The 539,144-nt window shown below is 36.6% G+C and overlaps 21 protein-coding genes, 1 long non-coding RNA gene and 2 pseudogenes across 36 annotated transcripts; 11 read left to right on the top strand and 13 right to left on the bottom strand.

The window, feature by feature from the left end:
* Positions 1-20,294: 20,294 nt before the first annotated feature.
* On the top strand, positions 20,295-24,003 carry LOC306847057 (gonadotropin-releasing hormone II receptor-like; the record flags this gene model as incomplete). Its single annotated transcript, XM_079380797.1, has 3 exons — positions 20,295-20,825; positions 22,969-23,176; positions 23,597-24,003. The coding sequence occupies 3 exons, from the start codon at positions 20,295-20,297 to the stop codon at positions 24,001-24,003; spliced, it is 1,146 nt and encodes a 381-aa protein (XP_079236923.1).
* Positions 24,004-63,228: 39,225 nt separating this feature from the next.
* On the bottom strand, positions 63,229-81,738 carry LOC306847052 (immunoglobulin superfamily DCC subclass member 3; the record flags this gene model as incomplete). Its single annotated transcript, XM_079380793.1, has 14 exons — positions 63,229-63,312; positions 63,704-63,830; positions 64,049-64,175; positions 64,259-64,375; positions 65,381-65,569; positions 65,892-66,056; positions 66,162-66,412; positions 66,931-67,096; positions 72,941-73,099; positions 73,192-73,329; positions 73,541-73,671; positions 73,749-73,893; positions 74,892-75,203; positions 81,693-81,738. 14 exons carry the CDS (start codon positions 81,736-81,738, stop codon positions 63,229-63,231), a joined length of 2,157 nt encoding a protein of 718 aa, XP_079236919.1.
* Positions 81,739-90,809: 9,071 nt separating this feature from the next.
* Positions 90,810-100,976, bottom strand: LOC306847715 (CREB-regulated transcription coactivator 2-like). Its single transcript, XM_079381837.1, has 14 exons — positions 100,613-100,976; positions 99,342-99,443; positions 99,100-99,192; positions 98,167-98,228; positions 97,935-98,003; positions 97,649-97,749; positions 97,168-97,238; positions 97,041-97,084; positions 96,759-96,961; positions 94,679-95,127; positions 93,146-93,862; positions 93,010-93,066; positions 92,756-92,900; positions 90,810-92,066 (listed from the first exon to the last, which is right to left on the bottom strand). The coding sequence occupies exons 1-14, from the start codon at positions 100,790-100,792 to the stop codon at positions 91,963-91,965; spliced, it is 2,397 nt and encodes a 798-aa protein (XP_079237963.1). The 5' UTR covers positions 100,793-100,976; the 3' UTR covers positions 90,810-91,962.
* A 632-nt stretch (positions 100,977-101,608) lies between these two features.
* On the top strand, positions 101,609-103,014 carry LOC306847718 (chromatin accessibility complex protein 1-like). Its single transcript, XM_079381840.1, has 3 exons — positions 101,609-101,822; positions 102,123-102,249; positions 102,323-103,014. The coding sequence occupies exons 1-3, from the start codon at positions 101,670-101,672 to the stop codon at positions 102,400-102,402; spliced, it is 360 nt and encodes a 119-aa protein (XP_079237966.1). The 5' UTR covers positions 101,609-101,669; the 3' UTR covers positions 102,403-103,014.
* A 67-nt stretch (positions 103,015-103,081) lies between these two features.
* LOC306847102 (uncharacterized protein) lies at positions 103,082-107,362 on the bottom strand. Of its 2 annotated transcripts, none has more exons than XM_079380879.1 (3): positions 107,068-107,345; positions 104,886-105,379; positions 103,082-103,522 (listed from the first exon to the last, which is right to left on the bottom strand). In XM_079380879.1, exons 2-3 carry the CDS (start codon positions 105,371-105,373, stop codon positions 103,381-103,383), a joined length of 630 nt encoding a protein of 209 aa, XP_079237005.1. In that variant the 5' UTR covers positions 105,374-105,379; positions 107,068-107,345; the 3' UTR covers positions 103,082-103,380. The 2 variants fall into 2 exon arrangements, with proteins under 2 accessions (XP_079237005.1, XP_079237004.1); XM_079380878.1 differs by having other exon boundaries at positions 103,088-103,522; positions 104,886-105,395; positions 107,068-107,362.
* Positions 107,363-113,128: 5,766 nt separating this feature from the next.
* Positions 113,129-126,070, bottom strand: LOC306847064 (protein argonaute-2-like). The gene is made up of 20 exons (XM_079380812.1): positions 125,839-126,070; positions 122,380-122,427; positions 121,372-121,552; positions 121,171-121,291; positions 120,847-121,028; positions 120,597-120,733; positions 120,380-120,514; positions 120,202-120,289; positions 119,906-120,053; positions 119,690-119,809; positions 119,488-119,610; positions 119,245-119,378; positions 118,961-119,145; positions 118,721-118,880; positions 118,440-118,530; positions 118,020-118,214; positions 117,793-117,927; positions 116,715-116,816; positions 116,331-116,530; positions 113,129-116,075 (listed from the first exon to the last, which is right to left on the bottom strand). The coding sequence occupies exons 1-20, from the start codon at positions 125,861-125,863 to the stop codon at positions 115,967-115,969; spliced, it is 2,619 nt and encodes an 872-aa protein (XP_079236938.1). The 5' UTR covers positions 125,864-126,070; the 3' UTR covers positions 113,129-115,966.
* Positions 126,071-127,542: 1,472 nt separating this feature from the next.
* Positions 127,543-130,641, top strand: LOC306847078 (homeobox protein Dlx5a-like). The gene is made up of 3 exons (XM_079380831.1): positions 127,543-128,276; positions 128,786-128,970; positions 129,270-130,641. The coding sequence occupies exons 1-3, from the start codon at positions 127,922-127,924 to the stop codon at positions 129,579-129,581; spliced, it is 852 nt and encodes a 283-aa protein (XP_079236957.1). The 5' UTR covers positions 127,543-127,921; the 3' UTR covers positions 129,582-130,641.
* A 2,289-nt stretch (positions 130,642-132,930) lies between these two features.
* LOC306847081 (homeobox protein Dlx6a) lies at positions 132,931-135,672 on the bottom strand. The gene is made up of 3 exons (XM_079380837.1): positions 134,487-135,672; positions 133,858-134,051; positions 132,931-133,639 (listed from the first exon to the last, which is right to left on the bottom strand). The coding sequence occupies exons 1-3, from the start codon at positions 134,794-134,796 to the stop codon at positions 133,400-133,402; spliced, it is 744 nt and encodes a 247-aa protein (XP_079236963.1). The 5' UTR covers positions 134,797-135,672; the 3' UTR covers positions 132,931-133,399.
* Positions 135,673-166,660: 30,988 nt separating this feature from the next.
* Positions 166,661-170,064, top strand: LOC306847089 (26S proteasome complex subunit SEM1). The gene is made up of 3 exons (XM_079380845.1): positions 166,661-166,795; positions 167,325-167,418; positions 168,554-170,064. Exons 1-3 carry the CDS (start codon positions 166,720-166,722, stop codon positions 168,594-168,596), a joined length of 213 nt encoding a protein of 70 aa, XP_079236971.1. The 5' UTR covers positions 166,661-166,719; the 3' UTR covers positions 168,597-170,064.
* A 13,589-nt stretch (positions 170,065-183,653) lies between these two features.
* On the top strand, positions 183,654-224,670 carry LOC306847068 (electrogenic aspartate/glutamate antiporter SLC25A13, mitochondrial-like; annotated as a pseudogene). The gene is made up of 16 exons: positions 183,654-183,763; positions 188,153-188,268; positions 190,657-190,797; positions 193,284-193,427; positions 194,467-194,605; positions 198,034-198,123; positions 198,886-198,970; positions 201,602-201,686; positions 203,446-203,604; positions 204,902-204,954; positions 207,107-207,187; positions 212,810-212,950; positions 216,334-216,473; positions 218,466-218,636; positions 221,499-221,589; positions 223,666-224,670. The product of its transcript is annotated as an electrogenic aspartate/glutamate antiporter SLC25A13, mitochondrial-like (transcript).
* A 20-nt stretch (positions 224,671-224,690) lies between these two features.
* LOC306847438 (cytoplasmic dynein 1 intermediate chain 1-like) lies at positions 224,691-261,857 on the bottom strand (the record flags this gene model as incomplete). Its single annotated transcript, XM_079381392.1, has 12 exons — positions 224,691-226,774; positions 229,113-229,238; positions 233,847-233,987; positions 241,053-241,197; positions 241,880-242,013; positions 242,092-242,205; positions 244,739-244,885; positions 256,519-256,644; positions 256,827-256,926; positions 257,347-257,509; positions 261,631-261,723; positions 261,851-261,857. 12 exons carry the CDS (start codon positions 261,855-261,857, stop codon positions 226,664-226,666), a joined length of 1,407 nt encoding a protein of 468 aa, XP_079237518.1. The 3' UTR covers positions 224,691-226,663.
* A 6,079-nt stretch (positions 261,858-267,936) lies between these two features.
* Positions 267,937-292,180, bottom strand: LOC306847086 (cytoplasmic dynein 1 intermediate chain 1-like). The gene is made up of 6 exons (XM_079380842.1): positions 291,926-292,180; positions 291,102-291,215; positions 290,897-291,011; positions 290,173-290,260; positions 284,439-284,554; positions 267,937-269,305 (listed from the first exon to the last, which is right to left on the bottom strand). The coding sequence occupies exons 2-6, from the start codon at positions 291,207-291,209 to the stop codon at positions 269,253-269,255; spliced, it is 480 nt and encodes a 159-aa protein (XP_079236968.1). The 5' UTR covers positions 291,210-291,215; positions 291,926-292,180; the 3' UTR covers positions 267,937-269,252.
* Positions 288,799-303,814, top strand: LOC306847074 (pyruvate dehydrogenase (acetyl-transferring) kinase isozyme 2, mitochondrial-like). Of its 4 annotated transcripts, XR_013782129.1 has the most exons (13): positions 288,983-289,067; positions 293,126-293,352; positions 294,076-294,217; positions 296,560-296,631; positions 296,766-296,950; positions 297,573-297,662; positions 297,799-297,876; positions 299,252-299,328; positions 299,722-299,820; positions 299,956-300,066; positions 300,303-300,416; positions 301,832-302,067; positions 302,187-303,353. XR_013782129.1 is itself a non-coding variant. In XM_079380827.1 (12 exons), exons 2-12 carry the CDS (start codon positions 293,235-293,237, stop codon positions 301,973-301,975), a joined length of 1,230 nt encoding a protein of 409 aa, XP_079236953.1. In that variant the 5' UTR covers positions 288,799-289,067; positions 293,126-293,234; the 3' UTR covers positions 301,976-303,814. The 4 variants fall into 4 exon arrangements, 3 of the variants coding, with proteins under 3 accessions (XP_079236953.1, XP_079236951.1, XP_079236952.1); XM_079380827.1 differs by having other exon boundaries at positions 288,799-289,067; positions 301,832-303,814; XM_079380825.1 differs by lacking the exon at positions 288,983-289,067 and adding an exon at positions 292,855-292,965 and having other exon boundaries at positions 293,081-293,352; positions 301,832-303,814.
* A 6,090-nt stretch (positions 303,815-309,904) lies between these two features.
* ppp1r9a (protein phosphatase 1, regulatory subunit 9A) lies at positions 309,905-373,335 on the bottom strand. Of its 4 annotated transcripts, XM_079380805.1 has the most exons (20): positions 373,160-373,335; positions 365,835-367,222; positions 345,610-345,742; positions 345,084-345,204; positions 343,146-343,250; positions 337,006-337,141; positions 327,404-327,556; positions 326,682-326,735; positions 325,171-325,400; positions 321,930-322,026; positions 319,724-319,871; positions 317,256-317,296; positions 316,570-316,642; positions 316,332-316,383; positions 315,567-315,626; positions 314,818-314,866; positions 313,776-313,895; positions 313,622-313,663; positions 313,142-313,324; positions 309,905-312,717 (listed from the first exon to the last, which is right to left on the bottom strand). In XM_079380805.1, exons 2-20 carry the CDS (start codon positions 367,131-367,133, stop codon positions 312,523-312,525), a joined length of 3,291 nt encoding a protein of 1,096 aa, XP_079236931.1. In that variant the 5' UTR covers positions 367,134-367,222; positions 373,160-373,335; the 3' UTR covers positions 309,905-312,522. The 4 variants fall into 4 exon arrangements, with proteins under 4 accessions (XP_079236931.1, XP_079236932.1, XP_079236933.1 ...); XM_079380806.1 differs by lacking the exons at positions 313,622-313,663; positions 373,160-373,335 and adding an exon at positions 368,949-369,160; XM_079380807.1 differs by lacking the exons at positions 309,905-312,717; positions 313,142-313,324 and having other exon boundaries at positions 313,591-313,895.
* On the bottom strand, positions 339,043-341,992 carry LOC306847077 (E3 SUMO-protein ligase ZBED1-like). The gene is made up of 3 exons (XM_079380830.1): positions 341,110-341,992; positions 340,217-340,836; positions 339,043-340,128 (listed from the first exon to the last, which is right to left on the bottom strand). The coding sequence occupies exons 2-3, from the start codon at positions 340,742-340,744 to the stop codon at positions 339,739-339,741; spliced, it is 918 nt and encodes a 305-aa protein (XP_079236956.1). The 5' UTR covers positions 340,745-340,836; positions 341,110-341,992; the 3' UTR covers positions 339,043-339,738.
* Positions 371,752-389,331, top strand: LOC306847071 (epsilon-sarcoglycan-like). 4 transcript variants are annotated; one of them, XM_079380822.1, is made up of 13 exons: positions 371,787-371,919; positions 372,293-372,379; positions 373,355-373,503; positions 378,247-378,369; positions 378,589-378,746; positions 379,210-379,282; positions 379,812-380,010; positions 381,902-382,064; positions 384,318-384,532; positions 386,682-386,708; positions 387,097-387,285; positions 388,484-388,527; positions 388,946-389,325. In XM_079380822.1, exons 3-13 carry the CDS (start codon positions 373,473-373,475, stop codon positions 388,960-388,962), a joined length of 1,239 nt encoding a protein of 412 aa, XP_079236948.1. In that variant the 5' UTR covers positions 371,787-371,919; positions 372,293-372,379; positions 373,355-373,472; the 3' UTR covers positions 388,963-389,325. The 4 variants fall into 4 exon arrangements, with proteins under 4 accessions (XP_079236947.1, XP_079236946.1, XP_079236945.1 ...); XM_079380820.1 differs by lacking the exons at positions 372,293-372,379; positions 373,355-373,503 and adding an exon at positions 388,816-388,853 and having other exon boundaries at positions 371,769-371,919; positions 388,946-389,324; XM_079380819.1 differs by lacking the exon at positions 373,355-373,503 and having other exon boundaries at positions 371,769-371,919; positions 388,946-389,324.
* A 70-nt stretch (positions 389,332-389,401) lies between these two features.
* Positions 389,402-406,200, bottom strand: LOC306847065 (N-acetylneuraminate (7)9-O-acetyltransferase). The gene is made up of 18 exons (XM_079380813.1): positions 400,730-406,200; positions 399,409-399,505; positions 399,198-399,318; positions 395,894-395,932; positions 395,721-395,783; positions 395,589-395,633; positions 395,384-395,507; positions 395,102-395,304; positions 394,600-395,013; positions 394,407-394,496; positions 394,195-394,314; positions 393,312-393,468; positions 393,116-393,195; positions 392,931-393,032; positions 392,687-392,827; positions 392,539-392,616; positions 392,161-392,253; positions 389,402-391,225 (listed from the first exon to the last, which is right to left on the bottom strand). The coding sequence occupies exons 1-18, from the start codon at positions 401,034-401,036 to the stop codon at positions 390,983-390,985; spliced, it is 2,517 nt and encodes an 838-aa protein (XP_079236939.1). The 5' UTR covers positions 401,037-406,200; the 3' UTR covers positions 389,402-390,982.
* Positions 406,201-409,400: 3,200 nt separating this feature from the next.
* On the bottom strand, positions 409,401-426,951 carry LOC306847060 (annotated as a pseudogene). The gene is made up of 49 exons (XR_013786014.1): positions 426,781-426,951; positions 424,033-424,068; positions 423,706-423,789; positions 423,194-423,250; positions 422,846-422,890; positions 422,609-422,662; positions 422,462-422,515; positions 422,301-422,354; positions 422,153-422,206; positions 421,943-421,996; positions 421,614-421,658; positions 421,359-421,457; positions 421,209-421,262; positions 420,872-420,970; positions 420,738-420,782; positions 419,169-419,267; positions 418,514-418,567; positions 418,302-418,409; positions 417,867-417,920; positions 417,559-417,657; positions 417,348-417,401; positions 417,127-417,225; positions 416,979-417,032; positions 416,824-416,877; positions 416,667-416,720; positions 416,195-416,248; positions 416,036-416,080; positions 415,827-415,925; positions 415,641-415,748; positions 415,499-415,552; positions 415,352-415,405; positions 414,426-414,479; positions 414,207-414,260; positions 413,951-414,058; positions 413,704-413,757; positions 413,553-413,606; positions 413,269-413,430; positions 413,064-413,171; positions 412,867-412,974; positions 412,724-412,777; positions 412,446-412,553; positions 412,286-412,339; positions 412,074-412,181; positions 411,882-411,935; positions 411,680-411,787; positions 411,276-411,522; positions 410,989-411,173; positions 410,628-410,870; positions 409,401-410,396 (listed from the first exon to the last, which is right to left on the bottom strand). The product of XR_013786014.1 is annotated as an uncharacterized misc_RNA (transcript).
* Positions 410,646-413,769, top strand: LOC306847090. Its single transcript, XR_013782130.1, has 4 exons — positions 410,646-411,596; positions 411,682-411,937; positions 412,032-412,206; positions 412,309-413,769. It is a non-coding gene; the product is annotated as an uncharacterized lncRNA (long non-coding RNA).
* A 37,312-nt stretch (positions 426,952-464,263) lies between the features above and the next one.
* LOC306847087 (BET1 homolog) lies at positions 464,264-466,990 on the top strand. Its single transcript, XM_079380843.1, has 4 exons — positions 464,264-464,415; positions 465,143-465,252; positions 465,844-465,900; positions 465,991-466,990. The coding sequence occupies exons 1-4, from the start codon at positions 464,397-464,399 to the stop codon at positions 466,144-466,146; spliced, it is 342 nt and encodes a 113-aa protein (XP_079236969.1). The 5' UTR covers positions 464,264-464,396; the 3' UTR covers positions 466,147-466,990.
* Positions 466,923-480,886, bottom strand: LOC306847073 (putative acyl-CoA dehydrogenase 6). The gene is made up of 9 exons (XM_079380824.1): positions 480,664-480,886; positions 477,428-477,548; positions 473,274-473,403; positions 471,927-472,033; positions 470,740-470,907; positions 470,476-470,649; positions 469,962-470,123; positions 469,542-469,692; positions 466,923-467,409 (listed from the first exon to the last, which is right to left on the bottom strand). The coding sequence occupies exons 1-9, from the start codon at positions 480,880-480,882 to the stop codon at positions 467,319-467,321; spliced, it is 1,323 nt and encodes a 440-aa protein (XP_079236950.1). The 5' UTR covers positions 480,883-480,886; the 3' UTR covers positions 466,923-467,318.
* Positions 480,339-485,565, top strand: LOC306847080 (tissue factor pathway inhibitor 2-like). Of its 3 annotated transcripts, none has more exons than XM_079380836.1 (6): positions 480,339-480,403; positions 483,208-483,316; positions 483,475-483,645; positions 483,867-484,046; positions 484,539-484,706; positions 484,858-485,565. In XM_079380836.1, exons 2-6 carry the CDS (start codon positions 483,244-483,246, stop codon positions 484,956-484,958), a joined length of 693 nt encoding a protein of 230 aa, XP_079236962.1. In that variant the 5' UTR covers positions 480,339-480,403; positions 483,208-483,243; the 3' UTR covers positions 484,959-485,565. The 3 variants fall into 3 exon arrangements, with proteins under 3 accessions (XP_079236962.1, XP_079236961.1, XP_079236960.1); XM_079380835.1 differs by having other exon boundaries at positions 480,339-480,527; XM_079380834.1 differs by having other exon boundaries at positions 480,339-480,527; positions 484,539-484,715.
* On the bottom strand, positions 481,299-482,257 carry LOC306847088 (guanine nucleotide-binding protein G(T) subunit gamma-T1-like). The gene is made up of 3 exons (XM_079380844.1): positions 482,171-482,257; positions 481,972-482,070; positions 481,299-481,852 (listed from the first exon to the last, which is right to left on the bottom strand). The coding sequence occupies exons 2-3, from the start codon at positions 482,065-482,067 to the stop codon at positions 481,727-481,729; spliced, it is 222 nt and encodes a 73-aa protein (XP_079236970.1). The 5' UTR covers positions 482,068-482,070; positions 482,171-482,257; the 3' UTR covers positions 481,299-481,726.
* Positions 485,566-493,710: 8,145 nt separating the features above from the next.
* Positions 493,711-535,531, top strand: LOC306847066 (calcitonin gene-related peptide type 1 receptor-like). The gene is made up of 16 exons (XM_079380814.1): positions 493,711-494,011; positions 512,925-512,990; positions 515,747-515,909; positions 517,421-517,528; positions 518,121-518,224; positions 519,256-519,424; positions 519,521-519,631; positions 519,903-520,015; positions 521,158-521,249; positions 524,817-524,943; positions 528,370-528,523; positions 529,479-529,539; positions 529,638-529,704; positions 530,082-530,300; positions 530,388-530,429; positions 534,559-535,531. The coding sequence occupies exons 2-16, from the start codon at positions 512,946-512,948 to the stop codon at positions 534,778-534,780; spliced, it is 1,797 nt and encodes a 598-aa protein (XP_079236940.1). The 5' UTR covers positions 493,711-494,011; positions 512,925-512,945; the 3' UTR covers positions 534,781-535,531.
* The last annotated feature ends 3,613 nt before the right edge of the window (positions 535,532-539,144 follow it).

Below are 539,144 nucleotides of genomic sequence, written 5' to 3'. Positions count from 1 at the left end.
TATATATATATATGTATATATATATATATATATATATATATATATATATATATATATATATATATATATATATATATACCTATATATAGTTTTTTTTTTGTTTTTTTTGCCATGTTGCACTTACAAAGAAACAATAATAAATATCTTTGCATCAACAATTATGCATGTATATGTACTACAGGGACAGTCCTTTAGAGCATGTCCCGTGCGCAAGGGTACAATAGTAATTGTTCTTCAATTTTTTTTTTTTTTTTTTTTTACAGTGTCACACCAACCACAACTGTCAATGCAATGGCCTACTTGTGTTGTTTTTATAGGAAACATTTTTGCATACAAAACATCCATTTGATAAAAGCACAATTGACATCAAATTTAACCAAAAAAAATGTAGATGTCTAAATGTAAAATCTTCGATATTATATGATATTGCTAATGTCATTTCTAAGATTCACTTTAATAAAAAAAAAAAAAAACAGTCCAAGTGTGCACATCCAGCAGGCCAAAAGCTCAATGTGCTCAAGAATTTGAACCAAAAAGTCAAAGTAGGCACACCACAGCTCTAGAGATATAATTTTTTGTATTTATGTTCACCACAGGTGATGATTCAAGCTTAGACGCTCTTCATCAGAATCAGAATATTTGGTTCAAATGTTTTGGTTAAGATTCACTTTAAAACAAACTATATTATTGATGTAGTATATTAGTATAAATATAATAGTTAGAACTATGTGCCATAGACAATCATGCTTTCAAAACATTTTTTGTCACAACAGTGTGGTATGATAGACTGATTTAGCAGTCACTGTCACCAAATGACAACCATCCGAGAAAAACGGCATCCATCGTAACGGACACTGATCTCAAGCCGATATCAACAGCAACTTCCCGATAGTTGTCTGCAGCAAGTTATTCATCATTTGCAGTGCCCGTGATAGATGCAGAAATCTTTTTTCTTTGTTTTGCTCTCATTCCTTCTTATAATCGACATACTGATGGGGCAGTGGCACACACTGACTGAACAATACGATTCTCTTGACCTACTTACACATGCTTGCATTGTTGCAGCCAGAATACTAAGAATGCAACAAAGGTGTGAAACTCTGTAACTTAAGGTTCACGAAAAAAAGTCTCTTATCGTTTGCACGTGCATATAGAGTAAAACCAGTCCCCGTAAAATCAGGGTATTGTTTACACTCACTGTTATGATACTGTATCTCGCTCGTCATATACTGTAGCGGAAATATTGGACCGCAGAGGCTTTGTCCCGTCAGTCGCGCAGAAGCAGCTCTCTGGTTAACTGGAGCTGTCTTTGTGTTATAAGCAGGGAAGATTGGTGACAAATCGCAACATTTGTCCACCGTAAACCTGCATTGCATTTTAATCGAAGGTGGGTATGTATTGATGTTCACATAGAACTCTTTTATTGTTTGTCAACACTGAGGCTGAGACCTCTAGCGGCGGTTTGTGCTGTTTACGGCAGATTACAACGAGCTGAGTGAGTCACTGCAATATGGAGTGCATTAATAACTCCCTACTGTCTACACGTACAAGGGTCTGTGTTACTCCATGTCGCATCTTAGCACTGAACCGAAAGGTTTGCTTCATTAAAAACACGAAATACCATAAGGAAATTGTATAGTTCATAAAGAAATTACAAGCTTAAAAGGGTTGGTTCATCCCAAAATTTAAATTCTGCTATCATTTAGGTTATATGGCTTTCTCTGTTCTGCGGAAACACAAAAGAAGGTATTTTGAATAGTTTCTTAATGCTTTTTTGTCCATCCAATGAAAATTTGGACCCCTTTGACCTTCGGAAAATCAAACAGGTTTGAAATGATGAGTTTTAATTTTTTAGTGAGCTATCACTTTAAATTTAGAGTACTTCGCATTCACCCTTATAAACAATTAAGAATTCCCCTTGTCCAAAAAAAGAAAAAGAGAAGAAAAAAACCCCAGTAGATTTCAATAGGATTTCTATGAGTCATATGTTCAAAATAACCAAGAATCAAAGGAAGTTCCTTATCTGTCATCTGAATACCTCATTTATAGACAAAAACTACCAACATAATGATTCAAACGGAACTGAAACAAAGCATAGAGTGAATTTTATAAAGTCTAAGTGGTGAAAACCGAGTATGTGACAAACGTTTCATCAAGCAACAGCATTATTTGGGCAGTTATTTGGAGTCAGGTGACGGCTTAACTGCGATGACTTACTTCACTGTGTTTCTCAGAACAGATTTTATGTGTAACTCATTTCAGTGAGGAGGGCCTGTTGGATTTAAGAGTACAGATTAGTGCTAAATATTGCATGCAGTGATTCTCTGGGCTAATCCAGCATTCTCTCCACGGATTGGCCATTTGCATCATCACACGGTAGTCCAATGAAAACTAACACTCACTTTATGAAATATCAACAACCCAATTTTTTTAGGTTCAGTGACTAAAACCATATTGCAGCCTCTCTCTCTTTCTCCTTCTCTCTGTGTCTTTCTTGTAGGGTCTTGCAGTCACATGGTATCATGTGGCAAGTGTATGAGTGCAAAGTCACATGTTTGGTACTGTAACTTCCGAACCAGGTGCACATTTAAACCTGTCTCTTAACGATGTTTCTTAATATTTTTCTTATCAGTTGTGTACATTAGGGTTGTTTGTTACATCTAATATTGTTACATTAATGTTTATAGCATTATTTCAGTTTCATGTGTTGTTACCATGATGGTGTTTAGTGTTTGTGTGAATAACTCTGTGCACCTTATAAGTTAGTATTTTTAAAAAAAAGCTGCTTATGATGAGCTTTGGTTCCTCATGTGACTTTCTCATCACCACCTGATTTTGGTGTTTATCAGTGTATTACAAAGGTACAAAACAAATGTCAGTACTACAGTAGGTTGGTATATTAACATTATGTAAGTTTTTATGGTTTTTAAATGTAAATTTAAGTTAAATCCTAAAATGTTCCTATACTGTATTATATACGGCTACCACAGCTGCCAGTTTTTTTTTACTGTAGATTTTACAGTATTTTTATTTTTTTTACAGTGAATTCTTTAAATGCAAAAGCACAAATCTGGGTTGCAGTATAAGTAAATTGGCCTCACAACTGATAACTGATATATCATGCGATTTAAAATCAAAAGCAAAACAGGACAACATCAACCTTAAACTCAAATTATATTACAAAAATGTAAATTGGAGACATAAAAAGCATTTTGTAAACATTACACAATGAAAACTGGAATAACTGTGTAAAAACACAATTTTTTTCTTTCATAATGTGATTTGAGCTTAAGGATGTAATTGTTTATTTTATTTCTGATTTTCAATCAGGAATGTATGAAGATATTTTGGTATTTTGGGGCCAAACTGTAAATATTAGATTATGTAGTGTAGTATGACCACACATGTGAACAATATTCCTGTTGAAATTATTTTAGTGTGATAAAATCTTTTCTGTGTAAAGTTATATCAAACTTTACAACTTTATTGACAACGTAATTCCCTAAGCCTTAAAATGACTAAAAAGGATTCAAACACACACAAATTCACAACTCAAATAATACACACATTTTAACAGAAGAATAAATCATTTATACGATTTATAAAATTATTTGCTTCACATTTCAGATTTTAAATCCTCCAGAAACTGTCTTTAATGTAAGTGCTTTACGGTAATCATTTCCTTTTGTAAGTCTAAAATTTTTTGTGATATTATGCCAAAAATTCTGTTAGTTGAGCTTAACTTTAAATATAGATCAGTGTACATTTTGTGGTCTCTGTGTAGCTTACAAAGTAGTTATGGTTGTGCTAACAATACCTATGAATACCGTACAATATACTACATACCATTTAATTGTCCTTTTTGAGGAACTAGTCTCCCACCTGATGGTCATAATGTTAAATTCCATCTAAGTATCACAATTCTGAAAGATAAGACAGCAGTCACATGTAATTCAGACACATCAAGAGCATTTTCCATCTTTCAAGCACTGATTTGGCCTAGGGTAAACAATAAATGCTTCATAGAATGAAAATTCTTTTATATTATTTTATTCAAACACTCTGCGTTCTCATTTTAATATAGCATGAATTTGAACATATACAGAGATTTCTGTTTGTTGTAACTTCATGTTTGATTTATTATTACTGATGTATGATTGTTCTTTTATCAAATGTTAGATATTATTTGTCATTGCTAATTAATGATCAAAATTAAGAGGTAGGAAGACAGCAGACAGGGAGTAATTAAGCTTCATGTTAATGAGTTACAGCTCAGTAAAGTTTGAATAATATTAAGGATTAGACACAACTGGAGGAGGGGTTCCTCTGGCGTGTGAGCTGTCAATCCATTCCAAGATCTGAATGTTGATTATAAAAAACATTTGGATAGAATACACATCCAAATCCATATTCAGCATCAAATTCAGCACACGAGAGGATTAAGATATTAGTATAAGTATCATCAATATCAGATATGCGACATCAATATTAGAGACAACATCAAATCCGTTCTTAAGCTCATAGACAGGGGAGATGTTATGTAAACACTCAAAGTGCATATTAAATAATCTCATGAATGTTATGCAATCTGTCAACTAAGACTGCAGTGTGTGCGCGCGCGTACACACACAGACTCTTGGGGTGGTTAGCTAGTAATGCATACTAAGGTGAAGAGAGAGATTATATAAAGAGGTCATTGTGTTCTAGACAACATAATCGAGTTTCATCAAAGAAAAGAGTCATGTTATTTTAAAATCCCATAAATCTTAAAGTCTGGGAGTTATCACAGAGAAAAATCTATAATAAATACTATGATGAAAATAGCAGTATATATGAAATTAATTTATAGCACAGATCTTTAAATTGACATACAACCCGAATTCCGGAAATGTTGGGACGTGTTTTTAAATTTGAATAAAATGAAAACTAAAAGAATTTCAAATCACGAGTCAACATTTTATTCACAATAGAACATAGATAACATAACAAATGTTTATTAAACTGAGAAATTTTATAATTTTATGCACAAAATGAGCTCATTTCAAATTTGATGCCTGCTACAGGTCTCAAAATAGTTAGGACAGGGTCATGTTTAGCATCTCCTCTTCTTTTCAAAACAGTTTGAAGTAGTCTGGGCATCGAGGTTATGAGTTTCTGGAGTTTTGGTGTTGGAATTTGGTCCCATTCTTGCCTGATATAGGTTTCAAGCTGCTGAGGAGTTTGTGGTCGTCTTTGATGTATATTTCGTTTAATGCTGCACCAAATGTTCTCTATAGGTGAAAGATTTGGACTGCAGGCGATCTTCTACTACGAATCCATACTGTTGTAATAGCTGCAGTATGTGGTTTTGCATTGTCCTGCGGAAATACACAAGGCCTTCCCTGAAATAGACGTCGCCTGGAGGGAAGCATATGTTGCTCTAAAACCTTTATATACCTTTCAGCATTCATAGTGCCTTCCAAAACATGTAAGCTGCCCATACCGTATGCACTTATGCACCCCCATACCATCAGAGATGCTGGCTTTTTAACTGAACGCTGATAACACGCTAGAAGGTCTCCCTCCTCTTTAGCCCGGAGAACACGGCGTCCATGATTTCCAACAAGAATGTCAAATTTGGACTCGTCTGACCAAAGGACACTTTTCCACTTTTAAACAGCCCATTTTAAATGATCCTTGGCCCACAGGACACGACAGCGCTTCTGGACCATGTTCACAAATGGCTTCCTTTTTGCATGATAGAGCTTTAGTTGGCATCTGCAGATGGCACGGCAGATTGTGTTTACCGACAGTGGTTTCTGGAAGTATTCCTGGGCCCATTTAGTAATGTCAATGACAGAACCATGCCGATGAGTGATGCAGTATCGTCTGAGGGCCCAAAGACCACGGTTATCCAACAAAGGTCTTCGGCCTTGTCCCTTACACACAGAGATTTCTCCAGTTTCTCTGAATCTTTTGATGATGTTATGCACTGTATATGGTGAGATTTGCAAAGCCTTTGCAATTTGACGTTGAGGAATGTTGTTTTTAAAGTATTTGACAATCTTTTTACGCACTCTTTCTCAGATTGGAGAGCCTTTGCCTCGCTAAGATATCACTTTTATAGCTAATCATGTAGACCTGATGTCAATTAACTTTAGTTGCTAGATGTTCTACCAGCTGAATCTTTTAAAAATTTCTTGCTTTTTCAGCCCTTTGTTGCCCCCGTGCCAACTTTTTTGACACCTGTAGCAGGTATCAAATTTGAAATTAGCTAATTTAGTGGATACAAGTGTAAAATCTTTCCGTTTAAATATTTGTTATGTTCTCTATGTTCTATTGTGAATAAAATATTGGCTCATGTGATTTGAAAGTCTTCATTTTATTCAAATTTAAAAAACATCCCAACATTTCCAGAATTCGGGTTGTATTTATATTTACACATACACAAATTAAAGTTCTATTGGAGATAACTTATTCTGATTTGTTTAAAATTTTGATTCTGATTTGTTCAGACAGACACACAATCATAGAGTGAATTCTTTAAAAATGTATTTTAAAATTAAAAAAAATAAATAATTAAAATCCGGAGGGACATAAATTAATTTACGCTGAGAATGTCTGTTGGTTGTCACTGGTAGGACACTTTGGTTAAATAAAGAAATCTTCCCAGCAGAGGGCAGTACAACCTAAAATGAGATTGTCAGTCAAAAAAAATTCTGTATGAAAACATGTGATTAAATGTTGTGCTTATTTTATATGAACGTATATATGTTGTATAATCACATTAGCCAAATGAAATATTAATATATTTAAATATTTTTTGTTTTAAGAATTAATTTTATTTGCATAGCTAGCAATTTTTATTTATTCTTTTTGCTGAAACTTCACATGCCTCTGCAGCATCAGGCATCCACTTAACACCTTTAAGCAGATAAGCAGATTATGTTTATAAGTGATTCCATGATCAATCAGGTTTTCCCATGCACTTCATTCTGATCCATGACTGACAATAGACAAAATATGTGAATATTACACAAGTTATCTATAAGTCACTACTTACTAAATTGCATTTACTGCTACCTGTTGAGCATAGCGGCCTGCTAAATGCTTGAAATGTACATGCGCCTCTAATTGTGAAACCTTGTACAGTCTAATAAGTGCAGGACTAAAGAATAAAATGAACGTCTTGGGAAATTTGTTCTATGTCCTTCACCAGGATCATTAGCAAATTAAAGACTCTTTATATTCACTCTGTACAAAAACTGGCTCTTTATTATTTCATTATAATTCTTAATTGATTTAATCACTAGCGCAAAAAGAATGGAGTGAAATCCTCAACCTGCACGACATTTAATCTCTGAACCAGTTAACCTTGGCAAGATGTGACAGCAGAGATCAAACTGCAAATGGAATATGTTCATTAACATTCTTTGCAATTAAAATGTATACAGAAGCAGATTTAAAAGGCTGTTTGAATGCCTCCATTAACATATATGTATAATACAAAAGGAGGTGAATACAAATGAGTTTTAAGAAAACAGACCCCTTTTTACCATTTAACACGGGAAAATCTGTCTTAGTAACAAACTGTTGCAGTTAAACCAGTTTAGACAGAGAATCCAATAATGATGTTGCACTGCAAATAAATTGCAAGAGACTCCCTGTTGTTAGAAAGTCATGCAATGTCACAGAAAAGGGATTTTATTTCTCCCTTTTAGAATAATTGTAAACCTTATTTTACAGACTATTTAATATTTTATGAATATTGTATTCACAGAAATAATGGTGTGCATTTTCTCTTTCTGTATTCAACCATCACCCATAACTTCAAAATGGAAAAACCTGTTTTGATATTCTTGGATTCTTGCACGAATTTAAAGTACATACAGTTATGATGTTATGATGTGTGTGGCATTTTAGTGACTGTATGTTTTAGGCTACTGTGTGTGCCTAAAAAATAGCCTAAACGTTTAGATATAAACCTAAGATATTCAGATTTGTTTGTTACTGTAAAATATAGGCTACTGATAACAATACAATAAACAGTTTTTTTTTTTAAAGATTTCGCACAGTTTGATTTACTATGTCTTTGACATAGTAAATAATTCACTGGAGACGGGCATTTGTCCTAATGCTTTTAAAAAAGCGGTTGTGAAACCACTTTTAAAGAAACCTAACATGGATTACTCTCTCCTTAATAACTACAGGCCAATTTCGAATATTTCATTTTAAGTAAGATTTTAGAAAAAGTTGTACTGTAACAGCTTAATCAATTTTTAGATGAAAATAGTATTCGAGAGAAATATCAGTCAGGTTTCAGACAAGGTCATAACACGGAAACAGCATTATTAAAAGTAGTAAATGATCTGAGATTAAATATAGACAAAGGTAAAGCATCGGGTTTAATTCTCCTGGATCTAAGTGCAGCATTTGACACGGTTGATCATTGTATTTTAATAAACAGATTGGAAAAATGTATAGGTCTTTCAGGTAATGTTTTGAATTGGTTCAAAACATATATTACAGCAAGGACATTTTCAGTGAATATAGGTGATTGTACATCAAAGAATCATGACATTCTCTATGGTGTTCCACAAGGCTCCATCCTTGAGCCAGTTATGTTTTCATTATATATGCTTCCTTTGGGTAGCATAATTCAGAAATACGAAATGAATTACCATTTTTATGCTGATGACATACAATTATATATTTCAGTTGAACCCAGAGACACTATTGTAATAGAAAGATTGTCTAATTGTCTGTCCAGCATCGTAAAATGGATGAATGCAAATTTTTAAAAAACTAAACAAAGATAAAACCGAAATTCTTATTGTGGGTAAAAAACCTGAGCGGCAGAGGATTGAAGCTGAATTGGGTTCCTTAGCTTTACAATCCAAGAAAGAGGTAAAGAACTTGGGTGTCACTTTGGACTGTGATCTGAGTTTTAAGTCCCATATTAATCAAGTTACAAAAATATGTTTCTATCATTTGAGAAATATTGCCAAGATTCGTCCTTTTTTATCTTTTAACGATGCTAAGAAACTAATTCATGTATTTATCTTCTCTCGACTTGATTACTGTAATGCTGTGTATACTGGTCTACCTAAGGGTTCTATGGTTAAGCTGCAATTGATACAAAATGCAGCATCCAGAGTATTAATGAAATTGAAAAAACAAGAACATATTACACCGGTTTTAATGGAATGACACTGGTTACCTGTGCATCAAAGGATTGACTATAAGATTCTTACATTAGTGTATAAAGCATTGCATAACTTGACACCTTCTTATATTTCTGATTGTTTGTCAAGATATATTCCTAATCGAACGTTACGATCCTCTAGTGCTGGACTTTTAGCATATTATACAGTAAATCTCAAGCGATCTGGCGGTACTTCTTTTAGTCACTATGCTCCAAAAATTTGGAACTGTCTTCCAAATGAAGTGAGAGAGTCAACCAGTATTTATATTTTTAAAAAGCGTGTTAAGACATACCTTTTACAGTTGCTTATGATCAAAATAGTGTGTGAAGTGTGTGTATTATATTTGTGTGTATTATATTTACTTATACTTGTTTATATTTTGCTTTTGATGACGTTGTTTTTTAATATTTGTTTTATGCTTGTGAAGCACTTTGAGTTGCATTTTATGTATGAAAAGTGCTATACAAATAAAATTACTTACTTACAAGAGGTACGATGAAAAAATGGCTCTAAAAATTGGTCTCTACAGCAGTTACAGAGAGTCAATTGTGTCTTGACACATTACAACAGTTCAAAAGGCCTACTTGCAAACTACTACTTCAGCTGTTTCAACTATTTTTGTTTATCTTGAACATTGGTAATATATCTCAACTTATTAGGCCTAAAACATACTCTTAAAAATAAAGGTACTTCACGACGCCATAGAAGAACCTTTTTGTCTAAATGGTTCCAAAAAGAACCTTTAACATCTGTAAAAAAAAAAAAAAAAAGTTGAGCCAACTTGAAATTTTAAGGCAACAAACTAAATGCAGATTTTTGAGTTTTCTCAACTTGTTGTTTTAAGTTCATATAACAAAAAGCTGAGAATCTCCTACAAAAATAAGTTTAGAGAACTCAAAAATCTGCTAAAAGCTGGTTGCTTTAAAATTTTAAGTTGGCTCAACTTTTTTTTTTTTTTTACAGTGCCAGCGCAATCGGGCCAATTGCGGCTGATTGTCCGTTCACTCGGCTGTGTTCTGGCAGCGGCTCACCAAAAGTGAGCCAGCTCTGGCCTAGTAATGGTTGCCAGATTTGGCTAGGCTTTGGATATGCGGATCCGGCCCGATTTGCACTGAGACACGGCACATTTAGCCAAATTCGGCCCAATTATGGACCATAAGGGCTGGTCTGATTTTGGCTGAGATATGGCCGTGCATACCCGGACCAGTTTAGTTTGAGGGCTGGGGGTGGGTCTCCGATTACAATGTGGTAAATTGTATGTGTGGGTGCGTATCGTAACGTCAGCACATAGAGACTCCTTCACCCAGATATCGCACTATAGAGACTGTGTCTGTTCCCCGAACTAGAAAATACAGAAAACGTCCAAACCAAATTAAGAGTAACAATTTAACTGATGTTCAATAAATAAAAAATGTTTACAATACAGAGAAACAATTGATAAAGCTCGGCTTACTGAATATCAGGTCCCTTTCTACAAAAGCACTTTTTGTAAATGATTTGATCAATGATAATAATCTAGATTTGCTCTGTTTGACAGAAACATGGCTAAAACCAGATGAATACATTACTTTAAATGAGTCCACCCCCCAAGATTACTGCTATAAAAATGAGCCACGTCCGAAAGGTAAAGGGGGAGGTGTTGCTACAATTTATAGCAATATTCTCAGTATTTCTCAGGCTTTAAGTATAACTCGTTTGAAGTTATGGTGCTGCGCATAACATTATCTAGAGAAACACATGTTAGTGAGAAATCCCCTGTGATGTTTGTACTGGCTACTGTATACAGGCCACCAGGGCACCATACAGACTTTATTAAAGAATTTGCTGATTTTCTATCTGAGTTAGTACTGGCTGCAGATAAAGTCTTAATTGTTGTTGATTTTAATATCCATGTCGATAATGAAAAAGATGCATTAGGATCAGCATTCATAGACATTCTGAACTCTATTGGGGTTAGACAACACGTTTCCGAACCTACCCATTGTCGAAATCATACTCTAGATTTAATACTGTCACATGGAATTGATGTTAGTGGTGTTGAAATTCTGCAGCAAAGCAGTGACATCTCAGATCATTATCTAGTCTTGTGTAAACTCCATATAGCTAAAACTGTAAATTCTACTCCTTGTTACAAGTATGGTAGAACCATCACCTCTACCACAAAAGACTGCTTTGTAAGTAATCTTCCTGATTTAGCTCAATTCCTCAACATATCCAACAGCGCAGAAAAACTTGATGATCTAACAGAAACTATGGACTCTCTCTTTTCTAGCACTTTAGATACAGTTGCTCCTTTACGCTTAAGGAAGATCAAAGAAAACAGTCCGACTCCTTGGTATAATGATCACACTCGCACCTTAAAGAGAGCAGCCCGGAAAATGGAGAGCAGATGGAGGAAAACAAAACTAGAGGTATTTCGTATAGCCTGGCGGGAAAATACCCTATCCTACAGAAAAGCATTAAAAACTGCTAGATCTGATGACTTTTTTTCTCTTCTAGAAGAAAACAAACATAACCCCCGGTATTTATTCAATACAGTCACTAAATTAACGAAAAATAAAGCATCAACAAGTGTTGGCATTTCCCAAAAGCACAGCAGTAATGACTTTATGAACTACTTTACTTCCAAGATCGATTCTATCAGAGATAAAATTGTAACCATGCAGCAGTCAGCTACAATATCGCATCAGATAGTGCACTATAGATCCCCTGAGGAACAAATTCACTCATTCTCTACTAGGAGAGGAAGAATTGTATAAATTTGTTAAATCACCTAAACCAACAACATGTATGTTAGACCCTATTCCATCTAAACTACTAAAAGAGCTGCTTCCAGAAGTCATAGATCCTCTTTTGGCTATTATTAATCCATCACTGTCATTAGGATATGTCCCCAAAACCTTCAAATTAGCTGTTATTAAGCCTCTCATTAAAAAACCACAACTTGACCCCAAAGATTTAGTTAATTACAGACCGATCTCAAATCTCCCTTTTCTGTCAAAGATACTAGAAAAGGTAGTATCCTCACAATTATATCCCTTCTTAGAGAAAAATAGTATTTGTGAGGAATTCCAGTCAGGATTTAAACCGTATCATAGTACTGAGACTGCTCTCATTAGAGTTACAAATGACCTGCTTCTATCATCTGACCGTGGTTGTATCTCTTTATTAGTTCTACTGGATCTTAGCGCTGCGTTCGACACTATCAACCACAACATTCTTTTAAATAGACTAGAACACTTTGTTGACATTAGTGGAAGTGCATTAGCAAGGTACTTATCTGAACGCCATCAGTTCGTAGCAGTGAATGAAGAGGTATCATATCGATAACAAGTGCAGTAGGGAGTACCTCAAGGATCAGTACTAGGGTCGTTACTTTTCACGACTTAAATGTTACCCTTGGGAGATATTATCAGGAGACATGGTGTTAGTTTTCACTGTTATGCTGATGATACTCAGCTCTATATTTCTTTGCGCCCCAGTGAAACACATCAAATTGAGAAACTAACGGAATGCATAGTCGATATAAAAAACTGGATGACGAGTAACTTCTTACTGCTAAATTCTGAAAAAACAGAGGTGTTAATTATCAGACCTAAAAACCCCACATGTAATAACCTAGAACACTATCTAACACTTGACGGCTGCTCTGTCAATTCTTCTTCATCAGTTAGGAACCTAGGTGTGCTGTTTGATAGCAATCTTTCATTTGAAAGCCATGTTTCTAGCATCTGTAAAACTGCGTTTTTCCATCTCAAAAACATATCTAAATTGCGACCTATGCTCTCAACGTCAAATGCAGAAAAACGAATTCATGCGTTTATGACCTCAAGGTTAGACTATTGTAATGCTTTATTGGGTGGTTGTTTATTGGGTGGTTGGCTGAAGGACTGGTTGAATGAGGAGGCGGGAGAGGGAGGCTGGGCGGGAATTCAGGACACACAGGAAGCACAGGAGACTCAGGGCTGGACGGGACCAGCGGAGACACAGGAGATTCAGGGCTGGACGGGACCAGCGGAGACACAGGAGTATTGGGAAGAATAGGGGGCTTAGGGTTCACCTCTCCAAAAAAGTCAATTAGGTCCACCGAAAAAATGTCCTTCAGCTCATCATAATATCCACCAGAGGCCAGTTCGTACTCACTCATCGCGGTAGGAGTGTGGGTGGGGCAATCCTCCAACTCCCCGAACTCCACTAACACTCTCTCAGCACTCAGCGGTGTAGCCGGCTCACACACCTGGTCAGACCATTGCGGAGAAGTAGGCTCCAGGGCGATGGTAACTTCCGACCTTGTCCTCGGTCCAAGTTCCTCCATCGCGGTGCGCCGAACTCCTCGGTCTGCGGTGGGCTCGTGCGACACCTCCGTCGCATCTTTCGCTGGTGGTGGGCTGGTCTCTGGCAGTTGTGGAGTGGGGTTGGTGGCGAAATCATCCTACACAGGGCCGATGGTGAACACAGAGTCGTTGTGTACCAGCACCCACTCCACAAAGGCGGCGAAATCCTCTTTAGGACCGCCCGCTGGAACGCGTGCCTTTGACTCGCTGAGGCTGGTGTAGTAAAAAACACAGAGCGAGCGGTCTGGATAGTGAGCAAGGCACGCGAGCTGAATGTAATCCTGGGTGTGAGCTTCCAGCGGGTGATCTCCCTGCTTCAGGCAGAGAAGTTGTACGGTGGGATGGTCCATGAAAAAATGAGCAAAACAAAAAGGGGAAAAACGCAGCTCAAAACAGTATTGGCCAGTTATTCTGTTACGTTTGCTCCAGGAAGGCAGACAAGGACTGGGCAGGCAGGAATATCAAAAACAATATGCTTTAATCACAGAGAACTTGAGACGTGTAACATAAACAATAACTGGCAACTGAAATGGGGAAAACTCAGGACTTATAAACCTAGGGGCTAATGGGATAATTAATAAACAACAGGTGGCGATGATGAACTTAACAAGACAGGTAAAACTAGGTCAACAACAGAAACTAAAACAGACATGTAACACAGACACACTCTGTCAGTTTAAATCTAGATTAAAGACACATTTCTTTAACCTGGCTTACACATAACACACTAATACACTTCTGTTATTCAAATCCGTTAAAGGATTGTTAGGCTGCATTAATTAGATCAACCGGAACCGGAAACACTCCCCATAACACATGATATACTTGTTACATCATAAGAAGAATGGCATCTATGCTAATATTTGTCTGTTTCTATTCTGTTTCTCAGTCCGTGTCCGGATCAGATGGTGGATCGGTGCCGGGAGATGATGTATGTGGCCCTGATCGTCAGCGGAGGCCGGACACCTGGATGAGCCCCGGGGACATATCCCCAGTCACCGTAGCCACCCGATCCGGTCCGTATGCAGCCCAGATGGTCACTGCAGTCACCAGATCCAGTCTGTATCAAGATCAGATGGTGGATCAGCACCCAGAGACGACCTCTACAGCCCTGAACGTCAGCGGAGACTAGGACACCGAGATAAGCGCTAGAGACAGATCCCCAGTGAGGACACCGCCACTTAGACAGCCATCGGGAAAGACCACTGGAACTAGTTGAGCCCTTACAATCTGACTTTGCTGCAGTTGGAATTGAACTACTGGTTCGTTTGGCCAGACAAGAACTGGCCCCCGACTGAGCCTGGTTTCTCCCAAGGTTTTTTTCTCCATTCTGTCACCGATGGAGTTTTGGTTCCTTGCCGCTGTCGCCTCTGGCTTGCTTAGTTGGGGACACTTCATTTCCAGCGATATCGTCGACCTGATTGCAAAGACACTATTTAAACTGAACTGAGCTGGATAATGACATCACTGAATTCAATAATGAAATGCCTTTAACTGAAAATGTTTTTTTTTAATCTTTTCATTTTACATTACTGACACACTATTTTCCTTTTTTGATATTGTGCAGTTGCTTTGACACAATTTGCATTGTTAAAAGCGCTATATAAATAAAGGTGACTTGACTTGACGTCAGTTTCTGCGTATTAATAACATGCAAAATGTATTTTGGAGGTTTGGTATACTGAAAGTACAATCCATAGAAAACACTGTAGCCTACTTGCTACTTTCATCCCTCTCAGCCTCGTTTTCGTTCCTGTCAAAAATTAAATAGGGCTTTACCCTGAATAAAGTTCATCGAGTATATTAGTTATTTTGTATAGCTTATATATCCAGTCTCAAACAGATACATGATAACAGTGTGAAATAATTTGAAACATATTTTCCGATTTTAAAATTGAATTGTAGACTGACTACCCAATAATAATAATAAGACTATTATAATAATACAAGACTAAAACAAAGCAACAAGCATTAACTGAATAAAACACTCTATATATCTACTAATAAACAAAAATAAAAACAAACGAACTTTTTAAATAAAATCTAAACATTTGTTTAGTTCGCATATTATTTTTTTTACTGTAAAAGTATATCGTGTAGCCTGGTAAGCTAAATAACAGTTAACCAACTTACAGATTTTTATTGTAGCATTTTTAATTGTTTTCCCGTTCAGATGAAGATGACGCTGAAGTTTCCTCACTGTGCAGTTATGTTGAGGAGGGTGTTGTGTAGTTGAAGAGTGTATATGTGGGTGAAGCAGCGCTGGCTGCTGTACAGACTGTGAAGCTCTTGGCTTCTTCCACTGGAGACTCTTCAGCACCTGGACAGCTCCGCGAGTCCCTTTAAACCTTCGTTTTTTGGCAAAAAGTGCGGCTAAAACAACATGTAGCTTCTTACAAAGTGCCCTACTATGCTACATCGTTAAGCAGCTAAACTTTTGCACCGGGAAATCATCTTTACCACCCTGATGAGTGAATTACCATTGACTGCGGCAAACTGTTCCCTACAGGAGTCCATGGTGCCGTCAAGCTCATGCGGGGATGGGAGGAGAACGAGAGCCCTCGTGGATTTACCAGCGTACCAACACTGCACTTATTCTGATCTGATAACGGACTGCTAAATGAATTGCATTTATTTTCTCGAGTGCAGCATGTCTAGATGTAAATAACTGTCCGCATGTTAGTGGAAATAAGTGGAATATTTATGGATTGATCTACAAATCACACATTGCAGCATACAGGTAAGTCTGTCTCTTTTACTGTTCCAGTTGTGCATGAGAGCCATTAACTACTGTAATGCGTTTACTGAAGAGATGCAAGTAAAAGATTTTGCCTTAGAAACTAAACAGCCTCAACTGAAAATATTTCTGGCCATCGAGTGACTGATCATCAGTATTATGATCATCAAATGTGATCATATCATATGATGCGCAGAAATGCAAGAATGTGGACAGTTAACTATAGGTCTGCAGAGGCAATTAAACGATCTTAAGTTTGAAATTGATTTCAGAATCACTTCTGTTTTAATAAACTAATGTAAAAGAACCAACAAATTAATGATTAATCTTGAATGTGTATCAAAGGTGTACTAAAGACACAGTGTAACTGATATAATTAAAATCTAACTATTTTACACTAATATCTGGCATAAATTAATTAGCTACTAAACCCTGCAGAGATGAATCTTATGAAGCATGCACAATTCCTTTTCGGCTATTAAATATGTGCTTCATGACATATGACATCTGATAAACTAAACACTCAGCAAAAATGTCCAATAGACATATGGTCAGTGGGAGAAGTGGCATTATAAAACACATTTCCTTGTATTTTCTGTCTCTTTTGTGGGTCAGAATAAAAATGAATAAGCTATAAAGTCTTGTTTCAGGCCACTTTGGTGAATATCATCCCACTCTGGAAAATATCAGCCCATTTACACATTCATTTGCCATGAAATTTTAATATTCTCATCACTCCTATCTTAATTAGCTGGCTCCAAGTCATTAGTCATGTGAGCAAGGATATGAATATAATTACACAAATTCACAGGCAAAGTTTTGGAGATTATGATGACAATGATCCCTAAAAATCATGGAATATTTTTGGTTTTCTGAACAGCATTGAATGAATGTATGATGAATCCACCAAAGAAAACAACGCATTCCATTCAAAAGAAAACAATAAAGAAATTTAAAGTAAAGTAGTTTTGTGATTCTGCATTTCTAACAGCACTTTAGTAAGATTTTCATCTTCATGACCTCACTTGTGCTATATTACAAAGAGTTATGACGGCTGACACTCTTCTTTGCATATATTTGCATAATGTTTACCAACATTAAGAGGCAGCAGTGCAAATCCGCCATGTTTCCCGTGGGCAGATGTCCAGCAATCATTCAAGCAATCTCTCATATAAACAGGATGACAGTGAAGCCAAGGACATCTATTATAACAGCTGTAAAATGCTAATTCATAGAGCAGATACATACATTGGCTCATTTGATTAATCAAACAAACAACAACAAGAACTAATATCTTTCATGAAATGTATTTTTAAATACATATTGATTTCACTAGATGGAAAATTACAAAGTAAGTTTCTCCAGGTCAAGACATTGCTACTATTTAGAGAATATATTTCATGTCAAGCATGAAGAACAATTGCAGCGAAAAGGCAGAGATGTACTGGAGTGCTGTGCAATTTGGTATGTGTGTGTGTGTGTGTGGGGGGGGGGGGGGGGGGGGGGGCAGAGACAAGGGAGACTGGTGCAGCAGTCATGTTCACTAGGGTGCTCTCTATCTATCACCTCCATGCTGTTTACCAGACTACAGCTATACAAAAGACCATATCACTTTGAGAGCGAAGGGAAATACTGACAACAGCCATTTGTCAACATGACAGGGCATTTATATCTGAACCAGAGCTGGGGTGGGAACCCTTAACCATTAAAACATATTTTGTCTTCCGGCAGCATGATGTTATCAAGAATGTAAACTCTTATCTTATCACATAATCACTCAATTAGAAATGATTTAAAAAAAAATATATATTTTTTTTTTAACAAGAATGATGAAGGCAATTAGAACATCTGTACTGTATGCATGAATTACTTAATTGCGCATCTCAGTCTGCTGTGCATAATCTCAACGCAGACCCCTGATAGTAGTCTCGGAGGTTTATATATAGACCTTTAAAAAACTTTGTAGGTGTAATCTATCTCTCTGTCACTTAACCAAGGACCCCCTATTTGCTAGAGGAGACCCAGAGTGAAAAAAATGCCTCTGGCAAGAGATTTTTATCTGTGAAAGATGCGATGGCAGATGGGTGCTGAGATGCTGAGGATATAACACTGCAGAGGAGATGGATGTTTGGGTGAAAAGTCGAGGGTGACGAATGCCTCTGTGGTGACTGTAATGTAATGGTAATCAGGCTTTCTAGGTGATGTGATCTGAATATTCATGTCTTAGTGAACATTTTGCTGAATTTTAGAATGCATTATTATTTAGTAAAGTGCATGAAGAGATGCCATGAATCTACAGTTGAGCAAAAATCTAAATTGAAGAGTTGGCTCTCTTTCAGTTAACTCATGAGTGCGCATCTGTCTGTCTGGCCTCTAAACCTTTAAACTTAAAGGTAGCAATTGGTAGAATTGCAATCTGAATTTGAAGGTAATAGAATTAGGTATCAATGCAGAATTGCAATCTGAATTTGAAGGCAATAGAATTAAAGTAAAACGAAATTGGCAAAATAAAAATAAGTGCACTAAGTGAAAATGAAAAAAGGTAGAAAAGGAAGGTTTGTCAAGATCAAACCAACTGCGAATGATTTATTGACAAAGCCTTGCTTGAAAGCTTGAAGATTTTATAGACAAACAGATCTGTTAGAAATGTCACCTACAGATGTGTATAATTAATTTACATTTGCTTGGGGTCCATTTACCCTATTTATTTATTGAAACCGATTATTTTCAGTTGTTCTGAATGTTTTCAGTACATACATTTGGAATGCTACTAATAAATAAATGCTGTCCTTTTGTAACCTGTACGCTGTACACAAACATTGATCATAATAAGAAACATTGAACATCAAATCAGCATATTAGAATGATTTCTGAAGGATCGTGTGACACTGAAGACTGGAATAATGACTGTTAAAAATTCAGCTTTGCCATCACAGGAATAATTATATTTTAAAGGGGTGGTTGACTGTTTTTTTCTAGGCTTGATTGTGTTTATGGGGTGCAGTCAAACATGTGTTCATGCTTCGTTTAAAAAAAAAAACGCATTTTTTTTCACATAATTTACCTTTATTCTACACCGCTCTGTCCCTTCTCTGATAAACGCCCCAATTATTTCCTGGTTTTAATATGCCCCTCCCTCAGAAATACGCAATGGGCACAGATTGGTTAGCTGGTCCAGTGTGTTGTGATTGGTTAAACTGCCTCTCCGGTTTTATTGTAAACAATGGCGTCGTCTGTATTGCTTATAAATTTGAGCCCGAACGAGAAGCAGAGGATATTAGTGAAGAGGATTGCGCAGAACCTGTGCAAGCATGTCTCTTAATGCTATGTTTGTTTGTTGTTGGTTCATACTTTTAGATACGCTGTTATTTGTAAGTGCTACAGCTTCTGTTAGCTTTTAATATACGTTTTATCCTGATTAAAGCTTTAATACAGCACAGCAACCGCACACGCGTCCATGTATAACGCTTCTCATTGCTATGTGAAAATAAGTGTATAATTGGAACAGTTAGTTGGAGCTGATCTGACAATCTGAATCTCAATCTGAGAGAGAGAGATGCAGAGCAGGGGATGTGAGGAACAGTATTAAGAACCGCTGCTTTAGAATATTGAACTTTCAGCGCTGCAACTTTGCAGATATGGTTTGTGCTCAAACAGCAACACTACACACTAACTAATGTTAAAAAAGCGAAATCGCAATCAACCACCCCTTTAAAATATAATAAAATAGAAAACAGTTATTTCAAATTGTAATAATATTTAATAATATTACAGTTTTTATTGTATTTATTATCAAAGAAATACAACTTTGATGAGAAGGTATATTTTAAATGTATATACTTTTTTATTTTTAACAAATTTCTTCTAATTCAAATTGAAAAGTAGCCAATTCTTAAATTCTAAATGTTATCCAACCTTAATATATACACAGAGACCATGTGATACTGAAATCTCATAGAATATTATAACAATTATACTTTTGTGTAACAGAAAAAGCCTTGCTCATGCAACAAAACCTCTTTCCCCCCCTTTCACAGGATGTCAGGAAACGTGTCTCTTCTGTCAGTAAGCCCCACAAGCATTTGGGAAATCTCCTCTGTGCTGAACGCCACCCCTCCTCGCTTTCCTTCAGACTGGGAGACACCCACATTCACTGTGGCTGCGCGCTTCCGTGTGGCAGCCACCCTGGTGCTGTTTGTCTTCGCAGCTATCAGTAACCTCTCAGTGTTGATCAACGTGACCCGGGGACGAGGACGCCACCTGGCCTCCCACCTGCGGCCTCTCATTGCCAGCCTGGCCTCCGCAGACCTGGTCATGACTTTTGTGGTGATGCCACTTGACGCTATATGGAATATCACAGTGCAGTGGTATGCCGGCAATGCCATGTGCAAGATCCTGTGCTTCCTCAAGCTTTTTGCCATGCATTCGGCAGCATTTATCCTGGTGGTGGTGAGTCTGGACAGGCACCATGCAATCCTGCACCCGCTGGAAGCTCTGGATGCCAGCCGCAGGAATAGGAGGATGTTGCTGGCTGCCTGGATCCTCAGTATCCTGCTTGCCTCTCCGCAGGTAAATTAAAAAGATGTTATATTAATTGGGGTTGTCATCTGTGGGACTTGTCTTGTTATGAAACAGCACAAAACTGCCTTGGAGGATTTATAGATGGATGATAATGTTGGTGTTAGAAAACACTTGTTGACGGTGATGCATGTCTTTTTCTAAATACTGCGTCCTATTCCAGCTTAATATGAAGAGACAACTATAAACAGATAATCACACTAATTTAATGATGCAATGACACATTTCACCTCTGAGGGAAAAAAGTGGAGTTCAGTTTCAAAGTTTCAAATTTAATTCACTTTCACTTTCAGCCTACGACATGCATTTCCTGATAGCCATCTAAGCTTAAGCATTTCATTTAAGTAATTAGTTGTGGCTTAAAGTGATGCAATAACTGACCCTGGGTCAGTGACTCCTCAGTGAGCTCTTGTTACATTGATTATAGATCCTATTTGTCAAGCTACAGTAGTCCCGGGGCATTTTCTATAACCTTTGAAATGCCTGGTTGAATCTTGTCAGTGTGTCTTGCCTATCTTTCCCTCTGATAGAACTGTTTCTCTCCACACATTTAATTCCAGTAATGTCATTTTTAGCAGCCTGTGGATGTGGCCATGGCTTTTAAAATCATTAAAAGAGAGATAAAGAAGCCTTTCTGAGAAAAGGTCAGTTAGGCATCCATGGATAATGGGAAAGAGATATGATTCTGAAGAGAGTGGGTGGTGAATTATGGATATTGATACATCTATACTTCGCGACACCTGTATTCTGTGCACGCGAAACAGGGTTTTCCTCTGTCACATTGTGTGCTACCAGATAAATGGTGTAGCAGAAAATAGAGAAGTATATCAAATATAAAAATACCTGGAGCAAAAAAAAAAAATTAAATCTGAAAGCACAAAGTGATAACGTGACAAGAATTTACAATGTTTCATTGAAGTTCAACAGAGATAGCAAAATGTTTTCTTTCCATATTCTATATTCTAGAATGACCCAAAAATGGATTTACAAAGTCAGGGGAACACCTACAATCAGAGCTGGGTATTACTTGCCAATTGCAATCCACTCCTGATTCCAAGTTACATTAAAAATTTATATTTAATAACGCAATCCATTATATTACACATTTTAGGTAATATAATCATACTACTTTTGGATTACTTTTAGATAACTTTTGACCTAACTTGTTTATTATATTGATTTAAATAGGATAATCTTAATACAAAAATACAAAGAGAAAGAAAATAAATATATTCCATTCGTTGTTATTAAAAACATGAAGTGTCAACGTTTCCCAAATTGGGGTTCATCAAGGAACTGCAGGGGTTTTGGGAGTTTAATGAAAGCTAATAATTAATACAATTGTAAATATGTCAAATTAATCAATGTAAATAAAACACTTACTGAAAATTTTATATTTTATTTGTTTACCTGTATGCCATGTGTTGGATATTTTAGAAAGGAATATTTAAAAGATGAAAAAGAGGAAATAGGAAGAATCATTAATTCATGTCAATTATATGTAATCATGTAATCAATAAAATAAAGTAACTTGTCTTCTTATGAGTAATTTAAAATGTAATTTAATCGAATTACAGTACTCAATTTTTGGAATCTAAATATGTAATCCAAATTAGGGATTTGCCACAAGGAGCGTTTTGTCATCACAATGCTCTATTTCAAGTTCACAAGTCTCAATTCATGACATAAAAACTTTTTGGCTTGCTGTTAGTCTATTTGCAAACTTTGAGGCTTTACATTTCACATGGTGTAGTTATTTGTAGAAGATGTGTGAATATTTTTATGCAAAACAGCAAGTAATCAGCAGATTACAAAGTGATTAAAGGGTTAGTCTACCTAAAAACAAATCATTAACTGACCCTCATGTCATTCCAAACCTGTAGGACTTTCTTTCTTCAGTGGAACATAAAAGGTGAAATTTTGTCATGGAATTGCAATGAAGACCGGAGCTTTCAAGTTTCTATAAAGGATACAAAAGCACATGCCATAATACAATAGTTTTGTATGAGAAACGAATAAGAGAAATAAGGAGAAATAGGAGAAATAAGGTAAATACCCAGATAACCAAAAAAAACTAAAACTAACACAAAACCCTATGTTGATTTTCTTTATAAATTTCTCTTTATCGTTTCAGTTATTTATTTTCAGGGCAATTAAGGCTGAAGGAGTTGACTTTGTGCAGTGTGTAACTCATGGAAGCTTCCAGCAGCGCTGGCAGGAGACAGCCTACAACATGTTCCACTTTGTCACCCTGTATGTGTTCCCTCTGCTGGTAATGAGCTTCTGCTATACGCGAATCCTCGTGGAAATCAACCGCCAAATGCCTCGTGGTAAAGGAAAGGGTAATTTACTTTTGCTGTCTTCTGACATGGTACCTGTCATTGATAAACAGTGTGACCTCATCCATAGTGTACTGAATTTTATGCAGAATTTACTTCTTACAGTTAATGAGACAGGTTCTTGGGCTGCCTTGAATTTTTACTTTTAATGTGTTATTTTTGGTAAAACCAAGTCTCATCTCAAATGACATCAGTTTTAAAGTGAATTTCAAAAAAATAGTTTAGAGGCTCTTTTGTGTGGTAATACAGATCGATGCAGAGGCCTCAGTTCAAACAGCAGTACAGAGTTTGAGTTTTCAAGTGTTATATCACCAGAAAGCATAGATTTTCCTTTTTCATTGACTGGTTTCTGGATCAAAATGGTAAGGAAGTTCACACAGCACCATTTTCTAGACTTCTTCTAACTTGCATTGTGTTTTGTAGGTGGGGAACCTTGTCTGAGACGCAGTGGAGCTGACATAATCCCAAAAGCACGCATGAAGACCCTGAAGATGACCATCATCATTGTGGCGTCATTTGTGGTGTGCTGGACACCATACTACCTGCTGGGCATCTGGTACTGGTTTCAGCCTCGTATGCTGCAGGTGATGCCAGAATACATCCATCACGCTCTCTTCGTCTTCGGCAACCTCAACACATGCTGCGATCCGGTCATCTATGGTTTCTTCACACCCTCGTTCCGAGCGGACATAACCAGCTGCTTCAGCAGAAGGACTCAAAACTCTTCTCCGAAATCACTGGACCGACTCTCCGCAAGGAGAGGGGGTGCAAGCGGAGGAGCCGAGTCGGACCTTGGAAGCGGTGACCAGCCCAGCGGACAACAAGCATAGAGGGTCAAGACACCTCAATGAGGTAGAGATACTATTTGGGATTTTGCCCAACATGAAACACTAGACTTTTACTCTGTGTCCAGACATGTATATGCTGCTGATGGTTTCTTGGTATTTATAGTATGAGCAAGTATCCGTTTGCTTGAATTCGGTTTGAATCCACTTGAACATGGAAAAGCAACAGTATCACATTGTGGTTTCAAGCTTGGATATCTTCTAGAAAGATGTAACTACAGGTAAATATGAATGTAAAAGACCAAATAACAGCACAATGCCTCAGGCAATACCTTGAACGTGATATTTTTACTGGTCTGGAACAGGGTTATAAATATACAGTGCCTCATGTATAACGGCTTGCGTGTCTGGAATCAGTTAATGAGGATCTCTAATTAATTAAATCTCAGAGTTCAGAGTGACAACCCCAGCTAAATGATTCTCTGACACGTTGCTTATCTAACATTTCCTCTCTACATCCTGATTAGGAATGCCACTTCATGTTTTACAATGGCCTTAGCTCATGAATCATTCATTTATATGAAATGCTGTCATGAATGTTCAGGCTTACACTGTGTTTATTCATGGAATCACCATAAATGTTCTTCGTGGAATTCATCCAGTTGCGTTTGCAGTGTATTGTGTTAATGATGATATGCATGATAAGCCATCTTTGTGGTGTGTGCTTGTGATGAAAAATTAATGTGGATGGACCATACAGCCTTAAAGGGATAGTTCACGTAAAAAATAAAAATGTTATTTACTCATCCATATTGTTGCATTTGCATGCTGTTATTCTTTCTGAGGAAAATAAAGAGAGAATTTTGATGAATGTTCAAATCTTTTCCAGACAAAGAAAGTTTGTAGTAATCACAAGCTGTCAAGCTCAAAAAATCTTTATATGCTCACAGTTTTATATTACTTATGTTGCATTCCACGATTTCCGAAGCCTTGCAATATAGCTTTGTGTAAGGATCAGGCCATATTTTGATGGACATCAATAATTTTCACGTTTTATGAACACACTTCAAAACTGCAAACAACCATTATATCTAATAATTGTAAATGTTTTGAACAAGAACAAGAATTGAACAGCCATTGCATTCAAAACATGCAATGAATCTTCAAAATTCTCATTTTGTGTCCCGACAACAGCATATGGTTATGAAACAATTTAATAAAATAATAAGAAAACCTTTTTGGGCGAACATTTCCATTGATTTAAGGATCTGAATGAATGGGATTGCTGTTACAATGTGCTGGCCAAGTGCATATAAGCACAGAAAAAATATGTATGTATTTCTTTATTTAATTGACAGACAATCAACCTATAATCAGAGGTCATAATAATAATAAAAGGTCAACTCAGAAAACAGAGAAGGAAAATCAAATGGAAGTCATCAATGGCATCAATCAGAAGTGCTTGAAGAGACTGATTCATTAAACAGGGTCCTCTGAGGAAATTTACTGGACAATTATATTGTGTGTCCTTGTTTTGAGATGTAATACTGGGGATTCTTGTTTAAAAAAAGTGTGATTTTTAAATGGGCATATATACTGTGTACGTGTTAGCTGCCTTTCCCTCCCTGTTTAGTCCAATTAATAAACACAAGATACAATACAAATAATAAAGTATTATCATTAGGTTATAGTTTGAACTGATTGCTTGTCCAGTAGGGTTGATTTTTTTAAATTACTTGAAGAACACTTGTACAGGCAAATAGATAGATGGATTTTTATGACCACAAAGAGTCAGGACCTCGGTTTAACGTCTCATCCGAAGGATGGTGCTTTTTCACAGTATAACGTAAACAACCCTGCTGGACCTATTTTCCCAGAGGTCTCCCATCCTGGTACTGACCAGGCTCAACCCTGCTTAGGATCAATGGCCAAACAGGCAATAGCTGCAGAGTGACAGCTAATTAAATATTACATGTAATTTGTTGGAAAAACATAAAGTGTTGCACATTTTATTGATGCAAAGATGAGTATGTTAATTGTGTTGCACATTTTATTGATGCAGTGATGAGTATGTTTATTTTGTACAACCTCTGCCACTGCTTTTTAGCACTTAATTAGAAACACTACAATTATTAAATTGTGTTGTCTGTTATAGAGACTAGAATACTGAACAGACATTTAGAAGTTTATTTTAAAATAGAAAGCTTTGAAAATCAAAATAAAGCTCTGTAAACACTTGCAATTTGAAAAAGATTTATGTTTGGAGTTTTTGCCTTTTTTTATTGTGATATTGTTTTTAGATAGCAAGCGAAGTGGGAGAGAGAGGGGGGATGGGATCGGGAAAGGTCCACGAGCCAGAACTCAAACTTGGGACGGCCCAAGTGCAACAGCGTTATATGTCGGTGTGCTGTCCACAAGGCTACATTTGCATTTTTACAAATAAGTGTGTGACATCAGTTAATGAAAAGGTCTTCACGCCCACTTGAACACTTATACAGGAAATATAAGAAAATACAAGCGGTCAAGTGCAAAGACGACAGGCCCATAGTTGTTTTTGCAAAGAACATATCAAGTGTAATATGACAATATACTGCTAATACACAGCTCTTTGAGTTTTGAGACTGGCGCAGTCGACAGCACGTAATGAAGCCATGCATTCCAGCTTTCTACATTTCTGCCGATGCCTCGTAAAACATATTATTATACCATGGTCTGTCTGAATACTCGATTCTGATTGCCTGGCAGGTATGCTGATCAGTATAATCGCCATTATAGGCCTATTAATTTCACACACACACACACACACGTTGGTTTTTGTGGTTTATGGGGACTCTCCATAGGCGTAATGGTTTTTATACTGAACAAACTGTGTGCTATTGCCCTACACCTAAACTTAGCCCTCACAGGAGACTTTGTGCATTTTTAGATTTTCAAAAAAAACACCATTTAGTATGTTTTTAAAGCCTTTTGAATTACGGGGACATAGGCAGTGTTCTCATAAACCACCTTCATATTGTAATACCTCTGTCATACCCATGTCATTATACAAATTTGTGTCCTCATAAACCACATAAACATGCACACACAAACACACACACACACACACACACACACACACATCACTTGCACACAGGGATTGCAGATCGCTCTGCACGCACACAGAAACATTCAGGAGCACAGCAACTTGTTGTCAACGCTGCCCCGTGACTTTTGTTAATAAAATAGCTTTGATACTGAATTGCTACATTATGTTTCTCAAAAACGAAGAGGTAAAATCTTTGTTTTTGAAGTAACAAAATGCACAAACGCAGGTAATTTACACAAGCTGCAGTCATTTTCTTTCTCTCTCTCTCTCTCTCTCTCTCTCTATCGATAATTAATTCAAATAAATGCTATAATTCATTCAAACAAATGTGATCTTGCTGCACTATTTCATCTTTGTGTCTGATTTAAAGCAGGCAGAATGCTAGCTCTAACATAGTCATCTTTACTCTTCCGGTAAAATATTGTGCTGCAAACATCATTAACAGCTTTAAATTGTCGATGCTGGCAAATGACCATGGTATAAGCGGGATAATGCACGGCTAGCTGTGCATTAAACAATTTTAATGCAGTCCACAGAGGCCGCTTCGCATCGAGCAGTTCTTTGCTTCCACACCATGCATTAAAATCATTTAATGCACAGCTAGTCATGCATTATTCCTTATAATCCAGCGCGACAGCAACATGTTGCCATATTGAAAGACAACATCCGTATTGCAAACTTCCCTGTTACGGATGTTTTTAGCATAGGCTTGCCAACACGTCGTCATTTAGAAACCAATGCAGATATCTGGTAAAATGAAAGAGCACAATAGGATACACAAATTGGATTTGAGCTGCTGCGATACACAGTGTGTACAGTCAATTATTTAAATCAGATTCCAATCGGATACACAAATATTTGGATTTGGACTGACAGTCTGAACAAGGCCTATGTGCTTTACAAATCACAGATGAAGTAAAACAGTTGGATAAGTTGGGGGTGCAAATCCCAGTAAGTTTACTCGCTAAATCAGTTATCTTTAAAAGTCTGCTCTTATTAGTGAATGTGGAAGAAACAGATTGCACCAAGCAGAGGAACTGGCTCAACAGCAATGAGTCAATGGCCTCAAAAGGTTTTACAGTGGGATTTGGGACAATATCACCATAAATATCACCACAAATTCTTGCTATTAAATATCTTCTATTCTGAAGATTATTCAGTCAGCACAGAATAGTCATTAGCCTTAGTCATTTATTATCAGTTAAGGGTAGTGCACAATAAACCAATTCAAACGCTGGTAAAAAGTTGAGTGTATATATAGATTTTGTTTTTTTTAAATAATTTTTAAAACGTGTTCATAGTTTCATAGTCAGAAGTATTTATACTAATATAATCCAAACTCCCACTTTGCCAAGGGCATTTTCAAATATTTCAAGCGCACTGCAATAAAACACTTTATCTTACACATTCAAATTGTCCTTTCAACCTGCCTTTAAAAATTAACTGATAATTCCTAATCCATGTAGCACAGCACCTGGACGGCAGAAACAATACACCAAAGACTGTCATCTATTCAACAATACAATTGATTAATAGGGGTCCTGTTTCCAGCCGAGCAACTGCCATAGAGATTAATGGAAATGCTAATCAGCTAATTCTCTCCAGATTTATTTTATTGGTGTTTACACAGCTCACGGCTGTCGCAGGCACCTGTGGGATTTCTCCTTTCTCTGTTGTAGTTATATTTGTCAGGTTGTACACAGATTTTATCCATGTTACTATAAAAAGACTGATTACAGCACTTTCAAGGTTTTATAGAGAAATCATCAACTGAGAGTTTTCTGAGAAGATAGAATGCTCAAGGTCTCTACATAATGGTACAGATTACATGATAAATGATCCAAAAAAATATGGTGATACTGGTGATTCTAGTAGGACCTATTTCTGCAAGTGGTGTCACTGTAGAATAAGCCTCTGCTAAGCATTTAACATCTAAATAAATCTGGAAAAATAAAGAGAGAGCTCAAATTGATTAAATCGTTTTCAGTGGTAAAGTGTGTGTGAGAGAGAAAAAAAAGCAAGAATGGGAAAATTCATTCAGTATAAACAGGTCTGCTATTTTTAAGCAGTTTTAAAATTTTGACACTGAGAAGGGGCTGCCAGGGGAGACGCATCAATTTCAAACATTATTCAGTGGAGTGCAATAGTGCTGTTTTTAGGTGTGCATATATATCAGCGTGACTTGTGTTGCAAGTCAGGTGTTGACCGCATACATGTCCATATCATTCCGCAAAATGATTTCAGTTATTTCAAATGTCCTTACAGCCTACAACAGCAGAAGAACCAAAATACACAATGACACTGACCAAGCAAATAAATATAATAAACAATAGGATAAAAACAGCTAATTATTTCCATGTTTTTGCCACAAAATTATAGTTTACTATGTTTGGAAAACACCACTTACGACCAGGTGTGTGCTTCCATCATCCCACCTCCTCTGCCATCCACGATCTCCAGCATCTGTAATAAGGAAAGTCCTGTTAATATCTCCTATGTTCATTTCTACATTTCTCTGAACTGCATACTTGCCTGCAATTGCCTGCGTGTGCTTAAGTTGCTAATAAACAGTCCGGTTTTATCTTTCTTCTGTGTCTGAGTCTATATTCTGTAACAACAGTAGTAGAGTATTGTTTGAATAGTTAAAATAACATAACAAAAGCAAACAGGTAATACAAGTAAAGTTGTAGAATAACTCATGAACTCAAGATCTGCTTTCATTGTTAATCCTTAAGAGCTTTACCTTGATGAAAACCAATTTCCAGTAGAAAGTGCTCTATTTTAATGAATTTTTTATTACTGGCAGCTTTATTTTTAATCACTCTGGTTTTAAATAATGCTGTTCTCATTTTCTGCAAAATTACTAGTGTGCAGATCTGTTTACAGTTTTTTTACAATCACTTTGCTACTATTTTCAGAACCTTGATGTCATTTTTCACAACTCTAGACACAAAACTCACAACCAATGATCAAAATGCAAATTTTTCAAAACTCCAACCCTTTTCTCATTTGCTTGGATACAATACACATACAACTTAGATAATTTGTTCATTCAACAAAAATGACCTGTTCATGACACAACTTAACATCAAAGTACTACTATTTCAAAAGGCAATTCACACATTACATTTCAAATGAGTGTCTATTCATTTCCTTACAATGATCTAACTATCAATTGATACAACTGCTCAAAATGATAAGTAACTGTTGCATTACTCTTAATGCATGGTTGTATGGAAACAGACAAACAATCTTCCATGTTTAAATCATGAAAGTTTCAAGATACTGTAACGAGATTCATTGTCACCAATTAGCGTGGAGCATGAACCAATTAGACTACAATATCCATGGATGTAGCCTAATATTTTATCATAATGCTTCATCAGACACTGTGTCTATGGTCCCAAATACTGTACCACCTTTTCAGACTATTTACAGTATTGACAGTACTGCACTGTATAGATGCAGGCCCTTGTAATTGCTTGTCCAATTCTGCCAACTCGTTACTGATGATTGAGTGCACATTGTGGAATGAGTATATAAAGAGTTGATTGGGATCCAATTGCAAGAGCATAGTGATATGTAACATGGAGCCAGCAGGTGATCCAGGTCACAATGGAGGTCAAGCAGTGGTGGGAGGAAGACGTGATGGAGCTGGATGCAGATGACGACCATCTCAAATTCATATATTTGGATGAGGCAGGTTTTAATCTGGCCAAGACAAGGAGGAGAGGTCGGAATTTCATTGGCCAGCGGGCAACCATCCAAGTACCTGGACAATGTGGGGCCAACATTACCATGTGTGCGGCTATATCAGAAGATGGTGTGGTGGGACGCAGACCTCATATTGGACCATATAATGCAGCTCTGCTTGTCACTTTTCTTGATGAGCTCGGTTTATTAAACTAACATTTAAACTCAGGTTTGTAGAGCTGAAGGTGTGACCCATGTCATTGTGTGGGACAATGTCAGGTTCCATCATGCTCATGTGGTGCAAGCATGGTTTCAGGCCCATGCACAATTTACCCCCATACTCTCCCTTCCTTAACCCAATTGAGGAATTTTTCTCTGCATGGAGATGGAAGTTTCATGATAGGCACCCTCATGAACAAGTCACTCTTCTCCAGGCCATGGGTGACGCCTGCAATGACATCACAGCAGACCAGTGTCAGGCCTGGATTCGCCATGCCCGAAGGTTTTTTTTTCCCAAGATGTTTGGCTAATGAAAACATCCATTGTGATGTAGATGAGAACCTGTGGCCAAATCCACAACACAGAGTTGATGACAATGTAGAAGTACAATAATCACTCCGGTTTTGTTTCTTGCAGTACAAGCAAGTTGAGGAACACTGCATTTGATGTTTTACAGTACTGTCTTTTCTTTTCTATTTAATAGCTAATTACTGTATTTTTGCTTTGATTCAAATAAATCATGTTGTGATCGTACTATAGTGTTTTGCATCAATATATTACAAACTTTGTTCAATGATTCCACTGTGTCTGTAGTATTCTCTCTACTACTGCAGTACTTTTACAGAGATGTATTTACTCTATATGTAGTACCATAATGAAACCTGTATCGCCCCATTTTGTTCTACAATATTTAATGATTGTACGAACAATGACACCGTGAAACTATCGGTTGTGTGTGGGTGATCTATAGTTATGTTTCAATGGTATTTCACAGTAAACTTGTTTTTTTAACCAATGATTGTGCAAGATTTCTTTAAAGATGTGAATGCACAATGCAATGTTTTGAACATTAGACCGCCTGTGTTACAAGTGATAACCGTTTTGAGTCTAGAGTTGTGAAAATGACATCAAGGTTCTGAAAGTAGTAGTAAAGTGATTGTAAAAAACTATTGTAATCAAGTGAAGGACCAATGAAGACATCCTCTCCAATCATTTGGGCAAATTTGTTTTTATTTTTCAGATATAATTAAAACAGGTTTAATTTCAATAATGAAATGTACACATTTAAATAAAACTAAAAGAAAAACCATAACATTTAGAGCACACACACACACTACATTAATTTGGATCAAGCCTGTCTTGATCATTTGGCCATAGATTCTCGTCCACATCACAATGAATGTCATCATTGTTCAAAAAACCTTTTGGCATGGCGAATCCATGCTTGACATTGGTCTACACTGATGTCATCACATGCCTCATCCATGGCCTGAAGGAGGGTGGCGCGCTCAAGGGGTTGGCGATCATAGACCTTCCACCTCCATGCTGAGAAAAATTCCTCAATAGGGTTGAGGAAAGGAGAATATGGAGGCAGGTAGAGGGTCATGAATCGGGGATGGGCCTGAAACCATGCTTGAACAACCTCTACATGGTGGAACCTGACATTGACCCACACAATTACATGTGACCCTTCACCTTGACAGGCCGGCTCAATTTCATTGAGAAACTCAATGAGATGTGCAGCATTATAGGAGCCAAGTAATGGCCTACGTCCTATGACACCATCTTCAGAGATAGCTGCGCACATGGAGATGTTTCCTCCACGTTGTCCAGGTACTTGGACAGTGGCCCGTTGGCCGATGTTTCCGTCCATGGCGACGAGTTTTGGCCAGGTTAAAGCCCACTTCATCAACAAATATGTACTTTTGATGGTTCACATCAGCATCAAGCACCATCACCTGCTAAAAAATATATTTCTGTTAATTCTTTTTACAGTGTTGTTCCAATATACATATGAAGTAGGTGAGTAATACAATATATAGTGCCGTACCTGAACATACTCAGTCCTCAGTTGTTTTACCCGGTCATTGTTTCTCTCAAAAGGCACCAGGTAAATGTGCTTCATTGATACCTGGTGCCTCTTCAAAAGCCGATCTATTGTTGGTAGGCTGATGGATGCCACATTGGCAAAGGCGTAATTATCCTCCTCAATTGCCTGCTTTATTTCTGACAGCCGTATATCATTCCTGGCTCTCACCATTTCCACCACTGCCCACTCCTGCGGGGCTGTCCGCACACGGCCACGGCCACGGCCACCACTATGGGGTTTTCTGACAATTCTAAGCATATATACTGTATTGACAAAGTAAAGTAAAGATCATACTGTAAGAATACTGTTTGATGTTTGATGAATTTACATGCATTACAATTTACTGTAAATGTAATGGTAAAGCATAGTATATATCCTCCACACTTACCGGTTTTCTTGGCAAAAAGTTTGGATGTTAGAATTTACAGTTGATCTTTTTAGATTTGGATCAACTAATCTGGCAGCCTCTGCCATAGTAAGGCCTCGGTTCACCACATGATCAACGATGATGGCCTGGACTTCATTAGAGACAACAGTTCTGCCTCCCTCTCTCTGATGACCAACCCTTTGACGGGCCCCATGCCCACCTCTCTGACCTCTCTGTTGGTGCCCATGCCCACCTCTCTGACCTCTCTGTTGGTGCCCATGCCCACCTCTCTGATGGATCCCTTGTCCACGAGCTCTTCCTATTCCTTTCTGTCTATCCTGCTCCATGTTGAAAGAAATTTCCAGTGTTTACACCCCCACTTTTATATATAGTGACCAATTGTGATTACCACTATGTGAAATCAATTAGCAATAATGAGTATTCATCGTGTGTGGTTACTTGTAATTTAGATGTTTGTACAACACACATTTTATTTGTGTAGTTCTCGAAATGCATATACTGCATAGCTAACAAACCAATTTAAAATGCATAGGTTTACCAAACGGTTCAGTGACCATTAAAAGCAGTTGGATTAAGTGTTGGTCAAGTGTATTTACTCAAATCAGAAGAGAAGGAAATCAAATGAATTGTGAGCATTGCATTGTGAAAGACAAGTACTTCATATGAAAGATATTTCTTTGATGACACACTGATTAGGTGTGGTGAAAACGTTAATGTGTAATTCTGTGTCTTGTACTTAGTCAATTGAATGTGATTACATGTTTGAAAAAACAGCCTTTTTGATGATCTGCTTTGAGTTTTGTATTAACAGTTGTGAGGTTTTACCACATACTTGAGATAATAGAACCAAAGTGATCAACAAAAACTGTTAATAAGAAAAAATTAGATTAGAAAAGTCACAGTTCCTCACTGCTCTTCTATGTTTTTTTCAACCCTGTCTTGTGGGTTTGGCCACAGGTTCTCATCCACATCATAATAGATGTTTTCATTTGTTAAACATATTGGAAAAAAATCTTCTGGTATAGCAAATACAGGCCTGACATTGGTCTCCCCTTGTGATGTCATTGTGCGCATCATCTATGGCCTGGAGAAGAGGGACTTGTTTGTGAGAGGGCCTATTGTGAACCTTCCACCTCCATGTGGAGAAAGACTCCTCACTCGGGTTACAGTAAGGAAAGAGGAGTATGGAGGCAGATACAAGGTGATAAACTGATGGGCCTGAAACCATGATTACAGTTAGGGCCATTGCTAGGAATTATGGGGCCCCTCAAAATCACATTCAGTGGGGGGTGGTCAGGCCCCCAGCGAACATCGTTCTGGGCCGCTCTCAACCTCTCCTCCATCTCTTGGTCAGGTTAAAGCCTGCCTCATCCAAAAATATGAATGGCTTTCATCAGCTTCCAGCTCTATCACTCTCTAAAAAGACATTTACTGCAGGAAAAACAAATACGGATAACAATAATATAGACTTTTTTCTCTCCCAACAACAGACATCTTGATCATACCTGAACATACTCAGTTCTCAGTTGCTTCACTTTCATAATCTAAACATATAATAATGTTCATACTTTTCCATAAAAATATGCTTCAAGAGTAATGCAACAGTTACGCAGCATTTTGAGCAGTTGTATCAATTGATAGTTAGATCAATATAATGAAATGAACAGACACTCAATTCAGATGTAATGTGTGAGCTGCATTTTGAAATAGTAATACTTTGATGTTAAGTTGTGTCATTTTGAACCGGTGATTTTAGTTCAATGAACAAAAGATCTTTGGCTCATGTGTATTGTATCCAAGTATCTGGAAAAAGTGTTAAGTGTTTTGAAAAATGTTTATTTTGATCATTGGTTGTGAATTACGTGTCTAGAGTTTTGAAAAATTACATGAAGGTTCTGCTTTTAGTCCAAAAATGATTGTAAAAACTGTAATAGAGTAGAGATGTGTTGATCCTTCTGCGCCACAGGCCATTCCAGCGATCTCTTTTCTTGGTCTGAAGTTGGTCTGAAGTTTATTCCATCTTTAAAGTGTACTTGCTGTCACGGAGACGGATGACTAAGGGGCCGTTCACATATCGCGCCTAAAAATGTTTCAAAGTAACGGAAAATGTGAGGAAGCTGATTGGTTGGTTCTGTCTATATGTTTTTATCTGGATGCGGCGCCGATGCGCCTGGAAATAACGACCGCGTCGCTTCCATTATGAGCGCGCATACCGCGCGTCTACATTTGAAATAACGAACTTGAGCGCGCAAAAGACGCGATATGTGAACGGGCCCTAATAAAAAAACGAAAGTTTTTCTTTATTTCATAAAAGCACGTTTTGTTGATATTTTGACTGCACACAAAGAAAAGTAGACTCTTTATAGTTCCAAACAATGTAGCCTATTAATCTTACCTTTCTTAGCAAAAATTACGCATATTTCCAATGCAATTGATCACTCTGGCACAACCTATAAAGCAGCTTCCACTCTCCGCACAAATGACTGGATATGGGTCAGTGCACATTTATCTAGGTTAAGCATTTAAACTAACATTGTGGAGCTGTTTTATAACTATATATTTAATTTTAGACAAGTCCTGATGATTTCAGAAGGCTAAATTTATCAAATGCTATGATCAACTCACTGTCTGCCACTGGCCGCTTGGTCGTTACTTTAAAAAACAAAAACTTACATATAACAAATAAAAAAATGCTTGAAACGTTTTTATAAATTAACTTAATAAAATAACAAAACAAAATACAATATATTTGCCATTTCATACAAAACTTAAGTATTTTAATAGCTAAAAAAAAAGACGGGCTCGGGTCAGATTCGGGCTGGTAATTCTGATAAGCTGTCAGACACGGGCCGGGTTAGGTGTCTCGGGCCAGGGCCGGGGCCTAAATTTTAGGCCTGTGCAGGGCTCTATACAGTAGTGCTGTGTATCACCAGCAAAGTCACGATACGATACGTATCACGATACAGAGGCCACGATACGACGCTTATCACCATACGGAGGCCACGATACGATGCGTATCACGATACGGGACTGCACTAAATTTCACCTCAGAATAATGTAGTAAAACAGCTGTTTATTAAACACTGCATACTATAGGGCCATTGCTAACTATTGGCAGAGCAGGCAGTTGACCTCTGCATTATCAAGGGCCTCCATAACTGTACCATAGTACAATATACTGTAGGTAATGGCATATGTTTCATGTTTACTCCCCAAAATGTAAAATATTCTGATTGCTTGCATCTTGTTCTTAAGCCCATAAATAATAATGTATTCGTTCTAATAAATTTATATTGTAATGTACTCATATTCATATAGGCCTATTAAAAAATCATCTTAACATTGCTAGTAGGTTATCATTGCACAAATTAACGCACTCTCTACATTTAAAAAATAAAAATAAAAATTAGAAGAGTTCTACACTAATGCGCTGTCTTCACTGTATCTAATAACGCGCACACACGCTCAGTCACTCACACGTTGCGGCCGCGCACAAACATTCAGCAACAAACTTTTTAGCGCTGCCCCACAATTTTATCAATAAAATTGCTTAATCACTCAAGAGCTACATTATCTTTCTCAACAAGGAGCTGGTAACATCATTGTTTCTAAAGGAATTTAAGCCACAGCTTCACAGTTACAGTGGTAATTCATACATACACGGCAACCCAGTAGTGTTCCTCTACGGCCAGATTAAACATTGTTATTAAACATTTTAAACAGTGTTCTTGTATTCAAATTATGCTCGGTCCACTGCATGCCACAAAATAGATACAGGGCCAGCTGTATCGATACTCGTATCGTCAAATCTCTGTGACGATACATCTTCGTATCGATGTATCAAACACAGCACTACTATACAGCAGGGCCCATTTGAGCCTTTTCAGACAGTAGAGCTGAAGTTCCTTTCAATGAAGACTCTGCTCCTGTTGGCATTGGCCTCCATCAAGAAGGTAGGGGACCTGCACGCATTTTCGGTCGACGATTCGTGCCTAGAGTTCGGACCAGCCGACTCCCAGGTAATCCTGAGGCCTCGGCCCGGCTATGTGCCCAAGGTTCCCACTACTCCCTTTAGGGGTCAGGTGGTGAGCCTGCAAGCACTGCCCCCAGAGGAGGCAGACCCATCCCTAGCTTTGCTTTGTCCTGTCCGAGCATTGAGATGCTACGTAGACAGGACGCAAAGCTTCAGGACCTCAGACCAGCTCTTTGTCTGTCACGGAGGCCAGCAGAATGGGAATGCTGTCTCTAAGCAGAGGATGGCCCACTGGATAGTGGATGCCATCACCCTGGATTATCAGGCACAGGGAGTGCCCTGCCCGTTCAGGTTGAGAGCTCACTCTACTAGATTGATTGATTGATTTGATTTATTTAAGTGTCATACATCATAATAGATGCCCAGCCCACAAGGGCTTATTAGACACTGCAACATATAACAAATCATAGCCACGTGACATAATACAAAGTAAAAGACAACATTACCAGACAAACACAAATATATCTATATACTCCTCATACGGGGTATAGAATACTTTGATGTCTATGCCAGGCCTTTTCCACAAATTTAACTAGAGCAAAGACCTTGTTTTCAAATAACCAATACATAATTTCAGCTTCCTGCTTCCAAAATAAATCTGAATTTTCCAACTGGATTAATTCAAATAATGATTCTCTCAAATCACAATACAAGGAGCAATGAAAGATAAAATGGAAATCATCCTCAACCACATTAGTGTCACAAAATTCACATAAACGTGAGTACTGAGGTATTCCTTTAAATCGCCCCACTTCCACTGCCAAAGGCAGGTTACCAGTTCTTAGTTGGGCACAGAGAGATCTTTGTCTTCTCGTTAAATTACACAGGAGATATAATTCTGTTTTATAATCCATTTTAAATTGTACATAATTTCTAAGTTTTGGCTTATTCCAAATATCCTTCTTCCATTGTTCCTTGTATTTTACACCCAACTGCTGTCTGACTTGATTAATATTACAGTTTAGGTTATTTTGAAACATTATATTCATATCTGAATTTGCTAAAATAACGGAAATATCTCTAAACCATGGATGAAAATTAGTTGTATCCCAGTTAAAAATTATCTTTGTTAACCTTTCCTCAGGCAGACTAACAAGACGGTTCCATAATCGCACCATTTCACAGCTTTGTTTAACAATGCACGGAACCCATCCTGCGTCCCCCTCCACAGCTAACTTTGTAGCAAATTTATGCACACCAAGGAAGCGTCTTAGTGCTCGGTATTGAACTGAGTTACATTCAAACGCTTCTCCGGAATCCCAAACTCCTGCAGCATAAAACAAAACTGGGTCAACTAATGATTCATAAAGTTGTGTAAATACGGAAAAACTAAGATCTGGACATGATTTCATTTTACTTAACAAACCACCTAATGCTCTTCCGGTAGAAGTGTTGCATCCTCCTGGGTACTGGCTTGTGGTACCTCATTGGCAGATATTTGTAGAGCTGAACCCCAACACGTTCGCTAGATTCTATAGCCTTTGTGTGGAGCTGGTATCCTTCTGGAAGTGGAATGTGTATGTTTTCCCAGTGTTATCCAGTCTTACTGGGTGGGTAATGCCATAGCAACAGTAACTGGTCTTGTGGTAAGCCCTTACCTACGCCAAAAAGAAAGGGCACAGGAGGCTTCCACAGGACACTGGAAGGGGCAGTATTCGTGGCTCTTTGGTAGGAATCCCAATTTGTTGGTCACCGACGTGACTCAGAGTGACCGACTGAAAGAGGACGTCTTGGTTACGTATGTAACCCTTGTTCCCTGAAGGAGGGAACGGAGACATCATGTCCCGTCGCCACGGTCTCTGTACCACCGCTGAGCGGCTAGGTCACCGGCTCTGCTCCTCAGCTAAAACCTGAATATGCGCTACACCTGCTGCTTACTTATACTCACGCTGTGATCAGCGGCAGCTAGATGCAATCATAGCATGCCAATGTGCATTGGCTCGTTTAGTTACACTCAAAGTGGATTGGTCTCTCTAAGCGAGATCCCAATTTGTCAGTCACCGACGTGACGTCTCTGTTCCCTCCTTCATGGAACGAGGGTTACATAAGTAACCGAGATGGTATATTGTGTGTGGGTGATCTAAAGTAATGTTCCTATGCTATTTCATAATAAATGAGTATTTTGAACCAATGCTTCTGCAAATGCAAAGCTTCTTTAAAGATATGAATGCTATCTTCAAAGTTTTGACCATTGGACAGCCTGTGTAACAAATAATGACTGTTTTGAGTTATGTGTCTAGAGTTTTGAAAAATGACATCAAGGTTCTGTTATTAGTGCAAAAAATATTGTAAAAAAACTGTAATAGAATAGTTGCAGGTTCAGTCCCCATCGCAGTCATAATACTGCTTTATTACCATTGTGCCTTTGGGAAAGGCATTAAAGCCCCAGAGGACCATCCCTGTAAATAGGCACAAGATGTTTTAGATTAAATGGAAGTTAAGGTTTTCTCTGAGGAATTGTTGGGTAAAAATGAAGGAGCAACTTAAAGTGGTGAATTTTACAAAGTGATATCCAGGTGACATTTTACTCCAAAAATCAAAGAGAGAAAAAGTATTGCATTGTTTTTTTTTTTTTTGCATTGTGACATTTTTACTTCCCGTTTTACCTATCAATTCTCATTAGTGTAATTCAATTCAATTCAATTCAATTCAATTCAATTGTATAGTGCTTTTCACGATTCACGATTCAAAGCAGCTTCACAGTAAATTCGTTTCTACATGACGTTTAGGAGTGCATGGCATAGGAGGATGCAATGCACAAATTATATATGCAAAATTGAATTACATTTCATTCATTTCATTGAATTTTCATCATTGCAAAATTGAAAAAATAATCATCAATAAATAATCAACAATGATCAAAAATAAATTATGTACAAAATGTAAATGAAGCAGTATTAAAAGTATTTGCCATAAAAATAATCATCATTAAAACAGAAAGGAAAAAAGACAATACAAAATGCATTGCAGGTACATGGGTAAAATAAAAATTGCATAATGCAAAAAATTCCAACAAAATACTATATATTCTAAAATTTTCTATATTTTATATATTTTATAAATATTTTGAAATGCGTTTTTGTAAGGAGATTCACTGAAAAACATCTGTTCAGTGCCATATTGTCATATAATACTGTCAAATCTAAGCAAAACCTATGGGCGCTGTACATGCAGCAGCACTTTCTAGTTCTGTAAATTACACATGTGAGCAGCACCATTTTAATTGTGTTAGACTCCATATGAGATTTAATTTCAAGGTGAAAAATGAAGAAAAAGTGGTAAAACTGGAAGTTTTTTCCTAACAGTCCTTGCTCAAAGATGAGTCATTCCCTCCAAGACCCCACACAACCAAATGTTACTGACAGAGAAGAAATACACTGCTTACTGTGATGCTAACTTGTGCGTCAATAGCATGTGAAGATCATCCTGCAATGAATGATCACTAAATGGCCTTAGTGTGAATGCACACACGTTTATGGGGATATGAGATGTTATTATCAGCGGTAAATCTGTCTCAATGACTAATGATAACAGCTCTAATACAAGTAAAAAAACCTCAAAGAACAATTTACTTTGACAGATCATCTCTCCATTCAAATGAAGCACAGAAGTTTTGTGAGCAGATGTGAGGCAGATAAAAAAAAAACTCTTGCACAGTGAAACCAAAACCCTATTGGAAAATGAACTTTTTTCACATGAACAAATGAACACATTTAGTTTTTATAGCCACATAACTTGTGTTTTTGTAAAGTACAGTGAGCAGGCATTTATGGCAGTAAAACAGACTAAGAACTAATGTTTCAGCACTCAAGAGAATAAAGAGGGGGAAATGAGTGTAAAACCATGGGGAAAACTGTCTGCATATACACTGTTGTTCAAAGGTTTGTGGTCAGTAAGATTTTTTTAAATTAAAGAATTAAAACTTGTATTCAGAAAGGATATATTAAATTGATCAAAAGTGACAGACATTTACATCAAAAGACATTTATAATTGCTAAAAAATTATTTATATTTCAAATAAATGCTGTTCTTTTGAACTTTCTATTCATCAAAGAATCCTGAAAAAAATCCACTGTATACTTGAACATTTTTAAAAAATATTTAGCAGCACAACTGTTAGAGAACATTCAACATTTATGATCAATATTTATGATAATGAAATGTTTCCTGGACACCAAATCATCATATTAAAATGATTTCTGAAGGATCATGTGACCCTGAAGACTGGAGTAATGACTGCCGAAAATTCAGCTTTGCCATTACAGATTTTTATATATGTATATATATATATATATTCAAACAGAAAATAATTATTTTAAATTGTAGTAATGTTTCACAATATTACTGCTTTTACTGTATTTTGATCAAATAAATTTAACCCTGGTAAGCACAAGAGACTTTTTCAAAAAGCAAAAATCTAATAATTAAATGCAAGTAATTAAAGACTGTGTGCATGTTTCACTCCACAGAGGAGGAAAAGTTGTATAATTTAAAGGTGGCATAGAATGGAAAACTGTATTTACCTTGGCATAGTTGAATAATAAGAGTTCTGTACATGGAATCGACATACCGTGAGCCTCAAACACCATTGTTTCCTCCTTCTTATGTAAATCTCGTGAATAAAAAACACCACTGAAAAATAGGCGAATCAGAACATAACACCGACTGTTACATAACAGTCAGGATTACTAATAGTTACGCCCCCAACATTTGCATATACCCACCCATGTTCTAGGTCAGCCGCCAGGCGAATCATCAGAAGTTCTACAGGTATTGTAAAGAAACAAGTGAGGACAACAGCGAAAATGGCAGATCATGGAAATAAATGTTATGTTCCAGGCTGTGCAGGGGATGTGAAGTGCAGGGATTGGTTGGTGTCTGTATTCAGAAAGGCACGGAAAGCAAATAACGTGTTCTAATAAAATAACAAGCCACTAAAGGGACATGGTTAGCTCCTTGCTATCGGTAGCCTGTTACACTGCAGTACATAAGATTTCACTTACCACATAAACAGAGTAAGGAGAGATGACTGAGGACGATGGCGAATGATTTACAGATCCTGAGCACCATTGACAAGCATCTGATCTTGTAAAATGTATGGTAAGTACTGCCACTCCATAGTATAAACAGAGTACATGCGATCACGAATCTTGAAAGTGAAAGTAAAATGCGATCGTGCATTTGAAAGCAGTTTCTGTGCCCGGCATATTAAAAGTGGCTCCCTGACACCCAAATTGTATTTACAGTATAATTACCCGACGATATAACTGTGCGAGAAAGTATTGAAATATATATTTTCCCTGTGTTTCCTTCCTGTGAGCTACTGATATGAGCCGCACTGTGAAACAACCAATCAGAGCAGAGCTCAACATTGAGCCGCACTGTGAAACAGCCAATCAGAGCAGAGCTTAACATTATTATTCTTGACCCTTCCACATAAGCCAATAACAGACTGTTTCATTCTGGGGAGAAATCCTAGGGTTGTAAATGGACATGTAAAACCGTTTCTGGAGAATTTTTGCACTTACCTAAGCCACATACCTTCTATGTAGATATCAGAAAAAAAAATTAAATATTGTATCAATGCATTCTATGGCACCTTTAAGATTTCCTGATTTATTCAACCAAAAATATTTAGCTTAATTGTGTGCAGTCTACTTAAATATTTTTACCACTGGACACTGGAATAATTCCAGTGTCCTTAATTAATAATAATAAATAATTCCCAGCATGTGTTACATGGGGCTGAATGGAATGAGTACATTTTAAAGTTAAGCCTCAAAGAGTTTTGAGTGTTGTTCTTTTTGTCTGTGTCCTCTTTCATCAGTCTAATTTGATGTGGGACAACAAAGCAAGAGAAGAGTGTGGCTTTTATTTCCTACAAGTACTTTTTATTACAAAGATAAAAAAAGCTAATAGAATCAAACAGAAAAAAAGAGAGAGAGAGGAAAAAAAAGGTATTTTTAAAATTAATTGTAACAAATTTACAATGGAAAAACCCTTGATGATTTACCAAATCATGAGGTTTTGAATATTTACAACATAAAAACAAGAAGAAAAACAGTAAAGCTACTGTAAAACATTCCTAGCAGCTCTGCGGCGACCCAGATACCGGCAAGATTTAAGATCTGTGAGGTGTAACTTAAGTAATTCAACGCTTGCCTGATTTAGCAGAGTGTGATTACATCAGATTGCAGATCACGTCTGAGTAAATCATTTGCACGCATTATAAGACACTGTGGTCTTTCAGCATGTACAGACCATGTTCATCAGTCCCTGTTTGCCAAGATATGACCTTGAATATATGTAACGTCTTGATCTGAACAAACAGAGCTCATGGCCTGAGAAAAAAGGAAAGGCAAGATCCTTTGTGTCTCTGGGGTCTGAAAACATCTTTTTTTTATCCTTCGGAAGGAGAAACATGGAAAGCAAGTTTTCATAAGCAAGCAAGTTTGAATGCTAAGGATAATCAGACTAGCAGTGAATAGACCTGAAGAATATTGTTACATATGTTGTTTTTCTCAGACTGGCCTTCCATAGGGAAACCTAATCATATACACAGAATAAGATCTGATAGAGGTCAAGTGTACAAAGCTGAAAAGCAGACGTACTGTATGTCTTTACATAATCCAGTGGGATACTGAATATAAACTGAAAATAAACACACAATCTGAAAGCTTGACCAAAAAGAAGAAGAAAAATGGTTTACTGGCATCGGTGGTTCCATTAAGAACCTTTAAAATTGAACCTTCCAAAAATATTTTATAGTCGAAAAATGTTCTTTATATTTTTTTTTAAATGCTTTTCACACTTAGAAAATAATAGCTCTTTTAGGAAATGTTCATTGAAAGGTTCTTGGGGAATGAAAAACAGTTCTTCTTTGGCATCACTGCTAAAACCCCCTTTTGGAAAAGACAAAGATTGACTACATTTATGATACTTTTATGGAGCTTTTGTCATTTTTGTAGCCACAACTAACAATAAAAACCAAATAACAAAATAAAAAGTAAATATCAAAGGAACAAGTAAACTATGACAATTGACATTCATTTCAATTTAAAGCCTCAACGGAATCTATAGAAAAAACACAACAGCAGAGTGACATTTAAAAAAAACAAACAAAAAAAAACAGAACAAGAATGATGTATTATTGTGCTAAATAAAACGTTTGCTTCGTAATAGTAGTTTGTTTGTGTATTTCATTTTAAAATGTCTCTAAATCTAAAAAGGAATAAACAAAACAAAGTCACCAACATCTTGGATGCCCTTGGGGTAAGCAGATAAACATAAAATGTTCATTTTTGAGTGAACTATCCCTTTAAGCTTATTCTTTAAAAGGTGCCTATTCAGCTCCCCTCCAGTCCAACTTCACTTCTAAGATGGGCTTCCCCACCTACACTGATTGCAGTGGCTGACATTTACCACAAATGTCACAGTGTATTGGGGAGGCTCTCATAATTTGTGATCCCAATGTGTTCAATCAGCCGCCTGCTTACAGTCAAAAATCAGACGAGAGTGATTATTTGAAATTATGAAGAAACATGAGTGCAAATGACTTAAATGAGCTCAACTATAACATTAGGAGACAACAATTAATCAACGCAGGTGTGCCTACACATTGTGACTTAATTGGAGTTTTTTGTGGATCCTGTGGCTTAAAACAACAAAACTAAGATGCTGTTGCTTTGAGCGCATTATTTAGTTTTATTTATAGGAAATAGATACATTTCATTTAAGGATTTTCCACATGATAATTTGTAACAGGCTGAGTGAAGCCTCCATGATTGATGAGTGAATGAACACATCGTCACTTTGGCTGCACATTCAGACATGACTGAGGGACTATTTACGTGCACAAGATGGACTGCACACACCTGATTGACAGAAACCAAACTACATGGGAGAGCAATTGGGCCTAGAATGCATTCTGTTTGCAGCATCCTATTTGGAATGGTGATTTTTTCCGCTTTCATTTTTATTCAGATCTAATTATCACTCTCCATTGATTCTGCATGTCATTAATTCTCACCATTTGTTTGCTCCTCGGTCATAAAAATTCTTCCCACTCTCTAGCTAAATCCATGCCATCTCTTTCTCACTTTCTTTCACTATTTGTTCTGTTTTTCTCACACTGTTTTCACAGGTCTATTTTGGAGTTGAGCTGAAGAATATAAGAAGCGTTTAAGCATCAGTTTTTCACATTAAAACACATATAAAAGTACATGTAACCAAGTCAGAATAGCAAGTGACGTGTCATACAGTATGTTTATATAATATAATTGTTATAATAATGTTATAATAATATATTTATATATATATGAAGAGTTAATTTGCAAAAACAGATAACTCTGTTTTTCCAAAAATCATGTTTTTTCATTGTGCTTTCCAATTACCGGTAATCTCAATCAAACTGCAGTTGGGTTATTTTGACTATAGATTAAAAAATAACTTTAAAAAACAGCTAACAAACACAATAAAAACATGATAACATAATTAAAAACATGATTTTTGAAAATTTGTAAAAAATGGAGTTATCTGTTTTTGCAAATAAACTCTTCATATATATATATATATATATATATATATATATATAAAATGAATACAATTAAATATTATAAATATATATATATATATATATATATACAAATATCACAAAATGGATAGAAAGATAGTTTAAAAAAAATATACATTTGATTACTAAAATGATTTAAAAATGAATGTAACAATGCATATTGTGCTATTGGATAGGGAAAAGATGATTATGGCCAAGATGATCACCAACAACTTCTGATATAAATATTTTAGCATGGTGTAACATAATTATCTCATACTGATTGAATACAAATTGAAAGCAAAATGTGTTGAAGCTGCACAAATCACATAATTCAGGTGAGATGTAGCATCGAGCTCTGCAGCTATTTCAAAGTGATTACATTAATTTCACTGTGCAATGTATCTCACAAATGTGTTTGCTTGCACATAATTGATAAACACACTGGCCTATAGTTAATTGTGTGACAATGTAATTCTCTTCTCCCAAGTCCTAGTTCAGTCAGCACAGCAGGGGGCTCAAATTGGAATTATCTGGGGGCCATAAATCAGGCGATTTTCTCCACCGGGGGCTAGTCAAATTGTTACAGCAAATACATGTTTTTTTTACAACCACTGCCATGTCACACCACACATGTCCTGTGCAGAAACAAGATGTCCAAAACTGATCTCTAAATTATACTGTGGCATTCAAAATATGGGAATATAAAGGAAATAGTGAATAAGTGGCACAGCAACATTCATATCTCACACACTGGGATTATATACTCTCTAGTGAGGGTATGTGTCAGTCCTTGTCTTGTGTTTCCCCTCCTCTCGTGTCTCTATTTGGCCATCCTCGTTCCTGTTGATTAGTTATTTAGTAGTTCATGTGTCCCCAGCCCTGCGTTTGATTAGCCCTCACCTGTTTCTGTTCTTCCTCGTTAATTTCCCTGTGTTTATAAGCCCTATGTTTCCTAGCCCCTGTGTCCGGTCTTAACGTCATTTGATGTTCGTCTCTCCCCAAGACGAAGAGTCTGGAGGAAGACTGGAGAGGCACAGAATCCAAGTTACTTGAAGTCCAGTGTAAAGTTTCCGAAGTCAGTGATGATTTGGGGTGCCGTGACGTCTGCTGGTGATGGTTCAATGTGTTTTATCAAGTCCAAAGTCAGTGCAGCCGTCTACCAGGAGATTTTGGAGCAAGCTTTGCTGACAAGCTTTATGGAGATGCTGATTTCTTTTTCCAGCAGGACTTTAGCACCCGTCCACAGTGCCAAAACCACTTCCAAGAGGTTTGCTGACCATGATATCACTGTGCTTGATTGGCCAACCAACATGCCTGACTTTATCCCCATATGGAATCTATGGGATATTTTCAAGAGAAAGATGAGAAACAGTTGATCCACTAATACAGACGAGCTGAAGGCTCAATAGTGCCTCAGCAGAGCCACAGGCTGATCGCTTCCATGCCATTCCTCACTGATGCTGTCATTTGTGCTAAAGGAACCCCGACCAAGTATTGAGTGCATAATGAACATACTTTAAAGAACTTTCTATTTTGCAAGTCCTTTTTTTGATTGATCTTAGGAAATATTCTAATATTTTGAGATACTGGATTTTTGACTTTCATGAGCTGTAAGCTCTAATCATCAAAATTAAATCAAACAAAAAAAACTTTTGAAATGTTTTAATTTACATGTAATGAATCTAGAATATATGAAAGTTTCACTTTCACTTTCTCACGATATTCTATTTTTTTGAGATGCACCTGTATATAGCAGCTGTAGTTCGTAGCGCCGATCCCTTCATGCAAGATAAAAGGCAGTGGCTGATGGCAAGGTTCCAATAAATATAGTTAATAAAAGTTATTATTTCATGATATTAGTAATTGTATTGTATTTTTGATCAAATAAATATGGTCACCTTGGTAAGCATATAATACTTCTTTCAGATATGAACCTCAGGTCTCAGGATAAAAACTAAGAAAAGTAAGTTCAAACTAAGTGAACAAGCATGCTATGAGTAAGTCAAAAACTGTGACTTTTAAAGCTAACATGACTAAACAGTGTCTCACACATGAATATCACCTCACAAACAATCTTCACACATCTCTGAGAAAGATAAATTAGTGTTTCAATTCACATGTGATGTTTGCTGATATCCAGAGCCAGTGCATCCGATTTCTTTTCAGCAGAATACACTGTAGAAAGTGAAAACAGGTAGTCATTTCCTTAGGAGGTATTTATAATGATCCTTAAAAATATTTTGGTTGATGGTAGCTAATGGAGCCAGAGTGATTTAGTCATATTCAATATGTTTTTGGCTTTTAAAACCACCTTTGTAGGTTAGCTGATAACATAACCTTTTTTACAGTGCAGCAGTAACACCAAGGTTCATTATCTTGTCAATTTTGCATTCCTCAGGATTTGAGAGAAATCATTATTTCCTAAATTTAGCAGGCTTGTAACTTAATTAGTGATTTATGATTTACTTACCCATTGTAGATAAAGCTAGAGGCTAGCAGTTAGATTTTTAGGTAGACAAATGTATCAGAATTTTACAAAACTATATATGATCTAACACAAAATAACATTTGAACACAAGACATTTCCTCGAACAGTAAATCCTGGTGCCTGAAGCAAGAAATTCAGCAGATATCTTGATCGCCTTATATGTCCACTGCAGCAATGGGTCACCAGCACTGATGACACAACAGAGCATTTATTAATGAGCTGAAGATAAATATCATCTGCCATTTCTGCTGAGTTCAAGGTTTGGGAGAAATGCCAGACAGAAAATAAATCATCCAGTGGCTACACTTTTAGATGATACATATTATTTCCCATGTGCCATTGAAAGGCCACTAAACAAATCTGCAAATAATTGGATCCATAAATAGCTCCTAATACAGGCTAGGTGATGGCTGAAATTAACGCTTATGGGTCACAGCGCTGATTATTTTTTTATATATGAAGACAAGCCCCCATTGCCCTGATAACCTGCAGCTGAGAAAAACAAACAACTTTGTGATGCATTTTAAGCAATATCACATAAGCAAGAGAGTATGTCACTATCAGCAGACTGTGATTCAGCCATATGCATGAGGCGCATGTAAAGAACAAAAACTAATATTCAAGGTACGATTAAATATTGCTTTTATACAACCGTTAACATTCATCAACGTTAACCGCACTGCAGAGGGTGGTGAAAACCGCCCAACGCATCACAGGGACACCACTTCCTGCCATTGAGGACGTCCAGAGAAAACGATGTTTACGTCGAGCTCGCGGCATTCTTAAGGACTCCTCTCACCCTGACCATAGACTGTTTAACTTACTGCCCTCTGGGAGGCGCTTCAGGAGCCTCCGAACAAGGACAAGCAGACTCAGGAACAGCTTTTTCCCTACTAAACTCTGCCCACTGATACCCCCCTCACACACCACTACAAACTCTTCACCCCTCCCCATCATTAAATCGATTTAAAAAAAACAAAAAAAAAAACAATCTACACACTGAGTACTATGTAGCCTACTGGAAATTTTTATTTCTATGCACTTTCAATGTTCATTGCACTAGTGTTTATATATCTTAATATATAGCTTATTCATATCCATTTGTAATTATATTCATAGTTTTTGCTCATAGTGTACATACATTTACTGCACAATCCATCTGTATAGTATGTTCATATCACCCATCTGTATATCATACTGATAGTATTTAAAACAATTGTAAATGATGTCCATAGTACTACTGCCTTATCTGTATATTATGTACATATGTAACATATATCCTGTACCTCTGCTTATTGCACTTCTGGTTAGATGCTAACTGCATTTCGCTGCCCTGTACCTTACATGTGCAATGACAATAAAGTTGAATCTAATCTAATCTAATCTAATGATTGGATGTATGGATTGGATGTAAGAGTCAACAACTCATGCACAATCATTTAGTTCCTGAATGAATCAGTATGTTTGAACAAATCGACCAAATAAAAAAAGTCAAGGACTCATTCAAAAAGATTGCACTTTGCGCCATCTACTGGCTTAATAAGGCAATAAGAAGAAAGAGTCACTAAAAACAGGTGTAAACAGAAAAGCATTGTATATTTATACTTTACTGTATAACTATACTGTATCTGCATTGTAGCATTGAATGCTATTACCTTTGACTATAGCATAAAACTGGATTTCAGTCATTCAATCGTAATTTGTTAGTGTATAGCCTACTCTAGGTATGTATAACTGCGGTCTAATGCGGTTCTGCTGCATTCAGCTGAACCTATGGAGAGCATCAAGTATCGGCTCATGTATTTAAGAGACTAAAGAAGACACAAGGGAAGTCCATAACCACAAATGAAGGCATGTGGGAGTATCTTTAGTGGTCTGTGTACATAAACAGTTTCACCTCACATATTATATTACACTGCTACTGCTATTTTTCTAAAGAAGAGAATGTTCTCATTAGTAGAACAGTTTTATGACATGAGACATTAGAGGGTTTCCAGAGATAAATAATTGCATTTCAATCTATGGATGCTCAAGGACAAAGCAGCTTTGAACTTTTGAAGGAGGAGAGAAAAACAATCACATGCTGAGAGCTGTGTGAGCCCATGAAAGGAATCCAGTGACATACTTGTACCTGAGATATGGGCTTGTTTGTTCATCACATTGTTTGGACAGGATCTTCACAGTACATGCTGACTTTGAGCTGACATTGCCCATGTGAATGATGCTGCATGTTGACTATGAGAACACAGTGCACAATGCAAACACATGCTGATAAACTAATGCAATCGCAGCAATCCTTGGCCTTTTCATACCGAATATCTATCAAATGAGCACCCAGAGACCAGCAGAAATTACACAGATAGATGACAATGATAGTTAGAATAATTTAATACATAACTTAATGATCATGATAACATGATATGTTAGCTCTATCATGCCTTTTAGTTTTATTTTCCAATTTTGTACTACTGTGAAGCTCCAATTAATTTAATCTTTACATGAAAATCATTATTTTATTCATATCCTACTATACCGGTGAAACTGGCAGCACTGATCTTGCATTACATGCAAATGTGTTTCATTATATTTAGTTTTTATTAAATATATATATATATATATATATATATATATATATATATATATATATATATATATATATATATATATATATATATATATTCAAACATGGCTCATCCAGACATGTCAGTCCAGGTCAATACTGCTAAATGTCACTGTTTCTTATTGTTTTGTAACTTATGGTGACATGCAAATTTAAATATGCAAATTTTTAAATTGCACGAATTAAAGATTCAAGACCGTTGTGAGAGGAAGAGATTTTGTGTGTGTAACAAATTAAAATTGGGTTCTGTATTACACTGCTTCATAAATTATACATAATTGCAATGACATAAGAATGAAATGGCAACAGAAAGAGGCTCAGTGAAGGCAAAAGATGCTATGGGAGGTAAAATTGACATACTGTGAGGATAGAAGTAGGAGATGCTGCAACTTTCCAGAAATAATGAATCCACGTGATGGACTTTTGGAGAGGGGAAAGACACTGCATGCATGCATGCTGTGATAGACAGCATGAGCACAAACAACAGCGAGAGAGCAATCACGAGGAGAAGGAGAGCTGATAGGATGCAAAAATAATAAAGACAGCAGCTTTGCAAATAATACAAAGGAAAGACAACAACAGAGAACCTCTTGGCACTTTCCTGTGTCTTGAAACAGCTTACTGGAGCAGCTTGCCTCGGTCTGCCTGATCTTTGTATAAACATGAGTGTAATTACAGCTCATTATGAAGAAGAAAGGTGTGTCTCAGACAGAGAATGACGATAACAACTGCCGCAGGACAGAATAAACGGCAGGCAATGAGAAAATCCCAAAGATACAAAGACAAAGACCCTGAATAGAGAGAACAGGGAGGATTTATTGTGCCTAGATAACAACAGGACTAGAGATTTGTACCAAACGTTGCTGGTCTGGAATAGGGTAATGAGAATTAAATGAGAAAGTGCATGCATAATTAGACATAAAATGCAAAAAGAAAAGTGCAGATGCATTGACTGAGGGATGAATTAAAGTGCTCCTATTATGGATTTTTGAAAATGCCCTTTCACGCAGTGTAACACAGCTCTAAGTGAATGAAAACATCCTGCAAAGTTTTAAATCTGAAAGTGCACTGTGTATAAAGTTAAATGAAATCCGTATATATATCTATGATGAAATCTATCAATCTGACCAATCACTGCAGATTAGCGTCACGCAAAGGAGGAGTTTGGAAAAATGAACTTGAACGAATCGTTTGGGAGTCCTTGAGTAAATAAGGTAAAAATAAATGCATATTATAAGAAAATTAAAGTGTTTTTTGACTTTGCATACGTCAACCTGTTGTAGGGGACTCCCAAAACCAAAATATGAACCTTTCATAACCCATAATAGGGGCACTTTAAGAAAAGGGGTGGTGAGGGAGGGTAGCATGCCATATGCAAACCTCCCCTTCCTCTTCAGACACAATACACTCCCACACACTTCATCAGCTTGAGATGTCTTCAGATCTCTGGCGTGTCTTGTTATTTATTTTTGAGGACTTCAAACTGAGGGTTAGAGAAGCATCCTTGATTTATTCATCGGAGATAAGCTTGCATTCCTTTTTTATTCCGACAACTAAAGCAGGCTGGATGGATCACTGGACTGGAGTGTAATTCTCTGATCTGTGGTTGTCCTTAAAGTAATACAACAACAAAAAATTAAAAGACATCCACTCTAGCGGAATGAAACTAGGATTTAGTATCCTAGTTTTGAGCTTTTAAATAGAAAAAAAAGAATCAGCAAAGAAATTAAACTTGAAAATGATTAATTAAAATTATTCAAATTACTCATTTAACACAGTCAGGTTTCATTATTTACAAAAATAAATGCTACTTGCTAATCATTTCAGAAATTATCTACCATATATGATGCAGCTGCATTACCAATGGAAAATTATCTCAGCTGCACTGTCCTTGATCCTGTTCAAGAACAGTGTGAATTTTAGTGTATTAAATCAATGCAGCACAGGTACAACAAAGAGAAGGCAAAAGAGGAAAAAGGGGTTGTTATTGATTGGAGCAGAACTGTACAGCCAGCAATATATCAGGAGCTAAAGACCAGATGCCCCATTCATCAATGCAACACCACAATACCATGAAATGGAAATAAGAATCCAGTCAAAAGTAGCTATTGCATACACACCTTATACAGCTTATATCATTTGTGTTAAAGGCAATCCCATAATGCACTGCAATCTGTCCTCTGGAATATACTGTAAAATAGTTTAGAAAAATAATATTCTGATATATAATATGTATCTAATATATATAATGATTTTATTTTATTTGTATGCTTGTATGCTTATTAGAGTATTGCACTGTTAACTCGGCACTAGGTTTTGGAACAGAGCTCCAGACAGACATTAATCTGCCAGTGACAAATGCAATGCAGGTGTGCTCATGTGTTCACTGCAATACTACAGTCACGATGGACTTTCCAGGAGATCAGAAAACTGCAGAAAATAACATACAGATCTCCTCAGCTCTACGCCTCTACCCATAACAATGGCTCTGTTTAGGTTTGCCAGTTCTTAATAAATACAATTGCACTTTCATAAAATCTAAAACAATTTCTCTCTCTTAGATGCAGAAAGAGAAAATAGGACCCTTGAGATAAAAAAGGATATTTAAAAAGCTACTTGAGTTCCAACGGAAGATTAAACATAAAAATAAATGCTCTAATCTATTCCTTCGCCATTCCCCAACATCATAAATAACATTTACTTCAACGCCTGTAATAAAGCAATAAATCAGGACACTATACCGGAGCTGAGCTTTTGATTCAAATATGAAACCAAGGATGTAACCAGCAGGAACATGCGGTATTGAAAGAGTGATCAAAGCTAAACTGATTTTATAGAAGTCAAAATAAAAAAGTCAATAGTAAAACAAAACAATATTTTTTTTATCTTGAAAATATTTTTGTAACTACATTTCTAATTTGAAGTAGTTCAGTGATACAATGAATATGTATACATTTACATAGAGAGAGAGAGAGAGAGAGAGAAAGAGAGAGAAAATATATAGGATAATATGTGATAAAATCCATGACTGACTTGCAGTATCTTATAAACAAATATTTTGTATAGTTTTAAATACATTTTTATTTGAAAAAATACTTTAATTCTTTATTTATATATATATATTTTTTTTCATATCTTTATGTATAAAATATTTGGAAAAATATTTATATATATTTTTTGAAAGAATAAAAGCAGTTCAGTAATGCTGTGATACTAACATACAGTACACAGAGATGTTTAGTTTCCACTTAAGATATAAATTATCTGATAAGATGTTAATTGGGTCTCGGTTAAATTACCTTTAATCTAATCTTCTCTAACTGCTCTATTGCTCTGAATCAGACTCACTGTGTGAATATCAAAACTTTAAGGTGGCATGTGCATCACACAATCAATCAAAGTGAACCCTGACACATCCCCTTTATCTATACGTGTGTGATCAGAGCCATGTAAAAAAGGGCCTATTATAAGCACCTAAATGTACCTGGTTATTAAATTAACCTCAGATTTGTGATTTTGATTCTCACTGGCTTGAGATTGCATCGACACCTCACAGCTGCAGGACACCAGACACAGACAGTGTTGACCTGGCAGACAGGAGAGAATGCGCACACTGTCACAAAGAGACCAAAATAGACACTGGTTTGCGCAAATCTGGAAGCAATAATAAAACACACTAAAATAATGGCAGTAAAGCAGACACAAATGTGTTATGAATGTATGAGTCATAGAGCAAAGGACTTAATGATTTGTTGTTTCAATTCAAGATGGGAATTATGAGACATTGCCCTTTATAGCATTACGAATAAACTAAAATATGTGGTGGCATATCAAGAGACATCGCTAGGGTGAAGATAGGAAAGGTTTGCAGGGTGAGGTTTCCATGACAACAGCAAAAGGGTCAGGAGGCTTTGTATGTATGTGTGTGTGTGTGTGTGTGAGAGTGTGTATGTTCAGGCAGGTTCAAAAGAATGTAACATTGTATATCAGTCATTCAGTCATGAAAAGAAGAGACTAAAAGCAAGCAAGAGAAATATGGATAAGAAAATGAGCATTCAAAATTATGTTGAAAAATTAGATTTTGTTGTGCCAACTTATGCTATGTGAAATAAAAATCAAAAAGGTGAAAAGCACCTAAGACCTGAGGATCATTAGCTTTTCCCCAAGCGTAACTTAAGCCTCCATTTAATCCTGATTAAGTGATTTGTACAATTTATCTGCCCTAAAGATCTGCGAACAAAGTGGCTGATATACTTCAATAGCAGTTTGTTGTACTGTGTTTAGCACCTACCTTGATCTGTGCCTGCTGACCATTTGTCAGTCCAAGTCAGACAGTCATACAACAACAAAACATGTATTATATTTTAGACTTGTTTTCAAAGAATATATGTTGGATTAAGTGTATTTTGTAACCTCATTTTAAATTCGTTTTTTATTTCTTCTTGTAAGCATAAATCTACATTTATGTACAGTAACATTTACCAGAAATTAAAACAACATTCGCGTGCATACCAGACCAAGTTTACCACATGCAAGACAATCTACAGAGGCGGACAGTATACACATTTTCCTTGAGTATTGTACTTAAGTACACTTTTTGAGTAACTGTACTTTATTTGAGTATTATTTTTTCTGGAAACTTATGACTTCAACTTCACTACATTTGAAAGACAAATATTGTACTTTTCACTGTATTACATTTCTATCAAGGTCCTTGAAGTAGAAAGTCATTACTATGTAGCTGCTTTGAAAGTCAGTGGGTGATTTTTTCTTCTCTAAAATGTGACTTTCTTTTTTTCAGACAGTTTATCAGTAATCACTCTTGTAGGGCTACATGAAGTGATTTCCCAGCATTTTTTGAACACTGACCAGTTGCAAATGTGATATTTATTTACAACAATTCAATAATAATAAGTTAATAATGTGGTATATATTAGACACAATATTGTCTGATTTTGCTAAATTGTGTTAGTGAAAATATTACCTATAAAGCCACAGAAGAACTGTAGTGAACTCCTAATAAAACACAGGTGTTGGACTTGAAGCAGCACTGCACAGACCGTTCTGTGTGTGACATCAAAATACAGCGAGAGTGATTAGCATTTTTGACATTTTTGTTTTGATGTCAAATAAGTTTTGCTTTTTTGTTAAAGCAGTGTTGCTGTTGTAAAGTTATATAACTACAGTTGTGTTGCTGGGTTTTAAAGCAGGTCTGATTTTTTTTTTTTTCTTCCTTATCACTCTGTATTTACAGCAATTTCACTGTCCACTCTCTTCAAATGTGGATGAATGGCTCTATGTGTGCACACGCTGTCAGAGCTGTGTGAGATCACTACCATTCTGCTTTTGTGGGGGTGGGTAGGGGTGTTAAATGACATGCGTTTTCGGTTGTGTAAACAGAGATCATTTCTGAAACGCAGCGGAAACGCCAGTGTAAACGGGGATCGTTTTCATTCTAAAACGCCATTTTAAAACGAAAACGCACTAGTGTAAACGGGGCCTTAGTCAGTTTATTCAGTAGGTGTAATGTTGTAAGTTGCTTCAGAGGTATTTCAAGTATTACATACAACAATAATAAAACAGTGCATTGACATAAAAAAGGAAATTTACTTTTGGTACTTAAGTACAGTGGTGGGAAGAGTACTGAAAATTTGCACTACTGTTACATTGCTGAAATAATACTCAATTACAAGTAAAAGCACTGGTGTCAAAACAGTACAAGTAAAAGTACAAATTACTCTTCTCAAGAACTACTCCAAGTACTAGTTACTTTTTAGCTGGCGATATTTAACGATTTACAAAAAAATATTCATTCATATGAAAGATCTATGTGGATAATAGCTACTTTGAACAAAACACACTTTTAATTTAAAATATCAATATTAAGGTCCCCATGAACTGGAAGTTGCAACTGACTTCAGTGTTGTGATGTATTTCCAAATGAAACGGAATATTGAATAAAGGGCAGGGTTTTATTGTGGCGTACCTCCTTTCCACCTCTTGCTCTTAGCATATTCACGGTTAAGTGGTTAAGAATATCTGTTTGTTACACCTGACATCACGTTTCACCACTTCTGGGTCCTAACGCTCTGCCAGACGCCACAAGAAAACACTAAACTGTGCTAATATACACCCATGATGTCATGTAATACTGAAAAATTATAACCTGGCTTAACCTTTATATCCATACTGAAATCCCAGATGGCCAGACAGTGATTCAGCTAAAATATTAGTGTCTGGAACACTGTGAGCACAGAGAATTTTTGTGCACAGCAAATTTTTAAATGCTTAGCTTAAATAAGTAGTATTAAACAGTGCTCATAAATGGCTGTTGAGATAGTATTCTGAAATGAACAGAAACAGCAATCCTTACGTCATTAACAAGAGGATTCTCCCCAAGTCGTCACACTGACATCATCAGAGCAAGAACGCCATTCCAGAGCGGAAGCAAATTTTCAGTTTTTGATTAAAGATTATGACGGCAGACAATTTTTTTTTTTCCGGTGCATTGACTTGCACGGTTTAAAGGTGGCATAGAATGGAAAACTGTATTTACCTTGGCATAGTTGAATAATAACAGTTCTGTACATGGAAACGACATACAGTAAGCCTCAAACACCATTGTTTCCTCCTTCTTATGTAAATCTCATGAATAAAAAAGATCACTGAAAAATAGGCGAATCAGAACATAACACCGACTGTTACGTAACAGTCGGGATCACTAATAGTTACGCCCCCAACATTTGCATATACGTTCTAGGCCAGCCGCCAGCCAAACCATCAGAAGTTCTGCAGGTATTGTGAAGAAACAAAAACAGCGAGCGATCATTTTGCATTAATATTTCAATTTTGTGATTTTTAATGTTTACATCTTTGATTCATGCTTATTATTTTTAAAAATGCGTTATTCATTTTTTGATTTATGCTTTTTTATTTTTCGATCCGTGACCATTGTTTGCTATTCTGAAAACTTTGCTTTCAATTTAAAATCTTGTGTTTTTACTTGCGATTTTAAATTTAGTTTTCAAGCTTGTTATTTTTTTCTCCATTACTGCAATACTTTTGGCGGGAATCTGATCCCATACACAGTTAGTAATAAAATTATAAAACAAATTACCTCAATTTAGTTGAGGTATTCGAAATTTGACAACACTGAATTTTTTAAGCAGTGATTTAAGAGCCATTTATGATGCAGTTAGACAGACTAGGTTATATGTACAAATCATACAAATGTCCCATTCCGAAACGTTTCTAGCAAAAACTTACATTGTAAGTTTAAAAGTACTTTGGGTCCATAAATTACGCAGCGCTCCCTCACTGTCTGATCAGCTCTCCAACCCTGCTGCAGCGGCTTTCCCGGTTCAGATATCAGGGCTTTTATTGGTCCATTACGTTCGGATATCTTTATTTGCTACTGAAGTGCTGTCAAAGGTTTGAATATCAATTCAAATTGTGGGAGTACTCAGTAACGAAATATGATTTAAAAGCAACGAATTAGATTATTTTGCTACATTTGTAAAGTAACAGTAGCCTACCGCTTTAAGAATAGCCTACTCAAAAAAAGTACAAGTAGCCTACCCGAAAAAACTACTTAATTACAGTAACGTGAGTAGTTGTAAGTCGTTACCTCCACCACTGCTTAAGTACTTTTAAAAGCAAGTACTTCTGTACTTTTACTTAAGTAAAAATCTCTTTACAACTTTAACTTGTAATGGAGGAGCCTGTTATTTGACCAGCAGTATCTGTACTTTCACAGAAGTGATGGAGTTGTGTACTTTTAAAATGTTTTCAATCTAAAACATTTTGCTTACAAATGGGAAAAAATATAAAGCGAATGGGAAAACAGACATTGTACAGAAACGACAAAGATTGAGCATGCAATTCCGTCACGTTTTTTTTTTTTTAGATTTTGTGCATGCGCTAACTTTTTCTAGTTCTCATGTGAACCTCTTTTTTTTTAACGAAATTTTTCATTTTTAATTGTATGAAATAAAAACTAGATGAGTCCCACAAATGTAAAACAGTGGTTATATAAATATATTTTAAATGTTTTATTAAAATTATTACTAGGGACAATTTAGTAGTTGCGGAGTGGTTGGGACTCGTGTAGCTTCCTACTAAATTCTACACCCTTGAGTAAGATGGATATATTGTCTGAAAAGAAGTCTTAATATCTTAAATAGTTTTGCTTTTCTAGTAAATTCATCTTGTTTTAATAATATTGTGAACTATTTTTACAGTAAAACAATCAAAATATTGCAAAATTATTTTTTGTATTAATATTTATAGCTATGCCTCAAAAACAAGACAAAACCCACCAAATTAGCAAATAAAATGCTATTTTTGCTAGCACACTGCTACCAATAGAAATGCAGTATGTTACTGTTGTAGCACACATGGCTATGGCCTGTTTAAGGAAATGGGTAGAATACTGCCTGAGGAAGGGCTGTATTTCCTTTTATTCAGGAGGCACAGTGCAGTCAATGATCGGGCAGTTTTGTTACTAAAAGTAATCACACAAAAATATTCTTGTTCTTTGTTTTTATTTGGTTTCAGGCGCTCTGGAATTTGAACAAATTAGGAAAAGCAGAGATCAGAGACAGTGCTATTACAATAGTCACCTTAATCAAGAGAGAGCTCAGCAATGAAATCTTGGAGCATTTCTAAAAGACATTCCCATTGGTTGCTAAGTAATGGCAGACATCATTATCTCTTCAAACAGGAAAGGAGTTCATCAAAGCCCATTCTTGACAATACAACCACTACTCAAGTTAATGATGCATTACGTGCAGTATGTTGAAGGATCTTGATATTTTAGTTTTGTGATCTGGTAAAGACCAACAAGCCAATTAGAGAAATGCTGTAAGATCGAAATAGCAACTTGATAAATGTAAATCACAAGCTTCATTGTGCTGACAGATCAATTCAGAGAATATTAAGTCGTTACCAATTTACAAAACAATTAAACAACCATGGTCCATTTATATAGCATTGTGCATTCATTGCTTCGTTCCTTTGTTTACAGTGGCTCTGTAACGGTCCATTCACTAGACACCAGTCTCTGTCTTTAATATTTTTGGTTGGAGACATCAGTCTCGAAGTATTTAAAGCTTTTGGGTTTTCAGGTTCAAATAACTCAAAAGCAAGTACATGTTAAAGCATTGTTTTTCCTCATTGGTTCTAGCCCTCAAACCCTAGTTCTCAACTATTTTTTTCTCTCTTTTTTTCTAACCAGTGGGTCATAATCCAAACAGATGGGGGATTCGCACATTTATGTATGCTATTTAGCAGTTTGAAACCTTTGTAAAAGTGCACTTGCTATCTGCACATTAACCTAGGGCCAATTTACACAAATTATGTAGAATATAAAGGCAAACAAACATAATGAATCCCAAATCACATCTGCCAACCTGCTGCATTCAACCCACTGTTTTTTAGGTTCCTAACAAACACTTTCACATTCTCCTTCATTTGCTACAGAGAAATGAAAAACAAAAACCAGCGTTTCTTAAAATGGACGTACATAGAAAAAGAAGCAATAGCAATAATTAAAATATTAATAATAATAACAACATTACAAAAATGAACATCAAAATGTCGTCTTTCCAAACCAAGGTAGGCACCATGACAACTTTGTGAAAGAGAATAGAAAAAAAGTTCTACAAAAAGAACCAAATATTGTTTTTAAAATATGAGTTATCTAATGTTTACCACTATACGAATCACGCTATCCAGCTACAAATATAAAATCCTCCCTTTTTTCTTTCTCGAAACATTTCAGTTCTTTCAAATTAACATAAGGATGGGAGTTTTAGTCTATGGAGGGGCTGTTTGAACTGCAGTGATTGTGGGTAAACGTTTAACACTCATTAAGTTCAGAAGGTCAACCTGGAGTAAAGAAGAACGTCCTCAGGAAAGCAGGTTTCTGAAGATATTATTCTTGACAAGTTTCACACGTAAAAAAAAATCAAGTTCTTTGGTTCCATTCATATGTTACTGTATACACATAGTTTCCTTGACTTTTTTTTTTTTTTTTTTGAAAGGCTATCTTTGACCTCTACTGACTCCAGGATTGACCTACTGTTAGCCAATCACAAAACACACATTTTTGAATGAACTCATGCATACACATACCGTACGCTCATGTATGTTCCTGTGCTTTGGTAATGAAGTGTAACAAAAGACAAAGGTTTTGAATGTTAAATATGAAAGAGGTATTTGGTATTATTATTATTATTCTTCTACTATTTGGCAAGTTCAACTCTATTATCATAAAGAGGACACAAATGTTCCTTCTCTTGTATCAACATATAAAATCTCCTTGAAAATATATCCCATTTTCATTTGGTTATTATTAAAATGTTAAAAGGTTTTCAAATAAAAATATGGCAGTTCAATGTCAAAAGAGGGAAAACAGAAAATGTTTGACTATTAAAGCATATTATTGCTGAGGATATTTGTGTTAATAGGTTTGTTATTAAGTCATTTTATTGCAGCTTCCCCTTTTAACACGAACTGCACAAAAACATTAACACAATGGCTTATGTTCATCTAAAGTGGACATGGATATAAAGACAAATGAAAACCTTAAAAATCTTTACATCTTTGGATATCATAAAGCTTGGTTTTCATATCAAAAAACATTTTTGGATAATCTGCTGCCATGCCTGTTCGTTTGGGAAAGAGAGAACGCAGTGGTTTCTCAGTAAACCCAAAATCAACCATTATCTCGCAGCTCCTTCAAGTTCCCATGGCAACCGATTTGGCATCTGGAGAAAAGACCAGTTGGTTTGGCTGGAAAGAATCACTTTGGATAAGCATCCTCTCGATGCCATCACATATTCCTTGGTGAAAAGCAAAGTATCCTAAGCTTTTGGTTTCACATGTTTTTTTGTGGTATCCACATGGAAAGGCCCAAAAATATTCCATTACAATTCTCAAGGGTCCATACATTCCATGTGGAATTTTCACATCACATTCTCCGAACAAAACGAATCCCCTTCTGTACCTGCTGTTTCATCTTTTTCTTTGGAGTTTAGGTTTAGCAGCATCAGAAAGAAATCCTTGGAACGGCTTGGCAGGATCCTAATCACCATATCCGAAATATACGATGGATGGACTTGGAAAGAATCACACCCCAGGTTTTTTTTTTTTTTTTTTTTAAGTATTCCACAGCTTAAATGCTTCTGTAGACATCTCTGGATGATGAGTTAGGGAGGGGTTCCCAGACAGTTTTTGTCTGCTAAGGCAATTTTTGGAGCCAGAGGATGGGCAGCCACGGTCACACTCTCCATGGCAGTCGACCAGATGGGCACCTGAATGCAGGTTCTGGAAGCAGCTGGCACAGGCATTGGCAGTGAGAAGAGTAGCAGGTATCTGCTATTTTTTGGCTGAGGTAGGCAAGCTTTATTAGCAGGGGCTACTGTCTGCCCAACATAACATTTTGAGGTAGCTATCTTTGGAGGTATACAGCTTTTGGTGGGTTTTATAAAGAATAGGAAAGAGGGAAATGTGGGAAGAATCCATCACCTTTATGGTTCCTCTGGGGTCGAGCCTGTCTCGAGGCATGTACGGTGAAACATATAACAATCAATTTATCTGAACTCACAACCACAAGCGAAGGCAAAAGCAAGGCCACATTATTCATCTGGGTATATCCAAGATAAGGCTAACAAATGGAACAAACCTCTGTTCCCTGTAATCATTTCAACTGAGAATATGGCTAGTTGTAGCTTGTTTTGTAAATCATGTAGTTCACTAAATCTCACATAAAAGTTTGACTGAAGAGAAATACTGAGATTATAAAAAGGGTTGGTCTTTATAATTGGCACAGTTCAACGTAAGGCTACATTTTATTACCAGAGGACACATTGCAAAAGGAAGTTTTGGTTTTAGCAGAAAGCCCTTTGGTAATAAAAAATAAAGTGATTTTGTTATTTTTGCTTCCATTGTGTATTAATGCTCAGAAAGAGTGCTGTAACTATTTGTAACTTAGCATGCTAGCATAAAAATTTCTACAGTATCTCCTAAGGCTATCATTTGGTGTTCTTGTGCAGAGACACGTCGATATAAAGAGATTTAAGTTTTGGTTCTAAAGGGAGGGAGCAAAAGAAACAAATGGGACAGGCTAAGTTAAACCAGCTCAATTAGCAAAACATTTGAAGTTAGAACAGGCCCATTTACACCTTTAAACGGTAGCAGCAGTTTAGGTGACAGACAGGGCATAATAAAAATGGACTAAAGGGGATTTTGGTGGGCAGGCTAGGGAGAGGAACCACAAGGAGAGAGATCACTGAGGCAGTGCTAGCTAAGGGCTAATGCTAGCCAGTGCCTGTGCCTGGCAGACTGGATGAGTGCTGCTCAATAAGAACCTGGCATTGGGCCTGGCGATCAATATTATGACCCTGAAAAAGAGAAAACATCCGTTAGTATGATAAGCTACCTTTTTACGAAACCCTGACAATCGGAGCACAAGTTCAGTTGCAACTGTTGATAAACTCTGTTAGCAGACAAGAATAAGGCTTTGAGCAAAGGATAATGAGTAAAACAACCATCCTGGAGGGTAAATTCACAAGCTGTAACTAAAGTGACACTTCTGGGGTAAGATATTCAACTTATATTCAGATGAAATGACAAAATCAAGAGTAGCACGTCCATTCACTAACTGTGTCAAGAGAAAAAATGAAGGTGGGGTTGTGTGTGTGTGTGTGTGGGGGGGGGGGGGGGGGGGTACATTTGTTATAGATGGCTTCTTCTCAGTTATAATGTGCTGAGAAGCTTGACTGGAAGTCTTACCTGTGGAACCAGTTCAATGCCTTGAGCAGGTCGTGTTGCTGCCGCTTTTGGGATGCCATTGGGATGCCCTCCATCTTCACCCTGTGGTACAGACCAGCTGTCCTGAGTCCCCTTCCTACAGAGGAAACTGAGAAACAAATGAAATGTGTTTACTATACTATTATATCTTATTATATATGTACATATACAATATACATTATATATATATTCTGTATATGTCATTATTATATTGTATATTTATAAGGTATGATGTTACTACATTTTTTATCTGTAAAGTGAATCAATGAAAAAATATTTGTACAATTTGCACATATATTTTGCACATCTCTCCAAATGGTCCATTACCTGCGCCGATATCCAAACATGAGGAAGAGCACACAGAAAATGATGCAGGCCATGCCAATGTGGATGCCAACCACAATGCTGCTCACCGAGCTCTCTACACCCCTGCAGTTACATTGAGTTTCCTCTCCTGCAGCAAAGAAAATGATTATTATACAATTATGTAATAAATAATAAACACAATCATGTGTGCAAAAACAAATGCTAATTAACCTGCTCTGGTTTTAGCACTAGTTCCGTCCTCAGCCAGTGAAACAAGTTTCTTTGAACAGTCGCTCTCTCCATTGCCATTGTAGGCCACCAGTTTGACTTCATACACAGCGCCAGGGTCTTGTGAAAAAAAATAAATGGAAACGGTCAGTATCACACACACTGCAAATCAATCAAAGTTACTCATGCATTTGCCTCACACATGCACAATCTAATACATATACATTGAGCTGGTTTTGTTGACTTTGCAGTCACAGTAGAACTATTGATTAGCTGAGTCATGGTGACTGAGGTCCGGTGTAAAAACCTCCTGGGTATTATGGTCCTTCTTTTACTTGGGCAATTTTCTTCTTGTGTGATGTAGGATATGTTTTTGTCAATTTTCACACTCTCTTCGGAGTTCCCTGAATTCACACATTTGTCATGTAACAATACTAGAAAATACTTTGAGGGGAGTTTGTTCTCTAGTGCTCATGATTTATTTCAGGTATGCTCTTCAGGTGGGTGAGTGATTTCAACTGTCACTGTACACACAGAATGTCTTTTTCAGAGCTGTTGTAACAGGTCATGAAGACAGAATAGTTAAATGAGAGAGTATTCAGCATAAAACATCAAAATAAGGAGGGCTAAATGGAATCTAATGGCTTTTTTCTGCTGACAACATGTTTTTTTGTATTGTACTGAGGCTTATTTTAAAACATTTATTTTATATATTTATTACTATTATTAAAATAATAAAGTATTTATTTATATTAAAAATGTTTATTTTTCTCCCCATTATTAGAGTAATTTTATGTGTGGGAAAAAAACTGAAAAGAAACATTTTCAGATTGGTTTGTATTGCACTTTTAACACTAATATCATTGCAAAGCCATTTTAAGATTAGCTTTGACACATTTAAGAGATTTAAAACATATTTTGAAATAAATACAATTCTCTGCACCCAGTTTCAAAACCCCTGACTTAAGATATACTTAAAATCGATGTATTTGTATGCATTAACATTTAATTGCATTAGATTAGAAAACCATTTGGCTTTTGCAAACATATTTTGAATCTATAGTCTATTGTTGTGTCAATAGTTTCATATACTTTATACAAACAAGAAATCCAATTTTCCCTCACCGAGATGAGAAATGGTGTGAGCGTTAACATGGCATGGCAACTGAATCGGTCCCAGGATTTCTCCTTGGGGGACCCTGCGGTACGAGAGTCGGAAACCCTCAGTTTTTCCAGGCTTATTGGGCAGCTCCCACAGGACCTGGACTGCGGTGGTGTTTATTGCTTTGGTGAAAAATGCAGGTGGACTGGGCACTAGATAGGGTGCAAAGAGAGAAAAACCATTATAATGTGCTCAGAGGAACAAGGAACGCTGTCAGAGTTCATTCTGTTCAAGCAAAAAACATAAGGCTGGGCAAAAAAGAGAAACCATAGAACGAAAGAAACAGATGCTCAAACATCTGTGACAAAGCAGGTCCGATCAGAGGGAAGGACAAGGTAGCAAACAGAAGGAGCCAAAAATGCTGATGTAGGAAAGAGAAGCGACAGTTAGGGAGAGAGAGAAAGAGAGAGAGTTTGAAATTGTAGTGACCTAAGCAAAATGTAAAAGCAATTAGCATGCAATGCAGCTACATACCGCCCCCTAGTGTTGTAGAAACAACAGTACTGGACCGTTCACTAGCACCCAGTGGAGAGTAAGCCTTCAGGTAGATGGAGTAGGTGGTCGCAGGTTCAAGGTTTGTGAGGTCATGCTGAAATGTTGTTTTACTCACGGCCTCCTGTAGTTCTTTACTTTCAGGCTCTGAAAACAAAAGTTCACCAATTATGAAGTATTACTCCAAAAATATTAGTAAAGAGTAAAATATGTTCCAGTTTAGTGGAACATCTGAATTCCAGAGACACTCACCACCATATTTGCGGATATGCAGCACATATCCGATGATCCCGTCTGTGATTTCCGCTGGTGGCTGGGTCCAGGAGAGCTGCAGGGTGGTTTTAGACAGAGCTGTGGCTTTCAGGCCCTGAGGAGCATCGGGCAGCTCTTTGGCCAGGGACACAGCCAGACGAGCACTGGCCTGGTTAGTGCCAGCAGAGTTTTCAGCGATGCACTGGTATATGGCCTCATCCTCTGATGTGATACGAGTCACGGCCAGGGTGCTAAAAACATTTATTATTATTATTATTATTTTAAATCTATAACTCTGATTTTAATGTAACCTTGTTAACATTCACAGTGCACATCTCACAATTTGGATGACATAATATAAAACAGGTGAACACTGACATCTAGTGGACAGAAGTTGGTAGACAAATTATTGCAGGTAATTAAAGCAGCTAAAATATTGTACACAATATAATATACATTTTTAAACTAATATAATATATATATATATATATATATATATATATATATATATATATATATATATATATATAATATATAAGAAATTTATATTAGAAAACTTTGAAAATATATGAATAATAATAAATGAAACAGAATATAAACAGATATTTTTTTATATTTATTTAGATTTTATGCCTTTTTTTTTTTATTTGTCTGTTTACAATATGCCTACATTTTGCTGAAGGTCTGTGTATTTCAGCAGTAGGTTTGTGTATCCCTGTTGATACTTGTGAGTATCATAAAATTGAAGTGTGTTCCTATAAGTGTGTACCTGTTATTGTTAGTGAGCTTCACATTATCGCCTGGTGTGAGTATCTTTCCATTCTTCAGCCAGATGATATGAGGCTCAGGAACACCCTGAGCCACACATGTGAACACAGCACTGCCTCCAGCTGCCTTAGACACAGACTGCGGCCACTGAATGAACTCTGGAGGAGCTGGGGAAACAGAGGAACAGGATGAGACCAGGATGACACTAAATGACTATATATATATATATATATATATATATATATGGCTGAAATAAAAATTAATAAAAACGACATATACATGTATAAAAACTAATAAAAATGCCAAAAGCACACATCACAATTATTTAAGTATAAATAAAACTTAAAACAAAAATAAAAAATATTAAACTATTAATTTAAATTACTTTAAAATTACTTTTGCAATCTCAATGAGACTAAAATAACACTGGGTGAGACACAAATAACAAGAAGACATTATTTATTTAACCAATTTAATAATATAATTATATCAAAACCAATTGAGCAATGTTAATAACTTTAAATGTGTTTCCTGTTTCAATATCTCAAAATAAAAATTTCACTTAAAAAATAAAATTCACTTAAAAAAAACTATTAACTAGTTGCTTTTTTAGCTTGCATATTACTAGCATATTGGCTGCTTGTAAGTACAGAGGTAACAGATGTGTGAATTCAGGGATTCACTTTACCAGACATACATTTGTTTAACAGGAAGACACCTTAATATTAATTATTCATTATTTAATATTTTACCATTATATGGCTCTCTGAAACACACTAATTTACCTTAACACTAACATCAGATCGTGAACTTAAACTCTTTTTATAAATGCTCTGTATCTTCCTATATAACCCCTGCAGCCCCTCCTCTGGCTCAGCAGCGCAGATGCAGGTTCACCGTTCCGCTTGACACCCCTTCAGTGTCCACACAATGGCCATCCATATATGTAGAGCTCTCAAGACCCCACGACTATGCATCTCATTGATCTACTGACACCCACCACAACCAAACACCCCCAAAAGTGTCCCTTCTTCCTGGGAAGAGGGTCCGAAGTGGTCTGCGGAGGTGTGGAAGGTCATAGGTCAAAAGGGAACCCTATTTCAATAGACCGCTATTAATCAATGCAGGCACAGATCTTTAAAACAGCGCAGCTTCCCCTTCAAAAGAGGTCAAACATTTTTAAACCGTTGGACAGAAGTATAGATTTGCCAGATCAATATGAGCTGCAGAGAAGCTGTTTAATTGCGTTTCACAGCTGATTGTTCTGTTTCTCATCATTGTGTCCTGAATAATATCTCTAAAGAGAATTAAAAATGAAAACATTTTTTTTTAAATCTACTTCAGAATCAATTTGTAATCAAAGTGAGTTAACATATGCATATGTGTGTGTGTGTGTTTATAGCTTATATAACCTGAGGTTAGAATACCATGACAAGACATCAAGTACCACTATAAAACACAAAATTTATCATATATGTGCAAGTAGGCCTGAAATGAAAAATACAGCCTTTAAAAACACTTCAGTGGGTTCTGCTCAGGCTTTAGGGTCAAAGTGAAAAGTGGGAGGGGCTGGAGGGGTGTGTGCATAATGAAACTATGGCAGGGTACAATAGGACAGAGGTCACTTCAGACCTCCAGACACAGTCTGAATAAACGGCGGTCACACAGTGTGTGTGTGTGTGTGTGTGTGTGTGTGCGTGTGTGTGTGTGTATGAGGAGGGGTGTCATTCATCAACCACGTCATTGTGGTTCTCTTCTCTCCTAAGAAGCACTTCACACTTGAACCTGAGAAGAACTTTTGATGAATAGACATCCTTGAATAGAAATGTTTTAAACTGAGGAGGGACTAAATAATGCCCCTGAGAGAGCTGATGCTGCATCTGTCTGGCTGATATACACATCTGTGTATATGAAGAATGTTTAATGTTTTTGAAAAAAGTCTCTATGAATTGGTGCTCAAATATTAATAATGGTTCTCATTATTAGCAATGCTGAAACTGTTTTTTTCTGCTTTATATTTTTGTGTAAACCATGACACGTTTGATCAATCATTAATGCAGTCTTCCTGAATAAAATATGAGTTTCTCATAAAAAAAGCTTACTTTTCCAAACTTTTGAATGGTAAAAATTTTAAGCAGCACAACAGTTTTCAACATTAAACACTGAGGACTGGAGTAATGACTACTGAAAATGCAGCTTTGCCATCACAAGATTAAATTACATTTTGAAATTTATCCAAATAGAAAACAGTTATTTTAAATTGTAATAATATTTCACAATATTACTGTTTTTACTGCATTAAAAAAAAAAAAAAAAAAAAAGTGAGCATAAGGGACTTCTTTCTCAAACATTAAAAAAAACTTATTTATACCAAACATTTGACTTGTATTTCTATACTATAGACAACTTTTAGCAGTTGATATTTAATATTAGACCTGATTTCCAAAAGTGATGGTATTAACAAAAAAAATATACTAATTTTTTCAAACAAGTGTTTGCAAACTATTTATTTTAGCTGCATTTAAATAAATAAAAAATGTTGAAAGTTAGTCAATTAAATTTGTTTATTTAAATGTAGCTAAAATAAATTGATTGCAACCGCTTACCTTCAATGTTTTTAGTAAATTCAGTTAATAATTTTTTTTCAATGTACCTTGTTATTATAAACATGGTTAACTAAACATGCAATTTACACTTTTAGAAATGTTAGTGAAATGTTTTTTGTTTTTGCTTTTTACATTAGAATGTGTAATGATCATTAAAAACTATTTAAAAAGACTAATCAAAACTGCACTGATTCTATTTCTGTACGACAAAAGCATTTATATGCCTTTTTAAAAAAACAGTTTGAAAACAGTGTTTAGGTCCGACTTAAACTGAACTTCTTAAGTACGTGTAAAAGCCTAGTGAAAGTCATCTATAAATACAAGCACACTTAAAACACACATGCATATGTCCATCTGTGACTGATTCAGATGCATTTATAATTTCATGACATGTAATTTCCCCTGCCTGCAAACAGGAAGCAATCAGAGAACAATTAAATAACAGCATCAGCTTTTGGGGTCTGTTTTCCACTCCAACAGCTAACCAGCTGTGACTTTACAACCAGAATCAACTGACAGCATCAGTGTCCAATCCATCTCATGTATTGATCAGTTATTCTTTTAGCAGGGTCTCAGATCCTGACCTTGAGTCTGATCAGGTGGCTATTTTTCATTAATTTGCAATTAATTCATTGTATTGAAAAACATGGCTCCCTCCTGACTTGAATGAACTGGTTCTTGAATTCATTCGTGGATTTCAAATCACATATAATGACTTATATCAGTAAGCCTCATTTTTAATATGAATTTCTATTTCTGCGCCTGCTTTGATGTGCAGCAATACATTGAAGGAAACCCCTCAGCTGAACCAGATGTCAATATCCTTTAATTTTTCATATTAAAAATAGTGAAAATAAAGGATGGGGTTCCCTCAACACATAGCTGTTATAAATGTTACAGTCCCCCCCTTGAACTTCGTCACCCGCTGCCTGACCACCAGCTGGAACAACTGCCCTCATAATGCTATGGAAAATGTGGGGGAGGGGTCATGAAGGCCCATCACCCTTCCTCATTTGAGGACCATCCATTCTGCTGCTTCATCACCTGTCTGTCAGAGGAGGCTCCACCCCCTCTGCTTCCTAGGCCAATGTCAAAGGTGAGAAATGAGAGGGCAGAGATGAAAGGGGATACCTCGCCCCTCCCAAATCATACACATGCACACTAGGAAAACTGCTCTTTGCCTGTCTGTCTTCCTTTTTGTTCTCTATTGTCCACATCCTGGCTCAGCATCTGTCCTAACCTTCATGACTGTGTGAAAGTGCAGACCTCACTTCCACAATAAGCAGTCTGGAGGACCATAACCTGACATGAAACAAACCCCTCAGCTTTGAACTTGACTAGGATGTGCTGATTTTACCTTTGTGACTGGCAGACAGACTGTTAAGTTATCAAATGTGTTCACACAACATGAATAAAAAAATCAAAATTTCCCTTTCGGCTTCTTCTGTTGAATTTCGTTGCTTGTCTATAAAGTTAAAATTATTTAAGACTGCTGCTTCTGTTTTAATACATTTAAAAAATATAATTTATTACTTTGATGGCAATTTTCAGCAGCCATTACTCAAGTCTTCAGTGTCACATGATCTTTGAGAAATAATATACTAATATATGATGCTCAATAAACATTTGGTATTATTATAAATGTTAAAAACAGTTGTGCTGCTTAATATTTCTTATGTATAAATAAAAATATTTTGTAGCATTATAAATGTCTTTACTGTCACTTTGGAATAATTAAAAGCTTCTTTGCTGAATAAAAGTTTTAATATCTTCTGACCCCAAACCGTACCCTATACTGCTACATGTTAACATTTTAAGTTATATAGATACACATAATTGATGACCCATGAACTAAATCGTGACCAGTATGATGTTTACATGGTGAATTAATTGCCATTTAATAAGATTAATAAATGCTGTAACTGTGCTGTTTATTGTTAACTCATGATACTGAATGTGTCAACTAATATATAAAAATAACTATAAAATATAAAATAACTAACATATTATACATTATTATAAAGTTTTACTAATCAAGCATATTCTTGTTGCACATTTCCTAGATAATGGATTTAATTTCTGTGTCACTCTGTGTTACTCTAAACTTACTTTTGCTTCACTGATCTGAATTACTTAATAAGGCTTTTCTCAGGGTTTATTGGGAAGGTTTTTGCTTTCTTTTTTTGGAGAAATAACCTAACCTAATCTCTTTGTTCCCATCTTACACAAAAAGTGGATCAATAAATGAATCAATGCATTCAAGATTACCTCCCCCAAGTGGCTTCACTGCCAATTCTGTTGTAAAAAAGACTGATGGGGTGACTATTGATTGATCAGACTTAAGCTGGACATTTGGGACACAGATAGAGAAAGCACACCTGGGTGCAATTTCAACAACAATTTAGCAAATGAATGGATGCATAAAGCTAAGGGACAACAGGATAATCTTCATTATCACAGCAGATATTTGGCGTATGTTGATCAAATATCTGCCTCCCGGACATCACTTTTACGGTTTAAGATATTAAAAGACATTATGTTCAGATGAATAAGAAGCTTAGTCGTTCACAGTTACTATTACCGACTGTGATATTAAATATGACTTTTGTACTACGCCACTCATGGATGATTTACCCATTTGTTCTCATGTTGTTCTTTCCTAAAGCCCCCAGTGTGCAGCTACTTTGAAGAAAGCCAATGAAAGGAGCATATATACCTCAGGGATATATGATCAGGTTGAATGTATACGGACAGTAGCAGGGTGATGGATGAGATGTGTCATAGGGGTGTTGAAGGGGGGATATCTCCTAACAGCTGACTTCATTACCCAAGCTATTCCTCTCAAGCCCAGCTGGACAGCAGCAGCAGGCCTTAATTACCATAATGGTAGTCAGAATCTCACACCATCAGACCCAGTACAGAGTGAGGAAAAAACCATAAAGGGCAAATGTGAGGGCCTGAATATTGACTTCTCCTGCTGTGCTGACCAGTCAGATTCCAAGGGTCATGTTCAAAATCAGTTCTACCTGATGTCTGGTCATCATAGCGGCCAAAAAATACTATATGACTGCTGAAAATTCAGGAATAAATAGCATTTTAAAATATATATAGAATATAGAGTATAGAAAACTTTAATATAGAAATATAGAAAACTTTTTCCAATAATTTGTAATAATATTATTGTTTTGACTGTATTTTGATCACATAAATTCAACATTGAAAAAAAATTGTACCAACCCCAAACTTTAGAATGGTACTGTATGTCACAAAACACTACAAATGATCTTTCAGCTGAGACAAAAGGCCAAAATGAGGAGAAATCAGATGAAAATATTTTAAAACTTGAGTGGAAAATCAGTAAGAACATGTCCCAAAATATCTTCAGTACAAATCCAGGAAGTTTACCTTGAACTACCAGTCTGCCCAATGCGGTACGCCTCATCCTGGTACCAGGCCGGTTGGCAGCACACACATACACCCCAGAGTGCTGAAGGGAGACATCGGAGATCATCAGATTCCCCGTCCCGAGCACTTGTACGCCCTCCACTCCGATAGATCTGCCGTCTGAAGGAAAAAACATTATGAGAAAAATTAAACTACAAGAAATCTAGAAATGTTAAGTTATCTTTGCACAATTTAAGTGTATGGATTCATACCAAGTCTACTCCAAGACACAATTGGGCGAGGGTTTCCAGTAGCGATACACTCCAGGATGGCGGTCTGATGGACAGTGATAGTGAGGTTCTGTGGGCCAGACAGGATGACTGGCTCCTTATAGGTGCGAGGAACACCTCCTGGGAGTAGAAGGGCAAATAAAGAAATGATGAAACTGAAGCTAAATTACAAATTACTAATATAAGGGTGACATTTGAGGTAATCAATTTGCTGGTTGTTCAATACAAACATAATACAGTACATTGCTTATTTACAGGATGCATAGAGTTTAAGGTTAAGGTTATGTACATGCAGTCTGGGGTGTTTGCCAGATTAAGTGTGACTACTGACCGGTTACGTTCAGATAGGCCTCATGGCTGTAGCGGGTGTTGGCAATATTAGTGGCAACACAGCGATAGACACCAGCGTCTGATTTCTTAACTCCTGTAATCTGCAGAATACCCATTGGGAGGAGTGTGTACCTGTTGAGAAAGAGTAACATGAATGAGCAATCCTGTGAGGAAGAATATAAAGAAAGACAGTAAGAACTGTTCGTTACCTGTCATCAGATGTTCCAAGCACAACACGGTCCTTCTCCCAAGTAATGTTGGCCTCAGGAATACCATTAACCTGACATTGGAAACGTGCAACACCTCCCTCATCTACTGGCATGAACTCTGGGTGAGTGTGGAATTTTGGAAGAGCTGTGGAACAAAGAGAATTGAGAGTTATTTATAAACCAAATATAATAATAGATTATATATTCTTTTATATAATAAAAGATTTCTAAAGGATCATGTGACACAGAAGACTAGAGTAATGGCTGCTGTTATTCAGCTTCACCATCACAAGTATAAAGTACATTTAAAACAGAAAACAAAAGCTATAACAAAATTTATTTATTTTAAAAATTATAATTTTTTTACTGTATTAAACAGATGTAGCTTGGACAAGCATAAGAGCCTTCTTTGAAAAAATATTACATAGATTTCTTTTTATTAATATATATATTAAGCATAAATGTATCAAAATTTAGGGGGTTTAATTTAAGAGGTTTAATTTAAATTTAAGATTATTCAAATAAATATTCTTAACACGATTTTGCATGTCAAATAAATTTATCCTGTTTTGAGTATGTTAAGATATTTGGATATAACATGTAGTTTTCTAGATATTTTCTAGATATAGAAATAAAAGATAAGCATACTTATTAAGAATACTATTTTTATGACTATGTTTTGTACTGTCCAAAATGTGAATTTACTGTGATAACTTGATATTGGCATTTAAAATGGTGATTTTCATTGGGGATGTAGGGTGAGGAACCAAGAGAATTGTGGTCTAAATAGCCTGGTCATTCATATAATCCATAGGTAGGGGTGTTAGAAGAAGGGGCTCCCAATGAGAGTTCATTGCCATGGTAACAGTGCCTTCTGGGGAAGCATGTAGAGACAACTATAATTCCACAGGATTATCACCCACCCTACTGCTTTTATTGGACCAAAGGGAGAACCAGAGGAAGACGGGAAAGGACAGCGTAACAGATAGTAAACGGACATTGGTACCTCCACTATATCACTGTATTTCCCACATAAACAATTGCGTAATCATAGGCAAAGCATACGATTTCATATCCTAGTGAAAAACTATCTACTGTCACCCTGTCGCCCGTGTTTGAAATGCTTTCTCTTCAGTCACTCACATGCGAGTTGCACACGGGCCTTGCGGCTGACCAGCATGCCGTAGTGGTTCTGTGCAGCGCAGTAATACTCTCCAGCGTCGGTTGCATCTCCATCCCGTCTCTTCTGGAAGCTGCGAATCAGGAGTGTGCCGTTGGATAGGATCTTCGCCCGACTGCCCACTCCCGCAAGCAGGGGAGCTCCATTCTTATGCCACGTCACCGTAATGGGACCCTCACCTTCCACCCTGCAGTCCAGCATCAACGGTCTGTCCCGTACCGCGATAACATCACTGGGCTCAGTTAGGAAAGCCAGCTCAGATCCATTACACAAACCTGATAGTGAGAGGGAGAAATGGAAGATGGATCAGAAGACAACTGAAACAAACCCTATGGCCTACAATGCAAAAAAGAGATTACAATAAAGGTTATGCATATGAAACATTGATGCTATGTAAAAAGTATGGTGATGAAGTTCTATTGGGTTTAACAGACACTTAATATTCCATAATTTTTATTTATTTAGGTATTAGGTAAGATTAGAGATGTAGAAAATGGTCATGTAGAATATGCACTTTATACGTACAAATAAACAACCAATATGTTAATAATAGGTATACTAACAATCAGCTAGTTAATAGTGAGAATTGGTCCCTATACTAAAGTGTTACCGAGCTGCTTAACAGCCAAAACCATACTCATTTCATAACTGAAGAACTTCAAAACATTAATACTGTTATTTTCTTGTTTATTACTGCAAAGTTGTTTTGAAATAATCTGTAGCAACTTTCCTTGAAATATTTTTTCATTTTAAAATGGCTAAAAGTCTTCTTTGGTCTCATCTGCAACTGCATCATGGATTTTGAGTTTATGATATACATGTACATTTTTGTGTTTGGTGCATATGTCTGTGTTTTCTTTTAATTCAAGACTCAAATGGAAAACGCCTTTGAAAATGAAAGCTCTGAGGTCAAACTTTCCATATCCACAAAACTTTTATTTGTCTCATTACTGATGTCATTGTGAGCTTTACCATCTAAGCATGTCTGCCTATTTACTCAGTATCACCAAACCAAACCTGGTCATCACAATAGGGACAAATGCAATGCAGCCAGTGAACCATAGAGGGATGTGACAAAGCCAGAGTACAAGGGATGGAGAATTAGGGTGAGTTATGGGGTCAAGTTGGAGGAATCTCTTTTAAGCAAACGCACCCTTGATGACAATAGCCCTGTGACGACACACTTTTCCCAAAAACAACTCCCAGCAACCAACAGGAGCCTTCTGCACCCCTCTTAGTCTGGACCATCTGCCCCCCACTTATACAAACCCCCACCATTCCAAACTCCCAGCGGTCACATTTTCTTTTCAGTCTGATTCCAGGGTGACTTTCCCATGCCACTGGTTCACCCCAGTCCTCTCTCATTGTCAACTTGCTACATGGCCATTTCATACATCATCTGTGCTTTTCATATGGAGAACTCTAGACCTATAGCCACCCTTAATGTGACCTCTGGAGATGGCCGGTGTCTCCGGCAGCTGTTATGTTTAGGAGCAAAAGTCTGCTGTTGAACTTGCACTAGATGAGATATGAAATACCTTTAGCATCTGTTAGGTAGATATAACTGACCCCGCTTTCAATATGCACTTCTGTTCCTCTGCTTGCTAAAATATATTCATTTTTGAATACTGGGGGTCTTCAAACACCACCTGCACTTGATCGTGACAGCTGTAACATGAAAGTCATAAGTAAATAAGAGCCTTAAAGGGATAGTTCACCCCAAAAATGAACATTGTGTCATCATTTACTGCGGAACACAAAAGAAAGTTGTTACTATATGTTTTTATCCATAGAATGAAAGGGTTCAGTTTTGTTTTGGGCCATACTGATGTTCACTGTGTATACAAAACATGTTGAAACATTATTCAAAATATCTTCATTTGTGTGCAGAAGAAAATCAAACAGAAGATATTTTGAAGAATGTTGGTAACCAAACTTGTTTGTAGCCACTGACTTCCATAGTGTGAAAAAATACTATAGAATTCAATGGCTACCAGCAGCTGTTTGGTTATTAACGTTCTTCGAAATAGCTTCCTTTGTGTTCAGCAGAAGAAAAACACTTTTACAGGTTTGGACTTGAGGGTGAGTAAATGATGAATTTTTTGGGTGAATAGCCTTTAAAAGAGAATTCTGCTCTCTGCATCCAACTGCTTATTATTTGGCATTTTAAATTGCATCTATGCCATTTAGAGCTGTAACAGAGGATGATGTATTATACTTGTAGGGATGCAAAACACATCTGTACTATATTGGTTGTCAGCAATATTTAAGAAATTAGCAATACCTTTACATTTAGATATTGATATGCCAATATTGGGCATTTTCAAATTTAGGTAACCTTTAACATCCTCTAGCGCTAAATTAAATTGTATCATTAAAAACACTAATAATCTAATGACAGTGTTAAATTTATCTTTAGCAAATCTCAAAATAAATATACATAATGTACATTATAATCATGTGATGAATAATTTACTTGTAACTTTTACAAATTATTGGTATAGTCCAGAAATGTCTATTTCACACTAATTCAAAGTGCATATAGGAAACCATTACTGCAATATCTGACATTACCCATGACAAGATGGCCAGATAAGCTCAATCGCCTCACTCTCATATACTCGGACTCATATACCTTGAACAATATCAATAACGGAGTCCATAAATATATAGTGCTATAAACTTGACTTCCACTGAAGGGAATATCTGGGCTGAACCTTTTGCTCCCGGTTAGGTCACACACTGAGCAGATGTAGATGGGACGAGTCTGTCTCTTCCTTTTTCATTTTTATGAGGGCTAGCTTACATCTGACCCTTCCCTGGCTTACTCCACCCGAAGTGTTAATGAAATTCAGAGGTCCCAGGGGAAAGGGGGGTTATGTCACACAAGCTGGATTCAGAAATACAGAGAATAACACATGGGCCTAAGCAATAAAGATATGGATGTACAAATATAAATGTTAGTTCTTGCTTGATACATCCAATTAAAAAACGTAATGATGTAGCAGGGATATAAATTGACTGCATATTTAACACTAACCATGATAGAGAACAATTAAATATATTAATATACTGTTTTCTAAGGTATAAGTTTTCTGTTTCTGCACACCTCACAATGGAAACTGTGTTCCATGATCTTCCCATTAGAGACGTTTGTCATTATACCTCATACTCTAGGATCTAAGATCTCCATTGTTGCTACAACAGTGATGATGGTGCATAAAATATGTCGAATATAAGTCTATGCTAATAACCCATTCCAACCTGCATGAGACCTGAACAAAAGTGTGATTAAGAGCTCAAGCCTGGGGATAATTCTGATCATTCAGATGAGAGGTGGATAGAAATGGGGGTTTGGGGGATTGTAGATGGTGTTCTGAGCAGCAGGAGACCCCCACCCATCCCCACCCCTTGAGCTGTGACCTGGGTCCCTAAAGGGTCATGAGAGAGTTGGTGAAGGGTGGATGAACAACGTGGGGCTTAAGGCAGACAGCCTGTGTCCAGTCACACACACAGTCCCACCCCCCGGGTTGGTCCATTGTCCCCAGTCTAATGTTGGACCTGAACTTCACGAACTATTGTTGGAAGCCAGAAATCATTCTAATGGCCTTCATCTCTAACCAGAGTCTCTAATGGGTCAATGTGGCAAAGATTTGCAACAACCCCCATCATCACTTTACCTTACTTTAAACATATAACATCTGCATTTGATTTAAAAAAAAAAAAAAAAAAAAAAGTCAACATTGTGAAATATTATTACAATTTATAACTGTTTTCTATTTTAGCATATTTTAAAATGTGATTTAGTAAAAACAAAAAAATCCATTTTGATAAATTTAATGCATCCTTGCTGAAAAAAGCCTTTTGAACTTTTGAAAATACTTATGAATGGCATTGAACATATAGATCTGCAATATTTTATAGCTTATCTGAGGACAAGAAAAAGAGCTTTGAGAAAAAAACTTCAAGGATTTGGAATTGAAACTTCAGGCCAAATATTCTAAATTTAATGCTCATTATAGTTTCTATATGGGTCGCTCCATTGTCCAGAGAAGATTTTAGCATTACTAAAACTGGCCTGCCACTTTGAAAAAGTGATATAAGCCTTTGAAAGAAACTCTAAATGTATAAAAACATTCACAAATTCCTCTCGCTCTCTTTTTCTCCCATTATATCCCTGGAAGCAGCAGGAGATCTAACGCAAACAATAGCTGAATACAAACTTGGGGGAGGAATTGTAAAGAAGCTGGGTGGAAAGGGGGCATCATGCTGCTGCGGGTGGGCTACTTTTGACTCCATAATGGGAGTTAAATTCTTCCTGACTACAACAGCCACAAGCCGCCTGCACAAATACTCCTTTGAGTTGGTCATTTGAGGCAAAGTTGTCTTTTGTTTAAACACTGATTGTCATTAGGTGGCATATGCCAAGTTCAAAGTCATGCAAACACACTTGCATTTCCACTTAAGAGAGGAAACAACCCCCTGCAGTTTCACTCCACCCTCCTCATTAATCAATTACCACTCAACAAATAGCTCTTTTGTGCTCTTCTTTTGATCTATCCTCCACTTTTCATAAAAATATCTGTATCTGTCTCAAACTTTTTAAAGGATGTTTTAAGATGCTATTTTCAGTCATATAATGGTGCTTAGCTAAATATACGTGTTTCTATTAATTAGATCATGTCTGTAGGTCAACAGCTTTTTATGAAAAAGTCATTGCCAGACATAAAACCTTTGGGTAAAATCAATAAGCAATATGCTCCAATTGCAGGGGGAGGACACCCCATCACTATGGCCTCAGGTCTTTAATTATTGGGATAAGGACCAGAAGTGGGTCCAGGGCTTCCATTAAGCCAATCTCATTAATGGAGCAACCAGGGGTTAAAATGTCCATCTGCTGCAACATGTAAGTTTTAATACTACTGCTAGTTCCTCTTTGGCTTCATGAACCATGATGACTTTCTTTAACAGAACTGCTGAAACTATACATTTTAAGGCCTCTATAAACAAAGTAATTTTGTGGCTGATTAGCCCGTACATTGTATTGCAGGTTATTACAGAAGCTTTATTACAGTGAGGAAAATGGCTATTGCTTCAATTAGAGCAATGAATGTTGAAGTGGCTATAGCCTGATAGCATCAAGCAAACAGGATTGCTCACAACTTTTTGTGGCAATATACTGAATAACATCTACTGGAGCTTAAAGTTAGCCAAAGGATCTATATGCTTTTGGTCAAATTTCCCAAGTTTCTCAACAGGAAGGAAATCCATGCAGTGATTGAGACATCGGCCACCCACTGCAGCCTGTGCCCTGTATGTGGATTAGATGATGTCTTGTCAGATATGCCTTCTGTAGTGAGAACTTTCCACAGATGAGGAGTCTGTGGAGGGATTACTCCAGCATAAACATATTCAGGCATGCACACTCATAAAACCTCCAACAGCTTTAAGACTATTTTAAATTTACCCCTGCTTCCCAATAAGGCCGGAGCAGTGTTATGGAGATCAGGGTGTTAGGGTCAGGTCAAAGGGGGTGGGGAGAGGTGGCCACTTTTGTCTCCCTGGATCTCTTTTTGCTCCACCCGCTTTGGACCGCTCCACTGTCCAGAAGGGGGACCCCAAAGGTTAATACCGCCCAAGGTCAATGCAGCCCCTCTGTCTATGAGGTCATCTGTTTCTACCCCCCTTCTCCCTGAGACTCAACATCTCCTTCTGTTCAACTTTCCGACTGAGTTTATTTATTATTCCATGGGAGATTTATTCTAAAGAACACACATGATCCAAACTCATGGCCAAAACATCTGGTTTGAAAACTGTTTTGATCCAAAGTCATTTAATCGCTTTATAAAAATATACAAGCAGAACAGAAATGTTTGATTCTTATAAGAATTATTGAGAAGGAAAGAAAAATTACTGAGAAGAAAAAAATTATTTGATGCAGGGAAGTTTGATGTATGATTGCTCTGATAACTTATATTGCTTTGGATATATTTTAAATGTTCTTAAATATTTTAGTAGCCTTAAATAAATTAATATGATAATCAAATCAGACAAATCAACGGTAAAAAAAAAAAAAAAACATTACATTTCTGTTTTCTTTTTCTTTCAAGATTCTATATTAACACTATATAAAAATTTGTTTTAACATTATTGCACAATCTTTGTTAGCATGCATTTAACTTATCATAATTTCTGTCATTTGATCTCGATTTTATGGGTTTGAATTTTTTTAGACTTAAACCCAAACAGCCTACTTAAATAAGCAATTAGCAAAGACTGGAAAAAGGTGAATAGTAACAGCTGAAGTGAGTATTTTAATGAACTTTTCACTAAGATGCAACATCTTTGTGCATCAATATCTTGTCCTGCATCAGGGTAAAGAAACTATACAACAAAAGTATTTAATATAGGCTAGTTAAAAACAAAGCAGTAAAATATTACTAAATATTACTATTTTAATATTTGAATTAGTTTAAAGGTCATACTTACTCAATTCAACGCACTACTATGGACATAATCGAAATAACAACATTCAGACAGTTTGAAGTCTTAGTTAGCTACATTACAAACAGTTATTCTTTTGATACAGAACAACTCAAAATATGATCTTCCGATCTTTCTGGTCAAATTATGCTTTATAAAAACGTAGCCTATAGAAAAGCGCACACAAATGGGTGAATGGTAAACTAAATAAAAAGACTAAATAAAATGACTAAAATTAAAGCATATCTTTACAATGTAAAAATAAATACGTTTATACTCACATGAACCAATAAACATCAGGAAGGTCAGTAAAATCCGTGGCTTCATTTTTCTGTGTAAATCCTTTCAAAAAAATGAAAACAGGTAGGCTATAGGCTACTTCTTTGGGGTAAAAAAATAGTTTAAAAAGTGAAAGAAAAAAAATAAACTTTTCTAATGCAAATGCATTTCTATTCGAATACAAATTCCAAACGGAGTAAACCTAAAATAACATCGTTACTCTACACATTAACGGCGCTCCAGCTGGGCGCTGCTGGTCACGTCCACGACCACATGAGAATACCTCGCGAGCGGCTCAGCACAGCGGTGAGCGCGTGCAGCCATCATTCATTATTCATGATATTGTTGTCGCCGCTTGACGTTGACGCGCGCGCTCTCGGCTCAGTGACAGGTGGCTCTGTGATGAACCAATCGTTAAACCAACCGCTGCCTTTGGGTAAGTGCGTTATGGCTAACAATATACAGTATTAGAGCAACAATGCCTCTTTATTGCTTTACCACAAGGGGTTACACTCAGAAAGATCGTAACCAAGCTGTTGTCATTATCAAATATTCAGAATTTAAATATTAAGCTCATAAAAAGTTCTAATGCTAGTTATTGTTTTTTTAGATGCCCAATACAATTGGGCACAGGTTTCGTTTGTTGTATTAAACAGAACCACAGGAACTTTGTGGTCTGTATTTGTTGTAGCACTGTAAAGTAGCCTAACCTTAACAAAACCTCCTTATTTGCACAGCATTTTAAGTCCAACCTGTCTCACCCTGTGTGGTCAGATCCAAAGCACCATTAAACCCAGGAAAACACCCAACAAACTGATTCAATTAGCAGAGATTAGCATATGAAGCAGTAATGAATGGATCTGCATGCTAAATAAAGTGAGTCTGCCCAGGGGCCCATCCCCTCCCATTATAGACTACTAATTGAAAGGAAGTATTTAGAGAAACATTTGAACAGGCAGAGAAACACCAATTATAAAACGGTTCAGCCACATGATGAAAGAACACATTTATTCAGTTACATAACAAACTCTGGTTTTGTATATAGGCAATGAAATTATTCACTAAAACGGAAATCAGCAAATCTGTATTATGCATGTGAAAGAGCCCATTCAGTTTATTTATAGCACATTAACAATGTCACAACAATGAGGTTATTCTGTTATTTAAGCAATTAAAAAATACTGAATATGGGTCCAAATATGTGAGACCACTAGTTTTGCATTATAATGTAATTTACATTTTGCAAATCCCCTCAAAAAGGAAAAATAAAAGAATTTGTCAAAAAAAAAAAAGTTTGCATTTTTGTAATTTAACATTAAAATTTTATAGGCAAAAAAAAAGCAAAATAGCATTAAAAAAATTAAATAATGTTTATTAAAATTATTCTTCCTAATTCCTTGAATATACAGTATACAGTCCAAGCATCTGAGACCACAAGATAAACTATCAAATTTTGCATTTTTATTATTTAATACAATTATTTTTATATAAATAGAATTATCAGCATAAGAATTTGAGTGATGGCTGAATTCTTACATTATATTACATATTTCTTTTTAATTTTACATTATAATTTTGTAGTTATAATTGATTATTAAATAAAAACAAATTCAATTTATTTCCAAGTTTGAATTCATTTTGATACCCATATTCAAACTTTTTGGCCTCAAGTGCATAATGTTTTCTTAAACAATATAATAGGTAGAAATATGCTGGGAGAACACTACAAATAATGAGCTACATTATGACAGAAAATACAAGAATGGTCTTGTTGCGTCTAGATGCTGAGAAAGCATTCGACTCTGTTGGATGGGATTATTTGTGTCAGGTACTGGCAAGATTCGGCTTTAATGATAATTTTATTAAGTGTATTAAAATGGTATACTCCTCACCAACAGCCAGGATTAAGTGGCTGTTGGTGTAAGATAAATGGACATTTATCTAAAACAATCAGCCTGGAAAGAGGGACACGTCAAGGATGCCCCCTAAGTCCCTCTCTTTTTGCATTATTTATTGAACCTCTGGCTCAAGCAATAAGACAGGATCCAGAGATAAAGGGGATCATTATTAAAGAAGACGAACAAAAGATCTGTATGTATGCAGATGATGTTCTTCTATTCCTGACAAACCCTGAATCTACCGTCCCTAAATTGATGACCCTCTTAAAAACATATAATCTATACTCTGGTTACAAAATAAATATATAAAAGACTCAAACACTTATATATAACTTTACACCTAATTCAGATATAAGGCAGCAATATAAATTTAAATGGAATTCATCATTAAAATATTTAGGGATAAAATTAACAAAAGATATATCAAAACTCTTTGTCAGTAATTATAGTGTTATTTGTAAAGAGATAAAATCAGATTTTGCTAAATGGACTCTGCTCCCACTAGACATAAGTAATCGTATAGAAATAATTCAAATGAATGTGTTACCACGGTTACTATATCTTTTTCAGTCATTACCTCTGGACATATCACAAAACCAATTTAATGAATGGGATAGAATTATTTTGAGATTTGTATGGAATGGTAGAAGACCTAGGATAAGGTTTAAGACATTGCATGTTGGCAAAAGAGAAGGGTGGGAGGATTGTTTGTTTTTATGCTGCACAAATGAAGCCCTTAATATGCTGGTGTATACCGAGCTACGAGTCTAGATGGAAAACTTTGGAAATTACACAGATAGATACGCCTTTACAATCATTACTTTGGAATAAAAATGTAGCTAAAAGGAACTACAGGAAATAAAATAACTGGACTGTATTCTCAGTGAAGTTGTGGTTTAGAGTTTTGAGTAAATTGCAATTAGAAAAACAGGCCGGGGTATTAAAGTGGATAGTATATGACCCAGATTTTGAACCAGGTTGGATGAAAGATTTAAACAATGAGTCTGGACTCTGGAGAGGAATTACATCTTTTTGTTCAGTCACTTCTAATGGAAATTTAATGGAAGTTTCCAGGCCATGTCAGACACATTTGGATTAGAAAAGCAGTATTTTTATAGATACTAGCAAGTAAGAGATTACTTTAATAAAAAAGTCAAATGTATAGTAACGAGTGATGAAAACCTGATCACAACATTCATTCATGCATATTTAAAAGAAGACAATAAGAAGTTGGTATCGAAATTATATGGACATATACAAACCAGTAAAAAATATGTCAAACTATGCAAAACAAAAATGGGAGAATCAGACTCACAAATAACAGAGGAAGACTGGGTAGATACAGTATATGTGTTACACAGGCACACACAACGAATTCTAGATCTTGGCGGGAGTTTGGATGGAAGAATTTAATATGATTCTTTATAACTCCCAAATTAACAGCAATACGCACATGTGAACAGAATCTGGGCTTTTGTGGAACCTCAATGGCTAATCATTTTCATATTTTTTGGGCGTGTTCAAAATTACAGTCTTACTGGCATGAAGTGGCAGCTGAAATTGGGAAAATATTAGGGGAGGAGTTGGATTTTTCATTCATTACTCTGTACCTAGGACAAATACCTAAAACAGTTCTAGACAGTGACAAATACTTATTAAAAATACTTTTAGCAAGCAGTCGGAAAGCCATAACACATAAATGGTTTCAGGTTGACCCTCCAATAAGGGACCAGTGGTTGGGAATTGTAAATGAAATATACTGCATGGAGAGACTTACATTTACTGTTAGACTTAACTTGGAAAAATGTATCAAGTATTGGGACAAATGGATTGTGTACACATTGAGGATAAGTGTAAAACTATACTGCAAAGACTGTATGGAAATTGTATTGTATTGTAACACCCATGATGACCTATTTGTTCCTTGTTCTCAAAAAAAAAGTAAAAAAAAGAAATATGCTGATATTAAAAGACATTTTTAATAAAATGGCACAGCCAAAATAGCAAATCGTCTTCGGTCGTATTATGTGTGTAACACTGTAATGCTCAGCACATCTAATTATGTAATCTAATTATGCTCAAAACACTTTGACCAAGGACTCTAAAAATATTATTTATCAATATGAAGGGATAAAACCACTGAAATCTATATAAGGATTGTGAAAAAGAGCAGCAAAAAAGTTTCTGTAAACCTCAATATATCCGTTTTGTGTTACAGGATTGGCTGTCCTCAGGCCAGAGGAAGAGATCAGCGAGTGTCACAGAGAAAAGGAATCAAACGGGCCTCACCTACTGTTCCGCTCGCTCCTTATCCCATTAGGTACTCTATGGCTGCCCAGTTAACCATGGATACAGGCACAGGGATAATCCACCCTAACACTTAGGAACTCATTCACTGCGCTCTCCATGCCTTTTATTTGTTGTTAACTCTATTATGGGCAGGGGAGGAAGAAAGAGTCAGAGAGGGAAAGAATCATACAGATTTTCTTTGACTGACCAACAGTGCAGTCCTGATATACATATACATACATACACTATATTGCCAAAAATATTGGGTCACCACCTTCTAATGAACAGGTTTGACTACTTTAATCATTAATCAACATTAAAAGAAACCGTGGGCATGCACGAAATGTGTTACTTAATTATTGAAATATTTATTTTAAAATCTAAGGGGTATTTAAAGCAAATATATTTGGTGAATAAGGTTCAGATGACAAAAAGTTTTGGAATGCCTGCATTACATGTAACTAAGAAATAACGTGAATATGTGCATTTTAATTAGTTATAATTAATAATACATGGTTAAAAAAAAACCCTAGAGTAATAATTCAAATAAAAAGTAGTTGATGCAATGTTGAAACCCTTCTTAAACCCAAAATTATTTTTATAAATCCAGTGGTCAAATGCTGTCGCCAACTGACTAATGACTGATCTTTGTGTGAAGATCCACAAAACTGGACTATATATACATATATGTGACCCTGGATCACAAAGCCAGTCTTAAGTCACTGGGGTATATTTGTAGCAATAGCCAGAAATACACTATGGGTCAAAATTATCTATTTTTCTTTTATGCCAAAAATCACCAGGATATTAATTAGAGATTATGTTCCATGAAGATATTTTGTAAATTTCTTACCATAAATATATCAAAAGTTCTTTTTTGATTAGTAATATGCATTGCTAAGAACTTAATTTGGACAACTTTAAAGGCAATTTTCTCAGTATTTAGAGTTTTTTGCACCCTCAGATTCCAGATATTTAAATAGTTGTATCTCGGCCAAATATATCCTAACAAACCATACATCAATGGAAAGCTTATTTATTCAGCTTTTAGATGATGTATAAATCTCAATTTTGAAAAATTTGCACCTGTCACATATAATATGTACAGGTGCATCTCAATAAATTAGAATGTCATGGAAAAGTTCATTTATTTCAGTAATTCAACTCAAATTGTGAAACTCGTGTATTAAATAAATTCAATGCACACAGACTAAAGTAGTTTAAGTCTTTGGTTGTTTTAATTGAGATGATTTAGGCTCACATTTAACAAAAACCCACCAATTCTCAACAAATTAGAATACTTCATAAGACCAATAAAAAAAACATTTTTAGTGAATTGTTGGCCTTCTGGAAAGTATGTTCATTTACTGTATATGGACTCAATACTTGGTAGGGGCTTCTTTTGCTTTAATTACTGCCTCAATTGGGCGTGGCATCTGCATTCTTTGGTCTGGTATCTCTCATCTTCCTCTTGACAATACCCCATAGATTCTCTATGGGGTTCAGGTCAGGCGAGTTTGCTGGCCAATCAAGCACAGTAACACCATGGTCATTGAACCAGCTTTTGGCAGTGTGGGCAGGTGCCAAGTCCTGCTGGAAAATTAAATCAGCATCTCCATAAAGCTTGTCAGCAGAAGGAAGCATGAAGTGCTCTAAAATTTCCTGGTAGATGGCTGCGCTGACTGTTGACTTCAGAAAACACAATGGACCAACACCAGCAGATGACATGGCACCCCAAATCATCACTGACTGTGGAAACTTCACACTGGACTTCAAGTAACATGGATTCTCTTCCTCCAGACTCTGGGACCTTGATTTCCAAATTAAATGCAAAATTTGCTGTCATCTGAAAAGAGGACTTTGGACCACTGGGCAACAGTCCAGTTCTTTTTCCCCACAGCCCAGGTTAGATGCTTCTGACGTTGTCTCTGGTTCAGAAGTGGCTTGGTAGCCCTTTTCCTGAAGACGTCTGAGCGTGGTGACTCTTGATGCACTGACTCCAGCTTCAGTCCACTCCTTGTGAAGCTCTCATAAGTGTTTGAATCAGCTTTGCTTGACAGAATTCTCAAGCTTGCAGTCATCCCTGTTGCTTGTAGGGCTGTGTATTGGCAAGAATCTGGCGATACGATACATATCACGATACAGGGGTTGCGATACATTGCGATATTGTAAGCAAGGCGATATATTGGAATATTTCTTATTTTAGAAATAGGATATATATATATATATATATATATATATATATATATATATATATAGGAAAGCTGTCATTAAGAACACACCACCATATGCAAACCTTAGCAAAAAAATAAAAAATAAATAAAAATAGTTTAACCAACACACTGCAGAACACACTGGGATCTGCATTTGCAATAATCAGTCCCTATAACATTCAACATGGTTGAACCACTTTTTGTGCAGTACGAGTAAAGGGGGAAATATTCAAGTGCTTGCATGATTCTTCAGTTAAATGTATGTATAAAATGTATTTTATAAAAAGACAAAAATATATATTTATAGACTCTACTATATAAATATATCTACTCGATATTCCGTTTTGGAGAATCGATACAGTATCGCCAAACAAAATATCGGGATACACACGTGTATCAATATTTTCTTACACCCCTTGCTTGTGCACCTTTTCCTACCCAAATTCTTCCTTCCAGTCAACTTTGCATGTAATATGTTTTGATACAGCACTCTGTAAACAGCCACTTGCTTTTAATGACTTCAGCACATCTGCAGCCGCAGGACACCACTAGGACATTTGTTTCCATAGTTTGATAACTGCCATAACTTTGTCGCCTTCCGGGGTTTAGTTCAGGACTCTGGGCCGGCAATTTCATTATTTCAATGTTCTTAGCTTCAAGGAACTGCTTTACCTGTTTTGCAGTATAACAGGGAGCACTGTCCTGCATGAAAATTGCAGGCTGAGGAACTGCAAGTTGCTGAAGGAGGTTCTGATAAACATTTGTATTCACCCTGCCATGTAGCTGTATAAGAGGCCCAATTCCTGCTGCAGAAAACTGGCAAGCAATTCCAGCTGCAGTGTTGAACCTATTCTACATTGAGAGTCTCCGCATTTCCTGTCTTCTTGTGCATTTGTCTTATGTGGACGACCAACCTTTTTGGAGGACTTTAATAAACTAGTGTCATTGTAAACCTGCAATATTTGAGAAATCACAGATTTATAATGACCAGCTTCTAATTTTGATCAGAATTATTTTTCAAATATCTCATTTAAGTTTTTTATACTGTGCTTCAGGATACAATTAGTTTATAAAATATGCTAAAAACAGCCCTTCTACTCCTGTTAGTATAACTTGAAATAGGACCAAGCATTGACCTTGAAATGTTGGAAATCATAGGTTGTTCTCTAATTTTGATCTCCGCTGTGTTTATATATATATATTGGCGGAGGAGGGTGATGCGGAAGAGAAAAATTGTTGTCATTATTTTTGTTTTCTTTGTGCACAAAAAGTACTCTCGTAGCTTTGTAAAATTATGCTTGAACCAATGATGTCACATGTACTATTTTGACGATGTCCTTACTACTTTTCTGGGTCTGGGAACATTTCAGTTCCATAGCTCTCTATGGAGGGTCGGAAAGCTCTCGGATTTCATCAAAAATACCTTAATTTGTCGAAGATGAACAAAAGTCTTGCAGGTTTAAAACAACATGAGGTTGATTAATTAATGACAGAATTTTCATTTTTGGGTGAACTATCCCTTTAATTGACTGAGAAATCTGAGGACTTTGGGAAGGATCAACAACTACATCATGGGATGATCGGGAAAGACAGGTGTGAGCTAATTGTAAGAGGTTTGTGGAGTTGCAAATGGCATGAAGGTAAAGGAAAGGAAATAATGGGGAAATGAGAAGGGTGTTGAATCTAGAAATGAGTTTAGCTAGATTTGAAGTCCTATTACCCTGCTGAGTGCCACATCTTGCATTATTTTGATATTAAAATGTAACTAAATAATTCAAATATGATATAATTTAATACTATATATAGAAAAAGTTATGAGTAAAGTAAAATGGCAAATCTTACCTTCATCTTGGTTGTTACTATTTGTTGGGATGTTTTGAAAGACTGCAAGAACAGGCACTCGCACAGCACAATCACAACAATTTGAGCATGCAATTCATATAAATCTATATATAATATAAAATATCTGGATATAAAATCCAGAGGTAAAAAAAGAAAAAAAAAAAAAAGAAAAGTTGAGCCAACTAAAAGGAAGCCAGCTTCAGCCGATTTTTTAGTTCTCTCAACATGTTGTTTTAAGTTTATACAAAAATAAGTTGAAGATGGTTGCCTTAAAATTTTAAGTTGGCTCAACTTTTTTTTTTTTTTTACACTACAGTGTGTGCGCTAATAAACCAATACCAAAAACACAACAGTATTTGTGAAAAAGATGAAACATCTGCATTTCATTCACATACCAAAAGCACAATTCTCATACTCATGTCCATTGGAAATAGTTTGTATTCATTTAAACCAGGGTTCCTCAAATCTTTCCCTAGAGGGCCAATCTGCTGCAGAGTTTAGCTCCAACCCTGATCAAACTCACCTACCTGTGATTTTCTAATGATCTTGAAGACTCTGATTAGCATGCTCTTTGATTAGGGTTACAGCTAAACTCTGCAGGAGTGGGCCAGATTTGAGGATGCCTGATTAAAACTGTCATTAAAATTAATATAGGCTTTAAGAATTATGAATTCTGGAATATTAGATCTGAAAATCTACAAACAAACTGGGCTTTAATTAGAGCTGGTGTGGCTGTTCCAAGGACTCTATGAACTACTGCCATTGTGCCTTTGGGTGAAAGCACTTTACCTCAGTTTGTTCCAGGAAGATTGTGAATTTTATAAATTATTACTTTTTTTGTATATTATTTACAATTATACACAAAGACATCATAAATATGGTGGTAGCTCTTTATTTTTCAGTCCTGTTACTTATGTACATACTATGTACTTATTATAGTAATTACAATAACTAGATAATAACAAGGTACTAACCCTGAACATGTAGTTACCTTATATTACTGGTTTCTTAGGTAAGTACACTGTAAGTACATGCAAGTTTACATACTGTAAAATAAAGTGTAACCAATATGGCTTTTCTGTGAGTCTGGGCCTGGTGTAAACTGGTAAATCAGTCCTAAACTTTACAGTAACAATATCTGAAAAAGTACGCTTAGAGGTATTAGTCCACTTTTTAATTGCAATACTTCTGGAATTAACAGATGGTGTTTCTGTTCATAATATGTAATTCATTCTGTCAGAAATGTAAATGTATTCCAATATGCATTCTGTGAAAATATTTTTGATTTTGCATTGAAGACAAATACTGAAAAACAACATGACCTCTACCAGAGAGTGATAAAAAAAATTAATATGAATTTTAATATAATAAAACTGCATTTTGAATTTCTATGAAAGATGAAACTGCAACAAAATGATGATATAGAAATTCAAAGGCAGGTCAACGGTCAGTTACAAGAAGTCACAAAAATGACCCGTCACACTATAACAAAATACTATAACATGCAAACAAATGGATATGAAATATATAAGTATATACATAACTAATTATACATAATTAGTTTTGATCTAAATGTTAAAGAGTAAAATGTTAAAAATGTTTTCTATGTTTTGCCATCAAGACCTAAAGGCCCTAAACTAGCCATTTTTTCTTACATTTCCATATTATACCAGTTATTCTGCTAATAAATGTGAAAATATAAATTTCCTAAACAACTCATACATGACTTCACCTCATGTATCTGTACGTAAACAATCTATTTATTCTATTTATAATAAAATATAACCAAAAATGCATATTAAGGCACATAGACCTGCTATTTAGGACCTCTGTGTGCAAAACTATTTATTAAAACATAATTTCCTGTTTGTTCCCTTAAAGAACCTTTTAGTCAATTAATAGTTTACCTTCTATTTGATTCTAAGAGTATATTTCAATTCCACTGGCAAAAAATATTCTCTTAAAAGTGTACTTGTCCAAATCAATGTGTCATAACGACACGTACATTTTGGTTCACTTTTATGATACATTCATGGCCAACCTAAGTTACTGTCCAGACCGAACGTTTCTAAATCAAACTCCAAAACAGAGTCCGGCAGACTTGATATGTCCTGGTCCAGCCAGGATGACGGGTCTGAAAAGGTGGAGAAACATGGTAAATTTAAGGGAATGATAGGAGAATCTAAAAATAAATATGATAAGACATACAGGCTATACACCCTACAACTATATAAAGCCTACTGTATCATATTTAATACGCAAACCTGTTTTACATGCCTTCTTGTCAGCTGATTGATAGTTTATACTTTAACAAGTAAAAGTCCTTTAAGTATAATTCTGAAAACAGGTCATGGTACATGAAATCTTTACTGATTATTATAAAGTAAACATAAGAATAACTATTATGTTATTGTCAGTAATAGTAAGCAACCTAGCTTTATTTGATTATCCACACATCAAAAATCATATTCAATTGAGTATCAAATATGATTTATCTGAAGAATGTTTGTTTTATTTATTTCTAAATTATCATTGTAATGTATCACATTATGTTTTCCCCCACAGTAAAAAGTACAAAGCTTTGATCATCAAACTAAGCCTTTAAACATCATCTTACTAAGACATTAATTGGATATATAGAGTGACAACTGATATTTATATGCATTTCATTTAAGTAGTCTGCTATACTGTTATAAAAATCTAATTGATTTATTCTTTTTTTCTTTATTTGTCTGTTCCACTTGAAAAACATGAACTTTTTCAGACTATTGTTTCACATGTCATGCTTTACATGGTTAAACTGGCTACTCTTACATATCTTACCAGATAAGTTGATGTTGAACATATTTTGTGTCTCTCCAGCACAGAAGCTTTGATTCTGTGCTAGCAGTTCCTTGCTTTCTGCAGCTTCACAGTTAAGATCAGACACTCTACTGCCACCTAGAGGCTCCTTTTGAAGCACTCCAAGCTGCACAGAGGATAAACATCTTTGAAGTCAGTCATAAATGCAAAGTCTCTGCACAGCATCAGACCATATGTGCAATTTAAATTGATGATTCATTAAACAAACAATGTACCTGCTGGGAAAGGGCCTTTGCCTGACTAGGGGTAAGATGTAAGCCAACATATGATTCCTGTAACAAAAAAGGTGTTTATTATCATAATTATAATCATTACGCCTAGCTTACATACTCTAATGCAAACAGGGCTCACCTTGTTCAGTTCAAAACCTTTATCCTGTAAACCTGGATTTGCTTCAGTTACTTCACTTTCATTATAATGAGAGACCTTCGATCCCTTTCCTTGAGTCTCCTGGACAGCGACCTTAGATAGTAGTTTTGGTTCTTCTGGCATCTGCATACAGTGTCTACGTTTCATTTGTGCATGTTGCAAGCCATGTGGGCCTGTTACATGATTCCAGTTTTTCTCCTGACCTGGAGAAGGGAAAGTTACAGGTTGCTTTTGGTACTGGACCTCTTGGCATGGCATCTGCCACTGGGCCGGACACTGGTACTGCTCCTCAAGTATCTGATGAGGCTGGAACTGTGTGTAGAGCTGATGCTGTTGTTGCTGCTGCTGCTGCTGCTGCTGGGAAAGCGCTTGCAGTGAGATGTGTGGTTGGGGAGTTTGGGAATGATACAGTAACTGTTGATGATATTTAGCGTGTGGTTGTGAATGATGCTGCAGGGGCCGACTGTGTTTGTGAGTGTGGTGGTGTTGTGTTTGACTCTGTGTTTGTTGATGTTGTGACTGGGGTTCATCTTGACTCCATTGTTCCATCTCTGGGATTGATTGATGCTGTGCCTCTGGCTGGAAATACTGCCGCATTGGCTGATGGGACAGTGGAGGAGCGGATCTGAGGTGCTGAGTGCAGGGATACGCTGGTGGCTTCGTCTCCTTCAGAACTTTGTTGGGGTTGAGGAGACCACCCTGTGTGAAATATTCAGTGCACATTAGAAGCTGAACAATATTAAACAAGTAATAAAATCAAAAATTAGGACCAGGAAGATGATAGTTTCTTGAAAGTTGATTCAGGGTATCTGTATGTTTGATAGAATGAAATTAATTTACGTGAAGGAAATTCACCTTTTAATGTCAATTTTAAAAATCCTATTGATGAACTGCAATGTTTAAGGCAGTTATTAACTATTAACTTTAGTCATTTAAAAAAAGCTAATATAAAATAAAAATAAAATATTACATGAACATTAAAATAAATATTAGATAAATGTTTCCTTGGTAAATAACTGAAATGAGTACTAAGTTACTAAAACTGAAATAAAACACTGAAAAGCTACTTCAAGTTTATATAAATAATTATTTACATATTTAATATTTTTTCTGCCTTGTTTTGTTGTCATGACCCATATATATATTAAATTACTTTGTACTAAAACTTTTTATGGCCTTAAATTAATAAGTGAATTTAATAAATTAAAACTTAATGTAAATAAAAATAAATTAATGATAAATAAAAAAAATATTAAAACAACAACATCTAAAATAAAATAAAAACTGTAAATAAAAAAGCTAATTCAAATATATACAGTAATTATTTATATATTTTTCTGCCTTGTGTTGTTGTGTCATGACTCATTATATATAGTAAATTACTTTGTACTAAAACTTATGACCTTAAATTAATAAGTGAATTTAAGAAATTAAAACTTAAAAATGTACGATTTTTTAAGAAACCTACAGAAACCCTGCGAGCAAACATGACAATCAGCAATGCTCATATCTTGCCTGGGATACAGAAGACATGGTTGGAGACAGTGTGGGTGAGAACTGCTTTGGATGCTGCCAGCGGGACTCTCCGCCACTGGGCACAATGAGTGGGCTGAGCTGGGCTCTCTTGCGTGATGTGGCGGCATGAGTGTGGCCTGTTACACGTGGAGAACCAGAGAGAGAAGAAGAGGAGCAGGAGCGAGTTTCAATTCCACTGCTGTGGCTGCAGCGGCTGGTAGATGATTGGACGGACTGGTTACTCAGTGAAGAGCTACTGAGGGAGGACTGCAGGGACTGGTTGCTGAGCGAGGACTGCAGGGAAGAGTTGCTAAGTGACAGACGCAAAGACGTGGAGCTGAGAGAGCTGGGCAGGGAGTGGCTGCTCAGACAGGTCTGGATGTTGGGATTGCTGAGTGAAGACTGGAGCAAAGGATTACTTAAAGATGCCTGAAGAGATGAGGACAGACCTAAAAGATAAAATTGTGTGGAAACTTTAGTATTTTTAAATTATTTGCATTGTTTTTTTTTTCTTTCAGAATGCTAAAACCAAGTTTATTTCCAAGTTTAAATTAGATTTTGAATTCCAGATTTTCAATGTAGTCTCAGACATTTGGAGTACACTGTATGATACAAAATTGGTGAATTTAAATTAAACACTAGTTTTACACGATATTTACCCCAAATCACAAATATTGGCTGATTTATCGGTCATTTACTGATCTGTAAGCACTTTGCATTAATGCAAGGGTTTTCAACATGGGGTCCAGTTATTTTATTATTATCAATATACTATTAGATGTTGTCTGTCTGTGTAGATTCATAACTTTTATAGTCCAGTGATTTTAATAATAAAAAAAAATTACGGTCACACTTTATGGTGGTGATGGCTAAGTGGATAAGACACATGCCTTTGGTGTGAGAGACCCGGGTTCGAATCCACTGTGAGACACCAATGTGTCCCTGAGCAAGACACTTAACCCCTAGTTGCTCCAGAGGCGTGCGACCTCTGACATATATAGCAATTGTAAGTCGCTTTGGATAAAAGCGTCAGCTAAATGAATAAATGTAAATGTAAACTTTAGAATAGGTAACACTTGTTAACTATTAACTACGACATTTCCCTCAATAAATTCCTAATTTGCTGCTTATTAATAGTTAGTAAGGTAGTTGTTAAGTTTAGGTATTGGGTAGGATTAGGGATGTAGAATAAGGTCATATAGAATAAGGCATTAATATGTGCTTAATTAGCACTAATACATGGCTAATATTCTAGTAATATGCATTCTAATAACCAACTAATAGATGCAACCGTAAAATAATTTATTTACTAATATTTGAAATCAAATTTTACCTCTATATTCTGTTTTTATTTTTAATTTTAGTAATTTTGTTATGTGCATTTGTCATTTTTATTAGTTTTTTTCCCCAAACATTTTTCTGTTTTAGTATTTTTAGTACTTAAACATTTGTTTCAGTCAGCTGACCAGGCGACATTTCTTATTTTCATTTCAGTTTTTTTTAAGCTTAAGGTTTTCATGTAATAATTATATTTTAATGTATTTTATTTCAACTTAATTTCAATTTACAAAAATGTTTTGGTTAACAATAACAACACTGGTCCAGGGACTGCAAGATGTCGGATAGTAAAAAAAATAAAAAATAATGATTTTAAAATTATTTTTTATTATAAACTTTTTTAATGACTGTCAAAATTAATATTAACATTTTCATCCAAATTGTTTAAAAAAATATGACATGTATCACGATTATATTATTTTAAAACTCTTCATTTTAAACTAAAATATTATTTTATAATTTGTAAATTATAAATATTTCTACACAACACCCATCTTAATACAGTAAATAATAAAGTAAATATTTTTCAATTAATATTTACATTCATTTGGCTTTAGTACAAAGAAGCTTATTTTTTCAACAGTACAAATGAAACATTATATATAAAAATACACAGCTGCTTGTATATTTAGGATGGAAAGTCCATTGAAAATTGATTATCATATTTTGGGGTCCTAGGCATCAAAAAGTGAAAACCCTCTGCGTTGATGTAATTCAAACATTGCTGGATCCTAAAACATACCTGGTAAGTTAAAGTCAGCCATAATGTCAGGGTGTGTGGAAGTGTTGCTCAATTGCTCCGCACCACTGTGGGGCTCAGAATCCTGGCCTACAGGAAGAGGAGAAGGCAGGTGGAGGCTGGAGAGGTCTGGAAGAGAGCCGCTCGTACTGAGGGCCGACGGGACAGGGAGGGATGATAACTGCTGATCGGGCAATGGAAAGTTGCTGGAGAGACAGCAAACAAATATTGTTTAAAAAAGAAAATCTGAAATAGCTTAATGACTAGGACTAAAAAGAAACTTACTGAACAACAGGTGTTTCACATCCTGATGATCCCATTGAGGATAACTACGAAAGCAGATATGAGCCTTGCGTTAAAAAAATGTTTAACAACAGTTCATCAGCGTGATATGAAGAGGCAGAATAAATACCTTCTTTAGTTTGGGAGATTGTGTCTCCTCTTGAATATTTTCTTCAATCAGTGGTGCAGGATGTGCAAACCCTTAAAGAATCAGTTTAATATAAGATAAGCATGTACTTTAAAACAAAATACCAACATTTTCATGTTATATTAATATCTGAAACAATCTTATCTTAATGTGAAGTTTAATGACTGATTTGCAGTCCATAAACTGTTTGACTGCACTTATACTAGCGCTCAAACGTTTGGAGTCGGTAAGATTTTTTTTAAACGTTTTTCAAATATGTTTATTATGCTCACCAAGGCATTTATTTGATCATAAATAGATTAAAAACAATAATATTGGGAAATAATATTACATTACTATTTTAATACATTTTAAAAAGTCATTTATTCCTATATATATATATGTAATTTTATTATAATATATTTTCAATATGTAATTAACTCCTCTATTTAATTAAAAGCAACATTGCAACAGTTAAACTCACCATGGTGTCTGGATTGAGGGTTCAGGGTTTGGACAGATTTCGGGTGGCCATGCAGCTGGGTGTTTCGCACACTGGTGTGGAGGGCTGAGTCAGAGTTGGTTCTGTGAGGATGAACAGAATAAGAAATTAGTGTGCGAAAACAGGGGAATGTGGGAATCTAAATCTTCCACAATAAAAATGTGCATCCCCAATTAGGGAGATCAGTGGGCTCAACGAATACAGCTACTGTATATGCACAAGAGCTGATCTGGAATCAGCAGTCTGAACACTCATGAGTTCTGTTTACCTATTAAGAGCTGTCAGAGGAAGACGGACCATCTGGCTCTTCTCAGTGGCAGAACAACTGGACCAGTTTCTGCTTGGACACAAGCAACACTTCATTAAAGTACTGGAACAAACAAAAGCTCAGGGAGTTACATCTGATGGTGACTTCATTGTGAAAATGACATGATTGTTTAGCACCTAAATGTAATGGGGTGATCCTGATAGATTTGAGAACACTTTATTTATAATCTTACCTTCTCCAGGTAGGGCCTCGAGGAGGAGAGAGGTGGGTAGAGAGATAGGGAGCACTATTAAACTGTAAAATGAAGTTAAGGCTTATTTTGGATTCAACCTACAAATTTCATGATTACTGTGTAAGCATTTTAAAAGTTTTTTTTTTTTTTTTTATTATTAATGATTATTACGGTTCAAAAGTTTAGGGTTAGTAAGAATTTTTTTTTTTGTAATTTCATTTACATGTTTTAAACATAGAACAGTAATATTGTGAAATATTAGAATTATTACAAATAACTGTTTTCTATTTTAATATCTTTTAAAATGTACTTTATTCCTCTTATGGAAAGCTGTATTTTCAGCAGACATTCATTTATTCTTATTTGTCACATGATCCTTCAGAAATCATTCTGATATGTCGATCTGGTGTTCAAGAAAATAATTCTTATTACTGTGAGTTGTTTTTTTTTAGGATTCTTTGATGAATATTATGTTAAAAAGAACAGGATTTATTTGAAATATAAATCTTTTGTAATATTCTAAATGTCTTTACAGATCAATTTAATGTGTCCTTGCTGAATGAAAGTATTAATTTCTTTATTTAAAAAAAAGCATACTTACCCCAAATGTTTGATCAGTAGCATACTTACTACTAAACAAATATTTCCAAAAAATATTATAATGCCGTTAAATGAAAAACATAACATGAAAAAAATATGTATGCACTACAGAAATTTGCGTGGCTTTTCCAAGCCCTGCAATTCATACATTTTTTGATTATGGTAGAATTTACCATTATTAAACATACCTGTTTGTATACAACTACTGTTGTGTCTGTTATCAGTACAATACAAGACAATTATAAAGATTAAAGTTGTAGAGTTTCAATATTCCTTCATACTACAACAAACATGAATCTGTAAGACTATCAGCCATTTTTAAAGTGGGGATACATGTCTTCTGTGCAGCCTGCCAAGAGGACTGGGCTGGGCGTCTCTGTACTCTTCATCTGCCTCTAGGAGCTGCTGGGTGAGACAACTTGGGTACTGTAAATAGAAGAAAAGCAAATCAAATTAAATTCATTCAAACAAAAGAACTTGACATAAAAAAAATGTCTTGAATTAGTTCTCTGCTCATTTCTCCTTTATTTAAAATGATAGGATAATAATGCTGAAAAACAATCAAAATTGCACACCTGGGTTTCTGTGGAGCATCTTGAAATCTGATTGACATTTGGCAGTGATCCTCCATAGTACGGGGCCAAGTCTCTGGTTTGCCGAATTCTCTCAGCCTGAACCTGAGGAGGGAATGGAAGCCCAATAATTGCAACAATAATAGCCATGCAACACTGAGTTAAACAAATCTCATCTCACTCTCTCCCAGACTGCTTAACCCTCAGGGGAACAAATGTCTGTTGCATCATAATTTAAAACAGACATTGTACCTGGGATTTACAGATCCCTCAGTCTGCAACACTAATGTCAAACAGACCCTAGATGAGTGACTGGCAAAGCTATTTATGTGCATTGACATAATCCATGTGGACCTGCTGAATCACAAGTCCATATACAGATGGTAAAATACTTCCTAGGTCCAATTTAGTCCCAACTCATTTATCATGACCTGCTGATTTTGAAAGGGTCTAAAAACGTATATGAAAGTTCATACTTTCTTATTTTCATGCAAAAAAATTTTTAAACAGCTGCTGATCGAGTTAAATGTCCAATTCAAATGTCTGTGTCCAAGCTCCATAAAACATCATAATTCATTTACAACTACCACATTTAGTACATATAATATCTCAAGGGTCTATTGTTATGCATTATGAAGATTGCGGTCTCATAAAAGTCATGATCATGTGTATACAGAGCCATGTTTTTAATAAGTAACTGATTTATTTACATTATGCAATTGCTGAGATTGAAGTAGCATTAGATCAAACAAGAAAAAGTATATGCATTTATTTAAGAATTATTATTTCTTCTTCCCCACAATTGCCTGATGTGATTGTTACTTTATTGTGATTTCAACACTTTCTGTTGGATCTTATGGACCAAGTTGATCCACACATAGTTGGTCATCCAGTTAAAATTCTGTCCAGGAATAATTTTTTTTTTTTAATTGTTATTAATACTAAAAAAAGAAGAAAAAAAAAGAAAAAGGCATGCACTTGTGACTACCTATACTCATTTGCCGGGGAAAAACGAGGTATATATGTACGAAGACAGCCGTTCCCAAACGTGTTTAATAGTTTTTTTTTTCTTAAAATTCTTATTGCTTTTTTGTTTATGAAATCGAACTTCCCTGTATCTAAAGTTGTCAGGAATCAATAAAAGAGACACTAATAAGGCAAACAACATTTGAAAGTTTAAGCACTTCCTTCCGCTGCAAACATTATAACGGAATAATCCCGGTCAAATATATGGCAACTGAGCCCGACGTGTCTTGAACTGAGTTTAGACTCACCCTGATGCAAGTAATGTCCATCATAACCTCTCGGAAAGCGGCTGTGTCTTCAGCCTGTCGCAGATTGTGCAGGGCGATTTTTTCGCTGAATTTACGCGGATTGCAGTTTCCAGGCGTCGGTCCTGCTCCGGGCCCCTGTCCGTGCCCAATTTCCCCAAGGCCCGCGCCTGACAAATGCATTATTCCGTCAAATAAGAGAAAGTAAGCGGGCTGACACGACAAGAGTTCAATAAGTGACCCAAGAAAGCAAGACTTTTGTCAACGGTGAGCAGTGCATTGTGGGTAATGCAGTCCTGAAGGCTGTAGTAAACATCGTTGCCAAGCTCATTCGTTATCTGTAAAGTGCACACGCCCAACTACAGTCGAGAAGGAAAAAAACAACTCTGGTATTTTGGGAAACGTAGTTTATGCCAATTTAACAACTACAATGCGGACAGTTTGCATTTTTCTCGCCTGACTTTGTCGCATTGAAAATAAATAAACTTTAAAACACTAGTATTGAAATACTTTCATACAGTTGCAATAATTTAAAAAAGTGTATAAATGAAAGGATAAATCAAACTTTTTATTAAGTTATTTTACAATAAAATGATAAAACATGAACAGTATAAATTATATTTATTATTTAATTTTATAATAATTCCTCCCTCAAAACACGTTTTTATTGAACAATATATAAATGTTCAAATATTGTTTTAGACACTGGGAGCCATGGAGTCAAAAAGGTTGAAAGCCACTGTCTTTGATCATTTGACGTTACATTTGATCATATTTTTTGTATAAATCTGCGGTTCACTAACGAAATATAAAAATGAAAAAATATATATATTGTAATTTTATTCATATATAATTTTCTCAGATTATTTATTCACGATTTCAAACTGCTTGAAATACTGAAATGAAATGCTGATGAAAAATAATCAATTCTCGAAGGAAGGACTACAAACGATTATTCATAAAACTACAATTCCCATGTGACCGTCGTCCAGTGACGTCTCTTTGAAAGCCTGTAGATTTACTTCCGTTACGCGGCTGCTAAGTGCTAACAGAACAGAACATGTCTGAAAAAAACATGGAGGAGAAAGTTGAGCAAGCTACAAACAGCAAAAATATATCTCTGCCTATGTCGAGGGTGCGATTAATCATGAAAAGTTCTCCCGATGTGTCCTGTATTAACCAGGACGCTCTTTTCTTGACAACAAAAGCAACGGTAATTTGACGTGTTATTAATCAATGGTCAGTTGCCAGGTTATCTGCTTTATTTAGTTGAATTACTTTAGTTGAAAACCGTTTTGGTTTTAGTCACTAGATACAACTGTGATATCAGTTAGCTTTTAGCTTAAATACACATTCCCAAAAATAATAGCAAAATGAATGTGCATCGTTCTAATAGCTCTTATTATTTATTAAAAAATATATTCACACATGTAAGAGTACAAAGGAAAGTGTATTTCTTTATCACTGACTTATGTTTTTATTAATGTGTGACATTTTCATAATTTCCTCATAGGAGCTTTTTGTCCAGCACTTGGCTCTGTCCTCATTTAAAAATGGTTTGGGTAAAGAGACAAACACACTGTCATACAGTGATCTGGCCAATGCAGCAGAGGAGACGGAAACATTTCAGTTTTTAACTGGTGAGTCCTGGCACTTTTGTGATTCAAACTAAATCAGCTGGTGTGTAAACAGTTTTGTCTCTTCTATTTTTAGATATCCTTCCTAAGAAAATCTTGGCCAGAGACTATCTGAAGTCACTGGAAGAAATGGAAAAGGATGATGACAACCTGTAGTGATGAATAGCAAGTCGGAGGAAATCACTGTAAACTGGTCTTGACCACTTCCTCACTAAAACAGTGGATAAAATCATAGTCTTACAAATCAGGACATTTCACCCAAAGAGTTGTACTTTTACACCTCTGTTGTTTTAGAGAGGTAATGTACATGTTTTACTTAATGTAGTCTGTGTTTTAGCACCCACTTCCACTATGTGGCGTGTCAAAATGTCCAATAGCTGCTGCAGATTCACAACTGAACCACTGTGAATACTGGAAACCAGGTTATATGGTGTTTTGTCATGTATAATTGGTGTTTTATTACTGCTTGACACCATGATTTGTATGTTTAGGGAAGATCCAAACATCTATACAGTCCATTCCATTCAATGTGAAACCAGATCTTGCTCATATGTCTTCAAATTGAAAATGTTTTTCTCAGGGTTTAAAATGTATCTTCGAGGTATATTTCATGACTATGCTTTAACATTTTAACTACTGAGGATAAAAATGCATTTGATTCACACTTGACTCTGGACTGCAGCTGAAGATTTATATAGTGTACTGTATAGTTTTTAAATGTCTGAATTTTGTATTTGAATAAATACTTTTGCTGATTGTGTTCACTATAAACTTTTTATTTATATATATATATATATATATATATAGCAATCAGTCAGACTCTATGGCGTGCAAAACATTTGAAAGTTAACTTGTTTTTTATTTTTTTTATTAAGCGTAATATAATTGTACCTCACATTTGTAGGGAACAGGCTATAGTCTGGGGGTATAAAAATAGATTTTATTGCCATTACCTAATATTTATCCCATTTACTTAATGGAGTGGAAAAACAAGAGGAAAATACGTACCAAAAGAGAAATACAGGGTGCTGTTGGCATGCAGTACATGGTCATACAAGACTTGTTTGTTTGATAAAATGTAATAAAACATGCATATTATTTTCCACACGTGTAGGTTGTGCTGCTCAAATGAAATTACTGGGGAAGTAGTTTGGCCAGTCGAAGCTGCATAGTGTTCAAAGACCTCTCCAGATTGGCAAGATGTTTCTCTAGAAGAGCCGATACTTGCTCCTTTTTAGCAATGGAGTCTTTCGTGTTGTCGGTTTGCTCCTTCAGACTGAGAGAGAGAGAGAGAGAATAAATTGATTCATGTGTTTGAAAATTTACTGATTTTCTGAATCTTGATTTTGAAGAAAACAATCTGTGATGCCATTTTGCAATCATCTCTGACACAGAGTGCAACAGTCAGATTCCTGGATGTAAGTTTTCTCAACAGAGAAATTGATTTTTAATGATAACTTATAAACCTTTAAAGATGGTTTATGCTATATGAAGTCATCAGCCTGCATTATTTAAACTCGTGGTGGTAAAATTACAGTAAAAATTACTTTTTGGTTTGGCTCATGGCTTAAACTTATGGAAGCCTGTTTCTGCTACTGAATAAAAATGGTTTTCTCACCTTTTATCTCACAATTCTGACTTTTTTTTCACAGAATTGCGTGATATAAACACAATTGCGAGTTAAAGTCAGAATTGCGTGATATAAACTCACAATTGCGAGTTAAAGTCAGAATTGCGTGATATAAACACAATTGCGAGTTAAAGTCAGAATTGCATGATATAAACACAATTGCGAGTTAAAGTCAGAATTGCGTGATATAAACACAATTGCGAGTTAAAGTCAGAATTGCGTGATATAAACTCACAATTGCGAGTTAAAGTCAGAATTGCGTGATATAAACTCACAATTGCGAGTTAAAGTCCAATATTGAAGGGGGGGGGGGGCTGATATGTACTCAGAATTGCGAGTTTATCACGCGATACTGTGAAACAAAGTCAGAATTTTGAGATAAAAAGCCGCAATTACCTTTTTTTTTTTTATTCAGTAACGGAAACGGGCTTCCATATAAAACTCCAACAAAGATCTTTTGAAATCCTTGGGAAAAATAATTTTGGAAACAAGGGCACTGGACAAGTGGGTATGCACTACACTCTATTTTTATTCACTCTATTTGTCACATTTCATCCTATAGTGGCAGTTGTGCGAAACTTTCAGTTTGGTCATGAAGGACACATTACTTTCCATCATGGTAAAATGAATGTATGAATATAACCACATAAAACAAATCACCACCAATACATTTAAAATATTCAAAACTGCCCGTTTTATAGAAATAGTATTTAAAGAATAACATTTTAGTGCAAAAATATTGTTCATTCTCACATTGTGTCCATAGTTTTAAGTCTAGTCGCAAAGTTCAAATATTTCAATGCACCCAAAGCTCAAATGGGTCTAAAAGTTCTGTATATGTTTGGAATTCCACGCAGCTCCCATACTATTCGCCGTCAGAAGTCAATGACTTCCGGTTAGTCGTTTGTTGGAGATAGTAAAAAGGCGACTTCATAGTAAAATTCTGCTTATGGTTTTATATCTCAGACAAACCTATCTTCCATGAAAACATTCAAAATTATTCAATTACCTTGAGAAGTTATAATGCTCTTTCCCCTCCTTCCTCTTCTCATCCAAATCCATGAACACCTTCTGCATTGTCTCAGCCGTCTGGGCCACAGCGAGATGGTCAGCCTGGACTCCCTGCATGTTCTCCCTGGCCTGTTGATCATAGGACGCACCCCCTTCCTCGAGACCACTAGATGTGGATACAGCCAGCAGTGCCGCCCTGTTCTGCAGCACGAGAAGGCGGGACTTCTCAAACTCCTCTGGGCCCGCTATATCATCCCAGCACACAGGGGAGGATGGAGGAAGCCAGAAGCGCTGAGTGCAGTTGGCCGGCCTGCCAGGCATCTCTCTGACAAACGGACTATCAGCTGGAAAGCTGTTTAGGAGTTCGTGTAATCCAGAACCCCAGTCCCGGTCCGAATCCTCCAGCTCAAGCTCCGTCACTATGCTGCCCGCTGGGTTCCAGACAAACAGCAGGAAAAGGCACCAGGACAAACAAATCCTTCTCATTCTGTCCTGGAGCAACAGCATACTGGTGATATTGGACAAACAGTAAACAGTATTGAAATAATTAAGTGTCCTTTCACTGTGTCAGCTTAGTGTGTCAAACCCATATTCCTGATTTTGTAAGCATATGATGCTGCATATAAAAAGATCTCAATACAATGCTTAAAAAATAATAAACTAGGCCTACACGTTGGGATCGGTGCCGATAGCCTTGTGGGCAGCACGCCACATATAGGCTTGGTTTCACAGACAGGGCTTAGACTAAATCAGGATTAGGCCATAGTTCAATTAGGACATTTAACTCATTTTTTAGAAATGTCCTTTTGAAAAAACATTACTGGTGTGCATCTTGAGACAAAACAAAGGCACTGATATATTTTAAGATCAGTCAGTGCAAGTTTCTTTCAGTTGAAACAGCTCAGATTTACATTTTAGTCTGGGACTAGGGTTAAGCCTGGTCTGTGAAACCGGGGGATAGTGTCATTGTCCTATATCTAAATAAAAAGGCAAAAAACTAATCTTTTTTTTTTTTTTTTACATTTTGGGGTTACACTACATTCTTAAGGTTATTGTAATATTTTTTTTCTAGCATGCTGAATTATGAGAGGGCTGCACATTTATTAAAAAACAGTATTTTCATTTGTTAGTTTATGAAACATTTTGTCTCAAATTATTTGTATATATAGAGTAGTAGTTCTCAAGTGGCCTCAGCAAACTCTCTTCAAAAGTAAATATTTTTTCAGTTTAGTTATTTTAACATGCTTAATAAAAACTGAAATAAAACACTGAAAATACAACATAAAAACCTATCAGATTGCATAGGACTGCATACAAATACTGTCTATTTCAAAAGAGAGACAAAAATGTTGAGCCACTGCTATAGAGAATATTAATGTTGTCATTTTTTATTTATTGCTCTTATTTAATATACATTATTAAAGTATGTTTATGATTATTGCATGCAGCAGGTGGTGTCAAATCTATTGGAATAATACTGCAGTACAAGTTGTTTGTCTTGATCTTGGCGTTTTAGTATTCTGACATCTGCTAACTGTGCTGTACCCGGCTTCCACCAAGAAACAGACCCAAAAGGGACCCCCACGAATAGTTATGTTTTCGATTATAGCAATAAATTGTAAAATGACGATTGTTTTTAAATGCATTCCTTCAACATTCCTCCAGTTGGTCAGACAAAGAGGTAGGTGGAACCATTACTATTATGTTAAGATGATGCTCAAACAGAGCCATTTTTATAGTGCCAGAGAATCTAAACTTTTCTGGGGAATCAGACAAAACTTGCTTAGTTGCCTCTTGCCTCTGCTGTTATGCTGAACAGTAGAAAGTAACATCGAAACAATGTGTACATTACATGCATCGTTTTACTAGGCTGTTCTCACTCACGACCGATCTAAAGGGACTGAAGGAAACCAACAAAATAAATAAATATACAAACGAAAATTCTAAAATAAACTAGTTTTTGATTTATGAATGGCATATGTATATTAACTTCTGACTTAACATTCCGTCGAATTCTGTCGCCGTTTATGAAACGTAGAAATGTTTTTTCCACTGAAAAGCTTTGAAGAAAAGTCCAATAAAAACGGCGTTTTCACTATTGAGCTTACAACTAACAAATGAAGAAAAAACATTTGACACCTTAAAATGTTAAAACTATTCAAAGTTTCTGATAAACTTACCTCACAGACTATTGTATATCAGCAGGCAGAAAAGGAGCTCGCGTGCTTTTCATAAATGAACTATTGGAAAATCTGACTCGCTCTTCACAGCTCAACTCAGAGCTGCCCACAGTTTATGTGTCTAGATAAGCAAAGAAGCGCCTTTTATTTTCATAAACATAACAAACTAAATAAACAACGGGCGTCGTACATAAAGTGTCAAGAGTGGAGTAAAACAAATCAGACGTCTGAGATGTGATTGTCCAGTTCCAGAGGTTTAATCAGCTGGAAGAGTGGACGTGTCTCAATACCTAGTGAGCTGCCTATCTAGACAGCATTTTAGACATAATTTGTGCGCGGAATAACATTCCTTCTATAACACTGTGCAGAAATGCACTAAGTTTGGAGACACGAGCATTGTAATCGTTTTAAGGAGGATTTCCCTGTCTGTGAACGTGACACTTTTTCTTTTGATGTTGAAGGGGGAAGGAGAGACGGAGTCATGGCGTTTATAAGAAAGTCTGAGGCAGTCACAATTTATTTTTTAATCGATACAAGGATTGTCCTTAAATAAACCCTAACTTTTACTTATGTGAGCTAAACTGTAAAACAAAGCTTAGTTTTGTACTGTAGTTCGAGAAGAGAGTGTAAACACCAGTTTTGGCCTCAGGCAACATTGTTTTGAGGTTTGCAAGAATCCACACAATCTGCCTTTACTTACAGATGGTTGTTTGGCGATCTAGAAAACTTTTTATTTTTTTAAAGGCCAATATGATCTCAGCAAACAGGAATGGAAAAAAAAGCAGCAGACATTAGCAGCGGCCAGCATGTCCAAAAACATTGTAGCTAGAAGTTAAAAATCTGGCATAAAACATTAAAAAACACAAGACACGGATGTCAGAGGAAATTAAGTTTATTAAATGATGCAATACACAGTCAAGCGAAAGTGAGCTATATTAAATGATATGTTTTCACATTATGTCTTAGCAGGGTTTACAGCATATCTTGGTTTGTAATTTTATTTGTTCAAAAAAAAAAAGAAAAAGAAAAAAGCTCACTTTACATTATCAAGAAACAACAACAAGGAGCTTAGCAGTGAATGCAAACACATCAATCAGAAATGAGAGAATTCATGACAGGAATGACAGCAAATTTAATTTGGCATGTTATAAAGGAGCAAACAAGGTTAAATGAAAGATAAATTGCTGATGTGAGAGGGAGGTTTGACACCACGACGCAGTGCAAGAAAGCCTTCGAATAGAAACTTTGGTCGCTTGGCTTTTCCATCACTAGCATGAATATGGTTTAAAAAAAAATAAAAAAACAAGAGTGTCCTGGAATTTCAACTGTAACTTAATTATAAAAAAAAGAAAAGAAAAAGATGATTGTCAACTTACAGAGTCCAATTTGGAAGAAACAAAAGAAAAAATAAAAAGTAATCTGTCAGTTCCAGGACACTCCTACATTCTCAGGAGGTAGTTTTATGGCAAAAACATATGGCCTGATTTGTAGAGACTTGCATGTTGTGGTTAATAGTGCATATTTTAAGGCCAGATATACTTTATGTTCCATCCATAAATGCAGTTCTAAGGCTACATTAAGACACAGGTGAGGGGATTGAGGACGAGAGGCAATAGCAGATACAGCCCTTAATGGCAATACCTGAGTCAACTGTAACTTTTGACTGCAAGGCGTCACTACATATCTAATAGACATGATCAACTAAGCAATGCTCAAGCTAGAGACTCGGTAATATTGTATCATGTCAGTGAATATGACCAAGAATCTGTCGGAATTGCATTCGATGTGCATCGCTGCTAACCTTTTAAATAGCAGCTCTAGTCAATCGCATAATTCAGAAGGTGCTTGCACAGCTTGTGGGCATCAAACCTCCCTATAGGGGAAATTGTTTGAAATGAGGTTCACAAAAGAACAATAAATGAAGTTTATGCAGCATTTATCAGGCTTATGAGGTACTTCACATCTATACACTATTTTTTTCGAAAAGACCAACAAGTCATATGGTTCCTTAGAATTCCTATTGTAGCAGAAAATACCTCGTCTTAAATAGTCTTAGTCTGTGTGCCCAATTACAACAGGGCATCCTTTAAAACTGCTTAGAAAGTGCAAAATACAAATACTGATCATTCTATGCAGCATTCACTCAAGGTTGCATGATAAATGTACAAATTATTCAATGTGGCGCTGAGTATCAAATTAAAAGGTTAGTCCCTCGATCAGGGGTGGGAGAGATTTTAAAAAGGCACGCATACGACAAAAAAAAAAAAAAAAAAAACGCTGGACGTTTTTAAGCTCGTTGATGCAAAACAAGAATCTGAATGATTTCCATACAACCTCTTTGTACCTTAATATTGATCTCTCAAGAAACTCAAATGCCAGTGTATTAGGATGTTAAACGCATCCTTAATCAGAGTCGGAGACACATCAAATCAAAATTGAATTCCCTTCATAAAATGTAGCAAGGTAAAAACACGTCAATTGCAATGAATAGCACTCTGAAGTCTCACATGACAATGTTTAAATACAAATAGCTTAATCGCAGACTCGTCGTTGAACTTTCATCAAACGGATCAGGGTCTAATGAGTGCGAAACATCTTTATTGCAATACTGGATATAAATCAAGTAGAAGAATCAAGTAGAGTGCAAGCACTCCAAAGACAGTAAAGCTCAACGATTGCCATTTGACACAGGTTGACAAGCTGCTTCATAAGAAAATGTTGTCAGTTTTCCCCGAACATACATTAAACACAGGGCAGTGGTCATTGGACGTTTCTTGTCATGTTATCCATAATATGGCACAATGCTAGTGACGGACATGGAGATGACACTGCCACATCAACTCAACTCAGTCAAGATCCAGAAAACAACAACAACTTAGCCACCATGTTTTGGCAATTATCTTGGCCTGAATTCTGATTTGTTCTCTATAGATACAACCAGAGGATCTGAGAACAGCTCCACTCAAAAGATTTTAATGTACCTCTAAAAGCTGATGAGTATTTATCACTACATTTTAAAAAGGGAAACTTTCGAATCAAATTTATTTTGGTCCACTGCAATTTTGTTACATGCTGAAATGTCCCTCATGTTGATCCATCATACAAATTTTTAGAATCACTTGAAAAAAAAAAAAAAAAAGAAGACTGAAAGAAAACTAAACACTTAACACACAGTATCGGCTTGTGTTGTTTGGTCACAATTATTGTTCTTTGTCATGAGCACATATACATATATGTATAAGGGATATTTTAATGTTAGCACCTGACACTATTGAGGTAGTTTTCAAAGTTGGTTTGAAAAAGCTAGGTCATGATGAAGCTCTCAATTATTCCAATAAATCAGTCTCAAGACCCCATTTTCATCTTACATGCATGCTCATATTTGAATAAATAACATGTTAGCATTTAATGAACTAACGGAACTGTGCTCTTTAACTGGACACTTTGCAATATTTTTATCCCTCACAACAAGCTTCAATTTTGGTCATTTTAGACTAGTTTTAAAACTAGTTTAGGACTTGGGGGGGGGGGGGGGGGGGGGATGAATGGCAGCTGAATGGCAACTTAACTGTAACTAAACTAGAGTAGAGGTTTAGTTTGTGCACACAATGAACTGAGGCTCAGCAAGTACCACTGTCATGATTACGGGACCACCACAGACTGTTTGCTGGTAAAAGCAAAAGGGCTTCAATGAAAGTAAATTTGGCTTATTGGGTTGATACATGAACATGGGTGTTATAGCTCAAAAACCCTTTGGATGAAACTTGAGTTGGAAATTCCGGCAAACATACAAGTAGTACATGGCAAAAAACACAAAACACCAAAACATTGCCTTATGTACACTTTTTACAGTACAGAACCACAAACGTCAGCAATACAAGGATTTTTGTGCCAGTGTGTAATCTGAATAAACTGCCCATCTGTTAATTTAGTACATCACAACCATGAATGGTGAGATATAGTTCATGATAAAAGCCAAACGATTCAATGCTGCTTAAAATGTGAATGCATAAAACAAAGTGGAGTAAACAGATGAAAATTGTTCTTAACCAGTTTGCAGGTGTATGAAGTACATTCAAACTGTTCGTTTGTATCCTTATGGTTTTATCAGGTCACAAGGTAGGAATTAAATAGCAATTTAGCAATATGTTTCTTAAGGTTAAAAGACCACCTCTGATCATCAAGCTGAGGGGCACGATTCTTTTGATGAGACTGGCTTTTTTTGTCTGGCATGAATAAAAAAAAAAAAAAAAAAAAGTTTCTGAAATTAAAATCTGAAAGTCATCGGGGCACCAACTAAGAATCAATGCATCTAACTAGTTTTATTCAAACCATGAGGTGTAAAGCGAAGAGGCTTGTGGACACTAATCCCACAAAAAGCTGGAAAGATACTTCGCCAAAGCAATATACAAGCTTCACTCAAGCAGCAAAAGATAATACTCTAGAAAAGACGACTCGAGAGACAATGTTAATGGCATAACATTGATAAATAATTCAAAGTTTCCAGGGAAATTGAGGCACCATTTCAATTTTCAGTTAACACTATATGTGCAGAGATGCTGCAGCATAGATTAAGGCCGTGTTCACACTTGGCGTCTTTTTTGACTAGAAAAAGTTGACAAGAGCGTTTTTTTAATGAAAAACAAAGTTGGCAGCGTCTGTTACAAATAGCCGCTGAGAGCGTCTTTTGTTGTCATAGCAACAGCTGTAACAGTAGCCTAGCGCTGTGTACTGCAGAAATGTCAAGAAAGAGTAAAAAGTTGGCTTTTGAAGTTAACGGGAAAGAAAATGTCGATTCACAACGACGTTTGTGGGGTGCACGACATTATACGGGGAAGGAACCAATATTATGATAGAGTTTTGTGCTCATATCATACAGCTCCTTGTGCTCCGAAACTAGTACAAGCAGTCTATCTACCGGCACCTTCTCCATTTTTCTTCTTGTTGTTATGGAAACGACAGATCTCGCTACTCGCTTGTCATTGGTCAGCTGTCAAAAAGGCGCTTGACGTGGGGCGTTTTTTTCAGAAAAGTTGAAATTTTTTCAACTCGAAAAAACGCTGAGCTGCAGAAAAAGACGCCGGCGGTGGTGTTTTAAAAAGCGCTCAGGACTTTTTTGAAAACACGGTTTACTCCATAGGATTATAATGTAAAACAGACGCCGGCAGCTTCGAAAAAGACGCCAAGTGTGAACACGGCCAATCTCTACAAAACCACCACAGTTCTTCATTATCCTCCCTTAAGCCTCTGTTACATTTGCATTCACGGATATTTGAACGGATCTATTTGAAACAAGCATTTGCATCAGATTGCTAAAAACATCAGTTGATTGTATTGTGGAAGGAGGGAATGAAAAAAAATAAATAAAAAGCACAACACACACAAGTGAGACTTGCGTTCACTTAAAGTCCCTAACTCATTTTGGTATGCATGACAGATTTCACAGACAAAATCAGACAATTTGACCCCTATATATAAACAGTGACGGCTCTGAATGGAAATGAATTTTTGCATAGTGTAAGAACTCAAGAGCTTCTTACGTCTGTTAACTTTTAATAGATTAGTGCCAATATGATTGTATATGAAGAAAGAAACAAGGCCAAGACTATTCTAGTATTGATGGTTCTTCTCTATAAACTTACAATCTGTCCACCAGTATGCAAATTAGTAACACCTCTTCTGATATAGTTCAAAAACTTCTCATATTTCATACTTGAGAAATTGCATATGTTGTAGACCTGTGACTAAGGTGCTGAAGTTCAAAAATGTTAAAATACTAAAACTCAGTAACTTCTCAAAACATCTAACTAAAGCAGGTCATGAGGATGAAAAGAATGGTTTTTAAAAAAATCTGACTGTTCCAGAGAATATCAATAAGTAGTAGTTTGAGCAATGATTTCATCTCATGTTTTTGTTGCTGTATGATAAATACTATTATTCAAACCTAAAGTTAAGAAAAACCGGAAACCTACGTGACACATTCAAACAAGTATATGGATAAAGCGACAATGCGCTGAAATATAAAAAGGACAGAAAATTAGCAAACTGAAATTCACACTATACATTTATGAACATTTTTATAGCTTACTGAGCACACTTAAAAGCATCAAGCCACTTGTTCACAGAAAGCATATAATGATCTTTTGGATTCATGTCGGACTAATGAAACATCAAATGTTTGACATGTGAAACTTGCAGCACTCAATTGTAGCTTTGAATACATAGCTAAAAACTATCATCATAAAACAACAGCAATGCTAAATCATCTAGGCTAAATGGCAGCAGGTATGGCCTCTGAACAAATATGAATTAAAGATGCGTTCAAAATTTTCTGTGACAACTACCACTTTCAGAGGGACGAAAAGACGACGTTCCCCATTAGTGCAATTATGAGGAAATGACCAGTGTGGTAATGTTACCATAACACAAGTAACAGGTAACAAGAGGTAGGACATCTAGTCATTTCCACACAACTGCACCCAGATAACACACTCATGATCCAGATAAGCACCGGAACTAGGGGTCTGTGTCCATTGCTCTTCAAAGTGCATCTACTTTCACGAGTTACGAGATCAGCGCCAAATAACAACATAACTCTAGTCAAGTATTTGAAGATAAATTAAAATGCCCCTTATACACAGTCTGTTGGGTTTAGAAAAAGAAGGGTCAGGGTTTCAGGTTTCAAAAGTCAGATTTCACCAGATCAAAAACCAAACATACCCATTAAGCTCTCTGACCAGTCTGTGATTCTTGTTTAAGAGTTGAAGTTAAACAAGATATTTAAAAAAATGGTAGTCTCAAGAATAAACTCTAGCACCTACAATTATAATGTCCTATTGTGCTTCAGTTATGGTAGGACATTAACTACAAGTACATATGTAATCTTGTTCGGCTAACAGGAATAATTGAGAGCCATATAAAGAACATCCAATTGTTGATAATAAAAATAGAGTATTTTGTAAGCTAATACTGCTACAGTGGGTACAGGGTTTGCACTATTTACACTACTAAAAGTACCCAGCATGAAAACGACTACATTACAAATGTTCTATATTTAAAATTCATATACACAAACAAACCACTAAAATCTCTTGGTTAAGAATGCATAGTTAGAAAAAGATGGTTAAAAATTTCAAGTTAAAATTTAAGAATTATTTGGGGAAGTGATCTTACAGTTATTTCACTAACAAGACTCAATCAATCACTACACATCATGATGATATGCTTCAGAAGGGATAAGACTGTTTACATGAAAACAGTTTACCGACACATATACAACGTATTGCGCTTCAATTTGAACTAAGTTTGGATTCAAACTAAATACATTTTCTATTCGGTTAAGCAACAAATAGCTAACTCGCCTAGTGGCCCCAACCCTGTTACTCTACAAAAAGTCTCAAAGAAAAAGTAGATTTCACAAATTCGTTTAGGTTTATATATATCTAAAAAGAATGTATCTAGAGTGTTAAAAAGGGATTTTTACTATTCTCATGGAAACCTCTAAGCTAAAAATTCTTGGTTTAAAAAAAAAACTACTAAGGTGCATTTTAAATGTGCTGACTGTGTGTCAATGCAACTGTATGTGTATGATTCTTTAAAAAAAAGGCTTGATTGCCTGTATGGCCAGCTGGAGTGCAATGACAGCTTTTAAACCTGGCCAATGTAGTACAGTCAAACTTCACCGTTTAAAACAGAACCAAGCAAATCCCAGGGCTCTAGATTCCCCAATATTCAGCACAAAACTGGCTTTGCATTTCAATGTGGGGTAGATCTGACAACATCATAATGAAAATTTCAGAACAGGTGCTTAAAGTGAAAGGTGATGGTATTTTTTCCTTAAGGGAGTTTTTGACGTGTTTTAGAAATTTAACTCGTACACCCAAACCCACTGAAACCTTAGGTTACAATTACAGCGAACAAATAAAAGAAATGCTCATGGCAGTAGAATTTAAAAGTACATACAAGATAATCTCATCATCTAAATGCTTAGGGCCCCAAGATATTAGTACTTTTCATGACAATTATCCATATTCAAGAGCTGTTTCCGCACTAAGAACCCCGGCGCAGGTGAACGGAGGGCTTCACTTATGAGAACCAGTCTCATGCGAGCGGCATAGCGCCAGAAAACTGATTGTCAGAACAACTCCTACATTCTCACTTCCAAATGCATTCTTGATTCTGCACATACTGTGTTCAAATTTCATGATACAAGCACATGATAGTGCTCGGTCGATCATGTCATTGGTGGACAGGTACAGTAGGATGACCGAGCCCTGGAATGAACAATAAATGACACCATGACAAAAAAAATTCATATTAGCACAAATAAATGAAACAAAAAAGTACTTTTGTCCTGAAGTCCCCATCTGGTCAGTGCACTTGCTTTTGCGGATAAATAATTTAGCTGTGGAAACTGCATCCCCACAACCTGATCTGTGTTGTCCTAAACTAACCCGAACCCATTGGTTTGATGAGTTTGTAAAATCTACTGTTCGACAGTCTCCATCACCAGCCTTGGCAATAGTATTGAATCAAGCCCACCCGGATGCAAATGTAACTTTCAGTGTAAAAATAGTCTGAATTTTTGGATTGACTATGTAAACATGTTAACCTCTAATCTGACATGCACATGTACAACAGAGACACTTAACCATGCCCTTCAAACCAAAAAGAAAAAGAAAAAAGAAAATAAATTCACATATTACAGTTCTAAAAATCCTATTTAGTTTGTATGGAAATTGTCTACGTGGGCAATTGGAAACCTAACAGCATGGCGATTCTTGTTTTTTTTCCCCCGTTTGAAGGTTCTCATTTATATAGTTGAGGCAAACACATAAAAATACACACAGACACACACACCGTGCTGTTTTCAGGATGTGGGGCTTGTTTCTGGCTATGTTCAAGCGAAGTACATGGTGCGCAGTGTGTCCTGATGGATCTGCACAGCTTTGGCCAGGGCTTGCTGGTCTCTGCCATTACTCTGACCTGATGTGTGACTGCCTTCAGCACTGCCAGAAAACAAATACAACACACACAAAATCAGATCTATAGGTTTAATAATGCACAATGTTCATAAGGTCTTACTTTATTGATAAAAAAAAACAAAACAAAAAAAGTCACATCCAGCCATGTAAAAAAATAAATGTGAATAAGCTGAGAGTTGTAAGCATTAATGACTTATTTTAGCCCATAGAAAACATAACAAACAGGGCCATATAGCCTTCTCTACATGTTATCATGTTAATCGTAGTAAGACCCAGTACCTGTCATGTTCTTTGTCAACCAAGTGGTAGCGAGCACGAAACGCCACCAGGTGGGCGTAGTAGGCTGGTGCAGGAATGGAGACAGAGCGGGTGCAGCGCACGTAGGTGTGGCACAGCTGGTAGGTGAGGACCTGCAGCTCATCAGAGGTGAAATGGTTATCATCCCACAGCACGTGATAGTGGGACGGCCTGCTGGTTCCCTGTGGAGATTCAGCAATTATGAAGAACTGAAATCACACACACTTAGACAAGCGTAATTATCACCAACACTAAAGCCAATGATAGCTAGGAACAAAGCATTCATAAGCGCTCACTTTATAAAGAAAGTCTATGAATTCTTTATCAACATTTTAATGGGATTCCATTTGAAATGTTCAATGGTACCTGAATTCCGGCATGACTGCAAAGATAAAAGTCAAACTCAGACGGATGAGTAATTTTGGTGTCAACTGTGGTACCAGCAGGGATGTTGCCACTCTTTCCAACCTTGAATATAAACAGCAAATTAGAAAGGCAAATTTAAAAGACATTAAAAAAAAAAATTATAAAGTAAGAAAAGGTCATAATTTAACATACATAATTTACTCAAGGACATGTACTTGTTTACTTGACTCCAATGAAACATTTTTATATGAATCTGTCATCTTCTCCTAAGTGTAAACTCTGTTCCCAAGACGTTTTAGGCACTTTTTTTGGGAGTGCCCCTCTCTCACCTTTTTGGACTCTCACAGGACCTATCATATTTGTTGGGTACTGAGATTTGTTTGACTCCACGCCATTTTTTCATGAATGACTTTTGGGACTTCACCTTGTCCGTCCAACAAAGCTCTTTACTGTTAGCTGCTCTCACGGCAGCAAAAGAATTGTGTCAACCGCTGGAATCCTCCTCACATAATGGACAGACGAACCTGGACTGTGTATTTGTTGGACATTATTTCAACTTCTCGTATACATGGATCTAACGTGAAAACTGTAAATTCATGGCATTCAGCTTTTAATGTTGTCTTCTTTTCTAAAATCTTTGTAAAATTATTTTATTGTTATTTGTTTATCTATTAATATGAGTTTATTATTATTATTTATGTTTTTTTTTTTTTTTGAGTCTACCAAGGGGTGGGATGGGTTGGGGTGGATTTTAAATTTGTACAGCTGATTTGTGTTTTGTACTACTGTTCCACAAAATAAAACTCAAAACAGTACGTGTAAAATAAAAAAGGACATGTACGTGTAAAATAAATTCTAGAATAATCATTCTTTAACAATGAAATGAGCAAAGGCTTTTCTGATTCAAAGGATGTTTGCAATAATCACATTTCTCACTGGATCCTTCCTATGCAGGGAGTTCTCTTAAAACATACTAAGCACTGTTTATAATCGTACAAACTGTGTACACTCATTGCTAGAAGCATTTTTTCTGTCAAGGAACACCTAAATAGAGCTAAAAAACTGTGCCATAACCAACCCGTTCATTCCTGTCCATGCAGAAGAGCCTGGTGTGGTGTCTCTTCTGCACTACTACAAAGGTGATGCCTGGTTGATAATCTTTCTCCAGCTTGATGCAGGCTTCACGAATAGCCAGCAATTCATGCTGTAGAACCTGCATAGAAAAAAACAGTACAATGAAGATTAAACAAAATGTGTCAGCACGACTTAGCAAACGTTGACAAAAAGTGTAGGCCTGCAACCTACCTGGTTGAACTGGCCCTCTGAGATGCCGTCTCTATAGTAGATGATGCGCGTTGGTTTAAAGCGTGTGGATTTGTAAAACTGGATCAGCAGCTCTCTCACCATGGTGGCTAGATCTTGAATGATGTCCTGACGGTGCTGCTGCACCCGCACCGTGGCACAGTATCGGCTTGGGTGGGCGTCCATACTGCCAACAACCTATATATTATATATTTTAAAAAATAATAATAACAATTGTTTTTTATTTTTTTGAGGGTCCCCTAGCTCTGAGATATTAAAAGCATTATTAAAGACTTTTGAGGTTATATGATATGGCTTAATAATGTGTACAAGACGTAGATTGGTCACACTTGTAGTATTGCTACTTGGCACTATGCAATTAACATGATCAGCCTTAAAATATCAGAGGTTTGTCAGGCTTACAGCAGCAATCGAGGGTTTCTTGCCATCTCCAGCTGGTGGATGAGTCACATCTGCACCCAGAAAGATGATTGGTTGCTGAAACACCAAGGGCCTACAAACAAAAACAGTGATAAAGCAATGCTTAAAAAACACACACCAAAAAAAAAAAAGCGTAGGTAGCTGTACTTTCTGGTCAAGTTTCATGGGAAAGCAGCCCAGGCGTTAACTAACAATCAAACAAAGACTCAAAAAGTGCCTTAAGCTTTCTGCATGTCAAAGGCTTTTGGAAAAGCTGCCCTCACCTGCCCTGTGGAAGAAGAATGTTGTTGACTCCACCCAGTTTGACATTAATCTTGAGGCAGAGGTTGGAAAGGGTCTGAGGTGTGGTTTTCTGTACATTCTTCACCTGGACACACTGTGTGGCCATGCCAAGAACAGTGTCGCCAACACGCTTCACCTCAGCTGTGAGAATTGACAATTTAGAGTGTTACGAAATACATTGCAAACAAAAACACAAAAGAAACCGAGAGGAGCTAAATTACCATAAACCGGAGTCTTCCCAGGTAGGATGACCACCACCAACTGTAAGCCTTGGTATGTGTACTTGAGGTGTTTGAACATGGGCTCCACGCTGTCTGCTCCCTGGGCATATTTGCAAAAGCACGGTTGGCCCTGAATGGGCATCCCAGCATCGTGTGATATCTTACGGAGCTGGTCAGTAAATGCCCTATAGAAAACAAACAAAGGATTAGACCATGCAAGGGTCTGAACTTTTTTTTTTTAATTCCACCAAAACGTCTCCAGATCCAGGTCAAAGCTGACTTACTTCAGAAGTAGTTCTGTACACTGCCTCTGCGGGGCAAAGCAGGCAATAGCCCACACTTTGATCTCGATCCCTGTGTGGAACTGCTTGTTCCTCATGTCCCACACACCCTGTACTGGGGTTGCTATTGCTTTGTTCTGAAAAACCCAGAGAGACATGACCAAATTAATAAGACACATCCAGATTTCAGAATTCAACCACAAGGTCAGCATGACAAATGTCAAATTGAACAGGACAGGTTCCTACCCTTCCACCATAGAGAATCGAAGGTGCCTGAAGGACCCGACCATTGACCTCAGTCATCTCGTCTCTAACCATAACTCCAAACTCACGCACATAAGGATCGGTGTTGAAGTTGGCACTTCTCATCTGTCACAACCAAATTAAATCCATTATGAGGTGTGGATGAGATTTATAAAACTGAAAAATTACAGAGAACTGCACATACCAGTTTGCTGATCTCATCCTGGCGGTCAGGCGCAGACCTGGCTGTGGCACGTATCATAGTGGAGGTCTGATTGTCTGTCAGTTTCTTGATGCATCTCTGTCCGGCTACTATGTTACAGACCTGAATCAAAAAAAAAAAAAAGGTTAATGACATTCAGAGAAATAAATGACAGAGATGGGTAGAAAAAAGTAAGCGTAAGATGTGGTCTTGACCAACCTCTAACGGAAGGTAGGTGTGTTTCTGCTCCTGACCAACTTGTAAACATGGGAGATGTGGATATCGCAGCACCAGTTTGTACTTATCCTTGAAGTACTGGGCGACAGTGCATTCAATGGTCTGACCATTCTCTTGCTGCAATGGAAACCTGGAGGCAAGTAAAATACATTTTTAAAACTGTGACCTTTACCATTGCATCATAACAATGAGGAATATAAAATGGAATGGCATTCATACAGAAAGACCTCCAAGTCATTTTTTTTTTTTTTTTTTAAGTGCTTTGTGAAAGATCTTACGTTTGATGGCTGGCTGGTCTCCTTGTCACATTACACACCCTGTATTTTCTCTTCATCTGTCCACAGTGAGTGATTTCAACCTTCAGACCTGAAAGGTGAAAATAAATCAGTGTTCAGAAAACAAAAATAAATTCCATAAAAATCATTAGGGAGGTCACTAATTACTGTAATAATTTACCTTTGATTTCCTTTGTAAACTTCACTCTCTGGGAATCCGTTAAGGGCTTCTGTTGCTCTTCGATGCTTTTAAAATCCAAAACCTCACACATGAACTCAATCACAGGTTGAGCTTTGTAGAATGCAGTGGCAGACACTAAAGATAAATATTACAATAAGATCAGTATAAGAAACAAGTTTTCAAGAAACATTTATTAATGATATCAGTGCACACTAACCATCAATGTTGAGCATCATCTTCCAGAGGGATGGTCGAACAGACTGATGAAAGCCAAACCAAACTTCTCTTCCTCCACCGAGGGGGTTGGAGCAGCCCTCAGAGGGAGTGAAGAATGAACGTCCGACTGGGGTGTACCTGCGGACACAGCAATATTATTGCGCTAAAACGGCACAGTGTGCAGACAGATGAAGTATGACGCCCCCTAATGGTGATTTATGAAAAACAGAGTTAACAAAACAACCATTAACCTCATAGAGGGCAAATGTCTCATGACAACGTCCAGAGCCTGAATGGTCTCAAAAGGGATGTTTGGTAGCTGTCCAGACAGTGCTTCATGTAGAGCTTGCAGACTCACACAAGACATCCATTTTATAGCTACTTTAAAACTCCTGTCTTTTCCCTCGCCTGGAATTGTGACCTCCAGCTCCACCTAAAAGAGCAGTTCGGGACATCAGTATGATGTGAAAATGTAAAAAGACTTCAGAGTAACAGTATAACATATTTCAGTGGTCTATCAAACATAAACATCAAAAAGCCAACACAGACTTTAATATGGCTTTATTAGTGCATACTTTGTCTCTTCCAATTGGTAAAGGCATGGCAGTGTAGAGATTCTTCCTTCCATCATACACAGGCTTTCGATCTCCAAAGATCTGTGTCTTAAAGTGCTGGACCATGTGCTCAACAATTTCTCTACAAAAAAAAAAAAAGTAAGTATAAATGTCCTTCCAAACAATCAGTTGAAATTTCAAGCTTCAGTCAAAAGATGTTACCGGTTAACTCTCCGTGGGCATTTCTCAGGCTTTATATCTATGTCGTAATGGTACACCTCCAACTTGGGTATTTCCATTTCAAAGAAGTTGGCCTGAAGCTTGATTGTTCTACCCATTGTGCCAAAGTCTGGCCGTTGAGGTGGTTTGAAGACATACTCTTGTGCTGGAGGAGACAGGGGAGCTATGGGACACACACACAGTTCATTTTTAACATTCATTCTTTTTATATATAAACCTTTTTTTAACCAAGTCTATTATTTTAAGCTAGAAATGTCAATTTTTAGTTCAGTGGCAACTTAATCCTATTAATTAGGCCCATACAAACATTAAGGTAAGACTATTAGAGCTCTGCTGTGCCATATAAACTCAAGCACCCGCCCTTACATAACATCTTTATTTTCTTATATACAAACTGGCCAAATTTAATTTGAAAGTTATTAACTTGCCATTAACCTTATGTTTGTTTAACTGTACTGAAAAGCATCACACTTACGCTGTTGTACTGAATGTGAAAACAGAATAATCACAGCCATGTTGATGTTCAGTACAACAGCACTTGTGCTCATGCTCGCTTAAAAAAAAAAAAAAAGCAGCAGCTAATTTATTGCCAAGAGATCATCCATTAATGTTTACAGACATTTCTGTTAACCCTGAAACACAACAAAATTAAGTAAAATTCAAAATACAACTGTAATTTACTTCAAAATTAATACAGCATATTGTGCCCTATTTTTTAGATTCTTTTTAGAGTCAGTGTGATACTGTTTAAATAATACATTTTACTACTGTACTATTAACCCAATCAGCTGGCAAAAAATGAAATATAACATGCAATACTAAAGGTTTTAGAGAAACAGTGTTAAAACAAAGCTCTTAACAGTAAGTTAAGTTTCAAGACAATCATTCCTTTGGATTAAAGCTTTAATTAAACATTTCAAGCAACTTGATAAACAGTACTGAAAATATATACTAGGCTGTCAACAGGCCAGCTTAGTCTGGGCTTCTTACCAGAAACATCTGACCCTGAAGACTGATGTCCCTGACACAGCTCAGCAGCTATAAAAGACATAATAACTGGTTTATTTCAAACAAAACGTGCAGAAACATATGTAAAACCATGAAATTACAGCCATTTGTCTTGAAAACAGGTTTCCAGTGCAAAGCACTGTAAAATTACACTGATTATAAAATCAAATTAAAGCAGTTGATTTTAATCATTAATATCCATACGATTTAGTGGTTTCCAAATGTTTAGCATACAATAAAATTGGGTCACAGCAGTGCTTGTTAATTTGGGAAAAACAGGTTGTCAATTTAGTGTGAAAAACTTTTAATGTACAAGGAGGCAGTGGGTATCTGAAGTCTTTCGCTGACAGATTCCTTGAACTGTCTCACCCCATCTTATCAACCCTAAAAACACAACACGGCAGGAAGATACTGGGCAACAGGCCTTTTACCTCCTTATCACCAACACCACACAAGCAACTCAACAACCTGCCAAACTCTCCCACACACACACAAGTACCAGGATGTCTTTTCATTGAACTACAGCAACTGCTTTTCTTTATATCACTATTTCAGAAGCCCCACGCATATCAACAATGCTCTAAAGTCTAAAGCATATAATACAACACTCATCATTTTATGAAACCAAAGTGTCAACACTTTACAATAGTCCCATTTGTTAAAATGAAAGCATTAGCAAACATAATCTAACAATTACATTTCTTACAGTATTCATTAATTACTGAGTATTATTAAAACAATTGTTATGTTAGTTCACAGTGCAATAACTTAAATTTAACTTGACTTTAATACTATATTAGCACGTTGAAAGTAACAAAGTGTTGTAAAGCAGTGTTCATTTTTAGTTCATTTATACTAATGTAGTAAACAGTTACTTTTTTGTAAAGTGTTACCAAGTTTGACGAACAAAAAGTTCTGTAGTTTTACAGCTTCTTAAAATGTGTGAAATGCGTTTGGAGTTTCAAGACTCCTTCCTGAAATGTAATAAAGATATATAATACACAAAAACTACTAATCATATACTCAAATAATAATTTTGTATTCGTAATTTAGATAGACACAGTCAGCTTTGGCTGAACATCGTGACTGTGCAAATACAAGTGGCAAATCGACCGGTGTCTGAGATTTTCGGTGACGCTGGGTGGAGCATACATGAATATTCACGAGCTTCCTGTTTCGCGTTAAAGCGCCACTGAAAATATGAACTCTTTTCAGAATAAGAAATGCTTCAAAGTGTGATGAAGTTCAGCAGGTATTCAGGCTACTGTTAATTTAGGCACAATCGTTTGTAGATTGTGTCATATGTTATGTTTAATTATTACAGCTATTAATTTGTTGATGCACTCCAACTTACTGAGCCAACAATTTGTGTTTATGTACCCCATTTATTTTGACAATCTTTAAAACTGTTAATAACTGATATACATTTATCTTTGCTGTTGTTGACAAAGTTTCAGTTGTGATCATTCTGTGGTGTTTCTTATTGTTTGCTCAGTTGGTAGCTTATATAACATCAACCCAACTTTAGTAATAAATTCATGTTTTTGTAATATATTTAAATTGTAATATAAACATTCTGAACAGTGTTCCAAATGGTTAGAAACATGGTTTGATGATAAAAGATAAAATCATTATGTGGCTATTTAGCATTTATGAATACAATAAAGACAATGTGTGTATAGAAAACACAATATAACCTAACCCCTCCTCTATTATATTCTATTGACTGAATGGCTAGATGACAGAGACCAGTGGTGCACACTGGACACTATGATGTCTGTTGTTCTATTACACTATAAGAGAGTGGATTTTTTCCTTTAAGATTGAAAGTTAAATTCAATGTCTTGCCAGGTAATATATCCTGAGGAAGGAAAGATCATTTATTTAAACTCATGCACAGACGCAAACATTGCACAGATGCGTGAAGACCTGGGTCTATGCCTTTTGAATGAATCAGGTTTTTCTTCATTATATAAAAAAGGGATGATGTATTACATGTGATAAAGAATATAATGTCAACTTGATTACCTTCCACAGAACCTCTGGATAACCTGTGCCTGGCTTGTGGAGATCAATATCCCCACACACCAGACAAGGTAGCAACTTGGGTATGTTAGATTATCATTATTATATATAAACACTACAGTGTATTTTAAAGTTGCACTACCATATTCATTCATGTGTTGTAAATCTTATATTGTTTAGATTGCATGTGACTCTTGCAACGGCTGGTAGCACTGGGACTGCATAAACAGGCCAAGTTTGGAGGCACATTTTATTTGTCCGGGATGTCAAGGCCCTATTTAAAGTGTTTAACTTTATATGTCTTGTCCATATACATATTTGTACATAAAACTTAACACCAAATCATTTGATGTCTAATGTATTCAGCATTATAACTTCATTTCTTTATAGTAGTAACTGTGCAAAGTATGTTACTTTAGCTTCTTAAATCATGTGAAATGATTTTCGCCAAGTACTACAATCTGTTATTTACCAGCTGAACAAGCAAAACTAAATATTGTATAAGATCTTTATGCTACCTTAAATATTTGTATACAAGTTATCAAACAAAACTTTAAAAGACCCTGGAAAGGGTTTATAACACGTTAAAGACATATCCTAATGACAGGCAGGCAAATTAATTGCTGTAATCATGAAATCAAACATAACATATGCAATCTACAAACTATTGTGCTCATATGAACAAAACTTCAAAAGCTAAAAAAACACAAAATGGCTAAATGAGCTAGATCGCCACTGTCGCTGAAACACAATTACATTACGTAAAACTTTCTGTGCGGTGATGATCCTAGAGTGCTCTGATATTTTCAGTGGCGCTTTAACGCGAAACAGTATGCATGTATGCTCCGCCCAGCGTCACCGAAAATCTCAGACACCGAATATTTCAGAACACCGGAAACGTGCAAAATTTGGAAACAGAACAATTAACAGTTCATTAACTAGAACGTTAGTTAATAACTTTCAGTACCTGGCTAGCTGGAGAAAGCAGTTCTGACCAGTGGTGCCTAACTAACTAACTAACGTTACCAATGTTAAAACACCTAAAACTCACATAAAACAATTAGACAATAAAACTCTAAACTACGCCAATATATCCAATCCTAAAATAGTTAGAAAGTACGTAATTTTAACGTTTTAAACTGACATGGATAGGAGTTTAACCAGCTGCTATAAATTCAAAAGCCAGCAGGTCAACAAGCTTAGCTAGCAGGCTAACAATAACAATGGGCCTACAAAACAAACCATCGACAGAGATAGAAAAAACACTTCAGAACTATAATCTAAAACATTATCTGAACATTTATGTCATGCACAGCCGAACGCCAATAAACAACATTTTTATCTTTATCAAAAACACCGCACTTATTCAGTTAGCGTTTCGTCGCTAGCACGCTAGCTAATCATAATAATACTCACCACCAGCTGCTCCAATGGGATACATTTTAAACGCTTTCTGCACCAAAATTCAATCGCAGACCGATACTTTTTGCTTTTCTGATGCCACGTAACACATGCGGTAAAGGGAAAGATTAATTTAAATTCAAACCAGCATCGATATAAAGGAGAAAACTAGGATTAATGAGCGCGCTGAGTTAGTAGAGCACGAGAGCTCTAACTGGCCCCATCCCATCCCCCCTTCACAGCACGAGCGCCTATTTGCCCGACACTCTCACTGCTTCACAGCTCAAGGAAACAGACACTAACCGCATGCTTTATTTAATGTATTTATTCAAAATTACCAAGAGCAGAAACAAAACATTCATTAAATTGAATTTAACCATGTCTAAATAACGCTGGCGGTCATGATACGTCATTTCCGGCTTTGTTTAGAGGATATTTTAAAAATAATTTAGTGGCATATATTAATGTAAAAGGTTTAGGATATATTTTTTTATATCTTTTTATTTTAGTTATTTATCGCAGTTGTGTTATTATGTTGTGTCACACAATGTAACTTCTGGATTTATTAATTTATCATCTTTTATTAACAAGGCTGGGCTTAGAAACACTTGTTTTTTTGTTGCTCCCACATTTTAAATGGGGGAAAAATTTTTCACAAAACAATGGCACAAAAAAATGTGTCTCTGACCCTGCAAGTGGGTTTTTATCATTTGATTAAGCATTCAAATTTCATTTTAAATAGTCTTGTTAAAAATGTTTTTTCATAAAATATGCGCCTACTTTATTAACTATGGAGACCACATTTGCTTTCCACCAGTGAATGTATAAACTAGTTATTAACTTGATTAATTTGCTTTTGGTTGTACCATACACTGTATTTGCTCATACTTTTTGGTCAAAATAATTAATTAGATTTTACAGAATCATTAGGCCTATATTTTAATCGTGTGATCAGTCAAACCTATTGGGAATTAAACGTTAACCTAACCACTAATCTTGATTTATTACTAGACTGTCAATTTTTCATTAGTAACAGGTTAGACATTTTTCCTCATCATTTATGGCCAGTCAACACCTGCATTAATGCACTGTTGCAGTGGCCATGTATTGTCTTTTTCGAAAATGGATTACAGATGTAAAGAAACTTGGACTACCATGAGTTACCGTGATTTATCTCCACTTGGTGGCACTATTTCACCACTAATGCTGACCACCTCACTGAATGCTTGCTGGACGACTTTTCATTAACATTTAAGGAACAATAATAGTACAAAGTAAACTAGCAAAATGTTGCGTCGTTAAATTATATTATGCAGATCAAGGTTTGTGTCATTATCATAAAATCAGTCACACTAAAGTGCTGTAACTAGGCCTTTTCATGCATTATTGCTGCCATAAATAGGCTAATCCTCAAGCATCCCCTGATGGACATATAGCCAGGAGATCAAATCTTTAGTGTTTAATGATACATTAAATCTGAAAAATGTGAATTTCTGTTGACACATATACAAATCAATATGTAGAGTAGTGCAGGCAAAACGGAAACCTGAAAGGATTTAGACAGAATACCCTACAAAAACAACAAAAAAACTATTTATACGCAGAACGTCTGAGAGGATATAAACAAAACAAAATAATAACTGGATATGTAATTGTCTCCGCCTTAAAAGTAGCACTGTGTTCCAAACATATTTAAGTAATCTGACATTTCTGTTGCATGGTGAGAGGTAGATTTACATTGAATAGATCAGCAGCCGTCTTCTTTTCGTCCAGTGAGAGATTTATATCAAATAATAATCCATTTCCCTTACGATTTGTTTGTAAACATACCATAAACACCTCTATTAAGATTTTTTGTTCTTCTGAAACTGGTTGAACGAGTAGGGGAGTAACTTCCGTCTGCTGTGCTCCTTGGCCAATAGCACTAGATCCTCCCTGCAGTGCGTAACAGCGCAATTTCGGATTTAACCAAGTCTTTGCTGCGGGGCTTAAAGCAGTCTTCAAGAGAGACGCTTGACGCTTGCACACACAATGTTAGTGTAGACTCTGTGGACCCCTATAGAGTTAGACTGCCTTTTTACGTTGTCTTATCCAAACTATGACTGGAGTATTCGACAGAAGGATTCCGAGTATTAAACCTGCAGATTTTCAAAACCCTTTTCAGCTCTCCACGATGCATCATCCATCTCAGGAATCTCCAACCCTGCCGGAGTCGACAGCCACGGATTCTGGCTATTACAGCCCTGCTGGAGGAGTTCATCATGGCTATTGTTCACCGAACTCGGGCACGTATGGGAAACCTCTTAATGCCTATCAGTACCAATACCACGGAGTCAATGGATCTTCTGTAAATTACCCTGCAAAATCCTACCCTGATTACGGCTCCTACTCCACAGCATATCACCAATATGCCGGAACATATAATAGGGTGCAGTCACAGCCGAGCCCGCAAGGTCAGTTATTACAGCCTATATATATATATTCTCTTGTTTTTTATTATTATTTTTATCATTAGCCTATTATTATTATTACTATGCACTAGCCTATACATAATAAACATTATCATGGTTGAGCATTATTGTTGAACATATTATATAACCATGGTATTACAGTTGCTTCTTATTATAAGGTCTGAATTTTGTAACTAAGACAAAATTTTAAGCTGTTGCAGCATTGCATCTAATTCGAAATGGGTTCTTTAACGATTTACTGTTTTATTTAGACATAGCCTATGCAAAACACTGCTTGAATTAAAAAGATAATTACATAGAATATAAGAGCTTGTAAAATGCGTAAAGATTTAAGTAATTATTATCGGACCATCAAAACTCTCAATGTCTTATGCGAGTAGCAATTTAAAAGCACTGCGACGGATGCCATAAATCACCGCAACAATTACCAACAATTGAGATTGTTGCTTTTCTATCCCCATGTATTTAACAAATTTTTGTTCACCCGTTAGAAAAAGAAACAGCCGAGCCCGAGGTGAGAATGGTCAACGGTAAACCCAAGAAAGTCCGGAAGCCCCGCACCATCTACTCCAGTTTCCAGCTCGCTGCTCTACAGAGAAGGTTTCAGAACACTCAGTACCTCGCGCTTCCAGAGAGAGCCGAGCTCGCGGCATCGATGGGACTCACACAGACACAGGTTCCACAATATTTTATGCAATGTTTTATTGTAATATATTTTATGAAATACTTATATAGTGAAACTGCTACATATTTTAAATTAAAATATTAATATGAGCTTACGGCAACGTTGGGAATCACACAAGCGCTTGTTTGACATTTAATATTTTTTTCAAAGGCTGTTAAAATAATAAACGATGTTAACGACATTATAAAATACGTTTTTTATTAAGAAGTATAAATCTAACAGAAACAGCCATAATACTTTATTAAGGAATTCGCCCTCAGAATCTCAGAAAACCTTTTGTTTCTTCACAGGTGAAAATTTGGTTCCAGAACAAGAGATCAAAACTAAAGAAGATCATGAAAAACGGCGAGCTGCCTCCAGAACACAGTCCGAGCTCCAGCGACCCGATGGCGTGTAATTCACCGCAGTCTCCCGCGGTCTGGGACTCACAGGGTCCTCAGAGACCTCACCATCAGCCGCAAAATATTAACACACCGGTATCCACGTTTCTGGAAAGCGCCAGCTCGTCCTGGTATTCCTCCACCGCGGCCATGAATTCTCACCTTCAGGCACCCGGCACGTTACAGCACTCGTTGGCACTCGGATCAGGAACGTTGTACTGAAATTTGTTTATTATTTTGTTGTATATTGGACTTGTGTTAACATTTTTTTTGAGGAATATGCAATGTATCGATATGGCAGTCCTAGAAGAACGTGTATAATGTGTAAATTGTGTGCATGTAATTTATTGCATTTGGAAGAATTATTAAATGTTTTAAATGGACAATGGACCCAAATATTCTGAATGGTGCCTTGAATTTTGACCTCAACGCGTACATCCGACGATGTGCCAAAACATTAAGGACAACCCCAAATAAATGTGTTTTTCTTTAATTATCAAACATTTTGTCTTCTTTAAGTTAGTTTGTAACTCAAAACAGATCACTGCACCGAGGACTTTCTTTGGCTTTAGAGCCTTTGCGATATTTTGTTTGCTCGAGATTTCTGTGATTGCTAAGGGACTTTAACTTTGCAGGCCTAAAAAAAAGAAATGTTAAATAGAATTTGAGAAAATGATTATATTTTATTAACATTTTGGGATCAGGGCCGAGTCGCTATTTAATGGCGAAGAAATAGATAACATTTTTATACAGACTAATAAAAAAAAATTGGTCTTCAGCTAATTAAATGAAAACGTAACATTTTAACTGAGTGTATTTGGTTATTATTATTATAGTTAATCTATTAATTCCAAATACATTTTAGATGTTTTTACGTTAGTAAACGGAATATTTGATCTTGATCTTGATCAAAACCACCCCTGACGAACGAAAGATTTGGTCTGGCAAACAGTGTGCCTTGCTGTCTTTGTGTTCCTTACAATTAGAAGCTTTGAATTGTAGTGAGGAGGCGAAGGAACGGCGCGGAGATCTGAAGCAGTCCGCATGCCTGTGGGGGCAAAGCGGCTCCAGCGACCACAACCCAGCCCTGACAGATCCTCCTCCTGGAAAAATGCTGAACATCTCATCAAAACCAGTGCTAACATTTCTACAGCTGAATGCCACGATGAATCTTGAAAAGGACTACCAGGGCATGGCTTAATTTGAGATTTACTTTGTTGACTATACGGAGTTGATAATATTGTAGGCCTATAACCAATATAATAAAAAAACAGTCCAGCACAATAGTCGACTGGCGATATTTCCTCACAAATCTTCAGTGAGCGTTTCAGTGTTCAAAATACACAATCTTAAATTCATACGTAAAAAACACATCAGAATAGAATTGGTATTTGCCATGTTTTGAACACAAAAATAATGGTTACCATAACTATAAAACAAAAAGTAGCCTAAATCGCTACACATGCTATAGGCCTATTGTTTATATTTTTATTTGAAAGCTAGATAAACACCAAGTCGACGTGACGAGTATACCCGATAGAAAGCCATTACAGGATTATGAGAATAACGTAGTATGTAGGTCTACTAATAGGTTTATGCATTTTGTTTATAGCCCTTGCCCCCCTCCCCACACACGCGCGCGCTTACGCACTCAGGCGTTGCGTTCACGCTCAAAACACACACATGCCAGCAACTCCAACTTTGCCTCTCTTTCTATTTCACATACACAAACACGCTATATCCCATGCCATTTTATCGAGAGCCTTGTTAAATTCCAACTGAACATTTTCCACTCAACGATTTCACTGCAAACCGTGTAGAAATAATGACAGTTAGCTTTACTGGACACCCTCAACTGTAACACTCAACAATAATTATACTTCCACCAGGATTAGCTCCATTATCATAATCTGGACATTTACAATTATCTATAATTTGCAAAGATGCGCCTGGTTCTTGATTGCAGAAGGTTTTTTTTCCTGGCTCACCATCACTAAACAGTGACAGTAATAAGGGCTAATTTTGCAGGCAATATATAAGAGGTGTCGGGGTGTGCAAACACTTTCACACCTGGATTTGCTTACTCAACACAAGCAGTACACAGGAGCGTCCGCTTTCACAACGGTATCTTTATTGAAACATTGAAGCCAGAGATTTTGATCTATGCCAAACAATAAATGTATCGAAGGTAAGTGTTGCTCTATTACCATGTTGTTTAGTTGTTGGCTGGTCTGAGTGTCGCTGATGGGTGGGCATTGTTATGATCTGCAGTTTGACTTGTTGGGAAAGCCATGCTATTTTACAGGAAAACGTGTGACACGAACGCTGGGATGTAGTAGTTAAACCGGTCATGATTTATATTGGTGCTTTATCCCTCTATTTTTCACATGCGCACACACATATTCTTGTATATTTAGCCTAAGAGTGCTTTCTCACAATTAGGTTAGGTTAATTCTCAGTATTGCATTTCGGTATCTACGGCTGTGTCTGTCTGTCTGTCAGGGGCCCTCTATGTGTAGGTGCCTCAACTCTCACAAACGCATTTTGTTTTTATTATTATGTGTAATCAGTTGTGATTCATCCAAAAAAGATTTAGCTGTAGTATTTTAGGTTGCAAACAATCTCAGGGTATATTTTGAAGACATTTCTGTGTGCATAGTGCTGAAACCAATGACAAGCGTGTTTTTGACAGTTCCTATTTCAACATATAGGCTAGCTACGTTATGTTCCTATAGGCAGAGCAAACATTTAAATGAACCATCCCAATCCGTTGATGAGGGAACCTTTTTAGAAAATCAAGCCTCATTCTCTGCGTCTGGGGCATCCACGATTTGACAGCTGCAGGGGCTTCTCGTCTCCCTATTCAACATTGTAATTTTAGATAATATCCCAAGCGTTCACTCTTCTCGGCAATTTGTACATGAATAACCGAATAATTTCATCTTTTGTTTCGTCTTTGCCACTTCAAATCCAAATAAAGATGCCTTTTAGTATTAAAAGTGGTAGAAAATTACAGGTAATTATCTTTGACGGTAAAAACGCTGTAATCAGTGGGCTACATCAAAAATTACCCTAATTATGTCTACATTTATGAGAATGGAAAAAAAAACCTCTCTTGGATAAAACCCATAAATTGTCCCAAATATCTCCTTCATATTGAACGAGACTGCAGCTGGATGCTTTGTTCAGGATCGATCCTGTGGCGAAAGGCATTCAGCGTCTCGCAGATCAAGGCAGAGAGAAAGGGGAAAAACATTTTGTCAATACCTTAATAATTGAGCTAGAGAATGACGAGATGGACAAGATGCAGCTCTATTCTGTAGGAAAAACACTTTGAGAAACCATCAACTCGGGTAAGCTATTTTGCTATTGCTTCAGATAGAAAAAAAATGTCATAATGTGGAGGTAACTATTTACACATTACTGTGCAAGTCGTTTATAGGTCCTAATTTTTTATGTTTTATAGAGAAATTATTTATTCAATGCAGATTATTCCAATAATCAAATTCATAACCAATTTTAAAAAGCCTGTTTCATAATGTCTCCAAAAGAAAAAAAGGCACGCCACGGTACTTGAAGTCATATTTACTCCATTTATGACAAAACATAAAAAGTTTTTAACAACCAAAATCGGACAATATATTTACAATCAAATTGCTTGCTTTTGCATGATCAGAAACATCTACCCAAAAGGTTTGAGTTCGTTTTCAAATGCACTCAAGCGCGTGCGTGCGCGTGATGTGACCAAATGTTTAGCTTCCTGTTCCGATTTCATGTTGGCGATGAATGTGATTGATTAGAGTCAAACGTGAGAACAGATTTTTAATCAATCTGTTTATGATGCTACCGACAGTTAGTTCCATTGTTGACCTTCGCCACACCACATGTCTTCATCCTTCAAAACAAATCGTCCCCTTAATAGACCAGAATAGGTCTCTATTAAGGATTATAAACCGATGACAATGTGCGTCCTAGCGCATGAACTGGGCGAAGACAGGATGTCAACATCAAGGCCTCTGGCCTAAAAAAGGGCTAGTTGCCTATCTCTGCATGGCGTCCTGATGAGGCGACGAGTACCAGTGCGAGTAACCAGGCATGTAGCTGTTAGCAGACATGTTTACTCCTTTAGAGGAGGCTGAGACGTCCCAGATAGGAGGAATGGCTGGAGAGCGCGGGGACAGGGCGATGGAGCCGGGCAAAGGGTCAATCTCGTGAGGGTTACCGCCTTGTTTTAACAACTTCTTGAACTTGGACCTTTTGTTTTGAAACCATATCTTTACCTGAAAGACAAATAAAAAATTTTGGTTGCTAAATTGTTAAGTGAAGGTGATGTCTAATTTAGTGTAACATGAGATTTTATTTTTGTCAAGGTAAAAAACAAACGTCGGCTATTATATTGCCTACTTTTCACCATTATCAATAACAACAATCAATATATAATACTCAACCTAAATGAGAAGTACAATACACTAATAATGCAAATGAGTCCACATCTCACCTGTGTCTGTGTGAGCCCGAGAGAGGCAGCCAGTTCCGCGCGCTCTGGTAACGCCAGGTATTGAGTCTGCTGGAAACGGTGATTTAGTGCCTGGAGCTGCAAGCTGGAATAAATCGTCCTCGGTTTTCTGATCTTTTTGCCTTTTCCGTTGAAACGTATTTCTCCATTTTCAATCACTGTTGTTTTCTGCTGTTCTGAAAAGGGTGAATATTGTGGAATGATTCCCGCACATAAATATGTATTTGTCTGTACAGAATTTTAAATGCGTTTTTTTCGACAAACACAAATAGTCTGTAGGCTAATGTGCATTCAAGCACTCTATAGCATAATTACATTGTCTCTCATATTTAGGAAATTGCATGTAGTGACATGTCGAGACGGAGACAATTAGATGCTAATTATAATTTGTAATGGTGGGTAGAATCACTGGAGGAACGCAATAAATCATTTTGAGGAGAACACCGTTATCGCTGACATAGAACGGCCAAAACTAGTCGAGTACAAAAGAGAACGGGTAAGGTGCTTTAAATACGAACTTGCAGTGTATGTCCTTGTTACATTTAACCGAAGTAGCCTACAGCTTAGCAATGAGAACAGAGCTGTATGTTTACGCGTGCAAATACGCTTACCTGTGGCGTCTAACCTGGTCTGTGCTCCGCTGGCGTTACTGTTGTAGGACGGCAGGTATGGACTGTGGTGGGGATGGCTTACATAGGAGTAAGGTAGCGACCTGTTATAGGAGTTCGAGCCGGAGTACGGAGAGCTGTCGTGCTGATGATGATGATGAGACCCAGAATGAAGACAGTGGAGCGGATAATGGCTGGCGGACATCGACGGGGAGCTCTGTTGTGAGTGCGATTGCTGTCCAAACTCCATGAAAGCAGATTTTGACGAGTCTTGAGCCTCCAGACCGTCAGCCATCGTAGTCATGGTCATCATCAAATTTTCTGCTTTGAGAGCACTTACCCCCTATCTCTGAAGTCCAAATGAGTCCTTTCGTTGTGTTCGTTTCTTTCTCTCCTTGGTTAGGCGATATTGCGTTATTACCTCCACAATTTATCCTTTTTGTCCTGTAATTCTCACGCGGTATGGTGGAAGGTGGGCTTGAGTAAAGGCAGAGATTTTAAGGTGGATTCTGTTAAATTTGAGTCCTTGCTTCCAGACTTGATGCAGCCACTACAAGTAAAATGGTTTGTCTCCAAAGGGCAGCGCCTTCCGATTGGTCATTCAACCTAACGTCATCATTTCTCTGCTTTAGCTGAGACTTCACAGTGAGTTAACCTACCTTAACAGCTCCCACCGTAGCCATAACCATGTGGAGAATAATAATGCTGGGATATCCCTCTGATATTCACTAAATTCCCAGTCAGATACGCGACTCCGGAGACAATATCACGTGCTGCCATCGAAGTAATTAATCGCGTGGTTCGTAACCGCGGCAGAAGTGCCAAATAACACTTTAGCCAACAAAACGCGCAAACACTGAATGCATCGAACCGATAGAATATGCCTTACAAATAACTACAAAGTCACTTTTATGCGGACGTTAATCTCTAAATGCATAGCCTATACAAAACAGCAGAATCCAAAATAGTAAAATAATAGCTCAGCACAAATAAAACCACACAGAACAACAAATAAATAGGGTGTGATTTACAGTATAGAAAAAAATATATTGTGAAAACAACAGGCGATGCCAAAATAGAAAAGGCATAGTTTTAAGCGTCTTCAGAGAGAAACACGCCAGATATGGTCGGGATTAATTAAGCCCCAGTCACTGAAAGGCCCGGGTTAGTGACAGCCTTTCCTTGTAGTAATCACGAGCCAGTCACAGTTGAAAATATATGCAAATTACGAGTGCAGTTTGTGGTTTGGCAAATCGCGATCACATTATAAACCACGATGTAAATATACCCTACAACTGCAAGGCTTTCTTCATTTTCATCTCACTCAATTTTTATTTTATAGACAACGAGTTTCCTCATGATATGGCATAAATTTACTTTAAATGGTAATGAAAAAGCAATTATGGTCGCAATCAGTTATATCAAAATCCTCTTTGATTATCCGTTACTGTATTCAGACTGGCGCTATAAAATTAAGAACAATTCGTCTGTAATGATTATGGACCTTGTTTATTTTGGGAGGTGGATTAAAAGTGGATATAGCATAAATTATCCGCTAATTATACACCAGTGTCGCCTCAATTATCCTCTTATCAAAAATGGTAGCCCTAAATGCAGCATTTAGTTTCAATTTTCTCCCTTTCTGTAACAAGAACTGCGTACCTTGCTATTATTACCAGGGATGTTATTTGCCGGATTTAAGAGTGCACAAGCGGCGTAGATAACCATTTTCCATGGTGGACTGAATTTGGGAGAGACAGAAAGGCAGCTGGTCGCTCTGAGAGCTTCTGGATTTCTTCATGTAGTGAAGATATCAAACATTTTGAGTTCAAAAGAATTGTGCCAGGTAAGAGGAAACGTGGAGCATTAGACCATTCGTTTGAACAATGTAATATTTAGGCTACTGAATGTGTGATGTTTTTTGTTTCTTCTAAATATTATTTTTAAAAATCTGCCACAATTTGCTTAAATGCAACTGTCAAATGAGTTAACAGTGGTGATCAGGAATTTGTCTGATTTTTGCTGCTGCATGACTAGTGTGAAAATGTTTGTCAAGCAAGTGAGAGCGAAACCAGAGACATATAGCCTTGGCATGATACAAACAAATTTTAAGTGCTTAATTGATCAGACTTCATGGTTTGGTACCTTTGCTACCTGTGTTGACAGTTTAACTTTGACAAATTGAGGACATGGGCTACATCTAATGGCTATATTATCCAGGGACTGATCTATTAAATAATTTGAGAAAAAAAAAAAAAAATCTGACAAAATTCTGCAACAGGCCAGTGAATCTGTTTCAGCTTGCAGGCTCCGTATGTCAATTAAAACTAAATTAATTTACATGCTGACGAATTATCGTAAATGGTGTGTTGTAGAGTCCAGTAGGCTGAGGAAAAAATGCGCAGAAATAGAAAAATAAAAATATGAATAAAATGTGCCTTTGAGTTTGAGAACACCATAACCATTGTGTTACAAGTTAAAATTTGAAGTAAAAAAATAAAATAAAAATATTTTGTTGGGATACAAAAAGGGCACAAAAATTATATATTTTAATAATTAAAAAATTATTTCTGCATTATAAAGGCGAAACCAAATTCGTCATTATTATTGCTGAAAAATTATTTAAGTTTATTTATTTTAAATGGTCATTTTTAAAAATGTGAACTATAATGTAAATAATAATTAAACCGTTATTTTATTATTTTTTATTATGATTATTATTGGGAATATAATCATAGAAAAGCATGCATGTAAACCCATAAGCATCATATTACAAATCTGTCAAAAAGAAAGGAGAGGGGATCTGTGTGGACATGCCGGCGCTCGAGTGCATCCATGCAGCCTTATCTGAGTCTTCACACAAAACTAGTTTGAAATGGAATCGTCTTCATTCCGAAAGTGCACCGGATCTTCTTGTCATTCGTCCGAACAGACATGTTGACCGGCTCGGATGGAAAGACACAGTCTTGATTGTACAGACTTGCCAGTCCAGCAGAGGCGGCTGAACGGGTCTGCTCTCTCCGATCTCAAGCCCATCGGCTGTACGCAGACTCGCAGGCGTCGACGGATTTCCATGGCTGCTGAGCAGAGGAAGTGGCGAGGCAAAGCGAAGGCAGATGGATAGCACGCGCAGCTGTCGGTATTCTGCGCGAGATCACTACAATAGAAATCAAGAGAGGAGAACAAATACCACCAGACCCCTCCCTGCCATTTAGCCAAGGCCTCATATTAAATCATGTATTTTATTTCAGAACTAAATATTTAACTGAGTCGGTAAACTTTTCGGATGCTTTATTTGATTGGAAGGTGGTGTTAGAAAAATAAAGACAAACAAGACAGAGACATAAAAAGATGGAAATATGAAATCGGCTACCTGTTAAATATAGGCATAAATTCGATCAAACATTTAGATTGATAAACGGCAAACATTTAAATTATTTAAAATTAAAATAATATTATTAATGTCGAAATAGCCTATATATTTAAATATAGGCCTACGCAATTAAGGCTTGTGGTTTTAAGTTAATTCTCGCGTCATATCCTCATTCTTGCTAAAAGCTCCTCCTGATTGACTGGTGGGTTGATTAAAGTAACTTTACCCACAGTGGTCATGGTTTAGTGACCATGGCTTTTAGATCATATCATCATGTATTAACACGAGCGAGGCCTAATGTCACAGATATAGCATTAGCTTTGCATCTCTGTGCATTCGATCGGATATTTCATCCCAATGTACAACAAAGTACCATAAAGTTTGTTTATCTCTAGAAAATAAGAACATTGGACTGTGTAGTACACAGACCTGAAAGGATACTTTAATGTTCAATTCAAAATTACAGCCAACGCAGAAGCGCACGTTGCCTCTTATGAGCATTAATTTTCAGTTCATCTAAATGAAGGTGGCTCTGCTGAAATATCTTTTATCTTTTGAGAAGGCTGCGCAATTGAGAACAGTGGGATTTTTGGGGGTTCTTTTTCGACTTAATAGAAGACATTATTAGCTCTGACAGCACACGGCTCAGGTCTGGGGGAGAGGATTTTCTAGAGAGATGACAGACAGGAAGGCCAGCAATCACAGGCTTTTTTATCCGAATGTACTGTTCGATGCCGTTTATCCCTGATGATAGAAAATTGCTCTGTTGCCAGGACGCGGCTGCTGAAATAGAGGGCAAGAGCAACATTTCCATTTTCCAGTTTGAAAGCCATTGAAATGAATTAGTAAAATGAAAAAAATCCCGCGGTAAACAAAGAGGGACAAACAAAGATACACTTTTTTCCTTGTGCCGAGCCCCCTTTCATTTTGTAAATTTTCGTTAGCTGCTTTTCTGAGGCTTTGAATTCAACACTTGATGTGCACCGGAGATAATTACGCATTTTCAATACATTCTAAATGTAAAGCAAAGTGTAATTTGTTCCTGTTTGCTTATCAGTGCAATATTTGTTCACGTAGCCTATTACTGTTAACAATAGCACTATTTTAAGTCTTAATAAATATTAAAGGTCAATTGAAATATTTGCACATTCATTATACTCGCACAATAATAAAATTACTGTTGGGCATACAAACGAAATTAATTATTTTTATCATTTTGACAAGTGGCTTGTCATTCGCCTCGCATTGATAATATTTCTTAATTTGTAATCCATAAAGTCTCAGGGAGGAGTTTGTCAGAATATTACTTGTTATGACAGTTTGAAAACACACCCAACGAATAGTAGGTTTACGTGTCATGACAGACACATGCTTTATTGTTATTTGGGTGCGCAGTGGCCGACCACAACACGCGCATTTGGTAAACAAGCGCGCGGAAAACAGACCTTGTTCGAGATGCACGAATAACCAACACTCCTTGTCCAGACATTTCACAGGTGAAAAAAAAACAAGTTTACAAGACTAGCTACAAGACAACCATATAATCATAATTTTGATAAGCAACAGCACCAGTCATTGCTCGCCAAAACGGGAAAACTCGTAAATATTAACAGCAGGAGATCAACACGACAGTTATTTTCATGCATGACAGTGGTAGCCTGTGAATGTTAAATATATATATATATTACTTCTATTGGAAGAAATAATATTGCGTTGTATATGTTTTTTGTTGTTGCTGTTGTTGTTTTTTCAATTATTGGAAAAAAAATATTAAATTCTTATTTGCTATTGTTCTGATTATGATTATAATTATAGTGATACTTCTGTTACTGATATCGAAATGCAGTTTAGCTGTCGTTAACTTTTCAACCATTATAACAGGAAACATTTGAAACAACGCTAGTAACAGTTAGAATTAAAAATAAATTTCTTACACTCCATTAATCAGAACATCGTACATTCATTTCTTTATTCAAATTCACAGCATATTTTAATCCACTGATTTATCTTTGATCTTTAAAAGCGGCTGAAATCAATGGCTATATTAATATTTGACACGGAGATCCTGTGGCCTTTAAAAGGATAGCATTTTGAATCTTTGCATGGACAGGTGGTTTACCTCGACGGTGCTCCATGTGGTGCATTAATGCAAGTAAAACATTTTCTCTATACAGTATGTATATATTTGCCTTGAATTTGTGCCTGCATTGTCTGAATACAGCTTTTGGAGCGCCTATATCCTGCAGTGCATTTGCCTGAGCTATTTATCCACCCATAGCCATTAGTTATAATCATTGCTATTAGCTGGCTCTGATAGATTTTGATCTTTGATTGAAGTTGGTCCAGCTAATCTGATTCGAGGGACCATGGTTACGGGTTCTTTGTGCGTTAATCATGTATCCATACAACAAAACATACCAATTGTATTTGCTTAATTTTGCTGATATTTCGATTGTTTTTTTGGATACAGCTGGAAATTACAGTGTCAAACAACAACAACAAAATAATATGAATTTAAATTTAATATTAAGTATTTATTAAAATAATGCTATAATATTCATGCTATTTTGTGCTGGCATTTGGTGGGCTGATGTTGCATGTGATTTAAGGAGAAGTTTCCCTGATCTGGATTTCCTCAGGTAAGGTGAGGAAGTGGCACAAACAATGAAGCATGGACAATAATTGTTTGCCTGAAACTCAAGAACATTGAGTTTGATGAGGCGTAAAAAAGCAGAGAAAAAAAGTCACACCTGGAGACCCGCCTTGTGCCTACCACATTCATTCTCCTGCCATAGTTCACATGAAAGCCAGTCTGCAGGAGCTGCGTGCATTTCTCAAGCTCCTGTTCATGGCTTAAAAATCACAAAGGAAGAGCAAAAATACAAAGACAAGCTGAAACTACAAACTTCTCGCTGATGAAGAACATTTGAAATTCACTCACAAAAGGTTCTGTGGGAGCTGTAAAGACTGCACTGTTACACCAATGAAGCTGTGAAGCCAAAGAATGGCTTGCTGGCAAAAATTAATGCGTAAAAACACACACTGTTTAATTTAGTTATTAGTATTTAAAGTGTAACAGAAAAATTAGCAGAGAATTAAATTGAAATAGCAAGCAGGTCCATAATACATTAAGTCATAAAGGAGGACTAATGTATATTTTATCAGACACTCTATTAGGCATATGCGAGTAAAAATGAGTGTATGGTACAAAAACATTAGTCTTGGGATTTTTGGCTATGTTTTTGCATAGTAATGATGGATTAATGGCTGTAAGGTAAATGGAAGACAACACATCTTCCATTTATTTCAGATTAAATGCTGCAAATGCTCTAAAAGGTGATCAATTATTTGTGTAGATTGAAATTTGGAGAAAAAAAACCCCAAACATTTCTCATAACTAAGAATTAACCAGACTATTAAACTATAGGCCTTTTGTGCAGTTACGTTAAATACACAAGCGTAAAATTACAGGAAAATAAAGAAAAAAGCAAACAAAACAAATAATAGTGTGTACATTTAATCTGTGAATTTATTCATAAGATCATCTGAGCAAATGTTGTTAAAGCACATATAAGTGCATTAATGCTGTGCAAAAAAAAAAAAAAAAAAAATCCCCTTAGCATTTATTTTCATAAACTTTAACAGCCATTTCTATTGAAGGGTTTTAGGCTTTTCTCATTTTACCAAAACACACGCTGGCAATCACAGTGATAACTTCTCTTGGAAATGCATTAAACCAAGGGGCTCATTCAATCAATGTAAGGAGAGGGTGTTCAAAAGAATGCTGAATATACAGTCAAATAATTCTACGGGATGACCGTACAAAACATCCGAGAGGCAACAGTAAAGAAGCATTCTACACATTCCATGAAAGCTGGCATAGAAATAATAGAGATGCAGGTATGTTTGGGGTAGATTTGTGTGCGACTGAAGGGGGGAACTGGGGGTGGGCTGAGCGCTGAAAATCATCTCCATATAGAGCAGCAAAGATGAAGGACAGTGGGAACGTTGTTCGAGTTTGGATCTGGATCAAAATGGATCTGATCACACCAGACTCGGGACATGTGGCAGTTTAAATGGCATGGCAGGGGTGGCGAGCTGTCAATCATAAGCACTCATGCTTGCCTCAACTGCTTTCCTTCTTTTCCAAAAGCCAGCTGACCAACGTAGGAAGAAGGCGAGCGTTTGTGGAGTCTCTTGAATATTCAAGCAATACCAGCATCGTTTGATGTTTCACAGCTGTGGCCTTCAATAAACATTTCTTTCAGAGTAAAAATTTAGCTTTAAACTATGATATATTTAAAATAACCGTGAGGATTTAATTGTACACAAGCCATTATTTTGTTTCAGCAGCTGAAAAAATGGTCTTTTCAGGTGGGTGTACAAATGCTCGTCCTAAATAACAATGGAAACCTGGACAAAACAATGTTATTGTTTTGTTTGACACCGTGTGCTCTAGAATTCTATTGACTGAATATGAAGCACCTCATCCACACATCCTGCTGTCTCTTTCTGTCCAGCACCTCCTCTCGTCTCTGCCAGTCACCCCTGTTCGGTTTCTACAGCTGCAGTGAGTGAGATATGACCAGAGAATTGGCCTCTGGGAGAGCAGCAAGCCATCCTGGTGCTATTAGGCTCGTGGCTAATAATAGGTGTTTCAGTCCGGGGGAAGATCAATCAGGGGGAATGTTCTGAGGAGCGCTTTTACACATCTGTCCAGATGGATGAAATTACACTTGTCTGTTTTTAGTTGCATTACTCCCAAATTGGCTGTCTACTTTTTTTCTCTCTTTCTCTCACTCTCCCCTCATTCATGTGTCAGTGGTCTACTAAAAGGATTCGGCACTAAACTCCCTGTCATTTTGGTCTTTCCTTGCTCGCTCTGCCCTCTCTCCTCAGTCACCTTATTTACGTTCTTGCATTCATTAAGTTATTCGTAAAAATGATGTAGAATCTACACAAAAAAACTGACAAGTTGGTACTCAAGTAATTTATGGTCGAATTTGATCACATTTATGTCATTAACAATAAGGTCAATGAAAGCTGAGCGATAATACTAATTACTGCAGCTGCTGAAAACCATATTCAGCAAAAAAACAAAAATACAAAATTAGATTACAAAAACAAAAATAGAAATTACATCATATAAAAAGTGGGTTCCTTAGTATTAGGCCAAATTAAAAATAAGGGGAATAAAATAAAATAATGTTGCATGCAAGTCTGAAAATAAGAATTAGGATTTTTAGAAAGTTTTGATTAGGGTTTTACAGTTAACTAAAAGTAAAGCTAAAAACCATTAAAAAAACTCTGAGTCTAGTAAAATATTAACAGCATTAACAAAAAAAAAATTAAAAGCTTTTTCATTTTAAATAGCTGTCAAAGCAACATTTCTCCAAAAAATGAAATAAAAATAAAAATGAATATGAACGATATATTAAATTAAAATGAATAAAAAAACACAGCTAACTAAAAGCTAACACCTGGTTATCAGGAAAAATGGACAAATATCTAACATATAGACCACTAATAACACCATTACACAAAAGCTAGATCTTCATTTATGCTGAAAATATAATTTGCAATTAAAAATGTTGCATTAAAAAAAATAGTTCCCTGGTGTTCTCAGACTTTTGGACCCCCACTGTATTTGTCATCAGCTCTGCTATCTTTATAATTTAAAATATATAATTACGTGCATTTGCATTGTTCAGCTGCAATCACAAATCCACAAGTTTCCCATCCAAAACAATGATATTTGTACAAAACTTGCAGCAAGTTATTAGAAAAGAAAAACCACCGTTGCCAATGTTTATGTGAGCAAAGATCCTCTAAAAACAATGTTTTTGCACCTATATCCCAAGAAACACCGAGATCGCAAGCAAAAGGGCACATGAGAATGTGTGAAACTGAGGCATTGAAATCCTGACCTGCAGTAACCCTTGAACAGGCAAGTGCATAGGTGAGGAGGTAACCACATGCTGGACAGGCCGCTTGAGATGCAGCACCGGCAGTTATCTAGCACAATGTGTCAGTCAGAGAGTGGGGCATAGAGACTGAGAGGGGTCATTTGCAGACTACGAAACAGCTGTATGCATCTGCACTTCCTAACCACAACGGCTGACAGCTCGAAATATTTGATACTTGAAAGTGGCTGTCTGGCAAGTTGTATTGAATTAGCCTTTTTCAGATTACGCCCTCCTGAGTTCTTACACGGACCGATGTCACTTCTATCAAAACTCTGGGACTGATTTGCTTGCGGTGTGAATTTGTATAAGTATCTCTGCAGTAGCCACAATGGGTTCGCGCGCACACAATACAGGCACTCTGAGAAATTACCTCTCAAGAAAGACACAGCGGGATACTTTTTATCAGTGAAAATGAATACTGTACATCATTGTTGACTCTAAGCCTGCAGAGAACCTGATTTGAGATGTTCTCCTATTTTTGATTGCCCAACATTGAGAGATATTTCAAGCACTGAGCAAGCTGTCTGAGAAGAAAGACGCAAGCTCGATGACCAGAGGAAGAAAATCAAGACTCCCCAATGTGTTACCCCTGGCAACGAGGGAAAATTAGCATTGACATGTGAGCGAGGCCACAGAAAGACCTCTGGGTATTTTACGGTAGACGTAAAGATATACTCCCCATTCTATTTATATTGAAATCAGCTTCTTTTATATTTCCAGAAGGAAGAGCGCCAAACTTATAATGTATGTATTTTGTTCATTTCACTGTGCTGCACGTCAAGCCTGCGATGCCTGGGCTCTCGTGTTTGCCCCCCGCTGCGGTAAACAGAATGCGACTCTCATAGCGGATGCATTTCAGGCCACTCACAACACGCTAGTGAGGCTGACATGGCCTCCCTCATTTTCCACCACAAAATTCAGCTGTGGTGATTGCCAACACACATAATGATAGCGTCTCCCAGAGTCACTGAGGTGTCCCACTGACGTGCCAATATTCTCTCTGTCATATTGCAGGAAATTCAGCGGCTGCCCTGGACAACCTGCCTTCCGCATGCATCAGAAGTTGTTTTGTTAATCGAAACAAAGGGCGGATTGCATGATCCAAGGCACAGAGCGGCTCGTTGTTTCCTCTCATTACAAGAAGGCCTTACCAGCGAGGAGGAATATGCATGAATACATTAAAAGGTAATGAGGAAGCTGTCAGAAGAGGGTCGTTCAGGGCAGCGCTCGGCGTTGGAGAGCTTTCAGAGCATTACGTGATGGACTTGTCATCTTGGGACGAGAAGCAAAGCGAGGTGGAGTTCAACGGCGTTACTAATGGCAGCTGTTGCCAGGTCTTCATCCGTGCTGGTAATGTAGGTGCAGAAGCATCTCACCTTATATGTGTTGTATTTTAAATGCTAAATTAAATAGTTCAGTTCTTAAACTATGAATTCTGTCATTTCTTAAGCATGAATGAAAATGTACACTGACTTTTAAAAAAATAAGAAGGACCCAAGGGTGAACATCATTTGAAATCATATTTTGGAATATTCACATCAAGGCAACGTGAAATCGCATAATGGAATGTCATGGCAACAACACCTGGCAGCAGTTTGTCCTCATGCCCCTCCCCCAAAACTGAAAGCACTGGAACATTATTTCTGTGAGACAGAAAGCCCTATGAACAAATAATGGGTGAGCGCCAGTTTAAATAAAGTATGGTTTATGACTTGTGGTCAGGACCGTCTCTCTTTTTTAAAAAGTGTGCTGTATAAAAACCGTTGCCAACATTTTTTTTTTCTCCATACGGTTATAATACAAAGTCGTTTTTTCCCCCTCCTCACAGTGAGAGATTCAGTCAATAAAGGACCGGCAGTAGACCAGTAGTCTGCAGCCACAGGAGAATGGAACAAACCACACACGCCAAAACAAACTGGTGCTCCTTTGCGATTTTTCAGTTTGGCATTTTAATAAAACATTTACAGTCCTTCTGCGCAGGGTAAATGTTTTGTGAGCATGCCCTGTTTCGCTTTTGATATGAATCAACAAAAAGACTGGAGGGATTCATTTCTTTCACCTCGAAAATAAAGAGCTATAAGCGGCCCATTGGATTTCTGAAATAAATTTGAGCTCAGGTCCAGGTGTTTTGGTCTAATTCGCAAACAATCCGGCTGTTGGATATCAAACCAATTACCCAAATGAATTGTACAATACCAAGAAACAGACACAGCAATTTTCTACTTCCATTTATATGTGCCACTGCAATTATAGATCATCAGAAACTGTCATTAAGTAACACTAGGCTTGTATTAAGACCACACAGACTGTAGTCACTGTCTTGCAACTACAAAAAGAAGGCGTCCATTAACGCGGTCCGCTTTGTAATAGTCACTGGCCTTTAAACGATGATGACAACAACACAGATTTTTATTTTTTTTGTATACATCGAACAGCTACCAAACACTCGCACTGAAGCCAGTGATTAGTGAGTTGAAATTACGACTTGGTCAGACAAGACTCCATGTCTATGGAAACAGCTACCTTTTTGTACATATTAAGCAATTGCAGCTTTGAGAAAATGAGAACTGTGCTAATTCATTTTAAAGTGAGACACACTAATAAGTAAGGTTTCATAAATCATATTTTAGACCCTACTGGGAATTGGGTTTTATGGATATCTTTTAAGGTTGGTGACCAACACAGCAAAGCACTTAAGAGGAATTCATTTTTCCAGCACTCAAATGTCTCCACTGAGGTATGCAGCCATCCCCACAGTCCTCGCATTGAATTAAAACAGCTTTAGGTGGGAGAATTAAAGTGGCGAGTTAAAAACGCGCTGAGGTACATTACACACTGGCTCGTAAAGTTGAGAAAAGTCATTCATTTTAATACACACCAATCAAGCTGTTGAGTGACTTGCTGTACGTGAAGTTTTTACCGTGATGACATCTCTCTGCACAGACAGACAACCTGGAGCGCAGCTATGCACATTAACTCAGCAGACAGACGGTGCAGTTTACTTTAGTACCACTAAAACAGCAAAAAAGACAGAACTACTCATGTTTAAGATGAATCACGGTTAAGGTTATCTTCAAAGGCTTCTGTGAGCTTGTTAAGACAGACATACTGTGACAATACACATGCCAGGAAACACTGAACGCAAGGCATCCTTCCCATATACAGATGTGTCAACAAAATAACGATTTACAGGGCTCAAAAATACGGTTTTTATTTGCTTGTTTGTTTTTTGCTACTGTTCTATTAACATTAACAACTGATCCCCTCTGTGTAGTTAGAAAACAGAAAACAAAAACGACAAATGTACATTTTAAATGAACTTATCATATGATTGATAAATTAATAATTGAATATCTTAATTTTTAATTTTCATTAATTGTACATATTTAATGTCTATTTTTAGATTTTTGTCTTTACAAAGAAAATTACCAAAAATAACGAAATTATAGTTATCATAATTATAAAGAAAAAAAACAAACAAACAATATATTCATATACTTTGGTAGAAAAAGGATGGCATACACAAAACATTACAGATTTGTATGTAATATTCAGTTACTTTTATTAATGCTACCAAGACACACTATGCATTCTTGTAATTTCAACAAAACCAGCTAGATACAAACTTAGATCTTTTTATCTAGTAGACAAGCAGAAATAGCAAATGTCATGTTTAGGTTTGCAAGGCATAAAATGATTTTAAAAAAAGACTAAATCTTATAGCGCTAGCCAAATATGCCAAGTGACAGTTCCATCTACTTTGTCTCGAAACTTGCCATGAATTGGGGCTCACTTTGATGCATTAAATCAAGACTTTGCCTGGAAACCGTTCAGTGACAAATTGTTTAAAGACTTCTCAGCGGTAGTGTATTTATCTTAGTGGGTCTTAAGTGGTCTTATGAAAATAACAGTAGTGGCCAGTCTGAGCCACATATGTAGCAGGTAAATCTGACATCAGAACTGGAACATGCACCACCATCAACGTATCTGATCCCTTGTGAACATTCCTGATGAAGTGCTAATGGCGAGAGTACATTAATATCGCTTCTCTGACCTGGTTTAAGCTAGCTGTTAGACAGTGAAAAAGGATAAACCTTCTAAAGAGGGGCTAACTGTGCGTGTCAGGTAGAGGGCTGTCAGGGTTAAAGTCTGTCTTCAGATGCTGAGAGGAGGCTGTAACGGAGCGGGGCCAAAGGCTGCAGGAGCCAGGAGCTAATGCCAGGACGGTGTAGTAGAAAGCTGTTAATGAGCATTGTAAAGCTCTTAAACATATTGATCTGGACTTCTCTTCCAGTGTTAATGTCTATCACATGCACAAACCCGGCCGGCCCATCAGCCTGACTGCAGTCCGGGTCCAGGATGAGACTAACAAGAAGGATGACCTGGAGGATGGAAACAGTGGACAGACTAGTGCGGAGTATGTGCAAGTTGTAGCTTGGTATAAAGGCCAATGATGTGATGCTCATTTTTGTCTAGATCTATTATTTATTCAAACATGCTTTAAAATGGACTTAAATACACCTCTATTATGAGCCATTCTTTTTTGGCATAATCTTTTATTATTTCTAAGAAAAATATTTGATATTTTAACAAAACTGCTTCACTGCTTATTACTTTTGTCTGCCAAATCAAAGTCATATGGTGCAACCATCAAACAAATCAAATAATTTGACCTTTTTATGACAGCTTCTTTTTAGATTCTAAAAAAGAATCTTTGATGCAACCTCTCCAACACTTAAATTACATTATTTTGAACCAATTCATATTAGTAAAATAATAACAATAAAACAACAAAAATTATAAAATAAATACAGTTCACCTTGAAAATATACTAAACACATTGAAAATAATAAGAAATGCACACTCACCTGTATTCAATGTATAAGATAAATTATAATAATTTTTACTTTTTTTTTTAAATGGTGTATGGTTAAAAAAAACATCATTAATGCAAAGGGTATGTTTTTAAGAACATGGCACAAGCGTATTAAACTAGATTTATAAAGGATTTTTCCTTTATTACAGACATCTTATTTATCATTAATCAATCAATTTTACGTAAACTCAAATACTTCAAAAAATAAATATGCCAGTTATAGGAAAAAATATGGGGCGGTGAGCTCCTTTTGTCACTCTAATGCATAAACGGGAGCATTAGAGCACCGTAAGATTGGGATTTATTGGCTCTCAGCTGCAAATCAAACAACCTGACACTTGCATAAGCATCTAAAATAGCCTAATAAATTATCACACATTAGTGAACGCTACAGTGCGTACAGCGCGTTTCCTGTTAGAGACTGGCTGAATGGCTAACACCAAGGGACAAACACCACTCTGTCCTCTTGATTATATCAAATAAATACTTACAACACATGATGGAGGAGGAAAAGTCTTTTGTGTGAACTTTTGGCCATGAATCAGAGCGCTGACATTTTAAGGCCCCGCTGTTGGTTCTGCCACTGACTTGCTTTCACACAGTTTGCTGCAGAGGCTCAACACGTGTACGTGACAAGCGGCACTAGAAGAGCACTAATAAATATCTTGCGCTTTATTCCTGCTTTGAGGTAGACTAATTAACCGTGTGCTGCACGCTCTCCCCGATGACATACGTCCTTGAAGAGAGCCAAAAATAACACGGCTACAGGGACACAAGAAGGGAGGGGGAGAGTGTGTGTGTTAGAAAAGTACAGGTTTGGGGTGTATTTAAGCGCACTGCATCTGCATTAAGGGCTGAGTTGATTCTCCCACAGGGGTGTTTTAGAAAAGCCCTGGCCTGAGGCACGAGAGAGAGGGTCTGCTCCGCTACAGCACGGTGAAGAACACTAGACAGAGCCACCTGTGGCGGGAAACTAATCTCACATGTGCAGCCCTGACAGGGCATCCGTCAACAGGACCAGAGCAGTGTTGAGCTGATCCATTAACGTTAACAATTGGCCCCTGCCGTGTAGTGAGGAAACAGGCAATAAGTTAGGGTGGAGGATCTGGTTTTAAAGTGGCCTTCACAGGGCAACGTAATCAAGCCTTTAGCCCCAAAACACACTGCAAGAAGGCAAAGCTTCTAGCTATGCAACACGTGCATTATTGCGTTCCAAAATGTGGCAGGACACAGATCTGATAAATTGTCTACCATCCATCTCTACGGAGCCTCTAAAAGGATATGGTGATGGTAAAAAATACAAGATGAGAGGAAAACTTAGATTTCAATGCTTTTGTATTCTCTGATCTTGCAGCAATTTGTACATATTTTATGAGGTGGCTAATTGGTACGAATTGGTGCAATTTTTGAAAAATCATAGGTATACGAGGTGGCAAATTCCCCAAAATCTACCCTTCACACAAATCGTACAAAATCATACAAGTGAGGTCATATAGTACGAATTAGCCACCCCGTAAAATACATACAAATTGGTTGGGAGATAGTATTGAATATTTACAGTTCCCAGAAAAAAAATTGCATTTGCAAAGTTTCTTGGGGGAAATGAAAAGATTTTGCAAGTGAACGCGAATGTTTTGTGGGGTTTTGAAAGGGGAACAGAAAGATTTCACAAGTGGAACCAACAGTTTTGCGCGTAAACATAAGGACTTCGGCAAGGGAACCCATAGTTTTGAGCAAAGTTTTTGGTTTGGTTTTTTGCAAAAGTTTTGCAAGTAAATGCAAAGTTTCTCTGAGGAAAGCAAAACATTTGCAAGAAAACTCAAAAACATTGAAATATAGTTTTTCCAACACCATGCTCCCAATTTCTGTATTTTAAATATTAGAAAAAACTGGTCGACATGCACTTTAATTTTCAAGCTAAAAGTAAGTTTACACTGTTAGTATTCAAATCATTGGAGGTTGCAAATTCTCCACTCTCAGTGGTTATCACCACAACATTTGAATTCACATTTGCATAAATTTGAATTCCACTAAAATTTCTTGCATTGCCAATTTGTCACCACTGGTTGACCTGGTAGCATGGTGCTGCACTACTAGCTACTAGATACTGAAAGTCTGACCATAAACTGCACTGCAGCTAAAATAAGATTGCATTTTTTTAAAGAATCGGTTGCTAAAATGAACATTTTGGAGAGGAAACCATTTGTTTATAAACTGCTACAGTGCACAAAGCATCATACATCAATGAAAATCAATGCATGCTCAATTCTACTGCAGATTTGAAATGTGTTTCTCTATGCATCACTTTTGTGTATGTCTCTGTATGTGGGCAGAAACAAGTCATACAAAATAGGAAAATGATTTTCTCCTCCATCGTCTACACTCGACCACAACATCTGACAGTAGGCGGATCACACGAGCTTCACTGTCTTCTCAGCAATCGGTAGTTGCTGCATCGTGTCACTACTTATTTGCATAAACTTGAACTCTGCTCTCATTTGCATAAAGTTGAACTTTGTTATGGTGTCAGACACACGTCACATCATCAAAGTCCCGCTCACCTCAAATAACCAACTTTATTGAAACTGAATGACTTCCGTTCAACTTTGTCCCTGCAAATTGTAGACAAAGTGAACGTAACTTCAGAAAACATACTTGTCTCTGGAATCTTGTCGAAACTCACTTGATTCAGGTATGATGTCGGAAGTCTCTTTTCTATGTTAAATAAAACCCCGAATTTTCCTTTATAAAATCTTATCAACACAAAATCCAGTTGCTATGGCATTTTTCTTGAAAATGCACTGTAACGGTGTTACTACAATAACACCTGAACCACACGACGCACCCCAATCAATCTTTTTCAGTATTTGATTTTTGCTTTTTTAAAGGGAGAAAAAAAACTAATGATTGGTGCTGACTGAATGTGAATATGCCTGCCGTGTAGGAGCAGTGAGAGTGCTGGAGCTGAAGGCACGATGGAAGACAATGGATAAAAGGAGCTGTCAGAGCGAACAGGAGAAGAAAAGAGAGAAGTGCCATGGGAGCGAAGCACAGGGATGGGATGACAAAGCTGGGAGGTGACAGAGGAGGAGGGGGAGGAGGAGGAGGAGGAGGAGGACACAAGGTGAATATGAGATCCATCAGAGAGCAGACCCCTGCTCGCTCTTGACCTCTCTCTCAGTTTGGGGAGCCCAAGATCTGAAAATGACATCAGATAGGGGAAGTTTGACTCTCTTTCAGGCTTTCATGTGTCTCTCTTTCATGATGCCTGCACTACTCTTGCATGAATGGACAATACATTCAAAACACCAGACACTGCCTGCTGAATACATACATATCAGACGTCTGTTCTGCCTAAAGGGCAGATTCTATCTATCAGTTTATATGTCTAGATAGATAGATAGACAGACAGATGTCCATTTATCTATTAGACAGACAGACAGACAGTCAGACAAATAAACAGATAGACAAATAGACAGACAGACAGATAAATATTTGTCCATTTATCTATCAGACAGACAGCTGCCCATTTATCTATCAGACAGTCAGACAAATAAACAGATAGACACATAGACAGACAGACATATAAATATTTGTCGATTTATCTATTAGACAGACAGACAAATAAACAGATATGTCTAGATAGATAGACAGACAGATGTCCATTTATCTATCAGACAGACAGACAGTCAGACAAATAAACAGATAGACAAATAGACAGACAGACAGACAGACAGACAGACAGCTGTCCATTTATCTATCAGACAGACAGAGACAGACAGACAGCTGTCCATTTATCTATCAGACAGTCAGACAAATAAACAGATAGACAAATAGACAGACAGACAGACAAATATTTGTCCATTTATCTATCTATCAGACAGACAGATAGGTAGATAGATAGATGTCCATTTATCTATCGGACAGATAGATAGACAGACAGATAGCTATTCGTTTGTCCATATCAGACAGATGGATGGATATATATTTATCCATTTATCTAACTGTTCCATTTATCTATCAGACAGACAGACAGATCTATCTAAATATCTGTCTATCTACTTGTCTGTCTGTCTGATAGATAAATCGACAAACAGTTAGACAGAATTATCTAGTTATATGCAAGTCCACCAATCTTACTGTTTGTCCATTTATCTGTAAGACAGACAGACAGATATATAGACATATATTTTGTACTGGCTGGAAGCTAATGATCTTTCATTTAAAAAATGTATCAATACAAATACTAGAAACTAGACTAAAAGCCAAATACCAAACAGCAGCAAACATCATGAAGCGTATAATGTCACCCAGCTCGAAAAAGCAGCGAATATGCAAAGCAGAGAAATGTCAACAAATCCTGCAGACAGCTGTTCGGGGTTTCTCTACCATTGCTCAAATTTTGGTCGGTTCTATGTCTCCCACACCACTATTTCTATAATCCTAAACAGATTTACTCCAACCACCAAAAAAGCCAGAGTCTGGGCGTCTCTACAGTGTTCTCCACAGAGAACATTAATAGGCTGCATGTGCTGATAAATCATGGAATGGATTAGACACAACGTATGTGGTCCTCTGCCGTAACTACTGGTGGCATTTAGGGATACATTTTAACAAGAACAGAAATTGATCCATGCTGTTCTCACATCCACACTCACGGACTGAGTTTTGTCAGCTGACCAAGAGCAATGACATAACCAGAGGGTGCTCTTTTATTTTCAATGAAATACTAAAAACATTAAAAGGCTCATCAGCTGGTGAGTCTGAAAAAAATCTCAAAAACATCTACAGAACTGGAGACCTTGACAATTTACACCCCTTTCCTACCATATAATATCACTGCATGCTATAACCTGCAATATATCTGTAATTTCTATACATGTCTGAATTTATGGATGAATGTGTCTCTCTCTGTGTCTGCACTTGTTCATTTATGTGGGGTGGTCGAGGTTCAGGCACAGACTCTCCACATGCGCATGAGTTGCTCTTTATTTCGCTATCAGTGCTGGAAGGGCTGCCCGTAGTGCAACCGGGGGAAAGACTGATCACAATTATCCAAGAATCCGGAGGGGCAGTCTTGTCTAAGACAGCAGGGTGAAAATTACACACATGCACATATGTCTAGAGAAAATAGAGCCAGGGTCAGGGGTGTCCGGATCTCAGTGCCGCACAAGAGGAAATCATGCAGTCTGTGATTTTTACTATCTCTCCTTTTCTGAAGGAGGGGCAAACGGGAAATGAAGACAGGGATTGGCGGCTTGTAAACAATGAGGGTGCTTAATGGATGCCAATCTAATATGCCCGAGGCTAGAGAGACATCAGCACGTCAACACTCCAGACAGATGAGGCTGCACAGTCATTATCTATAAACAAGCACACAGGCCTTTTACAAGTGCTAATAAAGATAATTAGTAGAAAAACTTGTAAACGCATAAAGACCTATCGAGTGACTTATGTCATTTGTTTTTTGTTTTTTTTACAATTATTAGTTTCTTATATCAATGACATGGTGTTCATTTTTGTTTAATTACAATGAAAAATCCTACTTATACACACAATGACTTGAATACACATTTTTATGATGATACAACTGTCCTGAGGCTATAATGAAGGAAAAAGGCCTTATGAAAAGAATGAAATTCTTGAAAAAAAAAAAAACCTTGGCATAATCCTCTACTATCATTCATTTCATAGAAAAACTCTTCACTGCTTATTAATGTTTTAAAAACATTTATCCACCAAATCAAAGTAGGATATTTTTATGTTTTTGAAAGAAGTCTCTTATTCACTAAGGCTGATAAAAAATGTGAATATGTAATATGGAAAAGTATTATTACAGTTTAAAATAACTTATCAATTGTAATAGTTTACAATGTAACATATTCCTGTGATGGCAAAGCAAAATGTTTAGCATTTACTCCAGTCTTCAGTGTCATATATCCTTCAGAAAACATTATAATATGTTGGTTTGACGTTCAAGAACTCTTTCTGACTATTATCACACAAATGGTTGTGCTGCCTAATATTTTAGTGAAATGCAGATTCTTTGATGAACAAAGTTTTTTTTAATCAATTTAATCCATCTTCTCTAAATAATAAAACAAACATTATTTCTTAAAAAAAAAAAAAAAGTACTAACCCCACTATTCTGAATGTCATAATAAATAAAACAATAAATTATGTCACAGTGAGGACCCTGCAGGTCCTAATAAATGTGCATCAAGTCTGTTGTAATACCAGATAATTTGACATTTAAGGTAAGTGCAAGCTTTAAAATGCCATGTAACCAAAAACTGTAATAATATTTATACATTTATAATGAGTGTTATTTGTTTAAAAAAATGCAAATAAATCTGTAATATTTCTTTTTGTAATCAGGGAACAAAAAAAAAAAGTCTTATTACTTTTTACGTGATGGTTACACCACATGTTTTTTCATTGCCACTGTATACATTTCTTTGTGGTAGACTAGATTTTTTTATTAAATAATTTTAATGTCATTGACATTCATATGTGTTACTAACCTTTTTACTTACTGCAAAATAAGAAACCATACTTGCTACACTGGCATTAAGCAGTGTGTTATGACTAAAGGAACACCGTTTTGTGTTGTGTCAAATGAAGCCCCACAATGTTACGGCTGTCATGGCGGCACAGGGCTGAAGCACAGAGGTTTTGTCAGTGTGTTGTGAACAAGCTATTAAACATAAGCATTAAACAGCCCTTTTTAGCACTGTCAAACATAAGGACATTGGTGTAGCCCCATAGTGTATTTAAAACGAAGTATTGCTGGGTTTCATTCTAAAGTACACACTAAAACAGTTGGGTTTTATTTAATTACACAGATCTCCAGCCTCTTAACGCTGCTTGTCATGTAGTGTATGGTTTGACTCCCTGGCTCTTCTGAAAAATGCCCATTATTCTCGATGGTGGGTTGGCCATAATGGACAAGCACAGGCATTTAACTGCAGGGTCAAAACAAAGTTTAATCATTTCAAACTCTTTATAGTCTCTTCAACAGTGTTGAAAGCCCATGAAATACCTGCACACTACAGTACAAGTGGTCATTTTTGTCTCCCAAACTGATCATCCCGGTAATGGCCCACAAATACGAGGTGGGCATATAATTTTTCAAATTAATTGCTTTCTATTTTACTTCCTCTCTCTCTCTCTCTTTCACAATTTTTTTCCTTCATTCACTATCACAGTATGGCGTTTGAATTACAGTGATTCAAAGCCATTCAGAAGTGAGCGTGTGAATTCAAATCGACATAACTGATATTAAACACGATAAAAATAAAATCTCTCACTTAAAGTAATTGTTCACCTAAATTAAAAATTGCTGAAAATTCTCCTCAACCTCAGGTCATCCAAGATGTGGATAAGTTTCTTTCTTCTTGGGAACAGATTTGGAGAAATTTAGCATTTCATCACTTGCTCACCAGTGGATCCTCTGCAGTGAATGGGTGCCATCATAATAAGAGTCCAAACAACTGATAAAAACATCAGAATAATCCACACAACTGTAGTCCATCAATTAATGTCTCATGAAGTGAAAATATGTGTTTGAAACAAAAATCCATCACTGAGGTGTTTTTTTAACATCTAACAGTTAAAAATACAGCTAAACACAGCTTTTAGTGCGAGAGGACAACAGAGAATGTACTTTTTCATTGGAGGAATAATTTTTATGGATAATGGCCAGTAGTGACCGGTTAAAGTTAAAAAGCATTAATGATGGCTTTGTTTATTGCAAACACACAACTCCTCACTTCACAAGGTGTTAACTGATATGGAGTCATGTGGATTACTTGTGGGTTATTGTGTGTTTTTACCAAATGTTTGAACTCTTATTTTGACGGCACCCATTCACTACAGAGGATCCTTTGGTGAGCAAGTGATGTAATGATACATTTTTCCAAATGTGTTCCGATGAAGAAACAAACTCATCTGCATTGGATGGCCTGAGGGTGTGCAAATGTTCAGCAATTTTTTTTATTTTTGGTGAACTATTCCTTTAACGTGTGCTTACTAGACCCACCACTGAAAATATATCATACTTGTTGGTAATCAACATTAAAATTTGCCATAATGCTTCAAAATCACAGACGATCTTAGTGATCAAAGAACATTTATAAATACGGTCTTAAAGAGGCTCCCCAAACAATTAGTAAGCTGAGAGGCCTTTTTGTTGAGCCCAGATGCAGCGTCTCGCCTTTGAGGACAAGTGTGTGGCTTTGACCTCCGTTCGGCAGTAATGACGCAGTCTGACCCCTGAAATACTTCTCCACATTAGAATCACTATTCACATCCTTTGCTAGCAATGTGCCTTTCGCAAGCCTCCAGCCGACATTCGTTATCCAATGCATTGTAGTATTCTTGGAACGTTTCACCTCCCCCTCTTCCTGCTATCTAGAGAACTAATCTAAAACCCTGCTATTATGATTCTTGTACTTGGCGTATCTGAGGCCAATTTAGAACACCAACACCATCAATCACAAGACAGCGGGGCCAATACTGCTGTCCTGCAGGTTTTCTTGTCATCCAGGTCACGTCCTCTTCCTACATAAGACTTGTTCGCTCTCAGGACAAGCCTGCCTGAACCCACTCAAACCGCTGTCTGTGTTATTGTGCATTGTGACGAACTTTCGATGACCAGGAGATGCAAGTTTATCCAAACAAGGGCACCGCATTTTCTCCTCGGCTTTTGAAAGGAAGAAAGAATGGGACAAGAACAAGAGGAGGAGCAAGAAGGACAAAAAGACGTAGAAAAAGCAATAAGATGAAAGGAAAATATATTTTCCGCCTTCAAAATGCCTGCCTTTATCCTAAAAACTTTTTTCTGTATCAAATAAAGCCTCGAGCAAGCAAATAAACAAGAGCTCTGAGTCATCACCTAGTAAAACATTGTCAGGGATGGTTGGCATGTACACATAAAACAAGAACATGTCTCGGGAGGAAAACAACTTTGCCCTTTTCTATTCCTCAGTATACAGAGTTTATAAGACCATAAAACTCCTAGAAATGCTCAACAAAAAATTAATCTTGTCATAAAGTGCTTATCATACGCATACATTTTCAGCGCATTTAATTGCTCTACATTTATCGGTGCCACACAGGCATTAGCAAGAGATGTGTTTTAATCAGTACAAAATATTCAAATCACTGTGGTAAAGTATACATTGATGAACAAATGCATGCTAGACAAAAGACTGGTTGCATTCATTCTCCCCTCTTTATAGAAAATGGCTGGGCTACTGGCACAGTGCCACAGTTGTGCTCATCAGTGGATGATATCACATGTAATTATCCTCACACACCCACCTAAGCTTCTCAATATCATCAAAACACACAGAGTACAAATAATCATGTGAATGAAGGGTTTGGAGGATGCTACATTTACAGTACAATCCAACCTACCATTGTGTGTGTGTGCAATGGATTATGATGGACAAGAGACTAGTTGTTTTTAAATATTATTTATGCCTTAACGGGAGAGTGTAGAGTGAAAGAAAAGTGATGATAAAAAAAACTTTTATGCCATCATGTTTTCGAAAGTCTCTTATGCTCACCAAGGTTGCATTTATTTGTTCAAAAAAACAATAAAAGCAGTTATATTTGTTAAATATTATTACAATTTAAAAAAACTGTTTTCTTTTCATATATTTTAAAGTATAATTTATTCCTGTGATGGCAACACTGAACTTTCAGCAGTCATTACTCCAGTCTTCAGTATCACATGATCCTTTAGAAATCATTCTGATATACTGATTTAGTGTTCAATAAATATTTCTTATTATTTACAATGTTGAAAACAGCTGTGCTGTTTAAATATTTTTGTTAAAACCATGATATATTTTTTCAGGATATTGATGAAGAAAGTTAAAAGGAACACCATTTATTTGAAATAAAAACCTTTTGTAATATAAATATCTTTACTGTTACTAACCCAGAAAAAAGGGTGTTATATCATTGACCCAAAAACAGAACAAACAGTAACTTTGTCACTTTTCATGCCATTTAGTCAGACCTTAAAAAATCAAATGGGCTGTTATTGGCCAGAATAATCTGCAAACTGGTCTGGCTATAAGTGATTTACAAATAGTTTCCCAATTTAACCAGCTGCTTCATCTATTTTAATATCATGGCAAATGATAATGTCTTGCTGAGAAATTAAGAAACCAAATGAACTAATGTAGACATACAACATCATTGTGAGGGATAGTTTTGGCATCATCTGCTATTCAATCTCACTGCACTTCTATCATCTTGCTCAGTGGTGGTGAGCCCTAGGCCAAATTTTTTTGGCCAAATACCCAAATAGAAAGTCGTTGCCCTAAAAGGAAACAAGCGGTACATGGTTCTATCCCAGACATGTCACGCTATCTCCAGACCCCGTCTAAGATAGGGGAATCCCCTGAATCTTTATGTGCCAGGAATGACGATATGTATGAATGTGATAATTCTATTACAAATAGCTGACAAATTCAAATAAATTAAATGTGTGATAATTATTGGGGCACACCCATATAATGTAAACAATCTGAACATGTCATTTATGCATTACCATGGCAGGCTAACAGAAGAAAGCCTTGCTGATAATCCAGTATGTAGGAGGAGAAACCATCTGGACCAGAGGCCAAGCACCACCTCTACACCACCGCCAAACAAGCTAATAGAAGGGGGAAAAAATAATGAAATTAAAGCATTTTACGCTTAGTCCATGCACAAAACAATTTTCCTCACACACACCATGCGTGTCTGAGCAGACATGATAAATAGGCCTACTGTTTCTGTGCTATATTTACATCAGGAAAACCAAAATATGACCATATATATATACACATCAGGGAGTAATAATGAGAGTGAATCTAATTTTCTTTCTTTCTGTGTGTACGTGGCAAATAGGAGTCACTCCTGAAATTGATGATTGACAAAGTGATAGCCTCCTGAAACCATATGACTTACCAAAGCCATAAATTATTAACATGAACGCCAACAATTTAACTAGCTTCGTGGCCCAAAGAAACATGATCGATAGACTTATTTTTTTCTGGAAAAAATATTAGTAATGTTATGTCCTCGACGGAAGCGGCATGTTTTGTTTACGCCCAAACTGCAGTTTTTATCAGCACGCGCTCTCTGGGTCATTATGTATAAATTAAGCTCCCCCTAAATATATTTTATAAATTTCCACAGGCCTGCAGTGGAAAGACGACACCAACATTTGTGACTTCGTCAAGACACGTACCTCCGTTTCTGAGATTTTCTTCTAGCACCTCAGGCGAGCTGCACGTGTCCAAACAACTACTTACACACAAATATGTCTATAACTCCAAAACAAAATTAGATATTTTCACCAAATTTGACACACATATGTATGGGCACACTCTAAGGACACGCAAAAAAAATTGTGCCTTTTGGGGGCGCTATAATTGAACAAAACATGAAATTGCCATTAATGGGGTATTATGATTAAAAATGCTATATTTTACGAATGCATTGGTGTACCATTACGAAACTTTATATGTACCATGGAGACCATGACCTGAAAGTACTCAAAAAGTTTTGAAACAGTGTCACCTTGTGGTCAAAATTCACAATGAAATGTCAAATAAATGCTTATATCTTTCTGTGAATTTTGCCTATTGTAATGAAACTGGTATTAATAGATTCCTTGGGTCATACTGAGAACAGTGATACCAATCTTGCCATAGTAAGCCAAACTTCCTCTCTGCTCTTTTAATTTTCTTTAAAAACCTACTTTTTCGAACTCCTCCTAGACCATTGGTCCGATTTTCACCAAAATCATCTTCAGACCATGCTGACAAACTGTTATGGATTTCATGTTGATAGACAAAACGGTTTTCACATACCACAACAACAAATTTGAGGCATGATGGCAAAATGACACTTGAGGCCGTATCTCTGCAATGCTTTGGCATATTGACACCAATCTTTGTGTGTGCCATTGTCACCTCACACAGAACACACCACATCGATTTGATAACGGTGCCACCTGTTGGTCAAAAGTTAAAAGTCATTCAATCATATTACTAGTAGTTTTAAATGATTTTTCACTCATTTGGACGGCAATAACCTTAAAATGGCTTCAATTACTCATTTCAGCAGTTGTTCTGATGCTCCGTGCTATGCTTAGCTCCTCATTTTGCCGATGATGTGCTTGGCCTTGGCCCCGTCATTGCTGCTTGCAGCTATATGTATTCGGTTCTGTACGCTCTTGATTCTTTTTCAGATTATTTTAGCTGAAATGTCTCACACTGTACAGTCTCTTATAAACAATTTGTAAAGATTTTGTTTTCTGATCCCTTTTTTATTATTAATTATTATTATTATTATTATTATTATTACCGGTATGATTTATGACTTAATCTTATATTTATTGCATTATATAGCTTGTTAGTGTTAATTTAATTTAAAAGAAAAAAAATTATAACCTATAGCCTAGAAAACCATCCAGTGCTGCTTTTGATCTTACAATTATTGCATGTATTGCATGTATACATGTTACTGTTTTTTAATTGAATGTAAATGACCAAACTCAGAATGAACAGAACGCCACATTTAGCTGCAGTGTGTATGAGCCAATATATTTGTCAGCAGCACTACTTATAACATTAATATTCTTTTTAAAAATCAGTTACATATATTTTTTTTATCTTTCTCACATGCCAAAATGTGATGTATTAAATTTCCAAATTAAAGATCTTTCCATATAACTATGTTACAAGAGAAAAAGAGAGAAGAAAAAAAACTGGCATTCTATTCTTCACAAAGAACTTGATGTGTGTTCCGAAGAAGGCAGGGTATAAAAACCATAAATTGGACCATTGGCATCACTATTCTTTGAAAAGTCCTAATGACAAATCACTACTTTCCCTTTCACCCCTAGTATTTCATCTGCAGACTACCCATGGTGCTCTGGTCTCCTTAAAAGCTTGTCACTGGCAGAGTTGTTCAAGCTTCGCCTTTGGCTATACTGTAGAATTTTTTTCTTGGTTTCCTGCCCTATAACTTACAAACACACAAGAGAGGCTTGATACTCTCTGTGTTAGATAAAAATAAAAAAGTCGAATAGGGTAAATGCAGCTCTCAGCTTGTCTACAGCTCAGGAACCAAGAAAATTTTGCTAATGGCTCAGTATGTAATACATTAAATACACTTAATTATGCACTTCCTAACATGTATGATCCTTGCTCAAGTGGTGCCAGAGTACTCAAACATAAATGGGGTTGGGGCAAAAATGTATCCAGATATCATATAAACAAACGGCTAATTTTATTTTCACCCTTTCCATTAATTTGGGAAGCTTAGACATAAGGGTGTGTTAAAATATCATGAATCATAGTGAAGCTGAAAAACAAACAATTAATATAATAATGACTTTTATGCTTGGTGTGTTTTTATGACCACACTTGCATATTTTGATCAAATCATCATTAGCCACTAACCGCTCGCTGTACTAGCATCTGAATGTTTTTGTGAACTTCTGCAAAAGGCTCCTTGCAGTTCAAATCATGCTATCTTGGAAATGAGCTGTCTCACTCAATACGTCATCCGTAATTTTATTTTCTTGAGAGTTGCAAAAACATTCACGCCTGCTCCACTTTACAGCGACTTCTCTTTGAGCGCGTCAAGAACGGGTCAAGGGGACAAAGACTCATTGGAGGTAATGCAGAATGTTTACAAGAAATGCTAATAATTACATCGCTAAACAACCCAGCAAGCTGTAAAAACACGCTACTCCAGACCTCAAGGGAGAAGAATGAGGATTATACCCGCTCTGTTATCTTACCAACTTGCAACCGAGAGTCCAGCGTTGGCCAATGGGTTCTCAGAACCTACAGACACACACCCAGGTGACCAGTGCACACACAGCCTTGTGAGACTAACTACTTAATAAGTGGCTGTTAGAGGTTTTCCTGGACAAAGTCCAGAGCTGAAGGGGCCTTGCTCAAAAACAAGGACAGCTTCATTTATCAATCAGTCCAATCAGGGTAATTTCCGGGCCTATGTAGTCACATGGCGAGTATTACTCGATTCCATATTGCATTGTGCAACCTGAAATCAAGGCGAGTGTATAAAACACTGGTTAAACCAATATTGATTCAGTTTGACACTGACACATAATTATGATGGACGACAAAGCAGAACATTTAATATATGGTTTATAGTATGTATATCTGAAATGATCGTAGTCATGATCAACTGCAGTTTTCTTCTTTTATCAAACAAAAGCACATTTTCCCACTCCATTTATATGTTTTACAATATCCCTCTGTATGCTTTTGAGGTTGTTATATCCTGAAGAATGTTGCTTCATTTCCAATCCTCTTTATAGATGACAGATGAGAAGCGGGCAGGTATTAGAGTGGAACACTTTATCACTTACGCCGTAAGCCCCTTGATGAGCGACATTCACTTGAGAATGTCATTTCAGGGAAAGAGAGAGAGAGAGAGATAGACCTTTCAGTATAAGCCACCAATCACAATGAACTACTGTAATGTGAGGTCAGACAAACATGACCAACATTGCGACTCTTAATCATAGTGTTGCCAAAATTTAGTTTAATGCTTAATATATTAATGTAATAATGCTTCATTTACAAAAGGAGGGTTGAGGCCCAATGTTTATTGTCATTTTAAGTGGAATGTGGAATAAAAAAAAAAATGATTGTGCCCATGTTTTTGCCCCAAACTTTGATAGAGGGCCTGATGAAATTGTAGCTTGACAATTTGTTCGTAGACTTTACACTGTTCACATTGAAACTTCGCATGTGACCCCATACCTCGCTATATATATTTTTTTAGTCATGAATCATTTTGTTTAGAGAATTTCATATAAATAATGAGTAAAATTAACATTATATGCAGAATATGGTTTTGGGTTGTTTATGTAGCAATGACTGATGTACTCTAAATAATGAGGTGTTTACATTGGAAAACATTTTCTTTATTCTGAGTTTATTTGGAGGTACACGGAGTTCTTTGTTTCTGAGTATGTTGTTATTGGACGGATATGCGTTCAAATGTGGGGAAAAGCTGTGTCAGAATGAAGGAAACAGATCTATAGCCTACTGATGTGTTATCTAGAATGTATAATACTTAAGGGGAATATAAAACATATAAATTTTTTCATGGTAATGTTTATATAAAACTTTGCGTAAACCGAAAAACACAAATTGTGTCTTAAGTAATAAATATCAGAGAATAACAACAGGACATCTGCATCACTGGTGGTTCACCGCTGAAATAACTGTCTGTTCTTGCAACTTGAGATAGACCTCCCATATTTCATTTCTCTCTTGCTGATAGCATTTATCAGCAAAATCCTGATAAATACAAAATATGCAACTAAAGCCTGAGCATAACTAAGCCGCAAAGGTGGACAGGATTACCGGGCCGGCTGGGACAGACATCAGATTGTATTGCCATAAAGGGTCATTAGGCTGTTGGCAAACTGTACCTCAAGCTCCAGCTGACAGGCCTTTTCAAGAAAGACTATGAGAGTAAAATTCCTATTGACAGACCTTTGAATGAGAAAAAGAAAGAAGGGTTATAGGAAATACTTTTTTATATATTTATTAGTCTCAAATGTGCATATTAACATTTATGTTATCACACCATTTGACCCATTTATTTTGTTATCAATTTAATATATATATTATTAATAACATTAATACCACATGAAACACAAAGCTCACTCTTGATGACTGAGTGGGATTAGATGTACTTGACAGATATTCAGGAAGCATATCACTCCACACAGATTTCCATAGCCAAAGATGACATGTTTTCCTTTATTGGATTATTAAGCCTTTTTTATTCTTTATGATCATAATCGCTATAATGTCAATGTCAATACACCCTATATGCAAACTAGTTTTTCATAGCAATTCACAAAAATACACCAAGAAACAAAGTTCATGTATAGCGCATGCACTTCTGTGCCAACAGTCTTCACAGTGAAGTATTTGTTGACTTATTTGGCATTCTTCTATTTATGTTGAATGAGAGGGGCGATTATCTCATCAAGGGCACTTGGACAGGTAGACAGGCCCATGTTCTGGTGTGTTGTCACTTTCACTGGCATAAGGAGAGTTGTGTCATTAATCTGAGTCAGTGATCAGTCAGATGGGAGCTGGGGGTGATGACGGCCTCCGTCCTATAAAACCCTCCTGTCCCCGCCGCTCATCCTAGCACCCCTCAGGCCATATTGTGATCTCAGTCCTGATAAGGGCCGGTGGAAGCGAGACTGCCAGACTGGCCGGGCAAGGTTGGAGCCTCTGTGAGGACTCAGTGTGAGGACTCAGTTGCGATACTGTCCTGGAGGGGCCAATGAAAGGCATTCTCACATACGAAGAAAGGCTGCGAGTCAGTCTGGGCAGCCCCCCTCCCCATCTCCTGAGACTCCAGGCGCCACAGTGTAACTGCAGTCTCAGGTATGCTCCACGGACACTGTGAGAGATTCCCAAGCCCTTACCTGAGACAGACTTGAATGATCCTTCCACTTTATTCCAAGAGCTCATAAGCTTTATGCAATTATTTTGATTAGTAATTCACCATCTTTATGGCACTGGTGTAAATCTGGAGCCAAAACGGGATTCTCCTCATCTCCGTGTCCAGAATGTCCGATTATATACAAGCTGTTCTGTTTAGCTTACTGCGTATGCTGGATTTGTCAGCAAAAACGAGTACACTGTCATCATCCTATCTAAATTACTTCCATTTGCTGTCAACTTATATTTGGAGTTTGGATGATTACAGAATAATTTCAAAACAGAATAGGCGAGTAGGATACTGGTTGAAGTTTTCACCGTCTGTCAGCAAATTGGAGCCACAGGACAATTTTCATTGTGGCATGTGTGGTTTTGTGGTGTATGTGCTGTCATTTATCGAGACTACACAATGTTCTTGCCTGTGGCTGTTATATCATTTTTGAGATGTACCTTCATTGGAAGAATTTCTACTCATTTTCATGCAGAATTTCATTATACATACACACATACATATATATATATATTAGTGCTGTCAAAGGATTAATTGTGATTAATCGCATCCAAAATAAAAGTTTTTGTTTGCATAACACTGTATATGTGTGTGTTCTGTGTATATTTATTATGTATAAATACACACACATACAGTATATATTTTGAAAATATTTATATTCATGTAATTTATGTCATAAATAAATATATTTAATATATAAAAATAACCTATTTTTCTGAAATATATACATGCATGTGTGTGTATTTATATATACATAATAAATATACACAGTAAACATATTATGTAAACAAAAAGTTTTATTTTGGATGCGATTACTCGCGATTAATCGTTCGACAGCACTAATATCTATCTATATATATACACACACACACACACACACACACACACACTGTCACAAAATAAAATATGTATTAATATGATAACTTATATGATATGATAATGACATTTATAACAATGTTATATTTTTAATGTGTATTTATTTGTATTATTTTTACATTTTAAACAAAAATGTAAATAAATAAATACATGTATTTAGGAAAAAAATAATTTAGAGTTATTCAACCATATTCACATTTCACAGCCTATATATGTTTGTTTGTTTGTGTGTGTGTGTGTGTGTGTGTGAAATACATATTTATATTATTATAATATTTTGTAAATTTCATGTGTATTTATTTCCACAAATTAAAGACAATGAATAAAAATAAAATTATAAATAAATAATTTTAAATAAATAAATAAATAAATTTTGAATCATTTAGATAAATAAATACATTTATTTAGAATCATTCAGCCATATTCATTATGCGGAGCCTTCATGAATAAACACTTCAAACAGCTAAGGCTAGCTCATATAATACAGGCAGTGAAAGCCTTATGCATATCAAAGAGCTAGGCCCAGCCACTGTTTTGCGCATGCGCACAGCATATTCAGTATCACGTTGAGCGTCCATGAGAAACTGTGGGGAACCGCTGGATCAGTAGCACGAGATGTCAGAGAAGAAACAAACAGTGGATTTGGGGCTGTTGGAGGAGGATGATGAATTTGAAGAATTCCCAGCAGAGGGTGAGTGAAATGAAAACGATTGCTGTTTTGTGTAGAAACGCGATCTTTAGTCAGTTTACGGGTAAATAAACACAAACAACACCACAGTGACTCAGCTAGCATTGCTAAGCTAACCGACAAAACATTCTTCACTAAATAAATGGTTGGTTTGTCGCGTTGGAAAAGAAAAGACATGAATGAAATAATGAATGTAACACGCATTATTTCTTAAATAGTATTTCAGCGCTCCTAGGACCACAGACGTAAAGAAACAACAATATTAATAAGCATTATTAGCAGTTAGCATTTTTAACACCTCAAAACCTAATGTAGTTTTTATATAGTTTACAGTATTTTTTTTCTAATTATTATTTCTAATCAAGAATAACGATTGGACGTATAGAATTAAGTTTATGACTTTAAAAAAAAAAAAGTATTAATCTTGGGTAAAAACTGCAGAAACTAATAACTCCACGGTGTGTGTGGAGCTGATTCTGGATCCAGGCCCATGTAAATCATCAGCCTCATTTAACTGTTGTGTCATTCCCAGACTGGACGGGCCTGGATGAAGACGAGGACGCTCATGTTTGGGAAGATAACTGGGATGATGACAACGTAGAGGACGACTTTTCTAATCAGCTGAGGTAGGTTTCATATGCTGAATTTGCGTGATTATACATACGAAGTGGAGAAGACCTTGTGGCACTTTTTGTTGATGGTTAAATAGGCCTACTAAAAATATGGAGTGTACTAGCCTAATCTAAATTCACGAAGAATGAATACTGATAGGCATACATATTACATTGTGTTGTCCTAGTGCCTGTTGCCAGAATCTCAAAACATTTTTTTTTCTAAAGAATTTTGTGTGGTTAAACTCATTTAGAAGAAAACAGTCCCTAAGGGATCTAATAGTCCAATGGCTAACCAACACTCATGGTGGCCTCAAACCACATTTATGAACTTTCCTATGTGTGAGAACCTGACTGCAGAAAATGCATCCATTTAATATTCTTGTATATATATTTTAAATTAAAAAAGGTAAATGCGTAGATGCATTAATTTCTCTTTTCTGAAGCTATAAATCTATTGATATCGCTTATGAAATAGTTTTGATTTCCAGCACTGTAAATGCTTGTGCTAGTGAATGTGTGGTAAAGGGGGAGAGACTCATGATATTTAGTCAAGTGTTTTCTAATTGGAAACCAATTAGAAACTTAAAAAAAATAAAAAATAAGAGAATGTTATGAATTAGGGTTATTAAACGTAACTAAAACTAAAATTATAAACATTCTCATTACTTCAAATAAATAAACTGAAATAATATATTTAAAAAACAATCATACTTTTCTTTCTTTCTTAAAAACATATTTTGTTTCAGCTATTTGACAAGGCAACAGTACTCATTTTTCATTTAGTTTATCTTGATGTACTAAAATAACTAAACCTGAACTAACTATAACTAACTAATAACTAAAACTGAAGTAAAAGTTAAAAATATATTTCAACATTTTAAAAACAAAAACTAGTAAAAATGACAAACACAATTACTAACATTTTTTAAAATGAAATTTAAAACTGAAAAAAAATCTAATTAAAAATATGAACAACTAAAATAGTATCTCTTTAGTACTATAATATGGATTTATTGAACTTATTGATATTAATAGTAATACAAATGTTTTTAATATTATGAAAATTTAATTACTTTTACAAATTGAATACTTTCTGTATTTGTATTGTGAGTTATTGCACCTTTTAACTTTTTTTCCCATCTTTTAGATCGGAGCTTGAAAAACACGGATACAAGATGGAAACCTCTTAACATTGGACTACTTGAGCTGAAAATGGATTTTTCCACATTTGAATATTGTCAGTTTGTTCTGTCAATAGAAAATGTGGCTTCTCTTGTTACTTCTGTAAGAAGCCCTGCGTTGTAAAACGGGTCAGTTGAAACTGACATCAATGTTTTTTCCCCCTTCCCTTATATACAAGTTGTGTTAATAATTGTGATAATAAAGAATTGTTTTCCCTATTCTGTTTGATATTTTTTTATATATATACATATATATGAGTCAGGGCATTGTTTTGCATACATGAAATTGTAATCGTCTTCCTAATCCTACATCTAAACAGCTCAGTAAAGTCTGGTAAATATTGTTAGTCATTCAGCAGATTTTCATGTAACATCCAGTGATGCAGCTGCACACATCCATGGAGAAACTGCTCTGTTGAGCCTTGATGCCCCCCCCCCCCCCCCAAGAAAAAAAAAAAAGCTCATGGGGCTTGGCAGAGTCTCTGGTGGGGAGATTATCCAGTGAAGTGTTTGTCAGAGGCACGGAGGTGGTCACAGCGTGAAGCCCCAACCGGTCCTGCCTGGGCCTGCCCACTCCCAACCGGGCCCTGCTCTTTTGCTCTTCACAGCAAGGGCTCCCACACTGAACCAGAAGCCAATTTGCCCAGCCGCACTCTCCCCAAGCCCCCCCCCAGCAAAATGATTTCTCTGGATTTGTGGCTGTGAGTCCCAAGGACATAATGAGCTGAAATCAATGCCAGTAAGGCATCTCCTACCGCAGAGGCATCATTTGCTCATGTTTTAAAACCTCATGTTACATATTTTCTCTCCCCAAAATTCAAAATATAATTTGTAAATGTATGAAAGTATCATTTGTTTTAGAACTTCAATTCTTTCTGACAGAAATGTGCATGTTCGGCTATGATGTGTGTTGTATTGGTTTGTTATCGCTCTAAGCCTACATGTATATGAAGACTGCATCTACTTGCTCAATGATGTGTTGTTTAATAGATTTTCAGTTGTTGATTCTGACATTAATGACCTGATGTCAAATTTATGATTACATCCTCATTTTGACATCAGGGACACCCACATCTTGCAAGCGCACACAATCATAACATGTAAATCCACCCATGCCCTTCAAAATAAGTGCTCTGTGCTGGATCATTATTTTAATTGTTGGAGAGTCATTGAGGTGTGAAAATCACTATGTGAGAGCAACAGTGGAGATTCCAGGGCCATTTTGTTTGTGCCTGAAGGCGGAAGATTGGCCTCTTGTGTTTGAGCAAGGTGGGTCTTTGTGGCTTCCCCAAAAGTCAGTTTCACAGTTCATGAGAATGATTAAGCACGCACAATCTTTAGGCCAGTGTAGTATTTTCCATTATATTATTTCTTTTGTCCTGTTTGCAATTGCTTGTGAATTTGGATCCTTTTAAATTGTCAACAGGTCATTCGCCCTGACCTGAAATAAATGACGACACATCTAAAATGTAAGCTCAAATAGTTTTTAAAATTCATAAATCAGTTAGGAAATACAAATTGAATGCTTTGAAATAATGTATATATTTTTTTAAAATATGAAAACATTAATTATAAATTACTGCTAAAGAGTTTGCGAGTTTTACATATTCTTGAAAGAAGTGTCCTTTGTGCACAAAGGCTGTATTTATTTTGAAGTACAGTAAATGTAATAATTAAAATAATTGTTTTTTGTTTTAATTTATTTTATAGTGTAAATGATTATGTAATGCCAAAGCTAAATTTTCAGCAGCCATTACTCCAGTCTTCAAAAATGATCTGTCAAAAATCTCTCTCTCTCTCTCTCTCTCTATATATATATATATATATATATGACCCTAGACTACAAAACCAGTCATAAGTAGCATGGGTATATTTGTAGCAATAGCCAACAATACATTATATGCGTCAAAATTATTGATTTTTTTTTTATGCCAAATATCATTAGAATATTAAGTAAAGATAAATTTCCATGAAGATATTTTGTAAATTTCCTACCGTAAATGTATCAAAACTTTTTGATACATTTACGTATCAAAAAATTGTACAATTGAAATTGTAAATTTTTGTTTAGTATTATGCATTGCTAAAGACGTTTTGCTTCTTCAGATTCCAGATTTTCAAATGGTCGTATCTCAGCCAAATATTGTCCTATCCTAACAATCCATACATCAATGGGAAGCTTATTTAGTCCACTTTCAGATTATGTATAAATCTCAATTTCAAAAAATTGGCCCTTATGTTTTGTGGTCCAGGGTCTCACACACACACACACACACATATATATATATATATATATATATATATATATAATATACACACACACACATATATATATATATATATATATATATAATACACACACACACACACACGCACATATACTACAACATGGTATATACTAAATTAACACTATATGTGTTAATTCTAACATCGCAATTTGTTTTATTGTGATTCAAAAAATTTATTCACACCCTCACTTAGTTTTATATACCGATAACCTATATCCAGTTTATTTGTTTATTCTGTGGTGTTTCTGACACACATAGGATGAGTGTTGCGGTCGCACTGGGGTGTACACGACCACAGCAAGCATCTCCACCATGAGCCAAGAGAAGACAGGGGGCCGTCGTGCAGGGAGCACGCAGCTGCTGCAATAATAGGCCTAATTGCACGTTTCTTTTGTGGGTCTGAAATTAGTGGCAGAGCACAGCTACAATGCCCAAACCTCGAGTAAAAAAAAATTACTCACAGGGGCAACTGTTCAGCAGTGCGGCCCATCACCACCACCCACAACTCCCTGTCCCACACCTGCACTCACCCTCGCTAAAGTAAACACAGATAATAAGGTGTAATTACTTCAAAAAATAATAACGAGAGCCCTCCATGTGACAATGGTTAGCCTGTTTATTGAGGGGGGAAAATAACTTCTGAAGACACAGATGAGGGCTCCCCTATTGAGGGACCCTAAAAGGACGTGTATCGGGGTGAGTGTGCTAACCTCATTTCAGGCGCATTTTCTCTCTATATGTATTTCTTTGTCCATCTTTCTTTTTCCACTGTATGGACAGTGGCACTAAAAGAAAAGAGCTGTTACTTTTCATTTTCTCTGCTGTTCATTTTGCTTGTAGGACTCATTGTGGCATTTGGGAATGTTTCCATTGCATAGGTCAGCGTTTTGTTGTGTCACTATAAAAACAAAGCGGATGTTTTGTGTGTCATTTTGCGCTAGAGAGACATTTTGAAGACCTTTTATGTAGGAAATTATTTCCATTCATGTCGGAAAAGTCTGATGTTATAAAAATGTTAAATATAAAATAAAAATATTTATTTATTTATAAAATATACATTTTATTATATTTATATAAATTAAAATATATTAAATACACAGTAAAATAGAAAAAAATTATCTGCATTGTTAATCCTTTTGATCTTTTATTTTAAAAAATTCACAAAAATCTAACCTTTCATTGGATAATAAGAATTTTAAATGGGGGAAATATCATTATGAAATAAATGTTTTTCTCTAATACACACTGGCCACAATTAACGGCACCCTTTTATTCAATACTTTTTGAAACCTCCATTTGCCTGTTTAACAGCTCTAAATCTTCTCCTATAATGCCTGATAAGGTTAGAGAACACCTGACAAGAGATCAGAGACCATTCCTTCATCCAGAATCTCTCCAGATCCTTCAGATTCACAGCTCCATGACGGTGCTTCTTCTCTTCAGTTCGGTTGGTTGGTTTTGTACTCAGTGACCCATTTTTGTGTTGTTTTTGAGGTTTGTGTTTGGATTATTGTCCGGTTGGAAGATCCAAACATGGTCCATTATAAGATTTCTAACAGAATCAGTCACTTATTTATTTTTTTATCTGTTGGTATTTGATAGCATCCATGATGCCATGTGTCTAAACAAGATGTTTAGACACCAGGACCTCCAGCAGAAATATAGGTCCACAACATCCAAAATACAGCAGTATATTTCATTGTACATGTTGCAGGTCCCATCTTCGGAGTCCCGTGGACAGATTACTGTGAACACAGGAAACAAAGAAAAGAAACGGGAGTCGCGTCTGCTCTCTGCCAGCTCCTCTGTTTGTGTTAGGAGTTGCTATGGAGACGGCCCTATACGTGATCTTCCCGTTTTAAAATAAAAGTCTCTGCTTGGATTATTCATAGAAAAAGATGAATATATATATATATATATATATAATAAAGGGTTTCATGAACATTCATAAAAATCACTTTCTGTGGGTACCACATACACATGGGGTACTTTTTTATCCCTGTGTTCACCAAACCCATCTTGAGTGTTTGCTGCTAAAAAGATAATTTTTTTAGTTTCATCTGACCATAGAAGCCAGTCCCATTTGAAGTTCCAGTCGTGTCTGACAACTGAATATGCTGGAGTTTGTTTTTGGATGAACTAGGAGAATTTTTATTGAAACCCTCCCAAACAACATGTGATGATGTAGGAATTTTTTAAAAGGTTTTCTGACCCCGAGACTCAAATATTTTCTGCAATTCTCCAGCTGTGGTCCTTGGAGAGTCTTTAGCCACTCAAACTCTCCTTCTCACCGTGCATTAGGATGATATAGACACATGTCCTCTTCCAGGCAGTTTTGTAACATTTTATGTTGATTGGAAATTCTTAATTATTGCCCTGATGGTGGAAATGGGAATTTTCACTGCTCTAGATCTTTTCTTAAAGCCACTTCACCAATTTGTGAAGCTCAATTATCTTTTGCTGCACATCAGAAATATATTCTTTAGTTTTTCTCATTGTGATGGATGATTAAGGGAATTTGGGCTTTGTTTTCCCTCCTATTTATATTTCTGTGAAACAGGAAGCCATGACTGGATAATTTCATGTTCATAATCACCCTGGAGTGCTCAAAATTGTGAATATGAATGGGAATATACAGTCATGGCACCCTTGGTAAATATGAGCAAAGAAGGCTGTGAAAATTAATCTATATTGCTAATCCTTTTGATCTTTTATTAAAAAAATGCACAAAAATCTAACCTTTCATTGGATAATAAGAATTTAAAATGGGGGGAAATATCATTATGAAATAAATGTTTTTCTCAAATACACGTTGGACACAATTATTGGCACCCCTAGAAATTCTTATGAGTAAAATATCTCTGAAGTACAGTCATGGCCAAAAATATCAGCACCCTTGGTAAATATGAGCAAAGAAGGCTGTGAAAATTAATCTGCATTGTTAATCCTTTTGATCTTTTATTAAAAAAATGCCCAAAAATCTAACCTTTCATTGGATTATAGTATACTTTATTTATTTATTAGTATACTTTATATATTATAGAAGTATACTTTATTTATTTAATTTAAATTAAAATGTTTGAATCAGTAAACATTATATATATATATATAATGTTTACTGATTCAAACATTTTAATTTAAATTAAATAAATAAAGTCCAGACTTGTACATCAAATCCAGACTTTTATATCCAGAAAATATAGCGCTTTAATAATGGTTAAATAATTCTGCTGTCATATGTACAATGCTAGAAATGATCTAAGTGGTTTGTTTAAAATGTGAGAAGGTTTTATTTATTTGTTTATTTATGCAGTTCCCCACTGAGTCCCTAAATCATCTTCAAGCTCAGCGATACCCAGCAATTACAGGTTGTTTTTATTCCATCAGTCCCGCAATCATATTTTAAGCATGTCCAACATATCAAGGCAACTCACCGCACTTAATAACCCTGGACAGTCAGGAGGAAAGCACATCAAGACTTGTTGGGGCAATTAAGCACTCTTGATGTTATCCTTGCTAGTGAATTATCAGACCTCTGATAATTGTTATTAATTAATCATCTCATTCGCTCAAGCTCTCTCATTTCCACAGTAACTGTAAGATAGATGCTGTAAGACCTTTCAGGTGTAAGCTACACCTCATCTTTCTCTAAAACCATTAATGTTTGTCAAACTACTTTTAAAAGCGAAAGTACTTATAATGCTTTCCCTTAGAGAATAACAAAATAAGTCAAGTCAAGTCAATATTATTTGTATAGCTTTTAATAATGCAAATTGTGTCAAAGCAGCTTTACATCGGCTTGATATAAAGCTGGGTGGCTTTATGTCAGCCTTACAGTATTTAGATGGGGAAATAGTTTGTCGAAATAGTGTCATTCTCCTCTGGCCAGACAAAATCAGCAGTTTAAATCTAGGCTAAAGTAGAATCAGATTGTGCAAAGGACTCATCTGGTTCCTGTGGTCTTGTCCCGATGGCCGCCTTGGAGACAGGGTCCTCTCTGGGGATCAGTCTCTGGGGCTCCTCTAGCTGTCCTGGCTGTAGAGGTCATCTCTAGGTGCTGATCCACCATCTGATCTGGATACAGTCTGGATCTGGGTGGCTACGGTGACCTCGGAATAAGAAAGAAACAGACTAATATTAGCGTAGATGCCATTCTTCTAACAATGTAACAAGTACATCAGGTGTTTTGGGAAGTGTTCCCGGTTCCGGTTGACCTAATTAATGCAGCCTAACAATCCTTTAATGGATTTGAATTATAGAAATGCGATAGTGTATAATGTGTAAGCCACGTTAAAGAGATGGGTCTTTAATCTAGATTTAAACTGACAGAGTGTGTCTGCTTCCCGAACAGTGTTAGGTAGATTGTTCCAGAGTTTGGGTGCTAAATAGGAAAACGATCTACCGCCCACAGTTGATTTTGATATTCATAGGTATTATCAAATGACCAGAGTTTTGAGATCGCAGCGGACATGAAGGACTATAGTGTGATAAGAGCTCACTCAAATACTGAGGTGCCAAACCATTCAGGGCCTTATAGGTAATTAGCAAGATCTTAAAATGTATACGATGTTTAATAGGGAGTCAGTGCAGTGTTGACAGAACCGGGCTAATGTGGTCATACTTCCTGGTTCTAGTAAGAACTCTAGCTGCTGCATTTTGAACCAGCTGGACTTTGTTTATTAGACACGCAGAGCAACCACCCAATAAAGCGTTACAATAATCTAGCCTCGAGGTCATGAATGCATGAATTAATGGTTCATGAGAGCATAGGTCATAATTTAGATATATTTTTAAGATGGAAACATGTTTTTCGAAGGAAAGATTGCTATCAAAAAGTACGCCTAGGTTCCTAACTGACGATGAAGAATTTACAGAGCAGCCATCAAGTATTAGACAGTGATCTAGGTTATTACATGCAAAAGTTTTTGGTCCAATAATTAACACCTCTGTTTTTTCAGAATTTAGCAGTAAGAAATGGCTAGTCATCCAGTTTTTGATATCAAATATACATTCCATTAGAAAAAATTGGTAAGTTTCATCAGGTCGCGAAGAAATATAGAGCTGGGTATCATCAGCATAACAGTGAAAGCTAACACCATGTTTCCTAATGATATCTCCCAAGGGTAACATGTAAAGCGTGAAAAGTAAGGGCCAAGTACTGAGCCTTGAGGTACTCCATACTGCACTTGTGATTGGTATGATACCTCTCCATTTACTGCCACAAATTGATGGCGGTCAGATAAGTACGATTTGAACCATGCCGGTTCACTTCCTCTAATGCCAACATAATTTTCTAGTCTATTTAAAAGAATGTTGTGGTCGATAGTGTCAGCGCTAAGATCCAGTAGCACTAATAGAGAGATACAACCACGATCAGATGATAAAAGCATCTTGTAACTCTAATGAGAGCAGCCTCAGTACTAGGATATGGTCTAAAACCTGACTGAAAATCCCCACATATATAATTTTTCTCTAAGAAGGAACATAGTTGTGATGATACTACCTTTTCTAATATCTTTGACAGAAAAGGGAGATTCGAGATCGGTCTGAAAAATATGAATTACAATAACCGATGCAATATATACACAGATGGTTAACACATACAGTCAAAGGTTTGGACACACCTACTAATTAATTAGTAGTTACTACTATAACTTTAATTATTACTATTAGCCTAATCACATTTTAGAGTAATAGTAATAAAAAAGTTATTTAAAAATGAAGTAACACAGATTGAAGTATAGGAATTATATAGTGACCAAAAATGTGAAACAACTAAATATATGAATAGTTTAATATAAATATAAGATAGTAGATATAGCCCATATACAATGTTTATTTGAAATATAAATATTTTTTAAGATTAAAAATTTATTTATTTTAATGTGCCCTTGATCCTACTGACCTGTTCAACTTTTGAATTGTATTGTATATAGTTTATTGCAATATATGCATTTTAAAAATGCAGGTCAATTTATATATATATTTACATTTTTAGTTACATTTAATTTTACAATTAGTTATTTTACTTTTGTGAAAAAATATGCTCTTTAGATCAAATGTTTTATTTTAGTTTTTGATCATGGGTGTCACTTTTACTAGTTTTAAAGCTAAGATCATGCAGATATTTCAGTTCATCTCCACTAAAATGAATATAATGTGTTTTGATATTTATTCCAAGTTTTAAATTGCTTTTATAGCTGATTTTGACAACTAAATAAGGATAAACTAGAAGCTGCACTGAGGCCAATAGATTCATGAGCAAATGAAATGTGGAGTGCAACTGTAAAATATGGAAAAATGCAGCTTTGGGGGTTTGAGAGCCTGGGAGGCCTGGCGGAGGCACAGACTTATAGCACGAGCTCAACACGGAAACAATTTATCATGTGTGAGCGGCTGTCTGCTCACAAGACAACAACAATGTTCCAAATCTCACCCTCAGGCACAAATCCAGCAAACCGCTCAGGCATGTGGACCCTTTCTATCTCTCTTTTTCTCTCTCCGTCTGACACACACACAGACCCACAGGTGGTTAACATGCTATCAAGCTCATCTGATTCCTTACTATACATCTTAAGAGGAATTTGCAGCGAAAACACCCCCTCCCTTTTCAGGATTCTATAAACCAGTCCTTTCACTGGTAATTTTTCATACACAGCAAATTAATGACCCATTCACGTTGCTTTTTCTCCTTCTAAATACAGGATGGGAAAACCAAAATCTTACATTTGTCAACCTCATTTCAAAAGCAAACTCAAGCTTTTTTATTCAATTTTGGGAAATTTAGTCATCATTTAGTCATCTTTAATTTAACCGTTTGTCCTCTGAGTGGCAAACTTCCTTAAAATGAGCCAAAGCAGGCAACGCCTACTGAAATGGAATGGAAAATGTGCAGTTTATTTCATACCGCCGTGTTTGGGATTGGGAAATGAAAGAAATACATAAGCAAACAAAGAACTGGTGTGTGTTTCATGATGGAGTGTCTGGTGACCATCATGCAGCTTGTCGAAATTAGAAGTGACACATGTTACTGAAGGGCTCCCTGCTAAGGAACGCTCTTCTGTCGTGGCGGGAGAGAGCGAGCATTGAGTCATTGCTTATTGTGCTGGCTTACATATGCTCTGATTAAGGGAAGCAGAGTGTGTGGAATCTCACTCATGTTTCTGCTTGGCTCAGACTACAAGAGTTCACATATGGCAGTGCGTCATTAAAATCTTGCATATACAAGGATATTTTACTCATAGATTATCCTGGGAAATGCTATAATGATATTACATCAGAACACATTTCCATTGTGATGTCTTTGGTTTTTTATTTGACATAGACTGTCTACAAATCATAGGTTTTCTCTCTTTTTTTGGAAAGGCTCATCTCTGTAGTTCATGTATGAGAACACTTTTTGTGCTCTCATCTTACAGGCTTCCGTCAGTTCTGACAGAACAGTGAACAGGATTGTTCGTTTTTGCTTGAAATGGATTGAGTGACATGTAACACGATGCATCCTTGGTGATTTTTGTTTTGTATTTTGCATGGGCCACTCTGTAGCCATGAGAACTGCACTATGCAGTGTCTTTGTTCCTTATCCAAAATGCAGATGTCAAAATAAAAAGAAAAGAGCTATCTACTGATGCACATCCATTCATCCCTAAGATGTGCTTTTCATGTTGTCCAAATCTCTAAAATAAAATATCAAATGTTTTGACTAGGGATATGCAGTAGCATATCAGTACCAATTTCCGTTAATATCCATTTTTATACATAATATTGTGATGTCTAATTTCACTTGTAGCATGATTTATTTTAATGTAGTTATTAAATGTTTTAAAAACAAGTATTTTCTATTCACCAAGGCTGCATTTATAAAACAGTATCTATCTATCTATCTATCTATCTATCTATCTATCTATCTATCTATCTATCTATCTATCTATCTATCTATCTATCTATCTATCTATCTATCTATAATATATATACATATAATTTATAAATTGTCCTGTATTTTAACCATGCTTCAGATTTTTTTTTCTAATGAAATCCAACAACTTTCCAGATTTCCAGTACGGCCTGTGTTTCTAGATTTATGGCCAGGTGGTATGTCCTCAGGAGAAGGAAAAGGAAAAGACTTCAAGATTTTCTGGTCTTCTTGTTTTGTTCAAAGACGAACAAGGCTGATAATTTCCCTCCCACAATGCTGTTGAACAGCCCCTATGATCAGCAGCTATGAGAAAGAGCAGGAATCTGAGGTCCAAGTGTGTAGCCCATAGCCTTTGACTCGCTCCACAGTGTTTGTGGGCAGCATCTGGATTCACTTAGGTGGAGACTGAGGGGTACCCTTCGTCCTCTAAGGTTGCAGGTCTGAGTGTGGGCTCTTGTTTTTCGAAATGGCTAAAGCCTGCTTGCCTGGACCTTCTCAAACTGCCCCGGCGCATCTGCCCGTCCCTCCAGTGGGGCAATTTCAGCCCATCCCATATGCCCCAAAGCATGTTTAGTTTAGTCACTCATTTGAACTGAAAGATGTTAAACAGGAGCCGGACTTCATGGGGATTTTGCAAAGCGGAGTAAGCAGGTTCAGGTGACTGTAGTGTACAGATGTGTTGTGTACAAATGTAAATGCTGGGGAAGTAGGCAAATAAATAGTGAACAGCTTGTAATGTTGATCTCATCATCATCACTTTACTCTATAAAAATAAACAGTTCAGTCAGGCTTTTCCTAGGTCAGGTTTAAAATCTAGCTACCTGGGAACAACAGCTGCTTACTGCTCATTTGTCTATATTCTATCACTGGACTACTGTCAGTGCTTTTTATAGTTATGCACTTTGAATTGAACCAGACTGGTGGGATGTTGTTCAAACAGATTTATATTTGTGTCTGTCAAGGCCTATAATGCTCATTCTGTTTTTGTCAGGGGAATTATATATTTGACCTGATTCCCTAATTCAGTTTGACATCTCTCTAAGACAAAGATAAAACAGACATTAGAGATAGTGAGTGAAAAACAGTATAAAAGAACGCAGTAAGTGAGCATGCATTTTTAAAAGCAATGGCATACAGTTAATTTGTAGTGAACGCTTAAAAGTCTTGTTAGTGGTGCTTAAAACAGTAGCTGTTAACAATTGTTAACACTATTACATACATGTAACTACCTGGATTTGTAGTAAATTTGCAGCAAAGGAACTGTTGTAAAATGTAATTTTCCTGGGTGGAAAGTTTTAGAAAGGACACAAGATTTGATGATTGAATTTTATAACTGAGCAGATACAGAACTTAAAGGAGGCAGACAAGCTCAAGGAGAAGTTAAATCATGTCAGTCATCTTCATCAGCACTTGAAAGACTATAATTAACCTGTCAACATCTCAAATAGACACAACTTTGTAAACCACATCTCCATGCCTCTGTTACTTTAAACAGAAAGTATTTAACCTTAGAGACCTCTGGAGTCCCCAGTCGCTGACCATTATTAGAGACACTCCAGTGGTAAAGAGCTACAAAGTGGTTCAATCATTTGTTTATAAGTAGTTCTATTTTTAAACCTCTCAGTTTAGACAACCGAAATAGAGGGATTTTGCCCCAAGATGTCCGTCTACCATTACAACCTTTTTCTTCAAAGATGTATTTGTCCCAGGACAGGCAGAAGGCGACCCTGGTCAAGATGTGTCAAAGGTCGTCTGGTTTGGCAAAATAATCCAACCACTGGGGAGTCCAAGCATAGAGAAGTTTTCATCATTATTTGGTATATATAATATATATATATATATATATATATATATATATATATATAATATATATTGGTATATTTGGTACACTGTATATATATGTATATATATGTATATATATATATATATATATATATATATATATATATATATATATATATATATATATATATATATATATATATAGCTAGAGAGAGAGAGAGAAATTTGTAAAACTGTTTGGTTATGAACATTCTTCAATATGTTTGGAATGACTCAAGGCTTATAAATGATGATAGAATTTCTATTTTTGGGTCAGCTATCCCTTTAATACGTTATATGTATATTAGCTTTAATATTGCAATCAACTTTGAGAAATGTTAACAGAATGCATCACTATCTTGAGATATATTTCTGAATAGAAATAGAGCAGGTGCCATGGTTATTTGGGGAAAGAGAATTTCCCCTGTGAGGCCCATTTGAGTAACGGAGAAAGCCTGCTGTGAAAAATACTGTGGTTCCTACTGGTTCTTCAAGAAGCCACCAAAAAAACACTTTGAATTATTTTGAGCTCAAAATGCATTTTATTTCTGAAGACCATCCCCCGTCAGAGACCTTTTCCCTTTTTTCCTTTAAATTGTTTTTTATACCAAGGAAAAAGATAACTGTTCTTTCTTTGCTCACTCAAAGGTTGAATAAAAAAGCTTATGAAGATAGAATGAGGAAGACTTGCCCAAGGTGAAATAAATGGTTAAGGTTTTTTTTTCTTCATAATTTGGAATTTATGTTAATGACTCCCAGCTCTCAATTTATTTTATTTAATATATTTAATATATTTGTCTACTTGTAACTCATAACTAGCTTATTATAACTCAAAAGAGTGTATTTCATTTGATTAAATCATTAGATGACATAACATCAGTTATTCGCCATTGCTTCATTCTATGAGCACATCATATTTAACTGATAAAGAACTAGTGTGCGATGGAGGGTCTAGGACCACATGGGTCTTATTCCTTCTGCAATGCATTAGGCCTACCTATTGAATTATGTAACTTTTAAGAAAGAACATGCTTTATTATGCCAGACTTTCAGAAATATGTTCTGGTCAAGCTCAGTCACAAAAACATTAAATTATAATGGAAATAAAAAGCTAACATTGTCCAGTAAGATACTTATAGCAGCATGAAGGTGAAGTTAGGCTATTATCACATCCATTTCGGCAATTTCATTTGAACACAGTGAGTGTTTTAAAGTAAGTTACGTGAAATAATTCTACAAAACATCACATAATTCATCAACTTAATGCTGCTAATGATTGATCATATTTGTATACTGCTATCTTCCAATCAAAATGAAGTTCCTAGAGGATGATGTTATTAATTGATTTTCGTGAAAGTCAGAAATAAACAAATAGCAATTAATAGCAGGCTAAAAGAATAAGGTGATACAATATATGAAAATGATAGTGTCAATCTGCTGCACCTGGGAACGTGAGCGTTTTATCCGCTTTTCCTCTGCTCCCATCAGCCGCTACTGTCCCGCACGTGATCTCCATGGAAACTTCATCAAGTTCGAGAAGTCTTCCTGTTGCTATAGTTGTATGCTAGCTGAGCATGGCAGCAAAGATAAGCGCTATTCTCGCACAGAAACAGCTTGGCAGACGAAAAGAGCTCAGTATTTGAACGTGAAGTATACGTATATATCCAGAAAGCGTCATTGCAGGATACTGGAGAAACGCGGGGAAGATTAACTGATAACCTTCAGTACACAGCAGCCGGTGTGACAGAGCTTGTTAGCCTGCTCATGTCCTGGGTGAATGTTAGAGTCTCTCAATGACACTGAGACATAAGGGCACTTCAGAGAGCTCGAATGAAGCATCAAACCCCTGCAGATAGACTGTCCAGCGTCTGCTTGAGTGTTTGAATGGGTGCCATGGGGTTTATAGGATGCTAAACATTCTTGAAGTGAGCTGAAGTTGAGCTTGACATCACAAGTTCTTGTCTGGGTTCCTTACATATAAGATGCTTTTAATAGTAATATCAATTATTAAATATAATATGGTCACTATTACCACTGGAATGTCGTTATAAAAAACCTTAATCAAATAATGTGAAATGAGAGCACCAGGCCTGATGTGTATATATGTGATATGTAGATTCATTATGAATGAATGTAGATCAAAATGTGTTTTTTCTCTACAGGTAATGATAAAGAGGGCTGATCCAGCAGAGCTCAAGTCCATTTTCTTGAAGGTATGTCATCGCTTATCTCCCCTCAAAATCTGGAAATGAAGGGACGGGAGTTGTAGCCAAACATCTAAGCACTGGTGTCAATGATCATCAGATAGGTTACATCAGATAGATACCTCTATCTGATGTAACCATTTAATACATTTCTCATTACAGAAAGAAAACCTGAGGATTCATTTAAAAATGCATCGAGCACTGAATGGAACTGATAGTAAGTTCACATGAATATACGAAGCAGAGTTCCTTAAACGCACAAGAAGAATAACGTATTTTAAGTAGCATCTTAAATGAATCTAACAGCAGTGAACTACACGCTTAATATCCCTTTCAGTAATCAACCTTTTTTCTTTCCTTCTGATATCTGCTATTAAGAGTCTTCTCTATGATTGTAAAATGTTTTGTCCATGTTGCCTTTAACTATGAAGGTCATTTTTCTTTGATTATATTGTCCTGGGCTTTTAATTCTGAATATTTATGACTACCTTTTTGATGCGATATTGAAATATATTTTGCCATACTAATAATCATGAAATACTGCATTGTAAAATCACTGTATTAAGTGTCTGTTTCAATGACTGCTTTGAGTTTGCTGGTTTATTGTATAACATGCATCATATTTTATTTAAATAAGATTGCTGATATTTTGTGAACAAACATGTAACAAAGTATTTTATTCTCTATATCTGTTCTGTACTGCAGTGGCCTCAACAAATATATATATATATATATATATATATATATATATATATATATATATATATATATATAATATTAGTCCAGTTTTTTTTTCCCTTCACAGTATGCCAGTGTGGAGAAGAATGGAGAGCACTACATGTCCACAGAGGACTTTGCGTCCAAGTTCCTTCACTCACAAACAGACATACAGCTTTCCAAGGAGGCCACTGGTTTACTGGCAGGTGTTGTGGATCAGACCAAAGATGGGTTAGTATTTATTTCTATTGCTGCTGTTAAATTTTTACATTTTACTCTTGAGCCTTTAGCAGGGGTTAGTTTGGAAACAAATCAAACTGTGCTACCAAACACAAAACAAAAATGCCCCCTAAATAATACTGTTGAATTTTCAGTTTTTAAATGACAATAACCAACACACAGCGTGAATTTGTGTTTTTCATTAATAATTCACGACTCGTGTAAATTACAGTTTATAGTTCATTTGATTCATAAACAAAGCCTTTGCTGGGAAATGGATGTGGATTATGCTGCGGTATCTTCCGCTTTTAATCCTGCATTAGGATGAAGGGTCAGACATCTTAACACGCCACACTTTGTTCAGGTGCTGCTCCATTCAGGCAGCACAGCTCAACCCCTTTTTGCATTAATATGTATGCTTTTAATGATACATAATGATGGCCAATGATACGCAAGCGTAAGTCCAAAAAGATTGTGCGTTACCACGGAAACCAGCCGGGCCACGTTCCGCGCCGAGTGCATGTAGTCATGCGGCACACATTATTAGGGCTGCCATAGACCGGGAGAGGTACACACGCACTGTAATTGCCCGTGCCATTCAGCTCTCATGCTTTGTGCGACTTTGAGGATGGATAAATTGCTGCATCTCAGCTATTAACGGATAACTATTAGGGAATCATGGCTTGCGCTCTCTTTCTGAACATCATTTTTTATTTATTTGCAAGGCTTTGAGTAAAAAATAGGAGCGTTGTTTGATTTTATCAAGATTATGGAAAAAAGGTTCATAGAGTATGTTGGTAAGCATTGTCTTTTCGGTTTATCTTTTTTTAATGTTATTCGCACAATACGTGTAGGTTACTGAACTAGTAAAATAAAGTTCTGGATATATATGGATTTCTGAGGTTTTGTCGTAGTGGCGGCTGTGGTCGGGACCTTCATGCCGTAAGGACTGTGGAATGTTGCAAATGAAGAAACGTTCATTTTGAGGCCTTCGTCCCAGAATTATGATGGACTGAAGCCCACACAGCGGTTCATATTGAAAAAAAATACATTTATGTACAAATGAAGCTCGCATATTGTTGAAATGTATTCAAAATCTTAAAATTTCCATCTCTAGCTTAATCTGTTTGTGTGGGTGCCGATGTTTTTGCTGAACACGACATGTTTTACAACCGAGGTAGGTTTTCATCTGATTGAGATGATTCACAGGTTATCTCTGTTTCATGAGATGGATACAAACAGCATGATGCATTTTCTACCTCCTCCTGAGCTGGAATAAATCAAGTGATATGGTGACATCCATCAGGCACTGAATCACTTCTCCTTTATTCACTCAGCCCTGTTTGAGCGGCATCCTGCCAACGGTTCTGAATCATTCATTCAACACATGTAGACTTCCCTGCTGATTCAAAGATATGTCAGACATTCTCTCCTTCTCTCCCTCTATCTTTTCTCCCCTCTCCATTTCTGATGGAAAAACTCCTCAAGTGTGAAACTCCGTAGCCTCTTGGGGGTTAAAACTTTGTAAAGAGCGCATGCTGAGAAAATGGCAGTCCGTGCCCATGTGGTTTCAGGCTGGTCTGAGGTATGCACTCAGGGAAAGCTAAACCAGCCTGCGTCTCTCTGCATCCACACTTGTCAGTGACAATGACAGGGCCAGAGCTTATCGAAGGTGCTCTCTCTTCACCTGTCACGGATAAAAGCTACAACGTAAACCACTGAAATAATAAGTCTGTAAATAGTGTTTCTGCTAAGGACAGTGTTTACCAGCACCTTTCTGTTTTAGAAACAACACAATTTAAAGGTGCGTGGCACCTGCTGGGAGATATAGGGAAATGATTTGTAAAACATATGCCTGTTGTGATTAGCATAACACAATGAAAACTGATAGCAACACAATATTACAGATCTATGAAAAATAAACTGCAAATGTATTGGTTTGATTTTAAATGGGTCTTTTATGCCCACCAAGTCTGCATTTATTTAATGAAAAATACAATAAAAACTGTAATATTGTGAAATATTATTACAATTTAAAATAATAGTTTTGTATATTAATATATTTTAAAATTAAATGTATTCCTGTGATGGCAAAGCTGGATTTTCAACAGCCATTACTCCAATCTTCAGTGTGATTTGGCACTCAATTATTAATTCTAATGATCAGTGTTTAAAACAGTTGTGCAGCTTAATATTTTTGTGGAAAATGTGATGCATTTTTTCAAGATTTTTTGAAAAATAGAAAGTTGAACAGAACAGCATTTATTTGGGAGAAAAAATCTTTTGTAACATTCTTAATGTCTTTACTGTCACTTTTGAATAAAATTATTAATTTCTTAAAAAAACTACTGACTACTGACCCCAGACTGGATGGTGGTGTATTTGAAAAGGTTTTCCAGTTTGAGTTTAGAAAAACACAGTTCCACATGAACTGCTCACATTATTAAACCATTTCAGTATCATATTTGAGAAAGTTTTTGCATTCCCCATATTACCCTTCTGGTTCTGTGCCATTTTAGTTGATGGTTGGAAGATGTTTTGCATTGGCCTTATTACTCGAGCTTCAGTTTAGTTTGTTTTTCATGGCTACGGCATCTTAGCGTGTTTGCGTACCAGCGTAATTGTTCTCTAGTAGTCAAGGAACTGCTAATCAACCATCATAAGCCGCATGTCTGGCATGGCGCTGGGGAAACTACATGCACAACTCATTTGTATGTATGTTGATAGGAGGGTATTTAATGCAGATACACTCCCAAAATCAATTACAGTGACCATCAAGCCGATCTGAAATGAAAGCAATACCATCTGGTGATTAGAAGTTCATCGTGTTCTTCCAATGGTTTCTGGAGTCGGAGATGCATTTTAATCACTTGCTGAGTTTTGGGAGACTTTTCTTTTAGTAAAAGCAGCAGCATCTGTATCATTTCTCATTGCTTTTTGGTTTTTATCATCGATGTCCGATCGCCTTTGTAGCTCTCCACCCACTCTGAAACAGCAGGCTCCTGTTCTCCTACTGTCAGCTTAGTTAATAAAACAATTACTCTTGACTTCACAATGTGGCTGATTTGGCATGCTGGAAGCGCGCAAATTCTCAGTTCCTTTGAATTTCATCAGTAACAAAATTAATTAGAGTGGCCACGAAAATGTAATCATTGCTCCCTGGAAATTGAAATAAATTAGAGATGCATGCATTGGGACTGCTCGTTAGCAGTGACCTCGAGTAATTGCTGTATCCATTTGTGAAATTCATAATGGAGCTGAGGCAACTTTGAACTGCGCTTAAATAAAGACTAGATTGCATGGTCCCCAGGGTTTCCCATGAATGCTGAAATTGCTTATTTGATGAGGTGGATACGTGTGTATGTGTGCGGTTGTGTGCATGTTTATGTGTTTTCTGATGTTCGGCAAATGTCATGCTCTCCATTATGATTCAAACTTTTAGTCATTTGCAGAAGTTGTGCTGTTCCCCTTTATTGATATCAAGTTTTTAATCTTTCTGCAGGTTTGCTTGAATATTTTTTTTGAACAATAGCACCCATTTATCCTTACTGTAAAGCGAGAACACATATAGGAACTAATTAAATAATCTTAAAATCGATATATTTAATAATAGTGGAAATATAAGAAGGCTTCCTAACTCTTTCTCAAAATGTGCAGAAGCAGTCAAAAGTTTGGCCACACCTAATCAATAGCAAACCATTTTCTTTTACTCTGGTTCAACAAAATGAATATTTTGGTTTTGTATTGAAATTCGTACAGAGATACGATTTCTGTTGTATTTATTATATAAATATATTTCGAAAAAGAAATATTTTTAAATATTTACATATTTTTAACTATATATTTTAGTTTATAGGTTTATTTTTAAGCATATTTAGTCTATAAAAAGACCACAAAAAACAGTGTGCCTCCTTTTGAATAGTAGTGTATGTGTATTCTAGTCATTCCTGAGCATTTCCTTACTGTACTGCAGCATGACTTGTTGTAATCACATTATTTACTGAGTTCCCATCCTGGGGGCCTTATATGAACTGGTCCCATTTTCAGTAAGGTAATGACATTTGACAGTCAAATTGGAAGCACTTCAATCAAGATTGGGATCATTGAATAGCCTGTTATGTCAAATTGTTTTGTCATTCACTTAATCTCTGGGCCTAGAATCGGAGCTGGACTGTGTGTTTAGATGTTTTGTACATCATAATTTTAGGCTGATAATTACAGTTGAACAAATCACTCAAGTGTCAAGTGTTCACAATGAAAATATGTGCTACCTTTTTTTGTTTGGCGACGAGAAGCAGTAATCAGTGAGTGATACCCTCTCATCATTCAATAATGTAATGCCAGGCTGGTGAAGTGAAGTGTCCACAATATGTAGGCTGTAAGTCTGTTTGTCTCCATCAGGTTGATCTCCTTCCAGGAGTTTCTGGCTTTTGAGTCGGTGCTGTGTGCTCCGGATGCTCTCTTCATGGTTGCCTTCCAGCTCTTTGACAAAACTGGAAACGGAATTGCCACTTTTGGTGAGTGTACAACAGTTCCAGCTCAAAATTCTGATCGGATGAACTGCGTTTGAAGCCGTTGTAAAATGTTCATAAAAGTTCACCTGTGATTGCACGCGTTCTGTATAAATAGGCCTAGTTGTTGTGTTGTTTGGCAATAACAGGCTACAGTTACGAGAATTAACTCTATTACTTGGCCGAAAATCTGTGTAATAGTAAATGTAAATGTTTTTTGAACATTTGAATGAGTCTTTTATTAATCTACAGTTGCCATTATTTATAAAGTCACTCAAAGCCTTGCTAGGCACTTCACTTTCTGTAAAAGCAACCCTGTTTTGTTTTTCTTTGCTTTTTTGTTTTTTCTTTGCTTTTTGTCTTGTTTTTTTGCTTTGTGTTTTGTTTTGCTTTGATATTTTTTTCTTTGCTTTGCTTTCTCTTGTTGTTTTGCTGAGTTTTTTTTGTTTTTTATTTGCTTTGCTTTTGTTTTGCTATTTTGTTTGCTTTTTTCATCACAAGATTTTTTTTAATTTTCCATTACATGAATATCCTTGTTTACTAAACTATAATTATATCAGCTCAATGTCTAAAATCGAGTATTATTCTAAAGCACATTACGTTCCGCCACCAGCCTCAAAACAAAGGGCTAATGTTAAGTAGTCTAATCTGAATGCTTGCTGACCGACAGATTCCTGTCACTTAGCAAGGTACTACAGGATCAGTAAAGGTAAAAGTCTTAATCAGGTTTATTCATCCACTGCCAGAGATCTTCAAAATGCAGATCGATTTTAAACAGTCCCTAGTGGACATCAGTATGATCTTCCGCTTTACATTCATTGCGGGTTATCTAATTGCAGACAAGACTAAGAACAAAGGATAGTAATGCACTAATAATATGAGAAGTTGCTTTTGCAGTTATGTTCATGTTGCAAAAGAACTTGGCACAGGAAGAATGCATGTGTGTATCTCATGAGTTAAATTTCCCTAATTGACTTAAATAGTCTAATTTGCCTTTTGTAGGTGAGAACTGTCAGATCAGCTCATTTCAAATGCACTACCCAAAGTGCCTAGGCGGAGAGAAAGAGACTTTCATCAACCTGTTTTAGTCAATAGGGAATAAGATCAGATAATACATGCACATATGCATATTTTGTATTGAAATGACTCGGTTTAGAAGTGATGTTTCTATGCCGTTCAAAGGTCTCTTGTTGTTCATGTCGTCAGTGGTACATCTGTGTTGAGCTGTAATGAGAACATATAGGCAGTATTTGTCTCATACACCTGTTTTTCAACTGCAGCAATCACGTCAACATAAATAGCAAATAACTTCTGACTAAGATTATGGTCGTGTCAAAATCACTTTATTGTGATGCGCTACAGAGGGTAGGAAAATGAAATGCCGCTCTGTGTTAAAGCGAACAGGAGACTCCAGTTTATAACCCTCTTAATGTCATTAAAAGCATTAAAGGTCTCTTGCTGTTACATTAAACAGTCTTTTTTTCACCATTTAATAAACCCTGTCATTTCAAGTCATATTATGAAGGGATATTTTTAAGGGTTTGGAAAATTTAGGTTTTAATTAATGAATGACTAGTGTTTTTTCATTTTTCTCCCCCCTTCAACTTCAATTAGGTGAATTAGAGGTAATAAACTCCAAAGCGATATAAAGAAAGAAGGACAGAGACGTGTTGACAGGTTCATAAACACTGATAAAATAAAGGTCTGGAGTAGCTCCACAGTGGAACTCTGTTGTAATGCAATATAAAAAGCATCTGCTAAATGACTGCTTACTGTATATAATTTGCCATAAAGGGGTAAAACCTGTTGGAACTGCAGAGGAATGCTTCTCGGCAAATCATTCAACCCCATTTATCTTTGCTTTTATTGTCATCTTCAATGCAAAGACATATTTTGCCATTTCTGTTTAGCCTTTTATTTTCTAATTTAATGAATGTTTTATTAAAAATTCTATTTTTAGCATATGAGTGAACAGTTGAATTGAAAAATGAACTTAAGTCAAAATGTCTTTTTTTGATTTGATGAGTGCCAGTTATGTGTAAAACCTGTTGATTAAGTTCTCCCTTATGATTTGAGATGATCCAAGAGCAAGAACATCTGAATTTTTGTATAAAGAGTCAGAGTCAATGTCTTAAATTTACAAAAAGTGCCAAATCTTAAATATATCTTCTTCATTTTATATAAAACATTACATAATGGTTTTTATTTGTATTTTTTTCAAAATGCTTTATATTTTCGTGTTTAAATAATAAAAAAAATCAGTTGTATTGTATTTCTAAATGAGGTTTACTTTTAGACCCTTGTTTTGGAAGTACTAAAATCTAACAATGCTTAGTTTTGTAACTCAATCCTCAACAATGACATTTCTGACGTCAGGCTTATCTCTGATTTCAGAAGATGTGAAACAAGTTTTCGGTCAGACCACTATTCACCAGCACATCCCCTTTTAACTGGAACTCAGAATTTGTTCAGCTCCACTTTGGCGCCGAGAGGAAGAAACACCTTAACTACGGGGAGTTCACTCAGTTTCTGCTGGTGGGTATGACTGCTGTCTAATTTCTCTTTGATCTACTTGCACCCCAACTTTCTTGCCACGTACGCCCAAACACGTTTACTTTCATACTATCCCTGTCACATACTTCCCTTCACCGCTGCAGAGCTCGGATCGATGTAATGTCTTGTTTGGTATATTTTGTGCTTGGTCTCGCCTAGATTGACACACAGTTCTGGGCACTGTTTCCCGCAGCACAACGAGGCATATTGACCTAGTTAGTCATTAATGAAACACTGGAGTTATATTCCTATGCCAGCATTTGTTTCTCATTAGGTGACGTAACCTCAGTGCAGTCTAGCGATTCCCCTGAAACAGGTAAAGGTTTTCTTCTGCAAGAATAGCTGTATTCCTTTTGTATTTGTGGTGTGTAAAACATTTTCCAATATAGCGTCTAGACCTGAGAGTGGGCAGAGGGGGGTGTGAGGGGTCGGCTGTGCCAAGTTTGCATCTACGCTCACTATATCTGAATGAGCTTTTTATATTAAACTTAACTTGGACCAGATGGGTTTTTGGGAAACTGTGAGAAACACGCCGATATTGTGTTTGTGGCCAAGATGGGATTAATTTTGTTTTTGGAACTTGAAAACGATGAAAAAACACGTTTTCTGTTTCATTTATTTCATTTTCTTTGAATTGGCAACTTTTTTTATGATTGTTTGGAGTGATTTGAAAATCCGGTCAGTGTTAACTGTTCGATTATATCCACTACAGCACTGATAGAATATCACGCTGCACTGTAAAAGATGAACCAGCAGCTTCACGTACGTATGAGGGAAAAAAGCTGTAGATTCAGATTTGCTCTCTATGAAATCCACAAATTCTCAGAATTATTTTCCTTTCCTTTATGAATGGAGGCTTTCCAACACTGACTTCATGTCAGTATGACCACCTGCAAATATGACATGTCGGAAACCTGGCTCTGCTGTCAGAAATGGTATTACTGTCATAGCCAAAGGTCTAACATCCTGCAATTTCTTTAACCTGAGCATAGATGATGAGATCTTTAAGACTTCTCAGATATTTTTAAGCAGCTGTTTAAATGCGGTTTCAATGCCAGCGCTTGAAATGAAATAATTGACCCAAACAGAGGTGGCTCATCAAATGTTTTTATTTGAATCCAAAGACAATTAAAGGCACAATAAATGCCATGGTGGTTTCAATATTGGCGTTCGGGGATTCAGTTCTTCCCCTCCCTAAATAAAAACATGCTTTTGAAACACTCACAGTTGCAGTAATTTAAGGTTTTAAGAGACTAACTGTAAACTGTAAGGTTCAGATCCACAATTATTATGCAATTCCACATGCTTGTGGCTGGAGCAGCACAATGCAAGACAGGAAAAATCTGTAGCCAGATAATATTTAGCTCTGTCTCTGCCCTTGTTTTATTTATTTACACTGCTACTGGCATTTCCTCCTTGTTTAAAACATTGTTTGTGTGTTTTCGAAAAGCACAGGAGCATGTACAGTGTAAGATATAAAGTCAGCTTCTTTGTTTTTTCAGCATTTGCTTTAATGTGATTTGCAAATATTCAAATAAGTATACTGATGTGAACAATAGGTTAATAATAGTGAAATTACTGGCAATAATCTGTAACTGTATTATCGCTGTATTTTTATTTGGACAGTGACATTTCTATAATATCAGAAATAGGTTAGCATGGAGTCTGACATTCAAAGCTTTGACATTTTCTCTAATAGTGTTTTGTGAGCAGACGTTTCTTCTATATGAAGACATGTCCATTCGCACAGCAGACCTATATTTCTAGTGTTTTGGAGCGGTAGCTCAATTATGCGGGAAGAAAGAAAAACAACTCTCTTTAAAAGCCTGAGATGTGTAAGAAAATCATTCTCGTCTCCTGATGTGATACTGCAGCCGTTGAGTTGCGCAATCAACAAAATGAGAGTTTCCTCTCCAAACGTCTTTTCAGTCTTAAAGCAAGTAAATTAATTGAAAATAACAATAAACACATAAAATAGTTATTTCATTGAAACATCATGAGCGTATGAACTGATACTTTTATAAATTAAAATATTTTTATAAATATTTTTTACATTTAAAATAATATTTTTAAATAATCAATTTTAATTTTTGATTTTCAAATATAATAGCATTTATGATTAAGTAAAATAAATAGTATTATAATTGATACATATACACTATACTTTATTATGTTTTAGAATAGATAGATTTAGATCAATGCACAAAGTTCATTTTATCATTATATTTACTTATATAGTCTTTATATTTTGTATATATATATAATCCGCAGCTGCTTTTACCATTCAAAGAAATGCTTTACATTTGCATTTTTACTTAATTAAAGCCAGCTGTACATAATGGATCACATTCATAAAATCACATGCATGTAATATATCTGTGTGTTTTTTTTCCAGTACAAATCACTCCAATTCAGCATTCTGTAAACTACCAGCATGCACAGACTGATTGACATGTATTGTGTTGCAGGAGATGCAGCTAGAACAAGCCAGACAGGCTTTTATGCAAAGAGACAAGGCCAAGACAGGCACCATCACCGCTCTGGACTTGAGGGACTTCATGGTGACCATCAGACCCCACATGCTCTCATTTGTGGAGGAATGCTTAGTTGCAGTGAGTTTGTTTATTTTTATTTATGTTTTAGCTATTTCAGCCACTGGTTGTACTGTATGACAGTTTTCTGATAGACGTTTGTTTCACGTAAACCACTGGGAGATATTTATTTGCTAGGTGTATGTGTGTGTAAGCGGTTTGTTTTATACACACTCGGTGGAGTCTGTCATTTTCTCCACGGTTTGTGCCTCCATAAACCTTGGGATTCTAGGAGATGTTTGTAAACACACAATTTCGAGGCCATTAGAAATAAATTAAAGACAATACGCTCGTCAGACCCAGTCTATACACTCAATCCTCTAATTTAGATGCCTTGCAAAACAAGACTGGAGGGGTAAACATTTTATCCCATCTACATAAAGCTTTATACTTTTTATGGGCAGGTTTATGCCGGGATTTTACAAATGACATCGTGGTTAAGGAAACTTCAGAGCAGGTCTGATTTTTTTTGTGGCTTCAGGTAGACACCACCATTTCTGCAAAGCACACAGCGCCATCTAGTGAGAGACAATCTGCTCTCGCTTTTCTTTCCAATCCCTCTTAGGCCTGAAGAAAACTATACTAGCACTATTTTAGCCAAACTACACTTCGTCTAGTCTCTGGAAAAATCTTACATTTCATAAATGCTTATTATTTCAGCGTAAATGAAGTAAGTCACTGGCTAGTTTTCTTTTTCTTTTCCCCATTTTCTTTTGCTATCAGAGTGGCAAAGGGAGTTTTTACACCAAGCAGTCTGTCAGATGCTATTTAAAGATTTACCTCATGTTAGTTTTCCACTTTATATGTCCCTCTTCTCATAAAACAGCTTAATTAAAAATGGCCCTCGAGCTTAAATCCCTCTGAAATTACCAGTGTGCTTCTCTGTGAAACACATGTATTTATTTAGCGCTCTGTTGGGTGGAAGTGCTAAAAATGTCGCCGCACTGTAGTTTGATTAATGTTTGGCACTCCATAGAATTCTCAGCTATTTATCACCTCTGTCCCTCGTAAAAGGATGTCTTCGTTCAAATGTCTGTGTGTGCGCCTGCCAATTTTGCAGGGGGCTGGTGGCAGTACGTCACATCAGGTCAGCTTTTCCTACTTTAATGGCTTTAACTCTCTGCTAAACAACATGGAGCTCATTAGGAAGAGCTACACTACCCTGGCAGGCAACCGCAAAGATGTGGAAGTTACTAAAGGTTAGTAGTGTTTTTGTTTTAGTCCTGTCTTGTTTTGACTTTGTCCTGCCTCCCCTGATTAGGCTGACTTCATGTGCCTCAAAAGCACAAAACATTACTCACAATGCATTGCTGGAGATATCAGAGTTTGCTTTTAATGTGTATGTGTTTGTTGGGGCAATATAATTACTTGTATTTTATAATGTCTGTAATTTAATACACACACACACATAATTATAGTATTTAAATATATTTAGAAATTTTCTTATTAGTATTTTGAAATATTCTTCTTTAATTTTTTGTTTCTCTTTGTTACGCTACTAATTCTTTTTTAATTTTTAAACAGTTAAATGTCTTACATATGTTGTTGTGCACTTTTTAAAATGCTATATTCATATAATGTATGTAATTTAATATAAATAAATATGTAATTGTATCCTACTTGAATTCTTTCAACCAATCCAGTTTTTGTTACTCTGCCAAGTTCTTATGTTTTTTTTTTTTCATTTTCAATTTTACATATTTCTTACATATGTTGTCATCCACTTCAAAAACAAAATATATATATGTTTATCAAATGTGTTAAATTATAGATTTAGCTTCAGAATAGATATTTTGATGAAAAAAAAGTTTATAATTTTACAAATTTCTTACATATGTTGTTGTGAACTTATGTTAAATGTTAAATTGCAGATTTTTTTTACTCACTCAAACTCTTTAATTACTATTTTAATTATATAATTTTTTAACAATTTTGCATAATACAAATGTAATATTACTGTTGTAATAAGTCATGTTTAGCTCATTAGAGGATGATAAATAACTTTGAAAAACTTGCCAATATCCCATATCAAGGAGGACATTTAAAACTAGGCCCCCAAAACCTTAAAAAACCCTTGGTCTTTGTCTCCCTGGCCAACTGCTGACCTGTGAAACAGCCCTCATAGTCTGGCTGCACTGGAGCTCTGCGTCTTGGACACACACTCTTGCTGTACACACCCAGCCTGCGATGCTATCAGCCCTGCGGAGACCGGGGCCAGGGGTGGGGAGGCTACATTTACCGTTGCTGTTCCCACAGAGGCTGTAGTCCGCCATCGGGCTCCGCTGGGACCTGTGCGTGCGAATTTCCATGTCTACTTCTCTTGTTGACCCACAGCTGATTGGTTCCGCATGTTTTGAGCGGTATGCTGAAGCATAGTTTCGTCATTGCAACAGCCATCGTTTGCCACCTGGGGAAAATAGGGAACACATCACCCCGCACAAAGGCCGCAGATAGAAAAAAAGAGCTTGCAAATGTATAAAAACATTTAATGTGGATCATCTTACTGCTTTTCTGATCATTCATCACTTCCGATCACGACCGCGTGATTTCAGAGTTACTTTTCCGCTGTGATACTTCAAAGTCCATTTAAGTTTTTGTAGAATCAAATATGATTTTTGGCAGGTCAAATGCTCTTGGCGGCATGTTCCTCACACTTATCAGTAGCTGGTGTTTGTTTTTAGAGGGAGCTGAAGAGACAGATGCCCTGCGTGATCTTTGATTGGAGCGTTCTTCACACTTCACAGCGTGTTTAAGGCCGGGGTAAGCTGAGCTGGCCTTGATTCAATAGGCCTCTGTGTAAGAACACTTGCTGCCTTTTTCAGGCTAGTCACTCTATACCAGTGCAGTGGGAATCCCACTGTTAACCGGCCTGTGTTCGTTCTGCTCATTACCACTCTGCACTTAACCTACACAACCAACTGATATCCAATACAAGCCCGGAATCAATGATTTACTAAATATTTGAATTCATTATTTACTACATGAGCCAGTAGGGATCACTCAGTGACACTGAAATGTATTTGGCTTGTAGTACTCTATGAACAAATCTTCAAATCAAGTGACTTTTATTTTAATAAAAGATGGCTCAAGGCGTTGTACATATAGGGTCATTTTAAATGAAAGCATGTAACTGAATTCCTCCATGAAGAGCTCTTCTACAAGGCTGTTAGTGAAGGCCACTATGAGGAAGTAATTTTACTGTTTATGATCATGTGATTCTGAGCGGCATTCGTGGCATTTTGAGGTAATTTGAGATCTTACCTCACCTGTTATTGTGCACCTAAGGATTACTTGTGGAAAATATAAAAAAAAAAATTCTGTGTAGTTTTAACAAACACCACAGAAATTGGAATTGAATTGAATTAAAGACACAAATAGGCAATATTTGATGTGAAAGAATAATTGTAACAGCTATAATTGGGAATTTTCCTCCATTGTTTTCAATGTAACATTCTAATTCAAAATAAAGTGGCAGAGACATATAGGCTGTATGTGACCGTACTGTTCTACACTCTTCAGAGTGATTTCTTCATGTGCTCTGCCCTTCTGAGTGAGTGAGACACAGTGATGCTCACTTTCAAACGTATTTCACCCACTGATTTAATACAGTGCATCTGCTGAAAATGACCTTGCTACCAGCTAGATAAAAATAATTGCAAAAATGAAAGTTCTGAGAAAAGGTTTTGCATCATTTGTTTGCAGATGCCACTTGATTTAATATTTTATTTAGTTATTTAGTCATATATTTTAAAGTGTGGCTTAAAGGAATAGTTCATCCCAAAATGAAATTTTTGTCATCATCTATTCACTCTCATGTCGTTCAACTCAAACCAGTATGAGTTTCTATCTTATGTTGAACATAAAAAGATATTTTGAAGAATGCTGGTAATCAAACAATTGATTGGCCCCATTGACTTCCATAATTTTTCTTTCCCTACTATGGAAGTCAATGGGGGACCAACAATTGTTTGGTTCTTCAAAATAATCTTTTGTGTGCAACATATAAAAGAAACTTAAACAGGTTTGGAACAACATGAGCGTGAGTAAATGATGACAATTTTTTTGGGGTGAGCTATTCCTTTAAGTGGCCAAATTTGCTACAGTTGAAAAGTTTGGGATCAGTAAGATTTGTTTTGTTTGTTTGTTTAGTTATTTATTTTTAGAAATTAATACTTTTATTCAACAAAAATGCATTCAATTTATTAAAATTAACAGTAAAATCCTTTTACATTGTTATAAAAAATATATCTTAAATAAACGCTGTTCTTTTGAACTTTCTATTCATCAAAGAATCCTGAAAGAAATGTTTCGCAGTTTCCATGAAAAAATTAAACAGTACAACTGTTTTCAAAATTGATAATAATCAGAAATGTTTTTTGAGCATAAAATCAGCATATTAGAATGATTTCTAAAGGATCATGTGATACTGAGCTTTGTCATCATAGGAATAAATTACACTTTATAATTATATTGAAATTGAAAACTTATTTTAGTAAGCATAAATGACAAAAAGGTTTTTGAAAAACTGATTCCACTGTGTATCTTTGTGAAACAAACTTGTTGATTACTACTGTATAAATTAAATTTTAGCAATAATTAATAGATTCTTATTTTCCCTGTTTTGTAGAGGAGTTCATCATTGCTGCCCAGAGGTTTGGCTAGGTGACCCCTAAGTGGACATCCTATTCCAGCTGGCTGGCCTGTCTGAGCCGAGAGGGTGTGTCACCATGGCGACAGGGCCCTGCTGAATCATCGTCTGAGAGCCTCTCCCCATCAAGAGGAGGGTTCGAGGCTCAGCCATAACATACTTCAGCTCAGCCTGTGTTTCAGAGCCCTCTAGCCACTCTCGCCATCTAAAAACAGCATTGTTTGACTCTTCTGTAATTATATGTGAAAACCTTTCTGGTCTCTCTCTATTCTGAGTCTTGTTCTGGCAATTGCATAGTCGATGATACATGACTCTTCCTATTATTGTACAGCGGGAGGTTTTGAACACAGTCCAGCTTGTTCTAACTTTCCTGCAGCATGCAGCAGCACACATGTTTCCACATTACTGTAACTGCTGCAAAGTTCTTACCAGAACAGTAATGATCTTGGAAGTATATTTACAAAATTTCTGCTCTGAGCCATAGAGCGGTGTAATCATGGTGAGTTAAAGCCCTCTTTCCAAAACCAAAGATATCACATGCACATTTTTGAAGAGTTAGATGCCACGACCTATGAACTGACTCATGACACTACTGGGTAGGTAGGCAAATGGTGACCAGAAGTTGTTTTTTGGACATTATTATTTCTTTGCAATGTGATACTGCAATTACCTACCTCACTTTGAGTCAAGATGTTGGTGGTTTTTACTTGTGAGGGTTCACTATACCACGTTTCCTCAAACATCTTTGAGATCTTGTGCTCTGAAAAGGCAGAAAAAAGAAATCTGTTTAACTGTTTATTTATGTCTGCCCATGTTTTTGCTTTTTTACAGACGTGTTGGTTTAGTTGACATTGAGATGATTGCACCTCTGGAGGGGGGAGCTCTTCCTTACAACCTTGCTGAGATACAAAGACAGGTAACCCTCAGAAAACTTGTCTTAAAAGATTATAGTGATTGGTATAAACTGGGCCTTGGTCCACTAACTTTTGGGACACTATGACTCAGTTCTGAGGTTGTGCATTAAAACCATTATACTATTGTGCTACTTCATGGTAGTTGGTAAAAAGTATGTACCATGACTGATTTTATTTGATCAAAGAAACATTAAAAAGTACAATTTCAACTATTTTCTTGTTTTAATATAATTGAAAATTAATTAATTAATTTCAATTTGATAATTTATTCATGTGATGAAAAAGCTGAATTTTCAACATGATTACTCCAGTCTTTAGTGTCAAATGATTCTTCAGAAATCATTCTAAAATGCTGATTTGCTGCTCAAGAAACATTTCTTATTGTCAAAGTTCAAAGCAGTTGTGCTGTTTAATATTTTTGTGGAAACTGTTATGCTTTGGGGCAGTCGTGGCCTAATGGATAGAGAGTCGGACTTGTAACCCGAAGGTCACGGGTTAGAGTCTCAGGTAGGTGAGGGTGTGAAGGGAGTAAATAACCAGCGCTCTCTCCACCTCTCTCCATGACTGAGGTGAGACCCTTGAGCAAGGCAGCGAACCCCCAACTGCTCCCCGGGTGCATTCTTCTGGCTGCCCACTGCTCCGGGTGTGGCCACATGTCACTTCCTTTCCTTTCCTTTCTTCAGGTATTTCAAGATGAATAGAAAGTTCAAAAGAACAGCATTAATTTGAAATACAATTATCTTGTAACATTCTAAATGTGTCAAATGTGTCCCTTGCTGAATAAAAGTATTATTTCATCATCATAATCATAAAAAAAAACAATCTTACTGACAGCAAACCTTTGAACGGTAGTGTATAAATTAATAAATAAATATAACATAAGGAGATGCATATAAGATAATTTTTAAAAAATCTCTTAAAAACAGAAATAAGGCCTTTTCTTCATGAATTTCCAGTACTAATTTTCTGAGAATTTGAGATACTTAGTAAGACATGACAGAATTTTTTGATAAAAGAATGTAGTGGAATTTATTGTAAATTCTGGGAATGTTTCGTGTACATGAATGATTTTGACAGTGATTGAACGATTTTGACTTGTACACTTGTAACTGAAATAGGGAGCGCATTTGGACACACCCATAATGTATTGTTCTATTTTTTTCTTTGTTCTGCTATTGCAGAAATGTGACACATATCCTTAGATAACTTGTATAGTTATCTAAATGCAACATTTTTACTCATATTGCTGTCATTGGTTCACTCATTTTTAATGTCTTGGTTGCTAAAGTTAAAGATATCATTTGAGAGCTTGTGTTTATAAGTAAGTGCTTCTGATCGACGCATCATTTCCAGCCCCTCTGGATTTTTCCGTCAGCTACTGCTGAGCTCTCATCTTCGCTTTGACCAGAGCAGTGAAAGAAGAGAATATCTGAATCTGTCATCAGCACACAGATCACACATATAAAAAGCTGTAAATGAAACGCAAGCCCAGCAGTCAAGGAAACTTATCAACGTCTGATGGTGAGATGAGGGGAAATGAAAACAGCCAGAAAGGCTTGAAGACTCTACTGGGAAAAGAAAGAGAGTGTGTCTATGCCTAGATATTCCCTCTTTACTATATCAGAAGTTCTGCCTCCAAACACATTGAGGGCTGAGTTATTCCTTCGTGCAGGGCCATACGAAGTGGGGGCCCGGGACACAGACGCCAGTCCCACCACAATGAGCTGCTTTGGGCTGCGGTCTGGCCTTATGGGCTGCTGGCCAGCTCTCCCTCACCGCTCCCCCCAACACAGTTCATCCCACACCCTTAACCCCTCAGTGAGTCTGGGATGGGGGGGGCACAGTTACCTTGAGGTTCCTGACAGGTGGTCTCGGGTAGGCAGGGCGACTGTATCTCCGGCGGGGAATGCGGCATGGGACGCTTGGATGGTTCTGGCTGGTCTATTTCTTGCTCTCTCTCTAACTGGGGCTACGGCCGTGGCTAGAGCACTGATTGAACCCAGTTGATTGTGGTTTCTGCTTGTCTCGACTAACACTATGATAAAAGTAGCATTTCTCATTATCTAGGGATGTTGGATCAAATTAAATTAAGTATTTTATTATGTTGTAAAATCCTAATGTTTCTTTTTCTCAGTAATTAAACTAACAGAAAGCAGAACCAAATGATGTCAGTGTTTAGTCAAAAGTTTCTACAAACACATTCTGTCTTTTATTTTCCACGTTCATTTTAGAATAATAGTAAATTCATTGAAAGTAAAGTAAAACAAATGTGAGTGGAAATGTTAAATGCAAACTTGGGTTTCTGAAAGGCTTTTTTTTTTTTTTTACCTAAACAGATTGGAGTTGGAAAATCAAAACAAATTGACTTGTAAAAGGCCACAGAAGACACTCTTTGCTTTTGATAACAGCTTTTACTTTATTTATATGCTATTTATTATTTATAAGCTATATATTCTATTCTATTCTGTTATTAAAGTAGTCTGAGAAAAAAGTTATTCTTTGCTTTTGATAACAGCTTTGCAACTTTTTATTCATACTCTAGATACCATTTATATGACTGATAACTAGAAATTTTTAAAGAGCATAATGGTGGCAGTTCTGATTCTCTTGTCTTGTATTTTCTCTGTCCACAGCAGTCTGGTGGGGATGTGTCTCGCTCCGTTCTGGTTCAGGCCGCTGAGTCGGCATACAGGTTCACCCTGGGCTCTGTGGCTGGAGGTGAGTCAGTCACAGATCATTGTGCACCACTCCTTTACCTGAGCCTGCACCAGCAGCAGCCCCTCCTCCACACGAGAGATAGCAGGACTGGTCAAAAAGAAAAACAAAGCCTGCCCTATTGCCTTCTTAGGGGGCTATTTCTCCAGTTTAATGAGGTTATGCACCATGGGAACCTCCTGGGTAGATTCTTTTGTACCTGTCAGCGATCAGAGGTGTGTGTGTGTTGGACTGTGTGTACGTAAGGAGGTGGTGCTTGGCCCTGTGTTTGGCTCCAGTCTGGCTCTCTCAGAGGAGACAAGGTAATAAGGAGGTAGTGCAGGGCGACTCACTCTTTAATTAAGCCTGTCGGTGCTGTATCCCCTTTGTGTCCACCCCAAAGTTGTCAGATAAGAATTGACTGATGTTTTCTTACAAAATATCCTGACTTTCTTTCCGTTCATTCTTTTTTGTTGTTGTTTGATGTGTCCTTCATCAATGCCCCCCCCCCCCCCCCCCATGTGTCCTTCATCAGCCTGCACATCTCTTTTTAAAGAAAAATTCACCCAAAAATGAAAATTTGCTGAAAATGTACTTACTCTCAGGGTATCCAAGATGTACATGAGTTTTTCTTCATTGGAAGAGATTTGGAGAGCATTACATCACTTGCTCACCAATAGATCCTCTGCAGTGAATGGGTGCCGTCAAAATGAGGGTCCAAGCAGCTTATATCACAATAACCCACAAGTAATTAATCAATGCCTTGTAAATGAAAAGTGTTTTTAAGAAATAAATAAATCATTAAAGCATTTTAATTTTAAACCATTGCTTCTGGCCAAAATACCAATCTGTAATTCATAATAACGCTTCCTCCAGTGAAAACTCTGTTTCCTGTTGTCCTCTCACATCAAAATTCAATTCAATTCAAGTTTATTTGTATAGCGCTTTTCACGATACAAATCGTTGCAAAGCAGCTTTACAGGAAATTAAGTTTCTACAGTATATTTAGTAGTAGCTTATCAGTGGTGACTATGTCAAGGTGATGTACATATGGCAGAAATTTACAGTAAAAATCAGTTAATGACGTAATCAAACAGACGATGAACACTATTAACAGCAATGATTATATGTTGCAATCAAACTTATAGCAAAATTTGGTAGTTCTATGTGTTGTTTCAGGGTTGGCATCATCTCAGGTCCTCTGAGGGATTGGCATTATTTCTTCTCAGGTGTTCGGGCATCTCAGAAATTTTAAGGGTTGGATCCAGACTGAAGCTTGTGTAAAATCCACCGACATATTTGTTTAGAACGGTTTTAGACAGTTTTCTCATGTAAGCGGTGCTTGATCTGTGCATATTTCTCTCCTGACTCAGATGAGATGACTTCACTGGAGAAAGTAATATTATTGAAGTTATAACCAGAAGCAAAAAGATGAAACTTAATGATGAATTTGTTTATTACTAATACACAGATTTTCACTTCACAATATGTTAATCGATGAACTGGAGTCGTGTGGATTACTTGTGGTTTATTGTGATGTTTTTATCAGCTGTTTAGACTCTCATTCTGATGGCACCCATTCACTGCAGAGGATCCATTGGTTAGTGATGTAATGCTGAATTTCTCTAAATCCGTTCTGATGATGAAACAAACTTGTCTACATCTCAGATGGCCTGAGAGTTAATACATTTCTTACAAATAAACTTTTTGGGTGAACTATTCCTTGTACAGTCTTACTATTCCATATCGTACATAGTTTTAAACAAATTTCCTCTCGTGACAGCTTTGGGTGCCACTGCCGTGTACCCTATTGACCTGGTGAAGACCCGCATGCAGAACCAGCGTTCTTCAGGTTCCTTTATGGACGAGCTGATGTACAAGAACAGCTTTGACTGTTTCAAGAAGGTCGTATGCTACGAGGGCTTCTTCGGCCTCTATAGAGGTCAGTGGCTTCGTACAGCCGGGCCATCGGTGACGCACCAACAAAAAGCGTTTTCATTAAAGCCAGGGGCCGGTCATCTTTCCCTCTGACCTTACCTGCTTTGAAGAGATTAAGTCTTCCTTTGCTGCTTGAGGGGACAATGTGCAGAGCATGAAAGGGCACATACCAGCACAGGAACTTAACAATGAAGAACATGAATGCTCTACGCAGTCAATGGCGCTCAGATAATGAGTATCTGCTCTGCTTTTAGAGCTGGAACATGAGTTTTTAAAGCATTCTGCCAGGTCACAGATTCAAATTGTGATTGCAAGGTGCAATTGCCACGTGACCTCCATTGAGAACACTAACTACTGGTATTTGTCAATCATAAAGCTGACAAAAGAGAGGCTGAGATCTTCATCACCCGTGCAGAATTATAACAGGGGGATGGTATGAAAAATCAGTACTCGTTTTAGCAGAGCATATCAGCGCTTTATGACAGAGAGCACTATATTTGAAGTGAGCACTAAGTGCTTTTGTTTTACATATAAATAGTTTAGTTTTTAAACAAGGAAGTGGGTAGTTCAGGCTTTTAGCAAATGCATAAAAAATACTTTAAAGACCAACACAATGTTTATTGTACATTTAGTACACAATTGCTATTCCCTTGATCTTGATGTGAAATGGCAGATGATTTTGAATGCAGCATATTTACTATTAATCGAGACACAAATTTGCTCAGGCAAAGTCACGGTAATTGTTTATTGACAAAGTAGATGTTCAGAAATTGGTAAAGACAACAACCGATGATGTCACTTTCCTGGCAAACACAAAACAATCAGCAGCATGCAAGAACAATAATTGTTTACGGGAATTGCAACAGATGATTAAGTTTGAAAAATGTATTTTTCAAATTCATCTGCTTGTATATAAACACGAAAGCACTCTGTAGGCAATGCATGCAGGAAATGTTTGTATTCTTCTAGCTGTGTGGCCTATTTACACTCGTATACTATGCCCACATTACTGCGCTTGTTTGTTACTGCCGGGGTGGATCATCACTTTTAAATTAGATTATTTCGTTTATTTTTGTCTAAGCCCAAATTGAGGGCTGTGTAAACTTTGGTTAAGGCTGTTTTTAAAGGGAAAAAGAGTTTGTAGTACTGTTAAGTTTCCAATATTTAAACACTCCACATCAGTAGTGTTCATTAGTGTGTGGATGATAGGGAATTGGAGGCAGCACTGCAGCTTTTATATTGAGGAAAGTCGTGCTTCCCTTACCCCTGTCTTTTTTAATCAACTTGTTTTCTAATTATAGGCCTCGTACCGCAGCTTCTGGGCGTGGCTCCCGAGAAAGCCATAAAGCTTACAGTAAGTGCTCTGCCTTCACCACATCAGCGTGGCCTCTTAAAACCAAAGCCCTTAACTCCTCAGAAATACACCCTTCTGTTTCTCCCGCCCGCCTGCTGGCACTTGAAAAAGAAGTGAATCTGTTTTCTGTTTGATCCCCTGTCAAAGCAGTGTGCATTCTTGCATTCTTGACTTGGGCATCAGCAGGCTCACTTATATTTTATTTCCCACTATTGTAGCTTTTAATCGCAGAATCATGACTTTGTATCTCACAGTGACTTCTTTGCGTCACATTTGCAGATTTATATCACAATTGTGATTTTTTTTTTTTCTTCTCTTAGAATTGCGACTCTATATTTTACACTTGTTAATTTATATCTCATAATTATGGCTTTTTATCCAAAATTGTAACTATATCTCAAAATTCTGACATGATATCTCACAGTTGAGACACAATTGCCACTTTCTATTCCAAAATTTCTACTTCAAATCTAAAAATTGTTTCTACAGTATATTGCTCAAAATCTTGACTTGATATCTCACCAGTTGACTTTGTATCTCAAAATTGCAACTTTAGATACAAATTTTCAACTTCATTTTTCACAATCGTGGCTTTATCTCACAGTTGCCACTATATATTTTAAAATTGCAACTTAAAGGGGATCTAACACACATTTTCACCCAGTCTCATGTTCATCTTGAGTACCTATAAAATAGTATTGCACCCTTCATATCGCCAAAGAGTCTTTAGTTTTATCATATTTATAAAAGAAAGATACAGCTTTACGGTTCTCTCCGAAAACAGCCAAGCTCCTGGAGGCGTGCCGTGGGATGAGTTAAAGAGTGACGTGCACTTGAGCACCGATTGTTAACAAAACAGACATTTGATGCCATTTCACTTACTGCCTGCAGTTCCGAATCATGACCGGGATCTTTTATAGCTTGGACCGCTCCATCTTTCAGTATCAAACGATGTGCAAATACAACGTCGAACTGGGCCTTGTTTATAAAACGTTCGTCAACAAACACACTTGCAAAACTCTGTTGCTGCCTGGAAAAACAAACTGCATCCATGTGTTTACGTAACGCTGGTTTCTTTGGGAAGCTGAACAAGATAATCTTTTCAAAAACACACTTCTTTGGAGACATTCTTCCCTAGCAAGTCCCGTGAAGCGCGTTGATAGGTGCGCTCTCACTCTGGTCGATGTGTGTGCGGGCGTGCTCTTCCGGGAGAAATGCCCATATAAGGAGTTCCACCCTTCATGACGTCATGAAGAGCCACGATTGAAAAAAAACTTTCAGAAACTTGTACAAAACCGGAAGGAGTGTATTTGACAGAAATTCTCCGTTCTACATCCAAATCGTTTTTTGAAACTTTGGCCATGTTTAGCATGAGAATATTAAAAAACTCAATATGCATGAAATAGCATTAGACCCCCTCCCTTTAATATATATCTATCAGACTTTATATCTCAAAATTCTGACCTGATATCTCACAGTTGGTTACAAAATTGCCACGTTATATTCCAAAATTTCAACTTTAGATCTAAAAATGGCAACTACGGTATATTGCTCAAAATCATGACTTGATATCTCACCAGCTGACTTTGTATCTCAAAATTGCAACTTCAAATAAAAATTGCAACATAATTTTTCACAGTTGTGACTTTCTCACAGTTGGCACTTTATATTTCAAAATGTATAACTTTTAAATTTATAACTCAAAATTGTGAATTTATATCACAGCTGCGATTTTATATATTACAATTGTGATTTCAGTATATCACAATAATGACAATTTCTTGTAATTGTGACTATGTATCAGTTGTTGTTGTTTTTTTAATTCTGAGGCACAAATAGGCTTCCATAGGAAAATCTTAGGAATGCACAAAAAAAAACTTATAAAGTCACTGACCACCTACACTCCAATTTAAATGGGCATTACTGTATAGTGCAGACTGATATAGCTGTGCCCATTATATTAAGTAACTTTTGCACATTTTATTAAGTGAACCGGTTGCTAAAACAATCCCATAACAACATGCAAGAGCCATTAGAATTCTGAAAAACAATTGCAGAACTTTTTGCAGAAATTCTGTAGGTGCTAAATATAAAAAAGTTGTCTTCCTCCAAGAAACTATAGATATCTGATGCTACATTGTTTTTTCCACAGGTGAATGACTTTTTGAGAGGAAAGACTATGCGAAAAGACGGCAGCGTTCCTTTACCTGCTGAAATCTTGGCTGGCTGATGTGTGAGTAACTTTATTCTTTGATAAGCAAACATATAATCCATACATCACGCAGTAACAGTACACTGACAATAAGGAGTTTAGTTTTGAATGTCAGTGGGCTTTGAGGTCTAAGCCTTGGCCTGAGGGAACACTTCTCTCCTTTTGTGAGGTGATTGAAAAGACACTTCAGCCCCATCAGTGTTTAAAAACATGCATAAAACACTTATCTCCTGTCATCTCACCTCTAAATCATAGTCTGCTGCTGCCTCTCACAAGCATTAACAGGGAATCACTTACCCTTTTCATTAGAAGCGTAAAGGTGAAATTGACATTATTAATACATTGTTTATATATGCTTCAGTTCATTCTTGTCTGAACTGTGTGAAAGCGTATACCCTCAGTTCGGATTTCAGAAATCAGTAGCCTTCCTGTTTGTGTCGTACCTGAGACCTGTCAAAACCAAACTCTGCTTCTTCATGTCTGCCCTGACCCAGGTCGCTGAAAGACCCTCTTTCATATGACAGTGATCACTAAAACATTTCTACACATGTGGGTTTCCATTTAAAAGTGTCACAGACTCTTAGATGATTGCGAGTCTGATTGCGAGATTATACCGACGTGAGTGCATTTAGCCCACAAGATCTCGGCTCGGAGATTTGAAAAGAGATGGCTACGGAAACATCAGGTTGGTTGCAGATGAAGTCAGCTCAGAAAGGGAGCTTGTGCCACGGAGATGTGTTTTTCCTCTGCTGATTTCTCTGACAGCTCCTTTTATCCCGGCCCGAATACCCGATGTTTGGCCTGGCAGGATCCGCTCCCTTTCTCACGCCTGTACACGCGCCGCTCGCTCAAAGCCGTGTTTATTGACACTGCAAGCCACTGCAAATCAAATCTATTTATTTGGTTTGAGAGGGAAAAGACTAGACTGCTGATTTGCACACCGTGAATGTTCCTGTCTGAGGGAGGAGAGTAAAAATCACAGAAAATGAGAGGGGGGAAAAAGGGTTATGGAACTGCGGTGATTAAAATAAAAATAAAAAAATGTAACGTTTCAAGCTCGTCTCTTCTCACATTGCAGCCTCTGAATTAGGCCCTTGACAGTTGCCAAGAGTTGATCATTTGGTAAGAACAGCATGCTTCGCTGGCCGAGGAGTTGGCCGGATTCTTATCTAGTTGTTGCCTACCTTCATTTCAGGGCTGGGTTACTCAAAATACTCGCTTAGCCAACGTAAAGTGCCGTAGAGAGCAGGAAAAAAACGTGGCGTGCATACAGTGACGCTTTGTTTGCAGTGCGAGTTGTAAAGCTATGTAATTTAGCTTGTCGGTTGTTTCTAAACATTCGGAAAGGTTTGTTAGTCTGTTGCGAAACTTTTTTTATCGCAGTGGTCGCATTTCTACACAAAAACGGTTGTGTAATCCCGTTTAAGAGCAAGGAATGTGAACGAGTATTAATGAAGGAAGTCTAATGTTTGTGTCTGATGGTGAGTTATTGTTTTTAGAAGACTGTAGCGTTTTGTGTGTGTATGTGATGCTTACGGTCTTCAACTGCACTCATCTCACCAGTTGAGAGTGTATTAGGTACCCCCCCCCCCCCCCCCCCCCCCCCCCCCTCAAAAACACATACACGCTCTCAGTGCCTCTGGGGATCACCTTGCCTTGTAATTACCACCGAATTATCAAGCCGACGCTGGCTCACTCTGCATTCAAATCGCATTTCTTGCAGTCACGTTGCAGCGCGTGCTTCCCGCTCTTTAAACTACTTCTCTGCCAGAGGTGATTGATCTGTTGTCTCCCTCTAACCGATGTTCTTGTTTGCTTTTTGCTTGTTCTCTTTGTGTAACTTTTTAAATATCCAATTAGTACCCAATTAATGTGGCTAATAGCCTGGCCCTCTCCTTAGTGCATTGTTCCTTGCCAAAGCAAGGGGGAAAAAAAGATTGCTTTCAGCCCTGATGCCATAATTAACCATAAAAGATTACTTTCCACATAAATAAGTGTCATTTTCCATGAATAGGGTACGAAATAGGATGTGAAACTCGTAACTACTTTTTAAAAAATAATTGTTCAGTGAAAGGAAGTGCTTAACCTTCAGAAAATGTTGATTTGTGACTTGTGGGATTTGGCAATTTTTCTAGCAATAAACATTAATTAAACAAAATTTAATACACAACTTTTGCTTTTGAGAAATAAATGGAAAAAAAATTGGGAATTGGGAGCTTTATGCAATCAACACTACAATTTGTGTAAATTATTGTGTATATTATATAAATTTTTTAATTGGTGAATTTGTTTCTGTCACAGGGTTGTGCAAGGGATTGTAGGTTCTCTCCACCCTCAATACCACGACTGAGGTGCCCTTGAGCAAGGCACCGAACCCCCAACTGCTCCCCGGGCGCCGCAGCATAAATGGCTGCCCACTGCTCCGGGTGTGTGTTCACGGTGTGTGTGTGTTCACTGCTGTGTGTGTGCACGTTGGATGGGTTAAATGCAGAGCACAAATTCCGAGTATGGGTCACCATACTTGGCAGTATGTCACTTCACTTTTTTCACTTTTTTTTTAAAGTCAGCTAAACATTAAGTTTTTAGTATATGAAATTCAAAACTTTTTTTCACATTCAATACAGGAAATTCATTTTATAGGTCATTGTAAACCTAAGGGTTTGTGCCTCTAGTACTTAAAAAAAAAAAGGGAAACAATTATATATACAGCATCTAACAGAAGTGAGTAGCCTACACCCCTCACATTTTTGCAAATATTTCATTATATCTTTTCATGTGACAACACTGAAGAAATGACACTTTGCTACAATGTAAAGTAGTGAGTGTACAGCTTGTATAACAGTGTAAATCTGCTGTCCCCTCAAAATAACTCAACACAGCCATTAATGTCTAAAACGCTGGCCACAAAAGTGAGTACACCCAAATTGGGCCCAATTAGCCATTTTCTCTCCCCGGTGTCATGTGACTAGTTAGTGTTACAAGGTCTCAGGTGTGAATGGGGAGCAGCTGTGTTAAATTTGGTGTTATCGCTCTCACTCTCTCATACTGGTCACTGGAAGTTCAACATGGCACCTCATGGCAAATAACTCTCTGAGGATCTGAAAAAAAGATTTGTTGCTCTACATAAAGATGACGCAGGCTATAAGAAGATTGCCAAGACCCTGAAACTGAGCTGCAGCACGGTGGCCAAGACCATACAGCAGTTTAACAGGACAGGTTCCACACAGAACAGGCCTTCGGTCGACCAAAGAAGTTGAGTGCACGTGCTCAGCGTCATATCCAGAGGTTGTGTTTGGGAAATAGATGTATGAGTGTTGCCAGCATTGCTGCAAAGGTTGAAGGGGTAGGGGGTCAGCCTGTCAGTGCTCAGACCATACGCCGCACACTGCATCAAATTGGTCTGCATGGCTGTCTTCCCAGAAGGAAGCCTCTTCTAAAGATGATGCACAAGAAAGCCCGCAAACAGTTTGCTGAAGACAAGCAGACTAAGGACATGGATTACTGGAACCATGTCCTGTGGTCTGATGAGACCAAGATAAACTTATTTGGTTCAGATGGTGTCAATCGTGTGTGGCGACAACCAGGTGAGGAGTTCAAAGACAAGTGTTTCTTGCCTACAGTCAAGCATGGTGTTGGGAGTGTCATGGTCTGGGGCTGCATGAGTGCTACCGGCACTGGGGAGCTACAGTTCATTGAGGGAACCATGAATGCCAACATGTACTGTGACATACTGAAGCAGAGACTGGGCCGCAGGGCAGTATTCCAACATGATAACGATCCCAAACACACCTCCAAGACGACCACTGCCTTGCTAAAAAAGCTGAGGGTAAAGGTGATGGACTGGCCAAGCATGTCTCCAGACCTAAACCCTATTGAGCATCTGTGGGGCATCCTCAAATGGAAGGTGGATGAACGCAAGGTCTCTAACATTCACCAGCTCCGTGATGTCGTCATGGAGGGGTGGAAGAGGACTCCAGTGGCAACCTGTGAATCTCTGGTGAACTCCATGCCCAAGAGTGTTAAGGCAGTGCTGGAAAATAATGGTGGCCACACAAAATATTGACACTTTGGGCCCAATTTGGACATTTTCACTTAGGGGTGTACTCACTTTTGTGGCCAGTGGTTTATACATTAATGGCTGTGTTGAGTTATTTTGAGGGGACAGCCAATTTACACTGTTATACAAGCTGTACACTCACTACTTTACATTGTAGCAAAGTGTCATTTCTTCAGTGTTGTCACATGAAAAGATATAATAAAATATTTACAAAAATGTGAGGGGTGTAGGCTACTCACTTCTGTGAGATACTGTGTATACATAATTGGACACCAAAATGAACCATAGTCATGAAATGTGCCAACTATTAAAGGGATAGTTCACCCAAAAATGAACATTCTGCCATCATTTACTCACCCTCAAGTAGTTCCAATCCTGTATGAATGTCGTTGTTCTGCTGAACACAAAGGAACATATTCTGAAGAATGTGGGAAACAGAGCACTTCTGGGGCACCATTGACTTCCATAGTATTTTTTTTCCTACTATGGAAGTCAGTGGTGCCCCAAAACAGCCTGGTTACAAACTTTCTTCAAAATATCTTCCTTTGTGTTCAGCAGAACAAAGACATTCATACAGGATTGGAACTACTTGAGGGTGAGTAAATGATGACAGAATGTTCATTTTTGGGTGAACTATCCCTTTAAGTCGGAGCTGTGAGTTCTGAAAGGTAGGAACCCCCTTCTGCATGTCTGAGCTGTAATTTCCTCCTGGAAGGAAAGTGCGGGTCATTGTGGTCCATCCTATTTAAAGTACACCTTCAATGAGATGATAATGATCTTTATTTTTAAATATGCTGCCTCGTACTCAATGAGATTTTTAAATGCGCACACTTGTGAGATTCGAGACCAATTTACCAGATTCCCGTAAGACGCCCTGTACGTTAATATCACTGAAAGAATAGAGGAATAAAATCAACAACAAACAAACAGTAAGGCCCTTCTGTTTTCAAAAGGAGGGCTGAGGGAAGGAGAAGAAATCCATGGAAACTGATTTCCATCTAATTACACTGCTCTGTTTTTCTGCATGCAGCCTCAGTAACTAGGAGCAACAGGAAAGATAGGGCACGGAGGCGGCAAGCGGCCAGCCTCTTTGGCGAGACATGTTTAAATGCTTCTGTTGCAGCCTCAGATGCCGTCACGTCAAAGCCGAACCGTTTCAAAGAGCTTGGAGGAACCTGTTCCAACCTGCAGATGCTTTTTATCTGCCTCACAAATACAAGGTTGGAGACATGAGGTTGTTTTTTTGAGAGGCCCCCAGGGGCCTGCGTTCTGTGTGATGTTTCAGGCACCGTCTGTCTTTGGCAGGTATAACCTCCTACAAAGAGTGACAATAGCACAATCATTCTTAGGTCCTGGTTAAAAGCATTGTCCTCTTATGACATGAATATCATGTTACTTCCCTCTTGTCATTTTTGTTTTTTCACTTTGAGTTCATCAGAACATATATACAACTGTAACAAACTTATCTCAGATGATCTGTACTTACGTTCAGCAAACATTTTTTTAACATTAACTCTTCTTACTAACAAACATGATTGTTCATGAAGCTCTGTGAAAACCTTTATGCTTGTGTTGCTGATCTTCAGGCTGGGGGATCTCAGGTGATCTTCACAAACACTCTGGAGATTGTAAAGATCCGACTGCAGGTGGCAGGAGAAATCACCAGAGGGCCACGCGTCAGTGCTCTCTCTGTCATCCATGACCTGGGTTTCTTCGGTCTGTACAAGGTATGTCACATTCACACAAAACAACCTGAAACTGAATTCACATATGTCAGATACATCTGCTTTGTGCTTATAGTACAGTATGTACTTCACTGGTCTATCCTTTTATAAAACAATATAAGAGTACTGGGAAATATTACCCCATATAAAACTGTTGCAGGAGTTTTTTCATGCAAATTGTCAGAATATGGCGAAATTCAGTGTTCATTGCATTTATTAGCTATTTATATTTAAGAATTTGAGAAAATAAGAAAGTTAAAAAAAAGTTTAGAAATGAATACTTTTATTCAGCAAGGATGCATCAAATTGATCAAAAGTGACAATGAAGACATATAATGTTATTCAATATATAACGCTATTTCAAATAAATGCAGTTCTTTTAAACTTTCTGATCCTGAAAGAAACGTGACACATTTTCCACAAAATGATTAAGCAGCACAACTGTTCTTAACATTGATAACAAGGATCATTTGACACTAAAGGATCATTTGACACTAAAGACTGGATGGCAGTCAAAAATTCAGCTCATTTTAAAATATATTGAAATAGAAATCAACTTTTTAAAATAAATTACACAATATTACTATTTGTACTGTATTTTTGATCAAATAAATGTTGCCTTGGTGAGCATAAGAAAAATATTTCAAAAACATTGAAAAAATTCATTTGAATTGATGTCATGAGCAAAAAATGCCAAAAACATGCACGCTTAATCTTAATATCTATGTTCATACTACCTATCCTAAAAAAAGCAGAACTAAGCCTTTTTTTTATTACTTTTGGTATAGTGTTTGTATATTTGTATGGAAAAAAAATCACATCTCCTCCAATAGCCCTCCAAAATACAGTCTGAACCACCTTGCACCACACTAAAGACCTTGAAGAGCATCCTCAGCTCTCTAGCGCCTCCCACCTGTGGATTGACTCCCAGCACTCCCTCTTATTTCCCTGAGTGCCTCAGTCATGCTCCACATTCTCCAGCAAGTCTCATACACACCCACCCACATACACCATCAGGCCTCAATCCACCCCCTGTGGTCTGCTGTGGCAGTCGGACCAGGTAGCACCAGACTCTCAGAACCGTGAATGCCCAGTGGCTCCCTGAGTGCTGCTTTTGTGTCCTGTTTTCCCCATGAGACTCAGCAGTGCTGCAGGAGAAGATCTCCACTTACTTTGCTGCTGCCGAATGCATCTGAGCAGGGATGCAGGGCTGAATTCCTGAGGCTTGGAGAGCAGGAGGTTGCGGAGAGCGAGTGTTTTGGTGTAAACAACGTTGTGGGGACTGCCATGATGGCGTTGGGTCGTATCTCATCCGGTGGCAGCATTCTCTGACATTTTATGGACAGCTGGAGAGAGATGAATGTGGCGTGTTCACCTCTACGTAGGTGTTATGTGCGGTGCTAATTACATGTAGACACTTGATGTTGGTTTATGCTGTAATAATAACTGAATGTTCTCTATTTAGAGACAGTAGAAAGGACAGGAAATAATGGGAGAGAGCTTAGTCTAAATTCTTTCAAAAATTGTGTGTAAATGACACAAGTTGGACTCAAACCCACTTCATCCACTCAAGCACCATGGCTCAATATGTCAAAGCATGTAAATATATAGTAAATATATATTCAAAAGTTTGGGGTCAGTAACTTTTTTTTTTTTTGGCTAATGGTCACCAAGACTGCATTTAAAACTGTAAAATTATGAAATATTATAACAATTAAAATTTTATTACAATTTACAATATAATTTTCAACAACTATTACTCCAGTCTTCAGTGATAAGTGATCCTTCAGAAACCATTCAAATGTGCTAATTTGGTGCTTTTTTATTATTATTATCAATATTGGAAAAAGTTTTTCTTCTTAATATTTTTGTGTAAGCTGAACAGAAAGTTCAAAGGAACAGCATTTTTTTAAAAATAAAAATCTTTGTAAAATGTCTTGACTGTCACTTCTGATGAATTTAAAGCATCCTTGCAGAAAAAAAGCATCAATTTCTTTAAAACATATAAATACTGACCCCAAGCCTCCTTTGAACAATAGTGTGTGTAAAAAAACATATATATATATATATATATATATATATATAAACATACACATATACAGATATATTCCTGTTGTCACAATAACAAAACTCGGACTCAATCGGTTCAGTCAATGTAGCTGTTTCTATCATATCTGTTGTATCAAACCCAGCCTTTTGTTTCCCATATTGTCTTTTAAGTATCAATACCTCATGTACAGTTTCGATATCACTCAGTAGATTACAGTAGAATGTGCTTCACTTATCAGTAAATCACATGGCTGGTCACTTGAAAAAAACCTGTGCTCCTGTCGTCTGGCCGAGGCAGGTAAGTCTCCAGGGCTCACCTGTCAGCCTGTCGTGGGAAAGGAGCCTTTATTTCAGAGTCATGGTCGGGGGGGTTCGCTACCGTACACAACAGCCTGTGTGTGTGTAAGAATGTCGAATCCGGTGCCTCCCCTCCATCTGTGTCTCTCCTGAGCCGCGCGGACAATGTGCTTTGAGTGCAAGAGACGCGCTGCAGCCTGCTTCTCTCAGACGGCCTGGCTCCTCAGGGTCCGGCCCAGGCACAGAGCTGTCTTTGTCAGCCTAATTACCCCGCCTCTCTCCTTCTGCCGCTGCAGGGCCTCCACTACCACTCCCTGCACCGTGCTCCAAACCGAAGAGACACACTTCATATCACCTGCGAGTGTGCTGTTGTCGAATTATCATGCGCATTGAGGGCCAGTGGATCCAGATGTTCCCACATTAACGCAACCCTCACCTCTGGCACTCTGGGCTCTGCCAAAGCAGATGAGCCAGGCCTGGTCTTTTGGACACAGGGGTGATTTTTATCTGCTTTTGCAGCAGGCAGTCTGCCCTGGCCCGCAGGACAGCACAAAGATTGCTTTAGGAAAGAGATACCTCGGCTATCTGCGCTACCTGTGTACACACTGCAGATTAACCTTGCGAGTTTAATGAAGCCTGTCTAAAGCGCACTTCAGCCGGGCTTTAAAGCGTCTGCTGAGAGGAAAATCTCTCTATGTTTCTCCACTCCTGGCTGCTCGCCAGCGTGCTAAAGACGAGGAAACCGAATCCCGTTGAAGGTACGACTTTGTTTATGGTGACAGACGCAGGAATAGTCTCCGCGACCGTTCTTGCGAGAAAAAAACGCCATGGCGATTGTTTATTTGAAGTGACAAGTCAGAAACGGCACAAAACAGACTCATTCCACAGGGCTGACATTAACACACCATAAACCGAACTCCCAGAATACCTCATAATGCGACGTTTCTGCGGTCCTCAAAATGAAAAAGGTCTCTGTAATATACCTCATGAAATATTAATGTCTTGAATTTTGACAACATGTCCGTCTTCTCGGCCCCCAGGGTGCAAAAGCCTGTTTCCTGAGAGACATCCCCCTTCTCGGCCATCTACTTCCCCTGCTACGCACACATCAAGGCGGCCCTGACTGATGAAGATGGGCGAGTGGGACCTGGCAGGCTTTTGCTGGCAGGGGCGCTGGCGGGTAAGCCACCACGCACTCTCCGGTAGCCGCCTGCCACCGCTGGCTCCATTGTGGTTGGCTGTAATTAGAGTGCTCAGTGATTTAGGCTGTGTTTTGAAGTGCAGCGCGCCTGCCCAGGGTCGGATATTTTCCACTGTTTAATATATAGGGCCTGGAAGTTTGTGCTTTGAGCTTTGAGAGTGTTAAAAGAGGAAAAAAATATCTCAAAGTCCCAAAGTAGCCATACTGCAGGAGCAATAAACAGATCCTACGATACTGGCATGACCAGGCCAACACATCCAAGATCTGACTTGCAATATTTTTACAAGTCTCTCTTTCCTCGTCACGTATAACATACGATCCAGATCTGACGTTTTTAATATTTTACTCTTGTGGTTCATCTTTAAGAAAACATTGTTGAAAAGACGACATCTTTAGCCAAGCCAGTATGGTTTGGAATGTACGTGAAAGAGAATTAATATTTATTTCTAATCCTTTTTGCATTTTTAGATTTACTGCTTCTTGACTTGAGCATGATATGAGATTGAAAAGCCATACATGGTCAGACAGAGCTTAGCATTCCTGTCTTCCCCAATGTTTTATATCTGTCAGATGGTTTAAAGCACGTTTTTATGGTTAGGTATGTTCTTATGGCATGTATCACTCAGTTTAACATTGATCAGCAATTCAAGATTCAAAGCAATTAGTGATTTACAGTCAGTTCGGGAAATTTAATTACACGCTTAGTTTGTGTGCCATTATTGGTGAGGCAGGCAGACTTCTGGGGCATTGACCAACATACAGTACAGTTGGATTTTTCCCTTTCTCATGCCTGTTGTTGAGGAAATGGATGTACGTATTAGTTTTTTAATGTAGTATTTATTTAGCTATAAAGCCCTGTTCACACCAAGAACGATAAATATAAAGATAACGATAAAGATATAGCTCTAAAAATATTAAAGAATAGCAAAGTCCACACCACAGCTATAACGATAAAGGCATGGAGAAATGATATTGTTGGAATCACTTTTAGAACAATTTTTTCCAGCTGATGAACGATACAAACATTCACACCCAATCAGAATCGGATCTTGCTATAACGAGCTCGAGAATTTAAAGCGGCAGACGAGTGTGCATTTAGAATAAATAGACGAAATTGTCCGCTGGTGTGGACACTAATATTGTTATATTTATAGTTATCTTTATAGTTATCGTTCTTGGTGTGAACAGGGCTTAATTTTATATCTATAATCTTTAATTTCATATATTTCTTTTTTTTTTTTAGTATTTTAAGCCTGCCCAAGTTAATGCGCATGATCTGGTGTCATTTAAAATTGTTTAACATTAAATTTAATTCCATGAAAATGTTATGCTTATGATAGTAACACTGATACAGACAGGACTAAAATGTAAAATGTTTTTCTAAAGCTATTTTTATGTTCTTTGTGCTTAATAATGAAGGTTTTGTCCATCAGAGCAGGTCAATAGAAAGAAAGGCTTGTAATTATTCAGATGAAAGTATTTTATTTAGATGTTAAAATAAAGCTCTTGAACGTGCGGTGGAGTCGGCGTGCTGGCGTTGTGACTGCTCAGGCTAAATGCTATCACTGATTTAGGCTATTAAGAGCTGAATGGGTGCCTCAGTGGCCTTTGTGTCAGACAGCGTGGGACAGGGCTTATGCCAGCCTCATTATTAAGCATTGTCTGGACCTTTAAATAAAAAAGGATGCATACCGTTTGATACATGATGCTTTCCGCTTGAGATATTTATAATATTTGATAAAATAGGCTTTCGGTATTTATTTGACTGAACTAATTCACGGCACGCTGTGCATTAATCATAGATGGAGTCGCAGAGTTTACATACGCTAATGTTTTAATCCTGGCCTGAAAACTGAATAAAATTATATTCATGGATCTGGTATATTCAAATATAATATCTGAATCCTTGAAGTCATTACTTCTAATGAATTCAAATCAGACTTTTTATTGACATGTGTGACTTCTCTTTAGGCATGCCTGCCGCATCCCTGGTGACCCCTGCTGATGTTATCAAGACCCGGTTACAAGTGGCTGCCCGTGCTGGCCAGACCACGTACAATGGACTCATTGACTGGAAGAAGGACATTTTCTGGAAGATTCTTCAGGAGGAAGGGCCTCGTGCCTTCTGGAAAGGAGCTGGAGGTATATCTCGTAGACGTACCTGAAACTAGTCACGCTAATGTTTTTTGCTACAAATGATTTTGCAGTCGACCTTATATTTTTAAAGGGTTATTCCACCCCAAAATTAAAATTTTGTCATTAATCACTTACCCCCATGTCGTTCCAACCCCGTAAAAGCTTCGTTCATCTTCGGAACACAATTTAAGATATTTTAGATAAAAACCAGGAGGCTTCTGACTGTCCCATTGACTGCCAAACAATTAACACTGTCAAGGCCCAGAAAAGTATGAAAAACATCATCAGAATAGTCCATCTGCCATCAGTGGTTCAACCGTAACGTTATGAAGCTACGAGAATACTTTGTGTACGCAAAAAACAAAAATAATGACCTTATTCAACAATTCGTCTCCTCTGCGTACCATTTTGGAGAGTATCCGCTGGACGCTTCTGTGTCAGTCGGCCGCGCCACATGGATACGTTTTCTATGTTTGTTTACGATTTGATTTGAACGAAAATAGCGTATCCGTGTGGCGCGGCTGACACAGAACAATTTTAGGGTGGAGTAACACTTTAAAGGGTCAATTCAGCCATAAATAAGAATTTCATCATCATTCACCACTTTCCAAACCTGTGACATTTTCTTTCTTTATTGTACCACAAAAAGTTGTTACCAAAATTACCCCCCAGGGGTGTAAATTGCGGCGGCCGGGAGCCATCTGAGGGTTGTCCCCATTAAAAATATAATTTCAAACCACTCTGTGAATTGTAAATACACACAAAAAAAAAAAAGTGGGAAGTCGTGGCCTAATGGTTAGAGAGTCGGACTCGTAATCCAAAGGTTGCGGGTTCGAGTCTCGGGCCGGCAGGGATTGTAGGTGGGGGGAGTGAATGTCCAGCGCTCTCTCCACCCTCAATACCACGACTGAGGTGCCCTTGAGCAAGGCACCGAACCCCCAACTGCTCCCCGGGCGCCGCAGCATAAATGGCTGCCCACTGCTCCGGGTGTGTGTTCACGGTGTGTGTGTGTTCACTGCTGTGTGTGTGCACGTTGAATGGGTTAAATGCAGAGCATGAATTCCGAGTATGGGTCACCATACTTGGCCGTATGTCACTTCAAAAAGAGAATATTTGAATAATATAATGGACATATACTTAAAATAATTGCGTAAGTGGTAAAACAATAAAAACGCAAAAAGGTGTTTTAAGTTTAGAAATGTTTTGAGTCCAGCTGGAGAGATCAAAGTTCTTCAGTAGTTATGTGTAAGTAGGCTGTCAAGGCTATTTTATTCACTTTAAACATGGGATGAAGTGATTCTTTAATACAGATGATGCTGGATCATTAATAAATCAGTCATGACAAAAAATGATGATATCTGATGTATTTTTCAATAATCGATTATAAGGTTACCTAGCATAGCTTGTTTAATACCATAGCTTGTTGGATAGTAAGTCACCCACTACAACTAACACGGCGATATGCCTGTGTGTGAACTGATATTAGGCTAATATTGTAGACCTACCGATGTGTTGGGTTTTGCTCAATATGATGTTAAGTGGCAGATCAGTGGGCTTTCTGCGGTTGAATATCTAAATAAGAGACGTCCTCAGTCCTAGACGAAACCTAAAATACATTGTGTAAGACACCAAATAATTTAATAATTATAATATGACGGCATGGTGAACCTATGAACCGAACTTATTTTTAAACAGGGTCTCCATGCTATGAACACATATCTATCCTTACAAATACAATTTTGGCTGTATTTTTGTGTCCCCTTCAAAAATTGAGAAATTTTATGTTTATTTCCCCCCTACTGTTAGATTAAATTTACCCCCCTCCCCCTTTGTATTTCCTAAATCTCATTGAATTCAGTTATGGTGTGTCAGGACATGTCACACAGTTGGTTTGATGTCAGTGAGGTTTATATCAGACACTTCTTGACGCACCACACTTGAATTGAACGCAAGCCCAAGTTTGAAACCTACAGTAGAGGGGAAGCTTCTCTGTGAATAATGTTTTAAATTTCTCTCAGTTCCTCAGAGAAAACTACCACATGACTTCAAAAGACTTGAAATATAGCACAAATATTTTATGGACAACTTTTGTTTATTTTTAATGATGATTTTTAAAAATAGTTTTTGGAGCTTGACAGCCTCGGCTTCAATTATAGACCACTCTATAATTATTATGATATTATAATTCTGCTATTGTTTTGAGGAAATTGGGATAAAATTTCTCCTGTTCTTGAGAGAAAGTCATACAGGAGCCAGGTTCACAAAACATTCTTAATAATAAAATTCTTAAATGTTTTGAATATTTATGTTTAATATTTTATATTCAAAAAACATTTCTTAAGAATGTTCATATCTTTTTTCTTAAGACTGTTCCACAGTGTTCTATAAAAATAATGAGCAAGCTTGTTGTGACGAAAATATTATTAAGCAGATCTTATAAAGTAGCAAGTATTACAGTCTAACACCAAAGCCTGTCATTGTCTTTAAAAAATATGTTTTTAAGAACATATTTGAGAACTTTTAGAATTTTGAAAGAATTGCACTTAGGAGCATTCTTAAGAACTTCTTCAAATGTATTTTAAGAAACTTCCTAACATCTTTCTTAAGAAAATATTTGTGAATTATCATATATATAATCATTTGCAGGCAGTGCAAAAAGATGGCATTTATGGTGTTTTTTTTTTTTTTTTTAAATTGAGTGTTATAAAAAAATATTTTCACGGTTGTTGCACCAGGTTTGGATCAGCAATAGGGTGAACACACAATTTTGGAGTGAATAATGTGTATTAGCACTATTCCATAACTATTTTTTAAACCAATGTAGAATCTATACAGACTGCTTTTTAATGTTTTTTTTTCCCTCCTTAGCACGTGTGTTTCGCTCCTCGCCTCAGTTTGGAGTGACTCTAGTGACCTATGAGCTCCTGCAGAGGTGGTTCTACATAGACTTCGGTGGACAGTAAGACTCTTACACCTCCTAAAACTTTGAAATAGTTTAGTAACACTTTCTTTAGAATTCTTTCTTCCATTAGGAAAAAAGCTCTAGGCCGTGTAGTGTGATTGTGAAGAGCACTGAAATGTCAGATGCCCTGAAATTTCATTAATAGCTGTTTAGAGAGGGCTGGCTTTATAGCAAAGATTCTCATGCCGACGAGCACTTTGTTACAGGCAGGAAGGCCTAATTACTACACAAGAAAGCCTGGACTGAAAGCTGTTTGCCGTGGCATCTTTATCTCTCCTGCTGAAGCGAAAAACACCCTCGCTTTGTGATTTAGAAAGGGTCAGCTGACTCACTGAAGCCTGGAGGTGACATTTCTAGAAATGCTTTTCCATAGCCACATGGCTCCATGTGTCCAAGTGATTTGAGGTGGGGAGAATTACTTTGACTGGAGTCTGTTACAGTTCTGGACAGAATGACCTTATTTTCCTGTGGAATATTGTGCTGTCCTCAAACCCAGAAACCACAGGCGCATATAAAAGAACATGGTATATATACAAACCTGTGTGTGGATTTGTTTTTATACCTGTTTATATATTATATATTATGTGGCTCAGTTAGCACTTTAATAAATACGTGCTGTCATATCGAAAAGTGTACTGAAGATAAACAGCCTGATTGAATTGTGAAAATGAGAATATTTTCCATTCAAGTTGTGGAACACAAAATAAATGAAAAGAGCGGTTTCTTGCCTTTTTCCAAACCTTTCCATTTAGGATACAGACTGTATTTTAGGACATTTTATGACATCAGTTTAAATGAAGTCATACTGTCATGTAGCTCAGATCTGAGGCTTTTATGTGAAAAAGAAACTATGACCAAGGATGCATTATTATTGATATTCCAGCTGATACTGATAATTACTTTCATGTTATGACTGTTAACTGATGGCCAATATAATAAATATATTTGTTAAAGAATATATCTTTATATATGTATGTGTATATATCTATCTATCTATCTATATATATATATATCATTATACTTTTATGTATAGCAGATGTCAAAAGGAATATGCAACTTTCTCTCTCACACACACACATACACACACACATGTAATATATATATGTGTGTGTGTGTGAGAGAAAGTTGCATATTCCTTTTGACATCTGCTATAAATAAAGTATGTTTCAATTAGGAAAATAAAATAAAAATATTGTAATTTTAAAAATATGCTTATTATAATAGAGAAGAGTGTTGGCAAAGCTGAATTTTTAGCATCATTACTTTAGTCTTCAGTCTCCCATGAACCTTCAGAAATCATTCTAATATTATGATTTGCAGTTTTAAGAAATATCTCCTGTTATTATCAATGCTGAAAAGTTGTGCTGCTTCATATTTTTTTGCGGAAACCCTTGATATTTATTTCTTCTTACTGACCCCAAACATTTATAGTGTATGTAAAAAATAATTTTCCTGGGACAGCGATATGTTGACAGCGATATGGGATAGTCAAATATAGTTATTATACAAAAATGTTTGCATGCCACAATTGAGTAGTCAGAATCAAGTATTCCAGAAGCTGTGATAGAATAGAGACTGAGAAAATAGCACATGCATAAATGGAATGAATGAAAAGATGTATTTCATACGTGGTCATAGTGAAACTCTATTCACATGCTTTTTCCTTTGTCATAAATCTACATAAGCACATAGACATTGACATGTTTATTTTATTGCTTATGCGGACACTCAAATTTAGATTTAGTTTTTCATATTCATGTCTGGTTTTGGTGCTTCAAACAGATCTGAGCTACATGATTATGATTTCATTCAGGCTAAAATGGTAAGACGACGTCCTAAAATAGGATTTGTGTCCTAAATGGAAAGTTTTTTTTTTTTTTTTTTTAATAAAGGGAAGGCAAGAAACTGGTTCTGATCTATTCATTTATTTTGTGTTCCATAACTTGAGGGGAAAATATTCTTGTATTATTGAGACAGGCTGTTTATTCTTTTTGACAGGACACAGAAGAATGTGAAGTTTCCCTTTGCTCCTCCTCCTCATCCATCTTCTCTCTCCCTCTCTCCTCACCACAGAAAACCAGCTGGCGCAGAGCCTACTCCCAAGTCTCGGATCAGCCTCCCGGCGCCCAATGCTGACCACATCGGTGGCTTCAGGTTTGCTGTGGCCACGTTTGCTGGCATCGAGAGCAAATTTGGACTGCGTCTACCACAATTCCGAGTGCATACCGCCCCACACGTTTGAAGCAAACGCATCCACTTCAGCTGCACTGGAACAAACGCTCATATGAATCTCTTCCTTCTAGTTGAGAACATCAAACCTTCAGCAGATAGACTGGAAATAATGTTTTATGTGATTGTTAGTGCAAATTACAACTTCAAAGTACAACGTAGATGGGATAAGGTTTAATATTTTTTTAATCTACCACAAGTCCTGGATTCTTTAGTGGGGATGTAGTGTGACTTTGATTTATTTTTTTAAATGTAAATCATTTAAATGTAAATCAAACTTTTTTTGGGGGGGGGGGGATCATTTCAGTTTTATTGTATTTTTTATTTACCTGAACAAACGATCAGTTACATTTCACTTTATTTATTTATTAAATTAACATGTCACTTGATGCATATTACAGGGTTTTAAAACACTACAAGCGTATCCAGTTGGAAATGACCGTGTTTAAATGATAGATGTGCAGCTGTTTACATTTTCTTTTCTCCTCCTTTTTACCATAAAACTATTTAAGCACATAGCACTCATTGGGCAGTTAATTTCATTACTGACTGGACTCTCACATTTGAATGTATTATAGTATTTCATATTTATGTTTGTATAGTGTTAAATATGTGTGTTGGGAATCTACACTCAGTGGCAGTTTATGGTCAATGTGAAATCAGAGACTTGGCAGTACGCTTTTACAGATGATATTTTTCAGTACTGTATTTGGCAACCCCTTGAAAAATGATGTGAAGAGACTAAATTGAGCTGTACTGTAGAGTTAATTGTACATATAGTGTGTAAAATTGTGCCTTACTGTAAGTATGGCAGCAATAGATGCACCGATGGACAGACAGGTTTATTAAAAGATCAAACAAAAACGGTTGCTAGAAGCATCTTTTATTTGCCAATCCTTGTTTTATTTAGTCACACACTTCTGGTTTTCAGTAACATTATTTCTAACAAGTGAAACATCTTTTAGTAAGCACACAACACCTGCTTGCATTGCTGTAACACTGACGAGAAAGCCACTGTGAATATTGACACAGTCACCAGCTTATATATAACTTAATTTGTCAATGCTTCATGCAGGGGCTCAGTACAAAAATATACACACAAACTATTCAAGTATACTAAAATAACCACAAACCAACATCGAAGATGCCTTTCAAGCAGCATTTTTTTTTTTTAAATTCACATTTTTGAAATGCACAACTGATTTAGCAGTAATTGTCTTCAGGGTAATGAGACGGAACGTAAAAACAATGAACTCTTGCACAACAAAACTATACTTCGGTGCATGGAAATGAAACCTAATTTAATATTTAGTAACAAACCCAAGAGTAGCTACAACATTTAAGGGACAGTTCACCTAAATATGAAAATTATGTCATTTAATCACCTTCATTCCAAACCTGTTTGACTTTATGTGAGACACAAAATAGCTCTTTCCCATAAAAAGACTGTCCATTATTCACCTTCATTATGGAACGACAGCGGTGAGTAAAGGAAAGTTACGTCTATAGACACTCTTTGTTAATTCTATAAATTATAATATAATTTATGAACCGGCTCAAACAAGTTATTCTTTTCAGTAATCGGTCTTGTGAATCAAAAACATTCAGCTCATAAAAGTAATTTCGTGATTTGGTCGTGCATGTTTATTTTACATGCATTCCGCGAGTACCACTCAATAGAAAGACGTTTCTCCTCACAATTGATTCATTGGCGCTGAAGACGCAGCAGCTGGAAAGCAGTGCAAGAAACAGATAATCTGCGTACATTAGACTGTACATTACACGACTGCTGACGTGTACAGTATAGCGCAAATACATTGTCAAGCTGTCACTGAAATTACAAGCTGCATCGCAAAACAGTAGTAGCCTATGTCCGAATTCACAGTATTCATAAAACAATAGGAGAAAAAGTTCCCGGATGACCTTTTAACATGGAAATAAGCACTGACTGATCTGAATTATTATAGGCTACTCTATAATAGATCAGTGGAAGTAAATCTGCGAGACTTCCGGTTCATATAGGGAAATTATGAAGAATAAAATAGTTTGCACTACAAACCATTGTGTTCATTATAACAATAATAGGCTACATAAAATAATATGTTAAGGCAATATCAAGCAGCACAAGGAGCTGTTTTGTACAGCTAAAAATAGCTGAAAGCGGAGCCAGACCCATAAAATTTACAAATGGCCGTGCCGCTCTTACAGAAACTACAAATGTGTGTTTTGATTAAATTCATACTACACACATTCATTCTTTACAGAACATTTCTTAAACAAAGTAGGCCTACTTCAGAGAGTATGCGATTTCAGACACAGCCAGAGTAAATGATTAATCTCGGGATTTCAGGAGTTGTCAGTAAATCAGAAAATCTATATTTATTCATGATTTGTCCTCTAAACCAGTTAAGCACAACCCCTCACCACGCAGCTGATTCTAAAGACTGTATCGGTCATGTAAATCACAGTTCAGACTACATACACAGCGTTAAACCACCTACTAACCCTTGACCCCAACCTAAACCCTAAGCTTAGTATAGCCTTGGTAGCACATCCTGACAGCATAGGCCTACTGTTTGTATTGACTTGATCCACTGAAGATATTTCTGAACTTTTCTTGACAGGTGACTGCATGATTGAGTTGACCAACAGAATCGATGTGGTTTAAGTGGTTTGGAAGAAAAAATCATGCAATATTTTTACCCATCCCTAGTAACCAATTTTTCATCATCTGGATAAACAGACCCTTTTACTGGAGTAAACAGCACAGTACTAGTGGACATGCTAATTGGGTGTGTTACATTAGGCTCAGTCTGGGTTGGTGATGACTCTGATCCCGTGTTTACGTGGCCAGCTCCACGGGCCCCTCCTCCTCACTGTCTCCGTGGTTGGCACGGATCTCCATCAGTGTGCGGCCGAAGCGGGCCCAATCCTCACTGTGGGGCACGGCCAGCTGCAACAGATGAGCATTTTAGAGATCCAGTGCCAAAAACACCCCCCACCCCTCCAAAACGCCACATCAAGAGCAAAAGCTACGCATTACATGTGCTGTCACAGTGTGGGAGAGGAAAGAGATCACCACACATTGTGATTCAGAGACAGAACAATAAAGCTGCTTGTTTGGCCTTTGAGTGCTGAATATTTATCGTGTCAGTTCTCAGGAAGGGGAAGATGGGGATTATGGGCCGGCTGGGTGACGATGTGGGATCGCTTTCTACTGTCAGAGAGTCAGATTTAGATGAGAAAGGACGGCTGCCTGCCGCCCAGGCTGAGAGAGAGAGAGAGAGAGAGATAGAGAGAGATCTACAGGGTATAATTAAACAGGAATAGCGAGGTGGGAGGAGATGACAGCCACTTCCAAACTCAAGACCAAATCAAGCTATTTTATAGTACAGCAGGGGGTCTCAAGAGGCCTTCATCAATAAATGACCTTATAGCACTGGCATTTCATCACTATATTATGTATACTATACATATGCATTTATGCACACACACAGATATTTTATATATATATATATTAGGGCTGTTAGTCGATTAGAATTTTTAATCTTATTAATTACATCATGTTTCAATTAATTAATCTAATTAATCGCAAAATAAATTTGACTGAAAATACCCACAAAACATTAAAGCTATTATTGTGTTAAATGAGAAAGTATCAAGTAGACATTACAAATTGTAGTTTTAGAAAGAAATATTTTAACATAAAATTGATTTAACTGCGTTAAAATATTTTAACCGCTTTTTTCATAACTAATTAACGCGTTAAACTGATATATATATATATATATATATATATATATATATATGTATATACTGCACAAACGTAGAACGCAGAAAAAAGATTAATATTTTTAGTTTTTTATATATATATTTTCTATACAATTATTCAAGAAATGTTTACATTTAAAAAATCTAAAAATGTCATGTGGTATAATCGAGTAAAATTATTACAATTCTGTACCTTGTATATCTTAATCAAATTTTTAAATATATTTTTCAAGATATGATGATTCAAGTTCTTAGGGATTGCACCACATGACATTTTGCAAACTGAAAAAAACTTACCTTGTCATAAAAATATCTAATATTTTATTGAGCTTAGCACACAGTCCTTATGGTCTGGTGGGGTCCTCTCTATGTTTCTTTTTATCTTCAGGTTGGTTGGACCACATAATTTTGCCAGCAGAAGTTACTTAGATATTAATAAATAAAGCACTTAAAAACAATTTCAAGAAAATAATAAAAGATTATTTTTAACTTTATAAAAAATAAGATTTAATTAGATATTTAACCTTGTTTCTTAAAAAACTAACAAAATTCATGCTTGTCTGAACAGAATTCATAATGCTAGACTAATACGTGTTGCATCCTATGCCTTGCCACAAGGGGCAGTAGAGCAGATATTCGCATACATTGTCTTCTTCTATGGTCAACTAGAATCATACAGCAGCAGAGCAAGAGTTTAAAGAGACTCTTTAGCTTTAGTACATCACAGAGTATATTTCTGGCCTTAAAAATCTCTCATACAGGGGGTGACCCGCAGTTGAAGGACTAAATCTATTTCAACTGTAAACCACCCGAAATGGCATCTGAAGTTTATGCAATATGACTCAAGCACAGCGAAAACATGCTGTGATGATCCAAAGCAAATATTTAACACAGTCTAAATATAACACAAAGGGACCTTGGCAGTCATCAGAAGTGGTACTTCTTGCCGCGACTGGATGTTGGTGACTGCCTCTGCTGACGAAGGCAATGTTGAGTGCTTCATGTCAAAGTCTTTTGTAAATAAGCCCCGTTCCACCTAAACCCTTCAACTTTCCTTCACTTCATTTTATTGATGACCCACTATTATCATCAGCCCAAGGAGCCCACATGCTCGACCGACGTACTCTCCAATTACCACCAGACACTGCGCTAAGATTAGCACTGCCCCACACACGAGGCCAAACCCGGAGACCGAAAAGAACATGGTAAACATGGGAGTCCTGGTGGTTTGCTGCTCTGTGGTGGTGGTGAAGTCATGTGGATACTGCCTTAAAATAAGAAATTAAAATAAAAGATTCAAACAAAAACAAGCTAGCCACACGGAGAGTTTGGTAAACATGCAAACCCTTTATGTCAAACTCTGAGAGATTCAATTTCACTTCCACTTTCATTCTGCATCCAGGCCGAACTGGGTTGATGATGTTCATAACGCTGCCGTACAGCCGAAAATAATTCTGAGAGAAGAATTATAACAGTAATTTCGCACATTACGATACTTATTAGTGAGAAAAGATTCATACCTCTCCAACGTCGTATATCCACACACGTCCCTCTGAGTCTCCCACAGCGACCTCTTTGCCCCCAGAGGCCCATCTGACACGGTTCAGAGCGGGGGCTCCCTCTATTGTCACACTAGCGGTGGGCACCTGGACACAAAACACACCTGTAATCATATACAGCTTCATATCAAATACACGATATATGAATAACGCACTCATGAAGGATAAAAGACAGAGGTTGCTCTCTCATAACTTCATGGAGTACTTAGTTCAAAAGTTTGGGGTGTGCAAAATTTTTGAACAAAGTCTCTTTCATGGTGACATATATACCAGCATATACAGTATGCTAAGAATTTTAAATGTTTTTTATATAAATCTCATACGATCACCAAGTAAAAACAGTAATATTGTGAAATATTATTAAAATTTAAAATGACCATTTTCTATTTTTAAATGTTTAATAGAACTTTACAAAGTTAAAAGTATAATGTTTGGATTAGGAAAATAAATAATAAAATAAGATATAATGTTTAATATAATAGAGAAGAGATCAGTGAAATGATTATAATTTTTGTTTTTAAAGTTCTTATCCTCACTAAGGCTACATTTATTTGATCAAAAATACAGTAAAAACAGTAATATTGTGAAATATCATTTCATTTTAAATAGCTTTTTTCTCACATGATCCTTCAGGAATCATTCTAATATGCTGATTTGCTGCATTTCTTATTATTATTATCAATGTAGAAAACAGTTGTGCTGCAAAAACATTTTGTGGAAACCGTGAAACTATTCTTTCCCATGATTCTTTAATAAATGACGTAAAATAAGAAAATAAACAATACAAATGTCTTACTGTCAATTTTCATCAACTGCATGCATCCTTGGTGAATAAATTTTTTTAATTTCTTTCAAAGAAAAAAAACTCTTACTGACCCAAATGTTTTAATTGTGCAATGTGAATATTTTCAGTTTGAAATGCAAAAAAAAATATCACAAGCAAAGTTTTTTTAATATCACATCTAAATTTACAAAATTATAATTTTTGTCATGTTGCTAACTCAAGTCGTATGACAAATGTTGAATTATAAAATGAATGTGGATCATATAGCCTTAGTGTGCTCACCTTTAAAACATATAAAATATCAACCACCAACCTCAAGTTCTCTAATTCATGCAAGAATATTGAAAAATACAAAACAATATAACAAAGAGATTTTGACTTATAAATCTCACTCACTTTTTGGATATCAGCCGATAAGTCATATAATGTAAACATACAGAGCCCTTGTGATAAAATGATGTCGTTAGGATGTCTAGTCAAAGCTGAGCTCTAATAGGAAGAAGACATGAATCCACAGCTCTGCAGGAAATAACTACGAGCACTTTTAATGATTTCATAAATCATCATGAAAAGTTGCTCTGCACACATTAAAGCGATACACAGGCTCTGTTTGTGTGCGTGTGTGAGGTTGATTTCTGCCTATTACTTATGACAGTTAAGACTGGCCTAACATATGTTGTCATCAAAGATGGAAGCTGTACGCTGGCTAATACAAAAGCTTCCTCGCTTCAGAACAGGCTAACCACAGCCTGAGAGCTATTAGCGAGCAGCTTCCTCCAAGAGTCAACTGCAAGGTTAAATTGGCTGTAAGCTTCTCTTTGCGTAAATTGGAACCAGGCGACCCCGCAGTCTGTTAATGGTGTTATGGGTGAATTTCTTTATAAGTTGACAATGGAGAACTGTTGGCTGTTTTCTGGCACAAGATCTTTGCCTGTTTACGCATGTGTCGGTGTGTGCGTCAGCATTCGCGCTGCCGTGGCACGGCCGGCTTCTGATGTTTTGGATAACATGCATTGTTCTTGAGGCAACACACACACACACACACACACACACTCTATCTGCTCTCAATAGACCAAACGAGCTGAAAAGAAGAAACACAAGTTAGGGTCAAAGGTTACTGATATGACACTAAAGGCCAAATTTACTGCTATACATGAAAGTCATATTTTCAACACTAATAGAATCATTGGCATTTTCTTTTGGTTCATTTGTTTTTTGGGGGAAATAGTGCCACAGTGGAAAAATAAATAAATAAATAAAAACAGGGGACCTTTTACCACAAGTTATACGTAGGGTTGGAAGTTAAAAATTCATATATATATATATATATATATATATATATATATATATGCTGATATTAGATATTTGTTGTACTTTTTCATAATGTCAAACTCACCTAAAGGTAATCTTTAAAAATCACAAATAATTTATCAAATTTGTTTTTAATATCATCCATTCGTTGGTGATTGGCCAGAATATTAAAATAATTCAGTCTCAGACAGAATTTTAATAGTGGTGCATTTTAATCTATGTGGCCTAGTGGTTAGCATAAAAGCACATGGTGCTCAAGTGGCAGTTGTGGGTTTAAATTCTGCTCATATTGTGTCCCTATTTGGCAAAGTCGTTAAAACAACATGATTTATTTATTTTTTACCATTTTTCTTGAGTTAAACAGAATACTTAAGATAATAATTAATAATAAAAAAAAAAACTAGGATGGGATTGGTTTTTATCTAATGAGATTTGATTGGATTATGAAAAGTGGACAAAGAGGGCCTTTTTTTTTTTTTTAAATGAAAGATTACGTTAACATTATTTTCTAAGAATCATTTAGTCAGACCAGAAATGTATTAAGAAGGAAAATAAGGTCAGTTTTGATTTCAATTTGACTTTAGTATATATGATTTACAATCAGTGAGCTGTTTATTGGTTACCTTCCACCAAACCCACAACGTATGGTTAGAGAGAGATGGGTGAGTGGAGAACAGCAGATCTCAGAGAAGCATGTAATTAAAGTGGGTGTGTATTCCTTAGTGGACAGGCAGTGTCAGTCAGAGCAGATCTCATCTCACACAGGAGACAGGAGAGACGTAACACCCAACCGCTCTCGCTGGTCTCTGTGCTGTGGCCTCAGGGGCCGCAGTTGTGAGGCATGTGTGAGGCACCATTACAGACTGACGTATTGTGTGAATGCTCCATGTAGCACTAAGTCAACTGTCACATGAAGCAACATCATAGCATGTGATGCATGATGACACTCCATTATCAGTGACATACGCTGTTGCATCCAGTATATAAGACGGTTAATATGACCTCACTGTTCTACAAAATCTGCATGCAAACACTGCAAAAATCTGTTGAACCAGGATTAAATCTGGCCTTGCTTTCAGAAAAATATATCTACACATTCTTAAAAATATTACTGAGCAAACTGTTTCAGATATTAAGACTCATTTTCAGAGAGGTTTATATTAAATGGTTTTGTACTTATAATTTTCCATAATTCTATTTATTATGAAAAAAAATATTTTGCATTGTATATTTGTAGCATAATTTAATTTTCATATATTTATATAGTTTTTATTGAATTACTTTATTTTTTATAATCAAAATGTGAATCTTACATTACAAATTGAGGTTCCAAAAAATTCCAGTGGAGTAATGGAATATGATTTTAATTATTTACATTTTTAAGAATATATTTTGAATATTTGTTTATTATGATGTATATTAAAGTAAAGAGTGTAAAGACCATCGACTCTACCGTGCGACTCCACCGGGCAGGGACACCGGCAAGGGATAGTAGTAGCTTTTTATTTAATTTTTTCATTGATATGTTTATTATTGAAATGTTGTTGTTATATGCATGTGTTAATTTTATTTAATTTCTTTATTTTCTTAAATATGTGGGTAGATAGTATTTATAGAGTTGTAACTTTTTAGTTTTAGTTACTTTTTCTTATTTGTAAGTCGCTTTGGACAAAAGCGTCTGCTAAATGACAAAAGTAAAGTAAGTAAAGTATTAATATAATTAGATTTTCATAAATTGATATGGTGTTTATTGAAGTATTTTACTTTCTATAAATCAAAAGAACTATATTAAACTACAAAGCTAACAATATTTAATGAGTAAACTATAAGAAAAAAAATCCAGCTGAGTAATGAAAATAATTTTTTTGGTTGCAGAGGATATATCTTGATTTTTTAAATGGTTGATTATTATATATTTTTAATATAATTTATTTTTCATATAGTTTTATAATTTTATTTTCACATTAATATTTAAAACAAGATATTCCAGTGAAGTAAGTGAAAAATAAACTTCATTAAGTTAAAACTAATAAAAGTTGTAGAAAATTATATAAATATAATAAATAAAAAAAACATACAAAATATAATAATATATAAAATTATATATATATATATATATATATATATATATATATATATATATATATATATATATATATATATATTCATAGAAAACAAGTTTTTTTTTCTTGTCTTGTTTATGTTAAGGAAAATATTTAAACATTTTTGCAGTATATCTCAGTCCCATACAACAAGTACAGCTGCGATTGTCCCTGAAGGTCTTGAGAGACAGTGGCCTTAGAAGAGCAGGTTAAACCGCTTTGCTGGGCTGTAGCCCATGGGAACTCAATGACTCTGGAATGGTGGAGAGAGAGGAATCTGCACACATCGGAGTAATTAGCTGTAAGCTTGCAGACTATGCGTGTGTGTGGAAAGGAACGTCGCTGGAGTGTTGTGCGAGCTGTTGGTGAGGAGCTGTCAGAAAGCTGATTTAAAGGCGGCCTGTGGGGAGACGCCCACACAGAAAAGAACTTGTTGTTGTTTTGATGCATCTTTGGCCTGGCGTGATCTGGTGGACCAGACCGAAAGCGTTACCTCACCTCAGTGTCATTGTTCAAGTTCCACAGATCCAGACGACCCATGCCGTCCACGGCGGCGAAGAGAGAGGGGTGCACGGGGGACCACATCACATCGTAGACGTAGTCTGCATTATCCTCAAAGGAGTACAGTGGCTTGTTTTGCTGAGGGGGACACAAAATGAGAAAATATCAAGAAAATTAGGTGAAATATCATGAGAAAGATAGAATGAAAGGGCAAACAGGACAAGCAAGAAGGTGCTGGGGTTGTAAGGGGACAAGCGGAGGGCGAGAGAGCGGGTGAAGATGGAGGGAGCGGCAGAACGAGAGAATGAGAGAGTGGCATAGGTAGTAGACAGAGTGGCGCTGCTGCAGCCCTGGGGCCTGTCTGGGATTGAGCTAATTAAAACCTTTGCACATTCAAGCAGTGTCATAAAAAAACGCTAGATGAAAGTCTCTCCAAGGTGTACTGTAACCTAAGTGTAACAGCTGTCTGTGGCATAGAAGAAAAGAGAAGAAAATGAGAGAGAGAGAGAGATACTCAGGATTGCTAGATGCATTCCGCACAGGTACAGAGGGAGACAGCTAGGCGGAGAGCAATGCAGACCACAGCACGCTAATGAACCACACTGAGACACACTCCACCACACCAAAATACACCAAGAAGGGTGCAGACTTCATCTTAAAATACTCTAGTTTTTTATTATTGTATTACTTATTATTGTAACACAATCTGAAATGGTCCAAGCATACAAAAATAAAAAGATAGCCTACAACATAGAATATTAAACAAACAATGAATGAATGAATAAATAACAAAGCATTTAAATATATACTACAGTTCAATTTTGAAATCAGCAAAAATGTTTTTGAAAGAAAGTAATAATTTTATTCAAGTAAAAGTCACAGTAAATACATTTATTTTGTTACAAAAGATTTAGCTTTAAAATAAATGCAGTTCTTTTGAACTTTTTATTCATCAGTCATGAAAATAGTACTGTTTTCAACAACTTTATGAAGTTTTTTGAGCACCAAATAATGATATCTGAAAGATCATGTGACACTGAGGACTGGAGTTATGGCTGCTGAAAATTTAGTTTTGCCATTAAAAAAATTCATTTTAAAATATATTAAAATAGAAAACAGCTATTTTAAATTGTAATAATAGTTCACAATATTACTCTTTTTTACTGTATTATGACGCATAAGAGAAGCATAAGAGACTTCTATCATTAAAGAAAAATCTTACTGACTCCACACTTTTGATAAGTAGTGTGAATTCAAAGAAACGTCCCATTTTGGTGTCCACATGAAATTACATATGCTTTCTGTGTAAATGTAATTTCATGTGAACACCAAAATGGCTCTGCTTTAATGTTTCAAATAACGTTTGTGAAAATCAAAATCAAAATAATGTTCCATTGTCATATAGATACATTTATGTAAAAATGAAACAACCTACTTATTCTGATCTGTACCTATTAAAATATATAACAGAATTGTATTATATTTTAAATGATTAAAAACTGACAAATGCGTGAAACCTGTAGTAGTTTGAAGAATAGTGGCAAAGATTGGTAAAGATTTAAAATGAAAATGAATGAGTTTTTGGGAGCTGCACTGTGATCCTTAAACAGAGTCATCTAATGATTCTGGTTCTAAATATGCCTGACATAATTTTTTGGTACATGAACTATTGTTACACTGAATGACATTTTAGTTGGCGTCTCCTGTAAATCATGGTTAAAGTTTTCATCTTTGAACCAAGTATATACTGATAATATGTGAGAGAAAAATCCATGAACAATGAATAGTGGTTTATGTTTCATGTTGCTGTATGAGCCACTATGGTAATTTTGTTATTTTGTTATGTTATGATCAAACCAGTACAGGTCCAATTAGAACTTTAACTATGCTCATCAGTTGATCTGATCCACAGCCATAAATCCAAATCCTGAAGGCGCCAGCGCTGATTCTGGCCTCCCTGAGGACTACAGATCAGTTTGCAGGCCATTTTTTTCCCCTCTAACAGAGCGTGATGTGCATACTCCTTAGCACAGCAGACCTGGCATTCATTCCATAATCTCTATGATGCCTCCGCAGAAGTCTAGTGATGGGATTTAGTATGTATTCAGTCTCCAGTCACTTATGTACTTGTTAATGTACCTACAGTAAACAGTGCCTATACATGTCACCACCATCACAGACCCAGACGTGGACTGCGATGCAGACAGAAAAGTCATCAAGGACTTGCCACAGGCACTTAAAAAGGCAAATTAGGGCACAAGGAGAGTTTTCCGAGCAGGGATCAGGCATTGACAGGAAACATACACTGTTTTTTCCTTTTGTGTTTTATAGAACACCAATAAAGGGAACAGAATTATCTGTCAGCACTGTCTTGGTTATACTACAAACAGAAAAATGAAGGCAGCTCTGTACCCAATGAACATTTTTATAACATAAAATGACTAAACTAACTCATCAATGTCTAAAAATAGCAAGCCAGGTGTCATTTGAAATTCATATTATTGCCTGTGACTGATAATGTGTGGAGGCTCACAGCGTGCTTAGTTCCAAGCTAAGGTGTGCCTACAACCACACGCAGGAGAAAGAGACAGGCCTGCATTCCTGCAGCCCTCCTCAAAGGGAAGGAATTCCCCCGTCCCCAAAAAATAACACATGCACATCCATAACATCCCAGGAATGTTTTAATATCTGTCAAAATGCACAAAGTTTAAGATTTGTACAGAAAATGCATTGAGTCCAACTTAAAGTGACAGGACGGTATGTTGCGGTTTCGGGAAGCTCAGGACTTTACGTAGGCTTGTGCAGATAGTGATGAGTGTGAGAACACGATACGTATACTGTAGGTTTCATTAATGCAGCTCAGCTGTATTATCCATCGCAGGGCCTGAGGCAGTAGATGTGCCACTTCCTTGTTAAATGACCCATGTCCCGTGCAGATTATTTGGCTTTTTAACTCTTTGTTAACTCGTTTTAAAAGGACAGTTCTCAGAAAAATGTACACTACCACTCAAAAGTGTGAGGTTTAATTTGATGAAAAATATAGTAAAAAAAAAACAGTAATATTGTGAAATATTGCAATTTAAAACAACTGATTTGTATTTTAATATATTGGAAAATGCAATTTATTCATGTGATGCAAAGCTGAATTTTCAGCAACATTATTCCAGTCTTCAGTGTCACATGATCCTCCAGAAATCATTCTAATATGCTGATTTGGTGCTCAAGAAAACATGTTGACAATAGTTGTGCTGCTTAATTTTATCATGATATATTTTTTCAGGATTCTTTTTGATAAATAGAAAGTTTAAAAACAGGATTTATTTGTAAAACTGAAATAGTTTTCTAACATTATAAATGTCTTTACCATCACTTTTTATCAATTTATTTTATCCTTGCTTTTTCCTTAAAAAAAAAAAATCTTACTGACCAAAAATAACTTTTTATTTTATTACAAATTCTGTCATCATTTACTCAAACCTGTATTATAAATTAATAAATCACTTATAAAAATTATATATACAACTATAATATGACCTCAAAAGACTTGAAAAATATAACAAACAAGCTATTCAGAACATTTTTTAACCTCAAAAAAATGTGGAAAAGAGCGACCAGCACATTCTTTAAAATTTCCCATTTTGTGTTCCACACAAAAATGAAATTCATACCAGTTTGGAAGAACATGAGAAGAGAAAATTAAGGCAGCATTTTTTGTGTGAACGATCCCTTTAACTACTTATGTTTTCCGTTTCCACCAAGGTTGTGTCATTGATGTCTCTTCTTCAAACTATCCCACTTTTCCATCAGTTTTTTTTTTTATTATTTGTGCCTCTCTCTCCTCCCCTAACATTCTTTCGACGTCCATCTTTTATTCATACTTGGCCTTCATGCTTCCCTCACTCTGTGGTTAATGTGATCTAAGCCAGTATCTCCAGACACAGATTGCAGTATATCTGTGAGCATAACCATGTCCATACGTTTCCCACCCTAACCCGCTCTTGCTCAATCTCTTTGGTCAATGTGGTTTGAACCCCAATCAAGAGACTCAATCATTCATTCTGAGCTTGCAGATTGAGCTCCAAGGCAAAAGGCCGCTGTCCAGTGGTCTCAAAGCTTAGGACACAGAATGGATTTACTTGCATGTACAAAAACAATGACAAGATGCTGTCTTCATTAACAAAGCAGAGCTTAAAATGCTCTTTAGAAAAGACGAGCCTACATTAATGTTGGAAACTGTGTGTGCATTTTGAATTAGCCTGGTTTGTACATGACATATTAGGGGTTTATAAACATAAAAAAAGCAAAAAAACAAGCAAAAATCCCCAGCATTTTTTATCTTGCTTTCCAGTTAAAACATCCTCAAAACAAGATACATTTACTTGAAAACAAAAATTGTCAAGGATAATAAGAATTTTATTTTATTTTTTAATTTTATATTTTATTAAATTTAGTTTTATTTTATTTTTTTACGGATACATGCATGCTTAAAAATGCTTGTTTCTGGAAAACAAGACAAAGAACTGATTTTTTTTGTACAAATTAACCCAATATTTGTACTCTGAGAGGCAAATAAGTATTTGATACACAGCTGATAAAGAATGGAGACATCTGTAATTTTCATCGTAGGTACAGCTCAACTGTGAGAGGCAGAATATATAAAAAAAAAATCCATAAATTCACGTATGATTTTTGAATAATTAGTTTCCATTTTATTGCATGAAATAAGTATTTGATACAATAGAAAAATAGATCTTAATATTTAGTACAGAAACCTTTGTTTACAATTACAGAGGTCAGACGTTTCCTGTAGTTCTTGACCAGGTTTGCACACACTGCAGCAGGGAATTTGGCCCACTCCTCCATGCAGGTCTTCTCCAGATCTTTCAGGTTTTGGGGCTGTCGCTGGGCAACACGGAGTTTCAGCTCCCTCCATAGATTTTCTATTGGGTTCAGGTCTAGAGACTGGCTAGGCCACTCCAGGACCTTGAAATGCTTCTTACGAAGCCACTCCTTAGTTGCCCTTGCGGTGTGTTTGGGGTCATTGTCATGCTGGAAGACCCAGCCACGACTCCTCTTCAATGCTCTTACTGAGGGAAGGAGGTTGTTGCCCAAAATTTCACAATACATGGCCCCATCCATCCTCCCCTCAATACGGTGCAGTCATCCTGTCCCCTTTGCAGAAAAGCACCCCCAAAGCATGATGTTTCCACCCCCATGCTTCACGGTTGGGATGGTGTTCTTGGGATTGTACTCATCCTTCTTCCTCCAAACACGGCGAGTGGAGTTCATACCAAAAAAGTTATATTTTGGTCTCATCTGACCACAAGACCTTCTCCCATGCCTCCTCTGGATCATCCAGATGGTCTTTGGCAAACTTCAGACGGGCCTGGACATGCGCTGGCTTGAGCAGGGGGACCTTGCTCGCGCTGCAGGATTTTAATCCATGACAGTGTAGTGTGTTATTAATGGTAACCGTTGAGACTGTGGTCCCAGCTCTCTTCAGGTCATTAACCAGGTCATCCCGTGTAGTTCTAGACTGATCCTTCACCTTTCTCAGGATCATTGATACTCCACAAGGCGAGATCTTGCATGGAGTCCCAGTCCGAGGGAGATTGACAGTCATCTTGAATTTCTTCCATTTTCTAATAATTGCGCCAACAGCTGTTTGCCTATTGTCCTGTAGCCCATCCCAGCCTTGTGCAGGTCTACAATTTTGTCCCTAGTCTTTGGTCTTGTCCATAGTGGAGAGGTTGGCGTCTGATTGATTGAGTGTGTGAACAGATGTATTTTATACAGGTAACGAGTTCAAACAGGTGCAATTAATACAGGTAATGAGTGGAGGATAGGAGGGCTTCTTAAAGACAAACTAACAGGTCTGTGAGAGCCAGAATTCTTGCTGGTTGGTAGGTGATCAAATACTTATTTCATGCAATAAAATGGAATTTAATTATTTAAAAATCATACAATGTGATTTTCTGGATTTTTTTTAAATATTGTCTCTCACAGTTGAGGTGTACCTACGATGAAAATGACAGATTTCTCCATTCTTTGTAAGTGGGAAAACTTGAAAAATCGGCAGTGTATCAAATACTTATTTGCCCCACCGTATCTACGTCACTGTGTGGGAATATTTGCATAACACTGCCCCAATGTATATGCAAAGAAAGAGGGCGGAACTATTATTCTCGCTGTAGTATTGTTGCTGCCACCGGCGCCATGTCGTGGAGATGCTGTGTTTCATTGTGAAAGCGAAACTACTTTGTTTGGGCTTCCAAAAGAGGACACAACTAGAAATCAGTGGTTAAGTTGTATTTATAACACGGTTCCAGAACAGTTCAACCCAAATATTAGAGTGTGTGCAGCGCATTTTACGGAGGACTATTTCCTGAACCTGGGAGAGTAGCCTACAATGCTAGCTGTGCGCAAAGGCTGTTTCTATAAAGTGGGGCAATTCGAACTTTGCAAGGACAGTCTGGTTTTTGCTACTGACTATTCAAATGTGAGTTTTGAGCAGTGTTGAGTAGCGCTTGTTGTTTGTCGTTTCTCCGATCACAAATGCAGACATGGTAATGTTTACACGGCGCGATGCGACGCGTAAAAAGACAGTATATGTCATTATAACCAGTAATTATGTCCCAACTGGAGGCAACAAATGCCTCGTTTATAATGGATCACAATACGGTAAGGGGGGTAAAATTTTCGTCACACGCTTGAGGTATTCGGCCAATCACAACACACTGGATAGCTGGCCAATAAGAGCACACCTCGCTTCTCAGAACGATGAGCTTTGTAAAAATCGACGTGTTTCAGAAAGGCGGAGCATAGAGGAGCAACAATAATGTACAGTATGTGGAAAATAATGTGTTTTTTAACTTTAAACCACATAAACACATTGCATTACACCAAATACACAAAATAATGTTCTTTTAAACAACATTATATGACCCCTTTAAATTAAGTATCACTGAATGAACAAAAGTGCTACAAAACTTCAAACTCTTGAATTAATTAATTGATGATGCACTGGTTAATGTTTAAATGGTGACTAATTCCAGTCCACGAGTCAACGAGTCTCATTAAAACTGATCGTTAGTCATGCATAACTTCATTTAGAACATCTTGCAATGTAGTTAGGGTTAGTCAGTAGAGAAAAGTGAAGTACTCTGATGATGCTTAAAAGGCGTAGAGGATACTATCTCTTACCTTTGTGCTCCACAATTTTACAGTCCAGTCAAAAGAAGAGGTGACAAAGAGGTGGGAGAAATCGACAGGACCCACAGCACTGTGACAACTGATGCCTGTCACTGGCCCCTGATGGCCCTCAAACATCTCACAAATGCCAGCTTTACTGTGAAGCAACAAAACAAACAAAGGTAACAACAATAATAACAACAACAGTTTTGATATTTGTAATAAAATTTGATATATTGAATAAGAATTTGAATATTTTTCCAGGAGACAGTTTTTAACAATATTCATAAAACTGTTGTTTCAGCAAAGACATTAAATTAAAATGATCAAAAGTGACAGTATAAAGACATTTACAAAATTACAAAATAATTCTGTCAAATAAAATTTATGTAACTTTATATTCATCAAAGAATCCTGAAAAATATATTCCACATATTCCAACCACTCCGGATTCCACAAAATGTTTAAGCAGGACAACTGTTTTAACATTGATAATAATAAGAAATGTTTCTTGTGCACTAATTCAGCATATTAACATGATCTCTGAAGGATCTTTAATAAACATTAAAAAATATTACAGACCGCAAACTTCAGGATGGCACATGCTTTTCCAAATGTTTTGATCAGACAGCCAACAACAAAGTTTAAAATCCTTGTTTTGATTGACAGGTGAGTAGGCAGTCCAGGACGGACATCACAACAAATGAAATCAACAAATGTGGCACATGTGTTTCTGACTACCTCTGAATGGTTTAGACACCAGTTATATTTTATTTGTCTCTGAACACTTCTGATTAGGTGGACAGTGTGTCAAATGTATGCGTGTATGTGCCACTCACCTGCCGTGTCTGGACGCTGTATACACTGTTCCCTCCTCACTGCCAACTATATAATTATTGACGTCTCCAGTGGGGAAGGCCATCCCAGTCACAGCCACCGGCTTAGACTTGTTATAAACTAGCTCCATGCTCTCCTACAACAGACACACATGGATTGAGCAAGCAGACTTTGATAGAGGTGTGATGGATGCTGGTATAGAGTCAGCACTGACCTGAGGCTGTGACAGCATATCCAGGCTCCAGGAGCACATCCGGCCATCTGTGGACACAGTGATCAGGTTGTTGGCGTTTTGAGTGCCGACCACATTGACGCAGTAGACAGGGTGCTTTGAGAAAAATACATTTACAGTATGTCACATACAATTGTTTGACAAATGTGAGAAATTCAAGAAAGTGTTCATACATGGCCAGCAATTGTTTGACAAATGTGAGAAATTCAAGAAAGTGTTCATACATGGCCAGCAAACATCTAGGGATAAGCTATGAACTGAATGTCTATATAGAGACAATACCTAGCTTGTGAACTAACCTGGCCTGAGCATCTGCCCGTCTGCAAATACAGTCGATTGTGTGAATCCATTATGTCGTTATTGCCGTCAATTTGATTTTTGTTTTTTGACCAACAATGGGCTCTTTCAGATGGGCCGGTGGAGTGGTGAGACGGCGGTCGGGACATAGGCTTTCATTATTGAGGGCACGGGAGTTTAAACCCTCAGCATGTATGGCATTCAGGGGCCATGTGTATGGCAGCTGAGCACAATAAGGGTCTATGGACGTCCCTTTCCTCTGCTACTAGGCTGTACTGTCTTTATTGCATGACAAGGAGTTAGATGGGGCTCATTAAGCCTGACTGTGCTGACAGACTGAGTCTAGCCGGTGGGCGGCCTTTTGCACAGAGAGAAGACGAGGTCAGGAAAACGTTGAGGGGTGATTGCTACCAGCATCATGTAATAACGTGAGTGTCCGGTTAAAAGGATAATTCACATTTTCTATGTTCTGTGAAACACGAAAGATGTTTTTAAGAATGTTCATGCTGCTCTCTTCCACACAATAAAAGCAAATGGGAATCAAAACAGACAAAAAAGCACAATAAAAATTTTATCATATGTGACCCTGGACCACAAAACCAGTCATAAGGGTCCATTTTTTCAAATTGAAATTTATAAATCATCTGAAAGCTGAATAAATAAGTTTTCCATTGATGAAAACTTCAAGAAAGGGTTTGTTATGATAGGACTATATTTGGCCGAGATACAATTATTTGAAAATCTGGAACCCGAGGGTGCAAAAAAATCTAAATATTGAGAAAATCGCCTTTCAAGTTGTCCAAATGAAGTCCTTAGCAATGCATATTACTAATCAAAAATTAAGTTTTGATATTTTTACAGTAGGAAATTTACAAAATATCTTCATGGAACATCTAATCCTAATGATTTTTGCCATAAAAGAAAAATCGATAATTTTGACCCATACAATGTATTGTTTGCTATTGCTGCAAATATACCCGTGCTACTTATGACTGGTTTTGTGGTCTAGTCATATATATATAAATATATATATGTATATATATATTGATTTTTAACACTGAAGACTGGAGTAATGGCTGCTGAAAATTTAGCCTTGGCATCACATAATCATTTCAATTTAGCATTCTTTTAAAAAAAGAGAACTTATGATGTAAATAATATAAAGGAATATAGTTAAGTGTGAACTGAATGTAATGTTTTCAGACTCCTAAATGGATTAGTTGCAAATAAATTAAAATGTAAAAAAGTTACAATTTATATTAAATGCAATTAGTTGAACTTGAGAGTGCTTTTTTGACCCACTTAATATAGTAAGATTTAGGTATATCTTTATATGTCATCTTATAATTTTTGAAAAGTGCATTGCCGAATATACTGTCAAGCATTAAAATGTGTAATTAAACGTATTTAAATTTATTTATAATTTGACATTTGCAATGATGAGGCAGTAATTTAGTGCATTTAAAATATTCCATTTAAATCTTCAACTGTAAAATTGTACAATACATGATTATAAAATTATAATCAAGTACTTTACATGTGCTTTAATATGTTAGTCCACACGCCAGTGTATGACAAAATTTATTAAAATGTACTTTAAAGTAAACCTTTAATTTGATCATTATTAAGTGCACTTATTAAAAGTGTTTTAAGAAACGGTCATGAAAGTATACTTAAGAGGCCTTTTATTTCATTAATTATCTATTATAAGTACAGTTTTCTTTTAAATATCATATGTGGGGAAGTCGTGGCCTAATGGTTAGAGAGTTGGACTCGTAATCCAAAGGGTTCGAGTCTCGGGCCGGCAGGGATTGTAGGTGGGGGGAGTGAATGTCCAGCGCTCTCTCCACCCTCAATACCACGACTGAGGTGCCCTTGAGCAAGGCACCGAACCCCCAACTGCTCCCCGGGCGCCGCAGCATAAATGGCTGCCCACTGCTCCGGGTGTGTGTTCACGGTGTGTGTGTGTTCACTGCTGTGTGTGTGCACGTTGGATGGGTTAAATGCAGAGCACGAATTGCGAGTATGGGTCACCATACTTGGCAGTATGTCACTTCACTTCACTCACTAAGTACACTACAAGTGAACATTCAGTACAATTAAGCACATTTTTTCACAAGAAATTACTCTTTGAGCTCTGGGTAGTAAAACAGACTAAGATTTAATTCGTTACTCATTGAAAATCATGCTTGACAGTCATAACCACCATTCACTTTCATTGTGTGTAAAAGAGTGGCTTGGGCATTCTGATATAACTCCTTAAATGTTCCATAGAATAAGACTGAATTCATGATGGAGTGTAATTGATGATTGTATTTGTAGGTTCTCTTACTGTGTGTGCTGCAGCTGACAGGGGGGTCCTCTGAACCGGCGTTCTTCTGTGACTTCGGTTGTCCCAGAGAACAATCTGCCCCGAGTATGTGCCACCCACCAACAGGTTAGGATGAAACCGAGCAAAACCCACGGACACCACTGGAGACTGGAAAAGAGATGACAAGACAAAACGTTTAGGACAAAAGACAAAAGAAAAATGGAGATGAAGACTATGGTAGGGATTGTGGGAGCAGCAGTTTTATATTACAGCATCATAAACAGAGTGCACTAGAGCGAAAAGTGCGGCCTTTTGTTGTGACAGCCTTTGCCTTGAACTTTCCCTCCATCTCACTTTTATTGAGTTTTTGGTTCCTCTTCAGTGCCTGTGACATGAAACGTGTCCTCATGCTTACATATTTTCAACCCAAATTCTCTGTAGCGCCCTTACTAAGCACTTTTACAATTATCTCAGGAGACCAATTACTGACAGCAAGGAGACGACGGTATTTTGTTTTACTTGCAAAACTGCCTTTTTCGCCATGGTGTGACAGCGTCAGGACAGAAGTGTAAAAAGCGTGTTTTCATAGCGCTCTCCAGTCATCTGTAAAGCAAAGACTATGACTATATATATGACTATGTCTCCCATCGTATACCGCACCATCTGCGGCCTTCTCGTCATGCACCCAGAGTTCATTTTAAAGTGACTGGAAAACAAACCAGAGAAAAAGAAAACACGCTTCTCTTTTCTTTAATTCGTTCCCCCCTCTAAAAAAATACAGCTTCTAAGAGGGTTCAGGAGCAGCCTCATATGCGAGATGGTTTTTTAAAAGGACTCAAAATAAACTATGTTGGAGGGGTAAAAATAAAGGCGAGTTGAGTTTATTTACACTCAGGACACGTAGGCCAATCTGGTTTAAAGTTTGAACGCATTAAGACAAAAGTGTTTGATGGTTGGACTGGAGATTATTTTGAAAATTTTGAAATGCATGACTGACTGTGATTGACTGCAGCCTGAGAGAGAAATACATAAATATCAAAAACCGGTGCTTATTCCATTCATTTACATACAGGAATCGAATGATGTTGTGTTTCATTAATGGTTGTTGCAATTGCATAATTCTAAACAAATACTCTTGCAGCTACAGCATTACTGAATCTACAGTGCAAAACATATAGAATTCATTCTGTGATCAATGTAGTTTGATTCTTGAATGACTCTCATGAGTCTTTTCTGAATGAAAGCCATGCAGTGAGATGTGAAGAGTCTGATTCCTAAACAAATTACTCGAGTCGGTTCTTTTTAGTGCATCAAAGCCACACAGCGTGAAGTGAGTGGTCATATTCCCGAGCAAATAACTCAGTTATTTTTAATCAAAACCAAAGAGTGCAACCAGGGTTTTCAGAATCCAATTCACGAACAAATGACTCTGAGATTATTATTTTTGGTGAATCAAAGTCATACAGTACAAAGTGAGTAGTCTGATTTCCAAACAAAAGAATCTTTTGAGCCTGTTCTTTATAGTGAATCAAAGTCATACAGCACGTACACCCAAAACGATTCACGAACAAATGATTCTCGTGAGCAGGTTCTTTTTGGTGAATCAAAACCATACAGCGCAACAGTGTATTCCAACCGATTCACGAATAAGTGACTTAAGAGTCATTAAGAGACCTTAAAAAGAACCAAATGATAAGTCATTTGGTTCTTTTTAGTGAATCAAACACATACAGCTTACAACTTGCGAGTTCTATAATCAGTGATATTTTATAAAATACAATAGAATAAATTAAATGTCTCCACAATTTTTGTTTGTTCAGCATTATGTAATACAGTTAAAGCCAATAATTGGTTTGCACTTATGCCACATTTAAAAAGACAATGAATACTGAATAAATGAGTAGTCACTAAGTCACCTTTTCCAAGAACTGTTTTAGATTTCTTATGATTCCCACCCCTAACTACGTTATTGTAGAAAATAAAATGGAAAGCAGATACGTGCAACAACACACTAAACCGGCTGCAATAATACAATCACTGGATATCAAAAGCCAACATTTCAGTTAATAAATTGATTAGTATCTTTTAAGAGGTTGAAAAGTTTCACTCAAGTCTTGATTAGTCTGATTGCCAGTACTGCTGGAAAACGATCTCAGTTCTGTGATTAATGATCAGTCAGTCCTGAATACTAACACAGAGACAGGGGAACATTGCTGCTTAAATACACGCCTATTTCAATCAGAGCCACAATCCGACCTCTGAACCAAGTCTCTTTCTCTCTCTCTCCTATAGTCATGTGTCAGGGACACGCTACCCAGACCAGCGCTTCATTACTGGGCTAATGAACATGAGCTGGGGTCACCACAACAAGAGGGTAATAACTACACTATGAAGCCATTAATCAGAGACTTAATGAAGTATCGTAACCTGAAACTTCAGCTCAGGAGAGCAGTCCAGCCAACAGCCAATCACGGCCATCTCTGGCCTCTATCCTTACACCGCAGGCCTCTGTTTTTATCTGACTCGTCCGCTGTGGGATCATCACTGTGTCCTGCAGCAACCTCTGACGACTCGATCTATCCGTTTTCTTTTCTTAAAGCTAAGCTGAAGTCTTTGGCTTAACAGATTACTTGTTTACATTTGATTGGATAAGTTTTGGAGTATCTGATTTGTGTGAATGTACCTGTTCAATGAAAAAAGGCATTCATAATGTCTGACAGTTTCTTGTTGGCAATTATGTGAAAATTGCAAAAAACGTGCAAAAAAACAACGTTAACTTGAGTAGTGCTGTAGTCATCGCTTCACTCCATAAAGTTCAATGCATTGGACACTGTTGACACGAAGTGAACGGGCCTTTAGTGATGAATAACATGTCATAGGGCAATCTCAGTTTATAAAACATCTGATGTATAATTCCCTCATTACCGTAACCACATAAATCCAGAGAGACCTTTTGCTCCATAACGAAACGCAGATAAATATGACAAGTATTTGAACTCTCTTTAAAGTCATAATCTAAACATGGCAAAGGCACAAGACGCTAGAGGAAAAGGGATGAAAAGGCTGTATATTCACACCATATGGTGAGTGTGGGTTAAGATCCGTCTATCTTCAACGCCTGAAACTACCATCTTAGTTTACTGGAAGCCATAAATACCATTATTCTAGCAAGCTTTTGCTACTGAAATGATCTCACTTTGTCTCAATGGTTGACTGTCTTTTTAGTAATTTTCAGATATCGACCTGCTTCAACTGGCACCCAAGCATAAAATCATACAGGTGGGATACAACCCAAAAATGTTGTCTATATTAAAATGAATATACATTACCAACAAAATCATGGTAGCACAATGTTACTTTTTAGATATTTTTGTGGGTGTACAGTTAATGTAAGGAAAGTTCCTGTTTGTTGTTCCCTCCTGAGTTCAAATTTCACTTTTCCAGCCTTCTGGCAATGCAGTCATTTCACTGATTTAATTGAGAATATTTCTCATTACAAGCTCAGCTTGATGTCTACCAACCCGAAGATCTGATGAAAGTCAAATTGAAAGTAAAATGCAAGTGAAAACACAATCCCACAACACTTTCCTGCAGTTTAATGGGTTTCACTGGGACTAAGTGCATGGGGACATGATAATATCAATGAGAATGGTTCAGTATGGGATAATCCACAGGACTAACCCAATGAGGAGAGATGGCATGAGGAACACTCCCTTCCTTTGTTGCCCCTCTTTTTGCGGGCCGAAAGGGAAAAGAGGAAAAAAAGTTGGAGCCATTTGTCAGGGAGGAGATGACCGTGTAACAGACAGTACATTCACTGCCGCCTCCTCCTGAAGCACCACAATCATGTGGTTCTCAGCAAAGCTTATCAGCTCCAGATGCACTCCTCTGTCTTCCACCAGCATCCTTCGCTCCCTACTTCTTTTTTTTTTTCCGAAACGGCACCCCACGGATTTTGTCACTCTGCGGTTACTGGCACAGGCCATGTAATACCATATCTCCGTTTTAAAGAACAATGGAGGAGAAGCCAGTGAATGAGAGTAGTTTGATCGCTCTCTCTTTTACCTTAGGACAAGAGTAAAGAATGGCCGTGTCCTAGTCAATTTGAATGAACAGTATTCTTAGCATAGACAAATTCCGATGAAATGTAGATTTATGCTCAATTTCATTTGATTTGCAGTGCACTTATAAAGTGAATTGGTTCCTCCTCAAACTAGATTTATTTCATTCAATTTCATCAACTAAACATGCCAATTGTTTCTGGTTCAATTCAAGGTTTACTAAAGATAATGTATTTCTTGTTCTAGCTTTAAACTACAGCTGCTCAAAATTCTGTTTACAAACACTTGGTTTCTAAATAAATTCTAAAAACCTTTACTTTTGGTCTACAGATAATGATACTACACAATTTTAAAATTGACTAGTCAGTGGATCAACTGAACGAATAGTACTAATCAATCTTAAGGAAGACCTGTATTCGAATTTCGAGTCCGAAATTCTCGTCCAAAATATTCGCACGTTAAAAAATAAATATGACCTCATGTTGTGTCAATCCCGTTTACACACTGCCTACGAAACTTTCGTCCATCATAAAAAAATTTGGACCAGGTTCGATTTTCTGCGTTTTCGCATCCATAGCAAGCTTTTTGATAGGAAAGGAAGACGAATACGAAAAACGCATTCGAAATTCAATATGAAGATTTCCGAATCATTGTACAATGATCTTAAGCAAGGCACAGCACATCTGGGTTCTATGTCAGAATGCCAACTCCTGCATCAGCAGCATCACATGCATGCATCTTGGTACTCTCGTGAATGCACGGCAGAGACAAACACGGAAGAGAAGAAATTGTTGAATAAAGTCATTATTTTTGTTTCCTTTGTGCACAAAAAGTATTCTCGTAGCATCGTACGATTTTTCTTTTTTTTAAATTCATTATTTGACAGGGACAATAGACAGTCAAAAAACTGCCCCAGAATTAGCTACAGCTAAATTTCATCTGCTGTCCCTGGGCAGGAAAATACAAAACAAATTATGTGACAAAAACATCAGTATAATACCATTTACAGTAAAATCCCTCCACAATTTAACAAATAAAAAAAATATAATCCCCCACATAGAAACTACAATCCAAATTTCTACAAAATATTCCCTATAAATACTACAAAAGCATCATCCTACAATTATAAAAATTGTACAACTCACCAAAGTTTCATTCAAAATACAGAAATACTCAATGGTCACACACCTGACTCGTCTTTAAGCATATTTTCAAATGTAGCTTAAATTGTGCTAAGGTAGAACACTGTCTTATAGTAATTGGTAAATTATTCCAGTTATTAACAGCCCTTACAGAGAAAGCTGAACGACCAAAATCAGTAGCTCTAAAATCCACTGCACAATCACCTCTAGATGAAGCTCTAGTTTGTCTTATATTTTTAATACAAGAGAAAACTAATTCTTTCAAGGGTGAATGTGCGTGCAAGATTGTTAACAAATTTGTACATTAAACAACAATTATAAAACACACTAAAATTGTCAAAAGTAAAAAACAATTACTTATTAATAATCAAACAATGATGATACCTGTAAGGTTTCTTATCGAATACTTTTAGAGCAGGTTTATACAAAGTATATAAAGGTCTAAGACCTGCTTGCAACCATGAGGTAATACAATAAGAAAAAATTGAAAAGATCAAAGAATTCAAAAAGACTTGAAGCTTCTATTGAACATTTAATGTTAAGCAGCACTGAGTAAACCAATCCAATATTTTTGTCATTTCTTTTGTTTTGTCATGTACATAAATCACAGTGTCATCTGTGTACATTTGAATATATACAGTGCCCTCCAAAAGTATTGGAACATTAAGGCCAATTCCTTTATTTTTGCTGTAGACTGAAAACATTTGGGTTTGACATCAAAAGATGAATATGAGATGAGAGATTAACATTTCAGCTTTTATTTACAGGTATTTTCATCTGGATCTGATACACAACTTTGAAGATAGCACCTTTTGTTTGAACCCACCCATTTTTCATGTTACCAAAAGTATTGGAACATGTGACTGACAGGTGTGTTTTGTTGCCCTGGTGTGTCCTATTTAATTGATTATTCAAACAATAAATATCACTGAATATCTGCGCTCAGTTTCAGATCTGTGCAGACTGCATTTATAGTTAGTTAGACGTGTAACCAACATGAAAACCAGAGAGGTGTCTATGGGTGAAAAACGAGCAACTGTGAAGCTGAGAGAAGATTAAAAATCAATCAAACCATTGCACAAACACTGGCAATAGCAAGTACAACCCTTTGTAATCTCCTGAGGAAGAAAGAAACCACTGGTGTACTAAGTAACACACCTCAAACGGGTAGATCAAGGAAAACATCTGCAGTTGACGACAGAAACATTTTGACCACTGTAAAGAACGACCCTAAAACAACTGTTAGTGACATCAGCAACAACCTCCAGAGGGCAGGAGTGAAGGTATCACAATCTACTGTTCGCAGAAGACTTCATGAACAAAAGTACAGAGGCTACACCAGAAGATGCAAACCACTCATTAGAAAGAAGAATAGGAGACGAGCCTTAAAAATTCTGGGACAAGGTTTTATGGACTGATTTTATGGATCAAAGTGATGGAAAGGCTAAAGTTTGGAGAAAGAAAGGATCTGCTCATGATCCCAAACATACAAGCTCATCTGAAACACAGTGTGCACAGGTGTACATTATAGTACACATTACACAAGTAATGTAATGGCTTGGGCTTTCATCGCTTCTTCTGGGACAGGCTCATTAATCTTCATTAATGATGTAACACATGATGGCAGCAGCAAAATTAACTCAGACGTCTACAGAAATATTTTGTCTGACAATTTACAGAAAGATGTAACCAAACCGATTGGGAGATCCTTCATCATGCAGCAAGATAATGACCCAAAACATATTGCCAAAACAACAAAGGAGTTCATCAGGGGCAAGAAGTGGAAGGTTTTAGACTCGCCAAGTCAATCTCCAGACTTAAACCCTGTAGAGTATGCATTGTACCTGCTAAAGAAGAGACTGAAGGGAGTAACCCCCCAAAACTGAAAGAGGCTGCGGTGAAAGCCTGGAAAAGCATCACAAAAGAAGAATACAAAAGCTTGGTGATGTCAATGGGTCACAGGCTTGATGCAGTTATTGAAAGCAAAGGATTTGCAACTAAATTTTACTTTACTTTTTCACTTTAATCTATGTTAATTCTATCTGTTCCAATACTTTTGGTAACATGAAAAATGGGTGAGTTCAAACAAAAGGTGCTATCTTTTAAGTTGTGTATCAGATCCAGATGAAGATACCTGTAAATAAAAGCTGAAATGTTAATCTCTCATCTTATATTCATCTTTTGATGTCAAACCCAAATGTTTTCAGTCTACAGCAAAAGTAAAGGAATTGGCCTTACTGTTCCAATACTTTTGGAGGGCACTGTACATCAGGACAAACAGCTGGAAGATCATTCAAATACAAACTAAAGAGTAATGGCCCCAGGGTTGACCCCTGAGGAACCCCTGTGGGACAATTTCTTAAAGAAGATATGTATGTATTAATCTGGGTACACTGTTTCCTTGATGTAAGATAAGACTCGATCCATTTTATTGTATCTTCCGAAAAATTTAAATGTGATAATTTAGATAATAAAATATGGTGATTTAGTGTATCAAATGCCTTTTGTAAATCAAGGAACACAACACCCACAACCCCACCCTTATCTAATTTCGACCGAACTTGCTCAATAAAATAACATACAGCAGTTTCTGTCGAATGCTGTTTACCAAACCCAAATTGCATAGGACACAATAAATTTTGTATATCTACGAAATTCACAATTTGATCAGGTACTATTTTAGACACTACTGATAAAATTGAAATCGGCCTATAATTTACCACATTAGTTGGATCACCTGTCTTAAAAACTGGGGTAACTAACCCCGTTTTCCAACAACTTGGGAATGTAGATTGTCTAATTGATAAATTCACAAAATGAGTAATTGGTGTTAAAAAGACATCACTATTATTTTTTTTTTAATTACAGTCTAAACCATCTATATCTTTGGCATTGGAATTTTTAAAATCTTTTATAATATTCTGAATTATACTCTCTGTAACTGTTGTAAAATGAAATGCAGATTTTACTAAATTCGCTGATTTAATTTTTTATTTAATTTTCTTATTCCAAATTTATCACTAAAATTTCAACAAAGTAAAAAAAAAAGTCAACGAAGTAATTATTAAATGCATCAGCAATTTCATCAGGTTTATCAATTATACTTCTTTTAAAATCCAATTCTAAACATTTATTACAGGATTTAATGTCTTTCTTTATCAGTTTATTAATAGTTTGCCATACCCTTTTACTATTGCCTTTAGTCTCATTTAGAATATTAACAAAAAATAGTATCTTAGCCTGCCGTAATGCCGTAAAAACTACCTTATTTCTTAAACTATTAGTGATAGTAAACACATTTAAATTAAAATGAATTCTGATTTTTTTTTATCATTGTTTATACTAAAGATATTAAGCAGCACTATTGATTATGATTATAAGATCATGTGACACTGAAGACTTGAGTAACTGCAGATGAAAATTCACCTTTGCTACAGAAAAAAACATTATTTAAAATTGTAATATTTCACAGTATTACTGTTTTGTTGTATTTTTTTATTAAATAAATGCTAAGAAGAGCATAAAAAATGTTAGAAAACATCCTACCGACCCCATACTTTGAGCTGAAGGCAATCCTGAATCTTCAAATAAACAAATAAAACGATGATTTTTAATGCTTTTTAGAGAATCACTCTGTAAGCTTAGTGACAAGCTAATGGCAAATTCTACTGAAATAAATTGTGAGTCGAGTTTCCCATGATAAGTGCTATTTATGTGGTGTGTGGAGGTGCTGCGCATGCAGTACGATCACTTATGAGATTCCATAATGGCTAGGAACCTGCCTAAGTAGAAAGCGAGTCAGCTCACTAACGGAACTAGAGTGTGAGAAGAAGTATAAGGAGAGAGAAATGTGACAAAAAGAGGTAAAGATGGAACAGCAAAAAGAGAAACTGAGGGAAAAGTGGGAGACAGCGGTGCTGGAGGGAGGGTTTCTGAAGTATCCAGCACATGAAAGTGGCGGCTGTGGGTAAATCTGGAAAAACGACTGCAAAACTGCTGAACTCCACCGCACGGCCTGCCAAAAGTGAGGGAAGCCGCAAAGGGAGAATAGGAGGGGAGAAGAAGAGAGGAGATGAGCGTGTGGGGGATGAGTATATGGCTCTTGCATGCGTGTACCTCAGAGGGAATAAGATCAGTGTGGTTTGGGGAGGTTAAGCGGCAGAACATGCTCGCACATTAAGACCCGTCAGATTCCCGGTCTAGTGAGCGGGTAGCACTGCCGTTTAGAACAGAGCCCAGAGCGAAAAACAATATCACTGCAAATTGGCCCAACCTTTTTCATCCTCAGCCAACGGCCAAATGTTTGGAGATCCTGTGCTTCTCTCTCCATTTCTCTCCTTGTGATGAAAAAAGGATGGTTGAACCTCAGGCCGCTCTTACGGAAAGCTGTGAAATGCCATTGTGTTATTCATCTTGCGTTTTTATTTTTATATATGCTTTCTATACATCCCATCTTTTTATAGCACTGAAATGTAGAGAAGAAAAGGACAGAGTGAGGCATGTCAAAGGGAGTCTTCATTTATGCTCCTGTGTGACAACACAATCACAAGGCACTTTCTATAAAATACTGTTTATTCTAGTGTCTTATTACTCCCAAGAAATAGCATAATTTGGACCCTGGGAAGACAAATGTATAATAATCTTCAATTTTTTTACACAATTTGTAGTGCTCACCATTAAATCCGGTCACCCAAATTCATTGCAAGAAATACTGATGTGTCTAATTTATTAGAAATAAATTTAACAACTACAAATCAGCATTTGGTCCCAAACTATCCATTTATCCCTTATTCAGCAACAGCTGAATTTAGCCTAAATTTGCAGGGTCATTAGCTTTAATGTTTATTTCATGTTTTATTTTTCTAAAAATCACATATTTCACATATTTTCAACCGCCCATTTTCATTTCCCACATTCTGTTAACAAGCTTGTAAACCTCATTTAAAATGAACATAAAATAAAAAAAACTAATATTTAGTTTGACCTCCTGAGGTTCAATTAATATTTCATAATCAATATTTCCAGATGGTTAAGCAAGCTTTTAACTGACCATTTTTTAATAAAAAAATTATACCACAATTGTAAAATAAAGAGTCAAATTTTCTACCAAAAAAAAGTTCTAATTATGAAACCATGAAACAAAACTGAAACAGATATTTTACAAACAATTTTTAAACCCATAAATGTTTGCAGTCTGTAAGCCGTTGACATCCTTAAAATTATATTTGAATTGATAGAATTGAAAATGAGTTTCAATTCTAAATTCAGTTAGAAAAAAAGATTAAAACGCAAATTTAAAAAAGTTGTGCAAATACGAAAGTCTGTTGTTTTTAAGCATGTGCAATATGGCATGTCTGAGTATGCTTTGGTTGTAACTGTGTGTGTAAACGAGCATGTGTACGTATCCGTCTGTGTGCGTGTGAGAGGTGCTGGGCACTGGAAAAGCAGCACATGCATGAGCAGTCCATGTGGGTGGGCAAACATATGCGGCTGGTAGGATTAGGAAGTGGTAAGCCACATCTTTTTTATTACAGAAATGTCTCTCTAATATCTCTCCCTTGCACCAGGCTGTCGCCTCCCAGACTTGCTTACTTGGTCGTCTCCCTGAAAAGACTCTCAACCCTGAGTCTTTTATAATTAGCATCAAAACCGACATCAGATAAGTTTTACACACAAACCTCAGGATTTTTTTGGTTTGACCCAAGCGGACACACACCGTAATAAGGTGTTCTTTTCCGCTGCGGTACTCCAAGGCCAGCATGTACCTTTAATTAAATCACCTTAGGCTCATTTAAATGCATTTAGTCATCTGAAGTGGTATGCTCCATTAGATCTCCTTTTTATTGAAGCTACCACTTCCTTTATCATGGCTTTCCAATTAGTTTTATTATAAATTTTTTGTGAAGTGAAGTGAAGTGAAGTTACATACGGTATGTATGTACTTTGGCCCATCCAAAGTGCACAATCACAGCAGTGGGCAGCCATTTATGTTTCGGCACCCGGGGAGCCTTTGGGGGTTCAGTGCCTTGCTCAAGGGCACCTCAGTCGTGGTATTGAGTATGAAGTGCTTAGAATACTACTGGTATTTTTGGAATAGGATACTAGTGAGACGCTTACTGCATAGTATGTACTACATGCTGCCTACAGCTTTTTAAACAGTTTGCAATATAGCATTCAGTATGTAACAATAAACCCAACAATAAATGTATTTTTAACTCTGCGAAAAGTTAAAACTTTAAAATAAATAGCTAAAAACAAATTTGTTTACAATGTCTGGGACAGTTCACCCAAAAATTAAAATTCTGTCATAATTTACTTACCTTTAAGTTACAAATATACTATATAAATATACTATGGAAGTCAATAGCTGCCAGCAACTCTTTGGTTACCAAGATTAGTCTAAATATCTTCTCTCAAGTTCTACAGAGTTAAAACCTCTACAGAATTGGAATGACACATGGGTGAGTAAATAATCCCATTTTCATACAATTTCATCTCTTTAACATTTTCCTGCACAATTTTCACTCCCTTAATAATCAGTGTGACGTTATTTTTGGAGGGTAAGGGTGTAACTTTGTGTTGTGTTAAGGGTTTTCACCTGGCAGTGGTAGATGTACTCTGGTGTGGTCTTCTTGAATTTCATATTCCACACCAAAGCCACACCGTCTGGCTCATGAGGAGCATCTTCATTGTTGTTGTAGGAGGCCACCAAGAGCTCAGGGTACTGGAAATATGGAGAGAAGAGAGTAAAGGCAGGATAAAGATGAGAGAGAGAGAGAGAGAGAGAGAGAGAGAACAGAGAAGAGGATGATAAAGCTGACTCAGAGACAAAGAATGGGAGGATTCTCCCTTTTAAATTAACAGGTGCTGACACATACAGGAGGTCAGAGAGGGAGGTCAGTCTACCTGAGGGGACCAGTCCAGACAGGTGATGACCCGATGCTTTGACCAGTGCTCATCATAGAACAGACGATTGAGAGAGAGACTGGAGCCACCCTGCAGATCACTGACAGGGAGATACTCTTATTAACATTGACATAGATAGATAGATAGATAGATAGATAGATAGATAGATAGATAGATAGATAGATAGATAGATAGATAGATAGATAGATAGAACCAAACAATTGTTGGCCCCCATTGACTTCCATAGTAGGGAAAGAAATGAAAGTCAATGGGGACCATCAACTGTTTCATTACATCATTCTTAATTTCTTCTTTGATGTATAACATAAGAAAGTAAATTACACAGGTTTGGGTGTGAGTGTGAGTAAATGATGACAAAATGTTCATGTTTGGGTTAACTATCCCTTTAATATTGAAATAAAATATACTAAATAAATTAATTAATAAATTATATTAAATAATAAATAGATAAAATCCTTCATAACTTCGAAATCATCTGTGTTACGGATCACTTTCTCACCCCTCTTTATCCTCCAGGTCTCGTCCGCTGTAGTCGAAGAAGATGTTGGAGTCTTCAGCTAAAGCTCTTTCCATCACACGAATACTGCGGTCGAAGAAGATGAGGAACTCCTCCGAGTGCAAAACTTGCTGTTTCTCTTCCTCCGTCAGCTCCCGCGGGTGGCCTGATACACACACACACACGACAAAACTCAAAATGAAGACGTAAACACAGCTGCCGAGTAAATAAACACAGAACAGGCCATACATTTTAATACACAAACACACAAAAGCGCATGTCACGACCGCAAAGATGGGCTATGTGTTTATACCTACCACTTACATACAATAACACTAACAAACGGATTTAACCACAGACAAAATCATGGCCATACAGCATAACGATGAACAGTAACTACAAACTGAACCTAAACAAACTCGCCCGCATTCTTTTTCCTGACTCCCAACAAGCCTTGAAGGTAGTTAAGCCAATTAGAAGGGAGATATGGGCGTAAAAATGACAAATAAACAATAAATGAATGAGCAAATACATTAGCGAACACACACAGCTCTTAGTCCGTCTTTCCATATGACAACACGCCCAGTTTTTCTCCTCCGTTTTTGATGTTATTGCGTTTCTCCATTTTCTCCCAGACTATTAGGGGCCCGTCCCTTTGATCTGAGCCCACTTGATTTGCGTGCCTTTTTTGATGACTCATAAGGAAGACAAAAGCGTGATCAAAGTCAGCTTGGAGTCAAAGCCCTCGTGTGCTTTCACAGTCTGCCTCTGTCCAGCCTCTCTCTAGTTATTTACCCTGTACACTTGCACAAAGAATGCACTCTCCACTCGCTTTGAAGTCCACTTGCTGGGGTCTAGTGACATTAAAGTTCGATCAGGCCTGACCCAGAATGCCGCGGCCTGATAAGCCCAGTCCCCGGCTGGCGAGAAAGCCATCTGATACGGCTGCAAGGGTCACACGCGAGTGGCCACTCAGCGCTTTGTTGATCCTGTTTGGTGACTTTGGGAATTTTGACGTGTGCGAGGCCCAAACAAAAACTACTAAAGCAGCACAGGTAGGAAAAATGTGACTTGTACAGTAGTGGAAATGTTTGCATCATAGATTTAAATGCTAACTGTACTGTGATTGCAAGATAGATAAATTACTTCACTGGCGGAGGGTTTTACGTCGCATGTCTTACATAACTGCGCAAGCTGTAAATCACACGGCAAATTATTAGAGGTGCTACATCATGTTAATAATCCCTTCAATGTCATGTCACTCCACCCATGGCTTATTAAGCACTAACGGGATGCATTTCCCTTTGAAACATCAAAAGAAGGCGACAATAAAATCCCAGATATGCCAACACAGAAGGGATTGCCCTTGTGGAACAGCCTCATTGAATGCCATTTTAGTCAGTGTGGGTAATTTATTAACAGATCTGTTATGGTTTCTATTAACACTTATGGAACATGTGTGCAGAACATGTACCTCAACGTCAGGCTTTACTGTAAAGAGACATCTCTCTCGTTGAGTCTGAACTGAGCAGATGTTGTTCCGTCTAACATCCAACATACAGAAGTCAAATGTGTTAAATTTGAGCCATGTGGAGGCTGTTGGTGTACAGATTTTTTTTGTTTAATAGAGCACGACCTTTGAAACACCTTCACACACACGTTTGCTATCTAAATTGGAATATATCATAGACTTATACCATTTTTTATAACATAAAAATCCTTTTAAATACAACAGACTAATTTTAACACAATAATAAAATAAAAAAAGACCTAATTTAGTATATTTTTAAATAATATAACGTATAGCTCTAGTTGTGCCATGTTGTAGCATTAGAGCATAAAATGCAGTACTTTCTGATAATATAATATACTATAGTGTACTACACTATTCTATACCTTGATATACTATACTATACTATACCTTGATTATACTATACTATACCTCGATTATACTATACTATAATATACTATACTATACCGTGATATACTATGCTACACTACACTGTACTGTACTGTACTATACTATGCTATACTATACACTATAATATACTATAATATTTGATAGTTAAGGAATGTTGCAGCATTAGGCAGAGGTGTAAAGTATTTGAGTAAATGTAATTAATTACTGTACTTGAGTATCTTTTCAGATACTTTGTAGTTTTACTGAGTATCAAAGATATTAGCAACTTTTACTCTCTACTTCACTACATTTTTGAATGAGTATCTGTACTCTTTACTCCACTACATTTGAAATGAGTGTAGCAGTTACACATTACATTTTGCATAGCAAATAGCTTTTCTGCAATAGTTTATTTCGGCTACAATTTTGTACATTTGAAATGAGTGTAGCAGTTACACATTACATTTTGCATAGCAAATAGCTTTTCTGCAATAGTTTATTTCGGCTACAATTTTATTTCTGTGATATCGACAACTACAGGGCACTGCAAGTACTATATCTTTTGTGTTTTGCCCTTACTCACCCAAACTTGTCAACAAGGCTACTTTACATGAATGCGAGTGCCTTAGTAAGTAGTTGTGAATCACAGGTGTTTTATATATAAGGACATGACTGCAGCTGGCTATGAGGCAAAAACCAGCACATCCAGTGCAAGAAGACTTTGACTTTTTAATTTAATTTTTAGGGTTAGGGTTTTTATTTATTTATTTTATTATTATTATTTATTTATTGCAATTTTGAGGTGTTCAATTTTATTTTGGTTTTAGAAAATAAATGTGATTGCTCTCCTCACAAATCAGCTCTTTCTTGTTTGTGTTACATGTTCTCCGTGCCTTGTCTTGGACTTTTATGTCACTTCCTGTCTCCCATGGTGTTTGCAGTCAGTTTATATCTTATCTTGTTCAGCTTGTTAGCCTCCTGTATATATATATATATATATATATATATATATATATATATATATATAGTGTTTCTTGAGTTCTTTGTGAGTTGTTGAATGTAATGGTTGTCTGTTCGCCCGTCATTCTGATCTTTGTTCCCTTTGGTTTTTAGCTCATTTGTTCTAGTTTTGCCATGAAATGCCTGCACAAAGATCCTTGCTTCTGCCTGTTTTCACCAGCTTCTCCACAACATTACAGTTTTTGACTGAAATGTCTCTTTGACTAGTGCATCTTTGAGCCTATATTTAGTATAAGTAAAATACTTAAGTACTGTAAAAATCAGATACTCTAAGGGTGCTTTCACATCTGTAGTTTGGTTCATTTGGTCCGGACCAAAGGCAAAAAATTATACATTGTAGCTATTTTAAGCCGTTTTGGTTCCTTTTCACACCACACTGTTTGCTCTGGTCCAAACCAGCTGAAACGAACCAAAATTCAGTCATGTGACAACATCCGCTTCACTTGTTGGCTAGATGTGTCTTTGAACGCATTCCCTAAACTGCTTTTCGATTGGTCAGAAAGAGTGTGCGGCAAAATTCCTACGGTGCTCCCGGAAGTAAACAAAGACAGGAGTAAAATGCAGCAGACAGCACACTGCTATTACATTATTATTACAAATTTCTTTGAGGCTCCGCACCTCCTCACAACCCCAAGTTTGTCCGCGACCTGCCATGCTAAACTGCAAACTGTCAACAAACACTTCCTCATCCCATAATGCACAGCACAGCTGGTTTAGTCCAAAAATGTGCAGTTCTTTTTGCAGTTGTGTCTGTTTGAAGTCGGACCGCGTTCTCACCACAATGCTCCAGGGTTTGTTTGAAAGCATGCCGAGACCACCTCTTCAAGGAGGTCTCGGTGCGCTTGTTTGGTCCGGTTTTGGTGCGCACCCGAGTGTGATTGCTGCTTTCTCACCTGCCCAAACGAACCGCACCAAGAGGGAAAACAAACTCTAGTGTGATTCAACCGAACTAAATGAGGCAGGTGTGAAAGCACCCTAAGACTTTTACTCAAGTTGTTTTGGAATTGGTGACTTGTAACTTGTAGTGGAGTAACTTTCACTGTAAGGTATCTGTACTTTTACTCAAGTATGGTTTCGGTACTCTTTACACCTCTGGCATTAGGGAATAAAAAAACGGTGCTTTCAAATAAGAAAATATAATTTAAAAAATAAAATAATATAATAATATAAAGTAGTACTACTTTGTAATGGTTTTATTAATATGAATACAAAATTTAAATTACATAAAAATTAATAAATAAATACATATAATAATAAAAATAATTATTATTATTATTCAAATCCATTTGGCTTATGTATCTTTTCTGTCTTTCCATCATTTCCCCTGGATATTCTCAAAGGCAGGTTTTGTAAGAATCATCTCTTACCTTCCTTTGTGTCCTTGCTTTCTTCCTCCTCCTGCAGGTCATTTTCTGGGCCAGCTTTCAGTTCTGTGACCTCTTCATCCTCCTCTTCATCTTCTGAAAGGACACACAAAAGGTCACGTTCAGTTTCTGTTTTGTGACACCTGCCAAACATCACTGCCTCCCTGTGACCCACCCTGAGACCCAGACTCTTCCATAATAATAGCTTACAGATCTTCTGTACCTGACATCCAGACTCATTTCACAATCAGACTCTTTACTAATCAGACGCGCTCAACTCAATGCCTTGTTTTGGATCAACACGGCATGTTGTTTTTTCGGTTCAATGTGGATTTGCACAGCTGCATTTTCCCAACCATGAGCTCTAGAGAAACAACACATTCAGTTAAAAAACACTTCCTTCAGGTCTCAAAGAACATATGTGCTACACGTGTGCATGCGTTTGTGTGAGTTTATGAATCCAGAGGTCCGTTCGTGAAGAGAGGGACAGATACCCCACAGGAAGCGGAGCGGGTGAGTGGCATGACCTCTTTCTGCACTCGAGCAACCCCTTCCCCAAAACCCCCCAAACGCCTGCCCTGGGGCCCTCCAGACCCTGAAGACTCACCCCTTAATTAACCTAGTCACCCCAGTCAAAGACCCAGCCTCGCGCAACCCACTTTCAGCCACCTGCTACGCCATCCGAAGCACTGGGCATGTGTTCCTAGCCTTCTCCATTACCCTGCCCCATGCCTGCAGATGGCGAGAAGGATGACGCTTAACACCCTCACAGGCACCTGTAGACGGGGCACACACACAGTCACGCTAGCATACACACAGAGCTCTGTGGGATTGTTTTCTTGTTGAACCCCAGTGGCAGAGGTTAATTATCCGGGGTCGAGCTAACAGTGGGTGCCCAGTCTGCAGAAGGAAGTGATCCCATCGTGCCAGACGTGTTGAGGCTGACTCTCTTAACACCAGTGTATTTGTGTTCACACCAGTTAAGGAGGGGACAAGGGCCTGGAGGCACGCTTTACGATGATTTAAGCTTTGCAAGAATGCAGTCTCTTACATTGTTGTGAATTACGCTGTCGTATGACAGATTTGCCCCCTTTATTGGGGTTTAATCTCAAACAATAATGTTTTTTCCTGTATTTGTCTTTATCCAATAGGGTTTAAAAATAGGTTTCTGGAAGGAAAAATTGCATTATTTTTTTTTTTCATTGTGAAAGCCACTTAGCAGTAACGTGGAGTATCATTTAAATGCTTGTTTTTTAAATACTTTTATTCAGCAATAATACATTCAATTTATCAAAAGTGACAGATAAAGACATTTAAAATGCTACAAAAGATTTATATTTTAAATAATAAATGCTGCTCTTTTGAACTTTCTATTTATCAAAGAATCTCGAAAAACATATATCCACAAAAATATTAGGCAGCACAGCTGTTTTCAACATTGATAATAAGAAATGTTACTTGAGGACCAAATCAACATATTAGAATGATTCCTGAAGAATCATGTTAGAGATCATGTAGAGACTGGAGTAATGGAAATTGTTGAATAAAGTCCTTATTTTTGTTTTCTTTGTTCACAAAAATTATTCTCGTAGTTTAATAAAATTAAGGTTGAACCCCTGATGTCACATGGACTTTTATTGATGTCCTTACTACGTTTCTGTTGCGTTGCTGTCTATGCAGGGTCAGAAAGCTCTCAGATGTCATAAAAAAAACTTAATTTGTGTTCCTAAAATGATAGAAGATCTTACAGGTTTGGAACGACATGAGGGTGAGTAATAAATAACAGAATTTCCATTTTTGGGTAAACTGTCCCTTTAATTGACATTCCACTAAGCTCCGCCTCAATTACTGTTGCTAACTCAAATACCTTATAACTGACTCTGCAATATTATTGCATTATTATTGGATAATTTTTGTAAACTTGCCTTTAAAAATATCCAAACACGAAGACTGTCTATAGATTACATTTCTTTTTTAAAAAGCAGTTGAGGAAATGGTGAATGACAACAGTTTGTCAGTAACGTTTTTAAGGCAGAGCTTAAAGTAGAGGTGATTTTTGAAACAAACAAAAGTGTACTGCCCTTCTTTTTATTTGCATAAAATTGAATATGATGTCCACCATAACTAGGCAAACAAAGTACATTTACTCACTCTTAAAATACAAATCCTATTTGTTTGGTTTGAATCAAATGTGCATAGAATAATAATTGAATGCTTTGTACTAGTACAGTATGTACACACTGTGAGTTAAATCCATGGCATATGAGCATAAGCACCGAGACAATTGATTCCCCAGAGGTTGATGGGGATCACTGATGTGAGCCGAGTCTGGCCCGGAGCAAGTGTGGTTTAGCTGCTGAATACGACTGAGCTCCTGAGCCAGAGACCAGCGGGGAATAGAGGAGTCCTTAGACCCAGACAGGCAGCCAGCCAGCCCAGGCCGACCACACCACCATGGACTTCTCTGGCCTTGTTTCTCTTTCTCTCTCATCTGTTTTTGCCCCGAGAGGAAGAAAGAGCCCTCCCATTCATTTCCAGTTTGTTCCTTTTCTCTAGGGCCTGTCAGAAAATAGCACAGGCAAAGATCGGGACACCTCTTGCATACCAGAATACCCACATGCTAGACAGACTATGTCAGAAGGTTTTGAATTGGGATGTCCAAGTCTGGAGAAGGATGTGACCTGATATGACCAGGTCTAGAGGAAAGTCATTTGCACAAAGCCACGTTGACCACACAGACAGGGGACAAATCAACAAAAACCCTGATTCATGGTTGTGGTCAAAAGGTTTGCAAACAATGTTCAAGAAGTTTGCAATATATCTGCAGATCCCTGTGGCTTTTTGGCCAAAGCATGTTTTCGTGACACCCCATATCGCTCGGAAAAACATCAACACTTCGTTCCAAAATTCAGTGAGGGAACTTTCAAGCCAATTTGTAAATTAAACTATGCCCTTTAATCCATTTATAATGCATCTGACCTTCTTATCCCAGTCAGAATGTTTATTTGCTTTTCCCATGTGGTGACGGCAACCAACATGGCATCAAGGGATCGGTTAGAAGGCTTGAAAGCGAAGAAGCGATGGATAAACGAGACAGCTTTAGCACACTCTACCCTGGTGCTAAATACAGGTTCACTCGGTGAGAAGGAACATTATGAAGCATCCACCCTGCTTGCCAGGTTGATGAAACTGGGGACCTTACCTGCCTTCAATCCCTTCTCGGTTTCCTCAAGCTGCTCGAGCAATTCAAATCCACCGCTGCTAGTCGTAATGACCAACACAGCAGAAGCAATCAATCAAAATGGGACTTCCATCCTTACAACCACAAGCTTATCTCAGGGTACAGGACTCAAGACACCCGAGCGAATTAACTGCTTAATTAGACAACAGAAATCGCTATTTGTGCAATGGCTGGGTGAAGGGTATGTGAAAGATTAGTTCTGGTTATCACATATTAGAGTAGCGGTGGAAACGTTTGATATGTTATGGAGAGTGCGAGAGCGAATGCCTCTGAATGTGGTAAGGAGGATCTTAGCACTTCCCGCTCTAAAGACACTGCACGCGATATACCAGACGCAAATGGTTCACAGATGGACGTGGTCATGGAAACATCAGTGCTGAAGGAGAATTACGGTACACTTGTCAGGCTCACAGTTTTCATGATGTTAAAGCATCTTAAACTAGTTTACTTAAGATCAGTAATCTTTCTAGACCAGCAGTTCTTTTTCACTTCAAGGCCCGCTTTAGACTATATTAACCGAACTATAACTATACTATATAAACTATAACTGGACTATAACTATACTAATATATATATATATATATATATATATATATATATATATATATACACATACATACACACGCACGCACACACACACACACACACACACATATATATATACACATACATACACATATATACACGCACACATATATGTATATATAATTGTTAACTACATTATATTACTAATAGAACCTGGAATAAGAAACTGTCAACATATCAACTTAAATATATTCATTCACTGTGGAAAAAAAAAGATTTCATTTAATTTTACATTTGATTTTTTTTTTTTTTACATTTAAACCAAATTAGAGAATTTTAAAGTTACAAATTTTTGCATGTTAAACAATTAGGTAATTAAATTAATTAAGAATATTAAATATTAATATTAAATCGTGAATATATCAATAATAATTACAGTAATTACATTACTGCATTTAAAGGGGACCTATTATGCCCCTTTTTACAAGATGTAAAATAAGTCTCTGATGTCCCCAGAGCGTATGTGAAATTTTAGCTTAGAATACCCCACAGACAAATTTTTATAGCTTGTTAAAATTGCCACGTTTAGTGTATGAGCCCAAATGCGCTGAATATGTTGCTTTCAATGCAAATTAGCTGTTGCTCCCAGAGAAGAGGGCGGAGCTTCAAGAGCTCAAGCTCAGGCATTAGCAGTGCTAGCCTTTGCAAATAAACATTCCACTATTAATACAAGCCTGTTATCTTTACAGTAAACTACTCTGTTTCAAAGTCAGTCATCTGATTATACTGTGCATAATAAATTTGCGTTTATGAATTACACAGACAGGGAGCACGGCGGGACACAAATAACAACATAGCTGGTCTCATGTTATCACAAACTTTATAAGTCCCACTTCTGATCGTGAGCTCGACAACTTCAAGCGATCGACTCACATTGCTTTCATTTGCAACTGTTAACCACCACATTCCTATTCATGATCATTCTGGTAGCACTTGAAGACAGCATCCGTGAAAACACACAAGGGACAATGATAGCTTTAGCAATACGCCTTACAGAGTGCCAAAAAGCTCTTTCAGAAAAGCAATTTGGAAAACAAACGTGTGATACTTACTGTGTTTGGAGCTGACGTTCGCGCACGAAGCGTTGGTATTGATTCCTACACATTTAGGGGACGTTACCGATTTTTTCTGGGATATTTCCTTTGAAAATGAAATTTAACTACAGTGTCCTCTGCTCAATGAGCGGGATTTTTTCCCCTCGGTGACGTGAACAGAGGGAGAATCTGAAACAGCTCGTTTAGAGAGACTGTTTATGATTTATTGGTTTTATACAAAAATGAGTTGGTGGATTTTTAACATTGTTTTCACACACTGCGGCCACACAACTGTGTTCAAACAGCTTATAAAAGTGATTTTTGCATAATAGGTCCCCTTTAAGTATATTAATTATATGTTATATTATTATATTAATTACTTTATTAATAATAACTTATATAATCTTAAGTAATCCTGAGGCCCCCTTGGAAGTTTGCTAAGGCCCTGGCCCCCCGGTTGAGAACTACTGTCCTACACTGTAAAAAATTATCGTGATTTAACGGTAAAAAACTGTGAAAATGCTACGGTAAAAACCTGTTACATGGTTAACGGAAACTTCCTGTAAAATTTACAGGGAAAAACCGTAAACTGATGTTCCCAGAATTCCCTGCGTTCCATTTCAAATTCTGTTTGAATTTGACGTTTTTTCTTTGAAATAACTATGTTTCTTCTTAGTTTTTTCTTATCAGTTATGTTTATTAGGGTTGTATGTTACATCTAATGTTGTTAAATTAATGTTTATAGCATATTTCATTTTAAGGAGTCTCACCATGATGGTGTTTAGTGCTTGTATGAATGACACTGCATCTGCACCTTCTGTAAATGCTATTGTTTAAAAGTTGCTTGTGATGGGCTTTGGCTCATCATGTGACTTTCTCATCATCACCTGCATTTGGTGGTTATCAGTGTATTTCAAAAGAACAAAACAGATTTCAGTACTTTAATAGGTTGGTATATTAAGATTATATCAGTTAAAGAAATTACGGTATTTAACTGTAAATTTAAATTAAAACCGTAAAACCTAAAACGTTGCTACTGTATTTTATACGGTAGAATTCTGGCAACCACAGCTTCCAGTATTTTACTGTGAATTTGACAGATTTTTTTTTACAGTGTAGACTTGAAGAGAAATGTTTTGAATTCAACACAAATACATTTCTGTAGCAGTTTCTGAAATATTTCTGAAATAAATGAAATAATGAAATACTCATGATTATGATTTCCGTCTGTTAGTATGTTAACAAACCTTAAAATACAATAAACTATAATAAAATTATTTTATAAAATCTTTTTATTTTTTACAGACCCCCCCCCCCCCCCAATCATCGCCGCACAGAAGAGTTTAGAGCACCTTTACAACAGCACATATAAAAGACTATGGCGGTAAAAAATGCCGCCAAAAGTGAGATAAGATGCCATCGATTAAACAGGAGGATGCAAGAGTCTTTCATCCAGCATTTTATTGGACCAAGCTGCACTGCTCCAGGCCTCTGGATTGGGATATGGAGCTGATTAGACAATCAAAAAATCCCCTCATCTGACAAGTGGGGATTTTTTCTGTCAGTGAGGGGGTGGAGGGTGTTTGTTTTCCTCAGGGCCTCTGAAACACAGAGAGAAATTGAACTGAAGGGCCGAGGGTATTTCCATATGGGGCATGAGACACGGCAGGGAGGACACCCCTACTGCCCACCATATTGACACACTGACATGCAAGAATATAGGACACACCAAGTGTCTTCCTTTTTTAAGATGAAGTACAAACAGACATACCCAAATTAGGCTTCAGAAGTTGGGTGTCAAGTAGCCTGCAGACCACAACAGAGGCAGAGCACTGAGGAGGCGGCAACAGGAACATCAAAGAGGCCTGTAATGTGGAACTGGCACGACAAACTAAGCATGAGACAAACACTATCTAAGTATTGCACTCCTGAATAGCACATCAGCAAGAAACACATCCTTCAAGTCACATCTTTACGCACTAATGGACTAAATGTGTCCCTTGAATAGTTGTACTATAACCTTGCATAAACCTGCTGAAAATAAGTACTATATTTGAATTAGCTGGTCTTAGAGGGTTTAAGTTGCTCGATCTGATCTCTGAGACTGACAATTTGCACATGTCAGGCCCAAAACCCCTCTAAACACCAGGAGACCACCTAAAACTAGCAAACAGGCTTAAAATGGTTTTATTTTGCAACTAATTTTCAAAAACATGTTTTTGTCCAATAAAAATAAAGTTGAAAACTTTGCCTAACAGCCAAAAATGTTATCTAAATCATCCTAAGTGACTTGCTGTCTTTGCATACTCTATTAAGCCAGTCATAAGAAAATATTGTAATCTTCACAAAATTACACAGTTTTAGAAACTAACTATGCCTGGTGCTATATGCAAAAGCCATAAGATCAATTCTTTGGTAAAACACATAACTGATAAAATATGCTGAATTCATTGCCTGTGACATACATAAAAATAAATGTAAACGTAGTAAATTTAACATGTAAATATTAAAATAGCAACAGTACAAAGCCACGATGATAGAGTCCACACACGCTGCAGTCTGCAAACTGTGACCCATCCAGCCAACAAAAGCTCTTCTCTTTCCTTTTCCCGTCTCTCTCACTCAGACACACACAGAGAGTGTCAGACTGTCTTGTGAAATCAGATGGGAAAAAGCTGTGGCGAGAGTACTTGTACTCCTGGCTACTTGCTCATCAAACACACAGAGCACAGGCCAGTGGAGTCAGGTCCTTGAGCTGACACTCTTCACGGCCTCCTGCAGCTGTGTGAAACCAGCAATGCTGTTTCCACCCCTGCAGCTACAATTTAGAGAGAAAAAAATTGAATTATTCAAGAGTCCAAATAAAAATGATATATAAAATTAAAAAAGTATAATTTAAAAAATATAATTACTATAATATAGTTGTATGTATGTGTGTGTGTGTGTATATAAAAAGGTTTAAATATTAAATTATTTATTTACAACTCTCTCTCTATACACACACACATATATATATATATATGCCCCATATACACCATTTTTTCTATAAATATTGCATTTTTTTACGATTCTGAACATTCTCTACTATAACACACTTTTTTCCCCACACTATACTATCATTTGTACCTCATTTACACAAAATTATGTGCACTGCTGGTTAGTTGCTAACTGTATTTCATTGGTTCTGTACATGTGCTGTGCAAAAAAACTATAATTTTGAATCTAATCTTATAATAATGACTCAAACATCAGAGAAAAATAGATGAATGACAAAATAGCTCGATGACAAATGGTAAAGACAACGCTAAAATGCACTGAATGCAGCGCATCAAACCATACACATAAATCATAGTAGCCCTTATCTTTCTTCTCCTCTTCTGAAGCCCGTTCTGAGGCTCTTCAAAGTTTGCTGTTGTGGCAAATAATGCTTTGACTCTTTACTGGAAAAGCAACTTCACATTTGGGCACGGCCTTTTGTTGGCCTTCCTCATCATTCTCGTTTGTCATCATTATGACATCATCATGACAAACGACTGAGATTGATCATGAAGTTCTTTTTAGAGTACCGCTATCTTCTAGCCCAAGGCCACGCAGCACAGACCTGCCTTCCCCTCAGAGAGTGAGACAGCACTCTGGGGTCTGGAAATGTTCAGAGCCGGGAGAGATAAAGAAAGCGCACACTTTGAACAGATATCTTCTCTAAAGCGCTGCTAACGTGCACTGGAAATGTTTTAGATTTGAGATTTTCAAGTATTGTCAGATTGGACTGAATATTTAAAATAATGTGTTGGGGAAGTTACCACCTCCTTACATTTCTTACAGTTTCAGAGATTGTATTATAATTCCCACTATTATAATGGAACTTCATTTTATTATGTGTAAATAATTCTATATTTAAAAAGCACAATCTAATGAAATGATTTTTTATGACCATTAAATAAAATACAGTTTAAAAGGCATTTGGTCCTTTTTGTATCTAACTGCAACATCCCCTCTAATGTCAAAAATTAATTTTGACGTCACAGATCAAAAGAGAGAATTTTTTACAGTATCACAATGCTAAAATAATGTGTAAATAATTCTATAGGTAATTGTACAAAATTACTTTGAGAGAAATTTAAAAACATAATTTCTATTGAAAATATAAAAATTTTACTAGATTTATTTGCAGTTCTTTGACAGTAAAAAAATATAAAAATACATACTACTGTACATGTTTTAAATTCAACCTTTGTCATATCTGGACAAAATGCACAGTAATTACTAATCAGAAAAGAAAAATGATACTTAGCTCATTGTTTAAAGAACATTTCAAAACACTAATTCAAGCAATAAGAAAGAAACTAAATACTGTTTTAGACTGACGCAGACAGGGTTCCAGATTAAACTAACTAGTCTGGCTGTAGTTGGTTGTCTAATTCAGTATTTTCAAAAAAAAAAAAATCTTTTTTGATGTATATTTTATTGGACAAAATCACTTTGAGGAATTTAAATGAAATTAAATTAAAATTTAAATGATTTACATTTAAGTTATTTCAAGTAGTGTTATGATTCAAAACGAGAAGTAGTAAATGGCCATTAACTATAGGAAATGCCTTTACTAGATTACTAGAACAGAACAGAACATGATACGTAGCTCATTGTTAAAAAACATTTCAAAGCATAAACCACTAATTCAAACAATAAGAAAGACACTAGATATTATTTTAGACTGACACAGACAGGGTTACATTAACCATCTGACTAAACTAAACAAACTAGTTTGGCTATAGCTGATTGCCTGAAATTTTTAACAAAACATTTTTATTCAATCTCTAAGCCCTACAAGTAATTGTGAAACAATGCTGCATAATGCATACATTGCTCTATTACATCTCAAAGTCTTTTAGTTTGTATAAAAATCCCTGACAATTAAATTCTATATGTGACGTGAAATAAATGCCTTACAGCATCTCAGACTGACATCAATCACAAACTCTAATGAAAATGATTAGTTCCTCCTTTCACGGAGCGTCTACTGTTCCAGATCCCATATTCCTGACCTACCAAGACTCTGGTCTGGTAATGAACCTACATTATGCAATGGGTCTCTGGCCCGCAAATGTGGTGCCAGTGAAGCTGGCCTGCTCCCAGAACCACATCTTTAAGGGAGTCATCATGCCACGCCATGCACAGACTGGCCACAGAGCATGATTAAACCTCATGACTTCAAACTTTCCAAACCCTAGCCTGTCAAGATGAGCAACTCGACCCAGGCAATGAGTTAAACTCACTTTTCAACAAGTCACAAAACAAAGATGGCATATTGGCTAAAATTCTGTGATTTCAAGATTAATTTAGGCGCTTAGCGAAATTTGTCATTAAAGAAGTCATGTTTTTATTAAGAATTAAAAAAAAGAAATTTATCACTAGGACTTGGTGATAAAATAAACCCATTTCAATCATTCAGCAGTGAAATACACTATTCCAATTCGTACGTTTACAATACATGAGAAATAGCCCAGAATTAAATTATTTCATAAATTATATCTTGGAATTTCCTTAAGTACACAATTCATGGCTTTTCATAGCAGCAGAAGTCTGAAAGTTGCTGCAGTTTCTATGATGTTGATGTGCTAAGAGTGCCCCCTAATGTCCCGTGTAGTACATAACCAAAACAACTCCTTCAATCAGCACACAAATAATTACTGTTTTTAATTTCTAACTTAAAACTGCCTTTAATATAACATTATTTTCTTATAAATGCTCTTAGTATTTAAATTTGCTAGCTAAAATCATTAAAAAATGTCCCTGCTTAATCAGGGTCAATATGAAAATTGTTGTAGTATATAAGTAGTATAAAATAATAATAAGTGTAGGAAGTAATTTTCACACAGAATAAATAAATAAATAAATTGATATATATATATATATATATATATATATATATATATATATATATACACACACACGCATATACACACACACACACACACATGCAGAACTGAAATACTTAATAGAAACCTTCTGAAGCAGCAATCCTACGACCACCCAGACATACACAACCTCACCTGATCTTACAATGATCTTAGAAGTTCCTGGGGAATATGGGACTTTCAACTTTTGTGTGCTAAATGGAAAAAGTTTAACTGTTCAGAGGAATGAAACAGTATCCCATCTGATGTTCAACACACATCAGATGGCAAATATTATTATAGTGGCTCTGTGGACAGGGGCCGATTTTTTGGCTGAGGTGGTTTCATGTATCTCATTATGTGGCGGTAAGAGAGGAAAATTGCAATCATCTGGGTTCAGATTGGCATGGTCCACCTACTGTGAAAGACATTGTATTGTCTGATATCAGAATTTTTTTTTTTTTCATTGGCATCCCGCCTCGATCCAAACCATTGGGGATTTGGGCCTTTTTGGGCTTGAAACCAGAGTCCGATGATGGCGATGAATTCAAAGTCTAAGCATTTCAGCACATAGCAAAGGGAGAAAAGACAGACATCCCCTCTAATGCCACCAATTAATTTTGACATTGCAGATCAAAAGAGAGTAAATGTAACAGTACCTAAATGCGACATGACTCTCCCTGGGACGGAGATGGAGGGAAATAGCAACCACTGTTGTATGAGAGCGAATTTTGGCTAACCTTTAGTTTTGTGAACACTGACACCCTCTTCTTTTCTCTTGTATAAAAGAGCTAAAACAACACGCCAACATGAAGCGCTACCATATGTGACCCATACACCCTGCTCAACCCAGACTGAGGGCGAGCTAGTGCCGAATGGCAAAGCTATGGGCAGAAGCCTTGACCACAATCATCATGAGACCCTCGGAAAACTGCTGTTTATGAGACGCCAACTGCAACACACTCTCAACAAGGCAAAACTGTTTGTCAAGGTGATATTAAATGCATGTGCCAGAATCAAAATATTTTTAAATGGTTTAAGTAGGCCCCCTTCAAGCAGCATTCATGGCAAATATAACTTGTGCTGCTCTTGAGAATAACTTGGGGGGGGGGGGGGGGGGGGGGGGGGCATTATAATCTCAATTAGCCTGACTGTTAATAATCATAGATGTGTCGTCAAACATTATGATTATTTGGACGCTTGAGATATTCAGTGGTCAAACACTGACCCGAAAACTCGATTAATTAATTGAGTCAATATGTTTGGCTGGGATCAACTGACATACACTGTTGTTTTCATCTGCTTGGTTACGGTGGTCTCTGCAAAGTCCCTGTAATGTCTTTCAGATTAGCAGTTAGTTAGAACGGCAATTAGGAACCATTACAGGACCACCACAAGTTTACCAAAAAAGTAACTGTAAAAAAAGAGAATCACCACTTCCCACTGGAGACCCCCAGAGCTAATGGCCCTGAAAAATTCCAGCACAAGAAGCCTAATGCGCACTCACACACACAAACGTACGTGCACACGTTAAATAAAGAAAGAGGGAGATTGTGAGAAACAAAGAACCACATAATTTCCATGACCTTCTGAACTCTTCAACTTCCTTGAGATGGTTTCCAGGACAGGGGTGGCCGAGTGCAGTACAGAAATTACAAAATTCAGTATCGTAACGTTGCAAGAAAGTTCTATGGTTTTGAACCAACCTTGGGTCTCCCTATCTTGCACAAGGGTCTTTGCACAGCTGAAAAACTTGGACTTTTTGAACTACAGTGTTGAAACTATTCTTATCGGCTGATGGTAATTAGCGGTAGAGCCTACTAAAGCTGTTTAAGTATTACGGCATACCCGTAGATTCAAGCTCTGCTGATCTGGACCACATTTCATTGGTAGGTCCATTTGTTCCATCAGAAAAGGTTGTTTTTTTCAGAAGACCTGATCTCAAAGCATTAAAACTGCACTAAAAATTCTCCTAAAATGTTTTTATTTATTTATTATTATTACAAGTAATTGATATTTAAATACAATTATCATTATTATACCATTCTTTATTACAAATAAACCTAAGTGAATACTGAATACATCTTTTATTGCATGTTGTCATGTAATATAGAGTAATTTAATTTAATACAGAATAATTTAATTTTCTAAAACATAAAATATAAATGACGGTGACAGTTACTTCAGTTTTTAGCTCAGTAACAGCCTTAAACGATTCACTGACTCTGATTCAAAGTTCTGAGGCCTTGTGAGGCTGTTTTCATGTTTCATGAAAAAAAGAATTAAATGAGAAAAGACCAGTTAAAAAGAACTGATTCATAAGAGTCATTTGTGCGCAAATGGCTCATAGTGTTTTTGTTGTTGTAGGAAACACTGGTGAACACTGACGACACTGCAAATGAATGCACAAAAATGTCTACATTTTAAATTATTGTTATTTTTTTATGTTTAGTATGTCGAAATTTGGAGCCCTGAGAATGGTTATGGTTATGGATGACAGAATTTTCATTTTTAGGTAAACTAACCCTTTGGATGAACAACTGTTTTCTTCTCAAAGCAGAGCGACACAAGATCTAATGTGTTCTTTTACAAACTGTTTTTACAGATTAACATTTAATCACTACCGCTCCACTCAAGGATGCTAAATTTTTAGGGGTCACTTTCTCTAAAAATGCACAGTGTAAAACATTACGCCAACAATGGAAGGGCCAGAGGAAAGTATAACTGGGAAGGCGACTTTCCCAGAACCCACTAAAGCACTGTCCAGTGAATGAGCCATGCCTTTGCAATGTTATCCACTCCCAGCAGTCTTTAGGAATTACAAGCCTGTTCTTTCATACAAATTATGTCGCCAAGAGCCCACTGGAGCCTTGAATATGGCACTCAGAGATTGGCGGTGTAATTTGATTGAGCGAAGAACAATGTACACTTAGCAGAGACAGATCTCTGACCAACCAACAGACAAGAACCTGGACACATATCACACTACCCATATTCATTAGAGCAAAGCTAAGACGGAAGCGAACAGTTCATTAAATTAAATAATCCTAAACAGAGTCACACACATTTAGATTGATGTGAGACAAACTACGGCTGCAGAGAATAGGCTTCTCAGTGGGGTTAAAAGTTCAGATGGGTCACAACCCAACTGACCAGTATCGCTGAGTTATGACTACATGCTACACACATCCAGTGCTGTTGCTTCACAATACTGTCATTTTAAGGTCTTTTGCCTCTGATGGTGCGATATGGAAGGCTTTTATACCACAAATGAGCCACTGGCTAACAGGTTTGGCCTTCATTTCTGCCAACTTCTCCCAGACCACCGGCGGAAATCTTTATTAAAGCATATCTATCATGGGATCTGATATTGCTGGAAACACGAGGGCTGAACCTGTACGTGACTAAACCTGCAATGACGGCTAAACTTGGGTCAACAAAACATCACAACCAGCTGATGAACAGAATGAACATGGCCAAATAATTTTTGGATCCATTAAGGAACTCTTTGCCTGAGTGTGTTAAGCCAAAGGCATCAGATATTAGCCAAAGAAAAAACATGTACTTCAGTGAAAACAAGACCTTCTGACCTTGTGTACAATGGAATCTGCATTATTAGTGTCGTAAATTTGACTGATTAGTGATAGACGTAGCATAGAATCCTAAACATTTCTGATTTCTTCTCACATCTTCTCAAGTTTGGGGTCAGTAATATGCATATGTGCGTGTGTGTGTGTGTGTGTGTGTTTGAGTGATAAATTGATCAAAAGTGACAAAAAGGCATTTATAAAAAAATATTTTTATAAATGTTTTTTTTTTTTGTACAAAAGATTCTATTTCAAATAAATGTTGTTCTTTTGACCATTCTATTAATAAAAAAAATCCTAAAAAAACTGTATCATGGTTTACACAAAAATATTAAGCAGCACAACTGTCAACATACTAAGAAATGATTAGAACATTAGAATGATTTCTGAAAGATCATGTGACACTGTAGTAATTGCTGATGAAAATTCAGCTTTGCCATCAAATGAATAAATTGCATTTTAAAATATAATAATATAATTTGGTGACACTTTATTTTAAGGTACAATTCTCGCTATTAACATCATTAACTACGACTTTTGCCTCAATAAATTCCTAATTTGCTGGATTAGGGTTATAGAATATGGTTATGCAGAATATGTGCTTTATAAGTGCTAATAAACAGCCAATATGTTAATAAAAGGCATGCTAATAAGCAAATAGTTAATAGTGAGAACTGATCCCTACACTAAAGTGTCACCTATAATTTTAAGGTTTATTTTATTAGTATGCACAAATGAGATGAACTACCATTTTCTACAAAAGGAATAGGGAAATAATTCTGTAAAAACTTTACAATAAGGTCTCATTTGTTTATTAGCACAGTGCATTATCCATTGTTTACAGATACAGAACTTTCGATCAAAAAAAGTGTATCAACAGGGTTTCTGCAGGATTTTTAAGACCTGCACAAATAAAATTAATACCATATGAGCGGGGTAGGGTAATATCTATATTAACATAATAAACTGTGAAATGACTGTCAAAAAGCATGATTAACAGTTTAGATACAAGTTTTCACAAAAACAAAAAGTTTTATAAAATGATACACTTCACATTTCAGCCTCAAACCATTTTTAAGAAAATGTATGAGTCAAAAAGTATTAATTATTATATTAATTTAAACAATTATTTTCATTAAATTATTATATTAAATAAACAACATAAATACATTTTACTGTTTAGATTTTTATAATCAATTATCATCCTATCGATCCACTAGTTCACATTTACAGCTCTGCGTGTTTGCAGGGTAAAAACATGGGTCGATTTTCGCATTGGTCTGAACAAACCAACAGGAAAATACACATTCATTCTCTGCCAGCAGGTGGCGCTTTCGGGAACAACAGAAAATTAAGACTTTCTTGTACAATTTAAGACTTTTTATGGCCTTAAATTTGAAAAACTTTTTAAGGACCCGCGGGAACCCTGATTAAAAATGTTTAGATTAACATTAAGATTAATAAATCCTGTATAAGTATTGGTAATTGTTAGTTCACGTTAACTAATGCTAACAAAAGAAACCAAACTGTAAAGTGTGACCATTTTATGAAACATTTAACCATGCACATCTTTAACCATCGTAGAGGGCATATTGGAACCTACTCAGGTTAATTTGACCTTCATCAAACTACATGCTGACTGCTGCTGGTACAAGAGTCTCTGCAGGCACTGCTGGCCTTCGTGACAGTGTTATAGTGCAGTCTCAGGGGGGCAAACACCTGGGCAGGTCTTGCATCCCCCAACTCAGAGAACAAGAGAGAGAGAGGGTCAGAGAGGAAAAAGAAAGAAAAGGAAAAAGGCATCTGTTTAGTTTCACCAATCAATGGACGAAACCTCTGCACCGGCCTGAACAAACACAGAACGCAAGCTGTAGCAGGTGGTGGAAAGACCTATTAAAACTTCCTCTCTTTCTCATGTGAGAGGTCTCGCAGGGCCAGGGTCTCCCCTGGACAGACAACCTGTACCTACAGACAGCTGTGGGCTCAACCTGCATCTGCAGGCCGAAAGGAAAAAACAAATAAACTGTACAGAGTGCGATTGCTAAGGGCAACGGCCAATCAAAGGCTTGTCGGCGGTTGCACTTGCTGAATAAATGACCTGCCTTGACAGGAAATTCCACCAGCAATTTTAATTCTGATCAGGCTTCAAGGAAGTGGAAAGAATAAAAACACATCAGTTATAATGACAGGAAGTCTCCAATCACATGGCAAGCAGCTGTTGCCAGCGTAGGGATCAAGGAGCCATGAGTGGATGGAGGGATTCTGGTGTGAAATGCAGATGGAAAGAAGAAGATGAGATGGAGGGGAATGAGAGCAGCGAGGTAAAGCCTGCATTTCACAAAACACTCATTTTTAGTTGCCCTGCTTGCAGGTTTAAAACCCAAATCAGAGGAAACCAAAGAGCAAAAGCTGTGCGTCACATCACAACTACCAGCGATGTTATGCAAATATACCAAAAGCCGCTTGTTAGGGGGTCCCGTCCATATGGAGATGTTTAGGGTGCTTTTCAAACCATCTGCGTTTTATACCAGGCCTGGCTCACGAGATTGGGGGATGCAATCAAATTAGCCGAGCTCTATGTGAGCTTCATTTTAACAAGGCTATAAATTTAAAAATGTAATTGAAATATGACGCTTTAAATATGATTGGCTTCAGATATATGATTGAAGCCAATGGAGTACCCTTGTGGATGAGGGCGTCTCAGTACTGACTGCTGTGTCGAGTTAACGAATGGAGAAGCCAAGAAGTCTTTGTGGTAGGAACCACACTTAAACTAATAAAGAGAAATATCCTGACATTATTCTTTTACAAACAAGCAGAGGTGGCTTTGATTAAGCACTTTCACATTTCATAAATCAATCAGCTCAAGGAGTTTTTATTACTGTATTGTGCTACATGAGGTACAGATTTACTATTTAACCATTTGTGACCCTGGACCACAAAACAAGACATAAGGGTAATTTTTCTTAATTTAAGATTAATACATCATCTGAAAGCTGAATCAATAAGCTTTCCATTGATGTTTGGTTTGTTATAGACAATATTTAGCTGAAATCTGGAATCTGAGGGTGCAAAAAAATCGAAATATTGAGAAAATCGCCTTTAAAGTTGTCCAAATTAAGTTCTTAGCTATGCATATTACTAATCAAAAATTAAGTTTTGATATATTTACGGTATGAAATTTACAAAATATCTTCATGGAACATAATCTTTCCTTAATATCCTAATGACTTTTGGCATAAAAAAAAAAAAATCGATAATTTTGACTCATACAATGTATTGCTGGCTATTGCTACTAATATACCCCAGCAACTTATGACTGGTTTTGTGGTCCAGGGTCACATTTAAAGGAGTTATACTCTTTTAGGATTCAACAAAAAGGAAGGCAGATTTTTATACCTTCCAAGCTTAAACATAGGTTTCAGTGATGAAACATTACAGGGCTCCAGACAAAAAAATCGAGTAAGGAGCCATTGGCTCCTATAAAAGAAAAACTTAGGAGCCAAATTATTTTTTTAGGTGCCACAGAATAAAAGTGGTTTATTTTATTATTATCATTTTATTTTTCCCCCCTATTTTAACATTTCAATCATTTTGTCATGTGTTTATGTCTTATCTTTTCTAGGCTTTATCAGCATTTTAATCCATCTTGTAGATGATCAGGTCGACCGGGGGACTAAGGTTCACTTAAAGTGTGAATTAAATGTCTTTTACAACTTGAAATATACAGTCACAAAGAATTGTTCGTTACACAGAATCTGTACCAATATCATGGACCATAAGCATCACTTGGCAACTGAGTGCAGTGCATCCTATAAATGTTGTCACGTCTTTCACACATTCAGTCTGTTTTTCTTCATTAGTAAAATGCAATTTTATAGGAGGAGTTGAATCATGTACAACAGAATAAGTAAAAATATTAATATGCAACAGCGCATGAATATAGCAAAACGCTCCTCTTTATAGTTATTTTTCTAGCTGACTGATGAGTTTATGGACACTGAGTGGTTATTCTGAGGTAAATGTATTACAATGCAATGTTTACAAGCTTTATACATTTCCTCAGTTTGAAACAATGAGCTTTTACATAAAACATTTCAGTAAGTTGTACTATAGGCTTTCTTATTGCCTACCTTTTGATCATGTTCATTTCATACTATAGTAGTAAATGGAAATATATAATGGGTTCACTTGCTGCTTTAACTGAGGTGCTAAAGAGATCGCGCCTGAGCATTAAGTGCGATACTCTCCGCTCGCGCGATCCGGACGCATACACGGACCGTGTGGACGCGGGGTACAGGTGTTTATATTACCGAAAGTGTGCTTGTGGTCCGCATTAAAGAGCACCCAAACCGCATCATTTGAATTTCGTAGCATTTTAAAGCTGATACTTTGTTTATTAAAAAGTAAGACAGCACAAAGCTTTTTGCGATTACTGGATGGCAAGTGCGCTTCAAATAACAGGAAGTCCATGCATTAACACAACACAGCATATAGACTAAGATCTCGATAAGAAGATCGACCGGACAAGTGTAAATGCATCTGGTTGTTGAAACCACATATGGTAATTTTACTCCTCCCATAATATTAAAATAATAGATGTGTGAGAGCGTTTTATAGGCTATATGGCATGTTATAGTCAGATATGACAGCGCAATGCAACAAGCATCACAGCGGATGAGTAGCGGAGTATTTCTTCAGCAAGCGACGCGCAAACTGAATGAACCTGAAAGTAAGCCGCAGACGCTCAACACACAATCTTCTTCATTAAAAGTAGCGAGACTAGCCTATCTTTCCAGTGCTGATGCCGCGCGCTCTCTTGATATTGAAATTAGCTGATAATTAATAAAATTATCCATTGCTTTCATTGACGTGAACTCCGTTATATTTGCATATGAAGCGAAGACACATTTATGTGGCCAAGTGTAAATGGGGAAACGTTTTAAAAATCATATAGATATCCGATCAGAGAAAATGCATGAAGTGATCAGGTGTAAACAGGCCCTTTCAGGTCTCTCTCACTGCGTTCAGCAGACTGTGTGCGGCAGAGACGAGGACTGTTTGAAACCCTTTTCAGTAAAACTTTGATGCGCATCGTCTTATGTAAGTTTAATACGTGAACATAACAAAAGATGTGAGCGCAAAACAATCGGGAAAAAAGTCCTTTCATGCAAATTATATATAGTCGCCAGTGGCGACCTCAGCAAAAACTCGCTTCACTCGCAAATTAATATTTTTGGTCGCAAATGCGACCATTTTAGTCGCAGTTTGGAGCCCTGCATTACCATGGTATTTACAGTAAACACCAGAAAAAAGTGTTTCTGAATTTATACCGCCAGTTGTATAACTTCTACTGGTTACTACTGTATATGAAAAAATTGTTGTAATTTCTCTTTTCTTCCTCTTCTTTTTCTTTTGGTAAAATTTATTTAAAATAAAAAATGTAAATACATTTTGTGAGACATTTGAATATGTATGTGTTCCAGAAAAGAAAGAGAGCCAGGTTTGGAACAACTTAAGTGTGACTAAATGATGACTGTATATTAATGTTTAAATGTAGAAGTGGGTGGTGATGGCGCAGTGGATAGTGGGTGGTGATGGCGCAGTGGATAAGACACATGCCATTGGTGTGAGAGACCCGGGTTCGAATCCACTGTGAGACACCAATGTGTCCCTGAGCAAGACACTTAACCCCTAGTTGCTCCAGAGGCGTGCGACCTCTGACATATATAGCAATTGTAAGTCGCTTTGGATAAAAGCGTCAGCTAAATGAATAAATGTAAATGTAGAAGGATATAGAAATTTGTCTACGAAGGATTCATCTATAGCATTTAATCTTTTGAAATGTCATGCACCTGAACTGATAGTGGACCCAACAATCTCAACAGAAAGGCGAAAGTAAACTGGTAGCCCTCCACAGAAACGCAGGCACAACTCCAAGTGATGTTCTGATGATAGAAGCCATCTTGAATAACCCGTCTGCATCCACTTAAAGCCTGACTCAATGCCGTTACTGTTCTGCCATTTCAAGCAGAGCCGCTGATGGGCAGGCATCTCTTTTCAAAAAAGCCATCCCCCCAGCTCCCCTCTCAGGAAATGGAGGCCACGGCTGGTCAAATGAATCTTAATCTGCACAGGTTTGGAGCTCTTCAACGGAACCAGACGGTCAGGATGACAGCCCACCTGACAGCGATGAAAATCAAAGATCTTCACTGAGCAGCCCGTTTCAATTTCAGAGCTTGTCCTAAGCTGTTTTACCATGAAATCCCAAATTGCCTATTTTGATTGAATACACATCAAACTACATAAGTTATTGTAGATCTTAACAGTGGTTGACAAGGTGAATGCATGCACATTTGTAGTTAAATGTCTGATTTTGTGCAACATAAATATCACTTTACTAGCCTACAGTGTAAAACACCAGGAAAATACATTTTAATTACATTTATTTTGAATTGAATTAAGCATAGGTTATGACCTCACATCGTAGTTGGCCGGAAAACTTAAAATTGATTAATAGCATTATTTTTCTCTCCACAGTTCATGTGGTTATAGTTCAGAGTTGGCGAATAACTAACTGGAAGCAATGCTAGTTTTTCCAGTAACAGTCTACTTCCAAATGAGCAGCGATGTAGCATGACAAAGTGCTGATTTTAAAGTACGTCACATTATATTGTACATGCAGCTTTATAGCTGGACGAACTTGAATCACACAGGCACTCCTAAACTGATTCAATTAATCACTTGAGTCATTTTTGTAGTGATTTTTTAATGCTACTGTTCTTCATTAAGTAATGCAAAAGTTTCTATATTTATAAGTTTCATTTAGTGTACATTATAAATAAATTAATCAAATGGTTTGCATTAATGGAATAAACAAACACTTTCTCTACTTGTAGTTATATATAGTCTCTGCTTCCTTAAATAGTTTCATTGTAATAAGCGATTTTTGTTTGTACAGTAGTTGCCAGTGTAGCTACTTTATCACAAGGTTAGCTTAAAGGGATATTTCACCAAAAAAATTAAATTCTGTCATTAATTACTCACTCTCATGTTGTTCCAAACCCATAAGACCTACGTTCATCTTCGGAATACAAATTATGATATTTTTGATGACACCTTAAAGCTTTCTGAACCTCCATAGACAGCAATGCAACTGACACATTGAAGGCCCAGAAAACAAGTAAGGACATCATTAAAATAGTCCATGTGACATCAGTGGTTCAACCGTAATGTTATGATGCTATGAGAATACTTTTTGTGTGCAAAGCAGTGTTAATTTCGTTGACAAATAATTGTTTTCACAGACGAAAACGAGACAATAACGAACTAAAACTCGTTTTGAATGACAAAAACGATGATGAAAATATTTTCATCAACCAATAAAAACGAGACGAAAATGTTAGGGAGGAACAATTTGGGAAGAGATTCATGCAGAACGAATCTGCTGTGTCGAATTGTCAGTTTTGACCAGTATTCACATAAACATCACATAATATTGATTATGTCTTAAGTGAACGTAAACAGTAGGGAGAATGTGTGTATCACTACATTGCATCCATTGCAACCATGCATTCGGTTTTAAAGGGATAGCAGCTTATTATAGCAACAAAAGAAAGACAGAAAATCACTCACTGCTCTTGACTGAATCACTTAAGTAGCACTAAAGATTGCTCTAAATTTATCTATAGAAATAAATATGTCTGCTTGAAAGAATGAAGAATATGGTAAACAAGTTGTTATAAATAATGCATAATTAGCCAGATATAGCCATTGGTATTTAATTGAAAAGAAGAGCATGTTCTTGTTCTTTATGAGAAGTGGTTTTATTTAATTTTAACATGAAGGCATGTTGTGTGTCACCACAGTTAAATCAGTGTCTATCGTGATAAAACCTTAATATCAAACCTATATAATGAGTTTGGACATTTTAGAGAAATGCTTAACAAATGCATTACACTGTAACTAAACCCATTCGATTTTAGCCGACTTAAATTTACTGTAGATTTAGTCTACTAAAATCTTAAACTCGACTAAAACTCAACTAAAGCTAAAAACTATTCAGATGATTAAAATATGACTAAAACTAACTGGAATTTTAGTCAAAAGACCATGACTAAAACCAAATCAAAATGTGTCGTCAAAATTAACACTGGTGCAAAGAAAACAAAAATAAAGACTTTATTCAGCAGTTTCTTCTCTTACATGTCGGTCTTCGCCACGTGTTCATGAGAGTACCACGATGTGTCAGTTGTATGCTGTCTATGCAGGGTCAGAAAATCAAAAATATCTTATTTTGTGTTCCGACGATGAACAAGTTCTTACGGGTTTGGAACGACATGAGGGTGAGTAATTAATGACAAAATTAAAAATTAAAATTTAAAACTTTTTTAAAATGTAGTTTAACCACTCTATATTATATTACATACATATTCTGTACATAATACAGAATATTACTGTAAATATCTACCTTCAGATTGATGAGCTGCCAGCGGTGTCTGAGTCTCTTTACAGTAGGACACCACCTCTCTGGGCAGGAAATCCACCTGAGTTATCTTAGAAGGTCCCAATCTGTGCATTCGACGTCTGGGGAGAAAAAAATAACGGCCTATGAATGTCCTGCAACCTGACACACACGTGCACACACTTGCATGCGCATTAAAGCAATAGCAATAACAAATTGACCGCATCACGGTGACAAAATACAATGTTACATCTAATATGCTGTAGGGTTTATTATTCAGGTCCATGAACATATTGTAAGTTTGGATGACCCTCATTTGACTGCTAGAACTAATGTTTAAAGCATTCTCAGTACATGGCATGGTGCATCAATCACTGTCACATACAGCCCTGGGCACACAGCTGGAGAGTGACCAGCTGAAAACACTTGAATCTGACAAACTTAAAAGGAAAGGGGAATGAGATAGAGGGAGCGAGCCAGAAAGAGAAATGAGAGGAACAAAGGAAAAGTTGCATACGCATTGGTACACTACAGTACAAAAGCAGTGCAATACCACACACACTCTCAAAAATACAAATGTTGATTATCAATGAAAAATAAAAAGTACATTAGGAGGAAACCTAGAACACAATCAGCCTAGAAAAGACAAACTCTGCAATATTATTATAATAATTCCTATTTTATTCATCTACAATTAAAGATACTTTGCCTATGGACTAGTTACTGTTTTTTAAAATAAATAAATCTTCTTATTTTTTAACCGATAACTTCTATCTATCTGTCTGTCTTTTCAAACAAGACTAGTCTTGACAACATTTGCTGCAAAAAGTAATAAAGTAAATAACATTTGAAATTAAATTCACTTTAATTTCGCTTACTTTTTTTAAATAGCAATTTTGCATTCTAATTACTTAATTTAAATTCAAGAATTTAAGAATTCATTCACACATCCCTGCACTGAATGTAGCCAATAGGTGTCCAAAGAAATGCATGTACATATCTGCTGAAAAATATTTGTACATGTAAATGTGTATGTGTATGCATTTAAAAGTTCGGCAGATCTGAGTAAAAATAAAGAAAGAAAGAGACAGAGAGGAGGAGATACCCGAGCTCAGAGTCAGCCTGCAGCTGAAGAACAGAGGGGTCAGTGTCCCACTGCAAGGTCCTGGAGGGGGCGGCAGGGGGTGTCACGCAGGGGACAGGAGGGAGAGAACATGCAAGATTAACCTCAGCAGAAACAACAACATCATACATACAAACATAAATATAATAGCACACATGCCATCAAACAACACACCTCATGCAAGCCAGGAGAACAGTGAGAAAGGACCAATCAAATCAGCACACATGGAGATGCAGTTTGAAACAATGCTAAGGAGGTTCATGCATCATGTTTACGCACTTTTCAAAGGATGGCATGTATGCTACTGTAGAAGATGTATTGTATTAAAATTATGTGAGAATAGCATGGGGAATGTGACATGTCACCAGATCTTTTTTAGGTTATAATATTAAATTGTGGGATGGACATATGAGAAATGTGAACAGAGTTATGAAAATAAATAAACTGAATAAACCCTTACAAAACGTTACATAGTATTACCATGGTTTCTGGATGTGGTACCACACATTCCTAAACCCCAGGCTAACATTCCTTTGCATATTTGCAATGCCAATCTCATTGATTGGCCAAACACAACTTGTGACCTTGCACATCATTTATTCGTTCATGACCTTACAGTTTGTCCTTGATAGACTTTTCAGTCCATAACTTTAAGAATAAACCGCTCTTCACTCTAATTTTCCATCACTGTTTGATATTTTCACTACATCTGAAATCGCATACTGAGCAGGTATGACATTTACTGAAGAACTTACTTTGTGGCTGTTTAAAAAGTATCTTCTCTAAATCATTAATGAAATAATATAGAGAATGAAATCCGGACGTACTACAACTGCCATGTTGACTTTGTTATATGTCCTATGGCATCATTAGTTGCGTCGCTTCACAATTTAATCCAATGCTAACCACATTCTAACATTTAAAAAGTATGAAACATTGTTGTATCCTGAGGTTGAAAATGGGATTTAAAAACTTGATAACCTGGGGTTTAAGCGCAGTGAGAAAAGCCGTATCCACCTTATTTTACAACGCAGAGGACTTCTGATTCATTAGCCACTATAGGTAAATAAGTACAAGAATAAAGTTCAGTAAACAGTAAAATTATTTGTGTTACAAACCAGTGTGTTTACAATAAATTTAAATAATATGAAAATATCAGTTTGCAATATCAAACAGCATAACGGACTGGTTTTGTACAGCTAAAAATAACTTGAAGTTGATGAAAATGGAAGCGACACACATTCAAATTACAAATGGATGCACCCACTCTTACATAAAAAATAAGATGCATATAGTAGACTTAATTCATAGTGCCATCTGATATCATTACTGTACCATGGTAATGCCACAGACTTTTTTGTTAAGGATACACAAAACCAGTCATCTTTCATAAGCTCAACTATTAAGCTGATTAGAAAGATAAACAAACATGTAAACAGTATGTTACATAGAGTGAGATACTGTACATTAAGACAGACATACATGAACAAAGCATTTTTGGTAGCCAGAATACAGCACATAGATATTCTATAACTATATATATTCTATTCTTATATAACCCACAAAACCTGTAGGCAAAATTTGCTGTGATGTGCATATTTTATCCTTTAGAAACAAGTCAAAATGGTGTTGACCTTGTAAACTTTTTTCCTCAACCTTCAGTACAAGTCGCAAACATGCCTATTAATTTTTTTCACCAAACTTACACAGCCAGAGTGGTAGCTTGTCAAGCTGACACTCTGTTTTACCAGTGATGACATTTAAAAAACAGTATTGTCATTCACGTCGTTGCAAATGGCTCCAATTTAACCATGCAAGAGGAATTGTTGAAGTCAAGGCTCAAGGTAACAGCAGGCACCAGGCAGTCACACCGGGGGGAACAACCTAAACTGCTCTGCTTTTTTCAACTGCCAATGAGATAGAGTGCGCGCTGACTTTAATAGCAGAGCGTACATGTTCCCTTCAAAGGGGCTGCTTGGGATTCTGGGATAGGGTTTTGTGTGGATACATACCTTTCATTGTTTGTGTCTGTTTTGTGCTTACTAATATCACTGACCCCTAACCTGGGAGAGGACGAGAGTTATAGATGGAGACACTTAGAGCGGGACACTGTTACAACCGACCTTGGAGTAAAAACAACTCATATAATCCTATGTGACTATCATGCTACCATGAGGCAATGGTAGTGCATAGCTAAAGATGAAGTCATTAATATGTCCTGGAAATATCACTTCAGTCCAGTGGCTGTGAGCTGTGCCCCCTGCAGGGAGCGTTGACAGGCACAAACGCGCACATCATGTGTCAAACGTGCTGCACCTCTGCATTATGCAGACTTAATTACAGGCCAAAGCAGCAGTCGCATCAGCCTTCCCCTTTCCACATGACTGCAGCTACCTGTCTATATTTCAGAAAGAAAAATGAGCCTGTTAACAACCCTCACTGCTAGCGGCACTGATACACTCTTGGTTGTTATTTTTGATGCTTTATGTTAAAAATTGATCGTCTCATCTTACAAATATTTCTCTTACAGGAAGTTCTCTGGTTGGTTATCAATTTCTAAATGCTCACTAAATTGATTAGGCAGACAGTCTCTTAAGCTCTCCATTTCAGTATCAGTGGACTTAGATTTTATACCTTGAGATAGGCTGTTTGGTCTTCTATATTGTCTCAGGCTGACAGGTGAAGTGGAAAATCAAAAATGAGCACACTACAGGAACCACAGAATGATTCTTACCTATATCTGTTGATCCCATTTAAAACAAAACAGAGAAACATGGGTATCAGTCACACTTGCGTTACAAAACAATTTGTTCCTGCTTAAACAAAAGCTATTAAAGGGATAGTTCACCCAAAAATGAAAATTTTGGGACATCTGTAAAATAGTCTGTAAATTTGGTTTCTTTGCGCATGAAAAGTATTGTCATAGCTTTGTAAAATTGCGGTTAAGCCCCTGATGTCACATGGAATATTTTACCGATGTCCTTGCTAATGGACCTGGGAACATTTCAGTTGTATTGCTGTCTATGCAGGGACTGAGAGCTCTCGGATTTCATCAAAAATATCTTAATATATGTTTTGAAGGTGAACGAAGGTCTTACGAGTTTGGAACATGAGGGTGAGAAATTAATGACAGAACTTTCATTTTTGGGTGAACTATTCCTTTAACATATAAACACTTTTAGGGCCCAATTTTAACGATCTAAGCGCATGGTCTAAAGCGCACGGCGCAAGTGCATTCAGGGCGTGTCCGAATCCACTTTTGATAGTTTAACGACGGTCGGTGCGCCCGGGCGCATGGTCTAAACAGGTTGTCCCTATTCTTTTAATATATGATGGGTGGTTTTTGGGCGTAACGTGCAATAAACCAATCAGAGTCTCATCTCCCATTCCCTTTAAGAGCGAGTTGCGCTCGCGCCATGGCGGATTCGGTATTTAAATGGCGGAATTTTAAGTCGCACAGACTGAACGTGTCTCCAGAGAGCAAACGGATCTGCTCATGCGCGAGCAAATAGGTAGGCTAATTCTGATACACGCAATGACTATCCATTATGACATCTTTATATTTATGTAGCCTGCACAATAATATTGTTTTACACTGCAATCCTTTCATTTTTAATATTTGGCATGTTTGTGTGCTGCTGCGCGTCCCTGTGTGTAATAAATAAAGTGAAAGCGCGTTGTTGTGGACCCACCCAGAGGCGCATTTTCTACTAACTCGCTCTTTAAATAAATAAAAACATACATAAATATTGCACCATTGACTTCAGACTTTAGACCAGTCTATTTTCAGTTCCTCAAAATAGCAACGTGCCAACAATGCGCCTGAACACACCTCGTTTTCAGACCAGCACGCCCATGGGCGCACAAATGGCCGCAAATGCATTTACTATTTAAACAACGGGGCGCATGATGGGAAATTGAGAACTGCGTCAGGCTGAAACTAGCAAAAACACTTGCGCCGCGCTGCGCCAGGTGTATGATAGGGACTCCATAGTCTTTGAAAAACAAAGATTTGAATAGAATATTTTATTTCTGAACTGACATTTAAATTCTTCTTTAATGTTCCCAGATGTTCCTTAAGACTCAAAATTATTATAAAATAATGACATACGTTTAAACTAAAAAGTATTACACAACATTATAAAACTATATATATATATATATATATACGTTCAGAATTAACTGTTTTCAACACACGGTGTTACAGTTTTCAATCTGTAACAATAAGAAATGTTTCTTTGGCACCTATCGGCATATTAGGATGATTTCTGAAGGGTCATGTGACACTGAAGACTGGAGTAATGATGCTGAAAATTCAGCTTTTCCTGAATAAATTACATTTGAAAATAGATTAAACATGATGTATTTAATATTAACATTTTAAATGTTACAACTGGTGAGCGTAAAAGACTTTGAACGTTTGAACTGTATATAGATAATTTACAATAAAAATGGTAAATGTTATTAACTTGCGTTGCTTTGCCTAACTTTATCTTGTATTGTTTACCCTACTTTATTATTGGCAAAAGCATATTTTTTTCTCGTACTAAAACCTTAATGATTGATGTCTACAGAAGGTCCATGGTCATATATGACGATTTCGGGGTGTTAAAATACCTGCCAGCAGCTGCTCCATCAACCGAGTCTTGGCTGCCTGTCTCGCTGGGTGTGCTCATTGATTTTGATGGGGACATTGGTGTCGGGACTATGAAAAGACAAAAAGACAGTCAGATATAAAATGCTGTTAAATTTTAAATACCTTTTAACCAGCTACTTTATAAACAAAGTTATAACATTTACACTGCACTAATTTATACTATGCATAATTAGATTTAATTTAAATGGCAAAGTTATGAGTATGGAGCCCATCTTTGAAATGTACATAGCTCTGCACTAGATGGCGATAGTAGCAGAGAAAGGGATTACATGACTGTCACAAAATCAGCACAGTGGTGAGATAATAAGTTTCTTAATTAGCTCATGTTTGCATTAATTAGTGTCTTGTTAAAGTCTAGAGATTTGTGTGACTTGCTGGGCAGTTGAAAAGATCTATTCTGTTGGCTAAACCTTAGAAATTACATTAGCAATTACAAAACAATTTAGACAGGATTATAGTAATTCAGGACGTACAGTGTAGCAAAAAGACTAAAATGCAGAATCCAAAAGACTGGAAAAGCCTGTCTAAAAAGAAGTTTGGATGAAGTCCCATTATTACACAGCCTGATCTTGGCAAAGGTAAAAAGGCAATGTTCTGATGTGTTTTGGAGGGAGGCATTGTTGAGTGAGGTGGCTGTGGTGCAGATGGATATTTCAGTGCGGTCCAGTGGTCTGTGTACTGTACCTAATGGAGGTTCGGGTGAGATTCCAATGCTCTGGAGGAGGGCCTCGGTCTCCCTGCGCTTGCGGTCCAAATCTGAATCCTCAGGAGCAGCTTCCACTTTCTGTTGTGTCTCCGACTGTTTACGTTTACAAATGCACACAAACTCAGATATTCATATGAAGTTTTTACCACATTCTGAATAAGTCTCATTAAAACATTATCTCACCTCTTTCTTCTTCTTTTCTTCCTCCTTTCTCTTTTTTTCCTCTCTGATTTGAGCAAGGCGCTGTTTCTTGCGCTCAAGTTCGGCTTTTAGGTCGCTCTTGTCAGCCATTTTGTCCTGTGACAAAACAATTACACCACAGACCCACAGTTTTCACATCCATACCAGTGTAAGCAGGTCCGTATGGAGACTACACTATATTTAGAGACTTTGTTCTTTAAAAGCAGTGGTTAAACACTCAGTACTGCATATACAAGCTGAAGGACCATTTGTGTTTTCAACAGAAATGCCTTGGTATATGTCTATGCATTCATGAAAAAACTATGAGGTAAGTAAATACAACTGATTCTGTATTAAGGGTGTGGCAGATGATGGTATCTATATGATTGAAGAATAATACTTCTCAAAACTGTAAATCCAAGGTTTTATCATATGATAAAAAATAAATGGGATGAAATGGAGTGGTAATAAAAACAATATCAGACTGTGGGGGAAAGCTTTATTAAAGCTTAATTAAAACATAAAATAAATCCATAAGATCCGGAAGATGTTACATTAGGTGGACTGTCATGCATCATAATGCTGGTTTTGTCGTCATAACAGACTCCAATTCGATTACAGAGAGTTACAAAATAAACAATTATTGAAAATCCAGTTACACAGATGTCACAATGATACATTAAGATGTACCATTGATGTCAGCGTTGCTATTGCTAATACATGAAGTCATGAACATAAAGCATAAAAAAACAACAAAATGCACATATGAAACCTCCCAGTTATGTGAGCGTGAGAAACATGCACCCGGTGTGTGTGACACTTCCTACCTGTTCCCAGTGTGGATGCTGTCCACTGTAAATATGCTGTATCACTGCTGATGCACACAGCCTGACATCCGCTTTATTAAAACATGTTTGAGATTATACGATGCGATCATTTAGAAATTCATCGAAGCTGCTGGCAAAATGTAAGGCTAATGGCCTACATTTTTCTGAGGTGGCAAGATGCTAATAAACCGCCTTGCTACCTCGAGATAACTAAAAAGATCCCACCTCTCCCTTTCCAAAATGCTGTTATAATGTAGAAATAAATGAATCCACTGCAATAGTGCCACCTAGCGGTTTTTGTATTTTGCATTGATGTACAGATGTAAACATTAGGTTCGTTTGAATTGTTATACACCACTAGATGGAGCCATAGTCCAAAAGAGCAAGGCAGTTCAGCCTTTCAGAATACTGCTAAAAATATCTAGAAACCAGCCTGAAGATTGTTTGCTGGTTTAAGCTGGGCCTGACCAGCCGAAATGTGGCTAAAATGTACAGTAAATGGTCACTGTAAAATAAATAAATAATTTTAAAAATGACTGCACTCATTTTAAAACAGAAATCAGTTAATAGATACCAGGGGTGATGAAAAACAGTTTATGATTGTAATATGATTTTTGTAAAGCCTCTGTTTTGGAGTCTTTGATTTGATTTATTTTTTTTTTGTTGTTGTTAATATTTTTTTCCTTTAGTATTGATAACCCTGAAACCAAATATGCCTATATGAATTACAAATCTGTATTTAATCATAATCCTTTAAAAAATATATATATATAAATATATATATATTTGTCGCATTAAAGGAACTAATTGAGGTTATTATAAGCGATTTGCCCCCTCAGTCATTTGAACACAATGTACAATACACCACTAAAGATGACTTAAAAAAAAAAAAAAAGTGTCTCAGCCCCTCTCCCAAAGACCTTTGCTCTACATTAGCTGTGCGCATGCGTCAATGGCAGAGCGATATAGATGTATAGCATGTAGATCGCGAAACCCATTTCTGATGGCTGCACACAAGAAACAGCGAAGGACAAAATCATGTAATCAACCTTTTAATTAACTGTACAATGCAATGATAGCGTTTTACCTATCGATAAGAATAAAAAGAAAGAACTTGATGTGTGGGTTAAGTTCTAATGTACTACATCTATGCAGATTGGAGTACCAGTCCCCCCTCTCCCCTCCCTCCCTGTTTTGTAGCTTGTGCTGGTTAGTTATTTTGGTGGTGCAGTGACAAATTGAACCGAATTAGAGCGATTCAGGAGGACTCTTCCACCGGACAGTCTGTGGATTTCACTTGAAGATCAACATGAAGTTCGCCCAGATCATGCTGAAGAACAGCTCAAAGCTGAACATACCTAAACAAGTGGACAGATTCTCAAAGTACTCTCCGTCTCCGCTGTCAATGAAGCAGTTCATTGACTTTGGTAAGTTGTTTACCTGTTTGAAATGGATCTCATGGAGGTTGTGTTTGAAAACCTACTATAATAAAAAAGTATAAAGGCACGTTTGTAGTAACACGGGCATATTATAACATGGTATTATGGTTATTTTATGTATTTTACGTGTATCATGGGGTATCATCAAAATACCACAGTATTACCATTATTGTACCAAGTATAACATTGTATTTTTCGTAAAAACAGCCTAAATCTACTTCTATCAGTATTGTGGGCATCTGCATAGATCAACTGTATGCAGCTGTTATGCACAACATGATCTCTATAGGCAGCTCTCTAGGTTTTGAGACACAACCTTCCTCGTACTGTTATTTGGCAGAAGATATTGAGACTTTAATATACTTGTTTGATGGTATATAAATTGAATATCACCTCACAAAATAAATTGTACCATTGATGTTGTTATTATTAATAGCTGTACACATATATTTCATATATACTAAATAAGTACATAAGTACTAAATATTTTAAATATACACATTTCTAATCTAATGTGTCATTTTATATAACATCTCCTATTACAAATCTTTATTCTAAAATCCAGAGTCATTTAGGAGTCTGTTCAAACTGATGTCTTGTTTTGGATTACACCAAAATATTGGTCTTAAATGTATAGGGATTTTCAGGTATGCCGTACATGTCAAGTTCAAGAGCAAAATTCTTACTAATGTAGTCCCGTCTTGCTTGCAGGATCAGCCAATGCCTGTGAAAAGACCTCCTTCATGTTTTTAAGGCAAGAGCTTCCTGTTCGTTTAGCCAACATCATGAAGGAGATCGACTTCCTCCCGGACAAACTGCTCAGCACTCCTTCACTGAAGCTGCTTCAAAGCTGGTGAGATCCACAGCTGACATGCTGTTCTGGACTCCCTGAAGTGCCACATGCTCCAGTGTGATGAATTTCTGCCTACTCTTGGCTCTCTATTAAGTTTTTACAACTCATATATTACAGCTTGTGTAATTTATATAAATATAAATATATGTATATATGTATATGTATGAGTTGTAAAAACTTCATAGAGAGCCAAGAGTAGGTGTGTGTGTGTGTATGTAATAGATATAGATGGATGGATAAATAGATGGATGGTGGGAAATGTTGATTCAGCACATTCTAACAACCTCTTAGCAAAAACTTAGAATATCACCAAACTTCATCAGCATTTTTGAGAATTATTTAGCCACCATTCTAGCTAGTCCAGGTTGAATAGTATTGTGTTTTCCGATAACATTTCTGTTCGTCTTTAGGCTAAAATGCATATGGATATATAACATCAGTAGTGTTCTGAAATTTGAACCTGAGGTCAAATTCATTAGTGCAGTTTACGTCATGAAAACGAAGAAAGATGATGGATAGACAGCTGACCTTTGATCTTTTTTACACCATAAAGAAGTCATTTAAGGAATCCATAGCCCACAGACCAGATAAGTAACAATATTTCTTAGCTAGTTTGTTCAAACTAAAACATTTAAATTAGAATATCAAAAATAAGTGTTTGTAAATGCATGTTATTTTAATATTAGCAAGTAGAACATGTTTGAGACATGTAAGAGTTGTCAAGTCCTTATGCTTTTCCTGTGAACTTTCCTTTCACTCTCAGCTGTCTTCTCTATTGAAAGCAAAAGGTTTAATACAAAATTGAATGACAAAAAAATGTTGTCAGAGTGCTGGTTTTCAAGTGGCGTGAACGTGCAGGCAATTTAAATAGCTTGTTCTTCATGGAAGGTTTTCTGTTTAAGAATAGACTTCTGAATGGACCGGATTTGAAGGACAGAATGATTTATAAGTTCAAAATGAGCTGTTGCAGTTATTGACTTTTGTCTTATAAAGTTTAGCAGAGGCTTTGTGTTCAACAAGTCAACTGGAATGCATTGAAAATTATGCAATTGTGAGCGTTATGTAAACTGAACTTTTTTCCGCTGACTATGCTGGATTCAAAGGCTTTTATGAAAACATGATACTGGAACAGTAACACACATTTATTCAGTCACAAACAAGCAAATGTTATGAAACTCTGCATTATGCTCAGTGGAGTACTTAAGGTTTCTTTCTGCCTGAGAAAAAGTATGACTTTTCAACATCTATCTAATCTATCTGTACGATACATATACTCTGTTAGTTTTCTTTTTAGTATGTTTTATTTATTTTAAACAAAATATTTAGTATGTAATTCTGTTATATTACATTATTCCAATAAATAAAAGGTTGATTTGTAATAGTTTGAGTTATGAAGGACAATGTAGAAAATGCTACAATTGCCCTTGGTTTTCTCTATATGAAACAGATTTGTTGTTGTTTTTGTTGCTAATATTTTATAACTCGAGTTTTAAGTCTTCATATGTGATAGTCCATTTGTTTCAGGGTTCTTTGTCCTCAAAACTCTAGAATCTCTTGAATCATGCTGAGAACACAATGTGAACTAAATGTAACTTTAAAATGTGTTCATCAAAATATGTTGCGGTGTCAGGTCGCATGAGACACTGAACACAAACAAGTGTACGTTGTGACCTTCCTAGATGTCTCCGTGTAAACAAGTCCTCTTTGACAATGCGGCACACTGACACAGAGCACTGTCATTCAGGTGGATTGTAGCTAGTACACTAGGTTCATTGTGTCACGTGTAAGACTATTGCTCTCTGTGCAGCACATCTTCCTTGCCAAAAGTCACATGGGGGGCTTGATTTACTCTAACCATTAAATGATCAATGCAAAGCTGTTTAATCACCATTCAGCTTTGGGAAAGCAGTGATAATAATTGGATCAGTGGTTAGAGTAAATACCTGTCAGTGCTTTGCACCACCGTTAGCCATTCAGATAAACAACTACATTGGCTTTGTTGTTCAAAGGAAACAATACACAGTATTACATAATGTGTGGTGCATTATGGCTGTGTTTCAAATAGGGCTGGGTATTGGTACAATTCCATTTTTAATGCAATTTGATTCTTATCTCATTCAATTTAATTATATTTTGTTTCATTTGGAAATAGTGGTGCACCTAAATTATATATATATTTTTTTAATCAAAACTCTGAAACTGAAATTCATTCTGAGTCAAAAAAACAAAACAGAAAACTGAAGTTCATTTATTAAATTAATAAATCGCATCAAATAAAATTGAGTTGTATTTAAGTCAGTCTAAAAATAAACCTTAAAATGTTTGTTTACTCTCAAAAACAGGTATGCGCAGAGTTTGATGGAGCTTGTTGACTTTTTGGAGAAAGACCCTGATGATAAAAAAATCCTAACTAAGTAAGTACAGTATTCATGAGCATGGGAAATCCAGTGTCAATAATATTACTCCTGTTTAGCGCATGTTTAACTTGGCTGCAGCCTGTTTTAAATGACCTCTAATAGTGTGTTTAACTGGATGACGTGTCTCTTAGATTCACAGAAACGCTGATCAATGTCAGGAACAGGCACAACAATGTGGTGCCCACCATGGCACAAGGAGTGCTGGAGTACAAGGAGGCCTTTGGCGTGGATCCAGTGACCAATCAGAACGTCCAGTATTTTTTGGACCGCTTCTACATGAGCCGAATCTCCACACGCATGCTGATGAATCAGCACAGTAAGGCTTCAGCCCTGGCCAAGCAGGATGGATATTTCTGTCTCATCTGAAACAATAGATTAACCATCATAGCTTCATAACCAAAAAAAATAAAAAAAAATGTTTTAATGCTGTACTATTTTGTCTAAATAATTTAAAATGATATGCTTTCAGTGAATTTAGGCATTATATTGCACAGCATGAAAAATGGATATTCATTTTGAGATTTAGATTTTAACAGTGTTGTGAAATTATCTGTGTTTTTATAGATTAACTTTAAGTGAGCCTTAGATGATGGCAAATTAAATGCAAAAATAGGGGAAATAAGCAAATGCAGTTAAATATCTACAATTGACTTATATACACTACTATTCAAAAGAGCTGTATTTATTTAAATTTGATATCATTTGTAAAATTATAAATGTATTTACGGTCACTTTTGATTAATTTAATGTGTCCTTGCTTAATAAAAATATTAATTTCTTTTAAAAAAGTTACTAACCCCAAACTTTTGAGCAAAAGTGTAGTTCCAATGTTATTCGATACAGTTAATAAACAATCATTAAAGTATCTAAATAACTAATGTAGTACCCATATATCATGCATTCCTACAAATAAAATATTTAAAATGTGTTCATTTTAGCGTTAATCTTTGATGGCAGCACCAATCCAGCCCACCCCAAACACATTGGCAGTATCGACCCAAACTGTGACGTTGTGGAGGTTGTAAAAGGTAATTTACCTTTGTTTCTTGCCTGTGTAACACTTTTTATTTACTCTGTCAAAGAAAGCCAATAAACTGGGTGTAATGGACATTGTAGGCCTTACATGGGCAGACTCATACTGTGTCTCACACTTTCTTTCTCTAGATGCCTATGAGAGTGCCAAGATGCTGTGTGATCAGTACTACTTGACCTCTCCCGAAGTGGAAATCAAACAAGTGAACTGTGAGCGAGAATTTTTTTTCTTTCTCTGAAATTTTCAGTCTTTGTGTGTGCATGGTGAGTCAGAAAACCTGAACTCTGCAGTGGAGCTCTCTACAGTCTTATTTACACTTATTTGCTTATTTACAGTCTTACTGATTCCATGTTAGCCTGTAGTTGTTTGACAGTGTGGGATGGTGCCAACAAAATGTGTTGGGTGGGGATTATAGGTATGCTATGAAATGCCACATTCTTGTCCTGCATGCAGTAAAACTTGCCTGGACTCTTTAGTGTGTAATTATGCTTTTAGTTTATATATCTTATCAGCCAAGCATGACCTGAAATTCAACTTTGCCCCTAAAAATTCACTGCCGTTAATTTTTGTTTTGTTTTTGTCCAGCAAGGGTGCATTAAATTGATCAAAAGTGACAAACACATTTATAATGTTACAAAACATTTCTATTTCAAATAAATGCTGTTCTTTTGAACGTAATATTTTCAAAGAATCCTAAAAAAAGACATTCTACGGTTGTCACAAAAATATGTTGCAGCTCAACTGTTCTCAACATTGATAATAATAAGAAATGTTTCTTGAGCAGCAAACCAGCATATCAGAATGGATTCTGAGGGATCGTGTAACACTGAAAACTTGAGCTATGGGTTGTGTAAATTCAGCTTTGCCTTCACAGGAATAAATTACATTTTAAAATATTTTAATATAGATAAGTTATTTTAAATTTTAATAATATTTCACAATATTATGGTTTTTACTGTATTTTTGGTCATAAATTCAGCCTTGGTGAGCATAAGGGACTTATTTTAAAATCATTAAAATAATCTTACAGACCCCCAAACATTAGAATGGCAGTGTTACTGTAATGTACATTTACAGTATAAGTACAGTAAGATTCGTAATGTGGATTGATAGTAATAAATAATAGCACAGTGTATTGAATTTGTTTTATACGAAAGTTAAAATACAGAATTATGCAACCACATTTAGTAAATTCTTAAATCACTTATCGGTGTAGACCGAAATAGCGCTTGAAAATCTTATCACTGTGTCTATGGATGATCAGTTGGATGAACAGCACTGTTGGCATGATCTCTCGTTTTATCTCTTTGACATGTAAATACCAGTGTACTATTGTGTCAAGCAAAGAGAACCTACAAGGTTGAGTGACCACCGTTGCGGTGTTTTTTACCAACACATAGTAACAAATTAGCCAGCATAAACCTCTATCATGTGCTTTATATCTGACTAGCTTGGGCAGCATGCCAGTGTTGATTTCTTCTTTGCATTCTTAAAATAAAAAATAATGTGGGCCTGCATGTTAAGGCCTTGTTTTTTTTGAGTTACTCAACTGTTACTGAATTGATATATCTGTTGTTTTTACAGTTAAAGGACCCAGTGACCCTATACATATAGTTTATGTGCCTTCTCATCTGTACCACATGCTCTTTGAGCTCTTCAAGGTACTCCCATCACTTTATAGTAGCTTATAGATTAGGCAAATGCATCATCATAACTTCACCCTCATGTCCAACACTGAGATTTTACAGAATGTTGATACATAGAAATTGGAAATTAGATTTAAGAGCTAGATTTTCAGTGAATAATGACTAAAACTTTGTCTGGTCCCTATCCAAAGCTATTGTATGGATTCAGAAGACTTGGAATATAGTGAACAAGTTGTATGGACCATTCAGTGGTGCGTTTTGCGCTTTTTCAATATATGGAAAGTAGCTCCATTGACATTCAGCTAAACGTCTCCTTTTGTGTTCCACGGAAGTAAGAAAGTCAAATGGGTTTGAATTGACTTGACCATCAAGCATTTAACGATAATGTGTTTTTTTTCTCTTTAACAGAATGCAATGAGAGCAACTGTGGAAACCCATGAGACCAGCCTACATCTCCCACCAATCAAAGTGAGAGTTTCTCTAGGAAGTGAAGATCTGACCATCAAGGTGAGCTTTTTTTCAACACCTCAGATGTAACGGGTCAGCAAAAGTTGAATATTTTATCTCTGTTTTAACTTGCAACATACTTGCAAGAGCAGTGAGAGCCAAAACATGTTTGTAATGACTCTTGTGGTATATTAGATGTCTGACAGAGGAGGTGGGGTTCCTTTGAGGAAAATCGAAAGGCTTTTCAGCTACATGTATTCTACTGCACCGAGTCCTGTGGCTGAAAACAGCCGTAATGCTCCCCTGGTAAGAACCATGGCTGCCTTATTAAACATACTCTATGCAGATTGTTGTGCAATGATACCACATGGTAAATCTTTTATCCACAGTCATGTTTTCAAGTAAACTGTGAGCTTACAGAGTTATAAATTAGCAGAATTACCAACAGTTCAGTTTATTGTTTACGCCAGATTAGTAATGTAATGCAGTTGTAATGTTTTCTCTTTCTCTCACACACTTACTATGGCTTTCTTTCTTTGCAGGCTGGTTTTGGCTATGGTCTTCCTATTTCCCGCCTTTATGCCAGGTACTTCCAGGGAGATCTACAGCTCTACTCTATGGAGGGATACGGCACGTCGGCAGTCATATACCTAAAGGTACACTCTAGCACTACCTAGTGAACTGCCTCACTGCTAACTACTTAAGTAGGAGTGTCCTCATAAGTGACTGATTTGATTATTTCTTTGTACGTGTAAACCTGGATTACTTTCTTCTGCATGCCACAAAAGATGATAATTTTGAAGAATGTTGGTAACCAGACCGTTTTGGTTTCCATTGACGTCTATTTGATTTTTTTTGTCCAGTCAATGAAAGTCAATTGGAACCAAAACTGTTTGGTTACCAACATTCTTCAGAATACCTTATTTTTAGTTTCCAGTGAAAAAAAAAAAAGTAAGTGTTACAGGTTTTGCACAACATGAGAGTGAGTAAATGATGACAGAATTTTAATTTTTGTGTGGACCATCCATTTATGGTGCAGTGCAGTCTCAGATTTAATTAGGTCTGTTGGTGAATTTGAATGACCAACTTAAACTCCTTGCAAAATCTTTTCAAAACTTTTGTGATATTCACCTGGACTCCTATTGAAATAACTGGATTTCACCTGCAAAAATTTGTCAAACTACTGTAAATTAGTGGGGGGGTTTTATCGATTTTTCTTCTTCAGATTTTATCGATTAATTCGAATGTAATGTTTTGACATGATTTTATTTTTATCAACTGAGGAATCACGATTTTGAATAGAAACATTAGAATTAGACACTTTGACAATATTCCAGTGATAACAGTAAAGAGAAAAGAATGATCCAACCGCATGTCGGTGCACATGATTAACCGCTCAGGTGTGACGTGCTCTGTGAAGTAGTATATAGCTAGGTGCCGTTCACACAGAATACAATTTTGTGTTGACAAATGTGCTATGCGGGCAGTGGAATAGGAAAAAATGCAAGAAAATAGGAGTTGAACTTCTTTTAACTTGAGCACTGCATTTTTAGAATCCCGTTTCATGCATAAGACGGTGCAAGAGACGCGAGTGCAAAAGTCAAACACGTCCATGTTTACATAGAAAAAATAATGGAAAGCAGTACAATCGAATAAAAAAAACCTGTAAAGAACTACTACTCTATGTCTGAAATGTCATGTTTGCATCATAGTGACAGTCTGCAAGCTGCTGTTCATTGTTTTTACATTACATTAGTTCATAATAGTCAGGGTCATTCAAATTCAAAATGACTGAAGGTACAAGAATTTTTTTTAACTAGAGGGTTAATAAAGAAAAAGTTACTTGGATCATTTTGTAGTTACATTTTCAAGTTGACTAGTTAAAAATCGAGAATTGGTCAAATATTCTGAAAAAAAAAAAAAAATCAAGATGAATTTTTTTTTGCCATATCGCCCAGCCCTACTGTAAATATTACTGCATTTTTAGAATTTGGATGAAATTCTACACCAATTCATAAATATGTTTCATAAATAATCTTTCTCATTTATTTCCCCCCCTCTTTTTTAACAGGCCTTATCCACTGAATCAATAGAAAGACTTCCTGTCTTCAACAAGTCAGCCTTAAGGCATTATCAAACAAGCATGGAAGCAGACGACTGGTGCATCCCAAGCAGCGAGCCCAAGAAACTGGGAAAGTACGAGTACAGTGTTTGAGAGGAATGAGAAGCTCATACGATAAACATAAGGACCGAACAGGACGAACTGTAGTGGAGTTCATTTGCATAATCATCTATGTGACTTTTGAGGTATTTCAGACGCTTTGTTTTATCAAAGGGTTGATAATTGACTTTATGAATGTTCCAGTCTGAATAACAAGTGCATTTTTGTCTTCCACATCTCACACCATGCACTTCATTTCATTCAGAGTTTCACAGGACGTTCTTCTTCTGTGATGTCTGAGACTTCAGTCGAATGTACTGAAGCTGACAGGTTGTTTGAGCACTTGTTGATTCCTACACATGACCACAGATTCTGTAAGTGTGTTTTAGAGTATGTGAACTTGTGTTTTAGTCAATGGGGCCAAATGACCAGCTTTGTGTGAGTTATAGCACGTATCTCTAGCTAATATTTGGGAGAACACACAAGCATCTGAAAGTAACCAAGGCTTTATATTTTCCTTGGTTAAAAATGCATTCACAAAGCAAATATTAGAATGACCATAGTTGTGTCACCTCTAACAGTTGGACCTACTGTCTAACACTCCATTTAGTTTTGAGAAACCGACAAAGTAAGTTTGGGCCCAGGTTCGTTGCTACAGTATGTTATTCATTTATTTAAAACTGGCTAGATGGATTAGGCTTTTTGCTATGTGTGAAGCTTTTTGACCACAATAATGTTTGATCTTTGTGACAACAACGTTTCAGGTATTCTGTATGAACAAAAATGACATGTAGCTCTCTTTGATTCATTTTTTTTAGCATGAAAACACTGAAGAGGCAATATTTACATTATTTTCATTTGCGTATAAATGAAAGAAAAATTAAATGGCTTGTTTTAAATATATTATCTCAGGATTGTGCTGATTTGCCTTTCTAGTTTTGACTGGGGGTTTTTTATCATTTAATTTTGTTTTTATTGTTTTGTTTTAATCTTACTGTAATATTTGCAAAGTTAGCTTTTTGAAAGCAATGAGAAGGACCTGTATGAATTTTAAGGGAACTCAAGTGGCAGCAGCTGCTCTGTTTCAAGTGACACTCATCAAACTCTGGGTGGGTTTCAGCTGCTAGCAGTTTGCTCTGCTTACATGTATTTGCCTCGTTCAGAGATGGAAGTATTTAGACAACCTCAATAGATCATTTGCACATTTCAAGCTATAATCAAGAACTGACATGTTGATGTTATTCATTCATACCTCATAAGCTTCATTTGCAGTCATACCCATCCTCATGCAATCACACCTGCTTCTTGACGTGTTCTAGATACACAATCCTGTATTCACAAGAAGCAACTGTGTTAATGGATGCTCAGTACTATTCGTTAAACTCACTCGTGCGGTGAGAGAGTGCCATTTTCTGTATTAAAACAATGAATGAAGAAAAAAATAGTTTTCCTTTTCTTTCATGTCTTTTTTTTAAACTAAAATCTCATTATATGGAACATTCCAGCTTGGATATTCTTCTAAATGACTCGTTTTGTGTTGTACACAAGAAAATCAGTCAAAACGGGTTTGAAACAACATGATGGTGAGAAAATAATGACTGAATTTTCATTTTGGATCAATTCTTTTAAAAAGTGTATTGTCATACACCACAAAACATTGTTTATTTGTTTTATATTGTTCATTTGTGTTACATTGTTTTCAGTTTTCTTTCTTTTGTTCATTTTTTTTCATATTTTGTTTTATTACATTACCATTTAAAAATGTTGGGGTTGGTGTTTTATGTATGTGTTTGAAAGTCTCGTGTTCAAAAAGGCTTAATTTATTTGTGTAAAAGGACAGTAATGAGATATTATAATTACAACTGCTTTCTATTATTAAATATTTTAAAATGTAATTTATTCCTGTGATGGCAAAGCTGAATTTTCAGCAGCCATTACTCCAGTCTTCAGTCACATGATTAGCAATGTTGAAAACAGTTGTGCTGCTTATATAAATTTAAAAATATATATTTTGTTTATATAAAAAAAATTACTGACCCCAAACTTTTGAATGGGAACTATTATTATTCAGACACCAGATATAATTTGATATTTTTATTTTTACTAGTGGGTGCAGGACACTATAGTTCATTTATGTAAATGAGAATATCAAAATAAAGTAAACTGTGACATATTAGACTAAAATTCTTCATACAGTGAACTACCAGTAAAATTTGGGACCAAAAATTATTCAGACACTTTGATCTGACCATGTTTTGTCTTTAATTGCTAATGCGACCTTTCTACACCACAGACTGAACAAAATAAAGCATTGCTTGGTAATTGGTTGACCTAAATTGGTATTATCTAATTGTGTACTTAAATTTACCATTACATAATCCATTACATACCTTTCTATCAAAGTTATCTGACATTATCAAGATGAATTTGTTCTGACACAGTCTAACTCTGAGTTCTTGTCGTATTTTATTACCATAAATTATGATAATGTGAGAAAAGTTGGCGTCTGAATAAATTTTGCTTTGACTGTTACACATATACATTCCCAAGCTTATGAATGGTAAACCATTTCGAAAGCGGTTAAATGGGTGTCACAATCCAATCGGTTGTATTATTTTGACTTGGTGTTTTACAGTATACAGTAGTTTGTTGTAGCCTGGGGTATTTAGCAGGGGAGCTACACTCTTACTTAAAGACAGGATCTTGGCACAGTTCCTGTTTATTTCTAGCCTGTAGCCATAAGCACAGAACAAAATGATCTGTCTTTTCTTCTGCACGTCTGTCCTAACAGCACTTGATCTGGTAGCTGTGACTGGTAGCCCTGCCCCCCTTGGAAAATAGTGCTATTTTAAGAAACATAACCACACCGCCTGACCTGTCAGTCATTCACACATTGTACCGTTTTTAAAACCACACAACTGCTGCTAGTCCCTAATTTCAAATAAGAACTAACACACACAGTGATTTTCTTCTACATTGAGGACTTAATTATTAGATGATCACTTTAATGTGCTTAAAATATAAAATATAATTTAATCTCATATAACGTAAAATAAAAGTTGGTGTGTAGTTTTACAGGGTCAGAGGTTGATTTGTTGGTGGCTGTTTCTCTGTTGTATCTCTTCTGTGGAGAATAAGTGGAAACAGGCTGTCTTCTGGGAGGAAGAATTATTGCTTCCAGGTGATATTGTGTGGGGTACAGAGAGAGATAGGAAGAACAGATATCCTAAACTCACACTCCGTATGACTCCGTAATCACAGAACTCATCATTAAAGGAGATGGCAACCTTAAATTAAAGCCGACTAGAATGAAAAGAGCACCTCCACTCTTCAAAAATAGATTACCAAGTGCTGAGGCCAATGATTTTCAAACAGTGATACTGTATGTCATAGTTTAAAAGGACAAACATAAATTTAGTCACAGAACCTCTAAAATCACTGAAAAAAAGCCTGTACTGAATTTGTATAAGCAGATTTTTATTGTACATATCCCTGTCTCCCGTGTGCTTGTTTATTAAATATTATAGCTAACAAGTAGCTACCTAAAAACATGGCTGGTGTCTGAAACACTTGCACTGTATCGTGGGAAATTAGGTTCATTTTAGTGACTCGATTCTGTTGAATTTGTTCAGAAAAAAAAATTGTTCTGATGAAAAATTTGACTCGTTCACCTAAAACTGATTATTTTGTTTTGATTTGATTTGCTCATAACGAGACAAACGAGAATGTGTACTTATTGGGGTTAAGTATAATAATCACTATTAGATCTTGAACGTAAAACTGTAGTCCACAGAATTACAAACGTTCATAAAGATCATTCATATTACCTTTATTCCAAATCTTGCATCCTAAAATTCCTCAAAGTGAAACTGGTCAAAAATTACCTTAAAAACCTCCTTTATTGCTTAAACTAGGCCCATCTAAAGAGGATCCATGACTATTGTGTCTGCTCTCATTATTCAGGGTTAACCCCTGATAAGCACTTCAGTTTTTCATCTGATAAAAGGACTAATGGCTTAGACATCTCATCCTATTCAGCTGTTATCTGTAATGTGCTGTTGGCGTACTCCCTTATATTATCCTCTTACGCTAAATGTGGCTTTCCGTTGTTCATTTCCCCCTCAAAAAAAATGATCTACAGTCTTAGCCGACAAGCTTAAGACCTGAGTTTGATTATGTAGAGCAGATCTTGATAGTCTTTAATTAAAACATAAGGCTTTTTATATGCATGGAGTGGAAAGACCAATAACTTTTGAATGTATAATATTTAGAAGCACTATTTGAAATGTATTAAATATTATTAGCATTAAAATCAAATTATTCATTATTTATATATTAAATATTTGTTTTTAACAATACATATTAATATTATAATAATATTATCAGCATTATAATTGTCCCTGGTAAAGGATCAAATAAAGAAAACATATTCTGAAAACAAAAAGTATGCAAGCTTTGGAGCATTGTTTACATTGTAACAAAACTTGAATTTGAAGAAATAGTCATGCAGAAACAATGTCAGTATATGATTCCTACAGGCTCCAGAAGTAAGCATTTCTTCACTGATGAAGGAAGAAGGAGTTGCTGGACACCCAGTTCACAGCGATTCGACATTGCAGCTCGTATTGCACATCTGGCCAGATGCTGTAGAGTGCGTGGATTGTTGGTACAGACGGCAAACAAATAATCATAGAAATTCCTGTACCTTTAAATGAAGAAAAATAAACAAAGTTGAAAAAGCAACACTTCATAAATGGACTTAATGAATATATAGCTTACCCATTCACTAAAACATCACTGTGTCCTACATTCAAGGCTTGCAGGGCAACAGAATATAAAAGAGAAATTATTCTTTGCTGTTTTGTATTGTGTCAAGTCAGAATGTTTTGTTAAAACTTCAAGATACACTGCAATCATATTTTCAATCAGTATCTGTCCTGTTTTTAAGTAAAAAAAAAAAAACATTTGTGTCATTTTGAAACAAGAAACTGTTTAAAACGGTTTTATTTATTTAATAACATTAAATAAAATATAATTTTTATTCATTTATTTACTTCCTTAATTTGCATTTTGCAAATGCATTACCATTCAAAAGTTTTGGAGCTGGTATATATGTATATCTTTTTATGTTTTCTTATGCTCACTAAAGGTGCATTTCTTTTACCAGAAATACCAGGTTTTGTATTTTGTTTTAAAATGTAAAGTATTCTTGTGATGACAAATCAATATTACAGTATTCAATGTCATATGATCCTTCAGAAATCATTCTAATATGCTGATTTGGTGCTCAAGAAACATTTCCAAACATTTTTAAAGCATGTTAAACTTGAATGCAATGAAATGAATGCAATGTTTTTCCTTATTTTTGCACTTATTTTAAGCATAGACCCTACTATATTTTAAAGTATTTTAAAAAACAACAACTGTATGTTTTTAATGTGTTTTATATTTGTTTTGTGTTATTGCATTATATTTTCTCATTTTGTTTATTATTTGCATTGCATAAAAAAGTTTTGTTTCTGACCTCATATACAGCTTCAGGAATAGCAGCCCTCCATTTTTTAGTGTACTTGATATGTTCATAAGAATTGACCATAACCTCCACTGCCCTGGGGTATTCATGACACACCTGCAAACCCTGCTTAATAGAAAGACAACCAAAAAGAACAACATGAATATTTGAAGATTAATGTAAAGTGCAAACACCATCTAGTTGACCATAAAATTTCCACTGACAGCTTCACTCTTCATATATATAGAATAATAAAGCAGTTTGGGTGGGTGGGTGAGTGGTACCTTGTGAAACTGTGGTGGATAGACTCGTGCTGCTCCGTAGTTCAGAAGCAGCTGATAGCAGCGTTCAGGAATGGCCCATGCTGTCGCTGGAATGGTATCGCTGCGCATGAATACTGATTTTTGACTTTCATTAGCTGTAAGCTCTAATCATCAAAATTAAAACAAAAAACTTTTGAAGTTTTTTACTTTACATGTAATGAATCTAAAATATATGAAAGTTTCACTTTTTGAAATAAGTTAGAAGAAAAAATTTACTTTTTCACCATATTCTAATTTACTGAGATGCACCTGTAAGTTGAAGTACTACAATTACTAAAAGTAAAACTGAAATAAAATTAAAAAGTTACACAGAAATATTTTTTAAAAAACTAATAAAAATGACAAAATCACATAAAATTACTAAAACCTCAACTAAAATTATAATGAAGAGTGAAAATATTTTATATATATATACACGCTAACTGACAGTGTTAATACACTGTAAATATACAGAACTGTACATAATACTACAAGTAGCCTATATAACTAACAATAAAATTACATGACTGCTACCCATGGATTTTACAATTTTAAAATTTTTAGGAGCTGTCCTGCAGAGTTTAGCTCCAACCCTAATCAAACACACCTGAAGAAGCTAATCAATGTCTTCAAGATCACTAGAAAGTTACAGGCAGTTGTGTTTGATTTGGGTTGGAGCTAAACTCTGCAGGACACCGGCCCTCCAGGACCAAAGTTGCCCATCCCTGGCCTACAGGTTGAGTCATACATGGCCTAAAAGCCACAAAACTCCTGAATTTTTATTTCAGAGGTCGAGTGACAAATTAATTCACAGCACGAACAGTCTCATTTGAGGTCATAAAAATCTATTTTATAGATATGCAACTGAACAAATAGTTTAATCGGAAATTATAGTGTAAATTGTAGTGATAGCACGTACCCTTACTGCGCGGTCTTCAGTGAAAGTGATTCATAGACGTTTAATCTCCGTTATTGGCAGTCTAGCTCCACTCTGTGGCTGGATTACTAACTGCAGTCATACAGCACCATGATTTCTCTGGTAAAAGAGCGACTGTTGTGTAGTCAACATGAATTACCTTGCTTATACGAGGCAAGGATCATATCGCAGTCAGTGTCTATGTCAATGCTAGTGGTGCGAAGTATTTTTGCAACCTCAGCTGCATCGTTACGCGTGAGCGCTTCTAGAAAGCGTGCCTTTAGAAGGTTATCAGATGCGTCCCGCCGCGACAAAGTCCAGTTATCTTCCTCCGCTAAACCTACGAGGCCTACTCATATCGCACACATACACCGATTAATCCGAAGAAACACTCTTTCAGTATGTTTAAGTTACGTAATTCCAGAAAGCTTTATGAATTCCAGTGGCCTGGAGCGTGTGTGAAACACAATCAGTGTAGTCAGTCACATCAGTCTGACTAATAGACTGTGAGGGGAAGAGGTCAAAGCATAGCCTACTCTGGACCAATAATGTTAGAATATCCGCCAAAATAACCTACTATTGTTACTACAGTAAAAGATCTACTGCATTTAAGAAATATTATGAAGATTTAGTCTAAAGAGGCCATATTAATGTATTATCTAGTATTTTGGGCGAATTCATTACCAATGGCAAACAGTTTCACATTGGTATTGGTCTTACCTGCCTTTTTGGAGACATTCTTCTAAAAGAATGTGACAGATGACATTGCATTACAAACAGGTGAAATAAAGCCATAGAGTTGCATTTTTCAAAATGAACATGCCAATAAAGCTGAAATAAAACATTCAGTATTGTTTCCACAGGCCATTAAGGAGGAGCACAACCAATGTCAGATGATATGTTTCTCAAGTATCCTAATAAAGGATTTCTTAAGGATTGTGCAATAAGAATACTTGCAAACTGGAAGAATATGGACTGGAGATAATGGTGCATCACAAGTAAAATTTGAACTTAGAAATAGCCATTTCAAACAATAATATGCCTAATTTGCAATATTTTTGACTAATTAAACGTATTACACAATGTTCAACACACTTCACGGCAATTAAATTTGAGTACTGAGGGTTAGGTTTAGGGGTGTTTAGTCTTTTTTACTTTTCCACAACAAATGATAAAATGTAAAAAGTCTGAAATGTTCAAAACATCCACATTTGAATTCACAAACTGCTTGCACACGAGACAGGTTTGGAATGATCTTTCATTGTATTTCTCTGACCAAATATGTCATTTGAAGTGTATTTACAGTCCAACATGACAAACTTTCACAAGGCTTTTAATTTTTCATGAACAAAAATAAAGGACAGAATTGAATAGTTTTGGAAAGAATGGGTATGGCACATTAAGGTCCCTCATGCGTGTATAACAAACAAAAATACACAGGTTAATGCTCTTTTCTCAGGCGTTGCGTGCAGTTCCTCTATATACCCTGACTGACTCTTGCCATACAGTGAAAACAACAAATAACCCATGAAAGAGAAGCACATTTCTGTCCTCAGATCCGTACGTGATTATCCCTGCACGCAGACACATTCAAACTGACAGACCCGGTATTCGGTCTCCTCATGAAATCGATAAAAAAACACGGATTAAAAGCTATTGCTTAACTTTCACATACAAAAGTCAGTATATCATAAATGAGTAGGCAGGTTAGATTTGGATCTACAGCAGGATATTTTTTCAGGTGATTCATTGCAGAGGGCTAGAAAGGTTATTATAATGTTAAGACAAGCGTCTTTTTGCAATTACAATAATAAAGATAAGTTCACAAGAGCATGTGAGTTCATGAACAAACAATCACCTAATTCTCCACTTTTTGATTACAATTATGTTTTTTGGTAGTATTTTTTTTTTTGCTTCGTAAATAAATAATGTGAACTGATTTACAAACATATCTTTGATTGGGAAAACAATAAATAGACTATGACAGGCTTAAAATGATTAGAGATAAATAATTCAGTAATTAACAATAATATAATCTTAAATGGAGTCACATTTGAGTGCTTGTAATAAATCCACAGGGTCATGAAGCACTGCCTAATGTCCTCTGTACAGTGCCCAAGTACCTCTGAAGCTGCCTTTGTGTTGCTATGGAAATAATCAGTAATTCAAATGTAAACATGAACGATATGTATCATCATGTATGACAAAACAGCATGTTTGCAAGAATGCAGAATTGAGAAAAATATGATACGGATTGATAAAATTGGGAAGTGAGTAGAATGTGGGTTAAACAGAGTTAATATGACTCTGAGTGGATTCTAAAATGCAAAACGTCAGTAGGCTACTGTGTTTTGAAGACTTACAATTGATATATATATGGGAAATGTGTTGCATAAATTTAAAAATACAAACCAGGATAAATTAATAGAGGCGATACTGATTACTCTATGCAGTAAATAACATTATAAAAGACTACGTTATGGTGCTCTCTTTGTGAATCTGACAAATAACTGAAGAAAGAAAAAAAAAACACTGGGATCAAACTGAATAAAATCTAGCCTGATAAAATTACTTACACTACTGTTTAAAAGTTTGGGGTCAGTAAGACTTTTTAATTTTTTTTGAAAGAAGTCTCTTATGCTCACCAAGGCTGCATTTATTTGACTAAAAACAGTAAAAACAATCCTTGTGTGAAATATTATTTAACACAATACAATAATGTTAAATACAATTTCACACAAAAAAACTTTTTCTATTTTAATATATTCTAAAATTTAATTAATTTATGTGACGGCAAAGCTGAATTTTCAGCTTTGTCTTAAGTGTCATTTTTCATCTGCTCTACAACATTTGGATGCCGGTAAAACAGAGGTGCATTCACTCAATCGGTGTGATCCAGACTGTAACCTCAAGCCGTAAAAATAAAATAAAAATCTAAACAGCACTTCAAAAGGCAGCATTTGGGTCTAACTGAGAATCTAGGGGGATGGAGAGGGCTAGAAGCAGGTAGCTGTGAAATAGAAGCAGCAGTGGGTCTTTTTTTCTTGCTTTTGTTCTTTTAGAGTACAAGTCTTGCATCTTTGGAGAAGAGTTTAAAATTGCAGACTCCTGAAATCGTTTAGTATCCCATTGCTACCATTTTTCTTCCAAAGATCATTAGGAGGATTCAAGCTCGGAGAAGAACATACACATCAGATGTATTCATCTTGAATACTGGCAGGTCGATGAAGGAGATCCAAACAGGAGGTTCAAAGTTTACAGTGAAATATCCACAATGAGGGTCCGTGATATCTCATCACCCGGAATGGCTTTCTTCTCACAGTAAGGTTTGTGTTTGCCAGTGAATCAGACTGTAGTGGTTCTTGTGAGCAGGACTCAAACTCTTTGAGGTGAAGAGATACTCGACTGCAACACTGTTCATCTCTCTGACCTGTGCTTTGTCAAAGCCTTCGTATTAAAATCTCTCCGAGTTCCTTGAACAAACTATTCTGCTTTCGATAGAAAAATGGCACGTTAGACATATTCATATATATGCTCTCTGCATATGTACAATGTCTCAATGTCTAAAGGTGCTTGTAATGAAGCATTTTTAACTGTCATGGATGAGTAATGAGCTGATATGCTCTGGTTCAATATATACATATTCTACATATGCAAATAAATAGATATTAATCCGACATAAAACACAGGAAATAAAAAAAGCAGTGATCATTCTGCTAAAACGAGCAAAAAAACCTGAATATTGTTTGGTTTCAATTCATCCAATGGCAGCTCAATAGCAATAAGCCCCTTTTGCAATGAACTTTCAGTCCAGTGAAATGTTGAACTCATTTGTACTTATAATGGTGAGATAGTAGTGAGGTGAGTAGTGTCATTCAGTAGCGCCCTCTCCTGGTCCGGAGGAGTTGCTATTTTTCCGGACCTGTTTCTGAACATGCTCCAGTTCTTTCTTGCGCTGTTTCTCCATTTTCTCTCTGTTTCTTCTAGCTTTTTCCATCAACACCTTCAGATCCTTCAGCTTTTTCTTAATCAGAGCCCGATCCTGAGAGGACTCAACACCCAGAGCCTGCCAAAAACACACACGGACAGGCTTACAGGATGTTCAGATGGGTCCCAAGAAACTATGCTAAACTCTAAAGACAACTTTCTCATTGCAGGGAAAGCAGATGGGACATGAATTATTCTATCAATTTCAGCATATGGCAGGGGAAGCCGTCATTTTGATGGATAAAACAACACCTAACCATCTATTACACAAATTTAATGTTTAAAAAATTTTGATTTAATTTTCTTGTATAAAATGGACTTCACTATTGAAAAAAAAAAATTGAACAAAAAAATGTAAAAGTAAATGTATTACAGTTAATCAAAACGTTTGTTGTTGTAAATGTAATGTATGGTTGTGTGTGTAAATGTATGGTTTTCACCATACACAACAGAAAGAATAGAGGGTTAACAGACTAAATTATCCCAACGAATCTGTTCCTCACCTTGAGTGCTGTGCTGTCCAGCTTGAGTAGCTGCTCTCCATCCACATTCTTGGCAGTAAAAAGAGAAACATACTGCTCCAGGTTCAGACCCATGAGCCAGCATGACACCTGTTGACATGTCCATTCAGTCACACTGCAGTTCTGCCACTGGTACGGCTTCGAAGGGGGACCGTTATCTAGAATCTGACACACACATGCAAACTTACAGCACAGTCATCAGCACTAATTAATCATTTATTTTGACAGGTTTCTATGAATTTTACATGCATTTCCAGAAATCAAAGATAATCAAAGTGTTGTTGGGTCACAAAGAACATGCAAGAAATTTAAATAAAAATACTAATACTAAAAATACTAAATACAATTATTTTAAGTGGGAAGAAGAGTCATTCTGGGACTCAAACTCATTAAAGTCTCACCTCATCTTCAATCATATCCACACTCTAATAAACACAGCGAAAAGGACAAGAAAACACTCACTGAATCAGAAAAAGCTGATCTTTCCAGGCAGAACAAGTGATGCTTTAGATAGTAATACAGGTTTGGAATGACATGAAGTTAAGTAAATCTTGACAGAATTTTCATTTTTAGATCTTTAAAGAGAGAAATCAGGTAGCAAGTGTACAAACAATACCTCATCTGAGGAGAGCATTAGTGTTTGTGATCGGCCGGACATCTTAGCATCGGTCAGGAGGCCACTGATCTCTGTGGAGCTGGTGCTGCTGAGGCTGAGTTCATCAGTGACACCAGGACCCTGGAAGAGAGACAGAGAGAAACACACCTGTAAGACACAACTGTTATCTGATTGACACATTTACCCGTGTATCATTCTGATTCGCTTGAATTGTTTCTCCATTACTTGAGAGGTAGTAATTTATTCCTTGATTCTGATTGTTTTATTGACTATGACAAAGAATTATCAGTGTAATTACTGTTGACTGACACTTAAGCCAATTAAGTCTCCTAAGATTAACAAGACAAAAGGAGACATGCATACCCCAGCAAAATGCTTTGTGTACACTGATGCTGTCACTCATATGATAATCCTGATCATTTGTCACAGAGTAAATTAATTTGCATATTTAAATGAACGCATTTAGGGAAAGTCTTTCAACATGATGCCTAATCAACTAACATGATGCATTTGAATATGATTCTGGTCAGATGTTCTGAACACATGGTCACAGTTTCAAGAATCAAATGGCATTATGTTCACTGGACGTTTTTCTCTGTGAAATATTGCTGAAAAGCTTACTCAACGTCAAACATTTTTTGAAGAGACACAATCTCATCCCTGTAGAGACTATTCACACAGATGAGATGGACATGTTTACTGGTTGTCTCCAACACCTCAAAGTCTGTGAGAGAGATTCTGAACTGAATATAAAAATACTCTGAATATGTTGGGCACAAAAAAATGTAATGCCTTGACTCAGCATGGGTAGCAGGCCACAGTTTTTGTCCTTCAAACTTAATACAAGGTTTCATTGTGTATTATATTCGTGTGTTATAAGAAGATGAAAACATTAAAGAGTATGAGAGTCAGAATGCATGCAGCTGAGGGAAATTTCCCAATTTAAACAGGGAGCAGGCATTTATATTTTAAACAACTAACTAACTATCTAAATATATACTTATATCTATGTTTATATATACACCTGTGTGACTTTTCTCACCTTGCTCTTGCATCTTTCAGGACTGTTCTCTGCTGAAGGCCCTGTGGAGCTAAAGAGAGGGGACTGGTTATTCAAGCATATATAATGACTGAATGACTGGTACATGGCACAGATGCTGACAAGAGCGGAGACAGATCATACTCACAGGTGAGAGCTGCATTTATTTCACTGCTTTACAGACTTAAGGTTCAGCCTTAAATTAGTTTTTTTATTTGCATTATTAAAAGTCTATTGTAATTTGCCGTTTGAATCCAGGGACTGTGACGCTGTGGGATATGACCGGTTATCCGTTATTTCCCAGAGGAAATAAAACCTTCATTTAGCCTTGCATCTACTGAGCAATTCTCTTTAATCATCGATTAAGCAATTCTTTGAATCATTGAAGATTTATTCGAATGCAAAATGAGTGTGTATGTCCTGCAGTCCGCCACATCTGAGATGTCCAGCCCAGTCCATATAAATAAGGTGTGTAAAATCAAGAAAAAAACAGAAAAAAGGTTTGTACATTAAATCCAAGGCCAAAATCGTGCCAAATCCAAGCTGAAAAGATTTCTTTGATTTGTTCCCCTTGTAATTAGTCTGAAAGTGCTTATGTGCTTATGAGACCTCAGTTTTAAGGCACAACTGGGCATGCACTTTACAATTCATGAGCCTTACGTTACAATGCATTCATCCTGACAAAATCCTGCTAATTTCATTTGTACATATAGGTAGGCTAAATGTAATTAGATATGTGGTTCTTTATTTACCTTTTACCAGGAGATCCTTTTGGATCCTGCTCTTTCCCTTTACTCTTCCTCAGAGAAGATCTGAAAATATTACCACAAGCTTGTTACAATTCACATCAGTAATATACAGTTTCTTTTATTGAATCTACACTACCATTCAAAAGTTTGGTGCCAGTCATTTTTTTTTCACCAATTTTAATTTTTTTAAATACTTTTGTTCAGCAAGGATGCATTAAATTGATCTAAAAGTGTCAGTAATAACTTTTAGAATGTTACCAAATATTTCCATTTCAAATAAATGCTGTTTTTTTTACACTCTCTATTCATCAAAGAATCTTGAAACAGCAGAACATTATGCAAAAATATTAAGCAGCACAACTGTTTTCAAGAATTATAAGATTTAATTCTTTTTTTTTGCATTAGAATGATTTCTGAAGGATCATGTGAAACTGAAGACTGAATTAATGACAGCTGAATATTCAACTTTGCCGCCACAGGAAATTAATTTTCAATATATTAAAATAAAAAACAGTTTCAAATTGTAAACATATTTCACAATGTTACTGTTTTTACTGTATTTTTGATCAAATAAATGCAGTCTTAGTGAGCACAAGTGACTTCATTCAAAAACATTAAACATTACTTTTGAACAGCAGTTTACATCAACAGACAGAAGGTTTGTGTCTTTTGGATTCATTCTGACAACTACATAAAGCTATACTGTACTTTTACACATCATCATCACACTGTAAATTTTCTGTGAATGTAGAATTGGCACCATCTTACCCCAAATCTAGTAATTTTTTGCAAGATTTCTCATCGCGACTTGCTGAAGAGTCTGAAGAAAAATCAGGCAGAGACAACATTTACTGTATAGAGGCCATATTTATTACTTCAGGTGTTCCTCTTGTTATGTTATCTTTTCTTTGGGGACTTTTCCTCATCGTGTCTCTCAGGCTTTAAGCATAATTCATTAGGCCTGCAATTGAGCCCTAATCAGGTATTAATGGTTTAGTGCATCTACCCTCATTATCAGGTCCCTGCTGAGGCTGCGGGTGCCTGAGCCTGGCCTCTGTGGAGAATTGAGGCCCAGAGCCCTACAGACAGCAACAGAAAGAAAGAGAGGTGTTAAACATCCAAAAAGAATGCTCTTTGCAACTATAAGTGGTTTCCTGTCTGTTCTTGCTGACCCAACAGTACTTCCTTCTGTTTCTTTGCAGAGACGTATTGTGTTATGGTTATTACAGACACTTACAACAGTTAGACACAGAGTGGCTTAGTGGAAACAATGTAAATAATGTTTTCTCGGGAAACCTAAAAAATATGCTAAATAGGTAAAAACAGGTCCTTGGGCAACAACAATTTGTAACTTGATCCTTCCGTACAAGAACAACAATATGTACAATAACATGTTCTAGCTTTTCTCCTGTTTTGTGATCCTATCCCACCCAAGAACCAGTGATGGAAAAGAAAACTAATTCAGAGTAAAGAAAATAAAGTTACAACTGTACAAAAGTAATGGTCATTCATACATCATAAATGCATTTAATGTTAATGGAGCATTTTGTAACCATAGAAAGCTGACATATTCCACACATACTCATGAATTAAGCATGAGATTAGAATTGACTTTCATTCTTTATCAGTGCATCTGGCTTAAATGTCCTGTGTCTGAATACGAGGTGTTTGGTGTGTGAAAGTGAGTCTTACCCTCTCGTGAGTTCCACTGGTTCCTGTCAGCTCGTCCAGTTCTAGCACACAAAACAGATCCATACAATTACATAATATACAAAGACGGAAAAACAGCAACATTTATATATGTATTTCTTGAGCACCAAATCAGCAAATGTGACACTGAATAAATTACTATTTAAAATGTATGTTATACATATATATGTGTGTGGAGTTGAAATTTTGCCGACCCTAAACATGTTCTACACTAAACACATCATGTAAACACAGTGCAGTGTAGGAAAATTATATGAATTTGTCTAATAATTCATAACGTCTCTAGCAAACCTGGAGCCAAAACAAGGAAAAACACTCACATAACAGACATTTCATATAAGAAAATATGCCTTCTGGCCCAGTCAGAGCTCTGACCACAACCCAACTGAGACCACCTCAAGAGAGCGCTGCCCACCAGACATCCCAAGGACCGTAGCTATACTGAAAAAGAAATGGTGCAAAATTCCTCCCAACCTTAGTGCGGGCCTCATCTGCAATTACGGAAACATTTGGTGGAGATTTAGGGTGGGACAACCACCACTTTTTCCAACAATGTTTTTTCATCCAGTACTGTGAATATTTATGTGAGTTCAATACATACATGAAATATCATTGTTTGTATGTCTAAGCAAATGGTGTGTGTCTGTTGTGATTTTGTCTAAGATCAGAACAACTTTTTTGACCAAATTCACATACTTTACACATTTTCCAGCAACTATAGTTCTCACTGCTCATTTAAGTAGAATAGGAGAAAGTATTTTAACACAGAAAAAATAGCTTTAAGCAAAAAAAATGACTAATCCACTATCAAATATCAGGTACTTTGTCTGATGAAAACATATAATCCTACAACAGACTTCTGGCTAGTTTGTTTATATGATACAATGTCCCGTAGCGCCATATGCTATTAACAGATATTTGAAATTAAATGGGCTCTTGTTGGAAACAGGGCAGAGAGGTTTCCTGCAGAAGAGGCTTTCAGTGAACTGACGCCGTCCCTGCGGCAGCACTTCCTCTTAATCTGCCTCATTCAGTCACAATGCATCCAATCAGCTTTCCAGCACTGTCCACTCTTATCACAGTGATCATAGCGGATTCAGAATAGGCAGATTTGACGGGCCAGTGCACCCATTACTATTGAGTATGTGGGTATGAAGCATTGAGCGCCTGAGAAGAATAATGCTGCTTTAATTTCATTAACAAACCTCAGTTGCGTGTAGCTGCAAGATCAGAGTTCAAAATGAGAGAGGGTGTAGGGGCATTGGTGCAGAATGGAGTTTATTACAGAGAGATACTGTAACATAAGCAGAAAGTGAGGCTATGAGGAACAGAAATATTTTTTGAATATGTCGCATTGTTGTGTCCCAGAGCATTGTTTGTTCAGCTGTCAATGTAGTGAAAATATAGTATAAATTATTTTTACGTTAATTATTATTATTATTAATCAAATGATTATCATTGTTTATTATTACTACTACTATTATTTTTTTATATATTTTTTATTTTTTGTTATTTAAAAATAAAAGATAATAATAATAACAATAAAAATTACTTTTATTATTAGCTCATCAACATGCATAATACAAAAAAATTCAATATGAAAAATATATATTTTTTTTAATTTTGTGTTATTTAAAAAATAAATAATTGTTATTTTTATTACTCTCTCTCTCTCTCTCTCTCTCTCTCTCTCTCTCTCTCTCTCTCTCTCTATATATATATATATATATAAGTATTTCAAATTATTGTATTATCCATGATGATAATAATGAGAATATATGATTCAGATGATCATCATTATAATGCATAATACAATAATTTTAAATAACAAAATTAAATAATAATAATAATAAAATACATAATAATAATGAAGAATTAGCACAATATTATTATACATTTTGTTTGTTTCACTATATGTAAATTTCCCCAAAATATTTTATGTTAACAATTCCTATTCAGTTCCTTATTTAATGGCTTGTTCTGTTTATTTGTATGAGGGTAAAAAAAAAATTAAAGCAATATTTATCATATCATCACTGAACACACTGTGGCTTTAAATAAAAGCCATGGAATATTGGGTGTGTTTTATACATTGGATTTGACATATTTCCCCTCTGTAGTAGCTGAAACCCATCTCCTTTCCTCCCATCTTTCTGATAAGCACAGTTTTAATTGAGACTGAAAGGGAAATTTGTCCTGTGTGTTAATTGTCTCCTGTCACATTATGATGATGCCCATCTGGTACCTGCTATAGTGGTGCTTCACCTACCACTATATCACTATTAATAGTTTGGGTGCAATAAATGACCTGCTGTACCTGGTATGTGAGAGTGTGTGTGTTTATATGAGGTCCGGTTTGAGGACACTTGTCAAACAGAAGACGGATGATAATTTTGGTAATTAATGAGCCAGTGGGTGAGAGTGTTGAAGTGTGTGTTTTTGTGACTCACCTCCTCCAGCAACACTTCTCCTTGGACACTGTAAGGCTGTCAGTCTCTCAGTCAGCTGGGCTCGGCTCTCAGCGCTGTTGTTGTTATTGTTTACCTGGATGCCATTTTGCTTCATCAGCAGCATCAGCTCTGACTCCAGTGTAGCAATCTATACAAAACCACACGTGCTATAGTTTTTATATAATACACATATGGATTATAGAGTATAGAAGTCTCTTATGGTCACCAAGGCTCCATTTATTTGATGAAAAATACAGTAATATTGTAAAATATTCTTATAATTTAAAATAACTGTTTTTTTCCCACATATATATTTTATAAAATGTAATTTATTTCTGTGATGGCAAAACTGAATTTTCAGCATTTATCCACATGATCCTTCAGAAATTAATCTAATATGCTGATTTGTGCTCAAGAAATATTTATTCTTTCATTAATGTTAAAAACAGTTAAGCTGCTTAATATTTATGTAGAAATTGTGATAATTTTTTTTTGTGATTCTTTGATTAATAGACAGTTCTATAGAACAGCATTTATTTTTAAATAAAAAGCTTTTGTAACATTATTATATTACATTTGAAATATATTTCTGGGCATTTTTGATGTTATTGTGTCCTTGCTGAATAAAAGAAAAAAAAAAGATAAAAACTACTGACCCCAAACTTTTGAATGAGGCAGAATACACTCCTATGAAAAAAGCTCTTTTAAATTTGATATTATAAATTAAACAGATGTTTTATACGTTCTACTCTATACGGTTTCTTATGGCCCATGTTTGTGGCCCACTTCATGGTATGACGGTTGTAAAAGCTAATTACAGGCCTGTATGAATCATATCTAACTACAATAAAAGTACGAACTGTGATATTTTAAATAGATTTACAGAAAGATTCTGTTACTGGTTGTCCAAAGGTGGAATTCACTCCCAATGAATTGTGCATACTAATAATATGCAGAGATACCATCTCTCATGATTTACTCATCTCTCGACTTTCGGCTATGGGTATATCTGGTACTGCTCTTTCCTGGCTCTCTTCATACCTATATGGCAGACAGTTTTACATTTCTGCTCGGGACTTTAGATCACCTACTGCCCCCCCCGAAACAAGGCGTCCCCCAGGGTTCCGTTCTTGGACCTTTGTTATTTATATTTTACCATTGGGTCAGATACTACAGCGTCATGGCTTTAGCTATCATTTTTATGCTGGTGACATTCAAATCTACACGTCATGCAGGCCTTCCCTATCCACCCAAATCGACAAAATTTCTGTTTGCGTGCAGGATATAAAAACATGGCTTAACTCTAATTTTCTGAAACTAAATACGGATAAAACTGAGATCATCATTATTGGTACTCCATCACTTACCACCAAAGTTCACGCTGATTTTACTTGCGATATTACTGGCACTTTAATTGCACCATCTAGCATCGTTAGAAATCTCGGTTTTATGTTTGACCCCTCTCTTTCATTTCAATCTCACTCTCTCTCTAAATTAGCATTCTTTCACTTACGACGAATTGTCCAGCTCCGTCCTTTCATTAGTACCAATGATGCAGAAACTCTCATTCATACTTTTGTTTCATCTCGTCTCGATTACTGTAATGCCCTTTTCATTGGCTTGCCAGCTACCTCTATTGCTAGATTACAGTATATTCAAAACTCAGCCGCTCGTATTCTCACTCGCACTAAGTGTTCAGCCCACATCACCCCTATTCTAGCTGATCTGCATTGGCTACCAGTGGCCTATCGTATCAAGTTTAAAATTATCCTGCTCACTTTTAAAGCTTTGAATGGTCTGGCTCCTTACTAATCTGCTCCTCCCCTATTCTCCACCTCGTTCATTGCGGTCCTCTGATTCTCACCTTCTCGCCGTCCCTCGGTATCGGCTCTCTTCCATGGGGGGCAGATCATTCAGTGTTGTTGCCCCTAAATTATGGAACTCTCTACCCAGATCACTCTGTCTTGCCAATAGCCTGTCTGAATTCAAATCGCTGCTCAAAACTCACTTGTTTTCAGAATGTTATTTTCTTAGTTACTTCTGTTTATTCTGTCTTATGTTGTATATTACTCTCTGGATGTCTGATGTTCTTTTTCCTTTCTGTATTACTGTTTGATGTTTTCCTCACATTTCTGAAGACAGTTGCCATGAAATGCAATGAAATGCACTGACGTGTGTGTGTGTGTGTGTGTGTGCAGATAATTACCCTAACTTGAAGACTCTGGATTTCAGCCATATTAGCTTTTTCCGCCTCCTCCAGCCTCTTCTTCTCTGCATCCTCCCTCTGAGCAAACTCCATCTCTCTGAAAGCAAGCAAAGACAGAGATTTGGTTAAAGGACAATAATGTTTGTGCTCATATATGGGCTGAGACGGGTTTGCATGGATCTATTAGTCTATTTCGAATGGCTTTGAGAGCAGAGAACCTCATTATCAAGCAAATAACAAAAAACAAATCCATCAAACTACTGTCAACTGAGAGACTTCTCATACAATGGAGTGCCATGACTGCTTACTCAGGCTTGGATAGACAGCGACTCTGCAGTTAACTATGGCAATAATGCCTGAAGGGAAATCACAATTAAAGGCAGTCAGGTTCCAGAGGAGAGGAGCTGTGATAGAAATGACCACAGAGATCAGCTCACACACGCTTTTAGACTTGAGGAATGCACGCTGAGATTCTCACAACCTTCAGCCACACAGACATTATGAAGAATAAACTCACAGTTCACAGTTATATAATCGCAATATATCTTTTCATTTTATATCTTAAGCTGCTTTTAAGTACAAAATCTACCCTGTTGAAAAGGCTAGTCACTCATATATTTTATTTGGATCTTCTAGCTTCACCATGCTAATCGACCAGCTATGTCAGCATAAACCTGGTCCAGCATGACAGCTGTTTTACAGTAAAACAGACTTTGTATGTAAATGGCTACAAGCCATTTCTTGTCACCAGGGCTCTGTGCCAAAACCTAGAGGGCTGCATCACAAACACATTCTTGACAAATTTTCCGAGATCTCCTACTGCACCTTTAATTATAAATACAATTAATTCAGTTAAAATTATATAAAAATACTTAAATTTAATTAAATAAGAAATACCATTATACAAACTACTTGTATGTGCTGTTTATTTTTAAAACAGGGTATTGTGCTGTTAGCTTAACGACATGCTAATGTCGAGCTCCACTGACATCAGTTGTAGTAATTTCTTCCTATTTACAGTATAATTTATTATTATTAATATTTAGTCATTTAGCAGACACTTTTATCCAAAGCGACTTACAAATGAGGACAACAGAAGCAATCAATTGTAGTATTAAAACAACTAAAAACAGATCCAAAACTAAAAGCTAAAACCTTATAAATACTACCTATACACATTTTAAAAATAAAGAAATTAAATAAAAATGACAAATACATAAAACAAAATCTCAAAACTTTTTCAAAACTTTAAATGAAAAACAAAAAAAATAAAGCTAAAAACAATTCAAAATATTAAAGAACAAAAGGTATAAGAGTATAATAATGATTCTAACATAACACTACGCCAAACAACAACTATATACAGTATATGTATATGTACAACCACACACATATACATACATACATACATATATATATATACACATTTATAAATTCAATATATATATATAATTTCATTTCCATTTAGTTGTTGAAGTATTAAAATAACTCAAATTAAATAAAACTAAAACTTAATAAAAGACCTATACAGACATAATAAATTCAGACATTATTTAACTAAAATTAAAATAGATAACAAATACAAATCACGACAGTATAGTTTATCAGTAATCCTAAGAAATAACACTGCCAAACACATGCTAAAAACAACAACTTACTTACACATAGTAAGAAATGGTTATAAAAACTGAAACAGAAGTGAAACAAGTAGTAGAAAAGAGGAGAAATAAAAAGTGATACTTATATCCTTTGCCGGTGTCCCAGCCCGGTGGAGTCGCACGGTAGAGTCAATGGTCTTTACACTCTTCGGTCTTCACATGAGGAGGACTTCAAACGACAGCTGCCGTGGTAAACTAAGCTTTTTTTTATACCCATCTAACAAAAAACTAATTGAACTTTGCTGGACACACTTTCCTTATTTTTCCACAACAAATGCCCAAGCAAACGCAGACACTGACAAGATACGCGATACAGAACGAGACCAAATGCGATATCAGCATGTCTCGCCACATTCATCAGTATTTTTTTTTAGAAATGAAAACTTTTTACTTTTTTAGCAAGGATGCATTAAATCATTAAAAATTAACAGTAAAGACATATTTAATGTTAAAAAACGATTTCTATTTCAAATAAATAACTTTCCATTCAAAGAAAAAAAACTGTATCAGTTTCCACCAAAATATTAAGCAGCAAAATAGTTTTTAACACTGATAATAGAAAATAATTCTTGAGCACCAAATCAGCATATTAGAATGATTTCTGAAGGATCATGTGACACTGAAGACGAGTAACAGCTGCCAAAAATTCAGCTTCGCATCACAGGAATAAATTACATTTGACAAGATATTAAAATAGAAAACAGCTATTTTAAATTGTAATAATATTTCAAAATATTAATGGTTTTACTTAAAGGGTTATTTCACCCAAAAATGAAAATTAGCCCATGTTTTACTCACCTTCAAAGCATCCTAGGTGCATATGACTTTCTTCTTGGCTTGCATGCATGACAGTTAGCAGAAGTGAGAAAAAAGTATTTATAACATTTTAAATATGGATATTTTTCGAACAAAAACGCATCGATTAGCTACAGGAGGCCTTTATTCACCACCCGGACCCATGTGATGCATGTTTTATTATGGATGCACACGCTTTATTTTACTACTTTTGGACTGTTGAACAAATACACCCACCTACTCCCATTCAAACGCTTGGAAGAGCAAGGAATATTTTTAGCATAACCCCGACTGAATTCATCTGAAAGAAAAAAAATCACAGACACCTAGGATGCTTTGAGGGCAAGTAAAACATGGGCTTATTTTAATTTTTGGGTGAACTAACCCTTTAATTAAATAAATGCAGCCTTGTTGAATATAAAACATATAACCGAAGCCATATATAAACCAATAAGTGTTTCCAATTTGGGTTGCCTAGAAGGTTCCATAATGGTTAGTATGCTACCTAACATGGCAGCTCCCTATGTAGGCAGCAGACAGCAAGGCAAATAACAGAGTATAAGAACACCGCTACTTTAAAAACTAAGTTCTTTTACTACTGTACCATTCATGGTAATGAGCTCATTTGTGGTCTTTTGTGATAGAACAGCAACCATATAATCAAGATCCTTCTCTTCAGCACTGCACTGGTTTTATAATTACCTGAAATGTAATTAGTATTCTCTATGAATTCTCTTATGTTTAAAGGACATGGTTAAAGTACGCTTCGATTATCTCAGAATCTGTACCTCTGCTGGAAGTCCTTAATGAGCTTCTTGGCCTTGTTGTACTTCTTTTCCAGGCCCTGATACTGACTTTGGGCCTCCTTCAGATGCTCGTTGACTGTATGGCACAGCGTCTGAGCCTCGATCCAATAGCTCTCCAGTTTTAGCATCCTCTCCTTATTATCCTCAATGCTTTGCTTGAGCTGCGTCTTCTCTCTCTCCCACCGTGCCTTCTCTTTTTCCACTGCAGCCAGCTAAAAAGAGAAACCAGGATGGAGACACAGGGAGGAAATGAAGGTAAAAATCCCACAAAGTCAATAGAGCATATAGTGAACTGTTTAAATGGACATTAAAGACAGCATGAAAACAAAACCGACCCAATTTACTAACTTTTCATGTGCATACTAATTTTATTTTACAGGAAAGATACATTGAACGATAGAATGAAATATACACATCAACATGTCTTCATATGAGCTGGAGGAATATAAATAGATTTGTTCACACCATAAACAAATTCAAATTTAGCCGTGACTATCTACACTGTCATTTTACAAGTGATGAAATCTGATGTTTGTTCAGGCAGTCAATATCCGGCACATCTACATGGGTTACTATAATAATTATGTAAACATCAGCACTATGCCAAGAGATTTTCTCTGACAACAACTGAGAGTAGCCGTCAGTGCGGAAAGCTAAAATTTGTGATTCTAATCATGTCTAACATGACATTTGCCACTGAATTCACAAGGTGCTTAAGAGAAGGTGCTTTAAGCATTCATGCATATACTGTCCAAAACCGCTGACTCATTCACTCATTCACTATTCACTACGTAGTGAATGCCACTAGCTATGAGGAAAGTGCGAGTAAAAAAGGTATATTTGGAGATCAAGATGCACCATGTTCTGAATGACAAAAATCCTATTTGGTTTGCTGTTTTTGCTCTTCAGACTACAAGATACAAAACAGATTTGAGTCGGTTGCAACAAAACATCAGATTTTTGCCAGTGTTGTTTTTGTTAACTAAAAATGAGACTAAAACTAATAAAATTAGTTTTTAGTAAATAAAGCTAAGATAAAATATTAATATTCAACAAAAAACTAAAATTTAAAAACTAAAAAACTAAATAAAAATAGACACTATGCCTTAGCATTCTAACTGATATAAGTGTTAAAATCACTAAAACTAAAACAATAATTAAAGCCAAGTTGAATTTTTTTTAAATTAATAAATATGAAAAATGACTATATAAATATAAAACTAATTCAAAATATTAATAATTATTATAAGTGTATAATAGTAAATAATACTAAAATAACTTTTTATTTTATTAAATATTTTGCTGCCTTTCTGAGGTCATGTGGGTGCACTTTCCTCTTACTTTATTAATGATAACAAACAAAAAAGTTTGAAGTATAAAAGAAACTTGTAATAAAACCTATAACATACTGCAAATTCCAGTTGGGGAAAAAACATCCAATTTGTAGCTTTATGTGAGGGGAAAAAATATTAGCACATACAGTAGCCTCTTACCTTGTTCTTGAGTTTCTGGATCTCCGCTTCAGTGACAGTGTGTTTAATTTGCAGCTGTAGACACAAAGGGATAAGAGAGAGTAGAAGAAAGATGAGTGGATGATCAAGAACAGTCCTCGACTCAAAGGAAACTGACCATAGAGGCTCTCTCTGCGTGACAACACTCTCTCTCTCTCTGCAAATCCAGACTCAAGAGAGAGAGCCAGCAGGAAATAGACTGAGACAACTGAGGAATGAGTGAGTTCTGGGATATAATATTTACACCATTTCTCGAAAAAGAATATGGATTCTAATCAGCAGCAATTGAGTGAAGATTAAAGAATTTATAACAATTTACAGTTTATTACAATTTTAAATAAGTAATACATTTTTTATGTAATTTATTTAGCAGCATTTTTAGCAGCCATTACTTAGAAATGATTTCAATATGTTGATTTGTTGCTCAAGAAACATTATCAATGTTGAAAACAGTTGCTTAATATTTTGTGAAAATATGATTCTTTGATGATTAGAAAATCCAAAAGATAAACTATTATTTAACATAAAAAAGCTCAAATGTATTGCCAAAACAACAAAATTATATTTTTTATCTGTATTTAGACAGAAAATAAAGCTGACAGCTGACTTAATATTTAGTTTGACCTTTTCAGGTTTTCTAAAGGTTAAGTGCTTCCTTTAATTGTTCCATTTAAAAAAAAAAAAAGCATGCAATCATAGCTTACCTCTCGAAACTTCTGATAAAGTTTGGTGGCATCTAGTTCGGATGGTGAGATGATGTCTTCGTTTTCAGGTAAATCGAAAACCTCAATGGCCACATCTCTGTCTGTTCCCGTCTGGCCCGCCTCCTCCTCCTCATCCGTGGCGTACTCCCCTGTCTGGACACGGGCACATGGGAATAAACAACCACACTGCATTTACTGGAGCAATCAATGTGAAGGGTTTCTATCTTTAATAGGCTGAACAACTTTACATTGTGTGCCCAGGATGCTATATTTTCTTACGAAAAATACAGATAACTAGACCATTTCATATCCTAAAAATCAGATTTTTAGCTTTTTTATTAACTGGTATGCTTAGCCAATTGAAACTTTACCTTTATTTGCACAGCTGACTGAGATGTACTATTACATTTTAAATTATTAAACTTGGCAAACCACAAAAAAAGTACAAATGAATAAATAAAACAAATTCCATATCCCAAACAAAATCTAAGGACCACAAGTTTTTTTACTTGAGCTAGTAAACAACAACCGAACAACCCACAGAACATCCTAGCAATCATGTAGCAATGCTCTAGCAAGCACTCTGAACATTTTAGTGATTGCGTAGCAATACCTGCATAAAATTGAAAAATTGAGTCTGTTGTGGTATTTATGTATGAAATACACTACTGTTCGACAATTTTAGTCTGTTTTTTAACTTCTCTGACGCTAACTAAGCCTGCATATATTTGATGGAAAATATAAAAAATAGTACTATTGTGAAATATTATCAACATTTTAAATACAAGTTTTCTAATTTAATATATTTTAAAATGTAATTTATTTTTGTGATAGCAAAGCTGAATTTTCAGCAGCCATTACTGTAGTCTTCAGAGTCACACAATCCTTCAAAAACATTCTAATATGCTAATTGGCTGCTGAGGAAATATTTCTTATATCAATGTTGAAAACAGTTGTGCTGCCTAATATTTTTTGTGAAAACCATGACACCTTTTAAAAAAAATCTTTGAATAGAAAGTTCAAAAGAACAACATTTATTTGAAATAAAAATCTTTTGTAACATTATAAATGTCTTTACTGTCACATTGTTACATTTAACGTATCCTTACTGAATATATATATACAGTCGTGATCAGAATTATTGGCATCCTTGGTAAATATGATCAAAGAAGGCTCTGAAAAAAAACCTGCATTATTAATCCTTTTGATCTTTTTTTTTTAAACACACTGCTCCGGGTGTATGTTCACGGTGTGTGTGTGTTCACTGCTGTGTGTGTGCACGTTGGATGGGTTAAATGCAGAGCACGAATTCCGAGTATGGGTCACCATACTTGGCAGTATGTCACTTCACTTCACTTCACTTCACTTTTAAAATCACAAAAATCTAACCTTTCATCGAACTAAAACAATTGAAAATGGGGGAAAATATCATTATGAAATAAATGTTTTTCTCAAATACACATTGGACACAATTGTTGGTACCCCTAGAAATTCTTATGAGTAAAATATCTCTAAAGTATATTCCCATTCATATTCACAATTTTGAGCACTCCAGGGTGATTATGAACATGAAATTATCCAGTCATGGCTTCCTGTTTCACAGAAATATAAATAGGAGGGAAAACAAAGCCCAAATTCCCTTAATCATCCATCACAATGAGAAAAACTAAAGAATATATTTCTGATGTGCTGCAAAAGATAATTGAGCTTCACAAATTGGTGAAGTGGCTTTAAGAAAAGATCTAGAGCAGTGAAAATTCCCATTTCCACCATCAGGGCAATAATTAAGAATTTCCAATCAACATAAAATGTTACAAAACTGCCTGGAAGAGGACATGTGTCTATATCATCCTAATGCACGGTGAGAAGGAGAGTTTGAGTGGCTAAAGACTCTCCAAGGACCACAGCTGGAGAATTGCAGAAAATAGTTGAGTCTCGGGGTCAGAAAACCTTAAAAAAAAAATTGTCAAACAGCCCCTACATCACCACATGTTGTTTGGGAGGGTTTCAATAAAAATTCTCCTAGCTCATCCAAAAACAAACTCCAGCATATTCAGTTGTCAGACACGACTAGAACTTCAAATGGGCTTCTATGGTCAGATGAAACTAAAAAAATGAGCTTTTTAGCAGCAAACACTCAAGATGGGTTTGGTGAACACAGGGATAAAAAGTACCCCATGTGTACAATGAAATATACTGCTGTATTTTTGATGTTGTGGACCTATATTTCTGCTGGAGGTCCTGGACATCTTGTTTAGACACATGGCATCATGGATTCTATCAAATACCAACAGATAAAAAAATCAATACGTGACTGACTCTGTTAGAAATCTTATAATGGGCCATGTTTGGATCTTCCAACCGGACAATAATCCAAACACAAACCTCAAAAACAACACAAAAAGCTTCTGCTATGGCCATTCCAGTCCTCTGACCTGAACCCTGTAGAAAATGAGTGAGGTGAACTGAAGAGAAGAAGCACCGTCATGGAGCTGTGAATCTGAAGGATCTGGAAAGATTCTGGATGAAGGAATGGTCTCTGATCTCTTGTCAGGTGTTCTCTAACCTTATCAGGCATTATAGGAGAAAAATTAGAGCTGTTAAACAGGCAAATGGAGGTTTCAAAAAGTATTGAATAAAAGGGTGCCATTAATTGTGGCCAATGTGTATTAGAGAAAAACATTTATTTCATAATGATATTTCTTATTTATAATGATATTCATAATGATATCCAATGAAAGGTTAGATTTTTGTGATTAGTTTTTTAAATAAAAGATCAAAAGGATTAACAATGCAGATTAATTTTCACAGCCTCCTTTGATCCTATTTACCAATGGTGCTAATAATTCTGACCATGTTATCTTTTAAAAATAAAAACGATTCATGCAGCATCTATTTCTCCTGCTTGCGTGTGGATCTGCCAAAGTTATTTTAGGCGGATGGTTGTGCAGACACACACAGACAGGTTGGTTCTGCTTGGCTGGGGCTCGTATCTGGTTGCAGGGCAGGGATGTTCCCTGGGAGGCCTTCTTTCCAGATCAAATTATTCTGCCTGGCAGGAGGCCATATATAACCCTGTCCTACTGTACTTCTCAATTGTGTCTCATTTGTGTCTCCTCATCTCTCTCTCTCATCCCCTCACACACGTTAAATGAGAGGACACGGAGCGTAGCACACAGACTCCATATCATCAGCATGATATTACCTCTCAGATACTCTCAAGGGGCAAATTAGTTCATTTTGGAGTGTCACATTCAATTAGTATACGTGACATCATCCTTTTAACACGCTGATGGTTGCCGTACTGCACGTTTGAGGAAACTAATTGTAAGAAGGTCATATACAGAGGCTCAGAGAGCACTTAAGCCACACTAAAAAAATTATGAATAAGTTATAAGTTAACAAGCAAATAATTTATGATAAGTTCTATATATTCTCTCTCTATATATATATTTCATATTATAGTAAAATTCAATACTATTTTGTCTAAATAAATGTAAAATAATACACTAAAAGTATACACACACACATATATATATATGTACATACGTATATATTTTGACAAGATGGCGCCGCTGGGTTCGGACGCCGTCCAGGCCGCTCCGCTTAGATTTTGCTTTAATTTACTTTTTTACTTACTTTTACTTTCTCTTTTTACACATTTCACGTCGGCACTGATCACCTATAACATAGAAACACTTTTGGACATTGGAAACCGCTACACGAACCTGTTCCAGGAAACTTTAGCCACGAATCCAGCATGGCCTCTGGAGATTGTTCGGAACGCAGAGATGAACAATAACCCCCTGAGGCGAAGGATCAAGAAACACCGCGGGAAACGCGCTGGGATTCGAGACTCAGGAAAAGGGCTCACAGTCCTCCTCATCCGAGCATTCTGCTCGCAAATGTCCAATTCTTGGATAATAAGATGGACGATCTTAGAGCCAGGATTAGTTTCCAATGGGACATAAGGGACTGGGATCCTTTGTTTGTCTGAAACATGGCTCTCGTCCTCGGTCCCGGACACTGCTGTAATGCCAAGTGATAACTTCTCTGTTTTTCGGATGGACAGAACAGCAGAGGCCGGTAAATCCAGGGGTGGAGGAGTGTGTTTAATGATTAACAAGAAATGGTGTGATCCCAGGAATATCTCCATTCTGTCGTGTTCCTGCTCGCCTCATCTGGAACATCTTTCCATTACTTGCCGCCCATTTTATCTGCCCCGGGAGTTTTCATCGATCATTGCTACTGCTGTGTACATTCCACCACAGGCAGACACCGGCTTGGCTTTGTCTAAGCTTCACGATGTGCTCAGCGGCTAAATCAACAAACATCCTGACGCTGACTTTATCATTGCGGGAGACTTTAACAAAGCTAGCCTCAGGCAGGTCATGCCGAACTTTCATCAACATGTATCCTGTCCAACTAGAGGACCTAATACACTGGATCATTGCTACACTCAGTTTAAGAATGCCTACAAAGCCCGCTCACTACCGGCTTTTGGCAAATCGGACCATGCCGCTATTTTCCTCACACCGGAATATAAACAAAGGCTCGTTCAGGATCCCCCGGTGCAGAGAGTAGTGATGCGCTGGTCCTCCCACTCAGAGGCTATGCTGCAGTCGGCTCTTGATGACGTCGACTGGGACATGTTCCGGGTGAGTTCTTCTGACGTCAGCGAGTTCATGGATGTAGCCTTAAGCTTTGTAAACACGCTAACCGAGCAAGCTACAGAAACAATAACTACAAGGACATTCTCCAACCAGAAACCGTGGGTGGACAGAACAATCCGTGCTGCGGTTAACACACGCACTGCCGCTTACAATGAGGCTCTTCTGACCGTGAATATGAGCGAGTACAAAGCATCGTGCTATGCCGACACGCAGTAAGAGCCGCCAAACAGTGATACAGAGAGAGAATTGAGTCTCATTTCCAGCTTAATGACTCTCGACGGATGTGGCAGGGACTGAGGACCATCTGTGCCTTCGGAAACAAATCCTCCACAGAGGTGAGAGCAGATCCGTTGCTGGCCGACGAGTTAAACATCTTCTACGGCCGCTTCGATTGCAACGGCGGCAGCGCGTCTCTGCCGTCCAGCGCGTCAGGAAGCAGCGATGATCCTGTAATCACCGTGTCAGAGGATGAGGTTCAGAGGGCGCTAAAGAAAGTGAATGTCAGGAAAGCAGCCGGACCTGATGGGATAACCGGCCGTGTTCTGAGGTCCTGTGCCAATCAGCTCGCTGGTTTGTTCACTTCTATCTTTAATGAGTCCCTTGCTACCTCCGTGGTTCCCACCTCATTCAAAAAATCCATCATTATCCCTGTGCCAAAGAACAATAAACCCTCTTACCTGAATGACTATCGCCCAGTTGCCCTCACATCTATAGTCATGAAGGTTTTTGAGAGACTTGTAAAGAGCCACATCTGCTCCTCCATACCCGTTACTTTGAACCCTCTTCAGTTTGCCAATCGAAAATAGTTGGGACGGGGGCATTTTTACCATGGTGTAGCATCTCCTCTTCTTTTCAAAACAGTTTGAAGACGTCTGGGCATTGAGGTTATGAGTTTCTGTAATTTTGGTGTTGGAATTTGGTCCCATTCTTGCCTGATATAGGTTTCCAGCTGCTGATGAGTTCGTGGTTATCTTTGACGTATTTTTCCTTTAATGATGCACCAAATGTTCTTTTTTGGTGAAAGATCCCTCTCCCTCCTCTTTAGCCAAGAGGAAAGCTGCCCATACCATATGCACTTATGCACCCCCATACCATCAGAGATGCTAGCGCTGATAACACGCTGGAAGGTACTCCTCTTTAGCCCGGAGGACACGGCGTCCATGATTTCCAATAAAATGTCAAATTTGCACGAGTCTGACCATAGAACACTTTTCCACTTTGAAACAGTCCATTTTAAATGAGCCTTGGCCCACAGGACATGACAGCGCTTATGGACCATGTTCACACATGGCTTCCTTTTTGCATGATAGAGCTTTAGTTGGCATCTGCAGATGGCACGGTGCATTGTGTTTACCGACAGTGGTTTCTGGAAGTATTCCTGGGCCCATTTAGTAATGTTAATAACAGAATCATGCCGATGAGTGATGCAATATCGTCTGAGGGCCCGAAGGGCATCCAACAAAGGTCTTTGGCCTTGTCCTTTACGTACAGAGATTTCTCCAGTTTCTCTGAATCTTGATGATGTTATGCAATGTGGATGATGAGATTTGCAAAGCCTTCGCAATTTGATGTTGAGGAACGCTGTTTTTAAAGTTTTCCACAATCTTTTTACGCACTCTTGGAGAGCCTCTGCCCATCTTTATTTCTGAGAGACTCTGCCTCTCTAAGACACCCCTTTTATAGCTAATCATGTTGACTGTCACACTTCAATTGAACAAGGAAGCACGGAACGAGGAGACGAGGAATTCACAAACGAGTCTTTAATAATCCAACAGGGAGCATAGGAGACACAGGAAACACAAGGAATGACGTTCAGGACCGACAAACACTAACTGAATGGACAAGACCTTAAATACACAGAACAATCAGGGAGGAATGAGACACACCTGGAATAAATTAAACATAATCAAAGGGATACAGAAACTGGGTCACACAGACCAAAAACACACACAGACAGGTCCATTATCCTGACAGTTACAGACCTGATGTCAGTTAACTTAATTAGTTGCTAGATGTTCTCCCAGCTGAATCTTTTAAAAATTTTCTTGCTTTTTCAGCCCTTTGTTGCTCCCATGCCAACTTTTTTGAGACCTGTAGCAGGCATCAAATTTGAAATGAGCTCATTTAGTGGATAAAAGTGTAAAATTTCTACGGTTAAACATTTGTTATGTTCTCTATTTTCTATTGTGAATAAAATATTGGCTCATGTGATTTGAAAATCTTTTAGTTTTCATTTTATTCACATTAAAAAAATGTTGTGTGTGTATATATATATATATATATATATATATATATATATATATATAAATTAGTGGTTGATATTGGGATCTTTTTCAGACAATATTATCCAATGAGAAAATTGATATATATCTATTTTTTTTATTACATATACCAGAGTTTTAAATGATTAATGTGATCAGTAGAACTAACTACAACTAATGTAAATATGGAGGAAATTAGCAATATTGTCATATATATATATACACACACATATACACAGATAGATAGATAGACAGACAGACAGACAGACCGAGTATATTTAAATATATTTTTAACAATTATATGCAGTATTATGTATATATATATATATATATATATATATATGTGTGTGTATTTATGTATGTATGTGTGTGTGTGTGTGTGCATGTTTATGTGGTTTATGAGGACACAAATTTGTATAATGACATGGGTATGACAGAGGTATTACAATATGAAGGTGGTTTATGAGGACACTGCCTATGTCCCCGTAATTCAAAAGGCTTAAAAAACATACTAAATGGTGTTTTATTTTGAAAATCTAAAAATGCACAAAGTTTCCTGTGAGGGCTAAGTTTAGGTGTAGGGTTGGTGTAGGGCAATAGCACACACAGTTTGTTCAGTATAAAAACCATTACGCGTATGGAGAGTCCCCATAAACCACAAAAACCAACATGTGTGTGTGTGTGTGTGAGAGAGAGAGAGAGAGAGAGAGAGTGAGAGAGACATTATTAATTGCTTGATATTATATTTTTCAGTCAATTTAACCAATATCGACTAATAAAAAATAAAGGTATGATCAATTAAAAATGTCAAACATCAGCTCATAACCAATATACTACTTATTTATGCATCCCTAGAAAAACAATCTATATGCTGATGAAAAATTCATGATGTCCATAGTTACTGTCAAGGTTGGTTACAAGTAACTGTATAAATGCCTCAAAAAATTAGGTTATGAAACGGTCTATCATTTATTAGTCTGATATTACATAATGCTTTTAAAATCATATAGGCCTATTTATAAGTGTGGCCGAGGCTACTGTATGCCTGTTCCATCACCACTAACCTTTCCGAACCTTTCTTGGATGTCCTTATAACCACCATATCCTGCAGGACCCTGCTGTTTTAAGGCCATTTACTGCTGGCAGGCAGCTTGTGAATGGTTTTGGCAGCTGCTAATCCACAGCACAGCAAGATTTCAGGCAGGTTCACACCATTCACGCCTCAGTGAACACACCAGCCCCTAAACCTTCATTTTTTGAGGCCTCTCTCGCATGACACTGATATGACACATTTAAACAGACATTCACTTGTGCTGACACTCAAGCACACACACACACGGCACATTCGCACGAACAAACACCCACCCACCCACACGCAAACATGCTAATTTTTTAGCAGGGACTGCTACATTCATTACAATTCCTTACGGGCAGCCTGTCTGCTGGGAGAAGCTGCCTGTGCCAGAATTATAAAACAGTGCTGATCACACAGCCATTTCAAGAGCGCAGTCTGCATCCGAGCCAGCCGCTGCACAATATCCAGACTTTACCGCAGAGGAGGAACAAATAAAACCATGCGGGTACATTAGAATGACATCAGCTAAATGTATGATGTGAGATTTTGATACAATTTTGAAATCAACACCCACATCCAGTCGAAATGCTAATTTAGATTCTCACTGACAAATAATGAGAGGGATTAAAAATTCACTCTTGCATTAGTATGGGGGAGTATTGCATCATTCTGCACCGCAAGAGAGACTATAATGCTAAATTGTCCATGTCCTCCAAATCACAAGGTAGAAATTGCCCAGTCTACTGATGTAATTATCTCTGAATCATAGTGGGCAATTAATTCAATGCTTTCTTCAGTCAGTCATCAGAGCTTTCGTATAGAATCCCACCGCTGTGACAGACCTGCATGCATTATGGTAATACACAGCTCTGAATCCTTTGAAAACAGATCGCAGCACAGTCACAGACGTGACAACAGACTTGTGGCCCTCATGTTTGGAAAGCCAGGCCGGCCCCCGATTCGCTAATGACAACTGAGCAATAACTGCTCAGTGACTAGTAATGTAACAAACCCCATCAACTCTCCATGGAACAGAAAGCTGCCACTGTGGGTGTTTTTCCATGAGAAGCTCTCAACAACCTTAGCACACTTTGTAATAGCGCTGAAATCTCATTTGTAACACAGGAGAAATATCATGCCAACAATATATTACTATGTAGTAAGACTGATTTTTAGTGTGTGAAAAACAAAATATCAAGTGGGATATAATTAATTTTATACTTTAAAATTGTATTTTTGTAGATTTTTTGTTGAAGTCAAAGAAAATAATTAAATAATAAAATATTTTTTTACTTTACAGGCTAATAACTAGTTAAAAGTGAGAATGGGTCCTTATACTAAAGTGTTACCATTATTTTTAAAATGACTGAACAGGTTATAGCTAGATTTTCTATAGATTTTGACAAGCAGAGCTGCTTCATCCTGCTGCACTTTAATGTGACGAATTGTAACAGGTTGAGGCTTGTAGCATGGACAAATCATGGATAATAGATTTGAACCTGCTCCAACTGGCTCGTGACGGTTGATTAACCTGTTCAGACAGTCGCTGACACGCTCAGACAAGACGTGACGTGAGACCTGTTCTGTGCTCACCTCGTCATCATCAGCATCATACTGGGCGTACTGTTGCTCCATCATTTCTCTCTGACGTCTCTCCTGCTCCAGAGTCTGACTGATGAGTTGAGCCACCTCGCTCTGCTGTCCTGGACGCTCTCGGCCAATCACAAACCTGCAATTAAAGACACACCAACTGCTAATGAGAAGTGTGTGGGGGGGGGGGGGGCTTTGTGAACAAATGCAGTTTGGCAGAGGCTATAAAAGATTATGGCTATTGATTTTCAAATGGAGACAATGAACAGAATAGATTTTACATAAATGAGGTGGGTATAAAAATGTGGAAGGTGAAATTGCATGTCATTCAGTAAAGCAGAGAAAGGTATGAAACTCTTCTTTTCTGTTTCAGTGAAGTGAAATATGTCAAGCTCTTTTCTTGCGGTGTCTGGCTTCAACAAGCGTTTTTGTTCACACTTCATTGATGGATTGTATCTTTTATAATATACACTATAAATCAATGACCGTGACATTAGGTAATTCTTGTGAGGTCAGTGTGATAAATGACTGTGACAAAGTGAACATAACTGTTTAAAAACAATTCTACTTGAGAAAGTGAGGGAAAAAATTACTGCAAAAACATTGAAAACTGGAAAAGGAAAGTTTATCATAAAAGGTAAAGTTTGTCATTTCTGCACCATTAGTGGAACCAAACAGAATTGCAAGTTAAATATCAATTATTAATCTCTGAATATTAATGATCTGCCTTACAATAAAGAGTAATAATAAATGTAAAAAATTTAATAAATAAATAATCAAATAATAACTTCAAAAGTCAAATATTTTATGCAAGCAACACATTAAAAATGTTATTTACTTTACCTGTGAAAAATACCTGTTTCCCGTGGTGTACTGGGTGCTATTCTTAAAGACCAATCAAGTGGCGCAATTTAACGGTGAACCTGATATTTAAGCACTAACAACTGACTAAGAGAAAAACTGAACTGATTTTCTACTTAAGACATCAGCCTACAAATAGTTGTCTATGCATATGAAATTAGTGAAAGTTAGCGGAAACTAGATATTACGGTTTTAATTAAAGATATTATTCTTACACAAATTCATCACTTCACTTCAGAAGGCTCTATTAACCCCCCAGAGCCGTGTGGAGCACTTTTTATGATGGATGGATGCGCTTTTTTGGGCTTCAAAATATTGGTTCGTCTGAAAAAAGAAAGTCATATACACCTAGGATGGATTGAGGGTGAGTAAATAATGGGGTAATTTTCATTTTTGGGTGAATTATCACTTTAAGTTGTTTGACACAATAGTATGGAATTTTTATATATGACATTTATCGATTATAAGCCATAATATGAAAGGAGTGGAAATGTTTTATAATTGGAGATAAAAAATTCCCTCCAATAATATTCACTGCATCCTCTGTACTGCACATTCCATGTTTTGGAGAACCAGCAGGGAAGCACTCAGCATGGAGTCTTAATCACCCTGCATTAGGCACAGATAAGGGTTTCAGATCAAATTTGATCTACATCTGAAGCAACAACTGGGCCAATACCATGTTATGCCAAGCATTTCTGCTGCTTCTGCAGTGCAGCTGACCTGGAAACAGTCCTCTCTTCCATCTCGATACCACACACAGGGATCGCAACTGCTCTGGGACAGAGCTATCTTATTGGCAAAATCCACCATTATTATTCACATACATGTGGAGTGACAGGATGCATTTCAGGATATACGCATCACCTCACCCAGTGAGGAGGCATTCCTGCCAACTTGCTATTAAAAATCCCTAGACTCATCACAGCAATGAATCGCTCTTAATAGAGTGGCAATCTTCATATATTTATTGGTGGTCACTGGTGCAGATAGAGTGCAGACTGCCTTAATTCCTACAGTAGGTTAAATATAGCCCAAATTCCAAATCTGGGCCACACTGCCTCATTGGTGAGAACAGAGAGAAATAACCAGCAGGAAGGAATACATCAAAACCAGGAAAGGATAGACAGCAGAAAAACTAAAATATGGTGAAATAATAAGTTTCCTGAGACCTTCATAGTACTAGATGAATTTAATGGTTTCCAATAAAAATCTGACGATATAAATATACAGTATTAACTAGGGCTGCACGATATTGGAAAAATATGCGATATGCGATATTGTTGTTGAATATTGCGATGACGATATTTCTTGCGATATAACATTTCCCTAGATAAATGCTATTTTTATTAGCTTTTTTTTTTATCATTTATATATGTAATGATCATACTAAAATAAACAGGATATTCTTCAGATCTAATTAAATCTAATTCAGGCTAAAAAAAAAAAAACTGTCAAGGAAGGTGCAAACATTTAGACTTTAAAACACTATGAATGATTGAAAACCTGGGCAGATATTCTGATTTCTGGTTTTGTGTTACCATAGACCTGCAAACAAAAATCGCATTACTCTCAAACATTACTTTTTATTCACATGTAACCATGCAATCATCAAGAGCATCTTAAAACAAGAGCATCTTTTAAACAAAATATTTCCTTGCCTTGACTGTTTTTTAAAATAAAAATAAATATTAAACAAATTAAATAAAAAATAAGTGTGAAGGGCTTAAATAAATTGGTATGTAGTGGAAAGATTAACATCTTGTCAACATCCACATACATAAAATAATTATTAACATGCAAGCATTATTAACATGTAAACATTATTAACATGTAAACATTGTTATAACATGTAAACAATGCAATGCCAAATGTTTATTCCAGGTTTTTTGCCAGGAAAACTAGCATATTGACTTTGGTAGGTTTTAAACATGTGCGTTGGCACGTCACAACATTTCCTGATGTACTAAAAAGTCTCTCTGAAGGTGAACTACTTGCTGGTATACAGAGATACTTCCTGGCTAGTTTACTCAGGTTTTGAAAGTTGACCTGATGGACTTGCCACCAAGTGAGAGGGTCCATCTCACTGTCTATGGTGGGAGACATCATGTAGTTGTTTAATTCAACTTCCACAGTGTGCGATGGTTCCATAGATGACGGAGCTGGGGATGTCTTGAAGAAACTGCCCAGGGATTTTTTGGCCTTCTTTAGGGTGACATCTGATGGACCCATGCCCTGGTGATCTTGATTACTTAGGAACTGCTCCTAAAATAGAGTAATAAAGTAAATATTGTAAACAAATCTAGTTATAGTGCATTACTTTGTCACTTACTACTGTCATATTAACATTTACCTGTGGCACAGTTGCTTCAATTTCAGACATCACCCTGGCTCTGATGTCTGACACCTTGTCAGAGCTGATGTAGTTGGCTTTGAATCTGGGGTCCATAAAGCAGGTCATGTCCAGAAGTTCTTGAGTTGCAGGGATGTCATACTTGGTGTTCATGTACTCTAGAATCTTCCTCTTTATGGACTTTGTTAAGTCACTGTCTTCTTCTTTTGCAGCAAGAATTGAGGTCTTCATCAAGTGAAGTACAGGTTTCACATATGAAACACTTACGTAACTTTCACCTGATAGAGCATCTGTAAATTCTTGCAGAGGCTGCAATGCCTGGTTTATGGACTCAAGTACATCAAGGTCCTGCCAAGTAGGAACTAAATGTCTTGACTTTTTGTCTGCTGACAGAACGTCGCTTATGGCCCGCTGCTGCTCTAGAACTCTCTGAATCATTCTCTGCCTCGAACCCCACCTTGTAGGGCATTCTGTGATGAGGGAGTGCTCCGGGAGGTTGTGCTCTTTTTGTGCTTTTTTCAGTGCCATCTTCCCCTTCCAGGTGTGGGAGAAATGTCCCACTATTTTTTTGCAGAGACCAACAGCTCGAGTAATGCGCTCATCACCTTTAACAGCATTTTCTGAAGAGTTAAGAACAAAACAAGGACATACAGGGTGAAATAACACTGCAATATTATAATTACAATTTTATATAACAGCATTTGAGATAGAAAACTGTCAGCTACAATTTACTAGCCTCTGTGGAATATATTTAATATAATAATGTAAATAAACACATTATCTTAAATATTACAATATCCAAAATCATGTCTAGTCTACATGCAACTATACAAACAAAACAACTGAACATTTTTTTTCAGTTATTATTGCAAATATAAACATTCAACACTCACCGATGGCCAGATGCAAGCGGTGTCCAAAGCATTGTAGCCTGACCCAATTATTAAGTTCGGTAGCCTTCACCACATTGGCGCCGTTGTAATGGACACTTGATTTTCCTCTTTTAATTTCCAGCTGGCTAAAACGTCCCGCAGTCCGTGGGCTATGTTTTCACTGGTGTGGGATTCAGGGAAATACACAACACCCAGACAGCGTGTTTTTAATTCAAAGTCTTGAGTAAGAAAGTGAACGGTATAGCTCATGTAAGGCTCAGTCGTACGACTCGACCACAGGTCAGTGGTGCTAGCGTAGAAGTCCACTTGGTGGAGCTCGGAGCTCACTGTCTTCACACAAGTGTCATACATCTGTGGAATTGCGACGTGAGAAAAAAAATTTCTCGATGGCAGCTGATATCTTCGGTCCAATTTGTTAATTAGACCCACAAAGCCTTCTTTGCTCACAGTGTTAACAGGCATCATGTCTTTAGCTAAAAAGCGTGTGATAGCATCTGTTATTTCCTTGTGGCGTTTCGACGTTTTTCCGTAAGGCGTTGCATTTGTAAAACTTTGATCAATGGTTGTCTGTACGACTCCCTTATTGTTACTTGGCTTTTCGTTAGCCGTTTTGGTAGATTTGGCCTTACATTTTCGGAAGTCTTCATATAGCTCCCTGTGGTTGTGTTCCAGATGACTGTGGAGATTCGTTGTATTTCCTCTCGACGTGACCACAGTTTTTCGGCACGACTTACACAGTACCTGCATTTGTGACACGTCGTCTTTCTTGAAGCCAAAATACTGCCATATTTCAGACGTACAGTTCTTTTTAGGCACAAGTTCTTCGCTGCTGTCACTTTCCTCGCTTGTCTCTACTCCCGCCATATTTTCCACTTTCTGCTCTGAGCCACTAGATTCACCTTTGGGCCCGGTCTAGCCAATAACATATAGCACCTACTTGGGAGGCGGGTATAAACATGGTAAAGCCCCTTCTGATTGGTCAAATTTGGACAACCTATGCATGCAACAAATGCTTGGCACATAAAATTAATTTTAATTATCGCAACTCTCTGCGATACGGATATCGCATATACTATTATCGCGATAACGATAATTTTGCGATATATCGTGCAGCCCTAGTATTAACTATATAAAATTATGTATTATATTATATTATTATAGATTATAAAATATATTAATTTAATTATATTATTATATATATATATCTATACGTTAATGATATTTGAAAATATTTAAACATAAAAAGATATGAAAACATAATTCCGCTTTTCGAGTATCTTTCATTTCAGTTTTCATTTTAAGGAACTTCTTAGTTTTTTTGGAAAATAAGACAAAAGTACTGATCAAGATTGTTATTTTATGCAGTGCAGACTGTGTTAGTATAAGCCTGGCTATATGAAATCCTATTACTCAAGAAGGCCCTCACAAGAAAGTCACATTTAAAGAGCTATTTCACCCAAATATTCATCATTTATTAATGAAATTCATACAGGTTTGGAACAACTTGAAGGTGACAGAATTTTAATTTATGGGTGAGCTATCCCTTTAAGGAAATTATACTAGTAAATGATATAAACATACATTTGAAGGTCAAAGGTAAATATTTTTTTTAGCGTGTTTATATTTATAGAGGAAGTGTAATACACCACTGACAGCATCTGTTTAAAAACAATTCGCTTCATCATGCTGTGCAGCTCTATTGTTAATGAGGAGTCTTGTTTTCTCACAGTGTGAAGTACTCCTGCCGGCCGATATGCTTTTCAAAGACATGCTCTTTGCTGTCGTGTCTAAAGGGAATTTAGATACAGTAATAAGAAGTCTGTGTTTTTCTCACAATAACGCTGAGTGGGAGGGAAAGATGATGGCATGTCATGCTATTTCATACGCTAATAATAACACTGGTCACTCTAGCAGCTTGTAAGCTATGGTGAGGATGTGGGGATGTGAGGATCTTGTGGCCAACATTCAGGGGCAAACCTGGGATTAATGAGACATAATAAACAGGCAAAAATGGCTGTAGACATCAAGCATCTTACCTAACCACTCCCTGTGTGTTTCTCAGGACAGAAGCAGCGAAGCTCTGAGTTACTCCCACCAGACTGGTGCCGTCAACCTCCACGATTTGATCATTCACTTTAATTCTGTGGAAAATGAAGGTGGTTATGTTGTAATGCTTGTTACAGTGACACCATTAAGACATTGTGCAAACTCTAAAAAAGGTTTGTATAATATTGTCTGTGTGAATACTAAACAGCGATTTCTCTGTCATTCTGAGATGACTTTTTTAATAAAAGCTTAATTATGTTCTGCCTGAGGCTTTCTCATCACTCTGCTATGATTAATTTTTTCAGTGCATCAAATATGCTGATGTATGAAGGACACAGTACATCCTGGTACAGGGTTTCCTGGAGTTTGTGAACCCCTAGAGTTTGACACAGAACTCTGGTGTAATTGCGGTAAGTCTTTGTAAAGACAATAAGATAAAAGTATAGACACAAATTAAAGTTTGTAAAGACAGTAAAGATGTGTAAAGATTTATTTCTGCATAATTACGACAGATATGACTTCTGTTCCATCTTTTCAATGAAAAGACAACAGTATCAAGAGTAAATTAAATTAATAATTCATAATATGTAGTAGTAATAATAATAATAATACTACAAATGTATTCTTTATACTACTAAATATTTTTTTCATAATAGAAACTAATTAAATAATAATAATAATAATAATAATAATAATAACTATTATTGTAGTTGTTTGTTTGTATTGTTAATCAATTAAATAAAAAATTAAATTAAATTAATAAATTTTCTACAGATTTTCTACCACGTGAATGAACAAAGTACATATATAAATAAACGACATTCATAACGTTTTTTTTTGTTGTTAATTAAATTACAAATACATCCTTTATACTACATGAATGAATATAAATATGATTTTTTTTAATCATGTAAATACTACTTAAAATCTTAGTGAATACTTCAATTTAATAATTTAGGAGGTCATAGGACTTAAAAAGGACTAAAAAGGTTGAGAACAATATTTTTATGTTTTCCGTTGGTCTTGGGTGGTCACATTCTTTCATTTCAGCAACTAAAGGGTAATGCTCACAAGACAGAAGGAATTACAATCATATAGGATTACAAGAACGAGTAAGCTCCTTAACAACATGTGATAATATATTTTCAGAATGCTACAGTGTTTGCATGAAGAGCTCCAACTTTGTGATATCTGTAATGAGCTTTGTGAGTTTGACCAAATTGCCTTGACCCTTGATTTCAGTCTGGATATCAAGCCCCTGGTAAATCCCGCAAGACTGAATCCTAACGTGCACCTAAAGAGTGTGGCATAAGCACAGCTAGACCTTCACATTCTGGCTATTGAATAGTCCATTTGAAACCTGATTGCAAAACATGATCGACAGGTTTTACATAAACGTGTAGAGTCTTGTCAAATCTGTTGTTTGCTGCTGCCATTAAAACTAAAGGGAGACAAACCAAATCCAAAGACATTAAATAACTTTTCACTCAAAATGTTATGCTGCTAATATCATTTTAATTAAATAAAAAAGTTAGTAAAGCAAAAACAGTCAACTAAAGTTACTAGAATGTTTGGCTAGATGTTAAACGGCTGCTTTCATTCCCATCCCTACCCTTTCTTTAGCATCCTGAGCTACATTCAGTGATAAAGCCTCAAGCTTTGCTTTAATTTTAGGCAATGTGCAAATCTCATGAGGGACTTTCAGGGATTCTCACTCTGGGTGGAGCTAAAAAGAGCAAGGACAAGAAATACGTGATTTTCTACTACTGTTTGACCAACAGGGTTGTTTTTCTACATGGAAAATACTCATATTGATATCCAGAAAGTAGGGTGATATATATATATATATATATATATATATATATATATATATCCTTCACTAAAGTAGTGTGTGTAAATACTAAAGTAGTATGTGCAGTTTAGTTTACCTTCCATCTCTCTCTGCTGCTCCACCCTCTATGACAGTCTTGACAAAGATGCCCAGCTTCTCCAGGCCTGAGTCAGCGCCAACCCCCATTCCTATAATACTGATGCCCAGGCCGTCCTCATCTGACATACACAGATGAACATACACAAATCAATGAAGGGAAAAATATTAGTGCTGAGCAAATGGAAAGAATGACAATTCAATAAATCATTGGATGTTTGATGGATGGATATATGTTTATTGTAACTGATCAATATTCAAGGCTTACCATTGATTTACTCACAGTGCTCAGACTATGCAGATACATGCAGAACATTTCCCTGAAAACATATTTGTATCTATTTTTAAGAAAGCTTATGGGGAAGACAGGAGCTAGTTGTCACAGAGGCTATACTGTATCTCAATAACTACAAGGTTCGGAGTCAAAACTGACTGAAAAGTCAAAAGTGTAAAGACTAGACCTAATGTTTTTTTTTTTTTTTAACTCAGAGAAATCTCTTTGGTGACACTGCCATTCTGCTATTCACCTTTTTCCAGTTCCACAGGGAGAAGTTCCAGCTTCTCCACCCGTTTCTCCAGCTCATACTCAGCTGAGGATGCCACTGGGTCCACCTCTTCATTCCTCCGGTCGTAATCTTCATTGGAGTAGGTTTTGAACACCTGGTAGCCAAAAAAAGTAAAGGCCAGTGTCACAATACTGAGGTTACATGACTAAAACAGCTGTGTAAAGCACTTTTTTCACATTTACAAAAGATGGAGTATGTGTACAACACAGTGCTAGAGAGTATGTTTCTTCAAAAACAGAAAAAATATTAGTCCATTGGAAGTATTGAGCTCAAACATATATGACTCCATTGATCACATACTCTCTCTTTCCTGACATTCACTTTCTTTAGCGCCCTCCGAACCTCATCCTCCGACACGGTGATTACAGGATCATCGCTGCTCTGCCTGCTGCTTCCTGACGCGCTGGACGGCAGAGACGCGCTGCCGCCGTTGCAATCGAAGCGGCCGTAGAAGATGTTTAACTCGTCGGCCAGCAACGGATCTGCTCTCACCTCTGCGGAGGATTTGTTTCCGAAGGCACAGATGGTCCTCAGTCCCTGCCTCATCCGTCGAGAGTCATTAAGCTGGAAATGAGACTCAATTCTCTCTCTGTATCGCTGTTTGGCGGCTCTTACTGCGTGTCGGCATAGCACGATGCTTTGTACTCGCTCATATTCCCGGTCAGAAGAGCCTCATTGTAAGCGGCAGTGCATGTGTTAACCGCAGCACGGATTGTTCTGTCCACCCACGGTTTCTGATTGGAGAATGTCCTTATCGTTATTGTTTCTGTAGCTTGCTTGGTTAGCGTGTTTACAAAGCTTAATGCTACATCCGTGAACTCGCTGACGTCAGAAGAACTCGACCGGAACATGTCCCAGTCGATGTCATCAAGAGCCGCCTGCAGCATAGCCTCTGAGTGGGAGGACCAGCGCATCACTACTCTCTGCACCGGGGGATCCTGAACGAGCCTTTGTTTATATTCCGGTGTGAGGAAAATGGCGGCATGGTCCGATTTGCCAAAAGCCGGTAGTGAGCGGGCTTTGTAGGCATCCTTGAACTGAGTGTAGCAATGATCCAGTGTGTTCGGTCCTCTAGTTGGACAGGATACGTGTTGATGAAAGTTCAGCATGACCTGTCTGAGGTTGGCTTTGTTAAAGTCTCCCGCGATGATCAGGATGTTTGTTAATGTAGCCGCTGAGCACATCGTGAAGCTTAGACAAAGCCAAGCCGGTGTCTGCCTGTGGTGGAATGTACACAGCAGTAATAATGATCGATGAAAACTCCCGGGGCAGATAAAATGGGCGGCAAATAATGGAAAGATGTTCCAGATGAGGCGAGCAGGAACGCGACAGAATGGAGATATTCCTGGGATCACACCATTTCTTGTTGATCATTAAACACACTCCTCCACTCCTGGATTTACCGGCCTCTGCTGTTCTGTCCGTCCGAAAAACAGAGAAGTTATCACTCGGCATTACAGCAGTGTCCGGGACCGAGGACGAGAGCCACGTTTCGGACAAACAAAGGATGTTGCAGTCCCTAATGTCCCGTTGGAAACTAATCCTGGCTCTACGATCGTCCATCTTATTCTCCAAGGATTGGACATTTGCGAGCAGAATGCTTGGAAGAGGAGGACTGTGAGCCCTTTTCCTGAGTCTATCTCGAATCCCAGCGCATTTCCCGCAGTGTTTCTTGATCCTTTGCCTCGGGGGGTTATTGTTCATCTCTGCGTTCCGAAGAATCTCCAGAGGCCATGCTGGATTCGTGGCTAAAGTTGCACCAGAAGATGCAAACCACTCACTAGAAGAAGAATAGGAGACGAGCCTCAAAAATTCTGGGACAAGGTTTTATGGACTGATTTTATGGACCAAAGTGATGGAAAGGCTAAAGTTTGGAGAAAGAAAGGATCTGCTCATGATCCCAAACATACAAGCTCATCTGAAACACAGTGTACACAGGTGTACATTATAGTACACATTACACAAGTAATGTAATGGCTTGGGCTTTCATCGCTTCTTCTGGGACAGGCTCATTAATCTTCATTAATGATGTAACACATGATGGCAGCAGCAAAATTAACTCAGAAGTCTACAGAAATATTTTGTCTGACAATTTACAGAAAGATGCAACCAAACCGATTGGGAGATCCTTCATCATGCAGCAAGATAATGACCCAAAACAGTGCCAAAACAACAAAGGAATTCATCAGGGGCAAGAAGTGGAAGGTTTTAGACTGGCCAAGTCAATCTCCACACTTAAACCCTGCAGAGTATGCATTTTACCTGCTAAAGAAGAGACTGAAGGGAGTAACCCCCCAAAACTGAAAGAGGCTGCGGTGAAAGCCTGGAAAAGCATCACAAAAGAAGAATACAAAAGTTTGGTGATGTCAATGGGTCACAGGCTTGATGCAGTTATTGAAAGCAAAGGATTTGCAACTAAATATTAAGTCTTTTTCACTTTAATCTATGTTAATTCTATCTGTTCCAATACTTTTGGTAACATGTAAAAATGGGTGAGTTCAAACAAAAGGTGCTATCTTTTAAGTTGTGTATCAGATCCAGATGAAGATACCTGTAAATAAAAGCTGAAATGTTAATCTCTCATCTCATATTCATCTTTTGATGTCAAACCCAAATATTTTCAGTCTACAACAAAAATAAAGGAATTGGCCTTACTGTTCCAATACTTTTGGAGGGCACTGTATATATTTAGACACACACACATTGTATATATTTAGACACACACACACACACATATATATATATATATATATATATATATATATAGTTAGACAGTGAGGCAATGTCTCTGGTTGCATCTGAGCGTCTTCACAAGGGTGCTTATCGTCTGAAACACTAAGTGTCATTTGCAATCTCCTCAGTGTAAGTGATGGTCCTGTGCATCGTGGTGTGAAAGGACAGTCACGCACAACTGTGTCCCCTAAGCAGATTCTCGGACAAACATCGGCCCCATGCCAATGCCACACTTGCCTGCCTCCTCCTTATCTGTTTCCTTATAAAAATGGCTTCACTGGATAAGTTTTAGTTTCATGTTGACACAGAATCAGTTTCCCTGACCCAGATTTTACAGTATTTCATTTTAAAAGAACAAACTTCCTAAGGCAAGTACCAGGGTTAATATAGAAATAATAACACTAAGACTTTAAAGAACAGTTATATATACATATATATATATATATATATATATATATATATATATATATATATATTAAAAAGCAAGAAATTATTATATTAATCAATTAAATGATCTTACTGACCCCGAACAACTGAACAGAAATATATGCATAAAATATTTGATAAACATGTTCTAAAATAATTTAAAAATATTCTGAATAGTTCATTGTTAAATAATAATATGAAAAAAAATCAAACCCACACTGCTCTACCACTGAGCAAATGAACATGCTGCATTCACCAGCAGGCAGCTGTCAGTGTGTCCAGCTGCCACCATGAGAATCATCATCTTCAATTAAACCATGACTGATCATAGCAGAATCAAAGCTATCTCATCTGTGAAGAAAACCAATTAGACTCAAATCTGACGTTTTATGCTAATTACAAGCCTAAACCAATGAATCCAAATTGTATGTGGTAGAAAAGCACACCGAAACTAGAGTGTAGGGTATGGGTATCCAAGCACTGGGACGAAAGCAAGCATAATCTCTAGTGCACTTTACAGCATCAATAATGTAAACTGATCAACAGCTATGCATTATTGAGCAGTCACATTGCTGACCAAATAATTGGCTGAAGTGTAATGGGCCCTTCATCTACAGTCTTTCAATGGATTTGTTGAAAATAATATTGGCAGAAAGGGCTGGACAGTGAAGCTGCTAACATGTTTAGCCTCGAAGCTTCCCTGAAGATCCCATACAAAGATGCTAAGAGGGCATATCCAGAAACATTCCCTTGAGCAGAGGCCTGAAAGTGAAGACGTTTTTAGAAACACCCATTTCTACATTCAGTGGATCTGTTCCAGAGCTTCCCTCACACCCTATTCTCCTGTTTTCTCCTGAGCTCAACCAGCTATCACTACGTTGACAGTCCACACTCCACAGCTGGCTAAAACAGGCTCCGCAGCTGACTGTCTTTTGTGAATCTGCCAGACATGACAAGCATGAGGGCTCTACGTAACAGACAAAGTGTGGGCAGTGCGCTGAAGCCCTACTGTCAGGTCTGACATGCCATGGGAGAATATAATAATTCACATCTTCTTTTGTATTCATTATAGACATCTATACAGTAGCTGTCTAGGACACTTTGTTTTGTTTTAATATAATTACATGGTTTAATTATCCATTTTAATGGTCATACATATGATAATATGAAGACACAAAAAGGTTTGTCACCAGGCACCTAAATCAAATAAGCGTGGGCTTTGAAGCGTAATTCAATACAGAAATTTACCATTTGAGATTTTTAGTTAGAGTGACATAATAAAACATCATGCAGTGATTCAATTGAAAGAAATAATACAGTACAAAAAATTTCAAAGGAACAAAATGACTGAAACAAATCATATTTGTGACTGAATGATGGTTCTATTATCAGACATAATGACGCTGCTGTTCAAATTTTTGGGGGATTCCATGAAAATATTAAGCTGTAAATGTTTTCATCATTTATAATAAAAGAAATATTAGAGTAACAGTTGCTCAAAATCCATATTTGCCATTACAAGAATAAATTACTATTTAAAATATATATAAAAAAATACTTATTTTAAATTGTAACTGTAACTTTGGAACAGTAGGTTATACACAGAAGAACTAAAAAATAAAAAAATAGTCTAAAGGCTATATACATATATATATATATATATATATATTGTGACGAGCGTCCCGATTGCTCATCAGCGTTGCCCTGGAGACGAAGAGGAAACACCTGCACCTCCTCATCACGGCGGATCGGCCACACCTGGGGCTCGTTTTCCCGCGGCCAGATAAGCCGTGCGAGGCTGCACAACAGGGAGAGACATCTCCGAAGAGGCTGAAACTAATGCACGCTACTCTTCTTGATTTCAGAGCCCAGCGAGTGACCGATCCTGCCCTGCCCCGAGCACCGCACCGACGCACCGCACTAGGGAGGAAATCACACCACGAAGAGCACTGCCGCACCTCAGCCACCCCTCTACAACCGACACCCTCACCTTGTTAAATAAATCCACCCTCCGGGGTATTTATTTTGAGCTCTCCTTGTTGCGTGATTCTTCCCACCTGCCACAATATATATATATATATATATATATGTGTGTGTGTGTGTGTGTATAATTTAATTTATTTAATTTTTTGTTTGAGTTCTAAAGGCAACTTTGGGCCCTGTATGAAATATATCAGTGGTTTCAATTACCAGTCTGCCTGCTAATTATATTGAAAAATAATAATAAAAACCATCCACAGCAAAGGAAATACCAACAATCTTCAGTTTACTTCAGTAGATACCCAAGTACTTGCTGAATCTTTTCTTGGCTTTGGTCCGACTAACAGCGCTACGTTTTGTGAGCATCTTTGTGCATCTTCACCCATCTAGTAACATTGATTCATCCCACTCAACTCGCCTCTCTATCATCAGCCTCACCTCTATCCATCCATCTGTCATTTTACCATTTAGATCAATACACCTGTTAGCTAACTTCAAACAAACACAGTGCATCTCTTTTGTCTTCTAATCATACAGTAGACTAGCTCTTACTCAATCCTTTATCCTCATCTATTGCTCACACACTCTATCATACTGCAGTCTTATATTTAAAACCCAGCAGCCTGCGAAGTCTTTGGCTCCAACTGCTACCTTGCATAAGAGCCAAGAAATGTAAGCTTGTATAAGCGTTTTGCTGTTCGGAGAGCACTTTAAGTTTTTATTGCATGTTGTGAGATCCCACCAAAGGCTCTGAGAGCTTCTCATTTTTCTCGGCAAATTTTTACAGAACTGCAGGGGTAAGTGAAACTGAGCCAGGCCCATCATCCATCCCTCTCCTCCCACTCTCTTCCTCGTCCCTCTTTGCTCATTACTTCATTATCCCTCTCGTCTCTCATCCTTCTTTGTGTCACTGCACTTCTAGCAAAGTAGCCATGGCTCATCGGTATGCCTCTAATGCAGCATATTACACCAGCACGCCTCCAGCTGCATTGTGGGTGACTGCAATCCTTGTGGGGAACAGTCCGAGGATTAACCGAGGGGAAACAGGGAGCTAGGGATGTAGAAGAATAATCGACTGAAAATGTGTGTTGCCATTTGTATCACAGACTGGCAATGGTGCTGAGAGGCCTATAGAGTCTGGCTGACTACAAATGATCGCATTAAATGCCCCTACAGTCAAGCAGTGGTGCCAGCGCTCCCAGTGTCACCATACACACACACACACACACACACACACACACACACACAGCGCTCTCCCAGAGGGACGCCGATGCTGAGTGGATTAACCATGCAACAGACAAATCTGTAGACAGACATTCCTGTACTATTGTCTGAAAACAGGAAGCTGCTCCAAAATGAGGTGTTTGGCAAAGTCAAATTAATTATCATTCTACCATATTGGTAAGGAATACATTTAAATATGAACATATGGGTGATTCTACAATTACAGGCACCTGTGGGCCTGTGTAAAAATTCACTTTTCACACTCTCACTAGTTTAATTTATCTACTATCAAGGAATCACAAGAGAATTCTGTCATATTTCCTGAATAGTGCTGCAAAACGATTAATCACAATTATACATCTAACATATTTTTCCTTAACATAAACATGTGTATTTATATATACACATAGTAAATATACACAGTACACATATAAATAAAATGTAAACATAAACTTTTATTTTGAATGTAATTAATCGTGATTAATCGTTTGCAGCCCTATTTCTGAATCAAAGGAATTGAAGAAACAAAATGCATTCTGTGGGCGAAATTACATTAAACAACTTTAAAATATTTGTTTTGCTAATGTGTATTTCATAGCTAGCACCTTGCCCCTGCATACACACAATAAATAATATTTTGACACTTTTTTTGTTAATCATTTTTGCTAAATAAATTATTATTTTATTATTCAAAAAGGATGCATTCAGTTGATCAAACATGAAGGGAAAAACACTATATCATGGTTTCTACAAAAATATTAAGCAGCACTGCAAAGCAAACTGTTTTCAACATTGATGATAATAAGAACTGTTAGCAATGGCTGCTGAAAATGTAGCTTTATCATCACAGGAATAAATTGCATTTTAAAATATATTCACATAGAAAACAGTGATTTCAAATTGTACTTTTTTTTTTTTACTGTCATTATTGATCAAATAAATTCAGTCTCTGTGAGCATACAGTAAGATGCTTATTTATAACAAATATTTTTATAATGGAAATCTGGGTCTGCCAAAAGAGTAAACCAATAAAATCTAAATCTATAAACATTGCAATATTACAAACTTCTATTGAATAAAAATTGGCATAAAAGTGCCTGTATATGAATCACCAGTTTCATGACAACTATTTGAATGTTTGCTAATGCTGAAAGTTATTAAAAGCCTTTCATCTGTGAGGTAAAAGCCTTTTCAGAGAAAGCATTCTGTGAGTCTCTGCATTACTTTAAAGGTCTTTTTATCTTTCAACTATTTAAAAAACTCTTTGGTCATGAAGGAGTCGTGAACTGATGAGTCTCTCAAGCATAATTAGACTTTTGCTCTGTGTCAAGACCACAGCTCCTTCAAAACGCATGGTTATGTTCGTCCTCTTGACTCTTTTTTTCAGTTTATCTGGCCTGGAATGTCATTTCTCCCTCTTTTTAATCTTGTGTTTGTGAAAATAGCTCTGGGGACCTCGCCACCCACCAACACGTAGCACACTAGCACAGTGAGGGGAAGCTACTAGCATAAGGGGATAAACAAGACACAAACAATTGCTTACTTTATGCTTCATTCTCATGTGTTGGCTGAGTCTTCTCACATGATCAGTAGCATGGTCTGATGAATACATAATTCATCAACTGACCACATGAGTGGGTGAAAGTGTTACATTTACAGGCAACGTGTTTGTGCAAGCTAGTTACAGCTATTAGCCTAAACTAAACACACATGCATTATACATATGCATTTAATAATGCTTTGAACTTTGTATTCACCTTTACTTCATAGAAAGATTTTATTTATTTTTATTAAAGATTCTATTAAAGATTTGCCAACCATAGCTCCTAATTATTAGTTATTAAACAATTAAACTATGGAGAAAAAAAAATATATATATATATAGGTCTAATAAAAATATTATAATAATCAGTTTGTGTTAAAACAATAGATACATAAAAAATAAATAAAGAATATAATATATTTTTTATATATTTTAGAATATTAGTAATATATTGCAAATTTTGGCTGATTGTAATAATATAATATAATATAATATATAGACAATTCAACCACAATATATTCATAATAAAAGTACAATATTTGCTTTGCTATATGGTAACAATTTTAAGTATTGACTAGTTGCTTATTAGCATGCATATTACTAGCAAATTGGCTGTTTATTAGTACCTATAAAGCACATATTAATTAATTATTCTGTATAAACATATTTTAGATCCCTTAATCCAAGCCAATATATAATGTACAATATTTGCTTGTAATAAATACATATGTGTGTTTGTTTACCTCTGGTAAATCATTTTCAAAATTAAATGCAATATATATATATATATAGAGAGAGAGAGAGAGAGAGAGAGAGAGAGAGAGAATATGCATTTAGTATATATTTTTTCTAATTTATCTTATTTTCTTTTTCAAAATTATTTTCTAATTTATTAGGGGTTCAAGCACGTAGTGCTGAAATCCTATTGTAACGGTTAGGATTTTTATTATTATTATTATTATTCCCTAAAACTGATCGTGCAGAACAAACAGCCTAGAGAGCTGAAACTTTGTCAGAAGGTAGTAGTCTGGCTCGCTACTCAGGCGCAATGACTCGCCCCAATCGGCCTATGGAGGGCGCTACAGCGAACAAAAATGTGAAATCCCTCATAGCTCCTAAACCGCTTGTCGTAGACTCAACAAAATTACATTTCTTCCTTGGGTCAAGACGGACAAAAGCCTAAAAAATCAGATTCGCGCTGCGAGGTACAGTTTTTCCGCAATATTTAGCTGTGTCCAAAACCTACTTTTGCGAACTAGTCCTAGGTTTTTCGCCCAATCCGAACCAAACCAGTGCAGAAAAATTCTCTGGACAGTGAATATCAATAATTATTAGGGGTGTAACGATACACCAGTGGCACGGTTCGGTTCGATTCGGTTCACGATTTTGGAGCCACAGTTCGGTTTGCTGTGGGGGTAGGATTCATGTCATCTTACCAGCAATGCTAAGGAACAATAGATTCACTTAATTCAATAATAACAACAACAATAACTTTACTTAACTTTTTCTTTATTAACTTTGGCTTCACATTTTTAGTGCAGTCAGCATAACTGAGTAAACAAAAATGATATAACTCCAATGTAGACTAGTCAGAATAAAAAATTTGTCTCTTTCGTTAAGTCAGCATACCTGAAGTAAACTAAAATGAAATTTTATAATGTTTTTAGCGTTATCTGTTATCACAGGAATAGTGGCATTTTCTCTGTCGATATTCCACTCTGCTACATCTCCCTGTAGTATTTCCGACAGATGATCACTTGTGTGGCTTTCGTAGACAGCACGTGTCTGCAGAACGGGATTTTTAATCACCCAGTTGTCCGTAATGTAGTGCGCCGTGATCGTCATGAAAGACTGTGTTGCACGGGAGGTCCATCCGTCCGTAGTTAAAGCAATGAATTTAGCATTGCTCAGGTTCTCCACTAGTTTGGCTCTTACTTTGCTGTAAAGGTGAGGCAGCACATTCTGACTGAAATGCGGTCGGCTCGGTAACTGGTATCTGGGCTTCAACACACTTAGCAAATGTGTGAATCCGTCGTTCTCAACAATGGAAAACGGCTGCATATCTAGCGCCATGAAAACACCTATTGCCTTTGTAATTGTTTGAGCACGGTCGGAGTTAGCTTGTAGCTTCATTCTAAAGGCAGTGGGAAAAGTTTCCTGTTTTTGAGGCTTCTTACGTGTACCGCTTATATCAATGTTGGGGTGATGTCTCCGGAGATACGCTTGCATATTAGACGTGTTTTCCTGTCGTATAAGAGAGTTTTGTGAAACAGTTACGACAGATTGTGTGCGCTTTGTCTACGAATTCCATTCCTGTACTCCACTGGAAAACCAAAATGTTCCCACACAGGAGACTTAAATGTGTCCTGGGGATCTGCAATTTCAGTACTATGCGAAGCAGCCATCCTGCATATACTTGCAACCGACGCTCACGCCCAAGTCACATGAAATTACATGCACTTGGAAAACAGTAACTTTAGAATATAATATTTAGAACAAAATTTAAAAAGCTCTTATTAGTTGTTACTAATACAATTTAATCAAATGTAAGCAAAGAAAAATTTGTTTAAATTAATAGTCAGTTAGAGATAAGTGCCATTAACCTCAACAATGGGCAGCAGGGGGCGTGAGAGCACCGTGGTACGCCACGAGAGTTCCGCGATTCGTATCGTGGGTGGTGGATCATGATCTTTCGGTTCGGTTTGTGATATCTTTACACCCCTAATAATTATTTTTAAAAAGTTGATATTTCGACTCACTGTCACAATGGAGCGCCAAAACGTTCGAGGGCCAAGGCTATAGGCTATAGCTCGTGAACGAAATGAGATATCTTCACCAAACTCGGTACACATGTGTAAGAGCTCAATCTTTGGTCAAATAAAAAAAAAAAAACTCTGCCACTTGGTGGCGCTATAAAATAGCTATAACTACGCAAGAGTTAAAATGCTTTCTCTGAAAATGACCTGAAAATTGGTATGCAGTGTCTTGATCCAATGTGCCATAAGTATCTATGAGGACATTGCCGTATCTCAAAAAACAGCCGCCATCGGCCAATGAAGTTTGAGCACATATCAGACAAGGTTAATGGAGGTCGATCGGACCGAAACTCGGTGGGCATGTTCAACTCATGGCCCTAAAGGTCTGTACAAATTTTGAAAGAAATCGGCCACTAGTTGGCGCTAGTTTTTTTTGGCTCTGTATTTATGTGGTATTTCACTCATCCACACAATATGCATATCATTTGATAGATCTTCTCATAATGCACAACTTTGCCTCAAGAACCATTGCTGTCAATCAAATCGTTCATTAATTATTCACAAATATGTGAAAAACCTACTTTTGCGAACTAGTCCCTGGTTTTTCACTCAATCTCGATCAAACCACTGCAATAATAATGTCTGGGCTCTCCAGATCAATAATTATCAAAAAAATGTTGAATTTTGTCCTTTGCTTAGCTACAATGGCCTCATTTAATAAGGGGGTGTGGACACATATACCCAAACGCCTATAAAACCTAAACGAAAACTCAAAACTTAACGAAACGTGGTCTCATGGAGATCTGACCATAGGTGGCACTATAACAGTAAAAAGCCTTCAAAAACACAATATTTGTATAGAAAATGACCTCAAATTGTAGAAAATGTTCATATATTCACACAAACACTAAGTCTTCATATCATTTAATAGATCTCCTCATTTTCAGCAACTTTGCCTCTGGCACTAATACTGTCAATCAAATCGTTCATTAAATATTCACAAATATGTTAAAAACCTACTTTTGCGAACTACTAGGTTTTTAGCTCAATCTCGATCAAACCACTACTGAACAATTATCTGGACTCTTTAGAACAATAATTATTAAAAAAATGTTGAATTTTGTACTTTGGTTAGCTATAAGGGGAGTTCATTTAGAAAAGGGGCGTGGCTACATGTCCCCAAATGCACATAAAACTTAAACGAAAACTTTACGAAACTTGGTGAAAACGTGTCAGATGACTCTTAACAAGCATGCAAAGTTTAAGTATTGTCAGCAACAAAATGTGTGTGCATGTATGTCTGTGTGTGTGTGAAAGCATGCTTACTGGGTATTAATTTAATAGTTTAACCATTTCATTTTTGTGTATATGTTTCTGTGAACCTATTCTCAGTTTTGGATGTCTTTGAAAATCACTATTTTATATCTGCAACAAAGTGAGTGTGTGTGTGTGTGTGTGTTAGCATGCTTGCTGTGTATTAAGTATTATTAAACCTTTCATTTCTGTGTATGTCTGTGTGTGTGTGTGTGTGTGTGTGTGTGTGTTTGTATGCTTACTGTTTATTAAGTATTTTAAACCTTTAATTTCTCTCTCTGTGTGTGTGTGACAGAGAGAGAGATTAATTTTAATGAATTCTATGTAGAATGAGTTCTATTGTCAGCCCTGTATTTCACATTGGCCTAGAGGACCTTAACAGCATAAAAGTCATAAAGGCATTAAAGTGCTTAAACAAGTCTCCAGTAATGGAGTTGAGAATCACTATTTTATATATACAGCAACGTATGTCTGTGTGTATGTTTGTTTGTTTGTGTGTGTGTGTGTGTGAGCATGCTTACTGTGTATCAGTGTTGTTAAAACTTTCATTTCTGTCTGTGTGTGTATGTCACAGAGAGAGAGAGACTGTGTGGGCTACACCTTAACAGCATAGAAGTCATAAAGGCCTTAAAGTGCTTGAACCCCGGTAATCGCTGCTTGCAGCTATATTTATTATTATTATTATAACTATTGTTATTGTTGTTGTTGTAGTAGATTTTCCTGAATACAATGAGGGGAAAATGGCACTCTCCACATCTGGGTGAACGCACAGCGAGTTTCACAATAATACAGGACACTGTGTCAGCATTGAACACCTCCTTGTTTCCAGCATGGAAAAAAGCAGGAACTACACTCTCTGACAGATTCAGTGACTGCCTGTGACGGGGGGTGGAGGGAGAGCTGTGGAGAATAAGCGCCTGACACGGACAGCTGGAACGGCACTGTGTCAGAACCAAAGGCCTGTCTTCTGTTTCCACAGTCGTTAAAAATTCATCTCCAGAATGGGTCAGATGTCAGAGAAACAATCAAACAAAAAATACCACAGCATTCATAATGCATTGTGAGACAGATCTTTGCCAATGACTACAGTTTCAAAATCGCAGTCATGAGAACAAGACAATCGCTTGATTGCTTATTTTTTCCTGAACCCCAAGTGCACAAGCAGCACATTGATATCTCATGACAGCAAGTTTGTTCTGTGCAACAAATTCAACAAATGAGTTTCCCACTGACTACATAACTCCTGTAAACAGACCAAAATGTAGACATGTCTACAAAAGTAATGCACAAAACATTTAAAATACAGCTTTTATCTTGGAAAAGGGACACAAATATTGATGACTTATCCTGCACTAATTTTTGTAATCAGATGGTCTCTACAATTTCCTGCCCCTAATACCCACTGCAGCTAAACAGAAAGTAGCAAATCATAGCTGTTATGCAGCTAACTGAACCCTGGCCTTTTTATGATTGTTTTTTTATTTTCATGGATTGGCACTTCAAAACGTCACACCTATTTAAATAGAAAATCAACTAATTAGAAAACTGTGCTTGTTGGATGATAAGCAACCATCTAAGTCATTATGAAATCACCAACTGAGACATCTTTATCCAAGGTATAAGGTTGAAATAGCCTTTTTCCAATTACATAAAGCCTCTTTAATCTACTTCAGTCAGGGCTACTTCAAAAATACCTTGATCTACTGGAGATCCTTTATAGCTGCAGTCCGTAAATTTTGCCTCTTTGTCGCCATCTCTGTTTGAAAACTTGGAATTGCAGCTGCTTGCGGAATTATCTTGCTTGCGTGGGGTTTTGAGTTGGCACGGCTCCAGCGTGGATGAGTCTAATCTTATGAGGTGAATGTGTAGCTGTCAGTCACTGCACCGGTGTGGATGTTTACTGTCCTTTCGCAATCACAGATTCTAGCCAATGTCTTGGAAATATGACCCAAATAAGAATTTTCACCGTATATTGCCATCTGAACAAGTAAGTTACAAGTCTGCCATGCTTGTTCTGCTCAACTTAGGAAAAAAGCATTAGCCTACACTCTAAAAAAAAAAGAGGTGCTATATAGCACTAAAAGTGGTTATTGGCTTGTAATCATAGGGGAACCACTTTTGTATCTTTAAAGATGCTAAACAACACCTTTGTCAAATGGTGCTATGTAGAACCATAAGAGGTGCCATATTGCATTGTATTTCTTCAACAAAAATGGTGCTAAACAGCACCAACAGTGGTTCTTTGGCTCGTAAAGAACCTTTAAAGGGGCTTAACAGGTTCTTTGTACGGTAGTGGTGCTATATAGCATCTTAATCACCCAAAAGAACCACAGAAGAACCGCTAAAGAACCATACAGGAGCTTAACAGGTTCTGTATATTGTAGCGGTGCTATATAGCACCTCAGTCATGCCACTGAAGAACCACTGAAGCACCAAGATTTGGTGCTATACAGCACCAACAGTGGTTCCCCTATGATTACGAGCCAAAGAACCACTTTTAGTGCTATATGGCACCTTTTTTGTTTTTTTTAGAGTGCCATAAATCGTGCTACCAGTGCTGATTAAATCTAACGATCAGTTAGCTCATATCACATCTAACCGTACAAAGTATTATTATTGTTATACTTTATTCTCAAATTATTTAATTAACAACATCAGCATTGCGTGACTATGAGTGACTATGTGTATTAGCATGTAGATTTAAAATTTTCTACAGTCTAATCTAATTGTCATGCCATTCGAATTTTATATTAATAAATGCGTTTAACCCAAAAAGCAACAAACTATGCTCCCATCGAACTGGTTTTCTTTAAAAAAAACAAAACAAATCTTGTGTAATCCCAGGCTATCTGTAATCAGAAGAATTTAAAACTGAAATATATTTAATTCACATGTGTTTCATAAACACATAATGCTTTCTGGATTACAATCTGCGATCAAAATGATGCATTTAATTATTCTAGCTGCTTAAAGGCTATAAACGATCCTCCACCTGCAGGATCCTCCCATGCGATAGCCTACTAGCCGGGGCAACTTCTTTATGTTAACAGACGTGACATAATGATGCAGTGCCATGCTTGAATTTCCTGTGAAAACCTACCTGTACCACTCAAATTAGAAAATATTATTAAAAGTGAATCGCTGTGAATCGGGCTAAAGTAAGGTGATAGTTTTGAACACTGGCTGGTTATGTAATTTCTCAAATACTGATTTCGGATCATTTTTAACCAAAAATAGTTATGGACTGCAGCTTTAAAATAAAATTAAAATGAATAATACATCCTCTGCTCAGCTCACTCACCTAAAAGATTTTTCTTATCTACGTTCCTGAAAGTATGTTTATATATATTTAATATAACCCTAATATATGGCTAATAACTAGACTATGGTCACCCACCCTTTTAACTGAATTACAGGACTGAGCCGATCTAGAAAAAGGCTGGATTGATTCAGAGAGAGCCGTGTGGTCTGGTCTATATAAAGTATGTGCATCTAAGCACAGAATGGAGTGTATAATCACTGAATCCTTTCAGCAGTCATTCAACTGCTGCCCAGTCTTTCAAATCCATTAGTGAATCAAGAAGGAATAAATATGCCATAACAACAGGCTGAGATTAGCAGAGCTAATGTCATATTTCATTCAGCCTGTAAGTGCAGTTTATGTAGATGGATGATAACAGGATGGATGTAACAAAGAGCACATCTAAACAAACACTAGAATTGACTGTAAAACACAGTCGCTGCTGCATTAGGCACGTGTTTGATGCTTCATCTGATGGGATCTGGTTACTTTGCTCTCAATTCAATCTAATAGTAGAAAATATGTATAAAATGATCTTCTAAACAGATATTACTCAACCACGCAAGAATATCATGTTCAAAGTCTACAGTTGCTGAATGTTGTGACAACAAAACCAGTGAATATAAACATGCCTGAGTTTACATTATACATTGGTGTCACACTTTCCTCATGATAATGCAACATTTTTTTTTCTCGTTTCGTTTCTTGTTTTGTAGTGGCAAGGCATATGCTTTCGTAACATAATGGGTGAAAAGCTGCAAAAGTAGTAAAACTGATTTGTGCAACAGTCTACAAAAAAAAGGACAGGCAGAGGACTTGGCTACTGGATGCCATGTCCTCATTATCAGAGCTAGACTAACAGGATGTAGACATTGAGTCAGGTCAATGAAACTGACTTGAAGTGCCCTCCAATGGTTACAAAACAACCCCTGTGGAATAAATCCATTAAAGTCAGCTAGGTCAGTGAGATTTGTTTGCTTTAAGATCCTAATTTCTATATCGGACATCATGTGGTGACCCATCACAGTATTAACGTTTTTTTTTTTATTATATGAAGAAATGTCCTAAAAGACAGAGTTCACCCCAAAATGGAAATTCTGTCATCATTTACTCCATCTTGTGCTATTTCAAACCTGTAGGACATTCTTTGGAACACAAAAGGGGAAATTTCAAGTTAAACTCTCAAATTTCACACCCAAAGCTATCATATGACTTCAGAAAAGCCCACAATATACTACAGTACTTTTATGCTATATGTAAGGTACTTTCACATCCTTTTTGAAGTTTGAAAGCTTCAAATCCAAATTTTGTGTAATGACATGAAAGTTATCAATACTTGAATTCTGCTTTAGTGTTTCACAGGAGAAAAAGTCATACAGGTTTGAAACAACATGAGGGAGAAAACATTTAATTTTTCAGTAAAATATCTCTTTCATCAATCATTAAACTGCTAACTTTACATTACCAGACACTGCACACACCCACCAATATACCTTATTCAGGTTAGACACCATACTGAATTTAGCATTTAGAATTTAATTTGAATTTAGGGGGAGAGCGATGGACTCACTCAGACGTGAGTGAGGACACCAGCAGGAGAAAACTGGTGTCATCATGTAAAGGTGTACGAGTACACATCTATAGATTGAGAGATCTATTGGCACCGACTGACCGTCCATTTAAAAGTTAAAAAGTCAAGCCTATTAATTTTGCTATGCTAAATAGCCATTATTTTTTGTATTTTATTACCTGAATTTAGTTAATGAACCCCATCTAAACAGACAAAAAATCAAACATGCAGATGCAAAAGGATAAATAATACAATTGCATGAAATTGAAAAAGATGAATCAGGGAATTATGCTATGATCATTTTGAAACGGATGAACCTGTAATCGTCAAAGTAAATGGAGGGAAGGTTCTTTGAGAGTGCTGTTATTCCACACAGCCACTAGAGCTGCTCACACAAGAGCCTCTTTCAACAACTCTACATTAATTACACTTTGAAACGCTTTAATATGGAAACGATCCACTTAATGAGCAACTAATAAATATTATGAGCAAGAGAGAAAATCAGTGTGATTAATAACTGACACTTCTATTCAACAACAAGCTAGTCTAGTCTGGTGAATGGACAATGTTTTACCACAAATCAGTCCCTTTCTCAAGTCTGAACACAGACCACAGACTGTTATTTCCTCTATGTCCGCTGAAAAACCATGTGGCCTGGGTTCAGAATTCCCTGACTCATGAAAAAGTCTTTCTTTGTCAAGCTAACGACCAGGGCAGTTCAGTCGAGTTGACAGTTAACCCAGCCGGCACAATGCCATTTTACAAAAGCCTGGCATTTTCTGGTTGCTCCACGTGTTACAGTACCATGCTTTATTTAATAATATTTAGTTTATGACTATTTATGAAAGAACAAAGCTATAGAACACTTTTGTTTGACCAGATTGATCTAAATACAAGTTTCGAACCATATTCAAATGCATCGTCACACATTTGTCATTCGGACGCTGTGAAGACCTATTTCATGTTTATAATTAGCAGCCGGATCCAAGATTTCAAACAGAGAATAGCATTGGGATGTGATCTGATTAAGGGACTCTAAGAATACAATACATCAAGCGCAAAAAGGTGTACAAACTGGGCGTAATGGACTTTTTAATTCAGTTAATCCCAGCACACGACCGCTCAATGAAATTCAGATCGTGTGAGGGAGATTAGCAAGCAAACATCACGTTTACCCATTGAGAGAAGGAGGGGAACCGGTCCAGCACTGCTTAAGAGTATTAATGGGACTGATCCAACCAGGGGAATGTTTGTTTTCACGCATTTTCCACATCTCCATCCAGCTTCGGATCAGAGTTCATAGCCAGAGCTGTAAACACATCTTCAGCAGCTCAAACATACAGCAGTGATTTTCATGATATCGCAACTAATCAATGACAACAGTCCTAGTCCACAGCTGTGCTATTATATGGCCAAATCAAAGATAAGTGATTTAAATGCTGGCTAAGTGAATTTATCTGAACTCTAATTGGCTGTAAAATGCATTTCTGAGAAGTTAACATCGTAAAAATCCCCTCTCAAACAATGTGATTCTGTAGCCTCCTTCCAAACACAAGACATCAAATAAAAGACATCGATAGACAGACTGTAATTACCTTCATGCTTCACCTTGGAAAAAGTTGCGAACACAGCGGTTATCCGTGTTCTCATGGGAACGTGACTTGATCATAGTCTAGATTGACAAGCGTGGGGACAGACAGTGGTGGTGTGAAAAGTTACAGCAAGGAGAGCCAGCGAGGTATGTGAGGACAGAAGCTATATGTGTTCATCTCCCTGCAGGCATGAGTGGGCCTCTGCATGTCAGTTTATGGTTCTGTCTGCTCATTATCTAAATAGCACTAACATAGGCGGGCAAAACAGAGAATTGCTCTCACTAGATTTGGAGAAAATCAATAAAAAAGGCATCAATGGCCTCTATAGATTCAATTATGACTATGCTATGAGACAAGATGAACAACAGGAACTCAATAACAAGATGCAGATGATCTCTATACAAGTCTGTTTGAGAAATTTTTAAGAGTGTCCATGAGAAGAAAAGAAAAATCTTTTAAAAGGAAGGAAAAATATAAAACACGGATACATTTTTTGTATTCATGTTGTTTTTATATTGTTTTGAAAAATGTTTATGCTATTGAGTATACTTTAATAATTATTTTCTAGTTCTTAATATATTTTTCAAGTTAAAGGAATGAAAATATATCATGATCATGATGTATCATTTGTAAGAACAACTACAGTGCATGTATAAATTGTATTATTAAAGTATACAGTATAAAGTATATAAGTAAAGATAGTATATATAAGTTTGTATATATACATACAAAATATTTTTATAATTAAAATAAAGCTTAAATGAAACTAAAATACAATTTAAATATGAGATGAAAAACTGAAAAACAGAAATTAGAAATGTTGCCTTAGAAACAAACTGAAATTTTCAATTTAGTTTAAACAGAAGTACAAGAATTACTAGAACTAAAAATGGAAATATTTTATTAAAAAAAATAATAAAATCCAATAAAAATGACAACCACACATGATATTTCTAAAATGTAAATTAAAATTTCAAAATAAAATCACATTAAAAATATTAATAAATACTCTGTAACACTTTATTTCGATAGTCCACTTTAGACATTCTACTAGCAGTAAGTAACTTACTACATGTCAACTAGCGGTCATTAGAGTATTAGTAGACTGTCTGCTTAATATCTTCTAACACTTTATTTTGATGGGTGCACAACATACAACATACTGACTATAAGAAACTTTGCAAGTTTTTCAACTTATTCTACTAACTCTAAACCTACCCTACTGAGAATTAGTAGACATGTAGTTGCAAATTAATGAGAATTAGTTGACATGTAGTTATAAAGTTATTTATAGTTAGTAGAATGTCTAAAGTGGACTATCGAAATAAAGTGTAACCAAATACTCCGATAATATTTAAATAATAATAAAAAAAAAAAAAAAAATGAAATGGAAATAGTGACAGATCTTTTCTTCTGCTTTGTGATGAACATCCAAAGGAAATAGATTATTGGAAAAGAAAAGAATGTAGGGTGGGACCTGGTTCTAGCCATCGACTGTTGACTGGATGGAGGTTTAAACCGAAAACATAATTGGGGAAGTCTGTGATATGTCAGTATGCTTCACTGTAAGATTGAGTTTTTGACATTTTATTTACAAATTTCAAAATGAAACATATGCGTGAATGAATTCTTCACAATAAGATTAATAAAATGCTTTTAGAATACAGTCAGGGTGAATTTCCATTTCATGCCGACTTGTCACATCATTGACCCCACTAATATGGTTAAAGACCAGCAATCGACTTACTTTTATGGGAGCTGAGCTGAATCGAATTTTCCTTTTTTGTGGAATATCCTCCTTTTCCTCCTCTGGAAGACCAGGAATCTCCACAATCTCTGATCCTGGGTCATAGGAAAGATCATCATCATATAGGTCATCCTCAGGGTCAGTGCAGCTCTCCCCCCAGCCCTGGTAGCAAGCATCTCCATCGGCATTGAAAATAACTCTCTCAGTGCCACAGTATTCCTCATTGGGTTCTTCAATTTGATCCTCTGTAATCCTGCTAGACTCCTCTTTCACATGACCGTCTGTGTCCTCATGGACCTTGGTAGCTGTAGACTCATGTGAATTTCCTGCAGCGTCATTGACTTGAGTCTCTGCTGAAGAACCGTCTACGGCCTTGGTTGAGTTTGCCTCATCTTTTGGTTTGGGTTCACTGGATCCATCTATCAACTCAGGGGTTTCCTGGGCCTTCTTCTTATCAGGTTTCACCTGGTCCAAGGCCTCCGACAGAGGACTAGGACTGAGAAGATCTTCTGAAGATGAAGAAACTGGCAGATTGTGCTTGCTACCCACTCGTGTCCTGTAAAAACCACTTGACGGAGACTGTCGCGCACTGGTATCGTCCTCGCTGGCCTCCCCGTGTCTCTGTAAGCCATCTGGGGAGTACAACCCTCTTCCGCCTCCGTGGCCTTTTCTGACAGTAGCACCGGAGCCCTGTTGGTCTATATTTTCAAACACAGCACTGAGCTGACTCACAGTGGGAGATGAGGCCTCTGTCCTGGAGCAAAGACTATCCAAAGAGTCCGTACTGCCGCGGTTTGAACGCGTCCCCCGCCAGTCATCCAAATGCTCATGAGAACCCCTCTTATCCCGGCCGTAAGAGTACACGGGCGACTGTGAAGCATCTCTGGAGCTCTGCTCAAAGAGTTTCCTTGTTTCTGAGAATTTTAAGTTATGTGGGCCACCGGCAGTCCGCTCTCCAGTCCCGTGCTGGAACTTGACCACTGACCCATCTGCCCTGTTGATGAAGTTTGTTGGCTTGTTGAGTTTCTGTGAAGAGGTCTCTTCCCTTGATCGTCTGTTGGACCCAGTGCTCTCAGTCCCCATTTGCATGAACATGCTCTTGATGCGACTGACATGGGCCCCGTATTGCCGCCCTCGAAGCTGCCTGACCCCCTCCTGGTCCTTGAGTTTGGGGTCTCCATCTTGTCTCGGTTGGTCAAACGCCTTCTTTAGAGCCTGGAACTCCGCCCTGTAGGCATTCCGGTGCGGGGAAGCGCTCCTCAGGGTATTTCTCTCTGCCGAGGCCTCTGTCTTCAACATCTTAGCCTCGACAATGGAGGTCTTCTCAAATACACAGTAACATTCCTTCAGGTTGTTTGTTGGGTGCAATCACATTTTGTTGGGGATTCCTGAAAACATTTACAAACATGTTATAAGTAGCTTGTTTGTTCACAAGTTATGCAATTATTTGTGCACAGAACACAATTACACACTGTAAAAAGTGGAAACTTGTCATTGTGACCCTATATAGTAAATTAAATTAGGCAATACGTTTTTGAAAGTAGTCTCGTGTTCACCAAGTCTGCATTCATTTTGATCAAAAATACTGTAAAAAGCAGTAATACTGTGAAATATTATTATAATTTAAAAAACGTTGACTATTTTAATACAGTATAATTTCAAAACGCTGAATTTTTAGCAGTCATTACTCCATTTTTCAGTGTCACACCATCCTTTCAGAATATACATAAAACTATATATAGAAGCTTCTTAAGCCAATAAAAGATCTAATGATCTGCCTGTGAGTATAATCACAGAAATATATATATATTTTTTGTCAACCCAGATCATACTCCATTGACCCCTATTGTTTCTAATAAGCTCGCGAAGATAAGAACAGTACAGAACTTCTTATAAAAAGCTGAATTCACTGTGCTCAAAACAAATGCTTTAATTTTAGGAACTTTACCCACTTATATTTTATTGTGAAGACACACTGAGAATTTTTTTAAGGACTATAGAGTCTAAAAATAATTTTTAATTAGTCATGCTGATTAATTGAAAATGAATCTAAATCAAAGTGTCTAATATGATGTAAAGCATTTGCAGTGGAAATGTGTAGTGGGCTTATTTGGTATACAGGTGGGCATGCACCTTATAAGCCCACTTTGTATTTTGCAATTAAATTTCGTCAGTGTTTTGATGAGACATGAATCTCCCACTTTACTGTAATTCTGCTCACATATCTACACAAAAACATGTCAAACTTAGTTTTGGGTTGACTTAATGGAGTCACTTCCCCAAATTCGCTGTTACAATAGCCTACTGAACAGCAGCATGACAGATGAAAACAACATCTCTAAAGCAACTCTGCACATCAGTTTGTAAACAACAGCTCAAAAGGGGCTCGGATGCTGGAGGATGCCTTTGCATTGGCTTTAATAGCCCACCGCCCTGGTTCTTGAACATTATGCGTGATCATCACTTTGCCATAAGGGCAGACGGAGCACTCAGTTTCAGCGCGATGTTGTTGATGCGCGATGTGTTTTCGACGCAGATCTCGATATGACTCGCAGATTAGATTCGCCTTCCATCACCCATCGTGTACCGCAGACAGCCGCTGCATTTTACGCTGCCAGGATGTGTTTAAAAATCAACCCCGCATCTCATGAATTAATATTTTATATCTATAATAAAAGCACGGAAAGGCAGATGCACATTTCAGACCAACACAAGGACAACATGTAACTGTGCGCACGACCTGCATGATGTAAAACAGTTGTTGTTGGTTAAATAACAGCGCACATTTAACTCTCACAACATGCATAACGCAAATAAATTGGAAGCACATTTGTGGCAAATGTAACTATGCATTTAGCAAAAGTGCGACCATTGCGCTATTCAAAGATGATGAACAACCAACCCTTACGCGCCTCACATCACATCGCCTGCATCAATGACAGCTCCATCCTACAAACCCAGAATTCAGAAGCACTCCAAAAATACAGACTTAGCTCATTCCTGCGAGTGTATTTAGCCACAGCTAGCGAAACATCGTACACAAACACGAAGCAGAAGTGACACAAGTATTGCTTAACTCCCTTGTTGTTGCTCCAAAACAAAAGAGCCACTTACCTACGCCTTCAAATGTAATGCCAGTTACCCCAATACATGTGTCATCGCTTTAAATCATAAACCAAAGGGGAATGATATTGAACAACATTTTAATTCAGCTCCTCTATTAGCATCAAGCTGCCATGCTGGACTTCACCAGACAATTGACACAATATGACATACAAGCCGGGCTTTACACACACACACACACACACACACACACGCACACACACGAGCTCGCAGCTAGACAACGCCATTGCAGGCGAGGGGTGATGCTGCCATTCCCTTAGTAGGGATACATTGCACCATTCAGAGTCAAACTATCACTGAAACCAAACCAGTTCCGCATTTCTAAATTTATTCACCGAAACTAATTGGGTTACTTGACTGTGTGCTATTTTTATGCGAGCTTCAACAGCGTGACAGGTGTGTAACCTTAATTTTCAAGAATGGTTTGGTCCAGTAATCTGTATAGAGAGGGAACGAGCGAATGCAGCCTGGCAAAGGAAAGTAAGTAATTAAAATCGCAGCATAATAACTACAGTGCTTGCGTTAGAGGCCACGTGGTGACAAGAAGGATAATTCAATACTATAATCTATAATGTGATCAGCTGATCAAATAGCCAACAATTAGACTGTTGGAATTGAGTTTTACATTAAATTTGCGAGCATTCAGAATTCAGGTAATATGTATATAATTACAATTTTTATTTATTTATTTGTCATTGACATATTTCATGTTTGCGTTCATTATTTCATGTTTCTAATATTTACCATTTTTAAATGTAAAACATTTTAAATAATTTATATAAACAAAATTAATTCAATAATAATTCATATTCACAGCATTCACTTTTTCATAAATGCACTATGCACTTTTTAAATTCAGATACAGAATCTGTGTCGCCTTTGCAGCGTAGTGACATAAAGTCATACAAGTATGAATATAAAAATAATTAATTATTCAGAGAATGAGCAAAAACAGGATTTCTAATATTGTAAATTGTTTTTACAAGGTTTAGGCTAGTGATGTTTACTGCATACTAGGCCCAAATTGATTTTGTTTACTTCTTGTTTGTTTCATTGAGCCAATGTTGAATCCCAATACTATTTCTTTGGTTTTGTGCCTTTAACCCAAAGACTGCCAATGAAATTTAATGAAACTGCTGAACTGAGTTATGGGTAGCACAATAGACAACAGAAATATTCTGTTACACCCTCTTTTTTTAGTACTATTTATTGCATAACACTTGATCCCCTTGTATTCCTGTCAGCGGATGTCTGGAGATGTTGCTTAGCAACCTAAAATCTTGATGGCACAGGATGCAGCCTAACACTTTTGTTCATGAGGTAAAAAAAATGATAAAGACCCAACAGAAGGTTTGCATCACTCATGGTGCTCACTATAGGCTGTCCAGTTGTGCAGCGTTGTGCACAGTGCAAAGGGCCATGACCATCTGCGTGCTCAGCCTCTCCACAGGGGGTTGAATGCATTTTAATAGACCTTATCTCATTGTCATCTTTAGAGCTTATGGGGCATGACGGATGGGGGAGGGAGGAGCCTCCTGTGCATTATCCTTAGAGAGGGGTTGTGTTTGTGTCTTACAGCACTGCATTTGCACTACATGCTGAAACCAAATAAATAAATCACATTTCAGTGGTCATGCTACTGTGTACATCAGTCACCAATTTTAAAACTGAAAGTAAAATTAAAGTTGTGTCAGTCACAAATAGCAATGATAAATTTATTGCACTTTTTCAGCCACTTTAAATTCTAAAATACATTGCAATGTTATTTGTATAATATGTGACCATGGACCACAAAACCAGTCATAAGGGTCTTTTTTATTATTATTTATAAATAAATAAGCTTTCCATTGATGTGTGGATTGTTAGCATAGGATAATATTTGGCTGAGATACAACTATTTGATTAGCTGTAATCTGAGGGTGCAAAAAATACAATAAATCAAAATTTTCAGAAAATCGCCTTTAAAGTCGTCCAAATGAAGTCCTTAGGAATGCATGTTACTAATCAAAAAAAAGTTTTGATATATTTACGATAGGAAATTTACAAAATATCTTCATGGAACATGATCTTTATTTAATATCCTAATGATTTTTGGCATAAAAGAAAAATTTATAATTTTGACCCATATAATGTTGGCTATTGACATATTATTATTACTAATATTATAACTATTGTTATTGTATAATTATATTTAATTTTATAAACATAATTTTTTTCCACTGAACATGTTTTTTAATTACAAATAATGAACATTGAAATATAAATGAATGAATGAAAAGGAAGAAATACAAAGAACTAAACAAAGGACAACTCAAGATAAGATGTAAGATAAGTATGGGAAATCTCAGCAAGACAAACTTAAAATCTAAGCAAAGTGTTAAGAAATTTAGAAGAAAAAAGTTAATAAAAAATTGCAAAAATAAAAAAAAATACTGAAAGAAATTACTACCAAAGAAAAAAGAAAGAAAAATAAATAACAACTTAAATTGATAGGCCTGTATATCTTTAAAACATTTTACAGAATCCACATAAGTAGAAAACATGAGCAAAAGTTTTCATTTGGTATCTAGTTTGATAGATATTCTGCAAATTAACATCTGTTGTACTTATATATCATAAACCAAAATTAATCATTTAATAATAATAAATGCTTACACAATTGGGTTTGCATTTTACAAAATAATTATTGTATGGTATATGCTACATATGTTTTCCATTCCGTCTTGACTGGGCCTCCCTGTAAATATAGCTTGTGATTTTTTTCCAGCATCTGCGCCAGATGTTTTCAGCCAACCAGCGCCCATCAGCTTCAGTGAGTGGGAGGAATCCGAGCAGCGGAGGATGATGCTTATGGCTGTCACATCCCGAGGACCACCAGCGACACTTCAAATGTGTGATGTTAAGAGCTACTGCGGCAAATAAACGATGGTCTCGGTTGGCGTTTTCGTGGGGCTCATAGTGGGTACGTATAAGGACCTGAGGCGACGACACTGGGAGAAATACTCCTTCTCTTCCGTTGGATGATAGCTAGCCTGCTGGCTAACGGAATAGCTCTCGTTCTCATTACATCATATGGATAAACTGACTGGCGGTTAATCGTTATTCAAAGCTGCAGAGACGGTATATCAACTGTACTACGTGAAAGAGACTTTAATATAGGAGATTCCACTAATAATATATTATTTTATACATACTATAGCTAAATGCCAACAATATTAATACACTTGGTTCTGAACAACAGGACTGTCTTGTACGATTACGATGCCGTTTTTCTTAGTTAATGATTTTATGACTATTTTTTCCTTCTGTTATTCCTGTTTTGTCCGTTGTAAAAGCCGTAATAGTTGGTTCTGTCAGTGGCATATACGGACAATCCCGGGCTTTAATCGACTCCAAACAGAGAACTGTGTTTCAGAGAGGCGGTGAGTGATTGCGAAGAATGGCTGTGTCTCAAACACTAGCATGCTGCCCACCTAGTAGCGGTGGGGATTGTGATTCATCCCAGTGACTCGAATCTTTTGAATCGGTTCTGCAGGTTATGCTACATAATTTATGTTTTAATTTTTGTTTACAGTAAAAAAAATAATAGGAAACCCTGAAAAAAACTGTGACAACTGTGAATTGCTGAAGATATATAACAATAATAATCAACTAAGGTACTTTAAAAAGGAGGGATGTACAGCATATGAGTCATGTGAACTAGAGTGATTCATTCTCTTAAAATATTCATTCAGCACACTGATTCATTCATGAACTACTTATACAGTAGGTTTGGGCATTTGGCATGCATACCCAAAGTGGTGCATGTGATGTTCGAAATGCTGACTAGGTAGGCAGCTCACTAGATTTTGAGACAAAGCCAATGTGTTTGAAGCGATCATAACACACGCACAGCACTTTGCCGTGCAAAGCTTTTTGGGCTTAACACCTGCCAACCTGCTGAATCGCCAACCTATATAATTCACCTTCCTCTTGACTCTTTTGAAGTAGAAGGGGAAGAACTAGGCTACTTCTTTAACAAACCTACTTTTTGTGTATTATAACATGCAGTAGCCCAGTTATTCAACCTCTAATACATAACATGTTTTTTTTTAAATGCTTACAGTTTCACATAAACATTTTGATGTGCATAATACATTTACAAATTTTATGTCAAGTATTATCCACTTCTTCAAATGTATTAAAATTAAAATCGGTATTACCTGATAAATGGACGGCTTGAGAAAAGCATTCACTCACTTCACCTTGAGTGTGTTCCTGGCTACAGCTTAGTCATGACAGGCTGACCCAGTTTGTGCATAACATTGACTTCCAGGCGCAGTACTTTGAACAGTTTGACGTATTCTCAATCCTGCAATTAGTCTGCACTGTTTTTTTTCCCCCAATGAATTGTGAAGTGCATGAATTCCCCCTTGACCGGAAAGGAGAAGTCAGCACAGCGCTGATTCGACAGTTCAGTAGGACATCCCTGGCTGTGTCACGGAAAGGCAGGGAGCGAAAGAGAAAGTGTGGCACATGATGAATATCTTGATTTGGCCCACCCAAGGTCAGCCCATAAAATCATAAACTAAGATTAGCCATTTCCACTGCAGGGCCCGTCTGAAATTTGTGCGTGTGTTTGCGCATGTGCGTGTTCGTTCTGCCATTACTTAGTGTCGCAAAGTTTGGCATTAACCATTAATGGTTGATCCATTAGCATATAGTGTTGTGCATCACCTTTAGTTTACCTTGAGTTCACAGTATTCAAATCATTTTATAAACCCTGGGATGTGGTTTTGTCGCTATTGGGTTTATATCAGGCTCTGGGCTAAGGCCGTCCTCAGGGTGACAGAATAAACCATCTGGCACTCCAATTATTCAAAGCATGCATCTGTGACCCCATGTGCACAAAACTACAGCCATCAACACCCCAGAAACAGATCAATACCTCCACGTGGATAAAACCGTTAGTAATGACACAGCTGTTCAACAAGCCCCTACAGTGCATTAATGTTTGCATTCAGTGTGGTTTGCTGTGATCTCTGCGTATTAAAGTAGATCTTTGCATAGTTTTAAAGCCTGTTCACACCAAAATGAATGTTCGGAGCAATCAAACAACACTGAATCCACAAGTACAGAGAGTGCTGGTTTCAGACTCTTCCTCTGGTATTTGCTGTTGCGTATCAAAATAGTCTGTTTTGAGCTAAGTTTTGTCACAATTCTGCATAGGTGACCAGAAGTCAGTGAAGTCTTATTGGTTGGATGGTTTTCTTCTCAGAGTGACGGGAAACAGAATCAAACAACTTTAAATAAAAAAATACTGTCACATTGACAGCATGTGACTAGTTGTGTTGGCCTGAACAGATGCATTCATTCACCTTAAAGCATAATTTCATAACTCATTAAATTATGAATTATGCTTGCTTATAGTTATGTGCATACATTGTCTACATTTCTTTAGTAATAAATTAACTAAAGAATTTATTCAAATGAGGTAACACAAAAAATCTGTATAATGCAGGTTGCATGACTCAGTTTCGCTTGAATCAGCTTTTTAAAATTGTAAAAGTGTGCTAGTCTGCACTGCTTTTTTGAATATAGCCAGTACCCTGTTGTAATATCCCATTATAAATATCAATTGATCATTATTCGATAATTTGCTACATCAGTAATCACTAGAAAATGTACATGAACATTGCGTTTACAGCCAGCTCCCTTTGCACCAATAATATCATAATATTAATTGTGCTGACTTTTTTGAATAAGGCAAAATTTACCAAGAAAAAAATATTTAAAAAAATATTAATTTAAATACAAATGTAAATACAGTCATTTGCATATAATAACCAATAATAATATTTAAATATTTCTTAAAATATATATTTGATAAATAATACTAAAATATAAAATGCTAAAAGTCAATTTAAAGTGCTATTTAAAAACAACATTTATTTTGTTCATTTAAACAAATGTAAATACAAATATTTATATTAAAATATATTGAAATATACTTATCCTTTGATACACATTATATACTCTTATAGACATTATGCATGCTGTGTGTGTGTGTGTGTGTGTGTGTGTGTGTGTGTGTGTGTGTGTGTGTGTGTGTGTGTGAATTTACGGGGTAAGCTGGTTTTAATCACAGGACAGTTTTCTTTATTGATGTATCAAAAGATTATTTTATCTTTATGTGTTCATATTTATGTCAGCTCTCTTTGTGTAATCCCTTGGTTTTTGCTGTTCTGACCTGCTTAATATGTTTGAGCAACCTTCAGCCTTCATGTAAGCACATGCTCTGCCTTGAGTGATGTACTAGAAGCAGTTTGTATCTGAAAGCTTGAAGAGATCTGGTGTTTCTGTAGTGCATGGCTGCAGTAGCTTTCTCCCAGTGTAGCACACTCCCCTGTGGAGATTTAAAACCAGCTTCCCCCCAGCTAGAGAAAAGAAAGAGACTGTAAAAGCATGCTGGTTTACCATCTCTCCAGTATCTATTATGAACCACTGAGCGCTTTTCTTTTAAATAATGCTTGAACGGGGAGTATGTGTGTATTTGTTGCACCAGTGAAAGGGGTTTAATGTGCAGAGCGAGGGATGGGGGGATGGCATGTGAGAGGTGCGTTGAGCGTTTGAGATTGTGACTCATTGGTACTACCGTCCTGATAGGCCTGATACCCAAGACACACTTACCCACTCGCTCACATAACACATTCTCACACACTCCCACACAGATGATCAGTGGGAGTATACTTGAGTAAAAGCTTTTTAAATTTTACTCGAGTGAAAGTACAAAAGTACTCAATTTCTTTATGTACTTAAGTAAAAAAGTACTGATAGATTTATTTTGCAATTTTATATAGACTAGTTAATTTAATTTTATATTACCACATATTTTTTGTAATCCTACTGCTCAAAATACCTGGGATTAGGAAAATATAATTATATTTTCATAATGATTTGTTTTCTTCACAAACCTTGTCTGTGGTGTTAAAACACCCTGGCCAAATGCCCCCAGAGGGCATCACTTCCCACTTTTATAATTACTGTACTTACCATGTTCTGAACATCACATCCTTTCTTTTTTGCTCAGATGTAATCTATCTAGGTGGTTGAAAAAAAAAAATTTGGACTTTATATCCCAAACATTCCTCAATTTAGCACCAGCAAGCTTGTAGACAGCATCAGCTAACAATATTTACTTATTTTCAGTATGGTTATGAATAAACATTCATATCTGTCTACTGGGCTAGTTGATCTAAACAATATAAAAATGTATATTGTTGATAAACAATATAAAAACAGACGTCACATAGGGCTAAATGCGTAGCATTTTAATAAAACTGCTAACGTTACAGCAGCGGGGAATATGAACGTGCATGAGTTATTTTATTTAATCTGTGTTATTTTAATGTTTCGTTTTTGACCTAAAACATAGATTGACATTGATCAGTCTGCATTCAAGCATTTCAGTGGGCTTAAATAGATCACCTTTTACAGCCGATTTAGTTCACAAACAACTGACAGTTTTGACCTAAATATGATTTTCAGTAACAATAATTAATCCTAAAATTCGACATTAGTAACTTACTTTTCGCAGCATTAGTTGCGCGCGCACGCTCACGAGATCTCCCAGTTCAGTTCCCTGGAGACTCGCTCTAAACGGTTCATTTGAATCAGTGAGTTGTCGACTCGAGAACAGCTGCAATCGGATCATTCCAATTCGTGAATGAATCGTTTGTTTCGATTTGCGAACCAATTTAACAGGTTCATTGAAAAGAATCAGTTTGTTCATGAATCAGATACTGCTTCTGCGTCTCGGAGCACGTGATGTATTATAAGGAGTAACGATATGTTTTATGAAATGTAGTGAAGTAAAAAGTACGATCTTTTGCTTTGGAATGTAGTGAAGTAAAAGTAAAAGTTACTCAAAATAAAACTACTCCAGTAAAGTACAGATACTTGAAAAATGTACTTAAGTATAGTAACGAAGTAAAGCTACTTCGTTACGGACCACCACTGCAGATGATTTTTAGAAGAAAGAAACACACCCTGTTATATAAACGCATAAATATACATAAATAAATATACAAGAAATAATAAATACAAGTTAAAATAGAGAGTTGACATTAGAGTACTGGAAAAGGAATGCAAAGATAATCACTGTTAAGCTTTTCTAAATTATATCCATAAATTATAACATTATTTGTTATGTCTGTCTATTATGAAACAACAAAATCTTATTTATTTATTTAAATTAAGTTACTATGAAAATGTTATGTTTTGTTTTATTTAAGAGTTTTTGATAAAAGTCTCTCATGCTCACCAAGTCTGCATTTATTCTAAAATCTAAAATAAAGTAAAAGCTGTAATACTGTGAAATATTATTACAATTTAAATAATTATTCTATTTTAATGTCATTTATTCATGTGATGGCAAAACTGAATTTTCAGCAGCCATTACTCCAGTTTTCAATGTCACATGATCCTCAGGAAATTATCAATGTTAAATAAAATTGTGCTGCTTAAAATTTTTGTTTTATAAATGTCTTTACTGTCAATTTTGATCATAATGTATCCTTGCTGAATAGAAGTATTAATTTATTTTCAAAAAATCATACTGAATGTGTGTATTAGTGCTGTCAAACGATAACCTATAATCGCGATTAATGCTATACAAAATTTAAAAACATTTTGTTATACATATATTAACATGTAAATATTTATATTCATAGAATATTATATATAAATATACTTAATATATATAAAAAATTCTTAAATATATACATGCATGGGACAGTCGTGGCCTAATGGATAGAGAGTTGGACTTGTAACCTGAAGGCCGCGGGTTCGAGTCTCAGGTCTGGCAGGGACTGTAGGTGGGGGAAGTGAATAACTCTCTCCACCCTCAATACCACGACTGAGGTGAGACCCTTGAGCAAGGCACTGAACCCCCAACTGCTCCCTGGGCGCCGCAGCATTGGCTGCCCACTGCTCCGGGTGTGTGTTCACTACTGTGTGTACACTTGGATGGGTTAAAAGCAGAGCACAAATTCCGAGTATGGGTCACCATACTTGGCCACACACCACTTCCCTTATAAATATATAGTGCACACACATATTATGTAAACAAAGACTTTTATTTTTGATGCCATTAATTGCAATTAATCGTTTGACAGCACTAGGGTGTATATGATTGTTTTCTAACTGCTATTTTTTTTGTCTGTGCAGATGTTTTACTGTTTACAGTAAGGTAATTCTGTCTGCCACATTACACTGCATTTAATATATTTGTCATTTCTGTCCGCACCAGTGGTCACCATCCTCTCGAAGTCGCACGCCGACCGCAACGTCTATCCTTCTGCTGGAGTGCTTTTCGTTCATGTGCTAGAGAGGGAATACTTTAAAGGAGAGTTCCCACCATATCCAAAAGCAGGTATATTTACTCCACTATTTACTACTTAATAATATGCCTTTACAGCTACTTTGTAAAATACTGCACACCAAACATATTAATATCAGTTTACATGTCTATCTTCTAAGGAAACATGGCACATGATAAATATAAAGTACATTTCTCTACATAATCGTTTTATTTTTTGGCACAGGCTGTCATACCTTATTGCTTAAATATAGAAATTATCCTTCATTTCAGGTGATTCGAGTAACGACCCCATCACATTTAACACCAACCTCAAAGGCTATCCAGACAGGCCTGGATGGCTGCGTTACATTCAAAGAACCCCTCATAGTGATGGAGTCCTCTATGGCTCACCAACCACTGATCATGTGGGCAAGCCGACCATCATCGAGGTGTGCTATCATGTATAAACACATCTGATCTCATACACTACCGTTTAAACGTTTTGGGTCAGTAAGGTTTTCTTTGAAATAAATTAATACTTTTATTCAGCAAGGATACATTAAATTGACAGTAAAGCCTCAAATAAATGCTGTTCAGAAACATTTAAAAAATCATACCGACCCAGCTTTTGAATAGTAGTGTATAGCTTTTATTTTCGTATAAATAAATCTAATAATTTTCTGCTAGGAAAGTAGAAGGTAACAGGGCAGAGTTGAATTTGTATGCAAAAGTATGCTTATCTCCTCTTTGTGTATTGTTCAGGCTTTAGATTCATGTAAGGATTTGGGTTTGTTATTCTTCTTTACCCTTGAGAAACTGTATGTGTTTGCATCTGGTTCTGACATCCTCTGCATGGCATGAATGTAAAGCTGCCCTGAGCCAGGCTTAAACTTTCCCTCTTGCGTGTTGCAGATTACCGCGTATAATAAACGAACTTTTGAAACTGCCAGGCACAACTTGGTCATAAACATCATGTCTACAGAAGGTGAGAGCCAAGAACAGTTTTGATTTGGCAAATCTCATTATAACATACAGCCATACGCTCAAAGAAATACTCTGTTGTTTGACTGAAAACCTTAATATGGAGAATAATCCTAAAGTATGGAAAACATGTCATTTTAAGATTCATGAATCTACCCAGCCAGACGTTAATATTTTTTGTAATATTGTTATTTTTTGAGGATATTTTAAACAGGTAATAGTGTTGTTTATTTTAACAGCTTATTTAGTGTATTCACCACATTATATGTAGCAAAATATTCACTAAGGCAGATGTGCTTTATGTTTATATTAAATGCTATGAGATTCTCCTTTCCTGATCTGTGTTTAGCTTTAAGATGAGCAACTGTTTCTGTGCAGATGTGACCTTACTGTGACGCAGTCCACCATCTGCCATAAAGAGACACTTCAACATGACAGCCTTATTATCCAACTGTTATGTAACCTAGTTTGGATTACTTCTAATTGCATACAGGAAAATATGTTCATGTCTTTCCTCTCTTGCTTTCTGGCAGAATTTCCTCTGCCCTATCAGGCTGAGTTCTTCATCAAGAACATGAATGTTGAGGAGATGTTGGCCAGTGAGGTGCTGGGAGATTTTCTCGGTGCGGTCAAGAACGTGTGGCAACCGGAGAGACTCAATGCCATCAACATCACTTCAGCGTTGGACCGGGGCGGACGAGTGCCATTACCCATCAATGACCTGAAAGAGGGGTGAGATCTAAATATACACTGAAAAAAATTGTATTAGTGGCTCAGAACTTGTGGTATAAATCAACAAATATGAAGTAGCAGTAGTGTATATTCTGGCTAATCTTTATTATGCTAACAAGTGGTTTAGTAACTGTATAAACTGCAGTATTATTCAAATGAATTCATTCTTGAAAAAAAAGGGAGAAATTTTTTTTCCCAGAAGGCAGAAGAACAGTGCATATTGGCCTGTGAATTTACGTAAGAGGCTGCCCTTCTCGGTTCACATTTCTTTAGAGAAATTCCCTCATGCGTTGGCATAGGTTGTTCATCAAATATTCATGTCCTCTTTCAGAAGATAAAATGTTCCAGATAAAGCATTTTAGGAGCTCTTGGTTAGAGCAGAGAACACTCATATTGACAGATAGAAGACGTATATCAGGGCTTGGCATTAAGCATTCTCATGTGGTAGTCCTTCGGACAAGTAAATTTGTCATTTACTTGTCCAAGTATAAAAGTTACTTGCCCGGAGAGAGAATTTGTTTTTTTAAAATTGACTTATAAATATAATTATTTAACACATTTAGTTTATTTAGTTAGATTTCTCGTTTTAAATAAAATAATGAAAAAAATAATAAAGTGTGATAAAAGTGTTGTATTTAAAAATAAAAAGGGAGTATTAATTACAAATACAATTATTTTATTTTATTTTAAACTTAAAAATTAAATGCTAATATTTACTTCTTTATATATGAATTTTCAAACTTAAATTTTAAATATTTTAATTAGAGTTCAGTTTAATCAGACAATTAGTAAAATAAGACATTTAGGCTGTTACCAAACAAATGAAATCAGTATCAACAAAATTCATCTTTGTAATGTAGAGGAAACACAGAAACTGCATCTGAAGTGGAATAGATATATTTACCCACTGTTTAATGCAGCTCTGAGGGACATGTGATGCTTTAATCTGCAGTTACAAATGAATAAATAATGTTTTGATTCATAAAACGATGAAAACTGATATTTGAAGTTATTTAAAAATTTTTAAAATACTGTAAATGTGAAATTAAAACCACCAGTAGGTGTCATCAAGTTACTGTTAATAAGTGATTCATTGCGACTGAACCGAATCATTTAAACGGTTGATTCATTCAGGAACGAAACGCGTCATGTTGCTCAGAGACGCAGAACAGTGCTGTGGCTGTGTTTGGAATTATTTGTGTTGGTGAAACAGAGCAAAAACAGGAAATATGGTGTCTAAAACGTAAGTCTCTTAATGTTAACTTCTTGTTTATTGAACTGTTATAAAATCACATTTGTAATCATGATGGTTTTTGGAGCAAAAAAAAAAAACCGGCGCTCGATCTTCGTGTGAAATTATATGAAATTATTTAAATATATACATTTTCTTCTCCCATATCTTGAATTTTCTGATAATTCTTCATGCAGTGAAAGGACGCACTCGCACGTGAGCTAGTCTAACCTAGACGACTTTACGTAATGTATGCGTGCGCTCTGGGTGTTTTGATTCTTGCAGTACACTCGATAAAACAACGAAATGATCACAAACGATATATATAATAACACCCCTATAACAAAGGCTATATCATAAATAAAGGCAGTTATTATTGTTTTTGGTATTGACTTTTTCAAGTCACTTGTCCGATTGGGCAAGTAAATTTCTCTTTCACTTGCCCGACCAAAACATTCACTTGTCCTGGACAAGCGGACACGCGTTAATGTCCAGCCCTGTATATTGTCTATCTAGTGCTATCGTCGTCAAAGCCTTTATGCTGTATTTCTGTACAGCATAGTTACGTCGAGTGTTAATTCACTGTCAAACTCAGCTTAAAAATTTATGAACATCATGCATAAAGCCTTGCCCTTCAGTGAGCTTCTGTGAAATTGGCAGTGTGCATGTGATGGTGGGAGCAGACGTGCAGTTCTCATCGTGCCTTCGAGAGGTGGAGACCCCACAGAACCAGCTGCGCTGCAGTCAGGAGATGGAGCCCATCATCAGCTGCGATAAGAAGTTCAGAGCTCAGTTTCACATCGACTGGTGCAAGATCTCGCTGGTGAGCGCCACATCTCTAGCTCTGATTTGGAATGAGATCCACCATGAGAGGCCGCTGTTGTGTGCAAATTAACATGACATTTACTTTTAGAGTCACTTTTTTTTTCGTATGTACAGGATGCATGTTTATTTTTATAATTTTATTAAATTTTTCCATTATCTTAAAGCAGATATTATTCCAACTTTACTTACAACCTAATCCAACAATAGCCATCTTTTGGTTTAAGAAACATTTAGCTATATGTGTTAAAAGTAACTGTTAGCAGACTTAAAGAGAAAAACAACATCATAACATTTAAATGAGCATTTAATAGAAGTCAGACTTTTATGATCCCCATCATTATTATGGAAGCATATGTGTAGCTAAATTCAATTTGAAATGTAATATGCAAAATGGCAATGCAAAATGTAAAATGGCAATGTATTTCTGTATTTAAATTGACATTTTCCCATTCATATGTGCAACATTTAGTGTAAAATGAAAATTAAATTATATCATTTAAATTTGCCATTTTCTCCACACTATTTTTGATATGCTAATTAAAAACATATTTTAAAGCTTTATAAGTTGCAAAATGAAAATGTATTACCCAAATTGATTAGATATGTTTAACATGTACAAGCAAAAACTGTAGCAAAATTATAATTTAAATGCTGTTTTTCCTAAATGCATTTAGACTTAGGGGTAGGACACTTGGGATTGCATTTTCATCGTGATACCGCGTGAGCCAAAGGTGCAGCAAAAGGGCAGCAAAATGGTGATTTAAATGTCTTTTATTTTTCTTAAATGCATTGACACTTACATATATGATATTTCAATTGTATTTTCATTACATATCCCGTGATGAATATAGTTTTAAGTCATTGTGGATTTGAAAATGCATTTCGAGCCGAGCACGCCCCCTAGCAGTCATTCATTATATCAAGGCAGGGCTCAGCAACAGGACACACGATAGGTCAACATTCACCATTAACCAAACGCTTTTCACCTGCCTCAACATCTCTCACTGTGTACACTCGGATTGATGCACAGAAGCAAATTGACCCCCTCCCAGACAAATCCACAATGACTAAACTATTTTCATCGCGGGATATTTAATGAAAATGCAATTGAAATATCATATATGTAAGTGTCAATGCATTTAAGAAAAATAAAAGACATTTAAATCACCATTTTGCTGCCCTTTTGCTGCACCTTTGGCTCACGCGGTATCACAATGAAAATGCAATCCTAAATGCAAGTCTAAATGCATTTAGGAAAAACAGCATTTAAATTATAATTTTGCTACAGTTTTTGCTTGTACATGTTAAACATATCTAATCAATTTGGGTAATACATTTTCATTTTGCAACTTATAAAGATTTAAAATATGTTTTTAATTAGCATATCAAAAATAGTGTGGAGAAAATGGCAAATTTAAATGATATAATTTAATTTTCATTTTGCACTAAATGTTGCACATATGAATGGGAAAATGTCAATTTAAATACAGAAATACATTGCCATTTTACATTTTGCATTGCCATTTTGCATATTACATTTCAAATTGAATTTAGCTACACATATGCTTCCATACATTATTGAATATGATTATTTTCACAATATTTAAAGCAGAAGTGTAATTATATTAATTATAATTTCATAAAAGTTGAGATAAAGCTAGAGATAAAGTAAATAGAAGCTTAATATCAGACATTAAACCATAGTCAGCAAAATATTGGACATTTACCAAATTAGTACTTTTTTCAGCACATTAAAGACATTTATAATTTGAAATTCTATTTCAAATAAATGTTCTGTGGAACTTTCTACTCATCAAAGAATCCTGAAAAACGCATTATGGTTTCCACAAAACACATTGATAATAATAGGATGTTCTTCTTAAGCAACAAATCAGCATATTAGAATAATTTGTGAAGGATCATGTGACACTTAAGTAATGGCTGCTGATAATTTGGCTTTGGCATCACATTAATAAAATAATTATTAATTAATAACTCATTTAAAATTAATATAAAATATATTAAAATTGAAAACAGTTATTTTAAGTTGTAAAAATGTCACAATTGTGACTGTACTGTTTTTATCAAATGAATGCAGCCATGGTGAGTATAAGAGAAAATAAGTTTTTATTTTTAATTTTTTTTAAAAAACCCATTTGCACTCAAATTTTGCAGGAAATGTAATGTAGTTATTCTCTAACCATGTCACGTGTGTATTTATGCTGAGCCCAGTTTGTCTTTGTTCTTGAAGGTGGACATCACTAAGGTTGTTCCTGTGCACAGTAACCGTCCAGACCTGGGCACAGGTGTGCTGCCGGACATCGGCGAGTACAACCCGCCTTCTGAGTTACTGAAAAGTAGAGACTATTTCGCTGACTTCCTGATCACCCTGGCGGTGCCCTCAGCTGTCGCCCTGGTCCTCTTCATCATCCTCGCCTACTCCATGTACTGCCGACGGGAAGGGGTGTAAGTGTGCTGTGCTAAACTCTTGGTGAAAGTGAAACACACAAGCAAGCGCAAATCTCCTCATATGCACTTAATACTTGTAATTAATGTGCGTTGTTTAATAATCACAATTTAAATGATGAATTACACTGAACAAAATTATAAACACAACACTTTTGTTCTTGCCCCCATTTTTCATGAGCTGAACTCAAAGATCTAAGACTTTTTCTATGTACACAAAAGGCCTATTTCTCTCAAATATTGTTCACAAATCTGTCTAAATCTGTGTTAGTGAGCACTTCTCCTTTGCCGAGATAATCCATCCACCTCACAGGTGTGGCATATCAAGATGCTGATTAGACAGCATGATTATTGCACAGGTGTGCCATAGGCTGGCCACAATAAAAGGCCACTCTAAAATGTACAGTTTTATTGTAGTGGGGGGGGGTCCGAAAACCTGTCAGTATCTGGTGTGACCACCATTTTCCTCACGCAGTGCAACACATCTCCTTCACAAGGAGTTGATCAGGTTGTCCACTCCTCTTCAATGGCTGTGCAAAGTTGCTGGATATTGGCAGGAACTGGAACATGCTGTCGTATACGCTGATCCAGAGCATCCCAAACATCCTCAATGGGTGACATGTCCAGTGAATATGCTGGCCATACAAGAACTGGGATGTTTTCAGCTTCCAGGAATTGTGTACAGATCCTCGCCACATGGGGCTGTGCATTATCATGCTGCAACATGAGGTGATGGTCGTGGATGAATGGCACAACAATGGGCCTCAGGATCTCGTCACTGTATCTCTGTGCATTCAAAATGCCATCAATAAAATGCACCTGTGTTTGTTGTCCATAACATACGCCTGCCCATACCATAACCCCACCGCCACCATGGGCCACTCAATCCACAACGGTGACATCAGCAAACTGCTCTCCCACACGACGCCATACACACTGTCTGCCTGTACAGTGAAAACCGGGATTCATCCGTGAAGAGAACACCTCTCCAAAGTGCCAGACGCCATCGAATGTGAGCATTTGACCACTGCACGAACTGCAGTCAGGTCGAGACCCCGATGAGGACAACGAGCATGCAGATGAGCTGCCCTGAGACGGTTTCTGACAGTTTGTGCAGAAATTCTTTGGTTATGCAAACCAAAAGACATGGGTGGCTGGTCTCAGACGATTTTGGAGGTGAAGATGCTGGATGTGGAGGTCCTGGGCTGGTGTGGTTACACGTGGTCTGCGGTTGTGAGGCCGGTTGGATATACTGCCAAATTCTCTGAAACGCCTTTGCAGACGGCTTATGGTAGAGAAATGAACATTTAATTCACGGGGAACAGCTCTGGTGGACATTCCTGCAGTCAGCATGCCAATTGCATGCTCCCTCATAACTTTTGACATCTGTGGCATTGTGCTGTGTGATAAAACTGCACATTTTAGAGTGGCCTTTTATTGTGGCCAGCCTAAGGCACACCTGTGCAATAATCATGCTGTCTAATCGGCATCTTGATATGCCACACCTGTGAGGTGGATGGATTATCTCGGCAAAGGAGAAGTGCTCACTAACACAGATTTAGACAGATTTGTGAACAATATTTGAGCGAAATAGGTGTTTTGTGTACATAGAAAAAGTCTTAGATCTTTGAGTTCAGCTCATGAAAAATGGGGGCAAAAACAAAAGTTTTGCGTTTATAATTTTGTTCAGTGTACTTTTTGATCATAATAAACCATGTAGTGCCAGTACAGCATCTTTTAAATAAGTTAAGTGAAGATCTTGAGGGCTTTTCTAGAATGTCAAAGTCTGAAAAATGGAGTCGCATCCCTGCCAAAAAGCAGCTTACCATCTTCATCAAGCATCAGTTTTTTTCACAATTTAATCATTAACTGAAACGCACTCAGTCCAAAGGTTCCATCTGTTGTATTTAGAGCCATTCCGGCAGATGTTTGCTCTTCATTATCAGCCAATCCCAGTGTGTTTCCTGATGATGTCACCCACCATCAGAGCTACCACCGCAGCCTGAAGGAGACCCCTGCATCACCAGACTTCAGTTGATCCATTCACACCCCTCCATTCCCTTCCTGACTCGCTCTCCATTGGCTTTTGTGTGGTTGTCTTTAACTATTAATGTTAGAATTTAATTCAGTCATTTTGTTTTGTTTCTAGGGAAAAAAGAAACATGCAAACACCAGAGTAAGTGTTCCCTCTCCTGTGGTCTTGGCTTTTTCTTTCTCCTTTTCAAACCTTTTTTCCTTTCTTTGGATAGGTTTCCCTTTTTTTTCTTCCCTATGTTTTGTTATCTCAAATCCTTCATCATGGTCACATCTTCATTTCCATCTCACTCATACAATCGCCTCTGTGTCTCCATGGTGTCATCAATGGGCAGCTGCTTCAGTGACAGAGATATATGATTATTATAATTGTATGAGGTAGTGTGGCAAAAGACATATATTCATCAAATAGCCCTGCAAAAATAGACAAATAACCCAATGTTATGCCTAGAACTTCAGATATTCTATATTATGCTTTTTATGCATATATTTGCTTTAAATAGTCATTTAGTTGCTCCTTCCATTCCCAGTATTCAGCTGGTTCACCACAGCTCCATTCAGAAGTCTACTAAGGAGCTTCGCAGCATGTCTAAGAACCGGGAGATTTCATGGCCTCTCTCGACACTGCCGGTCTTCCATCCTGTGAGCGGGGAGGTGGTGCCGCCCATCCATCCCGACAATTACGAGACCACCAGCATGCCGCTCATGCAGACGCAGACGTGAGTCTGTTACTTTTGCTTTAATCAAGAGTTTCTGGGTGGAAAGTAAGGTATAATTTGAGTTTGGAAATGGTGGATCTGGTTTAAGAAGAGTTGAGAAAGTAGGTTACTTTAATCCAGTGCTCTTTAAAAAACAAGCTTGAATCTCCCAGTGCCCTGGTATTAAATCACTGATGACTTGGAGAGATTAAAGCAGCTCAAACGTCACAACATATGTGTATTATCATATATACGACAGACCTAAAATGATGTGATAAGAAGAAAATTATAAAGAATTTAACAATCTTATCGATGCATAAATGATTTTTTTCATACTTTTAAAGAATGCATATTTTGAAAAAGAAATTCAGTTCCATTGCCAAGTGTGTAAATTTAAAAATTCTATTAATCGATTCTATTAATAATCATTTTAAAACAGTTCTCGCAGAAGATGTTTGCACAAATACAATGCAATAATTGGCTTTAATTTTATAACAACAGAATCAAAAATGTGAAAACATTAAAAAAAGTAACATTCTACTGACAAAAGACATTAATTTGTATCTTAATACAGTAACTATGTACTACATCAGTAACTACATCAATTTAAAGTAATAGATTACCCCAAAAGGAAAATTTTGTCATCATTTACTCACCCTCTTGTTGTTCCAAACCTGTATGAATTACGTATGTTCTATGAAAGTAAATGGCTATCAGTAACTGTTACTGTAGGTTACCCACAGTCTTCAAAATATCTTCTTTTGTGTTCAACAGAAGAAAGAAACTCATACAGGTTTGGAACAACTTGAGGGTGAGAAAATGATGACTGAATTTTTTCAAATTTGGGAAACGTTCACTTCTTTTTAGGATGTAAGCTAATGTTCGATTACTTAAAAAGAACAGACTTATTCGCAGATATTCATTCATGCACTGGTTGAGTTGACTTGTATTGAGTATCTTTTTTCGTTTCACTGATAAGAATCGACTCATTAGAGCCATTCGTTCAGGAGTCGGACACTGAACACAATGTTTCTTTTGCACTGTTGTAGAATAAGTGCATAAAAGTTTTTTTTGTTTGTTTTGTTTATACAAGACCTCTTAATACAACCGACCCTCATTATGCAGTTTTTTCTTAATGGAATCAGTTCTCCTTTCCTAAACCTAAACCTGCTAGTGATGAGCATCTTGGCCAAATCTTTGTGTTTGTCTTTATTTACAGAAATCTTCAAAATCAGATTCAAATACCACAGCAGCAGTCCTCTGGTAAGTGAAGCATTGAAAACTGATATCTAAGCTTTTCATCCCATTTATATGATCAGCACCTGATACCAGATAGCACAGAATAGATTTAAACATTTTCCTAAATTATCCATAAAAAATGAGGGCTGTGGTCATTTTCCTCACAGAGGAGATGTTAAATTGCAGTCTTGGCGCTTTAGTCTCTTTAATTGCTCTCTGGTGAACCCCAGTGTACACATAATGAACTGCCATCAGACGCCTGTGAAATCTCTTCCTGCCTAACATGCTGTTCATTCATTCATGCTAACAAAGGAGATAATTATTGTATGTCGACTTTTCGGAGGCTAGAGGCAAGTATTACTCTTTGCATCTGCGATAATGTGTTTAAAAAAAAAAAAAAGAACAACTATTTCACATTTCTAAAATGTTCCTCTCATTGTAGGTAAATGGTATTCCTGAGGAGAGAAAGGTGGCCGAAGCTCTAAACCTGTGATCACATGTGGCTTCACTTTTGTGCCCGTTTAATCTTGCCAAATGTGCATGTGTAGCTGTAGCTTCAAGCTCAATGCCTTTGTGTTCTCATGCACGTCTAAAAGTGCAGTAACCAAACATTATTCAGTGTCAGAACTAATGTTGAGATGGGCACACTAAAATAATACTTTAAAATACTATCCACATTAAACATGTTGTCAAATGTTCACATTTTTTTGTATGAGCCATTAATGGAGGCACATTACTGGGATCTGAACAAGTTGATATTGTCTGTTTTGTTCTTATATGAGCAAATGTGTTTTGATAAATAAATTAACACACTTGTCACTAAATAACAACACTGGCGTATGTTTGTTCTGGGGATGTGAGTGGAAGACATTTAAACCAAAATGAAGATGAATAAAATCACATTTTTGAGAAGGGGTTTATCATCAACATTGACTGTACAATATGAAGGCATTTCCAAATTAAACGAGTATTTTCACATTTCAACATAACTCTGTACACAATGAGGCCTTTGGGGTTTCTTTAAATAAAACTTATAGCAAACTATACAAATAATTTGATTTATGAACATAAGGCGTTTGAAAGAAAAAAAAACAGTTGCATGGATGTGCCAGTTCATGGCACACTGTACAAATTTTGCTTTGCTTAGAAAAAAAAAAGCATTTTCACTAATGGGAAAAAAAAAACAGTATGAATATACCTGGCAGTTGCTTTTAAATTCACATATATTGAACTGCTATGAAAAGTAGCTTTAAAAATGTGATAGTTTCATAGTAAATGCAACTTTTGTAGCCAAAATGTCAGTAACTAGAATGGAGTACCACTATTGAAACAATACGCCTTTGTCTCTCAATGGCACATAAAGACGGATCTATTTACAGCATTATCAGTAAACTGATAATTCAATTTAAACTCTTTTTACATGTAATATATATTTTTTTTAATCAAGTTGAACATAAACATCAGGCTGCATTTCAAGCAGTTTGAGGATATGAAGACATACATTAAACAATAAATAATGAGGTCACTGATCATAGACAAAGCTGGCTCTAACATTAAGCTGTATTCTTATGAACTGAGTAAACCCATGTGGTAAGACAACCGAACGATAACTGGCTCAAATGACTCCCAAGTTTGCAGGAAAAAGCCCCGCTCAGTGCAATCGAAAGAGGGCATCGTGTTATGATCAAAGCGCATGACTTCTTTTGTCTTGATAATTCAAGTTTATCTTTTCACATCAAAAGCTCCTCCAGCATCCAGCCAAAATTAACTGAGCAAACAATCGACTTCTGGAAAACATTCTGATGGAAGCAGCACATGCTTATGGATTCCATTAGTAGTGTGAACAAATTCACAGCCATTGAGTTTATGACGGCACATAAATGGGATGTTTACCTTTCGATAATCCAAAGGTTTCATTTTCACAAGAGGTTGTTCACCTAAAGGATAAAGCTGCTGGTGTGATATGAATGTAAATTACGGTTTGTATGGAAACATTTGGCGCACAAGCCGATGCAGTTCTGTCAAATTTACAAGGTGAAAGGCAGGAATGTATTACTCCTTCACATTTTGCAGTCATGGGCATCCTGTACAAAAACTGAGAACTGGGAGACAATGAGGACACACAAACACATACCCCTGTATAAAATATAAACATAAATTATTAAATACTGTCCATAAAACACTTCTCAGAGCTATGAGAGAGGACAGAGCACAGGTGTACATGTTATTTGTCTACTGCAAACATCCTGCTTTAAGAATCCTTGTTTGATCATCTGAATTGCTTCTGCTCCAAGGTCCTTGGCTTCTGTTCCAGCTTGAGTTTTGTATACAGGCCCATGCTGTAAGAATTCCCTGGATCAAATCCAAGAGAAAACATGTTCTAGGCTGGTCAAGTTTCCTTATTTTATACAGACAGCTCCATTAGGATCCTCAGCGGACAAGGTGTGCTACTGTCTCTGATTGCCCTGGATGATTAATTCTAGGACAGTATCAGTACCAGCACTAGAAAGACTCCTGCTCCCAGCAGTCTCCTCAGTAAAGGCCCGCTCTCTTTAGGAATGGCCACCTGGGCCAAGTCATTGGTGATCTGAGAAATTTCATGAGCTACACAGACAAAGATGAATGTGCTGACGATAATGTTTAAAGTGGGGTTTCCAGGAATGAGGACCAGGATGCCCTTGGTGTCCGCTGCCAGCCAAATATGATACTGGCATATGAAGAGCTGGTGGAGAAAACAGGAAGCATGTTAGAATGATTTCAAAACGGTGGAATAGTTTATTTCCAGCATTTTTAAACATGTATTTGCATTGGACAGTATTTTACTGTAAATGCATGTCCCTTTTGTTCTATTTCTGTGTTTTCTTTTGTTTTGGGAGGTGTTTGTGGGTCAATGTCCATGAAGAAGACCAATTGGTTCCTGCAGTCTAATTGGTGCTATGCCATGCCCAGTCAGCTGACTCCTAGGTGCCTGTAAAAGCCTCCTTCATTACTTCCTGCATCAGCTTAGTTCTCACTTGCTGTTTACGCTCTGCTCGACGTTGCTAGTTAGTTACAGACCATGTTAGTAATACTGAGAGTATCATTGTGTGTTCATTTGAGTGTTTGCCTGTGCGAGACTGTTTGTTTGTTAGTTTGCTTAGCCAACTTTGTAATACCGACTACCGCACATTTATTGACTTTGATTCTGGATTGCCCCTGTTTGCGCAATGTTGTAAATAATTGTGCATAATATTTTGAGGAGGAAGGGAGACGCCATTTTTTGTTGGAACCTTTGATTGTTTTTTGGATAGGGAGGTAGGGAAATGATTGTATTTTATTTAAATTTTTGATCTAGAGCAAACTAAATTCTCCCAATTGTATTGTAAAACTATTGTGCTCACTAAAACATTGCTCATTCGTGTTTCAAAAAGAACTTTACTATCTTTTTTATCTTACTCTCTTTGCTATCCCTTTACCCTAGACGGGGCATAACATGAAATTGGGGGCTCGTCCGGGATCCCTCACACCGAAGCGAAAATCATACCCCTAATCTTAATCAAAGAGGAATGAGTTGGAAATGTCAATCCTAATAGACAGTATACTAAGAATATGCATAAACATGACACTGGCAATAAAGCTTTTAAAAGTTTGTTTGCAGTAAAGCTTGTACGGTCTCACCTCTAGGGAGATCTTTCCAAACCATGCAAAGAACGAGCTGTACAAAGAGCGAGCATAACCAGGAATATTCCGGATCAAAATGAAAGCCAGAATCTGTGGGCAGAAAAAGCACAGCGATGAAAAGTCAGCCGTCTCATAGACACAACAGAACGAAACAAAAAGCCCATTGAAAGGGATCCATTATTTTAGGTTACAAAAGTTCTTTCTGTTCCCACAAAGGCTATATGACTGTCTGAATGAACTCTGATGAAGGTTAGTGTGGTTATGAACAGTCATATTTATTAATTTATTTTTTTCATGTTTTGCTTAAATCATCCATAGTTAAAAGTGTGCAAGAGAACATTATTATAAAGAGCACATAGTAGAATGGGTACTTGCCTGGACGACTGAAATGTATGGATGCATCTCATTACACTCAGACTTGTTTTTGCACCCACTGGCCCAAATGGAGTATGTCTGGGAACAAAAGAATCAATTGTAAAGAAGTCAGATTGCTATTTTCAGAGAGAAATAGAAAAAGTCTTACCATAAAAGACACCACAGAGACGAAGAGCAGACAGTTGGAAATGTTGTTGGAGAAGAGAGGCTCTCCTTTGCCTTCAGACAGCAGCTGACATTTCTGCAGCAGCAGGTATACGAAAGCAAAGAGCATCCCATTGATCACAGCCTAGCATCCAAAAGAGAAGAAATCTGTTAGGCCTACTTCAAGATGTGAAACTGGCAAACATTTTACAGTTCTTATCAATTCAAAAGAAAGGATTTTTACATACAAATCGATCTAGTTTCCATCTGAACCACCACTCATGGATTCTACCTTGCAGCTCAAAGAGCTTTGAAACAGGCCACAAAGAAAAAACAGCCTCAAATAGTTCCTGCAACAAATGCGAAAGATTTAAAATGCATGTATTTATATCAAAACTAGTCTTAACAGTCCTACTGTAAGAGAGAAACTCACCTGTGAGTATGCAAAGAAGCAGATGAAAATAAGCAAACCCAGAAGTTTCAACAATAGTGCCAGATTCCAGAATGCACTACCTGTACATAATTAAAATGGAAAACTATGTTTCAAGGCTTGATTTATTGTATATATTTAAAAATTATTTTAGGATTTTTTGTGTCTATTAAATGATTAACAGCATGACTTCAATTACCATTGGCTTGCTTCTGAAGAATCTGTGGCCACAACGCCATTGTAGCATAAATAACTGCAAACCAAAAGGTGACAAGAGGCACAAAGTAATAAAACTGATAAGGCCTGTCCATAACCAGACACAGCACCACCACAAGGAAGTTAAGCCTGAAGAGAACCTAAAAGACAGACAGAGAGGATGTATTATTTCTATCTTACTGTGCAGTTATGCATTATTACAATAAAGCTTTTTCCTCTAAATGTTGCCAAACTTGCCATTATTATTATTTACATTGATAAGCAATATGGTCACATCTACATTGTAGCAACAATTTGTTCCACATTGCACAATAAAAGAAAGTCAACAAAACAATTATCTAGAGATCAACTATGATCTAGCAATAATCCATATGGAAGATGACAATTAAAAACAATAAATGACAGTTCAAATTTTTTAAAATAAGTTTTATAAGTAACTATTATTCTAGTTAATATTTTTTGAATAAATGTAAAAAAAATTTTTTTAAATGGTTAATATTTTATCATAAATAACTATTCATAATGCTGTATAATATTAAATCATGTCATATTGTGATTTTGGCTTTAATAAATATAATAATAATATACTGTTTGGAAGTTTGAGGTCAATAGAATTATGCTTAGAAAAACTGCATTATTTATTAAAAAAGAAATGTATGCACATTCGCTGAATTAAAGTAGTAATTTCTTTTGAAATTATTAAATGAAGTATAAAATTATTTTGAAACGTCAAATGAAACGAAAAAAAAAAAAAAAAAAACTGACAGGGGACTTTGCCTTCTCATTTTAGAAGAAGACCATATAACAGTCACTCAGTCACCCTTGCATATGGAAACACAAGATAAGCAGAGCCTGGCAACAAGTACCTGACACACTCTGTAAAGTCCAAAGTCTCCCTTCAACCAGAAGAAAGAGAAGTGTCCATATCCTGTTTGGAAGAGATACGCAGCTACCAGGACACGGACATGCATGTACACAGGTATAAACTGAGAAAACAAAGGAGAGTGCAGTCACTAGTAATACCAGAGTAAAGCAAAGTAATCCAATGCTAATAAATCCTAGCTATTAATAACCGTACAGTGCTAGCTCCAGAAAAGTGGTAAATAAGGATAACCAGCTGCATCCAGCCCTTCCATTCATCCGTTTGCTCTCTGTTCAGGAGTTTCGTCTGGAAAAAGAAATGAAAATTGTACAAGAATATCAATATGAACATCTAAACAGCATTTGAGTTCTCTTTCAGACTAGAACAGTTTCCCAAGAGCCTGCGCTACCTCTTTGCTGTTCTCACTGTAAAAGATGCCCAGGACAAAGATGTAGATGAGAGGGATGAAGAAGGTAGAATGTGTATAGAATTTCTGTTCCTTCATAAAAACATCTGCCCTGTCACACAGGTAGAAGTACAACATGATAAGGCTCATTTTGCAGATGGCCAGTAAAGGTCCCTTTGGATTGAGTTGACCCAAAACAACAGGGGGTTTCTTCTCCTCTCCGCTCTCCACATCAGGAACATGTCTGCTCTTACGATGTCTACTATAGCCCAGGATGAGGAAGATGATGATGGACAACAGGAAGAGACCAGCAGCTATCTTCTGAAGGATGCTTAGGGGAGGAGCACTCTGACAGCAAGAGCCGTCAATGGGCTTCAAGATCTTGTTGCACATGGAGTTCATCAGAACCATGGCGCCCTGAGAAGTGGGTAAATGTTAGTCGTAAAAGTAAAAAGAATAAAATAGAATTATTAAATCACAAAACTAGTCTCAACCAGAGGCTTACAACATCTCTTGTGCTCTCAGGAAGGTGCAAGCCATCCACCGACTGGGAAATGGTCTCCATAGCAGCTTGTCGAGAGGCCTCTAAGAACTTGACCTTCTTTTTGCTGGTATTCAGAGTACTAACCGCTGCCTCGTTGTACAGATTTATCTGCTCATTTGTGATCATCTTTCGGCTGTCACTTAGCACATCCTCATATACAGGATCTATACAAACAGGCAAGACAAAAACATGAGACAAAAATGTGAAGCCATCATTCCAGAGGATCTGAATTTCAAAACTCACCTTGTAGAACCCAATAGACTTCACTGTGCTCTGCTAGTTTTTCCAGTGTGTCTGATATGGCCGTGAGGTTCGCTTTGTATTGAAAGAGCGCCTCACTCTTGCCGTTGTGCAACTTAATGGACCACTGTTGGAAACCACAATCAGACATGAGAAAGATTTTCAAAAACAGCACCTGAATGCATTATGACTGCAAAAAGGAACTCACCGTAGCAGCACCGATGATGATGACATGTGGTTTGGAAGCAGATCCCTAGAATTATTGAGATGAGGTCAGATTTTAAGCTTGTGATTTAATAACTTGCCTGCTTTCTGTCCAGTACAATTTAATTGTCTTTACCTCTGTCCATAACATCAACTGCTCCTTCAAGGAATTGTTCACCTCAGCATACCACAGGAAGTCCTAAAATGTAAACATATTCTGAGTTGTTATATAATAATTAATAACTGTGAAGGATCACGGCTCAAAAAAACTCTCTGCTGTACAGGACACAACTAATTAAAAATACTTACGACAGTGGAATCACCATCTACAAAAGGGATGTTTTCATGCTGGTGGAACAATTGAGAAGAACAAGGAAAAAAAAAATATATATAATTAAATAAATAAAAACAAAATAAATGATATCTTTATTATAGTTCTTATTAATTTTGCCTTAAAGTCACCATTGTTTTAATGGGATATTGCAGTGATTATTATAAATAACTTATCCATGTGCATTAATTAATTTATTTTTATTTATTTCTTTTCAAAATTCAAGTGCCTCAAACTTTAATAAAAATAACTTCCCTTCCTACTTGCAACGACATCTCACCTCTAAGACAATAAAACAATAAAGTCTACCCTTCAAACTGACACTCACATTCTAACAACAATGATCAAATAAATTCCCGATGAACAAAGTCAAGTCCCGCCCTACATTATTTTCTCAGAGAAGCCATTTTACCCAGATGTGTGTCACAACAGGGAAGAAAAGACAACTGCAACTTCTGGGGCCTACCATGATGGTAGCTGAACAAATTCAGTTACAGGATCAGTTTCGAGTTGACAAAACCAAACCACTCCAATCCGCTTTGTTGGTACCATGATGCTGATCATCAACTTTCTTTGTCAACTCAGACTTTGATCCTGAGTTTGTAGAGCACTTGCACATACATGAACGTGTGACATCAGTGGCGAACAACCTATCACATGCTTTCCAGAGCAAGTATAATTCACTTCTCGCAAGTGACCCAGCGAGATTCGAAACTAAAGTTAATATTTAATAATTATATAAATTATCATTAATAATGATTAATTATCATTAAAGCCAGACAATTTTTTTTTAGTACTAGTGACATTTAATTTGGAGCAAGAGAAACTAGGGGAGTGACTTTTTTTTTTTTTGTATCAGACAGGTGTCACTTTGGGGAGGGAATCACGTGACGCTTTCATGAGCCAAGTCGCACATTAGCTGAGCTCCGTGACAATATGGCAGTCACTAAAAAGCTATTTGAGGACATTTTGAAGGCTGAATTAGCAGCAATGCGCACCGAATTCGCCTCTCACATGACTACAATCCATAATATATGCTCTAAAGTTGACTTTTTAATCGGGGAACAGAGAGAGCAGAAAAAAAGTGATCAGTGAACACACTGGCTGTCTGGATGCCCTCGAGCAGCAGGTGACTGATTTACAAGACCCTGTGATGCAACTATTTGACAATCTGGAAAAAAAAATCTAAATATTTAGAAACTTGCCTTTAAATTTGTCCAAATGAATATCTTAGCATTGCATATTACTAATCAAAAATTAAGTTTTGATATATTTACGGTAGGAAATTTACAAAATATCTTCATGGAACATGATCTTTACTTAATATGATTTTTACCTAATGATTTTTGGCATAAAAGAAAAATCAATAATTTTGACCCTTACAATGTATTTTTGGCTATTGCTACAAATATAGACGTGCTACTTATGACTGGTTTTGTGGTCCAGGGTCATATATGATGTTTATAAAGGCTTTACCACACTGAGTGAAACAAAACGAATTTCGGACGCGATGGAATAAAACAACAGCTTCCTATGAATGCTTCCACATAGGCCGCGAACATTTGCGCAGAGAAAAGGAAATAGTTTTTTTCAGTTTCGCAAACCGAAAACAGGGCTGTCCAATAAGATTGGAGCATTACATCACATGGCCAGAGCAACTGCTGTTACCCAAATGGTCGACGCGGTGGCGCTAAAAGCTCAGAAGACTGTACAGAACATGAGCGTAAAAACACCGAAGTAGAGGACTTTTTCCGCAAAAGAGAAGAGTGAATGAATTGTTATTGTTGGTATTTAAAGGGGTCATCGGATGCCTATTTTGCACAAGTTGATATGATTCTTTAGGGTCTTAATGAAGTCTATAACTTTGGTTAAAATTCCTCAAACACCTTTTTTACCCAGTGAAAATCAGCTCTGTTTTCAGCAAGCTGTTTTTTAGTCCATGTTGCTTTAAATGCTAATGAGCTCTGCTGACCCTATCTTCCGTGGAGTGACGAGCAGTACGGTTTACTTTAGCCGCGAAACTGGCTAACTAGTACATTAGGAAAGGCGATTTGCAAAGATTCAAAAAAACAAAACTAAAAACCCTTATACTCACTTCTTCTGTAGATGAAGCTGGATCACGAATGATTCGCGCGAACATAGATGCGTTTAGGCAGATCGGCGCATTCCCTTAGAAGCGAAAGTAACGTTAATCCTCTGCATCTTCAGCGGCTCAGATGTCAGGAGTAAATGACGACTGCTATATTCATTATTACATCCAACAACAGAATACCTCACTCTCTTAATCAGAGACGTTCTTGTCTTCCCCTGCACCGGAGTCGACACAATGGTGGATGGATGACAGCTCACTCAGGGTGAGTCTAAGGTAAGACGGCCTTGTCAATCAACTATCGTGGCGGGAGCGGTCTGTACAGAACTACGTCATTCTGACAGGGCTCTCAGAACAGCCTGATTTGAGAAAGGGGATTTTAAAATAGGGATTAAAAAAAAAAAAAAACACTGGGTGGATTTTTATCATTATAGGATGGATGTGTACACACACTTCCAACACATTTATGTTCAAGCAACTTGAAAAGTGAATTTTGCATCAGATGACCCCTTTAAGAACAGACTATTCTCACATGTTCTTTACACAGAATAACATTTCTATTAATTCTCTACTGAATTGTGATCTGAAGAGTACCGTACATTTTCTTCCACGAGCGCATAACTGTGTTTGTTTGAGAGACATGGTGACAGTAAAGAGTATTTTAAATTTCCATGCTGAAATCATATCTGTGGAGGGCGCCATGCAATTTCAGTCTATGAAAATCAGTGTGGACCCATTGGAGCATTGAAAAATTAAAGTCAGCATGTTAAAGCAGAAATAGTGGCCACCTTTTTCTTCACTATTTTGATGTACATACAAGTGAAACAGCTTTCGAAAGAGAGAAAACATCTAGCGTGGGACTTGACTTGTAAAACGTGAATCATGTTTTATAAAAGTCATAAAAAATTATAAAGGTCTGCCACAACCAAAAATACCTATGCCCAGGTTAGTGTCTATACACAACTGCTTTTGTTCGGGGGGCATATTTTGAAATATCAGTGGTAACACTGGTAAACAGGAACAATTACACCCTTTCCTTTTTAATTTAACTGCATCCTTTGAATGGCACATTTATTAAAGTCACAATTTGCTTGGGGGCCATCCTACGACTTTGAAGTAAATACTCACTCTGGTCTGAATCATTATATCAGTTAACCAAAAAAGGCTTACTGAAATGAATAGCAACAACAAACCTTGTTTCCAACTTCTTTCACCTCAGGGTTCATCATTTTGATGAAAGAATAGAAGAGCTGACGTATTCTAGAGTCTCCTACAAATGCTATTCTCTTCTCTCGGAGGCAAAATTTTGCTTCACTGAAAGACAATAAAAAGGACTGTAAATTCCAGCCCACTTTTCTATCCCACATGTCACTGAGGTACATTAACAATCACAACATGACTTACGTGCTTTTGTACTTGTGTAGCATGCAGCCGTAGGGCTGCCATACATTGTCCCCAAAAAAACGTCCACTGGATAAAAGCCAGTCACATGTGTCAATGCCTGAAAGAAACTATGCATAATTATAGTGACTAAACCAAATTCAAGAATATAATTATGTTAGGGGTTAGAAAGATTTTATTTTTGTGAAAGAAATTAATTATTATTCTGTATTAAGCAAGGGTGCAGTAAAGCAGTAAAGACTTTACCATAGTTAAAATGTATTTTCCAAATAAATGGTGTTCCTTTTTATTCAACAAAAAAATTCTGAAAAAAATGCATCAGTTTCCATAAAAATATTAAACAGCGCAACTGTTTTTCTCTCAGATTATACAAATAAGCACCAAATCAGCATTACAAGGTTCATGTGAATTCAGCAAAACCACAATGGCCAAATATGTCCATCCGATAAGTGCACAACATAAACAAAGAATTAAAAATAGTGTATAAAGGCTGTTCAGTTTCAATATTTTGTTCCTCCATGTGCCTCTCATACAGCTTCTATGCCAGCATGGAAAGGAGAATAGAATGTTTGCTTACATTACATATTTAGACCATATCTATACATTTCAAATCATTTTCAGCATAGCAAGTAAATGATGTAAACAAAAATATTCATTTTTTATGAATAATAAAAATGAGCCCATTTTTTTAGGGCTCATCGCTGATTATAAAAGAAGATTATATGTTCATTGTGCAATCCTTATAGTATTAAGGACAATAATATCACCTGAACATGCCAACATAAGATATGACCAATAACAATTTTATGCTTCAATTTCAGCAACACAAGCAGGACTGTGTTCGACCTGTAATCGACCTTAAATATACTAATTTACATGCGTTTGACTGGATTTCAAAATCTAGTGAAGCTCTTAGCCTATCTATTTTTGGGCATCAGACACGCCTATAATGTCCATCCAAAATACTACCTGGCACCTGTTTTTAAGATACGGCCTACTGGGCGCTGTGCGTCAAAGAATGAAGTCTAACTGGAAATGCAACCCTGATAACAGATCAGCTGGGCGACAACACTGGGTTTGATCTGATATTGATTAGCTAAAATCTATAACAGGTAAATGCGATGCTTAGTGATAAAATTACGCCAAATACACACCCGTTTTAACAAAACGATCACAGTTTATTAGTATGTTCACGAGCAAAGCTGCAGCTGTTATCTAGAAGTGACAGACACGCGCACACGCTCCCTGAAAACATGACAGCATTAGCATTGATGCTAACACAAACACGCAGTTCTTTCTCACAAACCGCCACACAAACACTCACCTCCATAATGTCGAGAAGCCGTGTGAAACACAGTGAGAAGCACGACAGCGGCGACAGACAGCAATTTAGCATTTTTGATGCTGAAATATTGATTTATTTCCCGTTTGCCTAGGCTATAGGCCAGGACCGCCATCTTGGCTCCTCCATGACACCAGGCAGACAGACGATCTGCGGCGAAGCTGACGGAGTCGGATCCGAGCGGCGCGTGCTCGCTCCCCGTGTGCGCCTCAGCTTTTGTTGTCTCCAGCAGAGCAGGTTGGTTGGAGTTCGATTGCGCTCCTTCTGCTGCGGTTGCTTCTACTACCATATCTACATCAGGTTTTACTGTTCCCTGATTGCTTTCTTCTGCCTTCCAACGCTTTAAAGAAATCTCACCGACTTTCCCAAACTAACTGCTTAAGTTTCGTTCAGTCTTTTTTCAGTATCCTGCCCACTTGTCAAACTGGAGCAAACCAAAACTTGTTCAACTTTGAACTGTTTCCCTCTATCTGCTGAACCGCCTCAACCAATATAATGTGTTTGATCAAAACACACAGCCTTTAAATGCTTTGCTGAATTAGACATGCCTTCCTCAACAATGAACACAATGCATAGCTTATAGTTCACTTGGTATCTTGCACATCAAGTTATTCTGGTTGGGACTAAACATTGTGTTGTGTAAGATGAGCACAGTTTTAACTGTTTCTGAGGGTGTGAGAAATTGTCAATCAAAAGAAATATTGGGAGGGGCAATTCTTATATGATACTAACCGGTTTAGTTTATCACTAGCAAATCTTATATGATTTCAATTTCTATTTAATAACATTGATATTGAACAGTCAAAACGTGTTAGAACCATAGATCTTAAAGACCAAAGAAACCTTCAAGAATTAAGAATGAATTTATGTGGCTCCCAGCCACCAATAATGATCCAGAAAAAAGGCACTAAGGCAGCCAATCAGATTTTAGCTGATTTCTGTGCCCCTGTACCACTACCCCTTGCCCCGCCCATATATTAAAGTCTGGGCTCCCTACCCTCATTCACTATTCCATAAATTACTCCACTATAGAGGATCCTTCTCATCTGGAAGGATGCAATGCTTCCTAGTTAGGCTGTAAATCTTGGCTGCCATGTCACAAAGGATCCTTGAAAGGCAGTCTTTGGCCCTGTCCCAAATGGCACCCTAAACCCTCACAGTCTTCCACTGAGACCACACATTCATGACGTAATGCTGCTTTGAATGTCGGGTTGAAGTCTGCTGCAGAGCTCGCCTCAGAACAGGCTCGGCAGAAGTGCACACAAGGGTGTAGTGGCCACAAAAGGGGTGTTCGTGAGCACCCTTCTTAAAGCTAAACTGACGAATGGGAAACCTTTTGTGTTCTTACATGTGTACCTACTAGACCAGTGCTTCTCAAAGTCCGGACTCCGGTCCGGATCCGGACCCGGAGGGAATTCAATCCGGACCCGCTTCTATTTCATATTTCAAGAACACTAATTATATTTCCTACTTTGACAAACGCACGTTAAACGTGTAAATCATTTGTTTATTTATTCTTATTTTTTTTATGTATTTTTGGAGAAGGTCCGAAATTGCAGGCGAGATATTGAAACTTTTCCTTCATGACATTTGTTGTCATCATGACATCCAGTGAGCGTATGACGTTTGACATAATCGGCGACATTTCACCGCTAATATTTTTATTTTTTTGTTTTGTTATCACTTATATTATGGCAATTTGTCTTATAGCAGTGCCCAGTGTATACATTTATTTGTGGCGGCTTGTCACAATATCAAAACTGACCGCTACAAATAGATTTTACAAAAGATTTATACTTTGTTGAATAAACTGAGCACTGCGCGTTTCAAAAATAAAATGCTGCGCGGGTGTTTTTATATGAATGTATCTTTTAAAAGAACCGTCCGTTTTCTTCAGAAAAGCTTTGATGCCAATTTTCATTTGGTCTTTCCTGTAATGACTGATAAAGTAGCGCTTATTTGATTACAGTCGTTACCGGGGAAACAGCTATATATCACGCTCCAACAGCGCCTCCTGCTGGCAGAGAATCAACTTGCATTTGCTAGTCTGCGGGAAACACTGGTGTCTGTCAGCAAACATAAACAAAAAAGCATGCTTCAGAACTGTTTTGAGAAGGTGCTTAAGTTTTGAGCCATATATTATTACTATGAATTAGGCTACTACTACTACTATTACTATCTTGTGCCCTGCAATAACCATTTACGCAAACTCTCTTTTGATATAAAGGGAAAAAAAGAGAAAATCGACCCAAAAAGCAGCATCATATATCGGCCATAGGCTGCCCTGATTTCTAAATATCGGCATTGGCCAGAGAAAAAACATTATAGGTCGACTTCTACTGCTGACACTTAAATTAATTGTTTTGCCACTTTTGCACTTGTTATTAAAGTATTTTGAATGCAAAGGGAACCTTTTTTTTTTTTAAATGAGTGTTTATTTGTTATATGTTATGTATGTTTATTAAAAACACGTTTTTCAATAACCAATTGTTCCGGACCTTTGACACTGATGAAAATTCAGATTTGGACCTTTGAATGTAGACTTTGAGAACCCCTGTACTAGACCATCTCCTTTTAACATTTAATGCCAGGCCATGCTGTTTGGAAAAGTATGGAATTTGATTTTTGTAATTTGCAGGTCTGGAAAAATATGGGGGAAAAAGAAAAACCTTTAAAGAAAATTGGGTAACCTTTAAACTTAGCATACAGGACAATGCACATTGAGACACCTATTGTGCATCAGCCCATTTCATTGTGTGGTTTCTTGGCCATCACAGAGTATGTGTTAAGGAGACCTAAGGACTTAGAATATGACATACTGCCCTAATGAAAGACAAGTTTTGAAAACTTTTTTACAGTTCCAGTCTTTTTTTATAGACCCATGAACTTAGCAAATGTCAATGTCAATTTTATTTCTATAGCACAACTAAACACAACAACAGTTGACCAGAGTGCTTTACACCAATACGGAAAGATAGTAGAGATCTCAAATAAATCATAAAAACAATTTAAAAACAAATAAACACAGTGCACTACATTTCATCATTGACCATATGCCAGTTCAAACAAATACGTTTTCAATCTAGATTTAAAAACAGATATAGATGGAGCAAATCTAATACTGGAGGGTATAGTGCATTCCACAATCTGGGAGCCGCTACTGAGAAAGCACGGTCACCCCTACTTTTCAGATTTGATACTGGAATACGTAGCAATCGCTGATTAGACGTCCGGAGAGACACAACTGGATGATGTTCTGACAGTAAATCCGAAAGGTACGGAGGTGCCAAACCATTTAAAGATTTAAAAACTAAGAGTAGAATTTTAAAATCAATACGGTGTCGTACAGGCAGCCAGTGCAAAGAGCGTAGCACTGGAGTAATATGGTCCCGTTTTTTAGTACATGTCAGAAGTCTTGCCGCGGCATTTTGTACCATCTGTAACCGGGATAAAGCTGATCGGCTACTCCCGTAGTACAGTGAATTGCAATAGTCTAGCCTAGATGTTAAAAAAGCATGAATTATTTTTTCAAAGTTATTAAAAGATAATATAGATTTTACTTTAGCTAAAAGACGAAGCTGAAAAAAAGCAGGATTTGACCACTGAGTTTATCTGCCTGTCAAATTTTAAACCGTCATCAAACACAAAACCTAAGTTCTTTCCTAGGGTTATTTCCTAGGGTTATTTGACTAGAAGAATCAGATTTGCCAAAAACTATGATTTCAGTTTTATTCTCGTTAAAATTGAGAAAATTTAAAGATAGCCAAGCTTTCACGTCAGATAGGCAAGTCCTAAGTGTTTCCCATCCGTCAGTATTAGGTCCTGTATAGGTTTTAAGGGAAAATATACTTGAGTGTCGTCCGCATAGCAGTGGAACGACAACCCATATTTTCTGAAAATAGACCCTAATAACGAGAATAAAATGGGAGCTAAAATAGATCAGAAGATAGAACAGCAACCTCCGACGAATATTCCCCAATATTAACATTGAACTTCCTGTTTGAAAGATACGATCTAAACCATTCAAGGGCAGCTCCTTTGATACCAACTCAGATCTAGCAACATAAGTACGGTGCAAACCCCAGAATCGGCAGATATTAACACATCGTTTAGAACCTTTAGGAGTGCAGTCTCTGTTGAATTATATTTTTTAAAACCTGACTGAAAAAGCTTGAATACCTTATTTTTCTCCAGAAAACTCTGCAATTGTTGCAACACTGTCTTCTCTAAAATCTTTGAAATAAAAGGCAAATTAGAAACAGGTCTAAAATTCGCCAAAACATTTAAGTCTAAGGTTGGTTTCTTTAGTAACGGCCGAATTATAGCATGTTTTAAAGCTTCCGGTACCATACATGTTCCCAGACATCGATTTATTATGTTTAAAAGATAGGGCCCCACTGCGTTAAAAGCTTGTTTCAAAAGAAACGGAGGAATGGCATCCATTGAGGAGCCTGACGGCTTTAATTGACCCACTATTTCTTGAAGATGGGAGAGAGAAATTGCTGGAACTCCGCTTTACAAGCTATAGAGACAGAAGGATCAAAAGAGGGACACGGAATCCCCAATCTAATGTCACTGATCTTATTCACAAAAAATGTGAGAAATTCATCACACAGTGTCTTTGATGCAGCAGAATACTCATAAACCCATGGATTGATAACAGCGTTAAAAACAGTAAAAATAGTTCTTGGTCTATGATAATTTTTAGTGATAGTAAAATAACTTGATCTAGCTGCTCTCAAGGCCTTTTGATATTTTAACAATGAATCCCTCAATATTTCAAAAAAGACCTGGAGCTTATCTTTCCTCCATCTACGCTCTGCTCTTCTGCAAGACTGCCTCAGGGAGCGTATGTTGTCATCAATCCATGGGTCAACTCTTGCTTTAGGTTTTAAGGTCTTTACAGGAGCCACTATATTTAAGACATTCACACATGTAGAATTAAACTCAGACAAAAGCTCCTCTGCACCTCACACTTGTTTGCATCCAAAGCTTGCATAGTATCACAAAAAGCTGATGAAAAACTATATTAGTAGCAGAGTTAATTAATCGTGATTTACGGACCTGCTTTTTGAGTTGCAAAGAGTTTGATGATATGAAAACACAACACATTTATGATCAGAAAACCCATTATCCACTATCTCCAGATCATAGAGAGAAATTCCATATGATAGCACAAGATCAACAGTATGACCACCCAAATAGGACAAGACACGCAGCCGTATTATGCCATCAGCCTATTTCGTGTCATGGTTTCTCCTCCACCACAGAAGATGTGTTAAATTGGACATTAGGCCTTGATACTAGAGGGACTATCATAAGGAAAGCCAAATTTTGAGCAAGTAGATCTCTAGTAATTCATGTGCATATATGCTCTTGTTTTAATTATAATAAGATGGCAGGGATGCACAAAAGAAAATAGGTTATATACAACTAGAAACTGTAATGTGTAAGCATGCAAAAAAAAAATCAGCAAAAGCCTGTATTTTATTTTATTTTTTCATTTTAGGGGCTCTATATGTTGTCACTTTGAGAAAATAAGTTAAAAAAAAAAAAAACCCTGTGAATTTTTTTTACAGATGACTGTACTATATACCAAATATAAAGGTGAAAATAATGCTATATGAACTATTAAATATACTCAAATAGTTTAGAAAATTTGAGTCTGGAAAGTATGGAACTTTGAAATGGAAAATGTGTAGGAACCCTGTAATACTGAACAATACTCTAGTTTTGAAGTCTTTCAGAAGGACTGACTATTCTAGCCTTTATTTGAAAACGAGTGAGCACCAGAAGTGTTGCAGACTCCATCTTCTGGCCAGACGCGGCAATTCATACATCAGGCCTGTCCCAGTACCTGCACTTAACCACAAGTCTACTTACTTTTTCAGACTTGCAGGTGCATCTCAAAAAATTTGAATATAGTGAAAAAGTAAATTTTTTCTTGTAATTTATTTCAAAAAGTGAAACTTTAATATATTTTAGATTCATTACATATAAAGTAAAACATTTAAAAACTTTGTTTTAATTTTGATGATTAGAGCTTACAGCTAATGAAAGTCAAAAATCAGCATCTCAAAATATTAATATTTACTTTTGAGTTTCAATAAATGACCATCCCTACAGTATAAATTCCGGGTATTTCTTGTTCTTTGAAACCACAATAATGGGGAAGACTGCTGACTTGGCAGTGGTCCAGAAGACAAACATTGACGCCCTCCACAAAGAGGGTAAGTCACAGAGGGTCATTACTGAAAGGTGTGGCTGTTTACAGAGTGCTGTATCAAATTATTAAATGCAAAGTATATTAAATGCAAAGTTGGGTAGGAAAATGTGCTCAAGCAACGGGGATGACCTCAAGCTTGAGAATACTGTCAAGCAAAGCCGATTCAAACACTAGGGAGAGCTTCACAAGGAGTGGACTGAAGCTGGAGTTAGTGCATCAAGAGTCACCACGCTCAGATGTCTTCAGGAAAAGAGCTACCAAGCCACTTCTGAAACATAAACAACGTCAGAAGCATCTAACCTGGGCTAAGGAGAAAAGAACTGGACTGTTGCTCAGTGGTCCAAAGTCCTCTTTTCAGATAAAAGTAAATTTTGCATTTCATTTGGAAATCAAGGTCCCAGAGTCTGATGAAGACTGGAGAGGCACAGAATCCAAGCTGCTTGAAGTCCAGTGTGAAGTTTCCGCAGTCGGTGATGATTTGGGGTGCCGTGACGTCTGCTGGTGTTGGTCCATTGTGTTTTATCAAGTCCAAAGTCAATACAGCCGTCTACCAGGAGATTTTGGAGCACTTTATGCTTCCATCTGCTGACAAGCTTTATGATTTCCTTTTCCAGCAGAACTTTAGCACCTGCCCACAGTGCCAAAACCACTTCCAAGTGGTTTGCTGGCCATGATATCACTGTGCTTGATTGGCCAGCCAACATGCCTGACTTTATCCCCATATGGAATCTATGGGATATTTTCAAGAGAAAGATGAGAAACAGTTGATCCACTAATACAGACGAGCTGAAGGCTCAATAGTGCCTCAGCAGAGCCACAGGCTGATCGCTTCCATGCCATTCCTCACTGATGCTGTCATTTGTGCTAAAGGAGCCCTGACCAAGTATGCAGTGCATAAATGAATATACTTTAAAGAACTTGGACTTTTCTGTTTTGCAAATCCTTTTTTTTGATTGATCTATTTTGAGATACTGGATATTTGACTTTCATGAGCTGTAAGCTCTAATCATCAAAATAAAAAAAACTTTTGAAATGTTTTACCGAAATGAATCTAAAATATATGAAAGTTTCACTTTTTGAAATGTTACAAGAACAAATGAACTTTTTCACCATATTCAAATTTTTTTGAGTTGCACCTGTATGTGCCCTCTAGAAGGTTGCATTCTGCAAGTGAACGGTGCATTAATGTGCCATCCAAAAGAGGCACAAAAACACTTTCACAGACTTTACATTAACTGTTTCTTCCTGGTGAAATGACCGGCCCAACTCAATCCGAGCAGCTGAATCCTGGCCATCTCCAAGAAATGGCTAAAAACACATGTCTTCCATCTTTATTTGACCCTCTAACTCTAGCACTCTCTATTGTCATTCTATTTTATCTATTTCTTGACTTGACCCTCTAACACTTGCACTCTCCATTCGTTTTCTAACTGCTTGTTTTCTTAAAAAAAGTCCTTAAACACTAGCCTTCTCTATTATTTTTATGTTCTATCTACTTATTTTCTTTTTGTTATACACACATACAGTGGGTACGGAAGGTATTCAGACCCCCTTAAATTTTTCACTCTTTGTTATATTGCAGCCATTTGCTAAAATCATTTAATTTCTTTTTTTTCCTGTCATGTGCACACACCTACAAATGGCCAAGACCTCAAGTGTGGGACATTACTGAGGTGCATTAGGGGATTGGATAAGTGAAAACGTTTGGACACAGCACGGATCTATGGTAGGGGAGTCTGTAATTGGTCTGCACAGGGCTAATTTCTGGGTCAGAAGTGTGCGTTCACAAAAATGTACAGTAGCTACGTCTGAATGTTTGCGCTCTTGAACCTCACCAGGTTCTACCAATATATTAAATAGTCAAAACTTGGCAACTTTTTTACTTTTCTGTGTCAGACAAAAAACTAACCCCCAAATATTTTAGAGAGGGATATTCAAAAAGAAATCAGTTTTAGTTAATAGTAAAGGGACCCATATTAAATTTGGATCCCTGTGATAAATTATGCTGCCTGGTTAGTAGTGGGAATGTTGGTTAAACATAAAAAGACTGGACACACAATGTGTAGCATTTAATGCTATCGTTTCAGTGTAAAAATATACATGTTTGGATTCTCTACAAATACAAACATGCCAAGTTGCAGTGACTGCCTTTTTATTTGATTCAAAAGTGAGAAAGATTTTGCCATCTGAAAAGCATGTCATAACTATAAACAGAGGAAAATGAACTCTATTTGGCAATAGACTCAAAGTATTATTTGCTAAGAAACAAAACACCCATTCTTTGCATAAAATAGAAAACCCATTTCATGTTTCAAAAATAAACACATTGAAATTGTTTGCTTGTGAATTAAAAATCAGGCAGACATTCAAAATGGCCACTTAAGTCAGACATCTTTTCCCCAACATTAAAGCACTTAACTCATGGAATAATGTGTTTCGGAACATTGGACATGCTTTATTTTCAGAACTTTTCACAATTTATTTAAACATCTCACATATACAAAATAGGTACAATAAACTTTGTGGTTTGTTTTGAGAGAGGCGCCTCTGCAACCCTTTAAAATGGACGAACTGTGCTGTCAGTATTAACACTGGGGGGCGAAAAAGAATGTAATGCCTGAACAAAACAAAAAAAATCTGAACAAAACTCTGAGAAACAAAAACAAACAAAAAAAAGTAAAAACCAGACAATCATCAGGTTTAGGAATATTCCACCTGCTTAAAATGGGGTTATCAGGGGGACCTGTGCAATATTCCTCAGAGACAATACAAAGTAATACAGTAACAGTGGTTTCCTCCACAGCTGCATGTATAGCACCATATATCACTGCTTCAAGTATTGGAGCACCTTTGAAACAGGACAGAACTTGAAGCCTTAGTACCAACTAGTGACAACTAGGATGTTGATTAATATTTTCCTTTACACATGAGGTAGTTTAAACCTTACGGAAATTGTGGTTTTAAACTTCCTCTTTGGAAGATATACAAAGACCACAAAGTGATGTATACTTTCATTGTTTTTATTACACTTCTTTTATTTTTACAAAATGATGACATGTCCCATAACATGGTGTTATCCCGTGTCTCTTTGGGCTGCTGTATTAATTTGCATTGCGCAATGCTCCGTTCAGTCCATTGGTCCTCTCCGATAGAGCCCAGCTTAAGCAAGTGGATTTGCAGAAAAAATCAGCATTCAGTATAAAAAAAACACAGACAGAAGGGCAGAGATTTTTCTTTTTTTCTTTCTTTCTCTCGTTTAATTTATCATGAGTCTATTTATTTGAAACAGACTGGGCCAATGTCCAAACCAAACTCTTGATCTGCGCCACCAATGTCCAAAGGTGCAATGTCGAGGATGGGAAGGCGAGATGGTTTATTTGTTCTGTATTCAATGACTGTCTTGCTCCACTGGCCAGTGTGTCTCTGCAGGGACGCAACAAAAAGACAAAACATGTTAAGTGACTTCTTTTTTGACAAACATCAATATGTCATAAACATGCCAAGGTGTAAACATGTATAGACTCATGTAAATTTGATATGCATGTTGAACACTATCCTCTGTGACTATAAGCTCTTAACCTCTTATCTTGTACATATCATGCTAACTGGATGAAGATTTTGTCTGTTTAATCAAAGTGCAAAAAGAAAACTTACACTGCAGCCATCCTCTAGGACGCTGAAAGTGAAGCGGCTGTTGCCCTCCGCCCTGAGCTCCACATCATTGGAGCCCTGCAGCAACACAGCCTTCTTCAGGTTTCCATTCTCGGCATCCATGTAGGCGATGCTGTTCTTGCAGTGGTAGGTGATGTTCTGGACTGCCTGGTTGGCCAGCAAACGCATGAAGGCCAGCTGAGTAGCCATGGACTGTGGGCTCAGGGTCTCATCATTGTAACCGAACTGAAAAGGGAATGGAAGAAGACAACCTTCAGACTGCTTTCTCTTGATAAATCTTGAACAGTCAGTACAGTAATTAATTTTGTCCTTTCTGACATTTTTGTGAAATTCTTCAACTTACCTCTGTACCACCATTGATGGTCTCGCCGAACCAAATGTGTTTCTTCTCCTGGGAGCTTCTGTACCAGTTTTTGCGTGGGATGCTCTCTGGGTGGGGGTGGATGCAGGTCTGGCCAGTAGAGAAGTCGCAGTAGGCCTTGATGGCATCCATGGTGCAGCCCTGGTTGGGGTCGATCCAGTAGAAACCTACAGGGGAAGAAAACAATACAGATCATTAGGGAAGGTCATAGGAAGTAAGAACTATTGGAAGATGGGTTAGCTCTACTGGAAGAAGAAAGATTCACTTACCACTGCTCCATTCAGGGTGGCTGAGCCTGATGTCACGGCAAGTACGGGCAGGGTTCTTCTTTGAGCCCTCAGGGGAAAGCAGATTCTCAATCTGAGTGTTCAAGGACTTGATGGTGGCATCCACCTCATAATCCTTAGCCCTGAGAGAGGCCTGGTCAGCTCTGTACTCATCATATCCTCCAGATGTGTCATATCCACCACCAGCTGCACCAGGGGGTCCGGGAAGACCAGGAGATCCAGGAGGACCCTAGAGTTAAACACATTATAGATTAACCACACGTCGTGTTCAACTGGGGTGTCTTCTCTACATATTATCTCAAGGTAAGATACTGTATTTTCTATAATATATTTTATATGATCTATTTTCTGTGTCAAGAGCAATTCTCAAATGTATGTTTACTTACAGAAGGTCCAACATGTCCAGGAGGACCACGGTGTCCAGGGGGTCCAATAGCACCAGGCATGCCATTTGAACCATCCTTACCAGGGGGGCCATTAGGACCAGCTGGGCCCTAAAGACAAAATGCAGACAACCATTATGAACATTTCCACACTTTTATTACAAAATCCTGTGTGCCAAGTCTTAAGAATGAGAAAGTTGCTTACTCTTGGACCAGCAGGACCAGCCATACCAGCAGGGCCGCTGTCACCAGAAGGACCCTGTAAGACAGTGTCATTTGTTCTGCAATCTTTTATGCTGAATCATTTTACTAATCTGTATGAGAACTAAACAAACTGTTCAAACTGTTTTCACAGGAAAAAGACGTTGAAGCTTATTATTAAAGTTGTGACACTTACGTTGGGTCCAGGCATTCCCTGCAGACCAGGATGTCCACGAAGTCCCTTCATGCCCCTTTCTCCTTTCTCTCCAGCAACACCTTTCTCACCACGAGGTCCAGAAGGGCCCTGTTAATCAAAGGAAACATTGAAAGTAAGAAATATCCACAGAAGCCATTGACTGGGTCCTTCAATTAAAATGCTTTTAAGAAAGATGATGTTGACACACTTACAGGTGCACCTCTTGCTCCAGCAGATCCAACAGGGCCAGCAGATCCAGAAGGTCCCTAAAGGGGGTGTAAATGATAGAATGGATTGATTACATGTGTGGTAGTCTCTTTCATTTCTATGCATAATTTAGTAAATGCTGTGGCTTAGTTCAGTGACACGTACGGATTCACCACGGTTTCCGGGTCTGCCAGCAGCGCCTGATGGTCCATTGGGTCCAGGAGCACCGAGAGATCCAGAAGGTCCAGGGGAACCAGGCTCACCACGGTCTCCCTGGTAGTTGAAATAGTCCAGTTCAATTACTTTTTTCATTTAAATGTAACACAATCTGGTCTGGTAATTGAAACTTTAGGATTTATTTCAAGACTACAGTGTTAGGATAAAGTTAGTGATGGTCAGATATGAAGAAATGAGTAGTCAGAATTCATATCAGGGCTATATACCTTAAGGCCAGCAGCACCAGGACGGCCAGGAGGTCCATCATTACCAGGGCTTCCCTACAAAACAACACAGTGGCATATATGAATATTGTATGAAAAAACCTTACAAATTGTGTGTCTTAAAATGAAGTACAATTGATACTCACCTCACGTCCAGCCTCACCCTGAGAACCAGTCATACCGGGCATGCCAATGTTGCCAAGGGGACCACGGGGACCAGGGGCACCAGAAGGGCCAACTCTTCCAGGCTCACCCTAAAGAACACACAAAAACGGATTAAGATTTACCCTGTAGCAAGTTCATTTTGACCAGTTTGGAGACAATCAGGGGTCAGTGCACTTACAACAGAACCGGGGCCACCAGGAAGACCACGGTCACCTCTGGAGCCAGGAAGACCATTGAATCCCTGAGATCCCAGCTGACCCTGAGGCCCAGCAGATCCAGATGCTCCCTGATTTTTAAAAATAATTTTTTTTATCATGAGACAAAATATATACTACGTAATACTTTGCAATTGACACGGTCTGACGTGTTCAGCTTGTACTTACAGGTGCACCAGCCTCTCCAGGAGATCCCTTCTCCCCAGCCAGACCAGGTGGTCCAATTAGTCCATTCTCTCCTGGGGGACCAGCAGTGCCAACATCACCACGAGCACCACGTGGGCCATCCTTTCCAGGAGCACCAGTGGGACCAGCAGGTCCAACAATACCCTAATGGGTAGAAAGAAAATCAGATTATATGTGAGACTATAAAGATATATCCTGAAATGAAGCAAGGGCTAGCATGAAGCATTAGGTCTGGACAACTATAAAAGTTATCTAATATTACTCACAGCAGGGCCAGGAGGTCCAACTCTGCCAGCAGCACCAGGGAAACCAGTCAAGCCCTAGAATAGAGCCAGAAATTCATGGGTCACGTAGGTAATGTCGCACAACTAAACAAGCAAAATAAATCAATGTATAATTCCATAAAAGCATACTTACAGGGGGGCCGGAGTCACCACGGGCACCAGGTGGGCCAGCAGGACCAGAAGGGCCCTAAAGATGCACAAGAAATTGAAAAAATAAAAAAATCATAAAGATACATTTGATATGTTATCCAATGTATCCTTGACTGAGACATGAGGTGAATGTCAAAACTACAATAGCCTACTTTTCAGAAGTAAATTCTCATTAAGATATGTTTCTTCAAGTATCTATGAGTTTTTATTAAATGCAGTCTCAAACTTACGAGGGGTCCAGTATTGCCAGCAGGACCAGCAGGGCCAGGGGGTCCAACATCACCCTTTCCACCAGCAGGTCCTTTCTCGCCTCTTTGTCCAGTCTGGCCATCAGCACCCTACAAGACACATTGTGTCCCTGTCAGTTTTTAGTGCATGTGTGTTCAGAGTTTTTAAAACAGCTGCTTTGAAGTCTAAAATTGAATGTATGAATCACAAAGAAGCGTTCTTTAGTAGCAGACTTCAGGAGAATTCACATGGACTTACAGGGGGTCCAGCAAATCCAGAAGGTCCAGCAGGGCCAGACTCGCCACGTTCACCCTAAAATAAATGTTAAGATTTGAGCATGAATGCTTGATTCTGAAGTGAATTATAGTTAATGCACAGTTCTTGTTTTAGTTCCTTAATATTGGGCAATCATAAATCATTAAATAATGAAATAATTATTCTATCAGTGTGTAGTAAAGAACTGATCATAATACTCACAGGAGCACCACGAGGACCAGCAAGTCCAGCAGGGCCGAAAGAGCCAGTCTCACCCTGGAAGAGAACACAGAGATTGGTTTTATCAGAATGGTCTTTACAGCTATTTGATTTAAGTACTTTTGCCAGTCTTCCAAGTTAATTATTTGTAGGTTATGACTTTCTTTTTGGCTGCAAAAAGTCTCAAGGAAGCACCTGTAATCATTTTGGAGATCCCTCAGAACAGTTCGGATACATTCACTCTGCAAGCCATAGTCCCCCACTCTAATTTTTGTGAGGCCGTTCACATTAGTTAAATGAGACCCATTTAAATACCTTTCCTTGTATGACATCCATTAAACATCTTACCTTAGCATGCTGAACAAATTTGTATTTCAAATTTAATATATTTTGTTATAAAAAAAGAAGACCATTGGATTTCCAGTAGTGCTGTCAAACGATTAATCGCATCCAAAATAAAAGTTTTTGTGTACATATGTGTGTGTACTGTGTATATTATGTATATATAAATACACACACATGCATGTGTATATTTCAGAAAGGTATATTGTTTATATATTAAATATTTATATATAAATTATATGAATATAAATATATACATGAAATTACATGTACATATTTAAAAAAATTTAATTACCTTTAAGAAGGTAAGAATCTTAATACATTCTTGTATTAAGATTCTTAGTTCTTTGTTCTTTGTTAGTGGTGTGCCATTAAATGAATGCCAGTGTGATCTTGTTCTCAATCGTGTGAAATCCTCTTCATTTTTATGATGTCACTTTTGACATTATATTATAATGTGTGATTCATCATGCAAGATCCATAAGAAAATCCCATTGAACTGGTGTAAGTATTTCAATGATTTAGAGTGATAGCAACAATTCTTTTTATTGATCTGCCATAGCAGTTGAGAGAACGCTCTTGGTTACCTTGTCACCATTAGCACCAGCGGGTCCAGGGGGTCCACTGGGTCCAGGAGCACCCTGTAAATTGAGGAAGAAGTACCATAAAATCGCGGCTACAAAACATTTGTGTAATTTTGTATGAAATGAGATAAAGGTACTTGGTATACTTACACGGGAACCATCTCTTCCAACATTGCCCTCCAGTCCTCTGTATCCTTGCTCACCCTGTGTATAAGAGAAATGTTTTAGTCAGCTGTAAGAGACATACAGATTTGGCAACATAGAGTGCCATGAGCATTGCTTCAAAACGTACCTTCTCTCCTTTAGGTCCAGGAGTTCCAGCGCCACCACGCTCACCGGGCATACCAGCAGCTCCCTGGTGTCCAGGGGCACCAGCAGCTCCAACTGCACCAGGCTCTCCCTAAAGAATACAGATTTAGTCAGTTACACTCATAAAAAGGATCTGTCTAGATGCCGTGTGGGTGACCTGTGTACATACCTTGTTTCCATCAGGGCCAGGAGTACCAGCAGGTCCACGAGCACCAATGGGTCCCTGAGCACCAGCAGAACCAGCAGCTCCAGGGTTACCACGCTCTCCCTAAACAGTCATAAAAGGACAGAAGAACCGTAAGATAGGCTCATTTCTTCTCATGCACATACTCATGTGAGAATAAACACAGAACAAGAAATCAGAAAAAGGTAAGTCACCTTCACACCAGCAGGTCCTGATACACCATGATCTCCAGGGATACCCTGTAGAGAGATAAGAAATAAATGCAATGATTTGCATGACATTGTGCATCTAGTATTATACAAGTGAACCAAAAACTGCATAAGCTGCATAACATCTAAGCCATGAAAACTCACTCTATCTCCGGACTTGCCGGCCTCACCAACAGGTCCAGCGGGGCCAGGAAGACCCTGTTAAGGTTGAGCAGGAGACACAAGTTTTTAAGATTCAAACACTACATAAACAGGAAGAATTCATACAGGACTAATACAAATTTATCTTATTATATTTGCCTATGACAGTGATTCCCAACCATGGATACACCTAGGGAGAGCTTGGAAACCTTGCGATTTTGCAGTTTTTTACTTCACAACTGCCCCTGAACTATCAAAGCTTGTAAAAGACAAATAAGCTTGAACTACTTGATTAGCCCATTTTCACTCACTGTATTGATTAAAGGAAACTATTTGTGGCAGCATTTGGTACTTGAGCCCTACATATGGGTTACCAAGATGGTTGGGAAACACTTCTTATATTTAACGTCACACTTCAAGCTCAAATGAAGACTATATAATCTTGAAAGAAGGCTTGTAAAAGTATGACACTGACCTGGAAACCAGGAGCACCAGAGGGTCCCTGCTCTCCCTTCTCACCTGGGGCACCCTAAATGAGAAGACAACAAACCATTACCACTGAGAAACAGTGAAAGGTCAAGTACTAATCCACATAGACAGTCTTTTCAGAAAATTTGAGATGGTCTACTTACAGCAAGTCCGACAGGACCAGCAGGGCCGTTGTTACCATCAGGACCAGGAAGACCCTAAGTGAAAATAGGAGCAGCACAATAACTAATAACTCACTCCTTGAGACTGGATACTGAAGAATGTTTATAACGGATATTTCTCTCTCTGAAAAACTTACTCTCAGTCCAGTGGGGCCAGCAGGTCCCTTCTCACCAGGCTTGCCAGACTCGCCCTGCAACAAGGTTCATTGAAAAGCTCATTGATACATCACTATATTTTGAATATCTAAATAAAGATTAAATGTATAAAAAACAGTCAATACTTACAGAGGGTCCCTTAGGACCAGGGAATCCAATATTACCGGGCTGGCCTCTGGGTCCAGTTGGGCCAGGGGGGCCGCTGCGGCCATCTTGACCAGAGGCACCCTAGAGAACGGCATATAAAGTGGGGATGAGTGTGCACAAAGCACAATTATCATGGATTTGTAATATTTTTCTGGGTAACTTAAACTATGTGTATAGTATGAATATAAAAACTGTGTACTCACAGCAGGCCCTTCCTTTCCAGGGGGTCCAGAACTGCCAGGGCTACCAGGGAGACCCTGAAAAGATATAAAGTGATGGTCTTGTTCATATGGTCACATGTCAAGAGTAACTGATCTCAGTGCATAGAAATTTCACATGTTTCTTGCTTTTTGATTTACAGATTTTGTCATAATGGACTGGATAGATATAAAGTAGTAAGAGGCTGATACTCACTCTAGCTCCAACAAGACCAGGCTCACCAGCACGACCGGCATCTCCAGGAGGTCCACGGGCTCCAGAGGCACCAGTAGCACCACGGGCACCAGGCATGCCCTAAGGTACAAGATTCATAGATCAGTGTCTTAAATAAAGCATCAGAACAATGTATAATTGCGTGGATTTGGCAGAAAAACTATCAGAAATTGTATACGTATACATATTTTTAAATTTATCCAAAGCAGCTAAACCACTGTCAAATTCTATATACACTCCATAGCTCCTTTCAAAACAGAACAGATCTTTTTATATCACTTGAATCTTACCATTGGGCCCGATCTACCAGCCAGACCAGGCAGACCACGAGTACCAGCAGCTCCCTGCAAGAAACATCAGTATACATAGATTAGCAAAAATAAATTAATAAACAAACATAGCCATAATGCAGAAAAATTAACCATTGTATTGTGCTTTATAAATGTTTAGCATTATTCTTACAGAAGACCTCTCACATAGTCCACTGGATTCATACTTTTTTCAATATATTGTACTGTTGTTCTGTATGTCTTGTACTTTTTTTTTTTAAATCCTTGGTCCACCTACCAACTAAAAGTGGTATTTTTTATTTTTGGTGTTTTTGCCTTTATTATTATAGGCCAGTTTAGATCTGACAGGAAGCGAAGTGGGAGACTCTTATAAGTCAAGATTCCATTCTCTATCTCATATTAAAATTAACATTTTATTAATAAGATCAAACTTACTCTAGGTCCACGCAATCCAGCGGGTCCAGTAGCTCCCTGCTCACCAGTTGAGCCTCTCTTGCCCTCTTCACCAGAAGGACCAGGGGATCCCTGAGGACCAGCACTACCCTGTACAGGAAAAGGCAAAGAAGGAAGTGAACAAGGACATTCAGCCATAGCACAGACTATATGCTTTATAAATTGTTGAGATGGATGTCAGTGTGTATACTCACAGGCTCACCCTTGACACCAGTATCTCCCTTCACTCCAACGGGTCCAGGGTCACCCTGAGCATCGAGGCAGTTCAAAGGTTAGACCATTTTATAAGATGTACATATCTGAAATTCCCTATTAAAAATTTATGATTAAAAAAAGAATATGCACATAAATAGAGTCATGCACCAAAATGAAAAGTAAAACAGAAAATATTAAATTATGTTTTGCTTGGAATAATTTAATAAAATAACTTAATAGAATTTAATAGAATAACATACACCCTTTTTTCTGTAAAATACATAATTAAAGTTTCTCCCTCAGCTGGTGTTACTTCTGATTAAATCTAGGCTCAAACTGTTTTTTAAGATATTGTTACTAGAACTAAAACTTATGTAATTATGTTAGTATTGATGTATGTAATATTAAGTTGACTGAAAAATACTTCCATATCATGACTGTTGTGCAATGGCATTGTCTCTTCAACTGAAAATGTGACCTCTTTTCTGTTTAAATGACATCTAATTAAACCTGGATTACTTCACTCAAAGCTGGTTTTCTGATGTCAACCTTTCTGATAATGACTCTGTTAAAGTAGCGTTTTCTATAAAACTGTCCTGCCCATTTTTTTCTTTCAGCCACAAACTCAGCTAAGACTAATCAGATGGTACTCACAGCAAGACCTCTTGGACCAGAGGCTCCAGAAGGTCCCTGGGGGCCAGGGCCGCCTCTAGGGCCAGGGAAACCAGGGGCACCAGCAATTCCAGGGAGGCCCTGTGGAATACACCAAAAATACATTTGAAAAACTAAGAACATACACTTTCACACAAACATTGAATTTATAGAAGTGTTACTTTTAAGATAAAGCATACAGCTTTCAGTTAGTCAGTTAAGGTAGAGTAACTGTAAAGTGATATGTTTTCAAATTAATTTGGACACTTCAGCTAGTTGATTGTGATTTGTGATTGCAATGTAGTAATTGACCGTTTGCAAAACCCGCCCACCCTTAGTTACTGTTGCCATGACGGACAAACATTGCCGCTCACGCTACAGATCATATTCTCACGGAGTGAAAAATACATCTCAGAGCAAAGAGGAAACTGACAATAGAGCAGGTTACTTCTGATATGAAACAAGGTCTCAGGACCCTCAGCTTTTAAATTGAGTCATTCTTTAAGAAATTCAAACAATAAATACCGTTTTGTGGCTCTTCAATGTGTCATGACTCGTGACAGGTCACTGTATTGCCTCAGTTCAAACATGTGAACCGATCGTCTTTTCATATTTACTTAAAGCACAAAATGAACATGAATAAACATCAGAAAGTGTTTTATTTCAACCGCGGAACACACCATTTTTCAAGTTTAAGTCCACCAAAGTTAATCTACTCTCCTGTCTGATTTGTGGTTAAGGCTAGAAGGGATACAGCTGTGGCTACAGGGCATGCGCATTTACATATTTTCCGAGCCCACAATATAACGTGAAACCTATAAAAATGGTTTATAAAAAGTACATAGTGCCATAGTTTCAGTGTCGCAGTGACTGTCTTGTTGCAGTAAAGGACCTGTCATAGTTTAAAGAGTGGGAAGAGGACATGAAGCAACGCAAGTTAGCTGCATTGAAAACAGATGAGTGCACATGTGCATATAAAGCTCTCATTCGGGGCGAAGTTCACGGGATTTTGTCCACAGAATGATAAGAGCACAGTGCCGGACATGACCGATTTTCTGGTACGCAAAACAAGTACTTTAAAGGAATACCTTAGCTTATTGCTACTGTGGCAGCCAACAACAGCACAAATTGACACTCCGCACATATTTATATAAAATATTTATATAAAATATATAAAAAGTTTCAATAAGTCTATCTTTTTTTACCCCGTTTTAACATGTATTTTTATGGAGACCGTAGACGTCGGGCGAGATGGCGGTTAGCAGCAGCGGCATATAATAGCCGCGTTCTGATAGGTCAGATCGCCTGTCAATCAAGCTCTTTGCGAACGGTCAATTGCTGTTTAAAAATTAAATAAATAAATAAATATTAAAAATAAATAAAAATTAAATTAATATATATAAAAAAGTATTCAAATTACAGCAAAAATAATTCTGGCATGATTTGTTTCACAAATATTAGGCTATTATTTCCTACAATTCCAATGCAGTTGTACTTTAAAATGATTAGCACATTTCTTTGCACACAGCATATTTTGTTCAGTTATTTAGTATGAATGATATGGAAACTTACAGCTGCTCCCTTAGCACCGTTGATACCATTAGCACCAGGGTTACCCTGTAAAAGTACAAAGAGAGACATATTATTATTATTTTTCTTCAAGAAAATCAGATGAATTTATCTGCAAATATTTAAAATGCACTCACAGGGGGTCCAACTGGGCCCACAGCACCGTTTGAGCCTGGCTCTCCTCTTTGTCCCTGAGGTCCAGATGGGCCAGTGGGACCAGCGGGTCCAATTTCTCCCTGTCAAATATTATAGACACTGTAAATTTCAGATGGCAAAAGAGAGAAGGTTGCTATGATGAATTAAGGAAAGGTATTCTATATGCAGAGCATGAGATCTAATCAAATGATATGAACTGGCAGTATTGGCTAGCATGCCTATTAATCTTCTGGCACATTGTTTTATGCAGAGGTGCCAGGCAGGTGCCAAATTTAGTCAAATTTATTCAGTTTTGATTTCACCAGCTGTCACTCATACCTTAGGTCCAGGGGCACCAGGGAAACCGGGAGGACCAGCTGCTCCCAAAGGACCCTATGAGGAGAGAAAATGTGTTACGTCTAGATTAGGACTATGCCATAAGGCACATTTTAGGAGACAGAGAGGTCAAAGGGCAGCTAGTCCACTCACAGCAGGGCCAGCAGGACCAGTGTTGCCATCAGCACCGCGAGCACCAGCTGGGCCAGAGGGACCAACACGACCTCTCTCACCAGGAAGACCACGACCACCCTGTGCAACAAGAGGAATGCGATATGTACTTAATATAAAGAGTTGAAGTAGGTATGTTTTTAAGGCCATTTAAGCTGATAGAGTCATTTGTGCTGGAGGCAGAATTGGGATATACAGTACACTGAAGATTTTCATAAATTTTAATGTTTGACTTACTCTCTGTCCAGGGGTTCCATTTGATCCAGCAGCACCATTCTCACCCTGTTGAAAAAAGACGAACATAAGCCTTTAAAATATGACAATATATATTTGACTTGATTCATTTTATGCATTATAAAATGTGGTAAGTGTGCTGTATTTTATGAGTAATACACATAATGCGGCTTCACAAGTCAGAATATTTATGTAAAGCATCAGCAAGTGCAGTTGGTCTTTTGAATTGCACTTTGATTCTACCAAACGGTATTGTTGTATGTATTTTTAAAGTGGCAGGTGCATTTCTTTATAGTCTGAGATGTTTTAGGATGTAAACCTTTGATTACTACCTTAAGACCAGCGGCACCAGGCTCTCCTTTGCGTCCATCAAGACCGGTGTAACCCTGAGGAACAAGAAATTAAGATCATGGTTACTTAGGAGATGTAAGCAATTGAAATGACATATTAAGTCTTATCTTCTATGAGAAATGTTGTTTTTTGGAATTAATAGATAAAAGTTAACAATGTATTCTCATGAGTCCTCAATACTAAGCACTTACTCTGTGTCCCTTCATGCCAGGAAGTCCAGGAGTTCCGGGGAAACCACGGGCACCCTGTAGAAGAGAGAGCAAAGATGATGTTCCTTGTAAGAAACATTACTAAGGTAGATACAAACATGCATACAAAAGGGAATTTTGATGCCCTTACCTGTGATCCAGGGGTTCCTCTGTCTCCAGGTTTTCCAGGTCTGCCATTGTTACCCTTTGAGAATAATATAAAAGAGGATGTCAAGACACAGCGTGTATAAATGGGGCAATGCATGGTCGAGTTAGAAGCTCCGTTTTAGTATACAGTGTTATAGCACTCACATCTTCACCATTTTTGCCATGAGGTCCAGGAGGTCCACGAACACCAACAGCTCCCTGTAATGAGATGATAGAGAGAGAAATCAACATTAAAGTTGAAAAGTCATTTCCGAACTGTGTGAAAAAACTGTGTTGACCAAGAGTACTTACAGCCTGTCCGGGCTCTCCAGGCTCACCAGCATGTCCTTGGAATCCTTGAGGTCCCTATATATTCACAGAAAAAGGAATAAATGTTATTTTTAGAGCCAAAATCACCCAGAATAATACTTAATCAAATGATTATCAAAATAAGAACTTCATCTAAATTAGTAATTCTAAACAGTTTTATTTACAAATTTTATTGAAAAGGTATCAATACTTCAATCAGTTTGTTAAATGAATACTCACAGGGGCACCGGGAGGTCCAGCTGAGCCTCTAGGTCCCATCAAACCCTGAAAAAGTTAAAGTGAAAGTAAAAATGAGTGGCCTGAGGACTCAAAATGATCATCAGTAATTTACATATTATGATTAAATAAAATAAAAAGTCCAGTATTTCATTTGTACGACATTGCAACATTAATATTAACACATTTTGGCAAGAAAAATCAGTTTTTGGATGTTATATATGAGTAGCAAACTGTTCTAGTTTTTAATATACTCTTAATATAAATGTGATATTAATATATTTAATAGCAGAGCGGAAATGAAATGAAACTGAACAGAAAAGAAGCTGATATTAAATCACATGAGCTCACCATAGGGCCAGGGCCAGGGTCAGGTCCTTTAGCGCCATCATATTGAGCAGCAAAGTTCTACAGAAAAAATTAAGCAAAATATTTAGCATAAATAAAACATATTGAGCAATAATAATAAATTATTTTATTTCAGTAATTATTGATTTCTTTTATGTCAATAATACAATAATTTAATATTAACTTTATATTCCATCATTATCATTAAAAAGATTCAGAAAGAAATAGAAAGCTTTAGTTATTTTAGCATTTTGTTTATTCTTTCATACTAAAATTATGACACTGTTTCTAGGCTTGTATTGAATATAAATACAGCTCACACTTTTGGAAGCCATTTTGAGGCCAGGGTTCAGGGCAAAGGTTAAAGGTCAAATGTTAAATATGACTGGGTCAAGGGGTAATGAGAGGATCATGAGACTCAAATATTACTAACCGCAAGCTTTAATCACACAGTCGCTATGTAGTATACAGGTTTAGGTCTCTGGAAAAGTCTTTTGTTCAAAATGGAAACTTACTCCACCAAGACCAGGGGGGCCAGGGGGGCCGGGAGGCCCAGGAAATCCAGGTCTGCCGGGGTTTCCATCTGGTCCTTTAGGACCCTATGGAGAACAAGAACAAATAAAAAAAAATTAAGCTAGTTGTGATTGTTCTATTGTTTTAGTGTTGATGTAAACTAAGCACCAGTGAAACTGATACCAAAAATATACAGAATAGCTTTTTCCTATCCACGTTATTATAGATGATGGCTAATTGTATAATTAAGGTATTTTACACCTTATAATAATCTATTTGGCCTATATTAAATATGACTATAATGCTGAAAAGTTACGGGATAAACTTACCCTCTGACCTCTGGGTCCTTTTGGTCCCCTGGGGCCCTATTTACAGAAAAGTATAACCAGACAACTGTTTTAAAGTCCAACAGTATATTAATACTCCTTCATATAAAGACCACTTGCTTTTTATATGCATGCTCAGGGTTACTGCAAAAAAACAACAACAAAAAAAACTGATGTTTTTCAGATTTAAGTTATATGCTATGCTACAGTCATAAACATGAACATTAGAACCAATACTTATCTTCACATAATTGCATGTAGAAAAGTGAATAAATAAATAAATATAGGATTTATTTATTCCACCTTTCTAAGATTCTTGTCATTTGATGTGCAATAGCTCATATCAAAAGCATTTCTTGTATTCTTAAAACTACAAACATGCAAAATTAATCTTGCAAAACAATTATAACATGCACAGTGCAGTATGCATCACTAACTACCACTAACGTCATGCATGCAACTTAATTAAATATTATTGAAGGTAGCAATGCACCAGTCATGTGATGCCACATTCAACCAAGGTACTTTAAGGAGCTCAGAGGCCTAGTTTACATCACACGGACAGAACACTGAACTTGTCCCACTGACTGAAATTTGATGTTTCTCATTACGTTCCTTTAAGCATCTTCTGTTGTTAGAGATCAATACTGTTATGTGATATTCAGGTGAGCAATTTGATTCAATCCCAAATAACATTCAATATTTATGCCAATTTTAATAATCTATGCTATGCATGTCCACTTGAGGGAACTGCTGGGGAAATCCACCAGGCTGGAGGAATTTCTGCGGCATGTTGATTTTGTTACTTTGAGTCCACCTCTTCAGCAGGCCATCTAAAAAGATCCATTGTGCCCAGGTTGTCTGGTAGGCAGGATAGGGTGGTCTCTAGTTTCACTGACATTTGCTCGAGCCAATGGTGCTTTCCTCCTTTCCGTCACAGGCAAGAAGGAAAACCCCCAGAAATTCTGATAGTCCGAAATGCTCTGGTATATTTGAGATTGACCAAAGGATCTTCTCACCGAATATCATCATCCATTTGCAGATTTGAGATCAGATAAGGTAAATATCTCTATTAATACAATTAAAATAACTTAATGCGAGTGTACTGACCGCTGTATGATGAAGATGGGGGTGGAGGAAGAAAACAGAAAAACAGAGAAGGAGAGACAGACAGACAGAAGTGATCGATTAGTTATCCACTCCATATGTTGAAATATGGTAACAGTTCTAAAAAAAACATATAAAAGTCTACTATTTATTATTCTATGCAAATATTCACTCTAAGCATTTCAGAAGAATCTGAACAGAAAAAAAATGTTTATGCTAAATACAGTCCCTTCATGCAAAAATGTGTACCTTAAAAAGAAAAATTATGCACAGGAGTTGTTTTTGTTTGTTTGTTTTTTGCATTGTTGCAAAAATAAGAAGACCAGATTTTAGTAGGCCTGGTTTGAATTTTGTGCATTTACATCCATGTCTTGCTGACAAACAATAAAGTGTGCCTAGATTAATAACTTGGGGTTAAATTGAGCATCTTTAAGAATGGACGATGTTCAAAACTGTAGTATAGTGCATTTGCTAAAAGTATTATCTTGAAATCCTAATTAATATACTTATGTACTTTATTAAATTCACTAAACAGCTTTTTATTTGCTTGAATTACTTTATTTAATCTAATTAAAGTGTGAAAAATCATAGTAATGTTTTTTTCTCAAAATATAATTTCTTACAGGAGGCTGAACAAATATGAAATCTTTTGATTATATATAGTTTTAACAAAGTTCTGTTGTATAGTATATATAATATAGTACTGTGCTAGGCTGACTTTATTTTTTGATTTATTATAGCAAGTGAGTCACATGCAGTGTTTATCAGGTACTGCCAACAATGTAGAGGTTATCAGTAATTGTTTACATGTTTAGGCCTTCCGGTTGCCATGCCAGATATGACTCCCACTCAAACTAAATAGTTTTCATCCAGTAGGAGCAGCTACGTGTCATGTCACTCATTCTCCACCAGGTGGTGAATTTGACTACTAGGTGATGACCTAATGCCACATTAAATGCCAATTTTCTGTTTTCTAAAATCAGCTAAAAAATCAAAGGAAAATCAGTTTTATCAAATCAATTTTTTCTAAAATGCATTTATGTTTTAAGAGGCATAACATCAAATTTATGATTGGCTTATAATAGGCCTAAATATGTTTTTGTTTAACATATTGGTTTTATTTATAGTAACTTTATTATTATTTATACTGAAAACACAATTTAAATCAGATTATTAACAATTTTATAGGATGTTTCTTACAAATGATGTTACAGACTTTAGCCAGCAGGGGGCAGATTTTACAGACCCCCATAATTAAAAAAAACACTCCTGGAGTCTGGGACAATGATGAGGTACAGCGCCCTAACCTAGACTTTAAAAATTAAGACATTTAACCTGCTGTCCGTAATTTGTCTATATTTTTGTACTTTTTTGCTAATAGTTTTTAATAACTATGCCATATGTTTCCGTTTCTCAATTGCAACAGATGAAAATATCCAAGACCACGAAGAATCCATTAAAAAGGTCCGCTGGATTTTACAGTGGCAAGCCAAAATGAAACACCTCAATTCTTCAGATGTAGTTCTAGCTTTCCTTGAGGTAATTTCCCAGCAAGGCTCAACCAAGCAAGCGCAGCAAATCCAGTAGAAGAAAGGAAAAGCCTTAAGATCCTTGGTTAGAAAAAAAAGCATATTTCAAACTTACATTGACATGATGCTAGGTACGAAGTCACTGCAAGCAGCAACAGAATCCGGGTATCCACAAAGCTGAGCATGTCTAAACCGACATGCAGACTCCTTGTGCTGCAGTGACCTGGTTTAACCACTTCAAGCAGGCATACAGTTGTGGTATAAACTCCAAACTTAGCAGGGACCTGCTGCCGTGATGCTAGAATAATAAAGACCAACCAGCCCTATTTATATGGCAGGAGGTTCCCTTGACTGCGTGTCCAGAGTGAGCCCCAAACCAATGAGAGAGAGAGACTCTATATGACTCTCATCCTAGCACTGCCCTCATCCCTGCCTCTCTCTCAGACTTTGGCAATGCTCTGACAATGATGACGAGTACAACGTTTTAATTAGATCCATTCTTTTGAGGACGTGGACATGGTCGATCTTTATAAGAGAAAAGCTTACCGTTTTTCTCAGGCTTTTCAATGGCGCTTATAGCTCATGTAGAACGGATGGGTCCGAGCGCGTCCAGCGGACACTTATGGCACGTTTTGCGCATTTGACGCATCTTCACAATGCGCTTCTGACCCCGGATTCACGGGAGATATATCTAACTGAAGAATACTCGCTATATGCAGGCTTCGGCATATCGATTTGAAATGTAAAAACGCGCATCACTGTATGATCAGGTCACCATTACGCGCATGTATTTGAACGGAACTCTGGCACCTTTTTGTCTTTTATTATGCATTCAATTAATCTGCTTGGCCATACAGATACCACACTGAAATCCTCACATTTTTTCGTTTTATGGGTGCACTATGTAGACTGCCATTGTCTCCTATAATTTTAACTTTGTTTAAAGTAAAGCTCTACTAAACCATACAGTGTACTGTTATATGGGTCAATGAAGTGACGATTTTTCTCCCCCTGGATCTATCACGTTATTTAGAATTACATTCAATTCAGACAAAAATAACTATTCTTCAGTGATAGATGTTTCTAAGTCATGATAATTTTGTGGGAGTTAATATAAGTCTGGGTCGTGTAACTGTTCAGACATTTAAAAAAAAAGTAAGAAAGTTAAAAACAATAATAATAAGACAATGATAAATAAAAAAGACTGAAATTGTAAAAAAAAAAAAAAAAAAGACAGAAAGAGTAAAAAATGTTCCATTGTTTGACATTTGGGATTGATTTATTGTTGAGTTATTATTTATTAAGAAAATAAACAGTGGAGCAATTTGTTAAAATATTACAAATAATAAACATTTCTCTTGCAAATCAGTGTGAAAAAGTCAGTGTGCCATGACTGACATGCAGGAAGCCATTTTGTTGTCATGTGACAAGAAAAACAGTGATGACCCCTTTAGACCCTCATGACATAAAAATTACTTTATCATAAGTCAGGCTTTGTCTGTGTTTGAACATTTATGTTTGAAAACTTGAACCTTAACCCTAACTTTTGGTAGACAATATGTTTTTTTATAGTAAGAATTTCACCTTTGTATCGTTCTTATTTGTCATTTACCCATGCACTGATGACCAACTGGCTAGCCTCAGCATTTTTTCTTCATTGTTCAAACTCTTTTGAGAGACAATTTTGCTGTAGACCTTTACTTCGGCTCACTTTTAGACAGAAGACTAAGGCCAGTCTAGGAGATCTAATTTCAGATCCTGCCTTCCTCGGTGCAGCTCTGGCCACAGGACCAGACATGTCTGCAGCCAGAATCCACCACTTAGTCCTCTGCAGAATGTGGAGCTTGAAAGCGCACAAACCCTATGACATGTTCACCAAAACACACATTTACTGTGTCTACAAGTGTGTGTTTCAATCTAATTCAATCTAAATTTTCTTCCAATCTAAAATTACTACCAATAGGGACACTGTAAAAATGAGTAAAATGCATATGCTTTAGGCTACTGTTCCACATCTAATCAGGGATCCCACACTGATTAAAAGCATCAGTTGTTGTTGGCTACAGGATATTTCTGTGCAGTTTACAGTAATGCTCTGTTGTCAGTAAACTGCAAGTGGCACTATGTTGATGAATACATGGAAACTGAGGGTCACACATGCACATAAACTCACTTGACACTTTATAATGAATGAGCAGATGCTACAACTCAAATAGCATGAGTTTAAATAATTAGTGTATAGAGTAGCATATTATTTGCACCTCAGTGTATTGTAGTCCCATGTTGTATTTATTAAAATCACAAAAAGATGCCATATTGGGACCATACTTGTCCCTTTTCCTAAAACCTAACCCTAAATCAGCCTGTTGTAAAGGTGTCCTTTAGAATTTGTACGAGTGAGGTCGTATGAATTAGCCACCTCGTAAAATATGTATAAACTGCCTTGAGATCGGGCTGAGAAACCCTGTAATGGTAATTGATGTGCAAGCATGTTTGTTTTCTTCAGTGTAATAAACTCCTAAGGGTCTGTTACAGCCCACCCACTGTTTAAATGGTTAATTGGACAGGATGGGAAAGTTCATAGACTATGAGTGCTTAATTAGACTCCTCAGCAGGACAGTAACACACACAGTAACTCACACCTATTATTGTCACTAGTGTTAATGTCTGTACAGACAGAGTCATATACGTTTGACAACTACTTGAAACCCAGAAAGGGTTGTGGCAATTAAGGTGTATTGTATACATGCAGTATATTTATTAGCCTGAAAAACAAGTTTTCTTAAAATGGCGGCTCCACTATTTCTTTTCCATTGGGCTTCACTTCTCTGCAGAAAAATATTAGTCATTGCTGGAATGTCCAAGCAACTCACTTGTAGTTAAAGCAGGGAAAGCAATGAGGGGGAGGAGCGTATGAGAGCAAATGTGTTTCAAAGATGGTCAGGCACTGCAGCATGTCCATGTCAAACATGGAATTCAACAGATTCAAGAGAGACTAGGTGAAGAGTTGGGAACGGTGCTTACGTACCGCATTAGTGAAGCAGGGAATGAGTTAGGAAAAAATAAAACACATGCATTTGCTTACTACATAACTGACCTTATTCATAACAATGATATTGTCAGAAGTATGAAATGTTCTGAAAACTCTCACTATAAAAGTATTATTACTTGAATTACTTTTTACCTAAATAGAAAGTAAAACCACAGGCCAACTTTTACCAGTCAACTTGCTAACTAGTAAACTCATCTAATTTAAGAAATTTGAGTATCTATGCAACTGTTGTTATTTTGAGCTTTATGAAAGGTAGTAATAATAATAATAAGTAAAGTAAGTATAAGAACAATAGTAGCAATAATAATCATCATCATCATAATTATTATTGTTTATATAAATACAATAATAATTTACCATTTGTATAGCATTTTTTATTTATAAAATAATTTTTAATAATAACTGTATTATAATTTTTGACAATTTAAATATTTAATTTAAATCTGCAAAAAAAAAAAAATGAATAGAAGTAAATAAAAAATGAATAGAAGTAAAATAAATTGTAAAAATTTTGAAGTCTAATCTGGTTCAGCAACATTTTTAATTTTCCATATTGAACAAGAAGATGCAAAAGATGCTTTATTTGAATTCTATGGTTATTTTGCATAGCTCTGCTTGGTCTTATCATTGTGCTGTACACGTTGTTATATGGCTATTTTGCAGTAAAATGATGTATAACAATAATTCATACTCATAAAAGCATCTTCTAATATTGTTTCTGAAACAGGATAAAGGCTTTGTTAACTTTGTTTGTTCGTGCACCATTCACTTTAATGACATTAATATTTGAGATCTCTATTGTGATGTTGTTTTTCAGATGTTGCTCAGCTTTTTTGTCGGCCATTTTGCAGAACTCTCCTTTTTCCACTGAGGTCTCCAGGCTGCGAATGGTTTGCTAGTGCTGTATTTTGTTGGATTCCAGATGTGCTTAGCTCAGGCATCGTGTGATTGGTTGTGTGCTCAACCCTGTTTCCGCGTCTCAGATTTCTCCACATCCAGAGGCAGAGCAGAGGAGGTACATGGACCACAAAAAGCCTCATGTTAGAGTTTATCCACTGTACACCTGCCAGCTAGCTGCAACATGATCAGTACAAGACTATCATACCAGTGTGGCTGTCACAGCATGTATCTAATGCAGTCAGACACAAGTGTGAAAACCAAGTGTAAACAATGTAGATTCACAGCTAAACTATAGAGGAAGGGGGGCAAGAGACAACTTAAGCCATTTGTTTGTTTTGTGATTTTTGTAATATGTACTTGCACTGAAAAATTTAGGTTGATATGAAACATGTTATTTTAGATTTTTCAGTGCAGTAAAGTCCTGTCAATGGTTAGCTACTTATGCCAAATTTTAGGTACAGTTAAAAAAAAAAAAAAAGTTTTTAAAGAGACAGGATTATGCTCGTATTCAAACTGAACAAGCGCTTCCCCTGAGGAGAGTTTCTAAAGACCTGTCATTCTTGAAGGTGGGAGACACGCCCAAGTGAGGCATCCTCAGTCAAGCATGTATTTAAACAACCTGCCTTTAAACAACTGCCAAGGTGGTACTGGCACAGAGTAGTGTAGAGTACATGTATACATACACACACACACACACACTAATTTTGATAGCACTAATATATATATATGAATATTTATAATATATATAAATATATATGTGACCCTGGACTACAAAACCAGTCATAACAGGTATATTTGTAAGCCAAAATTCATTAGGATATTAAGTAAAGATAATGTTCCATGTAGATATTTTGCAAATTTCCTACGATAAATATATCAAAACTTAATTTTTGATTAGTAATATGCATTGTTAAGGACTTAATTTGGACAACTTTACATTTAAAGGCAATTTTTTGATTTTTTGCACCCTCAGATTTCAGATATTCAAATAGTTGTATCTCAGCCAAATATTGCCCTATCCTAACAAACCATACATCAATGGAAAGCTTATTTATTAAATTTCAAAAATTGAATAATGACTGGCTTTGTGGTCCAGGGTGTATATATATATATATACATACAGTGCAGTCCAAAATATTGGAACAGTAAAGACAAAATTGCTCTGTTGGCTGTGGAGTCAAGACATTGACAAATATGATTAAAAGATGAATATGAGACACAACTACAGAATGTCACATTTTATTTTTGGGTGAATCAACACATAGATATTTTACCAGTTAAGAAGTTCAGCACTTTTAGAGTTTAATCCCTCTATCTGATGTGAGCAAAAGTATTGGGACAGTTGCCTCACAGGTCTTTCTAAGTGATCAGCTGTGTCCTGTTGCATTAATTCTTCAGATATTAAAAGCAGGAAATGTATCGTATCAGTTATATCCATTACTTCTGTATTCTGAACCTTGCATTCGATGATGACACACACAAACCAGGATGAAGATGAGGGAGCTGACTTTGAGAGAAAAGCAAGCAATTTGGATGCTAAAAGAAAAGAGGAAGACAATTAGAGCTGGGGTGGTGCTCTGACAATCTACTGTCCTCAGGAGACTTTGATACAGAATTACAGATGCTATACAGCAAGATGCAAACCTCTGACCAGCACCAAAAATAGAAAGGCAAGATTAGAATTTGCAAACAGCACAAAGGTGAGCCAGAAGAGTTTTGGAACTGTGTTTATGGACCGATGAGACAAAGATGAACCTTTATCTAAGTGATGGGAAAGCAAAAATGTGGAGAAAAAAAGGGAACTGCAATGATCCCAAGCATACAGCCTCATCTGTAAAGCATGGTGGAGGTGGTGTCATGGCATGGGCATGCATGGTTGCCTCTGGAGCAGGCCCTCTCAACTTTACTGATGACTTAATGTATGATGACAGTAGCAGAATGAATTTGGAAGGGTACAAAACCATCTTGCCTACCAATATTCAAGAAAATGCCACCAGATTCATTGGGATTGATTGACATATCACATCAGGACAATGACCCAAAACACCCTGCCAGTTCAGTCAAGGAATTTATAAGGGCAAAGAAATGGAAAGTCTTAGATTGCCCGAGTCAAACTCCACATTTAAATCCGATTGAACATGAATTTCACCAGCTGGAGAGGAGAGTAAAGGCAGAAACTCTCCAAAACAAGCAACAATTGGAATTGGCTGCATTAAAGGCTGGGAAAAGCATTTCAAAGGATGAGACCAAGAGTCTGGTGATGTCTATGGGTCACAGACTCACTGCTGTGATTGTGCGCAAGGGATCTGCAACTAAATAATAGCTTTTAATCTTTTATATCTGCCTTATGTTCAACTGTCCCAATACTTATGCTCACATCAATGAGTGGGATGAACTCTAAAAGTGCTGTTCTTTTTATTTGGTAAAACATATATGTGTTGAAGCGGCTAATAATAAAATGTGACATTCTGTAGTTTTGTCTCATATTCATCATTTATAAACGCAACAATTTTGTTTTTGCCCCCATTTTTCATGAGCTGAACTCAAAGATCTAAGACTTTTTCTATGTACACAAAAGGCCTATTTCTCTCAAATAATGTTCACAAATCTGTGTTAGTGAGCACTTCTCCTTTGCCGAGATAATCCATCCACCTCACAGGTGTGGCATATCAAGATGCTGATTAGACAGCATGATTATTGCATAGGTGTGCCTTAGGCTGGCCACAATAAAAGGCCACTCTAAAATGTACAGTTTTACTGTATTGGGGGGGGGGGAGTCCGGGGGGAGGGGTCCGAAAACCAGTCAGTATCTGGTGTCACGCAGTGCAACACATCTCCTTCGCATAGAGTTGATCAAGTTGTCCACTCCTCTTCAATGGCTGTGCAAAGTTGCTGGATATTGGCAGGAACTGGAACATGCTGTCGTATACGCTGATCCAGAGCATCCCAAACATGCTCAATGGGTGACATGTCCGGTGAGTATGCTGGCCATGCAAGAACTGGGATGTTTTCAGCTTCCAGGAATTGTGTACAGATCCTTGCCACATGGGGCCATGCATTATCATGCTGCAACATGAGGTGATGGTCGTGGATGTATAGCACAACAATGGGCCTCAGGATCTCGTCACGGTATCTCTGTGCATTCAAAAAATGCCATCAATAAAATGCACCTGTGTTTGTTGTCCATAACATACGCCTGCCCATACCATAACCCCACCGCCACCATGGGCCACTCGATCCACAACGTTGATTCAGCAAACTGCTCACCCACACGATGTCATATACGCTGTCTGCCATCTGCCCTGTACAGTGAAAACCGGGATTCATCCGTGAAGAGAACACCTCTCCAAAGTGCCAGACGCCATCGAATGTGAGCATTTGCCCACTTAAGTCAGTTACGACGGCGAACTGCAGTCAGGTCGAGACCCCGATGAGGACGATGAGCATGCAGATGAGCTTCCCTGAGACGGTTTCTGACAGTTTGTGCAGAAATTCTTTGATTATGCAAACCGATTGTTGCAGCAGCTGTTCGGGTGGCTGGTCTCAGACGATTTTGGAGGTGAAGATGCTGGATGTGGAGGTCCTGGGCTGGTGTGGTTACATGTGGTCTGCGGTTGTGAGGCCGGTTGGATGTACTGCCAAATTCTCTGAAACGCCTTAGGAGACGGCTTATGGTAGAGAAATGAACATTCAATTTACGGGCAACAGCTCTGGTGGACATTCCTGCAGTCAGCATGCCAATTGCATGCTCCCTCATAACTTTTGACATCTGTGGCATTGTGCTGTGTGATAAAACTGCACATTTTAGAGTGGCCTTTTATTGTGGCCAGCCTAAGGCACACCTGTGCAATAATCATGCTGTCTAATCAGCATCTTGATATGCCACACCTGTGAGGTGGATGGATTATCTCGACAAAGGAGAAGTGCTCACTAACTCAGATTTAGACAGATTTGTGAACAATATTTGAGCGAAATAGGCCTTTTGTGTACATAGTCTTAGTATGTCTTAGATCTTTGAGTTCAGCTCATTAAAAATGGGGGCAAAAACAAAAGTATTGCATTTATAATTTTGTTCAGTGTATAATTTTTGTAAAAGGACAATGAAGTAGAAATCCGTATTGTATCATTTGACTATATCTTTTTTACATTCATTCATTCATTCATTCATTCATTCATTCATTCATTCATTCAATTTAATTAATGGGTAGTTCCAATCCTGGATGCAATATAGTGGTCAACCATGCTAAAATACATGATATCATCAGTTGAAGCAAAATGTCTAGCTAATGCTATTAAATTGTTATTGTTTACAATATTGGCGTGGACTTTATTAAGTAAGTAAGTAAATGAATATGGTACTAACAGTGTTCATGTGTTCAATTCCCAGTGTGTCCCTTTGCTTTTAAAGTTTAAAAATGGATAAAAAGCATCTGTCAAATTTGAGTACGCATTTAATAAAAGCAATAACACAGACTAGGATGTGCTATATTAAGTCAAGTCAGTTGCAAGGAGTGCTTAACTCTCTCAACTCTTATACCACCTTATTACTTAGCGTAAATATTGTAATGGATTTATAATGTGTGTAATGCATTTTTGTTTATATATGGGATACACAGGCACTGTTGGTGAGCAGCAAGAGCGCTAGACTGCCGGTGTGGCATGTGAATTATCCTATCTTTGAGAAAGCACTGCTAGACAGTAGGTCATTAAGGAGGAGGAGCACACACTCCCATAATTTAGAACTCATTTGACTGAGAAGAGCACACACACTCGCACACAGAGAAAGAAAGTAGGCTGAGGTTTTCAAATTACAGGCTATGCTCCAAAGCTGATATCCTTTTTCCTTACTTTGGACTCTGTGGTGATGACCTTTCCATATGAAATGAGAGAAAATCTGCAGCAAAAATGAGCAGAGCAAATCATATTGTGTGACACCTCAGTGCTACTAATGCTGTTTTGAAGGTTTTGCATCTTTAAGGAAATTAAGTTATTAAATCCTAAATTATTAGGACCATCCATTAGATATTTTTCTATCCATTATATATGAATATGAATAATGTATACTCATTGTCCCAGCATAGTTGGTTATCATTTAAAAACTTAAATATGCAGTTTAACACCATCATCATCTGACAACTAGATTTGAGCATTCTTAATCTGTGAGATAAGTCAAGAACTTAGCCCTCTTAAAAGAGAGAAGAAAAGAGAGAATCAGAGCTGGGAACCACCCTTGCTTCTGCCTAACACATAGTTAGTTTTATTCCGTATCCACATGACTCAAAGTCTGGTCAGCAAAGGCATAATAAGCTGTATAAAAATACACAAGCACAATGTCGCAGGAGCGCACAGCCAGTTAAATTGGTAGATGGGTCTGCAGTGGTTTAAGAGTGAAGACCTAACATATAATACCTTTTAAGACAAGCAAGGAGTTGTCCAACACAAGAAGCCTATTGACCATTTAGTAGAATGAAGGAAAATACTGAAATATATTTATTTATTTAGTCATTTAGCAGACGCTTTTATCCAAATCGACTTACAAATGAGGACATAAGAAGCCATCAAAACCAACAAAAGAGCAACAACATGCAAGTGCTATTACAAGTCTTGGTTAGCCGAACGCAGTACAGATAATTATTATTATTATTATTATTTTTTAAATAAATAGACATATAGATCAAATAAAATTAGAATAGAGAGTGCTAGAGTTAGAAGTAAAGATGGAACAGATGAGTTTTTAGCTGTTATTAATATAGCCGTTATATTATTAATATTATTAATCTAATCATAGATTTATTATAATAATAATAATATTTTATTATAAATATCAATGTATCAATATAATTTTTGTTCTTAGAAAGATCAAAGCAAATGCACAAAAAAAAAGGACTGGAAACAGTTTTGTCCCAGAAATTACTAGTAAATTTCACAAATAATTACAGAAAATTGACAAGTAACACATTGGATTAAATGTGAACTTTTTAATTAGAAAGACGGAAATTGTATTTTCTTGTAAAACATATTCCAATAATCTTTTTTTTTTTTTTTACAACTTCAAAAAAATTTTTTTACAGTGTGCACAAAATGATTATAAATGAACTATAGATAATAAATAGTGCTGTCAAACGATTAATCGCGATTAATCACATCCAAAATAAAAGTTTTTGTTTACATAATATATATGTGTATATTTATTATATATATAAAGACACGCAGCATATATTTAGAAAATATTTACATGTATTTACGTGTATATATTTATATTCATATAAAGTATTTCATTTATAAATATATTTAATATATAAACGTAACATATTTTTAAAATATATACATGCATGTTTGTGTATTTATATATACATAATAAATATACACAGTACAAACACGTATATTGTGTAAACAAAAACTTTTATTTTGGATGCGATTAATTGCGATTAATCGTTTGGCAGCACTAATTATAAAATATATGATTATTAAAATGTATTAAATGATTATTTATTAATTAATTCATTCATTCATTCATTTTGAAATCAGACATAAGTTTACTCATAAACTAAGACTGTGCAATTTTTACTGATAAACTGATTCACCTTTAAATGTCTACTGTGAATACAGTGTCACATTTATGCATGCAAAGTAAATCTTCAATATTTCTGTGCAGTTAATAAGTATAATGTTAGTTAAACTTATACTATAATATTTGTTGATTCTTAAAAGCTTAAGACTGTATTTGATCAGGCCCAAGCAAAGCTGGATCCTGCATTTGAGTAGGTCATTAAATAGTTACGCTAAAGCAGCCTCAGTAAAGTCAAACGGTGAAATCTTTTCCATATAACAGCACACGTGAGGAATAGTTTAAGTGAGTCCAGCTGTCTGGACTCTCTCTCTCTCTCCCCCACCTCCCTTCTTCTCTAACTCTGGAAGAGGGCAAATGTGGTGCAGTATATCATCACACATCTGTGAAACTCATGTTTGGTTTGCTGCAGCAAGACAAAGCTGTAAGCTGAAAGATTTTCTGATCTCAGAAGAAAAAGAAGACAAAAGTGTTAAATTGTCAAAAAACACAGAATGCTGAATATTGCTAGCTGTCCTGCCAACCTCACCAGGCACCAATATACCACTTCGTAAAGACATGCAATTACAGCTCTTTGGTACTGTGGTCTCCTACAGTGTGGGAAGCAAAGGAAACGTGAATGCCAATGATAGAACGCAGCAATTTACATTGGCTTCAGCTCATTGGCCGCCTCACGGCTGTCCGTCAAAAGTAATGGGGAGGGAACTGGGAACTGGGCTCCACCTTCATATGAAAAGAGAGAAAGAAAAACTGTTTTATGTCATGTTTGCATCTGAAATCTGATATAAATGATTAAACTCTTGCAAAGAAAAAAAGATTCTATTGGTTCTTTCTAAAAGAGGAGGCTGGGCTCATTGCTTTTCCAATATGGAAAATGTGGCTGCCCAGTCGACTTACCATGTTCTCCAACATAAATTCCTTTGTTTTCAACTATTTTAACAGTCATGCAAGCAGCTCTCAATTGTTTCATATTTCCTATCAGTATGAAAGACAAGCTTTTGAATACAGTTTATATTTTCCATTCAAAAGTGACCAGAGCATTAGACCTTTAGATCCCAGAAGTCCTCCGTTCTCTCCCTGTTCCACACCCCAAACCCCCACACAGCCTGAGCTCAGACATAAACAGCACGAGAAACTGCAGCAAGCGTGAGTTATGGTTAAAGAGGGCAAATACGTTGTGGAAAAAAAAAATGCATATCTGACTCAAAAGCTTTTCTTTTTTGTAAAGAGAAATTGTGCAGTATTCAAATTGGCATAGATAAGTGTGTATACATACTGCAACAACTGAAGTACTACTGGTTTCTGGATTTGGTGAAAATTTAGCAATGCCAGCCACCTGTTTACAATTAGACTCCCACCTGTCAAACAAAACTCTCCCTAACTAGTTTGCCTCTAACTACCACTGATCCTTCTGATAAAATGATCACCAGTCCTCAGGCATGATCCAACACCCTTATAAAATGGTGCAGAGTTACAGTATGTGAGGATCCACTAACAGAAGAACCATGTTCTCCATCACACAGGACCTTCAGTCAATATTTTATTATTTTATTTTTTGCTATACATTTATCATGTTGGCAAAATGTCTTCAAACAAATTTAAATTTCATCCTGTTAAATCTCTTCATGATGCCACTTCCCACTAGTCTCATCATTTCTGACACCCAAACTCACACACTATAAACACACAAACTCATTCACACATTCTGTACCTTTCTATTGTTAAGTTGTTTCCTAAAATTTCATGCTAAAATGTGTTTGGTGCAAGACTAACTCTTTCTATGAAGTCCAGTAAAGCACTACAATTTAAAAAGATACTGAGTTGAAGGATAAACTTTTCATTTTAATATTCAACAGAAATATCCACTATGTCTGTATTATGTATTTGACTTCTTTCTAATGATAGAGGTCAAATGGCTATAACTTATCTTTGCTTGATTGTTTTGTTTAGATGTTTTTTTCCTCAAATGTTTTGAGTTTTCCACATGCTGTGTCACATTTTCCATGTTGTCAGTGTGTGGGGGAAGGCAACTCAGCAAATGAAATTGGTCACTCTCAAACTCCGAAACAGACAATTCTCTCTGTCCTTCTCCACTTTGAGTGAGTTTATAAGCAACATACGTGACCCTTCAAACTTGTCTCTCATGCTTTCTTCCTTCTTCCCCACTGGTCTTTCCTCTCTCTCCAGCTCATCTTGTTTGTTGCTGAAAAAAAATCTAAATATTTATTTTGCCTGATAAAACAGTGTTTTTGCCCAAATATACTTCTACCATATCTGTCCTATTACAATTAGTTAATATAATGCATTGCATTTACAAAGCAAAAATGCAGTCAGTGTATTCTGAGATGTATTCTTTGCATGTGCTCATTAAAAACATAAGGATTTTACTACTAAAACAATTGAGAATAAACACAAATACAGTATTTATATAGGGAACTTGCACCCAGTGTTAGTGCTTTGGGTAAAAATGGTCGTTGGTTGTTTATGGTGTGATTTAAAAAAACGTGGCATGGCATTCTCAGATCTGAGAAACCTTGACTTAGTGGAAAAAGTTTGAGCCACTGAGAGCTGTGAGGGTTGATGGATTGTTCTGTTGGCTTGTTTAGGTATGAGGAAGGAGAAGGGAATTTAACTGCAAAGATGAAGCATAAGAGAATCAAATGATGAATTTTTGGAAAGAGCAGACTAAACTGCTTTTAGTGTTTAACAACTACTAGCTTAGTTAGTTGGTTAATTGTAAATTCAAATCCAGCGTGAAGGAAGTCATATCACAGGGCTATAAAAATCCCTAAAGACATATGAAGGGCACACAAGTTTTAAAGAGGCACAGCTCCATTTTTTTCCACACTGTTGTCTTGAAGAGCTTGTGGGAGGTCTGGTGCATGACATCATCAAGATGTTTGGGATGTCATCCGTCAACCAAGAAGATCAAAATCAGAGAATTTGAAGACTTTCAAAGTGTGTGCTTTTTGGTCTGGTTAACACGATAGTAAGTTCAATACAATAAATACAAAAAAAGTCTTCGTCAACCATATGGAAATTGCTCCAACGTTTTAGAAAGTTTTTCAAATGTCGTTTTGTTTCTCTGTTGTCCCTCCATTCGGCCTGGTTGATGATGCCAGAAATTCCAGCTTGGAGAACTGCAGACAAATTTATTTTTCCAGCTTCCTTTGTCTCGTCCCTCCCCCTTTCTTCTCCAAGAGCTCTCGCAGTGGAAAATCACAGTCACGGTTAATGTGAGATGCTGTTCCTTGTGCTTAACATCTCTCGGCCCTCTTGAATGGAAAGAGAGCCAGTCGCCATTAAATAGCTCAATAATAGCACACATTTGCCATTTTAACATTGCTGTGCTTGTTGCAGACATCTGTTGAGTTGAGCTTCATATATCATATATCTAATGCATCACTCTGGAGAGATGCAGCTAGTATCTGAAAAAGCAACATCTTTATGCATTTTTGAAAGTGTTGAAAGTAGGACGAAAGTTTTTTTGAACTCTGTAACTATAAGCCCCTCCCCCCAAAGATGAAATAGCTGAAGCATGAGTACATTTTCACTGGCCTTTCTCCAGCATTAAACTCTGCTGCATCTGGTAGAAATCTCCTGTCTTTTCTCTCGGCTCTTGCCTCTCCCTCCCTCTGTCGTTTGCTCTCTCTCTCTAGACAACGAAAAACAGGCGATTCATGTGAAAACAGAGTTTTACAGTCTCTTAAGCAAACATTTATATTCATCACAGTGTATAAACGGTCAGCATGCATTAATGAATTTAAAAGAACATTATGCATATGCTGAAACAGACCTTGCAACAAATGTCCAAAATATTCAGCCTATTTCTATTCACCTTATTCTAGTTTTTAATGTATTTCTTCTGTTACAGTAATACAATACTGTAGGTATCAACTGGCTTTTCGGTTTGATTTATTAAGGGATCTTAGCCTGGAATTTGTAGTACACTTGCCAGGTCACAAAAGAAAGAATTGAAAGGAATACTTTCCATCCTTTTTTCTTTCCCAATTTGTTTAACCTACAAAATGACTTAAAAAGAGGAAAAATGACATAAGACTGCGATGTTATTTTTTATATTTTGTATTCTATGTTGAATCTATGAATTAAATTTCAGAATGTATACGTATAGGCTTGCCGCTCTCCCTCTGCTGCTGCATGGAGAAACACTTCACAAGTTCATGGGTGTGGCCCCCATTTTCATTGCTGCTTTTTCATCAGAGGATTTCTTTTAGTTATACAGAGGAGCATTTTCCCTTTTTAACTCTCTGAAATCTGTCACATATACATGCAAAAAATATTTGAGCTCTTTAAAGTATGTCGATTTTTTTTTGTGTTTAGAGACCTAAAAGAAAACAAGAATCCATTGACCCAAATTCTCCTCTCATTGCACATTAACATTTAAGTGCATTGTTTTGATTTATTTTAAGTTGACAGGTACTTTGGTGAGCTGATTGCCTGAAAGGAAATTTAATATTTGTTCTTGTGTTTATATATAGATATTCTGCTATTCTGAGCTTCATATATCTCAGACACCAGAAATCATAATAAATGGGTGTTTCTAACTGAAGACAGTTGTCGATCAATTGATTAGGATCAAACCATAGTACAACATTGTTTTTTAATTATAATTTAAAACAGATCACTTGAACTCTAAGTTTGAGTAAGAAAACCCATGTAAATTTGCAATAAACACATTTTTTTAAATAAAAGAAGCAGTCACCCAGAAATGAAATATGAAGCATGTAATGCATTTTCTTTGTATGTAATTATAAGTGAAGTGAAGTGACATACTTTCGTGCTCTGCATTTAACCCATCCAACGTGCACACACACAGCAGTGAACACACACACACCGTGAACACACACCCGGAGCAGTGGGCAGCCATTTATGCTGCGGCGCCCGGGGAGCAGTTGGGTGTTCGGTGCCTTGCTCAAGGGCACCTCAGTCGTGGTATTGAGGGTGGAGAGAGTGCTGGACATTCACTCCCCCCACCTACAATCCCTGCCGGCCCGAGACTCGAACCCGCAACCTTTGGATTACGAGTCTGACTCTCTAACCATTAGGCCACGACTTCCCCATGAAGAATGGGATTGAAGCGTTCATGCTTAAAAAGGATGTAAAAGCTCCATAAACATACCATTAAAGACTTGAGTGTATAGACAGTATATAAATATATGTATTTGTGTGTTTGTGTACAGCCCACACAAGACTTTTATGATTATTTTATGGAGAATTTCAGAAGTTCATTGAGTTCAGAAGACATATATTTATCTATAGTCTTCTGAACGCTATGAAGCTTTTCAAGACATATTCTTCGCCGTGCCTTAAAACACTCCATACGCAGCTTTTTCTGGCTAGTTATTTTAAAACAGCATTGTGTTATCTTTGAATTATTATTTAGTTAATTCTATTTCTTTTTGCTTCATTATTAGTCCATTATGTCTTGGTAATTCTGTTTAAATGTCTGTCTCTTTAAATTTTATTGAGGATAGATTGGTGCAAACAGGCCTCTGTGTGAAGTGTTGTATTTCCTGGGAGGTATATGGGGGAGTTGAGAGTGAAGTTTTGTACGAGTCAAGAATGGGAACCCTCAGGTCATGAGCTATGCTTTTCTTTATATGTGTGTGTGTGTGTGTGGAGGGCTGGAAGAGACGGGACAGGCCAGGACTGGTGCAGCTGCAGTCTGCACAGACTCAAATTACACTCACTCTTTTTCCCTCTTGTGTTTCAATACGTTTTACTTTCAAATCTACTTTAAAATGATCTTATAGACTTATTAGGTGTGGAAAATGCATTCTTTATCAGTATTTATAATAGCTTTTGTCCTCCTCACTTTTTAAAGTTTCGTTATGGGAGCATCATATTGGTGAATCAACCATACTTTAACCATATTTCCTCTCTTAGTATGCAATCCATAACATTTACAACCCACTGGAAATTAGTGGCACAACAGAAACCTAATTATACAGTTCTCATTCACTACCATCTCTCATGCACTAGTACCTCTATTGTAAATAGACTCTCTAACCATTAGGGGAACCATAACCATAACGACTCTCTAACCATTAGGGGAAGTCGTGGCCTAATGGTTAGAGAGTTGGACTTGTAATCCAAAGGTTGCGGGTTCGAGTCTCCGGCCGGCAGGAATTGTAGGTGGGGGGAGTGAATGTCCAGCGCTCTCTCCACCCTCAATACCACGACTGAGGTGCCCTTGAGCAAGGCACCGAACCCCCAACTGCTCCCCGGGCGCTGCAGCATAAAATGGCTGCCCACTGCTCCGGGTGTATGTTCACGGTGTGTGTGTGTTCACTGCTGTGTGTGTGCACGTTTGGATGGGTTAAATGCAGAGCATGAATTCCGAGTATGGGTCACCATACTTGGCTGAATGTCACTTCACTTCACATTGTAATTTTGGTAGGAAATAGTTAAGACACATCAATTGCAAAATCTGTATTATTTAACATATATTACAGAGGATAATTTAAACATAAAGTGGCGAGTGTCTCCTCGTGGCCATGTGTTGAGTGTGGTTAAATTAGGTTCCTGTCTGGGGTGCTCTTTATAGGAAACACCTGTCCTGCTGAGACTTCAATGGATGTGCTCATCATATTTCCTAAGCAACATGTTCAAATCCCACCTAGGTCATTTTGGTTTTTTGACAAAAAAGATTCAAATTATGCATTTACTTCTATTGAAGTTTATTAAGAGTGCTGGTTTATCAGTACCTGTTGAAATCCCCAGACATGCTACAAGACCCGAAATTAAAGTTCTTTCATATTATAAAGATCCAAGGCTCTACTGTTTATACTTCAGTGCCATTATTACAGACCAGTCTTAAAATTAAAGATAACAGGCAGGACCATAAATGGGTTTTTGCAACAATGCCATAGAAGAACCATTTTTTATTCACCAAAGAAACTAAAATAATGAAATGGGAATGATTCAGATGTTAAAGCATTTAAAACCCTTTATAAAAGATCCATAGTCAATAGGTAATTTGAAATGAAAAATTACTTAAAAATATATAAAATTAACAATGAAAAAAACATTATTTTATGAATAATAAAATGATTTTGGTTTTGTTCAAAAGATCAATCCTTTTATAGGCTAATAATGAGGTATTTTGTTGAAAGCATGAGTCAAGTTTACTATAAAACAGACTCTTTAACCTAAAGCTTCTTTAATGGGCTGTCTGTCTGTGCAGCTTCACGTGTGCTTCCTCACAGCGGAGCATCAGAGTGCTGATGGGTTTTTTTGGGGTGATCAACAGCTGACAGGACTGGTGGCTGCAAACTGGAAGAATTCAGCTGCTTGTCTATTCACAAACACCATCAGCAAGTCACCATTTCTCACAGTTTAACATATGCATGGTTGAAGCAGATACTTTGTACCACACACAGGTTAAGAAAATGTCTGAGCCTCAGCCGGTGTGTTGTGCGGGACGTTTAGTTTAGCCCCTACCAAGCAGGATAAGCCATACTGAGCTGGAGTCAAAGCGGTTTCCTCTGCTTGTCCCAGGGGCAGTTAGATAAACATACTCATACGCTGGCCTAAGACCCAGAAGCCTAAGAAGCTCTCCTTTGCAAGTTCACAACATGGACGCTGTGTTTTCTCTCGTCTGATCTTCATGTGTGATCGGAGTGTATGTGTAAGTGTGGACTGAAGGAAGTGACGGGGCTCTTTCTGGTTATGTTGACTACAAATAACATTGACGCCCACTACCACTGCCCCAAACGCTCAGGTCTATAATAACTACAGTCCTGTCTCACTTACAGACGGAAATGTCCAGAGTGACACAATAGAGTCAATTAGTTTATTATTTACAGTTGTAGTACTGCATTAGTATCAGATCTGATCCTAGATCAGGCATCTAAAATATAATGTAAAAATGCAATTTAATATAAAGCATGTCTAGAGCTATATCATGGAGGAAGGGAATTTGCAAAGCATGTAGAAAAGGAAAGAGAAAAAGGGGAGGGATGTGTGCAGCTGAATTTACAATTAATTTTCAATCTGCTTTTCCACTGTGATATTTTATGTCTAGCACTTTCTACATTTTCTGCTTACAGGATTATAAATAAGTTAAAATGACCTGTTATGTTGATAGAATAAAATATAATGTATTTTCAATTGATTAATTCAATAAATTACATTTCAATTTATTACTTATTATTTGTTATTATTTGTTATTATTTTGCTATGTTCTGTTGTTCAGTTTGATCTGATTCTTATGCCAGTATTTTGGGGTTGGTTAGTTTTTTTTAATTAATCTGTTTATTTATAGGTTTTTGTTTTTTTGTTTTTTTTCTGAAATAAGTTCTTTATGCCCATCGAGGCAGGCTGCATTTGTCTACAGTATTTAACTACAGTAATAGTAATACAGTAAAAACTAATACAGTAATATTGTGAAATACACTGGTAGACATAAAGTTGTTTCTTGAGGCCATAAAAGAACCTTTTTTGTCTAAATGGTTCCTTAAAGAACCTTTAACATATGAAGAACGTTTCTGTTTCACAAAAGTTTATTACGAAAGAAGTTTCTTCAGATTATAAAAGGTACGAAAGAGAATGGTTCTTTGTGGAACCAAAAAATGGTTCTTCTATGGCTTCACTGTGAAGAAACTTTTAAGCACCTTTATTTTTAAGAGTGTAGTATTACAATTAAAATATCTGTTGTCTAGTTAAGTATGGTTTAAAATGTAATTTATTCCTGCAGGTTTTTTTTTTTTTAACCAGTCAATATATGCTGGTCTGCAGTGTCAGTTATGATGCTTAATATAATGTGAAAAACTTGATATATTTTTCAGGATTTTTTGAGAAATAGAAGGTTCAGAAGAGCAACATTTATTTGAAATAGAACATCTTTTGAACAGTACAATAATATAATATTAAATCTATCTTTGCTGTAACTTCCTTGCTAAAAAAAACTATGAAAATGATCTATCTATCTGTCTGTCTGTCTATCTATCTATCTATCTATCTATGCATTAAAGATGCATTAATGATACAATAATACAACCTGAACTAAAAGACTTTCAAATCACATGAGTCAATATTTTATTCACAATAGAAAATAGAGAACATAACAAATGTTTAAATGGAGAAATTTTACACTTTTATCCACTAAATGAGCTCATTTCAAATTTGATGCCTGCTACAGGTCTCAAAAAAGTTGACAAGGGGGCAACAAAGGGCTGAAAAAGCAAGACATTTTGAAAAGATTCAGCTGGGAGAACATCTAGCAATTAATTAAGTTAATTGACATCAGGTCTGTAACATGATTAGCTATAAAAGGGGTCTTAGAGAGGCAGAGTCTCTCAGAAGTAAAGATGGGCAGAGGCTCTCCAATCTGTGAAGAGTGCGTAAAAAGATTGTGGAATACTTTAAAAACAACATTCCTCAATCATCTACAGTGCATAACATCATCAAAAGATTCAGAGAAACTGGAGAAATCTCTGTGCATAAGGAACAAGGCCGAAGACCTTTGTTGGATGCCCGTGGTCTTCGGGCCCTCAGACGATATTGCATCACTCATCGGCATGATTCTGTCATTGACATTACTAAATGGGCCCAGGAATACTTCCAGAAACCACTGTCGGTAAACACAATCCGCCGTGCCATCTGCAGGTGCCAACTAAAGCTCTATCATGCAAAAAGGAAGCCACATGTGAACATGGTCCAGAAGCGCCATTGTCTCCTGTGGGCCAAGGATCATTTAAAATGGACTGTTTCGAAGTGGAAAAGTGTTCTATGGTCAGACGAGTCCTAGTTTGGCATTCTCGTTGGAAATCATGGATGCTGTGTCCTCCGAGCTAAAGAGGAGGGAGTCCTTCCAGCGTGTTATCAGCGTTCAGTTAAAAAGCCAGCATCTCTGATGGTATGGGGGTGCATAAGTGCATACTGTATGGGCAGCTTGCATGTTTTGGAAGGCACTATGAATGCTGAAAGGTATATAAAGGTTTTAGAGCAACATATGCTCCCCTCCAGACGACGTGTATTCCAGCAGGACAATGCAAAACCAAATACTGCAGCTATTACAACAGCATGGCTTCATAGTAGAAGAGTCCGGGTGCTGAATTGGCCTGCCTGCAGTTCAGATCTTTCACCTATAGAGTACATTTGGCACATCATTAAACGAAAAATACGTCAAAGACGACCACAAACTCTTCAGCAGCTGGAAACCTATATCAGGCAAGAATGGGACCAAATTCCAACACCAAAACTCCAGAAACTCATAACCTCGATGCGATGTTTTTAAAAGAAGGGGAGATACACCATGGTAAACATACCCCGTCCCAACTATTTTGAGACCTGTAGGAGGCATCAAATTTTAAATGAGCTAACTTTGTGCAAAATTGTAAAATTTCTCAGTTTAAATATTTGTTGTGTTATCTATGCTCTATTGTGAATAAAATATTGGCTCATGTGATTTGAAATTCTTTTAGTTTTCATTTTATTCAAATTTAAAAAACGTTCCAACATTTCCGGAATTCGGGTTGTATATTAAACACAATTACTCAAGTATCTCCTTTACACGTCTTCTTAAAAGATTCTTCTTTGACTCTCAGCAGTATATGACGTGGCTGAAGACAAAGATTTTCATGACCTTACTGCACTGAGCAGCACACACCTCCAGTAAGAAAAGGAAGAGGAAAGAAAAAACTGTAATGACATGTGTGGCGAGCCAAAGAGATTTGGGCATTGGCAGCTGAAGCTTGCAGTGCTGTTCTATCTGTTATTGTGGAGGATGGCTAGTATTTTACATAGCAGTCTGCAGCCTTGAAAAAACATGACATTAAAGGAACCCGAGGATGGCGAGGCGAGCTTGATGCCTGTAACTCTGTCCAAATGTTTAGACTATAGACCCCAGACTGCTGCTTACAGTAATGGAAGGGATCTTGACTCAATTGCAGAGTCTAGATGAGCTGAACAATAAAACTTGGCACACATTTTGCTGAACAAAATCTGTAAATGCTACTAAACTAATGATTACAAACTTTTAAGGCATAAAAGACACATATCTACCAAAAACGGAAAGTTAGATATGTGTCTATGAAAGTTTTCCTTTTTCCTTTCTTGCTCTCCTTTTTTGTCCAGATGTGCTTCTCGTCTCTCTCTCCCTCTCCCTTGAGTCAGCCTCTGTGATTCATTTTCCAAAGACACCCCCCCCCCCCCCACCCCTTCACTATCTCCCCTGTCTCGCTCTCTGTTTTTCTCACTCCTGCAGTGCCTCAGCCTGCCTGTCAGGTCTGGAAAAAACACAGCAGAAGGAAGGAATGGAATCCTGTGGCCTGAAGCTACACGCAGACACCCAGATAATGGTGGGACGTCGTTCCTCTCTGCCCCTCCCTGATCAGGGTCTGTGGTGGTCAGTGGGCAGCAAACGCAATCAGCCAGGGGTTTTTACGGGACCCTGAAGGTGCAAGACCCTTATTCTAGGGGGGTGTGGTCCAGACTTGATGATGAAGGAGGAGTTTATGGGTTAATGTGAGTCTTTGAAGGAAATGCTGTTTCAAGAAACCCCTCCTGTGAATGGTGTCTCTGCTCCACCCATTACTGATCTTTCATGCGTTCCCTCGCCCAGACAAAAAAAAGTAAGCCCCTTCATCAATGCACAAACTTGTAGATGCTAAAATAAATACAAATACTAATATTTTTTATAAAAATCACAAGTCATGAACTTTGTATTTTGAGACTAAAACTGTAAAAGATGTAAAGTCTACACTTTTTTTTTTTGTACTTGAAATTGTATAAAAATACACTACAGGTCATAACAATAAAAGAATGATGGATTATAGTTTTTACTGTTTTTGAAAGAAGTTATTGTTTTCTATTTCATATATATTTTAATATGTAATTTAATTCTGTGATTGCATATAGCTGTATTGTTTTAGCAGCCATTGTCTCCAATGTCACATGATCCAATGTGGAACATACTATACTGATTTGGTGCTCAGGAAATCTTTCTTTTTATTATCAATGCTAAAAATGGTTTTACAGCTTAACTTTTTTTTTTTTTTTTTTTTTTGGTGAAATCTGTTATACACTTCTTTATCTTTTAAAGGTTTGGGTTAAAATTTATACTTTTTTAAATTCTAAATTAATAACATACTAAAGTTATACTATGCAATGATGCATTCAATTGTTTAAAAGTGCCAGTAAAGACATTTATAGCATTCCAAAAGATTTCTATTTAAATGTTAAAAAGAAGTTAAAAAAATATTTGTATTTAAATGCTGTTCTTTTGAACTTTCTATTTATCAAATAATCTGATTAAAAAAAAGATTTCCAAAAAAATATCAAACAGCAAAAACTGTTTTCAACAATAATATTAGAAATGCTTCTTAAGCATCAAATCAGCATATTAGAATGCTTTCTGAAGTATCAGGTGACACCAGAAATAGAAAACATTTATTTTAAATTGTAATAATATTTCATAGTTTTATTGTTTATACTGTGCTTTTGATCAACTAATGCAGCCTTCGTGAGCATTAGAGACTTAATAAAAAAATTAAAAAATAATTCCAAACCTTTGATGTATTTGTATATAAACAAAATACCATCAATTTTATGGCTCCATACTTGTAACCTAGATTTATTTGTAGGTGTCATTTTCATTCATCCTGCAAAACAGGCTCTTCAATCCATGTACCCATTCCTTAATAGCCGATCTGTGGTGCAGCACACGTTTGGGCCTATATGCCACCCATCAAATTACAAACCTGTGGCACGGCATACCTGCTCTTTAAAGCCACGTCTGGAGTGATTGCATGTTGAGAGGCTCCATCTCAGGGGTCATGAATTTTAAATAGAAAGATGGGTTTAGGAAGCTCTGCCTGGACACCTACAGTACAGTACAAGGAAGTTTTTTTTTCTCAAAAACAAAGGTGCAAAAGTAATTTGCTAGCAGTGGGTTCGAAACATCTGAGCTCACAATGAAAATCTGAAATTTACTATTTAGATGGTTAGGATTTGAATATTTGTTTGGTGTTTGGATGTAAAATGAAGAAGAAATATTCCTCTACTATTTCTTGGTAACTGTATTGATTATAAAATAAGTGAATTTGTGACATTGATCATGCGACGCTTTGTACATACAATCAGATGTTCAAGATTATTTTTTACTTTTTAATTACAGCAAGGATGCATTAAATGACAGTAAAAACATTAACAATGTTACAAAAGATTTTTATTTGAAATGGGTATGAATACACTAGTGTACACTACTGTAGTTTGACCAAATAAATGCAACCATGGTTAGAATAAGAGACTTCTTTCAAAAACATTTTCAAAAAATTATTGCTGACCCCAAACATTTGAACCAAACATTTTTTTTTTTTTTTTAAAGACCATTGAATGCCATGGTCGTCTTTGCTACCTAAGATGAACCTTTAGTAATTTGACTGTCTCCAGAAGTAGCACAGGAATACACACTGCCACGTTGTCTCTTTCATTCTTGTTCCCCTCCCTGTCTCACGCCTATTTCTCCCTCTGCATTTTCCGGCTGGCGTAGCATCCCATCTCTTTCTCTGACATGCTCTCTGACCTCCCTGATGTTTAGCTCTATGCATTTCAGTCTTAAGATGTGGTTGTTTCTGGGCCAGAAGGAGGCAGTGTAATTCAGGGACTTCCTGGGCGATTTGACCTCAGTGCCATCCTAAACCACCATGTCACCAAATGCCGGAGCACCAAGAAGCCTTATTGTCCTTTTCACGTTTGCTTCTCAAATAAATTTAAGAATGATTAGATGTTTTTTCCTGAAAAAACAAGAGAAAACAGCATTTTACAGTATGTTGGAGTGATATCTAGTGAAATACCTGTGGAAAAACCCTCATCTTAGATCACCGGTTCAGTGCTGATTACAGGGACAGTAAAACATATCCTTTTCTCTGATCTTTACTGCAAATACACCGATTGAACAGATGCTATGTGCTTTGCTAGATTTAGTTTCATGTAGACTGCCGTTCTGCTTCAAAATATCTGACCACTGGACCTTTATGAAAACAACTAAAACAGTTGTTTTGTAATCTTGTGAAGACACTTTCCTGTAGTCAGTCACATATTAATTAGAATCTTTTACAACATTTTATAACATTTATTTAATTTTGATAACATCTATATTGTTGAATTTAGCTTGGTCATTAAATGCATCTGGAAAGAAAAGTGTTAAAGAGTTCATCCAATAGCCCTGGAACAAAACTAAGTGACTTGAGGTATTCAGCACCTCCCCCTCTCAAGACGTTCCCAAACGACTTCACCAGACAAGTTTGAAAACAGAAAAGTGAGGTAGTTAAATTAACACACTGAACTCGAAAAGAAAAAATAAGTAAAAATATCCGGGAGGAAAAGACTTTTTGATCTTCATGAATATTTTTAACAGTTTTACAGCAGTCATTGAGAAATCAGTGTGCAAATGTACAAAATAGGCCATTTTTCAGCTTTAAATAAATATAAATTTGCCTCCAAGGTTTAAACGTAGTGTAGTAAAAGAGTTTATTATATTTAAAAGCAGTTTGGTTAAGCAGATTTAGTATAAAAACAGCCCTTCTCAGAATCAGCATCTCTAGCTATAGATCTGCCTTTAGTTGTTGTGCTCAAAAGCTCCATGAATGAGAGAGCAGCGACCCCTTCTGGTTTCGCAGACATTCATTGCTAATATGAAAGCTTTAACTTTTTACAATTTAACTTTTTGTCCTCTAATTATCTGGATAGTACTGTATATTTATTACTTTAATAGTAAACTAGGGTGTTATTAAAAAGCTGGGTGACTCTAGGAGGATCGAGCTTCTATGGGTGCAGCAACTCAGCCTTGACTTATTGAGACAAGACTAGAGACAATATATTTTATTGTGTAGAAAATAGCTTTGACTAAATAAATGTTATCATGACTGGATGTGGATATTATCATGGACCGTTTTCCATCCATTTTCCCCTTGCAGCAAAAAGTCTGTTTCTGAAACGTTCTTGCACCCACATACCAAAGATTAGCTCATCTCCTGGATTCGGTGTTCTCTTAATGGATGAGAATATTGAATGCTGCAAATGTTCTAATAATTTTGGCCAACACAATATATTTTATATACAGTACTTTAGCTCCTTAAAATGTTTCCATCTGTCTCCACGGGGTGGCGCTCACAGATATGAAGTGGAATGATGTTGTTTCATATTTCAGAGATTGGGCTGAGCACATTCACGACCAAACCCATATGATGTACTGGGTATACCTGCCTACTGTGCTGTTTTTCTTGACCTATCCCCATTACTTCTGCTTCAGGCAGACATTAATAGAGACAAAAAGCAACAAACATATTTTGATTTTTGTATCTTGTCGAATTGGAAAGCTTGTTATCTTTCAGATCAACATCTAGCCACCAGATGTGCAATAACAGGAGGCTGAAGCTGTTTGATACCACATGGCTTGTGTGGCTTGTGTGGCTGCATCATAGCTTGTTTAGTACAAAACAAAACCAGGAATGTGCTTGAGCTACAGTATACAGACCTTGTTAAAATGTCAATAATATTTGCTTTCCCTGTGAAAAATCGCAAAAGAATGTTTACATAAAAGTCTATGAAACATGGTATCTATAGCCTACTGGTTATATTTGGAAATGCTCCTTGCGACTAAACATGTTGGAATTTTGCCTTTGTGATGTAACACAGACAAAGGTCAGCAGATGAGATGTTATCAAAATGAGATATGCAAACTGATCTCTTTAAATTGTGTTTGTAGGCAGGAATGAGGCTGTAAGAGAGAATCCCTACAGTCTGTATTTGAATAACTGAGAAGTTCAGTCTTCAGACATTATTGTACAATTATTCATAGTGCCCTAAAATACAATCTTGTAAAAAAAAAAAAAAAAAATATATATATATATATATGAAACATAAAAAATGCTGCAAACCAACATACAGCAAATATCATGTGTTTAAAAGTGTGTATTAGTTTTATAATAGCAAGAGTTAACACAGTTAGGGTGTTCTCCTTGTGAGATGCACATCTGCACCTCTTCACTATTAATCTCCATTAGAATAACATATAATTCTTGTGATCTGTAAGGATATTTACATCTTTTTGTGGATGTGATTGGAAGTAAAAAAAAATGCAAGGGAACCTGATCAAAGGTCCACCATTGTCTGGCCATCTTCTATAGTTAGAATAGTTAGAAAATCAATATGTCTGTCAACTGCAGAATTAGACTTGTAAATTAACAGGATACAGGTCATAGAGCTTATAAATAATGTTGTAGGATTTCTGAGAGTTTTGCAGGGAAAAGGGGACCTCAGATCAGTGGTCGAGAGAGAATGCCACAGTCAGAGAAACAAAAAGTGTACTCAAAATATAGCTACTCTTTAATTTTCATATGAACTAAAAGAAGCGATGCTGGTTTCAAAACAATGTTGCTTTTTCAGTAAGTTGAGTAATGTACAGTGAGTAACTCTTGTTTAAGGCACACTGCATGCACAATTTACTGAGCGACATACAAATGTAAATATAAAAGTGTTAGGCCTATAATTTGAAACACCCATTAACCATTAATCTGAATACAGGAGGCAATGAATATATTACAATATAACTGTAGTCAATTTGCCACCGCTCTTTGAAATAGCCTACTATTGGAAAGTCCGTTCTAGTGAATTGGTTCATCCTAAACAGCTCTTTCTCACAGGCCTACTGTGTATGAAGCGATAGAAGCAGTTCATTCAGACTTATGAACAGAACAGATTTGAATCGTTTTACCTATTTGAGTGCATGGCATTTTTTGGTCTAGCAATAGCGGAATATTTAGTTAAAAGTGCTCTATTAATATTTTATTTATTTATTCGCCCTCCAAATGTCCATTAACAGGAAAGTTTTCATGTGATCTCAACATATCTGTCCGCATACCTGCTACATGCAAAACAAATAAGCTTATTAGGCTACTGATATGGCTGGAGTCTTCATATGTAAGTTTGCATGAAAAGTACTGTTAATTTCTTGTCGTTGTGTTTTCTCTTCAGTTATATAGCTGTAACAGGGCGAACGAGATGTGAGACGTGCAGATCCATGTGCAAGCTTTTATTAATAAACATAGTCAAAAAACAGGCAGGGTCAAACAACGGCAAACAGGTATGGTACGGGCAAGACACTGAGCAATCCTAGGGCTAGCAAGAGTCGACGGTCGGTGAACAATATCCAACAAGGCAAGGCAGAGAGATAATCCAGGTAAACGAGCAGTGGTCCAAGAGAGGTGCAAACAGAGTCCAAACGGCAAGGCAAAGGGTAAATCCAGGAAACACGGGCAATAAACAAAACACTACAAAACACACAAGGCAAGGCAAGACTATGACAACAAAGTGGGTTCCGTATCGCAGCTAAAACTAGGAGAGTTATAAATGCAGAACAATACTGGAACTAAACAGAAAAACACAGAATGGCTCGGTAAGGCAGCTAACACTAGGGGAGTGATAAACGCAATACAATACTCGGCAGAGAGGAAGAGGAAGTCCATGGTTTATGTAGGGTGTGTGATCAGTGCAATGGATAATGGGAATTGTAGTCTGAGGTGGCGTGCAACAGTTAGTGTGGTGCAAGAGTCCATGTGGTGAGCGAGTGGCCTCTGGTGGTGAGTTAACGGAAGTTCATAGACCAGATTCATGATAATAACCTACATTAGACTGTTAAATAAGTTTGATACTTTTACCCAACCTGAGTTTACTTACTCAAACCCTTGTTTTTTTTCCTGAGAAATACCACTGTGATTAAATAAAGTATTATATAGTTATGCCTTTTAATGTATAGGCCTATATATTGAAATAATTGTATTTCATAATTCATTTAGCATATTTTAAGATTAACATTAAGTAGTACTTACATAGCTGCTTCTACAACACTTAATAAGGTTTGACATTTATATGGTTTAGTTAATTTCATACAGTACTTCACAGATTCATGCAGTTCTTGCCATTTTTGACAATCGCATCTTCAGTTTTATGTAATTATAGCATTAAATGTTGATGCACCATTTTAATATCTTGAAATGGATTGAGTCTTTTTGAATTATGAGCAACTATATTCTTATCAAGCTCCTGTAGGCTGATTCATTTAACTCTTCTTAAATAGAACTCATGTAATATTTCCGATTAATTACCTGTCAAGTTCCTATAGCAGAAGTAAGCTCTTGCCACCATGAGTTGTGCTACAGTTTGTTCTCACATTTTTTTTCAGCACTTCGTCCACTGAGGCCCCAGTGCATAACAATGAAAGGAAGCAGAGATGAAGATTCTAGATTAGGTGTTTCCATGGCAATAATTGACCAATGCTGTCTGTTTTGATCTGATCTAAGGAATATTATAACAGCATTGATTGATAGTGTATCAGTATGAAGCTGTTTCCTGCATATTTTATATATAGACTTTTTTCAAAACCAAGAAAGTGGAAAATTTGTTTGGCCATAAACAATCTTTTCTACAATGAAAAAAATAATAATACTGAGTGCACTTCAGTATACTGTTTTTTTATATATGTATATTTTTACTGAGCCCACACTATGAGGTAACAGGTTGAAGCGGTCATACAAAGACATCCGGTTGAACAATTTTGACAATACACATTGATGGAAAAAGGATGAGAGAGCTCAGTTACAGCTAGTTTTCAGTCTTTCCTGTTTGGACTAAAACATTGATTTATGTTGCATCATTAATGCTAGAAAAGTTTTAGAAAAAAAATATTTGGCCAGTAATATCATTCAGATGACATTCCCATTGTTTAATTATTATTATTATTATTATTATCCAAATAAGACCTAGTATTATAACCCAAAGTGAGTTTATTTTCTATGCCTTCATCTGAGACTGAATGCTGAAATTGACAGTGTTGTTTTGCTTGCCACGCTTCAGTTGAACTACATAGGTCAAAAAATATTGCTATTTTTCTTTTGTATATTTTGTTGGTCAGAGAAAGCCATTTCCCCTGACAGCACAGAGATTTTTTTGTGAAACATGAAAGGAGATTAGGTTAGAAAGCCTCTGCCAGACAAGACTTTGTGCTTTAATCACCATTTTCATTTTCTCTGACACGTCCTGATATTTGTATAGAATGACAATGAAAAACACAAGAAATAAAACAAAGGGCTTAATTCTTTCCTTATGACAACCTGCCCTACATATTTATAAGACAGACATCAAACTTTATTCCCTACTTTAATTCTTTTTATCCAGATTTTTGTGCAGCATATTTTGTTAAAGCGTATGTTTCATAGAGCTAAGGATTTCTTAAAAAATGCATAATCTTTTTACTTTCAAAGTCTCACTAAGGCTGTGTTTATTTGATAAAAAATACAGTAAAAACAATAATACTATAAAATATTATTACAATAAAAAATAACCATTCTATTAAATTCTATTCTACCTGAATATATTTTAAAATGTAATTTATTCATGTGATGTCAAGTTTTTAGCTGCCATTACTCCAGCTTTCAGTGTCACATGATCAAGAAACACTTAACTGTTTTGCTGCTTAATATTATTGTGAAAACTGTGATATAAAAAAAAAATTACAAACTTTTTGCCAGTAGTGTGTGCGTACTGTATTAACCAGTAGAAACATGGAGGGAACAGAATCCGGTGTGATGGTTTAAAATTAAGATGTCTTAATGATACAAACATGCAGTTTTTCCCTTCACAAGACATGAATTAATGGACTGGAATTGTAAGACATTTTTGTGGAATAATTCTAATCCTTTTATCATCTGTTTGGTCTATAATTATGATGGCACCCATTCACTGCAGAGGATCCTTTGGTGAGCAATTGCTTAATGCAAAATTTCTCCAAATCTGCTTTGATAAAGAAACAAACTCATCAACATCTTGGATGGCCTGAGAGTTAAAACAGTTTTAGCAAATTTCCAATTTTGGGTGAACTACAGTATTCCTTTAAGAGGGTTTTCTGAGAGATGTGAACAAATTTAGCACTAAAACTCATCTTCCCCCATTCTCATCCGCCTCTTAATGAGGTATTCAGTACTCCCAGAACATGAATGACGCACATGAATCTGGGAGTTACTCTAATTCCCTCCTATACATTTAATGACACTCTGTGCCTCTGTTCATTTTGATGATCAGCATTTGCAACTTAAAGCATCACTTTTTGCAGTTTCATCCTATCTGAACAAGCCAGAGTCTTTTCATGCTGAACAGATGGTTGCATCACCCTGTGCATATGTTTTCAGCAAACAGAGGCTCTGGGGAAATTCATTCAGTGAATGAAGAATTCACCTATCTATGCTTTTTGTTTTAATAAAGAAAGCAGTTACAGCCTCACTATGTTGCCTTTGGAATGATAAGCACTTGCTCTTGTTATATTACAAGAAATGATTAACCAGACGGGGCACTTCATGCAGAGGGGATTTACAAAAGCAGTTTTCCCTGTTCAGCAAACAATGATTTACCTGTTAAACTCAGAGAATCTGCAGTTAGTTAGTAGAATGAAATGAAAGAGACCTGTTGAGAATAGATGAAGAAAGACAAAAGCGTGAAGAACTGTATAGACGCCAACCAAGTAATAGGCTACCCTGGGAATTGCTTTTATTAGATGCCTAAAAAACTAAATTAATTTAAAGTTTCACCTGCCTTTGCTGGAGATAAGAAGACTTCCAGCTGATGAATTTTGCGATGTTTACCATTTTCTCAGTCTATCTTGTATCCTCAGGCATGATGTTCTTAATGGGTTCACTTGTGATGTATTTTTATTTGATGAATAATTAACTTAACCTTTTATCACTTGGGTTATGCTGCATTGGTGGCTTGTGTGACGTGAAGCAATCCAGACCATCTTTCTCTGTCTTAAAAATCGAATTAGTCCATGTCGTGTTTACCTCAATCAGATTAATTAACGTTGATGCCGATTTATCCACTATTACTTAAAAGACTTTTCTTTCAAATCTCTGCCTGGTGGCTTCTCTGCTTTTTGCAAGAACTAGAAGAAGGTCAGAGTGATTTATACGCTTACATTTGAAAACACATTCAAGCAAAGTTGTTCTAGCTGTAAAGGGAAAATGCTGCATGTAGAAGCATGATATGAATATTGTTTTGTTGAGGTTGTAGTTTCTAGAAATACATCGGGAGGTCAGAGCTCTTTTGATGGCCGTCATAGAAGCATTACCTTTCCTTTAGAAGAATGTTCTTGGCCTGCTGTTTAGTTCTTTATCACTGCTTGAATATCTCTCTTCACTTGCTGTATTTTTCTTCTCAAGTCATCAAGAATTTATGCACCAGCTCTGCGGAAAAATGATGGTGATTTCACCTTCTGCGAGAAAAAAAGTATATTTATCTGTTATCTTGAGGATAGGGTTCATCTACTGTACAAGAAATATTCTTATATTTTTTCTTGCATGCACTAGATTATGATCTAAGCGCAGAAATCTTTGGAATGATTTCTGGAAACAGATAAAGTATGTTTGATGAGTTGATAATAAACAGCTTCTGGGCAATGGCTGATATGTTTGTAGATTATTTATCTATTAGAGCTCCCACGCTGCTTTATTAATGTGGATCTGTGTGCAAAATATGTCTAGGGACAGTTTAAAACTTGTTTATTAATGAAAGTAAAACAATACAGAGTGTAAACAGAGATTATATTCACTGAGGTGGAACACAGCTGTGCAAATGAATTAACAAATTTATGAAAATATTGCTAAGTTGGTCTAGTGCAGTAAGCTGTGCAGCATGACTTACAATGCAATTTTCTAAAAAATATATAATGAGCTCAGAATTTCTTGAGGTTTTCTGTGCTTAATGGTTTGTGATGTGTTGCTAGTAACAGTTTTCAGGCGTAGTACATCTTTGACATTTTTAATTAATACAGCCTAAAATGTTTAGACATATATATATATATATAGACATACTGTATAAGCAGAATCATATATATATATATATATATATATATATATATATATATATATATATATATATATATATATATATATTGTAACACCTCGTCTCTGGTCCGTTACAATATATATATATATATATATATATATATATATATAGTATATGTGTGTGTATATAGCACAGCAACCCATGAATCCCTATGTGTCTGTATGCGGCAGTGGTTCATGAAGGGTTCATGATATCAGGGTTGAGTATAAGAAAAATTATTTATCTTTAATAAAACATGGTTGATATGGTTGATATTTATATAAAATAACAGTAAAATGTGACACAGAGAGAATGGCCTTGTGATAAGTAGTATAAAGAAACCACATTAAGAATATTGTTTGAGCCCAACTCAGGATGAAAATGACTTTTTGAAAGCTTTTTATATTTTACATGTGAAATGTGTCCTTCCTCCCTTGTAAGGAGATAAAAAACGAGTGCACTTTAACTGCTTTATTATTATAAAGTGTGGAAATGATAAAGGCTTATAAGAGAGCCAAGAACTCTGAAGATTCCATGGCCCCGATTCATTTGTAATTAAATAGCTGTAGATGTGAATGTTACAGCATGAAGCTGAGACATTTTTTTTCCTTATCTGCAGTTCAAAGTGATGTCAAGTTGGACTCATGCTATCACCCAAAAACAGAGTGACAGAGCACTTTCCTCCTGTGACGTCTCTTCTTCTGATGCTCCTATTCCATTGTTGAGTTCCCTGTTCCTGCGATGTACTGATGTACTGTAATAACTAGTAACACAGTCAATATTGCTGTGAAAAAGACCATTTTACCTCAGCTTTTCACTTTTCCTAATCAGCAGAAGATAATTACTGTATGCTTTAAAATGTCATGTGCTTTTCTATGAATTATGCAGAAAGCCATTAGTGATATATGTTCTGGTTAGTGTTTACTATGACACAATAAGAGATTAGTTTAAATTAAATCAGTGGAACTGCATGTTAATTGAAATTTCTGACCATCAGTGGAGCAAGTCATTAGTTTGCTGTTCCAGGTGACCTTCAAGCTATATATTTCAAACACTCTCATTTTTGCATTCAAAGCAATATACAGAATTAACCTTAAATTGAACCTCAGTCCTTTTTGTGTCAGTGAAATATCAATAATTGACTCCGTTCTAGGTCACCATCAACAGATCAACAAACTAAAAAGCACTTTTGTTCAAGTTTTAATTCATTTCTTGTGATCTTTAGTCATTTTTTAAATAGTTTACCCCAAATGAAATTTCTGTCATCATTTATTCACCCTCTAGTTGTTCCAAATGTGTATGAGTTTCTTTCTTCTGTTGAACATAAAAGAATATACTTTGAAGAATGGGTAACTACACAGTTGCTAGTAGCCACTGACTTCAATATTTTTCCCCATACTATGGAAGTCAATAGGGAACATTCACCTGCTTGGTTACCCACATTCTTCAAAATACCTTCTTAAATTTTTATTGTTAATTATTTTAACACTTTATCTAAAACTAAATAGATTTATTTCATTTAATGTTTACTTTATTTTAATGACATTTTTATGGTTTTATTGTTAGTTTTACTTAAAGATAATATAGTCCTGTTTTCTGTTTCTTCAAGAAAATGTTTTTTTCATATTGGAATTTTATCCCCTAGTTTAGTTGAGAGCTGTAGAGTATAAAAAAGCAGACCTTTCAGACAAATTATTATAGGCTTGTCTCTTTTAGTATTATTAAGTCAGAACAGCAGCCTTACTGTCACATCAGGCAACTGGACTGTGAATGTGACCATCCAATCAGCCATGGTCCATTGGTGTAAAGATTAATACTGTGCCTTTATCTGGCAGCTTCAGAGGCCCTGCATGCGGGTAAAAGTGGCTTTAAACCACACATCTGGACTAGTTCATCTGTGCAGATCAGGGTTAGAGAGGTTGGAAGCACACAGAGATAATCAAAGGATCTTTTCCTAAAATGCTCTTAAATGAGTAAATTAAGCCAGATGCAAATGCATCTTGATAACACAGACTTGATTACTGTGTTAAAATATCACTCATTGTGCGTAGGTGACGAAAATTTTTGTTTAGAGAAAATGCCATTACACAATTGGGCTTCAACTTTCAAACAAATGTTAAAAAAACAAACACTTTAAAGTTCAAATGTTGACTTCTATTTTACTAAGATGTAATTTTAGATGTATATATAATACTTATGCTAAATGGATCAAGGTGAACATATTCAGACAGGTTGTGTATTCCGTTCTGTATTGAGACAGTTTGAATGCACTGTGGCTTATCAACAGCAGCTGTCACGATTGTTAGACCACAAGAGCGGTCGTCGGCTCGACTGTCCCATTTAACAACACCTGGTTTGACCTTTGTGGATGCAGCCCTTGATTTGGGACACAGCTATTTTTAAAGGGATTTTTTTCTGACAAACACAACTGGCGCCATTTAGCATTTCAGTTATCGGTTGTATTGAAAATGACTTCAGAGGACTTCAGTTTTAATACTGCTGTAATATTGTTTGTCTTGTTGGTAGGCCAATTGTTTTGCACGTTGTAGTGAACTTATTTTTAACAGAAGCTTAAGGTAAAACTGTATAATAATTGCAACTCAAATATTATGTCCTTGTATTTATTTATTTGATGAGTAACTGTGTAAAACATGGGATAATGTTCAGTTATTTTTGATACGGGTTGTGGGTTTAGGCATACTGACAAAGAAACTCACTCACATATGGAGTCATTTTGCAGTCCGTGCTCTAGAACATACAGTACACATGAAATCCCATCAAACAATGCAAAAAGAAAACCTTTTTGCTGCACTACTGCCATCAGCATAAGCATGTGCAAATTTAATTAAACCTCTTGCATATTTGCTCAAGGCTGGCAATGAGTTATAAGCATCTTAATGTTTATGACCAACATCAAAAATAATTTTCATTTTAATGGAAGATGTCACAATGAGAGCAGAACATCAGGTCTGTTGTGTGTTGAAAGTTTTCTCAGTTTATACTGTAACAGATATGATGAGAAAAACATGTTCTAAAAGTAAAGCAAGGGATTGCCACATATCCTGTATTTGTGTAGTTTGCTAGGATTACTAATAATATGTTCAATACAAAATAGTTTACAATTCCACAACTGTCACATTTTTCTTCTGTAAGACAAGCAATATGTCCTATGGATAAAGGATAATCCTCACATAATAGTGTCTTAACTGTGTAATACAAATGGCCAAAGAAAAGACGTACATTGTTCTGTGGATGTTTACCCATTTGCGAAATTATGGATTAAGGATTGTGATGGTGAATGCTAATGAGCCAGTGTCTGTTTAGCTGTGACTCATAGCTGAGATGATATATCTGGAAATACGTATATCAGGATGATTTGTTATTTTTATTGCATGAAAGATCACAAGTCAGAATCAGAACTGTTCTACTTTTGACAATGGACCAGACGAGGACCAAAGCAATAGGCTATATGAACTTTGAACCCTGAGAAACCTGTCACAGATGGATTCCTGGGTGATTATCAGGAACACTGAAATGGCCCTTTGAGAGGTTCTGTCTGAAGCTTTTTTTATTGAGTGCTCTGTGAAATTCCAGGGTGATGTACAAGAAAAACGCTGGACAGACATTTAGTACACTGATGCGCTGTGAGTTCAGGATAAGCCAGACCCTATAATGGCACTTCTGTGGGTGGAAAATACTAATTCATAGTGCAACACAAAATGGACTTCCATCGCTAAATGACAATTTGCAGTAGGCTAGTCATTCAATTTGCATTAGCAGTAGTCAGCAATTTAGTAAAATTAGGAATTAGTTGGCAATAAGACATTTTATTTGAGCATTTGTGTCCCTTAGGAAGACTCACGCTGAAAGATACGAGCTGTTTTACTTATAGCTCAATACAAATCATAAGTCTTTTTATTCGATAAGATAAGAGAGTGACATATTATACAAATGTTTTTGTACTAGGCCTATATAAAAATGTGTAATTGGTATGTTGACAAATAGAAGAAATGGCGACCAGTTACTGCACCTATAAATGCAAATTAGGACTAAAGATTCTACAACGCTATCTCATGACCAATTCGTACGTATTTTACGAGGTGGCTAATTCGTACGAATTCGTACGACCTCACTCGTACGATTTTGTACGATTTGTCTAAACCCCAGTGACGGGTAGGTTTAGGGGCAGGGTTAGGTGTAAGTCATTCGTACAAATTCATACGAATTGGCAACTCGTAAAATACGTACGATTTAACAAAAATCGTAGTTCATGTCGATGTTATCTATTAACAGTGTTGGGGAAAGTTACTTTTAAAAGTAATGCATTACAGTATTGCGTTACTCTCTAAAAAAGTAACTAATTACGTTACTTAGCTACTTTTTATGGAAAGAAATATGTTACGTTACTTTTGCATTACTTTTTAAATAGGAGCAGGGCTTGATTGTTTTTAATACAAGAAGTTATATTTATAGCAAATGTAAAAGCCCTTTCACACCAAAAAGTGTAATGAATAAACCTCAGACTGAAGGAAAAGTAAATTCACATCTGTACAGTAGAACGCAGGAGAAGGTTCAACACTCTTCAGCAATAAAAAAAAACAATGAGGCACAATTGTTAGTTTATCTAAAGTCATTTTTGCTTATTAGTATGGTTGAACTGGATCATCAAGACATCGGTTAATAAAATGGGATTAGATACATTTGTGTTGTTTAACATATTTAATTATTGCAGGTTTGCGTCATATTCTGAGTTTGCATTTTAATTCATTTTGATGAATACTAAATCTGTTTTTTGCGAGTGGGATGAATTAATGCGCAGTCACATTTAGTCTAGAACTACAGTAACAGCATGTTCACAGTCAGTCAATAAATGGGAAAAAAGTTATTTTTGAAAAAAAGTAACTCAGATATTTTCCTGTAAAATAAAAAGTAATGCGTTACTTTAGTACTTAAAAAAAGTAATATTATTACGTAACTCCCGTTACTTGTAAGGCGTTACCCCCAACACGGTCTATTAAGGTCACTCTACAGCATGCTCAGTGATATTTCCATTCGTTTTAGGTGGAGCATTTGAAAATATGTGACAGCAAGTAAAAAATAAATATACATTAAAGTCGAAAAACATGAAAACTTCACTACCCACACGCCCTTTCTGTCATCGCGTGTGGTTTAATCCTCCGCGGCTTCCGTAAGGTGTCGTGGCGCTTGTGGAGTGCGAAGGCGAAAGTACAGCGGCTCTAAATAGGAAGATAAGCCAATATTTGTTACATTACTTTCAAACGGCAGTGACCGTATATCATATAAAGGTTTGATAATGAGGCGCGCAGGTTTGGGTAAGTTGGTTAGCTGTTTCTCTTTATATTTCGTTATATTTGAAGCTTATGCTAAGCTAAGTTCTCAATTCAAATAGAGATCAGTCACAGTTTGAGACATGATTTGGTCATTCAGTGTTTGTTTAATATGAAATAGTGTCACAATGTCCAGGTTTGGAGAATCTATGAATAAATAACGGTGCGAGACTGATCTGAGAGCTAATAGCTGGCTAGTTTTCTCTGTATCAGACCAACTGCTCCACAGGGCAGGTTAACATATAACGTTAGAGATGTTTATATCAGATGAAGAATCAGTGTTTGTTGGTGTTTCTGTGACACGATACATCCAAATCTAAATTTAGATTCCTTCCCTACTGTTTAAACAGTTTTAATGAAAAAAAAAAAACCCATCTTCAACAAATAATTTAAAAGTCAGTTCTTAAAGGGCTGATTTTAACCAATAAATAACTCAAATAAATAGTTTTTATACTAAATTAACTTAATTTTATTGTGAAGACCATCAAGATTTAATTAATAGTTTCTCATTTTTAGATGTTCAGTTGTTTCTGATGAATATATAAACCTTATTTGATGTTAAAAATAATGTGGTAAATGTATTTGTCCTGCCCACCTTAGTGAACTTCAGTCAATTATTAACATTTAAAATAGTTTGCTGTGATTAGATATTGGATTTTACAATACTGAGAAACACCAGTCTTGTCAATTTGACCTGTTTATTGTTGTTTAGGTGAGGGCGGCCCTCCAGGCAATTATGTTGCAAGTGGATACAGTGTGTATGAGGAGGAGAACGAACATCTACAGGAGGGACTGACAGCTAAAGTACATGCACTTAAACATGTAAGTGGACTTGAACATATTTGATTCTATATTTTTAACATAATTTGCACAACCGTCCACTCTCTCTCTCTCTCTCTCTCTATAAATTAATGTAACATTAAATATATAATACAAATTATTAAAGCATCATGCATAATAATTACAAAATTATATTTATTATTTAGTTTTTTTTTATTATCAGTCATTACATTATATCTGTGCCAAAAAAAAAAAATATTTGGTATAATTATTTTGTGCTGTGTTAAGATTAAAATACAGTTTTTCTTCAGCACTGGCTGTTGTTAAATATAGTCAAGTCACCTTTATTTATATAGTACTTTTTACAATGTAAATTGTGTCAAAGCAACTGCACAATATCAAAAAAGGAAAATAGTGTGTCAATAATGTAAAATGAAAAGATAAAAAAAAGAACCACCCAAATCCAAAAAAAACAACAAACAAAAAAACACCCAAATCCAAAAAAAAAAAAAAAAGTAGTAATTATGCAAACAATATATTAATTCTCCTGTAAGCACAATTGTTCCACACATCTATTTTATGGCAATAAAGTGTTGAATCCTAAATAACTTATACTTTTTACATCTATTTCAGCTTTCAATTGACATTGGAAATGAAGTCAAGTACCAGAATAAAATGTTAGGAGAAATGGTAAGCGATGAGAATTTATACTACTCTCTTCATCAAAACACTTATCTGAATAGCTTTAACATCTAACGTTTTGTAATGCTTGTCCTCAAGGACTCGGACTTTGACTCAACTGGAGGTCTGTTGGGAGCCACCATTGGTAGATTGAAGCTCCTCTCCAGAGGAAGCCAAGCCAAGGTGTACTGCTACATGCTGCTGTTTGCCCTGTTTGTGTTTATTGTCCTGTACTGGGTGATCAAACTGAGGTGATCGTAGGACTGAGACTCTTCAGGATCTTTCATTTGTGCTATGCTCATTTGGGGTAGAGGGTCAGAATCCTCACAGAGGTGACAAGGACTGAAGTTATTGAGGAGTGCGAGAGTGCTTTCTTTCCACTGGACAAGAAGTTAAACCATTGATTGACTGTGCAATATGAGACAAAAATCTGTCCTAACCCACCATTAGTGTCCCCCGAGGGGAAGGGATAGTGCTAGTTGTCTAATACTGATCACAAAAATATTTTAAAGATTAACAACATGCATCTTTCCCTTTTTTTTTCAGAAGTAAATGACCTTTGTTTAATGGTATTATTCTTTTAGGAGAACTTCAGTGCTATAAATGTGTGCTAATTTATATCTTCTTAAGGATACAGATAAATGCATTTAAAAGGGTGGCACAAAACAGCACAGTAGTCCTATAATCATATAGATGAGAATTCAGGTTATGTCCAGCTGGATGGAGTGCAAACAAAATAACAGACCTAATCAGCATTTATTTTTCCTTCGTTTTACTGTGCAAGTCTGCACAACATCCTTGAAAGAGTTGCCATGAAATTGTGAATACAGCGTTCAAAGGGCTGATCTTCAGACTGTGAAAACCATACTGAGATGCATGAGTTTTTGTGCAATGCAGGTGTATAATAATAACAATATCAAAAACAACCCCAGAGTTTTGTGTACTTCAGAAATGTCTTAAGTAATTTTGAAGTTCTTGTCCAATCTCTTTTGCTCTCTATGTTTAAAATAATGCATGGTTAACTTCATTTTTTTTTTTAGGAACTAATTTGTAAATGTCATTTTTGAGAGAATTATTACATACATCCCTTTATGTTGTCAACTTGAGTCCTGTTTTCAATTATCCCATTTATGCTTCAAGAATCTTACAAGCTTCTTAAGAATTATGAAAACTTTATTTTTTCATGCATATTAACATTTCATTTCATATAAATCTATAATCAAAATTTACATATGTTACATATAACTACATATAAAGTTTTTCATCAAGTCTTTATTAAAATACCTTTTTTTTAAATGCAAGGTACAGATCATCCATCTTAAGGTTGTTAATGGCTTTTATAACTGATATAACTATAGTTTATTTATATTTAGTGTCAGATTCTCCTTTTAAGTGCACTTTTTCAAACTAAACTCATATTGGAGATGTCATTTCTTGGGTAGAGTGTCCATGTATTTGCATATGATTGACAGCATCACCTCATCAGCTCCTGCACCAATGGACATTAACCTGGAGTCCCTGTTAAGAACAGATCAGATATATTTGTATCTAATATTTTACACTTTTATAAATCACTTGGAAATTCGATTAACTTGACCTGGCTCTTCCCGCTCAAACTCATGAGTATATACAGGTACATCTCCAAAAATTAGAATATCGTGAAAAAGTTCATTGTTTTCTTGTAACTTATTTAAAAAAGTGAAACTTTCATATATTTTAGATTCATTACATGTAAAGTAAAACATTTCAAAAGTTTTTTTGTTTTAATTTTGATGATTAGAGCTTACAGCTCATGAAAGTCAAAAATCAGTATCTCAAAATATTAGAATATTTAATTTTGAGTTTCAATTAATGACCATCCCTACAGTATAAATTCCTGGTATCTCTTGTTCTTTGAAACCACAATAATGAGGAACACTGCTGACTTGGCAATGATCCAGAAGATGATCATTGACGCCCTCCACAAAGAGTGTAAGTCACAGAGGGTCATTACTGAAAGGTGTGGCTGTTTACAGAGTGCTGTATCAAAGCATATTAAATGCAAAGTTGACTGGAAGGAAGAATTTGGGTAGGAAAAGGTGCACAAGTAACGACCGCAAGCTTGAGAATACTGTCAAGCAAAGCTGATTCAAACACTTGGGAGAGCTTCACAAGGAGTGGACTGAAGCTGGAGTCAGTGCATCAAGAGTCACCACGCTCAGATGTCTTCAGGAAAAGGGCCAACGTCACAAGCGTCTTACCTGGGCTGTGGAGAAAAAGAACTGGATTGTTGCTCAGTGGTCCAAAGTCCTCTTTTCAGATGAAAGAAAATTTTGCATTTCATTTGGAAATCAAGGTCCCAGAGTCTGGAGGAAGAGTGGAGAGGCACAGAATCCGTGTTGCTTGAAGTCCAGTGTGAAGTTTCCACAGTCAGTAGTGATTTGGGCTGCCATGTCATCTGCTGGTGTTGGTCCACTGTGTTTTCTGAAGTCCACAGTCAACGCAGCCATCTACCAGCAAATTTTAGAGCACTTCATGCTTCCTTCTGCTGACAAGCTTTATGGAGATGCTGATTTCATTTTCCAGCAGGACTTGGCACCTGCCCACACTGCCAAAGGTACCAAAAGCTGGTTCAATGACCATGGTGTTACTGTGCTTGATTGGCCAGCAAACTCGCCTGACCTGACCCGTCAAGAGGAAGATGAGAGACACCAGACCCAACAATGCAGATGACCTGAAGGCCGCTATCAAAGCAACCTGGGTTTCCATTACACCTGAGCAGTGCCACAGGCTGATTGCCTCCATGCCACGTCGCATTGATGCAGTAATTCATGCAGAAGGAAGCCCAACCAAGTATTGATTGTATAGAAATGAACATACTTTTCAGAAGCCTGACATTTCTGTTTAAAATATCCTTTTTTTATTGATGTAATATTCTAATTTTCTGAGACACTGAATTTGGGTTTTCATTATCTGTAAGCCATAATCATCAAAATTTCAAGAAATAAAGGCTTGAAATATTTCACTCTACGTGTAATGAATCTATATAATATATGGGTTTCACTTTCTAAAATGAGTGACAAAAAATATTGATCTTTTTCCCGATATTCAAATTTTGTTTTTAGATGTACCTGTAAATGCAATGTACGGAAGCGTATTGCATTCACTTGAGGAAAAAAAATCTACTCTGTTTTTCTGAATTAACGAGTTAATTATCTCAGAATTACGAGATAATTTTTCATTAAAAAAAGTTTTTGCTCTGTTTTTCTGAATTAACGACTTAATTATCTCAGAATTATGAGATAATTTTTCATTAAAAAAAAGTTTTTGCTCTGTTTTTCTGAATTAACGAGTTAATTATCTCAGAATTACGAGATAATTTTTAATGAAAAAAATAAAGTTTTTGCTCTGTTTTTCTGAATTAATGACTTAATTATCTCAGAATTACGAGATAATTTTTCATGAAAAAAGTTTTTTCTCTGTTTTTCTGAATTAATGACTTAATTATCTCGTAATTCTGAGATAATTAAGTCATTAATTCAGAAAAACAGTAGATTTTTTTTCCTCAAGTGAATGTAATACGCTTCCGTAGCAATGCAAACCTGTTGCTTTTAAATGCCACTAGATGTCACTGCAGCTCGGAGAGCACATGCACGTTCAGAGAAACTGACCTGTAGAACCTGCTGACTAGGACATCACTGGTGAAGCCCATGCCACCCCAGTACTGGAGGCAGCTGTCACCAAGCTCTCGGGCCAATCGTCCTGCCTTCAGCTTGGCCATTGACGCCAACTTTGTCACATCATTTCCCTTAAGGTACAAAGCTAATGAAAGTGCACAGAAAAAAACAATTTCAGAGGTATTCATTTTCAGGCATGCACGCTGAGGTTCAACTCCAATTTTTAATTTCACAACCTGAGGGAGGAAGAATGAAAATGGACTGATTACAAGCCAGTGTTCATACCATTTCTTTCCACTATTAATTCAGAAATCGGTGGCCCTGTAGACCTGCCAGACCCACACCCATGAAATTGCACAGCTGCCTTGGCCTATAAAATCATATCGGAATAATTTAAGAAACGTTCGGACTCACCTGTGGCGCGATGCAAAAGGGAGCGCAACAGCTCGATTTCTGTCTGCAGCTCAGCCAGCCTGAAGTGAACGACCTGGTGGTACAGAATCGGCTGATTGAAGATCTTCCTCTGTCTGGTGTAATTAACAGTCTCTTGGACAACTTTCTCCATGGTCGTCAGAACTTAAGAAAACAAGGAATAGGAAAAATGCCGATGTGTTTTTCAGCAGATTATATGATAGAGGAAATAGCTGTAGGATTTCAGTCCTGACAACATCTAGACAGGAAGGCTGAAATGTTTGCTGATGATGTCAAAAGATCCTCCAGAACATGCCAGAGCTTTTTCTTCCTTGATGTTTAAAGCAAAACACAAGTTTGACTCACTGATAAAACACATTTGGGCCTGAGAGGATCTGACCTGGCTTGTAAACACACAGGCAATACTGACATTAACACACTGACGTCATGCCCGTGCCAGTGAAGACAAATGTTTGCTGTGCGGTGGGATGTGAGGGAGTCGGAAAGGATAACTTACTATTGGCCACCCCCCAGAGTCGCTCCTCCTGGAATTGAAGCATCTGGTACGTGAAGCCCATTCCCTCCTCCCCTATGACATTTTTGCTGGGCACACGCACATCATCGAAAAACACTTCTGCTGTATCCGATGACCGCATGCCTATTTTATCGATCTTACGTGTGATGTGAACGCCTGCGGACGTACGGTAAAACATTGGCATGTTTTCTTTGGCAGTCAAAAGACTCTTTTCCAAAAGTTTTGTGCTTTTGCATTACGTCTTACCTGGCAGATTCATAGGTAAGCAGATTAGGGATTTGTTCTTGTGTGGAGGGCCATCGCTGGTGTTGGCCAGGAGGCACATCCAGTCTGCCTGTGTGCCATTAGTAGTCCACATCTTTCCTCCATTAATGACAAATTCATCTCCTTTGCGCAAAGCTTTAGTTTTGATGCCTGAAAAAGAGTTTTATTCCTTTATATTTTCAGTTTACATTTTAATTTAAAAAGTTTTAGCATCTTTTAAATAGTTTTTTTTTTTTTTCAAAATTTTCATTTTTTTTAGCAAATATATTAAAATTTGAAACAAGACTAGACGAGTTGAGAAGCAAAACTGCATAATGTTTTATCTTAAATTAAGTTTAGTTTTTTTTCACTTTTTTTTTCATAAACATAGCTTGACTATTTATGCTTAGAAATGTTATTTTACTATTGATTATATAATATTACAGTATTTATTAGTAGTTGAAAAAATCTTATATTTTTATATTTTTCAGCTTAAGTTGTAGCAATTTTTATTAGTTTTTCTTTTTCATATTCATATATAGCTTTGATTTCTTTTTTTTATTTAGTTTTAGTACTTTAACTATTTTCAGTTAGTTGCCTAGGCAGCATTTCTATTTTTGTTCTAATTTTGTTTCAATTTCTGAAAATTATTTTTAATATATATATATATTTTTTTTAACACTGTTATGGAATCACAAAATGGACTGTGGTTAATTTAACTATATTACTACTCCCAGTTTCTGTTAATAAAAAAAGTTGAAAACAACCAGCTTTGTCAGTTACAGCAGAAAAAGTAGAGGAATTTGAGGTTTTTTTCTTGGACATGGAAAGGCCCTCAAGCCAAAATGTTTGAGAACCACTGCTTTAGATCATACTTGGCTTTAATGTAAAATAAAGTATTATAGTAGTTTAATTTCTCCTCAAAACAACTCATTAATAATCTGCTTTACTTCAAATACAAATTATAATACATTTATGAAAAATGGATCTGCATCCCCCTGTGTGGTATTCCCATGTAGGCAAATCTTTTGATCTCCCTGGCCTGAAATGCTTTGATATCTTCATTTGGGAAAGTAATTAATTTTAGATTTGCGTCTAGTGTATGTTTACATCTTGTTTAGAACACCCCCATGGCAATATAAAGTGCATGTCTTTCATGTTAGGTACATTATCTCCAGCAAAATACTTACTTGCTACATCAGAGCCGGCCCCTGCTTCGCTCACCCCGAGGCAGGCCACTATGTCTCCCATTATGGTGGGCTGCAAGAACTCTCTCTTGAGCTCTGCAGAACCAAACCTACAACAGCACAGAGGTCACAGTCACATCCTCACAGTTATTTTGTGAGTGTCGTAGCAACAGTGATTGAAGGCTTGAGAGACAGAATGGGTTACAGAAGACATTAACATTTTATTAACAGCAAATGCAATTTCAGAAACTGTTCCATAGTGCAGAATCACAAAGGAGGCTAATCAAAATCCCTGATTTTCTGAATCCAAATGGCAAAACGAATATGCACAGAAAAATGAGTGTTTCCAGAGAGTGAGCAGTAATATCCCCTCAGTGACAGCGTACAACCTGCTGCAGTCAGAATATGTCAAATGTTAGAAAGAGGAAAAGGAACCATCCCGATGGCTACAGTACTTGTTTATAATAAGTGATAGGTGATTTAATTTGTTTTAAGAATCTATCAATACATGGTGAAGAAATACTAGATAAAATAAAATAAAAATTTCCTAATCAGTTTTTTTTATCCTTTTCCCTATTAAAAAACACAGAAATACATAAGTAAATAAATAAAATTAAAAACCAAAACTGCATAATATATTTTCTTATAAGAGCATAGGCCTATATGTATTAAGTTTATTTTTCTTACCTTATTTTTCCCAAACCTAATTAATTTAGCAAAAAAAAAAACTACTTGCAAATGGGTTGACTACTTTAAATCAAGATATTTCTCATGTAAATTCACCTTGTTTAAAAGATATTAAGACATTTTTACTGGACAACAAGTAAAAATAGTGATTACGAAGAATTAAGTTTTGCAGGGTCTCTTTCATTAACCACGCCTTTTTTTTTCTTTCAAAGTGAGACATGAATATTGTGAGGCAAATGGCATTTAATGACAAGGCCAACTAATGAAGAAACCAGTGAGACTAGCTGTTCAGAATAGCTTAATTAGATACTACTTTTACATTTTCTGTGCAAAATGCTCATTTTCTTTATGTAAGGCAGGTAACTTCACCTTCCATTACCAATGTGGCGAATGAACCAAAATAAATTATGGTTTTTACCATCTCTTTTTAATTATTTCTTTTTTTTTTTTTTTTGATTTTCTCACCAATAATTAACCTAAAAGTGCAAAATACCATTTTTTTATCAATACAGTTATGCAATGTCCCTCGCGTGTGCAATGTGAAGAGCAATGTAGCATACATGTGGAAATTATGGAATGATGTAATGTTACTAATTTTAAAAATAGTACACAGTTTACTTAACTTGTTAAGAATACTACTTGTAGGTTAAGCAGGAGAAATACCTCGCCAGTGCAGGTGTAGCCATGTCACTCTGCACGCCGATGGCCATGGGAATTCCTCCGCAGTTGATGTTCCCAAGCTCTTCTGCAACAGCCACACTATAGCTGAAGTCCAACCCCAGACCTCCATACTCTGCAGACAGTGAAGAAAAAGGTTAGTGAATGTCCATTGACCAGATCACCTGGATGCTTCATCTCTTCATTTAATTTAATTTTTTTGTTAATGAGCATGTAAACATTTGAAAAGAATGCTTTAGACAAATATATCAGAACATTTTGATCACAAAGCAGGTGTAATTTAGATAGTTTCTAGCAGGTCTACTTGTTCTTGGGTAGCATTAATCTGAACGTGCTTGCTGCAGTACTGAAGACAAATATGCATCATGTAAGATTCGTCTACATATTTTTGCCAAGCAGTAATCTAAACCTTGACATGCCCTTTTCACACCCCTGCGGTCCATTTAGTCATCATTATAACATACTACGATGTCTTGCGCAAACGTGGTGTAAGCTATTACATTTGACCGTAATAAAAGCTTTACTGTTTCCCATGAGACTTTCCTTGTCATGCATTTATTCATGTTGTTTCATGTTCCATTTCATTTAGCATTTTCCTTCAGGAAACAAATATTATGACATTAAGGAAATGATTATATTCTGTGAAAGCAATAAGGGCAACATTAATGCTGAAAAGTAAGTCCTTTAGTGACTGTGGTGAACTCTACGCTCACTTCCCCATGTTTTCTGTCATCAGGTCCCACAATGGTCGTGGACAACATTTGGTGTGGCTAAATAAGGAAAAGAGAAGTCAGAGAGCAGAGGAAACAGATACAGCTGCAGAGGAACAGCTGGAGTTTAACAATTCAGTATCCAAACAGACGATCTATGAGATGCATCTAAATGGAAGGTTTGTTTATCCTGACCACAAACTAGCTTAACTAACCTTTAGGAATATTAGAGTACAACATTTGATTATAACGTAAAACACTGTGATAGAATTCCACATTACAATGCATATATTGTGTAATAGTCTTATATGGGTTTGTATAGTATGAAATACTATTATATACAGTTGGAACAAAATGGAAAAAGGATGTTTAATGATCTGTGCTTTATGAAGGACAGCTATTGGAAGGTGGTCAACATTTCCATTCGCTGTGTGCATGTAAACATGAAAGTTTTTTTGGTGGAGAGTGATTCTCCTGTTTGGTGGTGTAACCTTGCGCAGTACATTTAATCAACACATAGATGTGAAATGAGAAGTTTTTCAAAAGAAACGAGGCCATGTACACCCACATATTGTGGGAGTAAATGTTAAAAGTCTGGTCAGTTCGGATAAGAATGGAGTCTTACTGTCTTATCTGAGTTTTCCAGGGTTGGAAAAACAGACAATCTGGATTTACGCCAGTGTTCTGTAAGATGGATTTGTTTTAGCCAGATTTTGAAAGCGGCAATTTCACGAGGAAGAAGTTGTTATGGGAACTAGCAAAACTCTAAAATGAGGACTAAAAATACCTTCAATCAATGCAAACCTAGGATCCTATAGCATTGTGTGCATGTTGATACAGATGATACAGTTGAGGTCAAAAGTTTACATCCCCCTTACAGAATCTGCAAAATGTTAATTATTTTACCAAAATAAGAGGGTTCATACAAAATGCATGTTACTGTTTGTTTAGTACTGACCTGAATAAGATATTTCACATATATTCCACAAGAGAAAATAATTGAATTTATAAAAATGACCCCGTTCAAAAGTTTACATCCCCTTGATTCTTACCTGAATGATCCACAGCTGTTTTTTTGTTTAGTGATAGTTATTCATGAGTCCCTTGTTTGTCCTGAACAGTTAAACTGCCTGCTGTTCTTCAGAAAAATCCTTCAGGTCCCACAAATTCTTTGGTTTTCCAGCATTTGTGTGTATTTAAACCCTTTCTAACAATGACTGTATGATTTTGAGATCTATCTTTTCACACTGAGGACAACTGAGGGACTCATATGCAACTATTACAGAAGGTTCAGACTCTCACTGATGCACCAGAAGGAAAAAACATGCATTAAGAGCCGGGGGGGTGAAAACTTTTGAACAGAATGGAGATTTGTACATTTTTCTTATTTTGCCTAAATATCGTATTTTTCATTTAGTACTGCCCTTCAGAGGCTACAGATGATAGTTACATGATTGATTCCCTGAAGACAAAATAAGTAAAATTTACCCTGATCTTCAAATGCAAAACGTTTTCAACCCTGAAAGGGGGATGTAAACTTTTGACTTCAACTGTATACAGGTGGGAGACTGGGGCTAGTTTTCACAAGAGCTATTTCTCAATAGCTGACAAAAAAATTAACAAATGAACAATTAGTTAACAATTATAAAAATAAATAAAAAAAAAAAAACATTTCTGTAAACAAGTATGGTTTAAATGATGTTTTATGGTTTAAAATTTGTTTATAATAGGTATATTCAAAAAAGCAAGTTGCATTGTGACAACTTATCCCAAATAATACAGCAAAAAGCCCTGCTGATAAGTAATGTGTGTTAACTGAACTGTATACTTTCTACTTTATATAAGTATTCTATAACCATGGAAGTGTTCATTAACTTTTTTTGTAGACAAAAAGAAAAATGCTTACATTCAACTAAAATGGTGCTGGTTTCTAAAAATGTAAACTTTGTAGTCACTGATGACGGTGGATTTTGAATATAAAAATAGCTACAAAACTCCCCCAAATCTCGAGAGTGAGCACACGGACGAGAGATGAAAAATAGAGAGTGTACAGGAAAATCTCCGCTTTAGCCTACAGCAGTCAAGTCACAATTCACCTGAACAGATTTTACGTTATTGTTTAGAGACTTGCTGGTGTATCTGTGCTGCACATATCAAAAGAGGTGAGGCAACGCTTCGAGGACTAATCTTCTCTCTAAGAAGATGCTGTAAATCCAGCCTGCTAATGCAAAAGTGTCACAGTGTCAGCACTTCTTAATGCAAGTGCTCTCCTCTGACCTACAGATTTATGAAGCTGCTTCCCCCAGAGCCTCCATCCAATTATACTGCATTGTATTCTTAACATTTAATTACTAAAACTTTTGCTATCTCATAAAAAAAAGAAGAAACATTTTAACAAATTATGAGGATATAATCTGCATGTTATTTAGGAATGATTGTTTGCACAAGTTGTTACAGTCCTAGATTTGGATTGTATATTTGTTGATATCTTGATTACAAACATACAAAGATAATCTGTTGTGCATTAATGAAATGTATAAGAAGAGCATTCGCAAAAACAGGGCAAAATGTACTTCTATTTGAATTTTACACTTCACAGAGAGCCCGTGGGCTTTTAAAATTTACACAGGCACCAACTGTATTTCCTTTTGGTTGTTCTTTATTCTTCTCATGTATTGGGGTCTTATAGCAACGCTTTGAACTGTATAGTAAAAAGTTGTGTACTAACATTTTGATATGTGTACGGCCACAAATCTATTTAGAAGGTGTTTTCCACTCTTCCTGTAATTGCTTCTTGGAGCCATGTTTTTATTTTGTCATGAATCATTTGTACTCCCATAAAAAACTAAGACTCTTTAAGGGCACCCTACAATCTTCTTTTTCTCTGCTTTTCTGAACAAAGTTTCTTAAAACTGTGATTCTGTCATTACTGGAAAATCAAAATGTTCCATATTTTTCTGTGAAAGAGCAATATTTTTCACAAATGTCTTTTTCAACCTGCTGCTTTCCATGGGTCACATTAAGTTTTCCTTGAGCTTGTGCAACAGAACAAAATAGATAGAGTTCATGGTAGCTACTAAAAAAAACTAACAAAAAAAACACTAAGTTGCACAAACTGCTTGTGCTGAAATTGTGTTCAAATTGAAATTGTATCAAAATCTGAAACGTGAACACTTAAACTGGTTATGTAGCACCTGCAGCTCTGTATAGCATTCTTTGGAAGGACCCAGTTTTAGGAAAGAGTGGTTGAAGATTTAGGGTTAAGGTTAACTCTAAATGCCAGAGAGTTAAAGAAAATTAGCATGAAAAACTAATTTATGACAGTTTTGTTGCAAAAAGAGGGGGAAAAAATAATACAAATATGAAATATAAGAAGAATGGGTCACTTGTATGCATATGGTAAATCTGAAGTAGTGAATGTCTACTTACCCACAGGTTTGTTGACTCCTAGAAATCCCGCATTGCCCAGGATTTTGAAGATCTTATGAGCAGGAAATTGCCCTTCTTCCTCCCATTTATCTACATAAGGGTTGATCTCTTGATCAATGATCTGTAACACATTCAATTTCAAACATAGATCAGAATGCTTAATCTGAGTATTGCAACCAAATCTGAAAATGATCTGACCTGGATATGATCTGATTTATAGATTTCAGGGAAATTGGTCATTACATTAACACCTTGTTTGCAGTTAAACGCTTATTCAATTGAAGCAGGATTTTACGAGAAATTAATTTACTGGAGGAAACATCTGCGCTGACTCACACAACATAATCTGAAAACAACATGTCAGAAACAGGGAAACGGTCTAAATGTTTACATAAATGATCCATGAAAAACTAAGGATTAATTAATAGAGATTGAAGTTTGGAATTACTATAATCAGCAATGAATCACAAAAGCTTTTCAAAGTAACTAGAAATATCAACAAGTAATTCAGTATTTAATTTCTGACAGACATTTGGCATAGCAATTAGCTCACATGGGTAACGACGATTTGAAGCCAGTTCACGTCATTTCCCGATCCATACACTCCCTTCTACTCATCACTTCCCACCCTCTCTTTATATAACATTAAAAAAAGGCCAAAAATAAGACACCTTCAAGATCCTTCAAGCTATATAGAGTGTAACAGCACTAGGTTGCTTCCTTGAAAGTGGAGACAACTTCCTTTTGAGTCACTTCAAGATGCCTGCCTGTTGTAATAACCATTGTGAAATATAGTGAGTGTCTGCAGCAATACTCCATGTACATTTGAACCATACAAGCACTGCCAAAAATATATTCCTGGCAGAGGAGTGACATTTACCAAAAAAAAAAAAAGTTCCAAAAAGGTATGAAATTGAAGTTATTATTGACCAAAATTCTTGCCTTCTGCTTGCTGTAAACTAGCAGTCTGGACATTCTGCTTAACTTATTTTGTGTCCCATAGAAACGGACACATCAGGCAGATTACAAACAACATAAGGGTGAGTATTTTGGGTTAAACTATTAAGGTTGAAACAGATGGAGCAGAAGTCCCTAAAACAAACGCAATTAAAAGTCAACAGACCTTGTAATACTCATTGTACTGTTTTGGTGTCTGATCACAAGAACACTATAGTGTTGCAATGGGGGAGTCAATTGGAAGTAAGGCAATTCATTATAATCTACTTAAACAAATGAAGCAAAAAACGAACTGAATTCTTTTCCCAATAATGCATTATGTGAGCAATAAAAGTTGATGAGCCAATAATTTTAATTCAATTAAGGCTATAAATTTTTTCAGCTATGGAAAGTAGTCCTCTTGAGCTAATATGTCATGCTTACTACGTTTAATGGGTACAGTCTGAGACAAAAACATGTTTCAGTATGAGCTGTGAAAAGTTAGAAAAATACTGCAGAGGGATGAGCACCACATTTCCCCAAAAACATGCAGACGTGCTACTTCACTGGCCAACAAAAACGTCCCGACTCAAAAGCAGTGTTCACAGGACAAACGACATTTAGAATTAAAAGGAAGCCAGGGGTCAACAGGACGCTAACAAACTCAGCGTGAACTAGTTTAAATTTCTTCTGCAGAAGGCATTGGTGGGAAAAACAGGTAGAGAACATGTATAACAGAAGCATATTTAGTATTGGTTTACTCAAAACCCAGAAGACCGTGACTGGATAATACAGTCAGAAAGGAAGGGTGGTCCGCCCTGTTCGAACCTACAGTACAAGGTTCCTAATTCCTAATAAAGGTTGGTGATACATTCCACAATTCTCTTGTCGGTCCGAGTAGACAATTGTTTGGTGGAGTCCAGATCCCTGACTTATGGTTTGTCAACACTTTATGCACCCAGAAGACATGACCATTGAACTAACCTGAATAACAGTAGGTGATGTTTCCTGGAAGTGGTAACCCTATTTGTGCATGAAACATTTTGATTTTTAAATCATACTCCCTTTATTTAAACCAGAACATAACTGACGTGACTTAAGCATTACGTAAGTTTAATACTGTGTGAAGAATTTCTTCTTGAGTCATGAGATGACCTTGAGAAGAAGTGCATTTTATTGTAAAATACTTTTAGCATGAGTAAAAGCTGAAAATTAAAACCAAGATTGCAAATATTATGCACTGTTAAATTTCACACCAGCCTTTCCTTTCATTTAGATGCATAATAACATTACATGCTTCTAAGTCAAGGACTTTTCTACCTTGTTTTCAACGTTTCACTGTCTCTAGTGAGTTCTTTTAATAAACTCCATCCCTGAGCTTCACGCTATGGCATTGTTTTCATTATGCGTTGCTTTTTCTGTTTTCCACTTAAATCCTTTCTCAGCCTATTCCGACACACTTGAAGCCACTGGGAATTGGAGAAAGCAACTTCCTTCCCAAGCCCTGTAACCCTTCCTAGTCTACACAGTTGATATAAAAGTATAATTATAATGACTTCCAATCATTTAAATTCAAATATAATTCATGTTAACATCTATCACATGCCTTAAAGGAGGTAATAAGGTAAAATGGAAAGGACATTTTTTTCACTCTTTGGAGAAAAGTCTTGACCTTGCTAACACAAAAGATTAGCTATTAGTAAATTAAATGTGACATTTAAAAAAAATAGAGATAAAGAGATCACTTGATGACTTCTAATACCTATAATAATCAAGCATAAACTTTTTTAAAGTAAAATAAAGTAAATAATTGTTTTCAAAAATGTTTGGTGTGATGGAAATGACAGCAGAACAGATATCTTTGTCATAAAAAAATACAAATTGTAATTTTAATGTTAATGTAGAAGGATTAAAAAAACAAAAAACAGTCTGGAGTTGAAAGGCCATACTCAATTTGAGCGTCACGTGACAATCTGAGCTTCCTAGAAGCATCAAAACAAAGCGGTTAATCTTCACAATTCATCTGTTAATCTTGAAAAAGTATCTTTATATCAGAAAATCCGTCATAAAATAATTTAATTATGTCAGATACTGACAATAAAATCACAAGCAATTCTTACAACCGACCAGTTGCAACTAACTTAGCAGTGCAATGCAAGCTATAGTAAGTGACCTCTTACCTACATTCACTTGCTGAAATAGATTCGACCCGCACATTCATTTTAGTGTGATAATCAGATAGCAAGAAACTTATTCGACAGAGAATTATACATTTAGCACGCGGTCATATCTAACGTTACCTTTCTCAAAGATGCTTTTAATGCGAAATGTTCCTCTGTGTAGAGAACATGATCGATATTTTCGGTAGAAACGGATGCTTTCGGATTGGAGGACGCTTTTTCTGACAAGTGCCGTTTGTTGCAGACAACAGTTGTTTTAAGTAAACTGCGATTCAAAGCCAAACTGAATCTCAAGACGCGCAGTGCCATTCTGAAAAGTGTTGATCTGCGCATGCGCATTAGACAACTCACGTAGGCTACAACTCGAATGTACAGCATGCTGCTTTAGCAAGATGACTGTACACTGTTAACATATTTATGTTAATGACCGTTAACATATTTATATTTCTACATTAAAACTGTGGTAAACAAGTAATGGTCAAATGAAACAAAATCAATTTTATTAATTAAAAACGTATTAAATGTAGTAGGCCTAGTTAGGTATTTTGGCAGTTACCGCTGCTGGTACCTACATTTTGAAATTAACAAGAAAGTGTGGCCTTTTGTCTGAATTATAAATACAAACTCATTTAACACATTAAGTTAAGTTTTCTTTAAAATATGGTTTACTTAAAAAAAAAAAAAAAAAACTCAAATTTTAAACTAAACCCATTATGACTCTTGTGGTGACAAAAAATTCACTCAGAAACTGTAGTGGCCTTTTGCCAAGTAATGTGATTTTATTGAATAGCTAAAATATTCCACCGATTAAGCCTTGATTTATCATGTGAATTACAAGCTCAAACATTTCACGTTCACCCTGTTTTGTCACACAGATGTTACCCTTTGGCTGGATGCCCAGGAAAGAAATACATGTATTAGTCCATCAAGTCTCTGGCGATCAGTGCACAATGGTAGTCTGATTTATTACAGCTCTTCAAAGAGGAATACACAGCATATGAGGGTCCAGATCCTGGGGATTCATTTGCAAGGGAGAAAAAGCCATTTAGAGTTAATCGAACATCTATCCATGTTTGTGATTGTCCTTTTTCAGGTAGCAGAGTGGATTCCAGCTATGATTAAATTTTAGCAGGTGTCCATGGGCAGCAAATGAACACTAAAGTTGGGGGTTTCTCTGTCCACATTAGCAAATGACACATCCACCTTTCTCCTTGAATGGGTTCTTCTCCTCTGGAATGCCTTTGACCAAAGGATCCTCATCTGCTCCACTCTGAATGTACTCTGAAATCTCTTCACAGCATTTGGACACCTGATGAAAAAAAAATCATACGTCACAATCAAACAAAAATGAGCATGCCAGCAATGGCCATCCAACTTGGATGTAGTCCATTTTGTGTACTCTGGTCATGAGTAGATTTCAATGCTTACCTGCGCCCTTTCAAGCGTCACCTCAATTTTGAGCTGGGTTACTTCCATTTTAGCCTTATCCAGATCTGTCAGATCTTCTACATTTATGACCGGCATTGTCTGAGAATTCAAATCAAACGATCACATCACACGTGGTAGGGTATTTATGTTTGAGATATTTAATTATACAATATAGCCTACTGCTGATGACCAGACTTACTGCCGCTTATGATGAGGTCTCCTCCACCTGTGAAAATGGACAGAGATTCTGTACCTCTCTCTCAATCTGGTTTATAAAGTAATCTGCATAAACATTGTAATCTCTTAATCTCATTAAAACAAGCACTCTTATTTTATCTTTCCATAGTCTTCTCCAAATTTCTGGTCAGCTGTTCTTGTGAACAACCACACAAGCAACAAAGTAAATACATATTTACATAAACAATAAAATATATCCCAAACATAATGAAATTGATTCAGGTTTTCTTGTAATGACCCATGGATTGTAATATAGGTCAAGGGGACATAGAAGGTATTACAGGCTGCTGTGATGAACATGCTAATCCATGTTTACCCCTGACCTGTCACATTAGATAATACATTATCATCCAAGATATGACAAATGTATTCTCTCAAAGAACTGTTTTCAAAGGTGGTCACACATAAGTATATAATTATTTTGTTGTACCGATATATCAACTATTCTATAATTATCTTAATAAAATGCATTGTTATGTAGCTACATGTAATGTATATGTATATGTAACTATATATATATTACAATGTTACTACACTAAAAACATGGTGTAGGATACTAAAAATACATTTCCAAAAAATTTTCACTTAGAAATGTCTAGAAAATAAATAAAAAAACTATAAAGAAAGGCAAGAAACATAATTTAGACGTAATATTTTGGTCGTATAGTAGTATTATAAAACGTATGGCTACTCCAACCTTCTTTGATTATTTTTTTTACAGTGCATTATTATTAGTAGTAATAGTTATAGATAGGCTATATATAATATTATATAATAGTTGTAGTAATACTAAGTTTAGCTTTGATATAACTCTAAGGTCATGAAATGTGAAGTCATTATTTATTATTTCCTACGCAGTTTTCAGCACTGCATGGAATTGTCATGGAAATGACTAAAGTATAGCCCGCCCTTCCAATTCCACCCCTGCCAAATTCTCCATTTATAAGGCAACGATTGTGAGAAGTCAAGTTAGTAACTTAACCGTTTGTACCATATCAGACTACTACACGACCTCAGAAACCAAACTCTATCACAATGGCGTGTGATTTGCGTGGAGGTCTTTTGCTTATTGCTGTCCTGCAAAGCGCCGTCGGACTACAACCTAAAGGTAAAGAAATCATTTTGCTCTTTTAACGGCTTCTTCAAAAGTTGTAGTAAAATGGATGCGTCGTTTTGATGAATGTTGACACTGAAACCTGACAGTTGCACGTGAATTTGAGGTTGAGGTTTATCATTTTTTTAAATGCGTAATTTATTCCCCCACAGAAGTTTGCCTGTTGCAAGTTGAAGAGGGAACGTGCAATGACGACGTCCAGCGTTATTACTACAATACAATCACCCAACAGTGTGAAGAATTCAGTTATAGCGGGTGTGAAGGAAACGCAAACAACTTCAAGTCCTTTGTGGAATGTCAGAAAACATGCTTCAGGATTCCAAGTACGTTTATTTTAAACGTTCACTCTGAATACACGCATAAGCTCTGTAAACAATACACATAGCATCTTAAATTGACATTTTATGAGAGTTCTAAGGGCAGTTATGGTTAAAAAAAAATAAAAATAAAACATAAGCATTATGTTCACTCTTTAACAGCCATAGTAATTTGTGCAGTTGATGTGGAATGCTCACTTAAACTTGTTTTCTTCTGCACACAACAGAAATCCCCCAGATCTGTCGTTTTCAAAAGAAAGAGGGCCCCTGCCGTGGCCTCTTCAAGCGTTATTTCTTCAATATGACCTCCATGCAGTGTGAACCCTTCACTTATGGTGGTTGCCAAGGGAATGAAAACAATTTCCAAAACCTTCAGGAATGTATTGAATACTGCAGACCTCCTAAAAGTAAGTACCTTTTGAGAAACACTAGCATTTCTAACAAATCTTACATTTAGGCTTTTGCATTCTAGGCCTTAGATCAAATATTTCAAATGCAAATAAAAATACATGTATTTAAAGACAAGATGGTTGAAAAATGTGTTTGCCATCTTCAGAAAAATAGCAAGAATGAAGTTTTAAATCTTCATAATCATTTGGTGAGGAAATGTCAACAGCATTAATAAAATGGATGAGCGGAACAGAAGAGAACATTAAGGGACCTGTGTACTTGTTGCAACCCTAATTGTCTTCATTGGAACACATTAAGATATTTTTATTCTCATCTTTTCAAATTATCAGCACAACAGTCTTGTGTAATAGCCATCTTGTCTAAATGGTTTCCAGTCTCTTGCCTTGCTTAGTTAATGGACCCTGGCTTCACCTAGAACATCTTGGAGGTCCCGATAAAATGCAAAGATCAGAAGTTAAACACTTTTGTGGTCTTTTAATTTTTTTCAGCAATCCCTGTGATATGCAAAGATATGTTGGACAAAGGAAAGTGCTTTGCTTCCATCTCAAGGTATTACTACAACTCTGCTACAAAGACATGTGAGGAGTTCATATACACGGGATGTGGAGGAAGCAACAATAACTTCATCTCCAAACGAAGCTGTATGGATGTCTGTGGTAAAAATGGCATGTTTGATCACCTTGGGTTTCTCTGTAATTAATATGAGACTTTATCAAGTCATTATCAAGACAATAGAACAGCTTTATTTTGAATGTTATTATTATTATTTTATTTTCAATGTCTAACAGTGTGTTTTGTTGTTCTCAGGGAGCAAACATTGGAGCCCTACTAAAAAGTCTGTAAGAGTTTCCAAAGAATACCTAAGACGAGTAAAGTCCCAGCCACCAAAGGAGAAGTCAGCCAAATAATGGTTTAAGTCGTTGGCACTGTATTACTGACAAAAACGACTGCACTGATTTTACACTATTGGAATTGAAGGCAGCAGTTCATACACATCTCACTCTGTGTATATATAATATTGATTGTTTTTTTAAAGATTTGTTTAATAAAAGTTTGTTTAATATTTTCATGTATTTTTATACATTTGTAAAATGTTTATTTTATTTTTAATAAAATAAAAATGGACTACTTTTAATTATTTGTTTTATTAAATACAGTATTTTGTAAAGTCTGTTTAAGTGATAAAGCAATAACGTTTAATTGACAGTATAACAACAGTATTTAATATGATTATGTTTTATACCCAATATATTTAATTGATATCTCAAGTTTAGCACATGAAAGTGATTTCAAAAAGCTAGTGACACTTAAGCTGAGAAAGACAAGAATGAAAAATGAAAATGGTCATTATATGCTGGGTCAGAAAATGCAGCTTACAAAATTATTAACTATTAAAGTGAGACACGACCTATATTCAACCTTTTTACTTTCAATGTTTTTTATTTCAATCTATATAGCCTACTGTATATAAATCAAATTGTGAATAAAATAAATAAATAAACCTTGAATACAGGCATTATGAGTCTTTCATCTGTATCATAATTTCTCTAATCAGTTTATTTCATGTTGTATTTTGATCTGTCATATGCAAAATATAACCATAAGTAACATCAAACACATCACCTGTATATCCATTATAATTTCCAAAATGCAGTACCATCACATATTTATTTTATTTTTTTACATGTTATTGTTGTGAACGTATATCGTCTGTGAAATAAGCAAAGCAATATATTGTTCCATATAATTTGTTAATCATAACTGCGTGGAGATTTATTAGGAAAGCTATATATAGCGCCCCCTAGTGTATTTAATCAATCAAGTAAATAACTTGTTTGGCCAGATAAATATACTGTATAAAGTCTAGACACAAAAGAGGCATCTGTCACAGACAAAAATCACATTTCATGTCAAGATCAATAAAGTAAAGCTGAAATTTCCATTACCAAACTTGCCAATGTCAGTGCCTTCAGATTAATGTTGACTAAAACAACCACAAGGTGGAGTTCTGTATTCATGCAGTATAATGCTCTGTTACCGAAGCTCACCAAGAAATTCATTTGTTGTGACACTTTATACAATACCATTAATGCTACTTTTTAAAGATACAGATTACGTTTTCAAACGCATTTCTGCAGCTCAGTATTTTCAGATGACATGACAAGGATGGTGTGTCATAATTTTTTTAACATTGCATTTTTAAAAGTGCTGTTTTGTCCACTCTGAATAAGACATGGAGTTATATTAAGGGAAAAAACATCCAAATACAAATACCTAACTTATGGAGTGAAGACTCATTGTGCAACATCCTCCCTTGAGGTTAAAAATCTTATCCTTAAGGAGAAACTTCCTGTGATAATTGGACTATGATATGTTTTGGAATACATTCTGATAAGCTGCAGCATTTCCTCCAATAACAATTTCCAGGAATACAGACCCTCTTTTAGCCTCACTCTGAATTCATGTCAGTTATGTAGGGAGTTAGATTGCAATCATACGTCTTTCGCAGAGTCTGCATGTCCTGTGCTGAAGTCTGCAAAGGTTAATAGTTTTATACTAAAAAGAGATTTGTTGGCTCTCAGCAGGTTTAGCAGGTTGCACAGCAGCACAACTGAATTAGCATCTTAATAAAGTCTTATTTTATGTAGGATTGCTAAGAAGCAGCAGGATACTCCCGTGAAATAAATAATCAGTCAATCAGCAAAGGTGTGCTTTATGTAAATCACATGTCTGGAACCTTCATTTCTCTGCAATGACACATTTAAATTGAAAGTGACAGTTTTTCGCAGAGACGGCAAAACCAAATAAAACATGTTTAATAATGCAGAGCACCTCATAAGTTACTGATTTGTTGAAATTTTGATTTCTCTTTAGATGAGGCCCAAAAATATGTTTTGTTGAGTCACCATCTCGTTTTTAGTTTTTGTCACAGTATGCTGTAAAAAAAAAAAAAACTGGTGTAGGATTTACAAAATACAGAATTTGCTGATCAAATAACGACACAGCAGATAACACATAGAATTAAGGAACAAATTTAAAAGTAGAAAGACTAAAATAGTATTTTCTTGAAAAATGTATTCCAATAATCTTTTATTTACCAAATGTACTTTAATTTACAACTTCGAAAAATATTTTTTACAGTGTACATGTAGAATTTGTATTGTAATCAATAATTAAAATATTATTAATAATTAATTATAAATGTATTATTATAATAATAAAAACATATTAAGATGTTTTTATTTCACTAAAGTAAGAGATGAATAAATGTGACAATACGTGTGATGTATTTGTTATATTTTCAATTAAACACTGACTTTCTCTTTATCTATAATTTCCCATACATGATGAGCAGTTCATGGATTGAAAAGAAATAGCTGTGGGGTTGTTAGGGTTCTTCTAACACAACATGGCCTGTATCTGATTTGCTCAGTGCCTCGGGGAGTGAAGGTGGCATTGTGACATTGTAACGTACATGCCAAGTTTGCCTGATCATGCATTAGATGTGATGACGAGCACTCGGCCTAATTGTCACAAATGGTTTGCTATGGAGACTACACTCCAATTTCTAATTTTTAGGGCTCCACAAAAGAATGATATCATGGGTGGAGTGTGTGACAACAGATCCAAATGGATTAGAATCAGATAAAATAATAGACATCGACATTTGCCACATTATCGGTCTCTGAGAGGTCCATAACACAATGATTTGGAATATGCTGCCATCTCAGTCATATGTCTCTTTGGGTCACTGTGAGTTTGTGCTGCAGAGAGACACTCAATCCTAATGGAATTATCACTGATCAGAGGAGACTGTAGTTGCTTATGAAAAAGGTATGGTGTGACCTCATGACGCTGGCCTGCTTTCGTCCTCCGATGAGAGGCATGTATGGCCCTCACAGTTCCTCTGCTTTTTCTTTCAGGCATGAGCAGGCTGGTGTTCTGCTCTGATAGCCGATGTGAGGGAAAATAAGGCCGCCTTGTCTTTGTGTTTCCTGCTGAGTTTAACCTTTAACTGAGGTCAGACTGTACTTTGAGAAGCATCTCTTTTGAATTTGAAAGAATAAAGGGGATAACAATGTATAATAAGGGAAATGATCGTTATGATCAAAAAACAAACGAACCGGGCATTAGATTGCTTGGAATAAACAAACAAAAAACATAACATTTGCTTGAAGAGGAATATTCAAAGTAAAAAGGTAAAAGACATTTTGTGTTGAAAGAAGAAGTCGAGATAATTCCAAACGTGTGGATTTGTACACCTCTCTCAGGCACGAGACCATTTAATATCATGCTTCTGAATAGGGTAAGTTTAGTCCTTCTGAGCCATGAGATATCATCCTTTGAAAGTTTTAATGCATCTGCAATGAGTCAGAAGCGGTCGGATCCATTTGCAGTGTTTATGAAAGATCAAAGTCAACAGCAGGCAGTGGTCGATCAACAGCGTCAATAAATATCACAGAAAACCAGAATCATAAGAGTTACCAGGCTGGGGTCAGGGCAGGCAGCAGCAGGTCAGAGACAGATCAAACAACAAAGGGGCAGGCGGCAGAGAATCACAAGGGTCAAGGCAGTCCAGGATCATACACAGAATAAACAATCAGGGTAAACGCTCAGAAATGTCAGACGGGGCTAAACAAGACTTCGCAATGGGGTGAAGTGAGAGTGTGGCTTAAGTGGCTGGGGTAATGAGAAACACATGGCGGTAATCAATCCTAGGCACGTGGAGAGCTAGTACTCGGGTGAGGGTGCCCTCTGGGGGTGATCGGAGAGAGCCACAGAGGCCTGATTCGTGACAAAGGCCCCCCCCTGTGAGCGGCTCCCGAAGCGAGAACGATCTGGACGCCGAGGTCTTCCACGGGGTCGTGGTGCTGGTTTGTTAGAGTGGTTCTGATGAAACTCGGTGGTGAGGTTGGGATCCAAGATTTCCTGGGAGTTTACCCAGGACCGTTCCTCGGGACCATACCCTTCCCAGTCAATTAGGTATAGGAGGACTTTGCCTCTGCGTCGTGAATCTAGGATCTCTCGCACCTGATAGGCCTCCTCGCCATCCACGACTATGGGAGGGGTACTCTCTGCAGCAGCCTCGTCCTGGTCCCTCTCTCCTCTCGAACCACCGGCGGGCTTGAGCAGAGAAACATGAGAAGTGGGTGAGATATGGTAATTTGCAGGTAGTGCTAAACGATATGAAACTGGGGTGATTTGTCTAATGATTTTGAATGGCCCCACGTACCTAGGGTTGAGTTTCTTGCTGGGACAGCGGAGCTGAAGGTCTCTGGATGAGAGCCATACCCACTGACCAGGAGTAAAACTTGGTCCTGCTCTGCGGCGACGATCAGCCTGTTCCTTCACTCTCCAAACTGCCCGTTGTAGATGTACGTGGGCTGCGTTCCATGTCTCCTCATGCCGTCTTAGCCAGTCATTGACAGCTGGAAGCTCTGAGGGTTCACCTGACCAGGGGAACATTGGAGGTTGGAATCCTAGAACACATTGGAAGGGGATAAGTCCGGTTGCTGCCTTCCTGACAGAGTTCTGGGCATACTCTGCCCAGATCAGATACCGGCTCCAGTCATTCTGGTTGTGACAGTAGGAGCGGAGGAAGCGGGTGAGTTCTTGGTTAAGTCTCTCAACCTGGCCATTGGATTTGGGATGGTATCCGGAACTGAGACTGACATTGACGTTTAGCTGTTGACAGAAAGCCCTCCAGACTCGTGATGTAAACTGTGGTCCCCGATAGGAGATGATGTCCTCTGGGAGGTCATAAAACCTGAATACCTGTTGTATTAGGGCTTCAGCAGTCTCGAATGCTGTGGGTAATTTAGTGAAGGGAATAAGTCGGCAGGCCTTGGAGAAGCGGGCGATAACAGTGAGTATGGTGGTTAAGTGATTGGAGTCGGGTAAGTTGGTTACGAAGTCGATGGCGATATGGGACCAAGGTCGTTGGGGAATGGGAAGAGGCTGGAGCAGTTTAAGGGGGTTATTCTCCCAGCCGGTTTGAGCAGCAAGGGTACGGAAGGTGAGGGTATAATCCGCTGCGGTGCTGTTGCCCTGGTGCAGAGCGATCAGCTCCTCTCCTACCTCCTTTCCACTGGCCGAGTGCTCGAAAACCTTGTGGAACTGACGAAGGAAGGTGTTATATGAAGGAAATGACAAGCGGTTTCCCTACCACATCGCTGTAGCCCACTCCAACGCTCTGCCAGTGAGTAGTGAGCAGATAAACGAGACTTGGCTGTCATCCGTGGGGAAAGTGAGAGGTTGTTGATTGATATAGAGGTAACACTGCATAAGAAAACCCTTACATCTTTCTGGGGATCCATTGTATTTGTTGGGAAGCGAAAGTCGTGGGTTTTGCAGAGTTGGTGTCATTATGGGAGTGGTTGGCACCGGCGGCGTGGGGTTTGATGGCGGATTCACCATGTGGAGATTTTGCAGCGTCCTTACTAACTCCTCGGTAAGTGTGGTGAGCTTCTGAAGCTGTTGATGATGCGCGGCTAGCATCGAAGCTTGGGCTGATACCTCTGAGGAGAGTTGATTTAACACTGCTGGGTCCTGGTATGGCGAAGTCTTCTGTAATGAGGAGTCAGAAGCGGTCGGATCCATTTGCAGTGTTTATTAAGATCAAAGTCAACAGCAGGCAGTGGTCGATCAACAGCGTCAGGAATATCACAGAAAACCAGAATCATAAGAGTTACCAGGCTGGGGTCAGGGCAGGCAGCAGGCTGGGAACAGGTCAGAGACAGATCAAACAACAAAGGGGCAGGCGGCAGAGAATCACAAGGGTCAAGGCAGTCCAGGATCGTACTTAGAATAAACAATCAGGGTAAACGCTCAGAAATGTCAGACAGTGCTAAACAAGACTTAACAATGGGGTGAAGTGAGAGTGTGGCTTAAGTAGCTGGGGTAATGAGAAACACCTGGCGATAATCAGTCCTAGGCACGTGGAGAGCTAGTACTCGGGTGAGGGTGCCCTCTGGTGGTGATCGGAGAGAGCCACAGAGGCCTGATTCGTGACAGCGTCATAAATATGCTGCTTCATGCTTATCAAATCTTTTCCTGTCTGCGTGAGAATTTATGCACAGAAATACAGATGGGTGAGGAGGTGGATCAGAACGAGAGAGAGTGTTTGGTTCATGTAAGAGTCATGGTGTCGCATTTTTTTAGCAATATGAATTACAGCCGTGCTTTGAAGACCGCCCAGCACAAGACAAATGAATGGTGTTTATATCAAACCACAATATGCAGTTCAACAAATTCTGAGTAAACACTAATATTCATAAAAACATATTCATTTATGAATTAATAAAACCCCAACAACAACATTTGTTATTACTAAATATTAACGCAATGTTTACTGTGGGTTAAAGGGATGTCAGTCGACTTTGATTATAGTGTTGTGGACATCACAGCAGGACTGATATTTTTCCTCGAATTTGCTGCTTATTCTTTCCTTTATCATCATTTTGAATCTCGCTGCACATACAAAGTTTGACATCAATTTTCCAGTTCCTTGAACTACAGCAGAACCTTTAAACTTTCTCAGTTCACCCACTGTGAGAGATGATATCAGACCTCATGAGCAACATGCTGGTGAAAAATAGATGGAACTCACCCCAAAGGCATTCCCCCCCACCCTGCAAATTCAGACTTTTGTAGCATGTAGCTAAGTTAGTTAAATAAGTTAGTTTTGGTAAAAAAAATTGTAATTAAAAAGGCTGTGAAAAGGTCCTCGTAGAGTAGATATAATGGAAAGAGTGACATGGCAAAATATGTCACCATGTGCAAATACTTTTCATACAACAATATATTTTCGTAAGAAAAATTAACTAAATAATCAAAATAATGACTATGTATTATTATTTTTTTAAATTAGCATTTCTTAATATCAAGTACTAAAAAAACTTGTATCTGGAAGAATACTTCACATAAGAATCTCCATTGTAATTGGAGCAGTCAAATGGGACTACTTTCTCTGTATCAAATCCATTCTCCTCACTTAAGGAAAACAATTAATTGCAGTACTGACATTCTGCATTTTCCTGCAAGCTCAGGGGTTTGGGTGGCCTTTATGACCACATCCTTTTCAAGGAGAGTATTTAACTCCAGCAACAATCCTTGTGCTTATTGGAAAATTACTGCAAAACTATTAATTTAATCACCTAAAATAAAAAACCTGCATTAACAAAATCATAAAATGCCTTTTGTCTTAAAATACTTATTATAATTAGAATTGTATACTTATAAAACTTATTATAATTCTCATTTAAATGATCACATTCAAATGTGTTTCAAAATGATTAATATTAGATCAGCTTCCTCGAAATTAACCTTTTGTTATTGCTCATAATGAGCTCAAAGATCAGGAAATCACAGCTTGAGTGTTCAAGAAAATGCTGTGCTGGTGTTTTTGTTACAGCGTTGAGGGAGAAAGTAACAACCAAAAGTGCCTTTTACCCCAGTGGAGCTTTAGCCTAAAATCTGCTGTTTTTGTCATTTTTATTTATGTATTTTAAACTTTTAGATGCATTAGGAGTACCAGAGATTCTAAAATGATTGAATGTTTGCTTAGTTACTCTTGTAACTCAGTGAACACGGCAATAAACAACAAGTAGCATATGCAAATATTTTGCAATTCATATTGTCATTGAATTAACTGCCTACACGTACTGTAACCAGGGTGCAAATTATAGGGGGGGTTCAATGAGCTAGACGGACTTGTTTGACTGTTGCACCGCGTCTCTCTGCTTTTTCTGCATCTCGCGCAAGAACGCCAAGATTTTTACTTTTACAAATGCGTTTTGAAAAATCTACTCTCTACTGTTCAATGCAAACGCCCACTTTATGGGTTGTTGTCAGTCGACAGGTTTCAACAAATTGTCAACTAATAAGAATTTCTTCAGCGAAATTAAGAACTATATTTAATATTAATAACTGCTGGTTAAATGCAGTAAATGCACAGTATTAATGCGCCTCTATTATGGATTTGTGAAAATGACCTTTCATGCAGTGTGTAACACAGCTAAGTGAATGAAAACATCCTGAAAAGTTTAAAATGTAAAAGTGTACCGTGTATAAAGTTATTGTCTCTGAAAAGAAAGAGTCGACTCTGAATCACTGAAATTATTTTTAAAACGAATCCCAAGCCATTTCATGTTGACGTCAACATGAAGCATTAGCATATATTGCCAGTCTTTTCGAGTTGGTCTGAATGAAAATGCAAATTCGTTCTTTGCCATTAGGTGCTGCTTTTGGAGCATTAAAAGCTCACAAACACTGCTTTAAAATGAAATTGACCCATCACCGCAGATTAGGTTTGGAAAAATGAATCGTTGAACAAATCGTTTGGGAGTCGTTGAGCAAATAAGATAAAAAATAAATGCATATTATAAGAAAATTAGTGTTTTTTGACCTTGCATGAATGTCAACATGTTGTAGGGGACTCTCAAAACCAAAATATGAACCTTTCATAACCCATAATAGGGGCACTTTAAAGGTAGGCTAATATAATATAATGCTAATATATTCTCGAAACAATCTATCTACCTAAACAGCCTATTTTGGGAATGTTTCTACGAGACTCAAAATACTGTCTATGAAGGCAGCTCACTAGGTTTTGAAACATAGCCTCAATGAGGGAGATGGAGCCCGCTGTCAGTGATTCTAGGAGGAGCCCAGGCGCTCAACACGCTCCACATGCTCGGAGAGATATGAGCGGCAGTCAGATGCACTTGGATTACCGGCTGCTGGACTGAAACAACGTCTCCGCTCATAAAAAATATGTAAAACAGTGACGTTTCTGATTACACGTCTTTTTAACGAGTGGATATTCTCCTCAGTCGGAGATAAAACACAAGATGCAGCGAAAGCATCACTTATTATAGTCCCAGACGATGGAATTCAGTCTGAAAAGCTCAGTGTGAGAAAGTGAAGTACGCGCAGGATTTACATTCTCATCCATATAACGGTAAGATGTGAATTTTCTTCTGATAGAATAAACATCGCTCTATTGCTTTGTTACCTGTATGTTTTGCATATATATCTCTTAGTTTGTTTTTATGTTGCATGGTTTGTGACTTCTACTGTAGCCCGTGCTTTACATTGATATTTGGTTTCTGTTAGCGTTGTTATTAAATATAGCCTAGAATAATTTGTTTAATAAAAATATGGAGAATAAAAATAACGGTTAAACAAATTAGTTTCTAAATTTGCCCAGTACATGGTAAGTGTCAATCTGGCAACATGCAAACCTCTGTTTGCCAATATAAATCACTGCAGAAAAAATAGATTCATCATTTCCTACTGTCGATAGGCATAAATGCATATATTGACTGAACTTAAAGCCAATTGAAAACATGAGTTGAGTTCTTTTATTGGTTTACCAATTATAAAATAAGAGTGCACATGACAGCATGGCAGAATCTGTGCTTTATAAATCTATTTTAAATATGAGGCATCCAGTCAGATAGTGACAGATTTTACCCTGGATGCCACATAAACTGACAGCGCTTTGCAGTTCCATGCTGGTCTGGTCTAGTTAACATCCCTGTGATTATGATTATGGTAGCCACACATTTCATAATTTGTGTAGAACATTGGCTCATTATATAAACCCTATACAGGAAGCAGTGTTTCTAGGTTTCTATCTCCTTTATGGCAGGAGGATTAAATTGGAGACGCCATATATTCCATTGAGAGGATTAAAAGATGCAACTGGGAAATCTGAAAAGAGATGAAACAAACCCATGCAGATGCTGCTTTTAAGTTTGGTAATTAAGTAACTGGGATCTTTTAAAGAAAGTGTTTGTTGTGATGCATATTTAACCTTTTTAGTAACAATGCATTCAAGTTAAATGTCAGAAAGCAACAAAATACTAAAGACACTAAGCAGCGATGTGCCTTAAAAAGATGGATTTTTTTCTTTGCTGAGATAAGGGTTTGACTTTCCTGTAATCGAATATTACAAAATGCATTATTTGTGTTGGGCTGAGAGCAGAGATAGAAATAGACAGTGATTTTAGATACCGACTGCTTTTGAAGAATGCTTGTGAGCTTTCACATATGGGTTTCCTTTTTGATCAGCCTGACAAGTTCATCTCAAACACGCAAAGAAGGAAAGCAAACATGAAAGTGCATCACTATAGAGACTGAAAACAATGTTATGTAGGACTAGTTTCAGTCCATGCACATTCACTTGTTGAGCTCTGCTCCCAATTTAGCTAATGGTTCATGCATTATTCATTAGTGTGTTTCAGACTGTCCCAGGCCATGTCTACATGTCTGCAGTGCTGAAAATATTACATGGAGGTAATCTACCAGAAAACTCATACTTGCCACGGACCTAATGGGCTTTTGTAGAGAAGAAAAGTAATAATCTACTTGACTGTGGCATCCACTGATGTATAATTGGACTCTTTTTTATGATTAATACTGATCATAAGTAAGCAGATATTTGAATTCGTAAAGACAGATTATGGATTTTATTGTACCATACACAAGAGAATTAATTGGATATAATTTACTTCCCTTTGAAAGTTAAGTACCTTTTATAATAAGATCGGCTCTTAATAAGCACAAAGCTTGAAAATTAAACCAATTAACTGTAAGTTTTGTTCATTTCAAAAACATTCAGTTGCATTCAGTTATGAGCACCATTTGTGTTTTGTTGTTATACTAAGCATGCATTTTAATGCGCTCTACCTGTAGGATGTAGATTAATATTCTTCATAAGGAGTCAGTTGATGATTCAGCTCAAGCGTAAACAGGTACCTGAAAATAATTACAGTTTTCGGCTAGGTAATCTCCTTAGAAGGTTTGATGTTACTCTGTCTGCTGGATTTTGATTTAATTTGGGCAAGTTTGCAATTCTCTAGAGCTTAGGTTTTCATCCATGCTTGTTCTGGAGAGGCTACAGGAGATGTGAGGAATCAGTAGGTGGAGCTAAAGTACAATCATGTGCTATATAGTGAGAGTTGTCTGCTGCAGAGAGGCATTTAGAAGACTGTGCAGTATGTTTTGGACCATTTTTTGGGGGGTATTTTAAATACTAAAATTTTTTAAAGAATTATGAAAATGTATATACTCATTTTTAGGGCCAGTAAAATTATTTTTTAAGAAATTAATGCTTTCATTCAGCAAGAATGCATTTAAATGATCAAAAGTAAACAGATTATAGACTATAATTTTACAAAAGTTTTTATTTTATTTTAAATAAATACTGTTCTTTTGAATTATTTTATTCATTTACGAATCCCATAAGAACCCTTAATAAAAAATGTATATATTTTTATTTTCCACAAAACATATTAAGCAGCACAACTGTTTTCAAAAATGATAATAACAAATGTTTCTTCAGCACCAAATCTGCCAGTGAATATTCAGATATGCCACCACATGAATAAATTACATGAATAAATGATGAGTTTCACATAATATTTCACAATATTTCTGTTTTTCAAAAACATTAAAAGGTCTCACCAACCCCAACTTTTGAACGGCAGTGTGTCATATGATTTATTTGAAGTAAAGCATTCTACTTTGAGCAGCGTCTCTTGAGTCACTTGTTCTCATGATACATACCAGCTTATAAGTATTCATTAGTAATGTCACATGCCCTATTTGTAATGATTGAGTTCATTTAATGAATTGACTTCATTTAATGAGTTCATTTTTTTTCACTCGGATATGAATTATCATGCTTGTTTAAACTGAACTGACTCATTTTAGTATTTCTAAATGAAGCACATCACATGAACATTACGCACTCATTTTCATAAGCACTTGGACTTGAATGAGGAATGTTCTTTTCTTTTGTACATAAGAATTTCTCTATTCAATTTCTCTATTCGTAGGAAGAGAAATCAAAATTGTGTGTGTTGGATAAAGCAAAACCGTTTCTAATTTAAGCCTCAAAATAAGATCTTCCTTTATGTCTCTACTATGTCTGTCATTTCCACATTGGTTAATTCAATTTTTTTTTTCTGCTGCTTATTTATCCCATTTTGTTCACTCTCATCTCCACCAGTGTTATGTGCTAAATTTTGTTAATGCAGTCTTACTTCATTTTCCTTCTGGTGGTCTGTACTGCCCATTCTCATTTATAGCCTATTTGTTTTTTTTCTATTTCCTTGAGTAGCTCCCTGCTCACCAGTAGGCAGGCAGGCCGATAGACAAGCAGAGGTTGACAGCAGGCAATGCATGGTTGGTTTGGAGCGTGCTTTCTCTCCTTCTTCCTCTCTCTGTGTAATGGGAGTGTTTGGCATCACATGGGCCTGTCTGCTCAATTCACTGCCTTTGCGTCAATGGTGTCAATTGCTTTCCTTAATATATTGAATACGCTGAACAATCTTAATTGCTTTCCCAAGAAGGTGAGATTGTTTGTCACAGGTTTGTTAGAAGCAGCTTCATTGCGAGGTTGGACATCATACATTATCAGCATGTCAAGTTCCTGTATTTAATTATACATATGATTTTATATGAATACAATTTAGATGCAACGAGCCTCTTAAGAGGATAGTTCACCCAAAAACGATCATTTACTCGCATATTATTCTAAACCTGTATGACTTTCTTTATTCTGTAGAATTTTATTTGTATGTACAAAATACGTTCTACAAAATATCATATTCTGCTCTAAAGTACATGATAAAAGTATTTTCAATTATGGGATTGAGTAATCTTCATCTTGTTGAACACTATTGGAAAAAGAAAAAATGCCATGGTGCTTGACTGTAGTAAAATGTGTTAGTAATGTTTTCTCATATGGACATGCTTAGATGGGACAAAATATGGGACGAGCATATTGAACTGGCTACATTCTCATCGGAGACACTGTCAGGGTGCCATATGTGTTGTGTAATGGACTCTATAAAGCCTTTATGTAAGCTTGAATTGGTTTGCAATGACTGACAGTCATGGCAGGTGGAGGAATTTCCTTGTTTGAGAAAATGGATAACCGCCGATCATATGAACGTTTGTAATTTTCATTGATGTTTAAATAAAAATGATAGGATATTTTGTAACCAACATACAGAAAATATCTTTCAGTTAGAAACTGGAGCTGAAGTTGTAACACTGAATAAAAGCATTGTAGGTGCAATTTTTTTATGTGTGGAAAACTTGAAACTGTCTCAAGATATTTCTAATTTCTTTGTCTCTCTAACATATTTACAACTTGTTTTAAGCTACTATTTATTTCTGAAATGTAAGCACCTTCATAGGTGTATACAAAACAGCTGTATTCACTAACTCTACTTTCGTCAGTTTTGACAAGCAGTGCTTGTGAGTTGTTAACAGTTGTAATAAAAAAATTTTGAGTGGCAGGAGAAATTGCCATGTACTTCTATGGATAGAACTGTATTTTTGCAGATATCGCGCTTATATAAACCGCAGTTATCAACAGTCCTTACCAATATTCTTAAAAGGATCTCAGTAAGCACTCTGCCGAGTGTTTATGAAATTCCAATATTGAGACAGAGTGTTATTTTACCCCCTGTGGTAGGCTTATTAAAATCATACAAAGAATGTGCATGTACATTTCTGTATCAGAAGTTTGAATCATTTGCATGAACAGTGTGAGAAAAATACTTATATTGAGTTATATTTGTGTCAGCATTAAGTCTAACATTACAGCATAGCAGTGCCTTATACATTGGTACCGCTCCCAAGTAAAGATTTCTTTATTTATTCTTCATTATCTCTTGCAAAAAGTACCGAATTACTTATATTTCCAGAATTCTATTTATATATTACAATATTTATTCATTCCAAGACTGTGTTTAGCATGGCTGACAGCACCATTGGCTGTTCTCCGCATGCACAAGTATTTTAAAACTGTAAATCAAACATTTCCAAGCATCATTTTCAATGCCAAGTCACAGACTCAAGACAGAGGAAGTCTTTTCATGTGGTGATCAAAACTTTTCCTGGCTTCTCAATTCTCAGTGTGGAAAAACAGAGTAACATTTATAGTGTCTGAATAGGAATTTTAGTCTTTACATAATCTGCACAGACCATTATCCGAATATCAGAAAATTGACAGACGAAAACACATTTAAACAGTTTTAAACAAAACAGGACAAAATATTCATAAGCCAAAATATATTCATTCTTTATGTGATTGACAGTGATGAGCTCAAAATACTTATAGCACAGATGGTTGAGCTAAAATGTATATTTTTTCACACACTAATTTCTTAAAAGTGGGGCAATTGAGAATTCGGTCTTTTGTTTCCTCCATTGCGTCGCTGCCAGTTGTGTTAAGACTCTCTGGAGAACAAGCAGCACATTTTCTCAGCAGGCAAAGACAGACACAGCTGTGCGGGCTTTATATTTAACCTCATAGTTGGCTGCTGATAAAATGAAATAGGATTTATATAATGCATGTGGTGAAAATTCAGCATAACCGGACTGTATTAAATAGATATAACATTATTACATAATTTGTTCAATATATTGCATTCAATCTGTATTTTCTCCTATTGGAATATAAAGTTAAATCAAAGAATACATGAATAAGACGATTAAAATCCCTATGTTTTATTTTAATAAATGCTTTTTTCTCAAAAACACTCTAGAATAAATGGGGGACTAAATCTGTTTTAGGTCATCCGGTCTCAAGAAGTCAGGTCAATGGAGGTAAACGGGATTCAAAATATGATCTGATCACACCACCGTTAGAAGTTCTCAGAAATGCATGTGATTCCATAATATTTGAAGTGTAAATGATAATCTGTCCTAGCACCATCAAAGTACCTTTTACTCACTTGTCAGTTAACCACTGCGGTAAAACAGCGTTTTGAACGTGCATCTTCAAAGTAAACCTTTTGAACGCTTGTACATACATGCACAACATGTATAGTCCCTTCAAAAGTGACACATTTTAAATGCCTCCGTCTCGCCTGACTGCTTGTGATCATATCACGCAAGACTGATGTTAATAACAGGTGTTAACAGGACCAATGCTGCGTGACTACTGCTAAATGAGGGATGTTGTGTTTTATAGCAAGACCAGAAGAGCATTAGGGTCTTTTTGAGTGTACACATATCAAATACATCTGGCCACATAAATGTTTCTCTGCAAACAGATAAATCCCCCCCTATGATTCATCTATATGACACCTATGTTCAATGCAGTGACGATTCTCATGCTGGACAGCAAAATTTTCTGTTTAGGGCTCTTTTTGGACCATATGGCAACCCATTTTTTTTTTTTTTTGGCTGCTCCTTCCATTTGTCTCATCCATTTGGTTGGAGTAAAGTTCATGTACGTGGCCAAATGACAAGATGCATTAGTTTTATCCAATCTGAGACAAAAAACAACAACAAAAAAAAACACTGTCACTAAGTATAAATACCCCTTATGATGGAAGAATCCCAATTTGCATTGGCTGCTATGATTAAACGTATTATAAATATAAAAGCTTTGCTTGTAAACTGATTTACATGAGCCAGCAAAGCAGTGGAATAATGAACACTCAGTTCCTATAGATTCCTGCCAACAGTTCCTCTTTTTTTATACCTTTTCCCCATTCATATCTGTTAGACAGACCCCTAGAAATTAGCATATGAAATATCGTTTTGTACAGTGTGTGCACTTTTACACCATGACATTTAAATAAATTCACAAACAATATTAGAGCTCCTTTCGACCCGATTCTTTGCGGTATTGTACATTACATAGATTTAAACCCACAGGAGGTGCTGTATGGTTTCTGGATACTGCATGAAGCGATTAATGTTCATTTCACTGCATGTAATGATTTTCCATACTCGAAAAATAAGAAGAAAAACAGAGTAAATTTGGAGTCATTAAGCATTACTTTGTGTTTGATTTATCTCTGCTTAGAGCCTCCATTGACTGCTTGTGATGTGCCTTGTCTGTCTGCTCCCAGAAAGCTATTTTGCCATTCGTGCATTCGTGCCATTATCTGATTTATAGAGGTAATGTTTGTTGCATTAACCAAATCGTATCCATTGCCAATTTAACTTTTTAAACGCCTCTGTACAGCTTTAGTATTGGGATTACTTTGGGTTTTTGGTACCTGTGTGCACAATGATGGTCTTTATTCAGCCAATCCTTTCACGACAGTTTTTGTAAGGCCCAACCATGACTAACCAATTTACATTGCCAATACTGGTGAGCACATCCGTATTACTCATATTCCATATTTCTATATATCTTGCAGTCAGTTTAATCACCTGGAGCAGTACGGCATTCATGCTGTTTCCAAAGCTATTAAAATAAACATGTTTGACCTTCTCAGTAATAAAGTTATAGCTTGCTTTTCTTTCCTCCATGTGCGTTTTTTGTCAATTTTGAAATAAAATCAGGAATAAGTGTTAAAAATTACACGAGGTGTCACTCAAAATCCTTAGAATCCAGTTATTCCAGAATAAGTCCAGAAAACAAAAAGACAGATAATTTTTCTTGACAGCTGAAATGAAAAAGTTCTAGGAAACTGAATGAAAATGACTGAATGAATACTTAGAAATGGAGAAAGAAGGCGTCAGTCTTTCCTGCTGCTGTTAAAACCGTCTTGCATGCATATCTATGCAAAAATCTGCAGAGAAACAGAAATAGAACTCATTGTATCAGATGGAAACCTGTTAAGGTCAATGAAAAATGTCAAAACTGTCAGAAAAGTGAGATTGCTCCAATCAAAGTTTAATTCTCTTTTGTTTGCATTGCAGCTCACCTAGAGTGGTCTCAGACAGAGAAATGTCACCTAGTATTTGACAGTCTGCCAGATGGGGCTACATGGGGCATAGACACATAAATGGGTCAACTTCATTTACAGAGGGGCTCAAAAATTCCTGATTACAATTATCAAACATGAACTCAAGTCAGCAAGACATAAATGAGTGCAGGTGAACCGTTGTCCAGATTCAGACGTGACAACAGGTTCAGAAAAACGAGCTCATCATCAGAACATTTTTCCAATCTCATGTGCCTGAATTAAAATGTATATTATTCCCAGACTGAATTAAGCAAATTCAGAATTTAAGAACTGACTCCATTTCATTACATTAGTTGAACAGGATTCACATTTAAAACATTCACTTTCTACAGTGTCAATACAAATTCAATACGTCACACAACAGATGACAATCGTTAGTCCAACTCAAGTTTTTTGATAAAACACATACATTTTATTATTTGTTGTTTATAAAATAAGCCTATTTCAGGACATATTGATTTCATACTTATTGGGCACGTCACCATACAACACATTTATTCATTATTATTGATTAGCAGTTTTATGAATGTCAAATTCAAGAACTAAATTGTAATTTAATTCAAATCGGAATGGGCAGAACCCTCTTTCCAGAATGCTGAGAGCAACACATTATGCCAGTTCAAACTATAAAAGCTAATGCAGATTGTAAATGCATAGTGATTGCATTATGTAAATAATAAGTAGAAGTCTTCATAAATATTCTCAAAAGAGCAGTTTACTCCCATAACAGGGCAAATAAAGTGTAATTGTAAGTTTCACTTTCACAATCACTTTCTCAATTTATTATAAAAGCTTTTTTGTGACCTTTATGGTTCTCCTACAGTGAAAGCGCATTATGGTGAAATGCATCAAAAAGAGCCCTATGGGGATGATGTGAGATGATTACATTCAAAATCACACCGCAAGTATGACTAACAGCAGTTGTTTAAACTGTGACTGTTCTCGCTTTGCTTCTTTTTTGAGCTATGAGTTATGTTCTTCTGAGAATGTCTGCCTCTGCAGGAAACAGTGCCCTAAGAAACTTAAGTCCTACTTTATGTTCCCCCAGAGTTTAAAGGAGTTTATGGTACCAGAGGCAAGCCCACTCCCATGTTTTCTAGAAAGAGGAAAATGCATGAGCTCACAGTATGCCATCTCAGATAAAAGTGCCTTGAAATTTATCCTGACTCTGCAAAAGTGCTCTGCACCCGCTCTTATTTTCTCCCCTTGACAGCCTGGCATTTGGGTGGCCTAGCAACAACTCCATAGCCATATCTGTTCTCTGTGGCACTGCTTTTTGCTGCTGTGAACAGAGAGGTCACAGCAATTGAGATAAAAATCAAGGGCTCTCTGAGGAAGGTCAAAAGGCATGAATTGAAGAGAAGGATGAGCCACCTTCCCATTTTGCTTGAGATAAAGTGTTGGTCTCTCATCGAAGGGTGCTAGCGTACTTTAACATGATATCAGTGCACTGAAGAGGACAGGATTATCTGTTTGGGGCATATTGAATGAAAATAATTAATAATAAGATTAACCATTGTATTCATAATAATTAATTCGTTTTTTTTTCAATAATTATTCCTAACATAACAGTTGTTTTTCATCTTATTAATAATTTTTAATTTATGATTCTTCATTCACTTAAATTACTTTCATTATCTGCATGATTGCCTTTGTTGTAAAGAATTAAGTTTAACACAGTACTAGCAGGTAGATACATTCACTACCATTCAATAGTTCGGGGTCGATAAAATTGTACAATGTTTTTGAAAGTCATGCTTACTGAGGCTGTATTATTTGATTTTAAAAAACAATAAAACAAATATTGTGAAATATTATTAAGCAGCCATTGAATTATTCAGCAACCATGAATTTTCAGCAGCCATTACTGCTGTCTTCAGTGTCAAATGATTGTTCGGAAACTAAAATATTATAATTTGCTGCTCAAGAAACATTTCCTATTATTGCATTTAGTCATTTATTCATTTTAGTCCGTTTTTTTAAATAATATTATAATACTATATTAATAATATTTTAGAACATCAATTTCTTAACACTTTTGATCAATTTCATGCTTCCATGAAAAAAGTCAGTGAAATTGCAAACTAAAATTTAACCAACTTTAGTTGATTATACAATATTAAATAAATATGTAACAGCATAACCTGATATCAGGAATAACAATTGGTGCTGTAGGGCAATACTGGCATATTTTCTGAAACTTGGGATCATTTTATTAGATTTTTTTCTGATTATGCAAATCCTTCTTCTGTAATCTGTCAATCTAATCATTATGATGTCCTTATGCTTGTGACATGATTTTGATCAAAAGTGTATTGAGTACAAGTATGTGCATTGTATGTACAGAGTTTATATTTGTGATGTTTTGTTTACTGATATAAATATGTATAATGTGCATGGGTGATTACTTTAATTTTTTTGTTTCTAAACTCTAATTGACACTCTATAATTACGTATTGAGGGCATTTTTGTGTGTGTAATTTAGTTTTGTATTTGGGTTGGGGGATAGTGTGGGGAAAATATTTATCCTTTTATTATTATAAAAGTGGGGAACAGTTATTTTATAGACTAATTTTATGTTCCACTATCAATAATACATAACATAAATGCATAATGTAAGTGCATAAGTTTATAGTACATAATTTGGGACACAGCTCATTTAGAGAGCTCATATAGAACTCATTTATATATTTAATGAATATTGTATATCTTTCTCATTGTTTTTGATCCATTAGATTCCCACAGGCAGATATTTAATGTGAAAAACTGAGTCCTGTATTATATTCTTTACAACCTTTACTGTGAAAAATAATGTACACATCTAAGTTGCAGTTGTGAATGCTTGTGAGGCATGAAACAGTGACTACAGAGACTCAGTTTAAAATTCCTTGTTAAACTCTGTCTGACTCTCCAGATGCCATACTGATTAGAGATTCATCATCTGCACAATGGCTGTGCTTAGTCCTGTATGTCCCTCATAAAGCAAACGGGACACTGGGACCATAAAATATGGCCATTTTACATTTGAGAGCTGACAATCCATGCGGTTCCCTCTTCTCCATTTCATTTTATGCCCGTTTAGATTTACTGCCAGCCGTCCTCTCGCACCTGTCTGTGAACGCCTACTTGTTGGGTTTGTGTCAAGAACAGCTGGAGCGCATGTGGCACTTGGCTGGCTCCAATCTCGATGGCCAAGATGGATTAAGTGCTAACACACCTCGTCACAACAGAGGGCTCGATTTGGAGAAGATAGATATTTATATAGACCCATGAATCAGAAGGTGCTGGCTGAGCCTGGGAAGAGGTGCATGACTTCCCTTCACTGAAAACACACAGCTGCAGTTTGAAGGTTAAATTGTGTGGAAGCACAGACACTGCAGAGTCTGTTTTGATGATGGTTGATGAGGTTTCAACAGCATAATCGCTAGTCAATATACACATGTGGGAAACTGAAGGCATCAATCCTGCCAGGTATAGAGGTATATTGTGCAGCACACAGATTTCTTGGAGAACATACTAGGTCACTTTGTATTTTTAATTCTTGCTATTAACAAACCATTAACTATAACGTTTGCCTCAATAAACTCCATTTTTGCTGCTTATTAATAAGTTGTAAGGTAGTTGTTAGGTTTAGGTGTTAGGCAGGATTAGGGATGTAGAATATGATCATGTACAATAAACGCATTATAAGTACTATTAAACAGCCAATATGTTAATAATAGGCATGTTGATAAGCAACTAGTTAATAGTGAGAACTGGTCCTATACTAAAGTGTCACCACATACTACAATAAACATTATTTTATTTATGACTATGAAAAATCTTTTTTTTTTATGTAATGGACTGCTGACAGATTTCACCCATACAGGTCCTTTTCAAAAAATTAGCATATTGTGATAAAGTTCATTATTTTCTGTAATGTACTGATAAACATTAGACTTTCATATATTTTAGATTCATTACAACACAACTGAAGTAGTTCAAGCCTATTATTGTTTTAATATTGATGATTTTGGCATACAGCTCATGAAAACCCAAAATTCCTATCTCAAAAATTAGCATATTTCATCCGACCAATAAAAGAAAAGTGTTTTTAATACAAAAAAAGTCAACCTTCAAATAATTATGTTCAGTTATGCACTCAATACTTGGTCGGGAATCCTTTTGCAGAAATGACTGCTTCAATGCGGCGTGGCATGGAGGCAATCAGCCTGTGGCACTGCTGAGGTGTTATGGAGGCCCAGGATGCTTCGATAGCGGCCTTAAGCTCATCCAGAGTGTTGGGTCTTGCGTCTCTCAACTTTCTCTTCACAATATCCCACAGATTCTCTATGGGGTTCAGGTCAGGAGAGTTGGCAGGCCAATTGAGCACAGTAATACCATGGTCAGTAAACCATTTACCAGTGGTTTTGGCACTGTGAGCAGGTGCCAGGTCGTGCTGAAAAATGAAATCATCTCCATAAAGATTTTCAGCAGATGGAAGCATGAAGTGCTCCAAAATCTCCTGATAGCTAGCTGCATTGACCCTGCCCTTGATAAAACACAGTGGACCAACACCAGCAGCTGACATGGCACCCCAGACCATCACTGACTGTGGGTACTTGACACTGGACTTCAGGCATTTTGGCATTTCCCTCTCCCCAGTCTTCCTCCAGACTCTGGCACCTTGATTTCCGAATGACATGCAAAATTTGCTTTCATCCGAAAAAAGTACTTTGGACCACTGAGCAACAGTCCAGTGCTGCTTCTCTGTAGCCCAGGTCAGGCGCTTCTGCCGCTGTTTCTGGTTCAAAAGTGGCTTGACCTGGGGAATGCGGCACCTGTAGCCCATTTCCTGCACACGCCTGTACACGGTGGCTCTGGATGTTTCTACTCCAGACTCAGTCCACTGCTTCCGCAGGTCCCCCAAGGTCTGGAATCGGTCCTTCTCCACAATCTTCCTCAGGGTCCGGTCACCTCTTCTCGTTGTGCTGCGTTTTCTGCCACACTTTTTCCTTCCCACAGACTTCCCACTGAGGTGCCTTGATACAGCACTCTGGGAACAGCCTATTCGTTCAGAAATTTCTTTCTGTGTCTTACCCTCTTGCTTGAGGGTGTCAGTGATGGCCTTCTGGACAGCAGTCAGGTCGGCAGTCTTACCCATGATTGCGGTTTTGAGTAATGAACCAGGCTGGGAGTTTTTAAAAGCCTCAGGAATCTTTTGCAGGTGTTTAGAGTTAATTCGTTGATTCAGATGATTAGGTTAATAGCTCGTTTAGAGAACCTTTTCATGATATGCTAATTTTTTGAGATTTTGGGTTTTCATGAGCTGTATGCCAAAATCATCAATATTAAAACAATAAAAGGCTTGAACTACTTCAGTTGTGTTGTAATGAATCTAAAATATATGAAAGTCTAATGTTTATCAGTACATTACAGAAAATAATGAACTTTATCACAATATGCTAATTTTTTGAAAAGGACCTGTATATACAAATCTCAAAATATTGCAACTGAGGATTTTCAGTAAACTCCAAACAACAGTCTCCTCAAAGAGTAGCTGTACAGTTCAACATATAGACCAATTTCATGTAGACGTCACAGTTACGTCACTCGCAGCTGCGCACGCATTGTGGTGGCAGAAACACACAGTAACAAGCGGAGTGAAACAGGAAAAATCGACGGAATTAAGAGATAAAATGTAAAGGGTCTATAGTCCTAGCATTGAGCAGGATTAAAGAGTCCAGGAATACCACAACACCATACCTGTACCTGTGTCTACACTTGATTCCCATTACTACTCGCAGCTCTGAGGTCCAAATCTGGGAAGAGCAGAGTACGCAGCAGTGCCACAGCATTTTAAGTGCTCTCTGAATTATGGATATCCCTCAGAGTGCATTTTCCTGTCCTCTTGTTTGATATCACTCCAGTCCATTTTGGTGCTATATAAATATGACACCTATTAAAGCCAGCTAATGGCTTATTGCTGTATGGGGGGATCTCACTCTCTGACAGAATTAGCCGGGTTAATGAGTCAGAATGTAGTGCTTCTCATATACCAAAACACCCTAGATTCCCTCATTCGCTTGTGTTTCAGTAGGTTGTACTTCAGCAGGTTAGATATTTTCTCGTTTTTTGACCTGATGCATAGTACAAGGTCAGATTTTGAGAGTACAAATGAGGCTCTCAGGAAAGCTCGATATTACAGAGAGAAAAATTGCTGGCCTCATAGCACATGGAAGAAACAGCCTTGAGTTTGCATGCCATTGGACTTGAAAGCCTTGGCATCATGACAGCATTTCACAATAGCACTAAACATTCAAACCAGTGTGCTTTTGACACACTGAGGTGCTCTGTCACCGTTGACTGTAATGGCTCACAATTCACTTATGCCTTATTTTAGTAAATGGGAGAAGATATTGATGTGGATCATACTTGTCTTCCCCCCCCCCAAATCTATCTTGTTTATAGAAAGGGATTTTTTGTAGGAACAATCCTAAGGGAGGGTCTAGAGAAGTTGAAAGGAGCCTTGTTCTGCTTTCCTTTCAGCCTCACTTTTCATTGTGTTGGATGATTTTTGTCATTGCACATTAAGGATGAGAAAGTCTAACAGTAGTAAAGTCGGAAAGGGGAAATGAGTCAAATAAAGTGAGGTGGTTTAGTTATCCTGGGTATATATACAGTCAGCTGCAAAATAGAATTTAATAAATAAGATTTAATCATAAGATTTAATAAAACACCTGATGTGCCTTCTGAAACCTCCACAGCTTACAAGAATGAATTAAATGCATGGAAATTTAACACTGGAATTTTCACTTTGTAGTCTCGACCAATTTTGTGGTCTCAAGGCATCCATAAATGATACTATCCCTAAAGGAATTTTATTAACAATACATTCATCCTGTTTATCTATTTTGCGTTTTGCTTTACAATGCTAAATTTGGGGTAGATTAATTATACCATTAACCCAATTAGGGCTGCCACTAACGACTATTTTTATTTCGATTAATCTATCGACTAATTTATCGATTAATCTAAACGATTAATTTCCCGCAAAAAAAATCTACAATTTTACTTAAGAATATTTTATTAAACCAAATGAAATACAAATTTTTATGAAATCCTTTTTTAAAGCAAAAGTAAAGTGCAACACAGAGTGCAAGAAGCAAGTGTATCTCAGTCCAAATCACTGAACTCAAAGTTCAGTATTATAGTGTAAGAAAGACAACATATCCACGTGTTCTAGTCTAATAATAAAATTATAATCAAAAAACACTTTTTAAGGGAGTATTTACCATAAATATTATTTACCAGAATTTATTTAGGTGAAAATTTTAAATGTGCAGTATTTCTGAGAAAAAAAAAACAAAAAGAAAGAAAAAAAATACTTTTTTTATATAAAATCAATTAATTGGAGATTCTTTTGATTATTATAAAAAAATCTGGTGTGATATATTGATATATTGTTTGAAATTAATCATTTTAATACAGTATAGTTTTCATGTAAAGTTTTTAGGATAAAAGTGGTCGCTGCGGATGAGCTACACTGGCTATAAATACACTAAAAATCATTTTTTGAAGTTGTAAATAAAGATTATCAGAGTACATTCTACAAAAAGACACTTTCAGTGTTTCTACTTCAAAATTGCATATTTTTTTCAAAGTAAATCCTACATCTATATTTTTAGTGTACGAAGATGCTGATGAAATGAATTAGTAAAACGGTAAAATAAAGCATTTTCCTCATGAATATTTTCACATTTCTGCATAAGTATGTGAACATACAGTATATACAAGCAAACTATTATTTTGTAAAAAGAAAAACTTTGTAGTGCAACATGAGACCTGAAACAGAAAGGGTCAAATATAAGTTTTGTGGTCATTATACAAAGAAGATTTCAAAGCAGAAATCCTCAATTAGAACAAAGTATGCCAGAGATTGTGTAAAAATAATTGGTTAATCACATATCAGTCCTCACTAAGCCATTTTATGGAGCTTTAAGGAAGTGGACACAGAGGATTTGAGTTTTGCAGTCACCAAAGGATTAAAAGTCATTTTTGAAAACAAACATTATTAATATTTATGAAAGCCTTTCAGAGTGAGTGCCATCTTAGATCTTTCATTCTAAAAAAAACTTAATGAGTAATGTCTGGTCTTGGTTACTAATTCAACATCCATTTTGTAATTCCAGATCTTACTTCCAAAGTAACGTTTGAATCTTCAGCCTGGTGCTTCCTTAGGGAATACCCAGCATATTGGCAAACATGATGAGTTTTAATGAAGAAAATCTTTAACTCATCCTCACGGAGGAACAATTATTACCTTCGCTAATAACCAGAACATATATGGAGCTGAATCCAAAGACTGGGATCCATTCTCAGCCTCCGTGTCCTTTTGCTATTTTGGCTAAGTTCCATCCAGATACTGGCAGGCATTTAAAAAACAACCGACCTCCTGCACTCTGGGAATCAACGATTAGGCAGTTAAGCAAGCCTGATTTCTTTCTCTTTCCCCAGTGCCACTGACCACAGCCACCTGGCATGCTGAACAGAACTGTGCGCTCTATCTCACCATCTTTCTATATTTCCACTTCTTTTTATTTGCCAACTAGACAGCATTCAATGATGGAGACGTGTTCATAATTCTTTTTTTTTTTCTGGGAGTTTTGTCATATTAGAAAAGGGCAATTTTGTTTCTTTTTAAGCTAAATAATGTGCAATTATCGGGTTCTGCTGATTGTGTGAATGACATTCAAAGTGGAAATACATCTGCATATCTATATATTGACACTGGAAGGAAACAGATTTATGCAACAGCGACTACTTGTCTCACCCATAAACAAACATGCATTAAACACACAGGAAATAGCTTCAGTCATCACTGAATTTCACCATATAAAGAACATAAATGGCTTTTGTTAAATGTTCCGTCTGGGTTCGGTATATAAATAAATGACCTTTTCTGAGAAATGCATGGTCCGCTAGGGACTTGTGGGCTGCGTGTATGTAAGAATATGTGCAACCAAATGCCCCCACAATAATGGTTAAACCTTAAGTCACCTACATTGATGTTTGGGTTACACTCTTAAAAATAAAGGTGCTTTAAAAGGTTCTTCACAGCAATGCCATAGAAGAACCATTTTTGGTTCCACAAAGAACGATTCAGTCAAAGGTTCTTTAAAGAACCATCTCTTTCTTCTTTCGCCACAAAGAACCTTTTGAAACAGAAAGGTTCTTCAGTCTTCAGATGTTAAAGGTTTGTGGCACCTTTACTTTTAAGAGTGTAGTGTAAACAGCTTACTAAACATGCTAAATAGTGTTTTAATGAAAATGTAAGAATACAGAAAGGTCATTAGCCCAGTATTAAAAACAACAGTCAATAAAAAGTCCCAAATGAGAAAAACAAAATGTGTCTAAAAATGATGATAACAGTTAGAACAAAACTAAATGTGTAACTGTGATAAACAGTAACACTTTACAATAAGGTCCCGTTAGTTACCATTAGTTAATACATTAACTGTTACAGTATTTATTCATCCTTGTTTACGTTAGTTACTAAAATAGAACTATTCATTGTTAGTTCATGATAGCACAGGTCCATAAAGTAATATTAACAGACAAATTTTGATTTTAATATTGTATTTGAAATAAACATTAACTAAGATTAATAATACAATATTTCATTATTAATGTTAACTGATTCAATTAACTAATGTTTCCAAATGGAACCTCATTATAAGGTTAACAGTAATTTCATCCATTAATGTGTTAATTTTGATACATTAGTACTGTATTATAGACTGCGTACTGCTTTTTAAAAAACTAAATATGGCAACTTTTCCTCCACTTGAACAGATGCATCATGCGTTTTAAAGGCATTTTGTGTGTTGAACTGCAGGCCCAAAAAATGGTTGCATAAGGAGTTGAAGTGATTCAGGCTGTTCTTTTTTGTTCCTAAAATAATGGCCCATTTTTGGTTGGAATCTTCCAGGTTGGAAAGAAAAACAGAGTAATTTTTGAGCCAAATATCTTCTCTGAACGTGATATGTGTTGTGACAGAACATAGTAAGAGGCCTGAGGCGGTACATACACTCCACATCCCAATAAATCAGCACTCAAACTACATGCACACTAGGGCAGTTTGTGGAGACTTGGCTACTGTTAATCTGAGGTAATGTCAACACAGCTGAGTGGATCCAGAGGTTCAGTAGCTATTCCTGGTATCTGTCTGTCTGTCTATCAGAGAAATACCCCCACTGTGATCTGAAGAGAGGTGTTGAGAGCAAACATTCTGAAACCTAGTTACACAGGAGAGCAAGCGAGTTTTAAATTGCATGAGAAAAAGAGATGGAAGGGAATGCTAATTACGATCTTAGCTACTGAACTGAAAACACATAACATGTGTTACGGTGACAACAAAATGATTAACCGTCTTTAATGTGTTTTTTTTCTCTTCCTCACCCCTCTGCTTTATTGCAATAGCATTTTCTGTTGATAAAGTGCTGACAGAGTATAGAATACAGATGGTAAGCTGTTAGCATGGGCTAGGGTATTATTGTTGGTCTGTTGGCAGAGACTGTTTGACTTACAATTTTGTATAAAAATGTTACATGACACTCAAGGCTAATAAAAGCAGTTTTGACTTGTCAGTGCTGTAGTTTAACAGCCAGAGTCTAGCTTTGATATATCATACTCAGGGTCCAAAATTAACAGTTGCCAAGAGCCAAATGGGAGGATAAAATGACTTTGGCAAGTATATAAAACTGAATTACTCAGCATTGGCTGGTAATGTTATAAGGAACAACACCATTATATGGTTTAAATCAAACTGTGACAATGATAGTTTACCCTCAGTAATGTATTGTGTGCTTCAAGTGATTCAAATCAAAGATATAGATATAGTGTCTACTAAATCAAGGATATAGTAACTGTCTACTAAAGTGGAATATTTACCATTAGTAAAGTTGATTTATATTGCCTAGCAGTTTTTTCAGTCTAAAATTGCATGATGTCTTATATTCCTAGCACCTCCAAATTGAAGAACAAAATTGTTATTTTCTCAATTCAGTTTTGTTTTTTTTTTGTTTTTTTAAGTCAACTTCAAATTCGGAATCTGTTGCATTTTTTATAAAATTTTTGTAATACTTTTTTTTGTGTTCACAGATAAAGTCAGGATCTGAGAGCATGGGTTGGCGAGAGACCCTATGGCTTTTGACATCATTTATCTTGGTGAGTGGATTGTAACATCACATTCTTTGTTAATACATATTTGTTTTATGCATTTGTGGTGAAATTAGTCCGAAATACATACTTGTACTTAGAATTTGACATTTAGCCCATTTGAACTTGCAGTCGCTAAAACTTTTACTGGCCACTAAAGTTTTTTCTTGCAAACTGTCATTAGATGATTTCTGTCCTGATTACCCCACCCCCAGCCCCAACAAAAAAATCCATTACTCACTCAATTGCTCCAGTTTGGTAATTACAAGCGGAGGCCGGAGGTGACCTGAAAACCCACAGAACTCCTGAGGCATGAAATGGTGGCTCCACAGAGTTCCATCAATGCTGGTATCAGAGCAGCTGGCTCTGTGTCAGAATGATGAAATGGGTGCATATGAAGCCCTCTGCATGTAGTACATTAGCACTATGTTAACACTGCAACTGTAGTCACAAACAAGCCAACAGCATACTTTGCTAATTATATGTGGACATTGGTCTCATGGCATAAACGTACCTGGGGTACTTTTTAGCGAGACACGAAATGGGTACCAATAAGTACATATCACTGCAGATTCCAAAAGAAATGAACACTAGAGGCAGTAAAACTCCATAGACAGACTTGAGAGGCGAGGAGCTCCGGTTCAAATCCCATGTTACTACGGTTCGACAAAACAGTTCAAATCTGCATATAAGGAAGTTCAAATAGCATGGTTGCATCAACAAATGGGTTTTATATCAGTTTTGCATTTGTCAACACTATCGGGTAAGTTTAGGGTTGGGAATGGTGTTAGGCATATTTCCAACAAGATAGAGTATTAATTTTTTAGCGACGGTCCCCGGATATTTGAATTCTGAACCGCCACAATATGTACCTGAAGCAACGTAATAAAAGCACAGCAATACGTACCTATAGCAACGTAATAAAAACGTGCCATGGTTCATGTATTGAACCTGTGTTTTAGCGCTACTCAGTGGACATTTCTCTTTGAAACTGCGGTGAAACGTGCAGTAAGGTACGTAAAAACGGTCTTGCAGAAAAGTACCCAGAGGTACATATTTTTATGAGACCAGGTTGGGACATTATATGTCTAAGTCCTCTCTGTTTATTTTTGACCTTGAAGCTACTTTCCCATGACTGCATATAAATCTAACTTAGTGGAATAGTAATGAGCTTGCAGAATAGCACATCACATTTAAAAGTATAATGGGAAATGGCATTTAATTAAAGCTAGACTAAACAACAAAAACCGAGAGCAAGAGTGTGGATTGGTTTTAATGTATGTAAATACGAGTCTAAAAAGTTTACTAAATTATAATGCCATACTTTTTTTCTATAGGACTTTAAAAAGTTTCTGAAACATGATGTTATCCATTCTTGACATTCAGTTTCTATTGAAGGACAAATGGTTTTCCTGACTGACTTGGGTGGTGGCCTGGTGGTCGTATGTATGACGTCATTTACTTCAAAGTTTGGAGTGACATCATATGTACGGCTGCTAAACTGCTACATGGGACATCAGAAACCTCACAGATGAATTTGGTGTTGTAAGTGCGTTATTGTGTGCAGGTAAGACACACAGCACTAAAGAAGCTGCCACAGAATTTTAATGGTAGTTTTAATGGTATGGGAAGGTGGGTTTGAGAGGATCTGCCAAAGTTAAGATCTTTGCACAAAGACATCAAAGTTTCAGTCATAAATGAATGTAGAATTCATTACTTTTAGGTGTCTAAAAGAGGAAAAAAGTAAAGTACATTTGAATTGGCTCTTTGACTTCCCATTGAACTATAAGATGACTCATACCAGCAACACAATGGTTAGAGATGCGCTTTGAATTTTGATATCAAGCCTGTCTTTGTGGGTAAAGCTTTATCCCTGTAAGTCTTTGCTAGAAAAGCTCCAATGGCTGTGAAGAATTTCTTATCTTCATTATACTGAAATGGTATGGCAGAGGAATGTATCTGGCTAGTTTTCATGTGTAAAACCATACCTTTTAAAATGTCAAGTGCCAATGTGGTGTCTTCAGAATCAAGTAGGTTTGCATATGAGGTCGCAAGGAAAAAGTACTGTGGTGTGTCTATGGTGTTTCTGGCTTTTAAATCCCAGTCTAATTCCTGAGTTTGAATTGAATTTGAATTGCGGTAGCAAACAGGGAGTAACATTTTCATTTGAATTTTGGGAAGTGAAATGATTGAAATTCAAAGTACTTATAAAGCACATATTAATGCCTTATTCTACATGACTATATTTTAGATTCCTTAATCCTACCCCATACCTAAACTTAACAATTATCTTACTAACTATTAATAAGCAGAAAATTAAGAGTTTATTGAGGCAAAAGTCGTTGTTAATAGTGAGAATTGGTCCCCAAACTAAAGTATGACCGCATCTTGTATTTAATCTTTTATACATTTCCTTTAAATTAAATCAAATTAATTAAATTACCTTCATAAATGAATTTATGTATTGGTACCATTAGTCATTTCCTATTATAAAAATTTAATTTAATTTAATTTTTTTTATCAAAAGTTTTCTACAGTACATATAAGGGATTAAATGAGGGTAACATTTTTTTTTTAAAATCTTTATTTATATATAAAAAAAATTAATTGTAAAATGTAATTATTTACGTAACTTCCTCTTCCTGTCATTGCCATTCATGTCAAATCAATTAAAATTCAAGCTCATGACTTGAAAGGGAGCCAGTTCTTAAATACTGGATTTTGCCCAACACTGCTGCAGTGTTCAAGATCATCTCTCTTTGCAGAGTGCAACAAAGGCTGGAACAACAGAGACAAAAGCAGAGCCCACCGCTGACTTATCCCTTACTCCTGTCATGATGGCAATGGAGGGAGAGAGGCTGATCATGACTGAGTCTCAGTACAAATGTCTGGAGCTTCTGAGCCGAGATGGATCCCATAATAAAACAGGTAGCTGTATTTTCAATTCATTTTCATCTGAATGACAGACAATGGTGCTTTTACTCTTTTCATAACCTCGTTAAGTGCTAAGGCTGTTAGTGGAACACTAAATGGCTGAAAGCTATCACAAGGTGATCAGAGAAACAATAAAGGTTTATCTTCAAAGCGGATGTGTGTTAAGCTTAGGATGTTAAAGTTCTTTCTCCTATCTCGGTTTAATGGGCAGAGACAACTTTAAGGCATTCATTAGTTGATTCCCTAGTGTAAACACTATGGTGCTGTGGCACTTTCAGGATTAGTCTGTTTGAGTGGCCCACAATGCACTCAACCCATGGTGTGAGATAGGGTGGGACCATTTTTTATTTTTTTTATCTTTGGTGCTGCTAGGTGCAGAAATAACACCTTTGAAGGACTCATATCATATATATTTTTTACACATGAGGTCATTTTATTGTCAAAAATAGTAATTTTGTTTTAACAGTGTCTATTTACACTAAGTGCAAATAGCCCGACTTGTTGGCACAGGCTATTTACACTAACTCCACCCACCAACGTGTGGTTGGGCTAATCAACATTACAAAAGCCTGCTGAACAATAGTTCCAGTGGCGTAGGTAAAGTGCATAGCAGTGACTTTTGTGACGCGATCAAACTGAGTTCGAATCCACCTTTTGCTGAACTGTTTCTTCTCCCTTTTCACATCACATATCAGATCGGAAAGGCATTTTTTTCCCCAGTAAAATTAAGGAAATAATTGAAAGGTGGAAAATAAAGTGTAGATCAGTTAGGTTTACGGGCAGGTTTATGGGTGGTTTTAATGTACCAAGGCGGCATCCATTTAATAATTTTAATAAAAAAGATAATTTACACTCAATACGTTATTTTTGCATACTGTTTTATAATGTACTACAATACTGAGGTGCAAATATCTTCCACTTGCACTAAGTAGTATAAATAGCATCTAAGTAATATTTTTGCAAAGAAAATACTGCTATTTTTACATAGTGTAAATAGAATATATCACTATATGCTCATTTACCACCCTATTTCTGATCCATAGAAATTTAAATATGGCTGTGCAGTTGCCTATCCTGGACTTATTCACAGCTGTGAGTTTGTTGAGTTCAATATATACGTTTAAGCTACCCCATCTTTCAACAAAAGCCTCTTTACAAAGCCTACATTATGGATCACAAAACAACGTGTGATGAAATGTGACAGGATCAGACTAAAATAATCAGGGACACTCTCAAAAATAAACTAGTTTTTAACATTGAGATCCTTCAGAATGACATGCAGATTTGCAGGTGCTACACACAGCCAGAAACAGCACACGGTTTGCCCGTTTTAGCAGCTTCGTTTCAATAAATGCTTTGTTTTGTTTTACTGGGGAGGCCATTTAGAGTTCAGAATGTTATACGTTTTCACTGACTGTACAATGAACTCTTGTATCTCAAAATATCAAGAATCGTTTCATTCCTTCTAAAACGACTTCTTTAAGATGTCTATTCAACTTTTATAGGTTCGTTCTGTAGCAGATTTTGGGATGGCTTGCTCTGTTGGGATGAAACACCAGCTGGAACCTTTGCTTCACAGAACTGCCCAGACTATCCCAGCTTTGACCCCTTGGGTAAGATTCTGTATGATCACATCTGGATTGTCAATCCTGACCAAAGCCCACCAGACACTGCAAAACATTGAGATTCTACAGCAGACATGACATCTGTTACATGTCTGCTTATTATGAAACACAAGATATTGCTCCAAAGAATGAATTCCATAGCACGAGCAGCAAGCTACTGTGATGATACGTGAAGTCCTATAATGAAACAAAGGTGATAAAATCATTGTCTCAGACTGTCTGGAAACATTCATATGAGCTTTTATTTAGAAGTGCAAAAACAATTTATTAGCAGTGTTGTTCTAAGGGGAAGGATCTTTGTTACAGGACGTTTCATATCAAACATTTATGATTTGATTTCTGATTCTAAATGTCAGTGATATATAGCAGTGACCATAGCAAGAATATAACAGGAGTTTGCCGAGGTGCTGAAATATTGATATTCTCCGCTGTTCGCTGATAGAGATCTCTCTGTCTGAGACTCAGCTCAGTGTGCTTGTTCTAACACACAGATTGATTGATTCCAGAGGCTGAAGACTGGAGTTAATCACTGGAACACTTAAGCTCAAGTCATTACACTAAAATTTATTTTTCCCTGCAGAAAAAGTAACCAAATACTGTGATGAATCTGGCAACTGGGTACACAGTTCATCTATCAATAAGACCTGGTCCCACTGTCTCACATTCTCAAAGGAGAAAATAAAGGTAAAATATAGCACACTATAATGAGCTGTATATTTGTTTGGTAATACCACTAAAATTGGCTTTCCCTTAGCAGAAATAAATACAACACAGTACAATTGCTTATAACTTTTAATCAAAAGGTAGTGCTGTCACCAAATTGAAATATATTTACAGCGCATTGTGCCAATGATTTTGAGCATAATGTAAATATGAAGAGCAACGGATCTGTCTATTAGTCCTTTCCATTTTGGATGGGTGAAATTAAATATTTAATTTAAAAATATGGTAACACTTATTCACTATTAACTACAACTTTTCCGTCAATAAATTCCTGATTTGCTGCTTATTAATAGTTAGTAAAGTAGTTGTTAAGTTTAGGTATTGGGTAGGATTAGGTATGTAGAATAAGGTCATGTAGAATAAGGCATTAATATGTGCTTAATTACTACTAATAAATGGCTAATATTCTAGTAATATGCATTCTAATAAGCAACTAGTTAAGACCCAAAAATAAAGTGCTACCAAAAATATTAAGCAGCACAACTTGTTGATAATAGTAAGAACCACATTAGAATGATGTGACACTGAAGACTAGAATAATGAATGTTAAAAATTTAGCTTTGCCATGAAATTAAATTTTTTTGTTATAGAAAATTGACTTGAACAAATAAATGCAGTCTTGGTTAGCATAAGAGACTTCTTTCAAAAACGTAAAAAAAAAAAAAATCTCCTGACCCCAAACTTTTGAAAGATAATGTGTGTTTTCAACAGAGAACTATTGTCTTGTCTAGCAGAAATCAAACCACTGGGCACAACTGTTAACAGTGAGGTTAGAGACGATTTAATAGGACCCAAAATTGGAAGGAATGATCAGATTGATGATTCACAACTTCTTTAAATACGGTTTAATGGACTGCATAGACTCTCAGCAAGAAGAAAGAGAAATGACAGATACAACTGACACTTCAAATTTTGGCCCCTAATTATCCAGTCGGTCTATATTCAGATATTTCTTTTATGTGTATTCTCAAAACGAATGTCTTCTTCTTCAGACATTACCAGTTCATGGCTTTTTAGAGATGGAGACGGAGATGGATCCTACCGCTGAGAGTCAGGTCAGCCCCATAGTGACTCAGAAAGCAGAGGAGAGGAAGAAGATCATTGATGGTCAATATAAATGCTTTGAGAAAATGAACAGAGACCAGCCATATAACAAATCAGGTGTGAAAACAGAGAACCTCAGAAGAGGTTTTAGATTGAATCATCAGAAATTGCGCGGTGGAATTGGCCCTGAATGTTTGTGTGCTTGTCTTTTAGGTCCATACTGCAACCGCACATGGGATGGTTGGCTATGCTGGGATGACACGCCAGCAGGAACATACACATCTCAAAACTGTCCCAATTACTTCCCTGACTTTGACTCTACTGGTACAATTAATTCATTGTTATATAGGTTTTAAAAGCAGTTTAGAACCACTGTACTAGTCTACACCAACGCAATTCTTAAAGAATTTTCAAACAGTTTTTGAAGGATACGTTAAAACCTGACTTGCATATAAAATACAGATTTGTTTTTGAAAACTGTACTAAAGCAATTTGAAAGTACTGAGCCTTCCTGTTACCAGTGTTACTTTAAAAGCTAAAGTATAAAGGCTTTTGAAATGCACTTATTCTCACATCTTTATCCTTGCTTATTTAGAAAAGGTCACCAAGTATTGTGATGAGACAGGAAACTGGTTTAGGCACCCTGAGACAAACAGGACATGGTCCAACTACACCCTGTGCATTGCTCACACCAAGGACAAGCTCAAGGTAGGTCATCTTTAAATTCTGCACCTGTCTTAAATTAACATTGGGTATATCTCTGAATTAAATGGTCCGATGTTATGAAAGTAATCTCCTACACGTTAGAGTGCATAAAAGACTTTATTTCCTGTGATTTAGTCCATGTGTTTAAACATGAAGGGCTGAATTACAACTAGGCAGGACAATTAATTAGCAGATTAAAATTTCTGGCCAAACATACCACTAAATTAAAAATATGATACATACAGTACATCTCAGATTGGTCGATATATGATTTAAAAGCTGTTCCTGAAGGGCATGTTGGATTTGAGTGCTTCTTTTAGACTCAGTGGCAGTGAAGCGGAAGGTCTACACAAGACAGTTTCAGTTTAACTAAACAGCTTTTCTGGAGGACAGTGGCACTGAAAATTATTCATAACATGATGGTTTCAGTGCCGTACAACTGCTGCTTTACAAACTGCGAGGGATAGAGAGAGGGAGAGCAGGGAAAACGTCAGCTCAGACAAGTTCAAATAAAGTCTGTGCACTTCACTCTATCAAACCAGATGAAATTGCATGAAGTTTATGAAAAAGGTGCAACAAATTGAGATATGCACTTTCAAATGGAGATATGCTGCTTTTAAGCCTTCTTACTACTTTGAGATTTCCTCCTTGTTGCTTGAAACTTGCTGTTGAATTTCACACATCAAAATATGCTTATATAATCTTTTTTTTTAATCATGTTTTGATTAATACCTTGACAAATACACTTAAAAGGTTGATACTTTTTCCCATCTTGTGAGAACTGATCATACCCAGGATATTAATGTGATAATACACTTTAAACACCGTGTATGAATAATTTAATTGCAGGTACAAACACAATTGAATTTCATATGATATAACTCTTTAACTGGTGTACGTTCTGTATATAAACTGTTTTGATCTTTTATGTTATTTTGGAACCTTTTTAATGTTAGGACTATTCTTAATATAACAATACTGAATAATGAATTGGAATAATATAAAAGGTGAATTTCAAAATTGCTGTCATTTTTACATTAGGGTCTCATTATGAGTCTCTGGAACCCAAAACATTTAAACAGTGAAGTGAATCTCAAGAGAACATGATTAAAAGTCTAACCATAACATTATTTTTCTCATTTCAGATGGCGTATATTTTGTATTACATGGCAATCGTGGGTCATGCTCTTTCTATAGTGTCCCTTCTCATCTCGCTGGCCATTTTCTTTTATTTCAGGTGAGTTTACGTCTTAACTGTATCCACCCATATGACTTGAAGAAGCCTTGAAATATCAGCTGCATAGTTGCAGTTACTTCAGACCGATCAATAAACCTCTTGATGATGGGTTGCTCAGTTGTTTACTTGTTTTTGGCATGGCTTTGTGTTGTCTACTCTCAAACAATTTGTCAGAGCTGTTGACGATGACGGTGTAGAGGTAGATTGCTGCGGTGGCATCTGAGATTTATATAATTGACGGAGTCAACGTTTAAGCTTTTCAAAGAGAGATTTACCAAGAGGCTCTCGGTTATCTCATTTATCACAGCAGCCAATTCAAACCAAATAGAAAAGATGGATTGGCATTACCGTCAGCATGGCCACACGGAAATGCAGTCTGAACCCTGAGTTAAATGCGTTAACCTCTGAATTATATACAACTGCGGTTCAGGCGATTCCTTCTACAGAGTCAGGAAAACGTTCCTTTTTTTCTGGGCGCATTGACTGAATTACCATATACAGTGTCCCGCAAATGCATCAAAATCTAAGCCAACCCTCTTATTTGACTGAATTGCAAATGATACATTGAAATGTAATTCATTTTTGTATATGCACTGAAACCCAAAAGGAATTATTTCAATGTCATATTATTTTTATATTTATATTTTTATGTCATATTATAATTATAATAATAATATTTGTTTTTGCTGTTTTGGATGTCTATAATTTTATACAGATGAAAAACATTAATTTACAAATTACAAGTTATTCATGATTTCCTTAGCTGTGAATCATTAAATAATAACCACATTTCATGGATTAATAAGTAATATTCATTTTATCATTCTAAAAAGCATTTATAGTGTGACATTTTAGATTCTTAGTGACCTAAAGTATTCAGCAGACGTTACAGATTTAGTAAACAAAGGCATAAATTAGGAAAAGCGTACCAAAAATATCCAAGTGTTTTGATTTGCTGCTTTAACTATCTGGATGTGGAAGTTAAACCAGACCACCCAAATCCTTAATTCATAAACAAGAAAAGCTTTTCATCAAAAGAGCTTGGACAACCTGATCAAATGAAAATAACAAAATGTATGGGGCAAAAAGCATGGAAATTCTACTGGGGAACCTGTTTTAACTGGCTGAAAGTTTATCTTTTAGTTGAAGAATGAACTCAACTACAATTTCTTTACAAACAAGTTTTAACGGTTGGGTTGGACTGGATTGTGTAAGAAAAGCAGCTAATAATTGTCCAGCATAAATGGGAACACCTTCACTACTGTTTAAAAACATCTCATAAAGTTGTTTGAGAGAATGCCCAGAGTTATAATCCAAGATAAAATATCAAGATTTTTGGCCTTTTTCCTTAATATATTCATTTGTTTTCATAGCTTTGATGTCTTTACTATTTAAAGGTACACTGAAAAAATTATACTCAATTTTTTTTTAAGATAAGTGGTTGCAATCAATTTATTTTAGCTACATTTAAATAAACAAATTTAGTTGACTAACTTTCAGCAAAATTTGTTTATTTAAATGTAGCTAAAATAAATGGATTGCAACCACTTACATAAAATTTTTTTTTAGTAAATTCAAGGAATCATTTTCTTCAGTTTACAGTAGATGCTCTTTCCTATTAATTTTCTTACATTGAATTAAAATATGGAGAGACTTAAATATGTAGCTCATATAAGTATACTTTTATTTTTGGCCAGTCATGAATTGAAGTTATTAAGATTATTGATTTGGTGCTTGAAATAAAAACATCACAGAACATTACATTTCATTGTAGGAATTGTAATCTACTTGAAGGAGCGTGCATGTTTTTATGGACGTTTAAATGATTTAGAGATGCTTCTGTCATCAACATTAACAAATGAACTTTTAATAGGAGCCAACTGTTTGAACTGCTTACAGACTGAAAGCAAAAGGTCCTTTGGCTCTGGCATTGCAAAAAAAAAACGATAGTTTCTCATCATTGTGTTTTATTGAGTGTAAATCCTTGGTGTCCATTTGTCTGGCAGAGCTGCACTAAGCCCTGAGCCAAATGACGAGCATTATTTGTCAGATTTTGTGTCATTTTATGCTGACTTGGTTTCTGTATGGCTGTATCCCCTAGGGTAAACTTAATTTCATGGGTAATTAAATGTAGGAGCCAAAGAGTCTTATATGCATTAGACGGCACATAAACCTTATATGTTATATGTTACATAGTGTAACATAGCAGCGTGCGATGGTAATATTTACAGTTCGATCTTCTGAGATGTCAAAGTCTTAATGTTGTGTTATTGGGTCCAGATGTGGTGCTAGGAGAGGTATGTGTCAGTATACAGCTGCACTAAGCTTTAATTTATGCTCCCTGAATAATGCCAGAAATTTTTGTTTGGGAATATGGGAAATAGCTTTGGAAAAATAGCTCAGCTTTCACTCCCATCCCTCTAGCGCTCCAGGAGCAGCTTTGCACTCAAATTGAGGTTAAATTGAGTGAAATCATGTGAGTAGCATGACTTTCTTAATTGGGTGATTGTGATGCCATTTGTGTAAGGATATTTTATCATTATCTTTTGACAGCAAAATATAGATCAACTTGTTATCTAACAGAAGCTGTGTTTGTTCACAGAGATAGCTGATGCAGGTGACCAACAACAAAACAGCATTTACTTAGAAATCACATTTCTCTTTTCCCAACATCTCGTTTCACATCATTTTGAATTTATATCACTTTATGTTTTTGCTGTTGTATAATTTATATTCTCTCCCGCTCTCTCTCTCTCTATATATAGTATGTACATTCTAAGTAGAGTCTGATCACTATTCCTTGATCTTCTAGAGCTTCATGAATTCAGCTTTGATATAATCCCTTGCAAACACACCGAGTTTTTATTTTCAACCACCAAGCAATACATAGTAAAAACAGGCAAGCATCTGACAATCACATTATTTGAAATGAAGCCAGGATACTCAGGCGACGCTTAATTTTAGTTCTGTTTACTTCATTAAATGGGTCATATCATGATGAATCAAATTTTCCTTGATCTTTCGATATAAAAGAGTTCATTGTACTGCGAAAACATTCTGTACCATTCAGAACTCAAAAGTCCAAAAAGATACATTTTCTGAAGCTGGGCTAAAAACAGTCTCGTTTGAAATAATTGGATTCCTAATATTAACATATGCCCACCTACATTTGCACATCAGTGATGCCTGCCAATTCCTTATGAGGTCAGATGGAGGAAATTAGATAGATTATTCCTAAACACCAGAAATAAAAAGTGTAGAAAGTCAAGTCAAACCAGCTGTCTCTGGCTGTGTGTACTATAGAATCTGCCGCTCTGCATATGACACCAGTGTCAGAAACAAGCAGCAGAAGTTTATTTTATTGATCTTCCTGATCGTGTCAGACTAAAAAAGAAAAGAAAAGTTGAGTGCTTGAGGCTTGTGAAAAATGGAATCCCTCAGCAGCAGACTGATCTATGATTATGTATCTAAACTATCCAAAAGATGGTTTGTTAAATGACCTGCCAAACTGAATTATTCTACTGTCATGAATGATCAGTGATTAATATGTCTTTGTCTATCATCCAGGAGTCTGAGCTGTCAGAGAATCACTCTACACAAGAACCTGTTCTGCTCGTATGTGCTCAACTCAGCCTTCACCATCGTCAATCTCATAACTGTGGTCAACAACCCCAAAGTGGTGCAGAGGAATCCGGTGCGTGCCCTCACATCCACAATTACTGCCAGTTATGCTTGCTGTTTATGAAAAGTGAAGAAAAAGAGACCGATCCACATATTAGAGAACAAGTGTGCACAACCTGAGTAATTGTACTCCATCAGATCAAATCAAATATGTTTTCCTTACATTTTCATTTAGACCTTTAAAGTCCAACGCACATATTTCACCGTATAAATGCAGTTTAAAAGTTCAGGGTCATTAATATTTATTTATTCTTTGCTTTAAAATAAGAAATTTGTATTTAGCAAGGACGCATTAACTGGATCAAAAGTGACAATAAAGACATTTATAATGTTGCAAAAGTTTTCTATTTGAAATAAATGCTGTTCTTTTGAACTTTCATCAAAGAATCCTGAAAAAAATATATAATAATTTCCACAAAAATATTAAGCAGAACACCTGTTTTCAACATGAATGTTTCTCATAATCAGCATATTAGAATGTTTTCTGAAGGATCATGTGACACTGAAGACTGGGGTAATGATGCTGAAAAATCAGTTTTGCCATCACAGGAATAAATTACATTTGAAAATATTTTATTATTGAAACCAGTTATTTTAAATTATAATAAGATTTCCTAATATTACTGTTTTTACTGTATTTTCTATTCAAATATATGCAGCCATGCTGAGCATAAAAAATTGTACTAACCCCAAACTTTTGAATGATAGTTTATATAATCAGTTTCAATAATGAGAAAAAAATACTTTTTTTATTTCATTTAAATACTTTTTAAATACTAAGTCAAATTGGTCACATTACATATCATTTTAATTATAGTGTCTTGAATAAAAACAGTATTTAAATTTGAATGAAGATCATTTAGCTATATATTCTATATCTGGGAAGTATAAGAGTTTTTGCACTTCAGATGAAGCGCATATTGAGTCCACCACAAAACTGTTCAATTCTCATTGTATTTTCATTGCATAAGATCTTTGCTTGGAATATGATCTTTTCAGGTTTTGCTCTCTGTGGAGGAATACATAAATCTGCCACACTGGAATGCACTGCATGATATAAGAGGTGTGGTGAGGAGATGTGTTTCAAGAAAAACATTAACTTTTAGTTACTGTATCTAATGTGATTGCGATTGCCTATTCTTTTTGCCTGATATAAAAACAGAGCAAAAAAGTTAGACAGTCTAAAATGAGTTTTTGCACCCTGCTATCCGGGGTTTGAAATGGCCTGTCATCATGTGTGGAGGATTGGATGAATAGATTCTGAAGTTCTTAAAAGGACTAGAGTGCTTTGGATGTGTAGTTTTGGAGTTGCAGAAAGATGATAATCACTGTTCTTGCTTACCTAAGAATATTGGGTCGTGTCTGAGAAATGCATTATCACATTCACCGGACTGCGCTGCTGTGCCTGTCAAAGTACCATCCTTACTCATGCTTTCTCAAAATGATATTTATGCGGCCAGTGTAATACAGATGTCTTGAAATGTGCATTCTTATGGGGGTGGGTGCATTCTCAGTGTTTAATTTACGGTATTCTTGTTGAGCCTGGAGAACAAGCTCCTTCTGTTTTTCCTTCCAACTCTGCAGAAGTCAATACAGAATGCATTCCCAGTCAAAGAGAAGAGTTTACAGACAGAGTTACTCACTTTAGTTTCGACTTAAATCCTTTGTTTCTGACATAGTCTGACAAGAACGCCATTGCATATCAAGGACATTTGAATTGAAGTAAAGAAGCCTTGACTTCTAATGGAAAGCTGTGTGTGGAGAATAACATGTGTGAGGACTTGCTGCCAGTTGCGTGGGTGCAGTAGGCAGATGAGAGCTATGGACATATGGTAAAAAGTTAATCTGGATGACTGACGTGTTGTTGGGAGGTGTGTGATCCAGAGCTCAGCGGATTGAGAGTAGGCACTTTTGCCAGCATTTTCTAATTAAAACTGCACACATGCTCTTAAAAAGAAGCCAGGCATCTCAACCTTTCAGAGTAAGGTAATGTCCGGGCCATGTTAAAGAGATAAAAATGGACAAAATTCATATTCTGCAGGTATTTGTGAACTCATAATGTGAATTTAAGATTCTGGAACCTGTTTAAAAACATTTTTGTTGTGAATATTTAGTCTAGACTGTTCTTATGGACAACTGAAAAAAGAAACATTGCCAAATGCAAATAATAAACTGCAACAAAATATATAATCCCACATGATTAGGATAGCAAAATAAATGTACTTTAGGAAGGAGAAAATGCTTCCCATATTTTTCTTGATGATCTCAAAGCTGAGCTGTCCAAACAAACTTTAGGGTATTTTGATGTGAATCCATCTGTCACTTAGTAATTTGGCAAAAACTAAAACAACATTTGGATCAGTGTTTGTTCAATGTGTTAGGCTGTTAAATCACACTTCTGCTGTTGTTTATGCATTTATAGAATTGTCACTTGTCCTAATCAGCCTATGTCATGTTAATAATTTCACAAATGGACCCTTTTCACATTTCCCGGGTTCTCGGAAGCAGACGTTGCCATATTTGGGTCAACTTCTATGGTGGAGAATGGAAACTACAACAAATATATTTTTTGCTTTCTCAGTTGCCCCAACAGCAAAAGAAAAAAAAAAATCTATAACATTTCTATGACTTCCCAAAAGAGGAGAAAAAATATTAAGAGATTATGTTGACCATAACAAAGATGTCTAATTTGCCATTTTTTCCTTTAAAACACAAATTATGTTATAAATCTACATTACATTTAAAAAAAAAAAAGAACAAAATATTAAAAACTTAAAAGAGCTTGATTTATAATGTTAATAATGAGGCCTGTACAGTTCATGAAATTGATATTTTGGTAACACTTTTGTATAGGAACCAGTTCTCAATATTAACTATTTGCTTATTAGCATGCCTATTATTAACGTATTGGCTGTTTAATAGTACTTATAAAGCATATTCTGCATGAATACATCTACATCCCTAATCCTACCCAAAACCTAAATTTAACAAATCCCTTACTAACTATTAATAAGCAGAAAATTAGGAGTTTATTTAGGCAAAAGTCATAGCTAATGGTTTGTTAACAGCGAGAATTGGACCTTAAAATAAAGTGTGACGATCATTTTTATCAACCAGCTGAAAACAACTGCCGTAGATAATTGGCAAAGCATTCATTTATTACTATCTTGACTAGCTAGACCAGGGCTGCGTTTCCCAAAAGCATCGTAAGCTTAAGTACATCGTAGACCCATTGAAACCAATGGAGCTACGATCAACTTACGTTTACGATGCTTTTGGGAAATGCAGACCCAAAAAAAAAACAACGCATAAATCAACTTGGACCATGGTAATTTATGCTGCTGTGAGCTGGTCTTTTCAGCAGGGCTGTCCTGTCAGATTTAATTTTTGCCTAAATTGCTTGTTGCAGTGAAACTTAAAGCATTTTCCCCCTCTGCAGATTGGCTGCAAGGTGCTTCACTTCTTCCACATGTACATGCTGGGCTGTAACTATTTCTGGATGCTCTGTGAGGGGATTTACCTGCACACGCTGATTGTGGTGGCCGTATTTGCCGAGGAGCAGCATCTACACTGGTATTACCTTCTGGGCTGGGGTGAGTACCCTACAGTTCCTAGTTTTGCTTTCCCATCTATCAGTAAACTCTAAATTGTAAATATGAACCCCCTCCCTATTTGCTCAGCATGGAGTATAGCGTGACCTGTTTTCATAGGCAGCTGTTTCATTAGTCTTTGCTCCATAATTTATTGGATACATTTGCTTGTGGTCATGTCCTTCATGCTCCATAAACAGACAACACGGTCGCGACACAAACACTTGTTTAAAGACAGACAAATCAGCTAATACACAGTTAGGACACAATATGCTGGACAATTGTGGATGTTTGCGGTTCATGGTTTGTTTCACATTCTGGTGTACTTTACAGTTCCCACTAGCAGTTTTATGATGATGGTTTATGGAAGATCAGACCCTAACTGTCTTGTTTCACCTGTTCTGTATGTTAGCAATGACATGGGTCAGGAACTAGCCTGATAAATGGACGAAAAAGTACCTGAATTGTGGAGCATTATTAAAGATTGTGTGATAACCTCGTGCAGGAGCTGTCATCCGTCCCCAAAGGGAGAGAATCCCTTGACTGTTTGCTAGAATGTCCAAGCCACAATTTTCCATATGACGGGAAGTGAATGAAGGGGGAAAAAACTCTAGATGTATTATAAAAGTAGTTAATATCATATATGCATTATTTTCCAAGTCATCTGAAGTTATTCAATAACTTAGGGTAAGAAACAGGCTGAAATGTAAGTCATTATTCACTGATAATCGTCCCTTCCAGTGCCCCATTCCTCATGCATAAAAGACAATTTAGTTTGTTTAGCCTATAGATGCTGAGTTTGTAGCACACTATGATTTTAAATACTTCAATAAATCAAGTGATGCATTTTGCGTGGTCATGGATCGCCGTCTAATAACAGTTACAGCATTATCATTCATTTTACATTAGAGGTATAATATTTAGTGTTTGACTAATGTCTCAATTCTCCTTTCAACAGGATTCCCCTTGGTGCCTGCATCCATCCATGCTGTGGCGAGGAAGAAATACTTTGATGACAAGTGAGTAATGTGCACTGCTTTTCAGCAGTAAATACAGAAGACAGGCCAGGTTTAGTGGACAGTGGGTCTGATATGGGATTTATTCTGTTTTCCACTAGCTGCTGGATGAGTGTGGAGACACATCTGCTCTACGTGGTTCACGGCCCCATCATGGCAGCTTTATTAGTGAGTCAGCGCCTTTTACATTTATTGAATATATTTATATATTATATTTTTGCATATATTTACACAGCATTTATAATGTATTTGCCCTGAATAATCCATTTTAATATTGAAAAAAAATTGAGTATGCTTAATATTGAGGAAAACTTTTAATGCAATGTCATGTTCTTAGTGCCAAAATGACAAATATTGCGTTTAACTTCTCATTAGACCGCTTTTCTGTTAAAATTGGATTATCGAGTCAATGGCTTTGTTCATTCACAGTTAATCAAGCTTAATTGTGGCAACGCTGTGTGAAATTAAAATCTAAATAGAGCATGTTAGTTAAGAACTGTTTGGAGAACATAGGAGTTCATTTTTATATTTTTTTTATGTTGTAGGTCAATTTATTCTTTCTGCTGAACATAGTACGGGTTTTAGTGACCAAACTGAGAGATACGCATCGAGCTGAGTCTAACATGTATATGAAGGCGGTGAGAGCCACCCTCATTCTGGTACCTTTATTGGGCATTCAGTTTGTCATCTTCCCTTGGCGGCCAGAGAACCGCTTGGCAGGAGAGATATACGATTACATCATGCACATATTAATGCATTACCAGGTAACTCAGACTGAATGTTAACTCTTTTTAATTGTGGAAGACATCTCAAAATGATTGTTAATGCTTCTATATTTTCTGTTTTGCAAGGGATTGCTGGTGGCGACCATATTCTGCTTTTTCAATGGAGAGGTGAGTAAATTGAGCAATATCCTTATAATGCATAAAGACATATTTCACTCAAATTGTGGCATTATTCACTAAGCTTGTTTCTGTCAAGGAAAAAAATTATAAAATGGTAATTGCATCTTTTTATCTCCCAATTATGATATCTTTTTTTTATTCTAAATTGCAAAATATGAACCACCGATTAGAGAATAAAAACAACTTTTTATCTCAAAATTCTTTATATCAGAATTTTCTCCAAATTGTGTTTATGTCTCACAATTCTGATATGAACTCTTGTAAGAAAAAAAGTCCGGATTTTGAGATAAAAAGTTGCAATGATTTTTTTTTAGTCCCGTGCAAGAAACACTTCTATCCTACCTACCTACCCTTACGTCATGCATTTTAACGTTTTTGAAGAATATTATTAATATTTTCCATGCAACATCACAAAAGATACCATAAAAGTAGTTCATAAGACTTGTTTGTGACAGATAATTCACATTCAAACAAAACAAATTGTGTGGCAAGATGTTTCTTGTCAAAGGTGTGATGTCAAAGGGAATTGGTTTTCACATATATTTAACTAAACATGAATCGCCAGTTTGAATATATGGAATGGAGAATGACTTTCAAGAAGTACCTCAGACTAACAGTGAAAAACTATAGAGTTTTCAACCCTTTTCTGATAAAAACTTTGCCTTCAGATGACTTGCAATACAGCGTTCAGGTTTGATGTGACATGACGGTGAATAATAATGACAATTACTTGCCATTACATCACATTAAAGAATGTCAAAATAATGCCTTATAAAAAATGTCATCCTTATAAAAGGGGCTAAATTTAAGTGAAATCACCCCCTGCGTGAAGGACGCGACCTTTGGGATAGCTTGACGTTTTGTCAAAACACCAAAGTGCTAGTGGCTGGTGTTCAGGAAGTCAGTCAGGCATTCAGCCAGTTTCTGGTTGAATACCTGGCCATGTTGTGCAACTGACACATTGATTCAGACATGGTTGATGTCACTTTCCTCTATGATCTGTCAGGAAGCACACATGATATGACTGGTGATTTGCTTTTAAGGACAGCTTGATAACAACTATAGAGAGTTACAGTCTCTGTGTCTAAACTAATAATTAGTGCTGGGAAACGATTAATCGCATCCAAAATAAAAGTTTTTGTTTATATAATATGTGTGTGTGTACTGTATATATTTATTATAAAAAGGCACACACATACAGTATATATTTTGAAAATATGTACATGTATATATTTATTTTCATATCATTTATATTATATATAAATATATTTAATATTTAAACATAATATATCTTCTTAAATATATACATGCATGTGTCTTTGTATATACATAAATATACACAGTACACACATACAGTATATATTACGTACACAACATTTTTTATCGATTAATTGTTGCCCATCACTACTAATAATCTTAATGTAATAACCAGGTTTACATATTTATCATCAATAAATCAAACTTCTTTAAATCTCATACATTTTAACTAATTGAATATTGCTTGTTCCACATCAACTTTTTAACTGAATAAATTGAATTGATTTCAAACAAATGTAGGCAGATTTTAAGCTACTTAAAGGGGACCTATTATGCAAAAATCACTTTTAGAAGGTGTTTGAACAGTTGTGTGGTCGCAGTGTGTGAAAACAACCAGCCTATAATGGTAAAAATCCACCCACTCATTTTTTTATAATCTAAAAAAAATCATAAACAGTCTCTCAGAATGAGCAGTTTCAGATTATCCCTCTGTTCACGTCACCGCCCATTTGTGACACTGCCCTATAAGCATAGACACAGCCCTGAGTGAGAAACAGCGGTCCGACTCCACCATTACTGATTACTTGCTGTAGCTGCTGGAGATATACAGTGTCAGCGCCAAAGAGGCATTTCAAGTGTTGTGTTTTGGGATGCACTAACGAACATAGGAGTCTCCATAGACTCCCTCCATCTGAGCCGCTGAGGACACTGTGGTTAAGTTTCATTGTCTAAGGAAATGTCCCGGAAAAAAATCGGTAAAGTCCCCAATACGTGTATCGTTAGGGATCAATATCAACGCTTCGTGCGCGAACGTCAGCTCCAGACAAAGTATCACGCGTTCGTTTTCCAATTTGCCCTTCTGAAAGAGCTTCTTGGCACTCTGTAAGGCTAATGATGCTAAAGCTATCATTGTCTCTGCCTGTTTTCACTGGTGCTGCCCATGAATGATCATGAATAGGAATGTGGTGGTTAAAAGTTGCATATGAAAGCAATGTGAGTCGATCGTTTGAGTTTATTGAGCTCATAATCACGAAGTTTGTGATAGCCTGAGACCAACTATGTTGTTATTTTTATCCCGCCGTGCTCCCCGTCTGTGTAATTCATAAACGCGAATTTATTATGCACAGTATAATCAGATGACTGACTTTGAAACAGAGTATATTTTCTGTAAAGATTACTATTAGGCTTGTACTATTCAATTCAAATTCATGAATCTTAAATGTAGGCCTAAACATTTTTCGAGTGACCTGATTAAGACTTTGTCTTTGGCATTATACAGACTCTGATATACTTTTCTCAAGGATTGGTCGTAATTGCAAAAGATTTTTCTCACGTTGTATATTTTCACATTCACCAATCATCTATTTGAAAGCCAGATGCTTTCAACTTTTCTCTCGAAGCGAGGGGGTGCATGAAAAGAGTATTAAGTGGCAGTAAATACCAACAAGCATGTCAAAGTACATTTACCAGACTTGAGGATAACAGACTTAGAGCACTTATGCATGACAAAACCAAAACAATGAAGAGACAGTTTCATTAGAATACTCAGCGTGAGGTTCCTGGCACGAACTTGAATGGAATGAATTAGCGCCATTCATCTGCCTATGTGTAAGTCATGTTTTAAACATGCTGAATTATGTCTGGGCCTGGAAAATGGGTCAATTATTAGCCTATGCATGAGCAGCCAGCTCGCATCAGCATCAGCGCATCTACAAACTATTTGGATGTGTCCTAAGCACAGATCCAGTTTCAGGACAATAAAAGGGCCACTGACACAGAATAATATTTTCTTTGTGGTGGTGTTTGTTTACCTCAGCGGAATGATCCGTTCTAGTCTAATGTCCTTTCCCTGTGCCCCCGTCTCCTCTAGATTTGTGCCTGATCCAATATCCTTCTTTGTTATGTGTTAAAAATACACAGAGCGTTAATTGGCACATCAAATTCGGTTATGATAATAATAGAGTAATATATTTCCCACAATCTCCAAATCCAATAAATACACAAGAGGTTAAAACAAGAAAGAAAAACAATTTATACTTAAATGTTACTCAATTAATCAAAACACATAAGTGCAAGTAACTTGTCTCTTTAAAGTAACTGTGTGATGCACAAACAGTGCAGTGCAGTTTGTCAAATCACAACGTTCTGACAATGATACCAGATAAAAACAGATGTTAAACTAAAAACTGCCATCTGAAATTGTTAAACATTCAATTCAATAGCTGCTGATTTTATAATGATTTAAAAATATAATATAGTTGTATATTGAATATAGCAAATGGTCACAGACTGTTTAAATCAAGTTAGTCTTTGAGGATGGTTATAATAAAACTACAAAGACTTGAATAATCTTGTGAGTGATGAGATGTTTCAGCATGACACATTTAAACTCATTTCACTGGCGGATTCACTAGGACAGCCAAATTATTTAAAAACTCCTGTAAAAATGTACAGTTTTTATATTACATTATTACAAGTATTGCATTTATAATAACAATTAATAGTTCTTGAGGTTCAAATCAGCATATTAGAATGATTTCTGAAGAATCATGTGACACTGAAGACTGGAGTAACAACTGCTGAAAATTAATCTTTGCCATCACAGGGAAAAAATTACAATATATTAAAATAGAAAATAATTATTTTAAATCGTAATAATATTTAACAATATTCATGTTTTACTGTATTTTTGATTAAATAAATGCAGCGTTGCCTTGGTGAGCATTAGAGACTTTTCAAAAAAAATATTTTTACCAACCCCAATCTCTTTATGATGATTAGCATAGATATATGTTATTATGAGCAGTGAAGATTTGAAATAAGTAAAAGTGAGATTTTAACTGATTGTTACATGTTGCAGGTCCAGGGAGCTCTGAAAAGGCAGTGGATGCAATACAAAGCCCAGTGGGGTCAGCGACGACGCGAGCACTGCTCCATGAGATCCACCTCCTACACCGCCACCTCCATCACTGAGGTGCCCGCCTTCATGTACCATCATGACTGCAACAGTGAACACTTGAATGGTAAACAAACAGAAGACTCAGAGCTAGTGGCCCTCAAGACGGGCGAGACATACGCATAAACATTTGGAGAGAAAGTTAATACTGGGAAAGAAAGTGATTCAATCAAACTGGAGACTGGAGACTCATATTGACTGAACGTTCGCAACTCCCCCATCTCAGACAGCACTTAAGCGTTGACACCAGAACATTCAAAGCCGTGTGTTGGCAAAGCCGTTTCTCTTGAAATATTACTCAAGGCTTTGTTTATATTCTCTTCAGCTCTGCTTCTGTGAGTTGAAATGCAAAGGAAACGAAAAAAAACCCGAAAAAAACAAAACTACATGGGTTGCGTTTTTTAAAATGTCATACTAAAGCTGCTAGTGTCGGGCTCCTCTCACATCCTTTTTGGGCTGGTGGCCACAAATAAAAAAAGATACTTTGCAAAAAACCAAAGGATGTGTTGATTTGTGGGATGCTGAGTATTTCTCTAAAGTCACTGGGAAACGATCCTCCAGAAGACAGGCTACGCTCATCTGTCTCTGAACAAAGGAAAGTTCTTTTGTGCCTGAATCCTGTTCCTGATGGTGGTGAAATGTCAAAGGATGTTACAAAGATCTGTCTGACGGTCATTTCGCATTTGAAAATAGCTTTTTATCTGTCTTGCGAGACTCCTGACTGCTTTATTGTTTTTGCAGCTGTACTTTTCTGCATCGTCTTTTTCTGCTGCGAAAGTGGGTGTGGAGGAAAAGATGAACAACATGGACAATTTTAGGACTGCTTAAAAGCTAATTCATAAACCTGTGCATAGATATGCACAAAAACGTATTCTGTAAACAAAAACAAAACAAATATATATATATATTTAATAAGCTCCCGTGTTTTAGAGTGCAGATTGTATTTATCAAGTCTGATTTCGAGGCATCTTTTCAGTGTTCTGGAGTGTTACTTTGCCAGTAAGTGCATTTCCTCTTGGAAACCAAAATCCACCTCTCATGAATGCACCAAATTCACTTCCACTTTTCTACACTTGCCATTATTTGAGCACAAATTACTTCTGGGACTCACCTGATTTCGGCTGAAAATACGAAGCACCAAATTAAGAAATTGAATCAAAATAAATTGTGCTCTAAATAAAACATTCTTAAGCTTTATATATAATATATATATATATTTGTGCTGTCAAACAATTAATCGCATCCAAAATAAAAGTTTTTGTTTACATAATATATGTGTGTGCGCTGTGTATATTTATTATTTATGTATAAATACAAACACATGCATGTATATATTTCAGAAAAATATGTTGTTTATATATTGAATATATTCATATATAATATAAATTATAAGAATATAAATATATAAATGTATATGCATGTAAATATTTCCAAAATATATGCTGTATGTGAGTGCATCTATATATACATAATAAATATACACAGTACACACGCATATATTATGTTAACAAAAACTTTTATTTTGGATGGGATTAATCGTTTGACAGCACTAATATATGTATATATATATACATACAAACAAACTATGTGGAGTCAGTAAGATTTTGCATTGTTACTTTTTTTATATATATATTTTTCTCTTTTGAACTTTCTATTTTTCAAAGAATCCTAAAAAAAAAAAAAGATCTCCTCACATGTTTCCTAAGAATATGAAATGTGATACCGAAGACTGGAGTAATGTCTGCTGAAATACCAGCTTTGCCATCAGAGTAATAAATTACATTTTTAAAAATATTAAATTAGAATTATTTTAAATTGTAATAATATTTGACGCCATTACAAATTGTACTGTATTTTTGATCAAATAAATGCAGCCTTGGTGAGCCTAAGAAACGTCTTTAAAAAATATTTTTAAAAAAATCTTATTGACCACAAAATTATTAACTGCTAGTGATACATGCATACATACAAACACATACATATACTGAAGGTTTGCAAACGTTATTCAAATCAAAGCAACCCATCTTGCTATACCTGAAGAAATAACGTCCTCAGAAATACTTTGGTGTTTTCTGAAACTAAATGTAGAACAGCACGCCCACATACAGTATATTTAAGCGTGTGTAGACTGGACAACTGTGAGGATAACAAGACCCTCTTGGCTCAAATCAGCCGCGTCTGGGGTGCATGTGATGACAAGCAGCTGTCACAGAGTTTGCATTGCCTGTCACAAGAATGCAGTAATAACTTACACAAATATTAAATGCACATGTGCAAATGAAAGTGTTCTTTATAAATGCATCAGTTTCAAATACCTTATTGTTTAAAGATCACATACAAAAATCAATTTAAGGATTTACAGTTTTTACAGATTTACAGATTTAGGCTCACATTTCCTAACAATGTGAATTTATATATTCAATACAACAACACTCTGGACACAAGCCTGTACGATATTTAGCTGTACATAGTGTGTCGTGTTTCAAAGTTTGAGGTGAAATTGTGACAGTTGGGTCATTCATTGTGAGTTGTGTCAGTATCTTGGACTTGGTATTTACCATGTAATTGTTTTAGTCTAACGTGAAATTGATTTATCATGGTGTAAACACAGCCAGTCATTAAGCTTGTTTGAGCTACAGTTATAAGTTTGAAGTCAAAAAGCTACATTTCTTGCTCATGTTTTTAAAGTGTCTATGTGACTGAAAACCATTGTGCTTTCAGAGAAAAAAAAATATATATATATATAATTTTTTATTTTGGCAGTCTTTCACCTCTTTGTAATTGTGTCCATGTGTACAATCTCTGCCTCTACATTGTACATAAAATATGGCTTATAGAGAATAGTTTTTTTTATGTAACCCTGTTTATAATTTGCTTATATTTTTACATATGAATATAATCTCAAGCACACATCCCAAATATTTTGCTATTTAAAGCATAAATTCATCTTGCTCATATCTCCGAAACTAAGGCATATGTCTGATTCCCAGCAAGAGCAGGCATCTTCGTTTGGCATTTCAGTTTAAAGGTTTAACTTCATGGCTAATCACATTCAGCGTAATTGACTTTTGTGACTAAGATGTGGTTTGATCTGGCCTGAGGGTGTGGAAGCTCAGACAGCAGTTGAGGATATTTCTGGCATAGCCGGTGTCACATCCACTAACCATCAGCCTCTACAGGTGCAGGACTGACAAATGTCCTTTGTTTGCTCCTAGCGTGTGCTCTCCTCCCTCTGTCCATTCAGATATGGCCATAAAAACACCTAAACTGATTTGGATAAACATACTTGGTTTTAATGTTCCATGGTTAAAATATTTAAGACGGTGGGAAATCGCCCTAATGGGACTTAAAATAACTGTATAAAGGATAGAATGACAAGTACAACAACATTCAACAAAACATATGTATTCTTAATATGATTATTAAGGCATTGTAGCCTATTTTCCTTTTTTTTTTTAAATAAACATTTGTGTTTTATGAAGAACTTGCCCTAAGTATGCCATAAATGTCAAATATTTGGCCTTTCTGTTGTCAGTAGTATCATCATTTATAATGAATTTAATATATATAATTGGATTTAACTATACAAGGTAATGTCTTAAAATATTATTTTAATCTTTAGGGGTTTCAAACTGTTATATGAATCTTCTGATCAAATTGATCTGATACATTTGATGATCTGAATGTTAAGGTACAAAAAAAAACTACTGTAAGAATAGCTGATTGTATTTATCATCTTGAGTCACAAAATGCAATTAGTTCATTTGATTTGTGAGTATAAAGGTTTTGAGTCGATTATGTCGTCCATAAACACACACTGTGAATATATCTCAAGTTTCATTCTGAAAATCATTTTTCTTTGTAATAATTTCTTTTCTATCAGAGTTTCATTTGCTATTGATCCAGAGATGACTGTAGTGATGTTGTTTTGTTCGGAAATGTCAATCAGATATTTATGACAATGTTTGCTGTGGTCTCTCTTTACTGACTTACGGTTATGAAAAGCTCATGATATTGGCGCTTTGATATTTGCTTTCTTTTTGGTTGGTTTCTGTGACCAATTTGCATATTTTTGTTTTTGGTAATTGAGAAATTACAAACTGATGATGATTTAAAAGAATATTTTCAGTTAAATTCAGTTGACATAATTTGTGGCATAATGTTCACTATTGCAAAAATACCTGAAACTCATCCATTGTTATCCTAAAAATAAAAGGCTAATATCCAGGCTACAGTGATGCACTTACAATGGAAGTGAATTGGGGTCCATTTGAAAGCAGAAATGTGAAGCTTATAATTTAGTTCTGTTAAAAATTGAGTTGAAGCAGTAAGAGTGTTTAAATGATCATTTTAGACATTCTGATGTAATGGCAACAAAGTAGTAAAATTGGTTACACTGTAATTTTACACAGAAATGGTTAACAAGTGTTTTTATCACTCTAAAATCATGCTCACACACATTGTTTAACATCTTACTATCTTACTATTGA

The sequence above is a fragment of the Barbus barbus genome (genome assembly GCF_936440315.1).
Source record: "Barbus barbus genome assembly, chromosome: 27".
NCBI classification, from domain to species: Eukaryota; Metazoa; Chordata; class Actinopteri; order Cypriniformes; family Cyprinidae; genus Barbus; species Barbus barbus.
The sequence above is the reverse complement of the archived record's forward strand: the minus strand, read 5'-3'. Positions and strand labels throughout refer to the sequence as shown.

What these genes read in the sequence shown, in the direction of transcription:
- LOC306847065 (XM_079380813.1), bottom strand. Translation starts at nt 401,036, where the DNA reads ATGGTAGTAGAAGCAACCGCAGCAGAAGGAGCGCAATCGAACTCCAAC. An exon ending in CTGAGAGCACAAGAGATGTT is followed by an intron (nt 395,014 to 395,101) that starts GTAAGCCTCTGG and finishes CCCACTTCTCAG; the next exon opens with GGCGCCATGGTTCTGATGAA. An exon ending in ACTTTTCTGGAGCTAGCACT is followed by an intron (nt 394,315 to 394,406) that starts GTACGGTTATTA and finishes TTGTTTTCTCAG; the next exon opens with TTTATACCTGTGTACATGCA.
- LOC306847080 (XM_079380834.1), top strand. An exon ending in CGTCGGACTACAACCTAAAG is followed by an intron (nt 483,317 to 483,474) that starts GTAAAGAAATCA and finishes ATTCCCCCACAG; the next exon opens with AAGTTTGCCTGTTGCAAGTT. An exon ending in GGATGTCTGTGGTAAAAATG is followed by an intron (nt 484,716 to 484,857) that starts GCATGTTTGATC and finishes TGTTGTTCTCAG; the next exon opens with GGAGCAAACATTGGAGCCCT.
- LOC306847087 (XM_079380843.1), top strand. An exon ending in AAGTACATGCACTTAAACAT is followed by an intron (nt 465,253 to 465,843) that starts GTAAGTGGACTT and finishes CATCTATTTCAG; the next exon opens with CTTTCAATTGACATTGGAAA. An exon ending in ATAAAATGTTAGGAGAAATG is followed by an intron (nt 465,901 to 465,990) that starts GTAAGCGATGAG and finishes CTTGTCCTCAAG; the next exon opens with GACTCGGACTTTGACTCAAC.
- LOC306847718 (XM_079381840.1), top strand. Translation starts at nt 101,670, where the DNA reads ATGTCTGAAAAAAACATGGAGGAGAAAGTTGAGCAAGCTACAAACAGC. An exon ending in TCTTGACAACAAAAGCAACG is followed by an intron (nt 101,823 to 102,122) that starts GTAATTTGACGT and finishes ATTTCCTCATAG; the next exon opens with GAGCTTTTTGTCCAGCACTT. An exon ending in AACATTTCAGTTTTTAACTG is followed by an intron (nt 102,250 to 102,322) that starts GTGAGTCCTGGC and finishes TTCTATTTTTAG; the next exon opens with ATATCCTTCCTAAGAAAATC.
- LOC306847073 (XM_079380824.1), bottom strand. Translation starts at nt 480,882, where the DNA reads ATGCGCATGCGCAGATCAACACTTTTCAGAATGGCACTGCGCGTCTTG. An exon ending in AGGAGTCAACAAACCTGTGG is followed by an intron (nt 473,404 to 477,427) that starts GTAAGTAGACAT and finishes CACTGTCTGCAG; the next exon opens with AGTATGGAGGTCTGGGGTTG. An exon ending in CTAGTCAGCAGGTTCTACAG is followed by an intron (nt 467,410 to 469,541) that starts GTCAGTTTCTCT and finishes TGTTCTTAACAG; the next exon opens with GGACTCCAGGTTAATGTCCA.
- LOC306847064 (XM_079380812.1), bottom strand. Translation starts at nt 125,863, where the DNA reads ATGTATCCCATTGGAGCAGCTGGTG. An exon ending in TTCAGGGTCAGATGTTTCTG is followed by an intron (nt 121,553 to 122,379) that starts GTAAGAAGCCCA and finishes TGTGTCCCATAG; the next exon opens with CTCCCCTGTCTCCTCCAGCA. An exon ending in AGACATTTGCCCTCTATGAG is followed by an intron (nt 120,734 to 120,846) that starts GTTAATGGTTGT and finishes CTGTGTCCGCAG; the next exon opens with GTACACCCCAGTCGGACGTT.
- LOC306847074 (XM_079380827.1), top strand. Translation starts at nt 293,235, where the DNA reads ATGAAGTTCGCCCAGATCATGCTGAAGAACAGCTCAAAGCTGAACATA. An exon ending in CGTTGTGGAGGTTGTAAAAG is followed by an intron (nt 297,663 to 297,798) that starts GTAATTTACCTT and finishes TTCTTTCTCTAG; the next exon opens with ATGCCTATGAGAGTGCCAAG. An exon ending in CGGCAGTCATATACCTAAAG is followed by an intron (nt 300,417 to 301,831) that starts GTACACTCTAGC and finishes CTTTTTTAACAG; the next exon opens with GCCTTATCCACTGAATCAAT.
- ppp1r9a (XM_079380805.1), bottom strand. Translation starts at nt 367,133, where the DNA reads ATGTTGAAGACAGAGGCCTCGGCAGAGAGAAATACCCTGAGGAGCGCT. An exon ending in TCCAGAGTCTTCAAGTTAGG is followed by an intron (nt 319,872 to 321,929) that starts GTAATTATCTGC and finishes GGTTTTGTATAG; the next exon opens with ATTGCTACACTGGAGTCAGA. An exon ending in AAAGGATCTCCTGGTAAAAG is followed by an intron (nt 314,867 to 315,566) that starts GTAAATAAAGAA and finishes CCCTCTCTTTAG; the next exon opens with CTCCACAGGGCCTTCAGCAG.
- LOC306847078 (XM_079380831.1), top strand. Translation starts at nt 127,922, where the DNA reads ATGACTGGAGTATTCGACAGAAGGATTCCGAGTATTAAACCTGCAGAT. An exon ending in GTCACAGCCGAGCCCGCAAG is followed by an intron (nt 128,277 to 128,785) that starts GTCAGTTATTAC and finishes TTCACCCGTTAG; the next exon opens with AAAAAGAAACAGCCGAGCCC. An exon ending in TGGGACTCACACAGACACAG is followed by an intron (nt 128,971 to 129,269) that starts GTTCCACAATAT and finishes GTTTCTTCACAG; the next exon opens with GTGAAAATTTGGTTCCAGAA.
- LOC306847066 (XM_079380814.1), top strand. Translation starts at nt 512,946, where the DNA reads ATGGGTTGGCGAGAGACCCTATGGCTTTTGACATCATTTATCTTG. An exon ending in ACACCAAGGACAAGCTCAAG is followed by an intron (nt 520,016 to 521,157) that starts GTAGGTCATCTT and finishes TTCTCATTTCAG; the next exon opens with ATGGCGTATATTTTGTATTA. An exon ending in ACATATTAATGCATTACCAG is followed by an intron (nt 530,301 to 530,387) that starts GTAACTCAGACT and finishes CTGTTTTGCAAG; the next exon opens with GGATTGCTGGTGGCGACCAT.
- LOC306847088 (XM_079380844.1), bottom strand. Translation starts at nt 482,067, where the DNA reads ATGCCGGTCATAAATGTAGAAGATCTGACAGATCTGGATAAGGCTAAA. An exon ending in TGACGCTTGAAAGGGCGCAG is followed by an intron (nt 481,853 to 481,971) that starts GTAAGCATTGAA and finishes TTTTTTCATCAG; the next exon opens with GTGTCCAAATGCTGTGAAGA.
- LOC306847089 (XM_079380845.1), top strand. Translation starts at nt 166,720, where the DNA reads ATGTCAGAGAAGAAACAAACAGTGGATTTGGGGCTGTTGGAGGAGGAT. An exon ending in TGAAGAATTCCCAGCAGAGG is followed by an intron (nt 166,796 to 167,324) that starts GTGAGTGAAATG and finishes TGTCATTCCCAG; the next exon opens with ACTGGACGGGCCTGGATGAA. An exon ending in GACTTTTCTAATCAGCTGAG is followed by an intron (nt 167,419 to 168,553) that starts GTAGGTTTCATA and finishes CCCATCTTTTAG; the next exon opens with ATCGGAGCTTGAAAAACACG.
- LOC306847071 (XM_079380819.1), top strand. Translation starts at nt 371,883, where the DNA reads ATGGTCTCGGTTGGCGTTTTCGTGGGGCTCATAGTGG. An exon ending in ACTGGTGCAAGATCTCGCTG is followed by an intron (nt 382,065 to 384,317) that starts GTGAGCGCCACA and finishes TTGTTCTTGAAG; the next exon opens with GTGGACATCACTAAGGTTGT. An exon ending in AGAAACATGCAAACACCAGA is followed by an intron (nt 386,709 to 387,096) that starts GTAAGTGTTCCC and finishes TTCCATTCCCAG; the next exon opens with TATTCAGCTGGTTCACCACA.
- LOC306847715 (XM_079381837.1), bottom strand. Translation starts at nt 100,792, where the DNA reads ATGCATTTGTCAGGCGCGGGCCTTGGGGAAATTGGGCACGGACAGGGG. An exon ending in GGCTGACTTTAACTTACCAG is followed by an intron (nt 95,128 to 96,758) that starts GTATGTTTTAGG and finishes TTTATCTTTTAG; the next exon opens with GTCTGTCCTCATCTCTTCAG. An exon ending in GTTCAACATCAACTTATCTG is followed by an intron (nt 92,067 to 92,755) that starts GTAAGATATGTA and finishes CCACCTTTTCAG; the next exon opens with ACCCGTCATCCTGGCTGGAC.
- LOC306847081 (XM_079380837.1), bottom strand. Translation starts at nt 134,796, where the DNA reads ATGATGACCATGACTACGATGGCTGACGGTCTGGAGGCTCAAGACTCG. An exon ending in GACCAGGTTAGACGCCACAG is followed by an intron (nt 134,052 to 134,486) that starts GTAAGCGTATTT and finishes CACCCTTTTCAG; the next exon opens with AACAGCAGAAAACAACAGTG. An exon ending in TCGGGCTCACACAGACACAG is followed by an intron (nt 133,640 to 133,857) that starts GTGAGATGTGGA and finishes TTTGTCTTTCAG; the next exon opens with GTAAAGATATGGTTTCAAAA.
- LOC306847102 (XM_079380878.1), bottom strand. Translation starts at nt 105,394, where the DNA reads ATGCTGTTGCTCCAGGACAGAATGAGAAGGATTTGTTTGTCCTGGTGC. An exon ending in GAGCATTATAACTTCTCAAG is followed by an intron (nt 103,523 to 104,885) that starts GTAATTGAATAA and finishes TCTCTCTCTCAG; the next exon opens with TCTGAAGGAGCAAACCGACA.
- LOC306847077 (XM_079380830.1), bottom strand. Translation starts at nt 340,744, where the DNA reads ATGGCACTGAAAAAAGCACAAAAAGAGCACAACCTCCCGGAGCACTCC. An exon ending in TTGAAGCAACTGTGCCACAG is followed by an intron (nt 340,129 to 340,216) that starts GTAAATGTTAAT and finishes ACTCTATTTTAG; the next exon opens with GAGCAGTTCCTAAGTAATCA.
- LOC306847086 (XM_079380842.1), bottom strand. Translation starts at nt 291,209, where the DNA reads ATGGCTGACAAGAGCGACCTAAAAGCCGAACTTGAGCGCAAGAAACAG. An exon ending in AAGAAAAGAAGAAGAAAGAG is followed by an intron (nt 291,012 to 291,101) that starts GTGAGATAATGT and finishes AAACGTAAACAG; the next exon opens with TCGGAGACACAACAGAAAGT. An exon ending in GATGGAGCAGCTGCTGGCAG is followed by an intron (nt 284,555 to 290,172) that starts GTATTTTAACAC and finishes TTTTCTCCCCAG; the next exon opens with ACGTCGAATGCACAGATTGG.